The sequence below is a fragment of the Lissotriton vulgaris genome, chromosome 2_1, assembly GCF_964263255.1.
Source record: "Lissotriton vulgaris chromosome 2_1, aLisVul1.2, whole genome shotgun sequence".
In the NCBI taxonomy this organism is placed as follows: Eukaryota; Metazoa; Chordata; class Amphibia; order Caudata; family Salamandridae; genus Lissotriton; species Lissotriton vulgaris.
Genome location: NC_141687.1, coordinates 2,110,667,492 through 2,111,242,425, shown reverse-complemented (window position 1 = coordinate 2,111,242,425; position 574,934 = coordinate 2,110,667,492). Strand labels below are relative to the sequence as shown.

At 44.8% G+C, this 574,934-nt stretch overlaps 1 protein-coding gene across 3 annotated transcripts; it reads right to left on the bottom strand.

Annotated features, from left to right (window-relative positions):
• Positions 1–94,387: 94,387 nt before the first annotated feature.
• Positions 94,388–558,650, bottom strand: MYZAP (myocardial zonula adherens protein). Of its 3 annotated transcripts, XM_086958378.1 has the most exons (18): positions 558,345–558,650; positions 482,186–482,272; positions 391,320–391,406; positions 379,670–379,831; positions 329,214–329,306; positions 291,210–291,323; positions 288,110–288,262; positions 283,354–283,479; positions 278,547–278,675; positions 251,945–252,039; positions 210,955–211,060; positions 194,333–194,416; positions 160,448–160,548; positions 125,122–125,163; positions 123,671–123,712; positions 95,476–97,119; positions 95,211–95,387; positions 94,388–95,036 (listed from the first exon to the last, which is right to left on the bottom strand). In XM_086958378.1, the coding sequence occupies exons 1-16, from the start codon at positions 558,408–558,410 to the stop codon at positions 97,017–97,019; spliced, it is 1,590 nt and encodes a 529-aa protein (XP_086814504.1). In that variant the 5' UTR covers positions 558,411–558,650; the 3' UTR covers positions 94,388–95,036; positions 95,211–95,387; positions 95,476–97,016. The 3 variants fall into 3 exon arrangements, with proteins under 3 accessions (XP_086814504.1, XP_086814502.1, XP_086814503.1); XM_086958376.1 differs by lacking the exons at positions 94,388–95,036; positions 95,211–95,387; positions 95,476–97,119; positions 123,671–123,712; positions 125,122–125,163 and adding an exon at positions 150,412–150,831; XM_086958377.1 differs by lacking the exons at positions 94,388–95,036; positions 95,211–95,387; positions 95,476–97,119; positions 123,671–123,712; positions 125,122–125,163 and adding an exon at positions 150,493–150,828.
• Positions 558,651–574,934: the final 16,284 nt, after the last annotated feature.

Below are 574,934 nucleotides of genomic sequence, written 5' to 3'. Positions count from 1 at the left end.
ACATTATTATAAGGAATATTAGAATGGCGAAAAATACAAACAATTCACCAATGTTAAGTGTTCCTAAAATGATTCCTATCTATCAATAATGCTTTTACTCTAACAAGCATTTTGGAAGTATCTTTCTGCCAGACCCATTTGGAATGATCTAAAACCCTACCTTGGTGTAATGTCTCAGGAAGTCAGTCTCAGTTCATGAATTCGTTCTGAGTATGCTAACCTGTACGCATCTCTGCTTATGAGGCTATCTTCCTTCTTAAGATTAATGTTTGGACCTCCAGGGCAGAGTCTCATTCACAGCTCTCTTCAGTATTCACGATAACTCCGGTGTGAAGTGCCTCTCCCCAACTTCACAACAGAGGTTGTGTAAATAATAATACACTGGCCTTATTGCATTGTGCTAGAGACGCAGTATAACAATCTTACTTTGTCTAAAGGGATAAAACTGTCTCCTACGAACACATAATAAATCAAGGGCATCGTGTTCTGGTATTTGTGTCCCTAGAACTAACAGTGCAGACTACCAAACCACGAAATCCCTAAATAAATGGGTATATGACATTTTCTCATATTAATGAAACGCATGTGCAAATCACCATTTCAAAAAGATGCTAAGCTAAAAGGAAAACCAAAATGGAGACCACATATATTCCCTGCAACAGATTGAGGCAGTTGGAGGGCTGGAATTAGATTGGCTGGATGTTGGTGATCAGGTTCCGATGTCCTTTGCTTACCTGCCTACTAAAGCTCCATTCCTGAAACCATCTTTCTCTCCAGTGGCTCCTTGATGTTCCCAGTACACTAAGGTCTGATCTATACATGTGATGGAAAAATTATGTTCCCACTGCACAAAGTTGTGATCTATACTTGTGTGGAAAAATTTCCACCCACAATCCATGAACGATTGTCAAATCTCAACATCATTTGGGCCCGATTGTGCACTATGTTAATGGGTATGCAGACTATTTGCTGCATTTATTTTGCTTGTGGATATTACGCCACCTACACTGCAGCGCCTAATGAAACAGCACTGCAGAAGTGGCGAGAAGCTGATGAACTAGGTGGGGAGGGCAGCAGAGACATGTGCCCCCCCCCCCTGGAATTTTTTTTCTACCATAGGGACCAAGAGTGTCTTGCTTTATGCCCCAAGGTGAAATATCTGCAAATCATGTTAATAATCAGGAATGAGGTTCTGTCAACCGCATATTCATACCCTTTGTAATCAATAAATCTAAAGCTATGCAAGTCAGGGGAAACAAAATAATCCTACATATGAAGTCCACAGGACTAACCAGGAACACAAAACATAAAATGCATTAATCCAAGGCTTCACCCTTCACATACTACCCCAAATAGGCCCAATATTAAAGCAAATAGCAAGAAAGCCCATGAGGTCGACCTTTAACAATAACATAAAGGAGTAAATCCAGATATACTATGACTATATCTCTCAAGGAAATGCCATGTCCCATTTACTTTTCTTTTGTTGATATTTTGTATTCCGTGAAGATCGTACAATTTTGATAAAACATAATAAAGAAATAGATGTACAACAAATGTTAAAATCAATTTTAATGATTAATTTGCATCTCAAGCCAAACAAATCAATTGTACAAAGAGTCAACATAAACAGATGCCACATATTGCACATCGGGGGTACATGGACAGCGTATGGTAAAAGACAGACATAACCATGAGCACATCTCCATTTGATACTGACAGAAATGATATTCACACATCATCTATCAACTTATTAGGGATCGAGGCCTCTGACACAGCAGTACTTGCCCCAGTTCGGCAAAGGTATGCGCAATAGGGTTCCCAAGTATCTCTTGGTCTTACCGCAGGTGGCTCCTCCACATATTGATTCATCATATTACCACAATGTGCCACAGCTCGAAGCCAGTCCACAACCGTAGGGTTTTTGTTGTTCATCCACACTATAGCCACTTCTCTTCAAGGACCAGCCATATGAAATTAAGATGCCTGAATCTCACATAAACAGATGACATGTCCCCCAGCAGAGGTAACTTTAGGGGAGGGGTCCATTGCCATGTCAACAATTTCACTGAGCACTTGGAATACATCTTGCCAGAAATGGCGCATAACCCTACAGCTCCAGGATAATGGCAAATAATCTGCATCTTACATACTGCCGATCTTACATGTACTATGTTCTATTCCTCTACATCTGACTAGTCGTGCATTGATGGAGAGACTTAAAGTGTATCAATTTATGCTTGCAATTCACAGGGGTGTCCTTGACCTGCGCAGAGCAATAGGCCCATGTTTTATCTTATAAAATGCACTATCTTCTCTTTGTAAAAATTTGGGCATGCAAAGGTGACAAACGAAAGGGTTACAACTGGTTCCTTCGGAATCAGAGCTGTCATGTTGTCGCGTTCTAATCTAGGACCCCGATCAATACTGTGACCTTATGCCCCTATACGGCTATAATCCCCTTTGTACCCCTATATTGGCATAACCGATCAAATGCAATATTCAGAAACTCGTCTCTGGCCTCACACGATCAGAGCCACATTTCAGAATCTCTTCCTCTGCAGCTTCCTCTGCAGCTCATTAGAGCAAATGACACAGCAGAAGCCACTATCTAAGATTCCTAGATTACACTCCGAGTTCTTCAACAAGATAAAAACTCAGCAACCTGGGAAATCCCGGCTTGCTATGTTTTGATTAGTAATAGAACTCTAATGAGCACTGAGAGACGATCACTTCCTAGTGACATCTTTATTGACGTCTTATGTCCAAAAAACTTACGTCAAACAAGGCACCTTTCAGGTATAAATATTACCAACGTTGCCTTAAGCAAACACTGCCACGCTGATACTGATGCTATCGCTGCCTCAACCACATCGGCGAACGATGGTGTGGTGAACATAGGAGCAGAACAGCTGTCCCCCTGCAAAGCCCAGCAGATACAAGCTGCCCCTCCTCCTCTTCCTCGACGCACTGAGAGAAACGCTGTCTTTTCTCCTGCCGAGAAAATCCAGCTCCGGCGTTTCCAGCCTTCTCTTGCGAGTGACTGGGATATCGAGTCCTGGAAGGAGATACAAGACCTCCAAAATTCTATTCCAGAGGTATGGTGTTGACTAAACCCTTTGAGAGAATTCTTGAAGCAAACCTTGGCAAAACCAACTTAACTTAAACTGCTACTTACTTACTCCCTCCCAAGTATTAGGCTTAGGTCAGGTACACTGGGGTAGGCGTAGTTAGAAGCACCAGTTGAGTACGTTAGCCTAATGTATATATGAATGTATATATGTTTTATTCATTTTAAACCATTGTATGGCTAAGAAACCATATCAATGCTTTTACAGTATTATTTCGCAATACTCATTTTACTGTACGCACTTTTTATAATAACTAGTCTTGCAATTGTGGCAATTCATTTCTCTTGTATGAGAAGAAAGACTGTTCAATAAATAATACCTTTTTATTGAAAACGCCTGTCTCTCTATTCTCTGCATATTGGTGAAAGTAATCTGCACAAAACTGACTGAGTAAAATAACTGTCTATTGTTCACACGACTCTAGAGATTGACTCTTATTCTAAGGAGCAAAGTTGTCATGTTTATGCGGTTGTTGGAAAACTGAATCCCTTCTTGTCTGTACCAGGGAAGCTGATCACTTCCTATTCAGTCAAGAAAGTTTCCAGTGACCTCTGAGCTAGTTGGTAACAAACCCAATTAAGTTTAGCATAGTCAGTGGAGACCTGGAAGATCCGCACTTCTACGTCTATACTACTGTTTATGTTATTCCAATGCGCAGGGCCTATTAGGAAAATAGGAACTACACTACATGGCGCCCAACGTTTGGTAAGGCGATAAACTAACGCAAGACGTTAGAGTAACTCAGTCGTGCATTTTTCACACAGACCCCTTTCTCCCGTAAATACTCCAATAGACGTCTGGAGTGGGTGAAAGGTTAAAATCCGCCCGACCTTAGTAGGAAGAGATTCCTATGTAAAGCTCTGGTTTATTCAACGTTGAAGGATACAGTGTTCCAAAATATTGTGCACCTAATCTTTGTCTCCTTGGAGACCTGCTCTGCAAAACCTCTCTGACAATAGAATGTCAGATACTGAAAACGGAACCGTTGATGCCGCAGTAAATGCGACTCAGCAGGGTCCCGACATTACTACTGAACTGGGTGCAATAATCATCCCGGCACATTTAAGAAAATCTATAACGTCAAAACTTATAGAAAATGGACTGACCACACAAGGTGGCACAGTCGTCTTCGTGATAGAGGCACTATCGGGAGACAGAGGTATTCTATTCATGGATAAAATTTCCAGCGGCAAACACCGCAACACACAAGTTCCACTACTACAAAGTAGGGGATTCACCGGAAGAGTACGCTCCTTTCGAGGAGATTGAAATCCCATTAAAATACCAAGAGCATTTGCTCTGGTTTAAAGGTGCCCTAAAACATAATGATCATATTACCAGGCTCGGTCCACTAGGTAGACCAGGAGCAACGTGGGCGGTTCTAGCCAGCTACACATCACATCCGGACATTGCAAAAATTTCAAAAGAAGAACTTTTAGCACAGCTAAAAACATTAATCAAAATACATAGGCAATTAGTCCAATATGTAATGCGGACTGCTACAGTCCAAACAGCTGTTAATACACCACAGCTGACCCCTCATCAGGGGAACACTAATAAAATTACACCACAGAACATACAGTCATGTCTTGGTAAAACACCCATAAAACAGGAACAAATTCCTTTCTGGTTAGCGCAGAAAATTACTCAAATAGAGGCAGTATTTCCGAATACTACCCCTATTGAGAAACACAGATTTCTGACCATCTGCCTTCCTATGGGGGTCGCACCACACGTGGAGGACTGTGACACTTGGGGTACAGTCTTTGCTTCCATTTACACAAAAACACATGGTGTTCCGTCAATGGCGGTAATACCAGAAGTGCTAAAACAGATTCAGAATGAATACGGTCCAGAACCTGCTTTAACTCTTGGTATGAAATTACTGAAAGACTTCAAGCAGGTCTCGGCTGTATTACTAGCCAACATAAAAGGAGAAGCAGCATCTGTGGCGATCCGCCAGAAGTTGAAGGAAACAGATATAACAGATCAACCAATTGAGCTTGCCAAAATAATAGAAAAATGCTATGAAGAACTAGGTAGAGACAGCTTAGGTGGAAAACCAGTAAAACCCCAACTGCTCGAAAATCCTGAAAAATTATTTATTAAAAATAATTCAAACACTCCTAAAAAGAGCTGGGATGGAAATAAACAATCCACTCCCAAGGAAAAAGTTTTCCAGTCCAGAGGAAGGTCTCCTCGACGGAGGGAAAGAGCTCAGACTCGAGAACACCAGTCTCACCAGAGGGAGTCCTCTGAGAAAAGATATAACCTTAGAAATAGGGATAATTTGAAAAAGCCTGATAGATATCAAAGTATTGATACACGTCCCTCTCGATCTTTTCCGCAGAAATCGGAAAGAAGAGGATGGTCAGACCTAGGAGAGCACACCAAGTCCAAAGACAAGGAACCTGCTCAAAGTAAAAAGTTACAATTTCCGAAAAAGAAGGTAGCCAGTATTAGAGTAATCGAACATGCCGAGAATACTGAGGACACAGTTGAAAAACGGGGAGTGGGCACAGACAATGCTAGACAGTGCAGCAGAAATCAGTATAGCCCGCAAGATCCTGATGAGTCATCTGGAGACAGTGGACACGAATGAATACATTCAGGTTGAAACTGCCGACACCAGAGTTAGCGAGCCCCATAAAATATACAAAATAACATTGCGTATAGAGGGTGATAAGACTAGGAAAATAAGGGATCTTTTTTGGGATGAACTCTCAAAAGGCTATGATATCCTGTTAGCTGAAAAAGATTGGCCCCCAGAGTTTGTCAGGGAGTGCCCTCGTGGCGAAGAAATGATTATGCCTGCCTTCTCGAATCACATTCCGATTCACAAAAAATATACATATGCAAGGAAATGGGCAGTAGCCCAGGCACCAGCATTATATAAAAATCATGCAGGATGGGATGAGGACTCTCCTCCTCACAAAATCCAGTTAAAAAGTCAACCGACTGCACAAAGGCAGTATCCCATTAAGCAAGAAGCTAAAAAAACAAGTCAGGGAGATTTTAGATCAACTTGAATATCAGGGGGTGATTGAAACATGCACCTCTCAAATGAACAATCCTTTGTTTCCTGTCTCCAAACCAGACAATTCATATCGTCTAGTTTTGGACTACAGACACCTTAACGCATGTTGCAAAACATTTGCAGTACAAAATTCGCATAGTGCTGCACTAATGAATAACATAGTTAGGAAAAAATATAAAACGACATTAGACATATCAAATGGTTTCTTTTGTCAAAACATTGCACCAGAAAGCAGATACTTGACCGCTTTCTCAGTTATGGGGTCTCAGAAAAATTTCTGTAGGCTCCCACAGGGATTCAAGAACAGGCCAGGACTATTTTCAGCCAGAATAACAGAGTTACTACAAATATATGATGATGAGGCATTACCTTACGTAGATGATATCTATCTCACAGCCGACGACTTGGAGACTCACTTGAAAAGAGTGAACACCATTATACTTAGGTTCGCAGCAGAGGGTTACAAATTCAACTTTAAAAAGTCTCGAATTGCCCATCTGACAGTATTATTTTTAGGATACGAATTGTCAAGTGAAGGAAAAAGCCTAGCGGACAACTTCTTAGAGAAGTGCGCTGTACTCCAAGCTCCAAAAACGCTGAAGAACTTACAATCGATTCTAGGCTTCCTGAATTTCGGTAGAACTTACATTCTAAATTACGCAGAGAGGGTTAAACCTCTCTACGAACTAATTAAACCTGATTTTAAACCAATCAATTGGACTCAAAAACACACAGACATTTTGAGATCACTGCAAACAGACATGTTATCAAAAACAAAATTAGATACACGTGACAACACACGCAATCTTGTAATCCGAGTCATCCCAGGAAGATGCGGATTCACGTACCTGACCTCTAATGAGGGAGAAAAGGTACCAATTTCAATTAAATCTCACTTGTACACACAAGCAGGAAAAACATTCAGTCTCACAGAAAATACTGTGAAAGCAGTAGAAACTGCATTAGCGAATGAACGAGAACTAGCACACGGCAAAAGGATTAATATCCTCACAGCGGAATCCGCCTTCGAGGCGCTATTCAGCCCAGTAAACCTGCCTACAGTGTCACTGGATCCGAAATGGATACAGTGTATAGATTCTCTTGGAGCGGAAGATGTGAAATACTATTTTGCCCCACAATTCGAAAAACTGAATGAATTGATTTATGAAGAAGAATATCCTCTGCCAATCGAACTTCTGCCTCTCCCACAGTACGCCTGTATAATCTATACAGATAGATTTGTACAGCATTTTAACGTAGAGAACAAATCCTACGATGCAGCCTGTGCGATTGTTAAAGGTCGCTGGCTGTGCGGTAAATTCAGACCGAAAATAAAAAAAAATGAATCAGTTAGATACTGTTCGGCTCAGAGAGCTGAAATCAGATGTTTAAAGATGGTGCTTGAAAATGCAGAATGGGAATTCCCGACACTAATCGTGTGCGATTCGCATTTTTGTGTCAACTCTTACAATAATAAGTTGCAGAGCTGGATTGAAAACGATTACAAAGATGACACAGGTGCCACAATAAAGCATAAAATGCTTTGGAAACAGGTAGCTCTTTTACAGAAAGAACTACAAAAGACTCACGTGATACACACTCTGAGTCATCAACGTGATGGCGTTCACGTTGCAGGGAATTCATTGGCTAATACAGCCACAGCGGAAGCAACTAAACCGGCTTCCGTAGCCACAAAAAAGCGTTCAGAAAAATACATAGACGGGGAAACCATGCTGTCAGTAAAAACGTCCGTAAAAGGAGACTGTGCAGCGCTTCCCGTGAACTATCCACTCAATTATGCATACGTAATCGATGCAAACTCCGTTCCTTTTGCTCGAATCCCTGGAGTGGGGGATAGGGTAATTCCAAACATGAACAGGAGAGGTTTCCTATTACAGGAAGCACATATGGGGTTGAGTCTGAGACACCAAACAATCAGGGACTCTCTGAGAGAATTGCAATCAGAGTACTGGTGGCCGGAAATGAGTGAAAGAATTCATGATTTTGCAAAAAATTGTGAAGACTGCAACAGAGATCGCAGTGGAGAACCGGCCAGTGTAGTGTCAGGAACCCTAATAGAAAGCATAAGGCGATCTATCCGCACAATCAAACAAGAGAAACGCGTCCCATTGTATATCATTAAGGCTAAACACACTTAAAAAATGTGGCCCCAGCGCTCGGCTGACGCCAGAACGGTTATAAAAGATCTGCGAGTCTTTATCGGCACATACGCAATTGCCATGTTCCATTCTGACCAGGGTCCTGCTTTCAGCTCTCGAGCTTATAAGGAGGCCATGGTCAGCATGGGCGTTGGATTGCGGTATTCTTGTCCGTCACACCCCGAAGGGAACAGTGTGGTAGAAAGAAAAAACCGGGACATAAAGCAATCTATAACAGCGAAGGTATTAGGTTCAGGTGCTGGGTGGGTCAAACATTTAAGAAGTGTCCAGTTAAGTCTAAACAACTTGCCAAGAAATTCTCTAAAGGGTTTCAGCCCATACGAACTATTGTTCGGAACTAGAATGCGAATTCAGGACTTAGATAGTCAGGTATCAGTGGTAGAAGATGAGAAAACAGACTTTGACATCAAAGATCGTTTGGCTGTTTTACAGGACTTGAATGAAACAAGAAAATCCTTAAGCAACATAAAGTTAAAGCAACAGCCCCAGCAAGGCCTGTCTGGATTCCAAAGATTGGAGATCTAGTCAGAGAAAAAATAGCGGTGAAGAAGGAATTTGGGCCTTCTTACAGAAAAGCAGGACCTGTCTTAGCAGTCAACGGAACAAGATCAGTAGTACTACCGCCCCTTGCTGGTAAAAAGGAGAACAGAGTTGTATCAATCGACCTGGTAAAACCACAAGCATGTGGCCTATAATCAACTGTAGGCCCAGTGGACTCCCGAGAAACAACAGAATACCCAAACTTGCAACAATCCAAGAGGTTCAAACTGAAAGACTAATCACATTCGATCAGCCTGCAGTGCACAGAGAGGGACTATGCAATAATGCCATGGAACTCGTGCCTATTGAGACACAGATTGAAACAGTTCGTCAAGAAACACCAGTCTACAATGATGTGGCATCAGAATGTGCTACCGAAAGACAAATTGAAAGAACAATCCCAATAATTGACAGAACTGCCTCTGGCTACTTCATCAACTTCGATAACTTTTCTGAGGATCAAAGCAACCCCGAAGTGATGCCAGAAACAAAAAAGACTTTTAAAGAAAAAGCAACAGAACTCTTTCAACAAATCAAAGAAGTATATCTGGATGCACCATTGATTGAGCATTGGATTATTTCAGGGGTATTTATACTCCTACTATGCCTGATTTTAGTTTTAATTTTAGGAAAGTTTATTACAATGCAATGGACACAGCAAGTCAGAACATCAACTTAGTCCTCAAACCACACAGATCATCCCACGTGAAGAAAAGAGAACTGTCAACAGTAAATGTCACAGCCATTCCAATACCCGGCGGGGTAGTATGGGAGAAAACTGACTATGAAATATATGGTCCGGTCGAAATCCTGAAGTATCCTCATCAATTCAAGGTTTCCTTAAGTGACTTTGTAAAACCTAGTACATTCTCTGATGATTGGGACTTTGAAAGTATTAATAATATGATGTCTGATTTAGTAATGTCAGCTAGATTCACAGGACATGATTATTTACAAGGTTCGTCTAGTTATGAACAGATGTTCTGCTACACACACTAAGGTGACCATTACTTGCATAAATCTGCACAACCTAGAAATGTTTTTAAGTATAACCAATGGGAACATTGTGCTACTCCACCTAAAAGCAGTTCTAAAACATTCTATGAGAAATTTCAGTACTTCTCAGGGTTTAACACCAGTGATGCAGAAACGTTTTATTATAAACTGTTAGATAAAACAGGATTGAAAACTATGCTGAAAAATACTAAATTGATATATTCAGAAACATTTTATGAAAAAATGATGACATTTGGTTTTGATTATTGGAAAAATAACATTGAAACAAAAACAATCTGGGGTATCAAAGATTGGCAGGTACAAGGCCTAGAAGACTATTTCGAGCCTGCATGATCCCAGAGCAAATAATGTTTTTAAATGAAACAATTCAACAAACAACCTGTCTTGGCCTAGCTAAGATCAAGGACCTTAACAAACCGTCTATTCCAAAGCCAATACCTGATAATGCAACAACAGATATTGAAATAGACGTATCCAAAATTTTACATTCAAACAGAACACATCCTGATTGGAAAAAGTGGTTAATCTGGCCTACTGACACAAACAACTGTCAAGATATATTCCTGAATAAAACACAGGGGTTAACAATGTCCAGACCAGACCCTAGATACTCCCAGAGACAACATCCAGGGATAGTAACAACATACAGTGTAGGGAAGCTGTGCCTTGAATGGCTAGAATCATCCACACTGGCTGAAATTAAGCAACACTTGTCTTTACTTAAAGATGGTGCTGATTTGCGCGATTTCATTCTGGGACCACGCAAACAGCGTCAAAAGCTTTTCATGGAGACCAGTATCTATGCGGTATACAACGAGGCTTGGAAAGTCACACAAATTGAAACAGCTGAAAAAATACGAGAAATTGATCGTATTAATTTGGAAAAATCACTTTCTGTTGTGGACAATGGGTTAATGACTCTGTCCTCCAGAATATATTCACTGGACAGCATTGTATCATCTGCCATTGATATAATAGACAAAGACTTGCTAATGTTACAGCATGGCCAGTCGCAATTGCGTTCTATTGTACAGTTAGGCTGGACGCTGCAAAATCTTCGTGCAGGCTATGTGCCTTGGCGTGTAATCAACACAACGTCATTGTTTTCCATCTTTAACCTTACTGATAAACAAATCAGCTTGGCACAGAAAGGAGCAGACTATACAATCCTGAGCATCGAAAAACTTGAGAGATTACCTTTGACAATGTCAGAAAGTCCTGCCATTGAATGGATAATACACGGGATTATCACAATTCCGATAACAACTTTCCGATTTAAAAATTGCCTTGAATACATACCTACTGGCCAGTATGAACGATTGGGTAAAGGATACATTAAGTCAACATGGAAATTACCATATACAGACACATGCTATAGTGACAGCAACAAAAATGTATTTCTTAGTGGTGAAAATTGTAAACATTCACTAAGCGGTATACTTTTGTGCCAGGGTATTAATTTACACGGAGCCTGTGAAGGAAATTCTAACAACCTTTCATGCCACCAACATGTCACACCTGCAACGCAGATAGAGCCTTTCTTTATGCAACTCGCAAATGGGAGTTACTTTCTAATAACGGGTCACAGCTGTTGTGGCCTTTTGCCAGGAAAAGCCTATCTCGTAAGCGTAACATCCATGGTCAAATGCTGTATGCAAGCATTGTTTCCAAACTGTCCTGGAGACACTGAGACTCCCATTTGGCCTCGTTTGAATTTCTCTTCTATACAAATTGATACTTTAAGCAGAATGAAGTCTGTGCTTTTTCAGACAACAGTGCCCATCACGTCATCAAAAGAGACGTATGATCTCCTAGTTGCAAGGACGGCTACGAAGATACATGACCTTTTATCAACAAATTGCCCCGTGCATTTCACAGAAAGGCTTAGCCAAATTCTTAACATGTCTAGTGCCATAGGCATCCCAGGCGTATTTAAGACCATTTTTTCGGGTCTATTAATACCATTTAAAGCAATTCTGGGAATCATTCCCAATTTTGTCCATTCAGTCTTTGGCGGCATCCCCCTGATTTTGGGACTTGTAGCAGGGATTTTATTTTTGACCCTCCTGCTCCGATATGGCAAGCCAAAGCTCAGACATGACTCCTACAAGGATGGAAGAAACGATCCTAGCAATCCGCTACCGGGACAGAATAACTAGAGTCCTTGGATTGGCCAGGCTGAGAGATCTAAACATGACCTGGTTTCTTTCATTCAGACCAATATGGCAGACCTGCATCTTACCTGTGCTTCGCTGTATGCTATGCGGAGATGAGTGCGTGTTGGACATCTGTCTTGCACTTCCATCAGCAGTACCAATGGATATCGATACTTTGCTAAGTCCTATAACGGCTCACGCATTGTGTTGTCCCCAGCGGCTACCAATCCTGATGACGGCATTCGTTGAGACTCCTGTACTACGACTAGGTGGTGACAGTGGAGCGAAAAACAAAAGCGACATCACCCAGGTACGACCTTCTGTGAGCATTGCTGATCCAGACTTTGATGATAGCAATCATTCTCACACCTGCCAAGTTACAACACTATCGAACTTGGTCGAACTGTCACCTGATTTTGTAGACCAATTCTTTGAGAGCCTGTCTGATATGATGTTCTCCCCTGAACAGAAACAATAATTTTTGAAAAGCATTCCGACACACAGTGTTCCCATGAACTCTGAATTCGGCCTTCAGTTTTGATCAACAAAAACTGCTGAAAAGCGTTGGAACTCTATTCCCCCGTTCAACAAGAATTTTTTTGAATTGAACACTTTTTTGAAAATATTTACCTTTTTCTGGCACGAAAATTCTTTGCTTAAAGTAGACCTATTCATAAAGAACGGAAGCTTCTATTTTTAAATAAATCTAGAGACATAATAACTTTACATCAGCCTCTAGCACATTTTATAACAAATGCATTTATATGTGATGAAATTATCTCGCCCTTCTTTTCTGTATTAAGAGATATTTCATGTGTAATTTTTCGCAAAATCGTTCATTGATTACATATGCTATAATTTTGAATGATTTCTATGCTGAAAGACGTACAGTACCGAAATTACCACGTATTTCAGATACGCCATTTCAAATGCATATATGTATTTTGGGGTGGGTAATGTTACACATGCATCTTTTGCTATATAGTTTTAGTAAATTGATGGACATAAATTCGTGGAGTGGGTGTCGCGTTCTAATCTAGGACCCCGATCAATACTGTGACCTTATGCCCCTATACGGCTATATTCCCCTTTCTACCCCTATATTGGCATAACCGATCAAATGCAATATTCAGAAATTCGTCTCTGGCCTCACACGATCAGAGCCACATTTCAGAATCTCTTCCTCTGCAGCTTCCTCTGCAGCTCATTAGAGCAAATGACACAGCAGAAGCCACTATCTAAGATTCCTAGATTACACTCCGAGTTCTTCAACAAGATAAAAACTCAGCAACCTGGGAAATCCCGGCTTGCTATGTTTTGATTAGTAATAGAACTCTAATGAGCACTGAGAGACGATCACTTCCTAGTGACATCTTTATTGACGTCTTATGTCCAAAAACTTACTTCAAACAAGGCACCTTTCAGGTATAAATATTACCAACGTTGCCTTAAGCAAACGCTGCCACGCTGATACTGATGCTATCGCTGCCTCAATGACATCGGCGAACGATGGTGTGGTGAACATAGGAGCAGAACAGCTGTCCCCCTGCAAAGCCCAGCAGATACAAGCTGCCCACGGACGCTGCCCCTCCTCCTCTTCCTCGACGCGCTGAGAGAGACGCTGTCTTTTCTCCTGCAGAGAAAATCCAGCTCCGGCGTTTCCAGCCTACTCTTGCGAGTGAATGGGATATCGAGTCCTGGAAGGAGATACAAGACCTCCAACATTCTATTCCAGAGGTATGGTGTTGACTAAACCCTTAGAGAGAATTCTTGAAGCAAACCTTGGCAAAACCAACTTAACTTAAACTGCTACTTACTTACTCCCTCCCAAGTATTAGGCTTAGGTCAGGTACACTGGGGTAGGCGTAGTTAGAAGCACCAGTTGAGTACGTTAGCCTAATGTATATATGAATGTATATATGTTTTATTCATTTTAAACCATTGTATGGCTAAGAAACCATATCAATGCTTTTACAGTATTATTTCGCAATACTCATTTTACTGTACGCACTTTTTATAATAACTAGTCTTGCAATTGTGGCAATTCATTTCTCTTGTATGAGAAGAAAGACTGTTCAATAAATAATACCTTTTTATTGAAAACGCCTGTCTCTCTATTCTCTGCATATTGGTGAAAGTAATCTGCACAAAACTGACTGAGTAAAATAACTGTCTATTGTTTCACACGACTCTAGAGATTGACTCTTATTCTAAGGAGCAAAGTTGTCATGTTTATGCGGTTGTTGGAAAACTGAATCCCTTCTTGTCTGTACCCGGGAAGCTGATCACTTCCTATTCAGTCAAGAAAGTTTCCAGTGACCTCTGAGCTAGTTGGTAACAAAGCCAATTAAGTTTAGCATAGTCAGTGGAGACCTGGAAGATCCTCACTTCTATGTCTATACTACTGTTTATGTTATTCCAATGCGCAGGGCCTATTGGGAAAATAGGAACTACACTACAATGTTCGAGGTTACAGACATCTACAACTCTGCAAGTTTAGGAGTTTAAATGTGGTACTGTGAGCTAGCCAGACCAACATTTACTAATGATACAAGTAAACTCTGTCTCTCTATTGTGAAGTTTGTCTTATGCTTAATGTTAATGTTTTATCTGAAAGTTTACAACAAAGAGTGGTCTCCCAACTCAGCCTGGCCTGGCTTCCCCAGGTGGCCACCATGAATGACCAGACTTGTAGCATACAGGAAGGAAATGGAGTGTTCCTCATCTTTCTGCAGGTTATACACTGTGAGAGGCAACATTTCAACAGATTCTACTGGATAAGTAGGGAGGCCAGTCTATGCAATGCTGAGATCACAATGACTGAATCATCACCTTGGTATAAGCTGGTCAATGGAGCCTGTAGATGAAGATGCTGCAGGCAGGTCGTCGTGGAGAGTTCCGGTGGATCCAAGGGTGGATCTGAAGAGGTGAAGACCTGAAAGCAGAGGGGACAATGTTCGAAGTCACTAGCCAGTGACCAGGAGGGAACCAGACAATGTCGGGCGCAAACAGGTGAAAAGATGAAGATTGTCTCTGCAGCCACGTGGACATGAAGAGATCGAGGACGTCCAGGCATTGGTCACGAGCTGTCCCACGAAGGCTCTAGCTGATGGCGGTGTTGGCTTCTTGATCAGAGCAAACAGGCCTTGGCTAATGCAAGCCACGCAGGAATCGATGCAAGCTTCTCACTCGGACCAGCAAGGTCAGAGCGGGTGCTCCTTTTCAGGGGAGCGAGGGCCAGTCTGGAGCAACCAGACCAGTGGTGTTGATTGTAGGTTTCGTCGCCAAGATGGCCGGGATGGCGCGTCGAGTGGCAAAATGCAAATGGGCCCCACGCAGATTGTGGAGATTCTGGGGGGCTGATCTTCAGTGCAGATGCTGCTCGGTGGTGGGGCTTCTCAAACCCCAAAGCACAGCAATGAGGGTGCCTCGGGTGCTGCGCAGTCAGCTTCTTGGGGTCTTTCAAGAGGTCCGGTCCCACGTCTCTCAGTGCCTCCACAGGTCTCTTCTTTTCAGGGACTGTGGATCGGGCTCTGAGATGTCTGGGAATCAGGGTCTTGTTGGGCTCTGGGCTCGGGCTCCGGCAGGAGGCGGCGGCAAAGCAGACATCGAGTTGCTGGATGGTGCCTGTATTCACAGGGTGGTCACTCCTTGGCCACAAGGGAGATGCTCTTCAGTCTTCTGTGCAGCAGAATGTCGAAGTCCAGTTTTCTTTTTAGTTTCAAGTCGAGTTCAGGATGATCTGAAGTCTTGAGACACAGCTCCTACTCTTATTCTCAATCTGGGGGCCGGATCACCTGCTAGGTCCCTCCTCTGGGTGGGACCAGGAAGGGGGGTGATTACACCCCCTTTCCTTTGCCCAGCTCGGCGCCAGGACTGGGGCTGGAAAGCCCCAGCACCGGTTTGGACTGGCTTATGCACGGGGACACCTTGTGTGCCCCAGGCATGTCTCATTCTATTCAGCCCTGTCCTACCCAATACACAAAATCCTGTCTAGGGTGGTGCTCGCACCTCCAAAGGCAGGAAACCCTTTGTACAAGCCTCCCTCGCTAGAAGGACTCCCAGCAGCAGGAGGTCAGACTTGTGTCTGTGGTGGCAGCATCCATTTTGTGATGCTGAGTCTCGAGTTAACTTTAACCGGGGTTCAGGTTATGTACATGTTGTGTCCCTCTAGAAGGGTGGAATGCTACCCCCGTCACCAGAGTTGGCGAGGGGGTAGTATTCCCGTTCGTATGACACCTTACTCGACATGTTTTGATAAAGCCAAACCAAAGTTAGCATATAACCGCGAGGATTATAATGCACTTAAGAGTATATGGTATGGCAATATCCTGGAACAGCTAAGGGAGTTGCTCCCGACAACTGCAGACAGGCTCAGCTCATGCTAGAGCACCATCTCACATAAAACCAAGCACTCTGCCTCCAGGATTGTTAAGGCCTGCCATAGGAGTGACTTATAGGTTACTATGTGTCCAGATAGATATAGTATACCTATATCTAACCTAAGTAAGAGGTGATTACAACAACCTACCCCAGCTGATTGATCAGCCAGTTGTGTCAAATATGGAGGCCAGGCCAGGGGTGGCACAACACATGCTGCAGCCCCTGGTAGGCCTTGGATGCACCTATGCCCTGGGTACCTGGGGTACACTGTTACAGGGGCCTATAAGGTGAACCAGTTCCAATTGTGTATGTACCTAAGGTACATGGAGTCCATTTTAAGGAGAGAGCAATTAGCCTGGGGCCCTGAATAGCAGGATCCCAGGCCATTTAAGTCAAAAACCAGCTAAATACTAGGCAAAAAGTTTGGGGGTAACCATAGTCAGATATCCACCTTCCTACACAATACACAACCCCCCCCCCAAGCAAAAGGAGATAAGGCTATCCTTGACTAGGTAAGCCTATATTGCCTAAGTGGCCATATAAGGAAGTATAAGCACTGGCTTGGTTACCCCCTGTCTCATGGTCCTCTAAGCAATCTCTCACCCTAAGGGTATCTGAGGGTCTCCACCATAGGGAATCTCTACCTGTGGTGTGTCTTAGCAACGTCAAAGGCTGGTGTTGAGATGGAGTACTGAAGTGAGATTCCTCTGTAGGACTCAGATTCCTCCAATCACTCTCCACCATGTAGGCCTTCCTTTCTTTGACTGAGTTGCACTGTGCTCTCAGGGTCAACCTCTGGCTACCTAAAGCTGGAGGCTGGGTCCCTTTGTTTGGCTTACTGGAGGGACAGGTCAGGTTTGGGGCCTTGGGGTCCCAGGTTTGGCGGTGCCCAACAGAATCCATTTGTGGGAGGTCCCTAACTACTTTTAAGGGGGCTCCCTCAGGAGTTTTTAAAGTTTTCACCTCACTAGGGCTGCTAGTTTTGGTGCCCCTAATCTGCTGATGGGGGTGCTTTATTTGACAGTGGGCCCTTTGGGGCTCACTGACTTCCTTGACTTCTGCAGCCCTGGGCTGACTGAGGCAGGGTAGAGAGGGGCAGGTTACCTGCTCCAGACTGGGTCCCACCTGAGAAGGGTCCACTGACATCAGAGGCTCTGTCAGGCTAGGCCCAACCACCTCTGGGGCAGTTCCTTCATCGGGGGTAAGATCAGTTCCCTGAGGAGGCTGATCCTTTCCTAAAGTCTGGTGGGAGGGAGATTTATCTTCCTCCTCAATGCTCTCTGTTTGTGTGGAGTGATCCATCATTTCAGGCTTCACAACACATGAATCAGTTTGAGTATGGGCTGTTACCATCACAGCCCTGCTAATCTTTTCAGGAGGGAAGTTAGCTAAAGATGGGGCTGAGATTGGCTCAGCCCTACCAACCTTCTCAGGAAGGACATCTTGGATTGGGGCTGTAGCCATCACAGCCCCACTAACCTTTCCATGGAGATTTACCATTCTAAAATGGGTTTGCTGTTCAACCTCAGCCCAGGCTGAGATTTCCAAATCATTACCAAGTAGGCAATCTACAGGCAAGTTTGATGACACTGCCACTCTCTTTGGGCCAGTGACACCTCCCCAGCTAAGATGGACTACTGCCATGGGATGTTTGGTTTCTATTCCATCAATGTTTGTCACCTGATATGTGGCATCAGGTAAAAGTTGCCTTGAGGGGACTCGACATTCAGCCACCATGGTGAGGCTAGCCCCAGTGTCTCTAAAGGCCTCAACTTTCAAGCCATTGATGAGGGGCTCCTGTCTGTACTTGCTCAAAGTGTTTGGGCAAGCAGTGAAGTTGGCAAACCCCATGCCAGTTTAATAGACAAGAGTATCGGAGGTAGGGGACCTGGTTAGGCCAGAATCCACCTGAGCTCCAAAGGTAAACCCACCCAAATTCCAGGGGGTGCTCCCACCACCTGGGGGATTACTGCTAACAGTAACAGGGGGTGTTGGAGCTTTACTTGGAGGTATATTCTCCTTATTGTTGGCCTTTGGGCAACTGCTGTCAGTTTTCCAATGGCCTACCTGTTTGCAGGTATGGCAATAAGGCTTTTCCTCTGTAGAGAAAGTGTTGTGGGGCCCACCCTTTCCATTGGAGTTTTGGGGCCCTGGGGAAGTCTTCTCTTTGGTTTTATCCCCACCTTTCTCTTGAGGCTTGGTAGTCTCTTTCTTTTGGTCACCACCCTGGTTCTTAGGCCTGATCCTGGTTCTGACCCATTTGTCTGCCCTCTTACCCAATTCTTGTGGAGAGGTCAGATCAGAGTCCACCAGGTGTTGATGTAGAAGCTGATGTTGACAATTACTTAAGATTTGCTCTCTCATAATTAAATTATACAATCCTGTATAGTCTGTAACCTTACTTCCCAGCAACCAGCCCTCCAGAGCCTTAGTGGCACTTTCAACAAATTCAGACCAGTCTAGAGTCTGTGTCTTCTGGGTCTCTCTGAACATTAACCTGCACTGTTCAGTGGTTAAGCCTAACCCATCTATCAGAGCACTATTCATGACCAGGTAGTTTCTAGAATCCCCATCACTAACTGTGAGGTGTCTGTCTCGGCCTCTACCTTCAAAGGAGAGCCACAAGATTGCTGCCCACTGCTCCTGAGGGATCTGCTGTACTCTGCAGGCTCTCTCAAGTGCAGTCATTCATTTGTGGATATCATCCCCAGCTTTGTAGGGGGGCACAATCTTACTCATGTTTCTACTATCATAGGACCCGTCTTTATCCTTAGGGATAATGCTGCCACCAGTGGATCCTAATCCACTCTCTCTAGGCTGTCTTGCTCTAGCAAGTTTCTCTTGGGCCAGGGCAACCTCTAGTTCCCTCTTCTGGATCCTAAGCTCAGCCTCTCTCATGTTGGCCTCATGTTCCCTTCTCTGAGGGCTAGTCATCCCCCTTCTGGAGTGATCATGAGAGCCTCTAGAAGCTTGGGAGGTTTTGGATTCACCTGAGTGATTCCTCCTCCTCCTTTGCTCCTGGTTAAGTCCACTTGGGGGTCTGGGTGAGGTCACCCGTAGCTCAGTCCCAAGTACACTTAAGTTAGCCTGGCTAAGCCTACTGGCTGGCACATGACTAAGTCTACCATCATCAGAATCACTGCTCCCCCCTTCTGTCTCTTCCTCCTCCTCATCCTCAGGCTGAGTATCCCCAGTGATTCGGTCTTCCTCATCTAACTGGACAACAGGGACAGGAGTGTCAGTATTATCATCTTCAGTGGGAGAGCCTCCTTCCACATTCCCTGTGGGGTCTGTTTTAGAGGTCTTTAGAGCTTCAGACTGGTCTAAAGGCTCTCTAAGGTGGTCTGTGGTAGGGGTTGGACCCGTCCTAAGACTTCTTAAGGCACAAAGCTGCCTTAATTCTTTAAAGTTTAACATAGCAAATTTGGATGGTGCCTTTGGAGGGTCACTCTCAACAGGGGCAGGTACAGTGGACCCCTCTGCTCCAGACATTGCTCTAGTGTGGGTGGATATGTTGCAATCTACCTACACTGGTGTTTACCTACTAAACCTATCTAGTAGTTGTAGTCAGGGTGTGCTACTCCATAGGGAGATGAGGCTTTCTGCGAATGGCTCAGCACAGCCTTAGATGCGGTACTTCCCCTGAAAATAGCCAACAGGAAGACGGGGGGCCCCAAATCCTTATGGTTCACCCCAGAGCTGGGTCTTCTGAGAAAAATTTGTAAAAAGAAAGAACGTGACTGGCGGAAAAACTGGGCAGGAAACTCCAAAGAAGAGTACAGGGCAGCCATGAGAACGTATAAAGTGGCACGCAATGGCACCAAAGCGGCCTACCTTGAAAATAGGATAAAATCATCAGCCAATTCTTCAAGGGAAACCTATAAAATTCTCAAATAGCTGCTCAAAGTTCCAGTATCTCCAGAACCCTCAGAGGGGAGTACGGACCGCTGTAACCTTCTGGCCCAGTACTTTGACCAGAAAATTCAAAACATCATAGCCGGCCTCCCCTTGCCCCGTCAGAGCCCGTCCTTAGGGGAGAGCTGTCTGGCCACTGATAGAGCTGTGCTGGACAAGTTTGCCCCGATCACTAGGGAAGCTTTCTGTAAAGAGCTGGCCGCACAAAAAAGTGGCTCTCCGACGGATCCCATGCCTATGTACATCCTAAAGCAGTTTACGGATGTCATAGCGGGTCCGGCAGTAGATCTACTCAACGCTTCCTTTGCCGCCGCCAAGGTCCCCCCCAGTTGGAAGCAGGCTATAGTAAAAGCCCTGCTAAAAAAAGCGGGGCTTGACCCCGCCGATTTGTCCAACTTTCGGCCAATCTCCTTACTGCCAGGGATGGGAAAGATTGCTGAGAAATGGGTTAACCGGCAACTCTCGTCCTTTTTGGAATCCAACGAGTTGTTACGGCACACCCAGACTGGCTTTCGGCCCGGTCAGGGCACTGACTCGGCGCTGATCACCATGGTAGAAGAGGGCAGGTGCATCTTAGATTCAGGAGGATCAGCAGCAGCCCTGGTCCTCTTGGATCTGAGCACGGCATTTGACACGGTGGATCACAAGATCTTGATCCACCGGTTGGAGGAGCTTGGAGTAAGAGGCCTGGCGCTCACCTGGCTAACGTCATTCTTGAGTGATCGAACATATCAAGTGTGCGAGGGCAACAATAGATCAGTGCCCACCCCCCTTCAGTGTGGTGTCCCGCAGGGCTCATCACTGAGCCCTACGCTTTTTAACGTCTACATGGCCCCTCTGGAGGGGGAGGTCGCACCCTTTGGAGTGAAACTCGCAACGTACGCGGATGACACCCAATTGATTGTTTCGCTCTCGCTCGCAGAAAACCATGGTGAGAAGTTTGCCGCCTGCCTTACCAACACATTGGCATGGATGGCCAACTCAAGACTCAAACTTAATGCCTCCAAAACCAAGGTGATGTTGCTGGGAAATCTCTGCACCTCCCTCCCCAAATGTATGTGGCCGGCCTTCTTAGGAGATCCTCCGACCCCGAAGGGATCCATAAAAAGTCTCAGCGTCTGGCTTGAACCGGAGCTGTCGATGCACACTCAGGTGAAAAAAACCGCAGGGTGTTGCTATGGGCTGCTCCGCTCAATACGGAAGGTTATGCCCTTACACCCACTAGACTCCAGGAAATTGCTGGTACAGGGCCTTATTCTGTCAAGACTGGATTATAACAACGCCCTTTTCTTGTCTGCACCGGAATACACCCTGAACGTGCTCCAGAGGGCACAGAATGCAGCCGCAAGACTGCTGACGAATACACCCAGAAGAACGTCAGCGAAACCGGCCTTGAAAGTGCTCCTTTGGCTGCCCATAAGAGCGAGAGTGAAATTCAAAGCGCTCTGTACAGTGTTCAGAGTCCTCCAAGGCACAGGCCCTCCGATCCTCAGAGATCTGATCCGCCCTTACAAATCATCACGAACGCTCCGCTCTGGCGAGGGAAACCTGGTAGCTATCCCGAGAGCAAAAAGAGCAAGGACCGGAGGACGCCGCTTTTCAATAAATGCGGGTCAGCTATGGAACTCCCTCCCAACATCAATGAGGAAAGAACCTAGCTTGACCAGATTCCGAAAATCTCTGAAAACGTTCCTTTCCCCCCAGAATGACTAACATCTCTGGATGCGGTTCAGAGGAGGTCTGTCTGTGTGTACACGTAGCGCTGGGACGCTCAAGGGCAGCCATGCGCTTTAGAAATTCTTTTTCATTTCATTTCATTTTCATTTTCATTCATTTCATATCCTCTACAACAACTAAGTTCAGTAGAACTTAAGTATACTAGTCTTGTTTTATATGTACCTAGCCGGTACCTGTATGATCTTTCAAATTATACTCTCAAAGATTGTAATGGTAAAACAACAGCAAGCTCAAATCCCAACCACTGCTCACCAATGTGAGAAGTTGGCATGGTATGTGATGCTCACTAGTTCTAGTGATCACCTTGTACCATGCCAAGCAACCCTTATGATGATTGGTTGTAAGTCAACCTTATAGACCAGCTATCCTAGAGGTAGCGTGGACAAAGCAGTCTTAGGCTAAACTCTGAAAAGGCATGTGAAGCAAGCTGTTTTACCATACACAATCCCCTTGAATACCAAATGAAAGGACACCACACAGATATATATTGAAAATATATATATATTTATTTACTACAAGTATCCCCTATACTCTTTATGAGCACAGAAGCAAATGCGTTAAAACACAACACAGTTTAAATATACAAAAGTTGCACAATATGGATGAGCCCTAGGGGCCACCTAAACCATATACTAAAATAGTGGTATAAGTACCACCAATCGGAAAGGAAGTAAGCCTAGGGTCTGGGGAATCGCTGGAGCTGTTCGGGACTAACAGTGAAGAAGTCGGGAAAGGCCCGCGGGACTCGAGTGCAGCGCTTAAAGCACACGCATACACCAATGCAAGTCAATGGTGCGTAAAAGTTACATAGTTACTGCAAAGGGAACCTTCCGGATGACCTAGAACTTAGCAACTTGGAACATAGACACTAGAGGTGTACTGCTACACAGGAGCACCGGGTGCCAGGGTTACCTCACCCACAGGAAGCGGGTGCATATGTCTTAAAGTGTGTCGGGTTTCGTTGCGCCGGTCTATGGAGTCTGTAGATGAAGATGCTGCAGGCGGGTCGTTGAGGAGAGTTCCGGTGGATCCAAGGGTGGATCTGAAGAGGTGAAGACCTGAAAGCAGAGGGGACAATGTTCAAAGTCACTAGCCAGTGACTACCGTGGAACCAGGAGGGAACCAGGCAATGTCGGGCGCAAACAGGTGAAGATTGTCTCTGCAGCCACGTGGACACGAAGAGGTCGAGGACGTCCAGGCATTGGTCACGAGCTGTCCCACGAAGGCTCTAGCTGATGGCGGTGTCGGCTTCTTGATCAGAGCAAACAGGCTTTGGCTAATGCAAGCCACCCAGGAATCAATGCAAGCTTCTCACTTGGACCAGCAAGGTCAGAGCGGGTGCTCCTTTTCAGGGGAGCGAGGGCCAGTCTGGAGCAACCAGACCAGCGGTGTTGATTGTAGGTTTCGTCGCCAAGATGGCTGCTAGCCACGTGACAAGTGGCCGGGATGGCGCGTCAAGTGGCAAAATGCAAAAGGGCCCCACGCAGAGGAGATGCTGGGGGGCTGATTAACGGTGCAGATGCTGCTAGATGGTGGGGCTTCTCAAACCCCAAAGCACAGCATTGAGGGTGCCTCGGGTGCTGCGCAGTCAGCTTCTCGGGGGTCTTTCAAGAGGTCCGGTCCCACGTCTCTCAGTGCCTCCACGGGTCTCTTCTTTTCAGGGACTGTGGATCGGGCTCTGAGATGTCTGGGAATCAGGGTCTTGTCTGGCTCTGGGCTCGGGCTCCGGCGGGAGGCGGTGGCAAAGCAGACGTCGAGTAGCTGGATGGTGCCTGTATTCACAGGGTGGTCACTCCTTGGCCACAAGGGAGATGCTCTTCAGTCTTCTGTGCAGCAGAATGTCGAAGTCCAGTTTTCTTCTTAGTTTCAAGTCGAGTTCAGGATGATCTGAAGTCTTGGGACACAGCTCCTACTCTTATTCTCAATCTGGGGGCCGGATCACCTGCTAGGTCCCTCCTCTGGGTGGGACCAGGAAGGTGGGGGGGTTACACCCCCTTTCCTTTGTCCAACTCCACGCCAGGACTGGGGCTGGAAAGCCCCAGCACCGGTTTGGACTGGCTTATGCACGGGGACACCTTGTGTGCCCCAGGCATGTCTCATTCTATTCAGCCCTGTCCTACCCAATACACAAAATCCTGTCTGGGGTGGTGCTCGCACCTCCCAAGGCAGGAAACCCTTTGTCAAAGCCTCCATCGCTGGAAGGACTCCCAGCAGCAGGAGGTCAGACTTGTGTCTGTGGTGGCAGCATCCATTTTGTGATGCTGAGGCTCGAGTTAACTTTAACCGGGGTTCAGGTTATGTACATGTCGTGTCCCTCTAGAAGGGTGGAATGCTACCCCCGTCACCAGAGTTGGCGAGGGGGTAGTATTCCCATTCGTATGACACCTTACTCAACATGTTTTGATAAAGCCAAACCAAAGTTAGCATATAACCGCGAGGATTATAATGCACTTAAGAGTATATGGTATGGCAATATCCTGGAACAGCTAAGGGAGTTGTTCCCGACAACTGCAGACAGGCTCAGCTCATGCTAGAGCACCATCTCACATAAAACCAAGCACTCTGCCTCCAGGATTGTTAAAGCCCGCCACAGGAGTGACTTATAGGTTACTATGTGTCCAGATAGGTTAGATATAGGTATACTATATCTAAGTAAGAGGTGATTACACCAACTTACCCCAGCTGATTGATCAGCCAGTTGTGTCATATATGGAGGTCAGGCCAGGGGTGGCACAACACATGCTGCAGCCCCTGGTAGGCCTTGGATGCACCTATGCCCTGGGTACCTGGGGTACACTGTTACAGGGGCCTATAAGGTGAACCAGTTCTAATTGTGTATGTACCTAAGGTACATGGAGTCCATTTAAACGAGAGAGCAATTAGCCTGGGGCCCTGAATTGCAGGATCCCAGGCCAACTAAGTCAAAAACCAGCTAAACACTAGGCAAAAAGTTTGGGGGTAACCATAGTCAGATATCCACCTTCCTACAGCTAGTCAGTGATAAGATGCTGCCATTCTCAAAAAGTCACCTATTCTTGCCAAACTAACTTTCCTTAGTAGAGATGTCATTGCACGTTCACACGTTGGGGGGCAACAACAAGTTGTCCCGTAGGGGGATAAGTGGAGAATATGGGCAGACCATTCTGAGTGTCCCTGCCAAAAGCCACCAGGCTTGGCATGCGTTTGCCAGAACATGAACAACTACGCATGTCAGATATGATCTGACTATCACATCCCTAGATCTAGTGAATGCCTGCTTGACTTGAACTCACATTGCAGGTGGGGTGCAAGGGACCCAATAATGCAGATAGTGAAGATAAATGTCTGGTTACACTAGTTTACCATATTGCAGGGGCCTGGTGAGAATCTCCGACTGCATCCTTGATTGTTGCCCACCTCATTCCATCCGGAGAAGGATGATGCGCAACTGCTTGAAGAAGCTTTGCGGAAGCATAACCGCAATGTTGGCAAATAAATATAAAAACATTGGCAGGACCACCGTTTTCACCAAGAATATGAGGCCCATCATAGAAAGTGGCAGGCGCTGCCACCTATCCACTTGATCTTGTATTTTATCCAATGCCACCCCAAAAGTGGCAACAAAGTTGTCATGTGATAAGGTTGTCAGAAGCTAATCCCTTCTTGTCTATTCAGGAAAGCTAAACACCTTCTTGTTTACTCGAGAAAGTTTCTAGTGACCTCTAAGATAGCTGGCACACACAATTAAGTCTAACATATTCAATAGAGACCTAGTCGACCTCAGTCCTACGTCTAAGCTATCGTTTATGTTATTCCAATGCGCAGAGCCTATTGGGAATATAGGAACTACACTACATGGCGCCCAACGTTTGGTAAGGTGATAATTTAACACTAGATACTAGAGTAACTCAGTTGTGCTTTTCACACAGACCCCTTTTCCCGTAAAATCTCCAATAGACGTCTGGAGTGGGTAAAAGGCTAATATCTGCAAAAACGTAGTAGGAAGAGATTCCTATGTATTAGTTTTTGATTTACGTTGAAGGATACAGTGTTCCAAAATATTGTGCACCTAATCTTTGTTTCCTTGAAACTTGTTCTGCAAACTTTCTGTCAGCAAAATGTCAGAGAGTGACGACGAAAGGGAGAGAGCTAGACTAGCAGCTCAACTTTTGACAGAAGTCACAAGTCTCCAACAAGATCAACCGGATGCAATACTCATCCCGGTAAAAGTAAGGAAAACCTTAACTATAAAACTCATAGAAAATGGTGTATCATCAAGAGGTGGAACAGTCATATTTGTTGTCGAGGCACATGAATATCGGCAGACAGAGGTATTCTATTCATGGATAACTTTTCCAGCAGCAAATGCTGTAACACACGAGTTCCACTACTACAAAGTAGGGGAACCTCCAGCGGAACACACTCCTTTCGAGGAAGTTGAAATTCCACTAACTTACTAAGAGCATTAGCTCTGGTTTAATGGTGCCCTAAAACATCAAAATCACATTACCAGGCTCAGTCCACTAGGTAGACCAGGAGCCACATGGCCGGTTCTAGCCAGTTATACACCACATCCGGACATTGAAGAAATGTCAGACAGAGAACTTTTAGTTCAACTAAAACAATTAATTAAAATTCATAGACAATTGGTACAATATGTCATGCGGACCTTAACAGTCCGACCTACTGTAAAAATTCCACAGCACACCCCTCACCAGGGGAACACTAATAAAATTACACCACAGACCATACAATCAGTCATTGGTAAATTACCCGCAAAACGGGAACAAATTCCGTTCTGGTTCGCTCAAAAAATTACTCAAATAGAGGCAGTATTTTCTGATACTACCCCTCACGAAAAACACAGAATTATGACCATCTGCCTACCAATGGGGATTGCACCACATGTGGAGGACTGTGACACTTGGGGAACAGTCTTTGCTTCAATCTACACAAAAACACACAGTGTTCCGTCTATGGCGGTTATAACAGATGTACTAAGACAGATTCAAATTGAATACGGTCCAGAGCCTGCTTTAAATCTAGGTATGAAATTACTGAAAGACTTTAAGCAAGTCTCGGCTATACTACTAGCCAACATAAAAGGAGAAGCAGCATTTGTGGCAATCCGGCAGAAATTAAAAGAAACAGATATAGCAGATCAACCTTTTGAACTTGCCCGAATAATTGAAAAATCCCATGAAGAATTAGGTAGAGACAGCTAACTGAAAATCCTGAAAAGACTTTCATTAAAAATAACTTAATACATCCTAAAAAGAAGTGGGAGGGTAGTAAGCAAACCACTCCCAGGGAAAAACAGTCCCAGACCAGAGGAAGATCTCCCCAACGGAGAGATAGATCTCCAGAAAGCGGGGGGGGAAAGTCTCCCCAACGGGAGCCCTCTGAAAAAAGATATAACCTTAGAAATAGGGAAAACTTAAGAAAACCTGACAGATATCAAGATATTGATACACGTCCCTCTCGATCTTTTCAGACTTCCTCACAGAAATCGGAAAGAAGAGGACGGTCAGAACTTAAAGAAGAGCGCGTCAAGTCCAAAGACAAGGAACTTGCTCATCAAAGTAAAAAATTACAATTTCCCAAAAAGAAGGTAGCCAGTATTAAAGTAAAACATGCCGAGGATCCTGAGGACACAACTCAAGAACGGAGAGTGGGCCCAAACAATGCTAGACAGCACAGCAGAAGTGACAATAGCTCGCAAGATCCTGATGAATCTTCTTGAGACAGTGGACACGAATGAATACATTCAGGTGGAAACTGCAGACACCAGAGTTAGCGTGCCCCATAAACTATATGAAATAACATTACATATAGAGGGGGACAAAACTAGGAAAATAAGAGGTCTCTTCTGGGAAAACCTATCTAAAGGCTATGATATCCTTCTAGCAGAAAAAGACTGGCCACCTGAGTTTGTCAGGGAGTGCCCACACGGCGAAAAAATTATTATGCCTGCCTTCTCAAATCACATTCCAATTCATAAAAAATACACATATGCTAGAAAATGGGCAGTGGCCCAAGCTCCTGCATTATATAAAAATCATGTAGGATGGGTTGAGGATTCTCCTCACCATAAAATCCAGTTAAAAAATCAACCTACTGCACAAAGGCAGTATCCTGTTAGCAAGAAGCTAAAAAACAAGTCAGGGAGATCTTAGATCAACTTGAGTACCAGGGGGTGATTGAAACATGCACCTCACAAATGAACAATCCTTTGTTTCCTGTCTCCAAGCCAGACGATTCATATCGTCTAGTTTTGTACTACAGACACCTAAACTCTTGTTGTAAAACATTTGCAGTACATAACTCACACAGTGCAGCACTGATGAATAATACCATGCGCAAAAAATATAAAAGAACATGAGATATTTCAAATGGTTTTTTCTGTCAAAACATTGCACCAGAAAGCAGGTATTTGACCGCTTTCTCCAGCATGGGAGCCCAAAAGCAATTTTGTCGTCTCCCACAGGGATTCAAGAACAGCCCAGGATTATTTTCAGCCAGGGTAACAGAATTACTACAAATATATGATGATGAGGCAGTAACCTATGTCGATGACATCTATCTTACAGACAATGACCTGGAGACACACTTGAAAAGAGTGAACACCATCATACTTGGGTTCGCATCTGAAGCGTACAAATTTTACTTTAAAAAGTCACGAATTCTTAGGATATGAATTATCAAGTGAAGGCAAAAGCCTAGCAGGCAACTTCTTAGAGAAGTGTGCAGTACTCCAAGCTCCAAAAACGCTGAAAAACGTACAATCAATTCTAGGTTTCCTGAACTTCGGAAGAACTTACATTCTAAATTATGCAGGGAGGGTTAAACCACTCTACGAATTAATAAAACCTGATTTCAAACCAATTAATTGGACTCAAAAACACACAGAAATTTTACGATCATTATAAACAGACATGTTAACTAAAACAAAACTGCAAACACGCGCAAACGAACGCAACCTTGTAATCCGAGTCATCCCAGGAAGATGCGGATTTACATACCTGACCTCTAATGAGAGAGAAACGGTACCAATAGCTTACAAATCACACTTTTACACACAAGCTGAAATAAAATTCAGTTCTACTGAAAAAATTCTAACTGCGGTTCAAACGGCTGTAGCAAAATAAAGAGCCCTAGCTCATGGGAAGAGGCTATCTGTTTTAACAGCAGTGTCAGCCCTTGAAGCAGTAACAAGACCGAACATTCCAAATGCTATGGCATTAGATCCAAAATGGATACAATGGGTTAATTCTCTTGATACAACTGACGTGATACACGCATTTGATCCCAGAATGAAAAAGCTAGAACATCTAGAATACGAACAAGAATGTCCTCTGTCGATCGAAATTCTGCCTCTAAAACAGTACACCTGTGTAATATACGCAGATAGATTTGCACAACACTACGTTGTGGATAAAAAGGTTTACAATTCAGCGTGTGCAATTGTTAAAGGTCGCTGGCGCTTAGGTAAATTCAGACCAATGGTCACTAAAACTGAATCAATTGGAAACTGTACAGCTCAGCGAGCTGAACTATGGCTTTTAAGATGGCGCTTGAAAATGCAGATCGCGAATGCCCCACACTAATAGTGTGCGACTCGCATTACTGCGTCGAATCTTATAATAATTCCATGCAGACCTGGATTAAAAATGGTTACAAAGATGAAAGAGGTGGCACAATAAAACATAAAAAACTTTGGGAACAAGTAGTTCTTTTGCAGAAAGAACTACAAAAGACTCACGTGATACATACGCAGAGTCTTCAACGTGATGGCGTTCACGTTGCAGGGAATTTATTGGCTAATAAAGCCACAGCGGCAGCTGGTCAACCGGCTTCCGTAGCTACAAAAAAGCGTTCTAAAAAAACAAATAGATGGTGAAACGCTGCTTGCAGTAAAGGCCTCCATGGAAGGCAATTATGCGGCGTTACCTCTGAATTATCCACTCGGAAATACATACATAATTGATGCGAACTCCGTTCCTTTTGCTCAAATCCCTGGAGTGGGGGATAGAGTAATTCCAAACACGAACCGGAGAGTCTTCTTGATTCAAGAAGCACACATGGGATTGGGTCTGAGGCACCAAGAGATCCTGAAATCTCTAATAGAATTGCAATCACGATACTGGTGGCCGGGAATGAGCGTGCAAATTTATAACTTTGCAATGGAGTGTCAGGACTGCAATAGAGATCGCAGTTATGAACCGGACCAGATATCTGACTCTATCACAGTAAGACCAGCCCAGCCTGTTAGACAGCATTAGACTATCTACATGCAGGCGTCCGACCGGACAAATGCGATCCCATAAATATTAAGACGAGATTCATTTGGATATGGCCCCAGCGCTCGGCTGACACCAGAACTGTTATAAAAGATTTGCGAATCTTTATCGGCACATACGCAATTGGCATGCTACATTCTGACCAGGGTCCTGCGTTTAGCTCTCGGGCTTACAGGGAGGCCATGGCCAGCATGGGCATTGCATTGCGGTACTCTAGTCCATTCCATCCTGAGGGAAATGCAGTAGTGGAGAGAAAAAACAGTGACATAAAGCAATCTATAACAGCGAGGGTATTAGGTTCGGGTGATGGGTGGGTCAAACATCTAATAAGTGTCCAACGTAGTCTTAACAATCTGCCAAGAAATTCTCTGGGTGGAATCACTCCGTATGAACTTTTGTTTGGTACAAGAATGATAATCGAAGATCTCGATTGTCAGACTTCAGTTGTGGAACAAAAAGCTTTTGATATCAAAGATCGTTTGGCTGTTTTACAGGAATTAAATGAAACAAGAAGAAGTCTAAGTAACACAAAACTAAAGCCAATAGCTTCTTAAGAGAAACCACCTGTCCCAGCAAGACCTGTCTGGATTACAAAGATTGGGGATCTGGTCAGAGAAAAGATCGCGGTGAAGAAGGAATTTGGGCCTTCTTACAGAAAAGCAGTACCTGTCTTAGCTATCAGCGGAACAAGATCAGTAGTACTACCGCCCCTTGCTAGTACAAAGGAGAACCGAGTTGTATCAATCGAACTGGTAAAACCACAACCATGTGGCCAATAATAAGTAGTAGGCCCAGTGGACTCCCAAGAAGTAGCAGAAGACCAAACCTTGCTACAATCCAAGAGGTTCAAACTGAAAGACTAATCACATTTGATAAACCTGCAGTGAATAAAAAGGACTATGCAACAAAGCCATGGAACTTGTGCCTCTTGAAACACAAATTGCAACAGTTTGTCCAGAAACACCTGTCTACAATGATGTAGCCTCGGACTATTCTAATATGAAAAAGGAAGAAGCAACTGCAAAGATTAATAACAATCCTGATGCCATCCAAACAATTGACAGAACTGCATATGGCTACTTTATCAATTTTGATGACTTTTCAGATGATCCAAGTGAACATGGAGACAAGCCAGCAAACAAAACTTTCAAAGACAAAATTACAGAACTCTTTCATCAACTTGGAGAAACATATCTGATTTCACCGTGGATTGAACTGTGGATTGTGTTAGGTGTACTTTTCCTCCTGCTCTGGCTCATCTTAGTTTTAAGCTTGGGAAGAATGATTGATGGAAAATACAATACAATGGACACAGCAAGTCAGAACATCAACTTGGTTCTAAAACCTCACAGATCCTCTCACGTTAAAAAAAGAGAACTATCATCAGTGAACATCACAGCCATTCCTATACCTGGTGGTGTAGCATGGGACAATACTGATTACGAAATCTATGGCCCGGTTGAACTCTTGAAATATCCACACCAGTTCAAGATTTCTTTAAGTGACTTTGTATCACCTAGTACATTCTCTAATGATTGGGACTTTGAAATATTAATAATATGATGTCAGATTTAGAAATGTCAGCAAAATTTACAGAACATGATTATTTACAGGGTTCATCGAATTATGAAGAAATGTATTGCTTCAATCATTTTGGGCATCATTATTTGTATAAATCTGCTAATCCTAGAAATGTGTTCAGTTATAATCAATGGGAACATTGTCCAACTCCGCCAAAAGGTAGTTCGAAAACATTTTATGAGAAATTCCCATACTTCTCAGGGTTTAATATCACTGATCCAGAAACGTTTATTTTAAAATTATGAATAAGACAGGAATGAAAAACATGTTGACAAACACTAAACTGATTTATTCTGAAAAATGTTATGAAAAAATGTCTACATTTGGTTTTGAATTTTGGAAAAACAACATTGAGACAAAAACTGTCTGGGGTACAAAAGAATGGCAGGTATAAGGTTTAGAATCAGTATTCAGAGCCTGCATGATCCCAGAACAAATAATGTTCCTGAATGACACCATTCAACAAACGACCTGTCCTGGCCTAGCCTAGATAAATGATTTAAACAACCCGTCTATACCAAAGCCTTTGCCTGATAGAAATAACACTACAGATGAGGGGTTAGACGTGTCCTATATATTTTAAAACAGAACAAATTCTGATTGGAGAAAATGGTTGATCTGGCCCACAGACACTAATAACTGTCAAGATAGATTCCTGAACAAAATACAGGGGTTCAAACAGAATAGGCCAGACCCAAGATATTCCCAGAGACAACATCCAGGGATAATTACAACCTATAGTGTAGGAAAACTATGCCTCGAATGGCTACATGAATCCACACTACCCGAATTTAAGCAACACTTAACTTTACTTAAAGAAGGTGCTGACTTGCGAGATTTCTTACAGGGACCCCGCAAACAGCGTAAAAAACGTTTCATATACGCCGGTATATACGCAGCTTACAATGAAGCTTGGAAAATAACACAAATTGAAACTGCAGAAAAAATACGAGCTATTGATCGTATTAATTTGGAAAAATGACTTTCTTTAGTGGACAATGGGTTAACGACTCTGTCCTCCAGAATTTCTTCACTGGACAGCATTGTATCTTCTGCTATTGATATAATAGAACAGGATATGCTAATGTTACAACATGGCCAGTCCCAATTACGTTCTATTGTACAATTCGGCTGGACATAACAAAATGTGCGTTCAGGCAACGTGCCATGGTGTCTAATCAACACAACGTCATTATTTTCTATCTATAACCTTACTGATAGACAAATCTCTTTGGCACAAAGAGGGGCAGACTATACGGTGCTGAGCATTGAAAAACTCGAAAAATTGCCATTGACAATGTCAGAACGACCGGTCATTGAATGGATAACACATGACACCATTACAATCCCGACAACAACTTTTCAGTTTTAATACTGCCAAAAGTATATACCAGCAGGGCTGTATGAAAGGTTGGGTAAAGGATACATCAAGTCAACCTGGAATTTACCTTATACACATAGATGTTGGAGTGGGGGCAAGAAAGAGATATTTCTTAGTGGTAACAACTGTAAAAAGTCACTAAACGGTACACTTCTGTGTCAAGGAATTAACTTGCATGGAGCCTGCAAAGGCTCATCAAATAACCTTTCATGTCACCTGCACGGCACCCCTGCTACACAGATAGAGCCTTTTTTCAGACAGCTTTCGAACGGCAGCTACGTTCTAATAAGTGACCACAGCTGTGGTGGCATGGTGCCAGGAAAAGCCTATCTCGTGAGCGTTACTTCCATGGTCACTTGTTGTATGCAAGTATTGTATCCAAACAGCAAACCAGACATGGAGGCGGCAATATTGCCTTCTTTGAATATCTCTTCAATTCGAATTGATACTTTAAGCAGAATGAAGTCTATCCTTTTACAAAAAACGGTGCCTTTAACCTCGTCTAGAGAAATGTATGATCTGCAAGTTGCAAGGACAGCAGTAGAGATACATGCATTATTATCAACAAATTGCCCCGTATATTTCGTAGAAATGTTAAGTCAAATCTTAAACTTGTCTGATACCAGCGGCATCGCACATGTATTTAAGACAATTTTTTCGGGACTGCTAGCACCCTTTGAAGCAGTTCTTGGCATTTTCCCGAATTTCGTGCATTCTGTGTTCGGCGGCCTGCCTCTCATCTTGGGACTCGTAGCAGGAATCTTATTTTTGTTCCTTCTGCTCCGATATGGCGGGTCAAGTCACAGACAAAACTCAGGCTACAATGGAAGACACGATCCTAGCAGTACAATACCGGGAGCGGATCACTAAAGTCCTCTGCTTGGCTCGGCTAAGAGATCTGAATACTACCTGGTTTCTTTCATTCAGACCAATCTGGCAAGATTTCATCCTACCTGTTCTTTGATGCTTGCTTTGCGGAGAAGAATGCGTGTTAGACGTTTGTCTCACACTTCCAACAGCAGTACCTATGGATGTCGATACTTTGCTTGGTTCGGTAACGGCTCATGCAACGTGTTGTCCCCAGCGGCTACCCATTCTGATGACAGCATTCGTTGAGACCTCACCATTACGATTAGGTGGTGGTGAGGTACGAGATGAAAGCGGCACACAGGTACAACCTTCCGTGACCATTGCTGATCTAAACACCGATGATGGCAATGCATCGCACATATGCACTATTTGCACTTTTTCAGATTTGGTCCAACGTTCACCACTGTTGTAGACAAATTTTTTACCAGCCTATCTGAGTTAATGTTCTCTCCTAACAACGAGAATAATTTTTGATGTAGCGAGCACACAGCGTTCCCTGAACTTTGAATTCGGCCTTCAGTTTTGATAAACAGAACTTCTAAAAAACATTGGAACTATTTTTCTTCCTGAAAAAGAAATTATTTTTCTCCAGTTCCCAAAATATTTACATTTTTTGGCACATGATACTCTGCTTAAAGTAGAACTATTCTTGGAGAACAAGATTTCTATTTTTAAAATATCTAGAGACAATATTTTGACTTAGTTTCTAGCACATGTACAGTCTTGTATAAATATGTGATGAAATGGTATTGACCTTCTCTTCTGTATTAAGAGCCATTTCATAAATGTAATTTTCGTGATTCATTCAGTCAACATTCTAAATGAACGAAATATGCATTATCTGAATGATACCACTGCTTGAAAACGTACAGTATTATACTCATTTTTTGTGTATGCACCATTTCAAATGCAAACTATGTATTTTGGGGTGGGCTGAAAAACACATTTCTTAGTATTTAGTAATGATGGACATTATACGTGGAGTGGGTGTTGTGAATGCATCTAGGACCCTAATTAGATATTCCCGATTTATGCCCTTGTGTGGTTATAATAAATCATATCCTTATAAAGGCATAAGAATCATATCCATATTAAGTCATAGCCAATGCAGTCCAAATACGGCAAGGCTACTCCCATAGACTCCTAGAAAGAACAACACGTTCTTAAATAAACCAACCCTCCAGCAGCCCGGGAATTTCCTCTGCTTCTGTTTTGATTTGTCCTAGAACTCTTGAGAGTCCTGAAAGAAATGCCAGTTCTTAGTGACATCTTATGTCCAACCTTATGTCAAACTCGGCACCCCCGGTATAAATATACCAGCATCTGCCCTAAGCTACACATGGTGGTTTGGAGCAGATCGGCTATCTACTTGCCCGACGCCCTGCTGATGCGAGTGCCGAAGGAAGACGACCCTTCCTGCTGACGCACTGAGAAAGACGCTGTCTTTTCTCCTGCCGAGAAATCCAGCTCCAGTGTTTTCCGGTCACCCTTGCGGGTTTCTGGGAGATCGAGTCCTGAGAGAGAGACACAAGACCGACCTCCTTCATTCTATACTCAAGGTACGGAGCTGATTAAACCCATAGAGAATTCTTGATTCAGATTCTTGGCAAAAAACTGTAACTGTACTCCTTCCCACGTACTAGGCTTAGGTTAGGTACACTGGGGTAGGCGTATCTTAGAAACACCATTTGAGTACGTTTAGTCATTATTTTATTATTGTATGTATTTTATCCATTTTAAGTATCATATGGCTTAGAAACCATATGCTTTTACAATATTTTTTCATAATACTCCATTTACTGTACGTACTTTACTTTATGACAAGTATTGCAATTGTGGCAATTAATTACTCTTGCATGAGAAAGAAGACTGCTCAATAAATAACCCTTTTATTGAAAACGCCCGTCTCTCTATTTCTCTGCATTTCTGGTGAAACTAAGCATGCACGATTGACTGAGTAAAATAGCTATCTATTGTTTCCGCGACTCTAGAGATATATTCCTTATTGCAGGGGGAACAAAGTTGTCATGTGATATGGTTGTCAGAAGCTAATCCCTTCTTGTCTATTCAGGAAAGCTAAACACCTTCTTGTTTACTCGAGAAAGTTTCTAGTGACCTCTGAGCTAGCTGGCACACACAATTAAGTCTAACCTATTCAATAGAGACCTAGTCGACCTCAGTCCTACGTCTAAGCTATCGTTTATGTTATTCCAATGCGCAGAGCCTATTGGGAATATAGGAACTACACTACACTAGCATCATTTATGTTTTAAAAGATTCCATTTACCCATTTAGTTCCCAGAGTGCCACAGATGTCTCCTTTAGAATACATTGAACTTAAAGGAAAGCGCTCTAGCATTCTGTATAGTTGGTGCTATTTTCTGATGGGGAATTATGGTATGGTGGTGTGGTTTGACATTAAAGTGGTTACATAAGTTAACAAAACAACCACACTAATATTGCCTTGGTCTGTACAAATTCAAACTGCAAACAATGCCACGTTTCATACTAAATGTTTTTGTTTGTTTGCTTTCAGGTGCACAAGAGAAGAGACATCAGTCACCGTACTGCCAAACAAAGGCCTGTGCATTCACACGTCAGTCCTCCTATTACTTCCGCTTGTGCAGCTTGTTGCAACTGGAGCTTTAAGAAGATGGCCCCAAAGAAAGATGCTGCCCAGAAAATGGCCAGTGAAAAGAAGCAACTTTCCACCACTGGCCTGCCTGCCACAACCTTTTTCATCAAACGTGTGCCTGCTGCACCGGCCTTCGGGGAGTGAGCTGGGAGCAACACTTCTGATTCAACCTAAACCCAGGACCATGTCTGTCTGTGAGACAGCCACTCCAATTATGCCAACGCCGATAAATAGTGACGTTGAATTGGATTTGTCCCTTTCGCAATCGTTTCAGGAAGCAGAACAAAGTGGACAGCAGCCACAGTCAGCAATAGTACATTTTCCTGATGTTGTAGCAGAACAGGAGGTTGAGCTTCCTTCGGAGCAAGAACCTCCTCTTTTGGAATCATTGGCTCCCAGATCTCCAGCAAGGAAAATGAAGGGTGCTACTCCAACAACTTCTCCAAGCACCACTTCTGATGATGATGATGATAGGGACATGGAGTGGACCCGGCAGAGTCCAGGAGAGGCAAGGGAAAAGATGAGTTTGTGAAAGAGACTTATGGAAGGGGATGATGAGGAGGATGACGAAGACAAGGCAGTCATTGTGGAAGGTGTCACAGAGTGAATGAATGAATGAATAAAGTATTTATAGAGCGCACGGTGGCCAAACGGCTTCCTGGCGCTGAGCTCTACTGAACAGAACAAACAGGGCCGAGGAAGTTAAGCGGGGTAGGCCTGGGCAAACAAGAATGTTTTGAGCGCTTTACAGAAGTGTGAAAAGATGGGGATAGAACGCATGGAGAGAGGGAGGGAATTCCAGAAGCGGGGGGCAAGAACGGAGAATCTGGTTCCACCAGTGCGGGATTTGCGGAAACGGGGAACAGTGAGGAGGGCCGAAGAAGATGAGCGGAGGGTACGGACAGGGGTGTGAAAGGAAATCAGGGAAGTGATGAACGCCGGGGCAGAGCGATCAACAGCCCGGAAGACTAGGCAGCCTAATTTAAACAAGGAACGTTGCAAAACGGGAAGCCAGTGAAGGGATTTGAGAACAGGGGTGATATGGTGAGTTTGGGGAAGGTGAAAGATGAGTCGGGCAGCCTGATTTTGGATTGCTTGAAGGCGACGGGTTTCATAGGCAGGGATACCCACGAACAAGCTGTTTCCATAATCAAGGCGGGAAGTGATGAGGGCCGAAATAATAATTTTAAGAGAATCAAGGGAAAAGAAACGGGAAATTTTTCGAATAAGACGGAGGGAAAGAAAACAAGAGGACACAACAGAACTGACCTGGCCATGCATTGACAGGTCATGGCTGACCTTAATGCCCAGCGTTTTGACAGAGGGGACAGGGGTGGGAGGGGGACCAAAGATAGGGGGCCAAAAAGCAGAGGACCAAGGGCTGGACGAGCTGCCGGTCAAGACAAGCTCAGTCTTGTCTGGATTGAGCTTGAGGTGATTGGCGTCCATCCACCCCGAGATGAAAACCAGAGTAGAGCGAAAAAAAGATAGAGAATGAGAAGAAGAGGAAAGATCGAAGACGAGCTGGAGGTCATCTGCGTAGTTGTACACAGAGACCCCCAGATCGAGAAGAGAGACAATAAGAGGACGAATGTAAAGATTAAAAAGAAGAGGGGAAAGGGAGGAACCTTGGGGAACCCCACAGGACACCGGAAGGGGGGGGGCAGAAAAACCAGGGAGGTGAACAGCTTGTGAGCGTCCTGTGAGAAAGGACGTGATCCAGGAGAGAGCGGGCCCCCGAATGCCCGCTGCGCTGACACGGTCAAGAAGGATGGTATGATCGACCGTGTCAAACGCAGCGGACAAGTCGAGGAGGACCAAAGCCTGAGGAGAGTTAGTGTCAGCCTTGGCCCTCAACTCATCGAGAACCGCAAGCACCACTGACTCGGTCGAGTGGCCCGAGCGGAAGCCTGCCTGATGGGAAGCAAGGAGGTGGTTCTGCTCAATGTAGGAGTAAAGACAGGAGGTGACATAACTTTCAAGAATTTTAGCAAGATAGGGGAGAAGAGAAATAGGTCGGAAATTGGAAGGGAGGGAAGAGTCAAGACCAGGTTTTTTAAGGATAGGAAAAACGATCGCAGATTTAAATGAAGAAGGGACCAAGCCAGTTGAAAGAGAGGCATTAAGAAGGGAGAGAGGAGTGGTAGGGCACGAGGTAAAGAGGGTTCTCAGAACGCGAGCAGGGGCACAATCAGAGGGGGAGCCGGACTTGACTTTGATAAGCAGAGCCAAGAAGGAATCCAAGGAGATAGGTGGGAAGGAAGAGAAGGAGGAATTGGACACAGAGGGGGCAGGGAGAGGAGAAGAGAAGGGGTGATTGGAATGTTGGATTTAATTTTAACGATCTTCTCAATAAAGAAGTCGTTAAGGGAAGAACAGAGGGCCTGGGAGGGAATAAGCTTGGGGCAGGCACGATCAGAGGTAGCCAGGTTAGAGACCAAGGAAAAGATCTCTTTGGATTTGTTGGCAGATAATGCTACCTGCTCCGAGAAGTACTTCGTCTTGGACACAAGAATGGCTTTTTTGTAGTCGTTGAGGAGACGTTTGTATTTGGCCTTAAGATCGGGACAGTAATTACGGCGCCAAAGACGCTCAGAGCGCCTAAGTTCCAATTTAAAAGCCCTAAGTTCAGAATTGAACCATCTATGGGCCTCGTGTGGGCGGATAGACTTGACTATTTTCAGAGGGGCAACTTGATCGCATCCAGAAGCTAGCCAATTGCTGACTGCAGTGGCCTGGAGATCAAGAGGGAGACCATTAAGATCAGGAGGGGAAGATGCAAGGGCAAGAGAGAGGGAAGGGAGGTCCACGCGGTTCCAGCTGTGGGCGGAAACGTTCTTGGGGCGGGAGGGCTTGTGAAGGGAACCGAGATTAATAGTGAAATTGATAAGAGAGTGATCGGACCAGGTACAGGGAAGGATGCTAGGGGGAGAAACAATATCTTGGGATGACCAGACTTGGTCCAGGGTATGGCCAAGAATATGGGTGGGAGCAGAAACATGGGACTGGAGATTAAGGCACAGGAGGGTGGCCGTGAAGTCCTTGGACGCCAAATCCTCCCTGGGATCACCGGGCCAATAATTGAAATCTCCCAGCAGGAGAACCGAGGAGTTGTTAACTACCAAAGTAGCAAGGAGTTCCTGCAGGGAGGCCACAAACAAAGGCATGTTCAGGGGGGGGGCGATGCACAAGGACCACTGTCAGAGGAGCGGGAAGGTTAGTAGAACGGGCAACCAAAAAATCCACTCCAGCTATGGAAGGTTGAGAGAGAAGCTGGAATTGGAGACTGGCCCGAACAATCATGGCTACACCCCCTCCGGTCCTGCCGTCAGGGCGATCAGCCCGGAGGGCATAGTAGGAGTCGGGGAGGATGGCCAGGATATCAGGGAGTGAAGCCTCAGAGAACCAGGTTTCTGTTAAAAACAGAAAATCAGGGGAATCTGAGGTAAGGAGATTGAATAATTGCAGTTGGTGCTTGCCTGCAGAGCGAGTATTGAGAAGGCAGGCAGAGGCAATGTGAGAAGGTGATGGTGTAGTGATAGGGTGCGTAGGATCCAGGGAGGACAGGGGAAGGGTAGGCCTCAAAGAAGTGGGCCGGCTAGGATGGGAAGTGTAAATACCTAAGGAGGAGAGGTGCTGCGTGAGGGAGTGGTCTAGGGGCACATCAGCAGAGCAAGAGAGTAAATGCGCTGATGTGTATACCTGTGAGGGGGCAGGGTCTGTGGCCCCTGGTCCCGGCCCGTCGCGGACGGGCGCAGACGGGCTTAACTTAGGCGCAACTTCGGCGCGCCTTCGGTGCGCCCGCTGCGCTCGTCCGCTGCGCGGCCGGGATAGAAGTGCCATAAAGTAGGCCACCGGATGTTGTAGGGGCGTGGCAGGGGGGGAGTGACAGAGGAGCTGGCCCGCCAACCACCGAGCAGCCCAAGATGGTGTCCACGCCCGTCCCCGCCCCAGTGACCTGCCCGTCAGAGGGGGGAGGGAACGATCAGCGTAGGTGCTCCGACGGCGGGAGCCAAGGTGAAGAAGTGGCGGCAAGGGGTGCGCGAGGTCTGTAGCGCGGCCCCAAGGCAAGAAGAAGTAAGTTTTTAAAAGCAGTCTTGAGTTTAAAATACACAGAGTTGCGCCACACCAGGTAGCGTTGTTGCTCCCGGCAGACCCTCGGGAGATCTGGACGTCCGTAAGAGCTGGGGCGGGACTCATCGAGTCCGAAGTAAATTGCCAGGGGGGGAGGGACAGAGGAGCTGGCCCGCCAACCACCGAGCAGCCCAAGATGGTGTCCACGCCCGTCCCCGCCCCAGTGACCTGCCCGTCAGAGGGGGGAGGGAACGATCAGCGTAGGTGCTCCAACGGCGGGAGCCAAGGTGAAGAAGTGGCGGCAAGGGGTGCGCGAGGTCTGTAGCGCGGCCCCAAGGCTAGAAGAAGTAAGTTTTTAAAAGCAGTCTTGAGTTTAAAATACACAGAGTTGCGCCACACCAGGTAGCGTTGTTGCTCCCGGCAGAGCCTCGGGAGATCTGGACGTCCGTAAGAGGAGTTGGACATTGCTGTTCAACTTGCTCCAAGGGATGTGGTACAGTTACCATCGTCAGCTTCCATATTTTCAAAGCCCCAGTTGAGACCTGCATCAACCCTACCCCAGGAGAAGCAGAGAGGCAATTGATGACACGCCCACCTACCTCCACCAGTTCTCCTTCAGGCATTGGCAGTGGCACAGTAAAAAAGTACTTCTCCCCAGTTTGGGACTTTTTTACGGCTTACAATATGCAGTATGCAGCATTTGCAACGCAAATGTTAGTTGAGAAAAGTCTGGTACAAATTATGATACTGGAGGCCAAATAACGCATATCATAAAAAGCACCACTCAATCAAGTGGGAGAAGCACCTTAAACAAATTGCTGAACATGGTTGTGGCGGTGAGAAGGTCCGGGGAACATCATCTTCAATTCCAATCATGGTGGGAGTTTATGATTAGGATGAAGAGGAGAAAGCAGCCCCGTAACCAGCAGTGCGGCAGCAGAATCACCCACCTCTGTGGCTTCACAATGGCACAAGACTCATAGTGAGGTGGAGACACCACGGCATACAGTGATTGCCCCACCACGTTGCACATTGAGTCCACCACCCCCAGCTACTTCTCGAAAGATGCCTGGGTCTGTGGCCCCAGAAAATCTAGGCTACTATCACAGGCATATTTAGGCAAAGGAGCCCAATGAGTGGAACCCCCCAACCGCACATTTGTATATTGGGAAGTTGGCAAAAATGTTAGCACTGGACCTCCTCCCTCTTTCTTCTCTGGAAAGAGTGGAATTCTTAGAATTTGTGGCAGCCATCTGCCCGAAATGGAAGGTACCAAGTCGGACCTATTTTGCCAGAGTTGCTGTTCCATCACTGCATCACAATGTGCTGCACTTGGTTTGACAAGCTTTGCAGCAAAGTGTTGTTCACACCATCCACCTGACGACAGACATGTAGACCAGCTGCCAGGAGACTGATTACATGTGCATCACTACACACTGGATTTCTTTTGCGGTGGCAAAAGATATCTGCAGGTCATGGCCATGAAGAAAGTTTTAAGAGCGTTCGACGACATGCAACGGTGGTCATATAGCCATGGAGAAATCAATTTTATTTATTTATTTAGGAGTTTTATATAGTTCTGGCCAGACCTGTAGGTAACGGAGCGCTTTACAACATTTATAGTGAAGAAAATCGAACACATAGTATGGCAGTCGTACAAACAGTAATACATTAGTAAACAATGAGACACAATAAGTCCAGTCAACCATTTGGGAGAGTATGTTGAGGTACAGGTCTGTGAGCTGACCTTTGAATTTTAAGAAGGATGGAATGGTCCTGATATGGACTGGAATGGAGTTCCAGATTTTGGGAGCGTTTCCAGAGAAGGAGCGTGATAGTGTTTTTTGCTTGCAAGTTCTCAGGGGAATGAGAAGTCGAGTGTTAGTACTCCTGCGGGTTCTTGTCTGGCCGGCCTTAATGAGTTTGACGGCCAGGTAGGCAGGTTTCCCAGTGTGCAGAGCTTTGTGTGTGAGACAGTTCTGAATTTGGCACACATTTCGATTGGGAGCCATTTTTGCTCTCTGAGAGCATTGGAGATGTGTTCATATTTCTTTACTCCGGTCACCATCCTGGCTGCTGCATGAAGAGTTGATATTAGGGGAGCAAGGTGGGCTTTTGCTGTGCCTGTGAGAGTTGCGTTCCTGTAGTCCAACCTGGACAACACCAGGGATTGAGTTGCCTGTTTGAGGTCATTGGGAGGGATGAAGGGTTTTATTTGGTACAGACGTTTTAGGTTGAGGAAGGCGCTCTTTGCAGTTTTTTTTTAACTCTTTTTATTTGCAACAAAAATAAAGTGGTAGTCAGCACAGTCAGGAAATACATTAGCCACATACGTACCATAAGAAACTCAGTATTCACATAGCATTTTCCATACAAGATATTCCACAGCAGGCCAATCTCAAAATCAATTTACAACGTAATCAGCTCGTCAATGGGTGTAATTCGGAGTGGCTCACATATGGTACCTCGATAGTCATTCCACTTGGACCACACCGCCACCCATTTCCGGGGATAACCCAGTGACACGTACACTGTTTTTTCCTGCAGCATGCACCAGTCCATGTCCTTCTTCCAGGAACTGAGTGTCGGAGGTGCTCCTGCCCCCCACAGCCTCACAATATTTCGCTTTGCGATTGCCAATCCCAGCGTGACCCAAAGCTTCCCCTTCGGTGGCAGGTCCGTGGGCTCCCAGGTATTCAAAATACACCTCTTCGCCTCCTGTCGCAACTCCACCCCCAGACCTCTTGCATACAATCGAGTACCTGTTTCCAGTAGGTCTGTAGCACTGGGCACTCCCACAGTATATGAAAGAAGGTTCCTACCTCCCCACACCTCCTCCTGCAGAGTCCATCCACACTACGGCCCATCCGCATCAGCCTAGTGCCAGAAACGTAAACCCGGTTGAGAATTTTCAGTTGGATCAATCTAAGTCTGGCTGATATCGCTACCTCCCTGGGGGATGCCAGCGCTTCCTTCCACTCCTCTTCGTCTACTTCGAGCCCATCTGCCTCCCATTTCCCTTTGAGAGTTGACAATGGACCTGGGGAGTGATTGATAAGTTTCTTGTATGTGAGGGAGATGGCGCGCTCTGGGAGGTGGCCATCTAGCAACCTATCCTCTAGGGGGGGGAGGACTCTGGGGGCTGAGTCCCTGAGGGGATGTTAGTCTGAAGGGAGTGCCTAACCTGGAGGTATCGAAAATATTCTGTCTGCGCCAGATCGTAGGTGCGTGAAGCGAAGTGAATGGCACCACCCCGTCTGGACCCCATAGATCCTTAATCTGGGAAATCCCTATTAGGTCCCAGTTGTGGAACCCCTTGGTGCGACCCAGATTGCCCAGCCTTTCTGAGACCCATAGCGGGGTGGCCATTGTTAGTGTGTTAGCCAACCGCAGTTTTCGCTGTGCTATGTGCCATAATTGGACAGAGTGTTTTGTGGGCCCAGTGAGTGAGTGAGTACCTGCCTGGCCGAGAGTAAAGTGCGGCCTCGAAGTTGCCGCCCAAAGGAGCCATCGATCCATGCCGTATCCCGGGTCGTTTCCATAGCAGTAGGTACCCTGGTTTATGGCCGAGAGATACACAGCCCAATAGTATTTCCGGATGTCTGGGAGCACTATGCTCCCATCAAACCACCCCCGTGGGAGCTTCTCCAAAGATATGCGGGGCATTCCAGTCCACAAAAGTTCTCTCTGCGCAGCTTCAATGGTCGCAAAGTATGACTGCGGGATTAAGTTCGGGTAGTTTTGCAGAGCGTAATGAAATCGCGGCAGCACCATCATTTTGCGCTGCCCGGCCCTGGAGGGACAGCGGGAGTTTCTGCCAAGTAGCGGAGTCTCTTTTAAGCCGCTGTAGAGGCGGCAGCAGATTCTTCTCATACCTAGTGGTTTTCTCTTTGGAAATAAAGATTCCCAAGTACATGAACCTGTCTGTGGCCACCTTAATCGGGCAGTCGCGTGGGAAAACTGGAGGGTCTCCGTGAAGAACATAAAGGAGGGACTTGCCCCAGTTGATACTGTACCCCGAGTTCCTTCCGAAACTGGAGAAAAGGTCCAGGGCTACAATGAGGGACTTTCGTGGCTTTGCGAGGTATAGAAGGATGTCGTCCGCGTAAAGCGAAATCTTATCTTCCCATCCATCAGCCCACCGGAGCCCCTTCAGAGAGGGATCCTGTCTGATCCAGACAGCAAGTGGCTCCAGAGAAAGGGCGAAGAGCAGTGGTGAGAGGGGACACCCCTGTCGTGTCCCTCTCCCTAAGGTAAAAACCTCAGAGGTCTTGTTGTTTACCGTGACCTGGGCCAGAGGTTTGGAGTAAAGGAGACACACCCATCCGATGAAGCTAGGACCAAAGCCCAGTTTCTGGAGGACTGCCATCATATATGGCCATTCCAGAGTGTTGAACGCCATTGCGGCGCCCAGTGACACCGCAACCGCATGATCGTGTGACAGCGTCCCAGAACCCCGTGCAGACGGCGCAGGTTGAGTGCCGTGTTTCGATGGGCCATAAAGCCCGATTGGTCTGGGTGGACCAATGTAGTTAGGACTGGCTTAAGCCGGTTTCTGAGGACTTTGGCGAGTATTTTGGGGCTCTGCATTTAACAAAGAGATGGGCATGTAGGAGGCACACAGGTCTTTTGGTTTTCCCTCTTTAGGGATGGCCACAATTGTGGCTATACGCTGGTCTCGTGGTAAAACAACCCCTCTCCCTACTTTCTTCAAACATACGTTTCAGGTATGGGCTAAGGCCGTCGGGTTTGAGCTTGTACAGCTCGATCGGGAGGCCATTGGGCCCAAGGGCCTCCCCCGGCCTGAGATCTCGAATGGCCCCACACAGCTCCTCAACGGTAAGTGGCGCCTCCAAAATTTCCCTTTCAGCAGCCGAGAGGGCAGGTAATCTGATGTCAGCTACCTACTGGTCAACTGAATCCTCCTCCGGCCGGTCCGACCCTCTGCTATAAACCTGATGGAAGTGTCTCGCAAACTCCCTAACAATCTCTCGGGGTTCCGTGATGACGGCTCCCGATTCAGCCCTGAGCTCGGCAACCACTCTTTGTGCTTGCCGCTTTTGATCTAACCAGGCAATGAGCTTGCCCGCTTTGTCTCCTTGATCGTATAGTCTGCCCTCCCTGTCTCTTGCTGAAGTCTTAGCTGCATCAGTAACCAGTGCTTTATATTCGGCCGCTTTAAGTTGCATCCGATGTACAGTTTCTGGGGTTCCATCAGCCTGCGCTGCATTTTCTAGGACAAGAAGATCACTTTCCACTGTCCTAATCTGCGCCTCCTATTTCCTTGTGACGGCCAGCATTCGCAGAAAAGGCCTCTCCCCTGAGCACTGTCTTGAAGGCCTCCCACTATACTACTGAGGACTCTACGGTGCCGTTGTTACTCTCGAAGTAATCTCGTCGCTGCGAAGATACCAGGCGTTAATTGGCACGATACACCCCTCCCGTCGATCACCGATTGTAAGGTGGGCCCACAGTGGGGAGTGGTACGAGATACCCCTTACTAGGTGCATGACATCTTGAATGGTAGTGCTCTGGTGCATGGGTGCCAGGATGTAGTCTATGCCCGAGAAAGCGGTGTGGGCCAGAAAAGAAAGTGTATTGTTTGTGCGTCGGATGTCGCAGGCGCCAAAGATCGAGAAGGCCGAACGCCTCCAAGAAGTCAGCTAACCACATGTGCCCACGTCGGTATGTCCCTATCGATGTCTCCCGAGACCATGGCATTAACCCCTCCCCTGCTGGTGACGGAACCACTCAGTCATCAGCCGCGGTCGCGCTGTGCTGATGACGGAGCGGTTCCGTTAGGCCCCCTCCGAACGCCTGCGCGGCGCGGATTCCGCGCCTGCGCTGAACGTTCTATTGAGCGGGCGGGGCCGTGACGTAACCGCTCCGTCATAAGCACAGCGCAACCCCGGTTGGTGACATAGCGGTTCCGTCACCAGCATGCGCCCGCCGCTCTTCCGCCCCGCCCCCTTAGCACTGCGGCGGAATAGCCGCCGCAGTGAAGGGGTTAAAGTCTCTGCCCACTAGGAGTTGCCCCTCAGGGAGGGAAACGAGAAGCCTACCCAAGTCTTGGTAAGATTGAGTTTGGAGACCCGGCGGGACGTAAGTCGTTACCAGGTTAAGCCTGCTCCCCTCCCACTTCCCCGAGACGGCCGCAAAACGCCCCAACGGGTCGGATTCTGTGTGGTCAATGACAAGGGGGAAGCTGCAACGAAGAAGGATTCCCACCCCCCCGGGACCCTGAGGTAAAACTGGCGTGGATCGACAGGGAGTACCCCCATCTGTTCAGCGCATGGCACGTGTTTCCCTTCAGGTGGGTCTCCTGCAGAAGTACCACATCTGGGAGGTGTTGTTTAACAAATTGCAGTACAATAGTCCTCTTAAGTTTGCATTCCAGCTCAGTATCTTAAGGCTTTTATCCCACTTCATAGCCATCAACGCATTCTACTATAAGAACAGCCCTGCGATTCCTGGCACATTGCATAAACATATCTGTATATTCCTGGTCTGACCATTCCAAACATCCCCCCCCTGCCCCAAGCCACCTCCAACCCCACCCAGGACCCTGAAAATAACCCCCCACTCCCTCCATCCCAAAAAGACTTGCCCCCCCAACAGCAACAACTCCCGCCACCCTGCTTCCCTGCTCCGTAGGTTTCAAACTACCCACAACCCCAATTAGCAGAGCGCCTTTCGCCCGACCCCAACCAGGGAGTGAGGGAACCTCCCCCTCCCGCTAAAAACTCCTGAAGGGGAAGAGTGCGCCGGTCCCAACTTCAGCTGCCGCCCATGTCTGCCCCCCAACATGCATAACAGTGCTATACCCAAGACACACTCTTAAAAGATTTGATCTTAGTCTTGATAGTGCGCGTCTCGCCACTGGCGTTGTCTTGTGACGGCCCCCCAGGGGAAACATCACTGTCTTATAGTTCGGTGAAAAGTGGGTTCCCTCCCCACCCCGCCCAGCATTACCCGGTGCCTGTGGTTATAACTGGACCAAGAAGTTCCCCCTCGTATCCACCCGCCCGGGGGGTCACCTATCATCCTGGCATTACACAATATACATTACAGTTTGGCAGGGTCCACATCTTGTGTCCATCTCCATTAGCGACCGTCCGTGTCTCGGAGAGAACCCCACTTGGGGTTAGCCGACCTGGACCTTCAGGAACGTTGACTCTGGACGTCCACCTCCGACCTCCCAGCCATAGATCCCGGAGAGGCGACCTGGTTGTCCCTCCAGGTTCTGCCCTCCGTCCGTTCCGGCGCTTGTGACGACTCCCTCTCAAGCCAGTCCTGAACCTCCGACGGTGTGGTGAAATACAAGGATTTGCCCCCCGTGATGACCTTCAGTTTGGCCGGAAAGAACATCATATACTTGAGTCCCCTATCTCGGAGTGCCGCCTTCACGCCCACAAAGGAGCGCCTTTCCCGCTGGACTTGAAGTGTGAAGTCCGGGAAGAAGCGGATCGTGGCGTTTTCGTAGTGCAGGTCACCCTTCTGTCTAGCCGCCTGGAGGATGGTGTCCCTGTCCCTATAGTTCAGGATTTTCGCAATGATCGTCCTGGGCGGCGCCCCCGGCTTGGGTTTAGGGACCGGCACGCTCCACCGTGAAGATATTGGACAGGCGCCTTGGCTTTAGATGGGAGGGGATGAGGTCCTCCAGAAACAGTTCAACGCTGGGCCCCTCCGTTCCTTCCGGCACTCCCACCACACGTATGTTACTCCGGCGGGCCCTACCTTCCTGATCTTCGAGCCTAAGGGCCATTTGTCGGTGTTAGTGTACCAGTTCACTAACCCGTTTTTCCAACGTTTTCGAGGAGGCCTGAAGCGCCTTTATCTCATATTCGTTTGCTTTGGTCTTTTTTCCGTGGTCTTGCCAAGGTCCGTTCGGAGAAGGTTAACTTCTATTGAGATTTTGTCCATTTTCGTCTCTAGGTTAGTGCCCAATGTTTGTATCACCGCCATTATGGAGGTCAAGGGCGGCTCTTTCTGGCCAGCTTGGTCCTCAGTCACTCTCCCTGCCTGGCCCTGCCCCAGAGGAACTGCATAATTGTCTAACTTATTAGTCTGGGCGGTAACGTTACCTTTCGGTCTCATGATGACGGAGTGTCCACTCCTCAGAATGTGCTCACAGGTTTGTTATGTCCGGATTGGGCGTATCTGCTTTGCCTCCGGTGCGTGAGGGGTCTCCCCAGCAGCTACCTCCCACGCTCGGGTCACCTGTCCGTTGTTCAGACCCGCTGGGCGTATTTCACCTCAGCGGCACGGCCATGTCAGGGTACAGTACAGTCTACACCGCCATGAGGGACCCAGTGCCCCGCCTCCCGGGCCTGTATATTATGTCGTCACCTGCGCTGACCCCTCCCAGTCCAGGGGGGCCTTATTGACAGTCCCAATCTCAGCTGTCAGTGTTCGGAATGTTCCACCACCTCCTAGTTACGCTTGGCTCCACAGTCGGCAGGGCCAACCTGCTCCAGTGCCAGTAAAATTTGGCGCAGGCCGCGCCTCCCACCAGGATGATGTTGTGGCTCTGGGGGCAAGGATCGTACCCCCACAGGATCCCGAGGTGTCCCAGGTGCCCACTCTCCTCAATGCCCCCTTTTCAGGTATTGGTCCTCAGGCGCTGCTCCGGACCCCCAGCGCCCCAGCAAGTAAGGCCTCAGGAAGCTGTGATAAATTCAGTTTGGCGCCATTCACGCCTCTTACCCGGGTGGCGCAGCGTCTCCGGGGCCAAGGACGATCTCCTCGGTATAGCTCGGATGTCTCCCGGAGTCTCTACTCCTCCGCGCTCCCCCTAGGTTGCTGCCAGCCCTCAGGCTTCAATCCGGTGCACGGGACTCCTCCTTCCAATCTAGGCCCCGGATCAGAGCTGCTGGTCACCACTGCCATGCCGTGCCTCCCACACTGGCTTAGCTGAGTCCCCGGGTCGCCACCCGCGCTGTATCAGGGAGGAGCAAGGGGTCCGCACTCTTCCGTGCTCCCCTACCTTGATTTCCACCCTCCGGCACCGCTCCGATTCAGGCCGCAGCTCGCACCCCCCACCACGGGCAGGCCACAAGCCGGGGCCTCTCATAGATGCGCGATGCAGGCACAGGGCACCAGCGCGTCCACCACGCACCCAGGCTCCGCACTCAAGAGGACTTTACTCCGGGCCGGAGGCAAGACGAATTCCGGGAAGAAGTCGCTCCAGGAGCGGTCCGCAGTGGCAATCCGGGAAGTACACTTGGTTGCGCTTTGGGCGGATTAATGTCAGATAATGAAGGGGGCAGACTTAGCACCGGCAGAGCTCCCCTTTTAGGCGGCCATCTTCGCTGGTGCCTGGCCACGCCCCCCTTTGCAGTGCTCTTGATATGTTCGATCATGTCTAAGTTGGGGTCCAGAGTGAGTCCCAGTGATTTAACTGAGTCGGCTGGGGTGAGCTGGCAGTTGAGAGCGTCGATAGATTTAAGCCATTCTGTGATTTGGGGAGTCTGCTCTTTATTAGATATGAGAAGGATTTCCCTCTTATCTTGGTTGACTTTCAGGTGGTTGAGGAATAGCCAGTGTTGAACTTCTTTTAGGGTGCTGTTTAGTCTCTGAATGTCACCGATGGAGGAAGTTTCTAGATAGATCTGTGTATCATCCGCATAGAGGTGGAAGGGAATATTAGCTTTTTTGAGTATGTTGGTGAGAGGCTCCATGTAGATGTTGAATAGTTTTTAGGAGAGAACAGATCCTTAAGGGACACCCCTGAGTGGCTGGAACTTGTAGTTTCACCCTGCAGTTCTCGGGTACTGCCTTCATCCTCCAGAGAGGACTGTCCTGTCTCAAAGCAGCCAGCAACACCATCAACCAGAACACCGTCAACAAAAATGTAAATTGATACTTGTATAGCGCACTACTCACCCGCAAGGGTCTCAAGGCGCTTGTACGAATACCGCTGTGGAACCCATCCTGGCTTTCCCTGTGAGGCGTCCTCTCCTGGGCACCCCCAAGGTGGAGGCCAGGCATCCTTAGCGTTGTGGGGGCCGTTGTGGAGATTAAGCAAGCTATTGCCCAGAGTTGCAGAGTGGGACCAATGATTGGAATAGGCACCGAGGCGAGAATTATCAGGTCCGTGGAATTTTGAGCCCAAGACCCGCCGAGGCTGTGAATTGAACCCTGGTCCCGGGCTAGACCTCTGCATCAGGGTCTGCCGCTCTAATCATTGAGCCACACTTCTCCAACAACAGCCACAGAAGGACCGGGCCCTACCTCTGCATTGAATTGGTTTCAATTGGCAGGGCTTAAGTCCAGTGCAGAGGCGGCGACAAAACAGGATGAGCAAGTACCAGCACCAATGACCATGCACAAGATGTTCCAGGAGTATCTGGATGATCCAAAGAGACCTATGTGAATCAAAATCTATTGCTGTATTAGTATAGGAAGATGTGCCAAGGACCAGAGCTCAGCAGGCTGGCAATAAAGTATCTGGCTTGTACTGTAGCCAGTGTATCTGTGGAGCATATGTTCAGTCTAGCTGGTGCGGTTGTTACAGTGAGAAGGACCTGTCTCTCACCTCAAAATGTGGAGAGATTGACCTTCATAAAAATTAACTGCCATTTTTTAAACTACACAATTACATCGTTCCTGAAACAGCACAGTAGGAGGAGGTGAATGATTGGTCAGAAATTGAATCAAGTGTGTTAGCTGATCAACTTCTGGGTGAATCGATTGAGTTTGAGGATGAATTCTACTTCCCGGACTAAGTATACCAATGCCCCTATAGAACTTTTTAATTATTTATCATTGAACTTCTATCTTTGCAAACAAAAATACAAAGTAGCTCGTGGAACATTATTATTTTTGTGTCAGATCTATGCAACCCCACCATTCTTTAGTCACATATATTTCCGGATTGCCGTTGGACCAGTGTGCAACGAAGAAGCCTCCAAAATTCCTTTGTGACATTGGAGACAATGCCTTCCCCCTCGCATGCCTATCCTTTTTTGCATCACTTAGAACTAGGAGGTCTGCCACAGAAGATCGTTGATTTACAAAGTGCCTTCCAATACCAAAATTCCAATGAGCTACCTGCATCTAAGATGAATACCTGATACCGAAACTACCTGTGCGTGGATTGAAAGAGGTAACTATTCAACAGTGAGTGAGTGATTGTGTGAGTGATGATGATTTATCCTCTGGTGGCTGACAGTGAGGGAGGGTGTGTTGAACTGTAATGCAGGAACTTTCTTGAGAAGATTGATTTGCAATGTTTGGGGCCTGAGTGATGGGTGATCATTTTTTCACTGGAGGCGATTGGTCTTTACACATTTACTTAGCCAAAATTAACCTGAATGGTCCACGTCTATGGCCCTTCTGTTTTTTCAGCATCTACGATGGCTGCCCCAGACAATCGTTTGATTTGCAAGACTGCGAAATTCCAATCTGTTTCTTTCATTCAGGGGAGATAGTGTACCTAACCACTATGCTTGGGTTTCCAGACTCCAGTGGGCGCTGGAGGTATGCTCACGTCATGGCTGTGTCTGGACCCTTCTTGTAGGGCTGGTATGTCCAGTTCTCTGAAACTGAGCTCATGTGATATCTTCCTCTCTTCCATGGGTAATCTCCTCTCAAGCCTGTTTTTTTGTCAGCCAAAGCAAGTTTCTGTGCCTGCACTAGCTTGACAAGCTCGAATTTAAGTTTTCTATCCTACCTTAGGTCTGCCAGCTACTCTGTGTACAGGTTCCTGGAAGAGACACTGCTTCCTGGTCCGGGAACCACTACTGCTCTTGCCAAGTCATTGGTCCTTTCAACAGGCAGTCCCAAATCCAAATTGGAATCCAGGATTAGGTCATTCTTCCTTTCAGGAATTTCCTGCTTCTCTAGCCCCGGATTGTCATCCCCTGCTACCCTGATCTCAGCCCAGGATCTCAAAACCTTCTGTAGCTTCACCTTCCTGGTGAAACCCATTGTATACACTCGAAAGCCATTACAGAAATACTTCAGCTGGTGGACAGTGTAAGACTCTAACCTGGCCAGGTCAAAATCAATTACTGCAGGTGCAGCTTCTCTAGAGTGAGACATGGTTTTAGCAGAAAAATGAAAAAGCCAATTAGGGTGAATTAAAAAAGGCTCAAATTGGTCTTAGTATAGCGTTATAGTGAACAATGAGTCACTATATAATATTGAACAAACACAAGTCCTATCCTCACCACTGATCAGCAATGTTAGAAATTGAGTCTCAGCCAAGAGCGTCAAGATGGCGGTCGTACTTTAGAAGTGCTCCGGACCTCTCCGTCATCCGGTCCTGTATCCGTCACCATCGGGGAGTTCCTACCTTGCACCCCCCCTGCCTGCTTGTTCTCAACCCCGGAGCCTTCTTTGGTAGCGGCGTGGGTGGCACCCAGGTGTAGCAGGCGGCCCTTGCTGAATCTCTGGCCTTGCGGCGATCCCAAGATGGCGGCTCCGTCTTGATGATCTCCCGGCCCGGTCAAAGGCCCTGAACTCCTGAATTCCTCCTAGTGTGCCCGGGAGGGGGGGGGGTCCAAGAGAGGTGATGCGCCATTCCGGAAGGAGTTAGCAGTGCAGCCTTCCTTCCCTGGCAGCGGAAGAATACCCGCTTGGGCGCAAGGCTTGGGATGGACTGTCGCTCAGTCCAGCTGCCGATAAAGAGGTGAGGAGTTTGGATGCCTGCTTGATCCGGGGAGCAGGGGGATTCGGCCGTCAATCGGGCAGCAGGAAATTATTTCCCCCTCTCCTTCCCCTGTGTCCTGGGGTCCCCGGCTGTACCACTCTTTTACCGGCGACTGTGGCCCCGACTGTGAACTTTGACCAGGGCGACCCTGTGGCCCGAAACACCCCTGATGCAGTGGCGATGTGTGAGGGGCACCTCGGCCGCTGATTCGAGCGGCGGTGCCTGGTAGCTGCTCTGCTTCCTTCCTGAGGGTCACTGCAGACCCGGCACATGAAGCCTCTTGCGGGGGTATTGGTCACCACGTCAGGTGACAGGCTGGAAGGGATCCCCTCGCTCTCTGCCACGTCTCCTGGCTCCCCCGCTCTCTGCGCGCCTTGGGAGCTGCGCCCTGCCCCCTCCTCTTCACTAGCCTTGCTCCCAGATTCCGGTGTTGACCCCGGCACGTCTGAGCCCGTCCTATGGTAGGACCTAGGGAGAGAGAATATCGGCCTTCGTTCAGACAGCAAGGTTCGGAGCGGCAGGGCCCTCTCCCCTCATCTTCCTCCTTTAATTTTCCTTCCTCCTGTCTGGGTGCCAGAATCCCATCTGGGTTCCTGCCTCGCTGGACGACGGCCATGGGCAGGGAGAGGGCGCCGAAGACCCCTGCCACCCAGACCAAATTGGACCGCTTCACTACCACGGACTCGGGGGCGGTTGGGCGAACTGCGGACAAGGAAGACCCCCACATGCAGACCTGTCCACTATCCTCCAGGCTATTCATACCTTGCAAACCTCAGTGGAGAGGAAAATTGCCGAAGTCCGGGTTGATGTGACTCTTTATTTATTTTATTTTATTTTTGGAGTTTTCTATAGCGCTGGCCAGACCCGAGGGTATCGGAGCGCTTTACATTTAGTCCGGGAAAAACAGGTGCGAAGATAGTACAGTATAACATAAACAGGGTTCGTATAAGTTCATAGATTAGCATAGAGGTCTTCCGCCTGGGGGGCGGTTTTGAGGTAGTGTTTTCGAGGTAGTGCGAGTTCCATGTTGCGCTCTAGAGGTAGAGTTCGGGAACGCGCTGTTGAGGTAGAGGGTTTTTAGACGATTCTTGAATTCTGGAAAGGAGGGGGTAGTTCTGATGTCCACTGGGATGCAGTTCCAAATTTTTGGGGCGTTGCCGGCAAATGAGCGGCTGGCGGTTTTTTGTTTCCGGGTTTTCAGGGGGATGAGTAGTAGGGAGTTCGAGCTTCTGAGATTTCTTGATTGACCCGCTTTCTTGAGCTTGGAGGCTAAATATTCCGGTTTCCCTGTGTGTAGGGCTTTGTGTGTTAGGCAGGCTGTTCTGAAGTTTGCGCGCATTTCCACTGGGAGCCATTTAAGATCTTTGAGTGCGGGGGATATGTGGTCAAATTTCCTTGCACCTGATATCATTCTGGCTGCTGCATTGAGGGTGGTTTTCAGTGGCGCTAGGTGGGATTTGGCTGTGCCAGATAGGGTTGCGATCCCATAGTCCAGTCTGGACAGGACCAGTGCTTGGGTGGCTTGTTGGAGATCTTTTTGTGGGATGTGAGGTTTGATTTTATTGAGGAGTTTCAGGTTAAGGAAGGCGCTTTTCGCGGAGCTCTTGATGTGGTTAGACATAGTTAGTTTATGATCCAGGGTGATTCCAAGTGACTTTACTGAGTTGGTCAGGGTGAGATTTCCTTTGAGAATGTCGATGGCTTTCACCCATTCGGTCATTTGGGGGTTGTTGTCTTTGTTGGAGATGAGGAGGATCTCGGTTTTTCCTTGGTTGAGTTTGAGGTGATTCGATCCTAGCCAGTCTTGGATTTCCCTTAGAGTGTTGTTGAGCCTTAGAATGTCGTTATAGGAAGTAGCTTCTATGTAGATCTGTGTGTCGTCCGCGTATAGATGGAAAGGAATGTTGGCTTTCTTCAGTATGGTGGTGAGAGGGACCATGTATATGTTGAACAGTTGAGGGGAGAGAACGGATCCTTGGGGGACCCCTCTGGTCACTGGGAGAGGGTCGGATGTGAAGGATTTTATTTTTACTGTTTGGAAGCGGTTCTGAAAGAAGGAGTCAAACCATTTCAGGACCACGTCGTCCGCACCTACTCGTTCTTTGAGGGCCTTGATGAGGAGCTTGTGGTCAACCGTGTCAAACGCCGCTGACAGGTCAAGGAGGATGAGTATGCAACACTGATCCGAGTCAAGGGAGTTGCGGATGTCGTCTACTATGTTCAGGATTGCGGTTTCGGTGCTGTAGCCTTTTCTGAAGCCTGATTGGTTTTGATCAAGAAGGTTGATGTTGTCGAGCTGGATGTTGAGTTGGCGTAGTACACACTTTTCTAGGATTTTGGCTAGGAAGGGTAGACTTGAGACTGGTCTGAAATTGTTTAGGTCGTTGGGGTCAAGATCTTGTTTCTTTAGGAGGGGAGTGACCTGGCCGACTTTGAGGCAGTCCGGGATGATGCCAGATTTTAGGGAGCTGTTGATGATTTTACACCAGAGTGGAGCAAGGGTGAGTTTGAAGTCTTTGGCCATTTGGGCGGGGATGGGATCCAGGATGTGGGAGGAGGGTTTGGAGGATGCGATTAGATTGAGGACCTCGGCTTCATGGACGGGGTCGAAAGAGGACCAGGCGGTAGAGGTTGTGTCTCCAAGGATGGTGAATGTTGTAGTTAGGTTGATGTTGATGGTCGGGGCAGGGTTGATGTTTAGGGATAGTTCGATCTTGGCTCTCTCATCCGGCCAGATCTTCACAATGCCATGGCATGGATTAAAGAACCTGAACCGTATCTACCGTGGAGGATGAGGTCCAACAGCTGAAGGATCAGGTTGCCCACTTCCAATCCCACACCCAGGAGCTTCATCGACAGCCCGAAGATGTTGAAAACAGGTCTCGTCGCATCAACCTTCGCTTGGTTTGATTTCCGGAGGGTGTGGAGTGGGGCTAGGCGACGGACTTCCTGGAGTGCTGGTTGCGATCATGGATATCCGAGGACTCCCTCTCCCCATGGTTTGTGATCGAAAGAGCACACCGCTCACTTGCGCCCAAACCATGGCTGGGAGCGCCACACAGACTGATAATAATGCACATCTTCCATTTTAAGGATAGAGACTATGTATTGACTGAAGCCCATAAGCAGCAACACCTCAAATATGAAGGCCAGACGATTCTGACCTTCCCTGACTATACGGGTGAGGTACAGGGCCAACACTGCTCATTTGGGGAAGTCAAGCAGAAGTTGCGCGCTCTCAACATATAGTACAGGCTCCTCTTACCGGCTTGTCTTTGGGTCGTATTCCAAAATAGAACTCTCTTCTTTGATTACCCTGAAGAAGCATGGATATGGGTGACAGAGGACCGCCCCTTAAGGCTCGCTGCCCGAAATTCATTGCCCTACGCCGGTGCTGGAGATGCCGGCCCGAGCATCCCGGGCCCCCGGCTACAGCGCACCCGCTCACGCAGGCGACAGGGCCAGAGACGGGCCCGTTCAGACTCACCATTTGGCCCTGCTTATCAGACGGCGCCTGAGGCGCTCACCGGAGATCTCCTTGTGGTGCGGCGTTCTGGTTCCTCGGGGCACTCGGATCCTGGGGGTGTCTCCCCTCGCCCGTCAGTGTTGGAACTACCTGACACAGATCTTTCACGCAGTCCGACGCTTCTCACAGGTCCTGCTTAAACCCATCTTCACCGTTCAGATGTAACCAACTCAGAGGCTGGGTGCTGCACTTTTGCCTATTATTAACTCTATCTCTCGATGGACCTTGTCACGAACATCCTATTATGAGGAGGGGTCCTCCACCTTTCCCTGTTCCCAAGCTTTTTAGTTTGGTTCTCTCTTGGGTATTCCTTGTTTGGGCGACAGATGTTTCCGTTCCTGAAGTATAGGGAGGGTGGAGGGAGTTGGGTTGGGGAGGGGGGACTGTTGTCCCGATTTGTCTTTGTAAATGTGTTTGTATTTGTTGTTTCATTTGTTTCTTATACCAGCTTACATTTCCACCTATACGACAGGCGCGTAGGGCCTAACTCTGTGGAATCGCACCCACCACCTCGTGCACATGCGTTAATCTGCCCACAATGGCCACCCGCACTAGTTGTACTTCCCTGGACCCGTTTTCCCCATGTCTGACAACCATGCTGAGAAAGCGTCGCTCCACATAATGTCCTGGAATGTTAACGGCTTGTTGGATAAGGTGAAGCGCACAGCGTTCCTGCGTTGTGCTCAGAGTCACACTGTAGATATACTGCTACTCAAAGAAACCCACCTGGTGGGCAACCATTGTCCTTTCCTGGCACGCTATGGCTTTGGCGGAGTCTGGCACTCTGATTTTACTTGGGGATCGCAAGGGGTGGCTGTCCTGGAATGCCGCGGTCTTCCACTCATGGTGCATAAGGCAACCCTGGGTCCGAAGGGCTGAGCCTTGGGCACCGGCCTTTGAACTTGTTCACTGTATACTCTCCCCCCTCCCTATTGACCTCCAAACCCTAGTTGCTGCCCTACCCTGAGGGACGATAGTCGTTGGGGGGATTTTAATGCAGTAATGGACCCTGACCTTGGACACTGCTACGATGCCCTCCGCCTCCAGGGTCGCTAAGCCTAGCCTCCTGTCAAACTGGGCTGCCACTCTGGGTCTCGGAGACGCCTGGAGACTCTGGCATCCGACAACTCGACTTTACACCCACACATCAGCCTCCCATCACACGTATGCACGACTCAACTATGTTTTCTTGCCGGCCCTGGACTGTCGACCTATTCAAGATGTCACCACCATCCTCCCCAGAGGTTTATCAGACCACTCCCCGGTGTTGATGCGGATGGGCAGTCTCCCTGCATCTTTGCGCCCGATCTGGTGGCTTAACGCTTGGTTCCTCCAAGACAGGGACTTCAGGGACCAAGTGGGAGATGAGATCCGCCAATAGTTTACCACTAATCACAGGTCGGTTTCCTCTCCTGGCACCCTATGGGAAGCCCCTAAGGCCACCATCCGGGGCTTCGGCAAGGGCCAACTCAAACTTAAACGTGTGAAGCAGGATTCCCACCTCACACTCCTGGAGGCCGAGGCTGTCCTTATTAAAGCTCAACCCCCGGAGGAGAGATCAGAGGCCCAGGACAGGAGACTGGCGTTTCTGAGGGACGAGATTAAGCTGCCAAGTTGCTATGGAGGTCCTCTGTGGCACGTGTGTATGGGTGGGATGATAAAAATCTGAAACTCCTTCACCGCCTGGCCACCTACCTGATGCCCAAGCGTATCCTCCCTGAGGTGATTGGCTCGGGTGGAGGGATTCAGCAAACTCCTGTTGTGGTGGCCCAGTTCTTCGCCGCCTACTACGCTACCATTTACTCTGTACACCCCCCCACTCTCTTGCTCCCGGAACTCCTCCAACACGAACAGTTTTCCCTACCAAGACTTCGTCAGTCTGAGGCAGAGGCGCTAGACCTCCCTGTCACCTCAGAGGAGATTAACAACGCCATATTACGCATGGCTGCAGGTAAGACACCGGGACCAGATGGACTCCCACAGGAGTTCTATGCGTCCTACCAGGACACACTGATTCTCCACCTTTTAGAGATGTACCCGGAGGCATCGGATCGAGGCTCATTCCCTCCCGAGACGAACATGGACACTATTGTGGTTATCTTAAAGTCTCAGCCTCCCCCCAGGCACTGCCCCGATTATCGCCCCATCTCCCTGATTAATTTGGAGCTCAAAATATTTGCCTCGGTGCTAGCCAATCGTATACAGCCGTACCTGGCCAAACTGGTCCACCCCGACCAGTGCAGATTTATGCCCTCCAGGGGAACTCAAGACTGCCTCAGACGCTCCACCTTGCTTTAGCGAACCGGCACAAGCTGACCCCTTACCTATCCCTCCTTCTTGTGGATTTCGAGAAAGCATTCGACTCGGTGGACTGGCGATACTTAGAGGTGATAATGGTGGAAATGGGTTTTGAAGTTTCCTTCCGTGGCCTGGCTAAGTCACTTTATTGCAAACCCAAGTACTAGTCAATGGAGCCCTGTCTAAGCTCTGCCCCATCAAGAGAGGCACGAGGGAGGGATTCTCCTGCTCGTCCCTCCTATTCGCAATCGCGATGGAGCCCTTTGCCTGTTTTGTAAGGTCTGATCAACTCCTCACAGGATGCAGATGACCCGGCTTAGAGGAAGATAAGAACGCCCTTTACGCCAACGACGTTCTGCTATTCCTAGCAGATTCGACTCAGTCGGGACCCCAATGCCTCCGAGCCTTGAGTCTTTCCGAACAAACCTCCCTTCTTCAGGTGAACTTGACTAAATCAGTTCTGGTCCCTCTTCACCTTTTGAGAGAGTGCTTTGACTGGCAGTCGTCGATACTTCTTCGACGACAGTCCTTCAAGTATCTGGGGATTTGGGTTGCCCTCCTCCCTGACCTCGCTTGGCCACTTAATGACACTCCATTAGTAAAAAAGTCCCGGGCTGACCTCCTCAAAAGGCAAACCCTACGGCTGAACCCTATGGGCAGAATAGCTCTTTTTAAAATGATGGTCCTGCCCAGATTCCTTTATATGCTCCAGAATACGCAACTGTCCTTCTCAAGGTCGTGGGTTCTGGGAGCTAGACACATGGCCACCAACCTGTGGGGTGGGGGGGTCGAAGTCCTCGGTTGGCCCACACCCAGTGCCGGATCCCACCCTTTGACGGCAGCTTGGCGATGACAAATCTCTACCTTTATTATCTAGCGACTCAGCTTCTTCCCGTGCATGATTGGTTTAATGGTGGCGGGTCGGACCTTGCATATCACCTGGAACTGCACACCCTGGGCCTGTCTAACATTCAAGGGATGTTGTATGGGAACATCATCTCCCAAACTCTACCAGAGGTCACCCGCAGGGTACTTCTGGCCTGGCGAGCTTCTTTGCGTCACAATGGTCGAATAAGCGGACTCAACATACCAATTATGGTGCGGCATATGGCTCCGGGAGGTTGCTAACCTCTATGGCTTTCGAACGTGGGATCTCATTGGCATTTCCCTGCTGGGTGACATCCGGGGAGAGAGTCACATACGCACTTTCCAAGAATTGCAAACTCGCCACTCTCTTCACACTTCCCAGTTCTATCAATACCTGCAGATACGCCATGCCCTCCACTCTCACATTTCACACAGCACCTCCCTGCCCGAATATAGCCCACTCAAAGCCCAGACCATGACCCGTAACCTAGGGAAGGGGGGATTTCTCCCGTATCTAACGATCCCTTATCAATAACATCCCTAACACACTATCACACCGCAGGGACAGATGGGAGGACTGGCTTGGGTCTCTGGATGATGCCGATAGGAGAGATGCATTGATGGCCCCCAAAACAGTCACGGCCTCAGCAAGGCTATGCCTAGTTCAAATATACTACCTTCACACTGACTATCTTACGCCGCTGCTTCTCTACCGCGCTGGGCTCCGGCATGATGCATCCTGTCCCCGCTGCAGCCACCCACAAGCTGACTTATCACATTGTATGGCTTTGCTCCACAATCACATGCTACTGGGAGTCAGTAACTGGGGAACTCACTGAGGTTCTAGGCTGGGAGGTTCCCCTTAACCCAATGAATGTCCTGCTGGGTATCATCGAGGGGATGGATGGCTCCAGAGCTGAGAAACTCTTGCTGAACATGGCAATGATGGTGGCCAAAAGAGACATTGCGGCCAACTGGTTGAGTTTAGCTGCCTACAGGCGGGCTACAGGACTCAGGCAAGTCCAGCTGACAAAGTTCCTTGGAGGGAGCAAGCGTTAACTTCAAACTCAATGCAAGGAGGCACCGCGTCAATGCCGTGGAGGGAGGCAAAGCATCGGTGCCGATCCGCGTATTCGATGAAGGCTTCATCAACGAACCCCCTTAGGATGCAGGTGCTCTGTCGTCATTGAGCTGTGCTGTCTGCATCGAGCCACCCAGTCTGTCGAAGCAATGTCATCGCTAGGCTACTGGGTCAGGTGGAAGGGCAATCCATCGGTTCCTAATGGCGCAAAGTCATCACTGCGTCAATTTGGTTTGTTCAGGACAGCAGAAATCACCTTTCAAGGGGATTGGCAATACTTGGCAGGGCCCAGGTGCTGTTGCAGAATTGAAGGACTTTTCTGATGGCCCTTAGACCTCACAACAGACCTCAGAACAGAGTATAAACCAGTATGCCCTTGGTGTCACTCTGGGTTTAAGTAATATGGGTCCAGTCCTTGTCCTCAGCAGGGCAGACATCAGCAGGCAGCAGGGTAGCTCAGCAAATCGGAAAACAGTTCCTTCAGAGCAGCAGTCAGGCAAGTGGCAATCCTTGTAGAACAGCAGTCCTTACTCCTGGCAAAGTTCTTCACAGGTCAAGTACTTTACTGTCTTGGTAGGATCAGAGCCCCAGTACTTATACTGAAATGTGCCTTTGAATTAAAGTACACCGTGTAGGAAGCTGGGTTTCTGTAGCAGTAACCTCCCCCACTGTATGTCGGACTACTGGTGCACTATGACTTGCTGTGCCTTGGGTCCCTGCCAATCAGGTTCCCAGGGCCTGTGTTCCCCAAACTGTACCCGATACCCTCAATTGGCACCTCTGCGTCCACATGTCAGTCCCTTGTAAAATGTACCAATGTACAAAGGGCACTGTGACTAGAGAGGTCCACTAAGGGCTGCAGCACTTATTGTGCCACCCTTAGAGGCCCTGTACCTTTATTTAGATGTGTGTATATATATATATATATATATATATATATATATACACGCACACACACACACCTCCCCCCCCCTCCCCCCCCCCATTGCAGGCTGCGTGTTTTAGTGCAGAACAAAAGTAGAATGAGGCAATGTCAATATAATGACAGATAAATGATTTCATACATGATTGTTTTGGGGATTTTCTTTTCTTTTTTAGGTGGGTAGGATAGAAGTTGGGGAAGATATCATGAATATCAAATATGCTGTCATCTTAATGGGGCACATTCTTAATGTTTGCTGGGCTATGTACTGTGGGGAAAAAGATGTATGTTATATCACAATATAATATTCAAATCATTTCTACAGTGTTTAACTAAGATTGGTAATGTCAGAGGCTTAATAGATAATAATTTTTATTGTTTTATTTGCCATTGTAGTGACCCCCGATGAAGGGCACCAGAGGCCTGAAATGCATTGGGTTCTAAAATAAACATGCACTGCCTTGGACGAATTTGCATCTTTCGTGTTTTTGTAAGAGGCTTGGATGGCCCTGCTTGAGCCCTAGAAAATAGGAAAATTGGCATATCACTCCACGTGTGGAGAAAAACAATTTGGAAATCAGTTGAACTTAAACATTTACCATATGGATTACAAGGAAGATATTGGAAAAATTGGAATTAACATTTCGCGAAGAAGGCACCTGCAGCTGTGCGTTTGGTTGGGGCGACATTACGCCCCAGATTAGATAAGTTATGACACATCCTTGTGTGCCATGCCTACAACCCACTGCCCTGGCCTAGGTCAGCCACCTCTCTAGATTGTTAGTGCAGTAATGCCATTAAGAATATATGGTGCTGAGAGTTTGTCATGACAAACTCCACAGCACCATAATGGCTTTACTGAAAACTTGGAAGTTTGGTATCAAACTTCTCAGCACATTAAACCCACACTGATGCCAGTGTGGGATTTAATGAAAAATGCACTCGGAGGGCATGCCCTCTGAAAAACGACCAGCCTCTGGTGGGTTCCCTGACTGGTACACACCAGCCTGCAACAATAAGATGTTTCTGGACCCCTGGGGTTGGAACCTTCACTCCCAGAGCCCAGAAACACTACTTAACCAGGCCAGGAAGAGTCATCTGTGGCAGGGGAGATTCTAAGCCTTCCCGCCTTTGTAATGTGACCACCAGCTTCTCCTGCTATTAGGAGCAGGCCCCCTTCCTGTCTCCCCTCTTGTTCGGCATTTAGGTTGGAAAAAGTAGCACGGCCCAGAAGGTTTGCCACCTCTGCCAACCCCATCCCTCAGGTGAGAGAGGAGAGATGAAGCCCACTCTTCCCTGCCTGCCAGATTGCAGGCACTCTCCAATCAGGATCAGGGATTGTGCCTTCTCCCCCACGTGGGGTGAGCACAGCAAAGCTGTCAGATTCCTGCAACCTAAGAAGAAGAAGAATGAAAGAAGATGCCCAGCAGAGGAGACTGCAGAGAAGAACTGACTTGGCCCCAGCCCTACCGGCCCATCTGCAGTATCCAGAGATCCTGCGCCAAAAGTCGCCTTGTCCTGCAGCCAGAAACCTCCAGAACCCTGGGAGAATAGGCGGCCTCCAAAAAAAAACGGATCTCCAGTGAACCGCAGCTCTGTTCAAAAGAAACTCTCAAGACAGACTCTGAGCCTGGTGTGGACAAAGAAACCAGACGCTGGAACCACCGGTCCCAGAGAGGTCTCCCAGCACTAAAGAGTCCAAGTCCCCTGTGGAATGACCCCTACAGGACTCCCCGACATCACCTGCAGGCCTGCACGGAGACCCCCCTAACTGCCAATAGCCCGATATGGTGAAATCCCACCTCAAAAGTCACCCCTTCATCATGCCGCTCTGCGCCCTGGAGAAGAGAACCCGAGGTGCACCTATATCCCCGAGCTCTCTAACTTACCTGCCCAGCTGTTGGTTCCTCCCGGACGTCCTGGACCGAGCCTGAAGCCAAAATCCAAAACCGGGAACTCGCATTGAAAACAACTGGGCACCCAATGCAAAAACAGCACCCAGCCGGCCCTGCGCCTGCTGCGGGTGTACTTTGGGTGCTACTCGAATTCCCCTTTTCCCTGAGCCTTACACCAGGAGCTTTGCTCCCTCAACCCTGTGGCCTGCTCGTGAGCAGCCACCAACTGCAGGCCCCCTATTCCCCATTGGATAACATTGGGCCTCTGCACTCAGCACCCGGCCGCCAGAGTGCCGCTGAGGGTGTTTCAAGGGTGCATCCTTGACCCTTGGGGAACCCTGGTTCTAACCCCAGAATTTCAACTCCGGTAACAAAGTACTTACCTGTTAACCAATAAGTTCATTTCTCTCCATAGGTATACATTGAATTATTTTCCTTGAGAAATTTGTGGAGTTGATTTGAAGGAAAACCTGAAAAACTGCAATTGTACAAAAACTGATATACTTACCTTTTCTCTAGGATATGAACCAGTTTGATATCTAGGCATATCACACTGAGTAGAAAAAGTAAACTTAAAAGTAATCTGAAAAGTAACATACAAGTATTCTGTAAGTAACTTAAAAGGAATTTCGACATTTTGACTCACCTGTATTTCAATCAACTGCATTTGAACCAGCATTCAATTGTATAAACATTGCATAAGATTTTGCAGAGCATTTACTTCACTTGCCTGCACCAGGCCTGGCTTGGTTCAAGAAATAAAATAACTAAGCAATACTTTAGATACAAACACATTGGTCTGAGTTCATTCTTTGAGTGGGTGACATCCTTTGCTGATTGAGTAGGTATAACAAATGCTTAACACTACTCACTGATAAAGCCTAAATGCTCTCCAACTCTACTACAAATAGAGAGTATGGTGCTATCTTCTTTTACCTCTGCCTACCTTTGGGTTTCCCCTGGACTCTGTGGGCACCATACCTCATTTTGGTATAGAAGATACAGAGCCATCTCCCTACAAAAAGGTTCCCTTTTCATCCGAGCCCTAGCTCCAAACTATCAGTGGTTGTAATCAGCACTCTGTGTGGGATAAAGGACACTGTCTCTTCAGATGTAAATATCAGCTCCCTCTCCCTCTTCCTGCCCAGGAAGAGCTATCAGAATGTAGATGAATGCAGATGAGTACTCTGTTACACCAACCCTTTCTGAGCTTGTGGCTGTAAAGAGAGAATGCACAAAGTGTAGCCATGACCAATCCCATATGTGAATTGGAGGCAGGCTGCAAGGCACCCCGAGCATTAAGAGCAGAGAAACATCATCTTTCTTTAATCAATTTTGTTGCACAGGAGTTATAGCACGAGTACATTCAGTTTTTAGTATAGAAGCACTTTAGGTTTGCAGGGAATGGAGACCTACTTTGAAAACACAGCGGTTAGAAAATGATTATTCTGAGGTAGGGAGGGGTCAAGGTTAAGAAAGGTGGAGGTTTTGTATTATTCACGGTTTTTCACATAGAAAGGGGTTTTAGGAAACATCCATTTAGTTGCTGTTTTTTTTCATCTGTTACAGGGACCCCTGCAGAAGAGCGTTTAAGCTCGAAATGCATTGGGCAATTTAAAAAAATCTGCTTTGATGCATGGTTGATCTCACGTGCTGCTGGGATAAGCCTGGATGGGCAACAGTAGGCATTTGAAACTGTTGAATAAAAGTAATCTGGTACACTCAGGCTGTCTCCGGAGTGAATACATAAGCTTGAAGATGGATGAAATAAGGATTGGAAAAATCATTGGTGCACATGAAGAATTGATAATTTGGGAAGAAGTGGTTTACTTTTCAGAAATGTTTCTCTACATAAATGCAGTGCGACAGTTGGGTGCGCGATGGATGCACCTTTTGGATGGACCTTTCTAAAGGTGACATTTCTAAAACAGTAATGTTAAATCCAACGTTACCCTTAAAGATTTATCATTACCATTCCAAAGATATGAAACATGATGCAGCTACTCCTTCTTAATCAGGAATTACATCTTAAAAGTGTCAGGAAATGACCAATGCTAGCCTATTAGAGGAGCAGGCCTCACAGTACTAAAAAACGAATTTAGTGGTTTCTCACTACCAAGACATGTAAAACTTGAAAGTACATGTCCTACTACAGCACCCTGCTCTTAGGGCTACTTACGGCCTACCCTAGGGGTGATGTATGTGTTATAAAAGGGGAGTTTAAGGTTTGGCAAGTGATTTTAAATGCCAAATCAAAGTTGCAGTAACCTGCACACACAAGCCTTGCAATGGTAGGCAGGAGACTGGTTTGATAGCCTACTTGTGTGGGTGGCACAACCAGTGCTGCAGGCCCATTAGTGTATTGAAGATTTATGTACCCCCACATCATAAATTATTTTATAACTTGCCCTAAATAACATAATTAATCCATATATGCAATAGCCAACAGTGGCTTCTTATTATTTCATAACCCTTAGTTCACACACACACACATATACATTATTTGTGCAAATCAATGGACCATCACCTTACACAGAAAGAGACCTGGTATGTTTTGAAATAGTTTTCGCTTAGTTGAGTATCTTTACTTCAGAGACCACCATTTATTTATTATATAATGTGCGACAAAAAAATTATACTACATGGTGACAAAGTTACAGGAACATCACTTCAAAAAAAGGATATATACACAACATACATTCAATACAACTACTTCATGATAAGACGTGAAAACATTACATTTATAAGTGTCAAACATATATTCACATATTGTATTCATTGTGAAGAAGTGTCCAACAATAACAACAATTGAAGGTTACATATTGGAAAATATGTAGAGAAATTTAGGTAGGACTATTATTTTCATGAGTGCTATGCTACTTAGCAGCCCTGTCCAATGTTCTATTGCTCTGTTAAGCACTGGACTGCTTTCCCATGGTTTTCCCTCATCACTATATCAGGGTCAGAGTGCACCTGTATTCCTAAATATCTCACTGTTTCGACACTAAGGGGAATTTAGTCGAAGCGGGGGTAGTGGCTTGTGAGAGCGGGAATATGAGCGATTTCCCCCAATTAACTTTTAGTCCAGAGTGGCCACCAAATCATGCTACTTCCCGAAGTACTGGTGTTAGATTTTGTTCTGGGTCGCTGATGTATAATAGGGTGTCATCAGCATACGCTGAAATGATTAATTTGTATCCTGGGAACCGATTGTGCCCCAATGTGAGTGCTATTCTTATAGAGCGCACGCCATGGGCTCTGCGACCAGCGCGTATAAGAGGGAGTGGAAGCGGACAACCCTGCCGGGTACCACGTATAATAGCTATGGGATTTTAAGAGAATCCCATTCATAAAGCTACGCGCCATGAGATTTGAATACAAGACTTGTATTAATTTAATATAGTCCTCTCCCACTCCTACCCGCTGCTGCGTCGCTAGCATGAAGGGCCATTCTACTGAATCAAACGCTTTTTCACCGTCCAGGAACACTGCTGCCGCCTGCATCGCTGGGTCTATTAGGGTAACAGTGTCAAAGCGTTCTAAGGTTGTTGGTCAAGGTAAGTCTAGGGACACACCCAGATTGTTCTGGGCCTATAATGCATGGGAGCAGGAGGGCTAGTCTGTTCGCCAGAACTTTGGCAAATAATTTTGTGTCAGTGTTTAGCAGTGATAGGGGTCGATAGGAAGAGCAGTGCTCTTCTGGTTTCCCTGGTTTTCTTATTGCTATTAGCAGCGCCTCACGCATGGTGGCTGGCATATTACCTTTCCAGACCTTCTCCTTGAATAGATTCACTAGGTGGGGGATCAGTTTATCTTGATGTGTCTTATAGAAGGCTACTGTAAGCCTGTCGGTTCCAGGAGCCTCCTCACTAGGTATCTCTTTGAGCACCGCAGCTATTTCTGTGGCGCAGAGAGGAGCTATCAGTTTCTCCTTGTCCTCATTTCTGAGCCATTTCATTTAAATATGGGCTAGGTAGTAAAGTAGGTCTTCCTCTGACATTGTGGGGCAAGATGTGTACAGGTCGGTGTAGTATTCCTGGAATCTGTCCACTACTGGTATTGCTCCGATAATAGGTTTGCCTCTCTTGTTCTGCTCTCGGAGTACTTCATTTGCAGTTTTATTTGGTCGGATTAGGGCTTCTAATGGGGCACTAGGCCACTCTCATTCACCATACACCCTGGTACTGGCGTAATTTCCCAAGTATGAGCTCGGATTGGGCGAGCTCGTTGTAGTCTTCGAAAGTAGTTTTAATCTGTACTTGCAGTTCCGGGTTATGTTCTTGGGTCTGTTCTTGTTCCATTTTTTTCAGTTCCCCGTCTAGTTTATGTAATCTATCTCTAATGGAGCACAGTTCACCCCCGTTTTTGGAGATAGTGATACCGCGAATATACGCCTTAAACGCTTCCCAGAGTGTAGACATTTTTGCGATACTACCTGTATTGATGCTAAAATATTCATCAATGGCTTTCGCAATTTGTTCACAAGACACTGGGTCGAGGAGTGAGTATTGCGGGAATTGCCATAGGGTCAGGGGCGGATTGGCAAGGCGGGCATTCGGGAACGGGCCGAAGGGCCGGTGCCTCAGTGCCCTCTGTGGGCCGTTTTTTTCTCCCCTGTCCCAGTCCACAGAGAGTGGACTAGGAAAGGGGAGAAAAAAACCGGCCCACAGAGTGCACGGAGACAGAGACAGAAAATGAAAGCAGCCTCGCTGTGCGGCCGGACAGCAATTGTCAGCTCTCCTTCACCCCTGCCCTGCCAAGCAATGAAGCTGATGCTGGGCTGGGGAGGGGTGAATGTTTGCAATAATCGGCCTCCCTGGGGGCCAGGTGTTTCTCAGGCCTTTGAGCCATTTGCACCTCGGCCCCCCTGGGGCCCATGCAGCCCAGAAATGGTGTTAGTCTTAACACCTCGCCCACAGCCCTTCACATTCAGGACACAGTGGGCGAGGAAGAATGGGTCTTGCTGTGGGGGCCTGGTGATGTTTGGAATTTTTTTTGTTTTCTTTATTTATTTATGCAATTTTATATAGCACGGACTTTACCGAAGGTGTCAGAGCTTCACACTAGGAACAGCAATAATACATGAGGAGAAAATTATAAGTGGACAAATTACAAAAGCAAACGTTAAGTTACATGAATCAAAAGTGACAATAGTGAGCAACCAAAATACAATAGGAGCAAACGATACATTACAGGAGGAAAAAGTGACATGTGTGCAGGTTACAAAAGCGTACAAAATACAAGTAGAGGTATAATACTGCAATTAATGGTAGACACTCCAGCACAAGAACAAACGTTACGTAGGCAATGGTGCACTTGTGCAAGTATCTAAAGCAAACAAAAGTGAGAGGAGCAAACAGTGTGTTACAAGAGAAAAGTGACTTGTGCAAGTTACAAAAGGGTACCATGCACAGGTACAAGGGTAATACTACAGTAAATGGTAAACACTCAAACTGCCAGAACACACTGGGAAGGCACTTCCCATGCACCGGCTTCACCTCAGCCTCCCCCCTGGCTACCTGGCTACCTGGCTACCTTGGATGACCCTAGAAAGCTGTGTTTTGTGCTCCCCTGCCAGGATATTTTCCCAAGGCCTGGAGGGTTGATTAATTTACTAACTCCAGGGGCCTTACCTCTGTTCATGTGCTCCTGAGCTGAAGGTCTGGGGAGGGCTGAGTAGGTTAGTATTAGCAGGGGCTTTGCTGCTTTTCAGGTGCTCCAGTGCTGGAGGGCTGGAATAATTTTGTGACAAAAAGGGGCCTTGCTATTTTTTTTAGTTGCTCAGCATGTAGGCTATTGTCACCTTGGCCCTGTGTCCTGTGCAAGAACAGTATCCTCCCACCATCATTCCTTGTCTGTGCAAATGGTGTTTCATGAAAGGGCACGCCCCTTGAATGTGGGCCACGCCCCTTAAATATGGGCCACACCTCTTGAATGTGGGCCACTTTTTTCGTAAGTGCCCGGGCCGAATTGTGATCCCAATCCGACCCTGCATAGGGTCACTCTAGGGTGCATGTCTAAGACGCGTATGGTAAGCTGTACTGGGAAGTGGTCACAGGTCTCTAGGTATAGCAGTAGGGAGCAGGATATTAGCCAATAAACAATGCACGTGTGAGCGTCATGGACAGTAGAATAATGTGTGTACTCTCTGACTTGGGGTTTAGTGTGGTGCCAGGTGTCCACGAGTCCGCCTGCTTCTGCTACGGCAATAATGGCGTGGGCACCCGCTCTGGGCCTATGGTGGGGGCCTTTGGACCTGTCCATCTCTGGGGGTAGCATGCAGTTACAGTCGCCTGCCCATAGGTGTGGTATATGAGTGTATGTGATCTTTTTACTGTGCAATGCCAAGTAAAATTGTCACCGTAGTTAGGGGCATTAAACCCCATCAGCAGTGCTTCAAAGTGTCCCTGCTTGCAGTGAGCGATCACAAATCTAGAGTCTGTGTCTGAATGTATCATTTTAGGTGTAATCCCAGAGTTTAGTCTCGTCCATATTAATACACCACGTGCATGCGAAGTGAACCTGGCAAATAGACATTCTCCCCTCATTCTCCGTTGAGATATGAGATTAGTTTGAGGGACCAGGTGCGTTTCATGTAGTATTGCCACGACTATGTAATGTGGTATGTCACTATTTTGCGATGGTAACTAAGAGCACGTACATTCCACATGAGGAACCTTAAAGCAATCCCTCATTTCTGTGTTGGTCCAGTGGCGCCAGTCACGTCTCCCATTGGGTCTGCCTGTGTCCTGCATTGTCGAGTACGTTCCCAAGCTTGTGCTTCGTTGTCACCAACAACTATCATAGAACAGCAGAATATCCCAGTTCCAGCCCTACCTTCCCACCCACGCCGCATCCCTCAACATGAGACTAAGCTGGCTAACGGCCACCCGAATCAGTCTCCTTAAAGAATGTAGAGGAAGAAAGAAAGAAAAAAAAGAAAGATAAATAAAACAAATTCCAACCAAACTGAAGGGATGGTAAACACTTGAGGGCGACCAGAGCCACACCATCACTGTTGCATTAATGTGACTATATATAATCGTTATTGTCAGTGAATTGATGCTGCTACATCATCTGTTCCTGGTTATTCCAAACAAATAACAGTGCTATTGTTACCGTCTTTCCTACCAGGCAGAGTTAGAGCTCCTGAATTTGCCATTATAACTATTTCTGAGTCTTCGATTTAGTTCACCAGTTAAGAGTTCTTTGGGAGCCCACCTTGCCATGTAAGTCTTACCTGCCTATCAGGTCGTCAGCATTCCCGAGGTAAGCATAGCGGGCAAGCTTCAACACCTGCAAATGAATGTCTGTTAGATTATTTTATCGCGTGTTACTGAGTCACGACCCCGGTTGAGCACGGTATCCTTTGTTATGAATGTTGTTTGTCTAGGCCGCCAGTATCTTCGTTTTGTCTCTGTGAGGTGTCCATCTTTTTGATCATTTGCTGGAGTCTTTTTTGATCGGTGTAGATCCTGGGCTTACCTTGCAGCATGAATCGCATTCATTCCAGGTGAAGCATAGCATATTCCACGTGGAGTTCATGGAGCTTCCTCTTTGCTGGGGCGAATTGACGTCTCGCTTCTTTGCACCTCCGGAGTAAAGTCTGGATATATCGATATTTCAGAATCCTTGTAGTTAAGTGTCTTGACCTCCCTGGCTCGGCGCAGGGTGGCATCTCTGTCTCGATAGTTAAGGGGTCTCGCTATGAAAGGACGCAGAGGAGCCCCTGGTGTCAGAGGGGGGTCAAGTGATCGATGAGCGCGCTCCATGATAAACATAGTTGAAAAAGTATCTCGGCCTGGGAGCTCGGTCAGCAGGTTCTCGGTGAAGGTCTCCATGTTGCCAGTAGTTGTAGATTCTTCCAGGACAATTATGCGCAGATTGTTTCACCTGGAGCACGCCTCTAGTCCTCGGCCTTGCTCTGCAACGCTGGCAGTGACTTTTCAACTTTTCTGCAGCTCTCTAAGGCCGCACTTATAAGTCCATCGATAGTGGCTAGGCTTTGTTGCATATTTATTAGCAATTGCTTTATGTCGGTGTCGTGTTCGCTCCCAGTAGAGGCCTCTGTCTGATCTTGAGCGGGGGCATCTTCGTTGCGTGCCCTCGTGGACTTGTGCTGGTCAAAGCTCAGTTTAGCCGGATTCCTATCCGGTTTCCCCATCGTGTAAGGGTCACAGGTGTGGTGGCAACCCTGCGCCACTTCTCAGTAATCAACAGAATATAGTTTTATGTTGCCTCAGCACGAATATGTTGCACCTCCCAGGTTACTTATTGCCTGCAAAAGTAGCTCAGGTCACCTCCTTGCTCCACATTGAATCTAGCGTTGATGTACAGCCACCAGCAGGCCTAACCAACTTCCCATTTATTGTATGCCTAATTGTCGAAGCCAAGCCTCACCAGGTCTCCATATGTACTGCAGGAGCACAAGTGCAGATCGACATTTGTTCGCCAATTAGAGGGCGAACAGTTTTAGGTGTCAGGCAGTTGGTCGAGCACTAGCTGGCTCACCTCTGTTGCGGGCAATACGTTCCCTTTCCTGCTGTAGTCGCATAGCACCCACTTCTTGGCAGTGGTTTGGCAGAAGGGCGTGACGGGGCACCACGTGGAGACCGGATCCGGCCCTCGATTAGTGGCTGTTAGGGGTCCCCGCAGATGATGAGGGGTCCCGCAAGAGCAAGGAGGGCATGCACCACCCACAGAGTTGGAAGTGGCCGCTACCTCCACCAGGTCTTTCAGGGGACTAGGCCTCATCGCCTCTGGTCATTGTCCAAGGAAGACGGTTCGCAATGCCTAGGGGTATCTGCGCTTAGTGGGTGGTTCGTTATATGGGCAGCAGTGTCATTTTAAGGATACTTCAGCATTTTGTTGTGGACAGCACCCAGAGCTCGCTGAAGGTGCGTCCAGCTTGGAGTCAGACAAACACCGCCCTCCCAAGATAGTCTTCTTGATGTTAAATAAAGTAATTGGGGAGTGAAGTATTTCCCAAACCAGGCCAGGGCAACCCAGCTGTGGTACGATAAGGTCTCCGCCACGTCCTAGGTATACAGCACAGAGTACAAAGTTTCTTAGTATTTCCGAAACACCAGCACAATCTCAGTCGGATCCATTGTAAGGTACCAATCGCTCCTACGAATAGCAGTGATACATTCTTTAGTGCAAGCACTTCTAGTAACCTAGGGACAGGTTATCCCTAGTCGATCGCCCTCCCCGCTCTGCTTCACTCTGGCTTTTGGGCCAAAATACAGCACCTCTCTTGCTGTCTCTTCCTGAAACCAACCTAGCTTCTCTTTCAGCTGCATGAGTGTGTCCCCATCAGCCAAGTTTGCAAAATAGATCATAAGCCAGCAAAGCTCTAACGCAAGATCTAGTCTGCCATGGATAGACTTGAGGATCCCAGCACTGTTGGCAATACACATTCCCCTAATGTAAGCCTTAAATGCCTCCCAGCAGATTTCAACCTCAGCGACTGTGTTTGCATTCAATTTAGGATGAATTATGTTTATTGGTACAGCCAAAGCCCCTTATGACACAGCATGTTGCCTACAACTCCTAGGGCCGGCGGCATTCTGGTTTTATTCTACATCAGCTGCCTACAACCCTGGCAGCCGACAGTGTGGTATAGACTGAATTTTATTGAAGAGAAAAGAACAGAGGTGAAAAATAACTCCTCCCTCCCCCATCAATCCCTTCGTGTTTGGGAGAAGATAACAAATGTAGTGATCAAATAACAGGGAAAGAAAGTGTATATCACATAGGGTAACTGGTTTGGGTCGGCTAAACTTCAGGGGGTGGCGCCTCCAGAATCAGGCAAAGACGCCAGAGATATGACGGATATGTCCGTTCCCTAAATTCAGAAGAAAGGGTGTGTATGAATACCTGCTGAGCTTGGGAAAATGCCAAAGAATATGAAGCAGAGTCCCAGTGCTCCCGCAGTCCCACCAGCAATCCCCAGAGAGATCCGAATTCCACTTATGAAGCCTCATCTGAGGATAATACCAATTAGAAGCAATTTTGTGGGCAGTTCCAGTGCTGGCCATTGTATGAGCTGTATGATGCACCCAGTAGTATATATCAGCCCATTCTTTAGCGGAAAGAGGCCTGCCTAGCTCAGCCTCCCACCTCCACTGGCCCAGGGACTTGGACAGCGGCCCACCCTTCCCCAAACAGTGCATAGATTTTGGATATTAGGCACTTATTATCCATTTTGAGGTACAGCCATCTCTCGAACATGGTCTTCGGTCCTCCCGTACCTTGTCATATCTCAGATCCTGTCCCCCAGTGGCGTATTTTCAAATATGAGACCTGGTCAATGTCAGTCAGGGAGTAATCGGATTGGAGTTATTCAAAAGGAATAGGTCCGTTCAAGTCGAAAAAGCATCCCATCCGCCTACAGCCCCCGTCGATCCACCTGCCAAACCTGCCTTGGGACAGCCCAAGGGCAAAGTATGGGTTAGTGAAAAGAGGCGTTATTGGCGAGGGGAAGGCGTTTAGGTCAGACTTAATTGCAACCACATCCGAAACATGAAGAACTGCACTCGTCACAGGTGAAGAGCACAGCCCCCATGCTCTATATCGGCGAGGAAGATACACCTTGTTCAATATCTGTGTTCCCGTCACCGCCTGGCCCATAAAAACCCAGTGTGTCTCAGACAGAGGTCTATTCCACTCTACCAAAAACCTCAGCTGCGAAGCCTGATAATATTGTAGCAACTGGGGCACCGGAAGTCAGACTTTTCGCTGGGAGCGATAGATGAGATGTTAATGGAGGTGGGGTTTCTTGCCTCCTCATTTAAATTTAATAATGTCCAGAGGAAGACAAAATTGCTTTCGGTGGAGGGGTCAGAGGAAAAGTCTGGAAAATATAGGGAACGTGGGGGAGAATGGACATCTTGAGTGCTGCAACCTGCCTCATCTAAGACAGAGTAGGCAATTCCATACCGAGAGATATTTGTGAGCCTGAGTGGCAAAGGCGCATAGGTATCATGGGTAAAGTTTGCACCAAAGATATGCCTAGGTAGGAATGCCCTCTGAGTCCCGTTCAAAGTCAAATTGTGATCTCAAGACCAGCTCACTCGTCGGGACAACCAAGAGGTTCAAGATCTGCAACTTTTGCATATTAACCCTGAACCCGGAGACCAACCTGAATGCCTGGAGCTCTGCAACTAAAGCCAGTAGGGAAATCAAAGGCTCCGTAACTGAGAGGATGACGTTATCGGCATCGAGACTAATCAGTTGGTGATTGGACCCAAATGGGATCCCCGTCACAGTTGGGTAATCCCGAAGCGGCAGCGCCAAGGGCTCCATATACAGAGTGAAAAGAAGCTGTGATAATGAGCATCCCTGACGATTGTCCAGAGAGATAGAAAAATGGCAGGACTGGACTTTGTTAACCCTAACCAACGCTCGGGGTGCGCTATATATATTCTAAATCCATTTCCTGAATCTCTCGGCGATGAAAAACAACTTCAATGTGTTGAAAAGGTAAGGCCAATGTACCCGGTGAAACGTCTTCTCTGCGCAACAGGTGTACTTCGTCTATATGGTGACATATAGGCGCTTTGTGTTGTCTTCGCACTGGCGAGATGGAATAAAACCCGATTGGTCTGGGTCTAGAAGACCAGCATAGGGGGATTGACTTGATGTGCAAAGGCTCAAATTGCAAATTCTGCCCTGTCTAGCTCCAACCGTTTAAGTTGCAACCAGGCCTTCTCCAACGCCCTCCATATTCTAGGAGCACCACTCATCTTGTGGATAGTCTCCAGTTCAGAGACCGTCCTCTCAAGGCCACTACGCTTTTCTTGGCACCTACGATTCTCAGCTGTGGAAAGAACAATAGGCTCTCCTCGGACTACTAACTTTAGGGCTTCCCAGACAGAGGCCAATGTGGTCTCCCAGTAATCGTATATATGTAGTTTGCAAGCATTGCCCGGAACGCATTCACTGTAGGCTGGGACTGCAATATAGCCTCAAGGAAACACCAGCGAGGGCTCTGGGAAGGGGAGGCAGGTATCTGTATTGTCAGAGAAATAAGTGCGTGGTCTGAAAGAGAGTGCAGCTCAAATGATGCATCAGAGAGGAGGTCTAAGACGGACGCGGTAGCTAAGAAGTGGTTGATTCACGAATATGTCATGTGCAGCAGAAGAAAAATGTGCAGTCCCTATCATTGGGATGTGTATGTTGCCACATATCATGCAGGTGCATTCTGCAAGGCAACGGAAGCCTACTGGTGAAAGGCCACAGTCTGTAGGGAACCCTGACCAGAGCTGTCGAAGTCAAAGTTCATCACAAGATTTAATTCTCCCCCCGACCCCCATGGATGCATCTGGGGACTAAAGGACAGAGGCCAACAAGTGTATGAAGTAGCTCTTCTGCTGTTCATTGGGGCATGAACATTTGCTAGGGTAAAGTGAAAAAAGCCTATCTGTAGGCGGAGTGCCAGAAGGCAACCCTCAGTCTCTGCAGCTTTGGCCAGCACCTCCCAAGTAAAACATTTGGAATAGAGAATAGCAACCCGGATAGTATCCCCACCCGTCTTAGTAGGACAGGAGGACCAATATTGCAGTGGAAACCACCAGGACTGCATTCTATGAATATCTTTATCGACAAGGTGGGTCTCTTGGAGGAGACCCATATCCCCCCAGTTTGTTCAAGCAGTGAGAGGATAGCGGATCTCCAGCCTCCTCTGGTGCTCAGCCACCCGCAAGCTCCTTGCAAACACCTACTCCGGGGTTGCGGTTCTCTCTACTGTTAGCGCCCTGGTAGTCAGGGCCTCTGGGCAAAAACCCGGGAGTGGAAATTTCAGCGGGTGGGGGCTCAAAACCATGCTTTCGGTGATGAGGACGGAGCTCAGCTTTGGCACTTCCTAGCCCTCCACCATTTTGGTCACGCCCGCCCTTTTGTTATTCTGTGATCGCTTCCCTGCTTTCAATGCGAAAGGCTAGATCCTGCAGTTCAGTGCTTTGCAGTCACCAGCTTATGAAGCACAGAGACTAGAAAGTGCCATCAGGACAGGCAAATGGTCCAAATGTGTACAGGGAAGGATCTTCACAGTTTGAAATAGAGAGCATAACGAGCAGGGCATGTCGAGCTGAGAAGCCACACCGAGTACTTGTGAGCGAAACATGTATTCAAGGTCGCTCAGATGGAGAGCAATATGGTGAGCGCAAGGCGTCCACCATATTGCAAAGTTGCAATGTCTGCTCAAGGGCCAGACTGCCCGTGGGCTCAGATGGGTCTTCTCTGAGTTTCTGCCTATCCGTGTGGGCAGTCATGTTGCAGTCTCCCCATCCCCATATTACTGGGCTATCCCGGTATTTGCCACAGAGGGTGAATATCTCAAAGAACTACGAACAGTCCATATTAAGGATGTAAAGGTTTATAATTAATAGGAAACATCCCTCCATTTTCACATCCACTTCTACAAGCCTGCCCATTGTGTTTTTCAGGGTATCTACTGAAATAAAGTAAAGTGATCTCCTTACCTGAATAACAACCCCACGCACATACGTAGAGTACATAAAGAAATACCTGTGCTTACCCCAGGTAGAGGCAAAAGAAGGGGAGCCAAATGGCGATTAGTGACTCTCCTGAAGGGGGACCACATCTACCCAATGTCGGTCTAGGTAGGCCAGAACCTGGCACGATGTCCATAGACTATTCAGGCCTCGCAGATTCTATGTAAGGAAATTGACTATGATGTTGAGCTAGTGTGTAAATTGTACCTAATAATGCCACTTTTACACCATCTCCCCATCACCCAGCTCATCTCAATGTGCAGAGAGTGGTACCCTCAGTAAGCTGTTTAATAACTGACAAAGATGCAATACAAACTTAGTAAACAATCACCCCCATGGTCCCACACCAATCCCAATCATTTGTGAATACTTGCGCCATTACAAGCGAACACAAGAGAAAATTCAGAGGCAGCCGGGTCAGCCACATGTTTGTACTCTACATTTGGGGGCGCGAAGGAGCACAGTCAGGTCATTGGCCAAGACCTGTCAGGGTGTATAGAACGTCACTATTCAACCAGTACCAAGTAACAAAACGATATCACTCTGATCCAGGTTAAAGCAGAGACTTGCTCACGTTGTCACTTTTGCCTGATGCAGGGGTGAGAGTAGGGCAGCACCGGAAGAAGTTAAGACATGATCGTGAGCAAGAGTAGTCAAACATTATCTAGCATTGGAGTGACATCTCGCCAACTGTCAGTCCAGGGGGATGCAGAGCTCGCCGAGCGTCTGTATTGCTCAATAAAGTTCAATACATGTTCTGGCTGAAGGTTAAAAAAAGAAATTCTTTGTATTTGTAGGAATTTTGGAGCAGTTGACCCCCACTTTTTGCCCCATTTGTGATTACTAGATGCTGGTTTTCAACTCTGTTACCCAGGCCCCAGTGCCAGTGCTCTGTCTGTCAAATATAGTTAAATGGTTTAATAGTCACACAATTATCAAACATTTTGGCACCCCTGTAAGATCCAACTAATTGATACCGCTGGAACCTAGGGCATGGCTCCGAAAGAGAGCCCCTAAGGGCTGCAGCATGTATTATGCCACCATAAGGAACCCCCATACAAATTGCATGCAGCCTGCCTTTGCCTGACTGCATTTCATGGGGCAAACAACGAGTGAACACGACAAGGCACATGTGTGCCATGCGAAAGCCACTGCACGTAATATATGTAAGTCATTCATGCAGCAGGCCTTGTAGCCATAAGGCAGGGTTCATTATATTACATGTGAGGGCATATCTGCATAAGCAGATATGCCCCTGTGCTGTCTAGTTCAATTATTAGATGGTGCAAGTGAACAGGGAAGCATTCTTACGTATAAGTATTGGTCACCTGTCATTACAAGTTCCACAGCTACAAGATGGCTTTACCGAAACCTATGATGTTTGGTATCAAACACCTTGTCATAACAAATCTGTACTGTCTCCATTGATAGATTTGATATGACATGCACCAAGAGGGCACCAGAGGTGGCCTGTGAAAAACCTAACACTATTTTTTGTGCTGGCTGACTAGTCTCGTCCAGCCTGCCACCATTGACACTTTTCTGACCCCCTGCCGGGGAGAGCCCATGCTCTCTGAGGCCAGAAACATTGCCTGCTCTGGAGGAACATGTTCACACCCCCTCCAGAAGGATGGCTAGTGATTGAGCATATCAATGCCAAGGGCTTCAAAGCACCTGCCACCTTTGATATGCCACCCTGGCTGCCCCCAGATATAGGAGCTCCCACCCCCTGCCCTGAGGCACATTTGGCACCAGGACAGGTGGGAAATTTGCTTTACAGTAGGTGTGTTACACCACCAGGCTAGTCACACCCCTGAGGTGGGATACCTGATGTGCTCCACCGTCTTGTTTTTGGTGGCATTAAAATCTCTTGGACAGGGTTATGCCCAGCCCACACAGGAAGTGGTCATATAGGAGGTGTAGTGACCCCAAGCGTAAGTAGCCTATTGGCTACTTCCCTTAATGCCCTAAATTCAGTGTTTAGGTGGCCCCCTGACACCAGGAACTCCGATTCACCTGACTAAAGAAGAAGAAGAAAGACAAAGAAGAGCTGAAGAAATGTGGACTAGCTGTGGACTTGGCGCCAAACCCTGCCTGCTCCTGTCTCAACAATTGCAAAGACACAACTCATCCTGCAGCTGAGCATCCTCCAAAAGCCTTGGAGGGCCAAAAGCACTTTGCCAATCAGTCAGCATCTCCCTTGAAGTGCAGGAGCCACTTCCCTACAGATTACAGGCACCGACAGCAACTTCTGGTTCACCACCAGCACATTGCCAATCAGTCAGCATCTCCCTTGAAGTGGAGGAGCCACTTCCCTGCAGCTTACAGGCACCGACCGCAACTTCTGGTTCACCAATCTGCTGACCACCGGATCCAACCACTGACGCTGCAGCCACCCAGCAAGAGGTCACAGTGCTCCAAGAGGTCAGATCCATCTTCGCACGAAGTTTAAAGACACCAGGCCCCCCAGAAGCTGCCCTACACCAATTCCCAAGCTACCAGACCCCTAGCAGCAGCAAGGCTTGGTCAGTGCCCAGTCTGGATACCAACACCACCAAGACCGACCTACCGATGAGAGATGTCAGCATCACCAAGGCCAGCACCCAGAGAGGCCCTGCTGTTCTTTTCTGTCCCCATCTCCAAGTTGATCTAACAAAAGAGAACCCCTAATGCAAGAGACCCGCCTGATAAAACACCTCTGCAACCGAGCCACACAGCCCACTTCTGAGCCTACCCATGGTGCACCCTTGCTCCAGAGAGCCTCAAGAACCGAGCCCCCCTTTGGGTTCCAATGGGCTTGTCCCCAAGTTCCCACTTGCAGCATTTTTTCTGTTACAGGTTTTCTCAATACACTTCAGCTGTAGTGTTCAAGGCTACCCTTGTGACAGGCTCCTCAACACACCAGGGTTGGTAAACAAAAACAGCTGGTGGTTCTAATCTAAGGACCATGGCAATGGCCCCTACTTACCTTAAGTCCTAAAGAACAACCCTGTAACTCGATTGCAAGTAGCCCTATGCAGTGTATGTTTCTCCCATAGGATAACATTACCACTTTCGAGGCATTAAGTCTAACATCTGTATTTTGTGTTTCTGAAAATCGCTAACTCAAAAAGTATTTACCTAATCTTGTGTAATGTCACAGTTGAAGCTGCAAACTAAAAAAAATACACAAAAAATATCACATATATATAAAATATAGATTTATCAATGACAGTAACTCCTTGTGTTAGGATTGACAGAAAAGGGGAGCAGAGGGGCCTGGTTGGTTCCTTTTTTGCAGCAGCTTCAGCTGTCTGTCCGAGACAGCATTCTTTACAATATTCCACAGAGCAAATCCATGCTCAAGATTAGATGGCTTTTGTGTCGGTTTCAGTTTCCTTGCTCTTATTTGTTGCTTTCCTACTTTTCGGTTATAGGCCCACTGAATGGACGAAGCAGGTAAGTTTATTTCTTCCAACAGCACCAAGCAACTGCCGAGCTCGGAAACAAAGCAAACCTTCCATATTACCAACATTCCAACTGCATTCCAATCTCCTCGAGGAATGAGAAGCTGTGAATGAAGGCATAAACCATCATAGCACCTTTTCTATAAAATACCCAAAAATAGAAAGAAACAGAATGGAAAAACCAAAATCATTATGCGAGTGTACGGATTGTACAAAACATAATACTACATACAGTCTAAAACAACCTAGTATGAACACTGGAAATGAAAGCATGAACATTACATCAAATATAAACAAAATACAGAAAAATTCTCACATAGAGCATGAATCATGCTGCATTACAAAATTATTGAAATTCAAAGGAAAGATTTTCCTCGCATTGAACCAGGTGGAATCCCCGAACACTGTTGACCCCTTAGGCCATTCAGTCCCCATCTTATCACATACATACTTAGCTTTGGGCCTGGGTACCACAACCATCATACTCTTGTTCCAGATCAGGCCATTCACCAGAATCACCACATGGTCCTTCACCTAATATGGTGGTGAAAACCTGGAATGTCTTTTGCGAACATGACGAGGAATCAGTGCCCTCACAAGGTCACCATCTTGAATGCAAACCATCCTCTCCCTCTTTATTGCTTCATCATATTCGTTAAGTGGTATAAATACCCCAGGTGGATTCTCGTACTCAGGCAAACTGTCAAACACTTCTTGACCTGTTTTGCCTAACAATCCGAACAAGAGAGCTAACTTCCTTTCAGCATCATATTTCTTTCCGTCTATTGACACAATATAGTTCTCAAAAGCCCTTAACCATTTTTTCCATTTCATTGTGGGTCTCCCCGGTTCCTCTAAGAATAGCGGCGGTACACAGATGTTATTGCTCTGGGCCATGTTCACTTTACACTTAGTTGAGTTGACAGTGCGTACTTTTCTTATTATGGAAATGTGTACCTTTTTATTGTAAATGTTCACTATGCCGTTTTCATACACTTTAATAGTATTAATTAGCTTTTTCCTTTAAAACAGCTCATCTGCATTTATATTTCTTATTGCTTCGCTCTCCTGCTTCATTAAGTATACTTTTGCTGATTCATTTCTTTTTATACAGCTTTATTTTGTTTAGTTTTAGTCCAATTAGCCTTTATTGTGCAGGCACTGGCTTCCGCATCAAATGGCTAGCCTTGTTTACTTTCAGCACGATTTATTCCCGTTCAGTAAGGGAAACTGACATGATTCCTTTGGGGTTTTTTTTTTTCTAAGATGGCCGCCCCGATGACGTCATTCCCCTTATACCAATGGGCTTTCTTTACCGGCGCGACGCTGGAGCACTCCCAAGATGCTTCACGCGCTGTCAATTTCACCGAGCCCTGGTCAGTTTCAAAAGCTATAGTTCCGGAACAGGACCTAGACCGACCGGGCATGGAGATATCGGTGTGTCGGTGGTTTGCCATCAACTGCAGAGGCTTTTTTGCACAGTACTCCTCTCTTTTAGTTGTTGAGGTGGGAGGTGCAGCCAAAGTGTGCCATTCAGTGAGGGCACGTTGCCCGGGCCCTTGAAGGACGGGGAACAGTTGTGAGACGGCAGGTGGCACACACCAATGTGTCTAAATTGGAAGCATGAAGAGGTTAGAAAAAGTGAGTGTGAGCGAGATGGCACCTCACGGGCGAACCACCAACGGGAACATAGCAGGTACTCACCAGGATTGCCCTGATCTAATCATTGGCGCCATCAAGCTCTGAAAGAAAATAAGTGTCCACAAAACAAACAAAACAGTGTTTGTGAGGGAATGCAGCGTGTGGGACAAAACAAACAACCACAATACGTGAGAACGAACACATACGTAAAAGGCCACAAGCAACACGGGGACTTATCTTTATTCTGAATGGGGACAAGAGTGAGGTCATGCTGCTAGGAACAAATGCAGAAATTTGGTCACCAGATTGGTGGCCGTCAGATTTGGGAAACTGTCCGTCACCCGTAACGAAAGTCAAAAACATAGGCATCATGCTAGATAACAGGCTTAACTTTGATACCCAAACCAACAAACTGGCATCTACTATGTGGTTCATCGTAAAAATGATTAGGAAACTAATGCCGTACATTCCTCTGGATTCCCACAAAACCGTAGTGACCACCTTAGCCTTGTCAAGACTCGACTACGGGAACGCATTATACGCTGGGATGCAGGCACAGTACTTAAACAAACTACAACACCTGCAGAACTCGGCAGCACGCCTAATCCTAGACATCCCTAGAACTGAACACATATCACACCATCTAGATACATTACATTGGCTCCCCATGGCAAAACGAATAAGGTTTAAATCTCTATGTCTAACTTATAAGGCACTCCAGGACAAGGGACCCTTGTTCCTCAGAACCCACCTAAAGCCATATACCCCCTCAAGAAAACTAAGATCCAGCCAGGCTAAGCTTATACAAGTTCCCAGGTTCAAACAGGCAAGATGGGGAGGCAGAAGCTTTATACTGCATGCTGCTAAGGACTGGAATCGTCTTCCCCTTGCTATCAAAAATAGTACCTCCCTGATGTCATTTGGGAAATCAGTAAAGATATGGCTCTTCAACCTCCGCTAAATCCAGCTCCCTGTCATCAGGACAAGGTCTCTTTCCTCAGCGCCACGACGCCCAAGGGCATACGAGCGCTTTACAAAACTACAAATCAAATCAAATCAAATCTTCCCCCCTCTTAAAACCATACCTCTACAGCATGCAGCTTCGCACACCCAACACACTTCTCATCTTTTCACCATCCAGGTTCTTTCTCTTCATCCATTCCCTGTGCAAACGCAAATAGGCAACTCTACCACTTAACAAGAACAAGAGAGATACACCTTTACCACCATGTGGGGTAGTGTCAGGGTCCAAAACATGTTCTTGACTGCTCTTTCCCAATCTAAACCGTTAACTAGAGTCAATTGAAGCTCGTCCTTCTCTATCCAATTTACCCGCTCAACAAGACCTTTGCTATAACGATACAATGATGCTCTTATATGTTTGATCCCACTTGATTTTTAAAAATCACGTTTCCATAGACCGTTGTCTGTTAACATTTCTTCTGGAAAGCCTTTCCTGATAAAGATATTCTAAAAAAAAAAAATCAATGACCACTCTAGAATTGATACGGTTGACAAATGTTGCTTCTGTCTACTTGGGCATGTAATACATCAACACCAAAGGGTAGTTAGGCAAACTACCCCAAACTCCAAAATGACCAGACATATCGAACACTAATTTATGCCACGGCACCCCGTTGCTGGGCACCTGTGTCACAGAGACGGTACAGTGACTTGCTACTTGCCACTTGAAAAGCACGCACTACGCTCCCTTACCTAATGCTCTGTCTACCCCAGTGCGTTCTGACATGGCCTTTCATCTCAGGCATGCCTACATGTCCCTTGTGTGCTAGTTGGAGAACTTTTGGTCTAATCTAATTGGGAACCACCAAATTTTCACACCTTAACAAGAACCCATTAATGATGGACACCTCTTTGGCAGAACTCCAATATGGAACCTACTCCCGATTCATGCCAGGCACTGGGCCACTGATTAGTGACATCCTTATCCTTGCAGTCAGCTGCCCGCCATCCTTCTTCAGACACAAGACCGGAAGTAACTGTGTTCACAGCCCAATCAAATTCCACATCATCATCTTTGGTTCAATACCTTTGCTAGACACACGATGCCTCAAATAATCCACTCCACACATGAGCTCTTCATGCATCATTGTCACAACTGAAGGTAAGACACCGTGTTCACTTGCACAGGTAACTTTATTTCTTCGTACAGCACCGAGCATCAGTCAGCAACTGCCGATATTGGAATCAAAGCAAACCAACATTCCAACCTGTATGCTAATCCCCTCACGGCATGAGGAAATTGGGATAACCCAGCACCCACCCACAGGAGCTTTTTTTATTTCGCCTTTGGTAGACTTGACCTTTGTGCTGCTCAACAAGAAACAGAGCAATGTTGAAACAACACCAGTTTGCTGCATTATGGTGCCATCTAGTGGTCACGAGAAAACTGCTACAGCAATGTGGAGAATGCAACACCAACCTTGACTGACACTGATGACTACTATAAATAAGCATTGGCAATGTCGTTTTGTCGTGTCTATATGTAAAAGTAGTCAAGACTGATTGCCAGTGCCATGCTTCTTATATTTTTCTGTAACAACCATGAGATTTCTCAACAGCCGAAAAGTGCTCTTGTGTTTGGAGATTTAAATACCCCTCAACTGCACACTGTCATGAGTTCTGAAAGAGGATGCACTGGAAACCACTTATACTCTACAAAGCACTGTCGGTTATAGAACAAAAATAATTCCAGACGTAAAGCATCGGAGAATCAGATGTTTGAGCCTGAGCCTTGTATTGGGAGGCAGACTCTGCAGTGCGAGACTTCACTTCAAGTCACTGTAAGTCCATCGCAGTCTCCAACTCAATATTTCACCAAGCAGTAAACACGCAATACAAAAAAATTAACTGGGGTAGAGGAGATTGGGAGTGAATGCCCCTTTTCAAAAGATGTTTTAGTTGGAGGTAATGCAGTATTTAATATTTGGCCTTTTTATGAAGTCTCTCTATTAAAACACGATTGATAATATCAATTTAAGAATGTGTTTTATTTAGTACTACAATTTTCCAGTTCATCTTCTTATACACAGTCTATACATGCAGGGTTTCATTAGGATGTCAAACTAGTGTCTATGTCCGAGTATACCAGCATTCACATAACATTAAATCATAGGTATTTAAAATAGTTTTCCATGAATGTACATATTTGAAATAAAACCCCACTTTATGGAAAATATAGATATTTAAATACAAAACACTTTGGGCATATTAAAAATATAATTAAAAAAGATAACATTTGTAATATAGCAATTTACATATCCCCGGTCTGTACATACCATACATGTATATAGCATACTCTTTAACACTGCTTTTATTTTTTAAAGAGGTTAGTTTTGCATTTAACAGCAAATGGCTCTTGCAAATTAAAGACACTACGTTGATTTTTTGTCTGCTTTTATGCACTTTAAACTATATACATTTTACAGCTGTAGTAAAACTCTCCAGCATTTTCTATTTTACAAAAGCACAGTGAATCCATAGAAGACTAATTTAAAGCACACAGGAATACACAGACTTGGAGAACTAGATTTTCACCCACCCACTCCAAGGATTAGGTAATGTGAAGAGATATTGGGAAACGAATATTTCATTTAGACCCAAATCCGCTGGATGAGTCATAAGGAAGGAACATAAAGAGGAATATGAAAGGACTGCACCGTAAACTGAAGGTTACTGACAATAAGCTAGCCAAGGAAGAATACGCCCATAGTGGTACAAAAAGGATCTTAGATCCCTAAAGGAATGAACTCACTGGTAACAATTTGCATTACGGGTAAGTTCTACTAGTGGCATATGTTATGTTGGAGTATGGTGAATCAGAGTTTTTTAATTAAGTTTGTTGTCCGAGTTACTTGATCACAAGAATATGCATTGTTCCCATGATCACAGAGTGGTTGCTTGACTAACTATAGATAACTCTCCCACCCAAGCCTAGTTTTCTGTAGTTATCTAGGAGATTTGTAGGTCTCCCCTACATACCGCTTAGCTGTCTCCTGGCAAACAGACTTAGTATATCCAATATATGCTTTGTGCTGCCCATACCTTCCTTATGATCCAATGGTTCTTTGGTCTTTCTTAGTATCCTGCTCCTGAGTTGATGGCTTTCCTCCCACATCTGTTATCACCCAAGGAGTATTTTGGCTTCATCATGTTGTTTTGATTAGATGTATTCTATCCTTCCACTACTGAAATCAGAAACTTGCATTGCAGGGCATGAGGGACTATTTTGTTTCTCTGTGTTTCTCTCACTGCTTATTTGCCCCTGCTTTGGCCTCTGAAATAATGATTAGGCCTCCCCAGCAGCGTATTATACTCCAGCTCCCTAGAACTGTCACTGCCACCCATCATTGGGCCAGGAAAGTGGCAATGTTTACATTGATTTTTCTTTTTTTTGAGAAAATTCATTCAAAGATGACCATCTTGCAAGAAAGTGCATTCACAACAGTAATTTTTTCACAAGTTTTTCTTGAAACTGGCATTAATAAAGCCATTAGGTGTAACAGGCAAGACCTGTTGTCTATAGCAATTGCTCGTTTCACCAATTTGCATCCATGTACGAGAGATGTGGGAATAGGGAAGACAATAAAGTAATGTGAAACAAAAGAAAACATGCACCAGAGATCATCTGCTTATTGCTGTCGTTTAAAACGACCATCATACAATACATTAGAACTGTTTCCGTCTTACATTCTGCACATACTCACATATTCTTAAAGGCACAACAAGAGATATCAACCGAGGGAGAAAGAAGAAATGAGTGGGCTCTCTAATGAGTCTACTTAAAATATGAAATACTCAAGGGTAGATTTACAGTTTGGCAGACATAAGGTACTTAGTGGGAAACAGGACTCTTGGCGGCCGGACCAAAAGCACCAGTGGTGGAGAAACATCGACTCTGTCGATGGAAAGTGGACTCCAAAGGCCCGATATAGGGGTTGTAGGAGTAAAGCAATCACCTCACCCTCTCTATTTACAGGACACAGTGTGCTTTTTTCTGTTGATCACTGCCAGGAAAAGCTTAGTGGTTAGGGACAGAAAACAAAATAACAACCCCCCACACCCTAGAGAAAACTCTCAGGGTGTGGAGGTTATTAGTTTTTCGTTTTTAGAAACAAACTCATTTTGTCAGTTTGCGTAAAAAAAACCAACAAAAAAAAGTTCAACGTTTGGTGAATGACCATCAAAACCAACAGCAGCTGTCTACCAAATATTTTATACCTTGAAGGGAACTCCTGTGATGGCAGTCCTTTCAATGTACAGAGATGACTTCTGGGCTGGCAGATATCTCTTAATCTGATGATCTGTGTACCATCAGGATGGGACTTCAATGTCATCCGTCATCCAACAGACATTACGCTCTCCAGAGAATTCTAAATAAACCAGACATTTAATCTGTTCACTACTTCCTTAGAAAATGTTACCACCTTTTCTGTAGGACATAAACCTACTGACTACACGTTAGACCACAGCTTAGCATGGCTAGGGTTGAACACATAGAAAAACAAACAAGAGTTACCTGGTCCAATTGATTGCCTAAGTGTTGTGTTGCGCCAAAAGACCGCTAGACCAACATGTCATCACAATGATAATACTGGGTTGGAAAAATTCCCATCAGCCCACCATTATTGGCGGAGTATCGTCATGTGGGATGCAAATTATAAACTCAAATCTCTCCCAACGCACCTGATGATGATGCGGAGATGGGTTTTGAAAAGTACTATTCCAAACCACAGTATTTCAAAGGTAGGACTGATGGAGTGCAGTGCTCGTGAAAAAGAAAATAAAGTGTGAGTAAAATTGGCTCCTGTGACAAAAAATATGTTTATTGAGTATTGTCTCAGGGTCAAAGGTAAAAACAGCGCCTAATAGCCTTAAAGAATGACTATATCACGGCGTAGTGCATGGAGGTCGACATGTTTCAGCTTGTGTGGACAGGTCGTCCAAGCTTTCTTCAGGACCAATTGATGTTAAGCATCTGCATTATGTGAAAATTCAGTATATTAACATTTTGGATTAATCCTACCAGAACTTTAAGCCCAAATGTTCTCTGGTGTTTATCCAACTAATCGTGATTCTCCCAGAGCTCGGACGTTGGCCCTAGAGGTACCGACGGACAGAGCGGGGCCTCCTTCTTCCCGAGTGGGTGCCGGGTGAGGTGAGGTGTTCTCCCACAGAATGCTGGGAGAATCACGATTAGTTGGATAAACACCAGAGAACATTTGGGCTCAAAGTTCTGGTAGGATTAATCCAAAATGTTAATATACTGAATTTTCCCATAATGCAGATGCTTAACATCAATTGGTCCTGAAGAAAGCTTGGACGACCTGTCCACACAAGCTGAAACATGTCGACCTCCATGCACTACGCCGTGATATAGTCATTCTTTAAGACTATTAGGCGCTGTTTTTACCTTTGACCCTGAGACAATACTCAATAAACATATTTTTTGTCACAGGAGCCAATTTTACTCACACTTTATTTTCTTTTTCACGAGCACTGCACTCCATCAGTCCTACCTTTGAAATACTGTGGTTTGGAATAGTACTTTTCAAAACCCATCTCCGCATCATCATCAGGTGCGTTGGGAGAGATTTGGGTTTATAATTTGCATCCCACATGACGATACTCCGCCAATAATGGTGGGCTGATGGGAATTTTTCCAACCCAGCATTATCATTGTGATGACATGTTGGTCTAGCGGTCTTTTGGCGCAACACAACACTTAGGCAATCAATTGGACCAGGTAACTCTTGTTTGTTTTTCTATTTGGTATAGGGGTTTGAGCTACCGTGGTCGTTAAAAATTCCCCCTTTGACCCCCCCACTTGTTTTTCTAGGGTTGAACACAGTCAGACTGCACCAATCAAAAGAAATCTAGATGTTCTTGCTCTACAAAAGACAGTGTCGTTATGCTTTAAGAATCAGTTTGCAGCCTATTTGTCAACACTCTTTCTAATTAGTGTTCTATCAGCACACTGCCTATGACAGGTAGACATTTTTGGAAAGTTGATGAAGATGATGGACAGGGCGTGTTGCTGGTCACATTGGATCAGATATATTAATTGATATTGTGGACTGTCCTGTCTTAATTTATGTTATGTCATGTTAAAAGGATTTATTTACTGCAAAGAATTACCCGGAAGTATCAACGCGCTACTTCAAAGGAGAGATTGAGAATAGAAGGATTACTTAGGGAACAGACATGTTTTTAGGTTTTTCCTCTACTGAAGGTGGTCTGGGGATTATTCTAATGGAAAGAGGAAGTGCATTCCATTCCTTGGCAGTGGAGGTAACAAAACTACAGCCTTCCCAGTTGGTTCTCCTGTATCTGTTAACTACAAGTTTTCTAGAACCAGAAGATCGTAGGCCTCTTCCCGGAACATACCACTGAAAGGCACCCGTGAGAAACTTTGGACCGACCCCATGCGTGGCTTTATGGGCAAGGCAAAGAGCTTTAAATTTGATGTGCTGCCTGACAGGCTGCCAATGAAAATGTTTAATGGCCTTAGCCGCTGATTGAGGTTTAGGAGTCCCAGTTACCATTCTGACGGCAGCACTTTGCAAAACCTGCAGCTTTTTAGATATTGCTGCATGCTAAGATATAAAGCATTGCGGTAGTCGATCTTAGAAAGAGTACGTGTGGTGATCGCATTGACCGGAGGGCCAAAGTTAAGTTTGTTGTCCATAATAACGCCAAGATTTCTGGCCTTCCAGACAAGAGTGGGAAGAGGTACAAATTCTGTAGGCCAGCAGGGCAGGAACCACATGGAAGGTAAGTTCCTGAACACGACGACCTCCGTTTTAGCCGAGTTGAGTCTTAGACAATTTACATTCATTCAATTTCCTATAGCTGTCACGCAGTCACAAAAATCGGCTTGTTTATGGAAGGCAATGCCAACCCAATTTGTGTGCCATTTGCATACGATGTAAGGTCCAGCCTGAAAGATCTGATAAGGGGAGGGCCAGGGGTTCAACATAATTGTTAAAAAGAGAGAGGCTGAGAGCAGAGCCTTGTGGAACCCTGCAAGTCAAAGTGAAAGATTGAGACACAAGGTCCAGAGCAACCACCTGCGATCTATCTGATAAAAAGGATTCCAGAAGCTTAAGGGCTGACCCCTCGATCCCAACAGCTAGGAGACGTTAGATCAAAACCTTATGGTCCACTGTGTTAAAGGCTGCAGACAGATCAAGGAGTATTATCATAGCGTTTCCCCCACCATCTGTCATCGATCACATTTCTTCAGTTGTTTTAATCGGAGCGGTCTCAGTACTATGAATGCTTCTGAAACCAAATTGGGTAGTATCAAATAGGGAGTGATCAGTCAGGAATTGAGCTATTTGGATACTTTTCTAGAACTTTCGCAGAAAAGGTAAGCAGGAGATGGGTCTATAGTTGTTAAGATCATTAGGATCTAAAATGGTCTTTTTCGGTAAAGGCAGAATGCAACGTTCCAGATTCTGGTAAAAGTTCCTGATATTAGCACAGAGTTAAAAATATTGATTAGACATAATGCGATTGTATCTACTACTTTTGTAGCTATGGATGGGGGCAATAGTCCATTGGGGACCCTGACTTAATAGTGCTGATGAGAGAAGTGACACAGGATGTGGTTTAAGAAGCAAATTGAGAACATTTGGGTGCAGCTGTGGCCCCAAGATCCTTTGAGGTTAAATTAGAGTCAGAGGAGGAGTGTTGGTTAAATGTATTACATATTTTCACCTCTTTCACTGTCACAAAATGTCTGGTCATGATTTGTGATTGTGTTTTTAGGGGCTGAGGTTAAATTTGTAACCACTTAAAAAAAAATCTTTGGCAGAATGATCAGAATCATTTGTGTGAAGTAAGTTGATTTTTCTTTAATAAGTATTGCTTTATATTTGTTCAAACACATTTTATACTTTTCTCTATCTACAGTATCATATTCCTTCCTCCACCGTCTCTCCTGTCTCCTACATGCCTGTTTTTGAGGTGTGACTTTCTCAGTGAACCAAGGGGCGGGCGGCTTATTTATTTTAGAAGTAGTCATTTAGACAGGAACTGTAAGAGTTATGGCAGACTTTAGCCAGTTAGTATAGTTTGAGGAATCAACCTCAGGGGTATAAATGACACAAAGCACAGTGATTGAACAGCTTTATTAAGGAACTTACTGTGCACTTTATTCAAGGCATAGGTGGTAGTCTTAAAATTAGGAGATTTGTTAAAATTGGATAGATGTTTAAGCTTTATATTGAACAGGACTGCGTGGTGGTCGGACTATGCTAGAGGAGTAGGGTCTTTCATGATCACCATGGGATTATTTGTGAACAGACCATCCAGTGTGTGTCCTGCTAAATGGGTGGAGTGCTGTACTATTTAGTTCAGGCCAAAAAGTTTGAGTGTTTCAATTAGAATTTCGGTATCACTATTCTCTGAGTTTTCGAAGTGAAATTTATAATCACCCGTCTAAGTAAATTTGTTGTTGATTAGTCCTACTTCAAGTATGGAGCTAACATTGTGAATAATACATTTTCTGAGACCCGGTGGGTGATAGATTAACCTTCCCTTAAATAATTGTTTGGCAGAGAGATTAATTAAGAAAGTAAAGGCTTTACAGTCATCTAGAGATGCTGGTTTAATTCTGCTGGTAGCGTATTTCTGTTCAGGGCAATGCCTCCTCCTCGTTTTGATGGTCTATCTATACGATGCAGGACAAAATTAGGAAGGAGGGCAGCCAGTAAACCGGTCCTGAGGATTGATCAGCCCAGGTTTAGGTATAGACTATTCACACTGTGGAACATAGGCTCGCTGACCACCGAAGTGGTTAGACAGGCGAATGCAGTTAGTAAAATTGAGTTCCTTCATCTCTGCAAATACTGATCACCTTTATGTGCCTTAAAGGTTCCCAAAACCAGGAAATTCATTTAGCACCCCTATTTAATAGCACTAGTTGATTCTATTGTAGATCACTTGTACACTGATGATGGGCAATTCTACAAAACATGAGAGTGATACACGACAACAGTCAAACAACTTTAGCCACCTGAAAATCAACTGAAGAATCTTGAAAGTGGCATCTAATGGCACTAATAGATTAGTTCATTCAATCCATCAGCCTTCTAGCTGACTTAGACATCACAATATTAGCTGTCAATTCAGTAAAAAAAAATCTTAGTGCAAACTTTGCTTTTGATATGGCATTTAAGTCTTAGTCAGATCTATGGTTCTTAGTTGCTTTTTCAGTTATGCAACTTCAATAAATAAACTACTGTGATTTTTGACTAAGCCAACCAATGTAATTGTAGACACAATGGACTGTTCCAATCTTACAAACGCCTTTCTCAAGATGTTGCGGCTTGTCAGAACCTGGCTGAGCACAAGGCACATGCCTATAAGAAGATACACAGATTATTCTCTCCATTCCTGAGAATTTCACCTTCCCGGAGGACAAAATCAGTGCAAACATTATGGACAGTGTCAAATGGATGAACGAAAACGGTTTTAAGCTCAACAGCGATATAACTAAGCTCGTGGTATTCGGTAACAGTTGATCTCTATGGTCTCCTTCCAGTTCACTGACTGTACTCGGAAATGCTCCCATTCTGACTCCCACTTCAAAGAAATCTAGGCGTCATCTTCAATCATAATCCTGCCTTTGGTAATCAAGGTAATTAGTTAGTGTCTACCCTGCTTCATGACACTCAGAACTCTTGAGAAGCTAATTAGAATTCTTACGATTTCCTCCAGTAAAAAAGTGGTAAATTTTTTATTCACCTCAAGACTGGATTATGCCAACTCTCTTTACCTTGCTTTTCCTCACTGTTTGCTTAATCGATTGCATTTCATTCAGAATACTGCACCCCAGCAACGTTTGAAAATACCTAAATGGCAATAATTCTCAACCACCTAATTTTCACTTCATACTAGGAAGAGATCGACCTTTAAATCTCTCACAAACTCTGGGCCAGTATGCATCAGATAGATTCAATCCTATTGCCTTGTTTACTGCAATCTGATCACAATCCTGCGCTTCTCACACTAGCCTAATGTGGATGCTCTTTCTTCCATGGAGCCATGAAATACTGGAATTCTCTGCCTGCATTGAATCTATATTTTAGGGAAAATAACTGAAAATCTGGCTGTTCACTCTCTAACTCTCTCTTCTCGCCCTGAAACTGGTTATTTTCAGAGCCGGGATACCCTCTATCAGCATGCTTTAGAAAACACAAATCAAATTAAGGATAATTTTTTCGACAACAGGACATCATAAACTTACTTACTTAATTCCATGGTAGTGTGAGGTTAAAGCCCTGCCCTAATGCAATCCATAATGTTCTCAACAGGCTTGGACTATGGAGAAGGTCTCAATAAGAACAGCTATGCACAACTATGTTGCTGCACAACTCTACTGCTCACAGCAGATACTGTGTGCATGGCATCGAGGGCTAATCTGGTGTATTGCGCTTTCATGTGAGCTAGATCCAGATCGTGCAAGGCCCAGCATGGATACGTCTGCAGATCAGTAGCGCAGCACAACTGCTTAGGTCTAGCATTGTCTCTCATCAGTGGCACACATACATATTTGCTTTGTTGGTGGGTTTAGTAGGGAAGTTCACACATGATGGGTATTTAGCAAACTTTTTAATGGATGAGCTGAAATTGTTCTCATTATAAGAAGGTCTAAACATGTAAGTGATGCAACATTTATTAGACAGGTGTGCTTTTTTGATTTTATGCTTCTAGGCTTTACATACATACAACTGGTAATTTTACATATGAAGTGAAAAAGACGTGAAACACTGTATGCCATTTAAATGGAGCAATAATCAAACTCCCTGATACTTCTGAATAGGTTATGTCTTTGGCCTGCCTCGCGTGAATGTTGTGATACGTATATGTATTAAAGGCAATGTCTCAATGAAAAAATATGAGCATGCCTTCGTTATCAGAATAATTGATAAATAAGACACTACTTCTTTGAAAGCAAATGTGCATCATCTAGTGGGGCCAATTTTTGAGCAGGAGGTACACCTTTTATCCTGAATCAATCAGCTCTGATATTTCACCGTGCCTTTCAATCCAACTGATTAAAGCCTCAGCAAAATAAGGCAACAGAACGAGTTTGTACTTTCAACTTTCATATACATTTTCAAAGCCTACTGTTGAGACCTCTCTAGCGCTGCTCAGTCAAAATGTAACAGTTCTGGGACTGTCTACACAAAGTGCAACATCTCTGAGGCAGTTTACACAAAGTAAAACAGTTCTGGCGGTGCCTACACAAAGTATAACATCACTAGCGCTGCCAACGCAGTGTAACACCACTAGTGCTGCCTACACAAAGTATAACATGGCAGGCGCTCCTTACACAAAGTGTAACACCACTAGCGCTGCCAACACAGTGTAACACCACTAGCGCTGCCAACACAGTGTAACACCACTAGTGCTGCCTACACAAAGTATAACATGGCAGGCGCTCCTTACACAAAGTGTAACACCACTAGCGCTGCCAACACAGTATAACACCACTAGCGCTGCCAACACAGTGTAACACCACTAGCGCTGCCAACACAGTGTAACACCACTAGTGCTGCCTACACAACACAGTGTAACACCCCTAGTGCTGCCTACACAACACAGTGTAACACCACTAGTGCTGCCTACACAAAGTGTAACACCACTAGCACTGCCAACACAGTGTAACACCACTAGCACTGCCTACACAAAGTGTAACATTACTAGCGCTGCCAACACACTGTAACACCACTAGCGCTGCCAACAGAGTTTAACACCACTAGTGCTGCCTACACAAAGTGTAACATCTCAGGCCCTCCCTACGCAAAGTAGAACATATCAGGGTCTCTACACAAGGCATAACATCTTAGCGCTGCCAACACAGTGTAACATCACTAGTGCGGCATCCACAAATTCTAACAGGTCTCTGTCACCGCTTAGACAGAGCGTAATATCGCTGCTGCTCCCTACAAACGTGCAACATCTCTGGTGATGTGTACACAAAGTTTTGTTTACATTTTAAGCAAAAGAAATGTTTGCAACACAGTTGCCAACCTTTTGTAGCTCATTATGGATGCATGTGTGACACTGGCTGCTTCCTAGACCTCAAGAAGGCAACCTTTCAGCTAAAGTATAATTTAGTTACATTGCTGCGTGATGCAAATGTTTTCCATCGTGTGACTACTCCCTGTCTGCAAAGTGCCCTCGCAAAACAGGCCAGTAGCATCTCAAAAATGTACTATTCATCGTATATCTTTTCACAGGCAGATAGCCGTCTCCCATCACCCTATAATGAGTCTTCCACCAAGGCTCCACCCTTGCAGTGTGAAACAAGTGCACTCTGAGTTCCATAGTGTGCGCCTACTTGAGTGTCTAGCCCGGTTAGTAGCCTGTCGGAGTGTGTGCCTACTTGAGTGCTTAGCCCGGTCAGTAGCCTGTCAGAGTGTGTGCCTACTTGAGTGCCTAGCCCGGTCAGTAGCCTGTCGGAGTGTGTGCCTACTTGAGTGCCTAGCCCGGTCAGTAGCCTGTCGGAGTGTGTGCCTTCTTGAGTGCCTAGCCTGGTCAGTAGCCTGTCTGAGTGTGTGCCTACTTGAGTGCCTAGCCCGGTCAGTAGCCTGTCGGAGTGTGTGCCTACTTGAGTGCCTAGCCCGGTCAGTAGCCTGTCGGAGTGTGTGCCTACTTGAGTGCCTAGCCCGGTCAGTAGCCTGCACATTGGTCTCCTGCATGACAATTGACACCGCTGCTATCGAGCCACGTGGACCAGCCTAAGTTATTGCCTGTCCGTATAAGGGCAAAGGAATATCACTAATGTAATACAACCTAATAGTGGCCATGGAGTTAACAACGTTTAACACAACAGGTTCAATTATATAGTGCTTATATACACAAATAGTAATATAAATAAAATATCTTTCTTACAGAAATAGCATTTAGGCCTATGCCATGTGGAAACAATTTTGGCAAAAACACACAGGATGTTCTCTTAGTCGAGTACTTGAACAATTCCATGGTTAGCTCTTGTAGTGCCCCTTTGAAGGTAGCCAAGCTTAATCTAGGCAGGTTCGAGAGCACAAGGGTGTGAGGTTGAGTTCACAGTTTGCGGAAGATGTTGAATATGGGACCCAGGTGAAGTAGTCTCTGTATCTGGGAGCGCCACATCTCACTCTCCGCTGCCATTTGACGGCAGAAGTTCAGAACACTGGCCCTCGTGTAAGGGATGCGGTGAAGGCTAGCTTGTCTTCTTAGGTTGCCTCTGTGCTCTCCGCAGATAACTGAAGAACTCTCATATATGGGGTGTAGGATTTTCGCAAGAGGCTTGTGGTTTCAATTGCTCTGCCGCTGATGCTATTGGAGAAGGAAAAGGAAATAAGCCTTATAAAACAATCAAAGTAACAACTACCCCTTTTTACCCCCTTTTTGTAGCTACCTTCATACTTGCATATCTAAAACCTTTAGTTCTTCCAAAATATGTTTTAATATCGACACTGAAAGAGGGAAAGTTACTCACCATAATACCAATGATCCTCTTCAGTGAAAGACTCCTTGATATTGCAAGCTCATTGTGAACCCTGAAGATACCTGGAGTCTCAAGGCTACTGATTGTAAATGAACTATCAGAGGGGGCCCTGCCTGCTCCACTCACCTGCATGCCTTAGTCTAGTAGTTATTTTAAGAAGAAAAGTGGTTCCTGTGGAATAGATACTGGATAATAAATTAAAAAATAACGTAAATTACGTATAGTAGAACAGGGGTTGGGTGAGATGTCAAAGAGAAAGAACTACCAATATACCGGTATAGTTGTTCAATGAGTTGTATTGAAAAATTGAATTGTAGTAAAACAATTTCATACATAACGCAAAATTATTTACAGTTGTGTAAAGGAGTCCCAAGTGAAAATATGAACCAAAACATTAGAATACCATATGTGAAAAAATTGCATATGTGCAAGGTTTCGATAATTTATTGTTCCTAAAAGCAACCACTTTCTTGCATCAAAATACATAACATCTATACAATCATAGAGTGCTATATTCAAAGGTTCGCTTTTGTTAATTGTCGACGGCATTTCGCCCCTAGCATGGGTATTGGGTCTCTTCAGGACCTAAGACCCAAGATGCGGGACATCTAATTTGCCAAGGGCGCTAGAATACTGGTGAGGTTGGTGCAAACCGTGTAAGCCGTATTCTGATGTGTCCAGGGTGATTTTTTTTGTGGAGGGCTGGTGAAGGACTGCATCTGTCAGTCCTCTCCTCGGTTCAATGAGTCATTGAACCGAGGAGAGGACTGACAGATGCAGTACTTCACTAGCCATCCGCAAAAGAAATCACCCTGGACACACAATCACTGCCTGTAAGCACCCACTTTGGAATAAATACCAATTTAAAGAAGCCTGCTGCACATCGTACGGCTTCTGACAAGGAGAGGACAGCCATTGTGACCCCACCTAGGTCCGCTAGACCCATGCCCTCATTAGGTAACCCGGCTGGGTTGCTTAGTGAGTACTTTTATTTCACAATTACACGGTTTGCACCAACCTCACCATTATTCTAGTGCCCTTGGCAAATGAGATGTCCCACATCTTAGGTCCTGAAGAGACCCTATACCCATGCTAGGGTCGAAACACCGTCGACAATTAAGAAAAGCAAACCTTTGAATATAGCACTCTATGATTGTATAGATGTTATGTATTTTGACGAAAGAAAGTGGTCGCTTTTATGAACAACAAATTATTGAAACCTTGCACGTATACAATTTTTTCACATATGTTATTCTAATGTTTTGGCTCATATTTTCACTTGGGACACCTTTACACAACTGTAAATAATTTTGCATTATGTATGAAACTTTTTACTACAATTCAATTTTTCAATACAACTCATTGAACAACTATACCGGTATATTGGTAGTTCTTTCTCTTTGACATCTCACCCAACCCCTGTTCTAATATACGTAATTTACGTTATTTTTTAATTTATTATCCAGTATCTATTCCACAGGAACCACTGTTCTTCTTAAAATAATTTACTACCCTGGTTCCGTTGTGAGTAGGGTCCCCTTGTTTTCCTTTTCGATTAGTCTAGTTGTTAGCATGTCACATGTGAGCCTCACTCTCCGCTCTCTCGCCTGCAGCCACAGACTGCTATCGGTTATCAAACCCCAGATGGCGGCTTCTAGCACATCTTGTGCTGATGGTCTCATTGCCTCTGCCCTGTCATTAGGTGCAACATAACTAGTGATCTAGGTGCAAAGGTGATCTAGGTGCTAGGGCCAAATAATTAGTGCAGCTTGCAAAACAGTCAGTCATCTGGGTGCTGATATCATCCAGCCTAAATGTTTCATACAGGAAGTGAAAAGTTACGTAAATGCCATCAGTGGATATGTTCTTTAAAACCCGTGCAGTGCATTTGAAACCCTAATAGGTGCTTAACAAAACTGATGGAAAAACCTGGAATATTTATAAATATTAAATATCAGAAATTTATACCAGTTAGCCTGTAAAAAAAAATCCATCATTTTGTTCTTCACCCATTTATTTACTCTGTCTATCCAGTGCTTTGTACCATAAATGTCAATCTGTTAGGACACCTTTCTGTATGTAAGGCCTCCGTGCAGATGCACAGAGTAGATATATAGGAAATATGAGTGCATATTATTCCATCGGTTTCGGAACCATGGCTTACTATTTTAGATTACACATTGTTCCTGCAGAATAACATGTTGTAACTGTATTTCATATTAATAGCGCTATCAAAATCAAATGAAATTTGCAGAAGTCTGGGCTGAAAAAAACACTTGTGAAATTTAGTTCTGGTTATCTAGTGCCTTTGTAACATCTTTGAATTATGAAATGTTGCCTTCCTGATCTCAACTTAAGTTAATTCCAAAAGCGATACACATCTCACACCGTGTACCTCTATATGGACACTGCCTGCCAGCAGCTACTTCAACAGACTGACCACTCAGCGCCAGGATTGGGACAGTGGATACTAAGGGCTGGCAATAGGAGACAATGGTTTGAGTGGATTCCAATAACATCCTTTCCATTAGAAGGGAACACGAAGAATTGGAGGAGCGATGCTCCAAAGGAGTCTGCTTTAAGGAAGGAGATTTGTTTTGAAGTCCAATTGTTTAAAATGGAGACCCCGCGTAGTGGAGGCAACAGAGATCTTATCTTGTCTTCTATAGCAAAGAAAAGGACTTAGCATAATGGATTTCCTATACATGAAGCTTTGGAATAGTGTTGCCACAAAGCATAAATTCTAGACACAAACCAAACATCTTTGCTGCAAAGCTGGAAGAGGGAAGTTTCGAAATGTTATTAGGATTAACTAAAGACTGGCTGAGTTACCCTTTAAAATACCCTGCTTAACTAACTCGAAGGAGGTAACCTGCATGGATCAGAGGAAGTTACACCTAAGTTACGGAGAGTGTTGGGCTAAGATCCATCTTTATCTTCTCCAGCCTTAGTGGCACCAGTCTATTGTTGATACACTTCTAAGTGGACATTGCTTGATGACCTAAAACACAGTTATTGACTGTGGTATAAGAAATAATCAATCAATCCATAAGGGATTTGTGAAGCGTGCTACTCACCTGTAAGGGTCTCAATGCACTGTGGGGGAGAAGGTGTGTGCAGCTCCGAAACAGCCAGGTCTTGAGGCTCTTCCTGAAGGTGTGCAGAGTGGGAGAAGGTCTGATATTGATCGGGAGCTCGTTTCGGGTCTTTGCCGCAATGTAGGAGTAGGCTCTTCCGCCCGCTCTGGCTCTGTGGAGGGGTGGGGTGGGGTTTTGGTGAGGGCGAGGTCGGTGGAGCGGAGGTCTCTCTTGGGTACGTGGAACAAGACTCTTTCGTTGAGGTATTGGGTTCAGTTGTTGTAGAGGGATTTGTAGGCGTGTGTGAATAGCTTGAATGTTACTCTCTTCTCAATGGGGAGCCAGTGGAGGTCTCAAAAGTCCTGGGAGATGTGTTCATGTCGTAGATTGCAGAGGACGCGTCTGGCCGCGGTATTCTGTAGTTTGCAGAGCAGGGATTTGTTGTTTCCGGTGTAGAGGGCATTTCCGTAGTCCAGTCTGCTTGTTAGGAGTGTGTGGGTCACAGTCTTTCTGGATTCGGTGGGATCCAATTGAAGGTCTTGTGAAGGATGCAGAGGGTGTTGAATCACAAGGAAGAGATGGCGTTAATCTGTCGGGTCATGGTGATGGAGGAGTTGAGTATGATTTTGCACATGATGCAGAGGTTCCGGGCATGGTCTGTGGGAGTGGGGGGGGGGGTTGCCTAGGGCGGTAGGTCACCAGGGTTTTTTCCAGGCTGAAGGGAGGGTCCAAAGATAAGGACTTTTGTTTTCTCTAAGTTGAGCTTCAGATAGCTGCTGCTCATCCACGATGTGACGTCTTTCATTCCTTCCTGGAAGCGGAGTCTGATGATGTGGGGATCCTTCGCGAGGGAGAGGATGAGCTGGGCGTAGGATATTATGCCGAGTCCATGCAGCCTGACGATGGCGGCGAGGAGGGCCATGTAGATGTTGAAGAGCGTGAGGCTGAGCGATGATCCTTGGGATACTACGCAGTTGATCTCTGTGGGTTCAGAGAGGAAAGCCGGGAGTCTGATTCTTTGGGTTCGGCCAGTGAGGAAAGAGCGGATCCAGTTGAGGGTGGTTCCCTGTATGCCGGCGGTGTAGAGTCTGGCGGTAAGAGTGCGGTGGGAGACGTGTCAAAAGCTGCAGAGAGGTCTAGTAGGATGAGGGCGGCGGTGTGGCTCTGTTAGAGGAGAATGTGTATGTCCTCTGTAGCCGCGAGGAGGGTGGTCTTTTTGCTGTGGTTGCTGCGAAATCCAGATCGGGAAGGGCCGAGGATGGAGTGGTCTTCGATGAAGTTCGTTAGCTGGCTGTTGACAATCTTCTTGGTGACTTTAGCTGCAAAGGGGAGAAGAGAGAGATGGGTCTGTTGTTTTTGAGGTCCATCGGGTCTGCAAAGGGCTTCTTGAGGAAGGGCTTGACTTGTGCGCATTTCCAGTTGCCGGGGAATGTGCCAGATTCGAAGGTGGTGTTGATGGTGTGTTGTTGCTCGGGTGCTATGGCGGTGGTGGCTTTGTGGAAGATGTGTGGCGGGCTGGGGTCTCCTGAGTGAATGCTCTTCATGATCAAGGCGGTGTCTTCGGTGGGGACCCGGGTCCAGGTGGAGATGGTAGGCTGGCTGGCGTTGCTGGAGGTAGGTGTGGTTTTGGTGTCTGTTCACCGAAGTTGTTGTAGAGGGACTTAATTTTGAGATGGAGTTTGTTGCAGAATTCCTGGGAGGGTGCGACATCCGAGGCTTCGCTGGGGGGTTTGGTGAATTCCTGAATGACGATGAAGAGCTCCTTTGAGTTACTGGAGTTGGCGAGGATTTTGTCCTGGAGGAAAGTCCTTTTGGTTGATCTGATGCATTGGTGGTATTCTGTCATGGCATTCCTGTAGGTGGTCCAGTCTTCCAAGGTTTTATGGTTTCTCCATAATTTCTCGAGACGTCTGCAGGTGCATCTGGATTCTCGGAGGGCAGTGGTGAACCAGGTGGCTTTCATTGGGCACTGTCTGTCAGAGTTGCGGAGAGGGGCGAGCTTGTCTGCGCAGTTGGTGATCCGTGTGTGTAGTTTGTTGGCTGCAGAGTTCACGTTGGTGGTGGTGGGAGGGGTATCGTGGTAGAGGGTGAAGTTGAGGTGCTCCTCAGTGACCTTGCTCCAGTTCCTTCGCAGAAGGCGTGGGGTAGGTTTGTGAGCAGTGGCTTTATCAAGGGGGATGTGTACACCGTGGTGGTCCGTCCAGGGGGGTTGCGTGGTGTGGCTAAAGCAGATGTTCTGCCTCCCTACAAAGATGGGGTTGAGGGTGTGTCCTGCTTTGTGGGTTGGGGTGGTGACAAGCTGTTTTAGTCAGATGTTGGTGAGGTTGTCCAGGAGGGCGGTGGAGTTGGGGTCGCTGAGGTTGTCGAGGTGAAAGTTGAGGTCTCCGAGCAGTATGTAGTCCATGGAGGCGATGGCGTGGGTAAGGATGAGGTTGGTGGCAGTTGTGGTGAATGCGGTTCGTGGTCCGAGAGGTCTGTAGGCGAGGGTGCTGCGTAGGGTCGTTCTGGGGCTGGTCTGGATCTGGAAATGGAGGTGTTCCATGGGGGACGAGGAGTAATTTGTGCTGGAGGTGGTGAGAAGGAGGGAGTTCTTGTGTGCAATGGCAAATCCTCCTCCTGGGTGGTTGGGGCAGTCCTGCCTCTGCATCTTGTATCCGTCGGGGATGGCAGCAGCGATGTCGGGCGGAGGTGTGAAGAAGGCGATGTCTGGCGAAAGTGTGTCGAGGACGTCCCAGATCTCTACTGCATCTCTACTGAACGGTAGAGGGAAACTCTGCTGGAAGGTGGGAGCGGGAACCAGCATGTGCTGTGGGGGCAGCAACAGTGGGAAAAAATGGCTGAGAGGACACAAGAGGCAAAAAGGGCAGAACAAGGCACAGCAATAAGTTCAAGTTCAAGTTTAACATTTGTATAGCGCACTACTCACCCAGAGGGTCTCAAGGCCCTTGAGGGAAGGGGGTATTTTATTTGTCGAATATCCAAGTTTTTAGTTGTTCTCTGAAGGAGAGGTGGTTCTGTGTGAGGCGAAGGTGGGTGGGGAGAGAATTCCAGGATTTGGCCGCTAAGTAGGAGAAGGATCTTCCCCCCATGGTGGATTTATGGATGCGTGGAATTGCGGCGATGGCTTGATTGGACGATCGTAGTTGGCGGGTGGGGTTGTAAAAGGACAGGCGCGTGTTGAGGCATTCGGGTCCTAAGTCGTAGAGGGCTTTGTGTGCGTGGGTGAGGAGACGGAACGTTATTCTCTTATTGACGGGTAGCCGGTGGAGGTCTTTCAGGTGACCGGAAATGTGAGCTTGGCGGGGGATGTCTAGTATGAGTCTGGCTGAGGCGTTTTGGATGCGTTGGAGTTTTTTCTGTAGTTTGGCTGTGGTTCCGGCGTAAAGGGTGTTTCCGTAGTCCAGTCGGCTTGTGACTAGTGCGTGGGTGACCGTCTTTCTTGTTTCGATGGGGATCCAACGGAAGGTTTTTTTGAGCATACATAGGATGTTGAAGCATGATGAGACGGCGTTGACTTGTCTGGTCATCGAGAGGGAGGAGTCCAGGATGAAGTCCAGGTTACGTGCGTGGTCCGTAGGTATGGGTGCGTTTCCCAGGGCCGGTGGCCACCATGAGTCGTCCCAGGCAGAGGGGGATGAACCTAAGATGAGGACTTCCGTTTTGTCCGAGTTCAGTTTTAAATGGCTGTTCTTCATCCACTCGGCTACTTCTTTCATCCCTTCGTGTAGGTTGGTTTTGGCGGTGTTTGGGTCTTTGGTGAGGCAGAGGATCAGCTGGGTGTCGTCTGCGTAGGAGATGATGTTGAGGTTGTGTTGGCGCGCGATGGATGCGAGGGGACTCATGTATACGTTGAAGAGGGTGGGACTGAGTGATGATCCTTGTGGTACGCCGCAGATGACTTCGGTGGCCTCTGATCTAGAAGGGGGGAGGCGGACTCTCTGGGTTCTTCTGGCGAGGAACGAGATGATCCAGTCCAATGCTTTTCCTTGTATTCTGATGTTGCTGAGGCGTTGTATAAGGGTGCGATGACAGACTGTATCGAAGGCTGCGGAGAGGTCGAGTAGGATGGGAGCAGCTGTTTCTCCGTTGTCCAGTAGTGTTCGAATGTCGTCTGTTGCTGCGATGAGGGCAGTCTCAGTGCTGTGTTTGGCTCTGAAGCCGGACTGTGAAGGGTCGAGGGAATTGTTGGATTCGAGGAAGGCGGCGAGCTGACTGTTGACGGCTTTCTCAATGACTTTGGCGAGGAATGGGAGGAGCGAGATGGGGCGGTAGATCTTAAGTTCAGTGGGGTCTGCTGTGGGTTTCTTCAGAAGGGCGCGGAGTTCGGCATGTTTACAGCTTTCCGGGAAGGTAGCGGAGTTGAGGGAGCAGTTGATGACGTCTCGGAGATGGGGTGCGATAATGGAGTCTGCTTTGTTGAAAATGTGGTGGGGACATGGGTCGGTTGGCGATCCTGAGTGGATGGAGTTCATCAGGCGGATGGTGTCTTCAGTGGTGATTGGGTTCCAGGCGCAAAGGTTGTTGGAGGGGGGTTTTAGTTCGGAGGTGGGTGGGGTGGACTGGTCTCCGGACTGTTTTCAAAGCGGTTATGTATGTCAGCGATTTTGTTGTGGAAGAATGAGGCTAGGGAGTCGCAGAGGTCTTGGGATGGAGTGATGTCGTTGGTGCCGGCGGTGGGGTTAGTAAATTCTTTGACGATGTTGAATAGGTCCTTGCTGTTGTGGGCGTTGTTGTCGAGTCGATCCTTGAATGCTGATTTCTTGGTGGATCGGATCATCTGGTGTTGTTTGCGGGTGGCGTTCTTGAAGGTGGCCAGATTGTCAGTGGTTTGGTTTTTTCTCCAGGTTTTCTCGAGGGTGCGACAGAACTTCTTGGATTTCTTGAGGTCATCGTTGAACCAAGGGGGCTTTTTTGCTACCTTGCTTGATTTGATGTTTTTTCAAGGGTGCTAGTTCATCAGCGCTGTGGGTGATCCATTGTGTGAGGTTGGTGGCTGCAAGGTTTGGGTCCGATGATTTTGCAGGAGGGTTTTGGTGAAGCGATGTGAAGAGTTGGTCGGTGGTAATTTTGTTCCAGTTTCTGCGGGGAATTGGTTGTGGGCCGTAGTCTTAATGTAGTTGAAGTGAACGCAGCTGTGGTCTGTCCAATGGAGAGCTGTGGTGTGATTGAAGGAGATGTGCTTGCTGGAGGTGAAGATTGGGTCGAGCGTGTGTCTGAAATAGTGGGTGGGGGTGTTTACAAGTTGTTTGAGTCAGAGATTGGCGAGGTTGTCAAGAAGGGTGGTGGTGTTGCTGTCGTTGTTCTTCCAGGTGGAAGTTGAGGTTTCCCAGTAGAATGTAGTCCTCGGAGGGAAGGGCGTGTGGACTGATGAAGTCAGCGAAGTCTTTGCTGAATTGTGTGCGGGATCCTGGTGGCCTGTAGATGAGGGTGCCTCTGAGTGTGGTCTTGGGGTCGGTGTGGATCTGGAAGTGAAGGTGTTCGGCGGCTGCGAGGTTATCGTCGGAACAGGTCGTGATGTGGATGGTGTTCTTATGGACGATGGCGATGCCTCCTCCTGTTTGGTTGATGCGGTCCTTTCGGATGATCTTGTAGCTGTCCGGGATGGCTATGGCGATGTCGGGTGCTGATGAGGCGTTCATCCAGGTTTCTGTAAGAAAGGCGACGTCCGGCGATGTGGTGTTGAGTAGGTTCCAGAGGTCAATGGCATGTCTGTGGACCGAGCGGGTGTTGAGCAGGATGCACTTCAGGTGGTTAGTGTCAGAGCTCTGTTTGGAGTTTGTGGATTTGGTGTGGGTCTTGATGCAGTCGAACTTGCAGGAGTGGCAGGTGAAGGGTCCATGGGTGTGTCCTGGGGCGGCTTGGTGGCATTTTGTTGGTCGGCCGGGGTTAAGGGCTGAGAGGGTTGCGGCGTCGAACGTTATGCGGGAGGAGTGGATTTTGCGGGGGCCAGGGGGTCTGGCGCTGGGCGCGATCCAGGCGCGGACGGGCGTAGACGGGCTTACCTTTAGCGCACCTTCGGCGCGCTTAGGGCACGTCCCCTGCGCGTGAACGCTGCGCGCAAATGGATCTGACATAAGTGGAGAGTGGAGGGGGGCGGAGCGAGGGAGGAGCAGCTGGGAGGCGGGAGCGGGGTGGAGAGGACGGGCTCCGAGGCACAACAACAACAAAATGGCAGCAAAAGCGAAACCGGAACAGGTTGGGGCACAAATATGAATTACGCTGTGGGCAGTGGCACTAGCACAATCAGGCACTATTATTTAAATTCTATCATGCAATGCGAGCGCTACGATACAAACTGGCCCAGACACTCTTTAAGGCAATGCGAGCAATATACAGAATGGCAAAAATACCCCAAGAGGCAATGCGAGCTATGCACAAATGAGTGGTAGAACGCTACGGAACACAAGCAGGCACCAGTTCTATAAAAGGCAGCAAAGTAATGCGAGCAAACAACGATACCCAGGAGAGACCAGGGGGCGTGGGGAGCGACCGCTTCTGATGGAGTCAAGACGGCCACAGCGCTTCAAAAGACGGGGCGAGCCTTAGCAGTCAGTGGGAGGGAGGAGCAGCTGTGAGGCGGGAGCGGGGTGGAGAGGACGGGCTCTGAGGCACAACAATAACAAAATGGCAGCAAAAGCGAAACCAGAACAGGTTGGGGCACAAATATGAATTACGCTGTGGGCAGTGGCACTAGCACAATCAAGCACTATTATTTAAATTCTATCATGCAATGCGAGCGTTTCGATACAAACTGGCCCAGACACTCTTTAAGGAAATGCGAGCAATGTACAGAATGGCAAAAATACCCCAAGAGGCAATGCGAGCAATGCACAAATGAGTGGTAGAAAGCTACGGAACACAAGCAGGCACCAGTTCTATTAAAGGCAGCAAAGCAATGCGAGCAAACAACAACAGCAAACAACAGCTAACGGGCGCAGTTAACACAAAACCAGACAAACAAAGGCAGAAGACAGAAAGGCTAGCTGAGCAGACCAGCAGAAAAGCAAGCCTCTCGCACTGGACCACCAGGGATACGGTGCAGGCAGGAGCCTGCATGTGGAGGAAGGCCTCAAACACCTACCTGGACAGAGAAGTGCTGGTGGCAGCGGCGCAACGACAGAGCTGTGTGAGTGGAGAGCAGAGTTCCCTGACCAGGAGGTCAGAGTTCTTGCTCAACTGCTCACACAGCTGCCGCTATTAAATAGGGAACGGGGAGGGAAACACAACTGAGAGGCAGGAGCAGGAACTGGCACGGGGGAGGGCCCGTCGGGGCAGCATCGGTGGGAAAAAATGGCACGGAGCACTCATGGGCAAAAAAGAACACAAGGCACAGAAATATAAAAATATAGGGTGGAAAAGAATAAAAGGAAAATAAAAAGAAATAAGAAAAACAACAGATAACGTGCACAGTTAACACAAAACAGCAGTTGCATATCATGCTTCAATGCCAGTTAACTTTACTAAACTGCAGTTAATGCGTCCATTAGGGGACTCAGGAGGGATACCAAGAGTGGATACTCTTTTTGTAGTGAACATTGCCATATCATAAGTAGGCACCGGGTGAAATGTGGCTTAATCTCGCATTATATCTGGTATTTAAGATTATGGGCTAGATGTAGGTAAATAGGTTTTACCGATTCTTAAATACCGAATTTTACTGATACGGTATTTAAGAATCGGTAAAACCTATGTAGGAAAAAAAAAAAAAAAAAAAATCGGTGAAAAAAATACCGATTCGGCCTTAGAGCATGTCTGTGTGCCACATGGCACAGGTGTACATGCACAGATGTGCATGTACACAGGAATTCGTTATTTACCATGTAATAGACATGGTAACTACCGATTCCTGAATGGCCTGTAGCACTGTTAACAGTGCTAACTACATAGCAAATTACAGATTCGGTATTTTTACCGATCGGTAATTTTACCGAATCGGTAAAATTTACAGAATCGGATTCTGTAATTTTAGCGATTCGGTAAAATTACCGATTCGGTAAAATTACCGAATCTGTACGTTTTTCAAACCCCTACATACCAATGTCCAAATACCAGTCGGAAACGGCCGAAAATCGGTATTTTCGGCCGTTTCCTACCGGTATTTGGACACCTACATCTGGCTCTATGTTTCTTACTACAAAATGCAGAAATGTCACCACGCCCTGTAATTGAGCTGCGATTCAGGTAAAAGTCCTATTGCTGGAGCATGGGAGGCAAATGAACAAACTGAACTCAAGCAGCTGCTGTTTACATCATGCACACGTTTGCAGTTTTTGTAACCACCCAGTGTATCCTTTTGTCCAACATTGAACAGAAGGATGCATTTCGCACTAAAAATAGTACTAAATGCTGGATCTGGGTTTCATGTGATTTTGCGCTATTTTTCAGGAATTCCATGGCATTTTCACAAAGGAGATTACACAAACTTCGCAACGGTACAATACATTTCTCTACACAATTCCAGAGGCTTACCATACCTTTCAGAATAGATAAATCCCAGAATGTAAAGCGCCTTACATACCACAATGGCTCAAACTGATCCAGCAAGAAGAAAGCAGATATATAAACAATGAAGATTTACTATCTCCTGTGCATTTTCGCACCGAAGCCTCTGCATTCCTCCGCTAGGAGGACACTACCCCAATATTCAGAGGTCAGATTCCCCCTTTCTACACGTGGGAAAAGCTATTAGTAGAAAATACCTGCCTGGGTCAATTGGAGAGAGGCATATGTTGATAGTGGATGGAAACCCTACTGAAGCGTCCAAATCTCTGGCCAACAATTCCATCCTTATGCTTATCAGCTCTCTCTTCACTCACATAGTTTTGGGGCACGTATCAGCGAAATAGGGGAGATTGCGATTGTCATGTACAATAAATTGTGCTTTCAGTGTCGCTCTCATTAGTATTTCTATTCTTTTGCTAAGCACAACCATAACTGTTCACCTGTCATACTATAACTACTTCTCACCCTCATAGGAAATCAGTAGCCCTTGCGCACTACCCCTTCTGTGTCACATCTAGAACTTCTCAGTTGGTGGAAAAAGCTTTTCCCACTGCACTCCCAAACTCTGGAATGTCCTTCCCCGGCCCCTTAGTTCTGACAACTCTCTTTTTCAGATATTGAGTAACTTGTCTGCCAGTTCTTAGAAGCTCCTTATTCTAAGCGCTTAGAGACCCAGTGGATAGTGTGCCTTATAATTACTCATTAACACATCATAACATCAGCACACCCAGTATAGGTACCATTGCAGGTTTCAGGGTTGCTGCAAAAGATGCAGGCTTTCAAGGGCCCAAGTCCATCCAATAGCTCACACCCCCATTTCAAACCTAGTTGTATTTACTTCTAGGTCAGATTGCAGCATCTTCGCAGATTTCAGGAGGATCGTCTCTCCCCTCAACACATATGCATGGTCCAAGATACCCACATCACCATCCCTTTACCACTTATTCCTATGGGCTGAGCCAGGATGAAATAAGCCATCCCCTCTCTTCTTTTTCTTCACCATTTATTAAAGGCAGATCATAAAATAAAACTAGCTGAAGATGTAAGGAACCACGTACCACAAAAGAACAGTTTGGCAGACAGAAGTGTCACATATAGAACAAATCCTCACCCTTCTGTGACTGTGTCAGAATAAAAGTTCTGGGTCCATGGAGGCAGGAGTCCATTGCCCCAGCTGGAACCCACCTCTCTATCCTCACCGCCAATTTCCAAGCAAATCGTCCACTGGCGTGCTGCCTCCCAGCATTCGCAGTGGTGGTTGCAGACTTCCTGATAGCCTCAGGCCTCACAGCGTCTTTGTTCCACCACTACATCTTCAGGCCTCTGCTGACCAGTGGAGCTGCCCACCCATGTCGGCATGTTGGTTTTATGAAAGAAAGCTAGGCCCACCACTACTGAAGCCAGGAATTCCCTGCTTCGGCATATCAAGGGCTGAGAGGAGAGCAAGGACCCCTCTTTACATGCCTCCACTGCCCCAACCTCATGTTTCTTGATTAGAAGAAGCATGTGGTGAAACAGTGCTCTAGCATGGGCACCAAGAAATGTAGCTTTCTTGGATCCCGTTGGCCCCAACCTTCCGGATTATTTTTTTTTAAATAAAATGTACAATAAGGTCGTTTTCTTGGCTTTATAACAAAACATGATATGGGATGTCAAGTTCATGCATTTTAAAATAAATAGTGTGTTCTTATATAAAAACGTATTTCAAACATTTAGCTACACGTTGTAGTATGTCTTTGTTGCATTTTTACTTGTAACAAGGACAGCATGCAACGCTCTGCTTTCAGCTGAACCACTTCTTGAATGCGTTTGATGCCTACCATCCTTACCTTTATTAGCTTTACTAACTTTAGACCTCAGAGATCAACATAACAGTAGTTCCTTCATTCGCACTTTAGGAAAATGCAGAAATAAAATTGTTGACCACAAAAACTTCTTTTCCACACAAACAGATCAACCAATAAAAATCCCATCATTGCCAATAGCACAGTATTAAATAAATTATGGAACGGAAGCGATTAATACATTTTCACTACAAAAAGTATGTCCAATATAGGGTTAGGAAGCTTTTGAAGAATGTAAAAATGGCTTAATAACCAATGAGTTCATTGACGTTGCTTTTCTAGGTTGGGTATGTTCTTGTGATCTGTGCTGTCTATATACCTACATGGCACAAGACGCAGGATGCAATGGTTGGTGCAATAAATCATCTGCTGAAGAAACGTCGGGTCTTGATCCCCTCCTTGAATTACAGGTTGACTTGAGGTTGCTTGTCTTTGCAGCAAGAGTTCTTTAATGTTGCCTCCTGTGCAGAGTATAAGGCTCCACTTATGCGCCCATTCTTGTTGGATGGGATGGTCAGCAGTAGTGCTGGTTCAAGAACAGATGGTTTTCCCCCAGACCCCCCCCCCCCCCCCACCCCCCCACATCTACTTGGATGATAGAAACTCGCAAACCAATGTTTGGGATGCAATTATTTCATTTCATATATATCTTTAAACCTTGGCTTGAGGGGTCCTTAATCATGCGTTTGGGAGGCTTATTGCTATTTCTGGTTTCTTAGTACTAGAGCACTCTTATTTGCATTGTATACATTGATGCAGTTTTGTACGATAAAGCCTGTGACTTTGCGAATTATATAAAGTATGACTTTTCTACCATTTTTCTTCTAAGCAGATTCTCTGTCATAACATAAATCTATCTCGAAGAGGCAAGCTTGTAAAATGAAATGAAGAAAAATTATATATTTTCACTGAAAAGGCATTTTCGTTTTCCTAATGACACCGTTCAACAAATCTGCACAAAAGTTTCCACTTAAAAGTTTCATCTAATATGGGTCTGATATTTCAAGTTTTGGATGGATCTTTTCAGTGGGGGCCTAAAATAGGGGGAGCAAGAAAGCGACTTTTACCATTTAAATTTCTCATAGGATTTTCTGCATCCTTGATACAAAAAAAAACGCTGAATAGAATTATAGATTTACACCAAACTTTGCATGAAAGAATAACTTTTCTCAAGGAAGTGCCTTTACATTTTTTTATTCAATCTGTTATATAGTTTTCCAGAAATTAGCATTAGGTACATGTTTTGTGTAGGCCTGAATGTGAGCTGACCAGCAATCAAGTTACACAGATACCTTGAGAGTCAAAATGAGCTTTTGTATTTTCTTATACCTTTAGGGACGTTAGAGTGATTAGCAATACAGTTGGCAAATGCTTAGCATATTAAGCTTACTCTTGGCATTTCTAATTTGTATAGGTTCATCTAGGGGGCAGAGTTAAAAGTGGTGGGTGGATGTTTTTTTTATTCGATAACACTTGGCATTATTTCACAAAGCTACATGAAATTTGGTTGGCGTTTAGCATTTTAAGTCTTCAGTGGGTAAAGATCGTTATGTGCAGACACATCATAGGGGAGTAAATTTAGAAGGGGAGCATGAACAATTTCATTTGCTAATAACGTTGTGGATCTTTAATAAATCTGCATGAAATTTGGCATGCCGTTATCAAAATGAAAATATGTGCCACTAACTCAGGTTTCATGCAGAGGGGAGCAAAAAATCATTGATAAGCAGATAACTTTGGCAAAGTTTACAGATCTACACAACACTTACCACTGTGTGCTTGCTCATCATGCTTTGAGTTTCATAAAAATACTTTCGGGAGCAGAAACGCTTAATGTTATTATCAAAAACACAGTGTTTTCTATTTCCACTCCAATAGGAATCTTTGCTGTCCGTACCCGAGTAGCCTGCGGCAGGTCGGGACTAGGGAACTGATGGAAGTAGTATTTGACCAAAAAACACAAAGTCACTCAAAAAACAAAAGCTTAGCTATTATTAGAACACATTACCGTCGGCTAAAAAACTCTCAGAAATTCATTGAGAAAAACATGGGTAAGCCAACCATAAGTTACCCCCCATTATGTACTGTTTATGACCTCAGTCATGACATGGTAAAAGACACTATTAATGACACCAATGATGACATCGATACAAATTTTGACAACATCACAGATGACATCACCCTTTGGTGCCGGTTCTTTGTATATTTACCCTTTAAGAACATTATTTTTAAGTAGATTAATATTTACTAATTTTCTTACCTATTATACTGTTACAACTAAGAATACACTGATTGCTGAAGTATTTAATCCACATCCTTTTAATATGAATACGCCACGGAGTAATAATGTAAAAAGTACTACTTTACAAATTAGCCCACTGCAGGAAATTCCCCATTTCTACAAGGTCACCCTGTATTTTTCTCCTTTTGTTGGACCCTGCATTTTTGCTGGCGTTAGCACTCCTTGCATTTCAACCCTGGTTGAAGTGACATATTCATATATGGTATATTTCACTTACCTTTAAGTCCCTAGTATATGGTATAAAATCTACCCCTGGGCCTGTAGGTTAAATGTCAACAGTACATTGCAGCACCAATTGTGTCATCCACTCAAGTGACAGTGTAAAACATGGCTTCAGAGCCCTACCATTGAGGAACTTTAAACACTTATTTGGCTTGTCAAAATAATCCCTTTTGACATATCAAAAGCTCCTTTTTAAATATTAATGAGTCACACCTATGTAAGCCCTATGGCCCACAAGGCAGGGTGCATGGTATTTGAAAGCAGGACATGTAGACATTTAACGTTAACAGGGACTTAAGAGACTAGCAGCCAAAAACTATTTTTCACTGAGGCAGGCCTAACTGTCCTGTGTAGAAAACCAGAGTACAGATAAAAAAATCAAAAAACTGTATCTGGGGAATAGGACTAGCTAGAAAAATAATTACACAACTATTTTAATAGTTATTAAAATCCAATTCAATGGTCAAGTCAGATTTGTAATAAATAGTAAGGAAATGTTACTTTTAGAAAGTTACTCTTCCCTGCCTAAAATTCCTCGAGGCTAATCTGCATTTCTCTCAAATTTCTCTAAGGCAAGGGTTCACATTTGGATAGGCTTGAACAGGTGTACAATGCTTCCCAGGAGCAAACGATAGGCTGACCTAAATGGGCAGAGACGGCTCTTCGGAACTTCCCAGAATATGTAGGGTTGGTCTCTGAACATCCCTTATGACACTACGGTGTCAAATTCTGAATAACAGGTCTCCTGGATTCACACATAACACCATGGGGCACATTTGAAAGGCAGAGAAAAGCATGCCAAGATAATTCTTGTACATCCACTGTCTGATTGCTGAAGGACTTGCTTTTCCTTCCCAGACTTCTGTCTCTGGGTTTATTGTGAGTACAGTGGCTCCATCACCCCAAACTTTAGTGTTAGATGTGTCAGAACAAAATGATTACCATGATTTGTCATCTTAAAAACGCCCAGAAGATAGAGTTGGATCGGGAAATGTTCCCCATTGGTTAGGGCATGCCCAGGAGGCATTCACACCCACTAGTGCAAGCCAGACATATATGTGACATCTTCAGCCACCCATTTCATAGCAACCCATGGACCTGAGGCAGAACTGTAGAGGACTGGACCTGATCTGAGAGGAGCCCTGAAGGCTTGAACCTCCAAAAGTCAAAAGGCTGACCTGTTCTAACTACAGGGATATAACAAGCTATAAGGGGCCTTTTCTGCAACTGTCCAGCTGATTAGTGGCATCTGGACTTGGACTGGACCAGTGGCGGTTTTTGTGCATGGGCGTCTGGGCTACGCCCCCTTTACTTCCACAGTAAAAACAAAGCAAATAACATTGATTATAATGTTAAATCAAAAGTGTATTTAATTAAAAAATAAAACCCTTGTAAGTTTATAGAACCGGAACGGGGAAAGAGGACTGTCTCCTCCACTCACCGACATTGTCAGTGTTGTTTCTGTGCTTAGTGCTAGCAATGGGAACACATGACTAAGATAGCCTTTGAACTGCTCCCCTCGGCGGGCCCAAAGTCTAAGTATTTGCCAGGCATACAACCTCTCAGCCCTGAGAGCTGTGAGGTCATCAGCTCGGCAAAGACGTAGCATCCAGGCCAAGTCTCCGCCCCCTGATGGCGTGGAGGTAAAGTTACCCCGGGGCGTTTTAAATACAAGCCCGGGATCGCTAAGCATCCACGTCAATCAGGGAGTGGCGAGCTTGTCACCACACCCTTTCCCAACTCGTGACAGGTTGTGGGTGGGACCCCACCCTGTGATGAGTTGGGAAAGGGTGTGGCAGGAAGGAGTGCAAGAAATCGAGTCTGCGCAGACTCAACTTTCGTGCTCCCACACTGTACAGCTAGGCGCCATTTTAGCAACAGTGCATTCCGTGTATGTCAGACAGAAAAATGATGTAATGCAATGGCAGCAGCTATCAAGCTGCTATACAAGCAATGCAAGTTCCTGTCGTCGTGACGTGTGGACACATATGAAGGAGTCGGTCCGGCATTTGGTAGTTCACCAAGTAAGGACCATAAAAATAAACTGGCAGCTGCCGGACTCAGGCCCATCTTGTTGATTGTAATTGGGCCCCTTTATTGTACGTGGGGTTGTAATCCAGCAGCAGCAGGCCTTGGAGGGTGGTGGGGGTGTTTTGCGATATGAAATTATGATGGGACTTTTAGGAGGTGCGTAACATACTTTATACTGTGTCTGCACGGTTGGCCCCTCTCACCGACATGCATCCGTGCATAACCTTTGGCAACTGGCATCATCAATGCATACAAGTAGAGGGCCGAGGCACCTAAAATGATGGGGACCCCATAAGCAAGGCTATGTTATGTAAAAGACCGTGCTTCAGTAGCACAGCGCATTTTCTGATAACATACGACACTATTTTGAAAACCTCTCCTGTCACGTTTAAACAAGTTGCTTCCGGTGGTAATAATATAAGCTGGCACCGGAGGCCCTTTCGACTACCGAGGAAACGAAGATATGTATACTTAAAAGGAGATATATATATATATATATATATATATATATATCATGTGATCAAGCGCTCTGTGAAGCGCAAAACGCGTCGTGATGACTATGGGAACACCACTTGCTGAATAAACCACCAGATTTGCACTGATCTTTGGGTTCAAGTCCGTTTTTGCAGCTGTTCGAAACTCTGCGCCATACCGGATTATCCCTGGAAAATATATATGTATGTATTGTATGTATTGGCATTTATATAGCGCACTACTTACCCGTAGGGTCCCAAGGCGCTTCGACCGCTGCGAAACCCTTCCTGGCTTCCCTGAGAGATGGTCCCTTAATGGGTATCTCCAGGGTGAGACCAGGCATCCCCGGCGGTCTGGTGGGGCCGTTAGTGAAGATGAGGCAAGCTAATGCCCAGAGTTGCCGAGTGTGATCGCTGATCAGAGTGGGCACCGAGGCGAGAGAATTATCGAGTCCGCTGACCCTGGTCCAGAAACCTGCCGCGCCGGGAATCGAACCCTGGTCCCGGGCCGTCCTCTGCTCTCGGGTCTGCCGCCTCTAACCAGTGAGCCACACTAATATATATTATATATATATCCATATCCTACTGGCTATAGCCAGTAGGTATACATAGTTAGGACCTAGCTACCATAGGAAATCCGCAACCACCAGATTTGCACTGATCTTTGGGTTCGAGTCCGTTTTTGCAGCTGTTCGAAACTCTGCGCCATACCGGATTATCCCTGGAAAATATATATATTATATATATATATATATATATATATATATATATATATATATATATCCAACTGGCTATAGCCAGTAGGTATACATAGTTAGGACCTAGCTACCATAGGAAATCCGCAACCTTCTATTGGGAATAACTTTGGCGCCGGTTGAGGAATGTGCGTGTAATTTTCCAAAATTTAGGCCAGCTCCGCTCCGCTCCTTCCCTGGAAGTTTTGGGGGGATTCGTCAAGCGGGGGCCGAGAAAAAAAAGGGGGAGTCCCAAAACGTGTTTTCCCCATGTTAATTTCCATAGGACGAATAGACAAGGCTACAGCCCGAACCGCTGAACGGAATTACACCAAACTTTGCAAAATTGTAGGGACTGGTACGCAGAAGTGCCTTTTTTATATTTGGTGAAAATTGCTCCAGTGGTTTTTACAAAAATTAGGTTCAAAAACACATATATATCTATATGTGCGCTTCCAGCGCTTACCGGAACGCGTACCGGGGAGCGCACCCGGAGCGACACGCAAGTGCGCGAGCGGATAGCTGATTGGCGCTCGGGTGGAGAAAACTATAAAAGGGGTCAGGGTAGAGACCCCCTGACCCTCAAGGTTTTATCAGGGGGGCCTAGGCGGACCCTGAAGGTCAAAAAAGCTAATATTTTTTTTGGAAAATTTCGCGGAGTACGCGCTGGGTGCGATGCCATGTACGCGTACCCTGAGCGTACCATGGGGAAAAAACAAAAAAATATATATTTTTGGGCACCCTGAGCAGACCTAGGTGGTCAGGGTGCTTCTACCCTGCGCCCTTTGCGTGTTTTGCACCTTTGTTTCACTGCTTTCTTGTGCCTTGGTTCTACCGATTCAGAAAAGGAAACCGGGCCGAAGACGGCTGTAATGCCAGAAACCGGTCCCCGGGAGCTTGTTTCCTTCCCAGTGTAAGAATTGGCTTTTGTAGTTTGGTTTGCCCTGTTCCCATCATGCACTGGGACAGGAACAGACTAATTTGCATACAGCCAGGTTCTGAAACTGGGATGGTGCAGTGAGCTAAAAAACGGTGTTGGATCTAGCCCGGATCTCTTGACTGGGTGAGAGCTTTCTGCTTAATTCAGAGACTCTGTCCCTCACCACCCCTTGTTGTAAATATTTTTGTCCACCCTAAGCGTGGAAGGGTATACTCAGACATGAGTCCCTTGCTCATTGCACCATCAGGATTCAAGCAAACCGGGCCGAAGACGGCTGTAATGCCAGAAACCGGTCCCCGGGAACTTGTTTCCTTCCCAGTGTAAGAATTGGCTTTTGTAGTTTGGTTTGCCCTGTTCCCATCATGCACTGGGACAGGAACAGACTAATTTGCATACAGCCAGGTTCTGAAACTGGGATGGTGCAGTGAGCTAAAAAACGGTGTTGGATCTAGCCCGGATCTCTTGACTGGGTGAGAGCTTTCTGCTTAATTCAGAGACTCTGTCCCTCACCACCCCTTGTTGTAAATATTTTGGTTCTACCGAGGCACAAGATGGCTGCCAACACTTCCTGGTTTGGAGTGTTTACAGACAGTGGCAGCCAATCAGCATGCCTTTTGCAGGAAAGCAGCATGATCATTGGCTGTCAACACTTCTAACCAGGAAATGTTGGCATTCATCTTGTGCTAGGTAGACCGAGGCACAAAAGAAGCAGAAAAACAAACGTGTAGAATGCAAAAGGGGGCAGGGTAGAAACAACCTGACCCCCTAGGGCTGCTCAGGTGGTTCACAAGGATATTAACATATTTAAACGTTATCCGCTAATAGAATTAGCATTTAAAAAATCTTGCGAATTCCCTGAAAAAACTATAGGTTTCAGGCCTTATATAGTTAGGAATTAGCATTTAAAAAACCTTGGAAATTCACTTTAAAAAACATAGGTTTCAGGCCTTATATAGTTAGGAATTAGCATATAAAAAACCTTTGAAATTCACTGAAAAAAACATAGGTTTCAGACCTTATATAGTTGGGAATTAACATTTAAAAAACCTTGGAAATTCATTTAAAAAACCATAGGTTTCAGGCCTTATATAGTTAGGAATTGTAAATGTAAATTGATACTTGTATAGCGCACTACTCACCTGCAAGGGTCTCAAGGCGCTTGTACGAATACCGCTGTGGAACCCATCCTGGCTTTCCCTGTGAGGCATCCACTCCTGGGCACCCCCAAGGTGGAGGCCAGGCATCCTTAGCGTTGTGGGGGCCGTTGTGGAGATTAAGCAAGCTATTGCCTAGAGTTGCAGAGTGGGACTCCATGATTGGAATAGGCACAGAGGCGAGAATTATCAGGTCCGTGGAATTTTTGAGCCCAAGACCCGCCGAGGCGGGGAATTGAACCCTGGTCCCGGGCTAGACCTCTGCATCAGGGTCTGCCGCTCTAATCATTGAGCCACACTTCTCCAATTAGCATTAAAAAAAACTTGCAAATTCACTGAAAAAACCATAGGTTTCAGGCATTATATAGTTAGGAATTAGCTTTTAGAAAACCTCTGAAATTCACTCAAAAACTATAAGTTTTAGGGGTGTTATAGTTAGCTGGACATTTCACTCATACAAAACCATTGAAATTGCTCCTATATAGTTAGTTGTACTAACTATATTTCGCGCACCCGCAATGCACTGCTGATGATGTCACAAATTAGATCATTCATGACATGGTCAGTGACATCACTGATGACATCTCAAATGACATCACTGATGACATCACTGATCATCCACATGACAATCACATACACCTTTTCATACACTAGTAAAATCTTTCATCACTCTTTGTAAAATACAGAGTATCATATTTGAATCCATTGCCACAGCAATACAAGTATCTAAAAACCTACTCAGTGATTCATAGAAATCACTAACCACTAATCGCTAATCACTTACCTGTAGATTCACTCATACATGCTATCAATGAACTATAGAACACTATCAAAAATACTTATACAACTATATCGACATTAAACAACAGCACACATCCTATTCACATATGAAGTCATCCTACCCACTTATGCAAACAATGGATCAAACTTACATATTTACTTAACTATACACTTATACAAACACCACTTCATCTATTCATTTAGATAGTAAGTCATACTTAGTAAATTATAAAATCATTATTACAAGTATATAGTTATCCATACAGTCACTCACACAATCATTGAGTCTTATGTATACTTATTTATATACAACAACACTGCCTTTTATTTTTCTAGTTTGTTGGACATGTACCATTGAGAAATAGATTTGCTAATCACCACACCCATAAAGAGATTCACTCACCCACACTGTTAGAACATGTAATTTTAACTTCATATATCTACTGAATCAACTATTCACACATCTTTGGACAGTCACAAACCCCCCACCGAACCACACACACTTTCACTCTCCCATACAAATACTCAGTTATCTAATCAATAACTAATATAGACTTTCACATAGCTAGTAACGAACTGTAGAACCAGTTTACACAACAACTGACGAAGTGATACAGATATTCACACAGTGTAGTCCCTATCCACTATATTTAGTGAGACACTATAAATTGGTCAAGTAAACAGTCAATTACACTGCTACTAAATCCTCCATCCAAATATTTATTTATATATCCACTCATTCTTCAATGCAAATTGCTATATATATAATGCATATTTAAATAACGAAGCAAACCACATTCACTGGATGATGTCATCAGTGATGTCATCAGTGATGTCATTTGAGATGTCATCAGTGATGTCACTGATCATGTCATGAATGATCTAATATGTGACATCATCAGCAGTGTATTGCGGGTGCACGAAATATAGTTAGTACAACTAACTATATAGGAGCAATTTCAATGGTTTTGTATGAGTGAAATGTCCAGCTAACTAGAACACCCCTAAAAATTAAAGTTTTTTGAGTGAATTTCAAAGGTTTTTTTAAAAGCGAATTCCTAACTATATAAGGCCTGAAACCTATGGTTTTTTCAGTGAATTTATATATGAGCAACTGCAATGGATCGCGAAGCGGATACAAAGAGTGGCCCGATCACCGCTTACCTTCGGAATTAAAAGCAATTTGGAGAAAAAGTGGTCTAAGAAGATAAAGTTCAGTGGGGCAAGGCTGCAAGCACTGTACGAGGAGGAAGCTTTGTCATCCGGGAGCTGCTGGGTGAATTCTCAGTGAAAATGTCCACATTCGAACTTAGTATCTTTTTTAGAAGTCTAAAAACTCCACAAAGAGACGAGGCTGTAGCCGACAGGAGTTCCACTAGTCCAGATATCCAATTTAGCGAACAACAGCTGAACAGGATTTGCTACTGCGGAGAAGAACGTAGGAGGAGCTGGGTGGATAGACAGGCAAGTTGGTCCCAGTCTCCTCTCTGGTCTCAGAGCAGTTTTTAGCCAAAAATGTTCTAAGTCCTAAGTTTCGGCTATTTTGCAATCTGGGCACCTGTAACCCATCACAAGGGGTCTAGAACTAGAGGGGCTCCAATTGGCTGGTTAGGACTTGCTCAGGCAGGATCGAGGTGCTCGTTCAAGATGGTTGGAATCTGTTCTGTCCCCGAGACTCTGATCCGTAGGCTAGCCAACTGGCCTTGAAGTCTCTCTGGTAGTCCTGGGTACAGCAGTGGAACAGGGCTCAAGCAGGAGGGCAGGCCTCAGAGACTCAAGGCAGACTTCCAGCATCAAAGCAGTCCTTCCAGGTGCATCAAAGCAGTCCTTCCAGGTGCATCAAAGCAGTCCTTCCAGGTGCATCAAAGCAGACTTGTTGAGTACATAGAAGGCCACAGCAGCAGGCAGTCCTCTTTACGCATGTCCAGAAAGTGGATTGAAGAGTGCGTCTGAAAGGTGTTATTTTTATACCAGGTGCCTTCTTTGATGTAGGAGAAGATTCTACAGAATTACCTTTGAAGTGCTTGATGTTTCCCGATTCCCTTGACCTGGCTCCCTGCTAGCTGCATGAACGTAGGGGGGATAGATTCTTTGTGTGAAGGCAGGGCACAGCCTATTCGTTGCAAGTTAGACTGTGCCCGCTCCACCCAGACCCCATCCTGCCAGTTGATGGCCCAACCAGGCAATCCTAATCTATTATGTGGCTGTCTGGGAGGAATAAACAAAGTCCAGCTGCCAGCTACACTCAGTCACCTGACCAAAGAGCAAGCTGCAGGTACCAAAGGGACAGGACAATTCCAACTTTCTAAAAGTGGCATTTTTAAAATTGTAATTTAAAATCTGACATTACCATTAAAGAAGGATTTAAATTACAATTCCTCAAACACCAAACACAAAATATTTACCTGTTCCCAATCAAAATGTAGTACTTATTAAATGTAATAAGGCAACCCAAAGCTATCCTATGGGAGAGGTTGGCCTCACAGTAGTGAAAAAAGAATGTAGGAGCTTTTCACTACCAGGACATGCAAAATGTGAAAGTACATGTCCAACCTTTTAATTACGATGCACCCTGTCGTATGGGTTAGCTAGAGCCTAACTTCGCAGTGATATATGTGCCATAAATGGGGAGTTTAATGCTTGGCAAGGGTGTTATATTACCAAGTCGAATTGGAAGTTTAAAACTGCATTGGTGCTGCAATGGCAGACCTGGGTCATGTTATAAGGGGGTACCTAAGTTGCTGGCACATAAATTTTTAATTTACAGGCTTGGATATATGGTATACTCCTCTACAAAGAACTTATAAATAGATAAATATGCCATTCAGGTGTAAACCAGTTTTACCTTGTTCGAAGGAGAAAGCACAAGCACTTTAGCACAGGTTAGCAGTGGTAAAGTGCACACAGTCCTAGAGCCAACAAAAACAAATATCAGGAAAAAGTGGAGGTTTAAGGCAAAAGGTTTGGGGTGACCCTGCATAGAGGGCCAAGTCCAACAGGGTTGAAATGAACTAAACACTTTGTGGTCCTCCTGGCATGCCAAGTGAGATCCAAATCCATCTCAATGTACTGGGGTAGATCTTGAGGCTGGATTGAGTCTAGAATCCCTCTGATGTGAATATTGTTGCAGCACAAGAGTTTTTCATAGTTATCAATTTTTTCTGTTAGTCATTGGCACTTCTTCTATAATTCATCCACTCGAACCCCGGCGCTCATCGCGCTCATGAGCTTTTCAACTATTTGAGGTTGTCCACTCTCAGATTTAACTGTTAGACTACATGGTCCAGTTCCACAAGCGGTTTCACAAAATCCTGCAGTACCAGGTTCATCTCCTTTATGAACGTAGACAGTAGGTCTTTATTATCCCCTCTGGTAGTTGGAGCTGCATTGACCCCCTTTGCGGTTGTCAGGAGAGCAGGTTGACTCTCATTGGCCTTGGTGAAGGCTTAAATGTTAATTTCCCTGTGTGCTTTTGGAGTGCTGAGGAATTCCCAGATTGACCATCCTCTTTGTGAAGAGCGGGAGCATAACCAATTGCCTCAGACCTGGTCGCTTCAGTTTTAAGCCCTGAAATGCCCAGGGCCAAGTGTCTATCAGTGACACTTAGTCACAGAGTGGGGTGGAGTCAGCAAGTCTCACTGAACCCATTCCACTCTGTGACGAGTGAGGAACTGCTGCCTTTCCTCATCCCAACCATCCTGGGACTGCCGATGCTTTCTTCTCCCGGATCTGCAGGACAGGTACGTTTTAGGTTTCTGAAGGTTTGGTGCATGTGTGCGTGGATGTATAAACGTGTGAATTTGTTGTGAATGTGTGTGTGTGTGTGTGTGTGTGTGTGGGGGTGGGGTGTTTGTAAATGCATGAGTGTAAGTGAGTGTGTGTGTGTGTGCGTGGCCCGCCCTGCCTGCCAAAATTTGCGGGCAACTCTGAAACAAAGTAATTCTTTAATTGGTTTTACATATCCTAGTCGTTGCACTAGGGCTACTATTGTTCATATCACCTTATCAAATTTCATATGGTACAAAAAATCATCTGTCAATTATTCTATAACAATGCAATGTCAAACTCATAATGGATTTTCCAAACAGTGTTCTGCACAGAAAGTGATTCAAATCACTTATCACAAAATATAATGCAATACAACTCAGAAGCATGCAACGTGTAGTTTCTCTTTTTGAAAGTTATGATAAACAAAACCATCTTATTTGTTTTGTCATTTTTGTGATAATGGTTCTCCGTGAGTTTAAGGATCACAATCAACAATGCAGTAATATTCCTATTTGGATTTCAGTAAGAAACAACAATGGCTAAATAACTTACTGAGGTGATGACTGTTCTCCATTGAGGTCCTGAGACAATGTACTGTAAGCAATTTAACGATATAAAATCATTAATATATTAACAGTATTTGAACAAAAATAAGAACATTTTGAAAGGAATACTTTACACATATTTGGTTCAGAAACATGTAATTTAAGTACTCACGTCAATGCTTTCTATTCTGTACCACATTTGTCATTTCCTATTCTGGCCATAATTCAGGTCATCACTATGCATAGAGGAAATAGGTCATTATCTATGGAGCATCCTTCTGGGAGAGGTTTGTTACCTCACATTGTCTGGCTTTTAGTGCAGACGTCTATGCAGTCAATGGTGGTTGGCTTCACTGGCTAATAACTCATTGTAGATCAACTCTGCTTCTTGTCCTCTTCCTAGTTGCCCCCGTCCCATTCCTGTACACCTCAGCCAGTCCGAAATTAACAAGGCTGCTGGCTGAAATAGATCAGGAAATGCCATTTTCCTAATTTCCTACTTGCGGATGTGGCCACAGGATGGGGTTGGAAGCAGTGGTGTACTACTTTTAACACTTGGAAGTATGTGGCCTTGAATTTCTGTGTCAAACGTGATCAAACTCTTTGGTTTACTCCTATTCCTAGTCAGTATCATCACTAGTCCTGTGCACATGGCAAAGAAAACTGGACTGACCCCACCCAGAGAAGTGGACTGATCCATAGGGAGTGAGGCTGCAGCAGAGAGGTGGAAACAGACAAGCAGATGTTGGGTAGGTTTACTTGAAGTATGCTTAAAGATGTTATGTGTTTGTACTTCGACTAAACAGCTTCTGCATTTATATTACTAATTGTGTATATATATATATATATATATATATATATATATATATATATATATATATATTGACTAAAGTTGATTAAACTATAACACAGAATGAACCACACACATTTTGCACTAGTCCATTTGACTAAATAATGTTTTCCCTATGATACAAATGGGAAAATGGAATGTAGAACAAACGCTAAACTCATTTAATAGAGTATTGTAAATCGTTTTATGCATGTTCTAGATTTTTGAACAAACTATAATATAATTTAAGCAAAGTGAATTTGTACTGTTTTTACTACTTAATTAAATTGGAACACATAGGTTTAACTTAAGACATAGTCTAATCTTTCATATTTATAAAGAAGGTTTTAGTTCTACTTCTTAGTATGTAAAGACAGAAACAAAGTGAAATAATTTTTCACAAGTTAGCAATTGTGCAAATATAAGTCGATACAGTCCCTTTTTACATACGGAGCAAAATAGTAGGAAATAAGGTGTGCTGTGTTTTCTACGCTACTTTATAATTTATGTAATATGATGCCTGGTGTTTGTGAAATTGCTTCTGGTATTTTAAAGACCTAGCAATGAGGAGTATCACAGTTGAATGCTATTCAGTGCTATTCTACTCAAGCAAATTAGAAAGCTATTACCTTGGCGAAGTCTGTTCTTGAGTTAGGTCACTCGAGGGGGCGCTGCAAGAAATAAAAAAAATGCACAATTTATGAACAGCTTAATCGAAGTAAATAGTCCACATTGGGAAAGGTGATATTTAAAACACTGAAAAGGCTGAAAGTTCTTGTAAGTTATCAGCCAGATACGAGAAAATAACAATGGATATTAAATAATTCATACTGAACAGTATAATATTTCCATGTTTTATATGCTAAATGCATGTAATTTACAACCGTAGTACGACACTACTCTCACTGCGTAGTTAAACTTACATTATATAATTCAAAATATATAAACAGAAAGTATGTGTTTTATTGGGAAAATCGGCAATCACATACATAGCGGTGGGTGAAGTTACTTTTTGACCAGTGAACTCTAGTGAGAGACAAATTATTTTCCTCAAATTATGTATAGTGCCCCCTAAGGAATTTCAAACACCTTCAGTCATTCCTGACCTCTTAACCATCAATACTTTGCATACTGACATTTCTAAGTCCATACTTAGAGTGCTATAAGTTAACACATTCCAGAATACAACTTGCTGCTTGTAAAAAGTTAAGAAATCCCTGTTCGCTAAGCAGGTATGTGCACATCGATTGGTTTGCAAACGAGGACCTAATTTGCTATAAGATCTCTACAAAGTGTTAACAACCCAACTTGACCATTCAGTCTCAAAATCACTTGCCTAAAAAATATTAACTAGGCAGGTCATATTTTTCGACCTCATGTCAATGACTACAAAGGAATGAGTGGTGGTCTGCAAGGAACAGCCTACCACCATACCTGCACTTGCTTTGTGAAAGGGATTTTTTTTTAAGCATCCAGGTATAGAAGGTGCTTTAAAAAAAGGTTTCAACACATTGGGATGAGTAGGCAGTGGTCCCATGGTACTCTGCCTGCTCAAGGTCTTCCAAAACCATTCCCAAAGGTTAGCTGTCTGGTTGGGACAGCTTCCCCTTTGCAAATCAGTTACTACCCCAACATGAGAGGTAGTAACTTTTCAATGGTTTGCAATGGCAGCTGATGTCACAAACCAATAATACATTCCTGTGCAACTCGCAAAGAGAAGAAGAATTCCTGTTTCACACCCCATGCTGTGTGCAATTCCGAAATGGCCACAACAACCCTCTTAGTTCTTCTAGCCGGTAAAAAGGGTTCAGGTACATTGTGAAAAGGTTTGTGGTCGCCTCAGGCTGATTTAAAGCCTTTGTAACCGGAAAAACCGCTGGTGCATGCGGACCTAAATGAAGATTTCACAAATACAATGTCATAGAACGACATGAGTGATGTGGTGTAATTAAAATGACCAGGGTGTGTGTTGTTACTTTAGGGCACAAGTCATAGCTACTTGAGATAAGTGAATTTCTAGGGTTTTTTAATGTAATGTAATATTTTATTACCAAATGTAAAGCCAACCTCACACCTTACTTACTGACTTTGTCAGAGTCATAACATCAAAATATAAAAAGTGAGCCTATTATCCTCTTTTTCCAAACATCACTAATATTTGTAACCTAGTGTACATTTCAGTAACTCATACAATGCAATTTTTAATAATAGTGATTATTATAAAACTGTTTGATAAAGTTTTAAATAAAAAAGTATGAGTTTCTTTTAACATAGTTTATATTATTGCATATTGTGGGGTGAAAAAGACTCAAAGACATTGTTTTTTCAAATAAAAGCTGGAGAACTCAGAGCTTCAGCTAGAAGTACTTTAAAAAAAATAAAAGGGTAAGTTCTCCTGGGATCATGGTTTTAATAACCGGAGAATTTCTGTTTATTTTAATATTGCTGTGAGGGCTGCTAACTCCTTGCAGCCCCCCACAACATTAAAAAAAACTCCATGGTGGTGCCCTGCCACTGTTAGGGGCACCACAAGAATAAATATATTGTATCCGAATCTCTGTGACAAAGCAAGAATACTGCCCGACTCATTCTCAGGCTACCCCTTCAGACGTCCCTATAACACCACATTTAGCTGCCTCCTCTCTCCCCACCCCTTACTCTGCCACACCCCTTTCCCAATCACCAACATTCCTCCTGGTCAGCTTAACCAATAACTCTCATACACCTCTACCCCTGGAACCAGATTCTACCTACACCCACTCTCAGAATATTCCAAGCCTCCTCCACACATCTAGAACATCGGCCTTTGTCATGCCTGGCATGATCACCAACACCTACAACTCATCTGGGCCCAGGACCGCTGACTACTCACCCACTATCACCACTGACGCATCTGGGACGCTCGGCATAAGGGGTACCTCTAAAAGGACCTATATTGCTTTTACCAAAGGAAGATATCCAAAAAACATTTACATGTGAAGGATGCTAAAGACAGAAGCCAAGACATATAGATATTACTAAAACATATTTTTATTTATCTTTTTTTATTTAGATTTTGATTTAAGCTATTACTTTATGGAGATTTGTGCATCTGTACATTTTATTTTGTCACATAGCATCACTGACAGAAATTCATAAACATTCATTATACATTTTGAGGATTTCAAACAGTGCAATTGAATAAAGTGCAATTAGGAAAAAGTGGTGCCCCTAACAATGCAATATCTTACTAACATGCATACACTCTCACATACCAGTCATACCTCTACATTCATTTAAAAATACATGACAACATATAAACAGAACTAAACAATATAAGACAGTAACCCGAAGGTACAGTTGGTGGTTCACTGTTGGAACATAGATTTGAGAATTCCACCAATTAATCATTGATCTGTGTGTTGTTGACCAATCTTTGATTCATTGTCCAGATCTTTTTTGGATGTACGGCCTACGTACGTTTTGGTGATAGTGTGTTATTAAATCACCTTCCTCAGGGCCAGAGAAATTAAACAAGAAAAACAAACTAACATATATACTCGATCTATATATAAAAATTAAAAAGGCAGGGGCAGTGCAATGTTTTTCTTTTTTCTGCAAGTAAAAGAGACATTTGTAAACATATGATCATTCTATAAGCTTTTGCATAGACAAATATATAACTTTTAACATTTTGTAAACTAGCATCCTATACATACAATGGTCAAGTAGATCGCTATTTTGTAATCTAACTAATTTACACAGACTGCTATAATATAGCATCTAGAACGATGTGGGCGAAGACATAGGACAGTCCAGCATCAAGAGTCTCTTTCCAAAGATGATAGATATGGTCAAAAAGATGTAGATACAAAAAAGGGTTACCTATTTCTAGTCACATATGTACTAGCAGGTAATACTCTCGAGAATAATCTCCATAGGTCCCCTCTTCTGCTACACATCACTTCATTAGTCTTATTATTTTTTCCAGACATTATTCTACCTGTAGCAGTTAGAGGGTAATATAACCTCCGCCTTTGTATATGTACATGTCATCTGTACATATGTGACTAAAAATAGGTAACGCTTTTTTGTATCTACATCTTTTTGGCCATATCTATCATCTTTGGAAAGAGACTCTTGATGCTGGACTGTCCTAATCACTATCATTCCTTATCAGATCAGTATGACCTCACTGGGTGTTTTCATGCTTTAACCTCTTTGGTTAACCCTCTACTCTGCCTCCTTATTTCCTATGTCTTCGCCCACATCGTTATAGATGCTATATTATAGCAGTCTGTGTAAATTAGTTAGATTACAAAATAGCGATCTACTTGACCATTGTATGTATAGGATGCTAGTTTACAAAATGTTAAAAGTTATATATTTGTCTATGCAAAAGCTTATAGAATGATCATATGTTTACAAATGTCTCTTTTACTTGCAGAAAAAAGAAAAACATTGCACTGCCCCAGCCTTTTTAATTTTTATATATAGATCGAGTATATATGTTAGTTTGTTTTTCTTGTTTAATTTCTCTGGCCCTGAGGAAGGTGATTTAATAACACACTATCACCAAAACGTACGTAGGCCGTACATCCAAAAAAGATCTGGACAATGAATCAAAGATTGGTCAACAACACACAGATCAATGATTAATTGGTGGAATTCTCAAATCTATGTTCCAACAGTGAACCACCAACTGTACCTTCGGGTTACTGTCTTATATTGTTTAGTTCTGTTTATATGTTGTCATGTATTTTTAAATGAATGTAGAGGTATGACTGGTATGTGAGAGTGTATGCATGTTAGTAAGATATTGCATTGTTAGGGGCACAACTTTTTCCTAATTGCACTTTATTCAATTGCACTGTTTGAAATCCTCAAAATGTATAATGAATGTTTATGAATTTCTGTCAGTGATGCTATGTGACAAAATAAAATGTACAGATGCACAAATCTCCATAAAGTAATAGCTTAAATCAAAATCTAAATAAAAAAAAGATAAATAAAAATATGTTTTAGTAATATCTATATGTCTTGGCTTCTGTCTTTAGCATCCTTCACATGTAAATGTTTTTTGGATATATTCCTTTGGTAAAAGCAATATAGGTCCTTTTAGAGGTACCCCTTATGCTTAGTTCACTTTTGTCTCCCCCCTCTGGACCTTAAACTAACTGGGAGAACTCTTCTTCATTCCTATGCATCTGGGACGCTCACCTGTGATCAACCCATGCCTCTCGCCAACTCAGAACCCCCTTCCAAGACCCATAATATTGGCCCCTCTCCTCACCACCTCCCATCAATGAGTTCTTGAGCCTCACACCCCTACACCTCAGAGTTCCAGCTCCACCCCCCCTCTCTTCCCCTGGCTCCCCCTACTCAGGCACTCCCTAACACTATACCTTGGAGCACCCTCTCTCCTGGCCCCTTACCTCACATCTCAACTACCTGCTCCCACACCAATCTTGATTCCAAACTGAGTGAGTTCTCTGTGGAGCTTCATCATCTTAATGGAGACATACATAGCCTTATTACCATTACTACCAAAGTAGCAAATTATTGCTGTCCCACTAAAGTTCTGTTTAAGAATAGACATTCACTTTCACATACTTACAATAAGCAGGCGAGACAGATCTCACCCCCCGTTTCCAATGGGTTATCAGCTACTGAATCGTCACCCCAGTTCACCTGGAGAACTATTCCCCACCCTAATGCCCTTCAGATTGAAAAACTCAAAATCAAGCATTGAAATCCTTACTCTCCTGCTCACCTACAATTCTATACACTACAAAACACCAGACAACTTGGGCCAAACCCAAATAATTCAGATTAATCTACACAGAGAACACAGACTCAATCCAAGATCAGTTAACAACTCCAACCTCAAGCACATTCCCATCACCCAGTCTCTCTCCGCTGACATTACACCCCACCTGAAATGTATGCTACTCAAAGCAAATCGGCATCTAAACATTTGGCGGATATTGCGGACCTCTTCTTTTCTCACAATCTGCACCTCATAATCCTGACAGAAACTTGGTTAAATGACTCCTCCACTCTAATTCTCGACATGATAGTACAACCCAGCTACGACATCATAAGATTAGATAGACCGTTTAGACCTGGTGGTGGTATAGCTTGTATTTACCACAACACTCTTGTGGTTAAGGAAGCACCAATTGTCTCTCTCACATAGTGTGAATACCTTGGAATTGAAATCTGGACTAAAGATAGAACTAGTTGCAAACTACATGCTTTTTATCACCCTCCAGGAGATAACCTCCCATTCATTGAACATATTATGGAAACCATCACAACTAACACTGGTCTACACTGCCCTAAATCTTCCATGGTGACTTCAATCTCCACGTGAATGACCCAAATTACCAAGCAGTGATCAGCTTTAAAACCTTCCTTGCTGACCTCAACCTTATACAAATCTGCGACAGCCCTACCCACAACCTTGAAGCGACCTTGGATCTAGTCATCTCTGAGGCCAGCTACAATAAACTGCAATCTATCACTCCATGTGACTGGACCGCAAAACTTTCTTCATCACAGAATTGCTGCCTTCAAAAAAGATGCAAATTACAAAAAAACAGACATTGGATGAGAAGCACTAGTAACATTAACCCAAATGATCTGTCATCTAGCAGCAGGTGCTTTCTTCCCCTTGCTGGGGACATGTCAGATATCCAGGTCCTTACTGATCATTACAATGACTAAATAACAACCATCCTTGATGCTATGGCACTCCTCCAACTTAAAAGAAAGTCAACCAAAGCCCCCAAACCCTGGTTCAATGGTAGCCTAAATGCCGAATGACACAATCTACTATTGGCTGAACGGTCATGTAGACTCTCTCCCTCTCTCGATCGCCTCAAACACCCGAGATCTTTATGAAGCATTTACAACAAAGCATACATAGCTCCAAAGCGGACTTCTTTGGGAAACAGCTAAATGATGCCTGAAACCAACAAAAAAACAGTTTGTAATCATCAAATTGCAATCCAACATGCAACCCATCCCTCTGCCGGGGTATAATCTGCAGCCTAACTGAAGAACTTTCCACCTTCTTCCTGCGGAAGACAAAGAAGATTGAAAATGACTTACGGGTGGCATTGGATCGCCTTCCAGCTCCTGCACTCAGCAACCCCCACCCATCCGTTTGGCCTGAGCGTCCAACGTACTCCTTCCATAAACAATGCCTTATGGTGCACATTCTAAACCTATGATGAAGCTACCATATTAAACATACGGTCTACTCTAAAATTCTCAAACCACTAACCTCAAATCTCTTCAATGATATTAAGATCTGACTGCTCCTACTTTGGACCAAAATAGTAAACGCATTGCTACGTCAAGGCACCATACCTGAATGCTTCAAGTCAGGACAAGTTACCCCCATTCTTAAAAAACTAACGGCGGACAACAAAGATCTAAATAACTTCCGTTCCATCTCCTGCCACCGAGTCTTTCTAAGCTCATTGAGAAATGTGTCCATATTCAACTTTGCAAGCACATTGAGAATTTTCAACTCCTGAACCAATATCAATCTGGATATCATCAGGGACACAGCACTGAATTGGCCATCAAGCACATAGTTGATGACGCCTTACAAATGCTTGATCAAAATGAATCTTATCTGCTAATCCTCCTCGACTTCTTCACAGTATTTGATACGGTCAAACATGACACCCTCCTTGGTTTACTTGAAAACAGGATGGGGCTCTCTGGTCCCGCCCTAGGTTGGTTAGCCTCCCTCCTCCACAATAGATCCCAAAGAATAAAGATAAACCACGCTCTGTCCAACTCCACACCGGTCTCATTAGGGGTACCGAAGGGTTCCTCTCTCTCATCCACTCTCATAGAACCGTTAACCGAAATCTTGAAAGCTACAAGCATCATCTACCACATATACGCCGACAACACCCAATTTTACATGAAAATCTTCTCCTTGGAGGATATTAGATCCCTCAACGCAACTCTACAAAGTAACTCAAAATTGGCTAACCAGCAGCCATCTCAAACTAAACACCCTCAAACCAAATTCCTTTTAATCTCAGACATTGATGACTGGTTGAAACAATTAACTGCCCTCAATTGCGTTCCCCATGTAATAGATTCCACAAAATCTCTGGGAATCACACTTGATCAGAACCTTAACATGACACTGCTCTGCCACCAAAGGAGCTAATTTTCAAATGAGCATCCTGAGGAAAATCAAAACCTTCCTCCCTGCAGATGACTTCAAAACAGTTGTCCAAGCCGTAATGATTTCCAGACTGGACTATGAAAATCCTCCTTAACGCAGCTGTTAAGCTTGTTGCGGGATCTTAACGCAATACCCACATCACACCCAATTTGAAATCTCTAAACTGGCTCCCCTACGAGGCTAGAATCCATCTAAAAATCGCCTACTTAACACACTAAGCCATTCACTTCAACACCCCGAAATACATTGCACAAAAACTGGAGTTGTCGGGTGGTTCTAGAACCTCCAGAGTGCCTCATCGTTACTACTGAATCCACAGAAATTTAGGAGAAAAAAAACGTACAATCGTCCCTTCCCTGGTATTGCGCTTAAAATTTGGAATTCCCTACCTTTGGAAATCAGAATCAATCATTCAGCTGTATCATTCAATAGAAAATGCTATTGATTAACAAATTCTTGCACTAGCTCCCATTATCTTGACTCTCCGATACAGATAAGTCTCTGCCTGACACTATGCCTAATCTGTTGATATCTCTAGTGTACTAGAAGGAGTACTTTACCCAGCCTGGGTACAAACTCATCTGGAACTATTGTTATGATCTAATTTATTGTGTACTATGGCCTGCATACTACTCCCTCAACTTTTTTTTTTAAAGTTTGGAAAGGCTCCCAGTAGCTCATCATTCCAGCCTACTTCCCACAACCCCAGTTCTTTTATTGTGATTGATACATGGTTTATTGCTGTTCTGATTTACCGGTTTGCTCACCTGCATAGATGTAAAACGCTCTGATACCCTTTAGGGTCATGTTCGCGCTATACAAAACTGTAAAGAATGAAAAAAAATAAAACAAATGAAATATATTTAGTGCCCTAGGGCAGTGAATAATAAATGAGGGGCTCTTGACACTTATTTATTATTCACTTTTTAAAAATAATTTATGTGGGTTGTCCCAGTGTTCACCCGGCACACTCATATTTTTTGGGGGGGATTAAGGGAAGGGGGACACTTGGCTCCAGAGGCCCCTGTCCTACAGAACCATTTATTGTTAATTAAGGGGAGGGGTCACGTAGTCCCCCTCCCTGAACCATCTCATGGGGCTGTATAGTATTTTATTAAGGGGAGGGGCATGTGCCTCCCTACTGAAGACCCTAAAGACCACAGGGACCCCTTCTCCCAGGAACGTTGATTTTTGTTATATAAATAAGGTGAGGCACCAAGTTCCCCACCCCTCCCCAAGCCTTAGTGGCCCGGTCACCTCCTCTCCCGGGGCCTCAGTAATGTGCCTGAGTGCCCACCCGGGGCACCCACAAACTACTACATTGGGGGTTGCCGGGGGAGCCCCAGGGCTCCCCAGCCAGCACCATACTGGGTGCTGGTGGAAGCCAGCATCTTTCCTTTGCTCCTGCCCAGGCGGGGGCAGCAATTTTCATCTGCTCCCACCTGGCTGGAGTAAAGTGTAGTCCCCTGCCTGGGAGGGTATATGCCAGCACTCTCCCTGGCAGGTAACCACAGTGTCATGGTGTAGTGTAGTTACTATATTCCCAATAGGCTCTGCACATTGGAATAATATATCCTACAGATTAGACGTAGGACTGAGGTTGACTAGGTCTCTATTGAATATATTAAACTTAATAGTGAATGGCAGCTAGCTCAGAGGTCACTAGAAACTTTCTCTAATTTACAAGAAGGGATTCGTTTCTGACAACCGCATAATCATGACAACTTTGTTTTCCAAGAATAAGAAATGCATGTCTAGATTCGTGGAAACAATAGATAAGTATTTCACTCAGTCACTCGTGCATACTTTGTTTCTACAGAGGTGCAGAGAAATAGAGAGACGGGTGTTTTCAATAAAAGGTTTTATTGAACAGTCTTCTTTCTCATGCAAGTAAAGTGAACTGCTACAATCGTAATGCAGACTGCAAAGTATAATGCGTACAGTGAGAACAATATTATAAAATAATACTGTAAGAGCATTGTATGATTTCTAAACCATATATAAATACATACATAAATAACAATGGGTAAAAGTACTCAACTGGGGTTTCTAAAATACGCCTACCCCATTGTAGATAACCTAAGTCTAGTATGCGGGAAGAAGTAAGTGTGGTGTAGCATAGGTTTAGTTTTTCTTTGCCAAATATCTATCCAAGGTTTCTCTAGGTTCTAATCAGCTCCATACCTTTAGTTTAGAATGAAGGAGGTCTGGAATCTCAGTCTCGGGAATCTATTCCTCAACACCCCGCAAGAGGAAATTGGAAACACTGGAGCTGGATTGTCGCCAAGAGAAATGCAGCCTCTTGATCAGTGCGTCAGCTGGAGGGTCGGCTTCCTTCGGCACTTGCTGTAGCAAGCTGCGTCGGGCAAGTAGATAGTCTAACTGCTCCGAACCACCATGCCTTGCTAGAGCAAGTGAAGGCATATTTATACTTTGAAGGTGTCTAGTTTGACGTAAAGTCGGGCATATTAACATCAGGAAAGAACCCCAAGGGAATAGTAGTTCTTTGTAAAGTACATGAGTTCTTGAACAAATCAATATTCAAGCAAGGGAAGGTCCCCGACTGCTTAAGCCAGTTTTCCAAGAAGTCGTTGTGACGTTTTGGTACAGGTGGAAGTAGCCATGCCTGTATTTGGTCTGCATGGGCCATGTCTAAATAAGGGAAGGATTTCTATGCCTATATTAGGGCAACGTGAATTGTACTATATAAAGGGCATGAATCAGGAAAATTCACTTGGATCCTAAAATGCCATACAACAATGGGGCTGGGCTCCCTGGGACACTGTACAGTATCATGCCCAAGGACTGAGGTCTCCAGAGCGGATACCAGCCTGGGTAGGGGTAGCATGGCCCCCTTTGCCTTCTTAACATAATTTGGCCCTTGGTGGTGGCATCCATGGGGCCCAAAAGAGGGTCAGAGAGGCGGACCATGCTCCACATAACATTTTAAATTAAAAAAAAGGTATCTGCCCCAAATTTTTGAGAAGTGCAACAGCCCAAACAGCTGAATGGAATTAAACCAAATTTGTCAGATAGCTAGATTTTCATGCAGAAAGCAAGCCTTTTGTCATAGAGCCGTTCATTAGAAGTCCACCGATCATGCAGCTTTAAATAAGAGAGCAAACTGATTGATTTAGGGGCCTTTTTTTCAGTCAGCTGTCTCACTCACGTGGGAGCAAGAAGCTCCTGCGAGTCCCATGGAAGCTCGCCTTCCGACTGGCTGCCTGCAACATGATGAGAAATGTTGCAGCCTCCATTTCAGGACAAGGGCACACAGTGCCCGTGTCCTGAAAAAAAATAGTAGCATGGGACCCTGACCCCAGGACCTTGTGGGAGGGTCCCAGATAGACCTTCAGTTGTCAAAAAAAAAAAAACATTCTTTATCTGGTTATTGTGAACCCAAAGGACTCTTGTGGGAGTCAGCGAGGTCCTCTAGCTCCTATGGGAGTCCAATAGAAGTGCAGGAGCTGCGTTGACTCCTGTGGGATCAAAAACATTTTTTTTTAAAGTGGGATCTAGGTGTGTATGTGGCGGGGGTTGTCTACTCACGGGAGGTTGGCCTCAGGCCTTGCCTTGTGGTCAAACCCCACTGCACACGGCCAAAGGCTGTGTGTGACGTGGGTGGGGTGTGGCTGCCCGCTGGACTTCGGTACATTGAATCCAACCCTATGCTGTACATGTCAAGAGCCCGTGCCTGGTGGCAGGTTGATTAGATACATATAGAATTTCCCTAAAAAAAGGATAAAGTGATGTTATAGTTTGGTGAAAATGTGACTTTCAACATAAGTTTTTAAACAAAAAAAAACACTGAAATCCACCAGTTAAAGTTATTTCAAGTCACTATATCTTGTTCCCTCACCATGCACTGCTTATTGCCTCACATATTACATCACTCATAACATGTTCTTTAATATCATTGATAACATGACTGATGACATCATTCATGACATCAGTTACTGTTTCTTGAAATAACAATAACTGGTAAATTTCCGTTTTTTAAGTTCTAAATGTTACATTTAAACTGACATATTCATGTAACTATAAGAAAACAAGTTACTTACCTGTAACTGTAGTTCTCCAGTATTGGAAGCCTTCATAGATTCACATGCCTGAATTATTCCCCGTTGTCCAGACGGGAGTCTCCGGTACCACAAAAAGCAATGCATAGCAATATAGCAAACTGAAAAGAGGCCTCGTGCAGAGCCAATCCCAGCTTGATGAACAAGTCTATGCATGCCCCCGTTGACGCTCTTGGTTAGTGCTTCTGATGGTGCCTTGACTAACCAGTTGTCTAGGTAAGGAAAAACTTGATGTTTTTGTTTCCTTAAAACAGCCGCCACTGGAGCCAGGCATTTTGTGAACACCCTTTGGGCTGATTTGAGGCTAAAAGGCAGTACCTTGAATTGGTAATGTTCCCCGGCCACCATGAAACGAAGGTACTGCCTGTGTGCAGGATGGATTGGGACGTGAAAGTACGCTTCTTGTAAGTCCAAGGTGGTCATATGATCCCCCGGGTTTAAAAGTAGAAAGATGTCCTATAGAGAAATCATCCGGAATTACTTTTTTGAGATAGGTATTCAGGGATCTGAGATCCAGAATAGGACGCCATTGTAGGATGTTTTTTCATGACTAGAAAAAAAATCGGGAGTAAAATCCTTCTCTTTTTTGAGAATCCGGTACCGTTTCTATTGCTCCCTTTCAGAGCGTTGCCCGAATCTCCTTCTGGATTTGATGCAAATGATTGACCTTGTGATGCATCGGTGGCGTACGAGGGGGTGTCTGAAGAAATTCTAGAGTGTGGCCGAATCAAATAATGTTGATGACCCAACAGCCCGTGGTTATTATTTGCCAATTGTGAAGAAAACGGGAAATCTTTCCACCCAGGGGAACAAACTATCTCAGTGTATCCGGTGCGATCAGCATTCGCAGGTTGTCATTGTCGTCGGGCGCTGTCCTTACCCTGACGACCTCCTCTACCTTTTGGAGCAGATTTGGTATAACCTCCTGATTGTCGCTGTGTCAGGCTTCTTGCTTCTCCCCATCCGGCACGTGGTCAATATAAGATGACAGGTCGCACCACATTTGCCTGTCGTACCTTCCCAGGATGGCTAGAGCATTTGCCGCCTTTACTAACAGAGCTGACATTGAGTAAAATATTTTCCCTGCGTTGTCCAGCCTCCTTCCTGCTCTGTCCGGAGGTGCTGTAATCGTAGATGACGGGTTTCTTGATTTCTGCTGCGCCACTTGTGTAATCACCGAATCCGGTTTGGGGTGACCCAAAAGACAGGCTAGGGCATCTGCCGGTGCTTTATACTTTTTGTCTAATCACGCGAGTACTGGCGTCACTGTAGCTGGTGATTCCATCACCTTTAGGCCTTCCTCTAAAATATGACTCACAATCGGCAAAGATCGAACCGATTTGCGATAGGTTTCTTTAAAGTCATATAAGAAGCATTCAACCTTATCCTCTGTCATGGAAAGCGAGAATCTTTTAGTGGCCCTTTCCATCAGGTTATGAAACGCCCCAATGCCCTCTGGTGGGGAATCCACGGATTTCGGTGAAGGAGACGAAGGGAAGGAATGAGGTAATCGTCCCACTCCTTGCTAGGATCCGTAATCTCCCAATCCTCATGTTCCTCATCAGTAGTGTTGGGATCCCGCTGAGATCTCGATGGCGGAGACTTAGGCAAAGGCTCTGGCAAGATCTCTCGTCTGCGCACTGGCGTACCCGGTACAGAGCGTGGCCAAGGTGTAACGTCAGGGATTTCCTTAGTCGTTTGAGGTGTAGGATATCTTCTTCTATAATCTTCCAGCATGGATTGAAAATATCTCAATAAAGAAGCGGGCACAATGGTCATCTCTTCTCGTTGTTCCTGGTGGTGGTGATGTTGGGGATGACTCTGAAAATCCTCATGCTCATCTTGTGAGTCTTCCTCCTGGTACTTAACATTTACTTGAGATGGGCTGCTAGCATATCCGAAAGGACCACCATCATCCTCTTCCTCCGAATCTTCCTCCTCCAGAAGGTGAGAAGGAACCAATGGTGATACCTTACTTGGCGACATAACTTCTGGCATTATTGTTCTTTTCCAGGCCCAAAAACTTTTCTCCTGTGTTTTTTTCCGTCGTCAACGAGCCCGTCGATGATATAGTCATCGCTGAAATCATAACCGTCGACTCCATCGTAGACGTTGTCATCACTGTCGTCGTTGTCGATGGTCCCATGTTCGATGTCGTTGTCGACGATCCCGTCGACGACATGGTCGTCACTGCCTTCGTCGACGAAGGGCTCGTCGTCGATGGCGGCGGCGACGACAGCAATACAGCCTTTACCTCAGTTTTCGTCGACGACGATGATGATGTTTTTGTCGACAATGATGTTCTCTTCGTCCACAATGCAGATTTTTTCACCTCAGAAGGTGTAGAAAAAGATTTTTTGATGGTAATTTTTACATTTGGAGGAGATTGACGGCTCTGATGAAGTCTTTTTAGCCTGTTTCTCCTCTGAAGCATGACCCTTCTTCTCCTTAGACTTTCCTGAAGGAGATTTTGAGGGACTGCGACCCGAAGAACCTGGTGTGGTCTTTAGGGTTTTTTCAGGCCTCTCACCGGAGGTATGAGCCTGTGGAGATCTGTTCCTCTTTTGAGATCTCCTGGATAATTTTGACTGCTCCTCACTGTCACTTGAGAGGATCTCCTTCCAGGCCTTCACCTTCTGGAGTCAGAGTAGAAGCTTTCCTTCACGATCTCTCAAGGTCTTATTGGAGACAGTGCGACAAATCTTACACTCCTTCGCCTGATGATCTGGGTAAAGGCAATATATACAGTCTACATGAGGATCATCTGTATAAAGCTTTTTCTTAGAGCAGGTGGCACAAGCTCTAAATAAGCTTTTCTTCTCCTTGTCAGCCATGGTTGAAGAAATAGAGAAGTTTCCAAAAACTCAAACTAGAAAAAGGGGAACCCCCAAATTCCAGTCAAAGAGTATAAAATGAAGATTTTGAGCACAGCTCAAAGGGGACTCCTAGCACAACGTGCAGTAGAAAATCTGAGGTGCAAGAGGTTCTCTCAGGAGTGTTCTAGAGGGTGAGGACAGCTGATTGGTTCAGAGAAAAGTTTGGGCCTTTTTTACATAACGAAGGCTATGGGTTGCATAAGGAAAATTTGCCTAGGACTCCTTTCAGTTTGCTATACTGCTATGCATTGCTTTTTTATGTACCAGAGACTCCCATCTCGACGACGGGGAATAATTCAGGCATGTGAATCTATGAAAGTTCCAATACTGGAGTAACTTCATATTAACTTTTGTTTCTTACTGTGAGCTTTTGCCACTTTGTATTCTTGCCACAGCTGCAACTCTGTGAGTGAAGGGTTAAGATTCATGCATTAACAAAACCCTTATATATCATATTACTTCTAGAACTTGTACAAGTCCTTGAGTTCAAAAGTACAGACATATTTGAAATAAATATACGTAGCTGTCAAAACACTATTATCCTTAACAGAGGCTTTGTGAAATGAGTTTGTAGTCAAGGGAATTTTTGGAAGGGGGGACAAAGACAAACACACCTGAAAAAACCCTTTGAGACAGCTGTACCATTCCCACAAGGCCCCAGGCAAAACAACTTGACTGAAGTTCTAGTAGATTGATACCTTTCTATCATAATCTGTATTTATTCAGCCCTGGCCAAAAGTTTTCAAACAGCCCACCGCTGCAGAAGACTGCAACTAGAATCATGCCATAGGGCTAGCATGACTGAGTCATGGCAGTGCATCCATCTCTGAGAAAACATCAAACAACAGAGCACAGCACCGATATAAGTACTCTCTGACCAACTCAGGACAGTGTTGTATTTTAATTTCCCAAGTACAGCATAGCAAACCTACAATCCAAATGACAAGAAAATAGGCAGCATATATTTGTTTGTACAAGTTGACATGTCGTTGTAGAGCATCCACAGCCTGTGGGAAATTAAAATAGAACCCTGACCTGAGCTGGTCAGAGAGCTCTGTTTTTTGATGTTTTAGATTGTATGTACTTAGAGGCTTTGCATCCTCTCTGCACAGAGGGACACTGTGGATGGCACAGTGTTTAACATTGAGCACGCCATAAGACAACATAGATAAAAACGTGTGCAATACGTCAACAGAGGTGCTGACTGTTCTCATAGCTATCACTGCCATCATACTAATATTCCAACTCTGAGAAAAGCCTGCTAGCATTAGGCGAACCAGAACATTTCCAGAGATGCCAATGTGGTCCTGCAGAATGATGCCTGAGAAGGAGAAACAATTGCAGTTAGACTCAAGTACAATTAAGTGACAACTTTAAACACCCATGAGACTTGGAAGCCCAGCTTCAATCACCTGTACAAAGACTACAATAGGAAACATAATCAAGTAGTCCCAGTTTTGGAATGTTGACACTTAGATTCTAATACAGACTTCACCAGTTGACCAACAGTTGCATCATTCTGGGCAAATAACCTTTTCTCTCTTTATCCAATACAGTAAATATGTGTATCATAATGAATAAATACAATGTTAATCACCCCCTTCAACACCAGTCACCATCACCACTTATCTCTGTCACCATTCCGTCACCAATTAATTAATATACTTCCTCGGTTACTATGTACACCATGAAAGGAAGCCACAAATGGATTAAAAAAAAAAACTCAGTGGGAATGGTAATATGTCTGACTGCCATCTCATTGTACTCCACTACCAGGTTGCTGCCGCAAAAAGAAGAGGCTATGACAGCCTGTACTCTCACCAAAATGAACGGACCTCTTCTCATGTTCGCTCCAGTCTTTGGACCAGTTCCTTCTTACTGTGGAGCTAGCAGGCACTTGAAAAGACAGAAAGATTGCAAATTGGCTGGATCTATAATTCCAGATGATCCGCAATATGTTCAACACTTCAACTAAGCATTTCTGGTCTTTGGTAGCCCTTTGGGTCTATGATTGACATTTGGTGCAGAATATAAAAATGATCACAAACATAATACAGCATTACTTGCAATATAAAATACAACAGGAAACCACATAAAAAAATGACCTATGTCTGACTAGATTTCCCCCCAAAATAAAATAATAATAAAGGATAATTACGTACTTATATAGCGCACGACTCCCCGGAGGCATCTCGGCGCTTGTATGAATACCGCTGAGGAACCCTTCCTGGCTTTTCCCTGTGAGGAGCCCACTCCTGGGCACCCCAAGGTGAAGTCAGGCATCTTCAGCGTTATTGGGGCCATTGTAGAGATTTAGCAAGCTATTGCCCAGAGGTGCAGAGTGGGACCCATGATTAGAATAGGCACGAGGCGAGAATTATCAGGTCCGAGGAAATTGAGCCCGAGACCCGCCGAGGCGGGAATTGAACCCTGGTCCTGGCCAGACTACTGCATCAGGGTCTGCCGCTATAACGATTGAGCCACACTTCTCTACTGAAGCAGCCCCCGTTCCAAATTGGTAAGTGGTATAAAGCACATGCAGTGCAGAAAGTATATGGCAAGGAGTCTAGCTAGTGTCGTGACAATGGTGAGCCAGGAAATAGCAGACCCACTTCCTTGTTCCCTAACAGACCAAATCACATCAGCCTGGTAGTAACCCCCAAAACTAGTATACTTTCATTCATTGATTGAGGCTGTCAAAAAAGAAACAGTGTGCACCTTAGCATTTACCAGCCCATTGCATGTAATTTCTGTGACTTTTCTAACATACACTGCCATCCCATTTGCCAATCCCAAATGTTCAAGCACCTACCTTGTGAAATCATAAGCAAGATGACCAAAATTAATTCAACTGCCAACATATGCTGGACAGATTCACTGACTTGACATTCCAGTCGCATTGTCTGTAGAAGTAACAGTTGCACAAACCAAGACCTCTCCTCACCCCTTTTTTCACCTAGGAAAGGCATTCAAAGCAGGGACATCCTCCTCTTCGGTTTGGTTGTGGAACCAATTTAGAACTATGGGTGATTGTCTAGTATTACCTGTAACTATACTCGATACTGAGTATTGACTTGAATGTCAGGTGATTCCAGACAAAATCCGTTGTATATAGCTATGGTCTGCTACAAAGCACCAAATAAAGCCCTGCTGCGCACCCTGGAACCAGAATCTGAATAAAGCTAATCCTCACTCTTCTACCTTCACAGTCAGCATCAAAATCAAATTAGGCACACCATAAACAGTCCACACTCTCGTTTCCAGTGCATCTACACACACACACAGACAGACAGACAGGCAGACACACACACACACACACACAACAGTACATACTTGGGAATCATCCAGTTCCAGATCAATTTTCAGTTTTACAAAAAACTGTCAATTCAAGTCATAGGCACTCGTAAAGCGCACCGCTACCTCCAACGGAGGTGTCGCGGTGCTGACAGCGGATCCTGTAGAGGAGGGGGAGAGAGAATAACTGCATATTAGGGGCTGGCACATAGCCAGGTCTTCGGCGCTTTCTGAAATGCTTGTTCAGTCTCTGTCTTCCGAAGGTGGACCAACAGAGTTCCACAAGGATGCGGTTGCGGATGCGGTGCTCTAGAAGTTACTTGATGCCTAATGCCACCACATCCAAAAGGTATGCGCTCCGAAGGGGACCACCCACAAATCTATAGCCTTCTAAAATGATCGTACCAAGAGAGTATGCTTCAAGTCCATGTACTAGGGATACCTTTATCTACAACCTCATTAAAAACGGGATCCACAACAGGACACATCAAAATAGATGCAGTTGCCATATCTTAATGCTTACGAATGCTCCATTACACCTTTGACAACATCATATGGTCATACGTCCATGCAAAAGGTTCTTCATGCACTTTTCTACAAAAATGCCTACGTGCTAAGGGACACTTGTTATGTAGAACTTACACATAGGTTCAATCAATTGTCTCATCCCCAGCTCAGTCAGCCACATTCCTTTGGTTCTGTAACTCCTATTGACGATGCATCTAACTGCACATTTACAGTACATGGCCAATAACATGTAAACTGAAGATACAGGAGTACAGTCAAGCGAGTTGATTGCTTGAGGGAGCCAGAGAAGAGATTTCTAAAAGCAAATATCTTCAGGTAGTGGTAGGGAATTCAATCCTATACAAAGGCAGATGATTGGCCACAGTAAACAACACGAGGAATCCAAGACAATAACTAATTCCAATCGGAAGTTGCTGCCACGGTGGCAAGGTTACAGACGGGTGTCCAAGGCTGTTTTAACAAACTATAAACAGAAAAATGAAGATAGTGAGGGTTTAGGTGGCAGATCATGATAAGTCTGCAACTGTGGAACCAATTCTTCTGAATTCTGAGCAAGAGGAAGGAGGCCAAGCATGGAATGAAGGATTACTGTAGAGTACAATCTATCCCAATCTGTCAGTTGAATCTATGAACCTGCATTGGCAGATACATTTTAGAGCAAATACTACATTTTTAACATGAATTGAGAGGAAAGACTCATGAAATATGAGGTAAAGGACTTAAAACCAGATGGCACAAAGGATGGGAATAAAAACCGCCATCGCTTCCATGAGTGCTAGGCAAAAATTCAAGTGAATGGGAAGAAAAGAGCACCACTGCTACAACAACTAGTGGTGGTTCTCACTTTTGAAACAGTGTCTTTTGTGCCATTCATGGAAAAACCTCCTGTTACAAAGGCTTAGTCTAACCTCTAGATTTGCAGCCGGATTTGCATGCAAGACATCCTCAGGGATCAATCCTTGTCATTGTAATTCCTTTAAAATAAAAGTGGGTTCTGGAAGCATAACCCAAAAGCAGCAGACTAACTCCAAGAGCACTTGGTGGACATATGAACAACTTCCCTAGCGATGTGGCTACAGTGGAGTAGCATACTCTCAATCATCCTTCATAGGATACAGGGCCATCACAGCATTCAAACACAATCTCTCTCTATTGTCCAGCAGAATGACAGAAGAATATAACATTTTCACAATAGGGACAACTTCTATATGGTATAACATGATTATGCCCCGGCACTAAGCATGGGCGAATTTTGCGAATCTGGCGTTCGCGAATTTTGCGAATTTGCGAACTCGCAATCCGCAAAATCCGCGAATTCTCGCAAATTTTTATTTTTTGTGTGTTCGCAAGGATTTCTGCCAGTTCGCAAGGATTTCTGCCAGTTCGCGAGGGTTTTGTACCAGTTCGCAATTGCGAACTTACATGTCGGCTCACAACGGTCACGATTATGTTGTTTCTACGTCTGGTTCATCATCACAGGTTCCCAGAACCCTCTGTTTCACCCCTGCCACCCTCTGTTTTACCCATGCCATCCTCTGGTGCATCAATGCCACCCTCTGGTTCATCATCACTGTAGATTATGGGGGGGAAAAGCAAGCACACCTGCCTGCTTCAACTGACATGAATTAATTTGGGGTTGATTTATTAATGTGCCACTGTTTTAAAATTCCAGTCTGGCACCTGCTTCCTTATCTGTAATTTGCTTTCTGTTGCAGTGCAATTTTTTTTTCCAGGACGTTTGTGGCCTACTTGTAGCTATTCTATGAGCCTGCTGTGAGGGTCAGAGCAGGGTCATATAGTTGTTGCAACTAGCAACTGAACTCTGGAGGGGCCCTTGTCAGGAAGCACTACAGGGAATGGTTACTAATGATGAGTTTGAACTTTTGAACCTGCTGAATGCTTTTTTTGTGTTCGCAAGGATTTCTGCCAGTTCGCAAGGATTTCTGCCAGTTCGCGAGGGTTTAGTGTAAGTTCCCAATTGCGAACTTACATGTCGGCTCGCAACGGTCACGATTATGTTGTTTCTACGTCTGGTTCATCATCACAGGTTCCCAGAACCCTCTGTTTCACCCCTGCCACCCTCTGTTTTACCCATGCCATCCTCTGGTGCATCAATGCCACCCTCTGGTTCATCATCACTGTAGATTATGGGGGGGAAAAGCAAGCACACCTGCCTGCTTCAACTGACATGAATTAATTTGGGGTTGATTTATTAATGTGTCACTGTTTTAAAATTACAGTCTGGCACCTGCTTCCTTATCTGTAATTTGCTTTCTGTTGCAGTGCAATTTTTTTTTCCAGGACCTTTGTGGCCTACTTGTAGCTATTCTATGAGCCTGCTGTGAGGGTCAGAGCAGGGTCATATAATTGTTGCAACTAGCAACTGAACTCTGGAGGGGCCCTTGTCAGGACGCACTACAGGCAATTGTTACTAATGATGAGTTTGAACTTTTGAACCTGCTGAATGCTTTTTTTGTGTTTGCAAGGATTTCTGCCAGTTCGCAAGGATTTCTGCCAGTTCGCAAGGGTTTTGTGTAAGTTCGCAATTGCGAACTTACACCGCACGCAGCAAAAAATCCGCTGCGTGCGAATTTGCGGATTTTGCGGGAAATTCGCGGATCTCGCGGATTGCGAATTTACCGAAAATCCGCAAAATCCGCGAGCGTAACGGATTTTCCGCCCATGCTTACCCGGCACTCTAAATGTTTATGTGCCAAATATTTGACCTTTATAAGTCAGTATCGAAAGGACAAGTGTCCAACATATCACAGGAAAACAAAAGAGATGTGTTCATAAAAAATGACTTCCATTTAATATATACAAGTATTTCCAGGACTGTAAGTATCCTAATTCTAAAACAAGTACAAATAGAAAGGCATTTCTACAAATATAGAGACACAAAACAGTCCTTCTCAGCAATGAGAACAGTTGACACATGTTTCGTCACATCCAGTGACTTCCTCAAGGCTCTCAAAAAATACATCTAGCTGCATGCGTGTTATTATCCAACCATTTTTCATCATAGACTGTGCATGATGCGTATACAACTTGGGGATCCAAATATGTTCTAAAAGTTCATAATTTGCCCATAAAGTTTCGCTCATTGAGCAAGGAGAATCCAAATTGTCTGCTCAAAGACAGCTACTGGTGAGCTTATTAGAAGCTCGTTGTACGAAGAGTAAAAGTATATGGTTTCAAAAGGTGGTGTGTTTCCAATTGTATTTTCTGTCTACCCCTTTCAGTTTCAAGGGTGTAGTAGTCCCAATGGTATTATCAGTCTGCCCATTTTGAGTAAGGAGAATACTGTATGCCCTTCAAAATATAACCACAAACTGTCACCAGTATTCCGATGTTGATCACAAATCATTGAACTTGGAGCCCACAACTTCGGAAGGCTCGTTTGCATGCAAGGGGCTTATCATAGCCCTGACCGGCATCTGAATATTGGCGAAATTTTGCAGTTATATTCTGAAGGGCACACAGTATCCGTCTTACTCAACACCCTTGAAACTGAACCGGGTAGACAAAAAATAAAATTGAAAACACAACACCTTTTGAAACCGTATACTTTTACTCTTCGTACAACGGGCTTATAATAAGCTCACGAGTAAGGTAAAGAAGCCCAGCTTGGAATAAAAGTCACCCTTGCATTCTGCCGGGACCTGTTTTAGATATTGTGCGCCAGTGTTACCTCCTTCTGGTTTGTAACAGTTTATCCTGGGATTCAACTCCATCCATAAGTGTGGGTAGCCCACACTTGGATACAACAAACCATAGCAACTATTTAAACCAATTCACAATTTTCAAAACTCTACAACTCGACAAGCTGTCGATAGGGGCCTTCTTATCAGTTCTTCTGACTTTCCTTATATAACCATGCTTGCTGGGCACACAGAAATAGTAGTAAGACTAGAACAAATCTCCAAAAAGGATTGACGGAGTGTAGCTCCCAACATGTGTTGAGGGTGAGCTAGGATGCCACATATCCTGTCTAAAAGGAAGAAGAAACCTCAGCCTTCATCAGCTGTACTTAGTGTAAAGGCTAATCCAGCAAGGGAGAAGTAGCCTGTTTGAGAGACCAGCAAACATTCCAGAAAAAATCTGACTTCTCAAAAGATCCAGTCAGGGTCATTTTCACTATCCCATGTGATTTGAACTCTCTCCCAGATCAAATATCACCAGCAAAAAGTAAAATTAATTGTTGCCCTTCACAAATTTCTAATCTAAGTTTAGATTCCCAGGAGGGACCTCTGGACTCTGTGCTAGAGAATGAGACTGAAGTAAGCAAAAAGCCCAGCCAGCTACCTGGAGCTTCTTTCACAGGGGTCTTTGTCGCTGCGACTCTTCCCAGATCATCAATTGCCCCAGCTTCCACCAATACAGCTAATAACGAATGTAGGACCACTCTCAATAGAAGTAACAGTGGATATAACAAAAGGGAAAAGTAGCTTTGTCATTAACCATACACCTCATCAAGAATTAGATGTCTTTGAACTTCAACAAAGGAGCCTGGGCTCCACCAGAGGCCCCTCACTAACGTCTCAAAAAATATAAAAAACGTACAATAGGATCAACACATGGGCATCCTATTAGCACCCCAAAGGGCCCCTCACTCACTATGAGGAAAGATATGTGGAACCTCTACAATGTATGGCACCACCGTAATACCCAAACTAGGGATGATTTGGGAAATTTTGCTTAGAACATGTCAACTAACCCTTGAAGCCCTAACATATTAGTCCTATAAGATGGATGTCCAAGTAGACCTATTGAATATAATGGCCACTTCAGTCTCTGGAATTGATCAGTAATTGGCTGAACTAAATAACTTGATCACCTGTGCACAAGCATACATGGCTGCAAGCAGTATAGATTGTACCAGTGCCCCACTGGGTAATAAACTTGTAACAATACCTGAGGCTCCAAAAACATTTACAGAAGATCTAAAAATAAGTCTTAGATCTCATGGCCACAGCAAAAATCTACAATCGCATATGTTAAACTCTTCTCCAAATATCGAAGAGAAGGGATCAGAAAAGTCTGTAGGGCCTTTCAAAAAGGACTTACCATCTAACACAACATCCTTACTTGAGGGTAAAGATTCCCCAGATCCAACAATTGACAAATGCTGTGAGAAAGAACCCAGCAAACTTCAAACTGAGCATCAAGAGTCTCTAGAACACGTAATGGAAAAAATCAGAAAAAAGCGACATAAAGCAAGAAATAAAGAGATTAAGCCAAGTAATGTCTCCTGGCACAAGTGTAGCAACTTTGGGGAACAATGAATCCATCTCTGCGCAGTAAGCAAAATCACCCAAAAAAACTAACAAGCCCCGCCTAAAGAATATTTTATTTTTCGTATTTTCAACAAATAGTAGATTTAACAGTTGGGGGTAGGTCTAATGCTGAACCCCCACATCTCCAAAGGAGTGAAGCCCAGTTTACCATCACAAATCCCGAAAGGGGTGAAGTCCAGTCAACCTTAAAACAAAGACTTCACTCCTCCCAGGGAACAAAATCATATGGGAAAATTCTCCATCTCCAATGGCATTTAAAAAACTGCTTCATGGCTTGTGAAAAAAACTTCCATGGTAACAGACAAAGCAATTCCATCCTCAAGATCACATGCATGGACAGTTATAAATGGTTATAAGAATCTTAAACCTCAATCCTACCTAGAGATTGGGTGGTCCAGCTTCTTAAAAATTGATTTTATGTGTTACCGTTTTGGTCTTACCCCATGGCAAATTATTGGAAAGTAATGGAAAAGAGCAAAAGGCCTGTTGCAGACTCTGATTCTGGAGAACAAAACATTGTACATATCACATGCCTTTGCCCAGTCTTTTGGCAAGCAAGATGACCATTACAGAAAATCCCATTTAATCAGCACTGAATCCGGACATGCAGGAAGGTAGTAACTAAGTCTTAAAGTCACGGACCCAATTCTGAATTGCTACTACACTACAATTTTAAGACTTGCTGGGAAAAATCTTACCAACGCCTACCAGTGAAGCACACCATTTTTGTATCTTTCTCCAGTCTTTTAGTTTGCTCCTGTAACCTGCACTTTGCACCTAGCCATAGTAAGCACACCTTTTTTGATGTCCCCTCGTGCCCACTAGGATGACCGTGAATGTTAGTTTTTGTTCTAAGTCTCGTTAGGGAAATAGCTGGCTTCTGCTACAAGCAATCGACAAACATGTATATCTTTCCCTGACGTCAATATTGAATATGCCTGTGTAAACTGCACTTTGTTATAGAATGCAATTTTTTCGATGCCCTTCTGATGTTGCTAGGGGGACTATGATGTCAAAGAGCAGCTAACATGATAATATGGTGCTCTACAGAATTTATTTACAACAATATTTCAACCTATGCCCTTTGATCTTAAAATGAATTGTTTTAATCTTTTTTTATAAATCTTTATTGTTAAGGTGTTACTCAACTGTACAATAGGAAAAGACTTGACTTGGCAAACTGTGACTAGCTGAAGATATGAAGGATGTCCCTGCAGAGGCAAACATCCTTTGGATGAAGCCGAAATCACACTGTTCATTCACAGTGCCGGCAACAGAAAGAACACGTCTTTAGCACGCATTCGTTCAGCACGCAAGTCGTTACAACGAATTGCTTTACGGGGGCGTATTGACAGAATGTGGTTAGATTTAAAGTCCAACTCCTTCCCTACTGTTGCGCAGACTGGAGTTGGAATAGGAAATGAAACTATTCCAAAATCCAGCACCTCCCAAAGGCAAGTTGTTTTAACGACTTGCGTGCTGAACAGATGCATACTAAAGACGTATTCGTTCTAATGAAGGCGTTCAGAAGGCATGGGTGATGCACACATGCAGAGTACAGTCATACATTCCCCTGCAGAGAGACAAACAGAAAAAAGCTCTATTTAGTAGGAACGCTTCTTCAGATTTTACTCTAGTGTTACGTCCCACCCAAACAGTTGTAGGAATTATTTTAAGCTTTTTAATGGCACTAGCTCATAAGCTTAATAATAACACAAATTAAACTTTTGGGATGGAGGAGTTTTATTGAAACAGCGTCTTTTGATATACTGGTGCAGTTTTGCCATGTTTGACCCATTTAAAAAAGGCTTCTGGTGCTCCTCACTGCCTCAGGAATAACTTCATGAGCAATCATGGTGATCGATTTAGAATTCCCCTTTTCTCTCCTTCTAGGATGATAGGAGCCTGCCCCTCTGGAAGAGTTTCATCCATCTTCTGCGTTGTTTGTCCATTTGTGCAGTTGTAGTGGTCCGTTTGTGCAGTTGTAGTGGTCCGGAACAGAACAAGTTTTGGTCTCATTTTGGTTTTCATCTGATAGGTGCTCAACTGATGTCCTTCCTCTGATCTGCTGGATAGTAAACATAACAATTGTTTTACTTTGTGAATTGTAGGGCACATAATACAACTTAATTGCCTCTAGGTGTGTTCTTGCAAATCATGTTAATAATGCATCAGATTTCAATTTTTGGGACTTAATATTTCCTGGAATGGATAAACAGTATCAAGAAGTCTTGAGCACATTACTTAAAAGTGGGAAACAATGGCATGTTCTTAAGCAGGCTACTACATAGCTTGTGACATTCCATAGAGTAGATGTGTGGGATTTTCCACTCACAGAGTTTACAGCGGCGGTCTGTCAGAAGGGTTCTCTTTTTGTATTGTGTGAATTTGTTGTTAAGGTTAGACCTTTGACGATGGGGTAGATGATTAAAGATTCTATTTTGTCACACTCCAAGCAAATTCATTAAGTTGTCTTTGCATAGAGGCTGCTCTATATTTTTGATATCCCTGCTGTGAATCTGGGGCATTGTGCTTCACCTTTTGGAGTAATAGCAATCAGCATTATGAGAGGGTGGAGTATAGTTATTTTGGAAAGTCAAGATTGTCATTGATCAAAGTGCTAATGACTTGCATGGAGCTCTGGGCGAAGGAGCTTCTTCCAGCCCTTTACAGTTGACATAAGGTTTCTCTGCTTTGATGGCTACGTTTCTGTCGGTAGACATAGGTCACAGTCCAGGATTAGCTAAAGGAAGGTGTAATGAGGTGGGTGAGTTGTCATATGCCCACGGGGCCAGAGGTGGACTTTTCCATTGATGCTACTCCTACCAACTACTCTTTCAATGTAGATTTGGATAGCAGTCTGTAGACACAGAAATAAACACGGATATTTGATATGTTTATAAGAGCAGCATGCTTATGTAGAAAAGAACGTAATGAGGATAAGATACTCAGTAAACTAAAAGAAGAACAAGCTAGGCTTGATCTCCCTCATTCAGATATAATGTGTACAGTCCTGGCTTGGGAACAAATGTCAATGTCCCAATCCCAAGACCTTGCTGATCTGTGACTGGCTGTTGAATACAGCACATAGATTGTCAAAAATGATCACTGTGGCGTAGTGATGTGCATAGTGGTTGAGGAGAGGTTTATTACCTCCGAGTCTATGTCTTTCTAATTCTATTGTGTATTAAAAATTAGCAGATTAATGGAAATATGGAACTATTTGAAAGAAGCATGTAAATTGCGGAATGGTTTGGAAGAATTTTAATGGAGTACTCAAATAATTGTGCAGCTTCTGATTCAATGTTTTATGTTGTAAAGATGGATTCTTGTTTACAATTTGTGGCTGGGTTTTTTGTGATGCTGTGAAGTGAATCTACTGTTTCTTTTCTGACAATACTTAACAGGACCCAGCTACCATGTGGATGAACTGAATCCTATTTTCAGAACTACCACTATAAAAGAGTAAAGGTGTGTTCCATTTTATCAACGTTTACCACTGTTTGTCTTCTGACTTTATATCCAGACAACTGGGAATCTGAAGGATCCTGGACGAAGGAAAATTGGGAGATAATAGCAAATAAAAAGTCAGAAAAAGGTCAACAATATACAATTAACCTAGGTGGTGCTATTGCTGGAGAAAGCTGCAAATTAATAATATTGGTAAACTAGCTGAATGTCCTTCGCTTTCGCGACCTGCTCTGTCTACGACCTGCAGTATTTAGTCTTGCTGTAGCCGATGAAGCCTTCCATTGTTCAATTGTTTTTATGAGTACCACTGCTTTAGCTAATAGTAATACACAATGGGGGGATGTTTTCTTGGCCTGTAAGGTAAGGTCTGTTAAAAATTTGTGACGAGCTTTACTTTCTGACTGAAAGTTTGTGAATTCATAAAGAACAAACACTCCTACAAGATTAGTAGGAAACCAATGTATATGTAGAGGTACAAAGGTTTGTGCCACACAGGAGAAAGATAGCTCTTTTGCCACACAAATACACATTTCTCCGACACCTCAGTATGAGTCTTTCCTCTTCTTACCCATAAGTATGGAACAGCCCTCCTCAAGCCTCTGTGCCTGTGTTTTTTCCTTGAGCAACACGCTTTCCCTTTACCAGATACTAGAACCTCGCTAGCAACATTTATTTTAGCATATGGGGTGGCCTTCCTCAATATCCGTCTCTCCCATGGCCACGTCAGGATATCTCCCACTGACATACATAAACCTTTGCCTTAGTCTCCATTCCTACTGCAATTCCAACTGCCAGTTACGCAATGCTTACCCGTGTTCTACTATCACTGTTTTTTTTCTCTTCCAATTTTCTTCTTCATATTGTTCCTTTGTTACACATTGCTGCTCTACTCCATTTTGAGTTCCTAAGACCATAGTCTTTTCTCAATGCTTTATATTTGTTCTCTCTTATTTATATTCTCCTCTTCACTCTTCCCATTACCTAAATCCCTTTTCTTCTCCTTTTGGCAAATACAGTGGGAACTAAAGTAGCCAGACACCCAATATGGAGATTGCATGTAGCCATGCTCAATCGTCTTTGTGATGCCTTGTCTGAGAGGAATTAATAATGCCTCTTGTTTTAATCAACTGGCTTTAGGGCATTCTCTGAATTGCAAGTGGTTGGTTCTGCCTTTAAGCATGGATCCATAGTCAATACATTTATAAGCCTCAGACCCTGGATTCCCCAGGATTTACCCAGTGGGTTAAATGTCTAAAGATGTATTAAATAATCTGATGTGTAGATGTTGTGTGCAAGTGCCTGAACAGTGAACAGTGGGATCACAATTTTTGAAGAGATCTTTGCCAACCACCCCAGCGATCTCAGTAGATTTACAATAATAGATCATGTATGTCAATGGAGTGTTCTCGATAGAGTAGGTGTTAATGAGTACCAAATATTTGTGGGGAGAGTTGGGTTAGGAAGTTTCAATTTATAAGGTAGCTCAAGGTAGTTACTTTAACCACATGACTGCTAAGGCAATTCCCCTCCTGTGCTGGAGAGCCTTGAAATACATTATTTCATGACGAGCTCAGCTCGTCATAAGCACACGACCAGTGTACTGCATGACGAGCTGAGCTCGTCATGAGCAGCAAAGGGGTTAATAGTGATAGGTAGAATGTGAGGCATGTTGAATTGATGCCATATGGCTGAAGATTGTTTGAGCGGAATTCAGGTTCAGGTCAGTTCAGTAGAGTCACTGTTACTGGAAAAATGTTGGAGTGGCCTCTACCACCACTTTGGTGCTGCCAGATGCCATGGGCAAAGGAGTTCAGGAAGGGGGGCTATCAGTGATAGTGAGTGGTTAACCGTGACAATGATGTGACACATTCCATAAATATGTGAGAAAGCCATACTTTGACCTTTCAAGTTTTAGGAAGGTCTCTTCAATTATGATTGTTTTACTGTTGCTATTGAAGATGTTAATTGTAGGTGTTCAGAGGGATCCCATGTTCAAGCTCTTAACTAGCACTAGATCGTTCTGAAGCATTCTGTGCAAGAACAATAAAAGTCTGTTACAGTTTTGCCTATTTTCAGCCTTCTAGACACATCTTTCATAAGCGTCTCATTCTCCTTTTCACCTTTGTTTCTGCTTTGTGGTTTATGGGTGAATGACAGACAAGCTTGCTAGGACAACCCCTGAATGTGTTGTGGTGTAGAGAATTTCCAAGGTGGTTCCAGTGGTGTTTATAGAGGTAAAGCCTGAGGGAGCTTTGGGTATCAGCAGGAAGTGGACATAGTGGCTAAGAGCGTTCTAGCTTTGGGCACGTACAGCATAACTATGGTAGGAAGTAGAACGTGGTAGTTAAATTCACACTTATGTGGGACTTAATTCTCAAATCCTGCTGCTAGCTGTTGTGTACATATGTAATAGCTTTAAGTTTATATGTCATTATTTGTATTTTCTGACACTACAATATTAGTGCATATGCATTCATAGATGGATGTAGAAATACGTGCACACAAACATGTGCATAAACAACCACAGACTTTTTATAATTTTTGAGGTACTTTGGGTGAAGATGTGGCTATAATAGGTGTTGGATTGGACACTCCGCCTTTGACTGGTAAGAACCAGGGCACACGTCTTAAAAAAGAAGTGGGGGGACGCTGAAGTCATGACAGTAAGTGACGTCACGAAAGGTGGCTTGCACCATCAGACTCATTTTCTCCCATCGCTCCCCCCTTAGAAGCGATTGCATCAGAGAAGCCAGCGTGTGAGCAGCGTTCTGAATGAGCTTCGATCTTGCACCAGAGAGACCAAAGAGTGAATGTGTGGCCGCATTTGTTCCAGTAATCGAGCTCCTGGTAATATAAGTGGGGGGACGCCGTTCACCCGCGTGGTACCCCGACTCGACTCGAGCCCTGGTAAGAACGGTCATGATTCCTTCTCAATATATGTCAATACCTTTGCTTAGAATTTACTTTTGGTTAAAAAAAAGAAAGTGTTGTAAAGGCATTTATATGAAGGCTGTGTGATCACAGCAGCATTGAGTGAATTGAGGAGGCATTGTGCATAAAGGGCAGCATGTGGGAAGACTGTGGATCATGATAGAGTAGGTTAATGTATACCATCTCGAAACTGGAAGAAGAGAAGGAGACGGTGAGGCAAGTCTTCCTGCAGATATGAGCCATGTAGCGAGGGAAGCTGAACAATACAGCACGGGGTGGAGCCTGGAGTGGTGAGAAATGATGATCCAGTAGCCACGTAATGAGGGAGGTTTACCTTGGATTGAGGTAGAAAGGACAAGGGAATGAGTAGCTGGAGCCAGCCTCAAAGATGTGCTAGAAAGCACATGGTTCTGATCAATTTGGAGAAAGAGTGATGCAACCATGGCATGGAAGAGGCATGAAGGGTCATCCTCTCTCTGCTGTTTCCATGGTGGAGATCGTCCATTACCCAGTTTCAGCAATTTCTTATGAAGTAGTGACTTCACGCGATATTAGGAGTTGGTCCCCCATAGGCAATTTTAAGAAGGCTCACTGTAAGGAGGTATTTCCCTGATAACGATGATCCACATCTACAGAATGCCCTACCAGGGTGCCATCTCATTATTGTAAAATGTATATTTATTTTCACCAGTGAAAAATTGATACCTGAAAGTTCAACACCCACTCTGGTGGCACATTAACTATCGTTTCTCTGATGAGAATCTTTTTATTCAGCTGACTCACTTTTCTTTGCCTGTTCTCCATTTTCCTCTAGGGTCTTAATATGGTAAAGGCTTGATGATTCAAGTTGGCAAGTGTGTCAGGGGTTTTCTATTTTCTGTTCTAGCGCGGTGCAGTGATAGCACTGTACATTTTAATAGACAGGCAAGCCCATTAAAGTTAAATCTCTCCATATAGAAATCTGAATAAATACTCATGTTTACATATAGTACTTTCGGTCACCGTTTTATTAATTCAAAATCGGGAACTATAGCCAACTCAATGGTACTCATTTCAGCAACTTCATATAGATGAAAGGCTATCTGCCATGCAAGGACTGCAGGTTGCACACAGATCTCAGTAGTACATGCACAAATGAGCCTTGTTACTGGCTATTTAGAATGTTCTCCCTCTTTAGGGAGGCTATGATGGGATATTGTTATGTCCCTGGCAGCAGCACCAGCACAGACAACAGCCACCTAGCAATTGTATCATGGCATGACCCCAACAGTATCAGCTTAAATGTTTAAGTACCAGTATTATAGAATGCACCAGGCAAGCAGAACGATATCTCCCTTAATTCATGCACCATAATTTCTACCAAACAAGAAGCGCCTTGTAAACTCACCTCCAGTACTAGCAGCAGAGAAGCCAGCACTGTGACATATTTATTGCAGCAGCAATTTACAAACCCCACCACTTTAATCATCATGGCCTATACCCAGCAGCATCAACTTACCTTTTCACAGTCCCAGCACAATGGCATGTTCCCAGCAGAATCAGTTTCTTGGAAGCAGTATACATTTTGGCATGATCCTAGTGGCACCAGCTTACTTGCACCCAGTACCAGCACCATAGCATGTAGTAGGCAAGAACCACCAGCTCCCAATTCCACCTTCAATGCCAGAATCATGATATGTTTCAGCAGGACCACAAGTAGGTGATACTAAATCTTCTTCTCAAAGGAGGAAAGTTATGTACTGAGGCATAAAATAGAAGTCTCAGTAGCTAACACATTATTTTATCTACAATACAAGTAGGTAGGTAGAACCCACTGTTCTTGTACTCAATTTCTCTGAAATGCCATTGTGTGACTTATTAGCACAGATTCACAATTGGTGACACAGTTAAAGCACTAGCTTTGGGGATAGTAGGATGTCAATGAGCAATCGTCCCTGTTTGAACCAATTGAAAAATAGAAACGGATACGAACAGAAGAAATAAACATGCTAAACCTTGTAGAAGTTGGTCAAATTGAGAGATACTTTCAAGTAGGTTTATAGCAAGGTTGATAAAATGAACAAATGAATATATACCTAAACATTCAGTCTGAAAAATGTACATTCATATTTCACACGTATAGCTTTGTTACATCAGAAGTTTATTTATTGCACGACATTTTTGTGAAGGTTATGTATCAGCATATATTTTAATATAAATAAAGTTATGGAAGAATATCAGTTCTGAATGTATTAGAGCAGTGGCACTCTGAGCCTCATCAGGGGTTTTGCATGAATGAACTTCTAAATTATCTCTTGAAGGGCAGGACCTTAAAGGTAAGACAGTAGCTCTCTCTACACCCTCATGGGGCAAGCGTTCAGTTTATTTCTTTTTGTGCCTGGTATGTCTCCAGGCTAACTAAAACTTGGCCATATGGCGCGGGTCGGCATTTTATAATACCTTCATATCCCACTGTTGATTTCCAGGATGACCGACCTAAAGGGAGTCAGAGAGAGCTGTTTAAGAAGTACCCCAGTATGACTCTTCAACCGAGGAACTTCGTCGCAGCTCCACCCTTTTCTACCCCTGGCAAACCACTAAAGTTCTAAACACTAAACTAGGAGGTACTGCCACATCCAGCCCAGGTTATTGCAAATATTTGTGGTTTGTCAACTTCTAGAGGAGAATCATTAATGGGCTCCAGCTCCAGCTCTCTTGATGTGCTTTAGTGGCAAGAGTGTCAGTAATAAGAGCGATAGTCAGATTGCCTACTGTCTCTGCTTGCTGTATAGGTATCATCAGTGCACAGTGATCAGAACATAGTAATCTCAGCCTTTAGTATTAAGGAGGGAAGGTCGGAGGAAATAAGCAAATGCCGTGGCCCAGTAAAATGCTTCTCTTCGTGGACAGCACACACAACACACTCTATACTTGATTATCTCCAACCCGCTACAGTCCCAAAGGAGAAGTTACATCGCTAATTGTGGATCCTAATCAGCTCAGAACATACGGTACATGCTTCGCCTTTATGGGCAGTCTCTTATAGGAGAAAGAACAAAGGTTGAGAAGACCCATGGAAAGTAGCAACAACACACAGAATCATTACTAAGGGGTGAGGAATCACTCGTTTTCTGATGTGTTCTTTGTGAATCCATACTCTTGCATAGAACACATAGGCCGGTGAAGAGAATGTAAAGCAAACATGTGTCTCTCCAAAAGATGACAACACTAGGCGATGCACTGTATTTGGTGTAAAGAAGATGCATTAAAAATCTCAATGAACACCTAAGAATTGTAACATATTTCAGTCAAGAAAACAGAATGCGCAAGATAATGCAAGAGTGATGATTAATAGTTATATTTTAATACCCAATTACCTGATATGCAAGCTTCCAAAATAATAATAACGTAGTAATGGTTTTCACAGATTAACTCCTGAGCACAATGTGTAAAAACAATGTATTGATTTAGGCCCTTAACATCCATTACTCATGTACCTCTTTTCTTTGTACTAGTGTGGCCAACAAAACTGCAGCTACGGATTGAGCTTTCCTGCCCTGCTAACGTGCATGAATTGAAGTCTGTTTTCCGGTAAAGAGTTCTAGCAGACTCAATTCCAATTCTGCACATTATGAAATCATATGCATTATGACCTGTTCCTTACCATATCATTCTCCTACAAGGGCCACTCTCTTAATTGAGATATGTTCATTACAAAACACTCAATGAAGGCCTGCAAAATCTGCACCATCAGACTATGTAGCGTCATCGATTACATTCCTATTGTACTTAACCATCGAAAATCCTCACAGACTATTGATGCAGACTTGTAGTGAACTGCATCCTGAGAAACTACTACTGCCTACCACAGTTAACCACTCACAGATGCTGACACATTCTGATCTGAACTGTTAGTTTGCAACACCATGCTTTAAGCCTTACCTGACAAACCCCAAATCTAATTTGACTCAAATTGAAACCATTTTGAAACTACTGCAAAGCAGCATTGAACATCTAGATGACCATTATCCATTACTTGGAATAGCTCCATATTTGACACTTATCTTCATTTGGCCAAGTATTACACAAGATGATACAACATCCTGCCTGCAAGCATTTCTCAGTGCAACAATTCAAACACAACTTTCTGACTCTTCACCAATCCTAGGGTACATCACTGTTAAGTGAACTAAACTAAACTAAGTGATCTAAAATAATTCACTGATTTGCCAAGCTCATCGGAGGCATCAGTAATTAAAAGCCTCAACTCCAAGACCCCAAAACGCTAATGGAATAAATCCTAACCTTGTGTTTTTGTTTACATTATCAGGACCCTTATACCTTAGCCAACTGTAAAAAAAAAATACAAGGACTTCTTTCCCAGCTCTGCTTTCTGTAAATATTCAAATTTGTGGGGAGTGTTCCAGTATACCACACGTAAAGCTACTCTGTACTTCCAACTTCCTTTCAAAGTCACCACACTGATTCAAAACCTTATATTTTCTTTTGGAGGAGTCCAAGTGAAAACTTCAAAGTCCTCTCTCCTGTGGTCAGATCCCCCATTTTAAATTCTCTGGGAGCTCGATGTCAAAGATCTTTCCTTAACAATTTCAGTATGGTAGCTAATGGTCTAAAATGAAATATGTTCAGGGCTTCTATTGTTCCTAGCTAGGATCCCAGTCATTTGCCATCTAGAAAGGGGGCAGGAGTAAATACTTTTGTTGTAATGCAAAAACATCTCTTGGCTCATGTTCATAGACTTCATCAGAGTACAGAAAATGTCCCATATGTGTGCAGAGGTGTGTTTTAGCATGGAAACAGCACACCCCGGCCACACTTTTAAACTTCGTAATCATAGGTATTAGAGCCCCAGTTCTGGTATATCATACAAAATTGGCTTCCTCTCTTGGCAGCTCCTTTGATAAGCTACATTTAATGTTTTGATGTTACAGTTTAAGAGTAATAATTTAGCGAAAGGCAGCAAAAGTGGAGCGGGAATTTCTTCGATATTCAGAAAAAGCAGCATCTAATCTTGATAAATTACCACACTTAGACCAAAAATATTGTTGATTAAAAAGATTGTAATTTTTGTGTGACCAATTTTGCCGATAAAGGCATACTTTTTTTATTTAAAACTGTAGCCAGTGCTCTTAGGTACAGAAATAATTCTGCTCACTCTAATTTGCATTGCGACAGAGAGCGCGGATTCTGAACCAAATAATTCAGACTTCTTTAAACAATACAGACTAAATATGCAGTTGGAGTTTGCCAAAGTAATCAATTATAGCAGGATCTACGTCTACCTGGATGGAAAATCACAGGATATTCCAATGTCTCTGGTTTCCACTTCAGTCTTTGCCTGTGTTTCTTTTAAATAGTCCATTTTGTCCTGCAATTCCTTATTCTAAAAAGCAAAGATCGTAGGGCATGGTTAGTACAATCGCATTCAATAAAATGACATACATTTTCAATCAGCATGTGATTTATGACCAGGTCCTGACCTGTATAATGCATAAAAATGCGATAACACAATACATTATATATTGGATGGATCTTTAAACAGTACCATTTTCATTAAAACAGACCTCCACACAATTACAAATGCTGTATGCATGTGGGGCACATTCCCTTTAATGACTAAACCTTCATTCTCCCTACTGGTTTCTTAGGGCCAGATGTAGAAAACTTTTGTGAATTGGTATGAAAGTCGCAAACTGGTTATTAAATACAAAAATGCATTTTCTTATGTATGAAAGTCATTTGCACCATTTTCTAGCAATGCAAATATTTCGCGATTTCATCATTTTAGCAACTCATAATAGTGAGACGCAACTAGGTAATCAGTATTAGGATATTGCAATTCATATGTTATAGGTAGTCTCAAAGTGTGATTAGTCACAACATGAGCATTTAGCATATGCAATTAACCACCAACCCAGATCAGGTGGTAACCATGAGCAAACTATAAAAACAAAATGCATCGTCGGCTTCAACAATGGCGGCATTATATATGATATCAAGAAGAATGTGGATACTTGCTGACTGGACTGCAGAGGAAGAGGAGACCGGAGACGATTTGTAAACTCAGAAAAAGTCCTTTCCAACAAACTGAGGAAGAAATCTATGAAAAGTACAGGCAGAGTGCACTGTAATTTTGGAGCGCCTAGCCGATTCAAAACCACTGCTTAAGAGTAAATACTCTGTCTGTTAATTCTATCTCCACCCTTGTCCAGGATTTATGTTCTTTGCATCTCTTAGCCAAAGATAGTTACCAAGGTGTAATAGCTTCAGTTGGTGAGGTGAAACAGAGCGCTCTACCTCAATCTTTAGTGCATTCCTGGATCCTATGTTAATGTGCATAACTGCTCGCATTTACTTTTCTTGCAATGCACAAGAAGTACAGAATACAAAATTGCATTCTTATAGGATTGACAATTTTCCACACGTGATTAGTTGTATAGATGGTACTCATGGCTCACCACCTGCCACTGAGTATTGATTTTGCAACCAGAAAAATTCACTTTCAATAAATATGCAAATGGTGTGTGGTGCTAAAAATGTGATTACGGCGGCTATTTTAGCATGCCTTCCAGAGAGCACCTATGAATTATTAATGTTTACACACAGTGGCATTTACACAAAAGGCTACAAAGAAGAGATTATGAAGATGGATATTTAATGGGTAAATTGTTACATATAAGTACCACATAAATTTACATTATGATATGCTAATATGTACACTGATGTAGGCGATAGTGCTTACATCCGAAGCCCATGGATACCGACTCCTTCTCTGAACCCTGCTACATGGAGTGAGCATTGATACAAGGTTGCACGAAGAAGCACAAGAGGTGTCACAGCGTACATTTGGACTTTTAAAAAGTATATTTTGATGTCGATAGAAGAGGGGTAGTGCCCTACAATATTCTCCAGAAACCAGTTGTAAAAGTGTAGCAACATGTGCAATTATACACAATATAGCAACTTGGAAAGGATGTCGGAGTCAAATTCTGATGAGGAGTAAGACGAGCAATTACCACTTCAATAACGATAACTGAAGAACAGCAGAAGGCCGGGTACGATGTGCAACTGTTACTAATAATTATTTTTTAGGGTAAGTTAAAATTGTAGCAGAAACGAGAGTGACCCCGTAAACCAACCAGGGGATTAGAGTACTTATAAGTAGTAAAATCAAAGGATCCCTTGGCGGACAAATTGATTATTGGAAATCAATTCACACAAGTAGCCCATGTATTAGAACTCTAATGAATAATAAGAAAATTATTCTACAAAACAATTATTGAAGGTATAGAATCAGTGTTTTGGTTAATGAGTAGTGTGTCTTCTCTTAGATCTTGGCACACATATTGAATGTTGGGGTTGTTTTAATATGAAATGAATTTTAAGAATCAGTTGTGATCTGCTTATTAGCAGGAGGCTATGTATTCTCTTTTTTAATAAAACGTGTGTTTTTTTATAAATTGTTTCTGGTATAATTGTTTTGTAGAATATGTTTCTTATTATTCAGTAGAGTTCTAATACAAGGGCTATTTGTGTGAATTGATTTCCAAAAATCAATCATCTCAATGTTCGACGTGATACAACAATATCATTTAACCTAGTCTATGTAAAATTTCAGACTTCATGTGTTCAGAATTCAAATCAAATTAAGGTGTATTAAAATAGCATGAACAGGTAATGAATGAATGAATAGATAGATGATAAAGTTTACATAGTGCCCAGCTGCTCTTAGAGTGTCCCAGACTGGGAAAGAACGATAACCATCATTCTGAACGTATTGTAAATAAAAATGTTGTCTATATTTTTTGTCTATGATTATGTCTACATATTTCGAAGCTTGAATTAAATAGGGTTCCAAGCTTGAGCTGCAAGGAAAGCAAAGGAAGACCCGCCGCTCTGTGACCTTTAAAATGGAGAAACTACCCTCAGAAGAGCATCGGTGGAACAAAGTTCCCTTGTTGGGCGATAAAGTTCAAGCCTCTCAGTAAGGTACCGGGATCCTGTCTTGTAAAAAACCCGGTAGACTAATACAAGTGACTTCTACAGAATTCCCTTCATAAGCGGCAGCCACTGTACCTCCGCCAAATAGGTGGCATAGAAGCGCGCTGTGATCATTTGATTGAGAGTCATGCAGCTGTGTTCTGAACCACTTGCATGAGATTAATGATGTAGACCAGGAGGCCAAGATAAAGTGCAATGGCGAAATCAAGTCTGGATGTCACTAAAGCTTGATCCATCATTCTCTTAGCTTCCAGTGGGAGTAGATGTAAAAAAATTAACGGGCTCATAACCGCAAAACAAGATCTGACCACCGAAGATACCCAAGATTTGAATGAGAGTTCATGATCAAGACGAAGTCCCAGACTCATGGCCACTGTGGCTGGAAGGGGAGGGGGGCAGCGGTCACTCACTTGACAATCCTACCAATAGGTATGGGCTTAGTCAAACAAACAGACCTTCCATTTTATCCTGGTTGCATTTCAAATTATTGGCCCTCATCCAATTCATGACTGAACTAGTACAAGTTGAGAAGGATCCTTGTGCAGCTGAAGAGCTGCTATTATATGAAAGAAGAAGCAAAGTATCATCTGCATAGGAAACGGTCTTAATGCCAAACGAGTCCACTAATGCAGCCAGACATGGCAGATAAATATTGAAGAGTGTTGGGCTCAGTGATGAGCCCTGAGGTGTGCCCTACTTAAGGATATTGGTGTCAGATGAGTAAGGGGCCATCCAGAGTCCCTGTCCTCTGTTATCCAGGGAAGAACGGATCCACTCCAGGGCCAAAGCTCTCACCCCTATATCCGAAAGAGAATGCATGAGAGAAAGCATTGAATGTTGCGACCACTCCCGCGATTGGAATGTCCAGCATGGGGCTTGCCCATGGCTAGGAGTTTAGCACTAAAGGGGCCTTCCTCCCTCGCAGGTTCATCCCAGGCAAGAGTATTGTATCAGGCTACTGGAGGCAACAGCAGCCATCACACAGCAAGGTGGGCCAGCACCAGTACATGGCCCACAGTAAAGGGCCCCACACACCCTGCGACCCCCATCCTTGCATCAAGTTAATCAAGAGATCAATGAAGCCCACATCTGGACCTACTCACTTGTGCTCAGCTACAGCAGGTGTCTCCACAGACCGCAGTCCAGCACCACCAGCCCCAGAGCAGGTACGCCCACCACCACACTTCTCAGCAAGCGATCGAGGACCAGTCCCTAGATTCTTGTCCCCCAACAGCGGGCTGCAGAATTTGTTCATGGAGGCCCCCCACAAGTACCGGCCGTCCAATCGTAGGCAGGGAGCAAGTCGGCAACAAGCTGTCACACAAGTCATACAGGCCAGCACAGCCGCACGTTGTAGGATGGAAGAAAGATTAACAGTATTGGGCGCCCACCCCAGACTAAGATTTTGGCAGCTATCTGGGCGCAGGGACCTTGGGCACATGAGGCAATGATTTAAGGGGCTTTAGTCAGAAATCTGGCAAAGGATGATGTAGGATTCTAAAAGTAGCTGAAGGTGCGAGCCTAGGCGGCGGCTATCTTCAGACCAGGCAAGCTCTGCCCCCCTTGCAGCTAATGGTTAACAGCTTTAAGGTCTTAATTTTATTACAAGCCCTAAACATTGTGGGTACCCTGCAGTGCTCCTGAGTGTATTCAATCCTTGTACGCCAGGAGAAAAAAAAATCTAACAATGATCCGACCATGTGACTGCTAGAGTATCCCCAACCACTAGTCCAACATTTGGAAAAAATCAAATCTATTGTATGCTTTGCTAGTGGGACTCTGCCAATATGCCCAAGGGTTGACTGAGGAAAGCTTAAATCTCAATCAGCGATACAGCTAAGGGATCATCAGCATGCAGGTTGAAGGCTCACAATAGCATAAAATTGGCATATTGCAGGGTCTTATGTGACAAGGTTTCAACTCATGGTTTAACAAACTCCACTGTGTATCCGGTGCCCGGTGTACTAGGGTTCCGAAAAAAGAGGGCTTTGATGAAATGGAGATACAGAAACCTAGTGCTTTCGCTCCTTTTAAATTGTCTAGTGTAAAAGTATAACATTTGAGGTTCAATTTATAGACAATTGCAAGCCCCCCATCTCCTTGGCCTTCTCTGTCCAAATGGATACAGGCATTTTTTAAAAGGCCAGCTGGATATCTGGGGTAAAATCCTGTCCATCCAGATTTTGGTCATATATAGAAAAGACAGCTGGTTATCTTACAGAAGACTAAAAATGTGCAATGGCATGTTTATGGAGGAAAAATGTTAATTACAGCTGATCTCATTTAACTAGCTTTTCCTGAGTGAGTAGGACTGCTGTCTGCCTCTCCCCCTCCCATCGGTAATCGTATATTCAAACAGTGAAACTGCCGGGCAGGCGAAAGACACAGATCCCATACAATTTAGTAGTACGAGCACGTACACTTCATCTGGCACTTAATCCTTAGAAGCTCATCGGGTGAGTAATAATGCTGATCTTCCCGCTCTACTGATGAGACGGCGACTGGCACAGATGGCCCTACTAATCTTTATTCAACTATGAGATGGCACCAATATTAAGCGAAAACAATCAATCAATGTTGTTGTTGGACCTGGCCCTTTTTGAAGGATCTCCTCCATATTTATGTCTTCTGTTCCTGAACCCGTTTTGGTTGGAAATTTTTCTTTCCTGCCAAACCAGTGGTAAAGTGCCTGTGCTCTCTCAAAAAACCATGGAATAAATGGCAGCTGCTTGTTTGGTACATTTAATGTACTAGTAAGTCCCTAGTGAATGGTACTAGGTGTTCCCAGGGCCTGTAAATTAAATGCTACTAGTGGGCAGCAGCACTCAGAGTGCCCCTCACTAAATTCGCCTTTTCTTAAGCATGCCACTGCAGCCTGTAGTGGAGTTTGTAACTGTCAATTTGACCTGGGAAAATAAGCCTTTTGCCAGGCATTAAGCTTTCTTTTTAATACTTATAAGTCAGCACTAAAGGCTCATAGGGCATGGTGCTTTGCATGTAAAAAGTAGGGTATGTGTATTTACGTTTTACATGATATGGCAGTGAAAACCGTTTTCCCTGCTCTAAGGCCTATCTCTCCCATCGACTAACACTGGGTTACCTAATTACAATAACTGCTAAATTTGGATTGTGAGTAGATAGAGATTTACTGTTTATGCTCAAATTAATTGTAATTTACAATTCCTTTTAATGGTAAAGTTAGATTTTAAGTCACAATTGTGAAAATGCACTTTTAGAAAGTTGACCTTTCTTGTCCCAACCATTTATGTCTTCTTCCAGTGTCCTGAGTCACATGACTGTGAATGGCTCTCCGGTTAAGGTTTGTGTATTGCTTCCAGATAGACAAAGTGTGAAATAGTGTTGGAATGATGGGCCACCATAGCAGGAAAAAAGAAAGGGGCTGTACCTTGCCCCCTTTAAACTTCAAAGGGCTTTGCTTTGCCTCCTGCACACACAAAGGAACCTGACACCAGGCCTGCCCTGCCTTTTTTCACACCCAGTTTGGGGCCTTGACATGGGAAGAAGGAGACCTTTCCTGAACCAGGACAGGGAATCCCTCCACACAAAAGTTGGTACCCAGTGCAAATATTGGGCCTCAAGAGCCATTCTCCACAACACTCCTGGACCTGTGGAAGTTATAGAAGGACTGCCCTGCTGCCAGAGGAACTGCCTTGCTGTCTGAGAAGAAAGATTGAACCTATTTACCTTTATCCCATAACCAGAATGACTCAGAGGGTCTGTTGGTTGACCACTAGTGTGAGCCACAGGGACAGGTCAAGCTGCAGAATGCTCCCTGAATCTGCCGCTTATCTGCTGCATGAGAACTGGCTGAGCCCTGTTGGCCTCAGGTTAATTTAGTGCCTTTTGTGGTTCACCCTAACAAGGATTGTATTTGTTGCCTGAGAGGGGCTTCCACCCCCTCAACCAATAACTAGATTTTCTACAGTTGTAAATGCATTATTTTGGCTAAAAGTAATATCAATGTCACATACCGTATATAATACAAGATGCAAATAAGTGGGTCCGTTTATATCCTGTGTGAGTTCATTACTGGAATGGGATTCAACTACTCTTATTACAAAGACATTACATTTTCGCAGACCTATACTTCAACTACTCTACTCCCAGGGTGTCCAGGAAATAAACCCATCTAGATTTTAGGGCGGGACTGAACAAAATGGTTTATGTTTAATTCACTCCCAGCTTTTATAAGTTATATTGGCAACCCTTGGCTCTTCACAGGAGTCAAAGTCAGATGTTATAGGAAACCTTGAACTGCCTCCCATACCGTTTGGCCTGGACTGACAACCTGTGACACAGTTCCTGGGAGACACAAACTATTTTGGCAGCACTCAGTTGCCTTTATTGTTGTCTTGCACTTTGCCAGTTTTAGCCCTTTGTTCAGCATGTGCGATAAACTGAGCACTGCCTTGACAAGTCACGTTAGGATTGTACATAGATGGAGCACAATAAGCATTGTTTGTACATATATCTGTATGTGATATTCTGTTAACTATGTTGTGCTTGGTAATTTTATTATCATATACTGTTTAATATTTGCATCTGTGAATTGAACAGAGCGTCATGCGAGAATCTTTATGGACCTAATCAAAGATAATACTCTTCTAAGTATGTTTTGAAGCACCCGATAGGACCCACTGTTTGTCATACATTATGTTTCTTACACCCCTTGGGTTATTGGGTTAGCCCCATAATATTTCTCTCATCCGGCAGATGCAGAAAAAGGGAAGAGCTCTCAAGCTTGGTGACCGAAGAAAAGATGAGGGCTCGTGATCGGACTAAAGTTGTTGAACTCGAGCGGCCGAGAGGAATGAGGGTTCCTGCGTGTCGAACCTGTAGGACTGCAGTAGTTGCACGGGGGCAGAGATTGGTTTGCTAGTGAAGAGGTGGTCAATATGAGAGAACATGGAGTCCTGATCAGCTAGCACAGCAAAGTCATCAGGAAAGAGGGTAAAGGTGATGGGAGATGATTTAAGGTCAAAGAGTGGAAGCAAGCTTTAGGTGAGAAGCAATGTTGGGTTTAGGGCTATGTCATGTATGAAAAGTGAAGTGAGGATGTCTGGTGATGAAAGAGTGTAGTAAATTAGAGGTGAAGAGTTGCTTCAATTTCATGAAAAGGGTCTTTGCATTCCCAAGAGGAAGAAAACTTCGGCATTCTGAAAATTTCTGATGGTAAATATTTTATTGTCAAGGGGCAGCTTCACATTTCTGAGCAGTGGTTAATTTGAGCCAGTGGTTACATGTGAGATCCACAAACACTTAATTTTTAGGCACAGTCATGTACATTTCATTTTCAGATTTTGACTCCGAGAAAGAGAGAAAAACACAAAAGGGGGAATGACAGAAAATAAAGACAGAAGGAAGTGACAAACAGAGAATGAAAGTACGAAAAAGGACTCACAAGGAGTGAGTTTGAGAGACAGAGAGTGTCTGGGGATGGATTCAAGATGCATGATGGGAATTAAGACTACAAGTCCTTAGTATTCCGCATTGGTGGCAGCAAAGTAACAGTTTGGGCCCGGCACTTATATTACAAATTAAGCATTGTCTGATAGTGTTACCTTGGATGTAGAAAGACGAGAATAGAAGCTTGATAGTGACTGAAGGCCGCTTGATGGGTATAGCTTTGAGATGTGTTTGAGAATATTGGGCTGGAAGAGGGAGGAAGGGGTTTATAAATGGTAGAAGGCTGGTATTGTGCCTGCTGGTGCAGGAGGAGGTAGTTATGTTTCTAAGGAAGAGTGAGGCAGAGGGCGTGGAAGCTTCATGTGAGTGGCTGAGGTACAGCCTATGGTGGGAGCAGATCTTTAAGGCAGTGAAAGCATGAGTGACAGCAGTATTATGATGGAGATGTAATGAGCGAGATGAAAAATAGGTACAACAATAGTACCACAGGGGAGAACACAGACTTTTATCAATAAATCCACAGTCGGGGTAGTGGGAAGTTATACAACAACATGCAAGTGTAGAAGGGGAAACGTTGAAAACAACAACATGCTATCTGAATAACGGACTGGTTGGGTGACAATATTTGTTGAGCGAAAACAATAACAATTAGTAAAAGGAATAGGGTGCATGAATGAACAGTGGTAGCAATGATCAAATCAATAATCAATGTAGCCGCTGGTAATGCACCAATGAAGCATAAAGAGGTAACATCACACTAACTTGGCGTGAATTCATATATCGAGAGATAATCATAAGGTCTAAGTATCATGAGGAGCGCTTACAACATCTCGTCATGCTGGTTCCCGTTTCTCATGCCTCAAGAGGACTATAATACCTTGGTGAAAAAAATAACTAAATTCATGCCATCTGAAGAAACAAAACTGATGAACTACCAAGGATCCATGCTACGTAAAGGAACTAGAACCCTTGAAGAAAAATAGAAACATAACTTGTAACAATAGACCATCCCAACATTGCAAATTTCTATTTCTCCTGTCTGCAGCAACAGTTTTTTCACTATTTCCAACATTGGGGGGTGTGGGGGGGGCGCGGGTGTCCCCGCTTTCAAGGTAAACAAATAAAATAAATAACAGGTTTACAACATAAAGGATTATATTAATGAAGTCACAAACAAACAATTAGATTGAGTTAGGCGTGAGGAGAGAAAATGGCAAATGCAAAGGAAGATTGGGTGTAATATGCAAAAGGAAGGAAAAACAATGGAGAACACAGTGATAGTGAAACAAAAGGTGTTCAATTGAGGCAAAAGGAGTGGGGAACAAAACAGCTCATAAAAGACAATATTAATAATGTTATTAAATTACCTTAATCTGGTTAAGGTGGTCAACTTGAACAATAACATTTAGGGTAAATGTTTGATCAAATTTTCCTTAGGCATATATTTGTGAAGTTATATTTTTGACTGAATGACACAGATCTGCCGCAGTGGAATTGGTGGTATTTTCTTGGGGTTGTTACTGATGGGGGACCTAATGTCCTTCATATACTTCAGGATGATAAGTACACATTAGAAATCTGAAGCCTTTCACATTTACTTTCGTTACACCTACATTGTTATCAATGATTTACATAATAAATTTCAGTCCCACACACAAATTCTGATTTCTCAATCTCTGAGGTCCGACCTCAGTCTTCTTGCATACCCATCATGGCTTCTCTAAATTCAATGACTATGACTCTGCCCTTAACAGAGGTGAACATAAATCATCTTGCTCACAAATACATAGAACTAAGGAATAAAAGACCAGATTTTGTAAGACTCTATTGTGAACTGACCTATGTGCTAACAGGTCAGTTTGTAAAACTCCTATTTAAAATGGATCATAATCGGACCTACCTCATGAATATTAATGATGTAGATTGGAAAATGTGACTCACTCCGACTGGACAGGTGGACTGCTGAGGTCAGCAGATCACTACCATGTCTGTGATCGCATATCAATAATGAAAACTTGTTTTTAAAATGCAGCCCATTCTGCATAAAGGAATCGGAACCGTGTTTAAAAAGAAAAAAGGTACTTTTTTTTTTTTAAGTATGAGACTCTCATACTTAAAAAAAAAAAGTACTTTTTTGCAAGAAGACTGAGGTCGGACCTCAGAGATTGAGAAATCAGAATTTGTGTGTGGGACTGAAATTTATTATGTCAATCATTGATAACAATGTAGGTGTAACGAAAGTAAATGTGAAAAGCTTCAGATTTCTAATGTATACTTGTCATCCTGAAGTATATGAAGGACATTAGTTCCCGTGGACCACTGCCTACTCCCCAACACACAAAAAACAAAAAAATCTTAAAGGGGATGGGCCTTCTCTTTTGCGAATGAGTTGCCACCTCCTTTATGGTGTAGTTAGATTAGTAGTTTTGGGACAGATGTACTAAGCCATTTTGCGGTTGTAAATCCTGCACTTCACAAAATTAGAGAGTTTAGGACCATAAAACTGCTTTTTGATATGCACTACACCCATCTTGTGATTCGTTAAATGTTTACCGAATCACAAAATGGGCTTAGAAACAAAATGTAAAGGTGTATTTAGGGCATCCCGTACAAATTGCGATTCAGTATCAGTTATAATAATTGTTTGTTACCAGAATACTGTTTGCAAACCATTGCAATTGACAGTGTCTTCTCAGATTTTAGATATAAATATACCAGTAAAAAGTAAAAAAACACGAGGTGTGTCTTTCATGTTTTGATCCATAGGGATTGAAGAACTACATATCTTTTTGGTCAATTCCTTAGCAGGGTCCAAGATGTTTTTTAGAAGCCCACTACAGCGGACAATTTCCATTTCTTTAGAAGGGCTGCTAAATGCCAATGTCGAGGCTACCAGAAAACCTTCACAGTCCTAAAAAAAAATTCAAATTTGGTCTATTCCAGGTCGCTAAAACCTGTAAGTATAACCTGAATGCACTGGTGTTTCTATTTTTAGGTCGCAGCTGTAATAGCAAAAAAGGTTGACCCCCTCTCATACTACTTGAGGCCAGGGAAAAGAGGGGAATTACAATCTATACACTACTAAATGTTTCCCTCATGGCCTATATATCCTTTTATTTGTACATTGTTTATACTCATTTAAACAGACATCAAAATGCAACAGTGACACATGTAACCCACTCGTTCTTATTTTTATTTTATCAAAAGTTATATTTTTCTTTTCTTTTTAAACGATTCTTTTTTAAAGGCATATTATACATAAACATTTCTTATTTTTCAGTGGTTATAAACACAAATTTATCAATAAAAATTCAGATCAGAACAAATATTTTTCTTGGATACATAAAACGCCATTACAAAACAAATACTTTTGTAGAAAAAAACATACAATCTCCCTGGTTAGAATTTAATAAATACAACCATACTACAATCATTCAGATTCAACCACTTTCACACCAACCACAAACATACAATATCTGTACACCGTTGAGTATAATGTGTGGCCAGGAAAATTCTTGCCACAACTGGAAACCCCAGTATACAGTACAGCAGACGTCTTCAAACTGTGGGGCGCGACCCCCAGGGGGGTCTGGAGTTCTAGGAAGGGGTCGCAGATTCCCCAGCTTCACTTGTCCCTGCAAAAAGACAGCTGTCCTGGGCCCGCTTATTAAGATCGTTATCAGCTGCTTGGCTGAATAAAAGGCAAATGTGCCTTATCAGTTAATCTGCAAGCGTGATGCTTGGGAGCAGTTCTGGCTCTGTTTTTTTTAGTGTAAGTGTAAAGAGTTCAAAACTGGGCTGGGAAGTTCTTGCTTTTAATTTTAACTGCATTTACACAGCCTTTAGTGCCCCTAAAGAGGTGCTGAAGGGACAGTTATGTACAAAAAGAAAACGGCATTACATACACTCTGGTATTATTAACACTACATTTTGAAAGAACCATTTTATTGTAAAACTATTTGCATGTTTTGCAGCATTTTGTCTTACCCTGTGTGTAATGCATGTATTAAAAATTGCCTTACATATTCACAGTGCTTATAGCACTAAAAATACACATCAGTATTCTCCACTGCACCAATCAAGATGTAATTCTGTGGTTCTCTGGTTACACACAGACCTCTGCAGTGCATTAACTATTGGAAATTTTATAATGTACTAAAGTGCATTTCCCACTCAGCAATAACTTTTGAAATTTATTTTTCATTTACGCTGCCCATTATTTAATATGTAGGTACCTGAAGATGAAAGACCTAAAAAAGTACAGAATATTTTGGGCTTATGTATGAGAGGCTTGCATCGCCAGGGCATCACTTTTTTTGATGCTCCAGTGGCGCAAGCGTTTCAACCATGCCTATGAGGCGGTGCAAAGTCACCCTGCATGGCTCAGCATTGCCTCATAGATGTGGAGTAAGACATAGCAGCGCAAGTCACTGCGTTGCCTTACTCTGCGTCAAGGAGGTGGTTCATGGGCTTTGGAGTTCCCACGCAAAGCCCATGGATTTTGATGCTGCCCCCTATTTACAAAATCAAGTAAACCTAGGGCAGATCCAAAAACTGACGCCTCTTCAGTGGAGGTGTAACAAGGAGAAATTAAAACATTTCTCCTGGTTTTTTCATTTTTCCATGCATGCTGCATTCTGCAGCTCACATAGAAATAGGAAAACGCCCTTCAGGATTGTTTTGGTGAAGGAAGGTGCCTCTTCCCATACAAAAACAATCCTGCCTACATTGGTGCTAGGCAGCAATTTGTGAAGGGAAAAGGACTGTAATGCACCATATTTCATAAGAAGGTCAGAATGGAAAAAAAACAGGGGAAACATGCCAAAAGGTGCCAGATCTAACAGGGGCATTTATGGTTGTCGATAGATGTTGATGATGAGGAGAACCAGTTTCTAGAAAATTTTGTCAGAAGGGGTCCTTACGCCTGAAAAGGTTTGACAGGGGGGTCTCAACATCAAAACGTTCCACGCAAGTTCGACGCGCGTTTCGGTAGGATTAAGATGTTGAGACCATCTTCCTCAGGACCTATCCAGATAAGTGCTCCAAACTTTCATTGACCAGGGAATGAAATCATTGATTTATATAAAAATCCTGATTAAATAGGATTCATATGTCATATCCATAACTGGAGTCCAGCCGGATCACCAGTTAAAAATATGTCCAATAATATTAGTTGTAATCACTTATAATTTTCAGTAATGTCCAATGTAGAGTTTGGACAACATCATCTCAAGGGTGTAGCAGTAGGCAAGCGTGCTAGTTATCCTCCTAAAAAGCATCGGATGGTCTTGATGTTGTAATCGGTTACATATACTGATGAAAATGAAGTAAAACTATCTCTGGAATACAGATATTTTTTGTATATTTGTCCTCCGTTAAGATTTGAGGATATCCCTCTGCTAGCCGCTCGATATCACCCCCAACAGATATTTTGATGTTTGTTTAAATGAGTATAAACAATGTTTAAATAAAAGGATATATAGGCCATGAGGGAAACATTTAGTAGTGTAGGTCTCAGCTGCAGACAGCACATGACTTGTCTCAAAGAGATATGTAATATATACTTTGTTGGTGTTTGACCGCCCGAAAGCTTCCCATTTGCTGGCTCCATCGTCGCTCTTATTCTTTTCACCCATTTGTCCATGGCATGCATGGGTCATTCTCCTTCCTGTATTCAGCCCTCCCCGAGAGCAGGGGACAAGTCCTATATCAATCCACTGGTCACCATTTTAGCATCTGTTTTAGAAACTACTTTTTTTTCTTTAACAGTTCACACGAGTGCTTGTGTTTTGCTCCAAACTGCTCTGTAAATAGGTCTGTAAATCTTGTTCTTACCTTGTCACATTTGCTGAGCATTCAAAGGCCAGGATCAAATGTAAGTGTACACCTCACTCCCCATCAAGCTATAGGTAAGCCTTCCCTATACTTGGGAGTGGAGGCTGCAAGTGCACCAACTTGGGAGGTGGATGACGTAGTTGCATCTCTAATGAGTGAAGTTTACGTTTTATGACTCCCCGTTTCCCTCTCTCGGTTTTGATTCTTGAAGGCCTGCTGCTCGCTCTCTTTCAGCATTGCAGCATTTCAGCATTGCAGGAATGTGTGAAAACCCCAAATGACCAATTAGAGATGCAAAACCCTGATTGGAGTCATCCCGGATCACTGCAACATACGAATGGGATCCAATGCCTACACTAAATCTGTAGGAGGGAGAAAGACCAAACCTTGACTGAAACTTTTCAGATTCGTGCAAGATTACACAACACCCACACACTGCAGCCGAGAGAGAGAGGGCGCGCATGAGAGGGGCTTTCTTTTGCAGCTGGATAATGATAGTTAACACACCGTAGGAATTGCAAAGATCCACATCGGGTGAATTTTACAGATTCAGAATCCCATTCCAATGCTGAAGCAAACAGTTCAAACCTAGCAATGAACAGCTCAAGCCTTCAGTATCTGCATCAAACACCCACACATATTCTGCAGTATGAATACAGCAAAACATGGCACGTGCCATCACTGCACTATGCAGGGTCTGCAGAGGAGTTGCAAGGGAACTTTCACCCTTCCAACAAGCCCAAATGATCCAGAGTGCAATAGGCTATCAAGTTCTCATTTTCAGGTGTGCAGCTCCGGTAACCATCTTTCTTTGCCAGTATTCTGGTAATTACACTGATGCAGCAAGTAATTTGATTGCATACTAAATTTCAGTCACACAAATTAAAAGATCACTTGACAAACATTGTGCTGAGAGGCAGGCGAGTCAGAAAGTAAAGGATAGTTTTGTAATTGTTGGGCTTTTACAACATTTAGCCATCGGCGCCTACAGCGCCAGAATGCACGTAGGGTTACAGTGCGCTTTATAAGTGTTCATAAAATACAATTTACTTGTTTTGTGGGTCGGTTTATTCATGCGCCTATTTGTAAAAAGCGTGGTTTACTTTTGATTCCAGTTACCAGAAAAAAAAAAATGCCATTGTTTTATTTGTATCAGAGCTTCACGTATGACATTTGTAGGGGACCCAGTGCTTTAAAAGTAAGCCATGTATGCGTCCATTGTTGTATATACATTTTATGTTTATAAAACAAAGAGCATTAACACACTAACACTGTCACAGTAACATCAGAGACATCAGAGACCAAATACGTCTAAACGTCATTCGCATTGACAACGCCAATAACTCGGAGCTCGGCCATTGCAGTTACCTATTTGCTTTGCTAATGCTTGCTTGTTTAAATATATACTGAGTTGTTAAATATGCCGCTTTTGTACTGGGTTTAAAATTAGACAGACAGGGCCACCATGTGGTGTAATCCCTTAGAAATGTTCAAGGGCTTTATTACAAGTCTGGTGGACCATGGACCGCCAGACGTAGGGGGGCACAGTGTTGGCAGTCTTCCGACTGCCCCATTAGACCAGGGCGGTTGGCACGCCCTGGGAATATCCGCAACCACCAGGGATGAGAGATCCCGGTTAGTGGCTCGGCGGTATTGAGCCCGATATATGCTTGGCGGGGCCATTGCGGCCTCTCCTAGCATATTACAAGTTTCCTCACCGCCACACTTTTCACGGTAGTGCGACTGCCATTAAAGGTGTGGCTGTAAGGAAAAAAAGGGGGCCTCCTCATGCCTCAAACAATGTGAATACACACAGGGGGGGAACAACAAGTGCCCCCCTGTGTGCAAGCACACCAGTACCTGCACGGCATGGACTGCGCCTGCGACAGAAGCCCTCTAATCCCAAATCCTGGTCACTGTACCTCCAAGTTAACCCAGAGCGATCTAACTAACACCCACATTGTGGCTCCCTTGATGCTCCCCCCCCGGACTGAGTAAATCGACTCATCCACTTAACCCTGGACAATTGCCGATGATCCCGCAACCTCCCCGAAGCCCTGCAATCTATCGGTTGCACTTGGCAAATAAAGCTTTTAATTATTAGGCATTTATTACATGTCCTGATGATGATCCGTGTAATGTGTTAAACGGATCCAAACGCCATCGACAAATATGTGCACCTTATACAAATGCAAAAAACCTATATGTCCTTTAAAAGTGTAAAGGTGCCGGTATTGTTCTGTTTTATAATTGAAACTGTGCAATTAACAGGTTAACAGAACGCTAAGCTTTTGCCTAAAAGCCCTTTTGTTTGTTTCTTCACTTGTCCTTCTTCCCTTAGGTCTAATTGTACGTTAAGCTGGGTACAGGCTTGTGCCCCACCTTGTATATTGTTTGTAAATTGTGTTTTACATTGCTTGAAAAGTAAATATTAGACCTCTGCCCTGCTGGGTATGTCATTTTCAATATAGAAACGACTGTGTCGATATTTATTGTTTATATCCCCACGCTTGTAAGGGACCACTGTTGCCTTAATAGTATTGACTCCCAAGGTCCCTTGCTGACTTCTTTGGGTTCCCTTGTTGTCCCTAAAATAAACCCACTACACAGGGAGCACTGGCAAGTGGTTAGTATACACACACCGTGACTTCGTATACGACCCTTAAATCTATACTGCCCTGGGGCTGCAGGAACAGCACATTACATTGTTCCAGCACATAAAAGTGAAAATGGCAGACAAACTGGTAATTGTACATGCAAGAAGACGCAATGATATTGCATTTTTCTATTAACAAAATCCATACGGATACAGATGCACGACTGTAGCAGGGTACTAACATAAAATCATTACAGGCAAAAATAACACTAATAGACACCAACTAAGAACAGAAAGGCACATAAACACAGTAAAGCAAAAGCTCTATAACAATATAAAAAAGCACACACCCTAAATAAAGCATTGCTTGTTGGTAAAGTGAATGCAATTAGCAGTTGTGAAAAGGCACGTACGAAAAAGGAGAATGTAAACGTGTTAATAGAAGCGCTCAGAAAAATGTGAAAAGATATATAGTACATAATTAAGTGCCATGGGTTGCATGTTGCGGGTTCCGTTTCCATAACTATATTTTCAGCCTGTACATATGGAGCGCAAGATGCAGCGAAATGCAAAAGTGAAACGGATACATTTTCCAAGCTACAAACTTAAAATAAAACACTGCGATGTGGCTACACAAACTCAAAATAAAAAGCTGCAATGTGGGCAAACAAAAGCAGCAATTAGGAGTCACAAACTCAAAAGTAAACGAGGAGATGTGGGCAAGCAAAGGCAACAAGAAGTTCAGGAAAGGCATTCCTAAACAAATTAAAACAAGCTCAGCGCTATATACAACCACAAGGCTGCGAGGTGTCCGGTGGGATGGAAGTGGCGGCCACACCAGGTGGGCTGCGAGATCGGTGACAGGTGAGACTATGACCCCTGACCTCCCCCAGGCCCTTGGGTCTCTTACCTCTGCAGTGTGGTAGGAAGGCGCAGCTGAGTAGAATAAGCAGCAGGGCGAATGTCCTCATTCCACTCGAGCGCTAAGTGGCAACCGTCGGTCCGTGAGGTATGCTGGGGCCCACCGTGACCCGAGAGCTCCACTCCACCCACCGGCACTCCAGCAATGGACGCCCCTGGTCCCCCTAAGTCTCACGCGTGAGTGAGTGAGGTCAGTCTCTGAGTCGGAAACACTCACTCGCAAGCCACCCTTCCCCTGCCCAGAGGATTATCCCCCCCCCGGCCATACTGTGGGAACCTCGCTTTCACCCACTCGCGCCTAGACGACATTTCCTGAGCACACAATGCAAAGGCCTGGGACTGAGGAACGAGGGAGAGATGGGGGGTGCACGTCCAGGAGGGGGAGAGCAGCGGGGTAACATGCAGGACTGGGAGGGGGAAGCAGTACTGGGAGGGAGGGCAGAGATAAGGAGGGAAGTGAGGAGAGAAAAGGAAGGTTAGCAGATGAGGGATCATGAGAACTGAGAAAAATATGGGGGAAGACGGTGGGAGAAAGAGTACAAGCACGGAATCGAAACCAGTGGTGCGCATGCCCCACAGAGGAGAGGGAGCCTGTTGTCTGTGCCACTGCTGCGCGTACAGACATCACTGGGAAATGGGTTGTTACATTTTTGAAGAAGCTGAGACATGCACACGCCTTTCACCAATGGCGTGCTGCCTTTTTTACAAAGACGCACGCAGAAGCCAATAGCAGCTGACGAAAACAAAAGCACACACACGTGTGGTCAGCTTTCAGAAGCCCCTACATGAGGTCTCTCGCTGAGCGAGTAATGCTGCGCACTACAACGATAGGCGCAAGACCTAAAATCAGCCGTGTGTTCAATCACGAATCTGGTCTTGATATTCATTAAAATGTGGAATTATGTGTGGATTTAGAATTAATACTTATTTGTAAAAACTGTTTGTTAGGTATTTTATGAGTGATTTAATGAAAATCCATTTGAGAACGATATAATAAAGTTAAGAGATTCATTTCACAGACGTTCATTCGAAAGGGATAAGGGGGCAAGCTCAGCGTGCACTAATCTTGAATTTGAAATAAAAAGCATCTTGTACACGTTAATATAAGAGAGTGTGTTTTGTATAGGATGTTTTTGCAGAGTTCCATCGCTGATACAGAGAGGCATTTTAACGTTCACGTTTTGTATTTCTAGTGTACCTGGACTTTGAGCATAAAGCACATGTCCTATCACTAGAGAGGTGGTAGTGCTGCCTCGGCCTCCTGTAATAAACAATAAGGGCCGTAAACTCGCTGTTTTATGACCCGGAGCTTGGCATTATGGGGACCATAAACATTTCAGAGGAGCAGAAAAAACATTCGGAACAAAGTGGAAAAATCGCAAAAAAAAAAGAAATGTAATGTTTGCGAAGCTTAGCAATCACATGCAACACACAGATGGACTTACTGCAGTTTGAAACACTGTTTATGTTTAAAAGAAACCTCAGTCTTGAGTAAATGTTCTTTATTTAAATGATATAGTCCGCCTGAAACATCTTGCACAACCAGCTAACATTGAATTACATTTTGAAAAGTGCAAAAAAATCTGCTGTTTCGTCTTCATTTAACATTACATTTTTGTCAACATTATAGGACTAGAAAGGCGATAATTTGGGGGTTTCAAAATGGTAATTAGCGTGGTGAGGACATGCAGGAAAATGACATGATTGGACTTCTGACCTGAGAATAACTACATGAAAATGCATGAAGTGACCCGTTCCAGATCATCTGAAATGACGGCGAGCCCCAGATCCTTATGAGAGCATTAGAAACGATATACAAGGGTGGAATTGATCTGTGCGGGCAGTCTTTAGCTCAATATGTGTGCCATAGTAATTATCCTGTTAAATAACCCTCACCCGCCAAGGTTTCCCCTTGGTCGCATGCTTCATCATAAGTATAGTTTAAAATACGGAGCCAAGGGGGGCGCGACCCTCAGCGAGGGAGTGCCATGACACAAGTTTGACAGCCGGTGTCCCTTCCCCCTCCCCGAACGGTCTCATGTTGCCCTACGGCAACAACGGATATAATATATTGATACAAACTCCAATAGGTGCGGTATGTATTTTCTATGTTTTTTCTCACAATAGTGTATACTCGTAAGAGTGGTATAAGGGAGCATTTCTTTTGGTCCTGAAGAATAGCCTTGGGGTACGGCTAGAAACATGTTGACCATGTGTAACTATGGCTCATTGATACCCCCATGGTTCCCATATTTTAAACAATACCAGCTAGATGTAAAAATGAAAAGGCTTTTTCTCCTACTACGCCCAGTATTTTACATGTTTTTCTCCCACTCTCTTTCCTATATACTTCATCCTCAAATAGATCTTTTACTACCCATAAGTGCTTCCTCGTAGCTCGCAGGTTGTAGCATGCCCCGTTCCGCAGCGAAACGGGAAGAAACCCTTTGATGAAGCATGCCACCACGGGGAAACCCTGGTGGGGGAGGTTCGTTTAAAGGAAACACACTGTTTTCCAAAACGAACCTGCGAGTGGAAAGAAAGAACCTCTTCCAATGTTACAGAAGGGCGCTCTTTGATTAAACACATATGTAGTAAGGAGGACGAGCCTTCTCCGAGTTTTAACTCGACCTAACCCTTGTTTCTTCACATGGTAATTACCCCACCTTCCGCACATGCACTCAATTATATTTATTAGGATTTCTGGCACAAACAGATGTGCATTGTGGATATGAGAACGTGGGGTGGCATGGCTGATGCAGCTCCTGGTAAATCAAAACGTAGGCTTCATGCACAGGACAACACTGTGTCAAATGGCTGTGCTATAACTTGGATCCTCTTCTTTCCAATCCATTCCATATTAACATAAATGGATGAATAAAAAAAATGATGAATAGTTTATCGTGCAGAAATGCTATCTGAACTGCTGCTAGGCACTTGGTAATCAAAGGTGCTTTCTTTCTGTAAAATGAGTTAGAGTAGTATCATCATAGGCCATCGGTAGCATGGATGTCAATCAGTCAGGGTCAGAAGGGGTAGCAGGTGCTAGCCCTTTCTAGTCCAGTGGTACCTCTCCAACTCCCTTGATACCCATAGTCTAAAGGCTCATAAAGCCAGCGGCAGGTATAGAAAGAAAACAGGAGCCAGATCTGTTACATTTTAGTCGTTTTTAGGTTTTGCCTACAACGAAAGCTATTGTTCTTAAAAAATACAAAAAAGCTTAAAAGGGGAACCCCTCATTCATTTCGAAAACATTCCCCACCCCGCAGTCATTCACTTTAAACCACTGGCCTCCCTCCTCCCACTGCGATGCTCGTAATTAGTTGCCAATGATTATTTTTAGTTGCGGTCACTCTTCCTATAGTTACCATCTCTTTTCCTCTAGAATTTTTTTGTACCCTCTACTTTGACCCTCTTGTAAGGACCCTCTATTTTGACCCTCTTGTGAGGACGAACCTGTCAACAATCAATCAATCATAGTACTTGTAGAGAGAGGTACATACCCGTGAGGGTCTCCTGGCGTGGAGGGGAGAGGGTGCTGCTACTCTCGAAGAGCCAGGTCTTGAGGAGTCTTCAGAAGGCGAGTAGGTCTAGAGTCTGCCGTATGTGGCTAGGGAGGGTGATCCAGGTCTTGGCAGCGAGGTAGGAGAATGATCTGCCGCCGGAGGTCATTCGCAGGATGCGGGGGACAGTGGCGAGGGTGAGGCTGGCGGAGCTTTTTGGATGCGTTGTAGTCGTCGTAGGTGTTTGGCTGGGATTCCTGCGTAGAGTACGTTGCCGTAGTCCAGTCTTCTGGTGACGAGGGCCTGTGGCACCATTCTTCTTGTTTCGGTCAGGATCCACTTGTAGATCTTGCGGAGGGTGTTGTAGCAGGTGGAGGAGACGGCGTTGACCTGTCTAGCCATGAAGAGGGAGGAGTCGAGGATGAATCCTAGGTTGCGTGCATGATCGGTGAGTGTTGGTGCTGCTCCCAGTGTGGTCGGCCACCAGGAGCAGCCGTGGTGCGTCCATTGGGGCGTAGGGGCGTAGCCCTACCAGCCACATGGACCCGCATCGCGGCCGCCGGCCGCAATCCATTCCATTCCTATCTACATAAATTACTGTGACTGTAACATAATACCAGCGGCAGCCGCCGGGAATTGCGCTGGGGGGGGGGGTGGCCTGCTGCAGCTTGAGTGACACAGTCCACACACTCAGGCTGCAGCAGACCGTAGTGCGCAAGTGCAAGTTTGTGTGCAACTTGCACAAGCATGCGCACTCACCGCACTGTAAGGTCCCCAGCGGGACCTTGCTCGCCTGACACAGCCCGGGTTTACAAGGGGCGACAGGGCGAGCAGCAAATGGGCCCCCCGCAGCGCCAGGATTGGCTGGTCCACCGGCGCGCAGCATCCCATTGGATGCCGCGTGTGGGGGGGGGTGGGACATCCTGTCCAGCAAAGAGCTCTGTCGCGGCCAGGGTTGGCATCTCTTTCGTGTCGTGTGCTTCAGATTTCGGCCTTAACATGCTGAGGAACTCAGGCTCACACCGAGTGGAAGAAGATGAAGAGTTCCTGGAATATGGTGAGTCACTCTGTCGGCTGACGAGGGTCACAGGGTGAGTGGTGAGGCACGGGATTGAGAGGTACATAAAGATATGGGCACTGTTTGAGATGCGGACCGGGGTCATTAAATCATGGGGTGGGGGGGGGAGACGGGCACAGCATTGGTGGTGGGGACAGCGGCCATCTGGAAATTAAACTGCAGTGTTTATAAAAGTGACATGGCCGGCCCCCCCCCCCCCTCCCCCCGAATCTGGCAGTGATTACTGCGAGCCTGGGGGCGCCCGGCAGCTCCACGCTGAGAGACGCTCAGGACATGTGCACTTCTCGTTAGCAGGCCTGCAAATGTCACCGGCTCCTGCTCTTAGTTGTCTGCTTTTTTTTTTGTTAACTTAAAAAAATAAAACTTGGAATACTTTCCATATTTCTTCTCTCCTGACTAATAGCGCAGTCTTTAAAGATAAGTGCTCCTTGGTTTTCATTGCCATGTGATGGACTATATTCGATGCTGACTTGTGACTAAATTAGGGCTAAGTTTCGCTGCCAATGATTTTATATTTATTTGCATTTTGAAATGAGCGACTAATGCCATTTGCCTTTTGTGTTGATTCCGAAATTTTTATTAAACCTTCAGTGGTTGCAGTCTGAACCTTGCCTTGTGTATTTTCCCGAGTAAAACTTTCTATGAATTTCCTCTGGGTTTATAGGATTTTCGGTTAGGGCTTTCATGTTTAATACTGACACAAAGCCCAGATCCCTCAATCTGCCCTTTAAATGCTGTAAAGCGCTGATACCGTTTACACTTTTTTTTAAACCCCTCCCAGGCACAATATCGCACATCAACTGCTTCACGGCGCTTCATAGTTTTCTCTAGTGTAATGATTATTTACTTCCTGGTGCAGGACAATGACTAAAAGACAACGTGCATTTTAAATATTTCATCTATGCTCTGACCCCTTGAAGCAGTGGGAGTATAAAAGAAATGTGTAATTTGTATTGCCTCGTAGTGCCTTGGAGAATTATTTGGGGGTGCCTGTAGCAAAGCAAGCCAGGCTGATTTATGTCCTGTTGAAGTTTTCAAATCTCCACTGATATGAGGAGTGGGAAGCCAAACACAAATGGATTAATTGCTTCTTGATATTTCTCTTTATTTTTTGTAACAGGATATAACACATCACAAAATCAAAGAAGAATCATAGCACACACCCCAGAGATGCCATGTAAGCATTTCAAATTCAAACAATTAGCGAATTATGCTTACCTTTGGGAAGCTTCGAGTTTCAATTCAGGAACTAAGCAGTAGGGGACAGATTTACTAAGGACTTGTGTTTACCTTAATAGAGTTTTATAGAGCGCGAACTAGACCCGGTATGGGTATCAGAGCGCTTTACATGAGCTGTTACAGTTAAATTTATGAAATATATCCAGTGAGTTGTCGATTTATAGTTATAAAAAATAGGAAGGTGGCAAGGGAATATAAATGTAGAGCATGTAGTTCTGGCTTACCTGCCTGATCATATGTGAAGTTATGCAAATTCTCATTATATTACAATAGAATTAGATTAAGATGCTGCTTGACAAGAACCACAATGTTTCTAAATCGGATCCCAGCTTTGGTATTTGGTATTTGGGTATGAACTGGATAAATGCAACACAATAGATCTGCGAGCACATTAAAAACCAAGGAAAGGCGGTTTACTTCACTTTGCATTTTGAAACACTTGAATGTAATTTTAGTTATCTTACATTTATAAGTGCAAGGTTACAACTACTAAAACTCAAATCAAGGCAAGGCCTACTCACTGACATGGGGCAAGCTGATATCTCTAAATGTAGGCTGTGATCTGTGTTTGCCAGAATCTGGAATTGTGAATTTAGAGAATGGGATAATGGGAAATGTGTATTTTTACAAATTAACTTTCACTGACATGAAGAAAGTTTTAAGACAGTAAAATCTAGACTATCATCATTTTTTGCCAAACAAAACCACGGGTCTCCAATTAATGTTGACATGTTGCCTGTACATCTTGATATTTACCACGTCCACAACAGTCCTTTGCAATTTCGCTGTACTGAATGATCACATCATATTAATAACATGTATAAATTCCTTTGAGGTGGCCCTGGAGAGAATATCCATACATTTAATAATTACTCTTTGATGTCATTGACAGCGGTACCTGTTTTCTAACATAGTTCCAGAATTAATCAGTTTGTGAGAAAAATGCTAAGACTGAAATTGGAAGGGAGCCTAGTTTTGAAAGTCTGACTACTTCAGTGTGTAAAATGTTAGCTGTTGTGATAAAAGTCAGTGTAAGGCAATAACTGTGCAGGATGCCGCTTGCAATCACTCAACTCTACATTTCATAGGCCTGAGATCGGAGTGGAGAGCCAGACTGCCTCTTGGACTTGTTAGAGTCCCATAAGGGCATAGGAAGTAAAGCAGGTGACTCAGTAATAAAACATCAACCAGCAGGTTTAAGAATATTTCTGAGGCCCACAGCTGGAAGTGATATTTTAGAACCACTGCAGTCTAGGAGAGTAGTTCAGGACTTTGATCTTGCTTTTGAAAGTTGTTGGCTATTTTTGAGAGTAAGACGACCCAAAGGAGGCAAAACACAATCATGTGTATATTGAAAATTACAGGTCTCTTTAAATTAGTAGCCATCTGCAGCCCAGTCACATTCTTTAAGAAAATATACCTCCCCCATGTCTTTCTGGTAATGGGAGTTATGAAAAAACAGGACATACATCTAAAGGTAGTTTGTGCAACACAGGTTCCATGTGAACATTCAATTGTGAGTGTTTTGTATTTAAAAAATGCTTCCCTTCATTTATGAAGAAAAACCAAAGGTGGTGATGGACGGAGCGTTGACAATACAAACACTCACCCCCAGTCAACTGATCTGGGTTTAATCCATCACAGTTTTTTAGCTCACTCCACCACCCCAGTTCAGACATGGCCATATGCAAATCAGTCTGACCCTGTGCCTCATGGGAACAGTCCAGCCCGAACTGCCAACCAATGTCTTCCCTGGACTGGAATCAAGCTTCCCAGGACCGGTTTGGCATTACAGCCGTCTTCAGCCGGGCTTGCTTGACTCCAGTGGCAAAGTGAGCAAGGGACTCACGTCTGAGCATACCCTGCCAACTTTGCCTCAAGTTTGCCTCTTGAGTATTGAACGACCACTGATCTCTCACTGGCTGAAAGGACTTGTGTGACAAGCATCAGTTCCCAAAGTGGATGTGGTTTTTAATGGGATGGATGGATGTACGCTTTTAATGGGATATGCTAAAGTATTACCAAAGTATTCCTAAGTGCCCCCGGCTCCTGGTTGTGCAAGCACACCCGCACACAGCAACCTCGAAATGGAAATAAAAACAACAAAAAACTCAGAGATAGTGCAGGAGGCACTGAAAGGTTTGAAAAAATTGGAAGAGGAGTGTTGGGAAAGGGTTAGAAGGCATGGGAAGGTGTGCCAGGCAACAAATGGCTAGGGGCTAATGGGGAAAAGGTGAAATATTTTATAATAAGTTGAGCGGGATGGGGACGAGCGGAGGAAGCTATGGACGAGTAGAGGGAAGCAACAATGAAAGTGACGAGGTGGGGGAAACTAAAGGGGAAGAGGCACACAGAGGAGAGAGCAAGAGAACACACACATTCCTGAGCAAGAGACGGCAGCAACAAAATCTCTCAAAAGCCAGTGCTTCTCTCAGACCCAGAGCATTTCTGCTGCAGATACATGGCGGTGAATGCATTAAAACCACATAATCTTAGGGTCTCCCCCAGATTTGTGCACTGGTTCTTCCGGAGAGCCGTCCAACTGTGTTCATGGCTCTGTAGCCAGCCCTTGTAGTTCTTCTACCCTCTCTAGGAGGGAGAGCAGCCTACCGCTGGGTTGCTATTACATGCATATCTGATATTTTATTAATTTTACTGGTTTTTTATCACGCTGTAAATTTTGCTCTGTCATTTCGCTTTTTTGCCCATGTATGTTTCCTATTCCTCCCCTGTTTTTTGTTATTTGACTAGTTCATTCATCCTCTTTTGTATGGTTTATGGGAGGGGTAGTTCCACTAGTGGAGTAGTGTGGCTCACTGGTTAGAGGCGGCAGGCCCGAGAGCAGAAGTCGGCCCGGGACCAGGGTTCAATTCCCGACGCGGCAGGGTTGTGGACCTTGGTCAGCGGACTCGATAATTCTCGCTTCGGTGCTTACTCTAACCAGGGGTTCCACTCGGCAACTCTGGGCATTAGCTTGCCTAATCTCCACAACGGCCCCACCAATTCCGGGGATGCCTGGCTCCACCTTGGGGACCCCCAGCAAAGGACCATTCCACAGGGAAAGCCAGGACGGGTTCCCCAGAGTTATACAGCGCCGGGACGCCCTGTTGCTGGGGCAGCTGTGCGCTTTACAAGTATACTACATTTACATTTACATTTGTTTTGTTCTGCTTTAGAATATGCTGTAGAACCGTGCATGGTCATTCTGTCGTTATACAGAATAAGCAGCTACCTATGTTATGCCATCTATTAATGTAATAACTGCACTTTCACAATTGCTTTATTAACCTTCCTGCTTTCTCAAATTTGCTTGAAAATGCACGATTTTTCTTCTTTTTTTCCAAACATTTTTTGGGGGGGGGTTATCCCCCCAAACCCCCCTTTTGGGGTTCAGGCTCAATCGCTGCGCTCGCTCGCTACGGTGCAGTATGCTAATCCTTTTGCGCCCCACCACTTTCAAATGTCACCCACCGCCCCTGACCAGGAGTCGTCCCAGGCGGAGGGGGTGGGTCCGAGGATGTGTACCTCAGTCTTGTCCGAGTTCAGCTTCAGACGGCTGTTCCTCATCCAGTCGGCGACGGCCTTCATTCCCTCGTGGAGGTTGGTTTTGGCGGTGTGTGGGTCTTTCGTGAGGGAGAGGATGAGCTGGGTGTCGTCGGCGTAAGAGATGATGTTGAGGTCGTGATGGCGGGACACTTGTGCGAGGGGGGCCATATAGATGCACTTTAACCATTCCCAGCACTGCAACGTTTACCTATTGGACACTGTGGTCGAGTGGTACATGTAAAACCCAGACATTACAGTGGACAGAGTGATGACTGTCTGTCTGTGAGAATCCTGTTTTCCTCTGTTTCTCTACAAAAGAGCATGAATTGGGAAATCTAAAAACAAGGATGTGTTTTTTTGTAGGCACAGGGAGATTAAGGGTCAGATGTACGACCCTTACATTTTGCGACTCGCAAATTGTGTCACTAAGCGACTCGCAATTTGCGAGTCGCAAAATGCAATGTACAACAGTGTCACAGAGACTGTTGGCAATTCCCAATGGGGTCGCAAATTGCATGTCTCACAATTTGCGACCCCATTGGGAATGGCTAGCACTCCCAGGGATGGTGGCTTGCTGGGGTCAGCAGACTACCATACCTCGGACTGCTTCTTAAATAAAGCAGTTTTAATTTTTTTTTTTTTTAATGCAGCCCGTTTACCTTAAAGGAAAACTGGATGCATGTAAATAAGAACATTTTTACTTTTCGGTGTCCTTTTTAGGTCGATCCTGGAAATACGCATCCAAAGGATGCGTCCAGGTGGAGAACTATAGCTAGCTGACTCAGGGGAATGAAGGACAAGAAAGTGCCACGCGCTTCTCTCCGGCTGGATTCAACTGCGTGCACGCGCACCCACAATCACGCATGCGTACATACACAGCCACACGCATACACAGGCACCCCCCCCGTCGCCGCTGCACCTACACACACACTAGCGCACCTACACGCACACACAGAGACCCCCCACACACACACCAGCGCACCTACACACACGCACACACACAGAGACCCCCCTCCCCCCGCCGCCGCCATCGCACACATACACACATACACACACACGCACAAGCGCACCCCCCTCCCCCCTAGAACTAAGCCCCACTTACCGCCATTTGGGACTTCGGTAGCCGGGGCTCTCCCTCGGGCACTCCATGGGCGCGTGCGCGAGACTTCCGAAGACGGAAGTCCCGCCCAAAGGAACTGGCTGAAGCGCGCATGCGCAGTGACCAGACGATACCAAAATCATTTTCACTGTCACCATCATGCCCCATCGTCAGGATACCGCCCACAGATTGGGTTCGAAGGACAACCAGAACTTGCTGTCTGCCTGGCAGTCTTGTTATTTATATGTGTCTGGGTTGCTAGCGCGTCACGCCGCCAACGCTTCAGACCCGAGAGGTGAGTAGGGTGTTAAAGCGAGCTGCTGGAGCTGTCTTTCAGATTCCAGGGGGTAATGTTCCGGAGCCCACAGGGACGAGTAGGGTTTCTTATTCCCCAGCGCCCCGGATTGCCAGGGAGCAGCGGGCGTGCAGGGTCCCGTGCTTTGGAATGGACAATGCGGCGCTGCAGGCGAATGCGAGAGCTTGAGAAATGACCGCCGAGCCCTGCATAGTGTATTGTGTATAATGGCCTACAGCTGCTTGTTGCGTTGCCTTCACCCTGTATTTCGTGCTAGTGACCGCTTTGGCTGTCAGTAGGAAGGTTGCTGTGCTAGTAGCACTGACAGTAGTGGGGGAGGAGTCGGCTGTGGCTGCAACGAGTGGGTTTGCTGTGGTTGCATACTAAGAGTGCGTGTGTGCAAAATCTGGGTATAGTAGTGTGTGCGGTGCTTTCTGTAGTACTATGCGCACCCCAGAATCCCTTTTGTGTCTCCCCCACCACACCATAGCTGCAGTACTACTAGAGTGTATGTGTGCACTTACTCTGGTTATGGGAGCCGCGTGTATTAGTTAGCTGGCTGCGGTGCTAGCAGCGTGGGTGTGCGCCCCGCTTGCCGTGGAGGTTCCACGGATGCATTACTGCTACTTTATAACCGTGGGTGCTGTGCTGGCCCCGGCTGTAGTGTAACTGAAGATACTGGACTAGCAGCATGTGCTCTGGCTGTAGTACTAGTAATTTGTGTTTGCGCGCGCTCTACTTTGACAGCAGTGCTCGTAATTTGTGGGTATCGCTACAACGTACACACCTTGGCTGTAAAGTAGACCTTGTGTATACTGCTGGGGGTGGGTGTGTGTGATCATCCCCAGTAGGTGCCCGACGCCTGTGTGTCATGTCTGTACTACTAACTGCGCACAAGCACTGCTGCAGTGTGCTAGTAATTTAATTTCCAGTCTGGTCCCTCATAGTCCTGCCTTGTTTGGAGCTGCGGTTCCATTCTTCAGTGACAGGCTGATGATATTAATTAGTTGATTCCTGTAGGCGGGTGGGCTTGTCTGGCGTGCCCAGTTCACACAGCCTCCCTCATCTGACCAGTGGATGCCTAAAACGCAGAAACCTTCCTCGGTTTCTTGCACGCATTATCTTTAGAGGCGGGAGTTCACATGTAAACATCCCAGCCCTCGAGCCCTCCACATCCTACCTCCAATTTGGCAGTTCCCATCGACTCGGCCAATAGTAAACGTGCATGTTCACGATCCTCGCTTTGTATGTTCTCATCTGGGCATATAAAAAGTAAAAACACTATGTTTGCTACAATCATGCCTTTGTGGGTGCTCTGTATCTGCAGCATCTGTTCTCTCATATTAAAGACCTATGTTTGCTACAATCATGCCTTCGTGGGTGCTCGGTATCTGCAGCATCTGTTCTCTCTGTGTAAATGCCAGCCGTTAAGTAATGTGTAAGCACAATATTGAATATATAACTTATAAAACCGATTTTCCTCAACTTGTGTTAAACAAGTTGCACACATAGCAAATCGTTAGCCTTGTTTGTGCCTAAGATGTGCCGATACATCTTATGTACAACGTTTTGTAAACACCGCATCCCTTCTGAGGAAGCAGTTTGAAATCAAACCACACATCTGCCCGACAAGTATGACGGGCAGCTGTAGGTTGCCGGATCTCAAGTTTTGTGATCGCTGTGTTGGCATTTATTTACATTTCACCAATTAAAATTACAACTGCATATCTGGAATGCGATTAATAACAGCTGTGAGCCCGTGCCTGAGGTGCATCATCAGAGCTGTGTGAATAATAACAGCGTCAGCCCCGTGCCTGAGGTGCATCATCAGAGCTGTGTGAATAATAACAGTTGTGAGCCCGTGCCTGAGATGCATCATCAGAGCTGTGTAAATAATAACTGTGTCAGCCCCGTGCGTGAGGTGCATCATCCACATTGCTCAGGTCACCCAAATTCCTGCACTCTCTACCACACTGCTTTCAAGAACAGCATACTCTTGCACACACTCTCACTGCTCACCAATTCAAAGTTTGCTAAACATTTTATGCAACGGCATTGTCATACACAATGCCAATAACTCAAACTTTAATGCTGCAAGACCTATTGCATTGTAAATGCTTGTTTTAAGGGCAGGCAGTAGTCTCAGGGACCACTGTCTGCTCTTAAAAAATATTTTCTCACACACTCACAAAGGGGAAGAGGTCCCCTGGGGACACCTTCCTGTTTGCAAGTGGTTTACCACTTACTTGAAGTAGGTGGTAAGCTGCATGTGTTTTGCGGCCGCAAATGCAGTTGCAAAACAATAGTACATTGCAGTGAGTTTTTCTATTAGGAAGGGACACCCCTTCCTAATAGCGAGAGTCGCAAACGCTATTTTGCGAGTCAGTGACTCGTAAAATAGCATTTGTACATGCCATTGCCCTTTTTTACAGTCGCAAACGGGCAGATCTCCCGCTTGAGAGCGCAAAAAAAGAGTTGTACATTTAGCCCTAAGGGATTTGCCCAGGGTCACAGGACGTTCAACCGGTTACCTCCCCTGCTCCAAATTCAGCAGATCTGGCCGTTACGCCAGGTCCTCCTCCCTATGTTGTGGTGAAGTATAGTAACACATTTTTCGCTGAGCTTCAGCTTCTTTGTTTACAGATATTATGAGCGCTTAGAAGTCCTGAGTACTTTCATTTTTAGGTTTCGCCTACAGCATGCATGCACAGTCAACAAAAGCTATTGTTCTTAAATGGGCATTGCCAAAGCCAATAGGTTTTGCCTGTACAACATCTATTTGGTTCGTCAATGTTTTTTTTAGACATGATGCTATGGGCTACACCACCTCACTGCACTCCAGTCTACTCTATGCCACACAGACAGTCTGTGCAACTCCTTCTATGCCACTCAATTCCACTTCCCTCTACGACGCACTACTCCATGACACTCTATCCCGCTCCACTCCATGACCCTCTTCTCCATACTGTATGCCACTCCAGTCTTCAATACTACTCCACTTTTTGTCACTCCACTCAACTCTACGGCACTCCATTGTATGACACTGCACTCTACGACAATGTACCCTACTCTATACCACCTTACTCCACTCTACAATGCTCTGCTCCACTCTACGCCCCCACTCTACTCCACTGTACGCAAACCTGTCTACGCCACTCCATGCCATTTTACTTTACTCTATGTCACTCCACTTTACGACACTCTATGCTACTCTACAACACTCTATGACACGCTGTTTCACTCTGTCCCTTCAATCTCTGACACACTACTCCGTCCACAAAACTCCACTCCACTTTATTATACTCTACTCCACTGCACTCTCCGCTCCTCCATGCCCTCTACTTTACTCCTCACATAACATTTTACTCCAGGATACTGCACTTAACTCCACTCCACTTTACTACAATCTATGCCACTCTACTCCCTCATCGCCACTCTACTCCCTCCATGCCACTCTACTCCCTCCATGACATGCTACTTCACTCTAGGACAATCTACTCCACGACTCGACTCCACTGTATGCTACTCCCTCTATGCCACTTTATTACACTCCACAACACTCTACTCCACTTTGACACCATACGCCACTCCACGCAACTCCACGCCACTCACTCCACTCTACAAAGCTCTACTCCATCCACGACACTCTACGCTACTCCACTATATGATACTCCATGCCACCCCACTCTATATGACACTCCACTCTATGCCCCTTTCCTCTACGCCACTAACATTTAGCCATGTTAAACAGCAGCCACAATGGTGTACAAAATAGCTAAAACACATTGGCAAAGCCAATAGCTCTTGCATAGATGAAACCTAGTGGCTTTGCCAATGCTGGTTTCTCTTTGTTCTTCCTCTTAGCAAATTGAATATTGATGTGGAGATAAAGGACATATAAATGGCGAAAACTGAAATATTTTGGGATTCATAGGGTGCATAACTTCACTTCTGCTACCCCAGACAATTTAGTGAACTGACGCCCATGATGAGTAACCTAAACGCACACAAGTAATATTTATTTTCTGTGACAGTACAGTGGCTGCACCCCACCCCAAACTCTGCCAACATAACTCTTGTATTCATATTGCATGTGCTACAAAATAAAATATACAAAAGGTACTTGGAGGCTGCTTACAATAAGTCGAACCACTGGCCATCTCTCGGGTTAGCACTGCAACACGTCGTTCTTTTGCTCACCATGCCTCCCGTGTTTGGATCCAGACATATGCAATTCAGTCTTGACCCTGTTCCCCATGGGAATAGTCCAGTCTGCACTGCTAATCCGGGTCTTCACTGAACCGGAATACAAGCAACCCAGGACCGGTGTCGCCCTAGTTGCATTCAGGGGCAGCTCTAGGCTCATGGCGGCCCTGGGCAGGGAGGGTAGGTAGGGGGCCCCGGAAGAGGGGGTCCGGGCGGGGCAGACCACGGAGGCCAGTGAAGGGGTGGGGGGGGGGGAGGGGGGTTGGGGGTGGGGGGAAGAGGGGTGTTTGGAAGTGGAACAGAGCCGGGGGCCGCCAAATCAATGCCAGGGGCCACCACGCAAATATGTATCCAATCTCAGAGGATTATTATATTAAGGATATATATTGGCGTGATGGCCCCTGGGGTTTGGTGGCCATGTGCAGGTGCACAGCTGGCACATGCCTAAGACCGCCCCTTGCATAGTTTACCACTAACGGTCTGAATTTTTGAGGAATAGCAATATTACTGCCCCAGTTTGTTTATAAATGCACCATTTCGTACGGAGTTTCTGAACAAAATCTTGCGAGAGAAACACTAGTTCTTACTGTACCTGTTCTTTTTCAAACATCTACTAACGTGTGCTGCAATGGTACTAGTGGACTAACTAGGAATATTGATGGTTGGGGTGAGGGATGTGCAATGGTGAGCAGAGTTTCTGTCTCTTTTTCAACAAGTTAGCCACTAGCCTAGAAGGTATGATTCGAACTATTTTTCTTAAGTGGTTCCTTTAGTGTCATCAACAAACTAGGCATAGATTTTAATCAGGAAGTTTAGTTGAAAGATCAGAAGAAAAGCAATGAAGAGAGCAAATGCACGTTAAAGGAAACTTACCGAATTCAACAGCGAGGAGAAAAAAACATATTTGTAACATGTTAGCAAAGAAGAAAATGAAATTAGTCTCGACAAATTAGGTGGGGAACTTCTCTAAACAGAAAGATGTACAACATATATTAATAATTTGCAGTCTCCTGCTATTAGCTGGAACTGTTATCGTATGGCACAGATCTGCACCATGACAAAAGCAGAGCACGCGAGGCCGGATCTCACTGCAATGAGCGGTGTCAATAAACAGGCGCCAATCTGGCATAACACAATAATCCTGCAGCCACCGTGTTGTTGATTGATCCAGAAGCAAGATTCTTCTGAAATGGAACCATGAATATACACTGGAAACGATTTCACTGCCACAAGTTATCATTTTCAATAAATTATAACTTTTCATGCTGGCCAATTCTGTGAATTTGCACAAGAAATAAAAGCATACAAAACACACATGGCACAACAATTCTAGGTGCAATATGGTTCACTTTAGTTACAATGCAGCCTGACAGATTATGACACAATAACGCCCGTCGCTAAGGAACCGTGAGATGTCTTACCTCCCCTTCAAGAAGAGCTACTCGTTCTAAAAGCTGCTGGATGATCAAGTCTTTGTGTTGTATCTTCTTTCTTAGTAACTCAACCTGAAATTAGAAGAATGAATAGAAATGCAGTGTTTTACAGGTTTGAAATAAACACGTTAGCACATTTGCCTTGGTTTGCAAACATCAAATATGGGTAAGGGATGCATAAAACAGGAATAGGTTACAAAGTATAATATGCAAATACAGTCTTTTTGTTTGTTTAAATTTGTTTATTGGTTTTAATGACAGCCATAGAGAATTAGGTAAACAAGTTTTCAAATCATTCAATATATTACATGTGCATATATTGATTTAAGATTTACATCAACCATTCCCATCCATATCTGCATTTCTGCGCATCTCTAATTCTACCGTACAGGTCACACATATCTCCATGATATACATTCCACTCTGACCACTTGCGATCCAATTATTTGGGGCAACCCTAGCTATAAAGACCTCCGTCTCCGCCCACATGCATCTGTCAAGCTCTTTTGCCCACAAGCTGGTGGATGGCGGGTTTGTCCCCCCCCCACATCCTCGCCAGTTCCTGTTTGACCAATGTGTACCCCAGTGTTGCAAATTGATGTTCGACTTCAGTGAGATCAGTTGGATCCCATATGTTCAGCAGTTCCAGTTGTGGTGTCAAGACTATCTCCCTTCCCAAAGCCGTCTGCATGTGAATCGAGGCTCCCTCCCAAAGGGTACGTATGGCTGGGCAGTCTTCCCGGTCATATATGATCGGTGAAGTATCCTGAGCTGTATAAGACTAAATCTAAGAGTTATGGCTGTTTCCCTGGGGGACATTAGAGCCAGTTGCCAATCCTCGTCACTTATTGGACCCAGGTCATCTTGCCACTGCTCTGAGCCGTGGAAAGGTGTCTGGCAAGTTATTGCTCAACTTTTTATATGTTAGAGATATAGCTTTGAAGAGTAGAGGGCCATCCAACAGATGGTCCTCCAATTGGGACGACTCCAGTAAGACCTTAGGGGTCGAAAATGCAGCATGAAGTGCATGTCTCATCTGCAAGTATCTGTATAATTCTTCCTCGGCCAGGTGATATTGGCTCTGAAGGTCTCCAAATTTAAGTACAGAACCCTTTTTTACCAGCTCTTTAATTGCTGAGATACCAATTAGGTTCCATTTATCAAATCCAGGCTGATAGCACAACATGCCCAGCTTCTGCGTATACCACAATAGCTTTGCTCTACAAAGGACACCCGCCCAACCCAGGTGAGAATTTGCTATGTGCCATATTTCTAGTGTATTTAGGGTGGGCCCCAAGTATTTCTTTTTGTTCTTCCTATCACTGGAGTATAAGGCTTCTAGGTCGCTGAAGAGGTCAGTTTGATACCTATAAAGAGAGTAAGCCAGGTCATCAGGGGGGTGATATAGCCAGTGGTTAATAGTGACCACTTGAGCTGCCCAGTAATAAAGTTGCAGGTCAGGCAGAGCTATGCCTCCGTCATACCATCCTTTTGTTAGTTTCTTGGTTGCCACCCTGGGGGCCCTTCCATCCCACAACAGCGTGGGTATTTCACCCTCCATTACTTTGAAATAAGAGTCTGGCACTCTGTGCGGGCAGTTATGGAGAATATACAGAAAACGAGGGAGGGCCAGCATTTTAAAGAGGGCAGCTCGGCCTAACAATGAAAGAGGCAGGGATCTCCAGTGCTTCACATCAGCACACAGTTTAGCAAGTGGGCGAGCTAAATTGGAGCTGTAAAAAAGAGCCGGATCCGAAGTGACAAAGACTCCCAAATATCGAAACCCATTCTCCGCCACCACTATGGTACAGTTAACCAGAAGCCGGGGGACCTGGCCCCGCAGCATAAACAATATGGCTTTATGCCAGTTAATCGCATACCCAGAATATTTCCTGAAGTTTGTGACGATGTCAAGCACCACACGTATAGACCTATATGGGGAAGCCAGATATAACAGTATGTAATTGGTAAACAGGAATATACGATCCTCCACACCCTCTGCCCATCGCATCCCCCGGACCATAGCATCTCGGCGCACACATGCCACAAGGGGTTCCAACAGCATAGAGAATATCAGCGGGGACAAGGGACACCCATGTCTAGTGCCTCTTTTTAAACTAAATGACCGGGACGTGTAGCTGTTGACCCTCACTTGTCCCAACAGATCAGTGTAAAGCAACTTCACCCAGGCTATACATTTAGGCCCTAATCCTACCTTTTCCAGGACTTCGAAAATATATGGCCATTCTATTGAGTCGAATGCCATCGAAGCATCGAGGAACAACACCGCTGCGTCTTCTTCAATATATTCCCTACGCGACAATACATTGTGTAGGCATCGTATATTAAGGGACGTATTTCTCCCTGACATAAAACCGGATTGATCAATGAAGAAATTACCGTTACCAGCCGATTGGCCAGGACTTTTGCCAATATCTTCGCTTCCATATTAATCAGCGAAATTGGCCTATAAGAGCCACAGCTATCCGTTGGTTTTTCCGGCTTATGAATCACTATAATGGTAGCTAACCGTTGATCCTCAGGTAGCCCACCTGCCTCTAAGCTTTCCTCATACATTGCCCGTAAGTGTGGCACAGTCCGAGAGGCAGTGGCTTTTAGAAACTCAACCGGTATACTGTTTGGCCCCATTGCTTTCCCAGATTTAATCTGTCCTATGGGCTTACTAATCTCCTTGTTCCACAGATCCTCTTCTAAAGTTTCTCTATCACCGTCTGAGAGGACTGGCACATCACTGTCCTGGAGGAGCTGACGTGAATCTTCAGCTAAGTATCGGGTAGAGGGGTAGTACACCACTTCCAGGTGATCCGCAAATACCTCTGCTATTTCCTGTGGATGGGTCACTTTTTCCCCCCTGGCTTTGTCAGTCTATGTACCCACCTCATTCCTCGTTCTTGCCTCTCCAGCCACGCTAGAGTCCTACATACCCATTTCATATTTTCTGTGTTGGGTGTTGCGATACTTAGACATCATGTGTTCTCTAGATTTTATCCGGTATTCATCTTGCTTCATTAAGAGTCTATGACTAGTGTCGGTCGAGGGATCATGTGCATGCTCCCGTTCCAGTTTAAGGAGGTCCTTCTCTACCTGAACCAGGAGCTCACGTTTTCTGGTGACATACCCTGTCTTTAAAGATAAGGCCTGCCCTTTGAAGACCACCTTGTTGACTTCCCAAATTGTTTGCGCAGATTCAACGAAGCCTACGTTCTCTTTGAAATAGTTCTCTGTTTACGTACATAGCTCCTCCCTTATGTCATGTATGTGTAGGAGCCATGGGTTAAGGACTATGGTGGTGCGTGCCTGCCGTTCCCAGTGTGTGTAGTCTGCCCAAACTGGGGAGTGGACCGATATACCTCTGGGCAGAACAAGGATTTGTTTAAAGTTCCCTATCGAGGTAGAGTGTGTGATGAAATAGTCAATATGAGAAAAACTTTGATGCACATTGGAAAAGTGCGTGAATGATTTGTCAATGGGTTGGAGCGCCCAACATACATCAGTCAAATCTAGTGCCTTTGTAAAGTCAGCCATCAGCCCATTTGATTTCGCTCTTGACCTCAGCGGGTGTCGATCAATCGTGTCATCAAATGTCATGTTATAATCTCCCCCCATGATTAATGAGCCCGCCTTGAGTTCTGTCAGCATTCGTCCCCGATCCGCCAGTCCTGCCTTACCCAGAGCCGGCGGCAAATAGACTGAGATTATCTTAATGTTCCTCCCTTTCAATTGAGCCTCTACCCCTGCAAACCTTCCCCCCGGGCTGGTCCAGGTCTTGTGAACACTAAGGGGTGTGCTTTTCTTTACCAGGATTGCCGTCCCCCTCGAACCCGTGGTGTATTCTGCATGAACCAAGAGTTTATACCCCCACCTAGTGAGGGCCTTAGTCTTCGGACCCACAAGGTGCGTTTCTTGCAGCAGAACTAAGTCAGGAGAATGCCGCTTTAGGTGTTGTTGCACTATCCCTCTCTTAATCTTGTCACCCATACGATTGACATTACATGTTAGGACGGAAAGTACTCGGTCTCTATCCCCCCCCCCTTAATCTTCCTCAGCACCACTCCCACCTATACGGATCATTTAAAACGGAGAAGTAGCTCTTAACAGCCAACTCATCTTTGCGAGTCGCGAATACAGTCTTTTGAAATGAACAGAACATGCTCTACAAATCCAGTTTAATGGCCTAAAAAATGTAGGTCTGGTCGGAACTTGGCTTTGAAACACTTCTGCTTCCAAATTCAGACTTAGCCAACCAACGTGACAATGAGAGAAAGGGGACACAAGACAACAAAAGGGGATGTCTTCTGGGGGAACAGCCTTTCCAGTTCCCTCTAAAGTACTTCTTTTCTCAGGGATATCATGAGCAACCTTATTGGAGGCGTGTGGAAGCGGGGGGTGAATTTACTCGATTTCTAATGCCATAATTGTTGGACATGTTTTTTCATTAATTTAAAATGTATTATTGTAGGGAGCAAAGTCAAACTTGAGTTAGACATGACAAATGGGTAGCTACCAGACAGGAAATAACGTGCAGAAGAAAAATCTAAGCTGGTTATTAGCCTCTTCAGTCACTTCTTCCCCAATCAGTCTGTGTCACTGAGCACCTACGCATAGAACATAATATCAGTCTGATGTGGGATGCCTCAATGAGATCTTTTGGACTAGAAACATTCTCTTGACTAGACAAAAAGGATTTGACCTATAGACACCCCCAAAACACTAACAACCAGACTTTAATGCACCAAGCCCTGTTGATAAGCTGATCCCTTGAGAAGATTATCCCTTATGTACCAGTAACTCATACAAATTGAAGTGTAGTTGCACAAAAGCATTGTTGCCAGGATTTGCATTTGTGCAATTTCCTAGTTCTTTTCTCTTTCCAGATGCAAGATACATGTGCAGACAATACATGGAGCTGCAACAAATGCATTCCTATTTTAATTAATAAGGATTATTTGTGTGGTTAATATATCAAAGCAGTAGTGCTAATTCTCCTCAGCTGTGTATTCACCTTTCTTGATATGTAATACATCAATATAACCCTCTATTAGTTGCAAAGAGCTATGTATATTACAAATATGGGGATCATATCTGCCTCTTACAGGGACAACTAGCTCAGCTACACATTTACACATTTACACATTTGGTGAAATATGAAGTGTTTTATGGTTACGGTATAAAAAATTCATACGTTTGCAACTGTTGCCAAATGTGGAGTTTATACCAGAAGGACTGTAAACTACCCAAGACCCTTATTTATTTACCGCGGCAAAGAGTTGACTCGCATGTAAAATATTTGGTAGATGGCCTGTCTATTGACAGGCCATTCACTGAGACCTTGATAACTTGAAAACAGAATTGTTGGAAATGAACATCTTTTGCGTGGTGTACCTGAAGATTTCTGCCTTCACAGTTTTGACTGGTTGTAGAACTCTGAGCACTTAAACCGCTGTTTACCAGGGGTAAAGTGCAGTTGCTCCCCCTTTTAGCTTGATGAGACTGGCATAGACCTGGTTGTCTTACTTAACCTACCTACTAGTACTTAGTATTTAGTACCAAAGGGTACAGAGGGCTGATATGTTAAAGGGCACAAGTGGATTGCAGCACCTATTGTGCAATTCACTACAGTGACAGTGTAATTATGACTACATGCCTACCATGTGTAGCCTGATAATGCAGTTTTAAAAAGTAGATTTGACCTGTAAAATAACCTCTTTTGACAGACCTAAACCTTTCTTTTAAATATTACTCAGTCACCCCTAAGTAGACCTTACTGCACATAAGGCAGGGTGCATGGTACTTAAATGAAGGGCATGTAAAAGTTTAATCTTAAGAATGCTTTTACGGTCAAAAGGCCCCAAAATCTATTTTCACTTTACTAGGATTGGCTGTTTCATAGGAAAGCACTATGTTATAATATTACATTTACTAGGGTTATCTGCAGCTAGAAAACGGCTACAAGTTTTATTTTTGGACCTTTTGAAATATTTATTACAAGCCCAATTCACTTGTGAAGTTGGATCTGTAATAGATATTTTTGCAAACTATAGGAAGATGCCCTTTCCCTTCATGAGGTCCAACTGTCATCAAGGAGCTGAATAGCCCCCGTTATAAAGTGTGCACTTGCTCCCAAAACTTGGAAAGTCATTGGGTGTGGGGAGGTATTCTGTTCCCCTGGTAGGATGACCATCTGGGTTATGCCCACGACGTTGATTAAATTCCAAGAGGTCTATTCTGACACAGGCTGACACTGCGGCAGGGCCATCCTTTGTTCCCTCAGTCAGGCAACCACCAATATCAGTGGAAGTGTACCTACCCCCAGAACAGGTTAAGAGTGAGCACAATGGAGGAGTTTCTGGTTTCCCTGGTCACACCTCTGAGGTGGCCACACAGTCTCAGTAAAAAGATTTCACCATCTTGGATTTAGGCATAGAGGGGCATTGTGGAATTGTTTGCAGAAGGACACACGGGAACCTCTACAAAAGAGGTATGCAATTGGGGAGGCCGGGGCTAGTAGTCATCGACTCACACAACCTGTGGAAGACCAGAAGAGGACTGACCCTGAAGTCTGTCTCCTGATAAGAGCCTAGAAGACCGGACCTGTTCTTCTTGTACCCAGAAAAGAAGAAATTGACTCCCAGGGTCTTAATGCTGACGTCGCGTTTAAGCTTCAGTTACACAGCAGGCTACATGAGGCCTTTTGTGAAACTTCTCAGCTGACCAGTTTCATTTGGATCTGCCCTGCACACTTGTGCTGACCTCTGCTGGGGAGAATCTTGTCACCCAAGTACTATCTCCAAGGTCCTGGACCCTTGACTAGTGTTCAACTGTACTTTTGCTGAAAGTTTGGACTTTAAAGATCTTCAAAGGATCAGGACCAACTTACAAAGCCCATCAGATGAAGATGCTTTGCCCTTGGGCCACAGGTTCAGGTTGCTTCACTCTGAATTTTTCTGCAGCAGTAAATGCAATTCAGCAGGAAATGTATCGGCCCTCCTCAAGGCCCATTTGTCTACAGACTGCAGACCTGCCCTGCTGGAAGAATCAGAACTTCAGAAAGGTGCCAAACCTATTTGGCTGGCAAGTGACCTTCTCTGGGCATGAAATTCAAATTTATGTCGCTCACTGCTTTACCGCTAAAGGTTTGTTGCTTCACGGAGACCACATTCAGTGGCTATCCGATGACGTCGAGCCCCCTTTGGATACAGCATGCTTTCTTGCCTACCTGAGGATTTTTGAGTTTCATTTGCTTATATGCAGCTGCAGCATCATAATACCACTCCCTACTGAAAGGCGACTATCTGGCTCAGGCGAGTATAAATGGCCATCCGTAACACACAACACACTCCTAGTATTTCTTCCTCTAAAGGAGACAGGAGCTGCCAACCCCCAATCCAACAACAGCAACAAAAATTAAAAGATACCACAGCAGAAGGGATTTTTAAAGACATTTTTTAAAAGTTTATTGCAGAGATGGACAGGTCAAATAAATAAGGAGTGTACAGTTTTAAAAATTCCCAATTCAAGATTTTCTAGTTAGAGTAAAATGTTCAATTGAAAGAAAGGTAAAATCTGTCAGGCACTTCTGAACATTAGAAATGTTGACTATTGTCACAAAATTGACCACTTAAATTTACTAAGGAATGTTGAACTAGCAGCAAGACTATTACTCCGATAAATATCTGGTAGCCTGAACAGCCATCTGGGGTATTTCAAACGATAATACTGATTCAGTAAGAACACTTTCAATAAGATTTAAAGACAACCTAAGTTTTAAAGACTATATAGGATTACAATTCCCGGAAAAAAGTAACATTGCAATACGGTACGGAGCCTATATCTTAGCTAGATCCCTATCATTTTATTAGTTTATCTTCAAAATTAATAGCATTTTGTGGGATTTAACTGTTCACACAAACCAGTGACTCACAAGTTTGGATAAGATCAGTTTGGGCTGCCAAGACCCATTTACATTCAGTTACTAATTTAATCCCATCTCTTATTGAAGTAAATTTGCAGAAGTTGTTAAGTTGCCTGAAGGCAGTCTTGTTCCTTGAGACACTACTGGGAAGCATAGGAATCATAATGGATTTTCCAACTTTGCTGTACAGAAGCTATAGGTTCTGGGGAAAGGTTGATGCATGTATCAAACATATTAACACATACAAAAATTATTTCACCATAATAATTATTTTGACTCCCAACATCCCTCCTTCAATGATTGTTGCAAAGACAAGAAGCCCTTATGATTTCCAGATGTCTGGGTACAATACTGCCATGATTTTGGGATTTTTAGCTTGAAGCACTATTTGTATTTACTGGCAAATCATGCATCCCAATTCCTGTAACTCCTCTTCATAGACTACTAAAGCTACCTTAATTGAATGGAATTTATCTTGAGTGTATTTCCAACCTTCAAGCAATCTGAATCTTAGATGAGACCCATCATTTGAGCCATTTCCTTTTAGAGGTTTAGTCAATTTTGATTTAATGGCTATCATTTTAATGTGTGTGTGTGTTTGGGGGGTAAAATGTCTTTTGAATCAACCTGATGCCATTTTTGTGTTGCTTTCCTTTGACAACAAATCTAGTCCTTTAGAACAGTCTATACATTGTTTTTTTGGGATTCATAGATGCAACAGAATAGGAAAAGGAGGCTGTTTTATGAACCAAGTCGAAGGTTGAATTCGACCTATAACAGTTTTTAAAGGAGTCTTTCCTGGACTTCACAACTGAGTATTCCCTACTGTTTGATCTTCTTACAGGTGGAGTGTTACAGCCTTCACAAGTGTTTTTACTAGGTGCTGCTATTTTAATTCAAGCGTAGAGTAATGCTTTAAGATTTAATCAGATTCACTTGGAACCGAAGAGCTGCGTTTTTCGTTACTAATGGGTGGATTTAAGAGTCCAGATCCAGTAAGTCTATGTAAATGGAGATCTCTTGATTTACCATATCTTTCGCCAATTCAGAAAATCAACATGGGTCAACGAGATACATAATTAGTCTAGAGCTTGACATGTTCATCCTCAGAAGAGACTTTTAACCCAGGAGGAGATTTCAGAACCTCAACAACTGCTCTAAGCTGACCCCTCTTAACAGACCCGTTTCATTTCTTCCAAGAGTTCAAACTGTTTTTGCTTTCTGTGTATTAAGAACTAGTGCCACCAACATGCTTTAAAAAGTGATTGTATCAGAAGAACAAGTTACTTACCTTTGGTAGCCAGCCTGTGGATTCCTCACCTTTTGAATACCCCCTGCGCCAGCAATCCACTGGAAATTCTTTCCTAGATCTCCCCCGTCGACGCAGACGTCACAGTAGACAGGCTCCGCTCGCTGCATCGTAGGATGTCATCAGAGCCACAAAAGGACCTAGTCGCGTACTGACGTCAGTTTCACCCATTTTTTCCGTGCCACCGAGGTAAACGGGCGGACAACACATTTTCAAATATATACACAGCATATCAAATATATACACATATGTAAAATCACAAATGCATAATCAATAAAGGCAAAGAGGAATAGAAAGGGAAAAGCATTTTCCATTATTAAAATATAAACAGGATAAAAATAAAATAATCTTTGGTAGAAACAGGTGGACAACAGGGAGGCGGCTGGGACCGTGAGGGATCCACAGGCAGATACTGTATCCACCAGAAAAAGCGTTACCGAAGGTAAGTAACTTGTTCTTCTGAAGGATACTCTGCCTGTGGATTCCTCACCTTTTGAATAGACTCCCAAAGCTATACCTCTCCCGGAGGAGGGTGTCCACCTGACTAGATCAAAAAATCTTGCAAAACAGAACCAGTAAAATAGCCAACCCTCCTTACCTCAGAGTCCAAGCAATAATGCTTTGCAAAGGTGTGGAGGGAGGCCCAAGTTGCTGCTTTACAGATATCAAGAACAGGAACACCTCTAGCCAAAGTAGAAGAAGGAGACTTAGCTCTGGTGGAATGAGCTCGGATACCTTCAGAAGGGTCCTTTTTGGCCAGGGCAAATCTTGGTGCACAAGATAATCCACCTGGAAAGAGTCCTCTTGTGCACAGTCCTCTTGTTCCTCCTTAGAAGGGTGAGGGGAGGATAGAAGGTGGGTAAAGTAATGGACTGTCCCATATGAAAAGGGGCAACCACCTTGGGAAGGAAAGCAGCCTTGGTCCTTAGAACCAACTAATCCACATGAATGGTCAGGAAAGGAGGTTTTGAAATAAGAGCCTGAAGCTCACTTACCCCTCCTAGCCGAGGTAATGGCAATCAAGAAAACCGTTTTAAAAGAAAGAAACCTCAACGGGCAAGAATGAAAAGGCTCAAATGGAGAACCCATTAAAAAAGTAAGAACTAGATTCAAATCCCACTGAGGCACAATGAAAGGTGTGGGAGGGAACTTATTTGTAAGGCCCTTAATGCACCTCATGACAATAGGGGACTTAAATAAAGACGACTGGCCCAGCAAACATAGAAAGGCAGACAAAGCTGACAAAAGAAAGGGAAAACTCCAAAATATTTGACAAATGGGCCTTTAGAGGATCAATGTCTCTCTCTCCGCACCACTTAACAAATCTGGACCATCTGGATGAGTAAACAGACTTAGTTGAGTGTCACCTGGATTATAAAATAACATCCACTATATCCGGCGGGAGAGAGAAGGCACTCAGATTGTCCCGTTCAATCTCCAGGCATGAAGGTGCAAGTTCCGGAGGTGGGGGTGTAGAACCTGCCCCTGCGACTGCAATAGGAGGTCTGCCCTGAGAGGCAGACGGAGCGGCGGGTACGATGAGAGGTGAAGTGGATATGCGTACCACACCCTTCTTGGCCAATCCGGTTCGATCAATATAACTTGCTGCCGTTCTTGGCAAATCTTCCTCAGAACCCGAGGAATCAAGGGTATGGGAGGAAACGAGCTGTGAGCTCCAATCTATCTGAAACGCATCCCCCAACGCTCCCTACATCGGACACTGGACACTGGAGACTGTAGAACAGCAGACAGTGCATGTTCTTGTGAGTGGCAAACCGGTCCAACCGAGGAGACCCCCACATCTGAAAGATGTGATGGACTGCCTCCGGATGAAGCTGCCACTCGTGATCGGCAGAGTAACGGCAACTGAGACTGTGCGCACCAACATTTAGCACACCGGGCAGATGATTTGCAAACACACAAATCTAATGGTTTTGAACCAGTCTCTTGATAGAGACGATACGACCCTACATCTCCCAGTTTGTTGATGTACCATATCACGGTAGAGTTGTCCTTCAGGATCTGAACTGACTAACCGCAAAGGGAAGGAAGGAATCCTTTAGTGCCAAACGTATCACCCGCAATTCCAGAGGTTGGTGTGAAGCAACCTTTCCTCTGGAGACTAAAGACCTTTGACCTCCAGATCCCCCAGATGAGCACACCACCCTAGAGTGGAGGCATCCGTGATCACTGTGGCAACCGGCGGAGGAGGCTGAAAGGGCTTTACTTGAGACAGGTTGCCCTGCACACTCAACCAGTCAGCTCCCGCTGCAGCTTCTCTGGAGATTCTGATGGACTCCCTGAGATCTCCATTGTGTTGATACCACTGCCTGTGGAGGCACCACTGGAGTGCCCTCATGTGCCAGCGTGCATGGTTGAATGCAGGAAGCTAACAGATAAAGTAGGCGAAGAACCTTCAGGACTGGAACAACCGCTCCATCGTGAAATAAAGGAATAATTTCCTGAATGTCGAGAATCCTCTGCGGAGGAGGGAAAGCTCGACATACAGTAGTGTCCAGTATTGCCCCTATGAACAGGCTGCGCTGAGAAGGCACTAGGTGAGATTTGGGTACATTTATTGAGAAACACAATTTGAAAAACAAATGGAGCGGTTACCTGCAAGTGGCGCGAAACCAAATCTGGAGACTCCACTTTGAGCAGCCAGTCATCCAGGTGGGGGAAAACAGGAATCCCTGACCTTCTGAGATGAGCCGCTACCACCACCATAACCTTTGTAAAGACTCGAGGTGCAGAAATAAGACCGAACAGAAGAACCGCAAACTTATAATGTTGCAACCCTACCGATGCGACTTCAGGATGGGAAGATGGAAATACGCATCCTGTAGATTGATGGACACCATCCAGTCTTCCTGTTGCAGCGTAAGAAGAATCTGAGCCATGGTCAACATTTTGAACTTCATTTTTCTGAGGTAAAGGTTCAAAATCCTAAGGTCCAAGATTGGTCTTTAGCGACCGTCCTTTTGGGGGATCAGGAAATACCGGAAGTAGCAACCCTTATACCTTTCCTGCTCCGGAACCACCTCTATCGCACCTTTCTGTAGCAAAGTGGTCCACTGAGCACCAACGAGGAGGAGGGTAAGGAGGAAGAAACTCCAAAAAGGGAAGATCGTACCCATTTTCTACAAGATTCAAGACCCAACGATCGAACATGATCAGTCCCCAATCTTGTAGAAAGTGGGACACCCGACCTCCAACCGGACCAACATGTTCTGAGATGGGGGATCTAGAACTGCTTACCTGTTGAACCAACGGTGGCGGGAGGAGAGGAAGAGGAAGAGGAAGAGGAGGAGGATTGTTGTTGAGCTGCTCCTCTGAGGCCTCTTTTATTCTTCCCTCTGCACAATTTCTACCAGAGATTCTGCTGTTGCAGACTCTGTTGAGATTGTTGGCGGCCACAAAAGGAAGCAGACCTCCCAAAATCCACGATACCTCTTGTAGCCGTATACCCAGAGACCTTGCAGTAGCCCTGCTGTCTTTAAAACGCTTAAAGGCTGAATCCGCCTTCGAACCAAAGAGTTTTGACCCATCAAAAGTCAAATCCAGCAAAGTTGCCTGAACATCAGAAGAGAAACCAGATGATCAAAGCCATGCCTTTCTCCTTGCAGCCACAGAAGACCCCATCACACAAGCTACAGAGTCAGCAGTGTCCATGCCCGACTCACCTGACGTGCCGCAGCCTGCGAATCAGAAAGGACTTCTAAGAAATCAGCACGATCTTCAGGCAACTTCAGAGCTAGTTGCACGACTGAGTCCATCAAAGCATGGATATATCTCCCAAGAAGGCAAGTTGCATTAGTGGATTTAAGAGAAATACTTGCAGAAGAGAACACTTTCCTTGCCGCTTGCTCCATCTTTTTAGAATCCCCATCACCAAGAATGGTAGGGAAAGAACCAGAAGACTGCTTCGAACAAGAAGCCTGGAAAACCAAACTTTCCTGCGTAGGATGGGATGATAAAAAAGCCAGATCTCCAGGAATGGGCCTGTACTTTCTTGAGATGGAACGAGAAACCGCAGGAGCTGACAAAGGCTTGTGCCACAACTCCAGTATTGGTTCCGTCAAAGCATCCGTAAAAGGAAGCAACGGTTCAGAAGTTGAAGATGCAGCATTAAGAATTTCTGTTAAAATATTAGATTTCACTTCAGCTGAAGAAAGCTGAAGACCAAGTAAATCAGCCGCCTTTCTATAAGCACATGATATGGAGCAATGTCTTGTACAATTCCTGCATTTGGAGATGGAAGATTATACTCAGGAGGAGTATCAAGGCCACTAGCCTCATGAAGGCCTTCAAACTCATCCATAGAATCAACAATCTCTCCTTCCTCCTGATTCTGTGCATATTCCTCCTCTTCAGGAATCCTCTGCACCTCTCTTCTAGAGCGTTGTCTTGGAATCAGCGTCAGCGGAGCCACACGCGGTGCCGGTGACGACATCAACAACGTCGACGGAGGAGCCTCAGCTTCGAACCTCGACATCGATCGAACTCGAGGTGGCACCGACTCAGCAGCTGAAGGAGACTGAGGAGCCGGAGTGGAGGACCTCGGTGCCTGTAAATGCCAAGCCAGAGTCGACGGCAAGAATGGCATGAAGGGTGCATGGGGATATAATTGAGGAATACCCAAGTTACAGGCCATAGGACCCACGGGGCCCGAAGGCGCACCGGATGGAGCAGAGGCCCTGGCACACATGCCAAACATTGCATTGAGAAAATGCGAAGAATCTGACCCAGGAGCAGGAATAGGAAGATATGGATACGTACCTTCCTGTAGAGGAGTCACTTGAAGTCGAACTGGAGGCTGCTTAGCAGGGGACGGCGCCCGCACAGGTGAAGCCACCCAGCTTGGAGAGGACTCCCTAGGCGCCGGAGACATCGTCAATGTGGGAGAGGTAGGAAAGAATTTCCCATGGAATACTGGCGCAGGGGGTATTCAAAAGGTGAGGGATCCATAGGCAGAAGTATCCATCAGAATCAGCATACTTATAATAGAGATGTCCAGAATGACATCTTACATTGAAGAGGTTTCCTGCAAAACACTAAAAGTGTCCTCTAACACACCCTACATATTAAGAAACCTGTTCGCCTGATCTCCGAGGTAGACAGAGTCATTCAAGGCTGGAAGGGCTGGAGAAAAAAATCTTTTATGCTCTTGTTAATAGTGTGAAGCATTTGGTACGCAAGATAAGGGTGGAAGGGCTGTACATCACTTAATAAGGTATAAAGACACACAGTATTGGCAAGCAGCCAGGCAGACCACAAAGCCAAACAAGACAGAACAGCTTATTCTGGGCTTAATTTGTTGAAAACAAATGCTGCTGCATTACAGGCTAACCGTTTTTTAAATTAGCAGATAGCTAGCTCACCTCCTCACAACAGACGTATTATCGGACTACTTTTAGCAGAGGGAGAACAAAAAAAGAAGTGTTTAAAAATCAAAGTTAATTTGGGGCACTAGGATCGGTGGAGCACCCCAAAGCACATTCAGGTCTGCTGACTTATAGCTCCCCAGGGGTCAGTCCTTACCCAAATGGTTTCACTGAAGGCTGCTAAAATAGATTAAAATATGTTGTATCCAGTGAGAAGTATAAAACAAGAGTGGACAGGCGCAAAACAACAACCAAGATATCAGACCCGTTCCCACCTTGTTCCTTGAAGCTCACCTCAATTTGATGGTGAGTTTCCTGTGAGTTCCTATCCAGGTAGCTAAACTCCCTTGAAGCTACCTCTCCATAGGAATATGGGAGGCAATGTGGGTGTGGAGAGGGATGATTTAATCTCTCACCCCAAACCAAGGCTCAACCTAAGCTCAGCTCCAGCATCCACCCAGCTCTATCTTGGCCGCCTGACTCCACTGAAACCAACTGCACCTGCAGCTCTTGTTTGGACATGGCTCCTCTGATATCTCTAACACTAACACTAACTTGGGCACCAGACTACACTGAAATCGCTTGCACCTGAATTTCCTGCTTGTGCATGGCTTCTCTGTTCTGCACCGATGAGTATAGAATAATTTAAGAAGGTTTTATGAACCTTATTTAACCTCCCATGGAGCTCTTGTTTCCAGCTGTTACTGCAGTGCAGATATCTTTGTGGGCTTCAGTTACAACTGGTAAGGAAATTGCTTTCCAAATGTTGGCTGTTGTGGGACCTTCTGTGTTTCCATTAAAGTACTGCTCATCTGAAGATGCATATGTACATATCAAATATGAACTCACTGTTGAATTATATGAATTCTAGACACTTGGCTACATTGTCAGCGAGAGAGTTCTGAGTTTCTACAGCATTTTTGTAGACCTTAATATTAGCTTTGAGGGGGATGGTAATATGTGGAATTGACCTAAAAGCACCGGTTGATAGAAATGGGGTAGTAGCATTACTACTCCTCAACCTCTCAGCAGTTTTCAGTACTGCACACAATGAACCACTAATAGCGAATTAAAAGAAAGTGGCACTGAAGTAAACCTGCTCAACAAATGAGACAGAAAAAGGCCACAAGAAACTCATTTTCAACATGTATAGCCACAGCAGAAACAATTGAAATTACACCAATCAAGCATCATAGGCACAAGTTCATAACAAAAGTAAAGCCATTCATGGTTCTAATGCACACTTTGTGATTCAAAAACAAACACATTCTTTTGGCCATCTATAAATTGTAAAATCATAATTTTCTATCCTGCATGACACCTGCACGTCACTTGTAAATGTGGTCTTGGTAGTATGTAACTGAACTACAGAATATGTGTTAATTATTTCTTCCTAGATGACAGTTTTGCTGGCCACTCAAACGCAATACTATGCAATACATTTCTACTTTCATTCTCAGAATAAATGGCACATTGTGTTATTCTATAAAAAAAATTCTATTTCAAAATAATGTAACAAAAGCTAGTAAAGAAATAGATTAACAAAACGTAAATAGTTTTACAGATTAGGATAATTTTTTCCTGGTTCTGCGGTGAGATCTCCAACAATACGTTCTTCAACTGAGATCTTGTAATACCACATAGAGACATAAGAGCATGAATTCCAAAGTATTTTGATCAGAGACCAAGCTCTGACTGCTACAATAAGGAGAGTCTGCTATTGTGTATACGTGATAGATAATTACATTAAAAGTGCTTATAGTAACTTTCTGAAAGAGTCGTTTCTTACATGGTTAGCTAGGTCAGGAATTTATATTGTCTGTTTTATCTTGTAAACGATTTCACCAGAAGAGTGGCAAGTAATTTTGAAAATAAACTGTGGATATGTATTTTCTTATCCACGCTTCTATCAAGGAGTAAATACCGAACAAAATAATACAGCTTTCAACTTGACATAGAATGTTTTCTTTTATTTAGATCTCACCTCTTCAACCATATATTTCACCTTCTTCTGCTGACAGTTGACCATGTCATCTAAGTGTTTAATTCTCTCTCTTAGGTTTTCTGCTGCTTCCTCTAGATGCTGCGATCTAATTAATGCAAGAATACAGAGGCAATCATATAATTTGACACATAGAAAGAAACATTCCAACAATCAAATTCTAGACATTTATTAATTAACATTATGAGTAAATTAGATATTATATGATGATCTGTAGATGCCTATATAAGCTCAGTATATGGTGATAATCAAGGCAGCCTGATTCCTAATATGTGGTTGAATCTTCCATCAAATCATCAGGACCGAGCAGCACTTTGACTGTGTGGGAGAAATGTTGCTAACATTAATCCAAAAGCGACTGGGACTGGATTCTCAATTGACAGCATCATTCCCAAGTTGACAGCAGGAGGGTGGGAGCACACTGCCTCACATCCCAGCACTCAATTTGCTAAAATGTATCAAGGTAAATGCACTTACTGCAGTACTAATCCATAAATTGTGCAGGGATGTGAGGCAGTGTGCTCCCACCCTCCTCCTGTTTGAAAAGGCTCCCTTGAACTACTGAGATGACGAGCTTATATTGTTGCACCTGCACCCGGTGAGTGGTGCAGACACCTGAGAAGACTTTGGGTAGCATTTCCAGCAACCCCAAAATGACTTGTTGCTCTCTACTGATGAAGGAATAAATCTTGAAACATGTGTCTAGAGTTACACAGGACAGACTGCACCAACAAAGGTGAAAAATTAAGGACAACGTATGAAATAAGTGTTATCATGCCATGCATTTACCATGATGCACTGTGGCAAATTGAGGGCTGGAGTATGAGGCAGTGTGCCCCCCCTTCTGTTTGAAAAGGCACACATGTGCTACTTAGGGGACTAGCTTGTGTTGATGCACCTGAGCCCAGTGATTGATACAGAGACCCGAGAAGGCTTGGGGAAGCATTTCAGCACCCCCACAACGACGTGTTGCTCTCTACTGATGAAGGAATGAATCCAGAAACATGTGCCTAGAGTTACACAGCACAGGCTGCACCAACAAGGGTGACAAATTAAAGACTTCGACTCAAGAGTGATGGTGCACTTCATTTACCATGATGCATTGGGGCAAACTGAGTGCTGGGATGTGAGGCTCCCATCCTTCTTCTCCAAGTTGGAAACAGACAGGACTCGCAGTGAGATGTTATGCTGGCAAACTTGATTTCCAGAAGGATTACCCCCATTTACTTAAGCTCAGAACTTCCGTTTAAGAAGCTAGAAGAATAGAATAGCATGTGGAGTGGTGACGGTCTACTCGAGCAACAAAGAATAATTCTATGCTTTCAATGTCACCACCTATATGTATAAATGCAAATTTGGTTTTGAGGTCTAGAGTAACGGAGGTTCGTACTGAAACCAGCTGTGGCTAAGACTATGAACACTGTATACATGGACTCTTCCTGAAGGTTGCGGAAAATGCAACAAAAATATATAATAATTAATATTTCAAATTTTCTGCTGCTTATCTACAATACCGAGCCATGGGCCTAAGAAGAAAGAATACAAAATGACAGTGTGTGTAATAATGTAAAGAGAGAAAGATTTCTGTTAAGAACCTAAAGGTCATAAATAGTGTTGTGAATAAGCCAATAGCACTTCTAAAAAGGATAGCTTTGATGCGAAGCCTTACTCTACTAAATATCTTCTCTTTCTACTTTGCAAACAGTCCAGCACAGTAAATACCAGTGCAGGTTTCTACAACATTTCCAATGGCAACGAAGCATAAACAAATGCTAACACAGAGCTATAGATCTATTTAAAACTTGACCTACTCATGTAGTAAGAGATTATCTTTTATGGTGGCTTAGCCAGCTGCAAGATGGCCGCACTTTAATTGGGCTCTGCCGGCCAAGCCTATAATCTGCAATCATCCTACAGACACCTGTGACGTATAATCCAGCTCCCCAAAATCTGCACTCACCTCGCCTCGGCGCCCCTGTTGATGCCATTATTGGCCTCCTGGGCTGCGATGGAGCCGTGCTGTGCCGTCTGACTTTTCCCACCGGGCCCCGCTGCTGGAGAGACACGGCCTACCTGCTCCGTTGCTGTGGCCTTCCATAACTGGGTAGCTGGTCTGGGGACTCCGCAAGATCCGGGTCTGCTGAAGCCGGTGAGTGTCCCTGCCGTTGGGGCTCCTTGCAGAGGGATTGGGGGCGCGCGAAACGCACCGTCTGGCCAGGGCCTTCTTGCGGCACGGGCGTCATTTCCCTGCTCCTTGGTGCCCGCTGTAACGGCCCATAGTTCCTGGGTCTGGCGACAGGGGTGGCGCATCCCCTGCGACTCCCCGCTGTGCATGGTCTTCTGCTGGCGATATCCCTGGCTTCCCTCCAGCGTTCTGCCTGATGTCCTCTGCCGCTCCTCAGCCTCCTCTGTCCTGCAGCCTGCTGAGACTCCTGGGCCTGGTCCCGGTCTTCACAGCTGCAACCTTATCGAGCTGCATGCTTCTGGATCCTCCTTGCTGCGGCTCCCTATCTGCTGGGCTGTGCGGGGGCCGTGCCATGCGGGCTCTCTGCTCCCCCTGATGGGCCCCCTTCCGTTCCAATTGCCTTCTTGAGTGGGCCCTCTGGCCTTGGACCCTCTAGTGCTGGACATTACAACGCCCTGCTCCCGACGCACTTTCGGCTGCCTGCTGTGCCCACCTGATAGCAGCATCTCAGCGCCCAGGGGTCATGCGGCGGTGTTGGGGGTTTGCAAGCCTTGCTGCGGGCCTTTTTACTTACCGCTGCTGCATGGTCACCCTGGCCTTTTCCTCACCAGTCGGCCCACTGCGTTGGCCCCGTGCCTGCTCGGTCGTGCCTGCCCAGTGTCGCCTACACTTGGACGTGACTGGGTCGCGCTGGGCTGCCCTTGTTCCCCGAGTCTCTAAATCACCCTCGTGGGCCTACCTCCCTCTTCACACCTCCTGGCTTGATGTCCTCAGTTGGAGCCCCTGAGCTTGTTGGGCACCTACTTCGGCTTTGTGAGCATCACGGCCTCAGAGTCTTTCCGCTGGGACTACGGTGCTCACCTCTGATTTCCTGCCCTGTCGCCAGGTTAGAGGTCCTACTTTGTTCCTGATCTTGCCACCTCTCCGCTGGTCTCCTGGGCCCAACGATCACCTGCCTCGGCCTGTCATCTCTGGGGGTGCTGTCTGTGTTGCCTCACTTTTCTAGAGTCTGGCCTGGCCCCCTCTTGCCTGCTCTCATCCCAGGACATCGCTGACGGACACTGGTCTCCAACTTTGAACTCTTCTGCTGCAGCACAGCTCAGCTGCCCCTGGGAGCGGTTGCCTTCTATTCGCGCCGTTGCCTCCCCTCTGCTGCACGATTGCGCTATTCACCTGTTGCTGCCGGCCATGGGCAGAACTGACCAAAACAGCCAAAGATCGCCTTCGGCCAGCACCGCCCGACGTGCCAGGAGGGCGCAACCTCTGATGGGGGGACCCCACTACCTTACTGGAGGTGCCCCAACACGTGAGGACGACCTCAATGCAATCATGTTGGACGTCAAATCTACGGTCACTGGCATAGCGGCCCAACTTGACCAGCTGTCAGACCGTCTGGACACAGTTAAGGCCAGAGTTGACTCACATGACGCCCGCCTTCTACATGTTGAATCCAGGGTCTCTGACGCCGAGGACGCTGCCTCTCAGGATAATCAAAAATTGCTACAGATGGACAAGGTGCTTGATCTCATTCAGAATAAAAATGAGGATTTGGAGGTGGTCTCCCAGAGGAGCAACCTCTGCATTACTGGAGTGCCCCAATCCTCCAATATTTCTCGAATGGAGGACTTTGTCGAGCAGCTCATCAGAGACCTCTTTGGTGACATCCTCTCTCCGGTATCATTGTCGAGCGGGCTCACCGCTCCTTCGGCCCACGTCCAGGCCCTGGTTTACCGGCTCGGCCCATCATTGCTAAAATCATGAACTTCAGGGATCGCGATGCAGCCAGGGAAAAGTGCGAAATTCGTCACCAGGGCATCTCCCTGTCTTTCTACCCAGACTACACTGCCGTGGTCCAGGCGGCTCGCCGGGAGTTCCTTCCGGCGAAGAGGATCCTGCAAAAACATGAGGTCTCCTACTCTCTGGCATATCCTTCCAAACTGCGTGTCCGGCAGGGCTCCAAACTACTCATCTTTCCAGGTCCCAAGCAGGCTCTTGCCTTTGCTAAGAAGTTGGACTGGTCTCATCGTTCTTCACCTGCCGAATCCTAGGCCTCCGTGGCGGACAACCTCAGTGATAATAACTGAAATGTTGCCTACTCCTATACGTCTGCTAATTTTATTCCACGTTGCCAACGTTCATGCTCCTAGCTAGCCCCTCAGGCTTCTGCAGCCTCCCTGGGCATATTATCCCTAAATCTGTGTTTTGGACTTGCTGTTATTTGTTATCTTTTCTTGTCTGTCTGCTATGACCTACGGCTTGGCAGCCCTATCTTCACGCGAGGGTTGTATGCTGGGCGACGCCATGCCTCCACGGGATGAATCCTATTTTGGACATTTACTTTCCCCTTCCCAAGTTGCGGTTCCCTGGGGTGTGGACGGGTGGTATCTTAGCCTGATTGGGGGGTTGGAGTGGGTGCGGGGGTGGGGGGCTTCTTGGGGATGGCTTCTCTGGGGCTTGTTGCCTCCCTCTGAGGCTATGTGGTTCTTTTTTGTACTGTTATGCACACTTGGTTTGTTTGTGACATTTCACTCCAACTATGCCATTGCACCATGTTGGATTAACGCCTGGTTTCCTCAATGCACCTTTGGCCCTTCAGCCTCAACATTGGCCCTTCAACCTCCACCATGGAGGCTGCGCTGTTTGCGTCAGCGCCCCTCTGCGGGGCTCCTGCTGCCATTTGGACCATGTTCCCTCATTGCGACTACATGGTGATTGCACTGATCTTCTCCTCCAAATATTCATGGCACCTCTTCTCGCATCTGCACAATACGTTCCCCTTCCTTACTGCAAATCCTTTTATTGGCTCTTCGACACAGCTTCTTGACTTACACTGTCCTCTGGACATGGAACGTCCGTGGTCTCAATGACCACCGAAATGCAAGCCTAGTCCATGCTCACCTCACTAGACATAAGGTAGACGTCTCTTTTTACAGGAGACCCATCTGTTGCCAGCCACCTCCTCGAGACTTCTGGCTCGACACTGGAGTGAGATTCACTCCTCCTTCTATTCAAATTACTCTCGAGGGTATCAATCCTGTTACACAAGGGGCTCCCTTGGCAGACTACCCAGGTGGTCACCGACCCCGGAGGGCGCTTTGTGCTCCCCCATGGCACCCTACAGGCCCAGCCCCAGACGCTCGCTGCACTGTATGGGCCCAATAGTGATGACCCTGATTTTTTTGCGTAAGTCTGGCGCCACATTTTGGCCCTCGGGCCCGCTGCGCTCCTCTGGGAGGTGACTTTAATGTAACACAGTGGAGAAGTGTGGCTCACGGTGTAGAGCAGGCAGACCCGGCAGCTGAGGTCAGACCCGGGACCAGGGTTCAATTCCCGACGCGGCAGGGTCTTGAGCTCAAATGTCCACGGACTTGATAATTCTCGCTTCGGTGCCTGCTCTAATCATGGGTTCTCACTCTGCAACTCTGGGCATTAAGCTTGCTTAATCTTCACAATGGCCCCCCTGCGGCGGGATGCCTGGCTTTCACCTTGGGGATGCCCTGTATTGGCTATCTCACAGGGAAAAAAAGCCAGGACGGGTTCTCAAGGCAAGCGCCGGGAAACCTCCGGGTAGCTGTGCGCTCAATAAATGCAATAATAATAATAATAATAATAATAATAATAATAATAATAATAATAATAACACTCTTCCCCCACCCTTGATCAGTCAGGCCCCCGCATCTCCCATCCAAGAGCCACTGCACTCCTCTGCTCCATTCTCGCGAATAACTCCTTATATGATGCATGGCGCCACACTCGCCCGATGCTCGCAAGGGCACCTGCGTCACCAGCTCCTGTGGCTGTTGGTCCCGTTTGCACCTTTGGATTACTACCCCGGATGCCCTTTCATGGCTTGCCTCCGTTGATCACACGGCACACACCCTCTCCGACCATGCTCCTGTCTGACTATGCCTCCGTCTCCCGCACTCCCCTTGCCCTGCTTTCTCCTGGTGGCTTCCTCCTAATGCGCTACACAACTCGGTCTTCTGTGACTAGATACAAACTGCGTTCACAAATTACTTCGATCCTAATGAGGGCTCTGTCGATTCTGCGTCCACGCTTTGGGAGGGTTTTAAAGTAGTCATCCGTGGGAAATGTATTTCCAAACAGTAGGGGGTCCTGCGCTCGATCCACGGTACTCTTAAACTACAACTGGAGATTAAGGATCTTGACTCTTCCCACTCCTGGGATCCCAATACCGAGATGCTTGCCCAGATTTGCGGGAAATGCACAGACTTTGTCGACGAGGCCAACAGGGAACTCTAGTTCCTTGGCAGGGAGGCACGGGCGCGCCGCTTTGGCGAGTGCGACAGCCTTGGAAAAACCCTTGCCAACCTCCTTCGCCCACCACGGGCTGCATCCTTCATTACCGCACTCCAGGATGGTTGCCCTGATCGGACCACCTCCCCTGAAGAAATTAAGGTACGCTTCACTGCATTCTACTCACACCTCTACACTGCTGGATCAGTAACTCCGCATGAGGCCCTTGATCCATATTTCAATACCCTTCAGCTCCCATGGCTGGGCAATTTCCCATCAAGAATGTCTTGACTAACTCTTTTCCAAGGAGGAAATCCTAGCTGCGATTAATGGCATGCCCGGTGACAAGGCCCCTGGCTCGGACGGCCTACCAACTTCCGTCCACAAGGCCTTCGCCCCCATCCTGGTCCCTCACTTAGCCGCCATGTATAATGAGTCATTTGAGACAGGTCAGTTTCCCCCATCGCTTTGCGAGGCATTACTCACTTTACTCCACAAGCCGGACAAACCACCTGAGCTGCATGATTCTTATCGTCCCCTGTTGCTCATTAATACATACAGTAAAGGTTGTCAAATTACTCGCCTCTCGCCTTCTTCCCCTCATGCTGCTCATTTCTCACCCAGACCAGTCCGATTTCATCCCGTGCCGCGCGACTTCCCACAATCTCCATACCATCTTCTCTGTCCTCCATCAAATCAACCCTGCTCTCCCGGCAGAGGCCGCCCTGTTTGACGCGCCCAAAGCCTTCGATACCTTAGAGTGGCCGTTCCTGTTATACCTCATCCCCAGATTAGGCTTCAGCCCGGTCTTTATACGCAAAGTGCTGCTTCTTTACACTGCCTCCCCACCACTAGTCTCCGGATAAACGGCCAGATTTCTGAGCCCATTTCCATCGCGTGTGGTACTCTACAGGGTTGTCCGCTGTCACCCATACTATTTTGCCATCGCAATGAAACCTCTTGCAGCCTGCCTTCGCCAACATCACACCCAGAGGGGCATTGGATTTGTGGCTTGCGCTCTACTTGTCTCCATGTACGCAGACGACGTCACTCTCTATGTCGGCAACCCCCAGGAAAACCTCAGCTCACTGGTCCGTGAGGCAATACGCTTTGGCGGTTACTTCGGCATCCAGGTGACCTGGAACAAATCTGTGCTGTTTCCCCTCACCAATGCCATGACACCCTTTGACCTGGGCTATCCCTTTGGTGAGCGTCCAAGCCCACTAGATACTTAGGTATCTGGCTGAGCAGGGACGTTGATGAGCTTTGGAGGCTAACTTCGGTCACGCAGTGGACTGGCTTCAATCCTCTGGAGCCGGTTGCCACTGTATCGCCGGTCGCATAGCCATTGCCAAAATGGCGGTGCTACAGAAGTTTTTATATCTGCTTGTCAACAACCCAATCCCTCTTACCTCCCACTTTTTCCATAAAGTCCGCTATTTGTTAATCACTCTGATCTGGGCTGGCCGACAGCCCAGGATTGCTTATGATATTCTGACCCTCCCAATGTCGCGTGGTGGGCTTGGTGCCCCTGATTTTAAAAGGTACGCTCTCAGCACTCAGGCTAGTTTCTCCACTTTTGGCTCCAACCCACTCCGTTTCAGCCTAACGTCGCGGTGGAAGCTGACTTAGCCGCACCTTGGCCGCTCACGACCGCCTTCTTCACCAAGCAAAAACCCCACGAGCCGATATTGATACTGTTGAGACTTTACATTGGGCCTGGGAAGGACTCCGTAAACTTTCAGGCTCAGACATGCTCTCCGCAGATACAATGCCAATTGCTCATCACCCGGCCTTTCCCCACCTCCAATCCTCTGGGATGGTTAAACATGCCACCCATCTGGGACTATCTACAGTGTCCGTTCTCTACCCTGGGAACACATTCTTTGCACCTGCTCTTGACCCCAGCCCCATGGTTACCCTACTTTACTATCAGCTTACAGCTGTCTGCTGGAAACTTCACCCCTCGTTTTCCCAGCCTCCTCATACGATGGCCACTCTCAACCTCCTCTATACATCCCCCTCCCCTAAGAAGCTAGTCACTAAAATCTATGCTCTTACACTTGCGGCGTCTTCCATCTCCACTGACCGGGCACGTGTAGCGCGGGGTGAGGATCTAGGCCCTGAGATTTCCCAGGCTGACTGGCTGTACTGTTGCACTTAGATTAAACGTCGATCCCCCAACTATTGTGTGCGCCTTATTCACTTTAAGTACTTGCATAGGTTCGATCGGACTCCCGTCCAGCTGCACAAGATGGGGCTCATCGTCAACGACAGATGCCTGTGCTGCTTGCCTGGTTGTTACCCAAGGTCTCCGCATACTAGCGTGAGGTCTGCGCTGCTATTTCTGAGATCACCTCCTCACTGGTCGAACCTGATCCTCTGCTTTGCCTCTTAGGCTTTGTTAAATGTTGCCCATACATCTCACGCAGATTGATTGCCATGCTACTGGTCCTTGCACGGCGTAGGGTTTCCATGTGTTGGGGTCGCAAGCCTGCACCTACGGTGGCCCTTTGGCTGGAGGATGCAGACACTCCTGTCCGAATTCTGGAACCTTATGCCTGCCAGATCCCGCCCACTCGATATATGGGGTCTGCTTGTATCCTATATTCTGAGCCATGACTCCCAGCGCCATGCGACCTCTCCCGCGCTCCCCGCCGGTGATCCGCCTGCGGCGGCCGCTGTTGAAGGTCAATGAGTTGTCCCCCTTCTGTTTTTCAACCCCCTTCGCTCGCCCAACCTCCCCCTACCACACAAAATGCCTTCTTTGCGATCCCTTTCACTGTTTCAGTGCTCCCACGTTGTTGCGGTCTCTGTTCTGATTTTAAGTGTTAACATTCTGCTATGACTTATTGCATAAATGTGCAGGTTGAGTTGACATGGTGTAATCCTGTAACATTATTGTGCTAATTTCTCATTAAAGTTTTTTGAAAAAAATCAACAAAATAAAAGAGATTACCTTTTATTCTGAAAAACATGTTTTCTGCCTTTTGGCTCTCTAATAATTTTGATTGCGTGTTAATGTTGTTGAGAGAGTATCAGAAGCATTCTGTATACGTGCCAACACTTTTGACCAATGGATCTAAGGCACCCAGAAACAATCAACTGCTGTAATCCAAAACACTCAATGTAGAAGGCTGAACAACCAAAGATCTATGTTCCCCCGGAAGAAGAGGTAAGAGCTTAGAGGATAACTCGTTTACTTAAGCAGTGAAATACAGATCTCTATCAGAGAAGATGGCAAGATTCCTGACCTCCAAAGAGGCATCCTGTGGACAATTGGAGGGAGGAGGCCTAAAGTTTTCCGGCAGTGCCCGTGGAATCTTATTAGCAGCACGATAAAGCACCTCAATTTTATACTCCTTGCATTTGAGGTAATTGAAAGTCAGCCATTTAGTGACTGCCTGAATACTTTGATGGAACTTATCATACAGTGCAGGTGTCTTTGGATCCACAGGTATCATTAGTTGGGTGTCATATGCATAATTCATAAAGACTGCACCTAGATGATAGAGTAGCTTTGCCAACAGGCGTAAGAAGATAAAATGAGGCTCAATGCGGAGTCTTGGGGGACTACTCTTTTGTATGTCTAAATTCTGAATGTTATAGTGGAAGATGGATCGACTGAGTTCTTCAATTCAGATAAGACGCACACCATCTCAGAGCTATACCCTTTATACGAATTTCAGATAATCTCAAAATTAGTATCACGTGAGAAATCATATCGAGCACAACCAATAGATCCAGTAATACCAGGGCTACAAAGTTCTCCTGGACAACAGCCATCCTCAGATCATACAAGACTGATGCCAATGTTGTTTTAACCCATTCATTGAAAGAAAGCCTGACCGGGCAGCATCAAGCAGCTCATTACTCTCATGACAGCATAAAAGAGTTGAGTTCACATGCTTCTCTAAGGTCTCCACTGGAAATAGGAGGCGTGATATGGGCCGATAGTTACTGAGGATGTTGGGATCCGCTGACTGTTTCTTCATGAGAGTCCTCTCAAGCTTTTATCATGCGGGTCTACCGCTAATAACAAAGAAACATTACAAACAAGGAGTAAAACTTCAGACAGAGTGCCAACTAGAGAAGGCCACACTCTAAGCAGCAATAATTCGCAGAAATTAATCTTTGCATGTTATGGCCTTGCTCCAAATGGAAAGGAAACACGTGACTGCGTTTCTGTCTCACAGGAATCAGAGGAGGGTCTCTATTCTCCTTACAACAAGCACTAACAAAGTCAAAATTAATCTTTGCATGTTATGGCCTTGCTCCAAATGGAAAGGAAACACGTGACTGCGTTTCTGTCTCACAGGAATCAGAGGAGGGTCTCTATTCTCCTTACAACAAGCACTAACAAAGTCAATAGGTCTGTGCTTGGTAAGATGGTGCAATGCTTACATCTTTATTTTCTTTTTGTAAGCATACACCACGAACAATAAACATACGATCCTCTAAACGTGGCCACAAGATGCATTCAATAAAGTAGAAGTGCACTACTTTGGTAAGGCTGCTACTAAAATACAATTTATTAACTGCTTTAAAGAGGTTTTTAAGAACGATTTTGGGGTCTTTTAGCTTCGCTTCCTGCACTGCAGCGGACTTCCCCGCCCTGTGTGCAGTTTGAGTGGAGGGCGTACCAGGAAGCAGCAGACCAATCGCTGGGCAGATCCAGTCTGCGGGAGGGCAGAACCAGGCTCCCGTGCTCTCCACTATTTCAAACCATTGTGCCAGTGGCCGCTGGCGCGCCTAAGCAAGCCCGTCTGCGCCCGTCCGCGGCCCGCGGGGCCAGTCAGTGGCCAGAACCCCTGCATGTGACAAACCAGCCCCAAACACCACTTACAGATACACGCAAGATGAATTACTAGCACTTTCGCATACCAGAGGCACCAACTTCACGCGGTGTGCTTCAGCGCAGCCCGGCCACAAATATGGCCCGATCTCCTGCCATGTTTGTAAGTGGTGCAGTCTGGGTCGAAGTCTGACAGGTAGGCAGGCTACCCAGACCCAAACAAACTGTCCAGCATTTATTTTAACGCAAGATCAGTCCCAAAGCACTCCCCCAACATTTGGGCCATTCTCAATGAAAGCAACACAGACCTTGTTTTCATTACTGAAACTTGGTTGGACGACAAGACGTCGCCAATACATTACCGGCCAACTATAAAATTGTAAAACAAGATAGGCGCAGCCGGGAGAGAGGGGGGGTAGCAATTATTTTTAAAGAACATTTGACCTGCCAGCCTGTTCAAATAGCACCACAGAAAGAGCATGAAATATTACCCTTCCAAATACTTCAGGACGGTCTGATCATTCTGGCGGGTACAGTGATCTACAATCCCCCAGGTCACCAAGCTAATCTCAGTACGAGGCTACTGACTCCGCTCCTCCCAGTATGTATGAAATACAAGAATTACATAGTGATAGGGGACTTCAATGTACACTATGAAAACAATGATAACCCGGCCGTCTCTCAATTGGAGAGCGACATGCAAATTCTCAAACTCAAGCAGTGCATCAAGGGACCCACCCACATAGCAGGACATACCCTCGACCTCCTCTTTACCAATATTGAAGCTACTCTTATCCAAGAGATAAAACCACTTCTATGGACATTCCATTCACTTGTCTCTTTTACACTCGGTCTACCAGCTAAATTAACTAAACCTTGCAAACTGCAACTGATAACAAAATGTGCCTGGAGACTAGTCACTGAAACATCATTCCAATCCCATTTTTCCCATCAGAATAAAAAGGCCCTGGATGATCTCCCTGTAAGCTCGGGAGCAGTTATTCTTGAGACAGAAATCAGTGCAACATTGGGCCTACTGGCCCCCAAACTAAAACCTAAGCAACTGCAAAGACCAGCTACGGAGACGTGGTACACACCACAACTCAAATTGCTTAAAAGAAAGTGTCAAAATCTATAACATCAATTGAGACTGTGAAAAAAAGGATTTAGATAGACTGAGGTATAAGTCCGAACTTAAATCCTACAATCACGCTATAAAAAATGCAAAAAAGACCTACTATGCACAACAAATTAACAACAACTGCAATGCAGCGAAAGAGCTATATGAAATAGTTAAAGAACTTAGCAAACCAGCTGGCATGCCTCAAATTTTACCTCCATCAATGGAAGCCTGCGAAAAAATAAGCAACTTCTTTTTGGATAAAATTAGTAAGATCTACTCCACTTTTAGTCCCACTACAAAAACCGACATAACTAGTTGGGACTTTCAGACCCCGCACCCAGAAGCCCCATCAGAAATGAGCAACTTCACCCCCTGGCAGAAAGTGAGGTCTTAAAGGCAATGGCCTAAGTGAAATCTGGTTCCCCCCCTAGATCCCTGCCCCCATTTGATCTTTGTCCAGACTGCCTCCATCCTCTGTCCATATGTAACCCAGCTGTTTTACAACTCTCTCAAAAATGCCACCTTCTCTGATAATTGGAAACAGTCCATAGTAATTCCCCTACTGAAAAAGGCTGGATCAGATATTCTCAACCCCGAGAACTATCGCCCAATCTCCCACCTTCCTTATCTCGCCAAAGTTTTGGAGAGATTGGTAAATAGGTAACTATCAAACTACCTGGAAACAAACAATCTACTGGATCCATCACAGACGGGTTTCAGGGCTACCAACAGCACGGAGGCTACGCTGCAGGCAGTGCTGGACAACATGAGATCGTGCACTGATCAAGGTGGAGCAGTTTGTTTGATATTGTTGGACCTGTCGGCAGAGTTAGACAAGGTCTCACACAATAGAATGCTGGAAATCCTTTACGATAAAGGAATTCACTCCAACGATCTGAAATGGTTCCGCTCATTTTTAAGCAACCAAACCCAATTGGTTGCCTGGGACAATTTCAATCTAAATCCAGCACCATTAGCTGCGGTGTCCCGCAGGGGGCATCGCTAAGCCCCACTCTATTCAATGTCTACGTTTCATCTTTGGGAAGTGGGGAATCGGCATCTACTCCTATGCAGACGACACACAGCTAATGGTAGCGTTGGAAGAAAGGCCTGAAGTCTCCAAACAAAAACTCCATAACTGCCTGACAGAGATGGCTCAATGGATGCACAAACACTGCTTAAAGCTGAATGCGGGGAAATCTGAGATCTTGCTTTTCGGAGGTGCCAGGCTATTCTGGGACGCCACGTGGTGGCCACAAACACTTGGCACTGCCCCAACTCCCAAACAATGCGCAAGAAACTTGGGTATCATTATCAACGACACCTTATCCATGAAGGACCATGTGAGGATCCTTTGTGGCAAGGGTTTTGCGATGTTGAAATTACTAGCAAGACTTTTCCCTTGGATACTGCTGGACTGTTGGAGATCAGTCACGTAGGCCCTGCTAATAAGTCAGCTCGATTATGGGAATGCATTATTTGTAGGCATGACCGAGTTCCTGTTCACGAGGTTACAAGTACTCCAAAATGCTGCTGCCAAACTTGTCTGCAACCAAAGCAGGTTGAGCTCAGCTTCAATGTGCATGAATAAATTGCACTGGTTACCCATGCGTCAACAAGCAGTATTTAAATTGCTCAAACATGCACATAAAGAAAGCATTGTACCAAAGCGGCCCAAAAATACTCCCGGATAAAATTGAGTTTTATATTTCCTCAAGGAGTCTGCGGTCACTACATCAAGTGCTGGTCAGAACAAAGCGTATTATGAAAGTTAGGACTGGAGGGCGATCCTTCTCATATTTGGCAGCCAAGAAGTGGAACAAATTGCCTTTGGATCTACGGCTCACATCCAACTATCTATCATTCTGGAAAAAACTAAAGCCTCATCTGTTCCCTAAATAGTAAGAATAATCTGTGTTCGTCCCTCCCATCAGCCTAACCAATCTATTCACTATTAGCGTCTTGATATTCCTCTGGGATGTGTATAGCGCTCTAAAAATAAATAAAAAATAAATTAAAAATATATATTTTTAAAATGAAAATACCCATCATCTATATTATTATATATTAGCTCAAAGAAACCGTATGTTGACTGAATTAGTGTAACCTGTACACCGTTTAAACACATGGGGAAGACCAGCAAAATACAGAAGAAGAAAATGGAAAGAAAATAAATCTATCGACAAAGTAACAAAAATGTTCCACCAGTACTACCACAGAGTGCACTTCTTTGCAGGTGTAAGTGCACGTGACCAGACAATTGCTCACTTGAAGGCTAAAGAGAGCGGACACATTGTTCAGTGCTGTGGTAGGTGGCAGCATTGAATGGGGAGTCGACAGACTGTTGTTTGAGTCAAGATGCGGGTAAAAGCTTGCTCCCACCGAGCCACATTTGAAATAATAGTAGGCACGGATAAAAATATAATAAACCTCTTTTCAACTTCAGGAAATGAAGTAAGAAAAGTTTGCGAGCCACGAGTAAGAGCGGCGCCTGAGAAAACTCTTTAAGAGGTACGGGCTTGTGTATCTCATTTTGTTTGAGCTAGTTAACAATCGGATACAGTGAAACTCAGAGCCGTTGACCGAGTGTCATTTATTTACCAGCTCGGGTTGAAAATAACGCGGTGAAGAGAAAAGACGCGCCTTTGAAATACGGGGCGAAAATGGGTTCTTGCACCGCACAGCAACCCGCAAGGTATGTGGCACTCTTTTCTCACTCACGCTGCACTGATAGTAATAATAAATAGCGCGCACCAGCAGTGAACAAAACTAAAAATAGATTCATTCCTCGCTAGGCAATTGATAACGAGCCAACGCTGTGGGTGAGAAGTTAAGTGGTGTACACAGCGGAATAAAGAGAACGAAAGATTGAGGTAAACTTCACTGAATATGACACGAATAGTGTTGTTAAGTGAGACATATGTAGATGATTCTAAATAAGAAGGATCACAAAAGGCGCCCCAACAAACTGATGTATATAGAGAAACACGCATACATTTAAGAGGCGAAAGTTAGCTCAAATACAGCCTGGATTTTTGAGCAGAGGCTCAAACAAAAGAAGAGTTCCAGGTACGATTATTTATACAAACAAGGTGTAAAATATAGAAAGTGAGCCAGCTGTCCAAATATGTAAATACTTTAGTTTTGTACATTTTGTACAGAAAACTAAGGAAGCCCTGATCAGAATCGGAGTTATAAATTCCCCAGATTCGAAACGCGTCGGCACAACAAAGGAGCGTATTAATTGGAAATTATACACTGGTTTTGAGAAAATTTGATAATATTTAGTCAAAACTGCTCCGTCAGATTACTGATTTATTCAGTAATAATCAAAGATATGTAAATAATTGTTTTTTTAGTGTAAAGTTTTTTCTTGTGTAGAGTTTGTGTGTAAAGTTTTTGTACTTTCAATGTAACGTGGAAAGTATGTCACATTGAAAATATGGATCTAAATAGGTGTTGTAAATAATTCTGTAAATGTTTGTAAATGTTGTATAGAATTAATTTTGTTTCTTCTTTTCATATATAAAGTTTATCAAAAGAAAAATGTAAAGAAAAATTGAACTGAAAGGTATAAATAAAATACCGGTGCAAACAAAAAATATTTGTGTTTGGCCATAGAGCGAGAATAATAAGAGCTTGAAATAATTGTGGTATTGGTAATTGTGATGTTTAATGAGTATATAAGGCATAACCTAAACCACGTTCCTAAAACGGCCTAACTCCTTGGTTTCTTCAAAATGATTTTAGACTACAGCAGGCATTCATTTAGACAAAATACAAGCTGAAGCGATTATGTTGCATATATATGTAAAATAAAATAGGAAAAACAAGATTTGAGATTCTTATAGTCTAGCTATCTGCCTTGAATTGAAGCTCCAGACGGTGCCGATTTTAATTCTTAAAACATCCTCCCCCAAAACAGTCTTTGCGCATTTGTATCTGGTTTACCGTGCGGCGTGTACCATTTCATGAGGTCCCGACATAAACGCACAGGAATTCCATTCGCCAATTCCTTTTGTTTCAAAAATTGTTTTCAAATAGCATTTATATGCACAGAACAGTTAACCCTGACATCCCTCAGTTCTAGCAGCTATGGCAAAGCATGAATAGACCAAGCAAGGCCTCTCTTCAATAAATCACTGGTCAGAGTTCACGGTTCACACAAGAGTTTCTAATGGTTTTCAATGATTCCTTTGTGATCTCCGAAAAGAGGTTTACACGGTTTTGAAGAAATTGGAGAAATGCCCAGCGGAGTCTTTATTTAAGAACCAATTACTGAAACAATTACTGAAAAGCGAACTTTGCAGAAATTCTTAAGGGATTGGGGTGCCCTCCATGGCAGTGTCAGGATTTATACCATTGTTTCACAGAAATTGACTCCACGACATCCCATCCATATGCAAATCGGTCTTAACCCTGCTCCCCATGTGAACAGGCCAGTCCGTACTGCCAAACCTGGTCCTCCATGGATCAGAAACCAGCATCCTGGAACAAGTTAAGAGGTATCATCCCTCATCTGCCAGACTAGCTTAAAACCGGTAGCAAAGCGACCACAGGACCCACATCTGGCCATATCCTTCTTACTTAGGGCACAAATGCAACAAAAAAAACAAAAAAAAAACAAAAACCAAAAAAAAAAAAAAAGATGGACGGATGGGTATATAGCTTGGTCAAAACTGGGGTGGCATGGTGAGCATATGGCTGGGATCGATTCTTGTTTCCACTCCAGGGAGGACCTGGCCTGGCAGTTCGGCCTGGGCTGTTCAAGTGGGGAGACTGATTTGCATATGGCTGGGTCCAAATTGGGGTGGCATGCTGGGCATAAAAACGATGGATTGGGAAGCGGCCGAGCAATTGCCAGTGGCTTAGATTACTTCAGGCATTCCATTCACCACCTAGATGTTGTTGCATTTGCAGCCCTAACTGAGCCGGATATGCCCAGACGTGGGTCCCAGGCTCACTGTACCACTGGATTCAAACTAGCCTAGCTGAAATGGGGTGATACACCAAAACCGGTCCCAGGATGCTTGTTTCCGGTCCAGGGAGGACCTGGCCTGGCAGTTCGGGCTGGGCTGTTCCCATGGGGAGCAGGGTCAAGACTGATTTGTATATGGCTGGGTCCAAACTGAGGTGGCATAGTGGGTGAAAAAAATGATGGATTGGGATGCAACCCGAGCTTTTGCCAGTGGCTGATATTAATTTAAGCATTCCATCCATTATCTTGTTGCGTTTGCTTTGTTCCATAGAAAGGCGATAAAGTTATGAGACCTCCCTGCCCCGCTCAAGAGCCCCGTTCCTCGAGCATCTTCTTCCATGCTACAATTCTACAAGCCTAAGTCCCATGTGAAGCTCCCGACCTCGAGTTTTAGTGCATCTTTTCAGGCTCCCTTTGTAAAAGACACCTGGTATTACATGTGGTATCAACGGAATGTACATTAGAAATACTTATCTTTTATGGGTGAAGCACACACGATTAAACAACTATCAATTAACAAATGTTTAAATGATTGCATATTATATTTAATGGAGGATGTAGGTCATTTGTTTGATTAAAGTAAAATCAAGAGGTCGCACCCTGGCAAACATTTCTTGTAAGTCCAGGAACCGCCATTACGGCAGTTGCTGAAAATGCATTGTAAGTTTGGCATGCAGTGAAATCTGGTCATTTGTCGCCCACTCTAAATTGGGCGGGTGGACACATGGGCAAACCTCCAACAGTCCTGACGTTATAGGGCCATCGGAGAAGTATGTAAGCAGCAGAGATGGAGTAGTCTTCACCATCTAAACACTGAAGGTCTGCCCGACTCTAAATGAGGTGGACAGACCTTCAAGTTGACGGAAAGGGTACTCAGTCCCCATTGCGACGGGATACCCTTATCACTAATATCTAAATCAGGCCCATAGTTTCTGATTATTGTTTTATCACCTATATGTGAGAGATTCCTGTGGATTGATTGAGACATGCAGAACATCACAATACTACCTTTCCTCCTAAGTACACCAAGAAAATCTCTGTATTTTAATTTTTTTGTGGAGTTATTATATAGCGCAAACTAGACCCAAAGGTATCACAGTGCTTTACATGAGCACCAGTTACGTTACAGACGGACACATTCATTTTTGTTATGAACGGGGAGATTAAGTGATTTGCCCAGAATCACAGAATGTTGAGTGTCCCTGCCGAGACTCGAACACTGTTCCCCAGCTCCGATGTCGACCGCCCTAGCCATTAGGCCACATTCTCTCTGTTGAAATTGAATAAATAACAGAAAGTATACTTGAATTATGCTATGGTCTGTGGCCCCCATGTAGAGACAGAAAGGAAATTGGACCTACTTCAATATTTTTTAGGGGCAGAAGGGCAAGATGTGTTGGAAACACTTCCATCTCTTTGCTGGGAAGAGTAAAGAGATCTTAACAAGCTTGATATTTCTCTAAAAATTTACACACACTACCTTTCAAAGGGTAGTACAATCCCAGCCCTTTACTATTTTGGGAAAGGAGAACAAGGAGAGGGTGAATCAGTCGTGGAATATGTAATGTCCCTGAGGAAACAGGCAAATATCGGAACAATTACAGACGAGAGGATAAGAGACCAATTCTTGTTGCACTGCAACATAGAAAAAGTATATTGGGAACTATGGATGAAAGACCAATCGCCACTTAGTGAAGTGCTCATAGGAGGCTAAGGGGGGCACAGCACACATGAATTATTTATTTATTTATTTAAAACATTTGTATAGCGCGGCTGACACCTTGCAGGTTTCCTGGCGCTTAGCAAATACTCTAGACTAAGGGGAACTGGCGGAAGAGAGCAGCTAAGGGTTAGGTATTTTAAGGGAATAAACAGGTTTTGATATGTTTCCGAAAGGGGAGGAGTTGTGGGATTTGACGGATTTCGAGAGGCATACTGTTCCACAGCTTAGCCGCTGCGACTCGGAAAGATCTGCCCCCCGTCCTGACCTTGTTGTATCTGGGAACAGTTACCAGGCAGGCAGAGGCAGAGCTGGTGGTTCTGGGGGTTCTGGTGGGGGTATACCAAGTAAACATGGCCTGCAGAGGTTTGGGTCCAACTCCGTGGAGCGCTTTAAAAACGAGGCAAAGAGTCTTGAACGCCACTCGTTGCCTGAGTGGGAGCCAATGTAGCTCGGCTAAGGCCGCGGTGGCTGAGGATCTTCTGGTCCAACCAAGAACTAACTTGGCTGCGGCCGACTGAACTCTTTGGAGTCGGTCCAGTAGAGCAACTGGGGACTCGAGTAGCAGCGCGTTGCAGTAGTCCAGGCGGCTGAGAATGGTGCACCTGACTATCTGCTCTCGGGCTTGTACTGGGAGGAGTGGCATAATTTTGCGCAGGAGAGCTGAGCAGGTTCCCACAGTTTTTGCAACTTGTGTTTCTGTGCTCAGTTTATTATTCAGTGTGGCCCCAAGGTTGCGGACTGACGTGACTGGCAGAGGTTTATCTGGTGTTTCCGGAGGCCAGAAATCGCAGGGGAACTGGCGAGGTATTCGACTTCCCGCGCAATACAGCACCTCCGTTTTAGAAGAGTTGAACTGCAAGGAGTTCTTGTGCAACCACCCAGCCGTCTCCCTTAGGCAGTCATGAAAGGCTGCAAGGGGGGTAGAGTCTTCTCCCTCCCAGGAGAAGATGAGCTGGGTGTCGTCCGCATAATTAATTGTTTTGAGTCCATGGGCCTTTATTAACGTGATCAGGGGTTTTAGGTACACGTTAAAAAGGATGGGGCTGATGGAGGAGCCCTGAGGGACCCCGTGGGGGACATGGGAGAAGGTGGATTGAAAAGGGGGGAGGGACACAGCCTGCCTCCTGTCCCATAGATAGGAGTGGAACCATAGCAAGGCTGTGCCCTCCACCCCAGCCTCACAGAGTCTCTCCAACAGGATCCCATGGTTAACCGTATCAAATGCGGCAGACAGGTCCAGTAGGATCAAGGCTACAAAGTGGGGAAATAAATCATGACAAGTGTTTCCCCTGTTTTAGAAAGTCATCCTTTTGCCTTATCCACCCCCATCTCTTTGCTAAATGATACTGGTGGTAACGGACTCGGATTGTACCCTGGGCTCTGCTAACCAGGCCCCGGGACAGTGCTATGTGTAAAACAATATATATAATGGGGTTCACTTACAACTGGCAATGGCGGACCCTATAAGTCACTAGTAGATAATAGGGCAAGCTAGCTATAAGTCCCTAGTATAGAATACAGCATGGAGGTTTAGAGTCCCAGCAGATTTCCTGCAATATATGTTTGCGCTGATGTGTGCCTGCTGTCCTTTTGAAGGCAGTCCTGCCTAGCAGCCTGTCTTAAAAAGTAAATTCTCACAATTAGTATGGACAGCCCCTATACGTCCTGAGTATATAATAGGTCTAGGGGTGTAAACTACCTATAAATCCCTAGTATGTAATAGGGCATGGAAGTTTAGAGGCCAGCAGATTTCCTGCACTTGCATGTGTGCACTGCCAAGTGTCTCCTGACATTTTAAAGGCAGCCTAGCCTTGCAGAGTGTTTTTAAAAGTAAAATTGTGCAAACTCTACTTTTTTGGCATGGGCACTATAAAAGTGATAACGTACCTTAGGTTTTAAATATTAGGCACCACCGAGATCTCTCCTAGGTGTCCCAGGTTTGGGGGGGGTTGGCCATGTAACTATAACATCGTAATATTTTTAGTAGACATAGCTATTGCTAGGAAAGGAGTTGTTGCAGGGATTCTGCTCAGGAACAGAACTATGCTAAGGACCATAGAACAACAGCATGTAGGGACTGAGTCCCCATACTACATCAGTATCCATGAACCTGAGTCCAACTAGCTATAGTGCCTCACTTGCCCTCCTGACCTTACCAGAGAGACAAGAGACTTGGCACCCCAGACCAAAACACTTTCAACCCTCTCAGGGATCACGGTAACAGGACACACCCTTTCGCTCTCTCACTCGATATTCAATATGATAAAAAAGAAACACGAAGGAAGTTTATAATATTTTCTTAGACAACCGTGCTGGAGTATGCAGTATTTGTGCCACAATTAGAAAACAAATGCATACGAAAAATATTGTTAGAATGATTAGGCAACCACATACCATAAAAGCTGTAATATTAGAAGACAGATCAGCCTAAACCCCAGCCGCCCTTCCTACTGACGCTAAATGATTATATATCAAAGAGATCTGGGATTAATTCCGTACCCCATCCCTTAGCATACATAGATGGATGTTCTACGTCTCAGCTGACGCAGTAATCTTGCTTCAGGACATTCACTCAGTGTGTGTGTTTTTCGAACACCTGTCCTCAGTTATCTGATAAGAATTGTGCTCACAAACAGCAGCTGCCTTCTCTTATGTCTGTGTGCTAGTGTCCAACCAGAGAGAATAACAAGGAGCATGGTTGTTTGACCTAGTCTATGGTGTTCACACTAAATCCCAGTAAATAAGAACAGAACACGAAAATGTATGCAGGTTGTATGTGAAAATAAAATGTGGCACAAAAGTAAGCTTGTTTATGTAGTAAAGTGTGCAAAGGAAATGAGGCCTACAACGTGCACAGTCATGCTAACATAAGGAAAACAACTATGGGCCATGCAGGAAACACACTTGAGTAAAAATATAATTCTAGGACTTAAAAGATAGGTATTGATAAATGCAACAACTTGCCACTGTTGAATTGATCATAACTAGTACAGGAGAGAAGTTATGGAACGTTATCTTCTGTAAGCCAAAATCCAGCCTTCTAGTGGTGTCTTATTGGTCAGCTTTAATAGGCTTAGCCAGACTGCTTGGATTTGATAAAAAGTAACCTAACAGGAGCATAGGTTTTCTGATAGAGGGAGCTCTGCAGCTGGGGAGGATCGGTCCTGCAGAGCAGGCTGAGTAAATCAAACCAAGCTGAGGGAAAGAGTAGATCAGTAAGTAATGCCAGGCATAACTACCCCCACATTCTATGCCCCAGCCAGATTGCAGGATTAGGCCAGGAATTATCAGAGGTCAGAGGAAGGAGAGCTAATAGAAATGAACCAAACTGAGGGTTGATTTAGCTAGCTCTTATTCCGCAAGAGAGAAATCATCCATGTTGGATTTTGGAAGTGCAGTGCTTTGTAGGACAAGAAGATGGCACACTCTGGAGGAAGTTGTCATGCTTTTGGGTGGCACCCAGCATCTCATTGAACAGAGCTTCACCATGCTTGTCGCCACAGAACACTGAATATATATGTAAGAGCTGCATAGTCTCTCAGACCTGCTGCTTGAAGCTACAAGGAAAAGAAGGCCTATCCTGCTGGAATCTGGATCTGCACCCAAAGGCCTGCACTCTGAATGATTGTACCTGCTGCACAATCTGGTACTACAGCATTGGGGACTGTGAATTGCTTTAAGAAGATATTAAGGAGTGGACTCCATGCGAGCTACAGGTGAACAGAGCTCATCTGCATCATCTCTACCTAGAGTGTCCAGCCTGGAGTGCTTCCAGACAACTTTTAAGGATTTGGTTAGGTGCATTGAGAGAATTGTGGGCCAGATATCCAAGAGACAATCTAGTAGATTATAGATCTTTGGTGATTTGAACACTTTGAACCTACAAGGAGACCTACAAGAAGCACTTCTTGAATTTGGGAGAACCAGGGCTCAAACTTTGCCTTTGTCCCGGTCAAGAGCGAACAGATGCCCAGACTGGCACTGTAGGCTATTGAGCACTGTAAAGTGGTTAATCTTTAAAAATGTATTTCTCCGGTTCCCTACATTCGATTTTTGTTGGTTTGGTATCCATTTGTTCATAAAAATATATTGCCTATTTTTATGAACTGGTGTGGGATTTGTATTGTATTTTGTGTCTTACTTATTCGATGTATTGGTGTTTTTAAATGCTTCACACTCCTGTCTCCTAAGTTAGGCCTGACTGCTTAATGTTAGCTTCCAAGGGTTGAGCAAGGGCTAAATTACTGAGACCTTTATTGGATCCTATACCATGTTAGTGGCCGGATTACTTGTGGCAAGTGCATACTTACCCCTACCAATAACCCACTTTCCAACACCCTGAAGTTAGTGTGGTAGGAGAGGTAAAGCAAGGGAGTTGTGACAAAGAGAACAACTATGGTATTTCAAAGTACGATGATATTGGTGCGGAGGGGGGCACCGAGCATATTCCCATCTGTGGTGAAAGCAATCATTAGCAAATGTGGAACAGAGGGCACTACATGAAGTGCTACTGGGAATGTAGTATAGGGAAGAAACAGATGTGCAAAAGGTTCATGGGGCTATAGTGATGCAGTTAGTACATATTGTTTTTGCAATGTAATACTGAATGTGAAGCTAAAATATGTTAGCTAATGTAGCTACAGATAAGCATTGCAGGTGGAGGCAATAGTTGCTTTAGTACATAACATAAAACAACATATATTAACTGGTGAATGTGGTATTGTAACCTTATTATCATGAATGTTCTGTATTGTTAAGATTTTCATTATACTTACAATACACCTTAATTTAGACTTTTACTAAAATTTAAGGGAAAATTCGATTTTAGTCCAAATTCAAAAGCACCAATCACCCTCATTTCCCCCACGGACCGATGACATCAATGGTCCCATCTTGTAATGACCGTTAACGGGCCCAGGTACTAATAAAATACAATGGCATCAGGCAACATTGAATCTAAATGGCCCTTGGTCACAGGCAGAAATTAACTTCAATACCCCTAGGAAGTAATGAATACTAATGTTCTCAAGCAATAATGTGCATTGGTAAACCTAAGCATTAAGAAGAATCAGTAGCTTCAAGCAATAATGTGTCTCATTGGTCCTACATACGAAGGAGTATTAAAGCCTTAGAACAATAATGAGTAACAACAGTGCACGTATTAATAACCATAAATAGGAATGTGCTTCATTGATCTTCAATGACCCTATCAGTGATGAGCATCATTAGCCCCAGTTATGAAACATGAAAGGCCCAAGGCAGTAATGAGTATCAACACTGTCCCAGACGTACAAAAAGAGGGCTCAAAAGGGCCAGGTGTCATGTATCTGCAGTCTACCTGATATATCTATAACTCACTACATTTTAAAATAAAAAATAAACTTTATTGGTTTACAGAGATACCACATAGACATTACAGAGGAGTAATCTTGTAGTAAGCATCCTGCCATTTTCCCCCTTGGGTTTTCAGGGCCAAAAAGACCCCTCATCTGAAAAATACAAACTGACATTGGTGGTTATACAAACAATGGCACCAGAAGGAAAAAGTCTATAGTCCAAAGGTCCCTGGATCCAACATAACAAAATAACCCCCCCCCCCTCCCCCCCCCCTCCCCCCCCCCTCCCCCCCAAGCCTCCTTATCCACTCTCGTGCCAAGTCTCTACAGTATTTTCAACATGGGATCACAACAAGTGGTCTTAGGAGAAGTGTGGCTCAATGGTTGGAGCGGCAGACCCTAATGCAGAGGTCGGGCCCGGGACCAGGGTTCAATTCCCTCCTCGGCTGGTCTTGGGCTCAATTTCCTCGGACCTGATAATTCTCGCCTCGGTGCCTATTCTAATCATGAGTCCCATTCTGCAACTCTGGGCAATAGCTTGCTTAATCTCCACAACGGGCCCAACAGCGCTGGGATGCCTGGCTTCACCTTGGGGGTGCCCAGGAGTGGACATTTCAGAGGGAAAAGCCAGGAAGGGTTCCACAGCGGTATGCGTTACAGCGCCAGGACACCCCAGTTGGGGTATTAGTGCGCTTTACAAGTACAAATTGCATTTACATTTACAAGTAGGCACCATCTGGTCACGGAATATCGACCCGTATCCCAGGTCTCCCTCAATCTCAATCCCTCATCCCCCAAGCAAAGGCACCATTCTTCAAAGCCTCATCAACTGATGCCTCCAATCCTGGGACACTTTCAAGTAGGTTAGCGTAGCTGACCAAGTCCGCAGATCATCCCCAAGCTAATCCCTACGGACGTGCTTCATTCGCATCTCTTCTGCAATCGCCCACTCAAACATCTTGCAACTGTGCTGCATACGTGGGGGGCGTCAGACTAAGCCATGCTATCGATATGCACCTTGTCAGGAGTCGACCAAGCAGAACAAATTTCCTGCTTAGTTTCCTCTTGGGAGGAGAGGGGAGCAAACCCAATAAATACCAGACTAATCTCTAAATGTACATCCCACTTTGAGGCGGTTGAGATTTCTTATCACTATGTGCCAGTAAGAGACCAGGGTCCTGCAGTGCCATATCATGTGGGGAAAGTCGCCCACCGAGGCCCAACATCGTGGGCAATTCACTGAGCGAGTGGCATAAATACTAAGCAGGACCTGTAGAGTAAGGCAGGTTTGGTGTATGAAATTGTAATATACAATTTTAAACCGCACATTGGAACGGACTATCTTCACCACATCATGCACTTACAACCAGGACGTAGGTTGTACTGTTTCCCCAATAATGGTCTCCCATTTGGTCTGAATTGGGAGCACCTCCGATGGTAGGCCATCCCTGAGTGCCTTGAGTAGGTGGAAAATTAGCCGATGGCCCAGGCCATATCAAGCAGCGTAGTCAATGTACTGGACCGAGGTGGTTCATCAAAGAAGGAAGCCCACACCTGAGTCGTGGTTGAAATTTTAATATACTGGAGGTATAGGCCCAAGCCCAAAGAGGAGTCCACAGCCTCCTCCCTCAGGATAAAGCCCTACGGGCTAGAGATCACCTAGCACCTTAAAGCCTACAATCCCAGATGCGGATCGACATAGAACCGGCAATCTGCAGAAAAGGTTGCAGTACCCACATGTAATGTCCGGCCATGAGGCACCTGCCGGAGACTCTACGGACCATCCTCCCACACACCTGCCACCAGTCGAAATACATGAGGAGAACCTGTAGCGACCTCCCCCATGGGTGCCTCACAAAAGTTGCTACTCCCAGTTGTCTTCCAGGTTGAGCCAATGGACGGCATATTGTAACTGGGTTGCCATATAATAAAGCTCCAGATGTGGAACTTCAAACTCCACCTGTTCCCATGTCCTCCTCAATGTCAATGTGGCAAGTATAACATGACGACGCCAGTCACCCTAAAGGAGGTCAACAATCAAACTATCCAAGGCGTGAAAATAGTGTATAGAAAGTGCTCTGGAGGACATGTAGACAGCGTGCTAAAATGATCATCTTTACAAGAGCAATTCTGTCCATAAGGGACAGGGGTAGTAATCGAGGTTCTGTGACCGTCCACCACCCCACCCACATTAAGGGACAGGAAGGTATTGGCCGTATGTGTCAAACGAACCCCCAAATAATGAGCATCTGTTGTCACCCAGGGAATACCCACCTCTGGAAACCTGTCGACCGGAATCCCCATCAACAGTCTCAACGGGAAAAATTTGGATTTAGCTGGGTGCACGCATAGCTCAGACACCTCACCAAAGACATGATTATCATTAAGCCAAATGAGCACCGGATAAGCTAGCTGTTGCAGATACACCAGGGCATTGTCTGCATTGAGGGAAACTATGTGATTATTCTCCGCCAGCAATAGCCCCCACAAGCACAATGCTCGTCGCAGTTTCCAGCAATGGCTCCATGACGATGGAAAATAGCAGCGGTGAGAGAGGATATCCTTGCCAGGTACCCGTACTCACGGGAAAGGACTCAGAAAGCACTCCAGCTGACCATACCCTGGTGCATGGAGCAGAATAAAAGACAGACCCAGCCAATAAACTGAGCACCCAAACCCATCTTCTGAAGTACATGCCACAAATACGTCCAATTCAGGGAATAAAAAGCTTGCTCTATAGCTAAGAATAATTAAGCATTCTCATTAGTTAGGAATGTGGCGCATGGTAAACGTGAGTTAAACGTCACACGTTATTAAGGGTTTTGCGTCTTGGAATAAAGCCAAACTGATCGTGGTGTATCAAGGTCGACAAATAAGGTAGCAGACATGCTGGCAGCACTCCACTAAGAATTTGCACATCAATATTCAAAAGATATATTAGTCTATATGCCGAGGCGAGTTCCAGATCTCTGCCCGGCTTCAGAATCATGAGAATCAGCACCTCCCGCATAGATGCTGGCAGAACACCAGAACTCAATGCCTCTTTGTAGGCTTCCAAAGGCCAGTCGGCCATCACGTCAGCAAATTTATGATAAAACCTTGGGTGGTGTGTCAATGTTAACTACTGAGGCAAGAATGCCACCTCCGTCTCTCCGTACCTCAGATTTATCCATTATACAGTAAAAAGTGTTCAGTTATTCCTCTAAAACTACCTGATGAAGATTAAAGAGATCCAGTCAGTTAAACACTCTGCTGGTTTCCAGCCCCTTCAAAAGTGGACTCACAATCCCACGAATAAAGAAAACCAGAGCAGGCAGTCGAGCCTTCTCCTACATCGTATCTAAAGTGTGAAACAAAATCCCACCACACATAAGAGCCTCCTCACACTTCTTGAAGTGCCCAAGAAACTGAAGACCTGGCTTTTGAGTAGTCCCACTAAGCCCTAGGTGTGCAGGGCCGGACAGGGCCTGGTAAACTGCTTGGCCAGCCTCCCTGGGAGGGGATGGGGGTTGCGGCCGTGCTGTTTAATAGGGCTGATTTCAGCCGATTTAGTTACTGGGGGCCAATATTGCTGACCCCCGGTAACAGAAATGGCCCCCAGGGGCCAAAAACCGGCCCCCAACTTGGCCCAACAGGGAAACGCCCGGTGCCCGCTATGGCCCAGTTACATGCGCAACATAACATCTAAAATCTACATTCTTATACCTAAAAACTTGTTAGGAAAGACAGGCAACACACAAAGAGGTCTAGTTAGAAGACATCATGCCTTAAGAACAGGGCCGGACTGGCCGTAGCGGGCACCGGGCAATCTCCCAGTGCGCCGCAAGGGTTGGGGCCTGTTTTGGGCTCCTGGGGGCCGATTTTATTCAGGGCTGTTTTGGCAGCATAGCTGCAAAATCGGTCCTGTAACAAAATCAGCCGAAAACCGGCCCAGGCAAGGAGCTCGGCGGCACCACCAACCCCCGGGCGGGGGCGGGGTGGGGGGGCTGTGGGTGATTGGGGGGCCAGCCGAGCACTTTGCCAGGGCCGGTTTTGGTTCCCAGTCCGGCCCTGCTTAAGAAACTTCAGGAACAACCTTTGTCTACAAACATCAAGATCACAACACTATCATTAATTAAGACCTAACTATAGAACAACACAGATACTTTGCAGGGCATCATACATCAATCAGGAAATCTGTCATCCAATGATCGAGTGAAAGAGTAACTCTGAACAACTCAAGCTAAAGCCCACAAAGTTGTCTTAGAAGGTTCTCCTAACATGGTATATTGTGCACATTAACTGGTTAACCAGCCATATCAAATGCTTAAACCAATATCAGGATGTCTTGCAGCATAGCAAATGAAGCATTAGCTATGCTACATGCTTAACCTCTCTCCCAGGATATCTTACATGAAGCACAGAAAGTATCTTTCACTCAACACTCAATGAATCTTTAGGGTATCTTGTGTGTAGTAGAGGAAAGGTGTCTTCTAAATTTGGCTCAATCCCAAACTCAAACTAGGTATCTCGCACAAGAAACTTAGGAAAGGTGTCTTGACTCATTGACTCAAATCACATCTCCAACTGGTGGTCATGCACACATAACATAGGAAATCTATTTTCCCTACTGACCAGTCATGGCATCGAGGTTAGGTGTCTAGGAGTGTTTGAGTATTTAAGCACACAACACAGACACAGCAACACACTTCCTGCAGGAGACCCTCCATAAAACGTATCAGCATAATCATGTAGGAAACACCACTACTTAAGTTAATGCCCAACTCTCCCCCAACAGACAGATGACCTCAGAGATAAAGTACCTCCAAGGAGGGTTGACCTGATGCTCCTCATATTTAGGTTACTAGGGGCCAGACGTAGGTGGCGAAATACCAATCACTAACGCTGAAATTCGTAAAATTTCAGCGTTTGCAATCTGTATTTGGCTGAGAGCAATGTAGGCGAGTTTAAACCAACTAGCAAAATAAGGAATCGCAAAATTGTGATTCCTTTATTTTGCTCTTGCATTTAAGGAATTGGAAATTGCGATTCCTTAAATGCAATGTAAGTAGCACAAAAAAGTGCACTTCGCCCTTAAGGAATCGCTAATTACCAACAACTTCAAGTTGGTGGTAATTAGAGATTTCCTTTAAAAAAAAAAAACTTTTTTAAAAGTGCCATGTGGCACACATTCATGTCCTTAGGGCATGTATTTGCGGCACATGTGCACACATGCACATTTCAGGGGTGCAACAGGGTGACCTTTTGACACCCTGGCACCCTTGAAATAGCTCCCGCTATTTGCGATTCTTTAATACTGTATCGCAAATAGTGAATATCTTCCCATTCATTCCTATGGGCCTCCTAGCCCATAGGAATGAATGGGTAGGTCATCCTTATTTTTTTTTTTTTTTGGAAAACCTTTATTGACAAATCAAGGCACACAGCTATTTAGCCTTACATCCCGGAGGCTAGGCAGCAATATTAGAAGAAGGATGATCAGTGCACACAGTGCACATTATAAAATCGTACCAGGTTTAGTTTTATATTATATTAACGAAAAACCTATGAGGTAACTAACCTAAAGAACACCAAAACCGGTGTTAAAAGGCAAGGAATAAGTACTCAAATGCGACAATACCCAACGCAGGAGAAGGCAGGGCCTTATGCCCAAAGAGTGCAACTGAGCAGTACAGAACAGACGATATCGGGGGGAGAGGAAAGCAGGATGGGAATGAAATGGTAAATAGGTTGGAAGTTAAGGCTAGGGGGAAAGTCGTATATCCAATGGGGCAGTGTCAGTGTCACCCCTGTATTCGTTCCAGGCCCCCCAGATCCTAATTCACTTCTTGGGTTTGCCCCGGGCAACATACACCGTTTTTTCGCGAACCATACACCAATCCATGTTGGTCTTCCATAGTTCCACAGAAGGAGGCGACGGGGCGCCCCATTTCTGAGCGATGTCGCGCTTCGCCACCATGTTGCCCAGGATGACCCATTGGGTTTGTGCATTATTGTAGTCCGTGGGGCCCCACACATTCAGTAAGCAGCGCCGGGACTCCGCCGGCAAATCAACGCCAGTCACCTCACTCATCACCGCGTGGACGCGCCTCCAGTAAGAGGCGATGGCATGGCACTCACAGATAATGTGCATAAATTTGGCAAGTTCACCACAACTACGCCTACAAAGACCGTCCACCGAGTGGCCCATATGGATCAACCGGGGACCGGTCACATACACTCTATGCAAAATTTTTAATTGGACAAACGTGATCTAGCTGGGATTGCCACTTCCTTGGGGGAAGACACCGCACACCGCCAATCCTCATCATCCAGTTCAACTCCATCTCGCACCCATTGGTCTCTCACACTCGAAAGGAGGTCTGTTCGGACGTTAATCAGTTTCTTGTAGACTAATGAGATGGCACTGTCCGGCATATGACCATCCAACACCATGTCCTCCAGCGGGGACGACTCGGGGACCTTCTCACCCACCGGCAGCGCCGCCATAAGGGCGTGTCGCAGGTGAGCGTATCTAAAGTATTCCGTCGCTCCCAGCTGAAACTCCGTCTGTAAAGCGGCGAAAGACTTTATCTCGCCTTTAGCCATCATGTCGTCGACCCTGGAAATACCAATAAGGTCCCACCGATCAAACCCCTTTGTGTGCCACAATTTACCCAACAGGTCTGAGTCGTAGAGCGGGGTGGCCAACGTAAGCCTACCCTTCCATCCCTGTGCCTTTGTGACCGCCCTCCATATGTGTACAGCTGTCCTAGTGGGGCCCGTCATTCCTCCATCCAGAGATCTCGAATACAACGCCCTGTAGTACTTCCCACCATCAAGGAGCCACCGGTCCATGGCGTATCCCGGGTTATCAGCCGGACCGTAGAAACCATGGTTAAGGGCGGCCAGTTGGGAGGCCCAATAGTACCGTCGGATATCAGGCAAGGCGATGCCGCCGTCATACCATGGAAGCGTCAGTTTGGTTATAGCAATATGTGGTCTGCCATCCCAGAGAAGGGTCCGCTGCAAACCTTCGACCTCTCTAAAATACCCGGAAGGGACCGGGTCCTGAGTATTCTGGAGCGCATACAAGAATCTGGGCAGGGACATCATTATGAACAATGCTGCATGTCCAAGCAGGGAGAGCGGTAGCTTCCGCCATCCCTCTACGTCGCGCCGAAGGCGTGCAAGAGGGGGAAGCAAGTTTTTCGAATAGCGTGTCCGGGCATCGGTTGAAATATAGATGCCCAGGTATTTAAACCCCTGCCTCGCGACCTGTATGGTACAGCCCCTGGGAAGTCGCGGAGTCGCACCACTCAGAACATATAAGTTAGATTTTGACCAGTTAATGACCAGGCCCGAATACCTGCCAAAGGTTTGCAGCACATCGCAGACCACAATAAGGGATCTACAAGGAGAGGTGAGGTAGAGCAAAATGTCGTCTGCGTATAAAGACACGCGGTCCTCAAAATCAGAAGACCACCGTATCCCGTTGATATCAGGGTGAACCCTCAACCAGGCAGCCAGAGGTTCCAGCACCAACGCAAATAACAAGGGCGACAAGGGGCAACCTTGCCTGGTGCCCCTTCGAAGGGAAAAAGATGCAGACACTCGGCCATTGACTGTTACATTGGCAAGTTGACTAGTGTACAGAAGCTTGGCCCATCTAATAAATTCAGGGCCAAACCCGAACTTCGCCAGCACCGCCCATAGGTAATTCCATTCAAGGGAATCAAAAGCCATCGTCGCGTCCAGGGACGCCAAAACAGTCGGCTCCCGGAGCATATTGATCCTTGCCATGACCGCTTGGAGCCTCCTAAGATTGAGCGCGGTATTGCGGTGAGGAATAAAGCCCGATTGGTCCGGATGGACCAAATCGCTAATCGCACCCACCAGCCGATTAGCCAGCAGTTTAGCCAGGATCTTAGGCTCGGCGTTCAATAAAGAGATAGGGCGATACGACCGGCAGAGATCTCTGGGCTTCCCTTCCTTGTGAATGACCACTATGGTAGCCAGCCTTTGGTCCGGGGGGAGCTCGCCCATCTCGCGTGCCTCAAGAAACATGTTCCGTAGGGGCGGAGCAATGGCGTCAGCCTTTATTTTATAAAGCTCCACCTCGAGGCCGTTAGGGCCGGGTGCCTTGCCAGATCTTAAAGAGCGTATCGCCAGTGCGACCTCATCCGCCGTTATACCCCTATCCATGTCATCGCATTCAGTGTCCGACAGACACGGAAGGTCCACCACATCAAGAAGAGCAGCAGAGTCCGCCTCGGACATTTCAGAAGCTGAGGTATATACGGATTCAGAGTAATCGGCGAAAACCGTGACTATGGCGCTGGGGTCGGTGACGGCTAAGCCGTCCTCCCTTAGCACCTCAGGGACCACCCGGGAGGCCATCTCATTCTTGTCAAGCCACGCGATAAGCTTGCCTGCCTTGTCCCCAACATCGTAGATCCTCCCTTGCTGTTCTCTGCCCATTGCCTTGGCAGCGTCAGTAGCAGTGGCCCGATACTCCGACTGCTTAATTGAGAGAGCGTGGAGCAAGGCAGGCGTTGGATCAGTCTCCAATTGGGAATTAAGGTCGTCAATCTCTGTTTCCAGCCGCACAACATCCTCATCTCTACGTCTGCGCGCCTCGGCTATTAAGGAGAAGGCCTCACCCCTCAAGACAGTCTTAAAGGCCTCCCATAGGGATATGGCCGACGCCAACGAGCCCACATTTTCAGAAAATTAGAGCTCAATGGCTTTAGCCAGGAGTCCACGGGTCTTCGGATTACGGAAGTACCACGGATTGACTGGGGCCACTCTCTTAGCCACCGCAATGTCGAAGTCAAAGGACACCCAGACCGGGGTATGGTCCGAAATGCCCCTGGCCATCAGACAGGCCTCAGACGGCTGACGCGTGGGCAGCCAATGCCAGAACATAATCAATCCTGGAGAGGCTACCATGTGCTCCGGAGTGAAAGGAGTACTGGCGCTAAGCGGGATGAAGCAGTCTCCAGCAATCAATAAGCCCCATGGTATCTAAAAAGTCAGGAAGCCAGGACTGCGCGCTCCGAAGATCTCTGGATGGATGACGGTCTAAAGTCCCGGATCCAACTGCATTGAAGTCACCACCAACTATGAGCAAACCTTCGGGCAAACTCACAATGGCGCCCCCAAGGTCCTGAAACGTAGTCGTTTGTAAACCAGGGGGGGACGTAAACAGAAACCAAAACCAGGGTACGCCCCTCCCACCTACTCGTGACGGCGACGTAGCGTCCTCTCTCATCAATCACACTGGATTCCACCTCAAACGGGAGTGACACACGCACCAGAATCCCCGCCCCCCGGGACCCTGAGGAGAACCCCGAGTGTGCCACCATTTTGAAACCTTTCCTATTAAGTGCGTGGCACGTATTCCCAATCAGATGGGTTTCTTGTAGCAGGATGACATCAGGAATGCATCTCTTAAACATTTGCAGCACCACACCTCGCTTAATGCGATCACCCAGCCCATTAACATTCCTACTCAGAACATTTAACTTCTTACCCCCCATCGTCAATGTAGAGGCCCATGTCAGCCCTTCAGGGTGGCGTCGCCATAACAGAATCGACAGCAGAACAGTAACCTTGCCAAGAAGTAGGAAAAGGAAGGAAAAAGAGAACACATAGAAAACAAACAACCCATCCGCCCCCCACCCTGCACCCCTGCATTAGACTAAAGAGCCCCCCCAACTAGCAGTGTGCCTGTCGCCCCAAAAACTACTCTACGAAAAGCCCCTAGAGGAGAAAGGAGGCTGACCTATCCCCCCCCCGTTTCCCCCATTCATAAAGCAAGGAAATCAGCAAAAATACAATACTGTGTAACTAACTGCCTGAGCAGACTCATCGTCCGAACACGGTCCAAAGGGACCTTCTACTCCTGAGGATCGATGCCACCAGCTGCCCTATCCGACTGTTCCTCTGGTTCCTCCCGGGGCTGAGGCAAAGTATCCAGCCAGTCCCCAGCCACTTCAGGCATGTCGAAAAACAATGCACGGCCATCATGTTCAATACGTAATTTCGCGGGGAACAGCATGGAGTACTTCATCCCCAGCTCGCGCAGTCTGCATTTCACGCCCGTGAAACTTTGCCTTCGCTTCTGTACCGCTTGGGTGAAGTCCGGGAAAAAGTTAACGTCAGCATTTTGGAACTTCAGCGGTCCACCTCTCCTCGATGCCTGCAGGATAGCGTCTCTGTCCCTAATGTTAAACACACGGGCGATGATAGGACGCTGGAGGGCCCCTAGCTTCGGGCGGCCTCTGGGCAGTCTATGAGCTCTTTCCACCGAGAAAAACTTGCTGAGGCCACCAGGGGCCAGGTGGTTCTGAACCAAGTTGTCGACAAAGATCGGTGGCGTCCTCCTCGGCCCCCTCCGGGACACCTACAATCCGGACATTCTGGCACCTGGTCAGTCCTTCTAAATCATCAAGCCTGCGGGCAAACAGCGAGTTCGCAGCTTTCAGGTCACGGACTTCCAACTGCAGGTTCGTTACGTCTGAGGTCAGGCTCGACGATTTTATATCGAGTGATTGGACCCGGTCATTAGTCTTGCCCAAATCGGCCCTGATCAGGTTGATCTTGATAGCAAGCGTGTCGACCTTGTGCGTCAGAACCTCATGTTGCTTGTGCATCTCAGCTTTAATGCCCGCAATAGCGCCCATGACGTCTCGGAGGGTTGGGGTCGAGTCGTCCGGCGACACATCCCGTTGCATGTCCTTAGGCCTCGCGGCGACTCCGGGCGAACCCTTTGGGTGGGCATAACGGGCAGGGTTGGTGGACTGAGAGAAAGATGATTTTCTACTGACCCGGGCCTTCCCTCTGTCGGAATCGCCTCTGCCAGCCATGTTAGGCAAAAGGCCACTACGGTCAAGAAGACCCCTTGGCCCTTGCCGAATCACCAAATCGGCAAGCGGTAGCAGTCGTGCGCCCCGTTCAGTCAGCTCCAACAATCTCCAGAGCGACACAGGTGACACTTCGAGGCAGGACAGTCTCTCTCTCCCCAGACCACCTCTGTGCAGCAGCGTCGCAGTCGCCCATGTAAGCCCGAGCACTGATGGCGTCGTCGTCCCCAAACTTCCACACGGTGTAACTACACCTAGGGAGCTCGGATCTTCAATCGGAGAACGAGTCTCGCGTCAGCAGCAGTTCACCAATATGTTCCCACTACCGTGGGGCAGGATAGGCAACAGGATTAATTCGGAGGATCGGAGGGTTTTCGGAGCCCCGAGCTCACGCGGCCATCTTGGTTGCCTGCGAAGCTCCTCCTCAGGTATTCCTTATTAACAAATCTCAATTTGTGATTCATTATTAAGGAATATTAAGGAATCGCTAATATTTTAGCGATTCTTACCTACATTCAATTTTGCGAATCCTTAATAGCGAATCTGTAAAATTCGCTATTAAGGACTCGCAAATTTGATTTTACCTACATCTGGCCCTAGATGGCTCAGTAGGCTAAATGCTGGTCTTTGACAAATTCGGTGATCTGGAAGTCATGATTGCAAGTGCTGGCAAGTGAGTTAGACTTAGTCTTCCCTCATTCCAACGTGAGTATATTGAGCATCATAATTTAGGTAATCGTAAGTGTTATCTACAAACCTTAGAAATACACAAAATGGGTGTACAGCACAATATTAAAACAGTTATAATTAGTATTACTTTTATTGTCATTATAAATGATAACACTAAAAATGATAATAAATCATAATAATAAACCGCTCATAATATTCAATTACTTGAGCATTCCTTGTTTAAGTGTCTTTCACTCCTCTTCCCTTTATCATTTTTTTCGTATGTCACTAAACAATGTAAACAAGTTCTCAACACACTATTCGGTTACTTTCAAACACCTCTCCAGGCAACAGTGAAACGGCCCACTTGAAAACATGTTCTCAGTCTATTTACATTAAACCTGTGCGTTCCTAAGAAAACATGAAACCGAGCACATAAGATATGATATGCACGGTACGCACAACCAAAACAATTGTCTCTTGGCCAACCTCATGACAACTACAAACAGGAATAGCAGGAGCAGGCATCTCCATCTGGAACAAAGCATGGCAGGTCAGGGGGTATAAAAACACTCACTGGGCCATCATTATTTGTCAAACCAAGGCTTTGGAAAAACCATGCTCATATCACAGTACTTTAATGCAGCATGAAATACTTGCCTATAATAACATTACAAAATGTATGTCGCATGCGTGTGCCAAACTCTCCTGCAATTTATTGCAATGCATATCAGAAGTCCTGTGCTAGGGTGACTACCTCACACCGGGTCATTGTGAACACTTTTCACCTACAAATATTTGATTTCAAGTGTGTCGGTCTAATTAGTTCAATAGAGGTGAAACTACATAACACAAAAAAATGTATTAGGCGATCACAACCTGTGCCTCCTGCTCACAGGCCACAAAACACCAGTCTGTTGAGAGGTTGTGAATGTTGATACGTCACACCCACCACACAAGACTGAATGCTGCACCTGTAAAACGTACATCTACAGGTACAGCATCCACACGCCCTTCACAGTAGTTCTCACAGAAACATTGACAGTGCTCATCTGTTTCACACACATGTTCAACTAAAATTTGCTTTGCATACTCGGTAACTTATTGTTTACATTTTGCCTGTCTTCCACAAGTTCAGTGCAATATTGAAGCTAATATTTCCAATGTAATGCTGTTTCACATCTCGTGCAGGAGTTTGGATTTTCTGGAGATCAACTATGCATCTAAATTGCTTCACCCATATCCACAATAGTGCTGGCTTACTTAATTTTCTGCTGGGCACACATGAAGCTTTCTGCTTATAGACAAGATGTAGCAGGACAGTATTTCTTCATGAATACTTGTCAGCACATATTTCCTCTAGCTTCAATAGACCACTGCACTTTTCTCAGGAGATTGTTGGCCTCGTGGCTATATAATGCAAAACACACTTGTGTGCCGTATCATATTTTCTTGCTGCCCCATGTGCAGTTTTTTGCATGCATGTATCAGGTGCGACTCAGGAGATATAAAAGGGATGGCTCGTCTTCTTATGTGCATGTAGTTTGGCTAATTAGCAGTAAACAAAATAAATTATTTAATAAAAAGGTACTGATATTAGCCTGTCCGACTGCCTTTGTTTGTAATGTTGTAAAGGCAACTCTGAAGTCCAGTCACCACTAATGTGCCTGTCCCTGACACATGTGTGATCGTCAGCCTGCAGCTTGCTGCACCCACTGATGACTTGAAAGCAAAGTTAGCCCAGGGTGTATCAGGCTCGAGTCCTGAAGCAACAGGTGCTGCATGTCAATCAGCCTCAGCCATCCTACCCTTTCACACCTTGTCACAGGGTGGAGTCCGCTAATCCCATTGACCCTATGACGAGCTGAAAAATAATGGGGTTACTGCCGGAGAGGCTGCTTGCAGAAAATGACACATTGGGGCCTGAGAAGGTGTTATGACCCTCACTCAGTCTTATCCAGACTCCTGCTTACTGCCAGCACGCCATGTATTTGAAAGATAGCCACTGCCAGTATAAACTCCTCCATCTGTGGCGTCCAGTGAATGGCAAATAAGCATAGTTTCTACATTTTGGCAATGTTGGTTGGCCCTTGATAGAACGGATTTCACTTCAACCTCAGACAGCCGAGCAGGCAGACCAAAAAGCACGGAAGATAGTTATTCAATGGCATTGGATGCTGAGCTGTGTGATTCCGGTGTATAACATTAAATGTGCCTGGCCCTTAAGTCCCAAACGTTTCGTGTACAGGGAGAATTTTAGACAGAATAGCAAACCTTTCTGCTGCTCACCACCAACGACATATTCTAATCCGAGCTCATAGTGACTGAAGGTCAAAACACGGACCTTTAAAAGGGCTCCTGTTGATCAACGAGTCAAACGACAGTACATCCTGCTGCACGGTCATCGTGGAGTTTCATTTATACCAGGACGATGCAATTCAATTGAAAAACTGCAAAAGAATAATATCAGTCCAGCATCTTTTCTGATCCGAGTCTGAAGGGTGCAATAAAAGTCCGGCAAGGGAGAAGGACAAGAGCCAGATATCGGTATGAATTATAAGCCTTTATAAAGTGGCTATCCCCTCAAATGTGTAACATGATGATTGTACAGCCCAGTAAAGAAGTAAAGTCCCTGCTGCTGCAGTAAAGGCCCGGAAAGTGAAGCAGAGGGAGTCCGGTGGCGTGCATGGCCCCTAGACACCCTCCCCCTCAGAGTCCAGGGCACCTTCCTTCTGGCAAACAGGGAGCCAGACCACCAGTACACACACACTGTCCCTTCTGCATTGCCACTCATATAGTACAAGCATTCAAGGCTATGCGACCCTCTGAAGTCCGGGCTGGTGTGTTATGTCAGTGCAGGACATGGGCTATGCTGTCATCTGCTATGGTATGATAGGCAGAGGCGGCTCCTCCTTTAAGGCAGAGGAGCATCGCCCCACTGATCTTTCAGCAGTGCACACAGGAAAAACAAAATGATAATAAAACAAGTTTATCATTTTACTTTTCTTCTCTATGACTGAGTTTTTGGGGGGAGGGGCCGTGCTGACAGTCATCAACAGGGAGGATGGCAGTGGGCACTAAGTGCGCATGTGGGTTTGGCCAGCTGTCTCAGCCAGGCAAACCGACATGTGCACCTAGCTTTTCTTAAATTCGAGCTGTGTTGTACAGATGGGTGGAGAAGAGACACAGGCTCCCAGCCGTTGTCTACGCGCCAAACCCGACCGCTCAGACCAATCCTGGTGCTGCTCTCATGCTGGTAATAGCATTAGTAGCATAAAAGCAGTGTCTGGATTGGCCATGGGGTGTCTGGGAGCATGTACATTAGCTGCTGGTAGTAGACAGGAGCAGACTAGCAGAAGACAGCCAGCAGGTAAGTAATAATTTATTTCCCTATTTTCTCCCCTGCACTGTCCCCTATGCTGCCACCCTAGTTTGTCTTCGCAGTAGCCACCACTGATGACATGCTGTACTATGCCGCTGAACTCTGTGCTATGCTCTACAATTGTTAGTTGCTTGCTTTGAAGACTACAAACCTAATTTCCCCTGGTAACATATCAAGTTTCCATTATGTTTGGCTGAGATGAGAAGTGGTAGCTAAATGAACTTTGATGAAAACAAAACTTCTGCTTTCCAGTTCCTGCACTCCTGCTGCCATCAGAGAACACTGTATGATCCTGGGTGGATCGACTGATCTCCCTTACCCTCTGCCCCTTGCTCTGCCAGATAAGGCACCTTTAGACACTGGCTACTCAGTGCTGTGTGAGCTTGGCATAAATATTTATGTATTTCAACTCCCTTCCAATAAAAGCACAATCCTGTGCATTCTAATGGTGCATGGAAATGCCTCTATTTAGTTGCAGCTCTTTGACTCAAAGGCAAAGGCTTTATCTGTCAAGTGTCGGTATCACTTCTCTAATTCAACTCGCAGTGCATGCTCAAAGTAGAGGGGATACCAGTGTATATGATAAATGTTCACTCACTAAGCCAAATTCATGGTTTGGTCTTATGCCCTCACACTTTTCAACTTCACGAGCGGATACTGTAGAAAACAAAGCTTCTTATTTATTATTTTGAAGTTTACAGGAGAAGAACTCATCACACCAGAAGCAGCGGATCTTCTGATTCAATATAGGTACACTCTAGCCTAGCAACAAATCTCCCAGTTAAAGACAGGCACAACGTTCCAATCAACAATATCACACAGAATCACTGAGCAGGAGAGACAGTGAACACAAACTAGATAACATATCACTCTACTTACATTTTGGAGGACCCTTCATTAATCTAACTAATGCTTGACGAGTTCTACCTTAAAATGTGTTTTTGCCAGAAGTGAAATATGAATTTTAAAATTACACTAAAAGTACTTTTTTTTAACAATAATGATGCTTCTTCGTTGTTCAATCTATCCTGAAGATTTTTTGGTGGTAAGTCAATAATTGCCTTGCAATTGGCATACAGCAATGATAGAAGGCTACACAATGAAAGAAAAATATGTTTGAGAAGATCCCTTCTCATCTCTATCTGGATCAACTTTGGTTTCTGATAGATTTTCAAAACAATTTAGGTAGCAAACACTGAACGCTGAGGCACTCCTATCTGCATGAATTTTTGTGGTACTTCAAGGGGTACACTGCGTTTTTGCCAGAAGTGAGGTACTTATTGTAGAATCACTGATGCTTCAGACTTATTCAATATACTTTGAAGTCCCTTGGTTGGAAGAGCAACAAATGCCTAGCTACTGGCAGATAGCAATGACGGAAGACCACACAATGTAACAAGAATATACATTACGAAGACCTCTAGTTATATCTGTAGCAACTGTGGTTTCTGAAGAATTTTCAAGAATTTTCAAAAACATTTAGGTAACAATCAAAGCTGAGGCAAAGTCTTTGTAATTCATCTTAAACAAAAGACAAAAGGGTAATTTGTTGTTTGTGCGACACAGGGAAACAAGTTTAGGACATTTACTAACACAACAATTACGAAATTGCATCAAAATACAAGGCAGGACACCTTAAAATACACAGGAGCTAATTACAAAGAGAAATTATGTTACCTTTCTCTGTCAACCAAAGTACTTTGAGATTTTGTGGAAATTCTTTCAATTTGTTCTTCGCGTCTCTGTAATTGTTCTAGCAGTTGGTCCCGTTCCTTATAAAGTAAAATATAGTCAGTCAAAAATAACTTTTGTTGGATACAAACAATTAATTGATCATATACAACAATTATAATCGCAAACTAAGCTATCATTACTTGCCTGTAATACAAAGAAATAGATATATTTTTATGTTTGTTAAAATTACATTTCACATATATCATATTCCGAACAGCCTAAACAAATATTAAATTGAAAAGTACCATTTAAAAAAAAAATTAAAACAAAATTCATTACTGGGTCTCCTATACTGCCATAGCAAGATATTTCATCCACTGACGCCATGCCTTACCTGCCTAATTAGAGATGGATATAGTTAAAACTTTCTGTTGAAATACAGAGATATAAAATATCTTTCACCATTTTAGTCTGGGTCTTCACTAATGTATGTTTAAAACGATTGTTTCTATATCTACAGTACAAAGAGTGTAACAAGAAAAAGCTCAATATTCTACCTTCCTTGTCACAACATGGTCACTTATCTGAAGAATATGACTTCATCCCCACCTCGCAGTAACATTTGTAACAAGTAAAATGTATAATCTAAAATATAAATAAAATTGCAAAAATCTCATATACAATTTGAAAATAAATAAGTGAATTCATTCAAAATATGCTTTTTCACAATATCTCCAGATACCAGGTCTTTAATTTTGCCTCAGGAACAAGGAAAATCCATTAACTCTAGTATATTACCAATATTGCGTTTTTATTAATGCAATTTCTGCCTTCAGTATATTATCTGGCACAGAATAAAATGGTAAGCTTGAAGCAGTTAAGATAGGAAAGGGCACAAGTTTCAGAAAACACGACTTTTTCTTTAGACCATTCTTGAAATTCACGATGCATAATCATACCCCAAAATCTAGCAGCCTACATGTTATGTCTAGGTCAATGCCTTTGTGTTATGTTTTCATTTCAATTTCTTTTTCTTAGTAGCTCTCTCCATCTCCCAGCAACAGAGTTCTACTGCTGGAATCCGGTCTGTGGAAGCCAGCAGTGGAGCTTGGCTGTGGAGCTGAGAGTGGCTGCTGGGGTAGTTGTACCTAACTTCAATAAACACCTTTAAACAGATGTGCTGTGTCCTGATATCCCAAAATGTATATTCCTAATTATAAAAAATTTCAGATTTAGAGTTTAAATCCTTTTTTGGAAGGGTTAATACAAATCTGTATTTGGACTAGATGTTCTTTCCTTGAAGAATTTCTTTATTGGTGTGACCGTAAAATTCTGTCTCATATAAAGATGCATTAAATACATGCCATCTATAGTATTCAGTTGTGGGACCTCTTGTTTACAACCAATATCCAATTTCATAACAACAATGCACTGCTTCCACGGAACTGGATTATTAACCATCAATTTTGTTTTCAATAGTTTTTTTCTATTTCAAATCTTTATTTTCCAGAACAAGCAACAGGCAAAGGACTGAATGTTACACAGCGTTTCGCCCACAACCCCTTGGGGCCGACCGCGTCATGCGATATCAAGCACAGGCCATTCAGTCTTGCAAAAAAAGCCTGACCCCTAGGGTCAAATACAAACAGGCAAGCAGCCTAAATGGAACAGACGGACCAGCAAGGTCCAAAACCCTACAAGATCTTGGAAAGAGAAGCAGTAGGACAGAGCAGACAGTGGGAATAAGTAAAGAGGGAAGAGGAGAAGACAGCCGGAGAAGAAGGAGCCTGCGCAGTGTGGAGGGGTCTACATGACTTTAAGTCCAGTCCTGCATTCTTAGCCGCTAGGCAGGGCTTAATGCTCGGGGGTGTCTATGGTAGCAGCCTATCTGGATCAGGTGGGACAACAGCGTCCTCGAATAGGTGCAGCTTCCGGAGCTTGGCAGGCATATGGCGCGCATGTTCAACGGCACATAAATATTGTACTAGGGGTCGCCAGACAGCCTTAAAGCGTGTGTCCCGGGTTTGCGGCCGAGCTGTAAATAGCTTCCTCGTAATAACATGCCATAAGCGCACAAACCAGGCCGTGATTGGAGGGGCTTAGGGCTTTTTCCAATACAAGGGAATAAGCTGCTTGGCTGCTCCCAGCATTTGAAGCGCCAAAGTCCAATTGCTCTGAGTCAGTGCCCTAAGGCCGGCAGGTTTCATACCTAGTAGGAGTGTGCTTGTGGCTTCAGGCAGAGGGAACCCCAACACTCCCCCTGATGTAGCTTAGGACCTCCTTTCAGAAGAGGGTCAGTGACTGGCACGCCCACCAAATATAAACAAAATCCCCCTTTTCAGACCGGCATCTCCAGCACGTAGGAGAGGAGGCTGGGAACATCTTGTGTAGACGCTGGAGCATGTAGTACCACTGGGTCATGAGCTTATAGGCATTCTCCTGCTGTGGGATGCTACGATACACTTTGGGGATATCCTGCCACAGGCCACACCACTGCGCGGGGGCAATGTCCGTACCGGATATTGACTGCCAACGTTGCTGATATGGATGTGAGGGTGGCGTCTTCGGGTCTTGCAGGATCTGGTAGATCCGTGAGATCAAGCCCTTTGAGTCTGCAAAAGAGCGGGCCAGTCGCTCAAATGGAGTGAAGGTGCGCATAACTGCCTGATATGTTTCTTCTTCGCCCACCCAGTGCCTCAGCTGGCCGTATTGCATCCCCGCTGCCGGAGAGATGCAGAACTCCTCCCTACAGTGAGCAAAGGACTTAAGGGCGCCCCCTCCAAACAGATCAGTAAGCACCCTGCAGTTTCCCCGCGCCCACTTGCTGAAGGTGCCCGTGCGATGGGCCAGTGGAAAGGACGGGTTACCCTCTATCGGAGTGTGCGGCGAAGGGAAGGTCGTGAGGCCCATGCGCACCGCTATCTTATACCAGTTCTCTAGCACCGTTTTCGTGGGTATCCCCATATAGGCGCTCCAAGAGCGCGCTGCCCTATGGTGCCATGCAAGATCCCAGATGGTTCGCCCCGTCACTACAAAACGGAGGTGCGCCACCAAGTAGTAGTCCACTAGGTTAGGGCAGGCAAGTCCCCCCCTGTTGCTCAGTGCCATCAGGAGCGTTTGGAGAACCCAGGCCGCCTCCCCCCCCAAATAAAATTTGTGAGATCTCGTTGGAGGCCTCTTATATAGTGCAGCGGGATGGGTGTGGGGAGGCATTGGAATAAATACAGAATTTTGGGGAGGATGGACATCTTGATGGCATTGAGTCTGCCCAGCCACGACAGTACAAGCGACTTCCACCTCCGCAGATCATCAAGAACCGAACGTCGACATTCCTGCCAGTTTACTTGTGTCCACTCGTCCAGGGAGGGGGTCAGCTGAAGGACAAGGTAACGGATGTGCTGATCCGCCCATTGATATGGGACAAGCTGTTCTAGAAGGGGTATTTCATCCTTCGGAATGGTGCGGTTAAGGGCCCAAGACTTACTATGATTTATCTTCAGGCCGGAGGCACGTTCGAATAGGCACAACACTGAGTGCAGCGCCGGAAGAGACTCTCAAGGACTCGCAAGCGTAAGGATAAGGTCATCCGCAAACAGCGCCACCTTGTTCTCGCGGCCGCCCAGGGGAATACCATGGATTCCAGGCGTCCGTCGGATCATTTCCTCCAAGGGCTCCACCGCAAAGGCAAATAATAACGGCGAGAGCCGGCATCCCTGCCTGGTACCCCTATAGATGGCGAACGGCGCATAGCTGTTATTAACCTTGGGCGTAGTGTGCGTAGTGGGGCTACGTGAAGCTATATAAAGTGGGCGAGAAACTACGCCCAACTGCACCTACTAACCAATGCGCATGCGCGGGCGGCCGCGCATGCGCATTGGTTAGCAGACGGTGCCGCAAACGAGCAGAGGGAGCCCCGGGACGCCACAAACAAGGTAAGTGTATTTTATTTAATTTTTTGTGCCCATTTAATTAAATTAGGTATGTTCGGGAGGGCGGGAGGGAGGCGTGTGGCGGGCAACTTCGCTACGCCCAAGGAGTGGGCGTAGTGTTGCCCGCTTCGCCTACTTTGCAAAGGGGGAAGTAGGCAACACTACGCCCACTTTGTGGGCGTAGCGAAGTTGCCCGCCCAGGGTTAGTGGTTACCCCCTCTTGAGAGATAGGGCCCTCCAGAGACTCTGCATGGTGTGGATGTAGCGACATCCCTGCATAGTTTCTAAAGACCTCCACTACTACCTCCGGGGGCGGTGTCTCCGACTGGTTCAATGCGGAGAAGTAAGCCCTAAATGCCTCACACTTATCCCTCTCCGCTGTAACCCTCGTCCCGCCCGGCAATTGGACATTGGTAATATGCGCTTTGGCTGCACGCACCCTCAGCCGTCCCGCCAGTAGTCTCCCCACCTTGTCCCCCCCCCTCGAAATATCTGTTTCAACGCCAATAGGGATTTCTCTGCCTTATTAATAGGCAGGAGCCGGAGCTGCCCTCTAAGATTGGCCAGCCGCCTCCTCGACTTCAGGGAGGTATGGCCCTGATCCTGCGACTCTGTTTTCTTTATATCCCCCGCCAGTCTGTCCTCCAGTGACAGAGCCTCGCGCACCCGTGCAATCGAAAGGGATGTTATATGACCCCGTATCGTGGCCTTAAAGGCATCCCATACCACTGGAAAGGGTGTCTCTGGCAGATCATTACTAACAAAGTAAGAGTCGATGGCTCCCCTAATGCTTTCTACATCGGCCGCATCCCGGAGTATATCCGGCAGCAGGCACCACCTCGTTTCCCAGGCAGGGCAAGCGGCCGGGTCCTGCAGGAGCAGCTCGACATGCGCGTGGACAGAAAGCGAAATATCCGACATGGCGGCCCCAAATATGTCCCGGGAGAGGGCGTGGGAAATAAATAGATAGTCGATACGGGAGTATGAGCGGTGTGCGTGAGAGTAGAACGAGTAGTCCCTCTAGTCTGGGGAATGGTAGCGCCATGCATCTAGCAACCCTAAGTCTGTTATCTGCATACGCAAGGCAGAGGACATGACCCCTACTCCACTATAGGAGTCATTGCTGCGATCCACATCCGAACTCCAGACTAAGTTGAAGTCCCCTCCCAGGATGAACGAGGGGTCTCCCTGCGGGACCTGCTCTCTCAGGATATCCCGGAGGTAGCGGTCTTGCATCTAATTAGGGGCATATATATTTCACAGGGTGTAGCGGCGCCGTCCAACCTCCACACTCACCTTAAGAACACGGCCATCCCCACTCCGAAAGGGCTTGTTCTCCCCCCGCCTGATGCCAGCCCTGCACAATATTGCTACCCCAGCTGTCTTGGTGTCCGCTGCAGCCCAAAACTGGAGAGGGTACTTAGGATGTGCCATACGCTTAGTATCCGCCTGCAAGAGATGCGTCTCCTGTAAGAATATGATGTCAGGGCCCTTGACATTAAGTGTTAAAATCTTCAAAGGGCTAGGTAATGTCGCCATCATGACCGGTTCCAATCAGGAGCCACCCACGCCCCCCTCCCGCGCCGGCAGATGTGTCCCCCAGTGCAATCCCCATATCACACCACAGCCACATGCCCCCCAGCCAAGCGTACTTAGAGGAAAGAGAAGAAAGAGGGGAAAAGACCAGTAAGAAACAAGAAGAGGTAGAATAGATCGAGAAGGCAAAAAGCGACCAAACAGGCCACAAATCTGTGTACAACAATATCGGCCAACGGGGCCATACAACACTGTCCCAGGGACAGGGCATCCTACACCCTAGGGTTTGGATACTCTCAGGGATGTCACTCCCTCAAGGACAGCCCAGGATAGGCCTGTGGTAGTCTCGAAGGTCTGACATCTGGAAGCTACCACCACCCCACAGCCCCTCTGCCAGGAGCCGGGGTATAGTGTGAAATACTGCGCAGAAGGCCTCCTACTGGGGAGTGAGTACACGTGTTACAAGAGCATTCAACCCGTTAGGTAAGTTGCAGCCACTCATCTGATCATGGAGTCGAGGGACGCGAGATGGGTTCCTCCCGATCCCCTTCTAGGGATCTAATGTGCGCAATAATATCTTGCTTGGCCTGGGAGGCTGATCGTTCATCCATAGGAGCTGTGCAACGATGGCGTTGGACAGTGGTCCAGGACGGTTTGGCTGGTATCCTTTCCTGTCTTTGCGGGTGGGATGGGCTTGCCGGCGACGACGTGGACAGATGAAGGAGTTGCGCCGCCTCGGTGTAGGTCCGTATCACTTTTCACTTGGTTTCCCACTGGAAAATGAGAGCGAACGGATGGCCCCACTGATAGGAGATGCCTAGGGTTCGTAACTTCTCAGTTACAGGCCCGAAGGCTCGCCTCCTCTTCAAGGTGTTGGGCGTCAGGTCCTGGAATATCTGTATCCTGTGCCCCTTGTAGCTAAGGTCCGGTTTATCACACGCCACTCTCCAGATGGCTTCCTTCTCCGTAAAAAAGTGGACCCGTGTCAAGATATCTAGGATGAGTCCTGTCCTCCCCGCGGGCCCGGAAACTCGGTGTGCTCGGTCCAAAGCGGACGGAGATGTGGAAAAAGGTAGGGCTATGACCCTTTTCAAGATTTGCCCGGCGCTAACCGCCTTTGTACCATTTAAATTACCAAGCAGTGAGGCAGGCGCCGGAGACCAGAAGGCAGGAAACAGAAGTTTTATTCCGACGGAGCAGAACACATCAGATCAGACAACAAGGTATCGTCTCGAGGTGCTCTAACAGCCTCTCTGAGGCCTGGCCTCTTATACACTGGTTTATGGCATGTGACCTTTCTTTATTATAATCAAGACATTGTGAAGTAAGGAAAAAGACATCCCCGTAATCCTCGTGTGAATCCCACTCCCACAATAGAGGTCCTCAACCTGCTGATAAGAGGAGGGGATCATCACGCAGCTGAGTGTTCTGCCGATTTTTAGGATGTGTGCGCCTGATCATATCCCCGGGGGTGGGGAGGCCCTGATCAACAGTGGGTCCTTTAAAGAGGAGTGACTTCATACAATAAGGGGCAATAAACGGTATCTCCCGGCTTAGGCGATGGCCTCGGACCTGTGTGGACGGTCGGACTCGAGGGAAGGGGTCATCAAAGGAGGGGTAGTCATGCCGCGTGGACAATCAAGCGCGGAGGGATGGTTTATCAACAGAGGGGTATTTATGGCAGGAGAGGATGTGCTGGTCAGGCGCGGGCATGACTCCCAAGGACAGGGTCATGCAGGAGGAGAAGGGTTATGCTCATGTGAGGGAGGGAGGGGGAGCCAGGGTGCGCGGAGGATGCTTGCAGGGTCAGAGGAGCGCGCTGGCGGCCGATCGTGGACAGGGAGACCATGATACCTAAAATGGCGGTCGTGCACGTTGTACGTGGGTGACAAGCTGGCGCAGATGATGTTTAGCTCGCAAACTAAAATTCCACAGTCCTCCCTTTTAACATGTCTCGCCAACTTGTCAGTTCGGATTTATCCCCATAAGGCCACGTATTTCTACTTCATAGAGGGGACTCATGTGCTCAGTTCGGAAGTCCAAAGTCTTTGGGCACATACAGTTGGAAACAAGGCCGAATAAAGATGGCAGACATTGGATACCCAAACAACACCCCCATAATATCACAACAGGTATCAGTACGAAGGAAAACAACCTCCAACCCCAGTCCTTCAAAGTGTCCCAAAACCAGCTCCCAAGCGACCATCCTTCTTGTTCCTGGTGAACCTCCGAGGAAAGTCTGTGGAGGTGCTCAATTGCTTTGTAGACTGAAGGAGAGTTATCGGGCACGTAGGTGCAGCAGCTAGATCCGATGATGCGGCATGCTCCTCCTCGATCGGCTAGGACCACATCTAGAACAAGGCGGTTTTGAAGGGCCACAAGGCGGACCGCCTGAAGCTCCGCCGTGTTGTTAGCGAGGATGCCAGCCGTGATGTTGATCGTTGTTTCTACTGCCTGGGTCAGGTGTCGGATAGCGCGGCTGTTTGCCATTGGGCCCCACAGGGGAACAAGTCCCTTTGCTGTATCCAAGAACTGTGCTCCAGTGGAGTCGGCTTGTCCAATGTCATCTGCACGCCTCTGCCGGTGATGGTTAGCAGGGGCTACATACGTGGGGGGGGAGAACGAAGACAATGTAGCAGATACCCTTCCAAACTTTCGGGAGCCAGGTGTAAGCTTTGGTGCCACACACAAAGTACATATTTGGAGAAGCAACAAAGGAAGGGGGGTCAACTGAGTCCAATGTTCTGGTGATTCCGCAGGAACTGTGACCCACCAGCTGTGTTCCCTGGCCTTCGAGACACACGAGACCTGTGACATTGATAACAGACAGAGCCACAGTCAGAGTGGCGGTAGTTTGTTTTCGCAGATGAGAGAAGGTGGTTCTAGCTGGATTGTGGAGTACCTGTACTTCAACTCGTTCTTTGGCTGGAATGTCTTTAAGGAAGGTGGCGCCTGTGAGCGCAGGACACAGGGGAGCAGAGGTCTTTCCGGTTTTGTTCAGCCAGAACCCAGAGTAGAAGTGCGTCACTGTCTGGCTGGAAGTGGCGTTGTCCTTGTGGCTCTCTTGCATGAGGATCAACCAGGCGAGGCAGGAGCCGTGAACTGAGAAAGGAGAAGGGATGAAGGGGATGGAGTGTCCAGTGGCATGCGGGAGCAACCCGCAGATCCAGCAGTTCGTAGCATTTGCAGCAAGGTTGTGTTGGTGCAACAGTTGCACAAAGGAATTGTTCCAAAATTCCCTGCGCCTTTCTCGGAGCTGAGGCGACAGGGAGATTAGGTGATGCTCTTTCATGGGGGTCGGTTGTGCAGTGGGCAGCAATGCCTCATGAGCCGGTGTGCTTTCCTCCAGAATCCAGAAGGAGGTCATGAGGAGGAGGCAGAAGAGGAAGACAATAAAGAGGGCGATTGTCCTTGATTTGTGCAAATTGTCAGTCTGTGGGTTTCTATAGTGGGTATTTCCTGTTGCTTCCATCATCTTCTTATCTGGCGCTTCCATCATCTTCTTATCTGGCTCTTCCATCATCTTCAAGGGGCTCGGTAGCGGGCAGAACCACAGACTTCGTTTAGCTTCTCTCCCGGTAACCCTTGGTTGTGTTTAGGTCACCGTTCTGAGATTCAACTTAGTCAGTGGTCTACTTAGCCGAAGCTCCCTCCTTTCGACGCAGGAAATACCCATCTCTGGTTGGCACAGTGGGGTCAGAGAATTTTGCAAGTTCAAGTGCCCCAGTATCGGGATAACAGTTCAATGTCGGTCGGTCCTTGTTCAGGAGCTCTTCTTGGGTGTTGACGTTTTCTGTCGTGGCCAGGTTCGCAGAGACCTTCCGGCAGTGATGTGCGTGCAGCCAATGCCTTTTCCCCTCCACTCGAAGCGCCGTCCGTTTGGTAATCAGCACTTGCCAGGGGCCCGTCCACCGGGGTTCTAGGCTCTTGGTCCGTTGGAAGTTGCGGACTAGAACGAAGTCCCCCGGTTGGATGTCGTGGCCTGGGCCCCTGGAAACATCGAGGATGGCCTGCTGCACCTGTTGATGAATGACAGACAACGTTTTAGTTAACTTGCACAAATATTCAGACAGTAGGACGTCCGGGACGTCATGAATGGAGGTTGGTTTGGGAGCAGTCCAGAGGTTCATCGGTCGCCCGAATACAACCTCGTAGGGGGTCAAATGGCGTTTGGTGGGAGTAGAGCGCATCGATAGCAAGGCCAAAGGGAGAGCGTCTGGCCATTTAAGTCCGGTGGTTGCCACTATTTTTGACAATTTCAACTTCAGTGTGGCATTATGGCGTTCCACCAGGCCGGCGGATTGGGGGTGGAAGACTGCGTGAAATCTCTGTTTCACCCCCAATCCCTTTAGGATTAGTTGGATAACCTCAGCTATGAAGTGGGGGCCATTGTCGCTTCATAAAATTCGACAAAGGCCATAGCGAGGAAAGAATTCTTTCAGTAGTACTTTGGCAGTAGTCATGGCAGTGTTGTCACGGGTTGGATAGGCCTCTACCCATTTGCTGAAGGCACATACGACGACTAGTACATACTTCAAGCTTTGGCATCTCTCTAGTTGGATGTAGTCCATCTGAAGGACCTCAAAGGGGTGATTGGGGGTCCCAAACCCTCCCCGGGGTACCACAGTTCCTTTCCCGGGGTGTGCTGCAGACAGATAAGGCACTGCTGGACTAGGCGTCGGGCTGAGTCGGGGATTTTGTCGTTGTGCCAGACTTTGGAAATGAGTTCGATCATGGGTGCAGATCCTATGTGTGCGGGGGAATGAGCCATTGTCAGTATGGGGATCAGGTATGAGTCAGGTAGCAACCATTTGTTTGCATCTTTTGTTCGCCAGCAGCCCTCATCATCTTTCAAACCCACCCCGGCCCACTTAGTCAGTTCGTGAGAGGTGCTGGCCGACTGGATGTCTCTGATCATTTCCCTTGCGTCAGTCCATTTCTCTGCTTGTGACCTGGTCACATACATGCGTGTCACCGTCCTATTCTCAGCTGTGGTTCGTGCAGTGATGTCGGCCAGTGCATTCCCTTGTCCGACTAAGTCTGTCACCTTCTTGTGTGCCTGGCATTTGATCACTGCTAGTCGTTTGGGGAGGAGAACCGCTTCAATCAGGGCAGAAACCAGATCTCCGTGAAGGATAGGGGTGCCGTGGGACGTCAGGAATCCCCTCTCCCTCCACAGGAGCCCAAAATGGTGAACCACCCCGAAGGCATACTGGCTGTCTGTATATACGTTCGCGGTGGTCCCTGTGGCTATGATGCATGCTCGTGTGAGGGCTATCAGCTCTGCTGCCTGGGCAGATCGTTGTGTGATGCAGGCTGTCTCAACTACTGTTCGGGCTGTCGTTACTGCATAGGCAGCTGAAGTGGTGCCGTCTGGGAGTTTGATGTATGAGCCGTCTACCCATAGCTCTCCATCGAGGTCAGTGAAAGCAGTGTCTCGGAGGTCAACTCTACTCCTAGTTTGTTCGTCCGTGAGGGTCACACAGTCGTGTATGGGAGGAACGTCGGGGTCATTTTCAGGCAGGGGCAACAATGTGGCAGGATTCAAAGTCGTGCATATCTTTAGTGTGATGTGGGGTACAAGTAGCGTCAGTTCGTACCCTGTCAGTCGTGCGCTAGTCAAATGTTGAGTCTTGGTTTGGTTCAGAAGGGTGTCGACAGCATGGGGTACTAACACGGTCAGAGAGTTTGAAAGTACGATTCCTTCGCTCTGGCGGATAGAGACGGCAGCGGCAGCTACCGCTCGAAGGCAGGCAGGCAAGGCTCTGGCTACAGGATCAAGAGTGGCGGAGAAGTAGGCACAAGGGCGCTGTTTTGGACCTATAGACTGAGTCAGGACAGACAATGCACACCCCTCCCTTTCGTGGGTGAAGAGGGAGAAGGGTTTGGAGTAATCCGGGGTTCCCAGGACAGGCGCTGAACAGAGGGCATCTCGCAATTCCTTAAAGGATGCTTGACACTCCGGGGTCCAAGGGAGCGGGAAGGAGGCATCTTTGGTCAATAGGGCAAGTAGGGGTTTCACAATGAGGCTGAAATTAGGTAACCACTGTCTGCAAAAAGAGGTTAGGCCAACCAAAGAGCGGACTTGCTTTTGTGTTTTTGGGACGGGGGTGTCTAGGATGGTTTGGATTCGGTCGGGTGTGAGTTTCCTCCCTTCTTTGGACAGGAGATGGCCTAGGTATGTCACTTGTGGCTGGCAGAACTGTAATTTCTTTTTGGAAACTTTATGGCCATTTTCTGCAAGAAAGTGTTGGAGTTGGACAGTGGCTGTGATTGCAAGTGGGGTGGTGTCGGCTGCCAAAAGGATATCATCGACATATTGGATCAACACCACTCCATCCGGTAGCTGGACGGCGTCCAGATGTCTTTTGAGGGCCTGGCTGTAAATACTGGGACTTTCAGTGTACCCCTGGGGAGCTCTACAAAATCGGTACAAGCGGGATTTCAGGGTGAAGCCCAAGAGATAACGGCTGTCTGGATGGATGGGGATAGAGAAAAACGCATTCTTGAGGTCGATAACAGTGAAAGTGGTGGCAGTGGACGGGATGAGGGTCAGAATGGTGGTGATATCTGAGACTACGGGGTATTGGGGTACAACCACTTTGTTAATTTCTCGCAGGTCGATGATGAAGCGGTACGCTTTGTCATCTCCTTCGCCTTGCTTCTTAACAATAGGTAGGATTGGGCTGTTGCAGACGTTGCTAACCACCTCTTCAACCACTCCTGCATCTCCCAGAGACTGAATGATCGCTGCCAGTGCCTTCTCGCCCTCGGGGGATATCCGATATTGGGGGAGTTTCGGGAGCATAGCGTCCTGTCTTACAGTTATATGAATGGGGTCAATCATCATTCGTCCCACATCAGAGTCATTTTTGGCCCATAGGTACGGAGGCAGGGTATCAAGCAAGGACAGGTCAGCATCAGTTATGGAGCACATGTGTCGTGCAGGGCAAGATTTGGGTATGTCTGGGTTGTCGTACAGGATGACTCGGATTCCATCTGGGGAACACCTAATGGTAGCTCGAAAATGTTTCAGTAAGTCAATGCCCATAATGGCGTCAGGGGAGTTGGAGGAGAGCAGAAATGTTGTGTCAGTGGTGTTGCTTTCTAGGTCAAAGGTGATAGGTACGGACAGGGGGTTAGTGGAGGGCGTCCCATCGAAACCTATCGATGTAATGTGTGAGCCAGACAAGGGTGCCCTTGGAATCAGTCGTTTCGATAACACACTACGTGTCGCCCCAGTGTCTACCAAAAATGGAGACTCTGTACCCAGGACCTTAGCGGTGACATAAGGCCCTTGCTGGTCAACACAGAGCTCGACTGGATCCCTCCCTTGCCCCTGGCAGTCCTATGCAAAACCGGGGGCACCCTCACCGTCGGATAGTTGATATTGGTTCTGTCGGGGGCGGTCAAATGTGTTCAATCTCCCTGATCTGTCATTGTTGGTGTCGTTTGTGTGCCCTCGTCCTTGTCCTCTTTCTCGGACCGCCCGCCACATCCCTGGGGTCCCTATTTCTGTTCATCTCTAGCAGAACCGGACACTGGGATTTCCAATGGCCGAATCCTTTGCAGAAGGCGCATTGGTCATCGCTAATGTCTCTACGTCCAGTGTGGGGTGTTGGGGTGTGATCTTTAGGAGGTGGATTTCTGGGGGTGGTCGATTGGTAGTTCCCCCTTTGGTGTTCCCGTCCTACCGCTATACCTTGTATCTGGGCAATCATCACCCTTTCTTTCAAATCTTTCTTCTTTTTCTCGGACGCCCTATCATTCTCATTCTTCTGGTGCTCGTAATACTGAGCCATCTGAAGGATAGCTGCGGGTTTGGAGGCCCCCCAACTACTCTCACTCGTCTGCAGTTTTTGGGAGACCTCTTGTGATAGGCCCTTTACATAATTTTGTACAAACAGGTGTTGTCCGGTTGCGGTGGTCATGTCTTGGCCACTGTAGTCGGAGAACACTGTCTCGGATCGGGAGAAGTATTCTGACACATCTTCCTGGGGTTTCTGACGACAGGCCGTGGCTATCGACCAATCTACGTTTTTCTCTGGGATCAGTGTCTTTAACTTCTGAACTAATTTGTCTGGGAGTTCTAATATGTCCTTTACTGGTTTCCTTCCAGGCTCTCGCTGTCTATCTAGTTCACTGAGTTGGTCCCAGGTATGTCCAAACAGATCTGTGTGGTCAGCCTTCCGGATTTGCTTCCACACGTCAGCTGGCAGGCATAACCCGAAAAACAAGTCAATGTCCGCTAAAGTCATTATCGTCGAACCCAAGGCTGTGCCTAATTCGGTATAGAATGCTGTCGGGTTCTTTCTTAAATCGGGCAGAGTTTGTTTAAAGGTTAGGATATCTTGTCGGTCCCATGGTTGGTAAACCCAATTGTACACAACCCTTCCTTTTGCATCTGTGTGATTAATATCATCGCTTGTTCCCTGGCCACGTGGCGGGATCCAGTAAGGGGCCGCCTCTCTGATGGGCATCATAGTGTTGGCTACTTCTACTGAGGTCGTTTCAGGGACTGTAACCTTGGCTTCTGGTTTTTGTTCCGTGAGGTGGCGGAAGACCTCAAGCATCTGCATGAAGAGCTCCGTCGCCTCACGTTCAGTCCCATCTCCAACATCAATCTTCCTATACAGCGTTGTCAGTTTAGCGGGGCCCTTACTTTGATACCTATCCTCATATGCGTTCAGGGTGTGGTAGCTGAGTCGCAAAATGAAATGCCGCCTGTGGCTGTCGGCATGCGAATTATACATGTTCATTGTGTACTCTTCGCTCTCCCTTCGTTCTACTAATGTCTTTGCTATTTTGTCAATCCCATCCCGTTCATCTTTGCTCAATCTGTTTGGTCTGGCTGGTGGGTGCTCGCTAGCCTCGGGGGCATCTGTCGGTGCTGCTAAGGTGGCTGGTGCGGAGGCCGTGAGGGCTGGCGCGCTAGCGCTAAGGCCGTTCTCGCTCGTACTCTGGGCCTGCAGGTGTTGTTGGCAGGGAGCATATGGAGGGGGCATGTAGATGATTGGGGGACCTAGCAGTAACTCATCGTTCGTCCGTTGTTTGGAGGGCAATTCAGGGTAGAGCGCAGAGGGGGTCCTAACGGGACATTGACCTGTCGACCCTGATTCTTGGTTTTGTGCAGCTTCTTTTCTTTCTTTTATTTCTTCTTCTAGTTGCTTAGCGGCTAGGTGGGCTGCCTTTCGTAATTCTTTCCCTATTTTTGCTTCTTCTCTTTTCTTTCGTTGTTCCGTTTCTTTGCGCCACATGCCAATACTATTGAGCATAGTGGGCGTGGTCTTATTTTTCTGGAGCGCTATTTCCAATGTTTTTATTTTATTTTCATCAAAGGAACCTATCAGTGGCCACTGACTTTCGGGGTTCTTCTTTGTATATTTATGCCATAGCTTAGTATAAGCTATAGCGACTAGTCCATGCTTGGTGAACATGTCCTTATTAGGGGTGCCTTCCAGTGGGGCTGGATGGTTCATCTCTAATAAGCGGTCCGGGCTGTACAGGCTACCAATCAGTGGGGAGAAGATAGGCATGACGGGTTACAACGGGGACAAAGGTCTGCACTACCTATCTTATCACGGCGGACAAAGACTAGACAGAATATTTCTATTCTACGTTGTTTGTAGGCCGTGAATACCTCAAAAGAACCAATACCGAACACTTAATGTACTGTCAATCAAACAATCAATGGGGAGAATAAGTGGGTACGACGTGTTAAAGTTTTGCGTTACCCACTCTTTCTCTACCTGCAAAGAGAGACCTTGTTCTTCCCTGTTTGCAGACAGAGAATCTCCAGACAACAATCCACGAACGACAGTTCGGGAAAACAGTGGGGGAGGAAGATAGGCACGACGGATTACAATGGGGACAAAAGTCTGCGTTACCTATCCTTCACTGTTTGCAAAGAGAGAGCCTGTTGTTTTCTCCGTTTGCAGACGGTGAATCTCCAGAGGGATCAACAAAGCGTAATACTAGTATTATCCAAATCAAACAATCATTTCCCAATTTGTCGTGTTTACACGACCTTACCCGGACCGCATGGACGGTTTCCTGTCTTCCGAATCCAGCGCCCGATCGTCCTCTCTTCTTCGTGATGTTCGTGGCACTCCTGATGGTTCCCAGTCAGGACCGTAGATCACTCGAGAGAGGTCTGTTCGGAACTAGTGAAGGTCGGATGATCGGCTGTCAGACGAGGGTCTATCTGACACGAGCTCTCCCGATCGTTGCAGTCGTTCACTCTGTCGTCGGGACCTCTCCCACTGGATCCACGTGTCACTGATGGGCCCCACGCTTTGGGACGCCAATTGTGGAAAAAGGTAGGGCTATGACCCTTTTCAAGATTTGCCCGGCGCTAACCGCCTTTGTACCATTTAAATTACCAAGCAGTGAGGCAGGCGCCGGAGACCAGAAGGCAGGAAACAGAAGTTTTATTCCGACGGAGCAGGACACATCAGATCAGACAACAAGGTATCGTCTCGAGGTGCTCTAACAGCCTCTCTGAGGCCTGGCCTCTTATACACTGGTTTATGGCATGTGACCTTTCTTTATTATAATCAAGACATTATGAAGTAAGGAAAAAGACATCCCCGTAATCCTCGTGTCAATCCCACCCCACAATAGAGGTCCTCAACCTGCTGATAAGAGGAGGGGATCATCACGCAGCTGAGTGTTCTGCCGATTCTTAGGATGTGTGCGCCTGATCATATCCCCGGGGGTGGGGAGGCCCTGATCAACAGTGGGTCCTTTAAAGAGGAGTGACTTCATACAATAAGGGGCAATAAACGGTATCTCCCGGCTTAGGCGATGGCCTCGGACCTGTGTGGACGGTCGGACTCGAGGGAAGGGGTCATCAAAGGAGGGGTAGTCATGCCGCGTGGACAATCAAGCGCGGAGGGATGGTTTATCAACAGAGGGGTATTCATGGCAGGAGAGGATGTGCTGGTCAGGCGCGGGCATGACTCCCAAGGACAGGGTCATGCAGGAGGAGAAGGGTTATGCTCATGTGAGGGAGGGAGGGGGAGCCAGGGTGCGCGGAGGATGCTTGCAGGGTCAGAGGAGCGCGCTGGCGGCCGATCGTGGACAGGGAGACCATGATACCTAAAATGGCGGTCGTGCACGTTGTACGTGGGTGACAAGCTGGCGCAGATGATGTTTAGCTCGCAAACTAAAATTCCACAGTGAGGCATTCTCATCACCCCACACCTCATGAAGGAGCTGCACCACATACGTTAGAATGTCCTTCCCTTCTTCTCCGATGCGAACCCCTCAGATACAGAGATTGTTCCAGCGGCTTCTATTCTCTAGGTCTTCCTGCTTCACCTGGAGCTCTATATTCTGCTCCTCGAAGACCGCCAGACGCTGCCACATCTGCTCCTGATCTTCAGTACGAGCATCCATCGTCTTCTCCAGTCCATCCACCCGGTCCCCCAAGTCCTTAACCTCCCTCCGAAGCTCCTTTACGCAGGTGTGGACCTTGGACCTTAGGGAGCCGATCTCCATCTCGAGCTCTGACATGAAAGAGGTCATGAACACTTGGGTGACCGGCATTGAGTCCCCGGTAGCTTGGGACGATCCCTCAATAGCAGTCGACGCCCCCGCCTTACCCCACATTGCCACAACAGTATTGTCCCTGGGGGATGCAGCCAGGTCAGCCTTGCCCCCTCTGGATCTTGTCATCGCCAGCTCCGCAGTGCCTCGAAAGCCGTCGAAGAATGCAGCCACAGCACGCCCAGCGCTAGATGTTTAGAGGGTCCTCTTCCCGCTCTCCAACGTAGCAACTTTAGTTTGTGGGGGCCCAAGGCCTCAGCCCCAGGTCAATATGTAAAGTAACGGCCACCAGTTTCCTATTCGTCTAGTCGTCAGCACCTTGGCGTCAGGAGCCACAATCAGACCCGTCCCTCCACTTCCGAGGCCTGAGCCAGATGGCGGAGCCACCAACCAGGGGCACCAGCTTCTGGTGTTCGTCAGGATAGCGTCTAAGACTGCAGGGTAAGACACAGAGGGCACTCTCAATTTCCCGGTGACAGACAGGCAAGGGCCTCGGTGGAACAAAGGGGCCTAGGCAATGCAATCAGTCACACCTCCCCAGATCCGGCCCGCAGGTCCCCCCTCAGGACACCACCATAGCAGGGTTTAACCCCTCGGCCCTTTAGAACACACAAGACACAGGGCGCAGGATGGGCAGCCGCAGCAACGCCAGGCCCCACAATGCCTCCAAGTCAAGAGTGGGGATGTGCCGGCTTCTCCATCCCTCTTCCCGGCGGCGCCCCCAATAGCCGACCCCCACACCACCTTCTAACTGCCAAAGTTGCAGTTCAAAAGTTCACTCACTCCCTGAGCAGCTAAGCCGCGTAGCGCAGGCAGCGAAATGCAGTCAGCCTGGGTGACCAATAGCTCCAGACCTAAAATGGTAATCAATGGCGCCTCCGCCCAGCACTTCCTCGCGCCAGCCTCTCACAGGTCCTCCTCAGATTTTCCCCACAGCAGCAAGACACAGTAGAACAGGGGACCGCAGCAGGGGTATGAAGCTCCGTGTGCCAGGGCGTCTAGGGGCCAGCAGCACTAGGTCCTCATGGGGAAGCAGTCAAAATGGCGGAAAGGGGCGCACACTCCAACTCGCCTTCTCACCTGAAGTGCCGACTGCCTCCAAGCCCAGCTGCTCCACGGCGTAGAGGCCAACAGTCGTGCAGTCCTCGGGTGTCCTACAGTACCGCTTCAGCCTCACCACTCTCTCGCCACCTCCTCCGCTTCGGGCCGGTCACCCGGACCCCCCACCAGTAGTTGCACAGTGTTCAGGCGGCAAGCTCCAGGCAAAGTCCCGGGCACCACTGCACAGACCAGCGGGTCAGAGGGGTGAGCACATCTGTGGCTCAAGTCAGCACCACCCTGTTGTGCCTCTACCTTACGTGCCTCCAAGCCCCCGTCACCACCAGGGGGTTAAAGGTGGTGCCCCAGCCGCCAGACTCTCAATCACGGCAGGCAAACCCTCTCCAAGTACATTTGAGAGAGTGAAAGGTTGTGTCCTGTTACTGAGCTCCCAGGGAGAGGGTTAAGAGTGTTGGGGTGCTGTATCTCTTGCCTTTCTGGAAAGGTTAGGAGTTGAAGTCAGGCACTATAGCTAGTCGGACTCCGACTCATAGATAATGCTGTGGTATGGTGACTCAGCCCCAACATACTGATGTTCTATGGTCCCAAGCATAGTTCTGTTCCTGAGCAGAATCCCTGCAACAGTACTTTCAATTTCAACATTTAACAGGAAATAATCACCACACCAGTTTACCATCCAAAGAATACATATTTGTATTTACTCAGTCCTCATTGTCACAGAAGAATTAACATCCTCCTAGACAAAACTCAGTATTGAGGTCATCGCAATCTTAAGTAAAAGTCCAGATTTCATTCAAATATCCATAATATGAGAGTCAATATAAATGTAGGTCAGAAAACAAGAGCCACTCAAATATAAAATTAGAAAGTGCACCATATTTCCACCTAACTGCAACAACCTGTGTTCAGACAAATTCACCATTTTTTCTAAAGCAATGAACCTCTCCATCTGTTGCATTCTAGATAAAATATAAAAAATTTCTGTTTTAAGCATAACCATAAGTAAAAAAACAATACCGCCAAATACAAGATAATAATTTTCTATAATTCAAGCAGACAAAGAAATAGGAAATCAGTCACTGTTGCCCCATTAAGCAATGACGAACAAGGGACTCCAGGGTAGCTGGTAAGATGTATTTTCTTTCAGACAAAGTGTGGCATTCACAGTAATGGAAGGTAAAATGAAACATTGGCCAATGTTAACATTTTGAATTGAAACCACAGATTTTTCATTACATCAATGCCATGTTTTTGTTTCTTACATCTTTTAGTTGGGGAGGGAAGGTAATCTGTTTTGTAGCGTCTACCCCATAGCTTATGTTATGGATCAAATCTTATTACGGTTTAAGAAGACACATACACTTGCCAACAACTAATTGATGGTGAGGAATTTTTTATAAATGGCACATGTAAACCAGTGTAGCTGGAATAATTTTAAGAGTGGAGGTGCTGCCATCAAAGTACATAATTGAAGTCATAGGGATTGTGAAATCTCCAGACGTCACTTAACCCCTTAAGTGCTGCCGTCGGCCAACGGTCGTCGCGAGCACTACCGTGCCAGCGCTGCGCACGACCGTTGGCCGACGGGCAAGCATTCGTTCTTCGAACGTTCAGCGCTGGGTGCTGAACGTTCGACGCTCCTATGAGGATAAAGACAAGTAAGGCAAATGAACCATGCACATTCAACCAAAGAATGGTAAGAACGTAGTTGGTAGCCAGTGGTGCATTATGGAGCACTCTATCACAAATATATTACTAAAGCATGGCGTACTAGCACAATGCCATTTACAGGCAGCATATTTCCAATTGAAATGGTCACTAAATTTGTATGGAAAGAAAATGATACTACTAAAAGTATAAAGCACACCAAATATAATGTGCGGACATTGAGTTTCAGTAAAAATCTATTTTTTGAATATTATCAAGTAAAGTGTCTTGACCCCATAAAAATTATTATTTCCATCAAACTGCCGAGTTAGAGGCAAATGTGCTTCATTTGTTGTTTCCTAAATACTGATATATTTTGAAATATTTGTACAGTTAATTACAGGTATTTAAATGTTGTTGTGTATTAAAAATAAATGCCATCCTTAATCCTTTACTACCATACTCCTTGTACCCCCATCAAGATTATCACATGGTTCCTCTCAGTTTGCAATTGCAGTCAGTGAAAGAAATATCACACTCACTGTTAAAAGAATAAGCAGCAATTTGCAGAAGAGCCAGCCTGACAATTGATCTCCATCTTTCAAAGCACACAAATGAGACAAGATTAAAAAAAACGTTGAGGCATTTGTATAGCCGGGTGTGGTGGCTTAGTAGACTAATGCATCCACTAAAGGGGCCTATGTTCGACCTCATGGTCAAAGGTTCTAATCCCGGCAAATCCACTCAGCCTTTCATCCTTCCGAGGTCAATAAAATGAGTAATATTGAGTTGGGTAACAAACATCTGTAATTCAGCACCAGGATACCCTTTGGTGAACATGCTCTTCACAAATACTTATGTTATTGCTTATTTGCCTTCTAAACTCCAGCATGGTTATTTTGGAGGGTTCTACTGCAGCCTTTTACACCCCTACATATATCCCCTATCCTTAAAACCCCCCTGCAACTACCTATCCCATTCCCAGCTAGCCCCCATCCTGCTGTTGCACCATTGCCCACTAGTTGAGCCAACTATGGTGCTCCGTTTGTGATTTTCTTCTGCAGTCTGAGGTAAAGCAGGCATGTGAGCTCCCTGGATTTAGTGGAGAGATAGCTCAGAGATTGCCCACATAGTGTTTCCAGCACCTCTCCCCTGTGCTCCAACAATGGGATTTTATCAATTCCCGAAAGGTTCCACAGTCAGTATGTTCCCTGCCTATTTTCTGGTGTTCTATATTAGTTTCACAGGGTTTTGTCAGCCTGTCAGGATTCACCTAGTGCCATTGCCGTCTGTTTGCCCCTACAAGAGTACAGAGGAAAGATCCGCTCATTGGGTAGACCCAGCAGTGTGTATACAGGAAGGGGCAGAAAACTGGCCTCAAACGTGAATAAAGTGGCTGGCATTCAAGACGTGCCTAACATAAGTGCGGTTTGGGGTAGAGTCATAGCAGAGGTGACTAGATGTGAATGTGCTCGACAACCTCGACAGCATTCACTAGATCTTTGAGGGTCCCACTCATGTGCATTGGTCAGTGTGTGAAACCAATATGTGATTATACTCATCACTGCTCTTACCGTGGTGCACCTGGATTGTTCTATAGTGTATCTGCTCCTTCTTCCTCACCGAGTGTCTCCTATAAAATTCAGTCTCTCGCATTCACTGTCTTGAGAGTTTATCTCTGGTTGTTGTCTTTATGAAGGGTCTATATATATCTCGGAGATGAATTTCTTAACTCCATACTGTGTGATTAACCATTTTTCAAACAGTTCAATGGGCCTACTCACATAAATGTTAATGGAGTTGTTCATGAGCCAGAGGAGGATCTGGCAATATCTGTATTGTTCTGTCTCCAGAGTCTCAAATATTACCTTCAAGAGTTGAATGAACTGATGCCTAGTTCAACAAAAAGCCATACTCTTTGGCAACATTTGACACTGCAAATGTCAAATGATTGTTTCCCTGTCACTGAGATAAAGTTGTGATTTTCCAGTATCAGGGTGAACAAAATGTGTGCATGTAGAGAGAACCAGTCGCTGTGCTCCTTTACACCAGACCTTAAATATGGGCCTTGTCAGAGACGAGTAGAGTCACAATGCCCGATGTGTTTTTACCGCCCATGATGCCCTCCATATCTGTGTCTCTGTGACGATCTGGTTCATAAAGTACTAGTGCATCTCAAACTCTGGTTTCTGAGGTTTGCTGCTTGATAATAGCTCATAATCTTAGGAAAGTCCAACAACCCTTTTTAGGTATTCTGTGCATTGTGCATCTGGCCAATCTATGTTGCTTCCTAGTTCAGTCGTCAATAGCTCTTTGGAGTTTGGCCAGGGCCATCAATGGAGCCAGTAACTAGAGCCTGAAAGATGAGGAGTATTTCCTCATCTTTCAGACTCTTTCAGAGCTCTCAAGATGATATGTATGTCATATTGAGAGCTCTAGTCTACTACACCACTGTGCCATACTTGCTGGCCCTGCTTCACCACTTGCACATGTGTTGCACAATTGGTATGCCCAGATATGTAAGAGTATTCAACGTCCACTGGAAAGGAAACCTTACTATGCTTTAGACGGCCTGATCACTAGGTACAGAGATGTTTGGTATTTCTTGAACATTAACTTTAAATCCCTTGGGTGAAACTGTAATTCTCCAGCTCCTACATCAGGACAGGTCCCTTGCTCACTGCGCCACTGGATTTAAGCTATCCTGGCTGATAAATTGTAATACCCAGAAACTGGTCCCAGGATGCTTGTTTCCGGTCCAGGGAGGACATGGCTTGGTAGTTCGGTCTGCACTGTTGCCATGAGGCACTGTCGAGACTGATTTGCATATGGCTGGGTCTAAACTGGGGTAGCATAGTGAGCAAAAGAATGATGGATTTAACCCAAATCCCTTGACTTGGGGGTAAATGTATGATTTAATAAGCATTCCGTCCATCATTTGTTTGAGTAGCAGGAACAGATTGAGAATGATCAGTCAGTAAAACAGATATGGGCTTTGTAAAGTGGGGGAAAGGCTTTGGTTCCTCCCACTAAGAATTCAGGTTTTGAGTGTTGCTAACTGATGTTATCAAATCCTTAAAACGTTACTTGACTACCATTTAATGGTCTTGTTAGCCTGTCACAGATTTAAATATCCAGTTTATTTCTGCTCATCAAAACACATCTGCAACATTAAAATTATACAATCTGTTCAAATGCCGAACAGTCTCATTCTTTATTCTTTGAAAGGGCAGATTCAGCTGCTAAAAAGTGATAACAATACAGTGGTTCTTCAAATTTGCTATCCATTTCAGATCATGGGACAATCTTATTTGAGCATAATTTCCAATATGTATTAGCTGAGGGATTATTTGCGGAAGTGTGACATCGAAGCATCCGACTTGCATTCTCTTAAATGGAGATCTCAAATGCATTCATGCTGCCTTCCTACATACTCCATGTAATGTTTAAAGTTGTATGCGTTTTCAAAGAAAACATCTAAAGAAACATGCTCTGACAAACCTTTGTCGATCCTTTAATGGAGATGTCTTTTACCTACATCAGCTTTCACCAGACTGACGAAACCAACCTAGTGAATGTCCTTAGTGAAAAATATCTTTCAACATGTTTTTCTAATACTGCTCTTTTTTCTTTAGGGAGCTTACTTTAACCCCACCCTTCTCTGCTCCTTGTTCTATCTCATCTCTTTCTTTGAATGGGGTGTTTCCTCATTGGGCACACATTTAGTTTCTTCTATTCTTTTTCTTTCATGGTGGAAGTCTACACCAATGGCGTGGGCCTGTCTCTTCCATTGCCACAAATCTTTTCTAGCCCCTACCCCCTTTTTCCCCTATTGACATTTGCTTTTTTCCTCTTTATCACGAAAATCTGTGGATTTTCATGGAATAGTTATTTTGTTGTCATGACAATTTTCAACAAGCATTGGCATCGCCAATAGGTCTCGCTTTTGGGACCTTATAAGTGTTTATCTATGTAATGGTTGCAGTTGTTGCTGCAAGGATATTATGCTGCATAACTGAATATTACTTTTTGCATGTCTAAACAGCTATAATGTTTGTAAGGCTAGACCTATTGGATTTGTTTTTTTTTTTATTTTGTGAGTTTTTTTACTGTGGTTATTGTGAGAATGTGATAGTGAGAGAGTAAGAACGTTTATTAGTGAGTGAGAACGTTTATTAGTGAGAGTATGTTAGTGAGAATGATTTATTTTTTATGGTGAAGTGAAGGGGTTTTGTAAAGCGCGGCTGCTGCTCGAAGGCGTCCAAGCGCTAATAGAGGAAAAAAACAGATTCTGAGGAGGGGAGGAGACTGGGGGGGGATTAGTTTCTGAATAGGAGTGTTTTGAGTTCTTTGCGGAAGTGTAGAAGGGTGGGGTTGGCTCTAAGTGAGAAGGGGAGCGAGTTCCATAGTTTGGCAGCGTTCAGAGAAAAGGACCTACCTCCTGCTCTAGCCTTTTTGATTCTAGGAACTACGGCGAGAAGTGCATTCGTGGAGCGCAGGGTTTTTCCGGGGCAGTAGGGGGAGAGAAGTGAATGGTTGATTTCCGGGCTTGCTCTGTGAAATGCTTGGTATGATATGCAGAGCGCCTTGAATTTTATTCTCTCTCTGACTGGGAGCCAGGTGAGTTTGTTAGTTATTGTCTGAGAGATACAGGGTTTTTTGTAACAGTTTGTTACTGTGAGTGTGTATGTGATAGTTAGAGAGTTATCTTTTTGTCTGAGTGAGTGTGTTAGTTTGTGAAAGATAGTGTGAGAGTTTGTTACTGAGAGAGAGTGTGATATAGTTATTGAGAGTGATTGGAAGAGTTACTTTTTTAGTTAGTGATAGATAGTGAGTAAATGAGTTAGTACAAATGAGACTTTGTTAGCGATATTAGTTAAGTGAGAGTTTTTATCTTGACAGTTTGTCAGTCAGAGCGAGTTAGTGACAGTCAGTTAGTATGAGTGAGATTGAGTGAGTGATAGTGAGATCGTTAGTTACTTAGTGAGAGTGATTAAGTTATTGCGAGAGATTGGGAGAGTAAGCTATTGCAAGTATTTTTGAGAGTTAATTATTGTTAGTTTGTTAGTGATAGTTTATAAGAGAGAGTATGTTAGTGAGTTATTGATACTGAATAATTGAGAATGAGCAATCAAGAGTGATTTGGCGATACTGAATTAGTGAGAGCCAAATTGTGAGTGAGTTAGAGATAGTGATTTAGAGTATTTTTTTGGTAGTGGGGCAGTTATTGAGAGTGGAAGTAAGTGATAGACAGTGTGAGAATTAATCAAAGTTTTTAAGTGAGCGTTTGTTCGTGCCAGTTAGAAAGTGAGTGTGAGTTCGTAATAGTGAGTATAAGAGAGTGAGTAAGATAGAGTGTTTTAGAGTGAGTAAGAGAAAGCAAGTGTGTGTGAGTGAGTTTGTGGGATTGAGTTAGATCGACTTCGTGAGAGAGACTGTTTTAAATATAGTTTGTTAGTGACTCGGATTGAGTGAGTTAGTGATTAAGAGAGAGTGAGTGAGTGATTTAGTGATTGAGAGTGTGAGAGTTAGTGATAGAGAGTGGTAGAGTGAATGTGTTTTTTTGGGAGTTTGACTTTGTGAGTGTGATATTGATCTTGTGTGATTGAGAGTTTGTTTGTGATAGATTGTTATTGCAAATGAGTGAGTGTGTCCATTAGTTAGTGAGAGAGAGAGTAGTAGAGATAGGTAGTGAGGTAGAGTTTGAGAATTAGTTATTGAGAGAGCGTTTAGAGGTAGTGATATTTTTTTTTGGACACGTAGTTTGTTATTGATAGTGAGAGAGTTTGTATTGTGAGTTATTTAGTAAGGGTTAGAGTGTGCTATAGTTAGTTATTGAAAATGCCTCCTGGTCAACGTGGAACAAGTCCAAGAAAACAGTTTGTAAAGTTTCTGACCACCACTTCTTACTTTGACACGATGCCTACCCTTGAAGCGTAGCTCCGTCACCACGTTTACAAACGTGTCAATTTTCCAAATAAGTTCACTATGTTAAACAACATAGTGAGCAATTATATGATTCAATACATGCGGGTTTTGGCCGCGCGACATGAAACTGATGCGCCCGTGAACATGAAAGTAATATCGCGCGCTGTAAGGGTGCCTGAAGATAAAGCTGATTAAGAGGGAGGGGGAGAAGGGAGGGGGTAGTGAGAACAGAGAGACAGAGGGGGTGGAGGAGCATTGTAAGGCCTAATGAGCCATTACAGAAGCCAGATGACCTGTACATGTTCACACGCACGTGCCCACAAGCTTGAGCCCAGCAAAAGCCTCTTTAGTAGCACATTAAAAACCCACTTACTTAAGGTCTCGCTTGAGCTAGTGCATGCGCTAGCTCAGGCGAGACTTAAAAATGGAGATCTGCCATCCTGATTTTGTCAGGAGGGTGTTCTTCATTGTGGGGTTTCATCATAATGTCCACGCACTCAGTTTTGAAACGCTTCACTAAACTCTAAATAAGCAATTTTTTTTAGAGCCCATGTCTAAATTAACAAGCGCTCAATGAGTCAAGTCACCAGTGTTGAAACAGAAAAAAAGAGAAACTCAAATTAGTAAAATATCCATACACTCTAAAAGTTTTCTTGAATTACAATTGACTTTAACCTTGTGTCAGAATGCCCATTGCTACAATGATCCTAAATCCTCAGATTTGCTGTGCATATTCAAAAGTGATTCAGACCTATTATGTAAAGGATTAGGTGTTTAAAAAACAATTACCAGCAGTATATTTTTATCCATCTCCTTATCCTGATTTACAAACAAGTAAAATATTGTTAGACAATGTAAAAAAAAATAATATGCCGTCTGTTTACAGGTTTATCTCAAATAATATCATAAAAAAGATACATAAAAGCACATTTGAACAGGTAAGTGATATGTGTTACCTCTTCCATGCAAATGATCAACCGATCCAACTCTTCTATTCGCTGATCACGTTCCCCAATCCTTATTTCTGCAATTCGCACCTTTTCATTGGCATCTTCAATGGCTTTGAGAAATTGGTTTGTTTTTACCTTAGCAAACAAAGGAAGCAATGTCACTGACATACATACCGCAAAACACACAAGATGATGGATGGAATGTTGCACAATGGCAAAACACTCCAGTCACGGATCTGGGTTTAATCCATCGTTATTTTGCTCACCAAGCCACCCCAGTTCAGACGTGGCCATATGCAAATCAGTCTTGACCCTGTGCCTCATGGGAACAGTCCAGCCCGACTGCCAAGCCATGTCTTCCCTGGAACGGGAATCAAGCATCCTAGGACTGGTTTCTGGCTATCAGCCGTCTTCAGCCAGGATAGCTTGACTGCAGTGGCTTAGTGAGCATGGGACCCACGTCTGGGCATACCCTTCCCACATAGGGTGAACAGCACTGACATAAATACCCCAGTATCTTAAAAATGTGAACAAAAATGTGGTTGTGCACCTATTTAAGTAAATACAACTGCTTTAAACTGAGCTATTGCTTTAATGTAATGTTTCTTATCTAGCTCCGCCTCTGTGCTGCTGCCCCCAGCACCTGTCTCTGGTAGGTGTTCAAGGCCCTATCCACCCGCAGGCTCCTGCCCGGCCACATCCCTGGTGGTCCAGTGCTATTCTGCGGGTCCGCTTGGCCAGCCTTTCTGTTTTCTGCCTCTGTCTTTTTTCGGTCTACCTGGTTTTTGTATATTGTGCCTATCTGCTGCCTTTTATTCTTTTTACTTCTTTTTGTGCCTGGCTGTGTCCTTATTTCCTATTTTGCCTTGTTTGTGTCCCTCTCGCCTTTTTACCGTCGCTGCTGCCCCCACTGCCCCTCTCCTCCAGCCTATTCCCGCTCCCGCCTCTCAGCTGCGTTTTCCTCCCCGGTCCCTGTTTAAAGGTGCACCTATTCTCCGACCGCCCAACGCTACAACTCAGCCGCCCTCCACGCACTTAACCACGGAAGAAACAACAACTGCCTGCTGTTGACGCGGAACACCACCTGCGGCCATTTCCTCTGCAGAGACTGCCGCCGCACCTTCACCCACCTCCTACCACGCACCAACTGGACGCCAGAGCAACCAAACCCCTGAACTGCATACTCTTCAACATACGCTCCCTACACAGACACACCGTAGAAGTCTGGGAGCTCCTCAACATCCTGTCACCAGACGTCGTCTTCCTCACAGAAACTTGGACCAACGCCAATTCTGTCCCCGACATCACTACCACCAGCCCAGAAGGATACAAGATCCAGAGGAAGGACCACCTCAACCACCCATGAGGAGGGCTCACTATCACACACAAGAACTCCCTCTGGCTCATCACATCCAGCACTACCGACTCCCCGACCCCCAGGGAACATCTCCCTTTCCAGATCTAGACCAACCACAGAAAGATCCAACGTGGCACCCTAGCCTACAGACCTGCCGGACCACTCACACGTTTTCCACAACCATCACTGAACTCATTGCACCCCAAACCCCACACCATCGCCTCCATGGACTACCTACTACTCGGAGACCTGAATTTCCACTTCAACAACGTCAGCAACCCCAACTCCACTGCCCTCCTGGGCAACCTCGCCAACATTGGACTGAAGCAGCTCGTCAGCACCCCCAACCCACAAGGCAGGACACACCCTCGAGGGAACAACATCCACTTCAGTGACACCATGCAACCCATCTGAACAGACCATCACTGCGATCACTTCTTCTCTAAACCCACTGCACACAAACCTACACCACGCCACCTGTGCAGGAACTGGAGCAAGATCACCGAACGACTGGAAGCGCGCATAAGACATACCCTTCCTCAAGAAGCACTCCGCCGACCTGACTGACCTAAAACCCATCTTTCTCCTCCCCTTCGCAGCGAAAGCAACTGAGAAGATCGGCAACAGCAAGCTCATGAACTTCATTGAAGTGAATTCCATCCTGGACTCCACCCAATCCGGATTCCACTGCAAGCACAGCACTGAGACCGCCCTTCCTAGCCACCACAGCGACTTTCGCATGGGCCCTCATCCTACTAGATCTCTCTGCGGCTTTCAACACAGTCTCCCAATGCACACTCGCCGCCAGACTCCAATATACTGGCCCTCGACTGGATCTGCTTCATTCTCACCGGCCAAACCCAAAGAATCAGACTTCCGCCCTTCCTCTCAGAACCCACAGAGATCAGCTGCGGAGTACCCCAAGAATCATCGCTCAGCCATACGCTACATGACCCACCTCGCTGCCATTCTCGGACAGCATGGACTCCGCATAGTATCCTAAGCTGATGACACCCAGCTCATCCTCTCCCTCACAGAGGAGCCCGACACCACCAGACTAAGCTTCTCAGAAGGAATAAAAAGAAGTTGCTCCCTGGATGAGCAGCACCTGGTGACCAACCGCCCTTTGCGACCCCCCCCCCACACTCGAAAGGACCATACTCACCCCCTCTGCATCAGACAGATCAACGCAGTCTCCACCACGTTTCAACACCCTACGATCCTCTGCAAGAGCTCCAAATAGATCCCCTCCAAATCCAGAAATACAGTCACCCACGCACTCATAACCAGCAGACTGGACTACGTGAACTCCCTCTATGCTGTAATCAACAAATCCCTGCTCTGAACACTCCAGAACATCCAAAACACAGCTGTCAGACTCATCCTAGGCCCCCATGACAAGAACACATCACCCACCACCTACGAGACTTCCACTGGCTCCCCGTCGAGAAGAGAGTGACCTACAAGCTACTCACTCAGGCCTACTAATCCCTCCGCAACATCAGACCCTAGTACCTCAATGAAAGAGTCTCCTTCTACGCACCCAAGAGAACCCTTTGCTCTGCTGACCTCGCCTGGGCAAAACCCCTCGCATCCACAGAACCAGAACGGGTGGAGGAGCCTTCTCCTACATCGCGGCAAAAACCTGGAACGAGCTACTGCTCTGCATCAGATGTTCCCCCAGTGTGAATGCCTTAAGGAAGAGCCTAAGGGCCTGGCTATTTGAGTAAAATGGAGCCGCATGCAGCTGTACGACCTCCCCCCACCCAGCGCCTGAGACCCTCACGGGTGAGTAGCTCATTTCATAAATCCCTGATTGATCATAATTGTATTCAAAATCTACATAATTAATCATTAGTTGCCTTGGTTCTAAAGAGGAATACCATGACATGCATTTTAGAAACCGAATTTAACCAGGCCGATGAAAATAGTTTAAGCAATTGTAAAATAGTTTATCTAAAATCTGGTCAAGCGACTAATGGCTGAATAATAAAGAAAGAAAAAACAGAATGTGACAAAAGAAAAAAATCAGCTTGGTAATACACATAAGCACCCTTGACAGGAGATGAGGGGGACCCTAGTAAAGCCACTGTTCCCCTGCTGTTAAAGACACCCTCATAGCTGTAACTGGTTAGCAGGATGCCACAGAGGTAGGAGAATAATAAGGGCTTTCTTTTATTTTCATGTGGAGTTTTATATAGCGCACACTAGACCCGAAGGTATCAGAGCGATTTACATGAGCACCTGTTACGTTAGACAGATGCATTCATTTTTTTTGTTAGGCACAGGGAGATTAAGTGATTTGCCCAGAATCACAAAATGTTGAGTGTCTCTGCAAAGACTCGAACCCGGTTCCCCAGCTACGAAGTGAACCGCCCTAACCATTAGGCCACATTCTCTTCCCTTTCTAGCTAATTGGTAGCTAATGGATAAGACATGAAATATTGCTTGTGTTCTTGATGTTTTGATTACCCAAAATAAGAAGCTTCCTTCACAATTATAAATACATGTGAACAAATTGTCATTAAAAAGCTTGACTGCCACTGCAACAGCCAGAGGAGCCCAATTAGTACAGAAAGAAAAAGCAAGCCCAGATTAAAGCTCCTAGCGCCATGCAGCTCTAGCTCTTAAGTGAGTTGCCAAAATATGTTTGATGAACGAGATCAAAACAGAGGCATTTTCAATGTAGTAACTTCAATATTGGGCCTGTGATGAAGAAAGGGTTAACAGAAGGTATTCAACCAGCTCTGCCATAGTTCAGACATTTGCAGCAAAGAAATTAAAAAAATAACCAAGTGGACTTAAAGTAAATAATCATTTTTGTTACTTAGAACAAGGTGAAAAACACTAAATATTGACATTTCATCTACATGGAACTGGAGGCACAGATACCAGAATCCCACTGTTACACAGAGCCTAGAATGAACTCTAGTATCAATAGATCACTGCGTAGTAATGTTAGAGGAGTCTTTTGAGGAATATTTGGAATAGAAAATATACGACAATGGATTACTAACTAAAGAAAGATGCATGCCATGAAATTAAGCAGTTGGAAAAACAGGCATCCTAGATTGTATCATAAGGCTGTACAAGGTAATGTTTTCTAAAATTAGAAAACAAATAACACTAATAGTACTAACACAATGATTAAATATTGTAGCCGTGAGCATGAAACACAATCTGACTTTAAAAAAAGAAAACTATAAACTTAGAGTTTAAGTCATTTCCAATCTACAGAAAAAATAGAACTCAGCAGAAGGTGCATTGGAAGGATTTGTGGGGCATGGAAATAATTAACAGGAATGTGCCCTTACATCAAACAAGAATTTGTGAAGCAGAAAGACTGGACTTCTAGTACCTTGTGATGACATTTAGGCAGGGGGGAAAGTTCAAATATATCCATAAGCGTACTGAAAATAATAGCAATGGCAAAACATCAAGACTAGATGTACATACTACTAGAGCTTCTCTCTCCGCAAAATGCTTTGCTTCTTCTTCTTGTAGCCTCTCTTCATACTGTCTGTGTAATTTTCTCGTCATCTCCCTCATAACGTCAGCATTCGCTTCCTGTGAAGATTCCACCTACCAAAGAAAATATGTAAGAAACAATGTATGGTCATGCACAGTTGTGTGATTTGTAATAAGGCCTGTTATGTATATTTAGAAAATGAAATATCTTGATAATATGACACTGACTAAACAATCTCATACTTTACATTGTTAACATTCTCAATACTTCTCTATAAGAGCTACAGTTAATGTGATAAAACAGAACTCCATCAACGTTTACTTTCACTGACAAATATTTTCATGTGACATTATATACATCAAACTTTGAGAAAGGCTGTTTAAGAATCTTGAATACATCATCTTAGAAATGGAAGTCGAAAACGTAATATCACGCAAAGGTTTGAGCTGTCTTAAGACGTGAAATAGGATCTTCCTTGCAAAGATTGTACTCTTCACCTCACATTGTTCAATTCTTTAGCATTCCCTGGTTCCATTTTTCATATAATGCCAATGTCCGATTGTCTAATGACACATTGTTTTTCTATGGTCAATGCAGTGGCCAGGCACCATTGAGTAATTGGTTAAGGTTTCTATTGTTGGATATCCATGTAGCATAATTCGGTCTTCCATATTCCTGGTCAATAAAGTTGATGTTTTGAAATCCTACAGCTAACTCTAAATTGATATGTGTCACTCAATCTGAGATCTACAGAACACACTATGTTCAATGCAAGATAGTCTTGCATCATTCTTGGAGTTATATTTTGATTGCCCATACACACATCAGAAGAAAAACAAAATCGCACTGCTGTTCAAAATTTTTTTTTTAATAATTTTGTCTTACCTATTGTGCTTTATAAGGTTGCAATCTTGTGTGTATAAAAGATTTTACAACCTATTGTATGCAGTAGAAATTATGCTGTAAACATTTCCCAAGTTTGGCTATGCTTAAATTTTCATGCAGTTTTGAGATCACTTTCTTTAATTTCCTGCCAGCTAGAGGTTTCCAGCATTCTTTTGACAAACGTTTTGTATTGATTTTCTTACATGTAAAGGTTGGCATTGTAAAGACTTGCAAAGCAATGCACTCATATCAGTTCACATTTGTCTTCATAATTATTCTTGGTTCAATTTTATCAACATTCCTAATTACACAAGTTGTGGTCTCTGACTTGATACTTTCTGACAACCTAAATATTTACTTTTCTATAATCTAGATGGCTAGATCCACAAAATCCACCCATCCATGCACATCTTACCAATATCCTACACTCCTCCAGTGCCCTAATCCCAATTTTTTTGTATTGAGGAAAAAAGACCCCTTAAATTCACTGCCATATTTTGTAGAATGTTCTACTTATCCTTTTGTACATAGTATATAACTCCTTCATGGAGGCCTGGTGTCATCTTTCTGTATTCAAGCTAGCCTGGCGATGGAGGGTGTTACCCAGAAACCAGTGCCAGGATGCTTGTTTCCTGTCCAGGGAAGACCTGGTTTGGCAGTTCAAGCTGGACTGTTCTCAAAAGGTACAGGGTCGAGACTGATTTGAATATGGCTAGGTCTGAACTGGGGTGGCGCAGTGAGCTAAAGAACGATGATGGATTGAACAGGGTATACAACGGTTAGCACGCATTTTTTACAACGCAGTGCTGTTACCACGCTACTTTTACCACGCAAGTCGTTACAACGGCTTGCGCTGGAGGGCGCTCCAGGATAGTAAATAGTTTAATTTACTATCCAACTCCTTCCCTAGAGTCCACGGGGACTGGAGTTGGAATAGTAAATTAAAAAATTTACTATTCAGCGCTCCTCCACGCAAGTCGTTGTAACGACTTGCGTGGTTAAAGTAGCGTTGTAACGGTACGCGTTGTAAAAGTACGCGTGGTACCGTCATACATCCATTGAACAGAGGTCTGTGACTGGAGGCGAGTGTCTGACCCTGTGCCTCATGGGACCAGTTTCGGGGCAACACCCCTCATCAGCCAGGCTAGCTTGAATCCAGTGGCAAAGTGAGCAAGGGTTCCACGACTGGACATACCCTGCCAACTAACGGTGAGCAAAGCAAACACAAGGAGAAGATGGACGGAGTGCTGAAACTTTTCAGACACTCACCCCCAGTTACAGATCTGGGTTGAATCTAGGTCTGGGCGGTAAATCCCGTTCCGACCGTGGAACTTGCGGAATTTTGGTAATTTCACGTTCCGCGGATAAAGCGAAATTGCCCAAAATTCTGCGTTCAGCGAATTTGCGAAATTTTTTGCATGTTCACGTTCTCAAAACGCATGTATGGGAGATATTTCCCCATGAGCATGCAAATAGCAATTGTGAACAGGAAAAAAGCATCGCGAACAAGCAATTCCACGTGTTCGCGGAATTTCTGCGTGTTCGCAGAGATTTATTTACTGTTTTGCGGAGATTTGCGTAACGCGATTACACAAATTCCGCCCACCCCTAGTTGAATCAATCATCATTCTTTAGCTCACTTTGATCCCATGCTGAGGCAATGGAGGAGAGATCTGGAAGAATGAGCAGTAGCGGTGAAAAGACATATGCAGGAGGAGGATTGTAGATATAGGCTGAAATGTTGTAAGTGCAAACATAGACGGAGGAGTACTGGAACACACAGGACACAAGCACGTATTGACCCGGGAGTATACAGTAGAAAATTCATACTAACACTGAGTCAAGCAGACAGAGAGAGTGGTGGTGAGGGGGTCCACCCGAGCATAGGGAGGGCGTGATCCTGTTCCTGCCCAACATTGGAAGTTGTGTCCATGAAGTCTACTAGCTTGTACTGTAGCACTTAAGAGGTTTCACCTGCAAATGGTGCCTACGTTGATTATTTGCTGTAACTTAAAATCACAAATAAAGATGTTAAAAAAAACTTTACATGGAAAAAACAAACCTGAATTGAGGGGTCTACTTAGGAGTCACAGGCTACCCCATAACCTTTATGCCAGATGTCATTGAAGCTTTCCAAACACCAAATCAAGTACTGCAATTTAATTCCTGTATGACTTTAAGCATCTACGGAATCATTTTCTCCATATCCTCCTTCAAAATATGTATTGCTTGCTTTGGGCATTGTCCAACAATCAAATAAAGTCGACCTCTTTTTTGCAGGTCTTTCTGGGACACCGCATTATTTTATGTAGTAGAGTTTCCCTATGATGGTTAAGAGCTCATAAATAATAACATTTATATTACCTGTCACGGAAATCGGAAAGTTGAATTATTGCATGGGAACATAGAATTAATAACTATTTTGAGAAATCGGTTGTGGTTTGATCTTGTATGCTGGTGGAATGTGCCTTACTAGGCATTCTGTTCTATAATGGAATGTATGGGGAGAGGTAGAAGGCGTTGGGGAGCGGAGATGCCAAGACCTAGTGAACTCGAAGGTAATGAAGATTGTCACAAGTAAAAACATATATTTCAAGGAATTCACATGCAGGGTGTTCTGCCTGGTGCAGGACCGACTGGGAACAGGAACCAGCCCTGGCAGATTGGTGCACCACCGGCCTTGGGAGCAGGGGGAAGGGAAATGAGGAAGGTGGGTGTGCTAGCAAGAAGCACCGCTCTATGCTTTTGTAACAGGGGGACGATATTGCAGCACTGCTGCAAAAACCTGCCCCCAGTGACAAATCTGGACCCCACAGGGACAAAACCGGCAGCACCCCACTAGCCCTCCAAGGAGAAGCCCGGTGCCCGCTATGGCCAGTCCGGCCCGGTCTTGGTGTAGAGCACACACTACTATTCCAGTGCACCAAATCTACTGGCAGATAACTGTAGATGTGGGAAAACGAAATAGAAAAGATTGGCTTCTTTAAACAATGCATCTATCAGCGGATAATGTTCCTTTAGGGCAGAGCCAAAGGTCCCTACATGTGAAGGTTAAAGAACTGGTCAAATAAGGTGTACAGCCCACTGCATCAAATCAAATCTAAAAACTATAAGCTGAGCTATATGGAAAACAGCCTAAGGACTTATTTTCAGCATGTTCACCAATCCCATGTGCAAGACAAAAGTAAGAGACTAAGCCACAGGGTAAAGGAGGTCTACATGTTTAGAAATAGTAAGCTTTTGAGGAGTCTAGTGGGATAAAGGTGTATCAGGAGTATGGAAACTGGCAGCAAGAAGGCGGATTAAAAGGGTAGGAAAGGAGTATGGGGAGTGCTAGAGTCTGAAAGGAAATAAACCAAGACAGACAAGCACAACAGGTGGACTGGCACAGAGACACATGGAGCACTTGGACATGTGACAGAATACTGTGGTGGAAAGCACTGGTATGGCAGCAGCATTTTCGTTGTATGTCTTTTACTATAACATTGTTTTTGCCTTTTCATATTTAATAAGAGGCGATTAACAGCTGGAAATACACCCATGCAAATGGGTCATAAAGTTTAAAGGAATGCAGTTTCCATGAATGTTTACCTTACTTTCATCAACACACGTGTGTAGTGCACAACTGTGTAATTCTAGGACACGGTTGATGTACTCTTACATCTTGTTGTGCCGTCGCATTAGAAATTAGTTTTTTCCCTGTCGTTAGCTCAGCTAGTAAAGGCACAAGCTTGTGGCAGCACCAATTGTAAAGGCACTAATTGTGGAACTGAATAACCTAGGTGATAATAAAATGTTACTTGGCAGGCAAACTAAACCCAAGACCAAATAGGAAGACAAGATAACTTGATAGTATACCTTAAGCTTCAGCATTGAATTTTCCACTTGGGCAGTTTCCAGCTCTCTCTGCCTTTCCTTTAATTTTTTCAGGGATTCTTCATAAGAAAGTTTCAAACTTTTGATCTCATCTTTAATATCGCAGTTCTCCAGTGTCACATCAACCAGCGTTTTCTAGAAGATAAGCAAATTGCAAAAATATAATGAACATGCTTATGACTGCAAGCAAAACTTTTAGAAGAGTCAAATATAGTAACAGACATTTTAAAGAGTCATAACATTTTTATTTTACACGCCATTGGGTAGCAAATCAACCTCTTCACACAGGGATGTAAAGAATAATTGTATTTCTATTTTCGCACAACTTGGGAACAAATAGTTTGTTATATACACATTTATTTCGAATGGTGACCATAAAACAAATAATTTCTCTGTTGCATTGCTGTCAACTCAGATCCACCAGGGGTCAATTGTTTATGTTGTTATTATAGGTAAAAATATAATTTAACGTAATGTTCTAGGCAAAAAACGAGATGACAAAGGGATTTAAATTGAAATGCCCGTGTTACAATCCATGCAGTGCACAATCAGCTGGGAAACAGTTGCACAATTGTTTTGTATTTAACTTCATTTTGGATTTAACTGGTTTAATATTTTTGTTTTACCAAAGAGAGCATAGCAGTAATGTAGGAGCCTTGAGAAGGCCTCAATCTAAAACTAAGGCAGGCCTGGTGTTCTTTAAATACTGTGATAAGTATAGATAAACTGAAAAACAGCTCACCTCTGTCTCACATAGAGACAGCAATTGGGTGTTGCGAAATGTTCCAGAAATTCCACATTAAAAGGCCCTGAGCTGATTTTCCAACCTCAGACTTCAAGGAAATTAAATGAGACCGGTAATTCGCTGTCAAGACTTGTTTTAAATAGGTTTGTGATTTAGAATGCTCAAGGCCACGTTGTGAGCACGCTTAGACTGAAACGTTGCATATTTATTTGGCATTTCTCCACATGAACACATTTTAGTGATTATGTTGTTATTTGTGAACACGTTTGTTTAATATCAATTAATAACCAAAGAATTGGCCTGATAATTCTACTTTACTATAGGAAGTCAGTGGCAAACCCTTACAGACTTCGAATCACATCCCAGGCAATGAAATTAGTAATCTCTAGACGCAATTAAGGGCAGGGAGGCAAGAAAGCAGAAAAGAATTACAGAATAGAAAGGAGAGCAGGAACAACTGTGTTAAATAAGCGAGAGAGAGAAATGTAGTGCGAGTGCTGACCTGAGCCAGTAAAAAATATAGTCAGAGAAGAAAACAGAACGAAAACAGAACGAAAACAGAACGAGAGTGTAAAAGAGAGCCAAAGGTTAAATAGATAGTATGACAAAATAAATAAGCATTGCATAGCCGATAGGCCTTGCCCAGGAGACTTGCCAGTGCTTATTTCTTTTTTAGTAGACAGCCACCGTGTATGCGTAGGTAGATACAGCAATTACCCTGGAATTAAAAAAAATATATAAAAATGGGTGCAGTGCATGTCTTTCCAGTGGCCATTTTGGAATAATTGTTTTTATGCTTTAAAGAAAAAGCATCCAATGATGGCCAATGTGCATGCATGCTCAGGTGTGATTGACATCTTTGGATGATTTTTTAAAAATAATTCCAAGATGGACACCGTGTATTCATGACTCCCATCCTGCAATGGTCCCTCGCTAACAGAAAAAAAAATAGATAATCAAGAAAGCTGTGCCATCATCAGAAAGGGACTGGCCCAAACCCCACTCGTCCTATTGTTTTGCTCAAGTAGTTATTCAACAACAGACAGATAAAGCGGTCAGTAGGTTAGACATAAAAGGTTAGCAGATTAGAATAGAGCACAATGGAGTGAGTTAGCTGAATGGAGCAAACAGAATTGCAAGACATGTGGGAACATAGAATAGCATAACATGTTTTATTACCAATTGGATTTCACTGCATTTGTGTCAACCATGTGAAAGAAAGAAGACATTTTGAAAAATGCCCCCTCAATCATATGCTAGAATGGGTACCCGCAAATTCAGAGATGTACAAATAATCACTGCTCCTGAATTTCATATTGTTGCCTTTTTCAAAACATAGGTTTCCTTGATACCCATTTTTCACTCTACACATTTCGCCATATGAATTGGTCTATACTTGATACATAACGAAAAACCTTGGTAGAGTGGTGCTCAGGTATTTATCTCTGCAACCAGAAGGGTCTAGCAGACATAGTTTATAGCTGTTGCTCAGAATGACAAACAGTTACAGATAAAAACGTTGTCACAAATGGACGTTTTTTTTCCTACAAATATTGTATATTTGTTACTTTCAATAATTAGTTACTTTGGGAACAAATTGATTGAGCTAAACATATGACCCCTTGTTGAATTCAGAATCTTGTCTACTTTTTAAAAATCTATAGATTTCCTGGATCATGCATGGGGTTCACACCGGTTCCCACCACAAACTGGAACTAAGTAGAAAGCACAAAAAATAGGAAAAATGGGCTTCCTCTTTGAACCAAGTCAAAACTGTTGTTAAAAAATTATTTTTTTCAAAAAAAACACCTCTGTAGGTTACTAAAAGCTGGGAACATGGTGACATTGGCACGCAAACCTTTAGTTGATGCCATTTTTGGGAAAAAACAGATACTTATTGCAAACCTCTTTTTTGGTATTTTTCCCAAACAAAACTAAGTGCAGCCATATTTTTCCTATTTTCCCGGTCCCAATACGGGAATCCACAAACCTCTAGAAGTACCAGGATGTTGGAAAAAATGGACGCTAATTTGGTGTGAACAATATATGGACAAACAATTATGGATCAAAAAAAGCGCAAACTACCCCAAATAGCACAAAAAGGGGTTAGAACTGGGGGGTGGGTGGGAGTTGCAATTGGGGGCGGCCTCAGCAGTTGTAGCTGTATACTCTATGCTTATGCACTTTACTATTACAACATTGGAAAATGGCTAGACGTGCCCATACATACATTCCTACCCAGCTTGCATACATAACTTTCATTACTGAAATGAAATAACTCCAGTTTCACAAACGGGGCCTCTATATTCGGATTTGACAACATGGCTTCCGACCCACCTGTAGATCAATTGAGGCTTCTGTCAAAGAACTAGTCATGGCTCCAAAGCTGTCAAGTGCTGCGGACTGCGCCTGCGCGTGGTTCTCAAGAGTTTCCTTCTGGGCGGTGGATACCTGGACAAACAACAAAGAAGATACAACAATCGATATATTCCCCAACTTTCTGTGTACTTTCAATTCTAGCTTTGACTGTTACACTGAGCACAGAAGATGGGCCTGGCATTTTGTTTCAGCAACAGAAGATCTGTGCAACGAAAACAATCCAGGCATTACATTCTAACACAACACATACATAGAACGCCTGACAAACGTAATTGGTCATGAGTCCTTCGTGCAATGTTTTCTATTGGACCGATTTTGAATACATTTTAAATACTGCTACATGTCAGGCTCCAATTAAGCCTACAACCAGATTGCGACGGATACCTTTAATGAGTGCTCAATAAAGATTATACAGGCAGCATTTTTAAAACTGCGTTTTGAAATCTCGTAAAAATCCCTGAAATTACCTGTGAATTTGTCCTCCAGGAACATAGTCTTCAAAGCCGTATGGGCTTCACTTCATTAGCCAAAGCAGGTAGATGTTATAAGTGCACTAACTAACCAATAAGCAGGTTTTGCACATCAGTGCACCGAGTACAAAGGCCAACGCGTCATACTGTGAATACATTAGTGCTGACTAGGACAATTCAAGGCTACCATTCTCGTTCTTCTGCATCAGAAAGGTCATGCGCCAAAGCTACCTACAAAACGTTACATTTTCATAGATCATGCCTGCTTTTACTCCAGTTCGTCATTTTCCCAATATGAAAGCTCATCAATAAACAGATCTAATCCGATCTCCGAGACGAAGCCGGGACCGGTGGCTCAGTGGACTCCATGGGCCCTTGCCGCCACTGCAAAGGCCTGTGTACGACCTCATGGTCACAGGTTCAAATCCTGGTGGGTCCACTCAGCCTTTCACCCATCTGAGGTCGATAAACGGAGTTCCATTGAGTTGGGAAACAAACATCTGTTAATCAGTGCAAGAAGCCTACAGGTGAACGTGTTATTTACCAATACACATCTTATAATACCCATCTCATATGTTCATGTGTATGTGGAAGCAGCCTTTTATCTGTGGCACACATGCCCAAGGGGCAACACAGCACGCTCTAGCCTGATAAAAAATAATAGCTTAACTGTGTTTAATATCTCGATTTGTATACAGTGCGTTGTACCTCACTGTGGTTGCTAAGCGCTGTAAATGACATTACTATTATCCGGTTTAATGGTTCTCTTTTCGCCGATCTTTGGAAGGATTGGAGGCCAAATTATTTTTTGCAGTGATTTAAAAATTACGAATTTGTGACGTGCAGATCAACTCACCAACCTATTCGTCAAGTAGTTGGAACGGCATTTCTTATTGCCAGCGTGGAATAAGCCCAGGGGTGCTACGCAAGCGCCGTACAACATGGCCGCTCTCGGAGCGACTCCGGCCGACTCTTGAAGACATGGCATTTTACAGGCGCCCCTTACCCTCCTATTCCTCAGAAAGTCATGTCGGAAGGTGGGTGCAGTACACTGTGAATATTTTTTATTTTGACTCTGCATTGGCTCATTTCCTTCATGTTGCACCGCCGTGCCAGGAGCTCCCCAGGCCAAACAGGATTACTTTAGAAGTCATCCCAGAGTCATTGGATGATCATCCAACTACTGTAGAAGTCATTTTCTCACCGTCACACATCATCAAACTGTTGAAGTCATCAGGTAAGTGTTAGACACGAACAACAAAGGCGTGTATGAGCAGGGTGCGAGGACCGCGTTTAGGAGGGATTTACGACAGAAGTAACAAGGGAGCAAGTTCAGAAGTAAGGAGAGGGTTGGAGGGGCGGGGATTTAAAATGGAAATTGGAAAGCAAAGGGAGGGGGAAGAACAGAGGTTATAGGGGAGGAAGGGTAGTGAGTAGTTAGGACAGATTTCGGTCATGGGTTGGTAGAGAGCCAGGGCAGGGATTAGAATTGAATGAACTAGGATAGAGAGTAAACGATGACAGGGTTAAGAGAGATCTGGAGCGGGTTATGACCGACCTCCAACGGTTCTGAGAGGGTCAGAGCCACGGGTTTGAGAGGAAGCTAAGAGGGGACAGGGACAATTGTTCGAGGGGATGCTGAGAGGGGCTAGAGTAGAATGCGAGCACTGAGGACATGCCTTGAAAGTGGGACAGGTCAGAGAGAGAGTAATCTTGGGACGGTTTATCAATATTCATGGTTTGGGAGGGAGGTAAGAAACAAGAGGAAAGACGCAACATGAAACCTCCCGACTACAAGTAGGGCCCGGGCTCTACAGAACAACCCTTACAAAAAGTTTGACTTTTATTTAAAAATGGGACACATCATATTACTCTGCTAGGTTTTCTTCTGTATTTAAACCTGGTGCAGGCATGTTCAGCCGCTGTTCGCGCACGAGTTAGGATTACTCCGGGGCACAGGGCAGAACGGACTTGTTCTAACACATGTAGGCCTCTCTGGGACCCCTGGAAGGAGAAGAACTTTGAAGTACTTTCTTTTCCCTCCGATAAACTCCAAAACTTTGTATATCACCCCGAGCACTGACCCCTCTGGCACGTGTGTGTGAACTCCAAGAGAGCTGGGGTCCTAGAGTGTGTGGGGATTCTCGACGCAACACTAAGCTGGTGTTGCTCATCTGCGCACAGGCTTTCCGCAACACTCACACAATCACGGACACAGACACGGAGACTTCATTGCTAGTGCGGACAGGAAGTCACGTGCGACTTCTGTCCTTTTATTTATAACCTTCTGGCCACGCCTATCCAGAAGGCGATACATTGTGTAGTAGTGCTTCCGGGGCTCTAGGGAAACCCTCGGAGCACTAGAGCGCTACATCCCTTCCCAACTTGGAAATTTGAAAAGTTCTAAATAAACTGTTCAGCATGCAAAGTCTGCAAGTCTTTGATTTGGTTTGGGGTTGGGCCTGAGGTTGTAGCGCCACCTGCCTCTTGCAGGTGTCGACTCCTGAGGTTGCCTCGGCGATGGCGGGATTGTCGTGTCTGTTGCAGCTATGGGTGGAGGTGTGCTTGTTTCTCCAGTTCCTCCTCCTTCTTCCCTGGCTGCAACCTCTTCATGTCCGGTTGTTTGGTCCTGAGCCGGTAGGATGTGTTTGAACCAAGATATGTTTCGAGTTACCTCTTCTCCATTCCGGCTGGCCGTTATCGGAGTGCCTTTTGTTTCTTTGATAATCCAGGGTTCTGGTTCGAATGGTGTTCGGAATTTTCCTCCTGGTCTCCGAGTCCGGATCAGTACGGTTTCCCCTGGATTTAAAGTTCTGCTTTGAGCGCGTCGTTTGTGACTCGCTTTCTCGTTTGTTCTCTTTCTCCGCTCTTGGGTGTTTGCTGGCGAGTATGGAGCGGGAGTCCAGTTGTCTGCCATGGGTAGTAGGTCTCTTCTCGGCCCGGCTAACATCAGTGGCCGTGGCGAGCGTTGCGTTGTGCTGTACGGAGTGCTCCTGTACTCTCTTAGGAACAGCTGGAGCGCTTCCTCCGGGTCACTTCCTTCAGAGGTGGCTATTCGCAGTATCTTGTTTATTGTTCTCATAAATCTTTCCACCTCTCCATTGGCTTGGGGCCATTGAGGCGTGATTCTGTGGTGTTTTACACCCAGGTTTTGTAGAAACTCTTTGAAATCACTTCCCTGAAACGGGGGTCCATTGTCTGTCTTGATGACGAGCGGGACTCCAAACATGGCGAAGGCTTTAGTGAGGATAGGGCGAATGTTTTCAAAACTAGTGGAAGCTGCTAGATCCACAATGGGGTATTTGGTGTAGCTGTCGACTAACACTACCGTGACTCTCCCATCAGGGAAGCTGCCAAAGTCTAGATTGAGCCACGACCATGGGGACGGAGCCGGGTCTTCTGTGATCACTGGAGCTGGGGCGTCGGGGCTGCTGGTTATTTGGCATGCTCGACATTGTCGTACCACAGCGTCGACGCTCTCTTCTAGGTTGGGAAACCACACTTTCTCGTGCATCCTGGCCTTCATCTTTCGGGTGCCCTGGTGTCCCTCGTGTGCTAGTACTGTCGCTCTTTCTTGCAGTGTTTTTGGGATTACTACTCTGGAGCCTCTGAGTATGAGTCCATTGTCTGCGCTGCTCAGGTCGTTGTGGACTCTCCAGAATTGGGTCAGGCGTGTGCGGTCCGTCTCATTCCAGCCACTGACATTTCTCAGGAAGTTTTCCCACGATCCTGTCCGTATGGCTTCCTTTACGCGTTGAATGACTGCATCATCGGCATACTGAGAGATGATGGCATCAGCTGTGAGGGCTCGGGGACAAGACCCGGTAGACAGCATATTTACGAATGCTTCAGTCTGGAGCTCTTGTTCATTGGTGTGATTATCTTCCTGCGAGGGGTGACGTGAGAGGAAGTCCGCCGAGTTTCTTGCTCCTGGGCGATAGACTAAATCCATTTGATATTGTTGAACTTGGATTGCCCATCGTTCTATCCTCGGCGGGGGGTGAGGAGCGGTGCCTCGGAACAGAGGTATCAAAGGCTGGTGGTCCGTTACCATCCTGAAAGGGTGTCCGGATATGTAGAGGTGAAAATGGTTGCAGGCCCATTTTACTGCCAGTGCTTCTCTTTCAATTTGCGAGTATCTTGATTCTGTCGCTGTGAGCCTTGCTTGCAAATGACAGAGGGGCCCATACTCCTGGTTCTGTTTCTTGTGAGATTAGAGCTCCTAGGCCAACTGGGCTTGCATCTACTAGTATTTCTGTGGGTTTGGTAGTGTCGAAGTACACCATGGTGGTTCCATCCAGCAGGGCAGTTTTGATCTGGTGGAACGCCTTGTCTTCGGTGTCTGTCCACTTCCATGGGTTTTCCTTTTTGGTTAAGTTCCTTAAGGGTTCTGCAATCGTAGCCAGATTGGGAATGAATCTCGCACAGTATTGTGCCATGCCCAGGAAACTCCTCACTTCTGACGCCGTGGTGGGTGCAGGGGCGTTCTTGATGGCGTGAGATTTTCGCGGGTCTATCTTGACTCCTTCCGAATCAAATACATAGCCAAAGAATTCGATCGACTTTCTGAAGAATAGGCACTTGTCCTTGTGTAGCGTTACACCGTATTGTGCAAACCTCTGCAGTGTGGCTTTCAGTCTGTGATGGTGCTCTTCGCTCGTTTTGGCATGGATCAGAATGTCGTCGCTGACATTTAGCACCCCTTGGAGTCCGGATAGTATCTCCTTTATGGTATTCTGAAAGATTTCGGCAGCGGACGAGATTCATAAATTTAGTCTTTTGTATCTTCTCAGTCCCATGTGTGTCGAGAAAGTTGTTATGTAGCGGCTTTCTTCCGCTAGCCTTAGTTCGTGGTACCCTGCGTTAAGGTCTAACTTGGAGAACCACTGAGCTCCATTTAAATCCGTCAAGATGTCGTCTACGGTGGGCGTGAGATGCCGCTCCAGTCGTATAGCTTTGTTGGAGATCCTCATATCTATGCAAATCCTGATTTTTCCGGGCTGGCGTGGTTTCTCTGCTATCACCATGGGAGACACCCATGGTGTCGGCCCAGACACCTTTTCAATTACCCCTTGTGCCTAACTGGCTTAGCTCTTGCTCCACCGTGGAACGGAGGTGAAACGGGATCCTTCGGTGTCTCAACGAGACTGGCTGTATCGAGGGGTCTATATGTAGCTTGATAGGTGTTCGTTTAATGGTTCCAAGGCCGTCGAATAGGTTATGTTATGTTAATTTCGATTTATATAGCGCCAAATCACCGACAGGTCTCTTAGCGCTTGCTTTGGAAACCCGTCCTGGCTTTCCCTGCGAGATAACCCTACTGGGGATCCCCAAGGTGAAGACCAGGCATCCCATCGCAGTGGGGCCGTAGTGGAGATTAAGCAAGCTTTTGCCCAGAGTTGCAGAGTGTGAACCCATGATTCGAGTAGGCACCGCGGCGAGAATTATCGAGTCCTTGGACATTTTGAGCTCAAGACCGTGCATCGTGCACTTCAGAAACGCAGGTCTCTGAGCGGGAACACTGGAGACACACGGAACCTGAAGCTACACTCCAGAGGAACGGGAGTCGGAAAGTGCGCTTCAGAAGAACACAAGTGTGCACTCGGATTCACGGGGCCGAAATGTGCAGTCAAAAAACCTACTCTTGTACACTTCAGAGACACGGAGGTTAAAATGTGCACTTAAAAAGCGCACCCATGTGCCCTTCAGAAACACTAGGATCAGAATGTGCAGTGTAAAAGCTTACTCTTGTACACTCTTGAGACACTGGGTTTGGGATGTACACTCCAGAACCTCACACTATAACACTTCAGAGCCACAGTATCGGAATGTGCATTTCAAACACACACCTGTGCACTCAAGAGAGCAGGGTCGGAATGTGCGTTCCAAACACACACTTGTGCATTGCAGAGACACAGAGTTAGAATGTGCAGTGTAAAGCACTTATGCCCTTGTGCACACTCTAGAGTTTCGTGGGTAAGGGACGCTGACGTCTGGGTATGCTCACTGAAGTGCAGGTGTCTGAGTTAGCACTACAGAGGCATGGCAGTCTCCTTACCACCAGAGCTACAGGTGACTGCAGAGCAGACAGATGCAGGTGTCAGAGTGTGCGCTACAGATACCCGTGTATGAGTGTGCACGCGTGCGGCGTGGGGCCCTCACTTGTTCATAGGTCCTCCAAAGAGTGTAAGCACTAAGAGCACAGGTGTCCACACACAGGGTGAATGAGGGTGCGCGTGTGTTGGACGGTGCATTCTGAAGAAGAGTCTGAGTGTGCACTGTGCACTCACAAGGTTCTGGGGTCTGCCTGTGTAACTCTGCCTCACCTGGGTCTGAGTGACTGTAGAGGGGCCGGAGTCAGAGAGGACAGCCGACAAACACGGGGAACTGCCTTTTCTTTCCAAAAGCTCGTGGCCCCAAGTCTGCGCTCTGAGGGGTCGAAAGTTTGTTCTATGTGAGCAGGGCTCAGAGTGGTCCCCCTGAGTCAATATAGTTGGGCGAGCCAACAGAGGCGTTACACAAGAGGGGGAGGAGAGACTGCATGGGAGACAAGCGCGGCCACACTTAATAAAAACAGATGGCACCTACGCACCGCTGCTGGCTCCTGAGAGCAAAACGCTCTGGGAGTAAACATTCGCCAAGAAGCTGGGACACCCACACACCTTTGACCAATTGCGTGCTGAAGCCAGATGCAAAGGCCAATCGCGTGTGAGCACCACACACACTAGCTTCAACTAAACTTGAAGAAAGCTGAAGTGATTCCAAGAGGTCGATTTCCTAGTGCAGCGCATGCCCTGCGCTATGCTAGACCTGAAAAACGACTGTCTGCACATGCTGTGCATGGCTGGACATGTGTGGGTAGATGAATTTGAGTTTAAAAGAGGGGTTCTGATCAAACTGCAGAACATATGTTAATTCTGGGCTTTACGAACACTGGTCGTATGTGCATGCTAGTACACTGCTGTAGTAATGCGGCTAACACAAAGTTCATACACATAATTTCTTTATTATATATAAAGGCCTCAGCTGTAAGCACCAAGAAAGGCAGACACCTCTCGCCAGCTCCTCACAGCCTTAATGCCTGGTATTCTCAATCACATCACAATGCCCAAATCAAAATATGACATGGGCAGTTAAGGATGGGCACAGGGGACAATAAGTTAATAAATGCATACTAACAATTTACATAACACATCCCAATTGTATAACTTATAATTCTGAGTCTTACAGTATAACCAAAACATCTTAAATACTATAGGTAGTTAATATGGTGAGACAATGTTATGCATGACACAATCTTATCTTTCACTAATATTCATACATATAATCTTTTAACTTTATAGGTTCTGTGCTTCTCCTGCCCATTCTTCCCAATCTCATTTTTATCCCAGGAACCGGAATAGAACATTAGCTATCAATCTGTATATTTTCCTCCACAGATTTCCTCCCTCCACATTCACCTCCCTTCCTTGGCTCACATCACCATCCAACAACGGAAGGTCCAGTGTCCCTTTGCACTTCTGTTCTCATGCTATTCTCTCCTTTACATTTGGAAATGCAACTAATGTGCCACACATTACCATCACTCAACAGAACAGAATTACAAAATATTTGCTTTGCCATTAAAGCCTGTAAAAACCTTCCTTCTCCTACTTTTTTACAATTGTGTTTTTCTTGTTATAATACTCCTTTCTCTACTGAACTTCTGACAACTTTTTTCTTACTTCCAAAGGTGTTCATTCACTCATACTTGACTGAAATCATACCTGCATTTTCTTTCATGATAGGACTACGTCCCAACATTATCTCAAAAGGACTATGCCCCGTTGATCCACATGGTGTAATGCGATAAGCCAACGCTGTGCACCAAACTTCCTTTAGCCATGATAAATTTGGCACTTTAGAAAGTTGAATGGTGTTCTTTCATACCCTGTTAAATTGCTCAACTGTACTATTTCCACCGTGATGAGATATGGAAGTGGTTCCACTCCATTACTTTTTAGATAGGATTTAAAAACTCCTGATATAAATTGGGGTACATTATAAGTAATATCAAACCATGATCTAGCAATACCCTCAGCACCATCTGAGTTTAGAATCATGTTCCTACTCGGTTTTTACCATCACCAGAATGTAGTCCTGAAAAAAATATAACCTGGTTGCCTCCTTTAAAAAGTTGGAACTTCAACCTCTGGAACATTGCAGCAGCAGATGCTAGACAAAAAGGCACCCTTATAAATTGGAAACACCCAAACGGCTTGATAAAAGCCTTCAACCGGCGACAATCAAGGTGCAAGGGTACCTGGTGGTATGCCGCAGTCAAATCTAATGTCGTAAAAATGTCATGCACTTGGCAACAGTTCGGCAATCTTTGGTAGAGGAAATTGGTCTACAAAAATATTCCTGTTAAGATCTTGTAAGTCTACACATAACCAAAGTTTTCCATTGGCCCATTTAGCAACCACCAATAAAGTACCCTAATCAGAAGACTCAATTGCCTCTTTTATCCCTGCATCCTGCAACTTGTCCAACGCTTTGGACACTTTGTCCCTTATAGTCATGGGAATGTTAAGGGCTTTATGTATACAAGGTACTGCATTGTCTTTTAAAATTATCTTGTGTTGAAACACGTTAAGTTACTGAATGTCTCAGAAAAAAAACAGGAAAATCTTTTAATATTTTCTTGACATCTTTGAAATCCTCATGAATCACCATACCGAATCAGAATGGTTGGGGTTCAGAATGATTCCTAGTTCTCCCTGGTCCCACCATCCTAAAACAGGCTCTAGTTTTAGTTATGTAAAGTTTGCAATCTGCCTTCCTGTTTTTAAACACAAACAATAATTCTCTATAACCTATAAGTTCACTAGGTTCCCCAGTGAAGCTTTTGGGTGAAATATCAGGTGATTCAAGATCACCGCCCATAACAGGTACAAATGATTCCTTCCATATCCCTTCATTTTTTTTTATATAACTCTTTTTATTGAAATAGCATCAGTTAAATCACATTACAGAGGGTCAATCAAAGCAACCGAGGCATACATCGTGGGGCAACAGATTAAACAACGTTCATGTTTATATGGGAAGTTCACGGAGAAGGGGGGGTCGTCCAAAGGGGCAGCAAGGGGTGGTGTACAAATTCCCCCTCTGTAGCTATTCCAAGGCCCCCAAATCAATGACCATTTTCGAGGGCATTCCCTCGCAGGATATGCAGTTTTCTCCCTAAACATGCACCAGTCCAAATTGTTTTCCCACACTTCCAGGGTGGGAGGTTGGCCAGCTCCCCACAATTGAGCAATATTTTGTTTAGCAATCATGAAGCCCAAAGTAGCCCATTGCGTATGTGAGGTATTCAAATCAGTAGGCTTCCAGATATTAAGTAAGCACCTCCTTGCTTCTAGTGAAAGAGACCCCAAGGACTGTATGTATGGTTTCGTGTATATTGCGCCAATATGTATTGATGAGCTCACATTACCAGATGATATGTATAAAGGTACCCACTTGACCACATTGTCGTTTGCATAGCCCCCTGTCCGAGTCCCATATGCACCAGCCTCGGTCCCCTGATTTAAATCCTATGGAGAATTTTAAGCTGAACTAATCACAAGCGGGCAGGAATTGCGACCTCCTTAGGGGAGGACCCCGCTGTTTGCCAATCGTCGTCATCTAGCTCTATTCCGTCCTGCGTCCATTTGTCTCTCAGCACCTCCAGAGGGCCAGGCTTGTGATTGATCAATTTCTTCCAAATCAAGGAGATAGTTTTGTCAGGTAGGTGCCGTTTAGTATCCTGTCCTCCAGGGGGGACGCCTCTGGTGGCTCCGACTCCCCGGGAAGCACAGAGAGAAGGGAGTGACGAATCTGCCATAACGGAAGTACTCTGACTCAGCAAGTTTATATTCTACCTGCATGTCCTCGAATGATTTAATTCCCCACCTGCCCCAGATATCTTTAATCATGGAAATTCCTATGAGATACCACTTTTCAAAGCCTTTCGTCTTCCAGAGCGTGCCTAATTGTTCCGAATCCCACAGCGGGGTGGCCATATTCAGCTTGTTCTTCCAGCCCAGTGCACCCATGGCCACATGCCAAACCTTGACTGAGTATTTAGTCGGACCTGTCAATGCCAGTCTGCTATACCTACCCCCAGGGAGAAGCCATTTATCCATGGCATATCCAGGGCCGTTAATTTGGCCATATGTACCATGGTTGATCGCGGCCAGCTGGGACGCCCAGTAATATCTCTTGATATCCAGGAGGGATATGCCTCCCTCATACCAGGAGAGTTTTAATTTGTGCAAAGCAATACAGAGCCTACCCCCCCCCACACCAAATTTCGCTGTAGGGTCTCTATCTTACCAAAGTATCTAGATGGCACCACATCCAGGGTGTTTTGCAGGGCATGGAGAAAATGGGGGAGGGCCATCATTTTAAAGAGGGCTTCCCTTCCCAACAGTGAAAGAGGAAACTTCTTCCAATTGGAAACATCACTCTTAAGTCTTTGGAGAGGAGGAAGAAGGTTTCGAGTATACCTAAGCAAGGAATCCAGTGAAACAAAAATACCCAAATATTTGAACCCCTCTGTGTTAACCTGTATAGGACAGTTTATTGGAGGGACAGGGGGGTCTCCCTTCAATACAAACAGCAGGGATTTCTCCCAGTTGATGGAAAGCCCTGAGTTTCTCCCAAAGGAATCCAGGACATCAAAGACCACAATAAGAGATTTACGCAGAGAGGTCAGATAACACAGTAGATCATCTGCATACAGTGATATCCGGTCCTCCCATTAAGGGGTCCACAGCAGACCTTTGATCAAAGGTTCCCAGCGTATCTAGGCGGCCAAAGGCTCAAGAGCCAGAGAGAAAAGAAAGGGAGACAGCGGGCATCCCTGGCAGGTGCCCCGTCCCAGCAAGAAGGGAGCCGAAGCTCTATTATTCACTACTACTTGAGCTAGAGGCTCAGAGTACAGCAGACTCACCCATCCAATAAACCCGGGGCCAAACCCAAACTCCACCAAAACTGCCCACAAGTAAGGCCATTCTGTTGTGTCAAATGCCATTGTTGCGTCAAGTGATGCAATTAAAGCTGGCTCCTGTAGAGTGTGACCAACACCCCGTGCAGTCTGCACAGATTTAGGGCAGTGTTCCTATGGGGCAAAAAGCCCCACTGGTGGGGGTGTACCAGATCACTGATGACTTTTACCAGTCTATTTGCCAGGAGCTTGGCCAAAATCTTTGGCTCGGCGTTAAGGAGTGAAATGGGCCCGTAGGAGGCACAGCTTGTTTTAATCGTGCCCTCCTTATGGATCCCAACTATCGAAGCAATTCTCTGATCTCTAGGGAGAATCCCTGCGTCCCTGGACTCCATGAACATTCCCTTCAAGTAAAGCGCGAGTTTATCCGGTTTAAGCTTATAAATTTCAATGGGCATCCCGTTGGGGCCCAGTGCCTTACCGGAGTTCAACAAACGGATGGCCAGGGCAATCTCGTCCGCTGTCATCGCACTGTCCATAAACTGCCGATCGTCAAAAGAAAGACACAGGAGTTGTATATCTCAGGGCAATAAGTGGGAATCAGCTTCCGGGCAGGAAGAAACCGATGTATATACAGCCTGGAAGTGCGCAGCGAATGCGTTTACTATCTCCTGCGGTTCAGTGAGTCGCGTCCCCTCCTTCGAAAGGAGCTCTGGGACCAACCGGCAAGCCCAATCTCTCTTATCCAGCCATGCAATAAGCTTCCCTGCCTTGTCCCCCAGCTCGTACAATCTACCTTGTTGCTCCCTACCAAGAGCCTTAGCCCTATCAGTGACCAATGCCCTGTAGTCATGCTGCTTTAGGCTTAGCTGGTGAAGCTTAGCCAAACACTTCTTGTTCCAGTTCACCCTCCAGTTTGTGGATATCAGTTTCCAACTCCACAACTTCCCTCTGCTTCTCCTTCCTAGTTCCCGCTATCACAGACAGTTGCCCCGGATCACTGCCTTAAAGGCCTCTCATAGGGATCCAGGCGAAGACCCGGATCCCCCATTATTGGCAAAGTAGTCATCTAGCTTAGCGAGGAGGTATTTGCGGGCCTTGGGGTTACGCAAATACCACGGATTTTTTGAAGCCACCCTTCTTTGCCGTGCCCCCGGATTATGACAATGTGAATCCAAAGTGGAGAATGATCTGATATGCCTCTGGCTAAATGTGTAACCTCCGCTATGTTTGAGGCTTGTGCAGCGGGGACCAAACAGTAGTCCAGGCGCGAGAGACTATCATGTGCCCCAGAGTGGAAAGTGTACTGTTTTTGATCTGGGTGGAGTAACCTCCAACTATCGACAAGTCCCATTGCGTCTATAAAGTCAGGCAGCCACCGCATCGCCCTCCCCGTTTCCTGTGGGGGATACCTGTCCATCATACCAGAGACGACTGCGTTAAAGTCGCCTCCCAAGAGTAATAGCCCCTCAGGGTGCGAAAGTAGGACCGTCCCCAGATCTGCCAGTGTTGTGCCTTGTAACCCCGGTGGAACATAAACAGACAAAAAGGTTATATGTTGTCCCTCCCACATGCCTGTGACTCCAATATACCTGCCCCTCCCATCTTCCCATGTGGAGGACACTGCCAGTGGAAATGCTTTACGAATTAAGATACCTACTCCCCTTGAGCACATCTGGTGCTTGCCGTTCAAGGAATTGAAGAACTACACTTCGTTTAATCTTATCCCCTAACCCGTTAACGTTCCAACGTAATACTTTTATTTCACTACACACCATAATCTACCCGGTACTTCCAGTGCGCCCTGCATTCAGTCTATTGAAACAGGATTTTGTGTTGATGCAACAAACAAAACAATCAACATATAAACCAAACCTCACCCACCAAATCCCCCCACCCCGCTGGGCTTCAAACTGCCCATAGAAGATGAAGAGTGCCTGTCGCCCCTAAGGAAAGGAGGGAGTGTTCGGCTTCACCGCCCCCACCCCAGACCCCCTTCTAATATTAGTGAATCCCCCACAAGCCTCTACTCCCAATAACACACCAAACTCCCAGAGAGTCTAGCGGCAGTTCCATGGCCCTACGGTCACTGATACCTGACAGGTTCAAGCCACACATCAAAATTGTAAACAGTATTATTTATTTATTTATTTATTTATTTATTTATTTATAGTGTTTTGTATAGCGCGAACAAGACCCGTGGGTATCAGAGCGCTTAACAAGGAGAGAATAACATATAGACATTATAAAAGCAGTACTGACAACAAGAGAATAATGAGGTAGAAAGCAATATACTGTATGGACGAGATTAAATAGATATATTCATAATGACTGTGCAATAAGCATTAAGTGGCGAGCAAGGTTTGGTGTGTGTCATAGTAACAAACCATGCTCGTTGAGGTAGGGTTGGTTATGAGGCGTCCCAGTGCATATCAAGGATAGCAAGTATAAATAAATCAGGTGCGGTAAAAGATATAAAGTATGATTGTGACATATAGTTAAAGGTTTCACATATATGGCTAAATAAATCAAGTGAGAAAGAAGTTCTGTAGTGTGTTTCACGTTCCACTGTCCCATGCTCTTCTGATCGGTCCGGCGTTCCTGTTCCGTCCCGAGGGAGAGTGTCTATCCAATCTGTCACAGTATCTGGGTTGTCAAAAAACAAGACCCACTGATTGACCTCCACCCTTAGACGTGCCGGGAACAACATGGCGTATTTCAACCCCTTCTCTCTCAGTTTTTTCTTAACAGCCAAAAAGTTGCGTAGCTGCTTCTGGATCGCCTGCGTAAAATCCAGGAAAAAGGAGAGGGCAGCATTTTCATACCGGAGAGGGTCCCCGGACCTTGCAGTTTGCAGCATAGCGTCTCTATCTCTGAAGTTTAGGACCCTGGCGATCATGGGACGCAGCGGGGCCCCAGGCCTCGGCCTCCCCCCTGGAATCCTGTGGGCACGCTCGACGGTAACAAGTTTGCAGAGGCCTTTAGGTTGAAGATGTTTGAGGACAAGGTCTTCCACAAATAGATCCGGGGCGGAGCCCTCCGATCTTTCGGGCACCCCTGAAATACAACCGTTGTTTCGCCGGGCCCTACTTCATATTCGTACAGCTTGCGTTCTGCCAGTTCATGGGAGGATTTAAGCACACTTACGTCTTGTTGCAGTTGGGCCAAATCATCTACCAGGCTGGAAGTTTTAATATCAAGTGATTTAACCTTCTCATTAACTTTAGTGAGGTCTCCTCTTATGAGGTTAACTTCCATGGAGACTGTGTCCAGCTTGGCGTCCAGTGTTCCCATTTGCTGTCCTAGGAAGGATTTAACACCATCTATGGCAGCCATAATGTCATGCAGCATGACATCCCCCTGATCTGGGAACCCCTCAGCTGTGACAGTCGAGGACCTCAGGCCGGACGGCGAACCTTTTGGTAGAGTAGAACGGTCAAGCTTGTTTGACTGTACCGGCTTTAGTAACCTTGCCCCCCCTAGAGGAGTGCCTCTCCCCATCTTGCTTGGACGCCATTGCATGTATTGTGCACAGGACAGCTTGGTTTTTAGTCCAGTCCCCCAGTGCCAGCGAGCCCACTGCTCCAGGGTCCCAGGTACGATACACCCCTCAGCAGGATATTTCAAATAAGTCTCCCACCAGAAGGGGGTCATCCGCACACTCCGCTGCCCAGTGGCAATCAATCGCCACAAGCACCAGCGCACCTCCACCTACTAGCGCTCCCAAGGGCAAATTGTACACACAATGCTGGATTTGCCACCATGTTTCCTTCTGAACCCAGCCAAGCGACTATCATCCGGTATGCCCGCTCGCTACAGCGTCCGGTTCAGCACATGGGCAAGGAAACCGGGACCTCCGATTCACACAGGATGGCTCCCAATATACCGGGTCTCTCCCAGTTGCTTGCTACACCGTGGCCTCAATAAGAAGTTTAGGGAGGGGCCACCGCGCACCTTCATCTCACCCCCCCTTTTAGACCAGGATGCTGTCCGCCCGTCTCCCGCGATCCCGAGGGCCCCGCAGAACCTGGGGCCCTCAGCTTCTCCTCTTGCTTTGTGGAGGGTGGGGGCTGGAAGGGGGATATCCAGCCGCCGCCGCAGCTCTTTATACGGCCGCCTGCCTTCTCTGCAATTCCCCCTCTGGCGGACCTGGCCGGTGACTTCCGGTTCGGGCCACCAGTGTTATTGCATTCGGGAGCGCGGGGTCGCAAATCCCAGTCCCCAGCTCCCACACAGGCCCCAACTCGCGGCGGGCGCCACTCCGGCCCACGGCGTCCCCGGGACTCCGGAGCAGGCTTTAAGTGCTCCGCTCGACCTACGGTGTTAGCTGCGAGGCTTAGGGGTCAGAATAGATAAGAGGATGATGGGGCCGGCGGACGGTTTCGGCAGAGCCGAAAGTCTACGCAGCCATCTTCATCAGGCATGTAGCTCCTCCCCTTTCCCTTCATTTATTAATGTATAGGGTGACCCAGAGTCTGCAGTATTGGTTATGGTAACTCCTCTTAAATTTATATCACACTTTGGTCTCTTACGATTACCTCCCAGAACTTCTGAAACTTCAGGGGAATTATCAATACTTAAAACACACATATTTGTGTCTTCACTTTCAGAGTGCACATCTATCACTTTTGTCCCTACATACCTTCTGGAAATGCCCCATCAACCCACATGCTGAGCATTTCTGATTTCGTGCAGGACATTTTTTGTCATTAGTCAAATGCCCACTGAAAGCACATCTCTGGCATTTAATATCTGTACTGTAGTCTGAATGTTTTTGCCTAACAACCAGTTTAGTTCGACTAGTTTTCTCTTCTAGAATAGGGGTTGCCTTTTGACTTATTTTAACACAGTCTCAACTCTCTGTTTTATTGTCATTCTCCTCATTCTTCTTGTTATCAGCCAACAATGCTTTAGCGAGCGCATCTACCCATAATGTCAGCACCCTTATCTAGTTCTATAATTTTTATAATGGTGCTTCACCCTTGGCCCCAATATGGTCTTGTATCGGATAGTTAGCTTCGTGCATCACTATCTGTTTTTTTTTATTCACTCCTCATATTGAGACCAAAACAAAACATTAAAGCGCAGGTTTTCAAAGCAGAGACAAATTCCTCAAGAGTCTCCTCTTAACTGCTTCCGTTGTTAAAATGTGGTCCTGTCAATTTCTACATATGCAGTAGGAGAAAAGTAAATATCCACATCCTCCAGTGCATTAATAAATACATCCCCTTCCCCTGGCCCTCTAGGTTTTTTTTACAATATGATTATAAACTCTTAACCCTAGAGGTCCAAAAAAAGAGTCACAAAATGTTCTTCTCTTCTGGACTGAAATCATCATCTTCATCTAGAGTCGATACATAATTCAAAAAATATTCTCTCCATTCTTGCCATTTTAAGGAATTGTTCACAGAATAATGCGAAAAAAGCTGAAGAGGTGTTACATTCAATGCATTGCCTGAAGCCATATTACACACACAAAGCTATCTTCAGAACACTTCCCGTGAACTACTTAAGCAGATCGATAAAGGTGGAGTTATGTCAACAAAATCGCCTCAAAGCACACCGTGGTTCGTGTGTAGTTGCAGATGTCAGGTACAGTAGAAATTGCAGGTAGCGCTATAAACAATTGACACAAATCTCATAGCGATTTGTTTGGATTTGGCAGATGCTATTTTAAACTAGAAGCACCGGTGTTCTCTTTCTTCCTAAGTACCAGTTCTGTAGAAATTAATTACGGATGAAATTGCACTTCATCCGCTTGATCTGAGGCCGCTCGAGTCTTCCCATGTTATTTGAACACTGGAACGCTGTTTATCAAGCAAAAACACCCCTGTTCACCATTCAAAGTGACCGCGTACTAGAACGCAGTCTTGCATTTCAATGTGTATTTAGAATTCTTCAAGATGGCCACTAACGTCATGGGACGTCACACATCACAAAGCTTTTCTCTTCTGGTGATGGCTGTGCGAGCACTGCTTGCGGTAGTACTGGCCATAACAAAATCAACGGCTTTAGTAAGTAATATATTTTGACTAGTACTTTACTTGAGATCGACACTGAACACGGAGAAATGCACTCTTGGAAAAAATTGGTACTGACCGTAAAACTGTCTGGTCAGCAGGTAGTAGTAGCGCAAATTCGGTTTACTGTGGGACTTGGCAAAATGTTAAGTCCATTACGATGGGTTCTGGTTCTGAGGCCTCTAGCAGCTCGTCGCCAAAATTTGTAGTATTGCTGCTTACACATAAGTTCTTTGTTATATGTAAAGGCCACAGCTGTAAGCACACAGAACAGCAGGCTCCTCTCTCCAGCTCCTCACAGCCTTAATGCCTGGTATTCTAAATGACATCATAATGCCCAAAACAAACTATGACATGTGCAGTTAAGGATGGGCACAGGGGACAATAAGTTAATAAATGCATACTAACAATTTACATCACAAAAATTGCACCTAAGATTGCTCACTAGTAAAGATTGTGGAGTTGTCTAGACAGTACAGAAGTGTAAAAGTGTGTGATACTGGACAGCTCCCACACTATGGAGAGTACGATTGTGTGCATAAGGACATATGTTGACAAAATCATTTGTGCACAGGCTTTTTGTTGGTCTGTCTTGGTGCATACTTTCTACGAAGCATGCACGTCAAGTGTCTTATGAGAGCTGTGTTTATAGGTATGTTTTCTTGTTTGTGGCACACACTTTAAACTGTTGTGCCTCTAGGTGCTATAGGCACGTCAATGTTTGAATTTGAAGCATGTGATATGCGCTGGATCGAGAGCACTGGAGATTAAGGGTGGCAGTGTTTCACCCCAAGGTTTCTGCTGTAAATGCCCACCTTTTGTGAGTGTCTTGATTGTGTAGGTCTGAACCTACGCTGATTGCAGTGGTGCACTGAGTTGTTGATTTTTTTGTGTTTTGACTGACGCCGTCAAAGTTTGAAGTTGTGAAACATCTTGATGTGGAAAGTGTTTTGAATGACTGGTCTTCTATGACTCTACAGTTCAATTATTCTGATGGTGGGATAATTTATTTATTTCAGGAGTATTTTATAGTGCATTTTTCATAAACAGGAAAAAAGGAACAATAATATAACATATGGGTCACATTTTGAGTTGCCCAAGCCCGATACAAAGAGCCCTGGTGGGCTAATTGGGACCGGATGGTGCAATACATAGAAAAAAGTCCAGGTAACAGGTGACGAATGAGCGCAAAATAACAAGGTATAATTACAAACCCATAAGAATTACAGGATGAGGTATAATGATTTGGTAGAAATAAATTAAAGAAAAAAAGAAGCGTTAGAAGGATTATTTTGAGTGCTGAATTTTGTCCGGGTGTTGCGAATGCTCTGACTGGCCTAGTTGTGAAAGCCACCCATCCACTATTTTAGGAGCAGTTTTTTGATGTTGTAGACATCAACATTGGTGAGTTTAAAGGCCTTTTTTGGTAATATTTTTATGTTTTTTAATCAATCCGTTAAGCTAGTGTTCGGACGAATGCAACCACTGCAGAGGTCCTTATGTAAACCAAACTTCCCACTCGGCCTCTCATCTTTCCAAAATTAAAGTAATGAGCACCATGAATATTAAGTCCCACAAGTATACCCTCAGCCTTTGAAGCTCACGTCCTGTTTTTGTCTACTGTACATAACGCAAATATCACCCTCGACCCCATCTATAACTGTGCTCTGGTGTTTTGTAGCTAGGTTTGTATTTTATAAGTCACATATATGCACAGGTCTGCCATTAGCGCCTAGAAACTAGGTCTTTTAAAGGGATATCTTCATAAATAGTGGCGGCTGGCAGGGTGGGGTGATGGGGTGATGGGCCGAGGGGGTGAACAAAAAATAAAAGAAAATTACTTGCCTTTTCCCTGCCGCCATCTCACTGTTGTTGCTTCGCTTCTTGGCAATCCCGGAACCAGAAACCACCCAGGATCCCTCCCCTAAGCCAATCACAATGCTGCAATGCAGCTTTGTGACTGGTCTGAGCGCTGTGGTTCGGTGCTCAGATGGGAACTGTGTAATGCAGCCTGGTGAGGAACATGCAAAGGGTGTATGACTGTTTGGCCAGGCGAAGACGGCAGGCCAAGCAGTCAAGCCCACTTGGTGTGTGCACACCTCCCCTCTCCCGGTGTTCACCAGCCTAACCCTGCCCTAACCCATCCCCAGCAGTAGCAAAGAAAAATAAAATGATAACCCAGTTGATATCATTTTATTATTTTCGGCCTGAGAGGAGTGGGACGACACTCCTCCGCCTTAGCGGAGGAGTCGCCCCTGTTCATAAATGTGCCAAGGGGTATGTTCCGCTTTCTGCATCACCATCCTGTAAATATTCCAACACTACCGTCTGTTTTGATTTCTACCCTCCATGTTGGGCTCACATTGACAACCTCTAGGGTCAATGGAACTTACATCTGGGAGGACCAAATTAGGCACCAGGGTTGACTGAATTGTGCAGCAAGTTTTGTGATGGTATTACTTCATAGTTTTGTAATTTGTACACATGGTAATCGTGTCTGGGCAAATATGTCATCAGACTTTTACCAGTTTAACTTGCAAATATAGCAATAAGCAATAGAAATATGATCAGTCAATTTGCGAAAGGGGTTGCTCTGCACAAGAAAACACGTTGCCACATTTTTAGTAACTTTTGATCTGTTTGATTATTTGCCATTTATATATGTAAAACTGTACATCAAGAAGAGTGAAATACAATCAATACAATTTCACCACCCTGAGCCTTCTTTTAGTGACTCACTCATGAGCCAAGGATCGGGTTGTATTCTCATATTCTGAGCTTTCTTTTTCTAAAACACTGTTCTCAGGTTGGCAACTCCAATTCATTAGTTGAGCCAAAACAAACAAAGCCTACAGCAGTCATCTGGCATCTCTGCACCTATCATTTACAAAATCCTTTTCATGCACTTTTCATTCACAAGACTTCCACCAACCTTGTCCACACACAGCATTCAGATGTGTCTTCACAACAAACTACCTAAAAACCTCTCCCCACGCCCCTATATTTCCCTTGTCCTCTCTCAGCAGGCTCCATAAGCATTTTCCTACCCACCGCACTCGCCATCAACTTTCCATGGCCGCTTATAATCAGGGCCACTGGATTTATGCGATTGTGCCGATGTGGTGATTTTTGCATAATTAAAGATTTGATGCATTAGCCACATTACCCTTCTCTACCGCATAATCAGCAGATTTTAAGACGCAAAAAAAAATAGTTTGTAGCTCAAACTGTTCATAAATTACTAAAAATGCAGTGACACACCTTGCTGTGTGCAGTGGAAGGCCCTTTACAGAGCTGGACTGGTTACCTTCTGCTGCTTATTGCTATAGTTTGGTGTTAAACTGATACCAACAAGTTGCAGCCAATGCATAGACCGTGTTACCAAGTTTTAAAATGACAAAATAAACGAACTAATACAATTACAAAATGTGAAGCATTATGCTACATAATTTGCCTTTTCTGGCCGCATAATTTACTCAATCAGGCTGCATAATTTGGCCCTATCCTGCAGCATAATTCCAGTGGCCCTGCTTACAATGCTATTCACTTACAATGGCACTCATCTCCAGTCATTCTTATCATTACTCACTTAAAACCTTCCCCAGTGACATTAGCCACACGGTAGGAAATGGTACCCACGTATAATACAATCATGCATTACCATTTTACCTTACCACTGTGCTATAGGAACTGCCGCCACATACTAAAGCCTAGACCAGAGCCACTTGACATGATTTACTGCTCTGTAACATCACAAACTTTTTCCTACACTGTCATTTTCCAAACACTTCTAAACTTTGGAATTCTCTACGCACAGCGTTAAGGTCCCTGGACAACGAGTTTCGATTCAGAAACAAGCTTAAGGCAGGGCACTTCCCCCAGTAATTACTCCCTGCAGTCATTCCCCCTAGGGGTTATGCTAATTTCTCTCCAGCGCTGGGACGCCTTAGAGCAGACACGCGCATTACAAATCTGAATAATAATAATCCACAGCTACTCACAAAATCAATTTCTGAAACCACTTAACCACATCCAGTCAACACCCTTTCACCACACATCACCAATCGCACTGTTCATCAGCACACACCACAGCTAGATAAATCATCCCTTGCTCGCGGTCTCTGTCATCACTCAACCTTATACTTAAACTTTCCCCACTACCAGAACACGTGTTTACTTGTGAAACCGCTCACTCAGCCACATGTACTCACATTCTAGTCCAAATACCACTTACAACACCATTTCATTATTAGTCTATCACCCTCATCCCAGCTCTGCTCACTTGCACCTGTAACCACACATACAGCAAATTACATCATTTTGCACACTTTCAATACTAAGCATTCACCCACAGCCTCTTGTACCACAAATTAGACATTCACATAGCTTGGCTACCTGTAACACAACAAAGTAGCACCCCTCACCCATAACAGCATCTACCAGAATAAAAACAATTTCACACCACTGACTCGCCATCGCTAGTTTGTGACACCCTTACTTGCAATACCAGTCCAATATCACACCATTATACACATTCACCCACTCTTTCACGAGCAAGACTTTTCAACTCCACCAGGCACCAGCAGAACACAACTACCAATATGCAACTCACTTCCAACACTGCTGAAGCCATTCACAGTATTGCTTATTCCTTCCACAGTCAATTCACTCACCCTATCGTTCCGCCGCAATAGTCACTCACCCTCTTCGAGCTACAATAACACTCAATTGCAGCATACGCACATTCCCTAATTGCAAAACCACCAAACTGTTCATTCGCCCTCATACGCTCATCTACACATTCAGTCATATGCAGTATCAGCCTGCTAGTCGGAACACCACTATACCTCGTTACATACTCTGAACAACACAGACCGCAACAATTAAGCGCACAATTCACTCGCCATCAGCCTGTTACCAAAGCATTTACTTGCATCATCAACATGTACATGCAGCATGATCACTCAGTCTACCACACATGCACAATATTATACAACTCACTCCATAAACCACAACCACTGACTCCACAGTTTTCTTCATCCAGTCCCGGTAACTTACCACCCACAAAACCTCTCACCCCATAACCCTCGAATGCAGCCACTCAGTGAAACTCCCTTCAACACTCGGTCATCAAATTGCTTACAACCACAACATAATATCAGGTTCCCCCCGGGATCCTGCTCCTCCCAAGGTATTAGGAGCAAGTCTAACTGTTCTGGAGCCCTATTTCAGACATGTACTCCAAGTTTCCTTTGCCTCAGCCTGTCTTCCTGAAGATTGGAAGAAAGTTATTGTACTCCCTATAAAAAAAAAAACAATGTCAGCCAGGACACCCTAGGAAACCTACGACCCATCTCTTTGCTACCATACCTAGCAAAAGTGGCGGAAAAAATAGCCAATAATCAACTCATGGTCCATCTTGAATCCCACAATGCTCTACACAGCTCGCAATCTGGTTTTAGGTCGGGCTACTCTACAGAGACTGCTCTCTTGAGAGAGACCGAAACTCTACGGGAAGAAGCAGATGAGGGTCAGACCATGGCACTTATTATGCTGGACCTCAGTGCCGCGTTTGACACTGTATCACATTCCATCTTGCTACAGTGTCTAAACAAAGCAGGGGTCACTAAGGCGGCACTGGGTTGGCTGAAAGCCTTGCTCACCGACTGCTGCTTTCAGGTGCAGAGAGGCACTCGCCTCTCAGACAGCATAGCCTTAGAACAGGGGGTGCCTCAGGGCTCTGCCCTGAGTCCCACCCTGTTCAACCTCTATATGGCTCCGCTGGCAGAGGTGGTTCAATCGTACGGCGTAGAGTTAGTCTCCTACGCCGACGATACCCAACTGCTGATCTCCTTGTCCCAAGCTCCCACCTTAGCTGCTGACGACTTTAAAACCTGTATGAAGGATCTTGCAGCTTGGATGACCCAACACTGCCTCAAACTTAACGGCTCTAAAACTGAGGTGTTAGTAATAGGAGGTAAGGACACTTGCTGGACTAAAGATTGGTGGCCATCCTGTCTCGGGCCCCTACCGATTCCTTGTAGGGAAGCGAAGAACCTGGGCATCTGGGTGGATCCCAAACTCTCTTTCGACAGCCACGTACATAAAGTTGTAGGGAAATGTTTTGGGGTTATGAAAACCCTCAACCGCACTCTGGACCTCCTCCCTCTGGAGGCCAGACGTACCATGACCCAAGCCCTGGTAACATCACGTTTGGACTACGGCAATGTGCTACTTCTAGGAACCTCCGAAAAGAACATCAGGAGACTTCAGGTGCTCCAAAATTCGGCAGCGCGTCTAGTCCTTAGACTACCTAGAAGAGCTGCCTCTAAACCTACCCTAGCCACTCTACACTGGTTGCCTATAAGAAAGAGAGTTCTATTCAAAGCGCTCCTCATGTGCTATAGAATCATCTCGCACAAAGCACCGTCCTACCTGACAGATCTAGCCTTCCCCTACGAGCCTAATAGAACCCTTCGCTCCATGGGAACAGGCCTTCTCAAGATCCCCCGTACAAAAAAAGCCAGAATGGGGGGGTCGCTCCTTTCGTGCGCTGGCAGCCAATAAATGGAACTATCTTCCCACCATTATTAGGCTAGCGGACAATGAACCCACATTCAGAAAACTTTTGAAGACCTACCTATTCTCCCTTTAGCTCCTCCTCTTTCCACCTGTACTTAGACCCTTCTCCACAGCGCGGGGACACGCCGGGAGGCGTCACCAGGCGCTTTATAAACCCCTTTATTATTATTATTAATACTTCGTTCACCCACAACTATTAAGTAATACCAATAACCATCACCCACCAAATACCTGCCAGTCACATCCTTAACTGACACAAAACAACCAGCCCCACTAACATTGGTTTCTGACACAATTCTCCCAGTCATTCAAAACAAGAATCGTACAACAATCAGGCATGGCATTTAGTCAAAATTACAAGCCTATTTATATATCTCATTGAAGCCACTCTTGAGGTCACTCATCGCTCTAGTATACTGTGCCATTGAGGCCACATACCCACACCCATTCAAATACAACAGAGCAACTCAAAACACTACTTCCTTGGCTCTCAATATGAAAAGCAATCTGTAAAATCCTTTGCTCGAAATACTGCATCAGACTCTTGAGGCACAAATCACTATAACAGTCTCCTTCACACTCTTACAACATCACCCAATCACACAACCTCTCAACTGCAGCACCCTAATTACTACAGTACAGAGACTAGGACGTGTTCACTTACAACACCAAGCAGCTGATATGTCTGCACCAGTTTCTAGTGATTACAAGTTTCAGGCTCCAGAATGGGGAATAACCTGTAGGACCTGGAATTACATTGTCACACGGTGCAGGTTTTTCCTGATTCTGGAGCCTTTTCTGTAGATATTTATGAGCGTGCTGAGCAGGTAAAAACTGTCCACAGAGACCCCTTTTTAGGTCTTTCCTAGCGTGGCAGCTTTCTATTGTCGTCTGTATTGTTTCGGAAGTGGGGTGGAAGCTCCGCCTCCGCTTTTCATTTGCTCGCATCATACTTTATGTAAAACGCTCGCATTTCATTTGGAGAGAGGCTTTTTGGTCCCCTCCCCGTCTCCTATCCGGCTCGCCCACCCGGACTGGAGATTTGGCTCACGCACAGCGTCTCTTCCGCCTTGTTCAATTTGGTGCCAGCTTTGGCGGGAGTCCAGTTCAGCCAGTTGTTGTCAGGCGTGTATGCACGCTTGCAAACGGCGTCTCTTCCGCCCTGTTCAATTGGTGCGAGCGTTGGCGGGAGTCAGGTTCAGTCAGTTGTTGTCAGGCGTGTGGTGACAGCTGATCGGGAGCCGGCAATTCAGTTCCCGAGAGGACAGCCTGTGTTACAGACGCCATAGCACCACCACCGCCGCCAGAGCAGGCAGAGTCACTCCACTGCTACCAGAGGAAGACCCGTGCTGACACCCAGCACCAGCTTACCACTGCCACTTCGCCTCCCAAGGCCGAGCAACCCGCCCCAGTCACCTCGGACATGCATCTCATCAAGAGAGGTGAGAGGGCGCCTGGCCCCCTGTTGTAACCAAACTACTGCAGGGGCAGCGCAGAAGCAGTCCTCACCCTGTTACAGCAGCTTAAATGCTTTCCTCAGTCTTTTAGTCAATCTTCCATTCCTGCTGGTCATCTATGTTCATTATGCTCTGGTTCCAAGGCAGGATCCTTAACTTGGTCTAGTCAGTCATTTATTTATAGAACACAGCAAAATCACCCGTGAGGGTCTCGAGGCACCGGAGATGTTCACTGCTGCGTGGTGGTGGTGATTAACAAAAAAACTGGTATTTTCTGGATTGATGGAACAACGGTGCAGTCCTGAGGTGCAGGGGGACATTGTGCCAAGCCTTGGCTGCCAAGTGCGAGAAGGATCATCCTTAGCAGCTGGCGCAACAGATCCACGGGGTGTCTGTGATAGAGAGGGAGGCTGAACGGTGGTGTCTGGGCAGTTGGTGGAAGTTTAGGGGTTCATTAATTGATACTGGTCCATCGTTGTGCAGTACCTTGTAGGCGTGGGTCAGCATCTTGAACTGTGCTCTCTACTGAATCGGGAGCCAGTGTAGTTTCTTGAGATGGGGCGTAATGTGGGTTCTTCTGGGGAGGTTAAGTATGAGTCTTACTGCGGATTTCGGTATTATTTGGAGTCTCTTTAGGAGGTGTGCAGTGATTCCTATGTAGAGCGTGTTTTCGTAGTCCATTCTGCTGGCGATGAGGGCCTGTGTTACGGTCCTTCTGGTGTTGACTGGGAACACCTGAAGATCTTGCGGAGCATGCAAAGTGTGTGGCAGCCAGGACCGGACTAGGAATAAAACCGGCCCTGGGAATGTGCTTGGCCTGCCCCACCCCTCCCCCAGGGCCAGTTTTGCCAGATTTTGTTACAGGGCCGATTTTGCAGCTATGCCCAAAACCAGCCCCCACCCTTGCAGCCCGCCAGGGGAATGCAGAGTGCCCGCTACGGCCAGTCCCGCCCTGGTGGCAGCAGGTGGAACAGACTGCATAGCTAGCTTGTTATCCAGGATGATTGTGAGGATGCTGGCGTGGTTTGTTGAGTTAGGAAGTGTGCCCAGCTCCACCAGCCACCATGAATCATTCCATGGCGAGGTGCTGTTCCCAAAGATGAGGACTGATTTTTTTTACCGAGTTGAGTTTGAGATAGTTATCTTTTATCCAGTCCACAACGTTCACCATGCATCTGTGAAAGTTACCTTTTGTGGTGGCGGGATCTTTGAACAGGGAGAGTTGATGGTGAGTCCATGTGATCTGACGGTGACGGCCAGAGGTGTGGGGGAGGGGAGGCATGAGGTGTTGAAGAGGGTTTTATACTTCTAGTTTTATACAGACAACAATACATTGTTATGGCACAGTTTTACACTTTCTTACTCCTTTATGGGCAGATTTTTTTAAAAGAAGAAAGTGAGTAAACGTCTCCTCTCCTTCAACAAACTCGCCATCAGCAATACAGTTAGCCAATGAGACCTTTCTCCTGAGACTCGGTCCGCAAGTGTTTATGGGGTGAGTGGTGCTCCAGGATCTTTTTCAAAGAAATCCTTTAGTTCCATCGAAAGACCCAAAAAGAACTTCCATTCTACTACAATATTGACATAGCTCATCATTTGGGTCATATACACTTTTACACGAGATAAAGGGATTATTATTCTCTTTTTGCTATTTACTGACTTCATGCAAGCCCTTTCTTCTGCCAAGTGATTAGGGACCTTGCAGTGGTCTGGGAACAAGGTTATTTTCTAGCAGGATGTTGTCAATGCTACAGTAGGGATAAGGAAGTGTTTCCTTGAATTGCGCCCGCAGTTAAACTTTTTGAACATTAGATATGGTTTGGTTCATCCATGCTTCTTCAAGATTACTTGAACGTTTTCCCTGTAATCTGTAGCGAGTTATTTATCCTCACATTGCATCCTTGCATCCATTCAAGATTACTGTTTAATTTTGTGGTGTCCTTTTCAGACTCCCCGCTCCTTTATTTAGTAATATTTTGTATATTGTCTTTGAATATTGCTGTACCCCGCCTCTTTTTTAGGTGTTATGTACACTCTTTATCCTTCGGGATGTTCTCTTTTTGTCATTATTAATATATTAGCAACCTAACAGACTTCCTCCTGTGTTGCCTCCTTGTTCTGTCCACTTTTCTTGGGTTTTGTTTCCCATCTTTTTTCTCATCCTATTTCTGTACTTCTTAATTTTTACTCTTCTCCATCTCCTTCTTTGTACATTATTATGTTCAGAACTAAGATTATTATACAATATATTAGTGTCTAATAATACCTTTTTCCGCAAAGTAATCTTAGAATCACAACGAGGAATGTTAAAGGTTTTTAAAAATCCTATAAAAAGGTCAACATGTTTTTCTCATATCACTAGACTGAAATGCCAGCTGGCGTTACTTCAGGAAACGCACCTAACTGACGTAGATATTAGTAAGCTTAAAAACAATGGATGGGTGAACTTTACTACACCCCCTCTGCTCATCATAAAGGGGGTGTGATTATATTGGGCCATAAAGATACTTCACTTATTACCCAGATAATGAGGATGAGAGCAGATGGTTTAAGTACAACTTAAAATTGATATTATTTCTACAATACTGAATGTCTATAGCCCACACACCCAGGTACAAGCTTTTGGAAGATAATTTCTCATAAGGTTGCACAATACTCCACTGAGAACTTCATTTTGGGTAGTGATTGCAATCAGATCTTTGACCCCGAACCATGATCGTCAATTCGCTGCTTGGTTCATTCCACACAAAGCCCCATAATGCATTTAAGCACACTATTACGCTACATGCTCTTTCAAACTCCTGAAGTTTATCTACTCCTGCTCCAAAAGAATATTCTTTTTATTCAACCCCTCAATTCCTAATCCAGAATTGATTACGTTTTTAGAAGTACAAATCTGACTGAGCGCCTGGGTAATTCATGGATTGGTTCTATTTTGATGTCCGATTACCCCCGTCTGCACGGATCTTGAAATACTTCCAGATAACTCTTCCAAATCTCATTGCCGATTGAATAATACCCAAGTCTCTGACAAGGACGGTTTCCTTTGAAACCTTTGTGACTGAATATTTTGAGAAAAATTATATAGGAGACCTCTATTCATTTTGTTTGGGATGCATTTAAAGCCATCTCTAGAGGATTTGTTTTGCTTTTATAACTCTTTCTGGTAATCCAAGTACAGAAACTTCTCTAGAGGATTTATTAATACATCTCCTCAAAAAGACAGGCAATGGAAAAAGAATCCACCTCCATTTTATCGTCAGTGAAAGGATTAGAACACAGATATTACATGTCTAAAAATAACAAAGCTTATTTAGATGCTTTGATAGCAGCAAAGATTCAATTGAAAAAGCCCACAGTACAATTCTAAAAGTTAACACCAGATTTTATAGGTAAGAACGAAGAGGGTACTTTGTTAGCAAACTATTTCAAATGTAGGAAAGAAAAGTCTAATATCAAATCTATCTCTAATCAATTTGGCACCCAATTGTTTCAAGATACGGGCATCGCTAAGTGCTTTGCAGACTATTATCAAACTCTTGATACACCCCTGAATCTCACCCATCTAAGGAGTTTAGTCTTATTTCTCTCACCCTAAAACCTGCAAACTCACACACATAGATAAGTCTTCTTTTAAACTCCCACTACAAATTTAGAAATTGTTTCCAGATGTCAAATGTCTTAAAACTGGAAAGAGGTTAGGTATGGATGGTTTTACAGTAGAATTTTATTGACAATTTTCTAAATTACTATTCCCCTGAGTTATTTAAATTATTTTCTTTCCTTGAACAACTCCTCATGCTCCTCTACTGAAGCCATGATCTACCTCATTCTGAAAAAGATCATGATTTACTCCTTTGTAAGAATTATCATTTTATAGCCTTAATAAACACAGATTGCAAAATGTTTGCTAAGACATTCGCTCTGAGATTAAATGACAATGTCAGAATTAGCGGTCATTTAATAATTAGGTTTCATGAAAAATAGAAATATAACTAAATCACTATCTTGCAGGGATACAGCTAGACACAGCAAACGTTTTCGATAGGGTTAATTGGCAATTTCTTATCCAGGCCTTTTGCTGGAATGGGTTTGGAACTAGATTTGTACAAGTAATCATGCTACTTTAATCGTCGCCTCTTTCTACAGTCAAGAAGCAAGGCTGTCCCTTATCAATCCTATTACTTAATTTTGCGCTTCAGGTTTTAAGGTATCGGTTTAAACATTCTGATAACAGTAGGATCTGCTTCTATGGTTACCCCACTTTTTGACTGGTGCTAAGCTGTACTGGACTAGTCTGACTGGGATCTAACTATTCAGGGCCACAGTCCTTCTGCTTTATCCCTAAATTGTTATGTTCAATACTTAGGTACATCCCAGATTGGATACTGGGATACCCCTATAAGTCCCTAGTATGTGGTATCCCTGTACCCAGGACATAGGTATCCCAGAGGTCTCCCATGGGCTGAAGCAGGTATTATGCCACCCATGAGAGACTTTTCAAAATGGAACTACAGGCCTGCCATTGCAGCCTGTGTAAGTTGGAGCTTGCACCACTTACTAAAAATATTGTTTTTCTATATCTAGGGTCACTGCGCTTAAAACCTATAATGCACACCAATAGCAGGCCTTTGCAACCCTGAAGGCAGGGTGCTTGGAACTAAGTGAGAGGGTCCCCCTGCTTGAGCAGGACACCCCTGCAACCTACGGAGTCCATTCTCCTGGATTGTCAGTGAAGCAGCCATATACTATATAGAAGGGCACAGTGTAAATACGCAATTAATTTTCGACCATCTCGAAACTAGCTGCAATGAATCCTATCATGTTTGGTACCAAACATGTTGGAATTATACTCCCACAATTTAAACCATGTGGGAGGTATGATTCCAAGCACTGGAAGAGCCCTCAGTTAGGTTCTCAGTGACCCTGGTACCAGCCTTCTTGACCCAGACAGCACAAAATGGTTGTTGATGACCAGAGACACGATTCTGCCCTCTTGCTGCTGAGCCAGCTCGAGCAGGGGTAGGCAGAACAATAGGTATCCTGTCACAGGGAGCTGTGACCACCTCTCCAGACAGGATTTAGTGTATTGGGGTGGGGTGGGTGAACTTGCCAGAGCCACTCAGTCTGCATAGGGGGCACATTGGTGTCTCTGTGCATAGTCCAGTTCAAACCAGTCCTGGGAGCCCTTGGTTCCGCTTTGGTGCGAAACTGGACAAAGGGCATGGGAGTAACTTCTCCCCTGAGAGGGTCCCCTGAATCTTCCCAACCCTTTCTCTAGGGTACTTAAGGGCTTATCTGGGTCCTGGTCCCTAGATTTGTTCTAGAATAAGATTCAGATCAGACACAATTTCTTCTACCGCCTGGGCACTCTGGACTTTGCTGGGCTTTGTTTGGGTCTGACTTAGTTTCCCTTCCAGTCTACTGCATCATCTGTGCATCAGACAGGAACCTTCAAGGCCTGTGAAGCATCAAAGACACTTAAAACAATCTCCCTTGAAGTGCAGGAGTCATTCCCCTGCATTCACAGGCATCGCAACTAAGTCGACCAGTCTGCTGATCCTGAGCTCTTCCGGACTCCAAAGTCTCTGCAACATAGGTGGTGGTTTTCCACAGCTCCCGAGGCCTGCCCTGCCCTCTCACCAAGTTTGAGGCCAATATTCCATGTGTGGGTTGCAATAACCGAATCCCTGTGCACCGCGTCAACTTGCAGTTGCAAAGGCTTGTTGACTTCTTTCCAAGAAGATCTTTGGGCTCTAAGCAGCCCCAATCCCGAGCACCATCAGTGACAAAAATCTCTAGCCACACCGCATTGTGTGCATCGTGGCCTGCTTCTTTTGGTGAGCTGCTTGAGGTCCTTTTGAAACACCAGTGTCTCTGGCATGTGGGTCCATTTAAGGGACACCTATGTTCCTTTAGGGCTCCCCCGATTGCTCGGGTCTGCCCTGACTCCCCTACTTGTGGCGTGTCCCCTGGACCTTGCTGGTCCCGACATTGCTCCTTGTTCACTTCTTGTGTTGGGTGCATTTGCCAAGGCTTGTTGGTGCTCCCGCCGGAAACAGACCCCCCAGCACTAGACATCCTTTGTGGGACAGCTTGTGCATAGCTCCTGGTCCTCCTCAGCGTCCCCTGGTCCTCACAGCTGCAGAGTCAAGGTCATTGTCACCCATCCTGCAACACCCGACATAGGAGGGCATTCGTCTTCCAAGTCTCCTGGTCACTCCTGAGTGACAGACTCTGTCCCCTCTGCTGGCAGGTACCTCTCATCTAGAATACACCTTTGGATTCCACTGGACACTTTCTCCTTCTTCTGCAGCGGCACTTTCGTGAAGTCCTCCATTGGGTTCGATGACTGTTTCCGACACCACTTCACCCGTACGCAGTCTGCCTCCCTGGTGTAAGGAACATGGGTACTAGGGAATCCACGGGTACAGTGGCTCTCCAAACTTTTGACTTCCACAGAGTTTCTTCAGGGTCCACTGGGAAGGGTCCTTAATCTTGAAAAATCCAACAGCAACTTGCACGTAGAGTTGTACGGTGCATGCAGTTGTGTTCCCACGCTGCAGACACTCTCTGTGGGGTCCCTATCTACTCACCTTGGGTGGATTCTTGGGTCCCCAGCACTTCTACGTCCTCTCGACCCTGTCTTGATCCAAGTCATGATTCTTATGCCACTTTCTTAGTATATGGTTTGGTCCTCCCCTGGGGTCCACTGTGTATTTCAAGCTATTTACTGTGTTTCTTTGCTAAAGTATTGTGTGCATTGTGCATATCTCTGGGTAGGAGATATATCCATGTGTTGGAGAGTATTATATAATAAATACATACTTTTGATAAATACCTTGTGTGGTTCTTTTTCACTTAATCTATACTATAAGATTGCATTCCGGTAAAGCAAGCTACTTTACACTCCTTCTGGACGAAGCCTGAAGGTTGCTCTCCACAGCTACCACTTGGAGAGCTTTCTAAGGTTGTCTAAGATGTCTTAAATCACCATAAAGGTTGTCTGGACTAGTGCACGGTGCCCACTTACTTAAGTGGACATCATGAACCAGGCCAGCTTCTCACAATAACCTTTCTGGTTTAACTGTAAGCCATCTTTCTGCTCAGTACTAAACAAATCTTTCGGGAGCAGCCCATCTATGATGGGTAAAGCCTCACTCTCATGCCTTGCATCAGAGGCAGGAATCTTTTGAATTGCTTGCTCAGCTCTGAACGTTTACATAGCTGTATGTTTTTGAAGGTTATTTGTACACTCTCCCATGGCTTCAGATGCTACACTTGTGTAACACCTTTTTTTCAGTCTCATCACATGATCTACATTGGGATAAAATGCTGAAAAAATAAATGTGTGTTTTGTCACTGCTTTGATTACTTTATGCTTATCAGGGCTCTAGAGGATTCCCCTGTTGCCTGATTCTGAGTCACTGATTCATTCTTTATTTCATTAACAAACACTTGCAGACTTTGAACAAAAGAGTGAGAATTTTGAGAGACCAATTATAAAGTTTTTCAGATAAATCACACGGTTTGTTTAAGGTGAACAGATTTGCAGAATACAAAACGGAATTTGAATGTTAGGTGAACAGTGTCTTGGGGTTGGGTCAGCAATATTTGAGTTTTGGTGATGAATGCTTTTGTCAACTATATATAGATCCACAGATTGATATAAGAGTACTAGCAAGATTTGCCATAATTCAAAATATTGAGAGCATCGTTAACACCAAATAGATTAATGAATATGGTTTGGCATCACCTGCCCATCTTAAGCTGAGAAATGAATGGATAATGAGGACCGGATAACCCAGTACCAGATATGGGCAGATAGAGTCTGAGGATTGAAAACATGCTTACAGGCATGATGAAAAAGCAATGGAGCTCCATGACACCTTCTCCAGCAATGCCTGCAGAACAGCGGAGGGGGTACAGGTTCCGTACAAAGCATGGTTGTGACTAACTATGAAGACCAGGGGAAAGCCAAGGGCAGTTCCTCAGAGTAGGCAGGGAGTTACCTTCAACACAACCCCATGTCCCTGAGTAGCATAGGCTGGATATTCTGCCAGTGCAGGCATGCTACAGAGGAGGGTAAGTGGGCAATGGAGTTTTTCCGACACAGTAGGTGTAGTGTAAATGCTACAACAACCTTTGCTCTTGATCCCCTTATGGCAGACACCTGTTTTCTTCCACATTGTTTCCCACTGTATCTGCACTGCATCAATTCCAAGCAGACAGCCATTCTTTAGTGGACAGGAAACATAATATGGACATACACAAATGTTAAACTCAAAATTTAGCTATACTGCTCCCCATTATCGCACGCTGAAAAATGGCTCACAACAGTACAACTATGTAGCTTCCCTTCGAAGAGCACAAAGGAAAGGAGCAAGAAGCCTACAATGTGGCAGCAAATCACTCCAGAAGAGGGATTTGGTCTGCTGACTTATAGTAGGGCTTTGATTTTAGGTTCACTCAGCTCGCGCTCTCCCTCTCCCCAAAATTCGGTTCTAATTTGGCGAGTGTTGTTTCCTTATATCTACTGAATACTCACTAGGCCTTTTTTCCAGAAGGCACAGATCCCCTTTTGGGCACAAGGCAAAATGTGTGGATGGGACGATACAAAGCAAAGCGAGTTTACCCTGATAACAAGATAACCTTGTCCAAAACATCCTAAAACAAGCATTTGCAATGCAATAGGTCTCGCATTAACGCAAGTTTAAGCTATTGGCATTGTAAATAACAATGCCTATTATTTAGGTTTTAAAAACGGAAACAGCAATAAAAGGCATTGTCATTTGCAATGTCAATAGCTCAAACTCACGTAAATGTGAGACCCATTGCATTGCAAATGCTTGGGTTTTGTGTAGTTCTTCAGCATACCCTTAATAACTCCTATAGATCTCCACCTATCACGTTCTTTTCCTATGTGTGTTCTGCTGTATAGCTAGCCCTCTTCATATATATATATATATATATATATATATATATATATATATATATATATATATATATAATACACCATATTTGGTAGGAAATTTATGAGACACACTGTAAACATACATATTCTTTTCTGATGAACGGCTGTGGTTATGAGTGATATGTAGGTGAAAAGGCAAGAGACCTCTAACATCTTTTCAGTAGCACTTCATGTATCCTGAAAAATAATCCTATTTTTGGTCATTGGGCAACACATGATTTGTGCGATCGCTTAAAGCAGCAGGTTTTAGGTAAAAGCCCTTTCTTAAGTAGCAAAAAAAAAATATATGATTCATGTCGATGCCATGTAACCACTTTATCTGGCTAAAAATATTTCCGTTGTGTGCTGCTCTCTGGAAACAAGTCCCAAAGCCTCTGAGCATAAAAGCGCAGCTCATTCCGATAAACTGAATGCTAAGCTTTCCCTATCCAGCCATACCGAAAACATAACAATATGATCCAGGTATGTGCTATATATGGATTATTAGTATTTTATTTATACATTGCACTGAACATTCAATTTTGTAAACATCAGTTTTATGAAACAACTTTATTGACATAAATTGTGAACTTTAAAGCAAGAATTCAGCCACGTGGGTAAGTTTTGTATAAAAGATAAATGAAAATTAGTCACACAGTAGTAAGGGGAAGCAAGTATGCCAAACTGTTCATTTCAACAACAAATATATAGTGTGTTTAAAACTCGAAAAATATGAATAGATTACGTTTCTAAACTAGGACTAAAAGGCAACAAATAAAATTATTTTCAACAGCAGTACAGAAATATTTTTCGTATGCATTTCAAAATTTAATAAAGAGACAGTATAGGGCTTTGCAAACAAAACATGAAGCCCATTCTCAGAAAATTGAGTGCAATGCCTCCGAATTTAAAATATTTCAGCGATGCCTTTAGATGTTACATACAAACGTAGCACTCTGTGTCAAGAGTGCAGCGGGGCCATTGAGCCCCCAAAAGTGCACGCTGAAATAGAGCACACGAAAGCGGAGTTTCTCAGGGAAGAGAGCCGTGCGCGTGCACATCTACTATCCGGGCGGGCGCGTGCACAAGAGTGCACTTCTCCGGTCCCCCTTTTGGACCCAACAACCACAGAACACGCCAAGGTGAGCAGCGCGGGCGCTGCATCGCTAGGCGAGATCTAAAAAGGACTACTGTGAACTTTATACAGCATATAGCAGGTCTTATTGGATGTTTCAAGATTTCCATTGTGTCTCACAGGAAAGAGGAATCAATAAACAAAGGAATAACTGAAGAGAAACATTACAACCCTACTTTTCCCAATTTGGATTAGTCCTGAAATTAAAGGAGTCTTATAGTTTGGTTCTATTGCCTTCCAATGGCCCTTTTCAGTCCCACTCATATTCGGAGACCAGAGTGCTTCTCCATGCCCACTTATGTCTACAGGAATTTTTTCATGTTTGCTTTCTTGAGTTTCTAACTTGTTTTCTTGTCAATAGATTTCTGAATGCAGCACAGTTTCTGCATTGTGTATTTTTTCTCTAGGTCACTTTTCGCCTTTGTTGTTGAATTTGGACATCCAGTAAGTTGCCTTTTAACTCACAAATTGATATAGAGCTAGATAATGGTTTCTTTTTTTCCTATGAAACACATGATCTGCCTTGGTGATGTAATGTATGCTACAGTTATTGCACTTGCTATGTTTCACGTTTTTAATGTCACTTCTTTGCAAAGGCACACATGCAAAATGCAAGAACATGTTTTTAAAATGTATTTATTTGTGGGTTTTCTATAGTGCCTGAATCACCCCTGAGGGGTATCTCTGTGCTTTGGACTGTGCTGCTAAATGGGCTGACGGGCAATATTAAAATAGGGTGGTCTTAAGAAGTTTTCTGAAGCGCAGATAATCAGGGTATTGCCTCAGGTGAAGGTGGAACTGGTTCCAGAAAAGGGGAGCGTGGTAAGGAAAAGGATTTCCCACCTAGCCTTGTTTTCCTGACCCGGGAAACTAAGAGAAGTGATTTGCTTCCTGACCTAAGGGTCCTGGTAGGAGCGCAATGCTGGAGTTTCCTAGAGATGTAAAGAGGGTCTTTGTTATACAAGGCCTTGTGGATGATACAGTAAACTTTGAATTTGACACGCTTACGAATTGGAAGCCAGTGCTGTCAAAGAAGGGGAAGGGAAGCAGTTTTGAGCGTGGCATTCATTAAAAGGTGCGCAGCGGTGTTCTGGACCACCTGCAACCTGCTGAGCGGGTATTCGTTGGCTGAGGCCGGGAGAGAGTTGCAGTAGTCGAGACGGCTCATTACCATGGTCCGAATGAGGGTTTTACGAGTGGAATGTTGACAACCTTTAAACGCTGAAGCAGATGATCTCAATGTTGACATTTTATAGCTGCATTTAATGTATCAATTAGATAATTCCAACAAATGACCTTCATTTCAACAAAGCAGTATCCTTCCTGCAAAGAACGTGATGCTGAACTATTTGTGAGCGTCAGCACATCACAGAACATATATTGCTAATATGCATTATACTGGTGTTCTTATTATACTGGTGTTCTTGTTCTATGTTCTATGTACACAAAAAAGCCACATTTTATAACCACCTTTAAGAAATTAATATATTGGAGGCATTATTATCACACTGGTCTATGGACCAGGTGGGTTGTCTATATGTAGTTTCTTTAAATAAGAAAGCGAGAGAGAAAGAAACAAAGCGAAAGAGAAAAAGATACAGACAGAAATGTCAACTATCCTGTTTGGAGTTTCAGTGATGCATTATATTTAATATCCCAATATACTGCTTAATAAAGTAGGCATGAAATAAATGATGAATTTTCAAAGGCCTTGCTTAACAATCGAGGTTTGGTCATTAGCCTCCAACTGTAGAGGTATTAAGGGTAAGTTGGCGCTCCTCCCGTTTAGTGGGGTTACATCATTGGTGAAATTGCACTATAATGTACTGAGCATGTATATAGTGAACTGAGTGGGATGTGTCAATGATGGTAATTAGTTGGTATGCTGAAGAAATACGTAAAGATATTGGCGTCAAAAATTGAGCCAACCTTCTCACAACCAAACCTGAAAGGTTTTACTTTAGGGTCTTAAAACGCAACGTTTGAAGTTGAAGAATGAAATTGGCATATTTTTCTGAATGGGCTGATTATGTGGACAGGAAAATATATGTTATAAGAGTTAGGAGATGATCTATCTGGTTCCCTTATTTTGCATCCAAGAGGAACATGTTGAGTTAGGTCATACTAGTGGCAAATTGCTAAGAGTATATGAGCTTTTTGTTATTCTGCAGTGAAGCAGATTTCAGGAAAAAAAGAGGAAAACCAAAATGGAAGTGGATAGAGGGATAAAGATTGGAACGAATAGTAGCTTCAAGGAAGAGGAGTACATTTCATAGAGGTTTTGTATGGTAAAACTAACCTGCAACCATTATTACAAAGCATGTACATACACAATGCCCTGATTCCATGTGCAAGGATAAGTGTGCAGCCTCTTACCTGTATCTCTTTGCTGAGCTCTTTAATTTTCTGCTTCATTTCATCATACTCTCCAAACATTCTCTCTCGAATGTTTTCCAGGGTCCCTCTCACCTATATATAAGTAGACAGTACATATTTAAGAGGATATGTATTGTTTTCGAATAATACCACTGTTGACAAATTTCATATATAATGTATTTGTTTTTGCTAGCTAAACAAATATTTTTGGAGATACAAGTAAAATGGCCATAATTTCCCTTGTAATGTATATATGCATGATTATTTATGTATTTGGTCTGCTTTTATTCAGCAGGACTGCTATTTAGCTCCATGTTTTGTGAATTGTGCACTTAGATTAAAAAACAATAACTGGATAACATATTTTAGTGTATTATACAATTCGCATGCAGGTCAACCAAACTGTGTTTGTTGGAATCAAGCGCCTTAGCAATGCATTAAGACGCTGATCTAATCTGTTTAATACGTAAAAGTGGTGACGAAATGCATGCATTTAATGTGACCAGGACCGCATCGCACGGTAGAAACGTGTTATGGCAGACAAAATGACCACCGAATAAAGCATTTGAATTGCTCCTGGTTTCTGCATCAATTTTTAGAAAGGGAGATTGGGATTGTTAACAGATATGTATGCATGTATGAAAATGTTATTTCTCTAATGTGAACCTAGACACAAGCCAGCCTGAAAGGAGTAGAATGAACCCTACCCAAAACGGACTACAACTCGTGAGGTGGGAGAACCAATTTGCAAGTCAGCATGCACATTTCTGGGTCAACAAGTTAACATCTGGTCAACATCAAGACTAAGAAGTCTAAGGAGTCTAAACGGTTCTTATACCTTACCCATATGGGATAATTAGGGGCCAAGGAACCCTATGAATCTGGTTTGGCAAACCACAAAGTTCTATCCTTTTTGTTATTCATGCCAATATGAGGAAGGATTCACGAATGAGAAAGAGCTGCAGGCCTATTGCTCCATGCTTTGGGATCAGAGGAACTGGGTATCAAAGGGTGTTCAAAGATTACCCACTACTTTAAGAACATGTGGGACAAAGGCCTTTCCAATGGCACTGAGAGCAGAGAGACGGAGTGCACGGCCTGACCAAAGGGTGTGCCCAGAGTGTGATTGACATGACCAAAAGTTAAGGTCAGTAGTCTGTGGGCTCAAAGCAATGTCTACCTTACAGCGGTCATAGGGAGATCCGGCTCCAGGCATAGCCAGAGGCTACATACACTGTTCTCCCAGCAGCTGCTGGGCTTGGCCAAACGCCAAGATACGGCGGTTTTGGGGCACACAGCCTGGGAGCTTAGTGAGGTGACTATGCTGCATGGTTGCAGAGCTGGGCTCTCTACCCAACGTGCCTTTCCATGGGTGAAGGCTGTGTAGAGTGGGAAATGAAGATAAGAGGGCTGGGAGCAAAGTGTAGCCAAAGTTCACACCAAAGTCCTGAGCCCATATATATGTCATTATATTGCACCCACTATAGTCAACCTTCACTCTCATTGCTATTAGTAAATGAGAAAGTATGAAAAGAGGTCTGGTTTTTAGAGGCATAGCTCATGTTTGGGAGTGTTTTGTATGGCTGTATAATGGGATTACTAAGTTGTTAGACTAACAATGTAGATCACCAGTATGATGGTTGTGTGGATGAATAATGGTGGGTGGGTGACAACTTCATGGTGGGTGCATGGTCTTATTTTAGTGGGTGTGGGCATAGAACATAGATGTGTAGTCTTATAAGGGGTCAGCGCATACTGATGGATGCATGTACATTGTAGGGTGTGGGTATATATGATGTGTGAACACATGTATGAAGGTTGGTGATTTGTTGTACACACTGTACAGTGCGTAAACTGAAAAACACTGGTTATAAGTCAAGGAGTTCATCTAAAAATGGATTAATGAAACAAAATTACTTTATTGCACAAAACACTAACAACGTTTGTCATCATATTCTGAAGATTTTTAATTTTCATCTAAATGCATGAGGAAAACTGGCATTCCTTCAGTCCATGTACTTGTACTAGCATGATTTCTTTTGATACTGGCACTTTAGCCAAGCAAAACGATGGAAGGTTCAGGAGTATGTGTTTTATGAGCTTGTCATTAGTCATGAGTGTTTCAAGAGAGTGCACAAATATCTTTATCATAGTGTGCATCTCTTCCTGTATCCAGTGAGATGCGGTGTGTCTATCTGTTATGTATGTTAGAGGGGTATGAGGAAATTGCTTTTTTAATTTCACCTCCACTTTGTGACTATTAGGTACTAGAGCAATAACTTGGTAATGCACAGGGCCCTGCTGACCAGGTGTCTGTGCATGTGCTCCAACCTTTAAAAGTATATATTTAAATAGCTTATAAACAATTGGCATAGTTTAATTTATTTATACGTCTCTAGTATATGGTAGCAGGTGTGCCCAGGGCTTTTAAGTTAAAATATCCCTCATGCACTACAGCACTTATTGTGCCACCAAGAGAGTGATAAAGGAAACCATTTCTCCCAGCCTACCACTGCAGACTGGTAGAGCTGGTTTAAACTTCTAAGTCGACTTTGCCATTTATAGTAGTGGCAAAGCCCAACCCTTCCTCTGGAAAAAAGTATATATATATAGGAGCAACCGCCTATACCCCTGGCAAGCAACATCGACTCGGAATCAGTGACCAGAGGTGATTGACTCTCACGGCTGTGATCGAGTCGGCACCGAGAGGCAAGGAGGATATATCTGAGTGTTAGCAAAACCGGTACAGGAGAAAGGCCACGCCGAAGAGCAACAATTATTCGGAAACAAAGGAAAAACGCTCGGCGGCGTGGGTGCTCATTAAACATTTAAAGAGGAATCTAGTGCAACGTAATGGACGCTGCGGACGTGGTCAAGAATAGAGAAGAAGCAGCAGTGAGTATGTTCGATGACACCCCGATAACAGACATCCAGCATGTGGGGCAAGCAATGTCAACGGAGGCTGGGGGCAGTCGCATAAAAGATTTATTTAAACAATTAGAAAAAGCCATGAGAGTTGAACAATCAAAGTGGTGGGAACAGAAGTCCCTTTCCCGATATTTGGAGGTGGGACGTGTTCCGCGCGGCTTGCGGATTATGCTGGCCCCAAGCTATGAGAACCCGGACCCCAACATGCTCCAAGATTGGGCGCAATGCAATTTGGAAAACTCTAGTCGCTTAATACGAATTCTTATCCAGTATGCTGAAAGTGATGACGCGAAACTCCAAGTAAAAATCAAAGAATTAAATGAAAACATCAAATCATTGAATGAAGGTGCATTGGAGAAAAAAATGAGAGATGAAATGTTAGCAAGGTTGGCAAAAGAAGAGGATGTGATCAAAAAGAGAAAAACATTCAAATTTCAACGGGATAAATTAGATTATCAGAACGGTCGCGTTTATACGTTCGAGGAAATATGATCCCCCTTCAGGGAATCAAGCACTGCAAACATCGCTAGTGACTACCAACCCTGAACAAAATCTCAGCATCTTCAACCGATATCAGTTCGGTCCCCAGCAGTGACTCGGAGGCAGAACAGCAGACTGTAACAGGGCAGTTGGGGTTTACAAAGCGGTCGTTAGGTCAGGAAGTGGAGTGCCTGCGACACGACCGCAAACAATCTCTACGATCCCATGCCTCAAACTCCGGAACAATCAAAGGAGCAACATCAAACGCAAACGACGGAGGCAATGTAGGGCAGCAAAACAAAACAACGAATCAAGCGACAACAAAAAAGAAAACCTACAAAAGATGGAATCGTCGTTGAAATCACAAGTAAGTGATAATATGACTATTGTAAACTTAACAGACTTGCAGGCGAGTCCAGGAGAAGTAAGAACGTTATCACTGGGGTTATCATTTTGTCCACCAAGCACGTTTAATTATGCACGGACTAGGATGGATTTTTAAAAATTTGTCAGGAAGTTAAAACTAAGAAAGCTGTTCCTGGTAAATAAACATAAAACACACAAATCACCAAGCATTAATACAGGAGATGGTATGGAACCGACTACAATGTCGGTAAGTGAGTATGAGTTGCAGTGTGACTTGGTGGATTTATTAAGAGAAGGTGATAGAGGCCACCCAGGGGGAAGACAGTGTAATAAAGACCGATACCCCAGGGAATACTCCATTCAGGCCCAAATCAACATTCAACCCGGTGATGACACATGACAATATCGATGGCTTCAGTGATATGGTATCAGCAGAACTTAAGAAGCTGCACAGAACAAAGATGAGTAAAAATGATAACAAAATGAAACATAATGATGCATTTGGCAGTCTAATGAAAAACTCCAAAATAATAACAAGGTGGTCATTAGGCAGTCAGACAAAGGAGGTAATATCGTCCTTTGGCCAATGCATTTATATTTGGAGGAAGCGTTGAAACAACTTAATGACAGGCAATGCTACAGCAGGAGTGACTGGCAAACTACAAAAAATGCTTGGGAAAAATTTAATATCAAATTGTATGCTTGGAGAGGACAAGCACTCTTAAGTGGAGATGAACTCAAATTTCTAAGACAAATCATCCAATAATCCCGGTGTTTTATTTGATTCCAAAAATCCACAAAGATCGGATCAAGCCACCAGGGAGGCCCATTATTTCGGCCAGGGGAGGAACCTTTGAGAATGTGTCCCGTTACATTGATCATTTCCTCCAAGACTTTGTGAATGCATTGCCATCCTATATAAAAGATACCATGGACTTCTTGCAAAAAATCAGTACCATAGTGTGGGACATGCAGTATTTATTGATCACACTAGATGTGACTGCATTATACACTAGTATTAACCATACGGATGGTATGAAAGCAGTCACACACTTTCTAAATAAGAGACCTGCATGCATGTTGGAACACAACAATATGATCAAGGAAATGCTGGAAATATGTCTAACTAACAACTATTTTCTATTTCAAAAGCAAGTGTTTCAACAATTAAGAGGAGTTGCGATGGGGGCCTGCTTCTCCCCCAGTTACTCATGTTTACACATGGGGCTGTGGGAGGAGCAGGTCCTGGGGGTCGCCTTTGCAGAGGTCATGTCTAACAAAGTTGTGTTATGGTATAGATTTATAGATGACCTCTTCATAATTTGGGGAGGGTCATCTAGGGAAGCTGAACAGTTCATCTCAGATATCAACATCAATGATCTGAATTTAAAATTCACGGGCACGATCAGTGACAACAGGGTCAATTTTCTGGATGTAGAAGTCTATGTTGAAGGAGGTAAACTTCAAACCAAGCTACACCGCAAGGAGACCGCGGGTAACACGGTTCTCCATGCGTCTAGCCAGCACCCAGGTCACCTGATCCGAAGCATCCCCTATGGGGAGATGCTAAGGATCAGAAGAATATGTAGCACAGACGAGGCTTGCTTGACATCACAACTTAACAGCAAGAAAAGGTTTCTGGAACGAGGCTATTCAGAGGTCTTGGTTGATAAAGCAATGATGAGAGCTAATAAAACATGCACTCTGCTTAGCCTGGAAGGAAATGGTGAGGAAATGAACAAAGTGACAAATAGTGTGGGCGGGCAACCAAGACTGATCACTGGGTACAGCCGCCAACACAATTTAATACAAAAAATTGCTCGTAAAAACTGACCTATAGTCAGGGGGGATCCCGTGATAGGCAAAACACTGGCCAGTTATCCTGCCATAACATACAGCCGAGCCAGGTCGATGAGCGACATGTTGGTAAAAAGTAGCCCGGAGGTGGAAAACAAAGACAATTGGCTTATGCAGAGTAAAGGTTTTATCAAGTGTGTAAGGCATGCACCTTGGGGAGAAATAAAACATTCTATACGTCCCCATTCAGTGAGGCACCAATTATGATTTCTAAAAAGATGACTTGCAAATCAGATTTCGTCATCTATGTATTGGAGTGTGTTTGTGGGCTACGCTACGTGGGTAGCACTAAGCTACAGGTCCACAAGCACATCCTCCAACACATGAGAGCAGTCAATAACAAAGACGAGGCTTACCCTGTGGCAAGACATGTTAACTCGTACCACAAGGGTGATCTGAACTGCCTCAGTTACTATGCTGTAGATATGGTGCCACCACTCCGAAGAGGAGGTAACAGGGAAGCACATTTGAGGTTACTAGAAACCAGATACATTCTGGAGCTCGATACCAAGACACCAAATGGCCTTAATGCGACAGAAGACCTGTACACATGCCTGTAGATGTAACAGAAAGAAGGAATATGCATACATATGTACAAGCCAGTCTAGAGTGAAAAAATTGCGAAATAAGTCATCTAAACTAAACTGAAAACTGCTTTTAAGAAAACGATTTAATTTATTTTTTCACCAAGGGCAACTACATTTTTTCTTAATTTATAGTTGCACAGGGTGTAACAGGACTTTATGGGCAGTATAGATGCAGTTATCCACAATCAAATCCAGCCCACTGGGGCTTTTTACTACCAATACTCCCCCTTTTTTGCACTTTAAAACCCAGTGGAGAGAAATATTTAAGGCATATTTTTTGCACATTAAAAAGCAGATTTTGCTCAGACCTTTTTATCAAAGTAAACCAATGAATTTTATGTTATTAATATTATTCATTTTTTTGATAATGATGTATATATATATATAAAAAACATATATATTTTCTTATTGACAGATGTTATTTAATATTTGTAATTGTATATATATGTGTATTTATCTATTTATTGCGAAATTTGCACAATATTTATTTACTCTGGGTGGGTGCAATAAGGAGGTTTTGTATTGTAAATATGACATACTGTATATATTTGTGCAAGTGATGCCGATTATACTGGTTACGGTTATAATATGTGTTTATATCTATAGGCCCAGGGTCAGGTGACCCCCTGCTTGCATCTTAAAATCACGAGGTGTAAATGACCATGTCATGTGATCAAGGGCTTCAGGGCCCGAAACGCGTCATGGCGGACGAGAGGTTGCACTATTAAAAATTAGCAAATCTACCTTAAATGGGTCCGGTTCGTTCTTTAGTTCCAGTTTCATGGGGTACAGACCAAGTTCCTGGCATATATATATATATATATATATATATATATATATATATATATATATATATATATATATACTGCTAAAATAACCTGTTCATATTATCTAGTGACTCATATTATACTTACAAAATTATCTCCTGTGCAGGTTTATCGTATAGCATAGGGTTGAATTGTGAATAATTTTATGATTTTCTCAAAGATTTTCTTTTTCAATAATTTACGTTTTGAGCACGTTAGGGTGAGCACTTGTTACTATTAATAGGCATGGCAAATGGTTAAAACTTCTTTGCAAATTATATTTTGGAACATGAAAAAAGGATTTATGCTATTAGCTTAAATTCGATGTTTGATGGAATATTGCCTTTTGTCCAAAGCATAAGATATTCACAACATAAGAAGTTGTTTAAACTGTCTTTTCTAAACGTATTCATACGGTTATATATGAGACACCATACTCAACAATGTATTCAAAACAGAAAGTATTTCTTTTAGTTCTATTTGCACATGTGAGCACTTGCACTTTAAAAGAGGCTGAGTTTATGGCATCGTCATGTGACCAAGGCCGCGGGGACGGCCGAAACGAGTCATGACTAGCTGTTGGGGTGAATAAATTATAAGCTACAAAGAAGTGGTCCATGCCTTGTTTTTTCGCCTGAGAGGTGGAACGCTGCGAGGTATTGCAGATAATTACCGGCATTTGACTGCTGCCGGTGTTGGACCCCCTTCTCTATAAGAAGGCTTCGCGGCAAGCAGTTTAACCACACTTCCAGTCTCCGTTAACTTTGGCGGGGACCCCAGGGGTGCCTTCGGAGTCCCATTCAAGGGAAGGAGTGAAGCCATCCAATCAGCATCCAATGTGTGCAGCACCCGGAAGAAGCCAGCGACTAGCGGTTTGTGGATTGGAACGCGAGTTAGAAGGAGCCCAAGACGCCGTTTTCCGAACAAAGCAGGCGGAGGGACCGAGAACGCTCGCAAGGAAACTCTGCAACCGCGGTAACAGCGCTACAGGCGTCCGTGTGTGATGGATTGGAAAGAGGAGGTTTTGGCATACGAAGTGAAAGCGGTCAATTGAGGTGGGCTGCTAGCCACCAAAGACCGGAAATAGTTGCTTCTGTATGTCTGTAAGCACAAATTAGTAGACCCCCATAAAACAGCAATGTCAGGCGATGCACGAAGAGCCCGTGAGCTCGCCGCACAGCAAATGTTCTCGGGCGAGATAGAGAACGAAACAAGCGCAAACAAAGGAACTGGAGGGGAGCTAAGCGTAGCTGAACCGAGCAACATCAGAACGGCCTTTAAGGAGCTGGAAAAGCTCAAACGTAATGAACAATCCAAATGGTTGGAAGGCACGTTCACTTAAAAGATATCTGGATGTTGGGAGAGTTCCTAGTGGGCTACGCATAATGCTGTCCCCCAACTATGAGTCACCAAATCCCCTTATGATGGCAGCATGGGGTGAGTGCAATCTTGACTCTTCACGCCGGCTAATGCAAATTCTGGTTCAGTATGCAGAAATAGACGGGGAAGAGTTACAGAGGAAAATAGATGCACTTGAAGATTCGATAAAGACACAAATAGGAGGAAAAGAGACCCCAGAGACAACAAAATTAAGGGAGGATATGGTAACAAGACTGGCGAAGGAGGAGGAAAAAATCAAGGCCAGAAAAATTCTTAAATTTAAGAGGGACAGAGAAGATTATGCCAACGGGCAAATATTCACATTTGCGCGCCGCTAAGATAATCTAAGAGCAGCCACAGCGAAAAACCGTGGCACAAAAAATGCTAAGGCAGGCCAACCGAGGAGGACTCAGTGGTATACAGCTCTGCTGTGGAAAGTGGCTCGGATAACGAGGGGCCAAGAGACAAAAGCAATGTTACACTGACCTTGGGGGAAGAATTGGAAATGATAAAAGACAGCAGAAAGGATACCCTAAGATCACAATACAAGGGCAAAACTGCGCAACAAAATCCCAACGCAGGAGGGGCAGGCGCATTGCCGCAAAACAAAGGAGAGCAAAGCAAACGTGGTCGGGGTCGGGGAGCAACCCGGAAACCACGGCAATAAATCCCTCTGAAGAGCTATCAACTGTGGAAAATACTCAACCTGAGTTCTACAGTATTAACCAAAGCGGAGGAACAACTCCTTAGTTTGGGCTTGAGTTTTTGCCCGGAATCGAACTTTTGCTACACCAGAACAAGGGCACATGTATACCAGTATATACGGAAACTAAAATTGAAAAAAACGTTTTTGCACAAATCATCAAATGCAATTGCTGAGCCATCAAAAACGAGATTGGGCAATAAAGAGCTAACAGTGCGGGATATCGGCCTCTTCCATGAATTGTGCCAGTTAGGAAGTGAGGACAGTTTGGGGATACCCCATTCAAACCCAAGTCGAAATATATCCCCCTGGCAGCTCGTGATGGAGTAGATGCCTTCAGTGAAGCAGTGGTGGCGCAAATTAAAAGACTGGCCCAAGTGAACAACAAAAGGGATAAAAAATATACAAGCCAAGAAAGGAAAGTGAATCAATTAGTTAAACTACATGAGGCAGACTTGGTGATCCACAATTCAGACAAGGGCGGAAACATTGTCTTATGGCCAAGCAAAGATTACCTTCAGGAAGCTTATAGGCAGTTGGACGATACCCAGTGTTACAGAAGGAGCAACCCACAAAGATACAGGTTGATGCAGGAAAATCATTGCAAAAATCTGGTGGCCTGGAAGGGGTTAGGTATGTTGAGTGGGGATGAGTTCAAATATATCAAAAATGATCACCCACTAACCCCATACATATATTTCATACCAAAAGGTACATAAAAATCTTACCAAACCGCCTGGAAGACCGATAATTGCGGCATGTGGTGGGCCCTAGAAAACTTATCGAGATACATAGACTATTTCTTACCGGCACATATGAAATCTTTGAACTCATACGTACAAGACACTAGTGATTTCCTGCGAAAAATTGAAGAGATTGAGTGGGAGTCAGAGTTCCTCCTAGTAACATTGGATGGGAGTTCCTTGTATACCTGCATCAAACATATGGATAGCCTACGGGCATGTGAATATTACCTAAGGAGCAGGCCAATGGAACTAACCCACCACACCAAAATGCTTCTTGAAATGTTATCTTTCTGTCTAGAGAATAACTATTTTATGTTCAATGGCCAATTGTTCTAACAGATTCAGGGTGTAGCCATGGGGGCCGGTTTCTCCCCAAGTTATGCTTGCCTCTTTATGGGGTGGTGGGAGGAACTGGTCCTCAGGCGTAAATATATGCACTACTGCCCTTCCAACATAATATCATGGCTTCGTTTTATTGATGACCTTTTTAATGTCTGGCATGGAACTGAAGAAAGTGTTTTAAAATTTATACAGTAAATCAATGTGAATGATCTTAATTTGAATTTTACTTCTAGTATCATTAAGGAATCGGTGACATTTTTAGATGTGCAGGTTTTTTTAGCTAACAATGTTCTTAGTACTACCCTTTTTAGAAAACCAACGGCGGGTAATACTCTTTTACACGCAACAAGTGCCCATCCACAACACCTGATTAAATCGATCCCATACGGAGAGATGCTTCGCATCCGCCGTATATGCAGTAATGAGGAGGATATGAAGGTGAAGCAACAGGAAAGTTTCTCTAGATTTGTGGACAGAGGATATGGTGCCAGAACAGTAGAAACCGCCATCAGAAAATCACGATTGAGAGCTAGAAGTGATCTCCTAAAATATAGTCCAAAGTAATTCAAACCCAGAGTGTAGAGAGTAACCCAGTTCGTCTAGTATTGACATACTCCAAACAAGAAAAAGAGCTAAGGATTATAATCAGACGTAACTGGCATTTTGTGCAGGATGATCCAATTATTGGAGAATTGATGCCCGCCAATCCCTCGATAACCTACCGTAAAGGAATGAGTCTAGGCACAATTCTAACAAAGAAAAGCCAGGAATGCCTTGGTAAGGAAACCTATTTACAAAATGGGGTGGTGAGGGACAGAGTCTCTGAATTAAGCAGAAAGCTCTCACCCAGTCAAAAGATCAGGGCTAGATCCAACACCGTTTTTTAGCTCACTGCACCATCCCAGTTTCAGAACCTGGCTGTATGCAAATTAGTCTGTTCCTGTCCCAGTGCATGATGGGAACAGGACAAACCAAACTACAGAAGCCAATTCTTACACTGGGAAGGAAACAAGCTCCCGGGGACCGGTTTCTGGCATTACAGCCGTCTTCGGCCCGGTTTGCTTGAATCCTGATGGTGCAATGAGCAAGGGTCTCACATCTGAGAATACCCTTCCACGCTTGGGGTGGACAAAAATATTTACAAAATGGGGTGGTGAGGGACAGAGTCTCTGAATTAAGCAGAAAGCTCTCACCCAGTCAAAAGATCAGGGCTAGATCCAACACCGTTTTTTAGCTCACTGCACCATCCCAGTTTCAGAACCTGGCTGTATGCAAATTAGTCTGTTCCTGTCCCAGTGCATGATGGGAACAGGACAAACCAAACTACAGAAGCCAATTCTTACACTGGGAAGGAAACAAGCTCCCGGGGACCGGTTTCTGGCATTACAGCCGTCTTCGGCCCGGTTTGCTTGAATCCTGATGGTGCAATGAGCAAGGGTCTCACATCTGAGAATACCCTTCCACGCTTAGGGTGGACAAAAATATTTACAAAATGGGGTGGTGAGGGACAGAGTCTCTGAATTAAGCAGAAAGCTCTCACCCAGTCAAAAGATCAGGGCTAGATCCAACACCGTTTTTTTTAGCTCACTGCACCATCCCAGTTTCAGAACCTGGCTGTATGCAAATTAGTCTGTTCCTGTCCCAGTGCATGATGGGAACAGGACAAACCAAACTACAGAAGCCAATTCTTACACTGGGAAGGAAACAAGCTCCCGGGGACCGGTTTCTGGGACAGACTGATTTGCATATAGCCAGGTTCTGAGCTGGGATGGGGCAGTGAGATAAATAACGGTGATGGATCAAGCCCTGATCTTTGGACTGGGTAAGAGTGGTCTGTTTAACTCAGACACTCTGTTCATCACCACCCCCTTTTCTAAATCGTTTTTGGCCACTATAGGTGTGGCAGGGTATACTCAGACATGAGTCCCTTTCTCACTGCTCCATCAGGATTCAAGCAAGCCGGGCCGAAGAAGGCTGAAATGCCAGAAACCGGTCCCCGGTAGCTTGTCTCCTTTCTGGTGAAGAATTGGCTTGGTAGTTTAGTCTGCCCTGTTCCCATGATGCACTGGGCCAGGGACAGACTGATTTGCATATAGCCAGGTTCTGAGCTGGGATGGGGCAGTGAGATAAATAACGGTGATGGATCAAGCCCTGATCTTTGGACTGGGTAAGAGTGGTCTGTTTAACTCAGACACTCTGTTCATCACCACCCCCTTTTCTAAATCGTTTTTGGCCACTATAGGTGTGGCAGGGTATACTCAGACATGAGTCCCTTTCTCACTGCTCCATCAGGATTCAAGCAAGCCGGGCCGAAGAAGGCTGAAATGCCAGAAACCGGTCCCCGGTAGCTTGTCTCCTTTCTGGTGAAGAATTGGCTTGGTAGTTTAGTCTACCCTGTTCCCATGATGCACTGGGCCAGGGACAGACTGATTTGCATATAGCCAGGTTCTGAGCTGGGATGGGGCAGTGAGATAAATAACGGTGATGGATCAAGCCCTGATCTTTGGACTGGGTAAGAGTGGTCTGTTTAACTCAGACACTCTGTTCATCACCACCCCCTTTTCTAAATCGTTTTTGGCCACTATAGGTGTGGCAGGGTATACTCAGACATGAGTCCCTTTCTCACTGCTCCATCAGGATTCAAGCAAGCCGGGCCGAAGAAGGCTGAAATGCCAGAAACCGGTCCCCGGTAGCTTGTCTCCTTTCTGGTGAAGAATTGGCTTGGTAGTTTAGTCTGCCCTGTTCCCATGATGCACTGGGCCAGGGACAGACTGATTTGCATATAGCCAGGTTCTGAGCTGGGATGGGGCAGTGAGATAAATAACGGTGATGGATCAAGCCCTGATGTTTGGACTGGATAAGAGTGGTCTGTTTAACTCAGACACTCTGTTCATCACCACCCCCTTTTCTAAATCATTGGTAAGGAAACCTGGCGTCCCATCAGTAAAGGGTTCTATAAATGCTTTACATGTAATGCATGCCAGTATGGTGTGAACACTAAAAAATACACCACGGTCATCCCAAAAACAACTAGGGAGATCAAACAACACCTGACGTGCAAAACAGAATATTGCATCTACATCCTGGAATGTGAGTGTGGGTTGAAGTATGTAGGCAGCTCGAAATTACCGGTTCATAAAAGAATCCTGCAGCACCTACGTGCTATAACTAACAAAGACCAAAGTTATCCAGTTGCGAGGCACTTTGAGGCTTGTCACAACAGTAAACCTCGGTGTCTAAAATATTACGCAATTGAATCTATACCAGCAACGAAACGAGGAGGGGATAGGGAGGCCCACATGCGAAAAACTGAAACTAACTACATTCTGGAATTTGATTCTAAATGGCCTGGGGGATTGAACACCACAGAGGACCTCCATACATATTTATAAACGACCATCTAGTAAATGTATATGTGAGGTCCCCAATAGGAATATGTATTGGAAAGCTAAGCAACACAACACCCATTATACAGTGTAGACAAACTAGGATAATTGGGAAACTTACTTGCTATATTTGCACAAATTTTGTACTAAAAATATTTAATTCTTTTAAACTATTCCAGTTTTTTTAGATATAGTACCTGTGTTGATTATTAGTTGGTAGTGGCCCACAATTAATTCTGGCTGTTTTTAGATATTAGAGTAGGTTTTATCCGAGTGTCTTTTAGTTAGCTGGTTTTAACTGTGTCACCGATATCCTTTTTTACAATGTATTTTATGTATCAATGGGTTTTAGCTTGAATATGTTTCTATATACTAGGGTGTTATAATTTTAAGCAGTAAGCAGATCATACTGACAATCACATTAAATACTGTATACATGAATTTACACATGTCCTTGAAAAGATTATCTAATTTATGAATTTCCCTCCATGTTTATCCGATGTTATGTGCAATAATGAATTTAATTCAACCACTATAAACTGACAAATGACAATGTATATAAGGTTTTATTAATTTTGTAAGCATGAGTCACTTTAGCTGATTTGCAAGAGTTCACTTTAGCAGCATCATAGGAGGGGATCCTCCTATGTAAGTTAAATAATTATGGTTTAGGCGTCATAAGTAGATATGCATACTACTAGGAATGCAAGTAAAACAATTATGTGTTAGACAAAAATAAGCATTCATGCATATCACTGCTAAAATAACCTGTTCATATTATCTAGTGACTCATATTATAATTACAAAATTATCTCCTGTGCAGGTTTATCGTATAGCATAGGGTTGAATAGTGAATAATTTTATGATTTTCTCAAAGATTTTCTTTTTCAATAATTTACGTTTTGAGCACGTTAGGGTGGGCACTTGTTACTATTAATAGGCATGGCAAATGGTTAAAACTTCTTTGCAAATTATATTTTGGAACATGAAAAAAGGATTTATGCTATTAGCTTAAATTCGATGTTTGATGGAATATTGCCTTTTATCCAAAGCATAAGATATTCACAACATAAGAAGTTGTTTAAACTGTCTTTTCTAAACATATTCATACGGTTATATATGAGACACCATACTCAACAATGTATTCAAAACAGAAAGTATTTCTTTTATTTCCATTTGTACATGTGAGCACTTGCCCTTTAAAAGAGGCTGAGTTTATGGCATCGTCATGTGACCAAGACCGCAGGGACGGCCGAAACGCGTCATGACTAGCTGTTGGGTGAATAAATTGTAAGCTACAAAGAAGTGGCCCATGCCTTGTTTTTTCGCCTGAGAGGTGGAGCGCTGTGAGGTATTGTGTATATATATATATATATATGTGAACAATCTCAGCTTAGTTCACGGATACCAGCGGCGCAGAAGAAGAGAAGGAGACCCAAGTGCAGGTGAGCAGTGATTTATTCAATCGGGTGGAAGGCGCACCTCAGCAACTTGCCAAGGCAGGCTTTCTTCAGCTTTTGTGGCCATGCAACTGTAAAAGAAAGTCATTCAACTGACTCTTGGAGTCAGTCCTCTTTCTACTATCCCAAGGATCTGCAGGTATAGTCCAGGCTTATTAGAGCCTCTTTGCATGTCCAGGGAACAGCAGGGCAGTCATATGCAAACACGTGTGCAAGATGGGGAGAGGGGGGCCGTTATGTGGTATGCCAGGTGAACCAACTGAGGGGTCAAGGGGGCACTGCTCCACAGGTTTCCCAGGGTCCTCATGAGACCGTGCCCTTGGCCGAGGGATGGGACTGCGGCCATGTGCCAGTAGTGCTCTCTCAGCCATGCTAAAAACTTTAAAGAAGATACCCGGAAATGTGTAAGATGCCTGTCTTTAGAATGTTTCACACTCCTACCTAATGATCAAGAAGAAGTCCTACAGAAACTTCATGCATGCTGGGCTCGAAATTTCAGTTTTGAACAAAACGGGGTCATCATAGATCCTAACTATTATGCACAGATTCGGTTTTTGCATGCTTCTGTTGCTCTCTTGCGAACACAGCATTGTTAAAGCCTGCTACAGCTTTCTTTCACTGGGGTAGATACTGTTGAACCATGATAGACCATTAGCGTTCACATAAAACTCACAAGAAACACAACAATCTCTGCACCCTCAACGGAAAGCACGTGGAGGTCTTTCAGGGCATCCACTCCCTCTTCTCCGGAATGCAGATGTCCGAACTTCACTGCGACAGAACAGAGCCTGCCTTCTCAACAACTGTAACAAGAATGGGGCACGCCTTACAAGTGTATTTTATCAGATACTTGATCTTGTGAAAAATGCAAAGGTTTGAGCAGGAAAGCGGAAATCTGGTTTGAGACGACTAGAGCATTTCGCGGCATGAAAGGGACATTGTTGTTTTTTTCTTTCTGCCTTCCTAGAAGTGCTCGAGTACTTGCTTTTCGAGTTTAATATTTTATGTTAATTAAAGTGTTCCTGAATCAAATATGTTCTTGTGCGCCTCAATTCAAGTTGGGTACACAAAAATGAATCTACAAATCGTCATCATCATGATTCGCAGAATTCGTATACATTTGAGTTTATAATTCAAAAGTGCATTTAGGATGTTAGAAAATCTAACACGATGGCGGATTTTCCACAGTCACAATTTATGTATTGAGGCAGGATAGGGGGCATACCAGTTGTTGCCATGAAAAATACACAGGGCACCTATACACCCCTGTTGTCGAATATTCCTAAAAACGTGCATGGCTTCCCACCCTGGAAACACATGCAAGATACTTCCACAAAGTTGGAGTAAGTGTGCTCTGAGGGAGGATATGGATAGAGAAATTCTCACCCTCATATTTACACGGTGAGTGGTGGTGGGGGGTGGGGGGGTCTGCAGGTTTTACTCTGCAGGTAAAACTATTTTGCATGTGCTGAAGAAAAAAGTTAAATATAGAAATGCACATTTCTGCTTGATTTCCTAATGTGTATTATTACAGCATGTTTACACATGATGAGTACTCCTGTAAATCCTGTTGCTCTTGTCCAAATATCTTCTTGGGAATGTGGAAACAAATACTTCAAAATTAAAAAATCTACTCCAAACCGAGAAGGAGAGCAAGAAAGGATTTCCAGTTTTCTTGAGAATGTCATTATGAAACCGGTCCAACATGTTAATATAAATACTAGAATGTGTATGATACTGTCAGCTCGGTTTGCTGTCCTAGTCTGTGCGCCAAGCGCTGGCAATCACATACTTTGCACATCATCAGCGTTCGTTACTGGAGGCAAAAATTTGCACAATTTAGATGTGTGAAACAATTCTCAAGAACGTGGACTTCACAAAGCACTGAAAAATGTAATCCAAAGCCTGCCCGTAGTCATGCTCTCCTCAGTACAATAACAAGTTCAGGGTTTTCTAATCTGTTAGCACAGAACACGTGTTGGGAATATTAACAGCCTACTCTAAATATAGGCCCACCCCTGAGGAACCATGCTTCAGAATTCAGCCATATTGCACAGATGATATCAACTGCTGCTATGTGACGTATCCCTGATGCAGGCCAACGCATTACAAGCGTTCATCAACGGCATCCTTGACGACAATGGACAATACCGCATTGCAGCTCTGCAGCTTCTATGGAACTGCAGGTGCACAATGGTATACTCAACAACTCCACAAGATTCTGCATCATAGCTCCTCGAAACTTCCGTTAGGCGACGCATCCTCGATGTGGGATCTCACAATGTTCCGCAAATCAGGATTTAAGGTACTTCGTTCAGCGGACCTAACTGGTTCCCTGTATCCGGCCCACGTTCCATAGCGGTCAGGCTGAACTCGTGACTTTGTCCTGGTCTGGTGCGACCAGATAACCCCAGTTGGTGATTTGTGCTTCTAGGCACTATTTGTAGTTGATACTTTGAAATTGCATATCGCCAGTCCTACTGATTGGATTTTTTTAAATTTAATTTTATTTTTTTTGTTGTTATTTATTTAATAAAGTCTTTTTATTTTTCTAAATTGGTGTGGGATTTTTCTTGTGTTTTCACCGTATTACTGTTTGAAGTTCTTAATAAATGCTTTACACATTGCCTCTGCTGTAGCGTTTACTGGGCCCTTCCAAAATGTACTTGCTCTTATGTTACTAATATATTCAGTTGATACTCCGATGAATCTTGCTCTGTGCTGAAAGGGGTTGGATATTCAGGGAATGTGCAGTTACTCAACGAGGACAAGGAATAGAACAACTAACTAAAACCTAAATTCAATATCTCCAAGATACATTTTTGCCAATGCATGGACAACACATAATTAATGCTCACTCACAAGGAATGACAAGACAGAACTGCAGAGTCAGATTGAATGTTAGAGTTACGTTATTTAATCTAAAAGGTAAAGACATTTGCCTTCAATAAAGTAGCATACAGCTCTAATAATCAATTAGTAAAGTATTTAATTAAATATACCAGGCTCTGGGATTCAGGGATAATAAGATGAGTGAATGGGCCAATCTTCGTAGGCCGAGGCAGATTCTACCACATCCTGCATATGTATCAATAGGAATAGGTAGCTAGGTAAGTCTACTGCAAAGACTCTCAGGAAAATTCAGCTAAGTTCCAAGTAGCCAGTCCAGTTTGTCAAGACAGTAATCTGTCTCAGTTCACTGTTGTAACAGCTCTTCACAGCAACATGACAAGACCCCTTCATCCAAAAAGATTCAATCTGAGTCAGGACACCGGTCAGCAGTAATGAGTCCAAGTCACAGCAGCAGAATCTGAATCACAGTCAGAAACAGAAGCCAACAAGTTCTCTTAAAATGACCAATTATACTTGAACAGTTTCGGGGGTGAGAACCCTTGGCATCACCAAATTTGTCTGACAACTCGGTTCCATTGGTCACTCCAAACAAGAGGAGTGTGATGTGGCAGGAAAGAAGATACAAATCCGGAAAAATTAGGTGAATTAATTATGCAGTTCCTTATGTAATATAAGCCAGTGTCACATTAAACAATGAGGCATTGCAGATGACATAATGGTTCAAAAGGTCCCTTTCCAAGGCAGCTGTTCCAGAGTGTATCAAACTTTGTTGCAAGTGCATTGTTCAGGACAGGAGATGTCAGAGGAAACTGTTATTATTTCAATACAACTTGCAACATAGCAACATAGCAAGTAGTTCTCATATGCTTTTGAAATATTCAGTCCATGACTTCACAGAAAAGGAAAATGCTGCTTACATGAAATGTGGGCCAATATACGATTAGATCATGTTAATTTGTGAATTATACATTAATAGGAAGCTAGCATGTGTATATGACAAAATACATAAACAAACATTTCAATCTGATCATAATTAATACACAAGTATAGCGTACTCATAAAAAGTTTTTCAGCATTATACATATAAGAACATGCATACTAATCTTTGTTGTTTATGTTTTATTCGACTAACACATGTGAAATACATGCTAAAGAAGTTTCAAGAAAACACATTTAAGTATAATTGTGTAGCACCTACTTTTTTTAAAAATTCTTTTTATTAACAATTGACAAAACAGGTGGCAATCATCACAGTAAAGCATTCATTCGGTTACCTTTGTAGCGCAAGGAGTCCCTGGCCATATACAGTAATCACAGTGCATAGGGATAAAAACAGTGTATTAAGTAGAGTTCACAGTTCAAGTGGACACCTACTTTTCTTTATCATTTTCGGTGCACCCAATTCATCAGAGAGACACGCAATCGGCAATACTGGAGACAAGGGATGGGATCCCTATCTTCAATTTATCTTCCTTTGAGCTGGATGTCCATAGTGAGACTTTACTTTCTAAAGGTCTGTCATATGTACCTCAGGCTCATGCAAATGTGTTCGAATTGCACCAAGACATTATCTCTTTTTTCCGCAAGATTCGTTTAAAAAAGTTTTTCCAGACTAGTGAGGACCATAACGCTCAGATGAATACACAGAAACAATTGCATTACTCTCAACTTTTAGCCCGTCGCTGGACCAAGTGGGTCCTGAGGTGGCAGCATTTGAATTAGTAGTTCTCCAGAAACTTGAAAGGACACTTCGTTTTATACCTAAACCTTGTTATAATCTCAGTAAAAATGAATCACAAGCCCTAAAAACATTATCTGATAATAAAAACCTTGTAATAATGGGATGTGACAAAGGCGGAGGTATTGTTGTAATTGACTCAGATAATTATGAATGTAATATGATCTCTATGTTGGATGACAGTTCTACATATCTAAGAATACATTCTAATCCCTCCAATGTAATCTTTAAGAAAATTCAACACTTAAAGAAGGAGGCTTTATCTACTGGGGAAATTACTCGAAAAGAATATGATTTTCTGAATTCAAATAAAGGTAAAACTCCATGTATCTATGGTTTACCCAAGATACATAAAAATATGAATAATCCTCCATATAGGCCGATTGTGTCAACAATAGGAACCATCACTGAACCGTTATCCAAATTTATTGATTTTTATTTTAGACCAGATATACCCAAGATCACATCGTACATTAAGGATACAGGTGGCATGATCAATAAAGTTGAAAATCTAAGTTTTAATTCAAATACGGATATACTAGTGACTTTGGACATCGAGTCCCTCTATAGTAATATCCCTTTAAAAGAAGCAATACTGGCCACTGATTGGTTCATTGATAAACATAATATAGCCTGCCCTAAAAAATTCCTGATTGATTGCCTATATATCGTACTAACAGAAAACATTTTTGAATTTGGAGTCACACTTTATCGCCAGATAAAGAGAGTCAGTATGGGCGCGTCGGTCGGACCGTCCATAGCTAATATATACATGTCAACCTTTGAGAGCAAATTTATTTATAACGAGATTGCCCCATTTTACGAGTTAGTTTCCCATTGGTCCAGATACATAGACGATATCTTCTTTATCTGGACCAATGGGGAAGATGCCCTACATGAATTTTTGGAAAGGCTCAATAGGACTGATATTTATCTGAAATTCACTGCACAATATAATACAAAGTGGAGTTTCTTGATCTGGTCCTAAAAAAAATCAAAATAATAAATTGGAAGTTGACTTATTCGTGAAGCCCACGGCACGGAATACGTTGCTCCACTTTAACAGTTTCCACCCTAGGAGCCAACGTCGGAGTATTCCCTTTTCACAATTCCTAAGAGTGAGAAGGAATTGTACCAGTCTCACTGATTTTGACAAACAGACTGCAGTAATGAGGAAAAAATTAATGGATAGAGGCTATCCCCACAGACTAGTAAGCGATTCTTATAAAAGAGCGCGATTCTATGATCGCGATTCTTTGTTTGAATTTGAATTTAAAAACATTTATTAAGCGCACATATACCTGGCGGTTTCTTGGCGCTGGGGGATGCGAAAACCAGGGAGACAGAGGAAAGGGGACTAAGGCGAGAAAGCTTGCAGGAAAAGAAAAGTTTTGTTAGGATCTAAAATATGTAAAGAGAATGACCAATTGGTCTGCGTTACCAGACATTCAACTCTCAACAACAAAGTCAAACCGATTATCAATGCCAACTGGCATATCCTTAACTGTAATCCGACCCAAGAAAATAAACTGGCGAAACCTCTGTTTGCACACAAGAGAAATAGGAACATCAAGGATTCGATTGTTCATTCAAGATTTGACAAAAAGATTAATCCATTAGGATCTAGTCAGAGATCTTTGTTTAGCAATCTCCCAGTAAGGGGTACAGTTAAGTGTTCCTCCTGTAAATCGTGTGAGAACATCTTAAGAGGTGAGCTTTTTTCTCACAATGGCTTTACTTCTAAAGCATGTGACATGTGGAATTGCAAAACGGCGAACAGTGTATATTTCATTCTATGCCCCTGCAATCTCGGTTATGTTGGTGAAACCTCAAGATCTATTCAGGTTCGTCTGACAGAACATAGGTCAGCCATTAGAACGGGCAAGACCTTAGCACCACTAGTTAAACATTTTGAAGAAAAGAACCATAAGCCAGAAGATATCAAATGGCGTATCTTAGAAAAGATTAGGACACCGGACAGTAAAGGAGGTTGTGCGATTCGTAAAAAGAGAGAAGTGGACTGGATTTTTGTATTTGATACCTTTAAAAACGGATTAAATAGCGAGATCCCTAGGAGAATGCAATATTCTGAAAATGACTATTGGTTAGGTCTGGAAAGTCAAACTGTATTTAATGATAAGTACTTACTTAGGGAATTCTTTATCATGCAATAGCCCTATCTATATAGAGTAGGTTTGTTTAATATTTGGTTAAGGATTTTATGACCGTATATATTGAGTTCGAGTGTAGTACGTTCCACTCGACATTTGAAGATATAAATTAGATTATATCCTGGTCTTTTGATCTATTCTAACATTATTCAGGACGTCAATGAGAGAGTCCTTTTTCTAGGTTTTATTATGTGTCATCTTTATTGTGAGCCCTTGTTGTACAGGGGTTGTCATTCCCTCTGTCTCTCACTGACTATTCTTAAAATATAAATTTTGCGACACGCCCTTTTAAATTCAATGCACGTACAGCGATATTTGTTTTATCCGTTTTTTGCTAGATATTATATCCACGATGTTGAACACGTCTATCGCATGCAAAATAATGCAGTTATTACTCTGAGAACTTTTAACTTAGACTCGGGCACTATTTGGCAATAAAACGGAAACTTGTACATCAACTTTGCCAATATATTTAGGGTGATCATTACCACGGTTTTCGCCCTACGTGTTTAAGTCGCTGGTTGTTGGTCATGTGACTATCTGAATGACTTATTTAAACTCCCGTCTGGCATCAGATTGTTGATACCTCCTCTAACCGACGGGAGACGCCGGCAGCCATCTTTTGCCCGGTTCACTTGCTTGTTGCAGTCTTTTGTTGAAACCTAGGTGAGCTAATTACGTGCGACCAGTTGTATTTAGAGATAAAATGTTTATACAAGAGTCTGTCAGTAACTCTGGGACATTGAGTGTACTTAGATCCTGAAACGTTCCTTTGCATGTGTCGTTCGTAGACCCACATATCCTGAGAGTCGGGTGATTTTAATTACGCAGAGTCCTGCAATACGGCTAACTATAATTTTACACTGACGGAGAACGCTGGTGGCCATCCTTCTCCCCTCTGGTCAGTCTAATATAGATATCATCTGAACTACGGTGAGCTTCTGATGCACATTCCTTGTGATTTTAGTAATTCTAGGAGTAAAATCATACCTCGAGAGTTTGTCACCAATAGTAAAAATATCGAACGGAAATGGATTCTTATATGTTTACTTTCTTTTATAGACCCAGATATCTTGATTCTTTACTGATTTTATCTACACCAAGCAAATAGTCGGCTAATTATGGTCAGTTTCTTAACCTTGGAACAAAGAAAAAAAGTTTCTTTTACGAGGTGAGCTGTGTCAGTTGCTTCAATAGTTGAAACTCTCTCAGCTCATATAAACAATTGATGTATTCTGAGAGATGTTCATTTGCTTTTTTTTTTTAAGGCAAACCACTGGCGTACCCTGGATGTCATTCATCGCATATATAGATGTGGTCAGGTTCCATTGGACCTTTATACCGTCTACAGCGCTGGTACGTAGGTACACAGATGATCATATATGTTGGCATATGTATGTACCTAGTAATTGAACACACCCGTTCTTTGAAACAGTTGCCCAGAAAAATTGGTGTTTTCCAGGGTAGAATCGGCTGTTCTGAGAGTTATTTTCAACCTGAATGCATCTCTAGTGACCAATACGTTGGAATTATTAGGGTCTGATAATATAGAGACATCCTTACTATTGACTTACAAATAAGGAAAAATTAGGTTTCTGCCTTTATTGTGATTTATTTGATTTTTGTTTTAGGTACAGTTTATTTCTTTTACTGTTCTATCTTACATTTGAATCCCCCATTGAGAGGATCATTACCACGAAACACCCTGGACTGCTCGTTTTTAAGTAAGATTTTTTTTTATTCATTATAAAGATACTCAAAGTTGTTTAATAGAAGGGGCACTGAAGGCCACAAATAGAATTCCTTCTCTTTAGGTCCACTATAGTTTACGTACATTACATGTACAGGAAGGCTAGGTTTTTATCAGCTTTCTTTTTGTCTATCGATGACTAAGTCCTAGGTTGTTTAAGTGTGTATACTTTTCACCAAAGATCATCAACATCAGTAAAAAAAAACCTTGATAGTACCTCTTTTCGTTTTACCAATTCATCATAAATAAGAGGTGATACAGAAGTAGCTCCATTGGCCCTGAATTTAGAATTCTAAATTGCTATAATTATGTAGCACAGAAGTACAGATGAATACTCAGATGTTTTATTATGTCTCTTGTAAACTGATTATCTAACCAGTTGGGAATGTGATATATTTTTAAGGGAAGCATTGTTAAATGGAATGTGATTAATGATGACTAGATGCAATTTTTACTATGCAATCTAATATGATGTATTGTGTATATATACTGATATTTTGTTTTCTGTTTATTTATGTGTTTCAGAAATTTGTGTGGCTCCTGAGGAAGGCGTCTCAATACGCCGAAACGCACGTCGATTACATTAGTGCCACTGTATTAATAGATATTTTTATAAATACATTTTTTGTGGTTGTCCTTCAAACAACGGTTTTATTTCATTTATGTATTTATATGTGTGTCGCATATTTCAGATAAAATAAAAATTTCCTATGAAGGATTCATTAAAAATATAATGTTTTTATAAATCACTGATTTTTATGTGTCCTCCCTTATCTACTTGTTCCCCCTTTTTTTGACTAATTGCCTAGGATTTGACACACGTAACACGTTAGAACCTGAACACATTTTTGGGAACTTTTCACATGAAAATCAATCTACTTCATATTTATTTCCTTTTAGTCTTATTAATTTCACATTTATATATGAATATCCAAGTGATTATACGTTTTTTGTTTCTATTATTTCCTAACATAAATAAGTGAGCAATTTAGCAAGTCTTTATTAAAAGTCACATCTATATTAATTTCAAACAAACAAATAGGTCTCAATCTACTTTTTCTCCTGCATGCTTTTATGATGCAATATCTAAATTGTATATTTGTATCATTTTTCATACAGTTGAACTTAGCACACCCTTTTCATGGTTTGCGTAAAAGTTATCAATCATTTCTTTTTTCAATAAAATCATTTGATGTAATCTCTGCTCTATCACCTCTAAATTAATCCTGACTGCTTTGTGCCAAGCTACCAGAGGGTTAAGCGCAGTTTAATTTGGGGTTTACTTGCGTTTCATCTTGACAGAAACTGTGGTTGCTGCTTGAGTAGGAGTTCACATCTCTCAACCGGTGACCCTATTTGCAACATGCATCAGATTGTGACATTTTAAGTGTTGGAAAAGGTACTCTAGGTCAATTACACTTTGTCACCCTTTCCCCTCTCCTGGCAGAGACAATATTTGGTACTTGTAAAAGTAGTTTAGGCGGCCCATTGGTTGTACCCTGACAAAAACCTAGACTGAACTAAAATTACCCCTGACAATAGTGCTTAGAAGTAAACATTGTCTGCATAATCTACATATTACTCTAATGCAACCTGCCTTCAATCCTACCATAATGGTCAGCTTTCTAAGATTGGGTTTAATAACAAATGACTGCAACAAACACAAAGGGAATCACCTATTATTTACTGAAACAGAGTGTTCTTCTTCTCTGTACCTCCATTTGGAATTCAGTGATTTTGTCTGCTGAGCAAATGACAACACCTGATGAATCAGGATCATCTTCAGGACCAGGTAGCCGGATGGGCAGTGCTGAGGAGGGACACGGTCTTGTGTCAACAGTCCAGATGGGAAGGCTGTTGTGAGGGGCGGGGAAATGCATGGAGGCTGCGGCGGAATACAAGGAGTCCTTAAGAGGGAAAACACAATCGCCGGGCTTCCAATCTCTGGGCTCAGGGATGTCGTGGGTAAGGCTCAGCGTGGACATGTTTACAGCCTCGAAGTGCACCAAGTATTGGGTGCAGGAGGGGGAAATCGGTAAGAATGGCGATGTCTACCAAAAATATAGCAGCAGATGTCTTCGAATACGTGTCAGATTCCAGTATTCGGAGTAGCCGTCACACATTAACCGCTATGTTCCGCTTTGGAATGAATCCTGCCTGGTCTATGTGAACCAACTGTGTCATATGGGGGAGCAACCAGGCAGCAAGTATCTGACTCAAGATCTTATAGTCAGTAGGAAGCATAGACAGTGGCAGGTATGCAGTTCTATCTGAGGGTGACTTTCCTGGTTTCAAAAGGGGGATTATTATCGCTTCGCGGGTAGTGGTAGGAAGATGTCCCACCATCTTTGCCTCATTAAAGAGAGTCACTAACTTTGGGGCAATCAGATCCATACATGCAAGATCAAATTCGACCGGCAATCCATCCGCTCCGGGAGTCTTCTTACGTGCCATATGTTTAATCGCATCTCTCACTTATCCCAATGTGATGTTTTGGCCAAGTTGCTCAGCCTTGGAGTTGGCGAATGCTGGGAGATTTGCCGCCGCTAGAAACTCCCCAAGGATATCCTCATTCAGCACATCCTTACTCTGGTAAAGCTCTGTGTAATAAGCATGGAACTGCTCATTTATTCCCTGCTGTGTGCGAAAAAGTTCTCCCGACGGGCTGTATAATTCTAAAATAGGCAATCCCCGCCGCTCTCGGTTGGCCAACCAAGCCAGCAGGGTGCCAGATTTGTCTCGCTCAGTATGAGCGCGTGTGAAATACTTCTTATACTTCTTATAGTTTGTGAAGGGCCAAGAAAAAGGAATAGTCTCGGTCAGTCGGGTGATGGGCACTCCATGTGTCAACCAGTCCCCGGAGTTCCTGCCTGGCTCTTGCTAGCTTATGTGTAGGGGCAGTAGAGAGGGGTGGATGGGATCTACTAGTAGGACATCAGTGACCAAATTAAAATCCCCTCCTATGAGAAAAGTGCCAGTCAAATAAGGTGCCAGTTTCTATGAGAGTTGAGCGAAAAAGGACGTTTGATCAATATTAGGCGCTTGACCGCTACACAATGCAATATCCCTGCCATTAAGACGTCCTTACACCATCACATACCTGCCCTCAGGGTCTGTGATCTGCTACACAAGCTGCAAGGGGACCCCCGCTCTAACCCATGTTAAAACGCCCGCGTATAAGCAGAATAAGCAGTATGAAACACCTGACCTCTCCATCTACGCTGTAATGCAATACCCGCTTGGCCCATTATGGTGTTTCTTAGAGAAAGGCTCTCTGAATCCCCCTACGTACTAAATAAGCATGCATCTTATAGCGGCTGCCCATTGTATGCAGGCCCCTGACATTCCAAAATAGAGCCTGGGCTCTCCTGCTGAATCTCCACAGTCCACGGGAGCCGGAAGGCCTGGTCCGTGAACTCATCCCTTCCCTTTGCGCTACTGTTGCCTTTCAGCAAGTCCCACGCTTCAGAAGACGAGTCAAAGTAGCGAGTGGTGTTGTTGAGCGCAATGCGCAGCCGGGCCGGGAACATCAAGGAGTATTGGAGCTCCTCATCCCTCAAGGCTTTCTTGACTTCCAGATAGTAAGCTTGCTTCCGTTGAACTTCCAGAGTATAATCCGGAAACAGAGTGACCCTACTATTATACACCTGAAAGGGGCCTTCCATCCTAGCTCTCTGCAGCAGTATGTCCCGATCTCGGAAATGTAGCAGGTGGGCCACTATCTGTCGTAGAGGCCTCCCTGGAGCCAAGGGTCGAGCCGGCACTCTATGGGCACGTTCCAGAGTATAAAAGGAAGTCAGCCCCTCGGGGGCCACCACTGTTTTGAACCAATGTTCTAGGTAGGACACTACATCACTCCCTTCATTTCCCTCCGGTGACCCCTACCACTCGGACGTTGTTCCACCGATTGCGGCATTCTGCGTCCTCAGCCCTACGCTCCAGGTCACTGACTATCTGTGAGGGCATTCAGCTGGTGGTCAGTCGCTTTCTGCGCAAGCAAGAGTTCTGCCATAGAAGTCTCATTATGGTGACCCTGTCCCACAATTTCCTATGTTCTTTGCATAAAAGACCCAGACCTACCACCACTGTACTTATATCCTGGTGAAGGGTGGCTTTGGTGTCAGAGATGGCGTCAAGGATTTGCTTCAGATTTTGTTGTATCGGGTTGCCCGGGCCAGACTGTGAGCACTCGGACGCGCTGTCAACAGGATCTTGCGCAGCCCGACGATTTTATGCCTTTATTCTTGGGTTTCCCCATGGTAGTGTAGACCGGAGTGAGGGAAGCTCTGATCCCCAATTTAATGTGCGCAAACCTCCTCCAAATCGCTGTCGACTGCTGTGGAAGCAGGCAATGGGATCACCAACCTTACAGACCCAAGCAGGGTAGGCAATGCTCCCCATCACGAGTCACCAGTAGCCTCAACAATCATTTATTTTATTTATTTATTTAATATTCTTCTATAGCGCCTGAATAGACCCCCGGAGGGGTATCTCCGCGCTTTGCCAGTAAAAATATCCTCAGATGGTATGTAGTTAGATAAAATGGTACATAGTAACAGAGGGGGATCAATTACTGGAGAATAGGTGTGTTTTTAAGACCTTTCGGAAGGTCAGATGACTGGTGAGTGATCTCATCCCGAGAGGTAAAGAATTCCAAAGCTTTGGTCCTAAATGGGCTAATGCTCGCCCTCCTTGTCAGGACTTTTTTATTCTGGGCACCTGCAGAAGCTGCTGGTTGCCTGAGCGCAGGGTTCGTCCAGGGGCATATGGCTGGAAGATTTTGGCTAGATATTTTGGACCTTCGCCTATCACACTTTTGTGAATAGTGCACAAGGTCTTAAACTGCACTCGCTTCTTCACTGGTAACCAGTGGAGCCTAGTCAGCAGCGGGAAAGAGGGAGTCCTGGGGGGAGCATTAAGGACTACCCTTGCTGCCGTGTTTTGGATCACCTGTAACTTTTTAGACTGCCCTTCATTTGCTCCTAATAGAAGGCCGTTACAGTAATCCACTCTGCTGATGACTAATGCCTGCACAAGTGTTTTCCTGTGGCAGTCTGGCAGATAGGGAAACACTCTCCTTAGCATTCCAATGGCTCGAAAACAGGTACTAGCCACCTGATTTACGTGGTCCTTGAAAGTGAGTGTCTGATCTAATAGTACTCCAAGATTTTTCACCATGCTTTTTGGGCTAGGGACAGGACCTAATTCTAAGGGCCACCATTCAGGTGTCCAGTGTGCTGCTGCTTGTCCAAACAACATGACCTCCGTTTTCCCTATGTTGCATTGGAGACAGTTTGATGACATCCATGCAGATATTGCTCTCATTCCCTCTGCAAAAGATCTTTTCATTGCAGGTGTCAGGTCTTTAAAGGGAAAGAGAAGTTGGGTGTCGTCGGCGTACGACACCATTGTAAACCCAAATGATCTTGCTAGGTTGGCCAAGGAAGCCACATACACGTTGAAAAGTGTAGGGCTTAAACAAGAACCCTGTGGCACTCCCTTATTGAGCTCCCTATAGATGGATTTGTGGGAGCCCAGCCTCACCTCTTGAGAGCGGCCTGATAGAAAGCTTTCCATCCATGATAGAGCCACACCTTCCAGTCCTACGTCCTTTAATCGCTCAAGAAGCACCTTGTGAGACACCGTATCAAAAGCGGCGGAGAGGTCAAACAGCACCAGAATCATAGAGCTACCTTCATCCAGTGCCATTCTGATGTTGTTGGTCACTGTTTGAAGGGCTGATTCTGTGCTGTGGTTCGGCCTGAAACCAGATTGTGAATAGTCCAGGCCCTCCGTCGCTTCGAGATGTTGTGACAGATGGGTGTTCACATGCTTCTCAGCTATCTTGCTGATGTATGGCAGGAGTGAAATGGGACGCAGGTTGGAGAGGTCGGTCCATGGGGATGCCGCTTTCTTACGTATTGGGTTTACCACGCCCTTTTCCATTCTGCTGGGACTTGTCCTTTAATGAGGGAGATGTTAATGACACTCTGTATGAAAGGCCCCAGGAGAGAGATCAAAGGGGGAACCATCTTGGCAGTGAGGAGGTCATTTGGAGATCCTGATTTGATAGGAGTAATGAGATGAGGGAGCTCTGTACTTTCAATTAGAGGAAAGGATGATAGTGGATATACGTTATCCTTTAGCAGAGTTGGAGATGTGAACTTGTTGGTGTCACTCGTACTGTTATTGGCAGCCACTATTTTTTCATAAATAGTGTTTATTTTACTCTCGAAAAAAGACGATATCTCGTCGCATAAGGTCTGTGAGAAACCAGAGCTCTCACATGCGGCGGGTTTAACAAAGTTTTGAAGGATTTTAAAAAGCTCCTTGGGACAATTACCAGCTTCTTCTAGCTGTTGCATTAGGCGGTTTTTCCTAGCCTGCTTGATGTTTTTATAATATTTTAGTTGAGCGTGAAGAAAAACCGCTCGAGTCTCCTCGGTCTTATGTTTCCTCCATTTTTTCTCTGCTCGCCTACATTTCTGTTTTTCCTCCCTTAACTCCTGAGTATACCAGCTTTCTTGTTTAGAGGAGGGATACTCTTTGTATAGTTTTAAAGGGGCCAGGATATCAATGGCTCGCTTGATTGAGCCAGTGAATTTTGCAAATGCTGTATCTACTGTGTCTTTTGCTAGTATAGTGGGTTGTACCCAGATTGCCTGTAAATTGCTTAGGGAAATTTTATGCCATTGGCGGCGCCAAGTGGGAGGAGACGGTGCTTTATTAGTAGGTCTTTTGAGAGTCGAGAGTTGTATTTCTAAAAGGAAGTGGTCTGTCCATAGAATCTCTCTTGCTGGGAAGCAGGTGAGCTTGGAGCAGTTGGAAAGGACTAGGTCCAGCGTGTGGCCACCCCTGTGCGTGGGTCCATAGTTTTTTAACTCTAGACCTAGGTTTGAAAGGTCCGTAATAACGGAGTGGGATTCAGGTAATGTTGGTTGGTCTACGTGGATGTTAAAATCCCCTAGAATGATAAAGTCTTCATTAGATTTAAGTTGGGGGGCTAGCAGTTCTTGGAGAATGAGCGGGAATTCTGGGTTTGGTCCTGGGGGACGGTAAACCAGAACTCCTTTCCAGAATGTGTGGCTGGTTAGGTCAATTTTAAAAAACATAATTTCTAGTTGTAAACTTTGATGTTGTGCAAATATAGTAACCTTTAAGTCGTCCTTATGTATGATTGCTAGGCCACCGCCTGTCTTCCCTTCTCTGTCTAGATGTTTAAGCTTATATCCGATTGGGATCGCCATTGTTACAGCTGTAATAGTGTGGGGCTTCATCCATGTTTCGGTGACAAAACATATGTCCGGCTGGATAGAGTTTACCAGATCCCATACCTCATGCTGATGTTTGGGCAGGGATCGCACGTTTAGCCATACTGGGCCTCACCGGCCAATAGTCCAAGCAACAGGCAAAAATGCAAATTAAAGTGTCAATGTGCCACTCTGTGTAAGTCACAACAATCAGGCTGAAGCAAAGCAGTTCCCCGGGGTAGACCCTGCGAGGGAGATAACACTAGGCACCTCTTTCCCGCCCCTCAGGGTGTCGAAGGTTGGTCACCCACTTATGGTTAAGAAGCTTCCCCAGTCAATAGTGCGAGGCCCGATCCCAAAATGGCGACAAGATCGTGTTGCCCACTCGCAGCCAGTGTCCAGTCACACACCGCTCCCCAGCTCCCAGGATCGCACCCTTCCGTCACAGTCTACCTCAAACGGAGGTACGCTCTTATTCCAATAGCAGACGACAGGCTTCGTCAAGCAGAGCCACAGCCGCCCAAGGCTCACCTCTGAATAGCGCAGGCCGTAGCGCTCAGGTCCCCTCCTACAGGGCACACCGTACTGTCCCCTCACTCCAGGACCTCCGATCCCTCCTCGGCAGAGCGCCCCGTCAGCGAGCTCGGCGGGAGCCTCCGGCGGTCGCAGCAGCACAGTCCGAGGCCTGAATGGAGCTCCAAGCCAGGGCTTCGTGTGGCAGTAGGGCCGCTGCAGATATCTGGGAAGGTCGGCTCCTCCTGCGGAAGGCCACTCCGGAAAGTGCTGTTCCCGACTCACAGTATCTGGGATCACCGCAACCTGCTGCAGGATGCCCCCCCCATCCTCTAGATGTTGCTGCAGCAGTAGGGCGGATCGGCAAACCCCCAATTAGCTTGGGCACAGGAATCACTTAAATGTCCACCATTGTCCCCAGTCAAGCCACGCCCCTACATATTTTACATCATGATATGCTTTTTTGATGTATGATTCTGCCTCGAAGAAAATGCTTTGAGAGCAATATATGAGGTGCACTGGTTTCAGGATGTGGCCGGGCCTACTTGGTGAATAAAGATCTTATTATTATGTATGGCTCCTCACTCAATAAATATCCAGGAACCTGTTTCTAGCTACGTGTCAGTACAAACATAACATGGCCACCTTTTGGTATTCTTTTTACAGCCTGAGATGGGCTGACCCAAAGATGGCTGCTTGAAGTCTTGCAAGATCAAGAAAAAAAACTGCCATCTTTTAGACTTCAGGATAGCTCTCTTGTATTCCTGTACCCAGATTTAATTTTTTTTAAAAAGACCCACCAACAACGCTGCTCCAAAAAGCTACGTTTATCAAACTGGTCCACAGGTGGCCTCTAATCAGCCTGACTACGTTACAAACAATTGAAACCTTAATTGTGCTGACTAAAGTATGTATCTTGAATTCTTAATTCTGAGATGAAATACAATTTATTAATGCAGGAATAGGACATTTACCATTCTATAATTTGTCATATGCATGCATTCATCCCAAGGCAATTTATATTATGCCACTTTACATGTATTGTGACCTTGAAATACTTAGCCATATCATTTTTTTACTACCCAAAGACGTAACTGCTTCTAGTTCTAATTTCTACAGGCTGTCCTCCAACACTCCTATAACACTATACGTCATCCCAATACAGGTGACTCTAATAAAGACCCTGCGGTCTCCCCAGCTGATACAAGGATTATCAACCAACCCGCAATTGGATTTTAAACAAAATGGTCAAGGGCCTCCCTCAAGGCGACCTTGTATGGGGTATCCTGTGGGGCTATCGGCTGAAGCCTCCATATCGGAATACATGTCATGTGTGTCCAATACCCAATACTAGCTTGAGTGAGTTATGATCCAATTACGTCTTGTTCATATATACACCCCTAACAATAAAGATTTGCTTCTGGGATTTACTCACAAAGCGCTCTATGCTCAGTGTTAAGTGTGTGTACATGATAATAGTATGCGTACTCTCCATCTAGGGGATAATCTGCCTTCCATAAAAAAAAGCAATACTCATGTTTGTCAGCCATACAAGAAACTAAGCTTGTTTTGCTGTGGTCCCCTGCAGGGCTGGAAACCGCAATGATTTACCATCGAATGTGGCTACTAGTATTATGTATCTGTCTCAGTAGTCCACAATGCATTCCTCTATCACAAAGTGCACCCCAGGGTTTACCCCTATTAGGGCATCTCTAGCAAACATTGAGTACTTTGTATAATACATTTGCCCTGCCATCTTTTTTCTTTTTTTTTTTTTACTTCAGCCCTGTAATTTTGCACATGGGAGTTTCATGTAGAAACACAAAATCAAGCTCTCGCATTTGAAATATAGGAATATATGCTGTATATTTTTGCTACATTACTCAAAGGTCTGACATTGCAGGTGAGTACGTTGTAAACAGTCATCGTCATTGGGTTGTTTTTCTTTATTTTATGCTCGGTAACAAAAAGATTATGCTAGTTAAAACCCTTGTGTTCTCAATCAATTAGTACCATGCTGTAGGAAGCTGGCTCTGTATATTCTATTCCAAATTGAGGTATAGTGTGCACAGAGTCCAGTGAATACCGAAAGGTAGGCAGAGGTAAAAGTAGATAATTCCTTACTCTCTATTTGTGGTAATGTGGGCGAGCAGTAAAGCTTTATCTGAGGGTTGTGCTAAGAATTTATTGTACACACTCAGTCAAGAAATGATGTCACAACCTCAATGACTGAACTCAGACAAATTTGTTTGTGTAAAAATATTATTTAGTGTTAGTTTATTACTAGAATCAAATCATAGGCAAAATCGTACTCTCAAAGGTAAGGTATCACGAATAGGCATTTGTTATTAACCTGGTTTTTGTTACAGGTTTTTAAACTTTGTAAATAAACAGTTGAAACTACTTTATAGTTAATATGCTCTGCTCCAGCGGTGAGGGCTTAGCACCACAGCGCACTAGTTGATTATTAAATTCTGAAGAAAATGTTCAATCAAGATAGGTGCTGACCCCTCCTGGTCCACTGCATATCGACCACTAAATATATAGAGAGGAGGAGCGCCAAGAAAGTCCAAATCAAATATTGAAAACCTTCTAATAATCAGTCCTCGGGCAGTAGATTCAGTTCAAAGATCTTCTTCTTTATTATATATCAACAGCAATTCATTTCATGCTTGCTGGACTTTATTTCCAATAGCTGAACTGTGATACATAATTTGGATTTAGAAATGAATTGTTGATATATAATAAAGAAGAAGATCTTTGAACTGAATCTACTGTCTGAGGACTGATTATTAGAAGGTTTTCAATATTTGATTGTGTCACGAACCTAAAGCTTTCTTGGCGCTCCTCCTCTCTATATATTTTTCTACTTTATAGTTACTTTACTTACTCAGCAACGTATCTCTACATACCACGCTGGTACATTTCCAAAGAGAAAGGAAGGAAATTAATGGGTTTTATAATACAATTAAAGTTTTGCAGGGTTACTCACAAGACTCTTCGCCTTGAAAGAACAAAAATGAGGTTACGGTCCGTGAGTAGGTCTCGGTCAGATGGACACTCGATTCGCACAGCTAGTGGCACAGAGGCAGCCAGGTGCAGAGTGCAGGAACCACACGTTAGCCAATGGGCTAAGCAAGGTCATTGCTGGGGGAACTGCAGACGAACAGGCCCCCTGTTTGAGGGAACAAAAAGCTCATGGTGTTGAGGCAGGCACTGAAGGGCCCAATGGAGAGCACAAGCACTACACCGCCAGTAGCACAGAGGCAGCCGGCTGTAGGATGCGGTTGCCAGGCATCTTAGGTTTCTCAGTGGAGAACTTCGGTCTTGGTCCAAGCAGCAGATTTGGTCGGGGATTACTGAGAAGTGGTCCGCGACCGGTACGGCGAATGGGGTCTTTGGGAGTTGAAACCCTGTGGCCGCAAATGATCACAGAAGGAGTCAGTCGGGCGGTCGTGGTTGGGCTCCTAAGGACTGCTTCGGTCAGAAAGACGGTCGGGGTGTAGCCTTCGGTCGCGGTTGGAGGGGATCTTCCAGATACAGGCTGCAGGCTCGGGTTAGAAGCTAGTTATGGTTCAGGGGTCACCACAGCCCAGGCTAGGATCGCATGGAGGACTGCCTTGGGGTGTTGGGCCACTCGAGTTCTGTTTGAACTGGTGGTCTCCAGTTGGAATTGGCTTACAGCTTTCTCCAAATAGGGACCTTTGCTTCTAGTCAGAGTAAGGGGGCTACACTCCGAAACTACCCCTGTTCAATCCTGTGGTAGCTTGGCACGAGCAGGAAGGCTTATCTCAGAGTCAGTGTGTAAAGCATTTGTAAACACATACAGTAATACAGTGAAAACACTATAGATTGACACTACATAGGTTTTATAAAAATAAGTTTTCTTTATATAGACTTAACACAAACCCCAAACAACAAAAATCCACAAGTTTCCCACAAAGTACCTTTGGATGAGTCAAGCGAAATAAATGGTGCTCAGGGAGACCGATGCGTCGGTTCCTTGCTTCGCCGAGGCAATGCATCTGTTCCTAAGTGCCTGAGCAAAGTAGGTGATGCGTCTGTTCCTTACTGGAGAAGAGGTGATGCAGCAATCTCGAGGTGTGGCCTGGTTGCGAAGCGACAAAATGGCGCCTTGCTGCGATGCAACGATTCAGTGCGATGCGAGAAGATGACCCCCCTGATGCGACGTGACAACGTGAAGACTATGTGTGGACGCCCCGCGGCCGTGCAGTGACTCTGGAACTTTGGAGCTGCGACAGGCCCTACGACATGCTTCTCCGGTGAGGAGACAGCTACCCTTGCGGTTGCAACACGTTTCTCTGGTGATGCAACGACACACAGCTGTGACGGAGACACACTTCTCTCGTGATGCGACGGCAACCTTTGCGTGGCAACATGCTTCTCTGATGTTGCGACAGCTGCGGATGCGGCACGCTTCTTGTTGAGTCGCGCTTCCAGCTCCCAACATGCAGGCTTCAGCAGACAGAATTCCCAGCAAGAAAATTCAGGGGGAGCTGGTGGTGAAGTCTTGTATCCCTGAGACTTCAGCAGGAGGCAAGCACAGTTCAAGCCCTTGGAGATTCTTTTTCAAGATGATGAAAGTTGCAAATAAAAGTCTTTCTCCTTTCCTTGGCAATAAAGAAACCACCGCAGACCAAACCCAAAAAGCAACACACTGGCACAGGGGAAGTCAAAAACTCCTGCAGATTCTCTCGATCTTCTCCTTGGCAAAAGGTCTGTCTTGATGTCCATAGTGATCTAACGTTCTGGGGTCTGGGTCCCCCTTTTTATACACACAAATCCTTTGTCTCTGAAGGCAGAGAGTGTCTGTACCTAGTCCAAACCAGTTCTGGGTGCATTCTGCCAGTGCACAACTTCTTCCTTTGTCAGTGTGGGCCAGGGTCAGACGCACCACAAGAGGTGGAGGCAGCATTGTGGAAAGCAGGCACAGCCCTATTCAGGCCCAGGTGCTACTAGCCCCACCAATCCCAATGCAGATAGGTCTATTCAGCCTAGTGCAGACTCACACTGCCTCCTGGAGCCCCCTCAGCCTCTGTCACTCACAAACCAGACATGCAATACACAACGTAGCAGAGGCAGGCTGATGGTTAGGCAAGAAAATACCTACTTTCTAAAAGTGGTATTTTTAAACACAGAATGTTAAAACCAACTCCACTAAAAGATGTCTTTTATCATTCTGAGTTCAGGCATACTACATTCGTTTTTAGGTTTTGCCTGGCGAAAGCTGCTCTCTGCGCAGCTTTTTCGCGCAGGCGAAAACCTAATGAGAACTGTAGTGTGGGTTTGGGTCGGCCCTCGTCATTCATTGGCTGGCTCCATAAATGGAGCCTAGCCATTGGACGAGGGGCCTGTCCGTCAATGCCGGAGTAGACTCGGGGGCGTTCCCGAGATTCTTTGGCTTTTGCCGACGTCACGCGACGCCGGGAACGCCCCCGATTCTGGTCCGGCATTGCCGGCACCTGCCTTCCTGCTCTGCGTGTTTGTTCCCGCCCCTGCCCCCCCCGCCCCCCCTCCCGCTCTCCGTGCACCTGCCTTCCTGCTCTGCGTGTTTGTTCCCGCCCCTGCCCCCCCCGCCCCCCTCCCGCTCTCCGTGTGTTCGTTCCCACCCTCCCCTCCCGCTCTCCGTGTGTTTGTTCCCACCCTCCCCTCCCCTCCCGCTCTCCGTGTGTTTTATTTATGCGTGTTCGCAGAAGGGGCATGGGAGGTGAATCTGTCCGTCAACGCGGACCCGTTTTCGTTTTTTTCAGGAATTGTCCCCATCGCCGCCCGGCCCGCGACCAGGAAGTCAGGCAGGCCGGGGGCGGTACTGCGGGACACTCGTCATTCCCCAGGCCGCGCTCTGATTGGCTGCCGGCCCGGGACCTAAGTGGAGGAAGAAGCAGCCTGCAACCTACGCCGGAGACCGAGGAGAGTCCCGAGGAGAGTGAGCTCTCCAGCCGCCGACGAGACCCGGTGAGTGCCTGAGAAGGAAGGGGGAGGCGTCGGGGCACACTGCCGGTGCCCCGTTGGCGCATCTCCGTTCTAACGTTTTTGTTGTTTGGTGGGGGGAAGGTGGGGCTAGGCCTAGGTGGGGCGCGTTGGTGTGCAGCGGGCCGGCTGTAAAAGACCGTTACGCTTCCTGAGCTACCGAAATTCCACTAAGCAGTTAGGCTTGTTGCAGGACAGAAAGTTAATAGCAAAACACAAAAGCTAAGAGATGAAAACCGGCTTGGAGAATCTGCTCGAATATTTGTTTAAATGGGTCGATATCAGCTTCCCTTTCCAACAGATGCATATGGGGCAGATAATGGGCAGGATTTCACTGAAGGCGTGGATATGTGCAAGTCTAAAACAAAGGGGAAGGAATACAGGCGTCCTTGCCACAGTATCTACAAATCGAGTTTATTGCCATAATTCTGTATACATTTATGAATTCTTGAAACACACCTGTTACATTCGTTGGTACTTCTCTGCGCTAGTTGAGTATGTACAGTACACTCGGAGTAATTGTTACAAGATGCCAAATGTTAACAATTAAAACTAAACTTAATACCAGAATTGAGAATGTGTGTTCAGAAACACTTAACTGACTTAATTTCACAATACACTACAGAACACAAAATTGTCGTTTAAAATAATACATAACAATTTCTCGCTCTGTTTACCTTGGTGGATGAAACAAAATGGCTCTTATAACAGGACCAATACGTATCTTCCTCTCTTCTGCAGAGTCCTCAGGGAGTATGCATCAGACACAAAGGATCCAACTGACCCGTATACCATTCAGCAACATAAAAAGCCCAAGTGCATCCATCTCCTGATGGAAGGTTCTGGCAAAGTGTTAAAGCAGCGCATGTAACACGTTAAAGACTATTAAATGTACTTTCCACTGAATCCCTGGCACCTAACATTTCCTTTGTGTATTTGCTGCTGTATGTGTATTCTGTTGCAGTGTCTCTATGTGCCTGTCCTTTTATTTGTATGACTGTCGGAATGTGTCTCTATGTGCCAGTTTGTGGATTGTGCCTGCTTGATTTTATATTTCTGTGTCCGTTTGTTGGTGTTTCTCTGTGCCTGTCTTTCCTTGACTTTGTGCCTTTCCCCAGTGTGTGTCTGCCTCTTCGTGTTTTTGTGTGCCTCTCCGATCGCGTGTCTCTGTGCCGTTTTCTGTCGGTACCTGACATGAAGTATTTCCCTGAGCCCAAGGTTGTGCTTGGCGATGTGCGGGTTGGCCTGTTGTCCGTTTACCAGGATACTTATTTTACCTATCTTATAATGTGCGCAAGAATTTATGTATATATTGTGTGCGGCAATTTTGGGTCTATCATGTGAACGAGTTGTGGTGTACTCGGGTCTACTGATCTTGTTTGTCGCTTCTTGTCTGGCTACATGTGTCTTTTAATTTCTTCATATATTCTTGCGAGCATGTTGGCCTGCATTGTTCCTTATGCTGTGTGCACAAACCATGCTTCCAGGTGTTTGTGAGGTTGTCTTTCTGTCTGAGTGTAACTGACTCTGTTGTGGACTGTGGTATGCATGCGAGTCTGTCTCTGTATTAGTTGAAGCTTGTTGTTTTAGATTTTGATTCCTGAATGCGACACAAGTACACGGATCTCAGCGGGCTGAGTTCTGAGATTTCCCAGTTGATAACTAGTGATTGTGGAACGGTGAAACCAGCTATTACCAGCGAGTTTGGGTGAACTGTTTGGTAAGTAGCGCTCAGGACTTGAGGGATACCCGGGGAAAATGAAATAATGATTACCCCTTTAGGGAACCTGGGTTTGCCATCCTGGCTTTGACGAATGTGCGGTTCTGATTCGAGGCACATGTTTGTTTTTATCTGTCCCTCTTACAGAATTTGTCCCCATGTGACTCTCCTTCATGAGTTTGACAACTCGCCGTTGCCTTTGAGTCATGCCCTAAACCCAGGAAGCTGATACAGTGAGTGCAGTTAGTGCTTACTCTGTGAGAAGAGGTGCCGAGCCTCTGAATACTGTTTTTGAGAACCGAAGGGCTAGTTGGGGTTATGTGCCTTAGCTCCTGACATCTTCCTTAACCTGGTTCACGTTGTTGTATGTGATCCCCTGTCACATAATTCGTTGCTCCACTGTCACATAATTCTTTGCTCCCCTGTGATGCTGTGTGTGTGTGTGATGCTGTCTGTGTGTGATGCTGTGTGTGTGTGTGTGATGCTGTGTGTGTGTGTGTGATGCTGTGTGTGTGTGTGTGATGCTGTGTGTGTGTGATGCTGTGTGTGTGTGTGTGTGTGTGTGATGCTGTGTGTGTGTGATGCTGTGTGTGTGTGTGTGTGTGTGATGCTGTGTGTGTGTGTGTGTGTGATGCTGTGTGTGTGTGTGTGATGCTGTGTGTGTGTGATGCTGTGTGTGTGTGTGATGCTGTGTGTGTGTGTGATGCTGTGTGTGTGATGCTGTGTGTGTGTGATGCTGTGTGTGTGTGATGCTGTGTGTGTGATGCTGTGTGTGTGATGCTGTGTGTGTGATGCTGTGTGTGTGATGCTGTGTGTGTGTGATGCTGTGTGTGTGTGTGATGCTGTGTGTGTGTGTGATGCTGTGTGTGTGTGTGTGTGATGCTGTGTGTGATGCTGTGTGTGTGTGATGCTGTGTGTGTGTGTGATGCTGTGTGTGTGATGCTGTGTGTGTGATGCTGTGTGTGTGATGCTGTGTGTGTGATGCTGTGTGTGTGTGTGATGCTGTGTGTGTGTGTGTGATGCTGTGTGTGATGCTGTGTGTGTGTGTGTGTGATGCTGTGTGTGTGTGATGCTGTGTGTGTGTGTGATGCCGTGTGTGTGTGTGATGCTGTGTGTGTGTGATGCTGTGTGTGTGTGTGATGCCGTGTGTGTGTGTGATGCTGTGTGTGTGTGATGCTGTGTGTGTGATGCTGTGTGTGTGTGTGATGCTGCGTGTGTGTGTGATGCTGCGTGTGTGTGTGTGATGCTGTGTGTGTGTGATGCTGTGTGTGTGTGATGCTGTGTGTGTGTGTGATGCTGTGTGTGTGTGTGATGCTGTGTGTGTGTGTGATGCTGTGTGTGTGTGTGATGCTGTGTGTGTGTGTGTGATGCTGTGTGTGTGTGTGTGTGTGTGTGATGCTGTTTGTGTGTAGGGCTGTGTGTGTGTAGGGCTGTGTGTGTGTGGGGGTGGGCTCTGTGTGTGGCTCTGTGTGCGTGTGGCTGTGTGTGTGTGTGGGGGTGTGGGTGCAAATGCAATAGGTCTCGCATTTGCAAAAGATTAAGCTATTGGCATTGTAAATGACCATGCCATTTATTTATCTGTTTTCAAAACTAACACATAAATAAACAATTTGTCATTTAAAGTGCCAATAGCTCTAACTTTGTCAAAGGCAAAACCGTTGCATTGTACTTGGTATCGAATCCAACAGCGGCCATGATGCTATGGAAAGAAAGGACAAAGCATATTGACCCACTGTTGACACTATGGAAAGAATGGAGGAAGTATCAAAGAAAGACAGGTGGAGCATAAGAACCGCGCTAGGGGATGCTCATCCATGAAAAAGGAGACTGCTGTTCTTTCCATGCCCTCAGAAAGTTCTCTTTAGGCCACAGCCCCCTAGATTTGAAATGGCTTGCTACCTACCATTTTCAGAACAAAGAAAGGGGTGTGGCAGTTATTTTGATGAGGAGAAAAGATAATGGGCCAGAAGGTGTGTGTGTGGGGGGGGCTCTGTGTGGGTGGGGGGCTTTGTGTGGCTGTGTGTGGGGGGGCTCTGTGTGGGTGTGTGTGTGGGGGGGTTTGTGTGTGTTGGGGGGGCTCTCTGTGGGTGTTGGTGTGTGTCATTTGCGAGAGATAAAGCTAGTGGCATTGTAAATGACAATGCCATTTATTTATGTTAAAAAAAAACATAAATAAAAATAATGTCAAGAGCAATGCCAATCGCTCTAACTTTAACAAAGGCAAAACCATTGCATTGTAAATGCTTGTTCTACCATGTTCCCTGTGTCAGTTAGGATTATAAGATATTATAATCAAACTGCCCATTCTGGCCTATGGCGAAAGGTAGCCTTGCAGTATTGTAAAACGAAATTGGCTGTAATTCACTATCAGAACATGCTACACACATCAGGGCATGTCCCATCTTTCACATACAATGCACTCTGTCCTAGGGCCTAAGTTAGGGGTGGCTAATATTTACAAAAGGGAAGGTTTAGGGACTGGTAAGTGTGTGCACTTACCAAGTCGACAGGGCAGTACTAGACTGCACACAGGCTCTGCAATGGCAGGCCTGAGACACACTACAAGCTACTTTTGTGGGTGCACAATCAGTGCTGGAAGCCCACTAGCAGCATTTGATCTACAGGCCATGGGCACACAGGAGCACTGTAATAAGGTCTGCCAAGTAAATAAAATAAGCCAATCATGGAGTCACTAATCCATCACAATAATTTACAACAGGGAGCACTTGCACTGTGGCACTGAATAGCAGTGGCACAGTGCCCAAAGCATCTAACTAGCAAAACATATCAAAAACAGAGGAGACAACAGCAAAAAATGGAAGGGAGACTCAAGCCAATGGTACCAGGTCTAACAGGTTCGGGCTCAGGGCGTTGGATGCAGAGTGGTGAGGGACTCACGTTGTTAGAGTAAGTTGGCCTGGAGCAAGTCAGATGCTCACGGGAGACAAAGTCTTTGGATGGCAAAGGCAAGGCGGGTCCCCCTGGTTCTTGAGGGCTGCAGTACACACAGAGGTTTCGCTGAGTGGTCTGAAGGGAGGACAGGCCAGTAGGGCTGGGGCCAAGTCAGTTGGTGTCCTTCTCATCTTCTCCAACATGGCTCTTCGGTCCTTCTTCTTCTAGTTTCTTCTTGTCTGAGGAGGCAAGTTTCAAGGTTGCCCCATAATACTAAATTTAGTGGCATTACAGGTAGGTACAGGCCGGGACCAATGGGTCTCTTCCTTGGGCTGGTACACCCCTTACTATGCCACCCTCCAGTGGGAGGGGGGCATAAGCCTCCCTCTGGTTGGCTGGGTCCCCCAGTCTTCAAGATGGCAAGGACTGAGAGTTGTGCTTCACCTCGCCTCCCCCCACTTGAGGGGTGGGGTAAGCAAAGGTGGGCACACCTCTCCTAACTTGGTTTTCCTGCTGATTCTCCCAACCAAAGTGGGGGTCAGAACCTGTGGGAGCCAGTAGCTAGGAGCAGCAAATGGCTGGGGTAGCTCACAAATGAGTGGTGAGGCTGTGTGTTTTCATTTATCTTACTGGCATTTATTTTTAATCTACTAGTCAGCTGACTTTTGGTGTGGTTGAACTGTGTGTTTTTATGTACGCTTTGTTTTAATCCCTTATTGTTCGCCTCTTACCTGCTTGGCGTTACTTAGTGTCCCCGCTCCGGTCCACCGCGGCTGAGTGCTGTTTGCGTGGAGGGCGGTTACTTTCACTTCCCTGCTCTGCAAGGGGTGACGCACTTCCGGGGTCGGTGGTGGCGGTACTGCTCCTTAGCTCTTCATTATTTAATCATGCTGAGACCGCGGACGCTCAGTGGGTGCACCGCTGGCGTGCCGAAGACACGCCTAAGGCCAGCCTGTATGCGCCCGTGCACGCCTTGACGTTACCAGATGCCAGACATGCTGCCAGTTCGGCAAGCGGTAAGCCCTTTTACTCCTGTGGCGACCTCTTTGCCATTAGGAAAGTAGTGAGCTCTTGCAGTCATCCTCCACGTAACATACCTGGGGGCCCGTTCTGCTGTAAAAGCTGTGGCATTAATTCCTGGACCATCACCTTGTCCCCCATTTCCTCTCTCTGCTCCAGGCAGAATATCAAACTTTTTAGCCTTAATTGTTGCTCCCTAGCTAAGGGCTTTCCTGATGTCTACGACCTGCTGCAGGATGAATCGCCTTATGTCCTTTTTCTGACGGAGACATGGCTGTCAGCTGACATGGTGGCTGAGCCAGGTTTGGCGCTTCCCCAGGGTTTCAGCATTGTGACTCTCAATAGAGAGTCTAGAGGGAGCGGCATTGCAGTTGTTTTTAAATCCTGCTACACCTGCACTTTTGTTAAAGAAACTCTGGTCGGCTGCGAGTGTGCGCTCTTTGGGATTCCTTTTAACAGTAGCTATACCATGTCTGGGCTACTGGTTTACCGCCCGCCAGGACCTTCTAAAGCGTTTAGATCAGCACTCATCGATACAGTTAATTCCTTGGCAATGAGATCTGCCAATTTTAGCGTTATTGGTGATTTGACCCTGCATCTTGACAGCCCCCATGTCTCAGAAATGGGTATTTTCTCTGCTGACCAATTCCATGCCCACCTCTCTATGAATACACTCAGCATGCCGGATGATCTGGATGCTGCAGACAAAGCACTATCGGACTTGATCCCCTGCCTCAGGACACACTTATTCCTGCTAAATGGTCTAAGTGCAGTAATATTAAATCTAGTCCTTGGTATAATGACAAGCTTGCTACTATGCGTAAAGCACGTAAAAGGTTGGAGCGGGCATGGAGACGGGACTATGACCCGATCCTGAAAGGGTTCTATCAGGCAGCCATCAAGAAGTATCAAAGGGCTATTCAGACAGAACGGGCAGCTTACTTTGCAGATGAGATCAGGAGCATCAGTTACCCCACCAAAAGTATATTTTCTATACTTAAAGATCTTAAATTGGAGGGGGTATCTGCAGCGCCTTCGATAACGTTGGATGAGCAATGTGAGGCTCTTGCCACCTTTTTTGTTAACAAGGTGGAAAACATTTATAAGACTTTCCTCAAGCTGCAATGTTTCCTGACCCTGTGTTTAGACCCCTTCCTACTCACACTCTTGCTGCTTTCCCACTGATCTCCCAGGATGAGCTGTGCTTGCTATGTAGCCAGGTTAAATCTGGCTCTCCTGTTGACCTTATGCCTGATCAATTTATGAAATCGCTACCTGTGCTTCTTACACCTCTGGGTCAGGTGATTAACATGTCCCTGTCTGTGGCAGTCGTCCCTAGGATTTGGAAGCAAGCAAGGGTTGCTCCCCTGCTAAAAATCCCACCCTCAATACAGCTAAACCTGAGAACTTTCGTCCTATTTCTCTCCTGCCTTGGGTATCCAAGATCTGAGGCCTACATAAATTCCATCATGACCGGATTTTTGGAAGATAATAACATACTAGACCCCTCTCAGAATGGCTTTCGCCCGGGCCACAACATGGAGTCTGCTCTCGTAGCTGTGACCGAACATCTGAGGGTAGCACTAAATGCAGGACGTACTTCGGCACTGATTTTATTAGATCTCAGTGACACGGTTTCCAACCAGATCCTGCTGCAAAGGTTGGAAGAGGCTGGCATTGTGGTCTCTTTTCTGGACTGGTTCATCGGTTTTCTCTCTAAGAGGACCTTCCAGGTAATGGCCCCACCTTTCGCCTCCAAGATACATACTATTAAACAAGGTGTGCCACAGGGCTCAGCTCTGAGCCCAACGCCTTTCAACTTGCATGTCCAACCATTAGCAGCTGTGACCAGGAGTAGAGGGTTTACAGCAGTATCATATGCAGATGATACACAGTTGGTAGCAGCACTCTCTGACGATTCAGTGCGGGACGCTCACAAGTTTCGGAGAGATCTCGCTGCTATTGCGGAGTGGATGACTGCCAACTGCCTCCAGCTCAACGCCAGCAAGTCTGAGGTTTTGCTGCTATAGAGAGACTCTGAGGTGTGGAGTGAACGCTGGTGGTCTGCTACCCTAGGCTGTGCACCCACCCCTAAACAGGTGGAGAAAAATCTAGGTGTTTGGGTGGACTCGGCCCTTAGCTTCCAGGTCCAATCTAAAAAAGTGGCAGGGACTTGTTTTGGTATATTGCAGGGGTTGAAACCGCTGTTAGATTGTTTCAATCCGTCCATCAGGCAGGTTATTGTTCAGGCCTCCGCTCTGTAAAGACTGGATTACGCTAGCTCACTCTACCTGGGGACAAACAAGACTGAAATCCTGAGACTGCAAGGCTCCAAAACGCAGCTGCTAGAACTCTCTTTGGCCTCCCTAGAACCTGTTCTACTACCGGTGCTATTCTTCGGCTACACTGGTTGCCGGTGGCCAGATGTGTAGAGTTTAAGTCCCTATGCATTGCTTTGGAAATTTTCAATTTCTCCTTTCCAGGCATCTTGGCCAATCTGTTTTTATCATATACACCCACCCGGCAACTCCGCTCGATGGGTCAACCTCTGGCGGTTGTTCCCAGGGTAAGGAGGGTGTGTGCTGGTCGGCGCTCCTTCTGCACACTGACAGCCAAACTCTGGAATTCTCTTCCAAAACATATCCGCAGCATTAATAACTACCTGGCATTTCGTAGGGCTATTAAAACTCACCTCTTCCCTCCGCTATAGGACCTGTTTTTGTTAGTAGCCTCCTAATTTTTGCTATTAGCGATGAGACGCCCCATTGCCGGGCAGCTGTGCACTTTATAAAGTAGTATAACTTAACATAACAAGGGCAGCAAGCCTTTGAAGCTTCCCCTTTGTTGACCCTGCCCATCCTGGGGGAGGAGGCTTGCACCTTGTCTCAGGATGTGCTTTGTTTCAGGGCTCCGAGAGCAGGAGGTTCTCGACCCAGGGGTCCACAAATATGTCTGGTGGTGGCAGCTGGCGAGCAGCCACTCAGCCAGGACTCTAGATTTAGGTTGTTTTTCAGGGGGCATCTCTAAGATGCCCTATGAGTGCATTTTTCATTAAATCCCACACTGGCATCAGTGTGGGTTTAATGTGCTGAAAGGTTGGATACCAAACTAACCAGTTTTCAGTAAAGCCATTATGGTGATGTGGAGTTCATAATGACAAACTCGCAGACCATATACTCTTTATGGCATTAATGCACTTACAATGTCTAAGAACACTGTAGGGGTACAGGGCTCATGCACGTGTACCTTCACCACTGGTATAGTACACCCAGCCAGAGGTGTTTACCTATGCCAGGGCAGTGGATTGTAGGCAAGGCAAACGGGGATGTGTGCCATGTCGACTCTTCAGTTTGTTCTGCACAAAAACACGCAGTCTGCCATGGCAGCATGTGTGTGTAAAAGTACAGGGCTTCTAAAGTGGCACAATAAGTGCTGCTGCCCTTAGAGGCCTTCCCTGGTCACAGTGCACTTGGTACCCGTGGTACCTTTTACAAGGGACTTACATGTGACTATAGAGTTGCCAGTTGGGTTTTGCAACAGTACAGTTTGGGGAAAGAACATAGGCCCTGGATATCTGGTTGGCAGGAACCCAGGGCATACACAGTGAAAGTACATCAACATTTAAGCAAAAAGTGGGGGAGGGGCAGCCATGCAAGAAGGGGCACTTTCCTACACATGCTAAGAGTTGTTTAATTTACATGCTGTCTATGTTGTAGGCCTTTCACTGAAACCATATATCTACAAAACACCCCATGTGCAACAGAGCCCATGTTCACAAAAATAATGCCTATTTCTTTAGCTGCTGCTATATTCTCCTTCTTTGCTCAAATTTATGCAACTTAAAATTAGAACACTTTCATGCAGAGGGATGCAATTACTATATTACTCGAACCATTAGGCTCCATATGTTTTAGTGCACAAGTTTGGGTTCCAATTTTGCTCAAGCCCACCTTGATGAAATGTTGTATGCTGTGACTGTAGAAAAACAAAAACATTTGAAACATACTGCAGTTATGGCATATATGAGATAAGTCAAATATTTCAATAGGGGAGGCAGGGCAAGAATATAGGTCTCCTCAGGGCACTGGTAAGAAGAGGAGTCAAACTCATGACTGTGAAAATCAATACCCAGAGGGATCAAATCTAAGTTCAGCTCAACTGAAATCCACCTTATCCGCACCTTGAAAGGTTTTCCCAACAGAGAATGGAAAAAATGCCTCCTGCAGAATTTTCACCTTCCTCATCACCTACTTTTACCTCCCAAAATCAACAAAATTAGCAATGACATGGTCAAACCAACTTTTATCCGAGTCGACTCATGTGCAGGAGTGATCTCTTTCTCAAATGAAAGAAGATGGCCCCCTCACTGACCATGTCTATAGCAGAGACCAGTATTGATGATTTGAGATGTAGAAAAATGGGTTTACGAGAGACAGTACAGAATATAATTGTATCCCTATTATTACTAATCAGAAAAGTGAACATGAAACATATGGCAATTCTGGGCCCAAAAATAGTTCAACAGTATTATGAAGAAAAATCCTAGTATTCAGATAGCTGGTCTATGCTAGTTTAAACAGCAAACACAAGCCATGCAAAAATGTTTTTGCATTTGGTCTGCTTGGAGCTTTTTCCTTTTTTTGAAAAAAATTGGGTTTCTGGCTGACTAGGGTATGCACCTAAGCCAGGGAGAACCCACCACTCTAGTCAGGGTAATGGCAGTTACACACCCAGGATAACCCCTGCTTACCCCCTTGGTAGCTTGACAGAGCAGCCAGGCTTATCCCATAGGCAATATATAAAGCATTTGTACATAAAACACACAGTGACAGTAAAAACACTATAAATGGACACCACACCAGTTTATAAAAATAGGCAATATTTATCTAATCGACACAAGATCAAAACGACAAAAATCCAGCTAACACAAGCATATCTAAAGAAATGCAGTTCCTTGATGTCGATAGCACCAAGCGGGGCTATGACGATGTCGTGACCAACAAATCCAACAGTTCAGCCCGATATCAATGGAGCCGAGGGCCAGTAAGTGTGTCGGGGAAGACCCGCAAACAGTACCTTGGAGTTGTAGAGGCCTCGAGGACCTTGCAGTGAAGTGCGGCGGTGAGGCGCCAATGGAGTCGCGAAGCCTCGGTGCTGCACATCAGAGCAGAAGTTGGTGAGTCCTTGAAGTCACACACATTGCAGGTCGAACGCCATGTGATCGAAATCAGGAGTGCTGGCGTTGGCAAGGCTGAGACTCGGTGTTGTTGCGGGTGGTGCGTCGTGCCCGTCATGATGCAATGTCTGTGGCTTAGGCGCAGGCAGCGGTGTGGCATCCATGCTGGAGCACTAGCGTTGTCGTCAGCATATGGCTGCAGTATATTTGAAGGCGGAGAGGCGGCGGCCAATGCATTGGTGTAAGCAGTGGTGTTGGTGACAGTGCTTACGCGCCAGTGAGCCCAATGTTGCCGTGCATTCGAAGTTGGTGCAACAAGGCGTGCCAACGGTGCAGGCAGCGGCATCCAGGTCAGCGAGACACATCATCATTATTGAGACCAGGGCTGCGGTGTTGGCAGGGTTGATGTTGCACTCTCCCAGCGAGCGGTGACCACGACATCGGTGCAGGCAGCCGTATTGGTGACAGCGCCAGAAATCCTTTTCTTCAAGTTACATCCCAGCAAGCACCTGCAATGGTCCAGATCAGGAGTAAGGCCCTCTTGGTAGGTCAGAACTGGAGTTCAGGTGCTGTAGTTGAAGGTGAAGTCTTGAGACTTTTTAACATGAGGCAAGCACACAGAAGCTCTTGGAGAAACCTGGAAAGCAGGATAAAACGGCAAAGTCCAGTTCCTTCGCTGCTCACAAACAGAAGCAGCAACTTCAAGCCAACCCATAAAATCCACACCCAGCAAAGGGGCAGTACTCCTCCTGGCAGCTCTTCAGCTCGTCTTCTTGGCAGAATCTTCAATCCAAAAACGTTCTAAAAGTCTGGGGATTTAGGTCTAATACTTATATCCTTCAAAGAAAAGTCTTTATTGCCCACAAGATCCTGCCTTGCTCTGCCTTGGCTCCAGACACTCTACAGGGATGCAGAGACAGCATTGTGAGAGGCCGGGCACAGCCCTATGCAGGTGTCAGTGACAGTTCCTCCCACCACTCTAGCTCAGAAAGGCCTATCAGACTGGTGATGGGTCATGGGGATATGCAGGGCACACCTATGCTTCCTTTGTGTGACCGTCAAGAGTAAATACACAAAAAAAACAGCTGTCAGTCTGAACCAGACGCGGATTCCACGGGCAGGCAGAAGCACATGATGGCAAAGCACAAAAATGCCCACTTTCTAAAAATTGCATTTTTAGATGTGGTTTTAAATCCTGAGCTCCGAGAGCCCATTTTCCAACTCTCTAGATCTTCCCAATGGGAATTTACACCTGTAAAATGTTACAAGGCAGCTTCAGTGCTAACCTATAGGGAGAGATAGTCCTAACAATAGTGAAAAACGAAACTGGTAGTATTTCACAATCAGGACATGTAAAACAAACCAGTACATGTCTTGCCTTTCACATACACTGTACCCTGCCCATGAGGCGTCCTTGGGCCTACATTAGGGGTGCCTTCCATGTAAGAAAAAGCAAGGTGGGCCTGGCCAGTGGGTAAACTTACCAGGTCGATATGACAGTTTAAAACTGCAAGCACATACACTACAGTTGCATACCTTTGGTTTACAGGTCCTCTGCACAAAGAGTGCACTGTACTAGGCACTTACCAGTAAATCAATATGATAATCAATTACCATTACAATTTACACAGAGAGCATGTGTACTTTAGCACGGATTAGAAGTGGTAAAGTGCCCAGAGTCCTAAAGCCACAAAAACAGGTCAGAACAAATACAGGAGGAGGGCAATAGATTTGGGAACAGCCCTACAAAGAAAGGGCCAGGTCCAACACTTTTCAAAAAGCAAGACCTATTGGATTGCTGTTTCATTGAAAGGGAATTTCCTATGTGGTGGAGCAATGCATAAATGTGACTACAAGGAAAAGCAACAAACATGATTATTGATTAATATAGGAATTATTTTAGATTAGGTGTTCATAGCTACAATTGATGTTTTTCCTAATGATCTTGAGGAGAAAGAGGTCACAATTACACACATTGTTATCAATGTATGCGTTCCATGTGAGACACCATCAGTGATGCGAATAGCTTCTGTTAAGCAGTCTATGAATGACACAACCATCCCATTTGGTTTGAACATATTTGATACAGATTTAGACTTTAGATGCTTAATGTCATTAACTTATAGTTGATCCTTCAATTATATACTCCTGGGTTTCATGTTCCTCATTACTTCCTATGTACAGATAACTAAAAATCACCACATGCCCTCCTACTAAAGAATCTAATTTTGCATATAAACCCTAGAATATTTTTCTTTTGAAGAGGTTTTCATTATTATACAGACATGTACATATTACAAGCTAGATATGAATTTTGCTTTGGAATAATCGTGTGACTCACATCTTTAATGTAGTTCATCTCTTCCTTTAGCTGATGAGTAGACCATTCATAAACAACCACTTCATTCTGATGCTTATTGTCCGAACGATGTACAACGCCATATACCATACCATGAGAAGGTGAATTGGATGAGGACCCCTCTTTTGGTACTGTGTATAGGTGCTGCAAAACCAAGAAATAAATGTTAAATGAATATAGCAACCAAACAAAATATAACATACTTTAGCAATCAATTTGTGAATAGACAAAAAAAATTAATCTCCTGCAGGAAGGAGAAAGGGATTCGCTTTGTAAATATTAATAATATACCAATTAATTTAATCGTGTGTAATTATTTTTATGGTACTAAATGTGGAGGCTTTAATGTATTTGGCTCTACCAGCAAGGTGAGAAATGGCATGTAAAGTTGCGGATATAATGTTACGTTACGTTACGTTAAAAGTATTTGTACAGCGCACGTTCACCAACGGTTTCATGGCGCTCTTGACATAACGGCAGCTAGGGTGGAGGAGTTACTCTGGTATTGACTGAAACAGAAAGGTCTTCAGGAGTTTACGAAAGTGATCGTAAGTGGGACAGAGGCGGAGTGCAGTAGGAAGGGAATTCCAGGTGGCGGGTGCCATGGCAGAGAAGCTGAGGCCACCGTGCTTTTTCCGCCTGGTTTTAGGGATAACCAGGAGGTTGTGAGTAGCAGAGCGGAGGTCCCTATGAGGGACGTACCGTGTCAGGCAGAACGAGATGAATGCTGGGGCTGAATCAGATAGGGCTTTGAAAATGACACAGCCAAGTTTAAAGATGCAGCGTTTGGTGATAGGGAGCCAATGGAGACTACGCAGAAGAGGAGTGACATGCTGGTATTTCGGCTGGCGAAAGATCAGGCGACTGCCTGATTTTGAACAAGTTGCAGCCGGTGGAGGTGGATAGATGGTATCCCGACATACAGCCTGTTAGCATAGTCGAGTCTGGAAGTGATCAATGCTAGGATGACTAAAATCAGAGCATCTCTAGTGAGGAACCTACTGATCTTACGGATCCGCCTAAGGTGGAAAAAGCAGGATGAGGTAACGGCATTGATTGGAGGCCTCATGGAGAGGTCCTCAGAAATGATCACCCCCAGACTCTTCATCGTGCTAACTGGGTTAGGTGGAGTCCCCAGAGAGGAGGGCCAAAAGGTGGAATTCCACGGATTAGTGGAGCCCCCAACTAGTACCAGCTCAGTTTTTGTAGGGTTTAGTTTTAGCTGACTGTGGAGCATCCACTCAGCGATGTTAAGCATGGTGGATTGAAAGTTGGAACAGGAGGAAGGAAGGGGGTCAATGGGAAAAATTAACTGAAGATCATCTGCGTAGTTAAAAATGGTGACCGGAGTGTTACGGAGGGAAACAAGAAGGGGCTGAAGGTACAAATTAAACAGTAAGGGTGAGAGCGCGGAGCCCTGAGGGACCCCGCAAGTAAGGAGTGAATAGTGTGCAGAAAAGGTAGATAGATGGACTGCTTGAGTACGATGGCTCAGAAAGGATCTGAGCCATTCGAGGGCCACCCCCTGGATGCCGGCATTGCTGACACGGTCGATCAGGATGGTATGATCGACCGTGTCGAATGCAGCCTACAGGTCCAAGAGGACAAGGGCCTGGGAGATGTTGTTGTCGGCACCTTTCCTCAAGGCATCCATGACGGCTACTATGACCGCCTCGGTGGAGTGGAGGGGTCGAAAGCCAGCTTGTTGGTTATCCAGGAAGGAGGAATTCTCTATAAAGGTACTCAGGCAGCGAGTGACATAAGTCTCAAGGATTTTGCCCAAGTAGGGAAGGAGGGAAATAGGGCGGTAATTACTTAAAACGGTGGGGTCAGCATTGGTTTTCTTTAAAATGGGAATAACAGCTGCCTGTTTGAAGGAACGGGGGACCTCCCCAGTAGCGAGAGAGGTGTTGAGCAAGGCTAATGGGGGGCCAGGGCATGACAGAAAGGCTTCTCTAAGGATCTGAGGGGGGCAGCAGTCATTGGGTGAGCCTGAGCTGACTTTGCGAAGAAGAGCGAAGAATTCATCTTGAGAAATTGGTGGGAGCTGAGTCAGGCGGCTAGAATTCATAGGGGGAGGGGGTAAGGGAAGAGGTGATGAGGGGGGGAATGTTATCTTTGATGGTGGAGATTTTGTCTATAAAATAGGAATTCAAATGATAAAGAGTTAAAGAGGAAGAGGCAAGGCAGGGAGAGATGAGGAGTCCATTTTGGGTTAACATTTTGAATCAGCCGTTAATGTTTTCTTTGAGTGAGTTGAATTCAGGAATTGTCCTTAAACCATACATAAGGTCACTGCAGAGTTGTCCTCTGATGTACAAGTAACATGTATGATACTTTATGAGCGGAGTGGGGATTATGTGTAATATTTATTAAATATGCACACTTTTCACAAAATTATGCATATTACATTGTTAGAAAATCTCTCCTTTTCGCATGGTCAACCCAAATGTTTTGATGAATTTTATTGCTGGTTTTTAGACGCTGCACACTGGGGCACAGCTGTCCAGTGCCCAGTGTGTCTGCTCTTATTCATAAAACATGTTGAAATTAATTAAATACGCTACTCAGGGATTAGCTAGCTTATAACACAATAGTATACGATGTAGAAGCTGCAGGGAAAGTTAAATGACACCTATGGACTGCATCACTTAATGTGCCATCTACTAGCGTGACTAGGAAACATAGCTTCAGGTGTACCATTGTACCCTCACTGCCACAGTTAAACCTGCAGTATGACTTGTTAAAATAACCATTTATGACAGTTAAACCCCCTGTTTTAAATATTATTAAGTTGCCCAATTGTAGGTCTTGTAGCAGACAAGGCAGTGGGCAGTGTATTTCAAAGTGGAACATGTAGAAAATTAATGCCAATATGTCCCTAAGTTACAAAGGATATGAACAATCGCACTCCTTGAGTCAATTTGTGTAGTAAATCCAGGTGATTATGTGGGTAGGTGCGGCTGGGTAGCCCCTCCTGAGTTTGAGGGTGGTGAGTAAACGCTGTTAATGCGTTATCCCAACAGTGGGCAACGTCACCTAGCTGCACTCTGGGGTACTTTTCAATAAGGTCATTCCACTTCAGAAAAGTTCAAGATATGCTACTTTTCTTTTATTCTTATTTTATTACTGCATTTGATTCTTCATCATTATTATTGCTTTCATCATAATCTTTCCTTGTGTGCCCAATGCATTTCGGGGCTTGCCCTTCTTCAGGGTACTTTATATATTGTGTGAATTCAATCTGCTTGTGTGTTCCTAATGGGTTCATGAGGGTAGATATTGACGCTTGCACAAGAAACACTGGAGGTATTCTACTAATGGATCGGTTCCGTACCGTCCGATGTCGTTTTACAAATTGCAAGAGGTGTAGTGGCGTTCCTCCTCGGGACCCACCATTGCTTTTAACCGATGAATACCTCCTGTGTTTCTTGTGCACGCATGCATATCTACCCTCGTGAACCCATTAGGAACACACAAGCGGATTGAAATCACACAATATATAAAGCCCCCTGAAGAAGGGCAAGCCCCGAAATGCATTGGGCAAAGTTACAAAGCCCATACAGCTATTTTCACTATGGCAAGCTTAACTGTACTATGTAGAGGTGCAGATTAAAATACTAATCCTGCTAACTCAGGAATGGGACCCATTAAAAATAGTTAAACCACTATTTTCAATAGTTATTAAAAATAAATGGTCACTGTCTCCCCATGGCGCACCTGGCAGTGACTCCCTTTTCCCCACAGCCATCTACCCCTCCCCTTGCCAAGGGGGCTCTTCTCTCCCTTTGTTGAATCCTTTTTTTTTCTATTTCTATTCCGCTCTTCTTCTCTTTACTGTCTCAGTCTTCCTTTCTTTGGTTATCTTTGTTTGTTTTAATATGAAGCACCGATTGTCTTTTTTAATACTGCAATGTAATATAGCTACTGTCCGGATTGGGATACCACCCAGGATGTAGGAGTTCAAGTCACTTCACCTTTATTGCATGCTCAGTCACATTGCTGTGTCACCTTTTTACTGGTCATTCAGACTCAGTATGGGCAGCCTTATTTGGATCTTATTCACGAGCCCCCTCAGACTCCGGCCCTTTGGCCTTGTGGCTTCTGCCCTGGGAGGACTCTATATCATGCTTTATGTTAACTCACCCTGTTTGATGGGAGGGGACTGTTTCGATGGGTAGAACTATGCCCCTCTAGAATACTTCCCTCCCTAATCTGTGATGTTTCTTTATTGTTATAATTGTAGTGATGTGCAAGTACGCTTTGCTTGACTTCAATAAACAGAATTTAAAAAGAAAAAAAATGATATGTTAGATTTTTAATATATATTAAGAAAAGGTAACTATTAGAAAGTTACCCTTTACCTGCCTACGATTTTAGTGGACTAATTTGTATTAGCTTTCCAGCTACTCTCATCCTTGAGGTATGGAATTCCCCCAGGAACACACAATAGGCTGACCTGGATGGTAGATGTGAATTCTCAGACCTCGATAGAATGTGCAGTGTTGGGGCTGTGCCCCTCCTGTGGCAACCAAGTGTCAAATCCTGCTCAACAGGTCTGTCTGAAGAACATGTAAAAGTTCTGCCCCCTTCAAAAGAAGCAAACAGGATGCTAGAACAATTGTTTGGTTCTGCCTATCTGGTTGCTGAAGGATCCTGATTTTGTACTACTAGACTTGTGTCCTTGGGTTTGTTGTGGGTACAGTGTCATCTTCAAACAGGATTTTAGTGTTAGATATGGGAGGACACTATGATTTCCGTAGTACACCCCACATGCCCTTATCATCTGTGAACTGTGAGAAGGATGCGAGTCCAAAGATCATAGTCTGATTCCCTGAGTGGCTTAAGAAACACAAAAAGGCTGAAGATGACATTCCTGTAAAGAATCCTAGCTGAACAGTGGCAACTACAACTGACAGGACTTTTCTGTTGCCCTTCGCCACGCTCCCTGAGAGTCTCTAAATGCTCTATTTGAGGTCTTAGGGGCCTTGGCAGTGTACTCCTATGGTTGTATGGGCAACAAAATAAGTTAATAAGTTTGGGAACTCTTTCAAAACTTTGCGTTCCAGAGCTCCAAGGGAACTGACCTTTTCCTTAATACAGTGCAAAGTCTCTTAACATTTTCTGAACCACTCTACTTCCAGGCCTTAGTGGGACCAATCTACTTGGTGTATCTGGCATGCTACATCTCAGTGGACCTGAATCACACCTAGATTCAAGTCTACTGCGACCATAGACTACCATCGGCACTTTTGGGTACTATTCTCACCTAAAAATCATACCTCCAGTCCCACTAATTGGATTTTTGTCATGTTGGTGTCATTATTTTAATGGATTTTTATTGTGTTGTTGAATTTTTTACTCTTTGGGCACTTCTAAATGCTTTACATAATTACTTTGAGTTAGGCTCAGGTATAAATTACTTAATGCATTGACTGGACCTAGCAAGGTAGTGAATGTATTACTTGTAGTAGACCCCAATTCATCCCAACTAATAAAAAACATTTTCACATCCATTAAATGCACTTCATAAGCATCTTGAGTAACTTTGTTCCGCCAGTATATTCCTGGATCAGAAGAGTCAAACGTGGTATTGTAGGAAACACATTCAGGGAACATTAGAGGTGAGAAGGTCTCTCTGCAAGGCATTTTCTATTCAAACTAGTGCCCTTAACCTCAGCGGCAGCGGTTTAGCTCAGCGGCGGGGCCGCGACGGCCAACGGACGTGCGCAGCACTACGAAGTTAGTGCGTGCAACGGCCATTGGCCGTCAGAAGCAGCGAAGGGGTTAAAGAAGAAACCATGAAAGATTTGGTGAGATGTGAAATGTTGAACATTTCACACATTTGCCATAAAGGGAAATTTGGGAATTACTCAAGATTACACTGGTGAAACACAATTTTCCACATGCTAACACGTCTTTTTGTTCGTAACCAAGCTGGCAAGTGCTATATTACATGATGTCATGGGTCTGATGTTATCTACGTTCAAGAAATTTGAGTGTATACATTTTGGTCCAGTCTTTCAGAAGACCGAGCAGAAGATGCAGATGGTCTTTATATTTTATTCTGCCTGCTAACGGTATCCAATGCAGTACATTAAGGTGCCTGTGTGTTCTTTACTGGAAGATGATTATGGCAGCCTTGTATTAAGGAAGTTTATTCTTCTTCATAAATGTACTGTGAAGACCTGGCAGTAGGACATTTTAATAGGCTAGGCTTGACTTATGATATCCTAAAAATGGTTTTCTTTGGCCAGAAGGTGATGTTACATGCTGCCTGATTGGGATATTTCATCTAGGATTAAAGGTTTACAGAGCAAACTGGAATTCTTGACTAGATATTGTCAAAGATGTATAATATTAACTAATATTAGTGCCCTGTGAATACATGTGATAAAAGTGTTCTAAGGTTTTTTTCCCAGTGAACTGGGAACATACATATTGAAGAATATTTGCAACAAGATTTTGGATAACAAAGCTGTTCCGCTGTGTATTTGTAATGGATGTGTTCTGTTTGATAGAAAAAGCTAACCATGCTATGATTGCTTTGCAGATGCACAACTTTCTGTTCTGCAGTTGCTTGTTACCCATTCAAAGGGTACACAGCCTGGCGCTGTCCAGTTCCTCCTGGTTGAAGACCACGCATAATTTGCACGTGGGTAGTTCTTCTCAGAAGTGTCAAAGAGGGCACAAAAAATGTGCATAGGAATGCGGTCCAGAGTACTGGCCAGTGGTTTGGAATCATGGAAGCATTTCCCTATGACTTGTTTGGTTTCCTCAATGTGACACCGTATGGGTGATGGATATTTCCAAGTGTCAGTCCCTTAGTCATAGTGCTATAAGAATCAAGCTGCACCTCCCTCATGAGACCTAAACAGGCTGAAACCATCCGAGGTTGCTTCTTTCCTGTTCAGAGGAGGCCTGGCTTGCGAGTTCATGCACCACTGGAGTTGCATAGGGAGAAAACAATGATGGACTGAAATGCAGCCCAGATTATTTACCAGTGGGTGTCATTAATTTAAGCATTCCACCTACTACCCTTTTGTTTACCTCATCTTATTTGCAAGCCAGAGTAGAAAAATGATCTGCTGTGTCCAAATCCACATGTAGGTGAAGGAGGATACACACTTGTTGAGGTTTTTTTGTTGAATAAATTAAAGATATTCAGGCACTTATGTGGCCATCTCTGCACTGTAGAATGGAGAAGACTCTGACTGTCTTGATTCCCATAAGATGTTGAAATATAGATACTTTTGAAAATGTTTGGTAGCTAGGTATGTTAAGATTGTAAGGATACAAATGAATGTTGCCATTAGGTCTGTAATTCAAGTCTGCAAGACCAGCCTTTGATTCTTGGTCTAAAAACAACAATGCAGGCAGGATTGAAAACAAGAGGGACTCCTTCTTGCTGTAAAATGCATGCATAAATAGGACCACCTCAACAATTATCGAATCTGTGCACAATACTGCCAAAGTAACTGCACACCAGTTCACAGGGTTTGTACTGTATGTGGCTGGTTTGCGGAGAGAGAAGCCATCTAGGAGATTTGGGCCCTGTGAATGATCAGGATAAGAGTGTTGCTTTTCAATGGAATTATATTTGATGTACATCATTAATTTGTCTATTTTGGATAGGAATTGAGTGAAGATGTTGATAAGTGCTAAAAGTAAGGACCATGTTAGTGTTATATTTAGGGTTGTTAAAGAACAACTGGTGAGATTTCTCAATGTGGGAGGTTGCAGCACACTGCAATCGTTTGCATTAAGAAAGCTGCCGCTCAAGTAGAAAATCGAATCAGGCGGCAGAAAGAAGCAGGGCCCCCTGCCGGGCAGCCTAGTGTCGTTTGTGCCGATTTTACTGTGCAGAATAAGCTTCCGGTGCTAAAAAACAGCGTGAGCAGCACAACGCGCTGAATTCCACCCACGTTACTTCACGGAATCTCACAGAGTTTTTATGTAACTCCGCAAAATTGCACGCAGTGAAACTCTGCAAGTTCCAGCCACACTTAGTTGGATTGGGACTTATTTCATTTGGCAATTTTCATTATTTGTCTTTTTCCGGTCTGTCACTGTCTAGCAATGGGCAAGGCACTATCGTGCTCCTTTGGAGCCAGCTGGCAGCATGGCTATAAATGAAAACCGCTTCAGGGCTCATGACTAATGGCTAACCGTCTCTGTGGCTTTTACAAATTTTATTTTAACTTAATTATATTTATTGTTTATTTCTAGCCATGTAATAGAGGTGCTGTCTGGCCCTTGGTTGGATTTCTCTTTTGTTGTTATTACAGTCTTATAGCCCTCTGCCGAGGGCTATATCAGTTGTTAAAGGCCCTGAACTAGAGTTATAGGCCAGAGCCGCAGGCGAGGCCCTGTAACAAGTGAGAGGGCCTCTAACAACCAGTGTAGTCCAAATAAGATGGGCTATAAGGCTAGTAGAACATTCCACCCAGTAAGGGAAGAATGTTCTAAATAGAAAAAGGAGAAACCTAAAAACAAACATTGGTATGTTGGAGCTCCAGGCTTTTCAGCAGCCATTATAAGCCCAAAGCTCCTCCATGGTCTTCAAAGTAGCTCCCAACATTCCAATGTTCTAATCTGCAGTATCTCATTTGCCAGTCACCTTTTCCTGCCTGTCCCAGAATGGAGGTGAGTTTCGCACTATCCTGCTCTGCTGAAGTTGGCTGACAGCACAGCCAAAAATAAGACTGTTGCCAAAGCACGTTCCAGGAATGTCTATGGCAAGCCCTGCTGTGCACATCCGTGCACTGCCTGGGACAGGGGCCAGTTTTGCATCCCAAAAAAATCATCCATGAGTAATCTTCTCTCCTTAGTATACGCAAGATTATCAAATCATCGCTGGCCTGTGGGAAGAGAATCTTTGTCATTCTTTTCTTCTTTAAAGCATTTCCTCTCACTTTCTGGCTTCGAATTTGCTTGATTATCTACACCCCCCCCCTCCGCCTTAATTAATGCTCCATCATCACGAATAGCCATCTAATCAGGGCCATGCCTATGGACTGTAAACTTCGTCTGTTGCCGATTTTTCGATTTGCCTTTATGGTGAAATTCGTTTCAGGTCTTACTACTGGTGGTGTGGAAAATATTTCAGCTTCAACTAAGGTATGTTATATTTTAACTATAGGCACCCGCTTCTACTTTCAATGACTCATTGTGATGGCTTGCAAACTCATGTAGCTTCACACTTTGCCCACAGATTAAAGGCTTCGTCTCCCAACACAATATTCTCATAAGACAACATTACTTGTATTTAGTTTCAATTATCACATTTCTTGGATTCATTCAACTTTGTTCAAGTTGTTCCTGGCATCACTCAGGTTATTGAACAAAATGGATTTCATTTTCAGCCTGAGTGATGTATAACAATTGAGAAATAATTCCTTTCCTTGGAGTTATCATTACCGAACAACATTTTCCATTTGCGGTTTTGTGGTCTACCACCAATCACGGATCCTTCTCATGTCAAATACATTCTTAGGCTTTGGGTAAAATTCATACATAAATAAACACTGGCATTTCATCAAAACCATTCTACTAAATCAGCCCTATCTGAGAGTAAACCCTACCTCACCTATTCAGCATATTATATGGGCCACGGATGCCACTCCAAATACAACTTTCACCATAGAATCTAAGATTTACAAAGTTCAAGACTATCTGGCAAATGGTATTCTAAGATTGCTTTGTGGAGAACCACTGATTCAGATTCCAAGGTGCTATAAAAGTGTCTACTCCACAAAGGTTTCCAGCCTTTGAGATCAGCCAAAAGAAAATTGTAATTGTCTAAGATCTGCTTGGCTGAAAACTCAGTGTGCCCCTAAATTCTCCTTGAATGACGCTACACCCACCCAATGAGCTCTTAAAATCCTTTCAACTTGGCTTTCGCCCCAACAATAGTGCAGAGACAGCTGTGTTATTGGATCCCGATTACCGGAGAAGTATTTTGCAAAAAGTTGGTGCTCTGATCTTACTAAATTGGTCAGTGGCTTTTGGCATAGTCTAAACAAGATATTACTTTCTCAGCTTTCTGAGCTTGCCATTCATGTGTGCATTGCAGTGGGAATATTCCTTTCTCACAAGGAGAGTTCTTCTGGTTCAGCCCGGTTCCATAACCTCTGGCAGCAGATAGGTGCCTTGGGGTGTGCCACAGGTTCCATGCTGGCCCAGATGCTTTTTATCGGCTTTTTAATATTGACATGTTGCCTTTGGTGCATATATTCTATGGTATGGGGTTGTAATTCATCATGTATACTGATGATATACAGAGTTTGCTGAGTTCATACACAGTGAGTAAGGGACAAGTATTTGATCTACACCTGGCACTGCAGACTATTATACAAAGGAGGAACATAAATCATGTGAACCAGAATCCACCTGAAATTTAGATTTTGTTGACCCACACTAGCTCCATTCTGCAGGTTTGCATTCTTTGGCCTGAGACTTAGGATGTCTTTCCAACTACTGCTTTAGTGACATAATAGCATGAGGTGTATATTGATTCTGCCCTTACCTTACGTCAACATGACTATGATTTCCAAGTCCTGTTTTTTCCATCTTAGGGAGCTTCAGAGACTCGTTACTTTTCGAGCGTTCAATCAGAAGGTCATTTTGGTCAATGCTTTTATACATTCAAGAGCGGATTGTGGAATGTGATCTCTTAGGATTGACTAGTAAACACTTCTCGAACTGCAGCATATCTATAGTACTGATACAGATGTTATCCTGTGGTCTTGGTTTGAGGATGTTTATAACCATATCCAATGCTTGCATTGGCTGCCTGTGAGGAAATTGAACACCTTCAAGGCTCTTTGCTTTCTTCAAATAGTCCATCCGCCCGTTACAGATAGCAACTTTAATCGATACAGTCCACTGAATACTCAAGAGTTCAGACCCTAAGCTTATTCTGATGACCTTTGGGGCCAATAAAAAGAAATGGGGTGGCGAAACCTCCCATGTTCTGGGTGTGAGCTGGTGTAATTAGCTTCTGGTGTCCCTCAACTGGAAACCAATTTAGTCAAATTTTGAAGGGCGCTGAAGACCACGCTCTTCCATTCAGTGACACAGTAACTTCCCAGTTGGTCTATTCTTCTATGAATCTCTTTATAGAGCAAGAGACCTCATTTATGGCCTGGACATTGCGCTCCGCAGATAGAAAATGCAGCTACTCATCGAATAAATGACTGCTGTTGTGTGTGCAGTTCCTGGTCAAACAAAAGAATACAGAGAGCCAGGGCAAAGTCCATGTCAATGCCTTTCTGAACACAAATAGTGCCACCTTCCTTAACACCCTCTCCACCCAAAAAATATCATCTCATTTTTGCAACTCTACTGCTGCCTCTTTCTCCCTCAATGGGGCATATCTATTTGTCCTCTAACACCAATTACTAATGTATGTTAATTGCCTATTACATTTTGCTTCAGCATGTAACCAGAGATACAGTAAATCCTCAACATCAGTTTCCTAAAGAGGATATAGTTCCCAAGTTAATAAAGCATATGATTACCTATGTTATTAATTTACAATCTAAAGAATCCACTTCTTATTGCTTTCTGCGTCTGTCAGAAACATATACAAAAATACAGCAACACGTGTTTTGGGCCTTTTTGTGTTTACCAATGTAGGTTGATCAGTTTGAATTTTTTCAGGATGCAAAATTCCATTCTTCCGTCTTCGCCTTGATGGAGAACTTGTCTTGTCAACCTAATGTGTAAAATTAAAAAAAATACATAAATTTAAAAAGCTTCTGGTTATCAGCCATACCTAAAAGTAAAATCGCACACATCTATTAACTTTCAGAAGCAGTTCACGCAGAAGGGTAAATCAGAGGCAATTGAAGAATGTAGTAAGAGTAAACCTTTCTGTTCATCATTTTCTGCTATTCCAATTGTTTTGCAAAGCACACATTATTATCCAAATTTGTGATTTCAAGGGAAAATAATAAGTGCACTGTTGCAATTTTAAGAATGTTACCCTTGAGGACTTTTCTTTTTAAGCGTTCAGGATTTTTCTTTCTTTTTTTTTTTTTACAAACTTTGCTGGTTTCTTGCTAATGCTAGAAGGCCAGTGTACAGTTCTAGAGGCTCATTTACTAGTGTTCACGGCTTAGTTAATGCAGCTTTCTGAAGAATAAAACACTAGTTTCATTGAATCTTATTATATCTATAAAAGCACAACACTCAGTAACAAGGCAGGGTGAATGGTGGCACTGAGAAAGGTATTTTAGAAACCCTTATAGCTTGAAAAGGTGATAGTTTTTAAGACTCACATTTGATATACCTATAATTGATTCTCCACTGGACTGCATGGTAGACCGTGATATTACATAGTGGAGTGGTGTGGCTCACTGGTTAGAGGCGGCAGACCCGGAAGCAGAGGACAGCCCGGGACCAGGGTTCAATTCCCGAGGCGGCAGGGTCGTGAACCAGGGTCAGCGGACTCGATAATTCTCGCCTCGGTGCCTACTCTAACCAGGGATCAAACTCGGCAACTCTGGGCATTAGATTGCCTGATCTCCACAACTGCCCCCCTCAGACGCCGGGGATGCCTGGTTTCACCTTGGAGATACCCATTAGGGAACATCTCACAGGGAAAGCCAGGACGGGTTCCCCAGCGGTCTATAGCACCAGGACGCCTCCGGGTAGCAGTGCGCTTTACAAGACAATTTACATTACACACAAGTATGGGCTGTCCTCTAGCAAAATCTGGCGAGGGGACCCTAAAAGGTTATATCTGCTGGCACCCTTAGAGATGTACCAGTAAGCTGATGAGGAGATGCCTTTGTGTTTAGGCCCCATGCACCACAGATGTCTATGCTGCACTCCACACAGATTAATGATATGGAAAGCAGTACTTCATGTAATCATAGTTAACATAAGGTGAAATTTAAAAGAAAATCTATTTGTTTGGCTACTATAGAGACCATACCTTGGACGAAAACAAAACGTTATCAACTTTAGTAAATTCAAGTGGTTCTGACTTTCATGAACGATAAAAAATTAAACATGGTACTAAGAAATGCAAATGCAATGTAGTGTCAAACAATGTAACTCCCTATCGTACCCTTAATTTAACGCTGTACACAATGAGAATCATCCTTTAGTATGAAAATGTGTGCTATAAATAAGGGTTATAATTAATTTAATGCATCTTGTAATTCAAATGCATAACTCATTTGAAAAGAATCTGTAAATGTATCTTTGGAGCCAACTGAAAGCTAAATAAATCATGTGTTATAGCAATTGAAGTTAAGCCTCTGCCCCTTTTGGATTAAGGATTCAGAAAAGGGGGTGGTGATGAACAGAGTGTCTGAATTAAGCAGACCACTCTTACCCAGTCCAAAGATCAGGGCTTGATCCATCACCGTTATTTAGCTCACTGCACCATCCGAGCTCAGAACCTGGCTATATGCAAATATGTCTGTCCCTGGCCCAGTGCAAGCGGTTGTTTTAGGTCATTCCAAAGCTTAATGGTTATTTAATCAAAAGTCTCAATTAACACCTTTCATAGACCTGATCAGTGTGTCTTTTTGAAAAAAAATGTATATGATTAGACCGCTAGTATAAGAGTTGCAAAGATCAGCCCTTTTCAAAAAAAGCAATTTTGTTTTTGTTTTGGCTGTTCGCGGGAAATTTACATTATGGGAGGATCATTGGTTCAATATATCACAACTGATATCACGATTCCTACTTCTCTCTAGATACTGTAATCTACAGTGCCTGTTCTTCAACATGCCTCAGCATTAAAGCATTCTACAGAGTTTAAATTCAAATCACAAAAACACCTTTAACGAAATAAACCTGGCTAAGAACCGAAATTCGCCATATTAAAAACCTGGCTAAGAACGCAAATAGGCAGAGCTGCACACCACAATAGAAACTAAAATTACTAAAAAAAATTGGGTCGTAGATGGTAGGGGCACTAAAAACTTGAAAGTTGGGTGTGATTACTAAATAACATGCGATCAATAGAAAAAGCACCTAATGGTGCTGTACAAGATTACTGACCCAGGCAAGAACAGTTCAGTAGATCAAGGAGACATGTCCAAACTTGGAATCAGTCGCATAGACACTGTGAAACTAATGAAAAATGTTAAATCCTCGCTTGCTACTGATCTTAAAGGGCTCCCCGCTGCCCTAAAGAAGCTAAATCTCCCAAAAAGGGGGCTTGATCCTAACAACTATGTTTAATTCATTTATACAGTTGGGCCTGGTTCTACAGTCATGGAAAGGAGTAATCTTGTATTCAAACGAGGCCCTAAAAAGCTTGGGGCAAGAGCTACGTTTGATGCTTCTATCTGCTTTTGTTGACATTAATCAGATCATGTATTTCATGGCGCCCAAGGAGGCAGGAACCCACACTTTAACATCACTTGTCATCAACTCATTTAGCACATCTTCGGAAGGAGCATTTCAGAAAGGTAACAGGAAGACAAGCTGGAAGATTATAAACTCTCCTTGATGGCGACAATAGCATCTATGCCTAGAACAGTGCATAAACCAGTGTTAAAAAAGGGAAAGGGAGTAAAAAGCCTAGCCCAGAGTAGGGATATTGACGCTACCTCCAGATTTAGGAATAGGAAATACACCACCGACACCTTATCTAATTTAAGGCAACCTTATCTCGATTTTAATCTGCGGCTCCAGTATAAAGGTTTCTTTATCTCCCTTTTAAGGCTTCTTTTTTTTTTTTTTTTTTTTTAATTTTTTTGTCCTTATATTTGCCACCAGAATATATTTGCTCTAGATGGCTTCTTGCTGGTGCATGGAAATTGAAGGGCAGCATCAACACGTCATCTATAATGTGTAAGTCAGCCAGAGTCTATTGATGACTAGGGGCCAGATGTAGGTGGGCAAATACCGGTCGGTAACGGGGAAATACAGTAAATTTCATTCAATCTTACCGACCGGTATGTAGCCATGTGGGATGTAGGAAAGGAATCGGTAATAAGGAATCGGTAAATACCGATTCCTTAATACGGATTCCATATTGGCATTGCATTTAAGGAGTAATACTGATTCCTTAAATGCAATGTAGGTAGCACTTAAAACAGTGCACCTCAGCCTTATGGAATCGCTATTTACCACTAACTTTAAGTTGGTGGTAAGTAGCGATTTCCTTTCAAAAAGCACTTTTTTGCTATTTTAAAGTGCCATGTGGCACACATCCATGCCCTTAGGGCATGTATGTGCGCCCCATGTACACACATGCACATTTCAGGGGTGCAACAGGGTGTCCACCTGACACCCTTGAAATACCTCCTGGTATTACCGATTCGGTAATAACGAATGTCTTCACATTCATTCCTATGGGCCTCCAAGCCCATAGGAATGAATGGGTAGGTATTCGTTATTACCGAATCTCAATTACAGATACGGTAATAACGAATATTAAGAATTCAGTATTTTTTACCGAATTCTTAGCTTCATCTGAAATATCGATTTCTAAATACCGAATCTGTAAAATTCGGTATTCAGAATTCGGTATTTCCCCATTACCTACATCGGGCCCCTGGTGCGCCTCTGTTCAGCCCTACTAGACTCTAATGTAGAAGGGATAAGAGCAATATCAGATGCTGTTTTATTTTGCTCCAAAGGTGGCACAGTATACGCGATGGGTAATCTTGTATAATTCATGAGGCAGGCCATCAAACTCTGGCAGGCAAATACTTAACTAATCAGCATCACTGTTAATGTATACTTTGTAGCAAAGATTCTGAGATATTTCTTATGTAAAATAATGATTGTATATAGTTTAATGTAAAGCTTAAACAAAAAAGTATACTACTACCAATACAACCACTGATACACTGAACATCCAAGTCTAGAAAAAATAGTTTCCGATAAATTAAGTCAACTGCAGTAAAACGAAAGTAGGCATTAAACTACAATTACATTTTTTGTGGGCCGAGTTATCTATTTCACACTGTGCAGCAAAAGGATAAATAAGCCACTTGATTCCTAAGGAAATACTATACTTTTATTGATGATACACACAGTCTTTCACGCCGTATTGCTTGCACTAGCCTCTTTGTTAACATTTCTCATCTATCATGTAGGAAGTGAACAAAATGTAGGACAGACAAAGCCAGAGTTTCAAAGCAAGAAGCGTTTTGATAGATCTACGTTTCTTCTCGGCTCTTGTCACTTTTTATATGAAATAAAAGTAGGACCATGTTTTCTGCATTATTGACTAAATAATCTACAAGCGCAATTAGGGAGTGGCAATTTGAAAAAGATACAATTAAAATATAATCAAAAGAACCCCATTTGAGAATTTAGAAATAAAAAAGGTATGCTACCTATACACTGTTATTTTCAGGACTAGTGCAAAATGTGGTATTGCGCCACAACTACCTTAAACCATCAAAACTGACAAATTAGCAGATACAAAGCAACATAAACTATATATAGATACCCGCCAGACCTTCCACCTGTAATAGTGTTTGTAAGAACTGGCTGATGGATGTACCGATTTGTTTTCTTAACTGATCTGCTGGAGCGTTGCTATGATCTGAAGGTATGGAAGTGACTGGTAGGATCCCTGACGGAAAATGGGCGTACCTCAAGAAGAACCTTCTAGAAACATTGGCAGAACAGGCTGTGCACTGAGACACGTATAACATCTTTCTTTCAATTTCAATGTTGCCAATGGTTGTCACAAATAATATAAACCAAGAACTACAAGAACAGCACACACAGCAGTAAAAGTATCATACCGCATTGGCAATAACAAGGGCAACAAGGTTTTGCTGTGACATAGATGGCCCCAGGGCCACTGTTATGCAGAACTGCAGGGAACAGCACGCTCTGGATAACTCACCGAAGCAGGTGAAACCTTAAAGAGAACGGCGAGGAAAGGGGAAGTCACACGCGCTGGAAAGGGGAAGTCACACACACTCGAAAGGGATGTAGCAGGCATTTTTCAGAAGAATATGCTTTCATCATTTATTTCTGCACTTTCCCTTATAGTTCTAACAGACATCTGAAATATTACCCTCACAGAAAGCAGTTCCACTCTAGTGGCTAAATAAAGAAATAAGGGTAACACCATGTTACAGAACCAGAAGTTAAGTACCTGCAGAGCAAATGTTTTTGACAGAGTATTTCCTTCAGTTACTGTGAAACACATGGGAAATGGAATCTCTTCAAAAAGGTCCAGCATATTGTGTGCATGACTTCAGTTCATAAACTTAGGCCTAGAATGCTGTTTTAAGACAGTTAATGGAGCACGTTTTGAATTAAAGGAGTCTAGAAGGCAAGGAACTCGCTGCCCAACAGGTATTCCGTGAAAGCCTTCCAGGATTACAGGAAGTTATGAGGATCCATGTAAGAATTTGGAAGCTGAAAGGGGTGAGAACCCTTCCAAAGTAATCATCTCAACCCTTGTCAAGTAGAACAATTAAAGTCACTAAATAGAGGTCTGCTTAACCCTCTGGTTGGTTGGGCCAAAACAATCAGGCTTAACTTCGAGACAATGTATAAAGTATTTATGCATCAATCAAACAGTACTAAAGTGAAAAAGCAACAAGAAAAATTCCAAACTAATTTAGAAAAATAAAGTTTATTTTAATAAATAAAATTACGCCAGCATAACAAAAATCTAATACGTAGAACTGGAGATAAATTTGTAAAGTTTTATTATCGCCAAAAATCACAACCCTCTGAAAAGCACAATGTGGCAATCGCAGTTATCTGGTCTCACTAAACTGGGTCAACCACAATGGAGCACGTGTTGGATACAGGGACCAGGTTTGTCCCGGCTGAAAGTTTACCTTTGGACTTAGAAACTTTTAAAGAAAAAGAAGTGGTTGTAAATGAGTCGTAGGCGGGTCAAGCTGCAACCTGGATCTCAAGTGGGGTTTGACGATGATTGGTTGCTGAACAGTGGGGTTCAAGCGCAATCATCAAAGAAGCCAGGAAAGCTCAGAGTGTGTGAAGCCCAAAGTCTGCACCCAGGCAGAAGCTTGGCAAAGTCCCAGTTCCTGCAGTTTTGGGACAGGAGGAGTACACTCTAATACCAATCAATGGTCTAGGACCAGGGACAACCCCTGGGGGTTAGGACTCAGTCCAGCAGAGGCTCCAGAAGCCAGAAGGGTCCAGGGCTGATCCAGGTGGAACTGGTCAGCTGGCAGTTGCAGAGGGAGAGGCCTCTAGAAATTTCTATCCCTGCAGCTCAAACAAGAGATAAGCCATCTGATGCCTGGAGTCACTTCTGGGGTCCTAGATTCAAGGCAAGCACGCCCAGTCTTCCTACAGGCTTCAGACAGCAGGGCAGTCCTTCTGATCTTCACAGGTCCGGACATGTTTCAAGGAGGGTGCTGGGGAGGCCACATTTATGCCCCATGCCAGCCTGTGGGTGTGGGGAAACTCCTGGCCTCTCTCTAGACAATGGGGTAAATGTTCTGAGCAGTGACCCTACCAACTTTTGAAGCATGTGCTGTGTGTTTCACTGTATTGTATCCCAGTGTCGTTTTCCTCCTTAATACAACATGACAGAACCTTTGTTCAGCTGGTCAAAGCTCCCTGTGGCCACACTGAGTTGATATGATAGTGGGCATACCCTCCATTAGGGTTACTCCAAACCAGTCCTGGAGCTGCCCCCCTCCGCCATCCCGGTTTTGAAGCCATGCTGACTAGCAAGACAAAGTGAGGCAGGGCTAGATGTTAGCTACATCTACCAGTGACAGAGTAGGCATCCTTTAAAGCTCGGGAAGGAGCCAAGCACAAGCCCTCCAGGCCATCCTGCTCAAGGAGGAAAAACACCCCTTCACAACCAAGCCCTCTGCCACTGTCTGGCAACATCTCACCACAGGGGAGCAATTCCTGCAGCCACATGTCCTGCAGGACATCCAGCTGCAGAGTTTTTTTTGGCTGATGTAACTCAAGGCTCCTATGTAAACTGCCTGCATGCAGTATGAAACTGAGCTAATGTAAATCACTCGCACACATTTTTTGTCTTGTCACATTATATAAAACTGCAAATAAATAAAAATATAAATAAATGAATAAATAACTATGAGCTGTATCTTCCCCCATCCCCACTTTTTCAACTCGCTCAGTACGCATAAATGGTAAACATGCAACTCATAAGTGCTTGGTCCTACTGCGACACTCTGTATGTCAATGGGAACATAGCTGCTCCCAAGCAGAGCTCCTATTCGAGCTTTTTCTTTTTTTTTTTTACATATCAGCCTTGTATTAAAAAAAGTGCAAAGCTGGTAGCTGTAAAGTATAGGTTGGAGGAATTCACGTAATTTGCTTTAGCATTATTACCAAACATTTTGCGAAAATTATGCATACTTAAGGAAAATGCTAATCCATCATTTAATGTAATATTTTAGAGCAAACTGTTTCTTGGTTTCGAATGAAGCATCTGTGGCAATTTGCTTACTGTGAATAGTGTATATTTAAGTGAAATGTTTTATTTCAGGAATTGTGCGTAGCAAGCGTAATGTGAAATTCCAAAACTTTCGCTAATTATGCTTGTATAATCTACATTTCGCCTAGGCTTCCTTAATGCTGTACATCTTTAGTTATTGCTAGTCACTATGCTAACTAAAAACTGCAGGCAGGGAGGATAAACAGATGGTGCAGTAAATTAAGAGAATAATAAAGTCCACGATTTAGGTACCTTTTTTGACAAGTGGAGAAATAGAGAAACAGACTAATTTCTCTTAGTTATCCCACACTTCAGAATATCCTTCTCTTGATTATGCGAAGCTAGTCTAACTGAAATAATGCGCTATTTTTCATGTAATGGTCTTTGCAAGTGAACTGGTGCAGTCTGTGTGTTTTTTTATGATGTATTATCAAAGCTGAAAAAGTTTAATTAATCTATTAGCTCCCATGTTTTTTTTCAAGAAACGAAATTTGCTTCATACAACTTGTGTTCCTATGTATTCCGTCATCGCCAATGGTTAAATATGTTCAGTTTGATTCAAGCGACTATAAATTATGTCACACTAATTTGCCAGAGTTGTCATTACTATTTAAGGCTATATTTACATAGATTGTGCCTTGTTGCATGTTCGTGATCAAGATAACGAGAATATTGGACAGCCAAATTACATTCGGAACCAGATTTCTTTATGCTTAAAGTGTGTGTCTCCTTGCGCCTGGCTGTGAGGAGACGTGCCCTATAGGTGTAGTAGAGATTTACTCTATTACTTTGAATGTAATCTAATATGACCTCTAGGCTAGCAGTCCCCTCCTGTACGAAGAAAATTATTCTTGGTTTGAATAAAAGGCAATTCGGCCCCTAAGACTACCCTAGTATTAAAATGTAATAATTTGGTTTTGTATTTATTTTTATATCGCCTTCACATCACCTTTTCACCGACCATTAAACGGGACACAATCCGCAGTGTTGACAGTCGCTGTACACATATAAGAGAAGGACATTTTGATAATTGAGTTTGTAAAAAAGATACAACCCTATACATACCTAGTTATTATAATATTTATAAATAAATTGGATTATGTTTCAAACTAATATCAATCAATCAATAAAAACTATATTTTGCAAACCATAAAAGTACATATACAATACAAAATTCTTATCACACAAAAAGATGTAAACACATATCATGTAAAGTGCCAAAAGTGAAAAAATATGCTTTCTTCCACAGAATAAGGTCAGAACAGAAAATGAAGATATAAATAATACAAAATTCACAGCGAGTCATTACTGGTCCAGACAATTTCTCAGTTTAACTGTTAGTTTTAAAAATTCCTTAATTTGGAGGATACTGTCACTATGCAAAAGTTGTAAATACATTAGTGCCGTTCTGATTTGTGTATAATTAAGTTTTTTTAAAAGAGTTACCAGGTAGCGCTTGCGTGGGAATTCATAAAACTAATAGAAAAGGCAGCGCACATGATCCAGTGCAGACATATTTTTAGTGACTCTCTGAGATACTACGCGAAGAGTCAAACAAGCCTCTACAAAGTTCAGAGCTCTGGTTTGACAGCCTCATCATTCAAATTGTAGCCTTGGGAAAACAAAAGCAGGCCTGGGTGAAAGAGGACTAATTTGTGTGTGTGCGGTGGTACAGGGGCTGAATACTGCTCTAGAAAGATTTTAACTACGTGGGGAGGTTAAATAACCACATAACCTGTCACACGTGGCAGTAATTTAGCCTCAATCTGCATGAGGGGGTATGGCCAGACACAGCAAGATTGGTGTCTGAACTTAGCCCTATTCCAGCCCATGAGCATAAAACATTCTGTCCAAATTCATATTCTAACGTGGCTGGTGCTCGTCATCCTGCTTGTGCTTACCTCATATTGGAGATACCCACAAGAAATCTACATGTTCTGCTCATTCTTGTTTTGCAGGTTAGTCTTTTTCTCGTTCTTTGAGCAATGCTGAGCATGAGAAGGAGCAAGCGGACCCCGTGAACATTTAACAATGCCAACAGCAGTCATCAGCAGGAGTGTTGGCTCTACCACATTAGAAAATAGAAGTGTCCATTAATGCTTTAACCTAGAAACACTCAGGCATCACTGCACCTCCCAACATGTCCAGGGATACCTTGCCTTATTGTCAGTCCAAATGTGCCAGCCCCACCCAATCATCTGTTCCCACCCCTAAGACCAGTTAGATATGGTCTCTGATCTAGAAAAACAGCAGGAGCTGCATACAAAGGGGGCAAACCCACAGCTCAGCCTGAGCAAAAGAAGGCCCGCGATGTGGCACGACCACACACAGGAGAAGCTTGGCTAGATCATGGCTCTTGATATTTTATTGTAATACTTTTGTTTTGAAAAACATAATGAAAGCAGTTTTCCTATATCATTAACAATGCATGAATTAGAACAAGCACCAAGGTCCTCAAATCAAGTGTCCTCTAGTGGGCTGGGAGGTCAAATGGAGAAACGCGAGAGAGAAGAAGGTAAGTGAAATCAGGAAGAGGAGAGGGCTAGAGCCGATCTATGAGAATGACAGTGCTGAATAGTGAGTACCCCTACATAATATAGGCTGGCCATTCTAAAATAATAGGGTACAAATTATAGTATGTTTGTTGCTAGTATGGCATTCTCCCCAATTTCCCCCAACTATTGTTAACTTAGTTTGAGACGGAGACTTTGATGACTCAAATGTTTATGGCAGCATGTTGCAAGAGAAGTCTCTTGGCCACATAAATCTTACAGAAAATAGAAATAAACTTTAAAAAGAATGACCCATTACTACCACTTCGTTCAATTAAGCACCAAGAGACGTTTGTTTAGCCGGTGCAATGAGAGAATAATATTGAAGAGAAAACTCTAAATAAAACGACAACATCCAGGCATCCTTTTCCTAATAAATGCATATATTATAACCCTGAATTAAAAAGAGAGCAAAGTAAATATTTACCTCATGAAGAGAACAAGATAACAATGCTCAATACCAAGGAAGAGAGACTCTTAAGCTCTATGGTCTCGGTTTTCCGAGCGAGCAAGTACGATAATCAATTCGGACAGCTGTTCTGAATCACTTTCTCTGGAATGAATTGGCTGCCGGGATTGGTCTTTGGGGACCCATAGCAGGCCCCCTTCACCCAGGGTCCTCCAAATGGGGCCCATGGGGGAACCCAAGGGACCCCTCTTTCCAACCATGCACAGTTTGGCAGGCACCATGGGGTGCCAGCCACCCCTTTCTTCATTGAGAGCCTTTATTCTCGTTTGGAACACAGGCTCCCATGGAAGTCAATGGGAGTCCGACAGACTCGTATCCAGAAGCATCTGGGTGCATCCAAATCACTCAGTCTGACTCCCCCAAGCCGGGTCGTACAGAAAGCATTCTGGAATCAATTCGGTCGGAATGCTTTCCGAACGTTATCGAAATTGTTTTGAAGGTAAAACGTTTGACTGAGTCACCCAGTCTGTTGCAGTGGTCCTCCGCTCCATTGAGGTTGGCCTGAAATCGTGCCAAGGTCCAGGTTCACTCCCAACTTTAATTTTTACAATAGTACTAGACATTTGCCATGCATTTTTACCTTTAAACCTTTCTCAGGTTTAATCTGCCCCCAGCAGCTCCGCTCCTCCGGCGCTGCCATTGAGCCACCAGCCCCTCCTGGGAGGTGTTCGAGGCCGGTGCCTGCTGGTTCCTCCGTGAGTGCCCCTTCCTGCCTCTGCCGGACTGCTCGCCTCGGGTCAGCTGTTTCTAATTCTCTGTACTGTTACTGTATTGTTCTATGGTTCAATAGTATTGTTCTGCTTAATTTGTTTTCTTTTTTTGCTCTGTTTATTTTCTGTTTCCCTGACTCGTTGCGCGCTCTGCTTTTCCCCTCCTTTCCACTGTTGCTGCCCCTGCAGCCCCTCCCCCTGTCCATGCCTGTTTTCCCACCGCCCAGCTGCTCGTCCCTCCCCTACACTACTAAATAGCAGCCGCTGCACGCCTGAGGCAAGCCTGTCTGCACCCGTACGCCACCCGACCGCGACCAGCACCAGGGACCCTGCATCTAGTCCCACCGACCGATACAACACAGCCGCACTCAACCCCGGAAGACTCAGATACTGCCAACAGGCCACACCTATCACGACCCACAGACAGTTCTCCTGCCTCCACTGCCACCAGACCTTTATCACCACCCCAACCTCAAACACCACAGAAACCAACACTGGCGACACCCTAAGATTCATCCTCCTCAACATGCGCTCCGTAAACATATATGCCGTGGAGATCTGAAATGTGCTTCACTCCCTCTTGCCAGACATCGCCTTCTTCTCGGAGATCTGGACGAACACCCCCTCCTTCCCTGACATCAACACAGCCATCCCGGATGGATACAAGATCCAGAGGAAGGACTGCTCCAATCAGCAAGGAGGGGGCCATCGCCGACAAAAACACCCTCTGGCTCACCACCTCCACCTCCAGCGAAACCTTCCCCTCTGCCGAACATCTGCACTCCCAAATCCAGACCAGCCCCAACTCGACGCTCCGGGGAACCCTTGTCTACAGACTCCCGAGCCCCCGGGCTTCCTTCGCCTCCAATATCACCGACCTCATCAAACCCCACACTATCACCACAATGAACTACATACTCATCGGAGACCTGAACTTCCACCTCGACAACGCCAGCGACCCCAACTACACCACTCTTCGTGACAACCTCACCAACATCGGACTCAAACAACTCGTCTCCACACGACCCACAGGGCAGGACACACTCTTGGCCCCATCTTCGCAGCATGTAACAGCATTCACTTCAGCCACACAAAACACCCCCATGTACTGACCACTACTGCGTATATTTCACTGGCGACAAACCCAGGGCACCCAAACCAGCCCCACGCCCTCCACAAAGGAACTGGAGCAAGGTCACCAACGACCAACTCAACTCCGCCCTCACCCGAAACAACCACACTTCGACATCCGATGCAAACATCGCAGCCAGAGAACTCCACACCGGGATCTCCTAATGCGCAGACGAGCTTGACCCTCGCAGCGAAGCCACAGACATCACCTCGTCCAAAGACCTCTGCAACAAACTTGGGAAATACTTCCACCTCAAGATCAAAAACCTCTACGACAACTTCGACTTTCTACCAGACGCCACAGCTGGCCCGCCCCCCAGACGCACCGGCTAGCCCACCATCTCCACCTGGATGCCAATCACAGTTGAAGACACCACCTCAACCATGAAAGTCATCTACTCAGGGGCCCCCACCACCCCTTCCCCCACACTTCTTCCACAGAGCCGCCATTGCACACGAACTACAACGAACCATCAATACCACACTCGGAACAGGCAGCTTCCCAGATGACAGGAAACACGCAGAAGTCAGGTCCCTGCTCAAGAAGCCGACAGCGGACCCCACCGACCTCAAGAACTACCGGCCCATCTCGCTCCTCCCTTTCGTGGCCAAAGTGGCAAAGAAAACAGTCAACAAGGAACTGACACGATTCATTGAAGACAATGCCATCCTCGACCCGTCCCAATCCGGATTCCAAAGCAACTACAGCACAAGACCGCCCTATTAGCCGCCACAGATAACATCCGCACCCTCCTGGACTAAGGCCACTCTGCAGCCCTCATCCTACTCTACCTATCAACTGCCTTCGACACCGTCTACCACAGCACACTCGTCACCAGATTACATGACGCCTGCATACAAGGAACAGCCCTAGACTGGATCTGATCATTCCTCACCAGAAGAAGCTGAAGAATTAGACTGCCACCCTGCCTCTCTAATCCCATGGAAATCACCTGCGGAGAACCACAGGGATCATCACTGAGTCTGACCCTCTTCAACATCTACATGGCTCCCCTCGCCGCCATCATCCGACAACACAGCCTCAACATTGTCTCCTACGCTGACGACACCCAGCTCATCCTCTCCCTCACCAAAGACCCCGCCACAGCCAGACTCAAATTCCAGTAAGGAATGCAAGAGGTCGCCGGCTGGATGACCAACAGCTGTCTCAAGTTCAACGCTGAGGAGATAGAAGTCCTCGTACTCGGAACCACCCCTTCAGCATGGGACACCACCTGATGGCCGACAGCCCTCGGAAGCCCACCAACCCCCTTGGACCACTACAAAAACCTCTGCATCGTACTCTACTCATCCCTCACCATGAACCGACAGATCTACACCATCACCTCCAGCTGCTTCAACACCCTCCGCATCCTTCTTAAGACCTTCCAACCGCGCATCCGCAGAGCCAGAGCAGGTGGAAGATCCTTCTCTCACTTTGAGGCCAAAACCTGGAATGAGCTCCCGGCAGACATCAGACTCGACCCCTCCCTGTAGGCAAGCCTTCAAGAACTGGCTCTTCGACTAATGGAGCTGCGAACCCCCTTCTCAGTGCCTTGAGACCCTCCCGGCTGGGTAGCGCGCTCAACAAACCCCTGATTGATTAGTTAAAAATGTATATCTGGAGTTCCACTTATCTGTCTCTAGTGATCTTGTGGTCTTTTGCTCATTAAATCTTTCTCTATTTTTCTAAATTGGTTTGGGCATTTTATTGTGCTTTCTTTTTTCCTTTAAAATTGTTGATACTTTTTCCACTGATGACGAACTTCTCTGGGACTTGCCTGCTGCTTGTGTCAGGGCTACCAGGGTTGAGTTGAGATTCTCCCAGAACTGCGTTTTGACCTAATCAGAGTGGTTTTATCGAGTTGGCAGAGGTGCCTGCCACACTAGGTTAATAAAAACATTTCTAACATAAATCTTTAGGAATGATGAAATAAATGCATTTTCTTTTAAGGTCACCTGAGGAGCGGGATGGGGGAACACAGGTGCTTTAATAAAAATAGTTTTATCTCATCTTAGAGGTTTCAATTGCCTACCACCTTGATTTAATGGCACAGGTTTTAAATGTACTCCTTTCCTTTTTTTCTTTTTTTATTAAACAGCAACTTTGTTACATACAAATAATACTTTGAGGAAAAAATTAATCAATTGCAATATGCCCAAAAGTCAACAAACGAACCATGAGATCAGTTAAGGCAGTTACAAAACAATACTTCACTGAAAAGAAAATGTATTATTATGTTCAAGCCTAGCATCACGTAGAAGAAAAATTACAGAACTACCAATTTGTTATAAATCAGAAAAATCACCTGACAGCGATATCCTTTTCCATCTATAAATAGGATCCCAGATTCGCCTACCAAGCATTCTCCCTCTTTTACCCTTTCTTTCATAAATCCTCTTTTCAAGATTAGTGCCATCTAGAAGCCTGGCAAGCCATTGCTGGAACGTTGGTGCTGCTTGATCCAACCAGGCCGAGGCTATACAAATCTGTAGCACGGCCATTACTATCTATCCCTAAGAGCATTAGTTCAGGGATAAGCAAAACTTTCATATTAAACGTTTGATCCGAGAATGTTTCAATTGCTCGCCTCAAAGTATGCAGTCGAGGTCAGGTTGAAAACATATGGGTTATATCAGCATACAATCTGTCACACCAGGTACACCGGATTCCCTCCCATCCGCCCCACTGAGCAATCCATGCAGGAGTATAGTACAGTGAGAAAAGTTTTTGAAGTGCTGCGCTTGGAGCCCCGCAGAACACAAAAATAGCCAGTCCCAGTTCGAAGGAGTCAAGGAATTTATTATCATCTATTCCCAGTTTATCTGCCCATTTGTTCCAATGATTATCCAGGTCATCCAGCTTAAGTAATGATAGTTCTGCATATATTATCTTGATAGTACAGTTATCATTATCTCTTATAACATCAATAATTTTAACATCCCTAAAGCCGTTCAACCCGCACTTTTTCTCACCAAGAAAAGTACGTATCTGTAGGTATTTGAAAAAAATTCCCCTTTCAGTACCCCTTTCAGTACCAAATTTATCCTGAATTTCACAGAATGAGCGAATTCCATCCTGACCTAAATGATGCCCTACTTTCTGAAGCCCACTCCCCTCCCATGCTAACATTGTTGCATCGCGAAAATTCCAGGAAACGTGGGTTTTCTGTACAACTGGGTATAAAAGTGTATCCTCCCAAGACCAATCATCTTTTTAAATGCGGCCCGGAGCTTAAATGCATCTGCCAAAGTATGAATTCTTGTTTTTTTTTTAAATAACTACGTTTGTTAAACTTCATAAAGCCGTTCACACCATCCTCTCCAAGCAATAGCTTGTATGTATCTGGTAAACCTATACTAAACCTATACTAAACCAGGGATCTGAGACATTCTCGCCAAATAGCCTGCTCATATATTGGAAGGCTGCAGCCAAATAGTACATTTTGAAGTCTGGGTCTGCCCAGCCCCCTCTTTCCCTTGGCAGTGACATACCTTACAGCCCTCCTAGTTTTACCGTGTGCCCAAATAAATCTATTCACTATATTTTCAAGCGCTATAAACCAATGTCTCTCAAATTCCAACGGAATTGCCCTGAACAGGTAAAGTACTTTAGGCAAAAAGATCATTTTGGCCACATAGCACCGACCCACAAGTGACATATGAAGATTATGAAATCTGTTGAAATCTTTTAGTCTTTGTTAGTATTGGCTCAATATTTTTCTCTACCAGCTTCCCAGATCTGGTGTAAAATCTATACCAAGATAAACGGCTGATTCCGTCACCCGCAGGTCATCTAATACAGCCACACTATTCTTAACTATCCGCGTCTTTTGCCTATTCAATAGATACCCAGAGATCCGAGCAAAAGTTTGTGCTTCACTTTCTATTGCAGCTAAAGCAGTTTGAGCATTGGATGTGACCACAGCAACATCGTCTGCATACGCCAACATTTTTGATTCCAGATCATGATAGCTGAGAGGTATTATTCCAATACTAACCCCCAGCTTCCTGATCAAAGGATGAATAGATATGGCGAAGAGGAGGGGTGAACATGGGAAGCCCTGCCTTGTACCCACTTTAATTAATAATTTTGCAATAATATTCAATCTTATATGAGCCGATTGTGCTTTATTTAGAGCCTGAATTGCCTTAATAAAGCCGCAGACTTCAGCTGCATCAAACAGGGTCATAACCCTACGTATATGCTGCGTTTTATCCCTCCCCGGTATAAACCCATGTTGACAAGGTATACAACCCTTACAACGAATCTTTTACCACGCACTACCATTACAAGGCAGTCATTACAACGCAAACCATTACAACGCATTGCGCTGGGGGGGCGCTCTATGATAGGGAATACGTTTAATTTACTATCCAACACCTTCCCTAGTGTCCACAGGGACTGGAGTTGGAATAGTAAATTGAACTATTCACTATCCAGCACCCCAAAGCACTATGCGTTGTAATGGTATACGTTGTAAAAACCGTGTTGTAATGGTAAGAGTGGTAAAAGTATGCGTTGTAACCTCATACATCCTGTTGACAAGGGTGGATTGTTTTCGTGGTGATAAAATGTAAGCGGGTCTCCAGGGCCTTAGAGAACATTTTTGCATCACTGTTCAGGAGCGTGATAGGCCTATAGAACCCTGGGCTTCTAGCTGGCTTCCCCTTTTTTTAAAATACAATAATATCTGCCTCAGCCCAAGACTCAGAAACAGAGCTCCCTTGCTGGGCTTGACGCATTATATCTACCAGATCTGGAACAATTGCATCCAAAAAAGTTTTATAAAACTCAAGGGGGATCTGGTCCGGTCCTGCTTTCCCAGGTGAAAGATTACCCACTGCTGCATAGATCTCCTCCTGTGTCGGTGGGGTCTCCAGTGTATCCCTATCCTCAGGGGCAATACTCTATATTGGGCTTTCCCTTAAGTACCCTTGAAATATCCTCTGCTCCACAGATTGCTCTTCGCTATATAGATTTTTATAAAATTGTTGAAATACATCTCAAACCCCAGATGGACCCTCAGTCAAATTCCCGCTATTATCTATAATTTCATGCATCTCCCCCGCCGTGATCTTTTGTCTCAGTCGAAATGCCAGGGTGTGCCCCAATCTCTTGCTAAACTCGTAACAATGCTCTCTTCTGGTAGGAAACCTTTCCGCTACCTTAGCTGCTGCAATATCACCTATTTTTGCCTTAGATAAAGCCAACCTGAGCAGTATATCATCCAGAGGTTTTCCCAGCCTTATTGCAGCTGCAAGCTCCTCCTCCATTAGCATCCCTTCCCTGCCGATACAGACTGTAATTCAATGTCCCCCCTCTGACTCCAGCCGTGAACGCATCCCAGACCTCCCCAGAGCTAGCACTTTTCCTATTGATGTCCAAGAAACCCTTAATCCATTATTTCATATGACGGATATACTCCATATTACAATCCACGTAAGAGTGTCAGCAAATATAGGGAACGAAAACGAAAGCCAAAGGTTCAGGCAATCATAGGATAGCTGGCACCAAAAATAGATAACCAATTAGTAAGGAGACAGAGTGCACGTGCTCAGTGTGAACTAAAAGGACCCTCAGGCCCCAACTAAAAGTTGGTAGCCAGTTGTCTTCATTGGGTCCCAGGTAGTTGAAAGGAAAATCAGAAATAGTGATTGAGGGTGATTTAAAAAGAGTGTGGGCTACTCATCAAACAATCCATTTTAATGAGAGGGTAGCTCTAACTCTATTAAAACCAGTGAAAAAAATGTGGACTAATGATTGGTTGTGTTAATTTGAACCAATAAGTCCTAATGGTAGTGACAAACCAAGGACAAAATGGTCAACATGTTTCTGCTAAAGAGCTCAAGGTCAGCTCAGCATTCATCAGGACCAGAACAGTCATTCTCACTTCCCGGTGGACACATATTAGAGTATCCAGACCTATGGTGTGGAGAAAGAAACTAATACAACCTGATCTTGTAAAAGTTCATATGGAGAAATTAATCCGAAAGCCTCGCCTCTTTAAGGGAGACAAAAATCTGAAATATAGAAGATAAAAACAAGCATATATAACTTGTATGCCCTCATTATGAGTGGCCAAACATCAGCTAATTTATAATCACATCTATGCACGTGTATACAATTTATATCACTCAATAAATTCCTCTTGTATGGTTACAGCAAATGTGCAATGACCAAAATAAATGAAGGCTGTCTCAATACTCATGGATTTACAATCAATATCCACTGTTGTCAGCCTATCATTAACGTGTGGAAAAAACATTATGTACACGTTACTTAAAGGATAAATACACCCTTGCGCAAAAAGTGCTCGTCAAAAATTAAAACCAACTGAAAGCTGGAGTTTCACAAAATTTAAATTAAAATACACCTTTACAACACTGGAGGACCAGTAAAACCGATCGCATTAGGGGTGAGGAAAAAGAAACTCGCTCGTAATTATCAGTGTGAAAGCTCCATGGGCTGGCGGCAGGGGGAACATCTTCACGCCCAGATAATCTGTTGTTTAAAAGGAGACCGTCACAATACATATTCTCTGCCTTCACGGCACCGAGTATCGGTACAATTCACAGTTACGGGAATTACACGGCACAAGGAAACTTACTTGCTTCTAGGCGGCTCCCCGCCGATAGACCTACTGCAACCACATCCGCCGCCCGACACTGCAAACAGGACGTGGGTGGCGAGGTTATTTAGTAAAGAAACCAAACGTACGGGGAGAACGCGACCAACGTGACTAGCGGTCACGTGGTACACGCAGCCTCTTCATACGCTTAAAGGGGCCTCACTATTTACTTGTTTATTATTTTGACCCTGGATCGGTATCAATCCCCGGGATGTTCACATAGCCACTTCCAACTATTAAAAGGTCCTCACTATTTACTTTTATGTTTTTAAAACCATGGAACGATAACAATACCCGGGATATCATGGAAGTAACGGGTAATGGTGCATAAAAACAAAGTATATGTACTTGGCAAGCTGATGGAAGGTTAATCAACCAAACCCCTTTGAGTATTGTTTGCAAATTAATTAAAAGAGTCGCTCAAGGATCATGAGACCTGTTTGATACCTAAATTGTGAATCAGCCTAATTCTTATTATTACTTTGGAGTGAACCAAGAATGGAAGGCTGTATAATTACAAATTATTGAAAAACCAAACTGGTTGGAAGGAGAGATTCATTCTGGACTGGGTTCTTGTTTCATCAGAGTAAGGTTATCAGAATGGGAGGAACCAATGATGGAACACACAGTTATCTCCGCATGACCGAACCCCACGGGATGTCGTCGTTGAGGCCATGTATGTGTGTCGAAAGGCGATATATCCACCTTTGCTCCTTCTCAAAGACGGTGCCTTCATTACTAGAGTTCATTTGCTCTATTACCACCCACTTAACATCATTGGGACCATGGCCATATTCAAGGAAATGGGTGGTTAATTTAGTAGTGTTCCTACCACACCTCACATTACTGCGGTGTTCACCAATGCGCATTTTAATCCTCCTGGTGGTCATACCCACATACCTCAGGCTGCAGGGACAAGTAATCAAGTAGATGGCATTACTTGAATTACAATTAGTGTGACCTCTCAATTGCCATTCTTTACCCTTTTCCAAATGTAAGACTTTGGCTGTGGTCGTGAGGTGACAAACGCTGCAACCCCCGCAAGGGAAATGGCCCGTAATAGGTGGAAAGCCCCATGCATTCAGTACAGTTTGTTCATGTATAGTCTGATCAGTTCTGGGGCGGGTGTGTGCAAGAGCATCACGCAAGCTTCTTTCTCTTTTGTAAGAAAATAGAGGTTTTTGCCAATTTCTGCCATTACTTGTCAGTATTCTCCAATGCTTCCTAATGCAGCTACTCACAGCATTGGAAATGTTGCTGTAAGTCGTCACACAGGTTAGTGGGACTTCAGTTTTAGTCTCTCTATTATGATCTTCCAAAAGAGCCTCCCTATTGTTGTTTCTTGATCTCTTTCGGCTTTTTTGTAATATTTTCTTAGGGTAGCCCCTCTGTGATAACTTCTTAGTTAGATCATCAGCTTGGATATTAAAATCTCTGAGACTACTACAGTTTCTGCGAACTCGTAGATATTGGCCGAAAGGGAGGTTTTCCCGTAAGGGGCGCGGGTGAAAGCTGGAGAAATGGAGAAGGTTGTTAGAACTGGTAGGTTTGTAATAAGTTTTACTCACAAATTAAAAGCACATCATCAATGTGTGAGAAGGTGGCCTGATATGCAGTGCTCACTATTCTAGTGAACACTATGTATCAGTCCAGCAACCCTTATTGATGATTGGTTGTAAGTCAACCTTATAGACCAGCTATCCTAGTAGCGTGGATACGAGCAGTCTAAGGCTAAAGACTCGAGAGGGCGTGTTAAGCCAGCTGTTATACCACACATATACCCCTTGAACACCAAGTGAAAGGACACCACACAAGTGTTATGAAAATAAACAAGATATTTATTAAGAATCACAACAGCCCTGTACTCTTTATGAGGACAGGGTACTAAGCACAAAACAAAACTCTTACGAAAATACTTAAGTTAGCACAGTATATACAAATGCCCGAGGGGCACGGAAAACCATATACTCTGGAAGTGGAATGCGAAATTACTAGCAGGTAAGTACAGTACTAATAGGCTTTGGAATCGCTAGGTCTTGACTATAGAATCTTCAGATTACTTCTAGGAGGCCTAGGGGACTCAGGTGCAGAGTGTGCACTCTCACGCGGGATGCGGGACAAAGTCTATGGTAGCTAGTAAAGACAAAGTTAGTGTTCTCGGGCGAACCCGACCTGGTAGGAGGAAAACGAAAGTGGATTCTGACCCTTGGATAGTGAGGCTATGCTGGGGCACCGAAATGCCGAAGTTACCTAGCCCAGGGGCTGCAGCTGCATAGGTCTCCAAAGACGTCGGGAATCCTCGTAGACGGACCAGGAGCCTGGAAGAAAGAAGTTGCTGGCAGGCGACCAGTGAAGAAAGTTCGATGGATCCAAGCCTGGATCGAAGAGAGATGACACCTGAAAGCAGAGGGGACCAAGTTCGAGACTACTAGCCAGTAGTCAGGTGGCACCAGGAGGGCACCGGATGGTAGTCACCTCGACTAGGTGAGTGGGTGACGCTGTGCTCTGCAGATCTCACGGACCAGGAGGCGTTGTCGGCGACCAGGATGGAGGAGCGAGCTGTCCCACGATGGATGAAGCTGTCGGCGTCGCTGGACCCAGGATTGGGCAACAAAGCCTTGGCAAATTCAAGCCCACGCGGTGGACTCAAAATGGCGTCTGGGGTGGACCAGGAGGGTCCGGGGTGCTTCTCTGTTGCAAGGAAGCAAGGGCCAGTCTGGAGCAACCAGACCAGCAGCAGTGATGTTGTCGGGCGTCGTGAAGAAGGCCACAAGCCAGCCGGCTAGTAGCCACACAGCGCGGTGAGCAGGCAAAAGCAGAAGGGCCCCACGCAGATCGTGGAGATGCTGGAGGGCTGATCTTCGGTGCTGGAGCTGCTCAGGGTTGGGGCTTCTCGGACCCCAAAGCACTCACCAGTGGAGCACACGGTGGGCTTGTTGCAAAGAAGTCGTGCAGTCTTGGCGATCGTCGGTCCCTCGAGGTCTCGTCGCACTCACAGTTCTCAGCTTGGCTGTAGAGGTGAGTAGAGGTCAGAGGTGCCAGGGAAGCCGGGTCTCGTCGAGCTGGGCAGTCGGATTCCGGAGGAAGGACTTGCAGCAGACCGCAGTGTTCTTAGGATGGTGCCTGCGGATGCAGGGTGACTACTCCTTAGCCACAAGGGAGAATCTTGAAGAAGAAATCTTGATGTCCTTTCGCAGAAAGTCGTGTCTTGATTCCAAAGATGATCTAATTTGAACAGGGGGCCCGCTCCCATCTTTATACTAAAAAAGGGGGCTGACCCGGTGACTAGGTCCTGCCTATGGGTGGGACTAGGAGGGCGGTGGTTACACCCCTCTCCCACGCCGGACTTCCCCCAGGCCAGGGGCTGGTGTGCCCCTGGAACTGGTTCTGACCGGCCTATGCGTAGTGAGCACCGGGGTGCCACTCAGCAGTCACCTTCCTGTAAAGCCCTGCCTACCCAGGATACACAAAGGGACACTGGAGCAGGACGATAGGTCGCAGGAGCACGCTGATCGGAAATACCGGTCTTCTTTCTCTCCCTGCCAAGTGACCCATGAGGCTTTAACAGCAAGTAGCAAGTTAAAGTAGAGGGAATCCCCCTCTTACACGTACAGCACCTTAGCGAGTGCGACACTTTTCACCACACATTGTCACTTAATATAGTTTATTATCACTCACACATACTCATTGGTCCTGAGGAAAGCCAGTTTTAATCAAAAGGCCTGGCTGAAACATGTAGACCACAAGGACGTAGGAGCTCTTAATACACTCCACATCGTCCACAGCCTTTTTATCTTGCTAACAGGGGCCCAGGTATTAAATTTACCTTTTACCCTCGGGAACTGGGACCACCTGTATAGCTTTTAACTTTTCACTTTCATTCTCACCATCACTGCACACTCAGCAAGCATACCTGCTCCTCAGTAATCTGGAGTCGCAGCACACCCGGGACACATTCGGTGTCACTGTGGTGGGCCCGATGATGAAGCATGACACCAACTAGGTTGGTGTGTGAGGGCTTCATGACCAAACCTAAGGGTTTGCCCGCAGATATACCCCCTGAGTCTCACTAACACAACCTAGCTAGTCCTATATTGATATTTCTACATGGAAATATCAGTACCAAGAACACAGTGGTGGCTCAGTATTCCTTATTTCCGACATGTTGTTCATTATATTAATAGTGAATCATATAATATTATTATCTAATATTGTTATACACAATGGAGCTCGATCTAGATCTTGAGTGGCAGCTTTAATAAGTAATAGTTGTTTTAAATTTATGTTATGAGTGTGTATGTTTCAGCATATGCGTCTGCAAGTGTAAGCATGTGTGTACAAGTGAAAGTGAGTGAGAGTCAGTGATGGGTAGTGAATAAGATTGTGTGAGACTAGCGAAGGGACGCAGGAGGCTGACGACGACCCCACATCCACAGTTGGCTCAGAACACCAGCATGCGGCGACGATCGGCCTCCCCGGGGGTTAGGGGCGACGAGGGATCCAGGTTCCGCTGCCTGGAGGGGGCCATGCGATCGGAAGGAGAGGAGGACGAGGCCGGAGCTACATCTGGGAAAGAGGACAATGATACGCAATCTATGCATCCGCTGGTAGCAGTGATCGAGAGATGGAACAAGATGCACCAGGGGACGATGGGACCCCTCAGGACGCTGTCCAGGACTCTCATTCAGGATTACGGGACACTGTGGACATAAAGTTTCTGACTCGGCTGGAGTGCACGCAAATTGATAAGCCCCCTACAAACTTTCTTCTTTCAAGTTATTTGTTGTGTGTTGTTTTTATGCACGTCATTCGGGAGGGAGACAGTTTTGGTTGTTCTTGGACTACTGTCCAGGAACTGGGGTGCTAGGGATTTCTAGGGGTGGGCGATAGACCTTCTCTTCCTGGTGGTCCCGGACGCTGTTGGCAACGGAGAAGGGGCTGGAGGGAGGAGGAGGTAGGGTGTGTGTGGGGAGGGGGGGGGGGGCACAGGAGGTTTTTTTTTGCAGTTTCTTGGTTGTGGGATCCCGGGAGGGGTTGCTGGGTGGGATGGGGGAGAGAGGCGGTTGGGGGCATGGGGTTTGGTAGATCATATCTGGATTAGCACACGCACGCATGACTCGTCGGTCCTCTATGACGGAATATGGCCGCGACTAACCCTTAATGAATGACGCAAGGAGAGATGCACTGATGGGGGAAGGTGGGTCGTTAGATGAATTTCGTGTACTTGCTTGGAATGTTAATGGTCTGGGCTGTAGGATCAAGCGTGGATTAGTGAATGACTATGTGAAGAGGTCTGGGGCGGAGGTTATAATGTTGCAAGAAACACACTTACATGGCACTAACTGTGCCTTCCTGGCGAGAGAGCACTATAGGGTACTGGCCCATGCAGGATTCACGTCTGGCTCACGAGGGGTTGCAATCCTGATTAAAAAATACCCACCCATGACCATAGCGCAGACCTGGGTAGATCCACAAGGAACATACGTAGGGGTGCGGGGTCATTGGAAAAGAAAGGAATACACGTTCATATCGGCGTATGCCCCACCCAAACTCCAGGCAGCCACACTTCGGGGAGTTGTTGACATACTACTCAACACGTCTGACACAATACAGGTCCTGGGAGGGGACTTTAATGGCGTAATGGACTTTGGGGCAGACAGGACGGGAGATAGAGACAGGCCCACTAGTCCGACTCTGCTTGCTGCCACCATGGGAGCGGTAGGCCTGGTAGATGTCTGGAGGTGGCTACACCCGGATAGCCGGGAAAACTCCTCTTTCTCGGGGCACATAAAGTATATTCCGGCCTTGACTATATATTCATGGCTAGGCAGGCGCTGTGTGTCACTGATGTGGCCAGGGGCATCTCGGACCACTTACCTTTGTTATTCAAGGTAGGAGGACAGAAAGAAAAACGACCTACGGTACTACGACTTACGGCCTGGGACCTCCAAAATGCAGACATACTGAGAGGCCTCCGGGCTGACCTGAAGGTTTATGTAGCAGAAAATGAGGGGACGGTGGTCTGGGAGGCACTCAAAGTGGTTATGAGGAATAGGGCACATAATCGATTGGCTAAAGACAGGAAAAAAGTACAGGCAGAGGTGCTAGCATTGGAATCCAAGCTGCAGGCCTTAGAGCAGGAGCACCTGAACACGAGAGACCCCACTACACTTAGACGAGTGTCGGTTGTACGAACTCAGTACAGACATTTAGTAACCGGTGAGGCAAAAGCACAGGCTCTGGCGACTCTCCACCGACTTTACGATGTGGGGGATAAGTCCGGGCGCCTCCTGGCGTGATTGAGCAAGAAAGAGAAAGATGCACGGTGGGTGGAGAAGGTGAGGGATGGTGGGGGAAACTGGGCCCAAACAGACGACCATATAGCCACCACATTTGCAGAATACTATGGGGCCTTTTTTGAGGCAAGGGAAGACGCACTGCAGTACATGGCTCATATAGAGCTTCCTGATCTGGAGGCCGACATTACTGTGGAGGAAATTAGAGTGGCCCTGGCCAAACTCAGGGCAGGTAAGGCCCTAATGGATTCCCGGCGGAGTTCTTCAAGAAAACAGCGGATCTTCTGACCCGTCATTTATTAGGGCTCTTTGTAGATGTTGAAGCGGAAGGGACGTTTCCGTTTGACCTCCGTCAGGTACGATTATCCCAATCTATAAGGAAGGTAGGTCACCTGCTGACTGCTAGTCCTATCGCCCCATTTCCCTCCTTGATGTGGAGGCAAAACTCTATGCAACGATACTGGCCCTCCGCCTTCGAAGAGTGACTTCAGGACTGGTTCATCTTGACCAGACGGGGTTCCTGCCTGAGAGGGTGACTAGATATAACCTGAGGAGAACACATAACTGGCTAATGGAGGTGTGCAACAGGGAGGATCCTCACTGGTTTCTTTCCCTCGATGCCGAGAAGGCTTTTGACGCGGTTCACTGGCTCTTCCTAGAGGGAGTGCTGGATTGTTTCGGTTTTGGACCCCAATTCAGAAAGAAGATAAATCTGCTGTATGTTGACCCTAGGGTGAGGGTCCAGGTAAATAGCACCATGTGAAAGGACTTTCCTATACGGCCCGGCACAAGACAGGGTTGCCCCATGTCCCCACTGCGGTTTGCCCTCTCTATAGAGGTCATGGCGTCTGCAATCCAACAGAATGAAACTATTAGGGGCTTCAGTATACGACCATCAGATACGTCTGAGGAAAAGTTTTCACTATATGCGGATGCCGTCCTGCTGTATATCACGGAACCAGACACTACTATACCAGCGCTATTCTCAGAACTGGAGCGATATGGGTCACATGCAGGCTACCAGATGAACTGGCATAAGTCCATCCTATACAATGAGATGCCGGGAGGGGGGGGGCCATGCTTCCAGAACGGCTGAAAACGACAACGGAAGGGTTTACCTACCTCGGGGTCTTTGTTACAATGGATAGGTCGCTCTCCTTTGAACGGAACATCAGCCGCATATTACGCAACTTTATTGATGACGCGGCGCGATGGAAATTGCTTCCCTTGATGCTCCTTGGTAGGGCGGCAATGTTTAAAATGATCACGCTTCCTCGATTCCTGTATGCCCTTCAGAATGAATACTTTCCCTTGCAGGGCAGGGTGTTTCGGGAGATTCAGGCTGAGCTTCGAACCTTTCTGTGGTTGGGGAGGCAGCCCAGGGTGGCACTCTCGACCCTGCAGGGACACCAATATAATGGAGGAATCTCCCTGCCCAATTTAGAGGCCTATTATTGGAGAGAACCCCTCATAGCCATTAATGAATGGATGCACGCTCCGGCCGCCCATCCCACTTATGCACTAGAGAGACACACTATGGACACGCACAAATACCTACATTATTTACACGGAGGTAAGGGTGGGGCTAGATTATTGCCTGCTACGAGGATTACCTTAGGGATCTGGAAGAGGGTGACGAAAGCGATAGGGTGGGAACGCAGACTGACAAAACAAACCCCGCTGTGGAAGTGTGCCTGGCTGCAGGAACTTAATACACTGAAGGGATTCCGAGGCTGGGATGACATAAGGCATGTCAACGTTGGGTGATGTGATGAAGAACGGGGTGCTAGCGTCGTTCCCCTCGCTACGCAGGGAATATGGGCTCCACCCGGGGCCGGCCTTAGGCATGTGCAAACTGTGCACCAGCACAGGGCCGCCAAACCCCAGGGGCCGCCACGCCAATATATATCCTTAATATAATATTCCTCTGATGATGGATATATATTTGCGTGGCGGCCCCAGTGGCAGGGATTTGGCGGCTTCCGGCTCTGTTTCACTTCTAAATACCCTGACCCCCCCTCTTCACCTCCCCGCCCGGACACCCTGTTCCGGGGCCCCCTACCTATGCTCTCTGGCCAGGGCTGCCATAAGCCTAGAGCCGCCCCTGCTCCACCACACACAATACTTTAAATACATGCAACTCCGACACGCATGGCGGGCGGAGGGGGCCCTGACGGAGGCGCTCCCAGAGTATGCCCCTCTGGAGGGCCACCTTCTACAGGGAAGGATTGTAGGTGGGGCAGTGTCACTTACATATAGGACAATAATGAATAATAGGCCTGATAGACTGGAGAACCTTCGGACCACATGGGAGCGAGAAGTGGGTGCCATGGATGATGTGGACTGGAGTACGGTCCTAATGCATCCCAGAGAGGTAGCGGTTAAATCTCGCCTGAGGCCGATCCAATTTAATGTCCTTCATAGGACCTATTTTGACCGACGGCGCCTCCACAAGATTGGGAGAATAAATGACCCGGGTTGTCGGAGGTGTGGCACGGATATAGGAGACTTCTATCATACTCTCTGGACGTGCCAGAATATTCAATCCTTCTGGTAGGCGGTCCTGGCTGAGCTGGGGGAGGTGCCAGAGACCACCATACACTCAGATCCTAAACTTGCCCTACTGGGAATGACGAATGATGCGGATTTGGCGAGACCTCTGCTGATCTTTCTGCTGCTGGCTTTGGTGGTGGCCAAGAGAGATGTGGTCCGAAAATGGAGGGCACCAGATACACCGCAAATAGAGGAGTGGAGGAAGGGAATGGATCTCTATATGGCTGCCGAGAGAGTTACGTACAAGGCGAGGGGGTGCCCCAAGACATTTAGCAGATTATGGGGTAAATGGAGGCATTACCATGGGCTGGATGGAGGGTCATGAGACACAGGGGAGGTATGAGACCTTATTCTTCTGGGTGCGGAATGTGATGTGGAGGTGGTGGCCAATCTGTAGATGGAGTAGGGTGGGACTCTTAACTGAACCACGTGACACGGTGTAAAATGTTGTTGCGCAACAGAAGGGGAAAATGGATAAAGGGGCAGGGGGATGGGTGTGTTGCTCGAAATTAACATGCTTAATGATGGTTTCCATAATGAAAAATGTTTAGAAAAAAAAAAAAGATTGTGTGAGACTGAGGCCCAGATTTACTATTCTTTGATGCAAGGAAATGCTGCACCAAGGTTGCTGTGCTGTGATGTATCAAGGGGGGGAAGGAGAATGCACCACATCTACTAAGAAAAGGAGATTTATTTTCTCTCCCAGTGCACTGGTGCAGTTTTGACAGCCATGTGCCAATGCACACACATTTGTGCTGTAGTGTAAGAGTGTGTACGTTCTCTGAAGTATAGGTATTGTACTGGAAGGCATCCAAATTAGTAGTACAAAAATGAAAGACAAGGAGAAATTAAAAAACATTTCTCCTGGTTATGCCCACTCCAAGGAGGTGTAAGTTTTTAGAGCAAATTTCAGTTTACCTGTATTTGTGTCAAAGCCCATGGGTGGTTGCATGGGATCCATGGAAGGCCCCCTTGACACAAAGCAGCACATACTGCAACAGTGCCTTACTTTCAAATACTATCCAACACATATCCTGATTTACGTTGGATAATAAATCCCATCTTAACCTTTTGCACTCGGTTTTGTGTCACAAAAGTGATGCAACCCCAGTGAAAAGCATTAGTAAACCAGGACCAGAGTGTTGGTAGGCATAAGTGAGAGAAAATGAGTGTGATTAAGAGTATATGTGAGTATGTGAGTGAGAATGAATAAGAATGAGTATAATGGGTGTAAGAGAGAATGGATGTCAGAGATTGAATTGAGTATAAGCAAGAAGAGAATGTGATGTTGCAAGTTTGTTGCTAGCCCTGAGACACTGAATGTAGGTTTTCTCTTCTAGAGATACCCGGGGCAAAATACTGGTGCTAGCATACTTGCAGCAATTCTTAACATGACACACACCTGTTACAAAACAAGGGTCTGGCACACTGGGGTTAATTCTTGGCATAAAAGGGACCAATGGTATAATATTGGCACTGGCATACTAGAAGTAATTCATAGCATTATAGGGCACACGTGGAAAAATAGTAGCATACTTGAGGAAATTCTTGGCATGTGAACACCAGTGGCAAAATTCTGGTACTAGCACATTGAAGATAATTCTTGGCATAAATAAGGAAAAGCTGGGATAAGGGAGGGTTGCAACCAAGACAAATTGCAGGCAATTACATTTTGTGGTTATTTATGACATATGAGGCACCTTTGGTATATGGATGGCATAAATTGAAAAAATCTGGCACTGGCTTATTAGATTAGATTTCATTTCTGATATAAGAGGGTACCCATGGAAGATAGGGGGACCTCAGCATAATGCTGACCTGGCATAATGGTGATCATTTTTCATGTATGATGGGATCCAGAACACCTTTCGGAAAAATAAATAAGGTCAACTCCTGGGTAATGGCAGGTTTCATGGCTTGGCACCGCATGATATGATTTGAATATTTTATTAGTGACTTTTCAGCGCTTCTAGCATTTTAGAATTTTTTTGTAAAAATTGTGCTTGAAAATGCACTACTTCTAAGCATTTTTTTCAGTTTTTTCTTGGCGGGGAGATACCCCCTAGATGAGACCTGGCTTACTCGCTTTGCTCACTCTTAATTCATGACAAGTAATATGTCCCAGAAATGTCAAAGATCATGTCAGCTCCATAATGTTGGTGGTATCTAAAATTGATGTTTGTTTGTGTTCTGCGGTTATACTAATAATGCAATTATTATGGAACTTTATCAATACCAAATATTGTAATTTTAGAGTCATGTGACACGTATCCCTGAATAAAAGAAAATCTGAGTCAAGTGTCATATCATTTCACTTCATGGTCAAAGGCTAAGCAATGTCACTTCTGCTACCTCTAGCATGTTGAAGAAACAGCGCCCATGTTGAGCCTCTCATTCAGGTATATCATGGGATTAATTCTACAATTGTGGTGAGCACCTAAAAGGAAATAATGGCATTGATATGTTGACACTCCCAGTGATGCTCTATACAAAGCACAATGGAGGAGCAGCAATATTTACTCTGCCCTCATTTGTTGGCCTGCTGGTTTATCTTCACTGAACCTGCTTTAAGGCATCACACAGATTTTTGTTTCTTAAATCAAACACTCCTAATGTAAAACTTATTTTGAGCTTACTGTTTTCTGTTGATTCGGATAAACACACAGGACAAGCCAAGTGTTCAAGCCATGAATGAAAAATCGCACACCACCACCTGTTTCCTTAATATATTAATACGAGCATGACAAACATATTTCTTCTCCTCTACAACGTGTTTTTCCTAGGTCCGGTGAAAAACAATTGATGAGACGCCATTTCTAAATAGGATAAATGGCGTCGAAGCCAACATTGACCTGTTCAGTATGTACATCTACCGACATTTCAAAAGTGCATCTGATCCTTCATGGGATTCATGGGTAGGCTGATTATGCTCCACCACGTAGCCTGCACTCAACTGTCTGCGGACAGGATCCCTGCTGTCAAAGTGAATCAGCAACACCACACATAGGGATTCAATTTTATTTATTATGTTTTGGCTCTCAGAAGAGGGCCACATAAAATATACAAGATAAAAAGAAAAACAAGACAAATACATATCAAAAGTATGACGTTAGAGAGACATGTTTAAATACAAAACTGACATGCAAAGACAAATCTACGGCAGGTCGCAAAGTCAAACATCTCCAGAGACATATTAATAAATAGCTAAAAAACCTTTAAAAAAGTTAAAAATATGGAAACAGAACATTTCATTAGGAGGGCAATAAAGTGCATGAAGAAAGCCGTTCAAAGTGACGATGCCCAGGCGGATACAAATAAATTTTAACCATCTGGAACGCAATTTGCGGAGCGCGGGGCAAATCAGTAAGACATGCATACAGTCCTGGGTACTCAATTTACATAAGTTGCACATAGAAGAGGAGCCATACCATTTGGATAAGAGTAGATTTAACGGTACTAAGTCGTAACGTAAAAGAAACCAAAATCTACGAATACCATGCGGCAGGTTCCATGTAACAAAGGATTGGGGCAACTTCATCACATAGGAGTTAAGGAGAAGGTCTACATTCCTTTTTTCACAGATTAACTTTCTATCAGACTGAAAACATAGATCCCACGAGGCTTCTTTTAAAACGAGTTTTAACTGTAAAGGAGAATACAAAAACAAAGAGTTTTCATCTAATTTTAGAAGGGTTACAGCTTTTCTAAAATTACTTACAAGTTGAGAAAACTCTTTAAAATTACCCATAGGGAGTTACGAAAACTTCCCTCCATTGTTTTGCATTAAACAGACTTTTCAATCTACTTTTCGTTTCCGTAACGTCGGCAAGGGGAAGAGGCTCATCTCTTTATTATCCTCACACGTATACCCGGTGGTTCTATATGTTGGCATAGACCCATCTAAAGGGAATTATATATTTGACATTTAAGTCTTACTCTGTGCCCTGTGCCCTTGGTTCATGGGGCCCCTCTGTTGGCATTTGAAAATTCCAGGTGAGTTACATAAAAACTCAGAGATTCTGTAGAGTTCTGTGAGCAGCAGCATTCGGAAGGTCGTATTGCTTGCGCTGATTTTTTAGCACCGGGAGCAGCGTGAACTGAACCTCGCGCAGTAACCACTCCACACTGTTTTAGAGTAAAAGGCCATTTATTAGGACAGGGTTGACAACCAGTTCAACATCACACAAATAAACAGTTAACAATCCCCAACCTCATCTCTTCCAACCATCATCCACCCTCGTACTCCAATTACTCAACTCCCCATTCACACCACGACCTCTTCACTTATATATTTCACGTCCACCCTTCTCATTCAACCTCCTCCAGCATCTCCAGCCATCGCACTCCTGTCTGCCACACCCCCATCCTGCACCTGTATCCCCCTCCCCTCATACCCATTTTCGACTCTACTTCCCCTCTTCCTTCTGCAACTTGAAACAAGTACTGCCTAAACTTACTTCAGAAGAGCAGATGACTTCAAATCCTCAATTTCCACTCCGGGAACTAGAAAGCGACCTGTAATGTAGAGCTTGGACCAAGAAATCGTCAAGCAAGTGTTGTCCTACACTGGTCAGAGACATGCCAGAATTTCACGATGTTCAAATGCACAAAAAAGTGATGAAAGGAATGCTTGCCGTTTGTCTAACCACTAGCAGTCACTCAACTTAGCATTCCAACTCGCTGTTCTTTTGCCCACCATGCCACCCGAGTTTAGACCACCCATATGCAAATCAGTGTTGACCCTGCTTCACTAGGAACAGTCGAGCCCGAACTGCCAAGCCTGGTCCACTCTGTACCGAAACATAAGGAACCGAAGACTGGTTTTGCCCCGATTGGGGCTCATCAATCAGGTGCAGCCAGTCCAGTAGCAGAGTGAGCACGCCCCTAGGCATGTCTAGTTGTAGGAACTCTTTCGTAATGACCAGGAGGCTTTCTTCCTTATCAGTGTCTTGCTCTTTCTCATGAGTGACTGACGTCAGGGTACTGTTTCTAATTTGAGGTGTCATTACTCTGACAGGAATCAGGTCCCCTTCTCATTTACAAGATTGAAAGCAGTCTACAAGTGTGTCATGGTGTTACCCCAGGCATCCTTTATCTTCAAATACGGCATTCTCTGTAGATGCAACCTAAATTTGGAACATGCAATCTTATAGAGTGTAGAGAATTCCATAGTAAGCAAACGTTATTACAAGAACGCCATTAAAGACACCACAGAAGGGAGAAGTAACCTCCTAGTGTATCTGGGCTGGCGGACCTTAAGGAAAGTGAGAAGCGGAATGTCTAAATTTATGGGAGTCATGAGATGCAAGAGTTCTGGTCTGGTTCCACTGTTTGTGAGCAATTACATATATGTAATGGGGAAGGAATCCACAGCTTTTGTTTGGAAGGTCGAGCATGTTCAATTTATGTGCATGAATTATCAATATGAGAGAGCAGACTCCAAATCTTGAGATATAGAACTCTGAGGGTAGTAGAATGTTACCCTATATAAGACATTTGGAAATATGGAAATTCTGCCAGTATAGCGCAATTTCTACAATCATAAATAGGGCTAGTGATGGCTTCCTGAGCATTTCAACACATGTTTGTAGGTAATCTAATGCCCTTGTACCATAAAACTCTTCCAAATTTACTCTTGTGAATGTGTATATTTCGGAGTCACATTTCCACATGCATAAATTCCCATCTTTGCACAAGAGTAATGCCAACAGGTGTCACAGCTGGGGCAATTGGCTTTTCCAAAGCTTGTTACATTTGTTTTTCCAAATTCCACTAATTTTTATTTTTTTTAATGGCAAGTTTGTTGTGTGTTTCTCAATTTTTTATTAAGATTCAGTTGTAGGAGTGGTTCCAAATTTCTTGATCATTGTAAATGGTGTTCCGATTTCCCCTGTTACATTATATATGAATCATTGTAACCAAAATATGAAATATTAAAAAAAAAAAAAAAAAAAAGTGTCTACCGCACACCCAGGCGAGAAAACATTGATCCTCCAAAACCTCATCATATTGGAACAGGATTAATAGTGAACTACCAACAGAACTACAGCTGTAACCTTTAAAGATCACAAAAGTCTCCTAAAAAGAGCTGAAAATGATGGAGCAGTTCTTAACTTCAGTCTCAAAAGATGGAACATCATCTCTGGGGCACATCACAACCTTCAATCACCGGGCCTAGATAAAATAACCGTCGTCAAAAAAAGAGGGAATGTGATCAATGGATCGAACGGGCACCAATTACCACCTCAGAAGGGAGGTGGAAGGTCCAGTTGCAGCGTGTGCCCGTGTGTAGAGTACTCAAAACAACAAGCGGGGTTGCTGAACTGTTCCTGGTAGGAAAAGAAGAAAAGAAGATTGGCTGTACCGAAGGGGTATATTAACACCCTTGGGCATCCATTAGGTTGGACATGTTTGCCTCACACACCCCGAGGGATGTCATGCTTCATCATCGGCGGTTGCTCCTCGTCGGGGAGGCGGTGCAATCCCCGACGGGCTCACCTCAAAGAGGGGCTCTTTAACGGAGATCTTTTTTGTCCAGCTGCCTGTTGATGAAGTGTGGGTATGTGGGCCAGGGCAATAGTATCCTAGAAATGAAAAGGTAAGGTTTAAAATATAGTAGAGGGTCCCGGAAACAACTTTATTCTGGAGGTCCTCCTACTATTATTAAAAAGGTGTAGTTTAGTTTGTAAGGTCACGGAGAGTTACGTGCCGTGTTTCAAACTAGACTAATGTGATGGTCGGTCAACATGTTTCTCGCTTGGGGTCTTCCCGCGATTCTTCAGGACCTGGTGAAATTGTGGGTGGGGGTTAAAAAGGGACATGCTAGTGTCATGAACCTTGTGTGTTTTACCTCAGGGGAATCCTATGCCTGGAGTATGGAAATACAAAAAAGAGACATTAATGCAGGTATCGTTACAAATGTCAACAATTGAGAATGGTAAAAGCCAATTTAAGCATCTCAGTGCAGTGAAGTGGAAGTGGTGTGCGTGGTGTCACACATACGAACATGCCTGTGGTGTATGGAGAGTGTGTGGTGTAGTGAACACTCTCATACCTATGTCCGTGGTGTATAAAAACAGTGATTAAAACCTGTGGTTAAAAACGCAACCGCTATCTCTGGGAGAGAACTCGAATCAGGAAAAGGCAATTAATGGCGTGGTAAATGTCAGACTCACCTAAAGGTCTTGGAATACTAGCCACCTGAGTTATCGGCGGGTCGGTACAACAGAAGTTGCCTATAGTTCAGGCTAGAGGAGGAGAACTAAAGTTATGGAAGATCAGGGTATTTAATCCTGCCATACTTGGCAACTAGGGGATTGTCAGGTCTTACCTCAAGTTATCCGTGTCCGTGCTGAGTCACCTACCCATCACCGCCGAGCTCGAATAGGTAATGGACTAGCGGGGTGTGGGCTATTTATAGGTGGACTCGTCATGAGTAAGCGTCGAGTGACGCCCATCTGTGCAGGTCACGTGGTAACCAAGGTAATACCGGCCATGATGGAGTGGTGTACTCAGTGCTTTAACAGATGTGGGTAAATACAGTGACAAGGGATTAGATGTTCACAGTGAATGCCAGGGAATGTCCTCATTCAATCCTTGTCTGTCTGTTGAAAGGCGGTGTACCCACCTTTGTTCTTTGCGGAACAGGGCGTTTTTTGGGCAATTGGGACTTGCTTCAAGAATCACCCATTGTATGCAGTCGGCGCTGTGTTGTTTTTCAAGATAATGTTTGCACATCTTGGTGTGTGATTTCTTACACCGAAAATTGCTGCGGTGTTCAGTGATCCTGGTCTTAATTGTACGTGTAGTCATCCCAATGTACTTGAGGCCACATGGGCAAGTCAGCATATAGATGCAGTGAGTGGTATTGCAGTTCGTGTGCCCATGGATAACCCACTTGAAAGTGTCGGTGAGCTGTATTGTTTTCTGGGGGGTAGTGTATTTGCAAACCCCGCAGTTACCGCATGGGTAATGACCGGTGACTGGTGGCATGTTCCATAAGGTCTGTTGGGAACTTTTCTTATTATTGGTCTTGGGTCTCGTGTGGATCAATATGTCCTTCACATTCTGTGACCTTTTGAAAGCAAACCTAGGTGGTTCAAAGGATATATCCCCTGTGTTAAGGATTCCCCAGTGACGCTTGATGGTGTTTTTAATCTTAGTTGACAATGGGGTAAATGTTGTCACACAGGTTATTGGTTGGTTTTCAATGGGTGGTTTTTCCCGTCTCTCTAGGAGTGCCTCTCTGTTGTTATTCCTTGCTCGCTTCTTCGCTTTTGTAACCTCTCCTTTAGGGTAGCCTCTGTCTAGTAGGTTTCTAGAAAGGATGGTAGATTCCTTTCTGTAGTCTGCGACATTGCTGCAATTCCGTCTAATCCGAAGGAATTGCCCAAAAGATAGATTGGTCCTTAAAGCTTTGGGGTGGTGGCTCTCAAAATGTAGGAGGCTGTTACGGTCTGTCGGTTTCCTAAACATAGTTGTCTGGAGTCTACCCTCTTTCAGTTGTACCGTGAGGTCGAGAAAAGCAATCTCTTTGGGCGAAGAAGACATGGTGAACCGAAGATATGGATTGAGTGAGTTAACCCATATATAGAAGGCCTCATGTGAGTTGGGACGACCCGACCATAGGATCAGGATATCGTCAATGAAGCGCTTCCACATTATAATGTTTGCTGAGAACGGGTTGGATTGGTGGTGGATGTATCTGTCCTCAAAATCGGCCATGTACAAACATGCCACTGACGGAGCAAAGGTGCTGCCCATCGATGTTCCTTGGGTCTGGTGGAAGAATTGCCCCTTGAACTCGAAGAAGTTTTCAGTGAGCGCAAGAGTTGCGCATTCCATAATGAATGAGGGTGGGGTGTCAGAGTCCCACTCCTCCATCCTTAGGCGTGATTCGATTACCTCTAGAGTGGCCCTCTGTGGGATGTTGGTGTAGAGGGCTTCAACATCTAGGGTAATCAAAAGGTCAACTTGGTTAACATTCCCGATTGAGTTGAGATGCCGTAGGGTGTCGGCCGTGTCCTGAACATAGGAAGGGATGCGTTTAACCAAGGGCTGGAGGAAATGGTCGCAAAACTTCGACAATGGTTCTAATACCGAGTCGATCCCAGAGACTATAGGTCTCCCTGGGACTGGTCTTGTCCCCTTATGAATTTTTGGAAGTGTATAGAAGTAGGGAACCCTAGGGTTTTTTTGGTTCAAAAATTCTGCCTCCTTCTTACTTATCCATCGTTCACATTCAGCAGTTTCCACCAGACCTGCGATGGTTGTTTGCAGGCGTGGGGTCGGATCACATGGAATGGGGGTGTAGTACCGTCTATCGAGTTGCCTTAGACACTCAAGCTCGTAGTCTTTGGTGTTCATTAAGACAGTAGCCCCGCCCTTATCAGCTTGTTTTATAGTGATGAGCGGGTCGTCTGCCAATGTTTTAAGTACCTCCATGTCTTTGCGGGAGATATTAGAGTGGGTCTTTTGCCTGTCCAGAGTCTCAATGTCTTTCAGTACCGCCTGTTCAAAGGTCAGGACCTCATTGGGAACCATCCCATTGTGGGGTGTGAATGTCGACGGGTTATGTAAACCAGAGTCTTGTGCTGGTTCTAGGGGTTTTCCTTCAAAAAAAGCCTTGAGTCTGACCTTTCTGAAAAAAGATTGCAATTCCCTGGTCTGGTTGAACAGGCCGATCTTTGGTGTGGGGACAAAGCCCAGTCCTTTCTGGAGAACTTGTTCCTCATTCTCGGTCAGTATGCGATCCGAGAGATTGACCACGAGGCTCATTTTGGCCCCGACCTGCTCGTGCTCCGGGTATCCATTCCCTGGGGGCGTGTGTCCTCCCACTGCACTTTCTTCTCTGTGGCGTTGCCTCGCTTTCGCCCGCGCCCTCTGCCCCAACCTCTGCCTAAAAAAGGGGGGCGTGCTGACCCTTGGGGTGCAAAGAAAGGTGGGTATTGAGGTACAAATGGCGGCTGGAATTGAGGATATTGCCAAAACGGGGGACCCATTGGTTGCCCTTGGTTGGGATAGTTCGGGTAAATGTGGGGGTTCTGTTGTCCCCGCCCTCTACCTCTTTTGGCCCTGGGTGGGATATTGGTTGTGTCATTGTCACTTCAAGCGAAGAAGCGAGCAAGGAATAACAACAGAGAGGCACTCCTAGAGAGACGGGAAAAACCACCCATTGAAAACCAACCAATAACCTGTGTGACGACATTTACCCCATTGTCAACTAAGATTAAAAACACCATCAAGCGTCACTGGGGAATCCTCAACACAGGGGATATATCCTTTGAACCACCTAGGTTTGCTTTCAAAATGTCACAGAATGTGAAGGACATATTGATCCACACGAGACCCAAGACCAATAATAAGAAAAGTTCCCAACAGACCTTATGGAACATGCCACCAGTCACCGGTCATTACCCATGCGGTAACTGCGGGGTTTGCAAATACACTACCCCCCAGAAAACAATACAGCTCACCGACACTTTCAAGTGGGTTATCCATGGGCACACGAACTGCAATACCACTCACTGCATCTATATGCTGACTTGCCCATGTGGCCTCAAGTACATTGGGATGACTACACGTACAATTAAGACCAGGATCACTGAACACCGCAGCAATTTTCGGTGTAAGAAATCACACACCAAGATGTGCAAACATTATCTTGAAAAACAACACAGCGCCGACTGCATACAATGGGTGATTCTTGAAGCAAGTCCCAATTGCCCAAAAAACGCCCTGTTCCGCAAAGAACAAAGGTGGGTACACCGCCTTTCAACAGACAGACAAGGATTGAATGAGGACATTCCCTGGCATTCACTGTGAACATCTAATCCCTTGTCACTGTATTTACCCACATCTGTTAAAGCACTGAGTACACCACTCCATCATGGCCGGTATTACCTTGGTTACCACGTGACCTGCACAGATGGGCGTCACTCGACGCTTACTCATGACGAGTCCACCTATAAATAGCCCACACCCCGCTAGTCCACTACCTATTCGAGCTCGGCGGTGATGGGTAGGTGACTCAGCACGGACACGGATAACTTGAGGTAAGACCTGACAATCCCCTAGTTGCCAAGTATGGCAGGATTAAATACCCTGATCTTCCATAACTTTAGTTCTCCTCCTCTAGCCTGAACTATAGGCAACTTCTGTCGTACCGACCCGCCGATAACTCAGGTGGCTAGTATTCCAAGACCTTTAGGTGAGTCTGACATTTACCACGCCATTAATTGCCTTTTCCTGATTCGAGTTCTCTCCCAGAGATAGCGGTTGCGTTTTTAACCACAGGTTTTAATCACTGTTTTTATACACCACGGACATAGGTATGAGAGTGTTCACTACACCACACACTCTCCATACACCACAGGCATGTTCGTATGTGTGACACCACGCACACCACTTCCACTTCACTGCACTGAGATGCTTAAATTGGCTGTTACCATTCTCAATTGTTGCCATTTGTAACGATACCTGCATTAATGTCTCTTTTTTGTATTTCCATACTCCAGGCATAGGATTCCCCTGAGGTAAAACACACAAGGTTCATGACACTAGCATGTCCCTTTTTAACCCCCACCCACAATTTCACCAGGTCCTGAAGAATCGCGGGAAGACCCCAAGCGAGAAACATGTTGACCGACCATCACATTAGTCTAGTTTGAAACACGGCACGTAACTCTCCGTGACCTTACAAACTAAACTACACCTTTTTAATAATAGTAGGAGGACCTCCAGAATAAAGTTGTTTCCGGGACCCTCTACTATATTTTAAACCTTACCTTTTCATTTCTAGGATACTATTGCCCTGGCCCACATACCCACACTTCATCAACAGGCAGCTGGACAAAAAAGATCTCCGCTAAAGAGCCCCTCTTTGAGGTGAGCCCGTCGGGGATTGCACCGCCTCCCCGACGAGGAGCAACCGCCGATGATGAAGCATGACATCCCTCGGGGTGTGTGAGGCAAACATGTCCAACCTAATGGATGCCCAAGGGTGTTAATATACCCCTTCGGTACAGCCAATCTTCTTTTCTTCTTTTCCTACCAGGAACAGTTCAGCAACCCCGCTTGTTGTTTTGAGTACTCTAGATAAAATAACAGCATTTAAATGTCTTTGTACCATGCACCAGTGTATGATCGCATCACCCAAGTCAACCTTCAGCACAAACACCTTAAACATGTGCCAGCCTGGCATCTATGATTGTACAACTCAGGATCACATATTTAGGCCAGAGGCTTATGTTAATGTTATGTTAAGGTGTTTGTAAAGCACAAGGCTGCCCCAGCAACGGTGCGTCTGATGGAGCGAGGTGGTATTGCAAAATTTTGCGTGCCCCTTGTGAAGTCCTACTTCAATAACTATAATTTGTACTAATGGAATGCTATATGTGAATAACCAACGTAGAATAAGAAATGCACCTACATGAATACTGGCAGGAAACTAATTTTGCTTATGTTGCAATCATAATCAACTAATTATGTGATTTTGTCATGTTCCAAACTAATGAGCAGCTTTTGGATAACGGAATACAGCATAAATGTGCTTTTGTTTATGTGTTTTTGAGACAAAACGCGAGTGGTGAGTATATCGCGTTTAATGTGTGGCTATTTGCTAGGTAACTATTAATAGGGAAACCTTAGTAAGGGGGAGGCAAACAGAAAGGTTAAATCACTTAAAATGAATGTTTATTTGTGTTTGTTTCTACGATAGTTCCTATTTTGACGCGTGAGGCCTAAAAGAAAATGGAGTCACTCGATTATTGTGGCCACAAAAGAAATAAGCATGCGCGATTCTGAGAGCGAGCTGCTTGTGCCTGAAGTGACTATGGTTCAAGGACATGTTAGCCTGGAAGGGCAGATGGCTGCCAAAAGGATGAGCACAATGGTACAGAACGTGGGAACGAAAGTCAAAGTTACAAGTAGGGAACAGGACTAGGCCGAACTCTTATTAAACAATGGACCCATTAGAAAACTGCGGACGGAAGGAAAAAATTAATTTGTGGTGACGAGATGGTGTTTATCCACCCTAAAATTGTCCAATCAGGACTTGAATTCAGGTTGAAAGTTACATTTTTAGATAGAGCTAGTGAAAAAGGTATAAAAAGTGCTGTTTTTATTGAAGAGGAGCGCTCTTTTCAATTTCATCCAGAGATGCTGTCGGAATGCTGATTTTCCTGATATGTAAGATATTCAATAACTCTTAATTCTTTCCACAGGGAGATGCACTTTAGATTGAGAGTCTAGTTAGGGATGTTAGGAGAATAGATGATTATTTGGGAACTATCTGTCTTTGCTAATTCTTGCTATATAAAACAAATGAAAATGTCTATCTTTGAGTTTTTTCTTAAATAAATGAATAACTGTCCTGAATCTAAACTTTATATTAAATGTTATATTTTGAAATAAAGAGATAAATAAAGTAAATTATTTGCTCTTAATAAAAATTAGATAAATGGGAAATTTGCTCTTAATAAAAATTAGATAAATGGAGAATTAAGCTGGTCTTGAGTTTTCCTACGCCTAATTTTTTACTAGCAGATCCGTTGATCTAAATTGTGGTGTGTCTAAACAAAATATCGTATTAAAATGAAAACCATGGTAAATGTAATTTAAACTGCAGATGTAAATAGTTGTTGATTGCTTTATTTCGATATGCATATATCATAAAAGCGATACAAAAGATTAAAACAGCATGTCGAAAAAAGTATGACTGTACAGTAAGTAGAAAACATTAAAACACATTAGAACATCATAAGTTAGTTAAAAGGAGATTAAATTGATATGGACAGTCTTTTAAGTCTAATCAACCAGGCCCATTTTAAAAACTTGGCAACGGCACAAACAATTGGGGGGGCTGTATTAGTTGATAGAATCCGAAGGGCGACAGAGTGCTGGCGAGTACCCAATTCTCTGCAGATAGGACCAAGCCAACGTGATCTTGGTCGGCCGTAATCTGGGCATTAAAAAAGAAAATGTGGCACAGTCTCTGGTTTATCGGGACAGAGAGCACAGTATCGTGAAGAGGGCTGGGATTTATTCCACCTGGAACAAAGGTCAGCCAAGGGTAACAACCCCAGCCGGAATTTGATGTACAGGGACCGGTCCATGGCAATTGTTATTAGGTCCATGTATGGCTCGTAGGCAACGACATCTTTTATCAGCAGAAAAGCTGCGGTGGTTTTGCAGTGCTGCTGATTACTGATGCGCTTCACGCGGACCCACTCCCAGAACAGTTTTTTTAGGGTCTCCTTCGGGGGGGCGGAGTGACTATGCCAACAAGAGTCCAGGCCTAGGTCCCCTAGAAGGTGTTTGATGTTCTTCAGCCATTTGATACTGTGCCAACCGTCGGAGTGCATCACCTCAGCAAGGCCGTCAGCGTAGGGTTTTAGCTCCGGTACCCTCCACAGACGGGCCCAGAGCAAGAGGGGTCGCAGGCGAGCCTGGTCCCCTATTGCTTTACAGCCAGCATCCATGAGCACTGGGATAGTCGGACTACTCGATGGTATGGCAAGGAGATCTTTAATGAATTTATTTTCCGCCTTGCACAGTAGATCCACTTTGTCCAGACCCCACAATTCAGCTCCATATAGTGACCCAGGGACCGCACGAGCTTTATATATATCAAGTAGGGGGGCAACACATTGTTTAGTTGAGTTGTTAAACTCTTTGAGGAGGGCCCCCCCCCACCCTTTTGTGGGTCATTACCATTTTGTTGATATGGGCGGTCCAGTTCATCGCGTCGTTGAGTCGGATTCCCAAGTAGTCGAATTCTGCCACTCTTTCTAGGGGTATAGAATTCAAAATAGGGGGGCGGCCAAGTTTGCGGGGCGGGTGCAAAACTAGGTACTTGGTCTTTTCCACATTGATAAGGCCCCTGGAGGTACAAAAGTCCTGGAAGCGATTTAGTAATGTCTGGAGACCTTGGGGGGTTTTAGAGATGAGGAGGGTGTCGTCGGCGAACAGCAAGGTTGGAATTTTTACGCCTCCCAGGGTGGGAGCGTCTGCTGGTTCGCCGAGTAGATGGTCTACCACCCCATTGATATAGAGGGAAAATAAGGTGGGGGCCAGGACACAGCCCTGCCTTACTCCCCTCTCGACCCTGATCTTATCGGTCTTTTCCCCGTTCAACCCCCATCTAACCTGGGCATAGGTGTTTTTGTGCAGTTTGATGAGGAGGTTTAATAAATACGGGGGCATCCCAAGATCGTGTAGCACCCTCCAGAGTTCCTCCCTTGGAACCAGGTCAAAGGCAGTCTTTAGGTCAATAAAGGCCAAATAGAGACTGCCTTTGCCTAGCTCCACCACCTTCCAGTGTAATAACAGGAGCCTAAATACCTGTTCAATGGTTCCGGTGCCTGAACGGAACCCGGCTTGCATGTCGGACAGGATGTGGTTTTCATCCACCCATTGCGAGATCCTCCCCAAAATCACTTTCCCCGCCAATTTCTGGGACGAATCTATTAGGCTTATAGGCCTATAGTTCCCAGGTAGGTCCCTACTGCCCTTCTTGTAAATGGGGACCACCTCAGCACCTCTCCAGGAATCTGGCACCGGGCCACCCGCGACAATTGCATTGAGGAGTGCAGAAATTATTACCCCCCACTCTTCCGGGTATGCTCGGAGGATATCGCCTGGGAGGCCATCCGGGCCAGCTGCTTTAAGAGGGACCAGGGTTTTGATCTGTTTTGTAGCATCCAAAACAGAAAAGGATTCCAGGTCTTGGACCAGACTAGAGGGCGGGGGGTCAAAGGGGTCATTTAGTGAGCCTTCAATGGCAGAGTAGAGTTTTTGGAAGTGGGAGAACCAAGTTTGGGCGTTGATGGTACAGGGCCTCGAAGTATCGTCAGGACGGTTCCTGATACCCACCAAATCCCAAAAACGTTTTGCGTCTTTCCCTCGACTGGCAGTCAGAAGGTCCTGCCAGAAGTTATCCTCCCACTCCATCTTGGCGTTTTTTTGGCAGAGTGCATAGTGCCTCCTGGCCACCCTAGTCCTAGATGGTAATTTGGACTTTACTGCTTCAATGAGAAGTGACTTCGCCTCCCTGCACTTCTGATTGAACCAGCCCAATCTGCCTCGTGGGCTAGGTTTCCTTCTATTCGTGTTGGCTGGCACTACGAAGAGGTCGCTAATAGCCTGGGTTAAAATACAGAACCTCGAGGCCACCTCCGACAACCCTTCCACCTGGGGGTCTAGGTTGGTTAGGGCTGAAGCAAGAAGCTGCCTAATGGCAGAGGTTTTCTCCTCTGAGAGTGCTATCTTTGCCCACTTTAGCCGCCGGCCACAGTTGGCGACTACTGACAGGTCCGGGGGGGGGTTACAGGAAGTTCTAGTCACAGGGCAGGATATCCACCTGTGAGACATGGTGAGAGAGAGAAGATTGTGATCACTCTCGACAGATGGTATAATCACCATGTCCTCCACCATGCTCCACAGGTGTATGTCAAGGAGGAAATAGTCAATCCGTGACGTGTGCCCTGGCCTATTGTAAGTGTGGGCCCCAGCTTTGTCCGACCTGGATCTGCCATTGGCAGCCCTCAGGCCAAACTCCATGGCTATCGAATTAATCTGGAGAGCCACTTCAGTCCACTTCTTAATGGGATTCAGTTCGAGGGACGAGATCCCCCACCTGGCATCGAGTTCCTCTTGATCAGATAAGATTTCAAGGTCCAAGGGCTCGAAAGTGCAGTTAAGATCGCCCCCCACTAGGGTGCAGGACCTATGAGGTGATAAGCGGAGCTGGGCTTCTAAGCAAGATATTACTGGGGATTCTCTGCCCCCCTTTGTGCCTCGGGCGTAAATGTTAAAAATATTTAAAATAGCTCGGCCTTGGGAGTTTTTCAGCACTATATTCAGGAGATCCGGGCATTTAGTGTCCCGCTCCACCACCCTGCAGTTGAGTTCTGAAGCCACCCAAATTAGGAGGCCACCCAAAGGGCGGCCCCTGCCGGTTGCGCTAGGGGCTGCTGGCAGAAAGTGGGTGGAGTAACCTGCCTTATGCAGGGGCACCCCGCTCCAGGTTTCCTGGAACAGGCATATGGAGTATTGCTCCACCAGCGAGTTCCAGTCTGGGAGTGCTAGCTTCCTCTCGAGGCCCGCCACATTCCAGCTGAAAACCCTAAACGAGGGGTCCGTCACAGCTGCAATGCTACGGTTCTCGACGGGGGGCAACGTCACCACCGCCCCCACAACAGGAGGGCCGGCCGGTAGGCCGGGAGGTTCCCTGGTTTCCCCTTGCTCAGAAACATACTTGGCGGTAGCCTGGCTTTGTGGTGCAGTCGAGAGGCAACAGATTTTAGGGGAGGGGATGGGCTCAACAGCAGGACTTGGGACCTCAGAATCATCCCCGGGGACGTCAAGGAGTCAGCAGCCCCAGAAGCCCCAGCTCTGCATCACCGGCGCTGGGTAGAGCTGCTGTGCGAAGACTCCCGGGGAGGGGAGGCCGTGGGCGATGTTTAGAGGAGGGAGCCCGACGGGGCATAGTGGAGTGGTCGGGATCGTTCTTGGGTAAAAGAAGGATAGGTCGACAACATCGACCCCCATTCCAGCCGTACGGCCTTGGGAGCATATTGCGTGGGCAGCTCTTATATCTTGAAAATTAACCACCACGCAATCGCCCTCAAAAAGTTTTTTCCCGTGGCCAATCCAACTCACCCTGCGCACCCCAAGGATCAGGCCGTCTACACCCACTGGAAGAGGTCTATTAGTTTTCATCCAGTGGATGACTTTGTTTTTCAGCGCCTGGTGTGTTTCCTGTTGTGATTCTTTTAGGAGGGGGACTTTGGTGAGGACAACAACATAAGGGTGACATTCTGGTGGGAGATTTACCGGAGGGCACTTGCGTGGCGGAATATGCTCGGGGCCGCTAGGGGAGGATTTTTTGGCAAGGAAGGGATTTTAGACGGAGGCCGATTTTTGAGAGGAGAGGGTGGTTTAGTAGCCCTAGCGGTAGGTGCTGCTCCGTTAGTTTTAACAGGCGCAGCAGTTGCCGAATGGGCACTTGGGCCAGTCCCTTTCTTCTGTGGGATCTTTTGGGCAGGGTTCGGCACAAGTGCCGTTACTGCTGAGGGGGGAGTGCCATGTACCTGAGCTGCGTGGGTGAGTTCACTAGTCGTCGGCCGCTTCGCACCAGCCACCGGGACAGGGGCAGTGGCTTTCCCTGAGGCCGGTGTTTTAGCCGGCAGAGACGACTGGACTCTAGTTGTTTGACCTGCTGGGACCTCCTTAACCATATTCCTATCTGGGATAAATTCAGAAGGTCTAGATTGGACTTTCAACAGGGTTTTCAAAGAGAAAAAGTTATCCCTAGTGGCCTGTTCGAAATTGTCGAGTCTAACCCCCAGGCTCCTAACTTGGTCAAGTAGCGGATTAAACAAAGATTTTAACAAATTCTCGAGAGACTCGAGAGAAGTAACCTGATTTACTAGAGCCGGTGTGGCTGGGGGCAGAAGGGACGGTGTTGGGGGCTCGGCTGCATGCTGGGAGGGGCCTGCAGTCCTAAGGGGTTCCAGCTCCCCAGTGCCTTGGTGTGTAGTGCCCCTATTAAGCTTTATCCTAGAACGCTTATGGAGCATGGAATAGTTCCCCCTCCGAGCATTGATTCCCCTTTTCCTTTTCCTATGGACCCGCGGAGATGGAGTCTGGGGAAGAGGTGATGTGTGAGGTGAGGGAACAATGGGATCCGCAATAGGCCTGATGTCGGGAGGACTGGCTGTGTATGAGGCTGGGCCAGAAGCAATAGCCTCGATGCAGCGACTACCCGGAGAGGGAAGTGATATGAGGCTTTCTATCCTGTCTAGTCCAGCCTCTAGTACTGCAATATGATGCTCATCAGGTTGGGGCAAGATGGCAGAGGGGATAGACGGCGATAGAGCATGAGCCACAGTTCCCAAGGAGGAGCGCTTAGAAGGAAGGAGGTCAAGTGAAAGGCGGCGTTCCGTCATTGCGATCTCCTTTTCAATGACGTTAGCCACCCGGGTGATGAATTTGTCCATTGTCCCAATCATCGTGGAACCCCCTAAAGCACTTGCTCCACCACCCCTCAAGGCTTTACCAGATCTGGTGGACATGGTGGATCCGAAGCCTGCAGATAGGCTCGGGGGGGTAGAAGACGTGGAGGTCGATGAAAAAGGGGGGTGGCCCAGCCCAGCCTCTGTCAGCCCCTGACTGCCACAGACTGCCCACCCTTTGATTGTTATGTAGTGGGCGTTGCAGGCGGGGGGCGTGTCTCAAGGTGGGCGCGTCCGCTCTCAGGCCTGGGGAAGCAGGGACTCCTGGTCTACTGAGTCCCTGCGAGCGCCTGCGAGTTGTTCCTTCCAGGCGCCTCCCAGCTTTGGCGTGCTGCCTTCACCTCTCCCTCCTCTGTGCCTCCAAGCCGCGAAGCGGCACCCGCGGAGCGGGTGCGGCGAGAGGTAGCGGCAGAACAAGCTGACCCGGCACACCCCGGCAAGAGGTCAAACTCGAAGCGCTGGGTCGGCAGCAACCTTCCAAACAAGTCCAGGTGGGTCCCAGCGATTTGTCGGAGCACACGCCTTTTCACCTGGTCAGGCGGGGGGCGTGTCTCAAGGTGGGCGCGTCCGCTCTCAGGCCTGGGGAAGCAGGGACTCCTGGTCTACTGAGTCCCTGCGAGCGCCTGCGAGTTGTTCCTTCCAGGCGCCTCCCAGCTTTGGCGTGCTGCCTTCACCTCTCCCTCCTCTGTGCCTCCAAGCCGCGAAGCGGCACCCGCGGAGCGGGTGCGGCGAGAGGTAGCGGCAGAACAAGCTGACCCGGCACACCCCGGCAAGAGGTCAAACTCGAAGCGCTGGGTCGGCAGCAACCTTCCAAACAAGTCCATATAGTATAAATATTTAATTTTAGTTTTAGATACTCCACTATGATACAGCAGCTCTTCTTTGAATTTCACCGATCCATGAAGTAGAGTAGAAGTGGTTTTTGAATGATTTGCAGTGTTATGGGCCTCACTGTTTGAGAATATGTTAGAAATTGCACTTCAGGGAAAGGTGACATGGATTTAGAAATTATTTCCTGAGGAGCGCTGCATCACGTCCCAGCGCTAGTTTCGGAGAAGAGGCCGGCTGAGGAACAGAAGATTATATTGAGAATAGCCAGGTCAAGCAATTTACATCCTGGGCCCAACTTGATGAACTTGGCTCCCAGTCCAGGAACCCTTTGTGCTGTACATAGAGGTCAGATCTGTGTTGAAACTCTATGTCTCAATTTAGACTCTCTGGTCAACACCATTTATATCTAGCTCCTGGTCATTTTATCTTCTAGAGACAGGTAGGGCTGTAAAATGGGTATTAAAATCATCAGTTATGCTGATGATACTCAGCTGGTGGTAGGCCTTTCCCAGTCGGTGCACCATCCCGACCGGCTGCACACGTGTCTTGAAAAGATCTACACGTGGATGTGCAGCTCAGCCCTAAAGTTAAATGGCTCCAAGACGGAACTGATGCTGCTGGGGAACTCCTCTCCATCTTTGTCCCCCAGCAGCTGGCCAGACTGTCTGGGACCAATGCCCCCCCCCAAGCAGGAGATCAAGAGCTTGGGGGTATGGCTGGAGCAGGACCTATCGTTTAAAACCCACGCCAAAAAGACTGCTGGCGTGTGCTTTGGCCTGCTCCGCTCAGCCCAGAAGATTCTGCCCTTGCTCCCAGTGGCCACTCGAAGGCTTCTCATCCAGGGACTTATCTCGCGGCTGGATTTCAGCAATGCGCTATTCCTGGGCGCACCCGAATCTACCCTGAACAGACTGCAGCAAGTGCAGAACGCGGCTGCCAGGCTTTTGACGGGTCTCCCTAGGCGTCAATCTGCCCGCCCGGCGTTGAGGGCACTGCACTGGCTCCCTGTGAGGGACAGGGTGAAATTCAAGTCACTCTGCATCGCCCACAAAGTTCTGCACGGGGTAGGTCCACCTACTCTGGAGGAGATGGTCCAGCCTTACAAGGCCTCTCGTTCTCTTCGCTCCGGCCACCAACATCTTCTTCAGGTTGGCAGGGTGAAAAAGGCAAGAACCGGTGGCAGAAGGTTTTCAATAAATGTGGCCTCCTTGTGGAACTCATTGCCCCTACAACTGCGCTCGGAAGCTAGTCTTCTTCGGTTCCGTAAACTTCTAAAAACTTTTTTATTCTCCGTTTAATCCCTGCATTCTTTTAGTAGTGTTATGTTCTGGTAAGCGCTGGGATGCCTATTGGTAACCAGGCGCTATACAAAACTTAGAAAAAAAAAAAATGTGTTGCTGCTCACTTAAACAAAGAACCTTTACTCCAGACAGTGGTTCCCAAGGGCTACAAATTCGCAATCAAATAAAAAGTTTAATATTTCAATGTTTACAACATTGATTTGGAAATTGCTATGTAGATTCCAACCCCTGTACTTGACATGTTATTTACAAGAAGAGGTTTGTGGTTGGACGTTCACTTATAAGTAAGAGAGTTAAGGGAGTTCCCCTTCAATGGAGAGAATGCTGCTCTTCAGGATTAGCCTTTCGAAATTCTAACTCAGTCACTATCGAGTCTTTGCATCTTTGTTTTTGTCATTTACTGTCCAGCGCTTCGAACTGGTCTATATACACACAGCACTCTAGAAAACTCATAAATACATAAAACTCCTAAATAAATTGTGAAATGTACAGTTAAATGGCATTTTTCATTTCACCAAAAAACTGTCTACTCGTAATGCAGTACTTCTATTGGCATTATAAAAGTGCATGTTCTCACTGTCTCAGAGCACCCGTTTACTTACTTACGTTTGCTACTAAAAAGTGCCAATAATCTCCTGTATTCTCCTGGTAATAACAGTGTAGCTCTGCTAAGAAAGACCATACTCGCCCTCTCAGAACGCACATACTCTCATATTAAAAGCAGCGCACCCCAATTTAGAAGTGCTGGTACTCTCCCATTAAAAACAGTGCACCCCTGTTAAGAAGTGCTGGCACTCTTCCATTAAAAACCTTTGCACCCCATTCTACTATCCCTTTAAAATTAAAAGTGCTGGGCTGTAGGTGCCAATGTCCTGTTCAGTCTTGCTATGTGCTCTGCCAATAAAATCGATTTAATACTACAATTAAAAGTGCAAATACTCAATATCTGATAGCAGTTGGCTATTTGAAACGCATTGCTCCTGGGAGATAAAAAGCAACTTTACGACCAGCGCCACGCCTACGTTTTTAAAGAAACACAACAGACTGAATTCAGCAGCGAACAGCTACTTAGCCTCCGTGTGAAAATACTTGTGTCAATCACCACACAATCACTGGTCCAAGAGCAACACAATGACTAGTTGAACGGTGTCCTCCAGGGAGCAATGTGGCTTTGAATAACAGCGCTCGTCTTAACAAAATATTGTTGACAAGCGCCAGCGCCTCCCTGTCATTTTCCAAGGCATCTGCAGAAAGAATGCAAACATGTTTTACAGGAACGGGGTGGGGCGCGCCTGACAGACGGCCTCTCGCATCCTGCAACAGAGGCGGCTCTGTTTGTTCTATTCGTGCATCCTAATTGCTATAACAAGGAGCTCCGTCCAAACAGTGCAGATGTTGAAGGCAATTTTTAAAGCAGCGGCAATTTGTTTATGTTGCTTCGGTTGAATATCAGTTTTATTTAGCATACAACTAGGGTGACCAGAATTTTAAAGCCCAAAACCGGGACATTTTACAAAAATAGAAGTTCTGCAGTTTTATTTCAAACGAGCGCACAGAATTACAGCAGAGAATTACATAACAGGCAGTTAGAATATACATAAAATGCAATTTCTAAACCCAGAAACTTGCCTGTTAATGAAATGTATTACTTGAAACAACTGCTAACTATCCCTGCTTTGTAAAACATAAAAAAAACACCTCCCACTGTTTTCAGTCACCCCTCTCTAATAACCGAGACACGAGCTTAATTTCCTGAAATCTGCCAGGACAGCAGGTGAAAAACCAGGACGTCCGGGCAGATCCGGGACGTCTGGTCACCCTACATACAACGCATCATTTATGGAATCGGAGCATTCCGCATAAGAAGAAACTTCTCTAGAGATATTAAACCACTGGTCACGATATGCAATTTCCATCATAAACTGTCCGGCTATGGGATTTTAAAACATAACCAGTCTTTCAAACTGTGGCTGAAAGAGTGCGTCAAAAGTCTTAAGATCTAAGGTCCCCGGCCAGCCTCAGAGCCCTACCCTACACCTCAGCTGCATGCCTTTTCAAGGGCTCATATGGTCAACAGCAGTAACCTGTATGAAGAAATGCCTTTTTGCCCCCCCCCCCCCATATTTTGACTATTAAGTACTTGAATAATGACTTTGAGATCTGAGACCTGCTAACCAGACCTCAGTACCAGCACCCTGACACTTAAAGTGTATGTTTAATTGGCTTATACCCAATTGGTATAAGTTAACTTACTTAGAATCTCTTAGTACATGGTTTTGGGGTACCCAGGACCTGTAAGTACTTATTGCGCCACCATGAATGTGACAAAGTAAAACAAATCTCCCAGCCTACCACTACAGACTGGTAGTTTTAAAAGGCTAACTCAATTTTGCCATTTAAAGTAATGATAAAGTCCAAACCTTCTGTTTTTAATATATAAATCACCCCTAAGGTTGGTCTGCCGAGCCCCGAGTCAGGGTGCAGTATATTAAAAAGTTGAACAGAATTTTTTTTACAGCGCAAATATTCACTGAAAAACCAAAGGTTACAGGGACGTTATTGATAGGCTCAGATTTGACTTGTACAAAACCATAGAAATTCAACAGTTACAGTTACCTGAGCTAACTATAACTTACACCCACGCTATGCACTGCTAATGACTTCACATATTACATCACTCATGACATGGTCAGTGACATCACTGATGACATCTCAACTGACAGGAAGTCTTCTTATTAAGGTTTTTATCTAGTGAAATGTGCACCAGGGCCAGACTGAAACCTCATTGTGTTGCAGGGATTCAGCAGTCACAGAACTAGGTTTGGGATTATGGGACCTTAGTAGGCAGGGACAGAGTCATCCTACCACTTGAGTACCTATGAGCCAGAAACAGACTAGCTATAGTGTCTCACTTGGCCTCCTACTCCCTCACAGAGGAACAAGTTATTAGACACCCTAGAACACAACACTCCAGACTCTCTCAGGAATCACGGTTGCAGGACACACTTTCGCTCACACACTCTTACTAGTCTACAATAAGTTCGGACAGCGACACGAGGAAAGTTTAAAATGTTTATTTTAACTATCGTGCTCTAGTATGCAGTATACGTGCTACAACAAGTCGGTAAATGCCAAACACAAATACGGTTAGCATAGCTAGTAATCCGTAAAACATAAATGGAGCTGTCATAATATAAAACAGTGAAGCCTACCCTCCCTCCCTTTAGTGTAGTTCATATATTCCCAATAGGCTCTGCGCATTGGAATAATATATCCTATAGATTAGACGTAAGAGGTTGAGTAGGTCTCTATCGAATATATTACACTTAATTGTGAGTGCCAGCCAGCTCAGAGGTCACTAGAAACTTTCTCGAATGAACAAGAAGGGATCCGTTTCTGACAACCGCATAAACATGACAACTTTGTTTCCCCAAGAATAAACGTATCTTCAGACTCATGGAAACAATAGATAGATATTTTACTCAGTCAATCATGCATGCTTCGTTTCTACAGAGGTGCAGAGTAATAGAGAGACGGGCGTTTTCAATAAAATAATTTATTGAACAGTCTTCTTTCTCATGCAAGTAAAGTGAACTGCTACAATCGTAATGCAGGCTGCAAAGTATAATGCGTACAGCAAGAACAGTATTATAAAATAATACTGTAAAAGCATTGTATGGTTTCTAAGCCATAAAAATACAGACATAAATAATACGGACTAAAAATACTCAACTGGTGCTTCTAAAATAAGTCTACCCCAATGTACCTAACCTAAGTCTAGTACGCGGGAAGAAGTTAGTGTGGTGTAGTATAGGTTTAGTTTCTTTGCCAAGAATCTATCCAAGATTTCTCTTAGGGTCTAATCAGCTCCATACCATAGTTTAGAATGAAGGAGGTCTGGTATCTCTGTTTCGGACTCTATTTCCCAACAACCCGCAAGGGGAGCTTGGAAACACTGGAGCTGGATTCTCAGTGGGAGAAAGGACAGCTTCTCGATCAGTGCGTCAGCTGGAGGGTCGGCTTCCTTCGGCACTTGCTGTAGCAAGCTGCGTCGGGCAAGTAGATAGTCGAACTGCTCCGAACCACCGTGTTTTGCTAGAGCAAGTATAGGCATATTTATGCCTTGAAGGTGCCTAGTTTGACGTAAAGTCGGGCATAATAATGTCAGTGAAGAACCCCAAGGGAATGGTAGTTCTTTGTAAACTCCATGAGTTCATGGACAAATCAATATTCAATAAAGGGATGTCCCCGACTACTTAAGCAGATTTTCCAAGAAATCGTTGTGATGTTTTGGTATGGGTGGAAGTAGACTGCATGGGCTATGTCTAAATAAGGGTATGATTTCTATGCCTTTATTAGGGCAATGTGAATTGTACCTATATAAGGGCATGAATCGGGAAATTTCGCTCGGATCCTAAAACGCCATACAACATCCCCTTCTACAGAAGCAAAATTAATATATATCAGAAGATCTCGAGGTGTTAGCTGCAGACCCCGTACATCAGTATGCACAGATGAAAGCTCTACGTCCCAGACATTGTCACAATCTATTCCTTGGAAAGGTCCCTCTCCAAGTTTGTGTTACCTATCTGTTTACTCTTATATGACAGGTAGTACATGTTCCCAAACAACAGCTGCATTTGTGTGTTTTGTCTAGGTGCTAGGGCCTGACAAGAACAGAATGACAAGGGGCATTGTTGTCCGACCTAGTCTACTTGTTCGGACTAAATCCCAGGAAAAGAACAGAGCGCAAAACAACAGCGTGTTTATGTGAAAGTACATTGTGGCAAAAGCAAAATATATCTAAGGTAAAGTGTGCAAAGCAGAGAACAGTCTGCAATGTGCGCATGCTAACATAGGGAAAACGACAATGGGCCAGCAAGGGACTTATGACAATTTTTCCCAAGAAGAGTCCCAGTTTTGCCGAAAATGTCTACCCAACTAGAGTTCTTTCATCTAGTTAATTAGTAAGTGCTACCTCGTTGGGTAAATGTTTTGTGCATATTTTGCAATACAGCTGTGTAAAGGATCACAGCGTAATGTCTTGAGTGACCTTGTGTGGATGTAATTTCGAAAGAGAAGACAAGACTATAAAGAGGGTAATCTCCACCAAACAGAGGTACTTCCTCTTGACTAAATGAAGTAAGTTGCTTCTTTGTTTGGTGGAGATGTCCTCATATTCCTCTGCATCAATAATGCGTCCCCAAAATCGACTGGAAACGCACTTGTGGGGCTTTTGTTAGGCTGTACATCAATGTGGGGAAAGGCGGGAAGACCTTTGCATACTACTAAGTAAAATGTCGCCCCCTCCCTGGGCCAATTTTGGCTCCGGAGACCCCATCCCCCTAAGGCATGGCCACAACTGAATGGAGGAGGGGTCTGCAATACCCCAGCCGATTTCGACCCAGAGGTCCCCATCCCCTTGGCCACGTCTTCCTGGGAGTCCTGGTCCAACCAAGGCACCCAGTGTGCATGTTGGGGCCCGCTGGGGAAACCTTAAAGCCCCTGTGATCACAGCCAGCTCCCCGCCTCCTGTGGGGAGGCCAGCATTGCCCCACACACAAGGAGCTGCTACAAATGCAGCTCCCTGTGTTGGAGCAATACTTTCATCTCTTTCCCTGCCTGCTTAATAGCGGGCAGGGAATGAGATGAAAACTCCACTTCCAGCAAACAGGAGAGGTTCAACAGCTCCCACTTGCTGAAGGTGGAGTGCTTGCTCTTGCTTGGCAAGGCTATCACAGCTCCTTCCAAGGAAAAGCAAACAGTTATCTCCAGAGGGCAAGCACCTCGGGAGATCGAAGTAGCAGGCCTTTGGGTGTGTCGGTCCCCAGGGCCATATATAGCTCCAGGAGTGGGGGCTGCGCGTCCCCTCCTTTGTTTTATACGGGACAGCCCCAGGGAGGTGTTGTTGCCGGGACCCTTATATGGCTCAGGAGCGGGGTTGCTCGGCCCCCTACCTCTTTTTAAAATTTGAATTGGTACCAGAGAGGTGGAGTTCCCCCGGGGTTTGCAGCCACCCTCTTTTAAAAGAAAGCCCTGTGAGGTTGTGGTCCCCGAGGCCTGGTGTCGAAGCAGCGCCCCAATATTTCTATGTAGCCCCGGGGATGTTGTGGTCCCCAGGGCATAAAAATGCCCTTTGAGGGGGCCACATGTGCCCCCTCCTTCAATTTTATAAACAATGCATGGCCCCGGGACTCGTCCCATCTGGAGCCTTAATTAAAAAAAAGCACAGGAGACTGCACTTTTTTTTTTCTTTTTGCTACTCCGACACGATTTTGCATCAAGTTTTCATTTTAAAAAGTGTTATATTTTCCCTGGCTGGATCCCAGGACCAAGGCTAGGAGATAAGGGTATTTGTACCCTGTCCCCTTTTAAAAAAAAAAAAGAAAAGTTTTTCTGGGACTTGGCTGAAGCAGAGTTCCAAAATGTCTGTGTACACTTCCTGGTGGAAATGTTGGCAGCCAATCGGATATCGGCACTAGATCAGGGGTGGAGGGGGGAGAGGGGGAGGGGTGTGTGTGTGTGTGTTCACACACACACACACACACACACACACATTTGGATTTCTTTTAATAACTTTAAAACTACTGGACGGATTTACACCAAATAACAACAAGCATTTGCAATGCAATAGGTCTTGCATTACTGAAAGTTTGAGCTATTGGGGTTGTAAACAATTATGCAATGCCAATAGCTCAAACTTTCAGTAATCTGGCACAAAAGAGGGTACATTAGGAGCGGACCGTGCCTAACAGTAGGACTTACTGGGAAGATGGTATCTGAGTAGGAGCTACCACTTCCCCCTAACCTCCTTGGTGGCGTAAATATCCCTGCTGGTGGCCACAAGTATGAATCCATGACGGTCACGCCATTCTTCAGTGGGCTTCTTCTCCGACCTTCTGTCAAGTCAGTCAGCGAGGGCATGCTTGCAAGTCGAAAGTAAAGGTATGCGGCGGACGCTGGGCGACCCTGACACGGCTTCTACTGACGGCAGAGGCAGGTTCCGGTTTCTGAGGCGTTGTTACAGGGTGCTATGACAGACTGTGTCGAAGGCTGCGGAGAGGTCGAGGAGGATGAGGGGGAAGGTGTCACCATTGTCCAGTAGAGTTCGTATATCGTCTGTTGCTGCGATGAGTGCGGTCTCAGTGCTGTGTTTGGCTCGGAAGCCGGACTGTGAGGAGTCGAGGGATTTGTTGGTTTCGAGGAAGGCAGCGAGCTGGTTGTTGACAGCTTTCTCGATGACTTTGGCCGGGAATGGAAGGAGTGATATGGGGCGGTGGGGTCAGCTGTGGGTTTTTTCAGAAGAGCGCTGAGTTCGGCGTGTTTCCAGCTATCTGGGAAGGTGGCGGAGGTGAGGGAGCAATTGATGACATCTCGGAGGTGAGGTGCGGTGATGGAATCTGCTTTGTTGAATATGTGGTGAGGGCATGGGTCTGTGGGGGATCCTGAGTGGATGGAGTTCATCAGGCGGATGGTATCATCCGTGGAGATTGGGTTCCAGTCATTAAGGATGTTCAAGGGGGGTGAAGGTGTGGCAGAAGGTTAGGTGGGTTGGTCTCCGGGTTGGTAGTCGAAGCTGTTGTGGATGTCTGCGATTTTGTCGTGGAAGAACGAAGCTAGGGGGTCGCAGAGGTCTTGAGAGGGAGTGATGTCGTTGGAGTTGGCAGTGGGGTTGGTGAATTCTTTGACGATGTCGAATAATTCCTTGCTGTTGTGGGCGTTGTTGTCAAGTCGGTCTTTGAAAGCGGCTTTCTTGGCAGTTCGGATCAGTTGGTGGTGTATGCGGGTGGCGTTTTTGAAGGCGTCTCTGGTGCTAGTGTTTGGGTCTTTTTTCCAGGCCTTCTCAAGGGAGCGACAGAGTTTCTTGGATTTCTTAAGATCATCGTTGAACCAGGGGGCGTTTTTGCTGCCTAGTTTGATTTGACGTTTTTTCAGGGGTGCTAGGTTGTCGGCACTGTTGGTTAGCCATTGAGTGAGGTTAATGGCTGCTTGGTTGGCGTTCGATGAGTGGGCAGGGGGGTTTTGAAGAAGCGATGAGGAGATCTGGTCGATGGTGATTTTGTTCCAGTTTCTTCGCAGAGTAGGTTGAGGATGGTTGTGGGTTGTGGTCTTTTTGTAGATAAAGTGAACGCAGCTGTGGTCCGTCCAATGGAGAGCTGTGGTGTGACTGAAGAGATATGTTTGCTGGAGGTGAAGATAGGGTCGAGTGTGTGACCTGCGAGGTGAGTGGGGGTATTAACAAGTTGTTTGAGTCCGAGGTTGGCGAGATTGTCCAGAAGGGTGGTGGCGTTGCTGTCGTTGCTCTTTTCCAGGTGAAAATGGAGGTCTCCCAATAGAATGTAGTCCTCGGAGGGGAGGGCATGTGGGGTGATAAAGTCAGTGATGTCTTCACTGAATTGTGCTCGGGGTCCTGGTGGCCTGTAGAGGAGGGTGCCTCTGAGTGTGGTCTTGGGGTCGGTGTGGATCTGGAAGTGAAGGTGCTCGGCGCTAGCGAGGTTGACGTCTGAGCTGGTTGAGATGCGAATGGAATTCTTGTGGACAATAGCGATGCCTCCTTCTGTTTGCTTGTTGCGGTCTTTTCGGATGATCTTGTAGCCTTCCGGGATGGCAATGGTGATGTCTGGGGCCGAGGAGGCGTTCATCCATGTTTCTGTTAGGAAGGCGACGTCCGGAGAGATGGTGTCTAGTAAATTCCAGAGGTCGATGGCGTGTTTGTGGACCGAGCGGGTGTTGAGCAGGATGCATTTTAGGTGGTTGGTGTTAGGTCTCTGTTTGGTGTTAGTGGATGTGGAGTTGGTCTTGGTGCTGTCAAACTTGCAGGAGTTGCACGTGAAGGGTCCATGGGTGTGTCCGGGGGCGGCTTGAGCGCAGACAGAGAGTCGGCCGGGGTTAAGGGCTAGGAGGGTGGAGGCGGTGTATGTAATGCGGGTGGGGTGGTTGGTACGGGGGCCAGGGGGTCTGGCGCGGTCCAGGCGCGGACGGGCATAGACGGGCTTACCTTTGGCGCACCTTCGGCGCGGCCGTAGCGCGTGGACGCTGCGCGTTGGGACATCTGACATTAATGGATAGTGGAGGGGGCGGAGCGTGGGAGGGGCCACTGGGAGGCGGTCTCGGGGAGGTAGAGGCGGGCCAGGAGAGCTGACAACAACAACAAGATGGTGGCGGGCTGATTCAAAACGAAACCGGGGCACAGTCCGAGTCAAGCCTGAGCTATTACCACAAAGTTACACACCACTGGTGGGTCCGGCCAGAAGCGCTATGAAAACAAATGCCAGGCAGCTCACATGTAATTGTAAAATCTAATTGCGTGCAGAAGCGCTATGTCATTTAATATGTGCAGCAGGCAGCAGATAGTAAAGGAACCAGTTCTGTGCAGGAGCGCAGTATGCAGTCAATGCTAGCAGCGCTGTGATGAATCAAAATGAGCAGTTAACGATACCAGTACTCCTTCCAGGGCCAAGGGAGCGAGGGGAGCGACCGTGCAGGAGCGAGTCCAGGCGGTCACCATGACACACTGTGACAAGCAGTGCACCGCCTTGCTTCTGGCTCCACCCCACCCCTTCATCCTCCCGCTGCATCCCTGCTCCTGCACCAGACCCTGCTCACGGCTTCTTATAGCAATCCTCCCCTCCCTACTGGCTGAGAATTGTCGAGATTTTTAAATCTAGCGCCTCCTTGTGATGTGTGCACCTCAAGGCATCTCTGGAGAACTGAGCGAACTATTGCTTCTAGACATTCCCATGAACGTTGTACCCTGTGCCCCAAGGTATGCCATATATACCCTGCCTGACGTAAGAAGGGCTCTGCAGAGACGCCTTTCACTGGCACGTTCACTCCTCCCTGCGGGGCCTCGGGCAAAGACCGGCCCCGTAAAGGAAACCCCGATGAGGAGGACAACTCTTAGTACATTTGCAGCACGGAATTCTGTCTCAATGTTCAAGTTGCAAGAATGGCACCCCAGGGGTTGTATTTCGCTTGACTGGGCTCTGCGAAGTCCATAAAACGTCTCTCGGCAGAGGAATAAATGTACACGCAAAGGGGGGTGAAAACAGAAAAAGGTGCAACCGCCTCAGAGCCTGGAAATCAAGAAAGTGGCAACTCCTCAGGCGAAAAAACAGGAAACCCTTAAAAGGTCCGTCTTGTGCAACAGCCAAACCCTCCTCAGATTGTGGGGCGATTGGTATGGTCCTGGCGGCCCTCAAGCCTCACTTACAATGTTCCCAAAGCTCCTGCCACATGGTTACATTGGAGGTTGTGGGGGCCACAAAGAAGCGAGTCCATAGGGCAGCGGTCTTCAGACTTTTTAACGCTGCGCCCCCTCAGTGGGAAAAACGAGGTGTGTGCTGAAGTGAGGAGAAGCACCCAGAGTGGCCATTACGAGTGAGCAAGACACGGACTAGGCGCGAGAGCGCACACGCGCGCTACATTGAGCCATGTGGTTTCAATTATCGCGCCCGTTTCTGGGCACGATAATTGAAACCATATGGCAGCGGTGCGCATAATAGACACCAATAGGCCATGGGCAGAGCAACGTGCCCGCCTTTGGCCAATTTCATGCTGTCTTTGATAAAAAGACGCACGCAAAGGCCAAAAGCGTGGCCCAAAAGGAAAAGCACATGCACGATCCTGTGCGATTCCTAGGTCTGTTTTAAAACCCCCTACATGAGGTCTCTTGCTGTGCGAGCAGTGCAGCGCTAGGCGCGAGACCTAAAAAGCACTCTTTCTGGACCAAGAGCTTGCTTTCTACCAAAATTAGTGTAATTGTATCCAATGGTTTGGGCTGCAGTTATGTCTAAAATCCCTATGGTAGTTAACATGGTAAACTTACTTAGTTCCCATGTAACTGCCTACTCTAGCATTTCGAGGTTACCTCTCTTTGATCTCATTTTTGTTCATAAAATAAATATCTCTTTAAAAACATGATTAAGACACTCTTTTGGCACCGTGATTTTTCTCGGTCCCGCTTGACTAATCATCCCGAAACTTTGTATGCACAACACGACCCAACTTGACACTCTTTCGGGAACGTTTTGTGAAGATTCGTCAAACAGCGCCATATAGGCAAGTCAAAAAATCTTTTCAAATGGAAAATTGGTCCTAACTATAACTACCTACTGGTGACTGCCTAACCCAACTCTAAAAATATCCCTGCCACCCAAATGGTCCTGTCCACCTTAAACCCCAAAAATACACTTGCCACCCAAAAACCCTTTACCCTAAACCCTAAAAATTCTCCTGCCCCCAAATATTGTTACCCACCGTAAACCCTAAAAATACAGTTGCCACCCTAATACCTCTACCCACCCTAAACCCTTAATATACCCTTGTAAACCCTTGTAAACCAAAAGCCAGTATCCACCCTAAAGCCTAAAAATAATCTTGCCACCCAAATACACTTACCCACCCTAAACCCTAAAAGTACCCTTGTCACCCTAATACCCCTAAAACACCCTAAAACCTAAAAATACCTTACCACTCAAATACCCCTACCAACCCTAAACCGTAAAAATACCCTTGCCACCCAAATTTCCTCACACACCTGTAATCCTAAAAATACCCTACCCTCACTGACCCCTAAACCCTACAAAAACCCTTGCACTGTTGCTAGTAATAGTTAAGACAGTTTCCATAGCAAGTGTGTTTTATTAATTTGTCAATAATTTTGGCATCATTTTTCAAAACGAATACAACGCTCACTTCAGCTGCTGCCTTGAAAGGTGCATCGTGATCCGTCAAGTGGGGCGGAGTGGGGAGGGTGTGAGAAAATTGGGGGTTGCTAAAACGTGCTTTCCCCATGTTAATTCCCATAGAAACTTTAGACATGGCTACAGCCTGAACTGCTGAATGGAATTAAACTTAATTTGGCCCAGGTACGTGCCTTTTTGTGATTTAGTTTAAATCTATTCAGAGGTTGTGGAGTTATGCTAAGAAATATAGACATCTGGGTGGAGCCTCTGCACAGAGCTCCGGGTGGGATTAGATTGGCTGCCAAAACTGCAACCAGGATGTGTTGGCAGCCTTCTTGGAAAAAAGTAAAAAATAAAAATAAAAAACGGAGGGGACAGGGTAGGAATACCATGACTTCTGAGGCCATATTATTTTAGCCTTAAGTTCGCAGTGTATCCGGGGCAAAAATTAAAAAAGAAAATATAAGCGCAGTCATTTCATGTCAAAATAGCTTTATTCGAGATGTACTCATAAAAGCAAAGAACTAAAGCCTCCACAATGTATACAAATTTACAAAATAGTGCATTGATATTTACATGCATACAGTAATTTAAGTAAAAAAGCAAAATCTGAGCAAATAGAAGAAGTAAAAATCCTTCTCGACAACTAGGATAGGATAAAACTCATTACATATAAGATAAAAAATGGTTAGAACTAATTCTGGTCAAACATGCTACGTGGTCAGACTAGGCGAATCCCAATTTTCATTCAAAAAGAGACAAAGTAGTCAGTTATCACAACTTTGAGTTCTGCCTTAACACAAACACCCATCCCAAGTATTTGGCTACCGCTATTGAGATGAATGGCAAAGTGCTGAGGCTTATGAGCCTTTCAGCTTCAACGCTTCTATTTGTGCCCAGTAATTTGCACATTGGGGTAAGCAAAACGCGCCTTGAGGTTGCATATACAGGGCAGACGAACAAAAGATGGGCAATAGTTTCCTTTTGGCTCCCACAAGCAGGGCAGATAATACTACTTGCATCAACCCACCTAGAGGTCGGTGACTTAAGAGGTAAAGATCCAGCCCTAAGCTGAAAATAAAGCTTCCTTCACCGGGCTTGGTAATAACGTCCCAGTATGATTCTAGCCTGGGAGTGAGCTTTGCCCCTAAGAAGGCGCCCACCATAGTGGAAGAATGAGTGTCACTCCAAGTACAATATGCCACCAGTTCCCAGTACTTCGCCTTTAAAACATTTAGAGATGGGAACGTAGCTTTCGTACGATTTTCCCACATCATGTGCATGCCCAAGGCAACCAGACTATTTCAAACATCCCTTAGCCAGCTGATCTTGTGGAAGCCATCGGATTTTAGAACATCAATGAACCCTGCGGCATAGAGAGAAAGTTCCAGTGTAGTCCAAAGCCTACACCAATACAGAATGGGGCGAAGTTTTGCTACATCTGCAATTGCTTTCCTACCCAAATCATATCTGAGTGGCTTTAGTGGGGAACTCTGTGGGAGACAAGTGATAGCGCGGAACTGAGAGCTTTTGCTTCATAAACTTGGAGGGCAGGCTTAATTGGTTTTGTTAATGACTGTTTGTTCTCCAAGTTTAAAGCTCCTGCATATTGCCGGTGTTTTAGGGCAGCTATATCTATGTGATGGTCCTATTTGAGATCTCTTGCTAAATGGATCCCCAAATAGGTAAAAGCCTTGACCATTTCAAGCGGTTGACCATTCATAAAAACCTTCCCTTTAAAACTGTGATGCAGATTAAAAGCCTTAAATTTAGTTTTTGTCACGTTAACTTCCTGGACACGATCAGTACAGAAATCTTCAAAAATTACTAGGGCGCTCTGTAGGCCACTTGGAGTTTTGGATAAAATTAAACGTTTCGTCCGCAAACATAAAAAATTATTCTTGCTATTTGGTAAGAGCAACACACAAAAAAAAAGAAGATGAACAGGGATGGATTCAAACTCCAACTTTCACACAATACGAAATCCCCTGGATTCATCCTGGCACCAATCTAATGTTCAAGGCACACATTGACAAATAAAAGTAAGACAGTCTGACAACCAGCTCTCATCTTAAGTAAAACCATTTCTCCCAGAAAGCAACTTCGTAACTACTGTTAAAGCCCTTATACTCGCCCATATAGATAATGTCAATACATTACTCCACTGCCTCAAAGACTTTATAGTAGTCTTCATTCAAAGCATCCCGAGTCCTGTAGTACGCCTCATTAAAAGCATAAAGAAATATGACCACAACGTCCCTACCATAATAGAATGCCATTGACTCAACTTGCTGGTCTGCCCTATATTCAAGACCAGGTGCCTCATCTACCAAGCCTACACTACCAGCACCCCTGCCTACCCCGCTGACTAACTCGTCATCTCGGTTGGCTATCAAAACACTGGCCCCAGGACACCATCAGATCGGGGATGAAAAAGCACCAAAAAATGAAATTATTTATTTATGTGTATTTACAAAGCGCAAACTGTACTCTAAGGTGTCAGAGCACTTTACAATAGAACCTTCAGAGTACAGGAATTACATATAAGATCCAAATAGATCTCGAAAGCCCCGGAGATGTGGAAGATTGGCTAGAGGTGATGGAATTATTGAACGTTGCAAGGACTAATTCTCAACTCATTACAAAGAGCGGAACAAGCTCAGTAAGGACCACTGGGCGAGGTAGCCGAAGAACGCGTCAGACTCCTGCACGGCAACATCTCACGGCACAGCAGATACAAAAGGATAAATCGAAGGTCCTTAAAGCTGCAGCCACGTTCATGCATACCTCTGGAGTGGAAGCTAAGACCTCCTCGGAAGATGAAGTGACGCATGAATCGGACTCAGAGGGCAGTGTGGCTCTGTTTCAGTCTATGACCCCACAAGTCATTAAAGACTTATATGGCTGACTGTACCCGCAAGTATATGTTATGTGCCTACAAAATGGTATTTTGTAAACTGTATACAGTAACAATGGTTTCATGTACAATGTACATTATTGATATAGCTCAGGATCCGTAGAGGCTTCACAGTATTGTTGTAGACAGAGTACACCACATGCGAGGCGCTGGCAATGTCCCCCACATGGCGAAGGCGCTATGCATGACCAATATTTTTTTTTTTAATTGTTTCAGTTCAGTTTCATGGTCCGGTATAGTTGGGTGACCAGACCGAGTATTGGGATGTTCAGGGGGTGGGAAAGTCTCACTGTATGGAACTGCAAAACTTGGCTCCTTTACTTGTGCATCACTGACAGTCCCCAACAGATACAGACTAGTTACAATGAATGTACAGGGTAAATACACATAGGCTGCATGCACAAATGCAACTTTGTAAAGCACAAATAGTATACTTGCAAGAATCACATATGATAGACAGTGAGGTAGCGAAACTGCGCAGGAAATGGAGAGGGCAAATCTTCTCCACCTCTTACTCCAGTTATGCGAGGGGAGCCACTTTTTGGGTACGACATGGTGTACAGTTTATTGCTGACGCACAGAGGATGGACAAACTAGGTAGATACATATTTGTCAAGGGTACATTAGACGAGCAACCTGTAATTCTGGGCACGGTATATGCTGCAAATGTTGACCAAGATAAGTACTGGGACGTGGTGAGCGGGGCATTAGCGGGGTGGGAGTCGCAGCCATGGATTTTAAGAGGTGACCGCAATGTGGTAATGGGCGTGGCCCTGGCTAGCTCACATCCGCCACTGGATGGAGCAGGGATATTCAAGCAAGCAGAGGCATTGGTTAGATGGGCACAAGGTTGGGAATTGTGTGACGTATGGAGGATGAGGCACCCCACACACAGAGAATACTCCTATTACTCCCCAGTGCATGACCTCCGTATCAGAATAGACAGGATATACTGCTCCACCAGGATAGCAATGCAAATGATCCAAGCCACGTACTTGCCAAAAACCTTTTCCGATCATAACCCAATGGAAATCACTGTGGCTTGGGAAAGGGTACCCACACCGGTTCCCACTTGAATGCTCTGGCCACAGATGTTGATAGACTCTTTATTCCGTAGTAACCTTTCAGAGACGATTAACCATTTCTTTGTAGAGAACAGTAACACGGCGACGAGTAGGCTTGTAGAATGGGACGCTTTTAAAGCTTTGATACGGGGGAAAGCGATATGCACGACAGTGGGTGCAAGGCAGGAGCTACATAATGCTCTGATAGATGTGGAAGGGAACATGGGTAAATTGAAACAGGAAGCTGTAACGAATGATGACCAAAAGGGCCCACTACAAGAGGCGAGAAAAAAACATGCAGAGCTGCTAGAGACTCTGCGGGTCATCTACTACCAAGCATAAACGAGAAAAGCTCAGGCTGAAGCAGATAGGGCGGGGGCTTTACTTGTCAAACTAATTCGGATGCCCCCCCCCACCCCCCACGGTGGTCATTCATGAAATAACGACAGTGGATGGGACAGCAGTTACCACTCAGGCAGATATCAACACGGCCTTCCGACACTACTATACTGCATTATACAGTGCACCAGACCAATACACAGCAGTACAAACAGAAGCCTTCCTCTCTGACTTGACATACCCAAGCCTCACACCCGCAGCCCAGAAAGATCTCACATGACCCATTACCCAATCCGAAATCAGAATAGCCATGAAGGGACTACAGAGAGACAAAAAGCCTGGTATTGACGGGCTCCCAACAGAATTTTATAATACGTACGCAGAAACCCTAGTACCTCAATTGGAACGGTTATATAAAACAGCATGGGAGAAAGTATCTTTACCACACACGATGGCACAAGCCTTGTTGGTAATATCACTTCTGAAGGCTGGGAGGGACCCCACAGATATGGCCAACTACTGACCGCTGTCCTTGCTAAGTACGGAATATAACTTGAATTTGATTTTGAATTTCAAAGGATTTGTATAGCGCTCGTACACCTGGCGGTTTCTTGGCGCTAACTGGTAACTGCTACTCAGCGGGTCGGAAAGGAGGGAAAGGTGAGCATTCAGGATGGGAAGGCTTGGGTGAAGAGGAAGGTCTTAAGGTCTCTGCGAAAGAGGGGGTACTGGGTGCAAGTTCTGAGGGACAATGGGAGAGAAGTAAGGTGTTGGCGAACAGGCTACTGCCATCGCTGCCCAGGCTAATCCACATTGGTCAAACGGGGTTCTTGCCGTCATGTAGCACATCGCTGAATATTAGGAAGTCACACCACTTAATGACCGAGGCTCCGAGCCGATACCCAAATGCGGGCTGTCTTTCATTGGATCTGAGACAAGCTTTTGTCCATTAATTGGGAGTATATGTTTCAGGCCCTGGCGAAATTCGGGATCCCGGAGTGGTATATGACCTGGTTGCGTCTGCTATATAAGCCCCCACGGCGCGAGCCCGTACCGGTAGCCACATTTCAGGGGAATACAACATACATAAAGGGACTAGCCAGGGCTGTCCCCTATCACCTCTTATTTTCATATTGGCATTGGAACCCTTAGCCATAACAATACAAAAGGAATTCGCAGATCGGGGCATACTGCTGAGAAACACATTGCACCTGTTTTCGGCATATGTGGACAACATTATTCTATACCTGCATTACTTTAATGTGCCCATAACTGCAATATGTGACGCGTTCCGCCGCTTTGAAAACGTGTCTGGTTTGGCCATTAATGTTGGTAAATCACATGATTTCTTCTTTACAGAGCAGGCAGGAACCACAAGTATAGATTTTGGAGACGCGCAGCTAACAGTGGCCCGACTACTTTTAAATACTAAGGGATACAAATTTATAGGACGCATGCAGATGTGCTGGATGGTAACTTGCATAAAGCCATCCAAGCTCTACAATCCAGAATTATGTTCTGGACGGCATTGACACTATCTGTGATGGGGAGGGTGGCCCCAACGAAAATGGTGGTACTGCCAAGACTATTGTACTATTTCACTAACCTGCCTTTAATTGTACTGCATGCAATGTTTAAACTGCTGAACACTATGCTTATTGACCTTATTTGGGGGACTGGTAGAAGACGTATAAGCATGAAGAAACTGCAGTTGGGTACACCGATGGGAGACTTAGGAGTCCCAGATCTGCGAGCATATTATTATGCGTGCCAGCTACAGTGGCTATCCTATTGGACAGCGGGACGAAACCTGCCGGAAATAGGGTACAGGGAGACAGACAGACAATGGTGAACTGCATGCACTATTATTACCTGGTAGCAGACCCTCGAGAGACCTCCCCCCATAACTGGCCACAGCCCTCCGATGCATGAAGGCAGTGATACACTATACACAAGTCACCCCGGCGTATGCAGATAACATACCTTTATTGGGGATCCACCTAGCAGGAGGCAAACTCACGAAACGCAAACTGCAGCCTTGGTTGGAGGCAGGGGTTAGCACAGTGTCCGACCTGTTTGGAGATGGACTCTTACTGGACCTCAATACTTTTGTAAATTAAACTGGGGCCCCGGCACATTTATACATTCTACATGCAGCACTGATGAGATACATTTAAACACACTGGGCCCCACGAAGACAAGAGCCCTCTACTAATAACCTGGTTAAAATGGTACATTATATGGGCAGAGGTATACACCTTATACGATGGCTCTATACAGGCATCAGCTCACATGCGAAGGCCACCCTAGACACACTGAGAACTGCATGGGCAGGAGACATAGATAGGGAGCTAACAGATAAAGAATGGATGAAGATACTGGAACACCCAAGGAAGACATCGAGGAACACAAAATTCAAATGTATACAGACAATGGTTTTGCACAGAGCTTACCGTACTCCATATCAATTATGTTCCCCCACACCCAGCATTACTGCCTGAGATGCTTGTTGGAGGGGGCGAAACTACTACATATGTTATGGTTATGTCCAAAGTGCGAAGATACTGGGACACTGTTAGGCAAAGGGTAGGGGAAGCAGCAAGCCGAGAAATACAGAACACAATAGAGGAATGTATTTTAGGACTCCAAACAAACAAACATCCAAGTACAAGGTACAATACCGCTTTATTGATCTAGTGCTCATCTTAGCTATACAATATGTACCTATGAGAAGGAAATCGGGAAAACCCCCAGACGTGATGGCCTGGCACACGGAATTACTGCGTTGGGGCACTGCTGAGAGTGCAGCATTACGCAGAGAGGAACTCAGGGACCTGCGGAAAACACCAATAGCATTGAAGTGGGATGGGATGTTAGAAGTCATAAAATCAGTAGATGACGATTAAGATCCTATGAGGAGTATGCCACTGAATACACGAAGGAAGAACTGTACCTTATATACAGCGTAAAAATAAGGAGATGGGATGCAAGCACACAGTGAGCCATCAAATACACATATTGGATGTTGTAATTGCGCAAGATTAAAACATACGTGCGAGTCTGGGGAGGGAGGGGAGAGTTGGGGACGGTTTATTGTATTAATATGTTGGTGCATTATCATCACTGAGAATCGCTGTTCAGGAGGATACGCAAACTATTATACTTCCTATATAGACTGATTATAGGCATATAAATTGCAGAAGGATTAGATTGTGATTATATGTACGATTATACAGGAATGACTGCTGATATTATCAAGTTGTGAAACGATGATATGGTTTAAAAAATTTTAAAACCAATAATGTTAAAAAAAAAAAAGAAGGATTGACAACCCCGTGTGTAGATAATTTTCTATGCCTGGTATGTTCAAGGGTTCCCAGATGTCAATTTTTACATTCTTTGATTTATCTATAGTGGCTAGTACAACTACCGATAATACAGCGAGTACTTCTGATAGCCCCAATGTATCACACTGTCATGTCAATGCGATGCATTTCTTTTCCAATAGGGACCAATGGCATCCGGTGCTGCAAAGTCGACGTGCTTCCCCACAAGAGCACGTGCTCTGGATCAGGAGAGCACCGGGAAGCATCTTCAGCCGAGGATCAGAGGGGGCTAGGCCTCCTCCACATGGTATCCCCGCTGCCCATCCACTGGGCCGGAGCAAAAAAGACTCGCCATCTGTCCTTCTCGAAACGGACACAACCGGGCAGCAGGTAGCCCTGTCTCCTCTACCTCCTTTGGCCTAGTAATACTGCAGGCAGGCCGCAACATCCATGTCCAAGGCCCCAAAATGGAACCTGCAGCTCCGCCACAAATCAGACAACGGACCTTCTCCATCAATGCATTTATTATTTAGAACAATATCCCTGTAACATCACGACTACCCTAACTGTGGTCCAATTTACACAATTTTTGAAGAACAATGCATCATAATACAGTGCTGCAAGGAATTGGGTTATTGATGGACTGGGGTGTGAGCCCTGGTCAAGCAGCAACCACAATCCTCATCAGGGTAGGGCACAAGCAAACCCCAAATTAACCTGTGCACAACTCCCTTGGAGCAGTCAGGCTTCACTTAAAGGCAATTTGTAATGTATTTTTGCAACACTTCAAACAGTAAAACAGTGAAAACACCACACAAAAAGATCTCATACCAGGTTAGAAAAATAGAGTTCTACTAATATTTGCATTAGGGCCTAAGGCAACCTTGCCATGCCACTGCAGTACATTTCTGTATTGTCATTTTGTTCGACATGTTACTTTCTGAGCCTAAAAGAGACAACGCGGAGCAGGTGGTTTAAAGAGTCTCTGAACGGAAGGTGCGCAAGTGGAGGTTGCAGGCTTCTCTTTAAAGACAGACCATAAAACCCCATATGCAATATGATAATATAATATTATAAAATGCAATGGTGTGGTTATAAGAATTCGTGTCTGTAACACTGACTACAAGTACACAGACAGATTTTTGCTTTGCCCTTTTGGCCATTCTTTTCGTTGTTCTGTCTTGAATGTTGTGGGTAACGGCTGTGCCCACTTGTTATTAATTTGTTCACACATCGTGTTTTACCAACTAGAACGCCAAAAATAAATTTATTGTCCAGCTGGACAAAAGACATAACACTTATCAGGTGTATGATTATTGTTTCTGTACATTATTCTGTTCACAAGTAGGGACCACTGTCCTGTGTAATAGGCTTCTCTTTAATGAGCAGGTTTATTGCTTGCCCTCTGACACGGAAGCAGACTGCTGCCTGCTTTGTGCTAGAAACTCAACTTACAAGGGGGGTCAGCGGCTTTATGGTACATGGTACAGCCTTGTTTATTATTTACAGGTTAGTAAAGAACCAATAAAAATGATCATTTAGCTACCTTAGTATTAGATTAAAAAACATTTGTCCAACATCAGAACTGTAAAAATGCAAAGGAAACCATATTCACTAAACTGTTGAATGCCCTTTACATTCCTCTTATTTCATTTAAACCAGGATAATTTCAGAATGAGCCAACTATGCGATTAACGACATACCTTTTAGTTCAGCTGGGGGCTAGAGACTGAGGGGAAACTTGATCCTCGAAGAAAGGGAGTGGAGATTTCATGCGCCAGCCCGCAGCACAACTCCAATACAATGCTTAACCTATGTACCACGTGCAGGAATATCACTTGCAGCTCTTTGTGTGCCAACAAATGGGGTTAGTTGAAGGAGTGTGAGCTTCTCTTTTGTAGGCGGATGTTTAGGGGTTCACCTAAATCACACAGGACAAGCACCGCACACATTAATGCACAAAGATGCTTTGGATAAACTGCTGGCAGAGGCAGGCTAAAAATAACCTCTGTGGTTTTCAACATTGGAAGCTATACAATTGCATAGTGTATACAGCAGGCATGAATGGGGCCAGCTAACCAGTCAGCTTTGAGGTTTAAATGCGAGAGAACCCTTATATGAGAACTCGGGATAAGATATGACCCCGGAACAGGTGTGAGATACAGAGAGCCTGCTTCTAGTTCTAAGAAAAAAAAATTGGCAGAGCGGTCAGCAACGGGCCCCCCTACAGAATTCGACCTCCTGGGACGGAGGACGCGGACAACCCCAGAAACAGGTGCATTTTCAATTAGAACAGCACGGCGAGAGGACAACTCGCAACAAAACCTACCGGTGGTAGAGACTGCCTTAACCTTAAGCCCAATTGTGAATATATCCAAACAATCACTCAATGAGGAGGAATTGAAAGTATTGAGTAAAGGGCTCTCGTACGTCCCAACGTACACACCTGATAAATTCATTATTCGGACTGAACTATTCAAATTTTTTCGAAAAATCAGGCTCAAATACTTCTTTCGGCACTCTGACCCTCTAATCAATCCATCAACAACAGGATTGAGAATACCTTCAACTTTTGTCCCTTTTGCCAGTACAATGAGTCACAAGATTCTAGCTTATGAAGCGGTGGTGTGGAGAGACGTTCAAGAACTTTTACATACCAAATCCTTTACGAAGTACAACACCAGTAAAAGTGAGAAGGTTGCACTACAATCGCTAGCCCGCAACACCCAAGTCGTGATTAAACCCGCGGACAAAGGCGGGGCGATAGTTGTACAAGATACCTCTGCCTATGAATCTGAAATCCTACGACAACTGGGCGACGCCACCAGCTACCAACTGTTGCGCTCTGATTCATCTAAAGCCATTGCTCAAGAGATCCTAGAGTTAACCCAAGCTGGTCTCGACCAAGGCTTCCTAACGGACAATGAGTTTCAATACCTTAATCAGAAACATCCAAGACTGGCAACAATCTATACCATACCTAAAATACATAAGAGTATGGTCACTTCCCCTGGCCGCCCCATTGTTTCGGGGTGTGGCTCTATTCTTGAGCCACTCGGGAAATACATTGACTTCTTTTTGAAGCCCTTGGCTGAATCCACCCAATCTTACCTCAGAGATACCATGCATACGATCAACATCGTCGAAAATCCAACGTTTGACCACCATCTTCAAAGACTAGCAACATGCGATGTGGTTTCACTATACACATGCATCCCCCAACAAGAAGCCCTTAATGTTATATCACGGAGCTTACAACGACGACCTGCCCCGGTACAAGTACCATCAGAATTTATTGTGGCATTATTAAGAATTGCAATGACGAATAATTTCTTCTTGTTTAAAAACAAATTCTACCTCCAAACCTCAGGAGTAGCCATGGGGGCCCCTTTTGCCCCGGATGTGGCAATACTTTACATGGCCGCCTTCGAGGAAGACACTGTTCTCAATCAAGTGAATCCATTCAGAGACCAACTCGGTCTCTGGATGCGATACATAGATGATATTTTGTTAATTTGGAATGGCAATCAAGATGAATTATCCACCTTCTTCACATGGCTAAATCACCAGTCCACATCCCTGAAATTCACGATTCAGTCGGACAACCCCGCCATCAACTTCCTACACATTACTATCTATGAGGAATCCGGGATATTACTCACCACGCTGTACCGCAAACAGGCCGAGAGAAATTCATTGCTACAATATAATAGCCATCACCCAAGGGCGCTCCGTGACAATTTGCCCTTTGGGCAATTCTTACGGATTCGTAGGAATTGTTCAAGTAAAGAAAACTACTTTACACAATCAGAGGATCTCGCAAATCGACTGCATCAACGTGGTTACCCAAGACGTCTGGTGAAGAAATCACGCAAACGTGCCTGGTACTACCCCAGAGATGAACTACTCGTAGTCAAAGACAAACGTGATCAATCGGATAAGAGGATTGTCTGTGTTACCACCATTAACACGAAAAGCAACAAGATCAAGCGCATAATCAATCAGCACTGGCAACTTATATCGGATGACATCAACCAATCTCAAACTCCCCTACATGCTTTTAAGAAAGCTAAAAGCATCAAGAACTTTGTAGTACGGTCACTACTTCCATTACCAGAGGAGCCGACTATCACCTCACTGTGGGATCTGCCCCCTGTGGTTGGACATACCAGATGTGGACACTGCAAAGCCTGTGACACCACCATCCAGACTAAGGAATTTCAGTTTTCCCCGACACAAAATCAGACTTAAGACACATAGCAATTGTAATTCGGCTAATGTGATCTACGCCATAATCTGCCCGTGTGATAAAATCTATATTGGGCAAACACAGCAGAAAGTGAAAACGAGGATTCTTCAGCACGTGAGCAGGATTAGATGCCACGTACAGGGGGCTCCCTTAGTAGACCATTTTGAGGGTGCAGGGCATTCCCCGGACGACTTTAAATGGGTGGTAATAGAGAAAGCCACTCTGGGCCCACGGGGTGGTAACATTACAGGCATCTTAAATACACGTGAACTCAAATGGATATATTTCTTTGACTCAATTGAGACAGGTCTTAATGAGCAGGACAGCTCTTTCTCACTGCTGGCAACGCTAGTTTAAATTTCCATCAATCTATGTACTAATACCATCTTGAAATGCACTGGCCTACACCCTCATGTGAGAGGTGCGCCACAGTGAACAGGAACCTTAGTTGTTCTGGAATGGTCTTTACCCCACTGTCGGAGGTACACCACCCTTACAAATAGCAATTTACTGTTCGCTTTAATTGCTTCAGTCAGTCAGTCAAATTAACTTTATTCAATTCGATTAAAATCATACAAAGGACATAAAAACAGTATTATATACAAATAATTTAATTACTTACTTTGACCGTGCATGTAATGATAGTATTAATCAGTAATGATGGTTGTTATCATTCTACAACTTTTCCCTGACTTGTGGCAATCTATGAATGACGATATGTACTAAAGCATTTGTATACCAACATTAATGGCTCTCTTACGGGGCATTTAATATCCAAGGTCTCCGAATATATTTTTTCAAATTCCACAATTATGTGCATTTTAATGATGACAATTGACACTTTTAAAAGGATTTATTCAATCGCCTTTGTGTAAATAATTTCCTTCGTCTGACTGCGTTGTTGCGAGTCTTTCTTTCATATCGGTTAGCTGTGCTCACACCACGTGGTAGGATTACCATGGTGATATGAGAAACAGGAACAACAGTTCGCCATTCCGACTGCGAGCGGCGTCCGTTGCACGATTGAATCGGCATTTCCCAAGTAAGTTCACCACCGCGGGACAACTCAGCTCCTCGTGGTAACTATCTGGCCCTTGATAGTAGCTATTTAAGTCAGTAATGCCCACTTCATCTTCGTTTCAGCACTTCCGGATCCCTGAATTATGGCCGGACTCTGACGCGGGTTCCCAACCCCGGGTAAGCTGTCAATCCGTTTCTCAAAGTACCTCATCTCATTCATTAGTATATGGATAGAGAGTGATTGCGTTTTCCCCTCCGTGTACCCGCAGGAACAACAGTCTCCTCATTAACCCTTCGCAGCAACTCAGTGAATATTTTGATAATTACCACATGGTAAATCACTGTGTAATACATCTCTACCGTGATTGTTCTAAATGCCAGAATCATGGTACATTATGACCCACTTAAGTCCCGATCTACATGTTTTATTTTAGATGCTACGTGTAGGATAGGATCCAACTGATTGAAGACTTGCGACCCCGCCATTCTATATCGCATATTAAGGTACTCCTTGGGGCACAAATGTATTAGTGATTTAGCCGATGCTAGCCTCCGGGCCGTTTTCTGGCTCTTATCTCTCGTTTTTACCAATGTGATCTTGACTCCTTCATTTTAGATCCACTTAATCCCGTTTTAACTAATTGAGTTTTTGGTAAAGGCTTTCAATTACAATTCCATCCAAAAAGCCACAATTTGTGTGCGTCAATCAGTTATTACGAGGTATACCCCACTTCGTTCAAGCTTAATTCTGCAATCAATTGTTTCTAATCTCTTAGGCACCTAATATTAGTTTGATGATAATGTGAGATTAATTTCCATTCAAATTGCCTTAATATGTGTGCGCGAACTAGTTATCATGAGACACATCCCATTACTTTGAATTACAATTCTGCATTCTATATACTTAAATAGGTTGCCTGCCCCCGTTCTCTGTCCTGATGAAGACCCCACAGCAAGGGCTCAACTAATCCCTGCATTACTTAGAGGGTCAAAACGTCGACAATCGCCCATTGGTCTATCAACTTCACGCCATCAATTGCTTCATTTACTGTTTTATGTGAAGTATGATCCCTTAACCTAACTATCATGAACTGTTGGTCCATCATACTGTATATGACTAATAAATAGTGTTTTTGATTCATTGATTTTACTGTCACTTATTCTTCCTCACTACCTCATCCTCACCTGATCACTTACCTTCACCTTCCCTATCCCTCTTGGGGCACTGTACAACCAATTGTACTTAATGATTTACTCTTGTGTATATTTAATATACCCAGTCTTGTTGTGATTAAAACAATGTGGACTCATTCAATGTGTTGTTAATTATTTGCTTTGATTGTTTAAACATTAATTTACAGACACTGGGACTCCTTCCTCTCAGTATATATCTAGTTCTAAGTGGTCAGTTCAGCGGGTTTCTCTAGCTTACTTTAAGGGTAGTTTTGATGCACATAAACACTTGAATATGTAGGTACAGATGTGGATAGACAGCTCCGCATTGAGCAGAAGCATTTGCTGCTCGCAAATAAGAGACTGAGGGCCAGATGTATGACTGTGGAAATAGCGCCTCGCAAATTCCGATTTTTTTGTGACTCGCAATTTGTGAGGCGCTATTTCCAATGTACAACAGTGTATTTCACACTGTTAGCGAATCCCAATGAGGTCTCAAATTGATACGCTCATGAATATAAATGAGCCTCTCGCAATTTGCGACCCCATTGGGAATGGCTGGCCCATCCAGGTATGGTGGCCTGCTGGACTCAGCAGACCACCATGTCTGGGTCTGCTTTTAAATTAAGCAGCTTTTTGTTTTTTTTCATACAGCCTGTTTTCCTTAAAGGAAAACGGGATGCATGTAAAAACAACTTACATTTGAAACGTTTTCGTTTCACATTTTAAGGGCAGGTAGTGGTCCCTGGGACCACTGCCTACCCTTCAAAAATATTTTCCCCTGCATTTGCAAAGGGGAAGGGGTCCTGTAAGGACCCCTTCCTTTTTGTGAGTGCATTACCACTCTCTTGAAGAAGGTGGTATTTGCGAGTGTTTTGCACCCACAATTGCAGATGCAAAACAGTCTTACATAGGGTTGCACGCACCATTAGGAAAGTAACGCCCCCTTGCTAATAGTGTGTCAAAAAACCCAATTTTTTTTGCGAGTTGCAAAAAAATTGGGACTCGCAATATAGGGTTTGTACATTCCCCATGGTGTTTCTGCATGTGCATATGGGTTCAACAACCCATTTGTGCATGCAAAAATGGTCGTACATCTGGCCCTGAGTTTGCAGAAGGAAGGGCAGGCCTATTGCACTGCTTTTTGCAGTGCACACCTTTTGTTTGAATGGCATTAAACCACTGGCACACAGAGTGCTTCAAACAAACTATACTGTAAACCTAAACATGCATTGGCAATGCCAATAGGGCTGGCTTTAAAGAAATATTGTATGGCCATGGGGCACATTACAAGTAAATAGAATGGGAATAGCTATGTGCTTGTGTGAAAGCTTGTGTGAAAGCAAAGAACTGTAGAAAAATATTGGTGTATGTTAAAAGGTCAAGTGACAATTGCATTGTAATGCCAGACCTAAAAATCCATGTACGTTAATGACTGCATTCCTCCAGTCTGCGTAATAATCTAGTTATTTAAGACACTTTAAGAGCACTCCAGTGTAATGTGCGTGCCTCTGAAAGTTCAAGCTTAGGCAGCTGGATAAATAAACAAAATGATCACAGTTGCGAGGAGGGCAAGCACTTTCTGGAAGCACACAAGTTCTGCCCAATCAAAACATGTAATCCTGACTACCAACATATTAGCGGAGCCACATCCCCTCTCTAGTGATGCTCACATAATTGTCTAATGACCGCTGTGCTGTCAAGCCAGATCCTAAAGACCTACAAAGGCAAATAAAGCTCTGCAACATATTCGTAATGCAGGAGCTCCCTGGGACCCGGTCTGCCCTTTTTAGGCGTTTAGCATGGGTTGGTTTGGACCCCGGTCTTCACTGTATCAACACCTCATGGATGCGCGCTTTGAAAGTGCATGTGCCATATTTCTTCTAACCTGAAGTAAACACCCAGGGTGATGTTTTTTTTGGCTACGACAATCATAGTTAATTTGAGGGGTTCATGTTTTTGTAGGTCAGAAGGTTTGGGGTTTCAAATTGGTCAGGAAATGGAGAAAGTTGTAGTACAGTCATTTTAGGGAGAGATCCCACAAGGTGTTGTGTTAGACAATCTGAAGAATTAAACGTTTGTGAGAGGTTGTTAATGTCTTCATGCTGTGAGTCTGGATCATTTGATGCCAGTCAATATGCAAATCGGTGGGTCAAATGGGAGTCGCTCACTTCGGACCCATTTTGCTTGTACAAAAATAGTAGGAGAAGTAAGACTTTTTCTCATCTGCCTCAGTTAGACCTGTCAACATAGGTCTTACTATTTCTCTTCTGCCTGGTCATGTCTTTTGCCCACTGGCGCATCAAAGAAGAAGACACTGTCTTTTGTGAAAGATCTGTTTTTCTCTTCCTTCTAAATACCATTTCTGCTGGCTACTTGGCACACATCCCACAGGAGTGCTGTGGGATGAGTATTTATAATCTCTTAAGGTCAGACAGAATAGTTGAGAGATTAGGTTGCTGGTGCAGATTCCATTCATTTGGCAACACAGAGAAGTGATTTCAGATTATGCAAACAAATGCTTTTGCTCCCAGACTGTGCTGTGTCTTCTCTTGCAGAAGTATTCCAGCTCAGGGAAAGCGAGATGCACTTAAGTGCAGATCATTTTATATTCTTCTGAAAAAGTGGGGGGGAGAAGAGCTATCCAAGAAAGTACATTTTGCACTTGAGCTATATTTTATGTGCAACTTAAAGTACGAACATACATTACATTTTATGCAAGCTTAACATTTCCCCTATTATGATCCTGTGCAGATTGAGAAACATCTTTATAAATCTATCACAAAAGCACTTTAGCTGTATGTATGTATGTATCTATGTGGTATTTCTATAGTGCAAACATGACGAAAAGGCAGCAAAGTGCGGTACAGAGTCACAGACTAGTATAAAGTCAACAAATGATAGGAGAGGTAGCCGGTATGTAGGCATCTGATGCACTACGATGTAACATACTTTAACCTCTTCGCGGCAGATGACGAGCTCAGCTCGTCATCAGCCACGGTGGTCGTGTGCTGATGACGAGCTGAGCTTGTCATGTAACGCAGCTTTTTGAAATGTGCCGCACACAACGGGAAAAGCCGCCGCAGCGATGCGGCTAAAGAGGTGCATCTTCAATTCTTTCCTAAATTGGAGCAGCACTGGGATATGGGGGTGGTGTTCCAGATCATGGGTGTACAGATGGAAAAAGCCTGAAACCTTGTTCTTTCATTTTTACACTTCTTAGTCTTCAGTCTGATGTTGTCCTGGCAGTTGATGTACTGAGAACCGCAGGAGATGGTGAGCTTGTCTGCATGATAAATTGCTAGTTGTGATGGCTTTGTAAGTGATGCAGCTGGTTTAGAAGAGGATACGGGTCAGTAAGGGGAGCCAATGGAGTTCCATCAGGATGGTGGTTATGTGATCATATTTCTTTAGACCCTGTGTAAGACATGTTGTGGCACGCAGGATTACTGTAAATGTGCCAGTGTGGAGTCTGGAAGGCCCTGGAGAACCACCATCCAAATGCAAGAATACAATGGCTTGTACAGCGGTTCTGAAGTTGCTTTCTGGAAGAAACAGTTTCATTTTCTTTAGACGAGAGAGCTGGCACCAGGGAATATGTGTTTATGCCAATATGTTCCTTGAGGATGAGGTTGGTGTTAAGGGCGAATCCAAGTGACTTAGCATTCGGTGAAACTTGGAGTTCGAATCGGTCAAGTTTCAGGTCATTGAACAATGTTTGTACTGTTTAGTGTCTGTTTTTCTGGGAAAATAACAGGAATTCAGTTGTGGATGGGTTGATATTCAGGGAGGTGCTTCATACCCAGGTGGGGATGATGTTCCCACAGAGTTTGAGGAATTAGACATCTGAAGCAGAGGATACTTTCAGGCAAAGTTGTGTATCATCAGCACATTAGCAAATCTTGATGCTGTTATCTGTGAGTAGAGCACCAAGCAGCTCCATGTAAAGAATGAAGAAGAGAGGGCTCTATCACAATAAGAGAGCAAGAGGAATTATACTACCATTTGGCCTTCAAAACCAAAATATTACACATCAAATGTATTATATTAATAGCAGCACAACATCAACTAGTGGAGTACCGCTATCCTAATGGGGTCATTTGAGGAAAAAGGATGGAAACGCCTCATCCACATCAATTTTGGCATGATTCACCATAGGCAATTTCATCCCACCTTAGTTGGATACTGGTTTTCATGTGTTCTGCAGAGAAAGAAGTAGGTGGGAACATGGGTCCACTTCCTTGATGAATGTGTGACTACAGGGAGTGCCCCCTCCCCCTCCTTTGAGACTAGTTGAGCCCAAATCCTTTGAGTTCAGGATAGCTCCCATAAGACGCTTGGTAAGGTAATATCTGCTCTTATATCTAGCATGGATTGAGTCAGGACCTTGACATCCACAGAATCCTATTTACCCAAACGATGAGCCAAATTTCTGTTGGGCTATGGATAGGGGCCAAAATATGCTGCTAGGAAGTATGATCAAGAGATGATATCTCTGGCCACATCCAATTGATTTTTTTAATCCTTCCTGGTGTACCCTTTGAACAAAGATTTTTTGGGGTTCTCACCGAGGAAGTTTTAATGAATTAAAAGGATCCCTTGTTTATCCAGTACCGATTATTTGGATCACACTCATCTTGTAGTTGAGACCACCTTGCTGGTAATCATCGAACCAAGGTGGGATGGAATCTCCTATGATGAAGAATAGCACAATGATGTGGTTGAGGCTTTCCATCGATGTTTCTCAAATGACATTGTTACGAGGATCGCACTCCTCTAGTTGACGTTGTGCTACTATTACTACCATATCTTAGGTAAAAATGACATGGGACAGTATGGAACCCTGGGGGACTGCATAGAGGATATGTATCTTTCGTGACGTAAGAGTGCCCAAGTGAACAAACTAGTGCTGTCGGAAAAGTCGGAGGAAAACCAGTAACGGACACTGCCAGTGTATCCCATTCCAGACTTGAGAGAGCGTATGAGGGTAGAATGGTCGACTGTGTTGAACACAGCAGAAAGCTCCAGCAATATCAGGAGGCAGGGATCATCTGTTGTCAGGATGGAATGGTCTATGATGGGTAAGGTAGTGGTCTCCATGCTGCAGCGTGATCTGAAGCTAGATTGTCAGTCGTACAGGAGATGGCTCTCAATTCTCATAGAATCACTGGGAGCTATTATTTCACAATGAATAGAGCAATGTGATCTTAAATAAAGTTAACTCACACTTGCAAGCTCAAGAGGTTGCCTGTGCATCCTTGTTCACCTTTTGAAGTGAAAGCAGGGTGATAGTGCAGCCTATACAGCCCAACATCAGCTGTGGTCAACTGTAGTAGGGCCCGAGTGATAGAAGAATAGTGCCAATAAGAAGAGTGTTAGCATAAAACTTCTAAGTTACCTCTATTTCGGCCACAATACAGAAATGTGAAGGAGCATGTCGGGGCAGGATTTTTAGGAATAAGTTTCCCTTCAATTAACTTATGATTTCAATTTTTTTCTAAATTTTAGCAATGCTCTAGATTTGCTTTGGTTTTGAAAATAATGCATCAAATTGAACCTTAAATCATTCATATTTCAGATAGATTATCACTTCTACATTCATTTACTGAATATGAATTTGAAATTAGAGACCGCATAAAAAGGGGAAAAACAAGTATTTTCTGGTTAACTTCCCTCCATGGTGAGAGTAGAAATGGTATCGAACGGTACAAGTCTTTGTATAGAGTAACAATGATATCAAGCTGTGCAAGTTTTTGAGGAATGATAAGCAGAGTTCACCAACTATCAGTAGAGTAAGGGAATATATTACAGTTGCTGGTACTCCTGATCGTGTAGTTTCCAGATGTATTTGTGAACTGCTACAGAGTAGACCAGCAAGACCCCTAAATACCAATGTGACATATATTTGTGCATATACAAAATACTATTCATCTCAATACCTTGGTCACCATCACTGCAAACAGCATTTTGAATTGCATTTTAAAGAAAAATTCAAATAATCACACCAACATTGTTTTACGTTATAAGTTATACCCATTCCGTTAACGTCCTTATAAAGTATTACATTTTTTAATTCATACAAATCATCTACCTATTAATACAAACAATGTTCAAAAACATTAACCAAAAAAACCTCATTCATTCAAAGTTATTATAAAGGACATTGCTTATACAGCAAACATATGAATTAAAAAAAATCTTGGTTCAAATCTCCTTTAATCCAATTCTGGAATATTGCACTATTTAATAGGTTTGTTTCTCTTCTTGTACTCAAACGATCTTGGACGTGATGAAGCATGAATGGAGCTTTTAAAATGTTAAAAACTTGCTATTAAAATCCAAAAAAGAAATCAAAAATCTATTCAATACACACACAAATTAATAATTACATCTTTCAAAGAAATGGATTTTGTATCTAAAGGGGAGGGCCTTTTTGAATAATCAGAGGTGCCTATGTAATTCAATATCGATATTCAATCCCCAAGGTTCCTTGGTGTTTACAACTAAATTGCACTTCAACTCTAGTCTTCTCTAATCTCTTTCTCCATTTCCTCCTCTAATATCTCTTGGAATTGCACCAATAATGTAGTACTTTATTTTAGTTTCATCACCATTGCGTAATTTCTGGAAATTTCTTGCTATCGTGTAACTCATGTCTGCATTTCTGATGGCTCTGAGATGCTGTAGAATTCTATTATGGACCTGGAGTGTGGTGCCGGAAACTATATGTGGGGAGTACCACATTCAAGGTCCCTATGAGAATTCTACAGCCTCTCAGAGCCATCAGGAATGCCGATATCAGTTTCTCAGTAGCATGACCTTTCCAGAAATTTCACAATGGTGATGAAATCAAAATTAAGTACTGCATCATGGATTCAATCCAAAGAGATATGAAAGGAAGTAATAGAGAAAGGAACTTGAGAAGACTAAAGTTGAGGTACAATCTAGATATAAACACGAATGGACCTTGGGGATTGAATTTTTGTTTTAAAACATTTATTTCTCGTTTTTGTTGTTCACAAAACAGGAAAGATGACATTCAGTGCATATCAACTGCGCAGTTCGCGTTTTCCCCACCTAGCCTCCCTGTGCCCTACAAGCAGTACATAGAACAGCACTGTGTACACCAAGTCTACAAGCCATACCAATGTGTTCACTGAATGCGTCCACATCAGGCGACGGCATCGGAGGACATCAGTGTACCCAAAGTTCAGAATAACCAATCTATTGACCCTGGTCAGAGTCCAAGTTGCTATATATAGTAAACTCCTCCAAAAGCTGTCTCAAAGCCTCTATTGCCTCTGGAGCTCCCTCATCAATGCGGGAGAGAGATCTGATGACCTCCACTGTCCCCAACTCCAACACATCTCTAACCCAAAGGCCTCTGCTCAACACCCAGAACCCAATTGACCCTTTGGTGAATGTCCGTTTAGGTAGGAGCAATGCTAGATGCAAAAATGTGTAGAGCACTTAACGTTTGCGGTGTTGCTTTACCATCACCAGCAAGCACACTGCCGGCGTGCAAGGAATCTCGATGCTTCTTACTTCCCCCCCACTCTAGGGACCACCTCCTTCCATTAATTTAATATCTCAGTACACTGCCATGCCAAATGCAGAAAGATGGCACCTTCCACCCCGCAGTGAGCACATTTTGCTGCTCTAATAGGGTATATTCTGTGGAGCCCAACAGGTGCCATATGTATAGTTTAAGAAATTGAAGTGCAGCAGTTTGAATCTATAGTTGCATGACACCCTTCGCACCAGACCACATGTTGGGTCCTAATCTGAATCCTCCATCAGGTTGCCCAGGTCTGTCTCCCAAGCCATCCTCCTCCGGTAAAGTATTTTAGAGGTATCCTCCCTGAGAGCTTTGTAGAAAAGCGTAATAAGGTTCCTGCCCTCGCCCCATCTAATCAGACCTCCTAGTGTATGAGAAGGAGGTGGAATCGCCGGGTGGGTACACCATATCGCCATGTTCTCCAGCTAATCATAGTGGTAGGAGTGACACTGCCCCACGTCGGAGGTGTCTTTGTGCATCCTGAAATGTGAGGGAAGTCTCCCCAGGGTAGAGGTGCCCCACCAAAAGGCATCCCCCTCCATCTTTCCTTGGACATGTCCTGAGCTATGGACCAAAAGAGTTTGAGGTCCCAAATCTGTAATTCCCTGTCAAAGGGGGACCTGCACAATACCTTTTTTACTGCCAGCTCCCACACCTGTGCCATATGCTGCACCAAATAGGGTATCGGGTCGCAGGTGTGGCCACCTCTCATCAATAGGCGTGGCAAGGTATCCTCGCCATTCATACCCTGCAACTGCATCTTCTCTCAATTATCCGTGTCCGTTAGCCATCGAGCTGCATACTAAAGGTGTGCTGTGAAACTGTAGAGTTGTGTATCCGGCAGCACCAGTCCCCCCTCCTTCATGTCTCTCTTAAGTATTGACAGGGTGACTCAGCTGTGCTGCCCAGCCCACCCAGAGAAATTAACAGACTATTGAGATGACGAAAGAAGTCCATTTAGTGTGAAAAAGAAAATCTTGGCAATAGCCACGTCCGATCACCAGGGCAGCATCTTCCAGAAGTCAATCGACCCAGTCAGGTGCCTCAACACTATGTCCACATTGAAGCACCTGTAGGTGTCCTCAGTTTAGAAGGAATTAGCCCAAATTGGGTCACTCACAACCACCTCTCAGCCTTCCACACAAGGGAAGAGTTTGTCAGACAGTAGAGAATACAAACCAAGCATATGTTTATTCAGATACACTCGAGCGGAGCCCCGTCTGCCCAGTCGCTAAGGGGTGTTGCAGAGAGGACTGCCTTCAGCAAACAGAGATACATTATGTAAATTTTGGAACCAAGGAAGTCCCGCCAATAATGGACTTTTACTAGCAGGTGCAGCTAAAACAAAGAAGTACAGTAGGATGAGTTTCGACTCTGAGGCCGGGCACACATTATTTCTATGCCAAGATCGTTCTGTCCGTGCCTCCTGCTAGACTAGTGGGAGAAGGCCTCTATCTAGTGGGAAAGTAATACATTAATAGAACAGTGTATTCATTAGCAGAGTAAGGCCTAACCTTTGGTGCTTTGTGCTTCTTCAATGAAGCAGTCAATTTGAAGAGCGCAACTTGCCACCTGTGAGAGTATCCAGGTGCTGGAAGGGTCCAGGTGATCAGCCGAAGACCCAGGTCTTTAATGAGTTTTGGAACTCAGGAAGAGATGGGAAGGTCTAGAGACGTAGGCATAGTTAATTCCATGTCTTCGCTGCTAGGTAGGAGAAAGAGCGTACTCCACTGCCGCTACATCGGATCTAGAGGTGTAGACTAGCAAGATGGAGGCAGAGCAGAAGTGTATGGCGGGCTAGTGAAAATTTCAGGCAATGTTTCATGTAGACTGGTCCGCAGTTGTGTAGGGACCTGAATGTGTGGATCAGGAGTTTGAACTGCATCTTTTCTGTGAGGGGAGCCAATGATGTTCCCTAAGGTGGGTTTGTCTTGGAAGGGCGAGAATGAGTCTGGCCTCTGTGTTTTATATGGCCTAAAGTCTGCGGAGGAGGTGGGCTACAATCCAAGCATAGAGGGCGTCCCCGTACCCCTGTTGGCTGGCCAGGATCGCCTGGCTGATTGTGCATCTTGAGTTCTGGGGTAGCCACTTGAAGATCTTGCAAAGCCTGCATAGGATAAAGAAGCAGGAGGAAGAGACCGAGTGGACCCGGGATGTCATTGTTGCCTAGGATGATGCCTAGGTATCTAGCATCGCCAGTCAGGGTTGGAGTAGGTCAGAGTTCCATGGGACACCAGGAGGCGTCCTGCGGGGAGGTTGTGTTGCTGAAGATCAGTGCCTCAGTCTTCTCCGTGTTCAGCTTCAGGCAGTTGTCCTTCATTCAGTTGGCGATATTTGTCGCAGTTGTGGAAGTTGGTTTTGGTCATAGAGGGAAAAGAGGAGTTGTGTGTCATTGGCAAAAGATATGATGTTGAGTCCATGGGTTGTAAGTATGCTGGCTAGTAGTATCATGTACGTGGTGAAGAGGGTAGGGGTGATCGAAGATCTTTGAAGTACTTCACAGATGATGTACAGTGGTGAATGGTGGTAGGTGGACTTGTTTAAGTTCATTCAGGGGCGGAAAGAGGCGATCCATCTGAGGGCACTCCATGAATTTGAATGATGTGCAGCCCCTGCCATGAGTTTGTGGTGGAAGACCGTGTCAAGTGCTGCAGTGAGATCTAGGAGGATCAGTGCCGTTGTCTGACCCTGGTTAAGTGGGGCTGGGATGTGGTTAGTGGCAGCGATAAGGACCTTCTTGGTGCTCCGGTTGCTGTACCAGATCTTATCGCTTGTATGGAGGCCCATAGGAATGAATGGGAAGCTATTCAGTATTACTGATTCGGTAAATACCGAATTGGTAATAGGGGGAACATTTTCAAGGGTGGCAGGGTGTCACATTGACACCCTGTTGCACCCCTGAATAGTGCATGGGTGCACATGTGGCACACAACATTCCCTAAGGGCATGTATGTCTGCCACATCGTATTGTTGTAAATGCAAAATAATTGCTTTTTCAAAGGTTTTCGATATTTACCACCAACTTGTAGTTGGTGGCAAATAACGAATCCTTAACTCAGGAATGCACTAACTTGAGTGCTCCCTACATTACGGATTCAGTAATTTACCGAATTGGTATGTTAAGAATTCGGTAATTTACTGATTCCTTGAATTACCGATTCGGTAAAATACCGAATCCTGGAATCAAGCCACCTACATCTCAAAAGCCAAATACCGGTCGGTAATGGACGAAATTCAGTAATTTCCGCCATTACCGACCGGTATTGGGCCACCTACATCTGGCCCTATGTATTTATTAATATACCACTCTCTACTATCCTCTACACGAGGCTAGAATACAAAGCACACAATACTGGAGCAAAAGAACAGTCATAAGAAGCACAATACACAGCGGGAGGCCGAACCATATACTAAATAAAATGGTAGAACAATCACGACTTGACTAGACACAGTGCCTAAAGCACGTAGAATCGTTGGGACCCCAAGGAAGGTAGTGACACAGGGAGCCCACGGAGGATGGGTGCAGTGAGGAAACACGACTGCGTGCTCCGTACAACTCTATGGGAAAGTCGCGGTTGCAAAGTTACAGTTTAAGGACACTTCTAGAAAGACTTCAAGCAAACTCTTTGGAACTTGAGAGGTTCTAAAGCCAACCCACCCATGAGTACCAAGGCACCAGAGTTACCTATCCCTGAGGAGCCGGGTGCATAGGGGTCAAGTGGTGTTGGAAACCTCAGTCGTTTTCAATGGGGTGCTGAGAAGAAGTACTACTGACGCGAAGGTGAAAGGTTTCGGGTGGAATCCAAGCCTGGATTCTGGAAGGAAAGAACCTGAAAGTACAGGGGACAGAGTCTGGGTCACTTCAGGTGTCCAGGGGCTCGGTGTCGAATGCCCACCGATGTCGGGTGCTTCAGGTGGGATGAGGAGATGCTTGACTCTTCAGCCACGAGGACCCGGAGACGTCTAGGATGACCAGGAGCCGGGGGTGAGCTGTCCCACGAAGGATGTCGAGTGCTGAGAGGTCCGTGTCCGGCTGGAGCATCAATCAAGCCTGGCAAATGCAACCCAAGCAGGAGGACACTGTGTGGACCAGCAAGGTCCAGGGGACTCTCCAAGCACTGGAGAGTCAGGGCACGTCTGGAGAAACCAGGGAAGCCCAAAAATACACCAGGTGACCCTCGCCAGGACCCACAGGCCAACGGACCAGGAGTCACGAGGAGACCTCAAGCAAGTTTGCAAAGTACTAGCCCACGGAGCACTCTGTGTGAGGAGGCAGGAGTTCTTTGGTGCAAATACTGCTCGGGGTCAGGACTACAAGGAGTCCAATGCACAAGCTCAGGAATCGCCAACAAGCATATGGACTTGCAAATGTACGCGGTGCACAGGGGTTTCGGGTCACGCAGTCCCCACGAGGGATATTGGCCTAAGAATTGCTGAGAGGGAAGATCGACCTCAGGGACCTTCGGAAACCCACCTCCTGTGTTGCTGAAATCTTCGGAGTCCTCAGGAACTTGGGAGTAGCAAGCCGGTCAGATGCGCTTAGGTGCCTGCTAGTGCAGAGGATGTACTCCTTTACTCCAAGGGAGATTCTACAGTCGTCCAGCGTTGTGAAGATAGTTGAAGTACTTGGTTTCTTCTTAGCAGAATCTTGTCCAGGTAAAATCTAATGTCCTCTAGCCAGGTAACCCACTTTATACCCATGGGAGAGGGTTGGACAGATTATGGGGACTCTTCTAGGGGAGGGGCAGGACAGAGGGGTGGCTACACCCATGTCCTTTGTCCAGTTTCACACCAGAGCAGGAGCCAATGGCTTCCAGAACTGGTTTGAGCTGGACTATGCACTGGGACACCAAATGTGCCCCTAGTGCAGACTTTCTGGCACTCTCAGAGTGCACCCACCCAGCCCCAATACACTAAACCCTGTCTGGGAGGTGTTTACACCTCCCTGTGACATGATACCTATTGTCATGCCTTCCCCTGCTCAAGCTTGGCTCAGCAGCAGGAGGGCCGAAATGTGTCTGTGGCCACCAGCGCCCATTTTGTGCTGCCTGGGTCGAGAAAGCTGGTACTGGGTAGACCAGTGACCCCACAAAGATTGCTTCTGAAGGGTGGAATCATACCTCCCACACCAGTTACTGGTGTGGAGGTATGATACCAAGGTGTTTGACACAGAACACAACATGTTTCTACGCAGCAGTTTTAAAGTTAGCATTTACAGCACGGTTATAATGAACCTTAACCAAGATGTCTGGCTACATCACAGACAATCCCAGAGAATAGTCTCCGAAGGCTGCAGACGGGCCATACTCATGCAGGGGCATCCTCTCAAGGAAAAAAACTCAACACCCTGCCTTCAGGATTGAGAAGGCCTGCCATAGGGGTGACTGATAGGTTTTAAGTGCAGTGATGTAGACAGATATAGTGAACCTACATCTAAGTAAGTGGTGCAAGAACTAGCTTACCCATGTTGCAGTAGCAGACCTGTAGTGTCATTTTGAATGGCTCCCATGAGTGGCATAATACATGCTTCAATCCATGGGAGGCCTCTGCGGTACCTATGCCCTGGGTACATGGGCCCCATATACTAGGGACTGATAAGGGTACCCCATTAACATAGCAATTTAAGGGAGAAAGCAGATCGACTGGGGTGCTGGATAGCAGGATCCCAGTCAGACGAGTCCAAAAACAGTGATTCATCAGCAAAAAGTGGGGGTAACCATAAGAAGCAGATACTACTTTCCCACATTCCTCATCATATTAAAAAACCGTTTTTTTGCTGCTTCGGGTCTAGGAAGGCACCCCAAAATCTCCTTAAATTCTTTTTTTTGTTTTTTGTAAATGAATGAGACTCTGAATGGCAGTTAGCTGTAGCATTACCTTCATCTAGTTACAATATCAATTTTAAATGTAAATAAACCAGTCCTCAACATTTTCACTTTTTTAATACACCACCATAGCTGTAACTGGTGGCCCATTACTGGTTTGAGAGTCAATCTATATGGAAAGCACACTTCCCTCAGAAGCCTAAAATAACCGTTTGCAAGCCCAAAAATGTATTGAAGAGGACCCCATCAGATTCTCATAAGATTCTGCGACCATTCTACTCCTGAAGTTTTGCATCGCCTGGACGGCCCTCTAAGCCAAGCAGTCTATCTTTGCCAGTCTGATTTCTATGGCCATAACAATGACTTTCATCATTTGTCCCTTGTTTCTGTTACATCAGGTAGTCTCTTCTCATTTTCCTTGCGTTGGCAGACTGAAAAGAGACGCTCCTTATTACAGACTAAAAACTGGCCTCCGGTGTCAACAGCATCTTCCATAACGTTGTTTTCAGGTACGTCCCAGTACAGAGAATTTCTTGCCCGTACCAACCACCGCCTGGGACAGTCACTGTGAAACAATGCGTGAAGTGATCTTTGGCAGAGACCAACAAGTAAAAGGTAAACACCGCCACCATTTGTCCTTCAGCTGGGAAAGAGTCAAGCTCATAGCTGGGGTAAAAGTACAACTTTAGGAAACTTCAAGTCAGAACTATGTGCAAACATTCTCGAGTTTCATACGATGCCAGATATCATAATTATTCTGAAGTTTGAAAACAATGAAGCCTTTGTTCGGATGCCTATTTTCCTGTACAACCTGCAAGCACAGCGTGTATGTTCTAGGAAAGCAAAATCTTTTCATTTTTGTAGAAACTTTTTTCTCTAAACATTTTTTCAAAAGTCCATATTACAATTATAAACATACGAAACAATATAGCACAGAATATCTGCATATCAAATAATACAATATATATTTTGTCCGCACAAAACAGACGACTAGTAACTAAGTAAGAAGCCAGATGCTAGGAAGAAGAAAAGCAAGCTATGCCAATATGTTACTCTCAACAGATTTTGTACATCCTCAGTCTTGGCGCTAACAACTGGATATTGAAATAAAAATGCTTAAATACCTTGCCGAACAGCACATCTTTATAAATGACGGTTGTCATAAACCTTCTAAACAAAACATATGTTACCAATGCATTTATAAGCACGGGTCGAACTCTGGCATCAGTCTGCCTAATGCCCAGCCCGGCTACATTTTTTCTTAAATGAAGTAATTTGGCACCTTATTCCTGGCACTTCCTTTGGCTTTTCAAGAACAATGAGGTGCAAGAGCAGATACTAATATGACATATATCCTTACTAGAAGTGTCATAGTCTGTAATGCACTTGTAATACAGCAAACGGGATATCCGTCCTCTAAACAAACTGTAGATCAGGCCCTAACTGGGGTGTAGCTACCACTGGTGCAGCAGGTGCAGTAGCACCGGGCCCCAAGACTTAAGAGGCCTATGGACTCTCTGGGTAATGCTACATTTTACTACCTATTGAGCACTTAGGAGTCCATTTTCATTGCTTATACCTGGCACCCTTACCACGCGATTGAGTCATAAATATGTTCTTCAAAGCGGCTACTAGATTCACAACTAATTCTTGCTATTCCTTTTTATGCCAAAATGGAGTTAAGCTAACAGTGGCCAACCAAAACAAAACAGTAAATAGCTATGTTTCCATGCACACAAATCTCCAAATTTTTGTTAATTAATGGACTTTATAAAAGTATTCTTTCCTCTTTAATTGTTAAAGTTGCAGGATAGATCGTTTAGCATCTCTGCTCATTTTACAAAAAACAAATAAATGACAAAGTTACATTCTTCTAGATTGTGCTATAATGAATCAAACAAACCCGCGTAGGCCCAGGTCAGGGCGAGGGCCAGTTCAGCAAACCTCCTAGGCAATTACAGCTTGGAAAAAGCGGCCTAACTCCATGAAATCCTTTCAAAGTGGTTTCACCTGTACTTGTCACACCCCACGTCTACATCTTTTACACAATGTTTCAAGCTCTGTGTGATCAAGGACAGGCTGCTCCTAGACAAGCGGCAATCCATTAATTCTTTATTACATATGACAATTTTGATGTTTAATGCTGGGAAGGCAACATTCCTGAGAGGCCGGTTTTATTGAACATATTGGCAACATTGAAGTTCGCATTGTAATTGGTCATTATTACTTTTATGTTCAGTGGACAGAATTTCTCAAAGGTCGCATAGAACTTTTCCGGTCATAGTGTGCAGTTAGAAACCCTAAGACAAAGTTATGGGTAAACTTCAGGTGCCCCATTTTCAGAAAAAAATCAGATATGATTTAGCAGTTTTGAAAAAAATCTACATACAAACAAGTGAATGGAAAATCAGGAGAAAGGTTTAATTATGGACAACAAACAATACAGGGCTTACCTTTTCTGTTTTCTCCTTAACATCGTTTTGTTCTGAATTTGATGCATCATCAACAGGCAGAGTTAAGCGTAGTCGGCAAATGTTACCCTTGGAGAGAAAACCATAAATGTATTTTAATTTAAATGACTTTGCTTAAAAAATGTCCCAGTAATTGACTCCAAGTGCACTTATAATATAATCCACATCTTTACACTAAATGATTGCTGCTTAAAGTTGTACGTCTATATGTAACTAGACGACTAACAACAGTGAACGTATTTCAAAGAGGATGTTAATCAACCTCCGCCCTGTCTCTGTTACAGTCTTAGGTATGCCCTAAAAACAGCTTGTACCATTGTGGGCTATCTCAATACTTAAAGTGAGCGGTGGGTCAGCCATTGCCTTTCACTTGTAGGCTCTATTGATACTCACTTGCTTGTTTCTTATTGGATGGCTTGCCTTCCCACTCTTGTGTGTGGCCCTCTCCTGGAGCAATGTCTCTTTACCATCCTTTTGATAGTGACTGACTGGTATCCTTCCACTGCTCATATTTAGAGAATGTTTAGGTCTCGCTGAGCCAGCGCATGCGCTGGACTGAGACATTTAGTATCTGGGTTTAAAAGTGCTGCCAGGTGGCCTAGCACTTGCGTTCTCAAGAGCGTACACGTGCGCAACCACCATCTTCCTCCCTTCCAGCGGGATCACTAACTTTTTCGTGCTGCTGCGCACATCACTAGCGTGTTTTTTTTTATTTATACGTGCGCGCATCACTAGCATGGTTTTTTTTTGCGTTGACTCATTAGACTCTAGTGCAGTTTGGGGTGTATCAGGAAGTGATGTCATTTGTTTCACTCCCTGACCCGGTAGTCAGCTCTCAACAACTTGTAACGATATCTCCGATTTCTTTCACAGTAAAATTCACAGTAAAATTCACGATATACATGTCTCTCTTGAAGCCCATTGTAGTGCTCTTGACCAAAAAATTACATCTGACATTTTTAGTCTTGATTCACTTGGCAAAGATCCGTCTTATCTATTCACAACATTCCCATCATTATCCCTTGAATCACTGAACCTACTACTGGACAGGACCAAATCAGCTTCCCCCCTTGATCCGATACCGCTTAAAAAACTAAAAGAATGCAGAAATTGCCTCCTTCCTCCCTTGCTTCAGGTCCTTAACCAGGCCATTTCTCAAGGATCTTTCCCCCCTATATGGAAGAAAGCAATTGTTAAACCTCTTCTCAAGAAACCATCCTTGGATCCGACCTTGTTGAAAAATTTTAGGCCAATCTCCCTCCTTCCAGCACCTGCGAAGATGCTTGAGGCTCATCTGAATTTCCACCTGTCCTCCTTCGTTGATTCCTCGGAATACCTGGATAACACTCAACACGGTTTTAGAAAACATCACAGCACAGAGTCCGCTCTTACCTGTGTTGTCGATAACATCCGACGCAAGGTAGACTCTGGCCAAACTACTGTTCTGGTCCTTTTAGATCTCACGGCCGAGTTCGACACCCTATCCCCCGCCATTCTTACATCTCGGCTGAGGGAAGCTGGTGTTTCAGGACCGGCCCTGAGCCTCTTAAATTCCTTCCTGACCGAAAGGGAACAGAGAGTTATGCTTGGGAACCACCTCTCCCCTGCCAAGTCATTGCAGTGTGGGGTGCCACAAGGGTCGGCCTTGAGTCCGACCCTGTTCAACATCTATGTGGCCCCCCTTGCAAGACTGGTTAAATCTCAGGGGATGGAGGTGGTATCCTACACAGATGATACCCAGATCATGGTATCTCTAACCCACACCTCTGTCACTACAGCAGCCGCTAATTTCAGGGTCTGCATGCAGTTTGTGGCAGACTGGATGACTATAAACTCCCTCAAACTAAACGGCGAAAAAACGGAGGTGTTGGTGTTTGGGAAGAATCAAAATCTGTGGTCGAGCGAGTGGTGGCCTTCTTCTCTTGGCAACTGCCCCACTCCCTCCCCTTCCGCCAGAAATCTTGGAGTTCTATTCGACACCGCGCTCTCTATGTCCCTGCAAGTCAATAGGACCGTGGCCACCTGCTGGGGCGTGATCAGTACGCTCAATAAAATCCGTGGTTACCTTTCCCCCCAGGCGCGTAAACAGGTTGCAGTCGCCCTGGTTGGTTCAAGACTGGACTACTGTAACTCCCTGTACATGGAAGCCAATAAAGGACTGATACATCGTCTGCAGATTCTCCAGAACGCTGCAGCTCGCTTTGTTCTGGAGCTTCCGAAAGCATCTTCAGCCACCTTAGCCAGGAAGGAGCTCCACTGGCTTCCGGTGCAGCATAGAATTGCCTTTAAAATTCTCTGTCTGACCCACAGAGCACTGAAGGATGGTCCTTCTACTGCTATCGGATCTCTTCTTCCCACAAGAAACCTTCGATCTGCGGGACTATGTCAACTGGTTGTTCCTCGTTTCAAACTTGCCAGATGGGGCGCCAGAGCCTTCTCTGTGGTTGCTCCGCAGCTGTGGAATTCCATCCCCACTGAAATAAAAACTCTCCCGACCATCGAGTCTTTTAAAAAGGCCCTCAAAACCTACTTTTGCAAGAGGGCCTACCCATGAGCAAATAGGACTTGGTAATTATTCTGTCTTCCGTATTTGAATTAGGCGCCTTGACGCCCATCGGGCTAAGTCCGCGCACATACAAGAACCGGTTCATTCATTCATTCATTCACTATGGATATTCTCAGAAGAACGTCCGGCGTCCGTGTGTTCTCACTCTCCCTTTTGAAGCTGTCATTCTGTGCTGCATCCGTCACGGTCTCCCAGGTCTGCTGTTACTCTCGATGCAGGACATGTTCCCAGCCCTTGCTCCTTGTCTCCCCTTGCATCAATCACCTCAAGCCTCAGTCTGTTGTCTGCTTCGCTCGTGCATTACACAGTCTATCTGCACCATTGCACTCGTCCAACATTCCCACGTGCTTCCACCGGAGGCCTCTGCGTCACTGCCGGTTCAAGTTCTGCCTTCTTATCAGCGTGTAAAGATTCACATGGCCGGCCCGCCCTCTTCCACACCTGCGCTTCCTGGTCTCCTTCCGGTCACATCTCTCCCCCTGCTCTCTCCAGCTCCACCGCCCCCACCCTGGGTCGCTGCCTCTATGCCTGGCACACCGATTGCTCTGTCCAGGACACTGCCTTCCTCTCTCTCTGGCTCACTGCCCCCGACTAGGACAACATCTCACGTCTGGAACGATGGCCATTCTGCCAGGCAAGCTTTCCCCCTCGGCCCGGTTCTCTGCACCCTCCCTCCAGCATTATATTTACCCTCTCGCTGGCACGATGACCCCTCTACTGCCTCTGTACCCCATCTAACGGTCTCCCTGCCCTACTATTCTGTTACTTGACCATCTGGCTCTATAGCTCTCTGTCGGCACAATTCCTCCATTGCCGGGCTTTCTTACCCCTCTCTCTCTCTGACCCTACCCCCACCTCTCTTTCTGGATCTCTGCCTCTATATCAGGCACACTTCCCCTGCCCTCCCACTATCTCACTCTCTTCCCGCTCTGTCTGGCACTCTGCAACCTTTGTCGTGTACTCTCTGCTGTCTGTATCCATTTCTCGCTGGTGAACTCGCTTCTCTTTACTCTGGTTTGGTTGTTTGTCCTCCATTGTCCAGTTCATTCTGCTCCTCTGTCCTGTTGACTGCACTCCTTCATCCTGTTTACTTTGCTTCTCTGTCCTGTTCTTTCTACTTCTTTCTTGTTCACCCGGATCCGCTCTGTCTACTTTGCTCCCTGCCCATGCCCCTCCACTCCTCCTTCCATGCAACTCTGCTGCTCTATCCTGTTCACTCTTCTCCTCTTTCTATGGCCCTCCACTTCTCGGTCTTGTTCACTCTGCTACCCATCCACTGCCCTCTACTCCTCTGTCTATGCTGCTCTGTCCTGTTCACTCTGCTCTTCTGCGCTCTGTCTTCTGACCTGTTCTTACTACTTCTTTCTTGTTCACTCTGCTCCTTTGTCCTGTTCACTCTGCTCCCCTGTCCATGGCCCTCCAACCCTCTGTCCATGCAGCTCTGCACCTCCATCCTGTTCGTTTTGCCTTCTGTCCTGTTCTCTCTTCTTTCCTGTTCACTCTCCTCTTCTATCCTGTTCACTTTGCTCCTCTGTCCATAACCTTCCACTCCCCTATTTATGCCACTCTTCACCTCTGTCCTATTCACTCTGCTCCTCTGTTCTGGTCGTTCTGTCTTACGTCCTGCATTCTCTTCCTTTTTCTTGTTCGCCCTGCTCCTTTGTTCTGTTCACTCTGCTCCTCTGTCCTGTTCACTCTGCTCCAATGTTCCTTTGACTCTGTTCCTTGGCCGTCTCCTATCCTCTGTACTGTACTGTCCATTCCTCTTCCATGTGCTATTCACCCGTCTGCTCTGAGCTGTTCTCTCTGCTCAATGCATCACAGCTATCCCAAGAAAACCCCCTGCCACTGTCTTACCACATTCAACCACCAATGGAATATTGGAGTTAAAACAGTACTGAGGGGCATGCCAAGGTGCAATAACTATAACTGAAACACATTAAAATACTAAGTTGAAAGTATAGAAACATAATCTCACAACAGATCATCTGCGATAACAATGTTCAAGGATTGGATTGTCCTTCCTGAAAATCGAAGATATTACACCTGAAAGTCGAAACTGCAGGTTATTTAAATGAATAATTTACTAAAGAGTTTTTGAGACGCACTACATGCTGCTGTTACTTGCCTCAAAGTGTGTTGTTCCCGGAACATTAGTTAATAAGAGTTGGCTCATACTGCGGCAAAGAGTGAAACTGGGTTTTGCCCATTGAGATTTTACAGCGCTACGGCCTTGGGTGTGATGAGATGGTGGCTGTGCTTTAAAAGCACAGACATATGTATATCTAGCTTTAATTGGCTCTACGCTGGACTATTGCAACGCCCTTCTCACTAGTGCGAGCAAGCGTAGTGTACATAAACTTCAGATGACTCCGAACGCCGCAGCTAGAGTCCTGCTCGGGCTCACTCACTATGATTCGGCCTACAAGGCTCTCGCAGAGCTACATTGGTTGCCCATCAGCAAACGCATTCAGTTCAAAGCTTTATGTATTGCGTTCAAGGCTAAAAATGGTCTGGGTCCTTGGCAACTGTCACAACTTCTCAAACCCTATATCCCGGCCAAATCACCAAGATTATCAGACAGTGGCAACCTGACCATCCCCAAGGTACACAAAGTAAAAAGCATTGGCATAGCCAATAGGTCTCGCCTTTGCGACCTTATAAGTGTTTAGCCATGCAACAGTTGATACTGTTGCAAGAAGGATATTGTACTGCATAACTAAATACTTATAAGGCCCAAAAGACGAAACCTATTGGCTATGCCAATGCTGGTTTTCCTTTTTCCATTACTCTCCATGTGGGTGCATTTATTTTCTTGCTCCCTCTCTTGTGTGCTGTTTACTTCCCCATATACCCACCCCACACACTGTTGCTTCCCCATCAACAGTAGCCACCCCTCCCCAGCACCCTCCCCCATCACGGTCAAGCAGCTGCCATTTGTCGCTCGGCCACTTAGCACTCCAAAAAACATTGTCACATGCTTCTGTTACTTTCTTGCAAAACACCCACACCTTGTTAGTTTCCTCCACTTTCCCAATTTCCTCCTCTGTTATTCCACTCCCCTTGTGGTTATTTCGATATTTCTTTTTAAACTAATTTTTTTTAAGAGCCGAACAAATGTATTTGCTGGCAGGCTACACTGGTCTCCAAAAAGCACTGTTGCCCAAAACACATTTGATTTTCATATTTATTTATTGATCCAAGTGCTTTCGCATATGTGCAACCACGGAATGACACGGTTTCTAGCAGTGGCCATGTGTTTGCGTCTTTTGTTCCTTTTCAGTTTTTTGTTTTGCTAATGCTGAACAACATCAGCAAAAAAACATTAGGAAAGCCAAGAGGCCAACAAGGCAGGAAATAATTGTTTGCAAATTCTTGGTCTTTCTTGGGATTAGGTATTCCTCTTAGGAGACTGTAAAAAGAATTCAGTTACTACACAATTGTGTAACCCCTCCAGCTCTTCTCCCAGCCCCCACCACTATGCACAGTTGTTACCTCCTATCATTTTGCATTAAATTGAAATTATAATTTTTATAAAGCATTCTAAAGTGGAACACAGGTGCCATTATCTTCTCTGTTTAACAGATGAGGTGACTGTTTTCCCTCTGTATTGTGATGGAGATAGAAAATTTCTAGAACAATGTAAAAGTATCTGCGCGTGTCCAAAAATAATAAGCAGTGCTTGATGGGGCATGTTACAACTGGCTATTTCTGGTTCGCTAAGGCAGACGCCAAAGCTAGGCAGAAACCACCATTCTAGTCAGGGCAAGGAAGTCACACGCCAAGATAACCCCTGCTCACCCCCTTGGTAGCTTGGCACGAGCAGTAAGGCTAAACTCGGAGGCAATGTGTAAAGCATTTGCGCCAGCATACAACAGCAACAACATACTAGGCACACCACAAAAGGAACTCCACACAAGGTTATTATAAAATAACTTTTGTATTGTAAAAACACATCAGATAGTATCACACAAATTACATGGTGCCAACTGGCACGGGCAATATTCACAAGGGATTATGTACAGGACAGGGCCACATGGGCCACTGTCAGAATCAGCACTTAGTAGAAATTAGAATAAGTATAGCACAAAATAACAATTATAGATCACATCCAGTAACTACTGGGAATAGGTACCAGGACCTCACTAGGGCCACCTGTACTAGAAGAACAACCACCTAAGAATAAAATACATTTAGGGGTATAAACAAGAACACATTACCCATGATGCATGAAACACATTCAGAGGAGTAGTAAAGGAAAACACATGATGCATAAACCTACACATTCAGCGGTGTTAAGAACAAGGCACATGATGCATCACAACACATTCAGAGGTGCAGCGCTAGGAGACACATGACGCTTAAAACATTCAGAGGTGCAGCGCAGGGAAAGAAAGACACATGCTGCCTAAAAACATTCAGAGGTGCCAGAACAATACAATAGCGCAAAAATCACATGATGCCTGAAAACATTCAGAGGTGCAGGAATAACACATGATGCAAGAAAACACATTCAGAGGTGCAATAACCATACAATTGCGCAAAACTTACATAAGCCACTACCTGTGGCAGTCCCTAGGCCAACTGGCCTTGTTGGGGCTCAGACGCCCTGTGTCCAAATGTCAGGGCGCGCTGCCAAGCAGCGCCAGTCAGGGTGCGCCACTGGCGCAAAACCTAACGTTGCAGGTGCCCACTACTTGCTGGGCACCTGAGGACAATCACAAAACCTAAACGGTGCAGCTGCCCACTAATTGCTGGGCAGCTGTGAAGCAGAACTGCGGCAGGGCTCTCACTAGCCCTCAGGAGCAAACTGCGCCCACTGCTAGCAAACTGCGCATAGTCAACCGCTGGAGCCACACAGGCTCGTAAACAAATATGGCCTATGGAGCCCTCAAGGCTCTGAACAGATCCCTCGCAGGCAGGAGGGGGCGTGCACCGGCAATGTGCCCCAACGCCCCCTCTAGCTAATATGGCCCTCGAGCCTCGCTGGGCTCGTAAATCAAAAATGGCCCCTGGAGCCTCAGGGCTGCAAACATAATGCAGCCTTTGCTGAGCCTCTCAGGGCTCTACACACGTTGGGGCAACCCACTGCCAACCGGGGCTGCCCTTGAAGCCCTCGTGGCTTCATACTGACAATTGACGCGAGCTCGCGCTACTGGGGGGGGGGGGGGGCGGACACCGACAATGTGTCCCGGCGCCCCTCCCTTCTCCTCTGCCCCACTCTGCCCGGCCAAGACTCACCAACTGCTCGCGGTCCTGCTGCGGGGCTCTCCTCGTAGTACGGAGGCCTCGCGGCCGGTCTTCTCTCTCTCCCCGGGGCTCTCCCTTCACTCAGGGGCCCCGGGGCGGACATGGCAGGCGGCTTCCTTCTTCCCCGGTCTCCCTCGGCGAGGTTGCATTCCCGGTCTCCCTCTCCACACGGGAGACTGGCAACGAACGAAGGACGAACAGGCTTCCTTGGGGTAGACCAATGAGGTCGCGGCTCCACGGACGAGCCTCCCTGACATCCCAGCTTCTGCGGGCAAAGCATCCAATCAGAGCGCGGCTCTCGGGGACAGGCCTACTGCAATGGCCAATCAGAGCGCGGCTCCTGTCGACGGAGGACCAATCAGGTCACGGCCCCTTCGTTTCTCTCTCCGCGGCTTCTGATCACTTTCCGGCCCCCGGGCCGCAGCGGTGAGAACACGGGGCAATGCCGGGTGGGCGCCGGCTCTTCAGTCATTTAACAATCGAGGTGGCCACTCGATCGGGCCATAAACAAAAGCGCTCCCCCAGCGCTAGGACAAAAAATAAAGCGCTCTCAAGCGCTTGGGGGAAATAAAGCGCTCGAAGACAGGCAGAGCGCTCCCAGGCGCTCAGGGGGAAGCACAGCGCTTCCAGGCGCTAGAATTACAACTCAAGCGCTCTCCACAGGAAAATGCAGCTTCTCCATGCTGCAAAGGTCCCAGAGATTTCCAGGGGGCAAAGCCAAGTCCCCCCCATCAGCCCAAGCAAGGCAGAGGGGTCCCCCAGGAGTCCAGGAAAGTCCATCAGAGGTCATGGGGCTGGGCAGGGCCCAGGGATTCCCCTGAGCCCAAGCTACAGCACGCCCCTGGCAGATTCAAGTTGGAAACAAGAACAAATTGGAAGGGGACACAGCCCCCTCTTATACAGGGAAAAGTCTTTGAAGTCTTTGTGCAGGCAGTGTGAAAACCAGCTAGAACTGGTTATAGGGAAGTCCCTTCAGTATCAGGGACAGAGGTGACAGTCGCCCAGCAGGAGGTGGAGCCAGCTTTGTGGTCAGGCAGGCACAGCCCTTCACTATCAGGTGCTATCTCCTCCCACTTCCCTGGCAGCAGATGCTGCCTTTCATCCACGGGCTGACTCAGACAACCTCCTGGGGGCTCTGCAGCCCCTGTCATCCTCAAACCAGACAGTCAATCCACAAGCAGGCCCAGGCACTCCTGGACCAGGCTCACCAGCCAATCACACGCCAGATACAAATTACACAAATATACCAACTTCCAAAAGTGGCACTTCTCGACTAGACACAGTTATGCCGCATATATCATCACGCAGCATTCAATCTCACGAGTTCGTACATATCAAACTTGCCCCTGCACTCCCCACACATCAGGAACTACCATGGGCATACATATTCCCCATTCATTCCTATGAGAGGGCAGGTCACTCACCACACATACACAGAGAGCTCAAGCACTTTACACTGTACCACAGTGAAAAAGTGCACAGAGGCCTAAAATCACCACCACCAGGTTCCAGAAACAGGCTAGGAAAAAGCAAAAAGTCTCGGGGTGAACCTGCCTAAAGGGGCGGGTCCAACAGGATACAAGTTATAATTAATTCATTAGACTACAACTGGCATATCTCATTGTTTTTTAAATAGTTCTTGTCCTATTTCAAAACTTAACTTGAACATCACTTTAACCTTGGTGCTTTTTTTCAGTACTGTTTTCGGGTTTTGATCATATTCTAGATTGGCCCAGCGTCCAACCCAACTGGAGCTCCCAACTTAATCTGTGCAGTGCCTGGACTCATGATCAGGCCCTGCACCCAATCCTCTACTGGCACCCAACCACAACTATGCACCGCCTTAGGCAGTGCCCAGTGGGGGCTTGGCCACTGGACCTGCGCCCAATCTCCTCCATGTGCATGCCAGCTTCTAACCACGACTGTGCACACAGCTATCTACCAAAATGTTTACTATTTTAACATTTGGAAGTGGTTAAGCAAATAAGAAGATTGGTTGGGTGAATAAACAGGAGTGGTGGTATTTGTGCAGACATCTACCCTTTTAACAAATATTTGCCCCTCAAAAATACAGTATGCCTCAAATTACTAAAACCCCATACCAACCCTCACATTTTTAACTCACTGGCTTCATACCTGCACCTATTCCAACAATGACATTAGGGAGTACCTTACTTTTGTCTAGAATACAAAATGTTAGCACTATAGCTATTCTTTAGAACTTAGTGATGACAGCGCACTCAGTTACTAGGGAGTTAACTGACAGACTGCTGCTAGTGTTGAAAGTACATGTTTCACTCAGAATACCAAACTGTTTTTTTCTTTGTAGGAAGATATTTGATAACTTAGAGAAAATGTGTCCTCATTTTAGCTTTCTAGATAATTTCTAAGACAAAATGAACCACTTTATTTAATTCATTTGTAAAGGAAACGCTTGGTTTTACAGCTTGGATTCCATCAAGATGGCATTTAAGTCTGCCACAAGTTTGTCATAAATGCAGAAAGCGAACACTCTTGTTGTTTATTTAGAACACAGTAATGAAACTGAATTAGAACACGGCGAATCAACTGGCAGGCTTCTGTTGTTCTTTGAAGAACGTTTTGCTAAGAATATCAGACTTTGTTCTCACATGGCTGATCATGATAGTATGACCTTATAGAAATGTGTGCTAATTTTAGCTACTGGAGCACCTTCGATAACCGTAATAGAAAATCATGAGAGAACTGTTCGCTCAAACATGATCCAGCAGAGAATGGAATTTTTCACATAGAACACACCACACCACAATTCCTAAAAACAGTTTGGTACTACCAACAAATGATTTATATTGGGTCTGGAATCTGTTTTCCCCCTTTATATGTGTTCATTTTTGTGACACTCAAAAACAGGATATATGTCTACAAAAGTACTACTTACCAATATTCTAAATTGGCCCTCACAGAGCACTCACGGTTGTCTAACTAACCATACTATCAGCCTATTCCCCGAAATAGACCACAGTAACATACTCAACACACACTCAAAATCCGTTAGCTCAACCGATACCACTGTAACAGCAGCACATGCGAGACAGAGCCTACTCAGCGAAACAGCTCACTCATTCATACTCAACACTCACTTAATACTCCCTATCTTTATCTTTACCAATATGCCCCCTGATCAGGAGAGACAGCCTAGTACCCAATGACTCGTAATACCTCCATTTCGGAGGGCCTTAATATTGTCTCCTTCAACGTTAAAGGCCTCAACCACCCGGTCAAAAGGAGAAAAGTTCTGGAGTACCTGTCCAAATCCAAGGGCGACATCCTCCTCCTGCAGGAGACTAAACTATCAAAGGATGACGCTGAATTTATAAACCAACATTGGATCTCTTATAATCTTTGCTCTCCAGCAGTTAGCAAAAAGAGGGGGGTCCTCACACTAATAGCTAAGAAATCCAACATTTCCGTAGTTTCACACACTCACGATAACGATGGCCGCTTCATCATGGCACACCTTCAGAGAAACGAAGATCATTTCCACGTCATGAACATATATGGCCCCAAGGGTGACGACCCAGATTTCTGGGATTCATTAGCCCCGACCCTAGAAAGCGTACCCCAGGGAGAATTACTAATTGTGGGAGGTGACTTCAACCTGCCACTAGACCCAATCACCGACCGTCACTCGAATTGCTCATACCACCCTACACGTTCGCATATTAGTTTACACCGTCTATGCTCCAGATTCAATCTACACGACTCGTGGAGACTCCAACATCCTGACAGCCGAGACTACACCTTCTACTCGCCTCCTCACAACTCCTACTCGAGGATAGATTATATCCTCATTAATAGCCCCTTCACACACCTCATCGAGGAAACTAGTATTGCCCCCAAATTATTTCTGACCACTCAAGCATTCAGACCAAACTAGTGGGCTCCAGATCCATTCTCCCCCCTAAGAGATGGAGATTCAATGACGAAATCTTTTCTGAACCGGAAAACAAGCAAAAGATCGAGGCTGCCATCCTAGACTACCTCAACCTAAACGACACCCCTGAATCGGAAATCGCGAATGTATGGGAGGCACTCAAGGCTACTTTGAGAGGGGTAATCATAGGCATTCGAGCACAAGCTAACAAAAAATTAAACAAGGAATTGACCAGTCTGGAAGATAACATTAAAAACCTAGAAACCGCTCATATGGCAGATCTTCAAAACTCTCTGATTTTAAACTACCTCACTAGACTGAAATATGAATATAACTCGATACTCAGTAGAAGGGCGGGGTTTGGGTCAATAAGTTCAATGCTCTAAGGACTTGTGAGGGCAACAGAGCTGGAAAGATTTTGGCATCATATCTAAAACATTAAAAAAAAGCAATTCAACATCACCTCAGTTAAAGATAGTAACAATGTCATCCAAACGAAGCAGGACCTAATTCTCCATACCTTTAAATCATTTTACCAAGACCTGTACAAGAATAATCTAGACTTTAACTCGGAAGAGTGTAACAGGTACCTAAACTCACTTGGCTTCCCTAAACTCAACGATGCAGACAATGCCACACTAAACTCTCCACTCACTCTACAGGAAGTATCAGCGTCCATTAAAACCCTTAAATGTAAGAAAGCACCGGTCCCTGACGGATTCTCGGCCAGCTTTTACAAAGAACTCACGAACTCCCTGAGCCCGACTCTTCTAAAACTATTCCAATCCTTTAGCGTAACAAAAGGTATAACCAAATCGATGAGTGAAGCTACCATTATCGTCATCCCCAAAGAAGGTAAAGACCCGCTGCTAACCAAAAATTACAGGCCAATCTCCCTAATTAATTTAGATTGCAAAATATACGCAAAGATTCTCGCCACACGGTTAAAATCACAACTCCCAAAGCTAATTAGTACATCACAAGTAGGTTTCATGAACGATAATACAAGGATCCTCTGTCACTTCATTGAAAAAGCCAGACTACTCGCAGCCCCCTTCGTAGCTATTACTCTCGACGCAGAGAAGGCGTTCGACAGAGTCTCCTGGCTTTTCCTCAAGAGCTGTATGTCCGTCTTTAACCTTGGGGAAACCTTTACTGACTTGGTGATGGCCCTATACCTTTCACCATCCGCACGCATTGTTATAAATGGTTCATTGTCGGACCCCTTTTCTCTGGAACAAGGGACAAGGCAGGGCTGCCCCCTCTCCCCATCACTCTTCCTCTTGCCAATGGAACCCCTAATTGCTAATACTAAAATAAATGAAGACATCAGAGGTGTGAACTTTGGGGATAAGTGCGTCAAACTGTTCGCCTATGCGGACGATATCTTGATTGTAACAGAATCACCAGACACCTCCATCCCTGCACTAATGACTACCATTGACACTTACTCCACCCATTCAGGGTACAAACTCAATCGTGATAAGTCAGAGGTTAAGCCACTCAATATTTTAACGCCCAAAGAAGTGCTGGGAAACTCAGGTCTCTGCTGGCAACCAGAGTTTGTGAAATACCTAGGTATTGAATTCGGTGACTCCCTTATGGAGACCCTCCAACGGAATGAAAAGATAACTTTAAGCAAAATCAAGACCCAACTTGAGGGTTGGTCCCCTCACTTCATTACTTGGTGGGGCAGAGTTGAGACCATCAAGATGATGATATCACCTCTAGTTAACTACCTCATATCTATGCTCCCTCTAACCCTTACACCAGACTTCTACCACAAATTAGACATGGCTATCTCAAATTTCCTTTGGAAAGGGAAAAGGGCAAGAATCAGCATAAAAAAGCTCCGCTTAGATAAAACCGCAGGTGGGGTCAATTTACCAGATTTTAAAAAGGTATGAAACCGTCTTTTTAGCCAAGCAGGGAGCCCACTGGCTCGCACCCTCACCTGACTATACTCGAGTGTGGCTAGAAATTGAGAAAGAAATTCTAGATGGTATTGCCCCTAGCGCTGCTCTTTCGTCAAATCTAAACAAACTAACCCACTCTAAATCAATATTTCATAATACAAAATCTGCTCTTCTGAAGTTTGACAGAATCCTAGAAAACAGCATACGGGGCTCACAATGGGAATCCTTATGGAACAACCGTAACATATTGTACAAGGGTAAACCTCTACACAATGCGACATGGATCAAAAAAGGCATACTGTTCCCATATCAACTATTTGCGGGGTCATATTCTATTCCATTCAGTGACTTGCAAATCAAATTCGATCTTGAACCAATAGAATTTTACAACTTTCTAAACGTAAAAACAGCACTGTCCAAAACCAAACTCTCCCTGACACCACCCTCCCTCCCATCATACCTTGCCAGATTAAACAGACTAGGCCATCAGGTTTCCTTCCTCTATAGACTCAGTCGTCCCCAACAATCTAGCCTCACTGTCCCAATCACACAATTCTGGAATAATCTTTCGTCCAGGCCAATCACAGAAATAGAATGGACCAGTACATGGGTATCTTGCACGAGACACAAAATCAGCCCTACACTATCTCAGACAAAATACTGGCTCCTTCATAAGGCCTTCTGGACTCCGGCGCGATTATTTGCACACAACATCAGCCCAGACGCCTTTTGCTGGAATTGCAAACGTGCGGAAGGTGATTTATCACTCATTATCCTAGAATGCGACTGTGTAGCACATTTTTGGGAGAAGATATTAGAGTTTCTCTCAAAACTATTCCACATTACACCATCTAAAGAGCTCCCTTACTTAGTTTTCGGATTCACCCAGGACCCGTCCCTTGATGCAGACGATAAGGCGTTACTTGATCTCCTACTCACAGCGGCGGTTAAGACAGTCCTTAGTAACTGGAAAGATACCAGCAAAGCCAACTTCGCAGGGTGGCTGAATTGGATAATCAGCTTACGTGGTGCAGATAATGTAGAACTCCAACAGACACCGTGGCGCCCTCCCACGAGAAAACTGTGGTCAACTCTTGACAACTATTTCACGACACATAAGCCACCTTAAACTGGTCCCACACCGTCCACGATCCATTACCATGTGTTTGCAGACTCCCATCATTGTATTATTTATCATGGTGTTTTTTTTTTGGATGAGTAAAATGTTTGTGACTAAAATGTTATTGAGTATAAGATATATGCTCTACTACTTTCGGCAAGATATCGGCTATGTACTTTTGTATTGACATTTTCCTTTTGATGTAAAGTAGCGTACTGTAATTTTCGCCGTGAAATTCTGACTCTAATTATGCTACTGGTTCTACTCATTGTATGTTGATGCTGAAACAACCAATAAAAACTTCTTTGAAAGGTTAAAAAAAAAAAAAAAACAGGCTTTGACTACAATGCACTTCAATGGGGACCACGTCTTGAGTCCTGTAATTGATGTCACAACATGTTGTGGCCAGCTAATCAAGGTTTGATCACTTAGAGATCGATTCCACATTCCCCTTGGGGTCAGGGTGTCCTCACCCTGCAGCCCCCTTTTTAATTGTTTTTATTCATTTTCAGGATGTATGTACCATGTCCCGAGCTTTGTAAAGTCTGCCACAACATATTGTGGCTAGCCAATCCGGATAGACCACGCCCCTTTAAATTGACCAATCATAGCATAGCTGGACACCAACTGCACAGATATCATTAACTTTTCATGGTAGTTAACCCCTTCATGGCCATCCAAGTGTTTTTTAAATGCCGATTGCTCAAAATGTATGGAACAGATGTAGACCAAATAATGACAAGCAAGGTGTCGCAGTAAAATTCCAACTGTCTGCCAAATTTTGGATCCTTCATTTTCTTGGCCGTTGCTGAACGAATCCATGCAAAGCTTTCCATAAAGTGGAGATATGTCAAACAGCACCAAGGTTAAGAAAACAAAAATGCTTTTCCTGTGGAAAATCTGACCTAACTGTAACTACTCTGGCTATATATACATAAACATATCTAACTCAAACCATATAACCACAGAAACATGAGTGGTGCAAAATCGTATTGTGACACCTTGACACACTTCATCCTTAATCTATAAGCATTAACATTCATAAATATGAGTGGGTCAAGTGAGAATAGGATGATTAGGAGGAGGGAGTGGGGTGAGAAGGGATAATATTGAAATGAGTCAGCGTTAAGGTGAAGTTGTGGTGGAGAGATAAATGAGGGAAGGCAGTTCAATCAATCAATCAATCAGGGGTTTATATAGCATGCTACTCACCCGTGAGGGTCTCAAGGCACTAGGGGTGTGGGGGGGCGGGAAGAAACGGCTCTGGATCAGTCGAAGAGCCAGGTCTGGAGGTCCTTCCTGAATGTTTGCATGGTTGGGAGCGTCTGATGTTCACTGGGAGCTCGTTCCAGGTCTTTGCTCGATGTAGGAGAAGGCTCTTCCTCCGGTCTTGTTTCTGCGTATGAAGGGAACGTCTGCCAGGGCGAGGTCGGCGGAGCAGAGGTTTCTCTTGAGCGCGTGGAAGGACACTCTTGTTGAGGTATTTGGGTCTGATGTTGAGAGCTTTGTAGGAGTGAGTGAGGAGTTTGAAAGTGACTCTTTCCTCAACGGGGAGCCAGTGAAGGCTGCGTAGGTGTTGGGTCGTGTGCTCGTGTTGTGGAGTTGCAAGTACAAGTCTGGCTGCTGCGTTCTGGATAGTTTGAAGTCCGTGTAGGAGTGTCTTGTTGATTCCGGCTTAGAGGGTGCTGCCGTAGTTAAGTCTGCTGGTTATGAGTGCGTGAGTGACGGTCCTTCTACAGTCGGAGGAGATCCATTTGAAGGTCTTCCGGATCATCCGAAGGCAGTTGAAGCTGGTAGAGGCAATGGCGTTGAACTGGCGGTTCATGCAGAGGGAGGAGTCGAGGATGATCCAGAGGTTCTGAATGTTGTTGGTGGGGGTGGGTTGGGTCCCGAGGGTAGGCGGCCACTAGGTGTTGTCCCAGGTGGTGGAGCAGGGTCCAAGGATGAGGACCTCAATCTTCTCAGAGTTGAGCTTCAGACAGCTGTCCCTCATCCAGGCTGCTACATTCTCCATTCCTTCCTGAAAGCAGCATCTGGTGTCATCTGGCTTGTTCGTGAGGGAAAGGATGAGCTGAGTGTCGTCAGCATAGGATACAATGTTGAGTCCATGTTGTCTGACGATGGCAGGGAGGGGGGCCATGTAGATGTTGAAGAGTGAAGGGATGCGCGATAATCCCTGTGGGACTCCGCAGTTGATGTGGGTGGGTTCCGAGAGGAAGGGAGGGAGTCTGATCCTCTGCGTTTGGCCGGTGTGGAATAATTGTATCCAGTCGAGGGCGGTTCCTTGTATCCTTGCGTCGTGAAGTCTGGCTGTGAGAGTGCGGTGTGAAACGGTGTTGAAAGCCGCGGAGAGGTCTAGTAGGATGAGGGCCGCCTTGTGTCCCTGGTCCAGTAGCATGCAGGTTTCATCAGTGGCGGTTAGGCGGGCGGTCTCAGTGCGGTATTTTCTGTGGAATCCAGATTGAGAGGCGTCCAGGATGGAGTTGTCTTCGACGAAGGTGGTCAGCTGGGTGTTTACGAGTCTCTCTGTTACTTTGGCCGCGAAGGGGAGGAGAGGAGATGGGCCAGTAGTTTTTCAGGTCCGTGGGGTCTGCCGTGGGTTTCTTTAGGAGGGATTTTACCTCCGCTCTTTTCCAATTGTCTGGGCAGATGCCGGATGTGAGAGAGGTGTTGATGGCGCAGCCCAGTTCGGGTGCGATGGCGGCTCTGGAATATGTGCAGTGGGCAGGGGTCCGTAGGTGCTCCGGAATGGGTTTTCTTCATGGTAGTGGTGATGAAGAGTTCATTGGAGGCGAGTCCCAAGATGTGATGGTAGGCTTGTCGGCTACGTCGGGGCAGGGTGGTGTCAGGTGTGGGTTCACTTAAGTTGTCGTAGAGGTCTTTGATCTTCAGATGGGAGTAGGAGCTGAGCCTGTCGCAGAGTTCCTGGGAAGGAGTTCAGAGGAGATGGAGGCTAATGGTGTGGGTGAGGGGAGGATTTGGTTGTGGGGAGGATTTGGTTGAGGGGAGTGTGGCTGAGGGGAGAAGCAGATGTTAAGGTTGGGTGTAAGATTAGGTTAATGCTGGGATGGGCTTTTGTCGAGCTGATGTGAGGAGGGGGAGGGGGAGGCTGGCATGAAGTTGTGATAGGATGAAGGGATGAGCGGGGTTATGTAAAATGAAATTGAGGCAATGTAAGGTACAGATGAGGAGGGGTGAAATTGAGGCTAATCCGAGATGAGCAAGGATTAAGAGTGAGGGGGAGGTAAATGCTTGAGGGATGATGCGGAGGTGAGATAAGTAACTTTAAACTGAAACTGGTAAGGAGTACAGTAAAATTAATAAGGAGTGTGGTTGACTTGAGACTGGAATTATATTACAGGCCCGGTGTGATAATACTGATAGCTTAATGTTAATCTCACCAATTTACTAAGGTAAGTGAAGGGTATCTGAAGGAAATCCGAATTTGAGGCAACGTTGATGGGTGGATGTGTGAGGCTTAGATGAAACTTAAATTGAGTATACGTTATGGCGGAGATAAGACTGAGATGAGGCTGATGCAAAGTTGAGTGTAATGAAGCAAGGATAAATAAAATAATTTGAGGTTAAGCTCATGGTTGATTTGATAATATAATGAAACATTAGACTGAGGTGAGGAGGAGAGGAGGTAAGGTTGAAATGAGGATGAAGGTGAGGCAGGGAAACATTGAGGTGAGGTTCAGGTGCAGTTGAATCCGATTTGGAAGAGGAGTTGGATTGGCTGAGGAAGTAAAGAGTGCTGTAAGAGAGAGTTTAATGTGAGGGAGGAGTGGAGTCTGAAATGAAGAACATCAGGGACAGTAACTATGCACAGCAAACACTAGTTAACATCCAGGTATGGTTAAGGACATGGCCTTGTTGACGGTTAATCTCAATTACCATTAAGGAGGTTAATTCACAGGAAAGGGAGAATCCTGTGCTCACATTATCAGTCAATATGATTAATAAAAAATTAACATTACTAGGCTTTTTCCTCTTCTCAATTTGTAGATTCATTAAACTGTCAAATTAATCACTGCAGAAAGTAAAATGTTAGAATCAGAAACCAATTAATTAATAAGTTCAATTGTGGGAATCAACAGAAATTGGCATGAGTTGAAGCCATTTTGGTTGTGACACCCATTTTGTTAGCCATGTGATTCTTTCGTCTTCACGGTTGCTTGCCTTTCTATTCTGCTCGAGTCATTAACTATAGTTAACTCTTTCAGTACTGAGCCAAAGCAATGTATGAGCTCAGAAAGGCCTGTAGCTGCTAGAATGCACCTATTTAGAGTGTAACTGTCAGGCTATTTCAACTGTTGTTGCAGTTCTATCTCCCCTCCCACTCTGCTGACTAAGTGATATCTATCTGCCCATGTTAGTCGACAGCTATTCAACTGTACCTTCTATTTGAGTCTCCATGATTACTCAGCAACAAACAGGGTATATAAGCATCATGGTTTCTGTATTCCTTGTACTACCTCCTACATTGCCGGAGGGTGTTATATTCATGTAGTCCCACTCATGAGTGATTAATAAACTTGTTATTTGATATTCCAGCTTCCGTGCCGATCTCTATTTTGTTGGTTCAAGGACCAGTGGAAAGATAAGGGTGAACCCCTGCACCGGTGGGCCCCTAAAATGGCTCATTTCCACACAATAATACAATGTCTCTAAGATACATGACATTTAATTATACCAAGCCCTAATACAAAATAACCACAAAACATCTAGCCCCCCTCAAAGCAGTGTTCTCACCAATAGACCAGCAGACTGACAAAATGAAAAAATAGTTTCATAGTATGCCATAATAAAACATGAAAAAGCAGCATTAAAATGCTGCTGGCACAGAAAATCCATCACACTAAGCTTCCACTCAACCCTAAATAACACCTACTTGCACAGAATTTCCATTGGCTACTAACTCGCACATTTTAGTTGCACTGAGGACATAAACCAGAAATGAAACCTAATATAATAGACTATACCGCACAACCATAATGCAGGATATAGCAATGAAGATTCAGTTTATAACCTTGTAGTGTTTTAAAACACACCCTTTTTGCCGATGAAGCTAGAGAAAAATGTAAATTTACACGTACAGAGACAGACCGTGGCTCCAGATAAATTTCTATGAGATTCTAAAAAAACAATAGAAAACTATGCTTGTGCACTTATAAGAACGTGGCCTAGTTTGGCTTAATTATGTCAAATGAACCATACCTATGTTAAGAATTATTTTTCCTAAACAAGATTTGTTTTCCATAGCCTCCACCATACAGCTGACAGGGTAGCAGCCAGAAGCATAGAGACACCCATGCTGAAATTGCTCTAGGTAATTCATCATCTAAAATTCACCGCATTTAAGAGAAGCCAGTTTAATTTTACCCAGATTACTCTGGTTAGAGGACGTGCAACAGATAGTCCCAGCGGACAGACGTAGAGGTGAAATTATGCTCTTTGGTTACTAGTTACAATTTTCTTCCTTTTGTATTTTGACTATTGAGAAGGCGGTGGAAGGAAGTGGGAAACTACTGTGTCCACTAAATCTTTCACACTTACCCAAACTTGAGCTATACCAAGTTCACAAAACACGGACACAAGTACCTTTAGTCCAACTCATATTGCTGAACCCCCGTAGTTTAAATTTGCCGAAAAAACAAAGAGCTATGGGGCGTAAGCTATGGTAATCTAATCCTGATGTAATATGCCTTCATGAAACTCATTGTATGTGCAAAGACCATTCCAGTGATGTGGGATGCCTTCAAGGCTCTCACTAGAAGACTTTTCATAGCAGTAGCCGTAGAACGTGTGGCTGATGTAGGCTTAAAGTCCAGAACCTTGAAAAAGAGTTCTGAGATCTGGAACAGGAGTGGGCACAAAAACCTTTCAGATGACTCACCCGAGCATAGCAGCACAGCAAAAGGGCATCTAGAAATGTACCATACTAATAAAGCAGAGCTCTCTCTCCTTCACTTGAAAAACTAATCATGTACACTGGGGGTCAAAGTCGGAATGCCATTAGCCTGACTCGGGCAAGGTAAACAAGAGAAAAACCTGTACATTAAGTAATCTTGGTCTTGGGATAACCAATACAAAAGGACGGAAAGAAAGTTGACAAATGTCATGTTCTACAGAGGACCTTGTTGTACAGTGCTTTGCTTCTTCCTTGGGCCAGCACTCTAGATCTCTCCTTGTGTTCTGGGTTCTGGAGTTCTCCTTCGCCCTGTTGGCAGTTGGAGCTCTGGTTGGACGGGGGGCTGACCTACCTATACCTGTGCTGCATTAAAGCCATTGCTTCACTTACCTGCTTGTGGAGTCATCATTCTATTTACAACATTTGGCGACTTGGACTGGTGAGGCGTCCGACCATTGTCTCTCCGTGTGTTGCTGCAGCCAAAGAAACCATTACAGTGCGGTAGAGCTCAAGAGCCCCTCAAGAACCCCGTGTGGACAGCGAGGACGCAGACATCGGTTTCAGTGTTGGCGGTGACTATTTTATCAAAAATAAAATAGTCCTTCGTGGAGTTTCCTGTCTCTATGGTCATTCTCTTCCTAGCGGTGATTGACGTCATACTCTCCAACGTCTCAGAACCCTGGTGAGTTGCTGTCTAATACAAACGCACCACTACAACGCAGGCGGCAGCGTCATCACGCAGGCGGCAGCGTCATCACCAACTCTGGCGGCAGCGTCACCAGCGTCACCAATCCCGCTCAACACGACTAGCGTCACAGAAACGCATAGCAACGTGAGTAGCGTTTCTCATGCGCAGCTTCCTTGCGCGTAGACTCTCACTGTCAAGAGCGTCTGACGTGTCAATTACACGCACGACGTAATCGGCCATTTTAAAAATATCCTTCTCTAGTGTTGACTGTTTCCAGGGATACGTTCAGCGCGGAGCGTATAATATCGTTACTTGCCATTGGATCTTCACTACGTGTTGAAGTAAGCACACATTTAAAAACGTTTCTGCTTCTTACTGTGTGGTGAACTTTATTCTGCTCTTTACTCCATTTGTGGTCTTTATAGAATTTCCTCTATCCATGGCTCAATCGATTAATGTCGCCCTTCCTCCTCAATTTTTATCAGAGCCAGGCAATCCACCTATAGCCTGTGAGGACTGGATAGTCATGTTCAATAACTATATTGAAGCCCTAGATGGAGAGGACTATTCACCCAAACGTAAAAAAGCACTATTAATGACCACTTTGGGTAAAGAAGGACAGCGCCTTTTCAGATACTTACCACAAGTACTACCTGCAGGGTCACAAGCTGATCTAGATGAGTTTAAAGAGGCAGTAACAAGGTTAGAAACTCGTTTTGGCAAGGAAGATAATCTTATTCTTCAGAGATATAAATTTTATAAAAATAAGCAATTGGCTGATGAAAGTATTGATGAATTTGTAGCAAGACTGCGCGAGTTATCGATTAAGTGTAACTTTGGCCAGATGGCGGACGAATTAATTAGAGACCAGTTAGTTGTACAAGCCAACAATAGAAAAGTTCAAGAACGCTTGTGGGCGGCCAAGAATCCAACATTGAAAGATGCCATAGAACTAGCTAAGGTCGTGGAAGAAAGCGAAAAGTGTATGAAGGAACTGCAGAAAAGTGGCCTTGAGACTAAAGTGGCGGAAGTCTCCAATAAGAATATGCTTAGTGATAACAGCGATGATGAAGCTACAGCCATTGCAATTGTTAGGAAAAAAGGATATGTTCTTCAGAAAAAGAATGTGTTACAATCATCTTTTAGCAAAAATAGTCAAAAAATGTGCTCTAGGTGTGGTAGTTTCTCATTCTTCTGATGGGAAATTTTGTTTTGCAAACAACAAAGAGTGTCTGCGTTGTGGTAAGGTAGGACACTTCGCAAAAATGTGTAGAAATAAGAACAATTCAAGAATTACAGTCATTAATGAATGTGATGATTTGAGACGTGATTTTAACAAAATTTTGGTCTTGTCTGACACGGTTTGTTCGTGTAGCAACCAGAGAGGTAATCCTTTTAAGGATGACTTTGTTATTGATGGGAAAATCATTTCTCTCATGGTTGACACGGGTTCAAAATGGACCATAATTCCTTCTTCTCTATTGAAGAGTGTGTGGGGCGAAAGGGTACTAGAGACGTGTGACATCTTCCCGTCTGGCTACCAAGGTGAAAATATTGATATGCTAGGTTTCTTTGAAGCTAAGATTGACTTCAAAGGCAGATCAACTTATGGTAAAATATATATATCAACGGATGGACCAGCAATCTTAGGTCGTCACCATCAATATGATCTGCACATTGTCGTTGATCCTAGATCTGATAATCCCATTTCGATTGTTGAGACCTCATCCTTGGAGGACATATTGGCCAATTATAGAAACGTTTTTAGGGACCAGTTAGGTGAACTTATAGGCTACTCACATCGCATAATCCTTAAGGAGGGCAGTTTACCTGTTCAACACAAGGTAAGGAGAGTGCCCTTTGCTTTACGGAATGAGGTCAAGGCTACCCTGGAGGAAATGCTCCAAGGGGGAATCATTGAACCCATTGAAGCATCTCCTTGGGTTTCGCCTGTTGTGATCTCGCAGGAACCGGATAACAAGATCAGATTCTGTGTGGATCTTCGTTCCCTAAATAAGTGTGTTGTAGCCGATGTATTCCCTCTACCAAACATCGGTGAATTGGTATCAACTCTTAAAGGGGCAAGGTTCTTCAGTAAGTTGGACCTTAAACATGCCTACCATCAAATTTGTCTGGATGATAGCTCCAAGCATTTAACTGCTTTTATCACCAGTGAAGGCACATTCCAATTCACTAGGCTACCCTTTGGGCTAGTCTCAGCCGCTAGCGTATTCCAGAGACTTGTCTCTGAAGTTTTTAAGGGTCTTGATAAGGTGCTGTATTTTCAAGACGATATCTTGATTTATGGTGATTCTCTACAAGAACACAATAAAATCTTACAAGATGTGTTACTTAGGGTGGATGAGGCTGGTTTAACATTAAGAAAAGAGAAATGTGCTTTTCTGTTGAAAGAGATAGAGTATTTAGGATTTTGTTTGTCGGAAGAAGGCATTAAACCTAAGAAAAACTTACTTGAAGCCATTGAGCTAGCACCCTCCCCGGTTGATAAGGATCAACTTCGGTCCTTTATGGGCTTGATCGAGTTTTACTCGAAATTTGTAAGAGATTTCTCATCCAAGACTTCTTCCCTGAGATCCTTACTAAAAAAAGGTGTCAAGTTTTGTTGGACTACTGAGCACGAATCCTGCTTTAAGTTGATCAAAGGGGAACTTAAATCTGCAAATGTCCTCACCCCTTTTGACACTGCTCGGTTCTCCATCCTGATGGTTGACGCCAGTGCCATTGGCCTTGGTGCAGTTCTCTTACAAAGACATGGGAGTGTTGAGAAAACCATAGCATTCGCGTCTAGGCCTCTGTCCATCTCTGAGTCAAACTACTCTGTAATAGAGCGTGAGGCTCTTGCCGCAGTCTGGGGAACAAGTTACTTTCGAACCTACTTGTGGGGCTACAAGTTTGTTCTGCGTACAGACCACAAACCTCTTTTAAATGTTCTAGCTCCTGGTGGGGCTGGTAAGGGTTCTCCAAGGTTGGCGAGACTGGCCTCTCGCTTACAGGACTATCAGTGTGAGATCGAATTTGTTCATGGGTGGAAGAATATCCAAGCGGATTGTCTGTCTAGGCTCCCTATTCCTTCCACTTGTTGTGGTTCTGAGATCACATCTGATGATCTTGCGGTTGCTGTGATGGAGGATGTTTTGTTGGTGGGTGGTGGTTCATTTTCCCGTGATGAATGGTCCAAGGGCATGGAGGAAGATCTGACTTTGAAGGCTGTTATCAGCCTTGTTTCTAATGGAACAAGGAGGGAAAGTACTGTTAGTCCTTCAGTCAGACCCTTCTTGAAAATTTTGGATGAACTTTCTTTAGAGGGAAAAGATGTTTTGATGCGAGGTGATCGCTTTGTCCCTCCTAATCAATTAAGAAGGAGGATTCTAGACTTGGCCCATGAGGGACACTTGGGTCAAAGTCTCACTCAACGTCGTATCAAACAGAACTTTTGGTGGCCCTCTATTGATAATGATGCAGTCGATTGTGTTTTGAAGTGTAGTTTCTGCAGGGAAGGCGAGAAGCGCCTCAAAGTTTTGGGCTCTCAGTCCACACATAAAATTGTCTTTGAGAATACTCCCTGGCATAGTGTCTGCATAGACTTCATAGGCCCCATGAGTGAACTACCTACTGATCACCGTTTCGCAATTGTTCTAATCGATTGTTTTTCAAAATGGCTGTGTGTACAATTTGTAAAAGAGATCACTACTGATGCCACCATTAAGTTTTTGAAGGGTATTTTTATCAGCGAGGGCTATCCTTCTGTCCTCATTTCAGACAATGGGACTCAACTCACGTCCTCGAAAATGACTTCTTTTGTTAATGATTGTGGCATCAGGCACCAGAAGACTAGTCTTTACAACCCACAGGGTAATGGCCTTTGTGAAAGAGTGAATCGCCTTGTTAAGGGTGTGATTCAGATGTTTGTAGAGACTGGTTGTTTTTCAGATGAGCGTGTCCAGGAACTGGTCTGGGCTTACCGCTCCACTCCACATAAGAGTGGTGAAAAGTCTCCTTTTGAACTAATGCGTGGTCGCTCACCAGTAACTAAATTGACCCCTGCTTGGTTGAAGGGCTCTGGTGGCGATGTGCCCTTAATTCGTGACAGTACCCCCTTGCCCATCTCCGTGGGTGACCTGGTTAAGGTTAAGCCGGGGAGACTTGCTAAGGGTCTTAGCAAGTTTAGGGGTCCCTACAGAGTCAAGAAGGTTTTTCCACACTTCATTGTCTTGGCCAATGGTGAAAGTTGGAATTATCGGAGGGTAGCACTCTACCAGAAGCGTAAAGATTCTTCTTCTGATGACCTGTTTCCTACTCAGCTTGATGGTTGTAATGGTTATTTACTGTCCTCTGGTGGTCCTTCTTCTCCCATCCCCTTGCCAACTGGACGGGGGGAGGTGGGTGGTGGCGATGCCTCCACATCTTTATGTACATATCATAGTGGTTCTGTGGTTGATTCCGCTCCTGCCTCTTTTGTTCCTGCTTCTGTATCTCATGCTCCTGTTTCTCCTTCCTCTTCTTTGGTTGATGTCGGTTTGAGGAGCTCTCGCTCCCGTCGCCCACCCATGTACTTGAATGACTATGTGCATTAATGTTTCTTTCCTTTTCTTGTGTTTTCTTTCCTTGCAAAGGGGGGAGATATGTTGTACAGTGCTTTGCTTCTTCCTTGGGCCAGCACTCTAGATCTCTCCTTGTGTTCTGGGTTCTGGAGTTCTCCTTCGCCCTGTTGGCAGTTGGAGCTCTGGTTGGACGGGGGGCTGACCTACCTATACCTGTGCTGCATTAAAGCCATTGCTTCACTTACCTGCTTGTTGAGTCATCATTCTATTTACAACAGACCTCTCCTGCAGTGAGAAATAATTAGGCTCTCTTACACATAAAATGTCAGCTGAGACTTACTGCAACCCAGAGGGAGACTCTGAAGGACCCGATTATTCCCGGTAGGTGCGACTAGCAATAAAACCCCTCATGATCAACAAAAAACGCCATAGCCCAACGTTCTCATGGCCCAATTTTATAAAATGGACTCATCCAAGCTACTCCCAAAACTCCCTTCCCTGTTCAATCACTATGCAACCACAGAGACTGTGGCTCAGACAATGGGTTAGGCAGTGATGATGGTCATTGTGAAACCGAACAAAGATGGTCATCGCTGTGCCTCCCGTCAGTTGATTGTGCCTCTGTGTTGCTGTTAGTGATAGCTCATAGGGAGAGGTGAGGTGCAGCCGTCAGAACAGCTGACTCTGAAGCACAGAAACTGAGGTTCGATCTCCGGCGCTGGCTGTGGACCAGCTCCTTGGAACCCTTCAGAGGTGATGTGTTTGCACTTTACAAATACGTATTATGTATATTATTGAACATTGATGCCAAGATATATACTAATGTGCTGGTGACCTGGTTAAACAAGATACTAGGTATTCTGATACATCCAGATCAGAGCAGTTTTATCCAAGGATGCCAGCCCCATGATATTATAAGACAGCCATCTACTTGATAGAAAAGGTCCAGTCTAAATCGATAATGAACGCAGGGAAGGCCTTTCATAGAGTGGGTTGGACCTTCCTGTGGCTCCCGCTTCAGAAGATGGGCATAGGGACCGCGTTCCTCCGAATGATTTTTGCAAACTATGCTAACCATATAACTAGAGTCACACTGAACGCCTGTTAAAACCTTTCGGGTGATTAGAGGCACTCGATAGGGATGCCCTGGGTTATCTTTCCAATTTGCTCTCTTGATAGAACCCTTCATAGGATTGATTCGGCAGTAACTGTGGTTGTAGGGAATTTTAAATATCCCTCTATGCACATGATTTCTTGCTAACTTTGGGAACCCTGACACTTCGCTCCCAGCAGAAGTGAATCTGCTAGAGACCTGTAAGCAGGTCTCTGGTTAGAAGATTAATTACAACAAGTCTAAGATTCTCAATTTGACTCTCCCAGAGGAGGATGCATTGAGGCTGTTGTCCCACTTTCACTTCTGGTGGACTAACAATGCAATTAATTATATGGGTGTCCAACCCACAAAGAAGGTTAGTGATTTATGTGCGACTAATTATCCCCCCAATTACTAACTTTATGAAAGATCTCCTGGCCAGGTGCTCCCTGATGCTCGTGTTGTTTGTCTGCATTAATGTGATAAAAATGGAGTATACTCCCGAATCTCCTCTATATTTTTCAAGCACTCTTCATCTGGCTCAATCCCCTTTCTTAAAATCTATTCAGGGAAAGCGGAGGGCATTCATTTGTAAAGGTGGAGCCCTAAGGCTCAGTACTTGACTACTGGCCCATGAGGACAGGTAGAGGACTGGCAGTCCCGAGGATCCCCCACAACTATATGGCAGGACAGCCGCGACTGATGGTGGAGAGGTCTATCAGGCTCTCAGAGAAATAAATGGAGGCAGATGGACCATGCCATAGTGCAGAGACTTTTATGAAGCCTGGTATGGTTTGAGAGACGACACAGACCTCCAAATGCATACCGCAGTACTCCAGTAGCAACACTTTCCTTAGGTGAAGGGAGGGAGGTTGCAAAATGCTCACAGACATGCACAACACACTGATGCCCAAGTCCTTTCTGCAATGTAAGGCCACATAGGACATTCTAGACACCAAACGATAGCACTTCATACAACTCAAGCATTGGGTTACACAACTCAGGCATTGGGGTTACACAATCAATCAAGCAAAACTTTTTTTCGCCGAAACGTAGTCGCCATAAAAAGTATTCTATACAAACAATCATTATCCATAAAAAGAATCATTATCCCATGCTCTTCAACTTATTCATGTCTGACCTTTCATCAGAACTGGATATTTGCAATTCTCATCCGCCTAAGCTGGGGGGGCTTTCACTTTCCAACCTCTTGTACGCAGATGATCTCGTACTGGTCAGCCAGACCCCCATCGGTCTCCAACGCCTATTGGACACAACTAGTCGTTATTCAATATCTAACAGATTATCCATTAATCATGACAAAACAAAAGGTTATGAGGATACATCTAAAGAAGGAAACCTCAAAATACTGCTGGCATATGGCAGACACCACAATCGAAGTACTTGACCGATACAAGTATCTAGGAGTGATCATGGATAACAAGGGGACTTTCAATTTACAAAAAGAAGAAATCAAAAGAAGAGGCAACTCGATCGTGGTTGCCATAAAATCGATCAAACAGAAAATGGTCGGCCCTAGCCTTATCCCATTGCTACAAGTCTGGCAAGCAAAACTCATACCAGCAATCTATTATGGAAGTGAGTGTCTGGGGGGAAGAGATGCACTGACTTTGGACAGAACTGTCTCAAGAGCTGCCAGAATAATATTCAATCTACCAAAGTACGTCTCGCCAGCCCAGATAATGCTAGAATTCGACATGCAAACTCAAGAAATAGCAGGCACACTGAACTCACTCTTATGGAGGGAAATACATCTAAAGAGAGGTGTGCAGAAAGGACTTATTTGACAGCATCAATAGATAGTCTGGGACTCGAGGAACTCTGGGCCGCTTCAGGGTCATATCATTGTTTTCAACAAATTGTTAATAAAACAGTGAAAAAGCTATCACTACTAGAAGACAAGGCGACACTCACAGAAAGAGCCCACCGATGGTTTGTGGTACACAGCTATGATAAATCCTCTCCACAACCATACTTAGGCACGGGCTTTATTAGAAAGAGTAAAGAAAAATATCTTCATTTTTGATTAGGTATTTTACCATCTTTACCGCACCTTCCCCCGTGGAAGAGACTCCAGGGTCAGTCATTATGCCGCCTATGTGAGGATGCTAATGAAAATGTATTCCACCTACTATATATATGTAGAAGTTTACATGCCGAACGGCGACAGCTACTAAAGCCACTCTTTGTAAGTAAGCGGATAAGAACCTGCAGACAAGCTGTGAAGGCATGTTTCGAAGGTGGAGATGTTCAACTAGCGTGTCGCTTTGTTCAATTCATGGAAGTAGCAGGGGCAAAAGCACTAGCGACCAGACAGCTTAAACTTGGCATCACTTGGCCCGTCGTCGCTAACAGTAAATACTCTCTCATTGCTGTTCACAACTAACGACGGATCAGTCCCTCTCTCTCAGTGGGAACTGAGCCTCGCTTTTCTTACCTTATGGCCTGTGTAAACATTTACTGACAACTGCTCTGTGCATGTTAATATATTTTATGAAAGTTTTTATATGTTTTTAAAGGGTTTTAGAAAATGAATTTTGCTGCTATTACGTTTTTCATATGGAAATTGTAAAGGTTTTAATTAACCAAACAATAAAAAAATATTACTTACTTACATAAAAAGAATCATTATCAATTAAATGCACATAATTGTATAAAATTCATAATAAAATACAGATAAAAGTTTAAAATAGTAAAATACATAAGCTCTAAGAAAAAAAATAAAGAGGAGCTCATAAATAGATGTTTGCATATGCAATTAGACTATTGTACTGCACATTCGAGCAGGGGCCATCAGAACCAAAACCACTTTTGAGCTACACTTGCATTAACAAATAACCATGAGCAGCATCATTTCATCCCTTTACAAACTTTTGATGGTGTATGATTTCTCACAAGAGTGGTGGCATAATAGAGTGGGAACAGAGTATAGGAACTCATGTGGCAGAGATCACAGGCTGCAGCGGGATATCCATGCAGCTACCACCTTCTCTCTGGGGAGGGAAATCCACTTTAAAGTATGGTGTGAATAGATTGACACTACACCCCCCCCTCCCCCATCAGCTACATCAGATGGGTCACAATGCCTCGCTGAGGTGCTGAAGCGGGTGCGGGTCCCTAGAGAATGCGCTTCACATTTGGTGGGGATGCCCAGTCGTCCAACCGTTCTGGGAGGAAGCAATGAAATTACTCCAGGTGGTCCTCAGCTGCCCTAAACCCACTATGTCCAAGGGAATGATCCTCTGAATTAAACCGCTTATCCTAACACAGCTCTCGAAAGAAAAGTGGTATACATGTCTCCAATGTCTCGGGGTTGCTAACGATAGCATACCACTGGAAAAAAAACGGAATGCCTGGTGGAGGTGCAATGGAATCAGAGACTAGTAACGTACAGGGGTTCCACCCATCCATCGAGGAAAAATGGAAGCAGCTAGTCCAACGCCTGACTGGGGAGGCACCTAGTCTGGCTTTGCCGCCACATAGGAAAACTCTCTGCCTTTTTGACTGATTGGGCCATGACTGCTGCTAACAGTCACTCCGCCACAGACAAGGGTATGGGTGAGTTCAGCCGGACAATGTGAAATCTTGGGTTGGCTTATTGTGTTGTATACAAGTTGCATGGGCACAGAGGGGGATTATCACCTTCTGCAGGTGGGGAAAGGCAGAAGGAGGGAGGGCATTAATATAATTGTAAACAACTTCCAGAGCAGCAACGCTGCTGGAGCAGTTCTAGGAGATTGACATATACTGCTTACTATAACCAATATTAGCATTCCGGGCCTGTAACTCATGTTGGATTTTCTATATGCATTGTATGTTTTATACTGACTCTTAAATACCAATAAAATGCTTTTCAACAAATATTTGTATGCAATACATTGCATCAGTGTGTCAATGGACTGGAATCTTTCTGAAGTCCACCTGTAGGAGTTACTGTTCTAGTTTCTGTGTTTTCTACTCTGTAAATCATCAACATTTACTGGTTACAATACAATTTATAAGAACAACTCAGTCAGCTGACGGTCAGAGATGATGTACCCATCGGAAATCTCAGTGTCCCTCACATGTAGGGTGCGCCATTGGGGAGGAGCTCTCCAAGAAGCAATACCTCTCGTTCCAACATAATTAATTATTTTCATTAAGGGGGTCACTCAATCATGCTTTAACAAGGTGCCATACAATAGGAAGAGCAGTTAAGGACACTATTGTTGCCTTTTAGTATGTAAAAGGTGTACCTCAGAATGTCCACCCCAATTGGCTTCTTGCATACTATTAGGACTGCATTTTACAGTGAGCGCTCAATTTGCTAGGTATGCAAAAAAGAGCATTCCTTAGCACTGGATTTTTTTCTTCCGATAGATGCGAACACTTTTACATATTTCTAGAATAAATCTCTTCCTAGAACCTAAGACTGTTTGCTGATTTTTTTTATTCAGCAATGCAAAGTTTCTGCTGTAAGGCGCCATTGTCTGATGAGATGTCTGTGTATAAGCCGAAAGGACAATCTGTATAGTTGAAAGATTGTAGATTTATAGTTTCAGGTGGGGATAGAATATCCAATCCTTGCTCTGCGACAGTATATTGCCCTTCACTAGAGGAGGGCATGTGAAGGGGGTGGGACACCAAGTCAGTGTACTACAGAAAACAGGTGTAATATTGGACACACAAGACAAAAGCCTGCTGAGGCTGGCGCCAAGCTACCCTGCAGTGGTCATATCTTCTCCATCAGATGAGTTACTTTTGGATCAATTCATTTGTCTTCAGCCTAGAACCAGAGGTCTTGTATGTTCTCGCAGAGCAGTTTGAATGCAGTGTACCCTACTTGTTCAAGTAAACACAGTGGTGTTGTTATTCTAAGGACTTGTCTTTGTTCCCTTTCAAGTAAAGCAAAAAAAAAACTCACTCCCCTTAGATCCAGAAAGTTGACATAAGAAAAACAATTGCTGTGGAGATCAGAGAGCCATGTCCATAGCCATTTAAGGATGTAACCATGAATCCTATCAGCAGCGGCCATAGTAGCCTTAAAAGTTCTACCTCTAAGTTACAGATTTAGCATGCTCACCGCTGCAAGAGAAGTAGAAGTGCTGGGAGGAGCCAAATAAGGTATTTCAGGTGGATGTAAATCTGGTTCGGTGGGTTAGAAACTACTGAAGTGTTATCATATACAATGGGACCAGGAAAATTAAGAAGCTATCAAGCCGACCTCGCTGAACGATAAGGATTCTCCAACAGTTTTCATATTATTACATGTATGCTATGAAATCTTCCCTGAAGATAAAATGCTTGCAAATGCAGAGTATCTATAATTACTTTCAGGAACTGTACCCTTTAGCAAGAAGTCAAAACAAATCTTCTGATTCATTGTCACCATGTGCATCCACAAAGATGATGTGATTGTGCTGTGTACAAGAAAAACTGAAGCAAAACTTGGGTTAGGTTTTATCAAACAGCCGTTTAGTCTAGCTAATAGTAAGCGTAGGATCACCTGCAGTACAGATGAGCCATTTGTCATCATCAGTAGAGTGTAAGCAAAGCCAAATGGGAGCACTGCTTAAGCATATTGAATTTTTTCTGTATTTAAAAATATTAAGAAATGCTTTAAGAAATATCTTGTCCAAAATTAGACACGGACCGTCCACCCAACTATCGGTTGTTGCAACTATTACCTACGCCTAAGATAAGTAAACTTTTGCTCCATTGGCGAAGAGCATGGAATTCTCCATAACGATGTCCAAATAGGGAAGGAATGGAGTTTTTGTCAGAAGAGGAACAGAGGGAAATAATCTGAATACACTGTTGAAGAAAGGCCAACACATGTCCTTAATAACAGTCTCATGATCCAAACGTGTGAAGGACTCAGAGTGAATGACCGGAGAATGGCAGCAGACAAAGAACGCTTTGTGGCCTTAATTCTTTTAGACTTATCTACCACATTTGACACAGTCAATCATTATATTTTAATCTCCAGGTTATCTGATCTTGGCATCTGAGGACCAGCCTTAAGATCGTGCTAGCCCTACCTGCAAGATAGAACCAAAGTTGTGCATCATCCTCCTTTCGGACATGAACTTAGACAGATGGGAAAAAGAGACCCTCACAGGTCTTCACAGGCTCCTACTCTGTTTAATGTTTACCTCAGACCACTGGTACAGCCTATTAGTCACACAGCATCAGATTCATGAATTATGCTGACAATACTCCGCTAATTCCATAAATCGACCCACTCCATTTGAAATGTTCCAGCAGTGAACAGGGGACATAACGAGGCTGCTCAGACTTAATTTTCTGAAATGCATTGCTGATAAAACAAAGATCACGTGCTGCTCTTCTGGCAGGCCCCGTCTACTTCTGGCAGATAATTTCCTGCCAGCTATAGGCGATCCAACCCCAGATGCTTCTACTTCAGTGCGAAACCTAGGGATTCGCATCAACGAGGACCATATCAAGGGAGTCGGAAGGCTGTACGTAAATGAACGTCACGGCATGTATTATAACAGGCAGTGGACAATAGAATAAAAATAGACATGTAGGAGTGTCCTTTCATTGTGTTACTAAGCCATAGTGTGGGAGGAGACTAGCCAAGCAGGTTAGCACGTACCCAGGTATTAGCAGTAGAATTTAAATTGGACAAGTGGGTTTCACTGGGGAGTGAACAGCTCTTTAGTTAAAATTTAAATACGCAGAAGCACACTTAAAAAACAAGTTAGTTAAGTTGTCATGGATGAACTATAAGCAAAGTTGGAATACTAAAAAACGAAAATTAAAGGTGGTTCCTCTTTTTTTATGCTTTTTTTTGTAGATGAACAGTGATAAGCAGAAAGGAGATTTTTATAGCAGCATGTGCTTTGGGTAATTATACGAAAGAAAGAATCGTTCTGCATATTTACACATTTTGAGTTACTGTGTTTATTTATTTCTCTGACTTTTATTCAACCAGCTAATACCTTTTAGGAATAAATATCTAACTGCTTATTTTTAGGTTTATTTTGCACTAGAGATTATAATTTCATGCTTCATATTTACAAATGTATTGTTTCTTTCACATGAAAGAGCAGCACACAAAGAATTTAAGCATTTAGTGGTAAGGGTGATTGTGCGGGAAAGTATTATAAAGGAATAAAGTACTCCCTTTGGAGTTTCATAACCTTATAAAGGAACTCCTCTGTGATTTGCAATATACTTATTACGTAAGGCAGAGGATACTTTATCCCATGTATAAATCATATAAGACCGTAGATGATCACAAGATCAAGCTAGAGATTAACTCGGGTGTGGAATCACAGTACAATTCCATTGAGCAAAGCCTAGCATTAAGGTTCCCTGTGTTAAATCAATGGTAAATTGTGTAATCAATTAATGAACTTCCTTTTATTGGGTTCAATAATAAATTCCAAGAAAGTCATCTGATGTAAAAACTAGCATATATTGCTTTACCTATCATGGCCATTTCCACATGCATCATGATATTTTTCCACAAATGGACGCCTGAGAGCAAGACGGTGGAAGTGTCTAAACAGTGATCATCACCTACTGCTGTAGTTAACTTCGATTTGTTTACTTGGATTATGTCAAAGGAATTCACAATCAATAGCTACAGTTCAATTGAAGGTGTAATCTGGTGTGTGCTTTGTAAGCCTTGAAGGTTTAGAAGACTAGATAGAGGTGAAACAGTGGAGAGACACCTATGCTAAATTGCTCTAGGACCAGGTAATTCCTCATCTAAAATCCACCGCATTTAAGAGAAGACAGTTTAGTTTTACCTAGAGTACTCCGGTCAGAGAACGTGCAGCAGATAACCCCAGAGGACAGACGTAGAGGTGAAATTCACTCAGGCTCCAATTAACTGTGTTTGTTTCACTTTGCCTCAGTGGGTTTTGTTTCCACAATCCTGACGATATTGCTCCTCCTCGTTTTCTGGTGAAACCGGTTTTGCTGCAATAAGTGTCCCTGTAGTTACAATCGGTCTCAAAAATCTGCTTGTAAATTGTGTGTCCTTCAGATCCGAACTGGTTATTGTGCCTGGCAGTCAAAAACTGGGGGCAGGGGGCAAGAGGCATGGAGGCAGACACTGACACAATGTCACACACCGCATTACAGACAAATGCACAGTGTAGTTCAATTTTCATGCTGGCTACAGCCGTACTGAAGTCAGAATTTCTTAAAGAGTATAATAACCAACTTAAAGGATGGCATACACGATCAACAATGTTTTGTAACCGAGACCATTTTATTTTACTCCCTGTACAGTGACGGGCACGGTACAGTGTAGAGCACGGGTTACAACTTAAGAAGAGGGTGGTATTTAAACCCCGATGTTTGATTCATGGAGTCAGATATGGGACTGAGAAGTGAGTATGAAGACTCTTTATTCTGGCTTCAACTATGGTTCTCTGTGCCGTATCTCAGGTAATCCCGAATTGGTGGTAGGTCTCTTGCGTTTTTGGGATTCCGGAGCAATCCAACTACAGAAATTACTATCCACACTTCGTTCAGAAAAGCATTAAAGCCCTGCCTGTTTTGTTATAAATGAGGATAAATTGTGCAGTCCTTTGTATTTTTCTCCTCAGCACCAAAATGCCTTGTTGGTGAGCATACACTTAAGCGCTATTCAATTCCATAGAAGCCAGCTCAAATAGAAAGATGCTGCAAGGGGGTCTTTTGTTTAGAAAGACTTGTGTGTAAACCCAGGGACTTGGAAAGCTTTGATGGAGCCAAATAGATTGAAAGGGATGGGGTTCACTCAACACATTTAAGAGTTCTGTGCACTTGGCTGCAAATTCCACAATAACTCTTTACTTTCCTTGAGTGGGAACATACCCTAGCAGCAGAACAAGAGTGAAAAGGGTGTGTGTAGCTGGTCGTCCCTTTAGTTGAAAAGGTAAAAACAACGACACATTTACTAAACACTGTATCCCAGTACTGAGGGTAATCATCTCATGTTTTGATCCTGCCCAGCTAGAAAACGTTGTAGGTGCTGGATGTTTTACCCTATCGGAATTATTATGGTCAAGTCCAGCTACATAAAAGAAACAGACCTGATTCTGTTGCCTGTTTTTCCACAGTGCCAGCTAAGATTTAGGGATTTATTTTAGGGTGCTCCAGGATGAAACAGTTCTCCACCTACTGTATTAATAGACTGATTACCATTACTTCCCAGAATGTGAGAGGCCTAGGGAAATCGTTGGTCCTGTGTTACCTTTTTCAAATGTATTACTACTGGTAGGTTCTGGTGTCCACGATGATTTTGAATTTTAACCAAATTTCCTTAAGATTGTTACGAGGGAATCCAAAAGAAGGTTTGCCAATTTACTTCCACTGATGCTGATGCTGATATAATTGTGGTACTACAAGCTCAGATTGTCTATCAGTGTATGGATGTTTTTGAGAAATAGAGGCCAGTCATTTTTTCCCCACTATTTGCCATTCCGTGGATCAATGAGCCAATGGGATAGATCATTTTATAGAAGAATTGAGAGATAAATAGTTATGTGGTAGCCCATTTTTGTGCCTTCAGGGGACTGTAAACGTGACCTCTAAAACTCAACTGTCACATAAATGCGCACAGAATGAAAACCGGCAAGACTGTAGAGTTCCCTAGATTTGGGTGTGCTACGTGAGACTTTAGAAGCAAGTATCATTTTGCTTTGCATCTCCCCTCCGCTGCCAACTCACCCCTCCATCCTTTCACTTAAAGGAAACCAATAGTATGTCCACTGCTTAGGGTTCCTTTTGATGAAGAAAGCGGACAGGAGTGGCTGAGTTTGAATAAGCAGTACCAGTGTACACATACTGTGACTGGCCTAAATCTCTTAGTACGGACGAACAAACAAAAGGAACAGTGATGAAGGACGCCATCGAGGAGGGGGCTCAGAAAGTTCAAAATACATCGAGGATTTTGGTTGCATCAACCAACCACCAGGAGGCACTAAAGAGAAGGCGAAGAATGGACTCAACACTAATGCCTCATTTTTGATAAGGCAACTGATCGCCATAAATGAGACCCTGAATTTTTTATTCCCATTTCAGTGAAACCAGACTGCATCGAAGTGGGTGCAGAGCATGTGTAGGAAGGTGGCTACCTGACTATGGTTACCCCAGATTTTTTGCCTTGTGTTTAGCTGGTTTTCGACTTAGTTGGCCTGGTTCCCTGCTAATCAGGGCCCCAGGCTATCTGCTCTCTCCGTAAAATGGATTCCATGTACCCTAGGTGCATAACTAGATTGGCTTGGGTCACCTTATCAGCCCCTGTACAGAGCACTACAGGTGCCCATGGCATAGGTGCATCCAAGGCCTACCAGGGGCTGCAGCATATCTTTTGCCACCCCTGGCTGGCTATCTAAAATTGACACAACTGGCTGATCACTCAGCTAGGGCAAGGTGGTGTAATCACCCCTTGCTTAGATATAGTATGCCTATATCTAAACCTATCTGGACACATATAAACCTGTGAGTCACTCCTATGGCAGGCCTTAACAATCCTGGAGGCAGAGTGCGTGGTTTAATGTGAGATGGTGCTCTAGCATGAGCTGAGCCTGTCTGCAGCTGTCGGGACCAATTCCCTTAGCTGTTCCGGGATAATGCCAAACCATATACTATTAAGTGCATTATATTCCTCGCGGTTACATGTCAACTTTGGTTTGGCTTTATCAAAACATGTCGTGTAAGGTGTCATACGATTTGGAATACTATCCCCGCGACAGTCCTGTCGACGGGGATAGCATTCCACCCCTCTAGAGGGGACGACATGTTACTTTTGCTAAAACGCGGTTGATTTTAAAAAGGAGCCTCAGATCCACAAAATGGATGCTTTTGCCACAGACAAGAGTCTGACCTCCTGCAGCTGACTGAAACTCAGCCAGGGAGGCCTGGACAAAGGATTTCCTGTCACAGGGAGGTGTCACACCACCCCAGACAGGAGATAGTGGATTGTAGCAGGGAGGTTTCAAAGAAACCAGACACTGCCTGGGGAGCACAAGGCTGCCCTTGCATAATCCGGCCAAACCGGTTCTGGGGCACCCCAGCCCCAGTGCGGGCAGGATCAAAGGAAAGGGGTGTATCCACCCCCTTCCTGGGTCCCACCCATAGGAGGGGACCTAGCAGGTAATCCAGCCCACCAGATTCGAATAAGAGTGGGAGCAGTGCCAATGCAACTCAGATTATCCTGATGAAACATAAGAAACGAAACTCTGGACCCTTCGACATCCTACTCAATGTAGAAGACTGAAGAATCTCCCTTGTGGTCAAGGAGTGACCACCCTGTGCAAACAGGTACCATCCAGCACCTCAACGCCTGCTTTGTTGCAGTTCCCGCCGGAACTCGAGCGACCGAGATCGACGAGATCAAGCTTGCCTGCCTTCCTACAGCCCGATCCACAGTCCCTGCAGAGCTGAGACCCATGGAGGCGACCGGAAGCGTGGGGCTCGCCATCTTGGATAGACCACGAGACGCTGACCGTGCAGCCCACGAGTGACCCTCGAAGCTGTACACCGGGGTCTGAGAAGCCCCAACCCTGAGCCACTCTTGCACTGAAGATCACCCCTCTACACTCGACGAGTGCTGCGTGGGGCCCTTCTGCTTGCCTTGGCTCGACGCGTTGGCCCGGTCACTTGCCAGCTGGCTTGTGGCCCCTGTGCAGACGAAAACCTAAAACCGACCTGCGATTCTGGTTGCTCCAGACTTGCACCAGCTCCTCTGAAAAGGAGCCCCCGCTCTAACCCTCCTGGTCCGAGTGAGAAGCAATCTTCCGGTCCTGCGTGGAATGCTCTTGCCAAGTGTTGTTTGCTCCAATCTTGAAGCCGACTGCGCCGACGGTGAGAGCCTGCGTGGGACAGATCGTGACCTGCTCCTGGACGTCGCAGATGCCCCAGGGCCCACGTGACAGCGGAGAGAAGCTCCTCGACAACCACCTGATTGCGCCCGACATTGCTTGGTTCCATCCTGGTTCCATCCTGGTTCCACCCTGGTCACTGCTGAGTGACCCAGACTCTGTCCCCTCTGCTTTCAGGTACTTTTCTACTCTGATCCACCCTTGGATCACACCGGACACTTCTCCTTCACATCGCCTGCAGCATCTTCAGCTTCAAGCACCAAGAACCTGCGTGACGAAACCCGACGCCACTTCGACCCTATGCACCTGCTTTCTGTGGGTGAGGTAACATTGCAACGCCGGTGTTCCCACACTGGTACACACCTCTAGGGTCTGTGTCTGAAGTTTTGTCCTTCTAGGTTCAGCGGAAGTATCCTTAAACTCTACTTGTGTAACTTTTACGCACCTGACATTGCATTGGTGCAAGCCGCACTTTACGTGCTGCACCCGAATTCCGCGGGCTTGTACCGACTTCAGCATTGCTAGTCCCGACTGCTCCCAGCGATTCCCTAGGCCCTAGGCCTAACCACTGTTCGATTGGTATCTCTTATACCACTTTCTTAATATATGGTTTGAGTGGCCACCCGCCCTCATCCATAAATTGTGCAACTTTGTATGTTATACTGTGCTTTTGATTTAACGCTTGTGCCCCTTTGCTCATAAAGAGTACTGGGGATTATTTTAGAAATAAACACATATATTTTTATAATATATACTTGTGTGGTGTCCTTTCATTTGGTATTACAGGATTGTATGTGGTAAAACAGCTTGCTTAACACAACCTCTTAAGTTAAGCCTTTAGGCTGCTTAGTCCATGCTACCCCTAGGATAGCTTGTCTAACAAGGTTGACTTACAACCAGACACCATAAGGGATTGTTTGGACTGATGCAAGGTGGTTCCAGAATTGGAAACATCATATATCAGGCCAACTTCTCACAGCATGCTTTTTTGGAGAAGTGCAAACAGGCAGGATTGGGGATAATGGATGGGGAGTAAAAGTTGAGGAGTGCTGAGGTATGCAGTAGGAACACTCAAGAGGCTAGGAAAACTTTTGTAGTCATTCAGCCTTTAAAAATTCGTTCATGTGGTCGAAATCAGACCTGGTTTGTTGGGAAAGGGAACATAAAGATAATAGCGGCTACTAAAGATAAATACTTGACATATGCACAGTGGAAACACTGTTGTCAACAAACGCAAAATAGTTCGATAAATGGGTGGCATAAAGCTATCCATTACAAATTCCCACATAGGGTGTATTATTTGCCGGTCATGCTTCAGAACCTACAGATTTGAGAGGGGGCAAACTGTAAGTGGTGTGGATAGCCTGAGGCGGATTATTTCAATCTAGCGTGGAACTATCCACGCATACTGCATTATTGGGGTGAAATGTGTAGCGATCAATCAATCAATCAGGATTCATAAAGCGTGTCTAATCCCCCGATAGGGTACCCAGGTAATTACTGGTCCCAGAGGTTTATTCGAACAGCCAGATCTTGAGGGCCATTCAGAATTCCGGAAGTGAGGTAATCCCTGGAGGTGCGAAGGGAGGGTGTTCCAGGTCTTTGCTGCAATGTGGGAGAAGTACCACCTCCACTTCTACTTCTACTTCAGTAGATGCGGGAAGTATGGGCAATTCAAAGGGCGTAGTCTTCTCGATGGTAGGTGGAAGCTCAGGCAGTGGTTCATGTAGGTAGGTCCTTGGTTGTGTAGAGCCTTGTGTGCCTGGGTCAGCAGCTTTAATTGGCATCTCTTCTGTACGGGGAGCCAGTGGAGTTGCCGGAGGTGGGGTGTAATGTGGGTTCTTTGGGGAAGGCAGAGGATGAGTCTGGCTGTGGCATTCTGTATGGTCTGAAGTCTCTGTCAGAGAGATCTATCAGGTATTACTGATTTGCAGATATTTCCATACCAATCAATGGCACTCTTGGACCATGTGAAGACTTTTCCCAAACAATTTGTAAATGTACAGCTGTAACTCTATTTCTGGCCATGGGGAAGTGGCCCTTCTCCAACAACAGACACAGGACAGAAAGACGTAATATACTGTAATGTAATCTGTGAATTGTATGCACAGCTGCAGCCTCCTAGTACGTGCCCGTGGGACTTCTGGCAAACCTTGCATAATTTTCTGGCAAACAAGTTATGATGATGAATAATGTGTGGTGTTCTTCTCATTATGTTTTCTATTCACCTGATTATGCAATGTTATTAAGGTGTCTTATTAATAGCAGGCAGAGTTATTTATACATAATTTGGAGGAGGGTTGAACCACTAAACTGATAGTTATTGCTGTAAGTGATAAAGAGATAAGAATATGTAAATCTGACACAACTGTCATATACGTGTAGCAGAAAGCCGTGCAGTATTTGTACTTACTGGGTTTAAAGCTGGTAAGGGGACATGCATCCAAGGGGACATGCATTGAAGTAGCATCATTACACGAGGCCGACAGGTGGAGCCCAGTAATTAAGTTTTCTCAGTGTTGTAATGATAGGATCCTGACAGAGGCTTTCTAACATGTTGTTGAGAGATTTAAATGCTAAATAAGAATGAAACAGATTGCCTAGGAGTTTTTTACCTACGCCAAACTCTCCAAGGTTGGAGTACTGCAAGCAGGTTTGATAGGTACAGCATGGGATAGCTAAAAGTAGGATGAGGCGTAACTGGAAGGAAGGGCCTGAAAACCTGGCTTTTTGCTTCCTAGTCTCATATGTTCTGTTGACCCTGCCTTCTTTTATCTGTTGTGTTGTGTTGGTCTTCCTAGGTTGTCAATAAAGCGCCGGGACACTCTTGAGTAGCTGAGCGCTATAAAAGACACAATATAACATAACATAACTGATGTGGACTGCTTTTACGACTGTGCATCGCGTTTTCTCCATTTTCCATAAAGTAATATATTTTAATCTATGTATGATGCTAAGTATTCTGCTGTGCCATAAATACATATGTAATTTACGAAATGTGCACAAGACTCAGATGTATAATGGGAACAAGATGGATGGTATTATGTTGGTAAACACTATGTACGACAGCTCAGTTACTGTGCGAAAATTTTAATAAATAACATTTACAAAATATATATTTTAATAAAGCGGGTTATATTCCGATTTGACTTTGAGCTTTAAATGTATTGATAGGCAGATGTTTACAGGTTTGGCCACAATAGAGTAGATACATACCAAAACATATAAAGCCATCCTGATGGATTACTTCCTTTCTTACTCATCTGAACTAAACTGTGGCACTCAAATACTTGCTGTTAAAATGGATTTCCTCAATATGAATATATTATATATTCCTACTTTATAGTTAGCACTAATGTTCAATGTGTTAAACGCTTGCCACTGGCATCTGCTATGATCTGCAGTTAACAAGCTTAATAACCACTAAAGCTACCACAGCCTTCCATTACTCAAAGGTCAGTAAACGGAGTATCACTGGGTTGGGTAAAATCTATGTTATTTACACCACTAGAAATAAAGAAAACTGTGGTCTGAAGCGTTGTAGACAACAAGCTTTTGTTATATGTGCTTCTGCAGGCCCCTGCAGCACTCCAATAACGCTAGCTTGGGGTTGCACTTTAGAAGGATTTAAAATAAACAAGCATATATATGGGAGAACCGATTTGCTGCCCAACTATATTATAAATGCGATAGTGCTATGCAAATGAACGGAAAAGGCAGAACACGTGCTTCTTGGGAACATAGCATGGTTCAGTTGTGGGTGACCTGTATAGCCAGTTTACGTTTAAAATAAGATGAAAAACAGGAATGGTTACAAGGATGCGACAACCATCCATCTAAAGGAACCACTGAAACCTGATCTGGCCGCCTGCCCACAAATCTGTGAAATGAACAGCGGAAGGAGTTTTCTAGTTCACGCCAGCCCTGAAAAAGACTGCGCTATCCAACTAAACAAGGCGGAGCCTAATATATATATATATATATATATATATATATATATAGATCGTTTGATGCATTTGGCCACTCACAGGACTTCTCAAGTTAACAAACCCTTTTAATTTACACTTCCGCTACAAATAACCTTGGTAAAATGAAACTTCAAAACAAAAGTAATCAAGGAAACAGGACAGCAGGAAATGGGATAAGAATGTGATAAGAATCGCTGTATCCTGGTTCTACTTGCGATAAAGTTGCGGAACTTGTAAACCGCGCATGCGCTGTGGAACTGGAGCACATGAAATGCGGCTCTAGGACCTTGCTCAACACCCTCGAGGCGCGACTATCGAGGGAGAGGAAAGTCAAAAACTATATTTTTCATCGACGTCAACTTTTACTCACTTTGCCCATAACGCACGAACTGTGCTTCATGTAAATAAGGTAACAACCCTGTTACCTCATCATCTTATTTAGTTTCAGCTCCATATATTGAGGGTTCTTTTAAATGTCAACTGATCCTCGAGAAAAGGGGTGGAGGAGAACATCAGGGGTTTAATGGTTTACTTTATACAGACATTTCTTTTTATTGTTCCTGGCACAGGCTGCGAGATTCAATCAAAACAACCGCAGGACTGTTGAATGCAGTTCCTTCCTGCAAAAAACCCCAAAGGCACATATTTTAAAACCACCAAGAAGACAGGAGAAAGCCGTTTAATGGATTTTATTGCAATCTTTTCTGTTGCTTTAACCAGTACCAACAGTATCCCAGCATTCTTTCATGCAAAACCGGGTCTGGATCAAAGGAACTCATAAATCAATCAAAAACAATGAAGATAGGATACAAAAGTGAAGCAAAGTTATTGTTCCAGGTTAAAATTAGGTGTGTGGGACCGAGAACGGAGGGCTAGGGGGAGAGGCTAGCTGACATGGTGGGGTTGGTATAAAAGGCATTGTAGTGAGTTAACATCGAGATTTAGAGACCGAAATACTATTCACAAATCACTATAATCTAAATATGACCGGTGCTTAACACACAATAAACGTGCACTTTTGCACAAGTCTTGCCTGTCTTAATGATACTTGCACATCCTACACTACGAATGCATAGAGTTTGCTATAGAATTTATAGAGAACATACAGAATGTTTTACTGATGTCAAATGAAACTTATTTGATGCTTAATTTGGAATCGTTTAGGATAACAAGAGCTGCTCTTAATGAAAATGGTTTAGTAAACATCTACCCGATGTCTATTAATAAAGGTGACTGACATGACAAGGTAACACATATATGCTTTGCCACAACTAAAAGGAATTGCAATCGTAATACATGCCTATATTCGGAAGTGAAACGTTTGCTATGTATATAGACATTTATTCAAAAATAAGAATAAAAATAAACATCGCAGTAGAATAAAAGAGAAAATTAGCCACGTGAAGTGCCTGTAAAGAGGAATGAAATTATGGAAAAAAAATATATACAAAGAAAGACCCGGTGAACGGATTCACTATTCAGCGAAATATCTGTATTTATCCATGCGCATTTAAAAGCGCACAACTAGTTTAGTGCGTGATACCGTTAATCATGTATCTGTAGAAATACATTCAAGAGCCAAAGCGATTGTTACACGTACCTTTCATGCTGGTAGAAACTAATTTGCTGACTTGCAACAAAACATGCACGATCCACTAGGCTAATTTAAAGTCTGATGCGCGTACTGTGTGGCCGAAGTGATAGAAAAAGGATATGAACATAGAGGTTGCAGGCTAAGCATTTCATGGACAATATAAACAACTACCCGATTACCCTGAGTAAGAAGTCATGGGAAAAGGATATAGACATAGAGAAAGCTTCTGTAACAAACAAAGGGATCCACCCTTAAAGAAATGGAAAAAAGTGTTCCTCCAGACTTCATGTGTTTCCTACACTGATAGGAAGCACACAGCTTTGTTAAAATACCTCTCCCCCACCAAAAGGACCCTTGGTGGCATGTTTCATCATCGGGGTCTTCCCGCTCCTCTGCGGGACGGGGCGTGCTAAGACCTACAACTACGTGTGAGCACTGGTTATGAAACAATACTAAGTTTGGTGTAGGAGTGTGAGTGGAAGGGTCAGATGTGAGTGAAAGTGGTGTATAATTAAAAAATACATTGATCTGCGGAAAAAAAAATATTAATGTTCCTTTGGGCTGGTATTATTAAAAATGGGGAATTAGATGGAGGTGCTATGCTTCAATGGGTAGTACTTCATGTGTCGACATGTTTCAAAGCCTCCCCCTAGCTTCTCATCAGGACCTAGAAAGATCCCTTCTACACTTAAATTATTAAAGATAAAACATGATTTCTAATTAAGATAAACAATATGTGGTGCATATTACAATCTACACACAAGAAGGGAGGTACCCTATGAACCAATATGGGACAGGGTGAACAAGTTTAAAGGAAAAAAAGTCCCTGAGCTTAAGGATATCCCTTACGTCGTCATACAGCCAGCCTGAGATGATTATAAGAGGCAGTACCCGATCCAAAGAATAACCATATGGTCTAGTTAAAACTATATTTGTTTCACTAAATAGTGACTAAACGTCAGTTTAGGAACTCTGTGTAAAATACAACTATGCAGCATTACAAACAATCTATTATGCATAAGTAGTTAAAATCATCAGTTTATTTAAAAAAAAAAAATCACAGTACATAATTCCAATATTTCATAATTATACAACAAAATACAATAAAAACCAAAAGTCGACGCGGCGTTTCGGTGTCTTGTGTGGATAGGTACACCTTCTTCAGGACTTTTTTTTAAAAATCACTCAAGATTTGAGGAATTCGAGGTAATGAGATATACCTTTACGATACAGCTTCTTATTCTTTTAGCAGCGTATCTTTGCAGTTTCTGGCAAGTGGATTTTTAAAAAAAAATTCCACCTGGATCCAAGTTTTGCATTAACTGGATGATTTGCTGTACCAGGGGTGACCACCGTGTGGGTAATGAAATCACGCACAAATTTGCTTTTAATAAAAAGCTGAATGTAGTCCCATCATGGAGTCATTTAAAAGAGGAGTCATGCGACTGTTGTACTAATAAAACGGTGAAAGCGTCTTGAAGTTTGCTTCCTACTGCCGTTTTGTATTATGTCCAAATTCCGGCTTTTAAGCTTCTTTAAAACCAGGTGGAAATTTTTTTTTTAAATCCACTTACCAGAAACTGCAAAGATACGCTGCTAAAAGAATAAGAAGCTGTATCGTAAAGGTATATCTCATTACCTCGAATTCCTCAAATCTTGAATGATTTTTAAAAATCAGTCCTGAAGAAGGTGTACCTATCCACACAAGACACCGAAACGCCGCGTCGACTTTTGGTTTTTATTGTATTTTGTTGTATAATTATGAAATATTGGAATTATGTACTGTGAAATTTTTTTTTTTTAAATAAACTGATGATGTCAACTACTTATGCATAATAAATAGTTTGTAATGCTGCATAGTTGTATTTTACACAGAGTTCCTAAACTGACGTTTAGTCACTATTTAGTGAAAAAAATATAGTTTTAACTAGACCATATGGTTATTCTTTGGGTCGGGTACTGCCTCTTATAATCATCTCAGGCTGGCTGTATGACGACGTAACAGATATCCTTAAGCTCAGGGACTTTATTACAATCTACATGCACTGTATACTGTACCCCAATAGTTACTATGCTGGTACGGGTTTATAATTGGCCCATCTTCTGACCCATGAGCCACCAAAAATGGGAGGGAAGGAGCACTTGTAGTCAGACATACAGTCATCAATGTTGCTACCTCGCCTGGATACTACCTCACATCCGATACTACCACCTAACGTCGAACATATGATCAAACTAAGCAAACCTAATCTTAAACACCAAACATAATGTGGGGAACAAAAGAAAGTTAGAAACCATTAATGGTTGACCTGGAACTATGGTGATTTTCTCTGGTAACTTATGTGTGATGGTCAAATAACAAAACGATTATTTATAAGAAACAATTCAAGTCCATCCGTTCATTCAATCCTTTAGGGTTGATCGAGTCCAGGCGATTCATCCAATACACTTCTCTTTGGAACAGATATCTGTTATCAATTCCTGATTTGATTGGTACCTGTTCCAATATTAAAAATCTCAGTTGATTATGGCTGTGGGTATTAAAATGTACCGCAACTGCCGATTTTGTATTTTTGGTGCGTATGTATCTTTTATGTTCATTCAATCGTATTTTTATTTTCAGTTGTGTCTTGCCCACGTATACCAGTCCACGGGGACATTTTAGAAGATAAATCACATTACTGGTGTCACAGGGTGCCGTGGTCCTTAAATGAATAGGTGTCCCCTGTGTGGGGTGCATGATGGGGTACCTATTATTATATTATTGCAATTCCCACAATTGAGACAAGGTATAGTACTCCTGTGTGTCTGATTTTTGTCTTCGTTTACTTTCCCACAGAGTTGTTTCTGATTTTTTTCTTTTGTAAGCAAAAAGAGGTTTATCTTGGAATATACCTTTGAAATCTAACTCAGTTTTTAACATTAGCCAATGTTATAGACTTTTTTTTTTACCTTTTGACTTCTAGTGGAAATTTTGACACGAGAACTGATCTAGCTTCCTGGTTTTTCGGTTTTTACCCTTTAATCCATCCTCTTTGTATTATGACTGAAGCCTTTCACATGATTCATAAATATATGCAACATTGCCTGTGTAACTGCTAGAAATATCGTTCTTAGCTTTACATGATCCTTGTGTGTGGCTATTAGAACATCTTAAACTATAATGATTTCTCAGTGTATGCATCAATGTTACAAATCTTGTTTCTAGGTATACTTACTGTCTTACAATTTCATTGCTTGCTATATGATTTTTGCAATCAGAAATAAGAGTACTAAAGAGATATTACATATGCACGTTTAAATGTTGCTTCACATATTAAGTGTGCATTATTAGTTTAGTGTCCTAAGTTAGCAGTTTTCACTTAAAGGCCTGAATCTTTGTCCCGTGAGAAACTACTGTGTTCTACATTTCTACTAACTTGCTTTCTTTGCATGACCTCTCATGATTTGTTAGTTTAGAATAGATACATTTTGTGTAACAGCTCTAGATATGTCTATGAAAGGAATCTAACAATGAGCACATGGGAACATGTGGTTGGACAATGTACTATTATACTAAAGCCTGAGTGTGTGATAAAATGGTGTTCCCGTGTCCAGTGTGCCATTTTAATGGACTGTTGCAGAGTCTTTACCATGTAAACCGATACCAATATTGAAACAAATACAATGGAATTTCATTGAGGATGCAACCAAAGGGGAGTTGATGATTAACTGTATCAATTAGAACTTACTGTTTGCCCTGGGAAAGACTCTCAGACAAGGAGAGAGAGTTAGACGACTTTCGACTTGCTTGCTGGACTTGCCTTCTTGAGACCCTTTCTGCATGTCTTATGCAGAGCTTTCCTTGGACTCCGACCCAAACCATGCCCAAAACGCCCATTCCCCTTAAAATTTACTTTTAGAGACTTTTCCCTATGTCCGGTTAACTTCCAAAGTGTTGTTTTAGACGGACACTTATTTCTTGTCCTATTGAGTCTTGATGTAGCTTCTGCAATACTGTTGCTATTTCTACTTATACTCATTTGCTTGGTTCTTATTGTATTCTGCAGATTTTGCACTATGAACATTTAGGTGTCTTGAACCTGTACCTGAGAGAGTAGATTGCTAATGCCTAGAAAGAGCAATGCCAAATTGTATTCTGATTATCAGATACTCATGCTATTGTTTTGTATCACAGCTACAGAGCTGCTTGTATGCTTGATTCTTGTTTGTGTAAACTTTTTTAGGAGGCTTGGCCTTTTAGTTGCAATACTATACCTATATAGTCTGATCTAACGAATAATAAACATTAATTTAATTGTTAACTTATAATAAACACCTTTGAACTTGGCGATCAATTCCTGGTCCTCATTGTGTAGCAAACCTTGGTTGCACTGTTTTTTTTAAAAAATTTTGAAAACCTTTATTGCACAGTAGAATCATACAAATACGGGCCTACAACCATCCGGCCGGCCTCGGCAGCATCTGAAGCACAGTAGCAAGCTATAGGGCGACCCGGCAACACATAAACGCAAAGCAAGATAAAACTGAGTTACACTGGAAACATGTGTGCCACCGGGAAGCAGGAGAAGTGAGGTTTAATTTTAAAGTTTTTAGTATGTCCATAAAAGAAGCTAGAAAGGATCAGAGGCAAAATAGACCATCCAGGACATAAGTGGGCAAGTATCAGCATCAGTATCAGGCAAACAATATCCGCTAAGCAATTGACCGCAGAAGATAGGACAGGAGAAATTTCAAGCAAGCATTACTACGGTCGGCAGCTACCACCCACATCACAGCGATCCACCCAATGACCCCGAGAAAAAGGAGGAGAGAAAAGAGTAGAAGTAGGAGAATTAAAACTAAGGCCCATAGAAACAAAAAAACAAACATAGGAATACCCGCCCCACCCTACACGCATGCAGAGGCTACGGCCTACCCCCCCCCCCCCCTAGCAGTGTGTCTGTCGCCCCAAAAAGAGTACCCGAAATGCAGAAGAGAAGAAAAGAGAGAAAAGAAGTCACAGAAGGCCGGGGGAGGGCCCAGGTAAAAGAAACAAACAATCAACGTATTCACCCTCGGCCATCCCTCCTCGGATCCCGACCCGACACCGTAGTAGCATATACCACCCCAGCAGTTCTAGTTATACGTCGACCATGTCAGCATCCGACCACATTAAAAACATGAAGACAGTATCAGCCCTGTCCCCGTCGATCCAGCCGGACAATGGGGTCCAGGCGGGCAGCGGCCATCTTAGACGAGAGGCGCAGATGTAAAGACCACAACCAAGCCAAAAACCCTTCGCAGAGATCTGTCCCACGTAGTGCCAAACAGTCAATAGCTACCCAGCAAAGGTGGAAACCCAGCAGCAGTACCTGAAGGCCGACTGGCCAGGGCCATAGCAACAATCCCATGGTTTGCAGGGGGGCCCACCGGGGGACCACATAGGCACAAAGCAGGGCGACCAGCAAGAACTCTCCAGCCGATGGACAGGGTCTAGTGTCACACTTCCCAGCACATCCTGAATGGGGGACCCGGCAGCCGATTCGTCGGGAGTGTTCCGTGCTTCAACACACGACAGGATACACAGGTCACCACCGCCGGTCACAGGGTGTAGCAAGGCTGGCGGAAAATGGCAAGCAATACAGTCGTCCGGGGGCTCACCAGGCACCACGGCATCCAGTCGGTCCTCCAGGTCCCGGGCGTTCGCCCGCATAGATGATCGCAGGTCACGCAGGGCGCTCAAAACAGCAGCAAGAACAATGGGTTCCTCAGCAGCAGAGTCATGCACCCAGAGGGCGTCGCCATGTTGTCGTCCTCGGTAATGTCCGCCAGAGCCCATCTCGAAGACAAAGCCAGTAGTGTTACAAATAGGCACAATTGCCACGGAGCAACACCGCAAATCAGTCTCCAGCTGCCCAGATCCTGCTATAAAGCAGCTTACATTACGAAGAGTGCCCCATGCAATGCTCCGATGACAGCAAGCCGAGAAGCAGGGTGCCCGGTGAAATGGCGTCCACCGTAGCACCGAAGAATGGGGAAGTCACCCAGTGCCGATCTCAAGTCGGGTGAGGGACACAATGTAGCTCCTGCCGCAGTCCCCGGAGCAAGCGTGGAAGTGTGGAAGTGTGCAGGGCCGGGCGGTAAACTGTAGCAAGTGTTGCAACAGTAACTCGCCAGCCGCCGGTCCCTCCCGCTGCAGGCGTCCGCTGTTGCCGAGTCCTGGGGCAGCCACCTTCAAGAACAAAGACCCGGTCCCTCACACGCCACGGTGAAGCAAGATAAAGACGAATCTCCGGGTCCACCGCAAGCTGACCGACGGGGAGCACATCATCCGAGTCAGGAGCCCAGCCCGAGTTCAAAGCGCCGACTTTCAAACAGGATGGACGACAGGATCCGCAGCGATTCGGGCAGAAAGCGGGCGGGTCCGGTTGCACTGTTAATTGATATTGATCGGTGTTAGAAATGGGGTCTCTAGTTGGCAGTGGTTTGCACCTTGTCCAGGTAGGGACCCTCACTCTAGTCAGGGTAAGGGAGTCACACATCTAAGATCAAGCTTGCTCACCCCCCCTTGGTAGCTTGGCATGAGCAGTCAAGCTTATCACAGAGGCAATGTGTAAAGCATGTGTACTTACACACACACAGTAACACAGTGAAAACACTTAAAAATGAGTCCACACCAGTTTAGAAAAATAACCAATATTATCTGAATACAAAAAGACCAAAACTACAAAAATCCAATATACACAAATAAAGATATTACTTTTCAAAGGTTAACCAAATGTAGTACATAGAAATCAATGGATGTGTCACTTTTAACACTAAGTGCCTGGGATGCATCAAAATCAAAGATAAAAAAAAGGAGCGGGGGAGATGAGGCGTAGAGAAACAAAAGCAATGCGTTGGTTCCTTACTGCCAGGGGAGGTGTTGCTTTGGATCATTACTGTCAGGGGAGGTGATGCGTTGGTTCCTTGCTGTCAGGGGAGGTGATGAGCCGGTTCTTTACTTGAAGGGGAGGTGATGGGTCGATCTCCAGACACACAGCCTTGGTTTCTTACTTCAGGGCAACGTCAAAGAAGAAATCTGCACCCAGAGACAATGCTACAAAAGTCCATATAAGCTGTATCGATGCGGCGAAGCAGGCACTGCGTCAATTTCACAGCCGCTAGCAGGTGATGTGTTTCTGCTGCTGCAAACCAGGGACTGAGTTAGTGTGGGTGCCATGGACGTCGGTGACAGTGCTCAGGACTCGGGCTGCAGTGATCTTCCAGCCGCACTGCAGGCGCTGCGTAGATTCTTCGGCCACACCGCAGTGATGGATCGATCTTTTTGCCGCACGGCGGGGTTGAGTCGACACAACACTGCGATGTGTCGATGTGTGGATTTTCTTCTTCAGATAATCAGATTCTACTTCCAAGGGGCACAGGTACTGATTTGGTTCTACTTGGCAAGTCAGGGCTCTCAGCAGAAGAGCCCAGGCACAGGTAGGTGAAGTCTTTGATGGCCCGAGACTTCTTAACAGGAATCAAGCATGCACAATCCCATGGAGAACCTTGGAAGCAGGATATAGAAAGCAAAGTCCAGTACTTCCACTCAGAGTACAGAAGCAGCAGACCAGCAACACATAGCAACTAGCAGAGTGGCAGTCCCCCCTACGTCATCCATCTCTTCTTCCTGGCAGAATGTCCTATAATGCAGAGGTGTTCTGATTTGAGAGTATCAAAGGTTCCATACTTATACCCCTTTCTGGCTTTGAAGTAGGCAGATTTCCAAGAAAAGTATTTGTAGTGCACAAGACACTGCCTTTCCCTGACCTGGCTCCAGACACACTATAGGGGGATGGAGATCGCTTTGTGCGTGGACAGGCACAGTCCTATTCAGGTGTCAGTGGCAACTCTTCCCACAACTCTAGCTCAGGAAGGACAAGCAGCCTGGTGATGCGCCCATCAGGATATGCAAGGTACACCTCTGCTCCCTTTGTGTGACTGACTAGAGTGAATACACAGGAGCCCAACGGTCATCCTAACCAAGACATGGATTCTACAGACAGGCGGAGGCACAGAATAGTTAAGCAAGGAAATGCCCTCTTTAGTGGCATTTTCAAACAGGCAATCTAAAAACTTCAGCAACAGATGTATTTTTAAATTGGGAGTTCAGAGACCCCAAACCTCACATCTCCATCATCTCCCAATGGGAACTTACACTTAAAGAAATCTCAAGACAATCCCCATGCTGCCCTTTGGGAAAGATAGTCCTTGCAATAGTGAAAAACAAAATTAGCATTATTTCACTATTAGGGCGTGTAAAACACAACAGCACATGTCCTACCTTTTAAATACACTGTACCCTGTCCATGGGGCTACCTTGGGCCTAACTTAGGAGTGACTTACATCAAAAGGCACCCAGGACATACTCAACAGGGGAAACCTCTTGAGACTTTTCCATGAAATCCCCGAACTAAAAGGAATCTGTTCATGTGATTTAATTTCAGTGGAATTCAAGGAAACAACCCGAAGGGGGGTAGAGGAGTCACTGACAACGTGGGCGTCCAAGGACCTGGTGGACAAAATTGTAGCTATGAGTGGAAGATTTGAGACATGGGGAATCAGGCTTCAGGCAGTGCAACGCCCAAGGTACCCGTATCCCTTCTTAAACAATCTAAATGAAGAGCAAAGCCCACGAAGACATCATCACTCATGTTTACGCGGAGCACGTTCCTATTCACCAACGACATCCGTGCGAAACAACATGCCCCCCAAAAGTGACAGCCTGGGTACAACTGTGGGAAGCCCCCAGGATCTCAAGGACTGGGCCTGGATCGCAAAAACTCTGAATGACAAGTATTCCTAACAAAGGAATACAAACACCGGAACCGGCAAGGGAAAACAAGGAATCAACCAACATCTCGCTCTGTTCATGGAATGTGCACGGTTTTAGGGACATGTGCCAAGACCAAGATACAGTAACCTTTTTAAATCAACAACAAATAATCATGCTACAGGAAACATGGAACATGGGGGCAACCTCAATACCTGGCTTTATTGAACATCATTGCCTGGCAGAAAGACACTCAAATTATGGCCATCCGAAAGGGGGCTTATTAACCTTCATAACTCAAAAACTGAATTGGGAAACCGAAGAAATAGACACAGGGGCAAACTGGATCCAAGTGACCAAGGTAACCGGCAAGGAACAAACCATAATTCTCCTCCTAATAAATGTTTATATCCACCCAGAGAGAAAGAAGCAAAATGGTAAATACACAACTCTTATAAAACTGCTAAAAGTATTGCAGAAAAGCCATACAAATGCTCAACTGGTGATCGCCGGAGATTTTAATACCAATCTTTTAGCGACCAATCGGGGAAGAAACTGTAAAGTATCGAACGGTGCGTTGGACTTTGTCCGCAAACTAGCAGCACTCGACTTAATAATCATGAACGGTAAATCCCCGTTGGACTCGCCTCCAGTGGCAACATACCTGAGTGGAAAAGTCGCTTCGACAATAGATTTTATTATAACGAGTATTAAACAGCTCTCAGAAATAAACAGTTTCAGAATAATTACACGAGCTGAAAGTGATCATCTGCCGTTAATACTGAATCTGAAGAATAGAACAAACTTCGCTCAGAAGAATAACGCCATCACGCAGCATCCAGAAACGTTCAACCTGCGTAAAGTAAAATGGCGAGGAGAGGCTCCTGAACTTATTGAGAACAAAGTAAAGGCCTTTATTGAAACACAAGGCCCAGTTCAAGAATGTGCGCATGTAAGCCATTGGGAGCAAATGGTCGAGTTTTTACTTCAAACCTTCCCGGTTACCAAGTCACAGAGGTCTTTAAACACAGCCAAAAGGGACCCATGGTTCAATCACGATCTCAAAACGCGCAAAAGAGAGATCGCAAGAGAAGTGCGACGTCTATCCCGAGAGGGAGAAAAGGACCTAAAACAAGGAAAAATAAAGTTGCAGACACTAAGGAGTGCTTACAGAAAGAAGTTAGGGAAAGCAAAATTAGTGTATAAAGAATCAATCTGGCAGCAACTACTAATAGCTAGCAAAAAAGCCAACAGCAGCGATTTCTGGGGGATTATTAACACGTTAACAACGGGTCCAACACTTCAGCAACAGGCAGGAATCGGTGCAGAAATCTGGACAGACCATGTAAAGACCTTGTTCAACCAAGCCAGGAGGGATCTAGAACAACAACCCCAGGGGCCACACCATGACCAAAAGGAGGCACAAGCCGGACCGAGTCATGCAACGCCAACAGCTAATTCAGCCCATCTAAACTCCTCTTTCGAAGAGCGAAATCCTCTGACAAATGAGAAAGAACTAAAAATCCTCATAAAGAAATTAAAGTCCGAGGGAGCGGCTGGGCCAAACGGCATTCCAAACGCAATCTTCAAGAATAAGCCAGAGCTATGGTCGGAAATCCTAACACCAGTCTTCAACGAGATCTATGTAAATTCTAATATCCCAGCTTCCTGGAGGGGGACTGTCATTCACCCCATATATAAAAAGGGAGATCACAGTAAGCCAGGGAATTACAGATTAATCTCCTTGATTGATGTGGAAGCCAAACTATACGCCTCGTGCCTATTGAACCATCTACAATGTTGGATGGAGGAACAAAACATCATCCCCAACTTCCAAACAGGATTCAGGCAAGGCATGGGCACTCAATCGAACCTTGCAACCCTAGCTCTCTTGACAGAACAGGCGCAAAGTAGGAAAGTCCGCCTCTTAGCCTGTTTCGTGGATATCAAATCAGCATTTGATAGAGTGAGCAGGAATCATTTATGGAGCAAACTTAAAAGATGGGGCATACCAAACGCACTCCTCACCGCCATCGTAACGTTGCACACTGACACCTGGACAAGAGTCAAGCTGGGAAACGGGTCGAGTACCACCGGAAGTATTCCTACACAGAGTGGCCTGAAGCAAGGCTGTGTCTTGGCCCCAAGCCTTTTTAATCTGTATTTATCGGACATTGCCCGACATTTTGAAAACCCAGACTGCCACCCCCCGAAACTGGCCAACAAGCCAGTCGCAATCCTCCAATATGCAGACGACATAGTCTTGTTAAGCCAAACCCCAGTGGGACTACAAAGATCAATAAACAACCTGGCATCCTACCTAGATTCGGAACAGCTAGAGATAAACAAAGACAAAACAAAAATCGTTCGTCTGGTTGACAGTAGGAAATTAAAGTTCAAATGGAGGGTAAAGGGGGCCCATGTGGAAGAAAAAAGTTCATACAAATATCTGGGCGTAATAATCGGGCAGGGCACAAGTCACAAAGAACACAAAATCTCCCTCAAAGCAAAGACCCAGTCCCTGATCTATGCCTACAGATCCTTGCGCAGAAAATTGGACTGCCCTAACCATTCGCATTTGTTAAAAGTTATGGCTGCTCAAATCCAACCAAGTTTGTCATACGGTCTTGTCCCCTGGTGTGGCAAAGATTCACATTTCCAGAACGAATTGCAGTCAAAAATCTATAAAGCAGTTTTTGATTTGCCAAAATGTGCCTCGCCCGCCCAGGTAAGACTTGAATTTGGGCTTCAGGATCTTAAATACAGGGCAATGAGCAACTTTATAAAATTCTGCCACACCCTCCGGTTATCCGAAGTGGACACTCTAAACAGACTCTGCTGGGACGAAGTAAGGTCACAGTACGAGCAAGAAACCCCAAACTCTTGGGGGAGTTACCTCAGTACATCTTTGGCCACTTTGGAACTCCAACCAGGATGGGACAACAAGATGGATCGAGCGTCCTTTAACAAAATTGTGAATGTCGCAAGCAAAAAGAAATCTTTCTTGGAAGATAAATTTGCGCTCACAAAGAGACGGCATGGATGGACAGTCATGAATTCATACAGGTCTTCAAAGCCACAAGCCTACTTATCTGCCCATTTTAGTTCCTTTTTAAAGATGTGCTTTCTAAAGTTCAGGATGGGGGTGCATGTCTCCAAGGATTTATCCCCTTCTTGGTTGACAGATTTTAACTCAGAACGTTGTCGCTTATGCGGATTCCAAAAGGAAACCTTGGCCCATTTGCTGTGCGCATGTCCAGCCATGTTAACCCAAAGGAGACAATACCTAAAGGCGATTTTTATCAACCTGAACATTTGATCTAGCAGACAAGCAGTAATAAGCTGGCTGGAGGGCTCGTCATGCATCTTGTCTTGCCGAGGAGTCAAGTTTATGAGACTAGTCAACAGCTGCTTATTGCAAGCGGATGATCTTTAATCATAATTGCATGTAACACATCCCCATACTTTTAATTTGGTTGGTACATAATTTACATTTTTTGCTGTAACTTGATCTAAACATAATCTTAGAATGATTTTATAATAACAGAATTTTACACATTTGAAATGTATGGGAGACAGAGAACAGATGTACATTTGCATATATGACACTTCTAGTTGTTTGAGTAGATGAAACTCACTTATTTTATGTAGGGGGGTATTGTGATGATTTTAATTAATCAAGCAATAAACATTAAACTGAAACTGAAACTGAAACTGACTTACATCTAGTAAAAAGGAAGGTTTGGGCCTGGTAAGTGGACACCCAAGCCAGGTCGAAATGGCACTTTAAAACTGCACAGACACTGCAGTGGCAGGTCTGAGACAGGTTTACAGGGCTACTCATGTTAGTGGCACAATCAGTGTTGCAGGCCCACTAGTAGCATTTGATTTACAGGCCATTGGCACAACTGGTGCACTTTACTATGGATTTTCTAGTAAATCAAATATGCCCACTATAGCTCAACCAATCACCAATACAACTTACACAGGGTGCACTTGCACTTCAGCACTGGTCAGCAGTGGTAAAGTGCACAGACTCCTAAAACCAGCAAAAGACAAATGCAGCACACAGTCAAAAAAACAGGAGGCCAGAAGCAAAAAAAGACAGGGGAAATCACACCAAGAATGCCAGGTCTAACAATTGGACAAGATATGCTAATTCTCTTTCCTCTCAGTACAACTTAAAAGGTTAATCGGAGGATCACAGCAGCAAGTAAGAGATAGCAAATGATCCTGTGCAGGAGGTAAAACCTCAATATCAGTTGGGCTGTGAAATACAAGGAGTGAAATGCTGGATCAAGTTCTGTGACTTCCAGGTACTTGAACTTCAGTGACTCATGCAGAATACCGATACAGACATCTGGGTGCTGCAGAGTTATACTGTAGTACATGCCCCTCTCTTACTAAAGCAAGGCTTGTTGACTATGTACATTCTAAAAGTGTGCGCATTATTAGCACCCGAAGAACACATGCGCTCCCAGCAGGTCGGCTCAATGAGCAGCAATGCCTTGGAGAACACTGCAGCACTCTTGGTGACAAAGGCTTGGGTTAGAATTCTGATTCCACTAAACTGTATGCCAAAAAAGAGGATTTGAATTTACAACATACTAGAACACTCAGGCGAATATAAAGCAGTAAAAATACCTGTGACAATATTTAACACAGGCTTGGTACATCCCAAGATGATTCCAGAAGGAGCAGAGTACTACTCACCCTAGAATAGAAGAGTTATAAAGACCCAAAAGCCTCAGAAATAAACAACAGACATAAGTAACAGGAAGACGATAATCTTTGTGTGCATAGTTAAAATTATTCCTTACTCCACACTATCAGACAACAGCTGTAAACTTGATCTGTACAAAGGTATTGGTTACCCAATTGCTCACACCTTTTCTCAACTACACACTTAATTGCTGTTACACTCGTTGTGGTACCATGTGAAGAGTGTCATACACACCAAAAATCAAAAAGAATTTCACACACTCCACACAACACAAACACACAGTTTCTTTCCAACCAGTGGCATATACAAGCCTCAGTATCATATCATTCACTCCTTACATGTTACTGTACACCAAGGTGAGAACGAAGGATAAGATTCGAACTCAACTTTGACCCTCACTTAAGACATCGCAAGGCTACTGACACTCCTACATACTCTCCCATCCAAGTGTTCCCCCAGAGTAGCATGCTATCCGTCTGTAGGGCGCGTCACAAGTCTCTGGGATATAAAGTGCTATATAAAAAGCACCAACAATACAATAGATTATTTTAATTTGTCCACAAAAAGTGTTAATGGGCCGCATGGAGTCCTCTTGACTCGACTAGATCTCAGGGTGCACTCTAGGTAGAAGCAGCTAACAAACTCTTCATCGGAGGACATCTCAAAATGTTTCTTAACCTTTTGCTCCCTCCTTTTCCAGGCTCAACACCCTTAAACCTTGACACCTATAATCCTCGTAAAATTCCAGACTTTCCAAAAGGTAATTGGACTCAAAATAAACGATTTATACATCTGAAGAAAACCTCTGATGTTTTTCCATGTTTTGGTTTGATGCACACTGGTACTGTAATGAAAGATTGGTTGGTTTTCATCAAGTAATTTGGAGGCCATCCTGCCAAGACAGGAAGGCACTGCATAAACTATGAAGAGGGTAATTTTTTATGAACTCATCAAGAAAACGCATTGGAAATCCAACTGCGTTGTAAAATGTTCCTCAGTGTCCTGTCCATCATTCCAAGCCTGCTGGGTGTACAGTAAAGACACGCTCTTTAAGATGACGAAGTGCCAGATGGAATTTGCTCCTAAACTAGGACTTCTTAGGATTATGGGTGCAATGGCGTACCAAAGGTGTCATGGGGCCTAATGCAAACAAGGAAAACGGGCTCCTCCATCATCTTGTTTGGTAGTATAAAACTTAGAATTGGAGTGCAGTGGGCCCCTCATATTCCGTGGCCCCAGTGGCAGTGCACCTGCTGTGCTATTGATAGCTATGTCACTGTCTGAGGGGCTGGGAAGGCTGCTCTGGGAGGTGAATCCAGGGGGCTTAGGACTCATGATCAAACAGATGTGAGCAATACTATCGCTCAAACATAGAGTGAAGTGACAGAGCGAAGTAGAGTAAAGGGACATAGGGTAGAACAGAGTGGAGTAGAGTGTCCTGATAGGAGTGACAGAGGGACATGGCACAGAGTATAGTGTTGTAGAGTGGAGTGGCAGGAGTAGAGTGCCATGGAGCAGAGTGGCAAAGAGTGGGATGAAGTAGAGTGGTATAGAGTGTAGTAGAGTAGAGTAGCGTGTCATGGAGTGGCATAGAGAGGAGTGTCTTAGAGTGGAATAGCATGGAGTGTCGTGGAGTAGAATGTCATGGAGTGTCATATAGTGGAGTACATTAGAAAGGCGTAGAGTGGCATAGAGTGAAGTTGTATAGAATGTAGTGGCACAGTCTGTCAGAGTGGAGGGGGCGTAGAGTGACAGAATGAAGTGGCATAGAGTGGAGTATGCATGGTGTGGTAGCTTCACTGTCATTACAGTCAATACATTTTCAATTGAAATGACTATTAATTTCCAGAAATATACAGTTTTACTAAAAACTATACTGCACACAAACGATAATTTGTGGAAATCGCATCACTTAGTGAATTGATTTGTTTTGATTGTATTAAAATATTTGTTTCCACCAACTTTCAGAATTACAAAATAATTGTACCTAATTTGTGCTTTTCTAATTTCGATATATTCTGAAATGTTTGTACAGTTTATTTACTGCCATTTAAATGTTGTTGTATGATGTGTGTAGTCTTTCCTGTCAACCCCCAGTACTCAGCAAGATTGCTATATAAATCAATTTACTCTGCAGTCAGAGAAGGAAAAGTAAACACCAAGCTCCCTGGCAAGACAGGGCATAACATTTGACCACAGTCTTGAATGTGCAGCAAGTGTGACAAGATAGAAACAAAATGTAAAGGCCATTTTATTGCTCATTCACTTTTGAACTCCAGAATGATATTTGCTCCAGCACACCCACTGCCCTAGTTCCTGCACCCTCTGCCCTACTTCCAGCACCCACTGCCCTGCTTCCAGCGGCTATGGCATGGGTGGCAGAGATGTAGAATCAGTCAAGAAGACAGGAAACCTTTTAAGAAAATACAGCACGGTTACTGCTGTGAACCAGTATACCAGGGAGACCACTTTAAACGCTGCCTCACAAAAAAAGTATTTCCAGAAGGTAAGCGCTCATGGATGGATATAAGGAACCGGTCAGTCAGAGAGGTGGTAAACAGACTTCACTCCACGGGATGGACCAAGACATGCTTAACAGCCTAAAATAAATAAAGCCAGCAAACAGAAACCATGCAAATGTGAGTTACAAATCACCAAGTCAATGGTAAGCAATGAGCAAAATAAATTTCCAGGGAGGTTTTCAGATTGTCCCCAAAGTGGCTTTGAAACCAGTTAGCTGCACTGCCTAGTAGGGTTCGATCTAAAAATGCGCTTTAGATCAGCTACGCGTGCATATATCGCTGCCTTTAGACTGTTGGTTGTCTAAAATAAATAAACTTGCTTATCGTGAACTGAACTGTGCTCTGATTGACAATGGCACGGCACGGCACTTCTTAAAGTTCAGAGTGTCCGACCACAGAAACTGCACAACACACTGAAAAATAACCGCAACCAAGGGAACACGTCCGAGGGTGTGTTGATGCATCTGAAGAACCGCCGAGTCTTACAGTAATTATCATCATAACCATCGAATAATATTATACTTGGTAACTGCTTTGGAATGAGAGCACATTCCCAGGCCTCACGTGGACATATCTTAATACAGAGATTAATCTTCTTCTAATTATAGCTTCTGAAAGCTCATTAGCTGCAACAGACAATTTTAATGTTGTGCAATGGCAGCTGACAAATGGCGCCGCTTATCAAGACACAAAAAGACACTGTTCACATTGTCATCCAGATAGACAACCATTAATGCCGTGACCTTGAAATGCTGCTCATTGGGGATGGGTAACGTAGAGATATCTTTCCCACATTGACATATCTGCCAAGTTTTCAGTAGGCACATGAGTGACATTTCTATTTTTTCAAGGCACCTATGAGTGACATTCACGTCTCTCAGGTGTGACACCTTCGGGGACACTTCATCACGAGCAGTGGATTAAGAAAATTTAGTGTACAAAACTAAAATCTTGTTTTAATAACTACAGTGCAGTATCTTGAGTCAATAAACCACTCACATCTGACATGGGATACTTTGTATATGTGAAGTTGCCCTGCATTCTGTCCTGGGGTTCCATACCTTTCTCTAATATTTTATTATGAGCATTAACTAAAATGTAGCTAGCAATCTACACCAAATAACAAGGGTCTACAGTGGAAAAATTAGAAATTAGAGTTAGAAATGAATTTTGTAGTAAAAAACATGTCATGCTAGTTTGGTATTTGAAAGTGTTGCAACTGATACGCACTTATATTACCCAAATTAATTAGCACAATTTTCCGATCTCTGGAGGATGGAAAGCAGCTTTAGCCATTTGGAAATTGTACTCTAACTTCATTCAACAAAAATAGACATCGGTTTTCAGCGTTCAACTTAGTGAGACACTCCCACTTTACTTAAATAGTTGATTACGACCATCACAGTCCTCTCCACCGCCATAAGAAGCTGTGGTCACTTCACTTACCACTACCAGTGCTGCTGCCACTGTCAACTTAGCTACCACCATCTAGTGTGCTACACATTTACCACCCTTCGCTGCCAAACTGTTGCTGCCAGCTGGCCGCATCCTCACGCTGGGTGTCTCCCAGGTTCTACAGTGCAGTCCGCCATCTTTCTGGGATGGGGCCAGGCAGAAGCCTCAAGACCGAGTTGGGCACAGGGCTGGTCACGGTCAGGCTTAAACACTTGCGCGCTCTGCCGACAGAAAAAGGTCTGTGATTAGATGAACGGACAAACACTGTGCCCCGTCCGCTAAATCATATGGCCATTGGTTAAGAGCTGAGAAGTTGACTTTTTTACAACAATCTCTGGCACGATGTTGCCAGGCTGGTAGGGGGCTTAGGAGGGAATGGGCCCAGCAGGCTGCAGACCAACACCCTGCTCCACGACCCTTCCGACAACACTGTAAGGGGTCAAACCGCACAGGAAGCACCGCTTTTCTGCAGATGACTGGTGCTGCAAGGGAAAAAAAACGTTTTTGCCCACCAGTGGGGCTACAAGTAGCCAATCTGCAAAGTGTGTGGCGTTGCTGGACTGAAACTTGTTGGCACTAGGGTCTTAGGACCATTATAATCCAAAAAGACCAGTTTTTTAGAATTTAATTGACCCAGCCAGACCCAAGAATAAAGGGAAACCAGGGGTCTGACTGAGGTTTTTTATCTTTAAGTCCCCCTTCTTTCATCTATCTGAAGAGCTACCCAACACTGTGGTTTAGGGGTCGGGGTGACCCGATGATGAAGCATGACACCACTGGGGTGTGTGAGAGTAATTAAAAATAATTTGTTTCTTTTTCCCACCAAACACACGAACACTAGCATTGGCCCTCATACCTTAAGTGGGTAAGTGCGCAATCCTCACTACCACCTATAGTCTTCTTCATATTACACACTACTGGACAGTCTGTCTTGATATAGTGTTATTGGAGTATTTTTTGTGGAGTACATTCCCCAGGGAGGACATACTCCGGTTATTTTCCTCTCCAAACCCCCGACCACTGGAAAGTGCACTAGTGACCTTTTGTGTTAACGATCCCAATCATCACCATTTTTTCAAGAATACTCGAAGAAATGTCTCTCGATATCAGTATATTTAACACAAAAACATGTGCATATATGACCTTGTAATGGCATTCAGAAACTGGAACTTACACTATTGAAAGCCGCCCCTGGCGGAAGGAAACAAGTGTTTTAGGCAAAACTCGACTAATCTTAAGAAAATATTGTTGATTATACCTGCAAGACAAAATAGCACCTGCACCACCATCAAAACGAATCTGAGGTAAAGCATGGGGCGTGTTTCTTTTTAAAACATTTAGAGAAAGTGTTGAAACCCAGAGCACATAAGAGGATCTGTAAAGAAGAATTGTATAAACTCAACACACCGTGATCACACCATTCCAGTGCTACATGACAGCACTTGGAAATAATTTAAAAAAATATTGGTCTATTCATTATAATAGGTCTGGAAGAGATGACTGATCTATTTTCTCGTAGTGTTCTTATTCAGAGTTTAAAACCAGTTCTTGATCATAACAAGGGACCGGTAAAGTCATTTAAGGGTCGGCAATATCGAAAGTCTAAGAACGCCAGAAATCCTTGATACTTCCGGGCCCTGAGGCACATCTCTACCAGAAGGGCCGAAATGCACTTTTATTCCGCTGGGCATTTAACCGGTGGACTGAAGTCATTGTAGATTCATTGCTTCCGAAGACTAACTAAAACAGGCAGAGAGGGCTGAGAGAGAGAGAAAGATTTATAGAGATAGGTGCAGGGATGGAGAGAAACAGGAGGTGAGAGAGAGAGAGAGAGAGAGAGAGAGAGAGAGAGAGAGAGAGGGGAGCATGGATGGATGGCTGAAGAGAGAGATGGAGCAAGGAGAGGAAGGGAGTGGGCTGGCTAGAACATTTTTGCCAAGACTGCATTTTAATCCCTAGCCTGGCCCCGTTTACCAGCGGCTGCACCGAAGGTGGCTTCTGACACGGCCAACAGGAGGCCCAAGTCCAAAAACCCAGATATCTTTGTGGGACAGCACTTGAGTGAGCATAGAAAAAATTCCTTTGCCATACATGCTTTGGTTGTTCATAATTTTCCATATTTGACTGCTGACGTCATGTTGAGATATTTAACCAGGGTCACAGTAGTGACAAAAATGGGTTGCAGGACATGATCTAAACCAATTTCTTATAGTCATCTATCAAGTGCAGAAGCCTTCAATGGTCTTTTAGAGAAATGAGGCGTCATCAGTGGAATCTGTCTCCTCGACAATTGTGTAAATTACTGCTTATCCCAGCTGCCCCTCACGCAAAGTGCCATTTTTACAGCATAAAGAACACACGGAAGAAGACAGGTTTATGTTCTTGTCCAGCGAAGCCCATTTAATCTTTGATAGCAAATAGTTTTTCAAAAGGAAATAAACAGTCATGCAGTCACACCCACAGGTGAGAGAGCAGCTAGGGATCCAGATTGCATATGGGAAAGTGTGACCAGTATGTGCTTCCCAAGTGTGCATCACGACCACACAATATTGCATAGGTCTTGTAGCGGACACGCCGCATCTAGCACTACAGTGAAGTGAAGACTGTAATGGCATTATTTCCGAGAACTCACAGCAAGCCATTCAGAAACCAGAGCGTGTTAAGAAGCAGCAAGGCAGTACTTTAACAAGCAAAATAAACAGAGCATTCCTCTTCTCACACCACGGAGATATGGACAAAAGTGTGTGTGAGTGTTGTGTGTTGTGTGTAAAAGTAAAATGGGGGCAGGAGTAGAGATAGTCATTCAAAAAACGGTCTGGGGTCAGTTGAATATAGCCTTATAGCCCGGCTATTAAAGGCCCGCTGAATCGTTAAAGGCCCGAGCCGAAGGCGAGGGACTTTAACGAGACAGCGAGACTTTAATTGCCGGTATAGCCCTGCTAGGAAGGGCTATAAGGCTATTAGAACATTCTGCCACTAGAGGGCAGAATGTTCTAACAAATTAAACAAAGGGTTCTCGAAGATCGAGGGGATATAAATCCCCTCGACCTTCGAGAAGCCTTTGTAGAACATTGGAATGTTGCTCTGCGGGCCTTTACCGGCCCGTAGAAGCATGGAGCACTCCATTGTCTGCAATGGAGCTCCCAACATTCCAATGTTCTAATAAGATATCAAGTCCCTTTGTGGTTGGCAGCATATGGGTTTGTATATATAGTTATGGGTATGTAGGCTACTTATAAAATGCAAACCAAGCCGCAGAGCACTGTACAGGGTTTGGGCTAAAGGCATAGGCTATCCAGTCACACACATAAATGGTGCAGAATGAGTGGTCCACACACTGAGCTGTCAGGTCAACCCGTCCAACCCCAGGGATACCAACATATTAACTTTGACAACACCTGCATAATTTGTTGCATTAATGCGCTCTTTTTTGTGTTTTGCATGCCCACCTTTATTCTTTCTCCACCACCCTCTCCCAATTGCTTCACGCACCCCTAGCAGGCACTTACATCATAATGCATGAACGTGCCTACAGAATGACATGACCGGGCTTTTATGAAACTTAATTAAGACAATGGAAAAAAGTAAAAACGTGAAAAATGTACTCCCTGTGTGGGGCTTTTATAGCAGGACGGAGGATGAAAATCAAGCTGAACTGAGAGAGCACATGGGGAGATATGGCTTGATTGACTGACTGACTGACTGAGAGACTTGTAAAGCGCTCTTATGCCGAGGCGTCTTGGCGCTGGGTGAATATGATGCAGACATCAACAGATATTAAGGCCTTGAGAATTGCCAGGTCTATCATTTTAAAAAAAACTGCTCTATTGGATTCTAAACTAATTGTCACAGGGAGGGAGTTCCAAAAGATGGACGCTTGGTAGGAGAAACCTGTTCCTCCCCATCTAACTCTTTTTGTTTTAGGGACACAGACCAATCCTGTATTGGCTGACCTATACCGCTCGGTATACCAGCGTTGGGGCTGGTATACCGAGAACAAAGTTTGAATGTCTCCACCCCCTCCTCCGTATATAGCCTTGTGCAATGGGCATAGGGCTGTAAAGTTCACTCTCCGATGGGCTGGGAGCCAATGCATCTCCTTAATCACCGCTGATGTTGGGTGATATTTGGGTAGGCCAAGTAGGACCCAAGCAGCTGCATTCTGGAGTGATTGAAGTTTTTTGGTCTGTCCCTTACCAACTCCTAAGTATAGGGCGTTACAATAATCGATTCTTGACAGAACCAGGCTCCGACCACTGTTTTTCGAAGTGACCGAGGAATGAAGGGCAGAATTTTCTGTAACATTTTTAAGGTGAAAAAGCATGATGAGGAAACTGGATTTATTTGTGAAGCAAGTTTATGGTCCTTGTCAAACACAAATCCCAAGTTCCTAACCTTAAGCCAAAGTAAAAAGTATTGAAACACAAGCCTCAACTGATAGACGGGTACCAAGGCTTCATCCAGAGTGGGCTCCATGTGGTCGCACACATTGCTTTAGTGTTGAATAAAAAGTTCCAGGTTGTTGAAGATGACTCAACTACTGACACCAAATCGATGGTCACTGGATGCTTAGGACGGCTTCTACAGCTCTGCCTCTAGATGAAATGACTGACAGGCAAAAGCTGATCAGGTCTTATAGCTCTGACCTGACCTCATGCTGAAAGAAGCCAAGGATACAGAATATTTTCTAGACAGATGGAGGCACTTCACCCATTCATATGAAGGTTTTCAGAAATTATCTACGTTTTTCAGCAGTAAGGTTTTATCCCACAGAGGAGGCGGTGCTGGCAGTCACATAAGGAGCTCCACAATTACCAAGTTGATGACTGATTCCTACAGCAGGTTAGCCATCTACCATCATACAAATATCCCTTTTCAGTCTTTGTCACAGCCAAGTATGGGGTTGACTGTAAATAAGCTATTTCAGCAGGAAGTAGGCTAAGCAGAAGGTCTAAGGGTTATGTTGTGGAATAGACTTCCCCGGCATCTGTATTTATGTTCAGTCATACAGGGACCCAGACACAAGAGTGAACAAGTCTACTTTTCTTCCTGCTTCAGGAATCAGAAAAGACTTCAAGAGGCAAACTGCTACAAAGTTGCTGAGTTCCAGCTATGAACTCTAGAGGCAACCTTATGTTTCCTGTAAGAGCAGGCCCTTACACTGTGCCATAACCAATATAGGACTGACGACATCTGTTGTTTTTGGATGGTATTCTCAGATTACACTTAAGGGCGGGAAACACGTAGGACTTTGCTTACATAGGGATCAGTGGGTGACCACTAAGGTCTTTGGTGCCTGTAAGCACAGTCCCCCAGCACCATCTCACCAAGTTCCTGTCCGCCTTTTCAGGAGCATGGTGTGGATGAGAAGCCCGGTTACTGTGAATGGTAATCTCCCGTAACCCCAATGTAGCTCACATGAGATATCTGCTATGCAACATGTGTGTACTTTGTAATGATGATTTGTAGTAACCCAAGACGTGTTTTTTTGCCGCACACAGTGTGGAGCAACAACTGAGACAAAAGTAAAAGATGTTCACTAACCACGGTTCAATATAACACTTTGTTGAGTCCCTGATAGGTCTTTTTATGCAGTGAAAAAGTTTTATTTTGGGGTGGGGGAGGTCCCAATCGGTAAATGTATCTCTACACCCACTTGTTTGATATGGCTAACAGGAAGAAATCCTTTTAGGTACACACTTTCCCCAAACAACCATACATTGATTTTACTATAAAGTGACATCACTAAAATTTGATGGTTTGCTTTCAGGCCCTTGAATCTCACAGGATAACTCCACTGTTTTCCAAGATGATACAGGGTGTTGATTGTTAGTAAGAGCCGTACTTTTGTCTCCTTCCCCAGTCACTTAATAAAAGAACCTAGTTTTGTGTCCAAGCTTGCAAGGCCCCTACCATCTGGTCAAGGAGACAGAGAGCATTGCTTGCCCCAGATAAAACAATAGGCAAGCTTTCAAGCTACTTAGCATCAGAAGGCCTCATTGAAGTTACTCTCAGGCAATCGGTTTGGTAAGCTAGGAAGCACACTGCATTGAAGTAACATAACACAGGTTAAAAAAATGATTTAGAAACAAAATCTTACCACTTAATCTTTAGATGCAATAGTTTAACCACGTTAAACAAGCCTTTCAATTGTTTTAAATGCAAGTCAAAACCACAATAGAGATAGGAACATTAGGGCCGGACTGGGAACCACAACCGGCCCTTGCAAAGTGCTCAACCGGCCTCCCCTCCCCACTCGGGGGGAGGAGGGGGGAGGTGCCTCCGAGCTCTTTGCCGGGGCAGGTTTTCAGCCGATTTTGGTACAGGGCCTATTTTGGAGCTATGCTGCAAAAACGGCCCTGTAACAAAAACGGCCCCCAGCAGCTCCAAACCGGCCCCCCACCCGTGCGGCGCACCGGGGGATTGCCCGGTGCCCGCTATGGCCAGTCCTGCCCTGGGAACATAGACCATGTTAGGGAGTTGCAGGAATCTCTGCCCCGGTGTTGACAGAAACCAGCACAATGGCAGAATAAAAGTAAACAAACATTGCTCTCTAGTGCACGTTTAAAGTCACAAATGACTGTGATGAACCTGCCATCCCTCATACTCTGGGCTTTTTCTAAGTATGTGCTTGTTTAATAAATAAAGAACAAGGCCCTCGTAAGCATCCACATAATCCTAACACATGTATGGTCCATCTCTTTTTTTCGTATTGTGTAAATGATAGAGGGGTATATAATTTTAACACAAGCACATGAAGAATGAGGCAGGCTATGGGTAACAGGCAGAGATGAACATCAAAAAGATTGTGGGGCTAAAGTAGGTGGGTTGAATTCCCAACTGTGCCACCTTTAAACAAGTACACAATTTAAACAGGAATTGCACAGCAGAAGGGACGCACACATATATGGAACATGGCACTTTGTGGACAAAGCTCTGGAAGATACTTGGAGAAACTACCAGCATGGTCAAGAAGAACCTGGGTTGGTGCTTGATCACTGCTGTTGCAGCGTCTGAGCTAAGAGTTTGTTATTCAACAAGCAGATATAGAGGAATACACATATGTTCAAGGTTTCAACTTATCTATTCAATGCTCATGTTAATCACATACACATTCAGGGACGGCTTTAGGGCTGTTGGCGCTTGCTGCAACAATCGTTTTTGCCCGCCCACCTCGGTACCCTATGACCTCTTCCTCGTATTACCTCACTACTACCACCTGGTAAAAGTGTCTCCCATCTCTCCATAGCCCCACTCTGATATACATTTCATTTGTTTTAAAGAGCTGGTAAGGCCTGGCTTAACTAATCCAATAAGCTATACTCATAAAATACAAATCTGTTCTTCGCAGCAGGCATATAACCCTCTGTGCTATTTTATGGCGAGCCAAAACTGACATTAGACAAAGTTCTGATCTCTCTCTCCCTCTCATTAATCACAAGAGTTATCTTGACATTTTTATTGCTGCCTGAAAGCTTAACTCACAAGGAACTCTGCATCAGGTGCTTTTAAATCTTAAGTTATTCCTAAACACAGTGTCCCCCCAACCCCTCCAGATAAGCGCCAACGCTGCCGCACTGGTCGCACCCCCCCTAATGCCAGCCCTGTACACATTAATCATAGAGGCTGCAGTATCTAAAGTGGATCCATTTCACAATCCATTTGCTTTAGTGGTTATCCCATTTGGCAGTATGAGCTTTTAAGTTTGAACTGCAGAGGGATGAAATTTCTGGGATAAGGGTAGTTATGGGCAAAGACAGCATTATGCCTTGCGACGGATTGCAGTTTGTCCTCAATCCATCTGCTCCATTTAATCACTCATCTGTAGTCCTACTATTGCTGCCATTATTTGTTTCTCTTGGTTAGTACTTATGATGCTAAGTTCCCCTTTATTGTTTCCTGGAGCGAGCGCTCACTTTAGACATCCTCTCCTTTATCTGGTCGAGGTTTGGTGCTGTCCTATTCTTTGAATTCCTGGGCAAATGGTCCATACAGGGCAGTCTTCACTACTACCCAGCATTTGCAGATAGGTGTTGCATTTAAGAACAACATCCATACTATTTGCTGTCAGGCCTGGCCCTCTCTGCAGGGTCACCCCCAAACATTTGCCTTCACTCCTCCGGTTTTATGAACCCTTTTTGTTGGCTTTTAGGACTCTGTCACTTTACCAGTGCTAAAGTGCTTGTGTTCTCTCCTTTTAATGTGGTAGAACTGGCTTACACCCAATTGGAACATTTAATTTAGTTATATGTCCTTAGTAAAGTGGTACTACATGTACTCTGGGCCTGTAAATTAAATGCTACTAGTGGGCCTGCAGGATGTAATGTGTCACCCACTTAAGTAGTCCTTTAAGCCATGTATCAGGCCTGCCATTGAAGCCTGTTTGAAGGTTTAAACTGCCATTTCGACGTGACAAAATAAATCTTTTACCAGGTTTAAGCTTCCTTTTTAATACATATAATGTACCCCTATGGTAGGCTCTAAATAGCCATATGGCAGGGTGCAGAGCATTTAAAAAGTAGGACATGTAAAACTTACACGTCCTACTTGAAAAACTCTTACATTTGTTTTCACTACGTTAAGGCCCTAATCTCCCATTGGGCTATTACATTTAATATTTGACAACTTTTGATTGGGAGCAGGTAAGAAGGTCATGTTTAAACTCAAATGAATTTTCATTTAAACCACTCTTTAATGGTAATGTCAAATATTAATTCACAGTTTCTTAAATGTTACATTTAGAAAGTTAGCCCTTTCCTGTCCTAACCATTTGGTGCCTACAGTATGTCTCCTGGGTCGCTTGACTAGGTGTAGTTGGCAGTTGGTCTATGTGTATTCCTCTTAGACAGTGTCACAAAGGAGGGCTGAGTGTTGGCAGGATGAGCAATCCTGACAAGATGAGGCACAGAGCTGCCACCTATCACACTTACCTTTCAAAGGAGTTGTCTCAGCACACCCACAAAGAACTTAACTGTAGTGGTTTCTCACCCCAGACATCTTGGAGCCAGGACCCGGAGAAAAGAAATTCCAAAAACATCTGTGGGGAGAAACTCCAGAAGCTTCTTCTTCAAAGCTGGCACCAGGTATAAAAATAGGACCCTCAGACCCACTCTTCAGTATACACCTGGTTCTGTGGATACTACACAAGAATGACAGCGCTACTACCAAAGGACTAAACTGCTGTCTGAGAAGAAAGACTGGACCTTCTCCCTTCATCACAGACAGAGTGACTCCAATGATCAGGTGACTGACCTCCTGTTATGGGTCATAGAGACAAAAACTCCAGTGGCCTCCCTTCAACTGCCCAGCTGACCTGTTGCACTGGACTTGCCTGGACATGCAAATGGACCTGCCTGAGCCCTGCTGGCCCCTGCTAAAGTGAGTCCCTGATCCCCAACACGTGGCTCCCTAGCACCTGAACCCTTGGCTGGCATCAGAGTGCACTCCTTTGAAGAAAAGGGAGTAATATTGAATGCATGGTCTCCAAGCGACTGGGCCAGTTAGGGCAGAGATCTTGCCGCCTATGACAACTGCAAACACAACGCTCCAATAAACCAGACTCTTCGTGCAACAATGACCACCAGCTACGACCAGCAAAGAGAGATCTGCACTTCACATTACATGACGACAGCACACAGTGACCAACAACGCGAAGCTCTCGCAACACCTGTCCGCAATTCCAGACAGGAACTTCGCGCTACAGCAACGGCCAGACACGTCAAGCCTGATATTTGCGCTACAACAACGACCATCGACTATGCTCTCCTATCGGCCTCCTTCACCACAAACTGGACTCTTCACACCAGACTTTGAGAAGGTAACTTTTTCAGGACTAACCTGGTCCCTGTACCCAGCCCATGCTCGATCACAGTCTGCCTGAATTTGTGACTTTCCCCCGGTCTAGCATAATCAGATATCAAGAGAATCATGTTGTGCTGTTAGGCGCTATACTTACCTTACATTTTTTTTATTGCATATCTCAGGTTGTACTGGTTGGAATTTTTTTGCTTTGGTGTCAAATAATTTATAACATATTACTCTATTTTTCTACATTGATGTGGGATCTTTCTTTTGTTGTGTTTTTAATGTATTAATATTTGCCTTTAAGTTAAATATACATAATAGGAGTGGAAGAGGATGCATCTTCTAGCACAGCCTCCTATACTAAACAAGAATTCAGAATGGATGCTTTAATCAGTGAACTTAAATCTTCATGACCCTATTTAATATTTATCATCAAGTGGAGGTAGCCAAAAGATATTGGAGAAAACGCCTCACTCAAAACTTATCGTGGCATGATTCATCATAGGTGTCCTCACGACACCAGATTAGGTGAATACCACGCCGGCGGACTCAACCAAATTGTATGATCTCATATAATTATTGTTCTGGACATAAGCAAGAATCCAGTCATAAAAATATCCAAAGGTAAACCCAAGGCTCCCTTTTAGTAGCAATTACCCTTGATGTGGTTAAAAGAAAGTCATAAGTGGATTCCAGCGGAGGTAGAATTATTAATCCGCTTGATAGTAAATTTTAAATAGGGTTATGTAGAATGGACTCCCCGCATTCGAGCAGTTATCGTTAATTCATGCCTCCAAGTTAAGCATGACTGCTTTTTGTGCCAAGTTACCAGAAGGTTAAGCAAAGGTTAATTTAGTGACCTTCATGGTTCACCCTGACAAGGACTGTGGTTGTTGCTTGAGTAGGGTTCCACTCTCCGGAACCAATAACTCAATGTCAAACGTAGTATTTAATTGTTATCATGCAGCAGACAGTGTCAGAGGAACTTCCTGAAGCAGGTACAGAGCTCACGTTGTTTGCAACTGAGGTCGCAATTCAAGTTTGACACCATAGTTGACATTGGAAATAATTTGTGTATGTATATGGTATTTCTAACCTAGCCAAAAGGCAGGGGAGCACTATACAGGGTCAAAGACAAGCATATCGTCAATGAGTATTAGGAGAGGTCGCTGGATTGTGGGCATAACCCCAACATAACAGCAATGGATCATCTATATTCAACCGAAAGCTTCACATCACTTGAAGAGGTGAATAGACTCTTGGGAAGGTGGACCAAAAAGCTACAATTCGATTATATGCTGCTAATAATAAGCTAATATACAGAGAGTACTATTGGACTTCTTATCAACATTTCAGTCAGTCATAAATACTCTGAAAGGACATATTGAATCAAACCCCCATACAATTAATTAGAGGAAAGCCAACTTGACAAGCGCCCCCATTAACATGAAAACACTCAAGGCTTTTGTTACATGCAAGTGTAGATCAGAATACCCTGGTTATCATTAGCAAAGCCATGAAGAGGGGGCTAAGGCCCTAGATCAGTCCCATGGCAAATAGTTGGCTACAGAAGAGAGAGCATTCAAGTACCCTATGCTTGATCCATACACCTACATCACTTACAATCTCAATGGTATACACAATACATCTTATGCCATTTTGTTGACCAATATTTTGCATATGAACTAGACGTCGTACTATTTCATAGCGCTTGGTCTTCTCTTCCTGTGCTTTGTGAGTGTAATGGATGCATTATTCGCTCGATGCGGTTTTTCCGTTGTGCTTACAGTCTATGTTGAATCTTTTTTTATCCGTTGCGCTTACTGTCAATACTGACAAATGAGAATACAAATATGACAGCGTGTATGTGCCAACAAAGTGTAGTGCCACACCTATCATTTCTCAGTGAAGTGAGGCTGTAGCACGTGAATAGCCAGGTTATGATCTATTTCCCTTCCCTTAAATGAGCAAGAAACTCGGTATGAGCTCACATGTTCATGTACACTTCAAGTGATACAACTTAACAATCAGGTGTCTTATGGCACTGTCACAATTTAGGCTCAATGTGTAAGCATCCCTTTTAAACATATAATGCATATATTTCTAGCCATTACTACATTGAAATCTAGTGCTGTTTTCAATAAATCAATAGCATGAATTAAGAGAAAACAAGAGACAAGAGTATCTTCTAAGGTAATATGGCTACATAATAAATAAGTGTTTCATAGAACAGCTATCGGGCATGAAAAGGAGTTTTTGCTTTGATTAATTATAATAAACAGTTCAACTCGGTATAGTACATGTTACATCCTGTGACCCCTGCCCCTTTTTGTTATAGTGAAAGAATTGTTGGAGTTTCCATATTTATATAGCTTACTTACAGTCCGGTACTAGTTGTTTATTGCTATGATACATGATCTAAGGATCGGAAACTATGTTATTAGTTGCAATGTTTATTTGTTTTATTTAATTTGGGATTCAGAAAGCCATTAGCCAGTAGTCTGAATAACAGGAAGTGTCCTTGGGTGTAGTGATGACATGTTTCTGAATCCGCAGTTCCACTGCTATTACAGCAAAACTGGTACATCATTAACAGTGTTTTAAAATCAACATCCAGAAACGTAAAAAGGTAGAACTCATAGTTCAGTAGGTAAATATTGGTGTGCCCCCCCCCCCCCCCCAAGACACTCCCATGCCCCTTTTGCCAGCGGACATTAATTTTAAACATTGGTGCCTCCCGCAGAGTAGAGTATTTTGAAAAGTATTTTACACTTCAAGAGCATGAAGCAAACTAAATCCATAAGCCTTATATGGTCAACTTCTCCTACATGTTCTAGACTTACAAAACCTACCATTCAAGCTTTTCATTTTTGATGCTTTTCGTGGCTAACCCTACACAAAAGGCACACCGTAACAAAGGCCCTCATCACCAGCCGACTGGACTACGGCAACTCCCTCTACCTTGGAATTGCCGCACACCTTCAACAGATACTTCAGACCATACAGAACGTGGCAGCCAGATTCTTCTTCAGCTTTCCCTGACGAACCAACATCACACTCCAACTCAGGACACTCCACTGGCTCCTCGTACAGAAGACATGCCAATTCAAGATGCCGACCCACGCACACAAGGCTCTACACAACCAAAGACACGTGTATATTAACCACCACCTAAACTTCCACCAACTGTTGAGAAGACTAAGCTCTGTTCCCTTTCACTTGCCTATACTCCCCGCATCTTCTGAAGCAGAAGTGGGGGACGCTCCTTCTCCCACATTGCAGCAAACACCTTGTACAGCCTCCCTGCGCACCTTCGGACCATCACCTCACTTCTGGAATTCCGAATGACCCTCAAGACCTGGCAGTTCGAATAAGCCTCCGAGACCTGCAAGCACCTGGATACCTTACCAGGTGATTATCCATAGTTTATAAATCCTGATTAGTTGATGCATAATGTAATCAGAGGTACAAATCAAGAAGTGTAAATACATGGAGGCCTTGATGAGGCTGTATTACAGTGTTTCGGGCCCCTTCGCTTCTCTGGGATTATCAAACATAAATTGACAACAACCCCCTCCCCCTTGCTTCCTCTATGTACAGCCAACTGCACTACTGCAGACTAATTATCCTGGTGATTTCTATACATGGAGCTGCACTAAAACTGCACTAGTTTAGATCTCTTACAGTGCATGTAGAACAGCGTTGATAAGTTTACTGCACTAGATTTAACTGTTACGAACGTGTTTGTGTGACAAGAACACTACTGTACCAACCCCGGCAGGTCATCTTCATTGAATCACTACCTCCATATTGGTAACCGGGTATTTGTTCCTCGACCACTGTCTGTTTCTCTTAAATTTATGGTTATTATGCTGGAAGACACAGAGAATGAACGAAAGTAAATTGCATCTATTGTGGGACTGTATGGTTCGGATCTTTTGTGGTGCAAATTGCGCCCTCCCCGCCTTTGTGCACGAAGGGGCAGGCTCGAGTGGGATACAATAAGGAAGAGCTCTGCCCTAGCAAAAACCACGAATATTTAAGAAGAGATGCACAGCGGGTACCACAGAAAAGAAACGGGGCAACCAGGGCATGTTCGGCAGGAGCATCCCCGTGAACCATGTATTGGACTCATGTTTACTTTGCACTCTGCTGCTTGTAGTTTGAGCGCGCTCAATTTTACATACAATGCGGGGCTTGAGATACAGGAATGTAATTAAAAACGCCTGATTAGTATTCTCATAGCTGAAGTAAAACTGCTCTAGTAATTAAACCCTCATAAAGTGCACGTAGGAAGAGCATTGATAAGTTACCTAAACTAGATTTAACTGTTAGGAACTCATTCTCGTTATAGGAACACGTAATCAATAAACTGAAAAGCTGCGCTCACGGGAAAGCCGAACTTACCCCCCTGCCGGGTTCCAGTGTCTCCGAGGTGGTGACAGTGCTGCTGGTACAGTTATATCTCATCATTGTCCCGCTCGTGGTTGCCAACTCCTTCTAAAAGTGCTGCTGCTTTAGAGCCCTGGCTTCGGAAGAGCTGCTTTGTTTCGTCCTCTGCCCCAAGCGACTTCCAAAGATCCAGTAAGACTTCACCTTTGTACACAGTCCAGCTGTTCCTCACTCCTACGCCCTGAGATAAGAAAGCAGCCCGCGCCCTCCAGCCAGCAACAGGTTCCTTCCCCTTCTGCTTTCTCTGATGCGCGAGGACGCGCACAGCAAGAGGACAGGCGTCGCTGAGCGGGCACGAGCACGTCTGTGGACGCTTTGCCTCCAGCTTCGGCACAGCTGCACCTGGATCACCTAACATCAGGGATGTCCTTCGTTGCCCGGCAACGGCGCGTGTACCTGTGGCCTAGGAGTTACCTCCTAGACCTGTTGTACCGCATTTCCGCCATCGGATTCCATTGCCGTGATGCACGCGAGGAGGGCGGGGCTGGTCCACGTGAGGCCCTGTCAGCCTCACCTGGGCCCTGACAGGCGTGCTTCCTGTGTAATTAAGAGCAGGAATGTGAGACGCGGCCTCCATGGCATTAGCAGCTGCTGTGTGCGCACCAGCAAACTGTCAACACGAGCGGGATTACCTGCAGCCACCCAAGCTCAGAGAGATCACTGGCCATATCATGCACAACGCCCAAGTTTCCTACTTGCCCGGAGCAAAGGGCAGGTGTGAATGCAGCAGGCGTCTGTATTGTAGACTGACAGGAGCAGAACACTCAAGTGCCAAGTTTGCCTCAGTAGTTCACCCATTGCATTCTGATACTCGTAGTCTTGCTAACCGTACAATTCAGGACTGCCAGCATCCGTAGCCTGCAGTGCAGAGTCAAAACTGTGGCTGAATAAGCTAGCCAATATCCGTGAGATGTAATGGCTCTGTAAAAGGAGTATATATGGCCAGTGCAAGGCAGTGTGGAAAAGATGCAGCAGCCATAGCACTTAAGGTTATGCTGGCCCCCTTGCAGTGTCCTGCTACTCTTGTCGTTGCTCCAAGCATATTTTCAGGAACAAGCAGTTGTGAATAGATGCAACACAACAGGATAGTAGTGGAACAAGATGCCGTACCTCGCAAGCAAACAATTTAGTGGGCATGCGATGCTTATAGGCTCGGTGAACATTGATTATCTTAGTACTGGTGCCACTCAGGGTAATACCACACCCTACTACTTAAAGTGCGATTAATACAAAACGGACACAGCCCTTGTGTTGAAATATTTACAGAAAGTTACCCCAGCACTCCACATTGAAATATAATATCTTTTAAGATATGAATGTGTCCTACAGAGAGTATCATAAAACAAGTTGGTTGTATCTAGTTACATGTATTTTAATGTTTCCTGAAATAACTTTGTTTCATTTTCCCAGGGTAAAAATTACAGAAAAAAGCAATTTTCTCAACGGTTTAACAATCCAATTATAGACCTATTAAATTCAATCAAATTTTACAAGAAAATAGAAAAAGTACAAGGACTACACAATGTAGTAGTGAAATTTCAGAGTCCAATTAAAGCAGCAGTGTTCGATGGCACACAACAGCCGACACGTGTTTCGTCACTGAGGTGACTTTTTCAAGGCTTCAGATGTCAAATCTAGAAGTTGTACCGAGTAACATACGAAGCGTATGGTATGGAGAGAAAGAGGTTGTCCAGAGAGCCTCTTCGTAACAGTCTTGGCTGATATTTGTAATAAACAATGATCTCTAAATCCCAATGGTGTAAACGTATCAATCATGTGTAGTGAAGCTACCAGTCAACAGAGCTGGAGGCTCTCTAGCTGCACCCGTTTTATTATAAGAGCTGCCAGGAGTTGCATTGACAAATATAAAGCACTTAAAAAATGTATAGTTTACGGACCATGATAAGTCTCTGGAATTCACCAGTCTTCGCCGCGGTGTGGAAACAATGCCATCAGCTGTCCTGGCACTGATGGTTATGCCAGCACCCTTGCAGTGTCCCTCTGATCTTGTTGTTGCCCCATGCATATTTTCAGGAACACGCAGTTATGAATAGATGTCAGCTGGTCCCCTAGCATGGGTACTTTTGTTTAAAGGGGCCGTCTGTAATAATACAATTTACAGTGTCCTTTCCTCAAATCTATGTCTCTGACTGTGAGATCTCTAAAATTACCTATGTATTACTAAGGGCTTGAATTTGGCTATTTGATCAAATTTACACGGGTGGACATATAGCCAGATTTCAATACTTGTCATCGCCAGGAAAAACCTGGCGGTAAGGAACAATAAAAAGTGCTCACTGCCTCCCATCCCAAAAGTGCTATTTTCTTTTTGAAACAAACCAAACAAATTGTAAGGTTGAAGTACGGCTCTGTCATGTGACGGAGCTGTATGCAAACTTGCAATCCATTGGCAGGAACCGCTGTGAGGTTAGTTCCTGTCAATGCTTGAAATGTCCACTGGGCCAGTGTACATTTAAACATTTGGTGGGTGGCGCCTCCGTGAGAGCAGGTGAGTCATTTATTTTGTCTCCCTGGCAGAGAAACGGACTGCCCACAAAAATATAACCCGGGCCCTAAATGCTGTGAAGGTCTGTTGAATAACCTTGAGTGCCGGAGAAAAGGTAGCTCCTCCTAGTGGCCACCATACCACTTACTAGTGCACAAGTCAAGTTTCTCATTAAGAGTGTCCCAATAGGGAGTTAGGGGGGGCGGGGGCGCCGACCAACGGGAGGCCTCCCCTTCCGGGGGATTTTGGGCCGGGGGTGCAGCCAGAGCCCAATTGAGCTTGTTGGGCTGCACTTGGTCTGGTTTTGGGCTTTAGGAGTATTTAGCCGGCCATCTTGTGGCACTGGCCACCATTTCGGTGGCAGTGACACAACAGCCGGCTGGGTGGTGGGCTGGGGTTAAAAAAAAATTAGTAGTACGGCTAAAGAGCTCTAAGACGGACCAGCGGGGAAGTGGGTGGTCATGGGGCCAGTGGTGGACAAAACAGTATGGCCGGCAGCCTGGGGAGGGGGGGATCCTTGCACGGCGGTTGGTGAGGGAGGACGGGGAGGTTTTCCAGTGGAAGGAGGGCGGCAGGGTGTCAGCGTCTCAGTTGCTTTGGGTCATGAGGTGAGCCCTACGAGGATTGGGGAAGATCCTGGACAGTTTGGGATACATTCATTTCGCATAGGGGCGGCCACAGACGCAGCTAAGAGTGGGTGGGAGAAGGAAGACCTTATGAGTTTGGGATGTTGGAAGTCGGATTGCTTCAAAACATACATCCGGCTGCGGGGCATTGGGGAGGGGGACGCATGATGTAATTTCCTTCCTCACATATACGTCTTTGCAGTTGCGGTGGCGGGGCCTGCCACGGTGTAGGTGTCCATCTTCATCATAGGACACTCTTTTGTCAAAAGGGCAGAACTTTACGAGGGTGCAAAGGGGAATGGTTTTAATTTGGGTTTGGACTCCCAGTTGTTTCGGTGTCATTGGAACGGTAAAGGAGGCATGAGATGGCACAAGCTGATTCCAGCGTTAAACAGGTCCATCAGTAGGGGGATTTGTCCAGATGTTTTGATCACTCTCCCTCACCAGAGACTCAGCCACCGCCAAAACCAACCTCCAGGAAGGAATGAAAGACGTCGCAGAATGGATGAAGCACAGTCGTCTGAAGCTCAACTCTGACAAGACGGAGGTCCTCATCCTCGGACAATCCCCATCAGCCTGGGACGACTCCTGGTGGCCCACGGTGCTGGGCACCGCTCCGACACCCACAAACCACGCACGTAACCTGGGATTCATCCTGAACTCCTCCCTCACGATGACCAAGCAAGTCAACGCCGTCTCGTCCTCATGCTTCAACACCCTACGCATGTTCCGAAAGATCTTCCAGTGGATCCCCACCGAAACCAAAAAGACGGTCACCCAGGCCCTCGTCACCAGCCGACTGGACTACGGGAACACCCTTTACGCTGGAACCACAACCACACTGCAGAACCGCCTACAGCGAATACAGAACGCCTCCACACGACTCATCCTCGACATCCCCCGCCAGAGCCACATATCCGCCCACCTGAGAAACCTGCACTGGCTCCCCGTCAACAAGAGGATCACGTTCAGGATGCTCACCCATTCATACAAAGCACTCCACAACAGCGGCCCGAATACCTCAACAACCGCCTCTCATTCTACAACCCCACCCGCCAGCTCCGATCTGCCAGCCTCGCCCTCGCCACCGTCCCTCGTATCCGAAGAACCACCGCCGGAGGAAGATCATTCTCCTACCTGGCGGCCAAGACATGGAACTCCCTCCCGCACACCTACGACTGACCCAGGACCATCTCACCTTCAGGAAACAACTCAAGACCTGGCTCTTCGAGCAGTAGCAGCCCCCCCCCCCCACCTCCCTCCAGCTCCTTGAGACCCTCACGGGTGAGTAGCGCGCTCTATAAATGTTAATGATTGATTGATTGATTGATTGATCATTCACTTGGGGGAGAATGACCTGGTTCAGTGTAAAGGTTTGGCCCTGTTAAAACAAATGAAGAGGGATCTCTAGGAGATTAAACAGCAGTGGTCAGGTTGTTATGTGATATGGTCAGAATTTATTCCCAGGAGACATTGGCGGGAGCAGCGCGACCAGCCGCAATAGATAAAGCAAATCGGGACATGCGGACATGCAGATGTTTTGTGACAAGGAAGGTATTGGGAGAGTAGAACATCCGGAACTGCGGTATGCAGCAGTCTATTTTTTTAGGGAAGATGGGGTGAACTTGTCCCGGTATGGACTGGAGTTCTATGTTATGCAGATTAAGGAGGTTTTGGACAAGGCACTGGACATGCGAAGGTACCCGAAGCGTCAGGGTCCCTAGTTGGGGGGTCAGAAAAGTCTGAGTGATGTTTTCCTGGGTAAGAGTCGGTAGATCTGTTTACAGTTGCAGTTTATTGGTTGGAAAAGGTCACTCCAGAAACACGCAGGAAGGGGAATTAGCATAGGAAGGTTACTTAGATAGCTAGGTTAGGAAATGTTGAGAAGTTACAAGTTTAATGGGGCTGCAATGAGGACAAATTTGGGGGTTCCTAAATGGTTGCAAAGTGAAAACTTTAGGGGAGGGGATGGGGGGTAAGGAACGAAGAAAATATTTAGCGAGGTTTAGTTTTGTACGGCACAGTCCAAGAAATTTGTTTGTACAGTGCACCTGTCTTCAATAAAGCAGCCTTTTTAACACTAACAAGCTGGTCTGTGCTGCACCCACTCTTTGACCCAATAGGGCTTTTGGGGGACGGGGGGGGGGAGGGGGGGGGGGGGGGGCGACCAACGGAAAGCCTGCCTCTCCTGGGGGATTTTGGGCAGGTGGTGCAGCCAGAGCCCAATTGGGCTTGTTGGGCTGCACCTGGGCTCGTTTTCAGCTTTAGGGGTATTTAGCCGGCCATCGTGGGGCACTGGCCACCCTTTCGTAGGTAGTAACACGACAGCCGGCTGGGAGGTGGGCTGGGGTTAAAAAAAATTTGGCCCACCCTCCCACCCCGTTTTTTCCTGGGGTTTTTTGGCCGGATATAGGCTTTTGGGTACTGGTCAATGGTTAACCATTTTCTTTTAAGGTGGTCGGTTTTTGTTGGGCACAGCTGCATCAGGTGGGCAATGGCGTAACGAAGGTTGAGGGGGCCCACCTGCAAAGTACATGGTGGGGGCCCCTCTGAACTCACTTAGGAACTCTCAGGCCAGGGTACTGTGCTGAGGTCCATCCCTGAGGTCGCCCCCCCCCCCACATTGTTATGCTATTGCACCAGTAGTCTCAACACTTCACTTCATTATCACAACAGAGTGTGCCTGTCCCTACGGATTTAGGCCGTTTGGTTTGGGGTCTATGGTTATTCAAAGGCTGATGAAGATCCTGTTTAAGAACATATCATGTGTAGTATACTTGCAGGCTGATATACTTGTGTGTGGAGAAGAAGCAGAAAGATGAAAGGTTGACAGAGGCATCAGACCTATTAAACGCAAGTGGTTTGACTCTAAAGAAAGATTTAAAAAAAACGGATTTGCCAGGTACAATCCTGCACATCATGTGTCAATAAGAGGAGTGGAGCCAGATCAGTGCGTATTGAGGGTGATCATAGAGGCTTCATGGCCAAACAAGGAGAAGTCGCAGGCCTTCATTGGACTGGTTGAGTACTATGCGACATTCATTCCTTACTTTGCTTGTAAGATATCTCATTTGAAGGAATGTTTGAAAAAGTATGTGGAGTTTGTGTGAAACTATAAATGTGAAGAGACTTTGGTGGTGATCAAACAGGGGATATCAGCTGCCCAAACCCTTAAATCTTTTGACACTCATGATGGTTGCAGTATCACGATGACTGGCATACGTTGTCTGGGTTTGGGGTGATCTCAATGGAAAAGAGAAGGAATGGTCAAAAGAATATTGCAGTGTTTATATCAAGATTGTTATCAGGAACAGAATCTCCAATCTTGTATTCTGTGATTGAAAAGGAGGTGCTACCAATGTGGCAGAGTGTTCAGTATTTCAAAACATATGAGTTAGACACACAGTTAACATTGAGTACTGATAACAAACCCCTAGTAGAATTATTTAGCACCGAAAGTGGAAGGGCGGCAACACTACACATTGCAAGATAGTAATATTTACTTATTCTGGAATGAGCTTCAATATGCCCTTGGAGGATAGAACTTTTTAGCCAATTGCTTCTCTCCAGTGCCACTAGGTGACAATGAGCTAAGGGGAAGTATGGATGCTGAATGCAACAAGGTGGTATGAATAGTAAGGTAAGTTTGCACAGTGTTTGAGAGTGCTCTAAGGGAAGAGGATCGGAAGAACTAAATTGAAGATGATGGGGTTTTAAGTCAGGTAAAAGAACACAGGAATCACTGGTCTGGTGTGAAGCATTTGGAGAGTGAACTAATGGCATATGGTCAGATTGCCAATTAGTTGACATGTGAAAGAGGTCTGTTAAGATTGAAATGGTTACTTCTGAAGTAATGCTGAGAAGAGAACTAGAGCTGGCACACCAGGGTCACATAGGGATTAGGGCCATGATGTAGAAACTCCATGAAGTTCATTTGAGGCCTGGGATGCACAAGGGTGTGGAGCACTTTGTGAGAGACTGCAGTGTCTGCATATAGAGAGACAAATCTCAGCATACCATTCAATCACTAATGGTACTGCTAAAGGTACCAAGCTGCCTCTCTCAAAATTAGCTTTAGACATAAGCAGACCATTTGGAGCTTTGGGATACACTACCATGTATGCTATATGGATGACTAACTGTGTCTCCAAATGGCTGGAGTTAAGGTTTGTGGAGAGTGTGCATATTAAGTGTGTCAGGATGTTTTTAATAGAAAGGGGGATCCTGAAGGGCTGTTCGTATATTCCGAAATGGAAATGAACCTGAATTTGATTGATGTCAAACATGTCAAAAACCATTAGAACCATCCCAAGATGAATGGTCTTGTGGAGTGCCTCAACCAGATGGCCAAGGAACAGTTGCAATTGACCCTGGTAAATACCATTAGGTGGGTGGAAACTGTTGTCAGGGACAGTAGCTGAGTGTAGGACAAGATTTGATAACAGGGTGTGTGTTAGGGATTCTGCTGAGCTCGGGATAGGGCACGGATTTTGCTATCTGCAGGGACAAGGAATTTCCAGAGAAGGTGTTTAATATAAATAAGAGAGTACATGAAGGCTGGAAAGGAAGCATGACATTCGCTGAGAACTGAAGCACATTGGAACAGGCAGTGATTATGAAATTAGAAAGGACTCAAGGGAAACTTTGAAGATACCACAAGTACAAACAGCAGGAAGGTACAAACAGGGAAACAATAGACAAACTATCTAAACTGATAGTTTGCGTGCGTGTTGGAAGCGATCTCTCTGTGAGGTGAAAACGATTTTAAAAGAAATAGATGAATATCATAGAAGCAGATTAATCTCAGAGTTCAGAGAGACACCCAGCAGCTCCTATGGAAAAACTGGGGGGGTCTCTGTGGAAGAGACACAAAGCCTCAGAAACACACTGACTCTCTTGGCTTGTTGACAATTGATAATCAATAATATAATGCAAACACAAGAAAGGATAACAGGCAACAGAGCAAGGAACAGCAAAACAGAAATTGGGCTCAAAGTAAAGCAGGACTTGCATCAATCAATGTCAAGAACAGGACTGGCATACACAGAAATATAAAACAAACACAAGAAAGTACACAAGGAAACAGAACACCAAAACAGAAACAGGGCTCTGGGAAAAGCAGGACTGGAATCATGACCAGGAACACAGAACACTGAATAATGAACATAAGACTAGGAAACATCTGCATCCTAACAAGGCAGGACAGAGATATGGAGAAAAACAGGGACACAGAAGACAAGGCAAGCAGCCTACATGAATCAGGATAGATTAGGAAGAGGTCAGACAAGATTAGGAACAATGGCTAATACAGAAACAGAGAAGCAGGATAACAATATAAAGGAACAGGTATTACTAAGTAGCTAAAGACTGAAAAATTGGCTAAAAAAAATAAGGTAAACAGAAAAGAGCAAGCCTGGAAAAACCGCATCAGGACTGCAACAGAGCACAAGGAGACTCAAAAGACAAGTCAGGTGGGAGCCACTGCACTTTAGGATCACCAGGCCGAAATAGCAGGAGGAGAGCAGAAGAGCATATCTGCAGACCGAGTGTCAGATGCTAGAAATAAACCAGGTGCAAACAATTGGGGAACCACCAATGAAAGGAATGCTGAACTGGGACTTGAGAAAGGAAAGACCAGGAAAACCAGGAAGCACAAGACAGGAAACAGGAAAGCCTGGAACAGAGTACAGATTGGAGACAAGAGAAAGTGAGAATTGCAGAATGTAGGTAAACCAGGCTCAGAAAAGCCACAGCATTCAGGATTCAGACAGAACAAAGACTCTTCAGCAGGACATAGCCGAGGCAAGGTTTGGCGACAAAAGGACTACTAGAACCATGATTTATTATGACTGTGGAGAGAAAACTGGTCTAGAGCGTCAAGTAGATACAAGAATGTGAGGAGTAGGAAAGAGTTATGTTGCATATAGGTGTTACAGCTGCTTCCCACAGTGTTTACATGAGACCGCCTAGAGGCTGGATGGTAAAATCCTTACAACTGGGTACAATAGGTTGTGGGCAATCAGGAGCATTCTCTATACCATTTTTACCCTACTTGGTGGAAGAGTTGCTGGCTCGACATTGAACAAGGAGTAGATAGAGCACACAGAAATGTATGTTGATGGTTTGTCTCATGTGGTGGATGTGGGGAGTGAGGTGAAGAAAAAGTACAGAGGAAATATGAAATGCAAGATGAAGATGTAAGTTTGAGAGCTTGCCAGGGTTAAAACGTTAGGGCATGTGAGGATTCTGATGTATCTTCAAACTAAAGGTTCCTTACCTGAGCAAGTGCAGCCTGAGGTGCAGAGCTGGCAGTTTACTATTGCACTTGTTCCTAATACAGTACACTTTTATCATCCTGAAGTAAACCTATGGCTAAGTAAAGTGCATTTGTACCTAAATATATATTCCAAGTGAATGTTGAAGTAAAGATAGGTGATGACGATGAAGTAAGTGCATGGAGAGGTATTTGTTGTGAGGTAAAAAAAGATTGAATGACATACGTCTATGTTTCATGCTCCATTCAAGAGGATCCTTGTTGAGGCAAAATCACTACAGTAGTAACTCATCAGAACAGGCCCTTATTTTATTGCACAAAACTGACTCGACTGGTATGTGACTGACACCTCGCTGGCCGTACTGATCTTCCAAAGGCAGTCATTTCTTGGGAAATTCCTGAAATTCCTGGCAGATCATTCTGCTATTATGAGAATTATTTGATATCAGACATTCACTGTGCTATAATAACCCAGATGGGGATGAGCTTTTCTAGATAGCCTTGGTACAGAGGTGCAGGTGGGAGATGGCATCCTCTCACCCAAACATTTCGAAAGAAACTCCCAGCTGTGACAAGACAAATATCGGGGCGACTGTTAATAAATGATTATAACACAAGAGGACTGAATGAAGGTGTAGCCCTTAAATTATGCGGCCGTATAAAAGGGAGTGGGGGGGGGGATAAATGGGAGGGGTGAGCCAAAGTAACAAAGATGTCATTTGTTTTACAGCGGGCAAGGATAAAAATATCTCTGGAGACATGAAACAGATTTTAAGGGGTGGCACTCGGATAGGCCGAATGAATTGCAAAGAGGTAATATGAGCTGTGGGTCCATGCTGCAGCCCTGATAATCCACGCAGGTAGCACAGTTCTGCCAGTTCCATATACTTTAAAATGTAAATGCCATTTGCTTGAATGTTTGGATTAAGGATTGGGGCACAGGAAAGAATGGCTTTAAAAGGAATTAGCAAACAAATAAAAAACATTGCCTGGGATTTTTAGAGACAGGTATTTTCCAGATTGTTCCTGTGAGCTTACTACTTTTATTACTTCCATGTGTTTCTGTCTCCTAACCTAAGTTTTCTTATATAGCCAATAGCAATCATTCAAATGCTCACTTTCTATGTTTCCACTGATGCTATCTTGCTCCCTCCACCTTAGACTATCAAGAAGTGTTTCACAGTAACAACCTTTGAAGCTCGACTCCATGATTCTACGTTCTTTTCTTGATGTTATTATGCTATCTCAGAATTATCCTAAGCAGCAGCGGATCTTGTCTGGTTCTGAAGATCTTGCTTCTTCAAATACATTTTGTAAAGCAGTGCTCTCCAATCAGGTGTGTTTTAAGTACCTGACGTTTTCAAAATTGTGGCACAATTTACTGGTGAAGGAATGGAATATTATGAAACATATTCTTTACCATTTCTGGCCATCCTGAGTTTAACTTCTGCTAAGCCTTTAAAATGTTCTACCTGCCTTCAGGTGTCTTGTGTGCAAAGATCAGTGTTCCCTCACAAGAGGAGAGGCAGAGCACCTGTGAAGAATGTAAGGATAAATGCTGCAATTTATTGGTTATGTCGTGCTGATGGGTCTTGCGTAGTTCCATGTGATGCCTATTTGCTACATCGAGGAGTTGGATGAATGACACCAACATGACTTTGTCTTAAATAAAATGAGTATTAGAACATGGCTTTCAAGTGATCCTGATGAGATCCTTGTTTTGGAAATAATCTCGGTGATCTGCTATGATCCTCCAAAATATGTATTCAGTCTAATGTATTTCAAAGGAGATTTCAAGTTGGAATGTTGTTAGAATGTTATAAAATTGTCATACCAACTTTGACGGGTTAAGAACCATGAACGTCAGCAGAAGGAGTTACAAAGCAGGCACCCAGTGTACACATCTCCAGCTATGTTCTTGTGTACTTGGTTTCCTGGCTCACTGTGTTTAATATGTCATGAGGTAAGCCAAATGGCTTTCAATCCACAAGCATCCAGATGCCCTTCCTCTGTGCAACACTTTTTGACTCGCACACAGCACTTGACTTCACAGTTAAATTTGCTTCATTGAACGCCTTACTCTAGGTTCATGCTGATGAGCTTCGGAAGAGTACAAAGGGAAGCAAGTAATTTAAACATATTCAGCCTGTCTCTTTAGAAAAAATTCAGCCTGCGGCTTACATGAGAGAGCAAGCAACAGTAGCAATTTCCGAGGCTTCAGTAATGCCACAGGGAATGCTTTGGGCATGTTCTCTCAGTTGAGCTGTTCGGAGGGGTTATGGGTGTGAAGGTTGAGCAGTATGACTGAATCCCAGCTTAAAGTGGACCTCCCATGGTCACTTAAATCTAGGAATAGTTGTGCATTGGTTACAAAAATACCACAAGTCCCATCATCCATTGAAGGTTTGCAGTTCAGAGGCAAAAGTGCCCACTCGCCACTTTAGTGCATTCCCAACCAACAGTATACCCAGCCCTTAATGGTCTTGTTCTCCACACTGTTAGAGATTGACAAATTAATCTGGCATCCACCTTTTTTCGAGGCAAATTTACATTATTATTAGAGTTTGTAACTCTTCTCCCTCACGAGGCCCAATACGTCTTACTCATCTGTGCCATAATGAAGAAATAATGTTAAAGTAGGGCTGAGGCTCCATTTCTATTGTTCAATGAGTTTTATGGTAAATACGTTAGGATGTTCCATCAATCAGAAGTCAACTGTAGAAAATCACATTAAAAGGGGACGTCACTTGCTGGATAAAGCATTGCATCCCTGGAATGTTGCACTTTTGATGAGACTTCCCAAAGGCCCCTCTGCCCCCCGCCCCCCCCCGACTAGGCATCAGTGACATTAGTAACCGGAAATTGAGCCGGTCAGATGTCAAAGAATAAATATGTTTAATAAGCCACCTTTGCGGATGGTCTAGGACACCCGTCAGTCACCACTCGGAACCTCCCTTCATCATTTGGGGTTCCTCTGAAAAACCCACACACACACAGGTGTCTTACTATCAGCAAGAAAAGGCAACCGAGATGGTAAATGGTCCTTTCTACTGGGATAGAAGGTGGTGTGGTCTTTCTACTCTCATAAAGATGTTGAATGGTGCAGCTGGGGTGACCAAAAAAAAAGTGCAGTGCAAATGAAAAGTAAAAAAGTGTATTAAAATTGGATGAGGAAGTATTGAACTACTTTATTCAGATGATACTTGCTCTACCAATATTAAAAAATAGTCAAGACAGGTTACAAAAATTACTGTCTAGATGTTGTACAAGGTCGACATGTTTCAGCAATTTATTGGCAGATTAGCCTTTGCTTTCTTCAGGACCCACAACAACGACTATAGCTACTGCAAATCAAGGTTAACATATATAGTGTAACCAACTGTGAAAAAATGAAAATGAAGACTGGCACAGACATCACCTGAGAAGTCTAGGTGTCGCGTCACGTCTTCTCTTACAATTCATGTGGTTCACTAGTAAGAGTCAGAAAAAGAGAGTTAAGTGCGCAAGTCTCTCAAACACACAAACATATACAATAAAACACCAGGTCATTTCTTATTGAACCTAGGTGCAGCCTAGTCCAGGCTGGCAAAGTGCACTCTGTTTAGTAGTGTTCTATTAAAATCTCCTGGGATACAATTTGATGTTCCACACAAAGAGAGTAATGCATCTTACCGAGATCGTAAGAAGTGAAGACCTCACCCCACCTGGCAGCGGCTCAGGGGTAAAGTGAAGCACCGCTCTGTATTGGGGCAAGGTAGAAAGGATCAAAATTAGGCACAAAAATAGTGGCTCAGGGGCTATGAACATAATGACAAATACAGAAACAAATACGTTATGATGCATTCATGTGTAAATACCGCCTTATATACGATTTAAAGAGGAACTGACATCTTGAATTAGGAAACTTGGAGAATATGAAGAAAGGTTTCTGCTGCGACAATCAAGTAGAAGCAGCTCTCAGTAAGCTAAAATAGTTGTTTGTTCAAATGCCACTTTTGCAATATTTTGATACTTCAAAGAAGTTTATTGTGGAAACAGACATTTCTGAAACAACAATTGAAAAAGTTGTGTTTAAAAGAGCAGGAAGATGATAGGTAAGAACATCCTGTATTTTAGCTATATTATATTCTGTCAGAGAAATAACAGGATTACCTAGTAGGAGAAAGAGGGTTCTGAGCCCTGAATTTGGCTTGTACTGAATAGAGACATTTTTTGATGCGCTCTAGAGAACCATTTGAAATTCTGAGTGATTCCTGGAATGTGGCTTGCTTAAGAAATCTTCAATGCAGGAATAGCAATCTCAGAATCATCACTGACAACAATCTGGATATGTCTGCCCAAATCAAAGCAGTGGTCTCAACCTGCTTCAATACACTAACGATGTTGTAGAAAATCTTCAAGTGGCTACCAGACCACACCAGAAAAATGATCACCCAAGCCATCATCACCAGCAGACTAGACTGTGGAAAAACCATGTATGCAGGGATTACCAACCAGCTCTCAAGAAGACTGCATATCATCCAAAACACAGCAGCCATACTAGTCCTCAAACTCACACTGTTGCCACATCACACTACACCTTCCTATCAATATTTCTTTTCCATTCTGTTTTCTGTGAGTTGGGGCTTCTGTCGGCTTCTTTCCCCACAATGCACTGGAGCCCACTAAAGCACCCAGGATCTTGAAAGGCATGAGATGCACCTGGACGCATGCCTGGGCACAGACCAAGCCCAGAGCAGACCAGTTTGCACCTGTTCATGACCGATAGAGACTACACCGGGCCACTCCTCTTATTTTTGAGCTCTTTATACCACCTCAATCATGGGTAAGCAAACAATCTCTCCTATCCCTCAAGTTCAGAAGCATGTTCATAAAGATTCCACCATTATGTTGTTTGTAACCTCCGCAATAGGAGCGATTACAGATGAAGTTCCTAATGTAGAGGAGGAACTGGGTCTGACAAAAAATGCAGCCGAAAAAGCCCGGGACCCTTCTACTAGGGGTATCTTGACTGCATCTGAAGCCCCACCTTAACTGCCATCACACCTGATGCAGAGCACCCAATAGACACTCACATCGTGGAACCCATAGTGTATTACACAACCGATTCTGCTGCTGTTGGTAACATTGCAGTGAGGAAGAAACCTAGGAAAGTAGTCATTTCGAGCCGAAAAGTAAATTTTTTGATCAACGCTTCGGCTCCAATATGGCCGACGCTCCCGTTCACAGCGCTGTGAGCTTCTTCTGTTCTCTTCACTGTACGGCTGATTCTTGCTGAAGAAAGAAATTTGAGACCCTCTGATCAAGGTACCCTTTTTGGCTTTACCTTCTCTGTGCTCTTTTCACCCCACGCGTCGACCGCTCCGGAGATAATGCCTGTAACTGCCTGACTTTAAAATGGCAGGCAAAATTTCCCTCGATCCGCCTCTACCTTCTTCTCACCTCAATATTTTTTCCCCATGTTATTACGGACCCCAAAGTTTGCCAGCGCTCTCCTCACTCTGTGGCCCCTTGACCCGCTTTAATCTGCTCTCTCACCTATTTTAGTCCGAAAATGTAACTGCTTTTAAATAAGCTATGATCAAAATGGTTCCCAACACATGTTAATGTACTGGTCTCTACCTGCTACCTTTAACATTTGCTACATTGGAGCAGCAGTCTCCCAGGCTTCTGTACCAGCTACCCAACTCTCAATTTCCCCTACTGCAGTGAAGGTCTTTCTCTACCAGCCCAACTGTCCCTAAGATGGCCGCCATGAGTGAGCTCTTCACCAAAGCTTCCCTTCTTGCCTTGCTGGGGAGGGATCCAGCATCTGTGATTTGGAGTTTTAGATACCCCTCTGAGAGAGACCACTGTGACAAGGGAGTCACACACAGCAGAGGATTGGGAATGATCCTAATACCACTAGGAGCCCAGCTCCGCTCACCATGTCCGGCGCTCGCAATGGAACTTTTTGACGATGCCCCCCTAGGCCGAATCTAGAACTTCTGTATGTACTAGGGGGCCCGAGCAACCTTTGGCCGATGACCGGTGGAGCTGTCCTATGCAGCTATAAAGGAGTTTGGCTCTGTTTCACACCTCGGCCGTCACCTACCCAGCCAGACGACGGACACTGTTTTTCCTCGTCTACCCGTTGTATTTCCCACCCCCTCCCTCCTATGTTTATGCTATGCTTTTGTTACTCATGTAACTATGCTCCAGCAACTCATGTAACTTTGTAACTATGTTCTGAAACTATGTTCTTCCTCATATGAAGCGCTCTGATACCTTCGGGTCTAGCCAGCGCTATATAAAACTTTTCAAATAAATAATTGATGTTGTGGCTGACAAGGATCCTGCTGGAAGTCAGGGACATGTCAAAGCAAATCAAACCCATTTGGCTGATTTAATTACTACCCTATTTGATAAATTTGAAGCTATTGTTTCTAATTCATTTGCTCAATTTAATGAGAGGTGTTCGAGATTGAAGAATCTCACTTAAAGCTAACTGCAGCCCTCTTTCTTTACTCCCTCCCTTCTATGGTTATGTTGCATCCAACAGCAAATACAGTTGGCATTTTGATTATTGAGCCTGCTCAATGTCTGCCTGTTGTTTCTAGATGTGTTAACACATTTGCAACCTCTGTGGCAGGTGTTCCTAGGGGGGTCACACTAAGGTGGATGGGTAAGTCACTGGTAGCAGGTTTGCTTTTGCAATCCTGTGACACGCCCAGCCCTCACACCATTTTTTCTGCACATGGTCTCAGCTGCTACAAATCTAAATCGGCCAGTTGTTGCGTCAACTATGTCTTGCTGTTGTTTTGAAATCCCAACTTATCACACAATAACAGATATTTCTTGAAGTGCTCTCTCCGTTATTACCATCTGTGTTTGTAGTGGTTGAGAAGGCTATGTATGAGAAGTGATTGTGATAGTGTGCTGTTTTGTGTGAGGAAAGAATGGTTCTATGTGGCGGGTTATTGGGGGTAGATATTTTGATATGTATGGCATATGTTTCTAAACAATTGTTTGGTTTCTAATATGTTTTATCCCATAAATATTAACATTTGATGCACCGTAATGTGGACGAACTGTGTATTTGAATTAATAATTAATATGTGGATTCATACAAATGTTTTTATCAAATGAGAAGAAATTCA

Bases quoted from the DNA above. Each gene is read 5' to 3' on its own strand.
- MYZAP (XM_086958376.1), bottom strand. From the start codon at position 558,410: ATGATGAGATATAACTGTACCAGCAGCACTGTCACCACCTCGGAGACA. The intron at 482,273-558,344 runs GTAAGTTCGGCT...TTTCTCTCCAAG, and splicing joins CACTGGAACCCGGCAGGGGG to GGTAACATTTGCCGACTACG. The intron at 288,263-291,209 runs GTGGGTCGGAAG...CTTATCTTCTAG, and splicing joins AAGCCTCAATTGATCTACAG to AAAACGCTGGTTGATGTGAC.